We start from the raw sequence: 576,716 nt of genomic DNA, 5'->3' as shown, positions 1-576,716 counted from the left end.
TTAAAATTTTGAAAATTGCGAAATTTTTAAAATGTTCGCAAAATTTCCGATTTTTTCACAAATAATCGCAAGTGATATTGAAGAAATTTTACCACTATCGTGAAGTACAATATGTCATGAAAAAACAATCTCAGAATCAGCGGGATCCGTTGAAGTGTTCTAGAGTAATCACCTCATAAATTGACAGTGGTCAGAATTGTAAAAATTGGCTGGGTCATTAACCTGCAAACCACCCTCGGGGGTAAAGGGGTTAAAACTGTGGTTTGTCCGTCACATGGATCACATATAAGTGCCCTGAAAATTCTGTCATTTCTGGCCTCCATTGAAATTTTGTTGCCATGTGTCAGTGAAATTATTGACACGAGGTCGCTATTAAAAATAGTTACCTACAGGCCAGCTATTTAAAACTATAGTTTTCTGTCACTCGTATCACATATCACTACAGTTCAAATCCAGCCATTTGTAGTGAACGTGGAAAATATTGTCCTCCATTTAAAATAGGAAAAGCGCGTGGCAAAGGACGGGAAAGTGGACGTGTGATGGTGATGATGGTGCATGCAGAGGACAAGGCCGAGGCCGCCGGCTAGCTGAAATTGTGGCACAACAAACACCCACATCTTCTCGCTCGACCTTCCTATCCGAATTAATAGGGGACCGCAGAACACTACTATTGAACACAGAGCTGTGTTCCCACCATGCAGAGAGCCCGGAGACAACTGATCCCACACTTGGACACTCCAAAGAGCTGTTCACTTTTCCTTTTATAGATTCAGCCCTCTCGCCCGGTCCACTTGAAGCTGGGCAGGAGGAGATCGCATGTAGCTATACCCAAATATTTGAGCAGCCACAGTCATACGAAGGCGACTGTGGGAAACAGTCACAAGAGGTGGAGGATGATGAGACACAAATGCCAGAAAGTCAGCAGAAGGACCAGGGTGCGGAAGTGGAAGATGAGCTGGTGGATGATATAGTAACTGACCCAACCTGGCCAGGGGACATAAAGAGGGAGGACAGCAGCACACAGGGGGAGGGAGGCATAGCACCACAATAGGCAGAAAGAAGCAGTGTGGTGGCCACAGACAGAAGGCAGGCAACCGTTCCCAGTAACATCAACATGGCTGAAGTTGCCAGTACAACTGTTAGGTCTTCCCGAGTCTGGTTGTTTTTTAAAGACTCAGCACAAAACCCCAAAAAGGCCATTTGCACTACTTGCCAGGCCAGCATCAGCAGGGGTGGCAAAACTACAAGCCTGACCACCACTAGCAGGCACATGGCAGCAAAGCAGCCGACTTTGTGGGCCGAATGCCAGGGTCCAGGAACAGTGTCTGTGGGTTCTCCACTGCTTCTTCGGCTGTGTGCATGCAAGTCAATACTCTGTCCATGGTGCATGCGAACATGCCTCCTGCCCTGCACCTGTTGTTACACACTCTCAACTTGCACCATCAGCAAGCACATCCACATCATTGTCCCAGCGCAGCGTTTAGTTGTCCTTGGAACCCAAGCGCGAATATACAGTCAATGCCCCACAGGTCACACTACAAAATTCTCACATTTTGCGACTGCTCGCACTCGAAATGTTGACTTTTAGGCTCGTGGAGACGGAAGCTTTCCGTAACCTGATGGCGGTGGCCGTCCCTCGGTACTTCGTCCCCAGCCGCCATTATTTCTCCCGGTGTGCCGTCCCCGCATTACTCGAGTACATGCCCCACAACATTAGCCATGCCCTCAACAACGCAGTTACTGGGAAAGTCCACCCCACCACGGACACGTGGACAAGTGCTTGTGGGCAGGGATGGTACATCTTGCTGATGGCACACTGGGTTAACATAGTGGAAGCCGGAACCCAGTAGGACCTTGGGACAGAACGCATCCTCCCGACGCTGAGGATTGCGGGCCCTGGGTCAATCAGGGTTGCCCCCAAATTCTAAAGCTCCTGCACCTCCTCAGCCTCCTCTTCAGCATCCATCTGCGAAATGATCACATCAGTCGCAAGCTGGAAACACTGCAGGACTGCCTCGGCCAAGTGGCAACAGGCTATGCTGAAGCTAATATGCTTAGGTGACAAACCAAACACTGAAGAGTTGTGGATAACTCTGAAAGAGCAGGCAGATCTGTGGCTGACACTGCTGACCCTTCAGCCAGACATGGTCATGTGTGACAATGGCCGGAACATGGTGGCGGCTCTGAGGTGAGGAGAAATCACACACACGCCATGCCTGGCCCATGTCCTTAACCTCGTGGTTCAGCGGTTTCTCAAAACCTACCTGGAGCTGCCGGATCTGCTTGTCAAAGTATGCTGCCTGTAACATACCTGGTGGCAGGCTTGCATAGTGCACCATCTCTCACTATGCAAGATCGCAAACTTGATCATCAGTCCAGTCTTGCTAGCCTGGCTTCTTTCCATGCTGTCTGTTTGTCTCTGTTCTGACTGCTTAGGGCGGCGGCCCGGTTACTTCCTGATTCTTGTAGCTGCTGTGGGCACACCCCTAATGCGTCCACAGCCTATTGCTGTCTGTCACTGGATATTTAAACCAGCTTCACTTGGAAGCTGATGCCTGAGCAACTTTAACATTCAGTATGCTTCTAGACTCTGAATGTGCCAGGTCCTGTTCTGTTTTTTCTGCTTGTCTGCCTTCTTGGAGGCTGTATTTCCAGGCCTGTCTGAACACACTCCTAGCCTGTTCGTTTCTGCCTCTGGGGGCCGTATACCCAGGCTCGTTCCTGTATTTCGCTGCCGTAACAGTTCCTGTCTGAACTGTCTCCTAACCTGTTACCTGTTTTGTCTCTATGTCCGTTTCCTCCCTTTTTCTGCAGTGTCTGAACCAGCGCTTGGCTATACCAAGGCTCATTCCTGTATTCTGTTGCAGTAACAGTTCCTGTCTGAATTGTCTCCTAACCTGTTACTTGTTTTGTCTCTATGTCCATTTCTTCCCTTTTGCTGCAGTATCTGAACCAGCACTTGGCTTTACCTAGGCTCGTTCCTGTATTTCGTTGCAGTACAGTTCTTGTCTGAACTGTCTCCTGCCCTCTTACCTGTTTTGTCTCTGTGTCCGTTTCCTCTCTTTTTCTTCAGAGTCTGAACCTGAACCTAACTCCTACTCATTGTCGCTGTACTTCTGTTTGTGAGTTTGGAGTCCACTCACTACTTCTTTGCAAGTACCTTGTGTGTATCTGGTTCTGCTTTTCCCTTCCAGTCTGTTCCGTGCGAACAGAGCCCTGTCCCCTCTGTTCTGCCTTACTTACCGCTATGGCGGTTTCTGCCCGCTCTGCTCAGCCTTGTCCACTGCACTTGCGGTTTCGCTCTGCTCTGCCTTGTCGACCGCATCTGCGGTTTCGCTCTGCTCTGCCTTGTCGACCGCATCTGCGGTTTCGCTCTGCTCAGCCTTGTCCACCGCACTTGCGGTTTCGCTTTGCTCAGCCTTGTCCACCGCACTTGCGGTTTCGCTTCGCCCAGCCTTGTCCACCGCACCTGCCATTTCGCTCTGCTCAGCCTTGTCCACCGCACCTGTGGTTTCGCTTTACTCTGCTTGATTACTGCATCTACGGCTCTGAACCCGTCTCCTAGTCTGTACTGGACCCTACCCAGCCTGTGCTCTAACATGCCTGTTCCTGTATTCCCCGGTGTGAGTCAACAGCCGTGTCTGGGGTCTGACCTGGAGTCGCACCTGGTCCCTCTGCTCGGTTCCTCCCTGGTGCACAGGCGTCATATGTCGTCGTGCGACCTTGGTCGGAACGGGGCAGATACTTAGTTACGCCCCTCCAGGCACTCTCCGGTTCATGGTCCAGTGGGATCACTAAACACGCACACGCCAGTCAGTCCGGGCGTGTGCATAACACTGCCTGTGTGCCCATTTTAGAAAGTCACCTACAGCTTTCGCCACCCTTGCCGTGCTTCAGTTGCTTTTGCAGTTTCTGGCTCACCGATTGGTGTGTGATGTCCCCACGTGTTGGAACTCTATATTGCAGATGTTGGGAAGGATTTGTGAGCAGAAGAGGGAAGTTGTTGACTACCAGCATAAACAAGGCCATCAGTATTCAGTTCAGACTCCACAAATAAGACCTCAGGAGTGGACATGGATGTCAGACATCTGTACCATCCTCCAAAACTTTGAGGACTCCACCAAGATGGTGAGCGGCGATGACACCATAATTAGCGTCACCATCCCACTTCTCTGTCTTCTTAAATGCTCTCTGCTCAAAATCAAAGAGGATGCATTGCAGGTGGAGCACAATGAAATGGAGCAAGGAACCATACAGGGTGATTGCACACAGCCCAGCCTCATCTCATCCCAACGTGGATTGGGTGACAATGAGGGAGAGGAGGAGGAGCTAGTTTATGCGCTATAGACGGTACTACCTGCTTAACTGTCATACCGTCTGTTCAGCATGGATGGCCTGAGGACAGGGAGGAGGAGGATGAGGAGGAGAGCATAGTCAGTCATCCTCTTGGTGAGGACATGGATGTCTTGCCTGTTAGCAGTCTGGCACGCATGGCTGAGTTCATGTTACACTACCTTTCCTGTGACCATCGCGATCTCCAAATTTTGGGAGACAGTCATTACCGGTTGGTGACACTTCTAGACCCACGCTACAAGGAGAACTTTCTATCTCTTATTCCTGAGGCAGACAGGTCTACTAAAATGGGGCAGTACCAGAAGGCCCTTGTTGAGCAATTACTAAAAAAATTCCCATCTGAAAACGCTGGCGATAGAGGTCACAGTTCGTTGAACAACCAAGGAGTACAGGAGAGAGAAACACAACTCCAATCCAGCAGAGGCAGGGGAACACTCACAAAGTTCTTAGACAGTTTTCTCAGACCCTCCCACCTTATAGGCCCTGAGGTGTGGGTTTCTCTCATAAGGAGTGCAAAGTTTGGGAAGATGCTGAGGGAGTACCTTGCCGATCGTACCAGCGTCCTCCGTGATTCCTCTGGAATTATAACCGATAGGCGCATCTGCCTGTCAACTGAAAATGCTGACAGGCTGACTCTTATAAAAATGAACAGGGCTCGGTTGGGCCAGACTTCTCAACACATCCAGTGTCTTTTTTTGGGAGGTCCATTCCCATGCACCTCTTCACACCTACACATGAGTATACGCTTCCTGATTTTGTCTATTTGCTCTTGTCCTCCTCCATCTGCTCATCCTTCATTACCATATCTACAATATCACCTCCTCTATGTGTCTTGCAAGGGGCATTGGAGTTCCTCCAAATTTTTGGCAGCTTTTACATTCACTGCATAGGCAAATACTATGAGAGACCCACTTCCTAATAATGGGAACATTGTTTTTAGGAGGCTCTCTGACATCTACGTCTCTTGCAAGAGGCATTGGAGTTCCTCCAAATTTTTCGCAGCCCTTGCAGTCACTGCATACGCAATAACAGTATAGGAGACCCACTCGTTTATAATGGTAACAACAAAGCATAGCCAGCTGATGGCTCTCTAACAATAGAGAGGGCCTACTGCAACTGCTTCTTTAAGAATAGTAAGGGCCACCTGATGGCCCTATAAAAATATTCTTTATGACTTTCAGAGTCCCTTCATCATAAATGAAACAGGATGTGTCTGATGATGTGTCACACACCACATGGCCAGATAAGGTTGTAAAATGTTAAAATGACATTTCCCAGTGAATGCATTTGTCTTGGTTGAAAGCAATGCAAAAGTGAAAAAATGCATCAAAAATGCTACGTGTGAACATAACCCAATTTGTGGAGGAGCATTTTTGTTTTTGGTTATTTATTTTGCCTTATATACAAGTCATTACCCTGGAAAGGATGTTCCCTAACATATTTCCCAGGAAAATCCATTTTGGTTTCGTTTTTGAATGTTTTAATGTCCGTAAAAGTGGTGTAATAGCTCTGACAACATTGTTAACAGCAGTGACTTTGGGGTCAGAAATGCTTCCAGAAATGCTGTTCCCATGTCCTTTGAGCACTGTTCCCATCAATTTGGACAATTTTTAGGCCCTCTGCAAACTGCCAGAAGGAGTCGCTGGAAAAATGCTCAAGTTTCCCATAGACTTACATTGGGCTCATTGCTCGGGTCGATCACCCGAGCATTCCAATTTGCTCAACCCGAGCAATGAGCACCCGAGCATTTTAGTGCTCGCTCATCACTAGTGAAGAGCCAATATAGGGAAGTTAGTGGAGACAGGTTGATACCACTCCTCCTTTTCCCTAGCGTTTGGGCTCCCTTTCCCTCTTCCCTTTGTGTTGCACTAAGTCTTTCCCATAACTTGTGTGACATTATCGCCGGCCGAGCACATTTTGAAAAGGAAAAAAAAACCGAAACCTGACATTTTGTTTTTTTTGTGTGTGTGTTTTTTGGGCGTGGTTTTCTTGTTTTTTTCCTTTCTCCTTGGTATGGTTTCAGCTGCAGAGCTCACAGAGCGGCTGCACAGTGTCTATCTGGAGGTGAATGACCTCCACTGTGAGGTTCAGCAGCGGCTACAGCTCGCAAATGTGGTGGTCTCTGCAGGTAGGCCTGTCCAGCCTGAACCCAAGGTTGCCCTCCGGGACAGGTTTTTTGGAGGTAGGAACAAGTTTTTTGTATTCAAGGAGGCATGAAAACTGTATTTTAAACTTTGTCCTTACTCCTCCAGAAATGAGGAGCAGCAGGTTGGAATTTTGATCTCTTTACTGCAGGGAGATCCTCTTTCGTGGGCGTTTTCTTTACCACAGTACTTGGTTTGTCTCCAGTCGGTGGATGGGTTTTTCTGGGCTATGGCTATCATCTATAATGACCCTGACAGAGTTGCCTTGGCTGAGTCTAGGCTACTTCGCCTTCAGCAGGAGAATCGGGCAATGGAGAAGTACAGTTCGAAATTCTGTAGATGGGCAACGCATTCCAAATAGAATGACTCAGCCCTTAAAAGTCAATTTTGTGAGGCTCTAACTGAAAGGCTGAAAGATGCCTTGACAGTATATGAAACCCCTCAGTCCTTGGAGGCTGCCATGTTGTTAGCCATACTTTTTGTTAGACGCTTTTGGGATAGACGAGTGGGACCACCTTCTCTGGGGCCTTCTTGTCGGGGTTGTGTACCTCTGCCGGGGGAGCGGTCTGGGGGTGAGCCAGTACTGGGGGAGGTGAAGAAAACCCATGCAGTTAGGGGATGTCTCTTCATCGACTAACACAAAAAACCCTTTGTCTATTTATCTTAAAAGGTAATCTTTAATAGTCATACTTGACACATATAACATACAAGTGCCCATAAAAAGTGACCTAGTGCAGGTAGAACTGTTCATTTATCATGATTATTTTTATAATTATTTTTTCTTTTTACACACCTTATTGCTGACGATAATAGTCTTCCACTATTGGATATATAATTTATAGGTGTGAACTTGGACAAAAGCAGCCTATACACAACAAGTCACTAAACTTAAAAACAGCAGGAGAAGGTTGTTGTAGATGGGACATATGAATGCATATCTATTATTTCCCAAGCTACATCAATATATCACATATATATATCAAGGGTGCAGCCTTATACCAGTAGTCCTTAATCAAATATATTCACATATTCCAGTATAATATACCTTTAGTTAGCAATGCTAATCCCACTCACAGTTTGCATTTATGTGGTAAACTAATACTCCATTCCAAATACTTTTTCATAATAATAACATGATCAAAAAATAGGATTTATCTTATATAAGAATTCAGGTTGCCCGATCATTCCTCCAAACTTCTCATGTCTCTTCATCATACATTTCCCCGGAGATTCACAAGAAAAAAGGCATATTTTTTTGTGGGAAAAAGGGACATTTAGTTGGGACCTCTCCTTCAATTCTTAAACAAAAGGAGACTCGATTAACTTTTTGTAGTCTGGAGTTGGATAAACAAGGGATGCATGTGTTGCCCACCTGCAGTCCCCGATTTGTTCTGACAGCAGAGGTGGTGCTAGAGAGCAAAACTGAGAAAATTTCTGTGTTTGTTGACAGTGGAGCCGCAGTCAGCATGGTTGATGCTGAGTTTGTGAAAATTCATGGTCTTGCTTGCTGTACTTTAGCTAAACCTATTTCCATCTTTGCCATTGACTCGGCGCCACTTGCACAGAAAGCATTTACTCAGATTGTACATAATGTAAAAATGAGGGTGGCATCAGTTCAATGTGAAATAATCCCTTGCTATGTCCTTGACAATCTTCCCACACCTATTGGTTTGGGTATTCCTTGGCTTGTTAAACATAATCCGTTGGTGGATTGACTGTCCTATTAACCTGACCCCCGGAGCTAAACTACCGAAGTCCAGACTGTATAATCTTTCTGGCCCTGTGAGACAAGCCATGAAAGATTTCATTGCGAAAAGTCTGCAGAAGAGACATATCAGACCCTCATTTTCGCCCATGGCGGCAGGGTTCTTCTTTGTGAAGAAAAAAGATGGCGGTCTGCATCCCTGTTTAGATTTCCGGGAATGAAATCAAATTACCATCCATGATCCATACCCTCTTCCTCTGATTCCGGATTTGTTCAGCCAGGTTGTGGGAGCTAAGGTATTCTCAAAGTTGGATTTAAGGGGAGCCTACAATCTGGTTAAAATTAGAGAGGAATGGTAAACATCTTTCAATACCCCTGAAGGGAATTTCAGGAGTCTGGTTATGTCTTTTGGTTTAATAAATAAATCTGTGGTATTTCAGCATTTCATAAATGAAATTTTCCATCATTTGCTGGTGAGGTTTGTGGTGGTCTATTTGGACGGTATTTTGATTTACTCACCTGATTTGGAGACACATCGAGGGCATGTTAAGCAGGTGCTCCAGATATTAAGGGATAACAAACTTTATGCCAAACTGGAAAAATATGTTTTCGCTGTTCAGGAGGTGCAGTTTTTGGGGTACTTGTTGTCATCTTTGGGTTTTCTGATGGATCCGGAGAAGAGCCGTGCAGCCCTTGATTGGGACCGTCCCGAGAACATGAAGGCTCTACAAAGTTTTCTGGGCTTTACGAATTTTTACTGGAAATTCATCCAAAATGACTCTGTAATTGTGAAACCCCTTACTGACATGACTAAGAGAGGGGTTAACTTCACCATCCCTCCTCTGATCAACTTATTGAATTACGTAATGAATTACGTGAAATATGTGAGTACTCTCCACTGGCTTTATTGTTTTGTCATAACACACCCTATATGTAGCTACACTATATCCACAGCCTTAGTAAATGGTACGTTTAATATGCATTAGCCTGATGCCTTTATACCCTGTACTTATCTGCTGACTTACTTATAGCATATAGGGGCTATATGCTCCAATATTTGAACTTCTGTTTGTAAAATATTCTTGTGTTGTGCTGCTACTTTGATGCTAATCTTTCCACATACTTAAAACAACCCCCCCCTTTTTGCACTTGCACTTTACCTTGTTTCAGGGGAGTTCTATATGCATTTTTCATTCACGGATTAATTGGTAACAGCACTTTATAATAGGGTTAGTGCAATATTGGATCAATGAATCAAAATTGCCATGGATGGGCTAATTTTCATGTACTAATATAGCTATGTTGGAGGTTTGGTTGTTGTAATATTTGAAGGCACCTGTTTTTTATATAAAAAAAATATATTTTAAAACTATTGAAATAAATTATATTGATTTTATATGTGTCTATTTATCTTCCTTTAAACTTGGCCCATACAGCTCGAGTTTTTTTTGTTTGTTTAAAATTACTCTGGGAGTGATAACCTTGACCTTGTTGAGCTATAATGACTTAGAGAGGGTCTGATTTTTCCAAATGGTCAGATGCTACCCTCCAGGCTTCTTCCTTAAAGAAACATTTTGCCACTGCACCTATATTCAGTCAACCCAATATTTGCCAACCCTTTATTGTGGAGGTTGACGCGTCGGATTTCGGGGTTGGAGCTGTGTTGTCTCAGGGTTCATCCCCTGGTACACGGCATCCTTGCATCTTCTTTTCTAAAAAATTGTCTTCGGCTGAGAGAAATTATGACGTGAGTAATAGGGAACTTTTGGCTATCAAATTGGCATTTGAAGAATGGCAACATTGGTTGGAGGGGGCTGTCTATCCTATTACTGTTATTACTGACCATAAGAATCTGTCATATAGCCAGTCAGCTAAACGTCTCAACCATAGGCAAGCCAGACGGTCCCTGTCTTTTACTAGGTTCAATTTTGTTACTTTTCATCCAGGTGTCAAAATTGTCAAGGTTGATGCTATGTCCCGGAGCTTCCCTGGTAGTGGTGATCATGAGAACCCTGCCCTGATATTACAGAAAGGGCTAGTCATTTCGGCACTGTATCCTGAACTGGAGGGTGAGGTGTTGGAGGCTCAGGGGGGCGTCCCTGCTTCCTGCCCTTCATGAAAGTTATTTGTACAATATAATCTGAGCCGCAAAGTAATCAAGGAACATCATAACTCTGTGCTTGCTGGGCATCCAGGTGGTAAGGTAACCGCAGACCTCCACTCTCGTCGTTTTTGGTGGCCAGGGTTGCATCAGGATGTGATTGAATATTTATCTGCTTGTAGTATTTGCGTGCATTCTAAGGTTTTGCATACCCGTCCGTCTGGTACTCTTCTTCCGCTACCTATCCTTAGTAGGCCATGGACACACTTGTCCATTGATTTTATTACTGACTTACTGGTTTCTGCAGGCAAAATGGTGGTTTTGGTGGTTTCAGGTAGGTTCAGTAAAATGGTTCACTTCGTCGCTTTACCTGCACTTCCAAATGCCAAGACACTTGTTCGGGTGTTCATAAATGAGATCATGAAGCTTCACAGGGTTCCCTCCGATGTGGAGTCAGATTGGGGGACCCAGTTTGTTTCCAAGTTCTGGAAGGCATTCTGTTCTTGACTGGGGGTGAAGCTGTCCTTTTCCTCTGCCTTCTACCCTCAGTCGAATGGACTGACCGAGCAGGCGAATCAGAATTTGGAGACCTACCTCAGGTGTTTCATCTCCGAAAATAAGGAGGATTCGGCATCTTACTTACCGCTGGCAGAATTTGACATTAATAATCAAGAATCCACTGGCAGGTTACCGTGCTTCGGTGCATATGCTTATCACCCACAGTTTGGTACCTTTTGTGGGGGAGGAGCTTCGGGAGTTCTTTAAGAGAAATGGTTTGCTTTGTCACTCTCCTCGGTATGGCAGGGTGTTCTGAGTAATTTAAAGATCATGGGAGACAGGTATAAACGTATGGCTGACAGAAAACGCTAGCCAGATCCGGACCTGAATGTGAATGACTTTGTGTGGTTGTCTACCAGGAATATAAGATTGAAAGTTCCTTCTTGGAAGCTGGGGCCTAGGTTTATTGGTCACTGTAAAATAACCATCGTCATTAACCCAGCAGCGTTTTGTCTTGAATGTCCTCATGTCTTTAAGGCCCACAACATGTTCCACAGGTTCTTACTGAAGAAGTATGTAGAACCTCTTGAGCCCATGGCCAGAACAATGCATAATAATCTATGCCAGAGGTGTTTTATACTGACAAGCTACTTAGCACATCTCCTGGGCAGGGGAGGAAGCACAAAAGTATACAGACATTACAGCAGGGGATCACAGCTGATTCTTTCTGTGAGGTAAAACTTTTCACTTCCTGTTTTTAAACAATGTTTTACTTCAAAGAAAGAATTAGCTGTGATCCCCTGCTGTAATGTCCAATTACTCTTTTGCTTCCTTCCATGACCTTAGCTGTCCTGTCTGCATATTCTCGTTTGCTTCCTTCCCTGCCCAGGAGCTGTAGTATGATCAGACCATTTTCCTGCACGGTCAGACACAGCCATTATACAGTACACAGCAGGGGCACATTTATAAGATTATCTTCGCACAGGAACATTTTTTTAAATACTTCCAACTGTGGAACTTGTTAATATTTAAAAATCGATTGATTAAAATGTTGATTAAAATTAACTGCTTGTGGTAAAGCCCTTTTAAGTATTTTGAGGTATCATAGCAGCAAAAAAAATATTTTTATTTCCCCAATGGGACAAAAACAGGTAATTGTGTTTACAAAAAAAAAAATGTAATGTATCATAAAAAATGGTAAAAAATATATGGTATCCTAATATATTATTACATACAATATAATGCATTATTTAAACTGCATTTCCCAAAAGCTTGAAAAGAAATGCAACAAAATAATGGTGATAAGGAAAGCAATTATATATCCTTCAACATACAAGCTCCAAATGCCTACATCAACTAAAGATTTTAAAAGTTATGGGCCTTGCTAAGTGGCAACCAATTTTTTTTTCCATGAAGGAAAAAGATGGAGACTAAATTTCTTTCATTAAACGTGGTGAGTATTTTTGACCATATCTTAACATTCACATTCAAGCATATGGATGGGGCCCTAACTTATTTGTGTAAAATAGTTATATGAGCCTCTAACAATTATGTGGTTCAGACCTCACCTTTCAATAATGCATTACAGACATGAGTAAACTGGGGAAAGAGTTTAATTTCTTTTATAGTAGGTGGTAGTCAGACCATCAGGGCCCTGTGGGAAGGAAATTAAAGTTTCTTTAAACTTGTTTTACAGTTTGAAGGTGTAACGGTTCCCGGAGTGGTAGCCATGGTTGAGGGACTCAGTTTCTGCAACCTGGCATGGTACAGAAAAGCAGGGTCCATTCTCTGTGTGTGTGTGTGATGCTGCTGTTACCATGGACACTCCCCAGCTACTCTGTTCGGCCGTCCTTGAGGTGGCCGTGATTCCCTGCGACCCCACAAACGAGAAACCACAACAGTCCATAAAAGCAAACTCATCTTTACTAGCAGTTGTAAAAGCACACAACAAATAGCAAGAATTGTTGACAACATTCTTTAGATGACAAAACAATGACCAGTCTCCAGCTCTCATCTTCAGCGCCACAGTTGGTGAAATTTTTGTCTCTCCCATCTGTACCCTGACATTTTAGGCTAATATCAAACACTGACCATCACTTTCAAACAGTTGAGACCAGTTGTGAACAGGTGCATACTAAGAGTAGTCACCTCCATATATAACTAATAAATAAAGTAGCATTCTGAAACGCTATAGCATGTAAACGTAAAATATATGAAATTGGAATTACATTACTGCTCTAAAAAATAGGAAAAAAAACAAAGATACATAGAGCATAAATTGGCCAATTCTTGTATGCCAAGCAGCCAACAACAAGATGATCCTCACAGCAGGATCCTACCTACCCATATAAATGTAGGATATGAGCCCAGGAGAGGAATCACATTAGGTTAGGTTCCCATCCTCTTTGCTGTCCACCTACAGTTTTTCAAGGATCATTTGAACAAACTGAGAAGTCTATTAAAACATTGCTTTGTGGATGGATAAGACAATAGAGCTTTTGGTTTAAATAAGAAATGTTTGGAGAAAAAAAACACTACCTTAAAGCATAAAATCTTATCCTATCTGTATGTTGTAATATCATGGCTTGGCCATAATGCATCTTAGCCAGGATGGCTTGCCATCATTGATGCACCAATGAATTATGAATTATACCAACAAATTATAAGAAAACCCACAAACATACAACAACATAGTTGAAACTGTTTTGTTGGCACTATTGATCTAAAGTTCCTCCAATTAGATGTTCAGAAGTAATCAACAATTACCAGAAATATTTAAATGCAGAAATTGCTGTAGAAGGGGTTCATTCCTGATACTCCAAGTAAAGATTCACATACTTTTGCCACTCATAAATGTAGTGTTAGATTAATTTAAAAAAATGTCAGATTCTAAAATGTTTACCTCATTTGTTTGATTTGGTTCTCAATCTACTTTTAGGACATGTGTATGTAAAAGTTAAGGGACTGTTAATGCAATGTGAAAATATGAAAGAGAAATTAAAATCAAATTAATATTTGGTGCGACCAACCTTTGCTTTCAACACAACATCAATTCTTCCATGTACACTTGCACACAGTTTTTGAAGGGACTCGACAGGGAGGTTGTTCCAAACATCTTGAAGAGCAAATCACAGATCTTTTGTCAATGTAACCTTGCAAAAATCTTTCTGTCTCTTTATTTAATCCCAGACAGACTCTTCATCGTGTTGAAGATAGTTCTTAATGACATTGGTTGCATAATTGGTGTTATTATCCTACTGCAGAATAAATTTGGAGCCAATCAGTCGCCTACCTGATGGAGTTGCATGATGGATAAGTATCTGCCTGTATTTCTTAGCATTATGGACACCATAATCCTGACCAAACCTCTACTTCATTTGCTTGAATTCAGTCCCAAACTTGCAAGAAACCTCCATCATGCATCATTGTTGCCTGCAGACACTCATTATTGTACCGCTCTCCAGCACTTCAGCAAATAAGTTGCCTTCTGTTAAAGCACAAATTTGACTCATCAGTCCAGAGCAACTATTAACATTTTTTAGCAGCCAAGTTCTGGTGTTTTCACATAGTTAAGTCACTTGGACTTGTTTCCATGTCAAAGGTATGTCATTTTGCTTGCATTTCTTTCATGAAAACCATTTCTAACCAGAATTCTCTTAACAGTATATGAAAGTAACTAGGCCTAACTGGTTGCTGACAGTTCTGATGGCACAGCTAGGCATATTTTGATTTTGAAGTAAACATGGCATGTCTTTTATCTCCTGCACTATGTTTCCTTGGCTTGACATTGCGTTTACGGTTGTCAACATTGTCCATTTCTTGGTGCGTCATCAAAAGAGCTTGAACAGTTCATTTTGAAAGCCTAGTGTGAAGACCCGGGGTCTTCCGTGGGTGTAACGCTACTCAGACAACACAGGGTGAGGGTAAAACAGCGTGGCAATACATTATTGAACCACAAAATGTACAATAAACACACAGAACAGTCCTAGCAAATACCCAAGATGGTGCATGTTACAATGTCTTACCCTTCCACTGGCCCGCCTGGAATTGAAAGTCAAATATGGAGCCAGGTGACCTGATTGACCCAACTTAGATTTCTTCATAACGTCCACGTTCAGTGATATTCAATGAAGCAGATCTGTATTTCCTCTTGACGGAGCCATGTGTTCTCGTTTCTGTCCTCAATAGCCTGACTTGGCTGTGTCTTTTTCAGGTCTGTCTGCTACAGAGGCCTTGTCCCTAAATAGTTCACAATTGTTCTTTGAAACACACATTCACAGGTCAAGGATAAGGGCTCAAGTATCCACAGCTCATCCCACCAAGATTGACTGGAAAACACCCTACAATGGTATTTAATATATCTAGCAAACATTCATTATTCAGAGTCCCTGTATGGCAGATGATATATTCTCAGAGCTGATATAAGATGTAGATAACAGCCATTCATCAATTACCAAATATCACCTCAAGTGATCAACATTCAAGTTCATACAAACAATAGCCTGTGTTGAGCAACCAAAGAAGAACACAAGTTAAAAAGTCAACATAAAAATAAAGATATATTGCTCTTGGCCATCAGAAAGTATGTCTGACATAATTAAGAGGAAAAGCTGGGTTGTCACACATAGTTTACTTTAAAAAGTTTGCTTGAAATAGAGTTGCTGATGCAGTATAACTGCCTTGTTGTTCTTGTGGTTCTGAGAATTGGTGTACACATTGACATGGTGCATGACCTGTGATGTGAAATAATCTTACATAACCTCGCATTTTTAGCAAAGTTTGGCTGTTCGTCAACTAGTTCTAAGTTTCCTATCTCCCTATTTTGTTTGAACTTAGATGTATTATTATTACCCTTTTTGTCTAATTCAGGGGTCCTCAAACTACGGCCCGCGGGCCACATGCGGCCCACGGAGGACTTTTATCCGGCCCGCCGGGCTATGGGCGGAGGAGAGGAGAGCGGTGCCATTGCCCGCCCTTCCCCCCGCTTGCTCAGGGCCCCGGCAGGTGGATACTTACCTCTCCCCGTGCCTCCGCAGATCCGCTGTCTTCCTGCTCTGCGCTTCCTGTGACGTCTCAGGTCAGAGGGCGCGGTGACGTCTTTACACCACGCCCTCCCGAGTGCCGTCACAGGCAGCGCTGAGCGGGACAACGCAGCCGCGATGCTGGAGTCCGGACCAGAGTAGAGCAGTGGCAGCGGAAGCGGCAGCGGCAGCAAGTGAGAAGTGAGAAGTGAGGTGAGTATTGGATTTATTTATTTTTTTTATGTATGGAGGCATAGGTCATTATATGGGGGGGTGACATCCAGCATGGGGCATGATATGGGGGGTGACATGCTGCATGGGGCATTACATGGGGGAGTGACATGCTGCATGGGGCATTATATGGGGGGTGACATGCTGCATGTGGCATTATATGGGGGGGTGACATGCTGCATGGGGCATTATATGGGGGAGTGACATGCTGCATGGGGCATTATATGGGGGAGTGACATGCTGCATGGGGCATTATATGGGGGGTGACATGCTGCATGTGGCATTATATGGGGGGGTGACATGCTGCATGGGGCATTATATGGGGGGTGACATGCTGCATGGGGCATTTTATGGGGGGGTGACATGCTGCATGGGGCATTATAAAGACAGGGGAGTGATATCCTGCATGGGGCATTATATGGGGGGGTGACATCCTGCATGGGGCATTATATGGGGGGTGACATCCTGCATGGGGCATTATATGGGGGGTGACATCCTGCATGGGGCATTATATGGGGGGGAAAGGGACATCGTGCATGGGGCATTATAAAGACAGGGGAGTGATATCTTGCATGGGGCATTATGTGGTGTGAGAAAGGGACATCCTACATGGGGCATTATATGGGGGGTGGCATCCAGCATGGGGCATTATAAGGGGGGGAACAGCCTGCATATGGCATTATAAGGGGGAAACAGCCTGTATATTGGGAACATTTACCTGCCCATTGAGGACCTATGCTGCCTATTGGGGATATTTACCTGCCTATTGGGGATATTTACCTGCCTATTGGGGACCTATGCTGCCTATTGGGGACATTTACCTGCCTATTGGGACCTATGCTGGCTATTGGGTACAGTTACCTACCTATTGAAATACCGGTTGATTTAACTTTACTTGTTCTTCATTTTAAATATTGTATTTGTTCCTGTATTGTTTTTTTTGCTTCAAAATAAGATATGTGCAGTGTGCATAGGAATTTGTTCATAGTTTTTTTTAAAAACTATATTCCGGCCCTCCAATGGTCTGAGGGACCGTGAATTGGCCCCCTGTTTAAAAAGTTTGAGGACCCCTGGTCTAATTGGTTACTCATACAACTTGCTTTGATCTGATAGTGTTTAAGAAAACAAGCGCAGGAACTAAATTTAATAGAGCTGAGGACAAGCATACGGGATTGCTGATGACACAGTGCAGTAGACAGTAACTGGAGGTTATGCAATACACATAGTACGATTTAGGTGCACACTTAGAGGAGGATAAATGCAAACAAGAGTTTGTACACCAGGTGCATAGAAAAAAGTTCAGCTCAGGTGTCATGTAAGACAAATAGGCAAAGTAATAAGCAGAAATTTGGAGGCTACTTAAGTGAAAGTTCTTTCACCACTAAGCCAAATCATTTTATGAAGTGATTTGCAAACTTTAACAGCCTTGAATACTGGACAGAATTAGCATAAAGAATTGTGAAAGTTTAGTTATTCCTTAACAGAAAGTTTGAAAAGTTTGTAACTTTTGCATACAGCCAGTTATATACATAATCTTCCAGATGACAGTGCTGAGAAGAACTGAATGATTCATATATAATAAGAAATGCAAAAGTAATTTACCATTAAAAGCCCAGGAGTACAGATTTCTCCCCTTATCCACTATAACCACCATTTTTTTTAATAGAATGTAATCATCTATTGCTATTACAACTTCTGGAGAACAGTTGTAAACGTTCCAATAAAAGTAAATTGCATTTGTGATTATTCATCTGAGATACAGTATTACTTTTAATAACAGGATACAATGTTATAATCTAGACAAATGTGTCAGTCTTTATAATGCCTCCATCATAGCATTATTGTGAGCATTTTGTAAAAAGCTGCAAGACAACTCTTATTAAAACATTTATTACCTGATATAGCACCTTTATTGCTGACAAAGGATATATTGGGACATGAAATAATATGAGCTTTGTTTTAAACCAGTAATAAAAGTATTATTAAATATTATCTAATGTAGGTAAACATGCCAATTTTACTTTCCCTTCATCCGATGCATGTTAAAAAATGACATATGTAGAGCATTTATCAAAAAATGTGGCTATCAGCAATAATAACGACTAGAAATGAGTGGATCAGGTAAAATTCAAATTTGCTTGTTAGCACAGATTTTCCCAGGAAATTCATTGTTCTTTTAATGTCACTTATTATGTTCTAAGGTCTTTCCAGTCTCTCAGACCCCATAGCAAAATACATTTAACAAGTGAAAAAAAAAATCATTATTCTCACCCTCCACTCCTCACCGCCACATGTCCACATTTCATAATCCCTCAACGCTCACTTTGAAATCTTCAGTCCTCTCACACATTGCTGGACTTCAGGGCATCATGTTGCTCAGGAAGGTTTTGCATATGCGCATGGGAGGTCAACAGTATCATGATGTGAAAACTTAGACCATGACCTCCCACATTTCTGTTCGGAATCCTTCCAGATGCCATCACACCTGGAAGTCTGGCACAGTGTAAGAGGCCCAAAGATTCCTTTTTGAGCGGGAGGAGATCTGCGGCGACGACTGGATGGGTGGCAGTGAATCGTGGAGGGGCCAGAGAGGTGTGTATAACAATTTTTAATTCTTTTAACCTTTTGATTGCACATTATGGTACAGAAAAATGTCTGCTCATGGGTTGCTGTATCGATTTTTGACATTGATTTTTGGTGAATGCAGATTTTTGTTAAATTCAAGTAGAATTCAATTCCATTCAAAATTATTTACTCATATCTAATAACTTTCTATGTTCATCCAAAGCAGACTGGGCTTACATTTTGCTGTGCTGGTTAGTGTCCAGCCTCAAGTGTCAAATAAAGTAGAGTATAGATCTCTGTTTAAGTCATACCTGGTGAGCTGCTTGCTCAAATTCTTTGGTCTAGATGGATAGAATTCAGAATGGATAGATGTATTTAACTCAATCAGAGGAATATAAGCTGTAGAGGCTAGATGGCTGCTGGAACAACAGATGTTGTAGAGACTGGATGGCAGCTGGAGCAAAAGAGGCTGTAGAGATTGGATGTCAGTGGGAACATTGAAGGCTATAGAGATTGGATGGCAGCTGGAGAGATAGTGTCTCTACTGGGGTCATGACAGCTGAAGTAACAATAGAGCCGAGTATGCAGATTTGAGTATGCAGCCCGTCCCCTGCTCAATCAATATGAGTAGTCATCATATGATGGCTCACATACAATTTGGTTACTTATGGTCACATGCCAAGAGTTGCTTTTTATAATTCTCTCAATGCCTATTAAAAAAGCACAGCTCCTGCTTGTATGACCATAAGTATGAAAATCTCATACAGTGGTGGACAAAAGTATTGGCACCCCAGCAATTCTGTCAGATAATACTCAGTTTCTTCCTGAAGATGATTGCAATCACAAATTCTTTGGTATTATTCTCTTCATTTAATTTGTCTTCAATGAAAAGACACAAAAAGAATTGTCCTAAAGCCAAATTGGATATAATTCCACGCCAAACCTAAAAAAGGGGGTGGACAAAAGTATTGGCACTGTTTGAAAAATCATGTGATGCTTCTCTAATTCGTGTAATTAACAGCACCTGTAACTTACCTGTGGCACCTAACAGGTGTTGGCAATAACTAAATCACATTTGCAGTCAGTTAACATGGATTAAAGTTGACTCAACCTCTGTCCTGTGTCCTTGTGTGTACCACATTGAGCATGGAGAAAAGAAGACCAAAGAACTGTCTGAGGACTTGAGAAACCAAATTGTGAGGTAGCATGAGCAATCTCAAGGCTACAAGTCCATCTCCAAAGACCTGAATGTTCCTGTGTCTTCTGTGCGCAGTGTCATCAAGAAGTTTAAAGCCCATGGCACTGTGGCTAACCTCCGTAGATGTGGACGGAAAAGAAAAATTGACGAGACATTTCAACGCAAGATTGTGCGGATGGTGGATAAAGAACCTCGACTAACATCTAAACAAGTTCAAGCTGCCCTGCAGTCCGAGGGTACAACAGTGTCAACCCGTACTATCCGTCGGCATCTGAATGAAAAGGGACTGTATGGTAGGATACCCAGGAAGACCCCACTTCTTACCCTGAGACATAAAAAAGCCAGGCTGGAGTTTGCCAAAACTTACCTGAGAAAGCCTAAAACGTTTTGGAAGAATGTTCTCTGGTCAGATGAGACAAAAGTAGAGCTTTTTGGGAAAAAGCATCAACATAGAGTGTACAGGAAAAAAAAGGGATTCAAAGAAAAGAACACGGTCCCTACAGTCAAACATGGCGGTGGTTCCCTGATGCTTTGGGGTTGCTTTGCTGCCTCTGGCACTGGACTGCTTGACCGTGTGCATGGCATTATGAAGTCTGAAGACTACCAACAAATTTTGCAGCATAATGTAGGGCCCAGTGTGAGAAAGCTGGGTCTCCCTCAGAGGTCATGGGTCTTCCAGCAGGACAATGACCCAAAACACACTTCCAAAAGCACTATAAAATGGTTTGAGAGAAAGCACTGGAGACTTCTAAGGTGGCCAGCAATGAGTCCAGACCTGATTCCATAGAACACTTGTGGGGAGATCTCAAAATGGCAGTTTGGAGAAGGCACCCTTCAAATATCAGGGACCTGGAGCAGTTTGCCAAAGAAGAATGGTCTACAATTCCAGCAGAGCATTGTAAGAAACTCATTGATGGTTACCGGAAGCGATTGTTCACAGTTATTTTGGCTAAAGGTTGTGCAACCAAGCATTAGGCTGAGGGTACCAATACTTTGTCTGGCCCATTTATGGAGTTTTGTGTGAAATGATCAATGATTTGATTTTTGCTTCATTCTCTTTTGTGTTTTTTCCTTGCAAGCAAATTAAATGAAGATAATAATACCAAAGAATTTGTGATTGCAATCATTTTCAGGAAGAAACTGAGTATTATCTGACAGAATTGCAGGGGTGCCAATACTATTGGCCAGCACTGTATGAGTGATCATGTGATGACTGCTGAAGCTGGCAAGAAGATTTGAATACTCATATTACACGTTGTGAGAATTGGGCATTTTACAGTGCTTAATTTTATAATAAAAGGAGTTATCCAAGTTTGTCATAAAAGTCTGCAGTCACTATAAGTGACTTCAGACTTCTGGACTCTCATAGTGCATGTACTTTACATTTTCAGGATTCTCTTGTGCTGGTGGCAAGAGTGGATGGTCATGTAAGTGCAAGTGTGCAAATTGCAAACTTCCGGCCAGATTCTACTAGACGTGTCCGGCCTAGCTCAATTCACTTTTATTGAGTAAGGCCACGCATGTCTATTCAGCACATGACCCCATGTATGTAAATTGTATACGTGTGGTTTCATGACCTCCCGCTTTCACCACCAGCACCAAAGAATTCTGACATCATGTGCAGTGCACACACTGTGAGAATTCAGAAGTCTGCAGTCATATAGAGCGATTGCAGACTTTCATCACAAACATAGACAAACCCTTTAATTCTACTAACATAAATAAAAGAAAATTAACCCTTAGCTTGTCAGATGGCACAACACTTTATTACCATAGCCTTGTATTCACGTAATCTTACAAGTTATGGATTGTTACATGTGTACAGGATCAGAACCAATAGCAGCACAATAAAACATTACCAGAATAGCAAGCAGTACAGAAACACAACCACATAACCATAAACAATGCAGAAATAGATAATCAGAACACCAGCAGTACAGAACTTTAAAATCAGAACCACCAGCAGTGCAGAAATACATCACCAAAACCACCATCAATACATGAATACAACACTAGAACCACCATCAGTACATGACTACTTCACCAAGAGCACCATTAGTACACTAATAAATCACCAGAACCACCATCAGTGCTTAAATACATCACAGTCCCTGCATACTTCCATCTTTTCTGGTCGATTCCAACATGGTGCCCTTAAAAATAGCAGCATGATTATAATTCTCCTGAATAAAAATATCTATATCTACCCTATGCTGTGCCCATGAATAAATAATTCACCCTCACTTTGCTCCCTGCGCAAGATATGACCCACACACTGTCCTTCTTATTGTACATGCACTCCACACTGCCCTCTCCTTGCAATACTGGGCCCCCTCTTCACACTGTTCTCTCACACTGTGTCCCCCCTATACTGCACTAGAGTGCTCTATACACTGCCTACGCTTGACACTCCTCCTTGGCATACTGTTCTATCCTTTCTGAGCCCTCACACTGTCCTCCCTCTCTATATTGCCCCCCTGTCCCACACTATACAGTCTCTTTTCTGTGCCCCCTCACACTTTTTCCCCCATAATTTCTCCACACATTATTCCACTAAATAGTCTCCTCACACAACCCCCCAATCCCCATACTATTTCTTCACACATTCCCCACTCCCTCCCTATTAGTGTTGAGCCACCCCCGTAGTGTTCGGGTTCGGTTCGGTTCGTCGAACACCGGGATGTTCGTGGAACTGTTCGTCGAACACCTTAGAACACCGTCGAACACCGTTAAAACCAATGGCAGGCAAACAAAAACACATAGAAACACCTAAAAAACACCTTCAAAGGTGTCCAAAAGATGACAAACTACTCAGAAGACACTCTCTTTAAAAAAGCCGGCCGGCAATTCAGCAGCGGCATACACCGGTACCCGACAATTTAGTCAAGAAGGAATAGAGCATCACACATAGATTAGATAGATAAAAAAATGTCAGTCACATATATAAGAAGTACAGTGACAGTGTTGGTTACTGTACTTGTCATTTAGTGTTAAAGGATTTATTAAAAAAAATATTAGTGCTTTCATGCACCGTCTCTTTAAAAAAGCCGGCCGGCAATTCAGCATCGGTACCCGACAATTTATAACAGAAAGAATAGATCATCACGCATAGATTATATAGATAGAAACATGTCAGTCACATATATAAGAAGTACAGTGATTGTGTTGATTACTGTACTTGTCATTTAGTGCCAAAATAAAGGATTTATAAAAAAAAAAATTGGCGTGGGGTTCCCCGTAATTTTAGCCTCTAGTGGAGGTTAAGCAGACGGCTGGGGCAGATGTTTGAAGCCTGGGAAGGGGGTAATACCCACGGAGCTTCCCAGGCTACTAATATCAGCCCCCAGCTGAATACCTAGCCTTTACTAGCTATTAAAATGGGGGACCCCCAAAAGAGTGACGTGGGGTCCCCCCTATTTTAATGGCTAGCAAAGGCTAGGCAGACAGCTGGGGGCTGATATTAATAGCACAGGAAGGGTGCCATGAATATTGGCCCCCTCCCAGGCTAGAAACACCAGCCGTCAGCCGCCCCAGAAATGGCGCATCCATAGGATGTGCCAATTCTGGCACTTAGCCTCGCTCTACCCACTGCCCTGTAGCGGTGGCATTGGGGTAATAGGGCTGGGGTTGATGGCAGCTTATAATGCCAGATGACATCAAGCCCAGGTTAGTAATGGAGAGGCGTCTATAAGACTCCCCCTTTAATAACCCCATAGTCAAAGTTAAAAAAAAAAAACACAAACACCCAGAATAAAGTCCTTTAATTGAAATAAAGACACAATTCTTTATTGTTCTAAATTTAACCATACTTACCATCACGCACATTCCAGCTGAAGCCAACGATCTCCTGCAATAAAAGTAAAATAATAAAGCAACATCATCCTTACCTTTCCATGGTTCCCACGACAGCTTCAGCTCTGCGAAATTCACATGACAGGCTTGACCGCAGCAGAACGCTGCCATAAAGCTTGCCATGACGCAGAGACTGAGAAGCGCAGGTATGCTTGCGCTCCTCAGTGTCTCGCTGTGGCGGCATCCAGATGAGCCGAGGTCATGTCCAATGAACTCAGCTCACCTCATGCACATCACTGACAGCGTGGGAAAATTCTCAGCGCTCAGCGCTTGAGCAGGTGAATTCTCCCACGCTGGGATGGCATTGAGATGACAGGCTGGATCGCAGCTAAGCGCTGCCATCTAGCATGCCATCCTTCATAGACACTGCAGAGCGCAGGCATGCTTGCGCTCTGCAGTGTCTCTGAAGGATGACAAGCTGGATGGCAGTGCTCAGCTGCGATCCAGCCTGTCATCTCAATGCCATCCCAGCGTGGTAGAATTCTCCTGCTCAAGCGCTGAGCGCTGAGAATTTTCCCACGCTGTCAGTGACGTGCATGAGGTGAGCTGAGTTCATTGGACATGACCTCGGCTCATCTTTATGCCGTCACAGCCAGACACTGAGAAGCGCAAGCATGCCTGCGCTTTTCAGTCTCTGCGGCATGGCAAGCTTGATGGCAGCTTTCTGATGTGGTCAAGCCTGTCATGTGAATGTAGCAGAGCTGAAGCTGTCGTTGGAACCATGGAAAGGTAAGGATGATGTTGCTTTATTATTTTACTTTTATTGCAGGAGATCGTTGGCTTCAGCTGGAATGGGCGTGATGGTAAGTATGGTTTAATTTAGAACAATAAAGAATTGTGTTTTTATTTCAATTAAAGGACTTTATTCTGGGTGTTTGTGTTTTTTTTTTAACTTTGACTATGGGGTTAGTAATGGGGGTGTCTTATAGATGCCTCTCCATTACTAACCTGGGCTTGATGTCAGCTGGCATTATATGCTGACATCAACCCCAGCCCTATTACCCCACTGCCACCGCTACAGGGCAGTGGGAAGAGCGAGGCTACGTGCCAGAATTGGTGCATCCTATGGATGCGCCATTTCTGGGGCGGCTGACGGCTGGTGTTTCTAGCCTGGGAAGGGGCCAATATTCATGGCACCCTTCCTGGGCTATTAATATCAGCCCCCAGCTGTCTGCCTAGCCTTTGCTAGCTATTAAAATAGGGGGACCCCACGTCATTTTTTTGGGGGTCCCCCATTTTAATAGCTAGTAAAGGCTAGGTATTCAGATGGCGGCTGATATTAGTAGCCTGGGAATCTCCGTGGGTATTACCCCCTTCCCAGGCTTCAAACATCTGCCCCAGCCGTCTGCTTAACCTCCGCTAGAGACTAAAATTACGGGGAACCCCACGCCAATTTTTTTTTTAATAAATCCTTTATTTTAACACTAAATGACAAGTACAGTAATCAACACTATCACTGCACTTCTTATATATGTGACTGACATGTTTCTATCTATCTAATCTATGTGTGATGCTCTATATTCTTTCTGTTATAAATTGTCGGGTACCGATGCTGAATTGCCGGCCGGCTGTTTTAAAGAGACGGTGCATGAAAACACTAATATTTTTTTTAATAAATCCTTTAACACTAAATGACAAGTACAGTAACCAACACTGTCACTGTACTTCTTATATATGTGACTGACATGTTTCTATCTATCTAATCTATGTGTGATACTCTATTCTTTCGGTTCTAAATTGTCGGGTACCAGTGTATGCCGCTGTTGAATTGCCGGCTTTTCATGTTTCACTGTGAGCACTGTTCCCATCGATTTGGGCAACCACTGCAATGCCACAACCACCATGGCTGTGGCATTACAGTGAGTGGCAAACAATCCCTGCATGATTGGTTCTCTAAATAGCGCCAGACATGCAGGACACGCTTTTGGTGCACGAACAGTTTTCGAACATAACCTCGAACAGCCGAATTTTTTGCAAATCGTTCACGTTCGTCAAACGACTCGAACACCGCCCAAAACAGCTCGAATTTGAGATTGGCGAACAGTTCTAGTCGAACACCTCTCATCTCTACTCCCTATACTATCTCCTCACATATTCCCCCCACTCATCAAATATTCTCTTCATACATTAAACCACTGATCATACTATCTCCTCACACATTCCCCCTTCAGTCTCCATACTGTCTCCTCATACATCCCGTCTCCATACTGTTTCAGCACCCATTCTCCCACTCCTAATACTGTACAGATCCCTCCCCACTCCTCAAATTCTTCTCACACATTCCCCCTTCATGTTCCATACTGTCTCCTCACACATTCTCCTGCCCATACTGTTTCCACACCTATTCACCCCACTCCTCATACTTTACAGATCCTCCCATGCTTCCCATACTCACACATTTCCCACCCCACCTGCTCACCATAATGTCCCCTCACACATTCACCCCCCTCACTCTCCATATTGTCTTCTGAAACATCCCCAGTCAGTCCCCATACTGTTTCCATGCCCATCCCCCCGCTCATAATACTATTTCCTCACTCATTTGCCATACTGTTTCCTCTTATATTCTTCCCATACTGTCATGTACAATAATTATTCAGTTTCTTTAGCTCCATTGGAGCACTTACCATACCAAAAAAATGTTCTTCACACCAATGTGGCGCCAGAGTGTGAGGTCAGCAGCGTGATCAGATGACCTGATCACACTACTGATGTCGCCTGACCTGGAAGTTCCAGTAATCTGGGCTTTAATTGTACTCATGCCTAAAATAAGCGAGTATAGTTGTTAGCTGGGAGCCGGCATGCTACACCTTCTCTGAGCCGGCTATCAGCTTTACAGCTGGCTCAGAGAATGGTCGAATCCCACTAAAGGGAGTGACAAAATGCAGCCACCAGAGAGACACATTGGACCGGCGCATCAGATGGCTTGATGGCTCCTCCCTGCCGGCTGCACCTTGGGCAAATGCCTTGCATGCCCCTCTTGGATTTACTCCTGTCTTACCAATATAATTATGACGTATACAGAGTTCCTTTATGTGTGAAGCTATGAGAAAATGCTCCACATTCCAGTAGATGCTGTATTATATGTGTGTTATTTTCTTTTTGCTATTTGTTTCTAAAATGTCATCAACTATTACTTGTAAATGAACTCTTTAAAATGTATTGTTAAATATATTCATTATAATAGTAATAATAGTCATCATAGCACTCCAATATTGCTATCAAGAAAATGGTAGCTTATTTTACATCTTTATTTCTACATCTACTTGCTATCTGCTATGAAATAAACAGTTTATATCAAGCTCTTACAGTACAATATTTAGCATGCGCTGCTTGTACTTACCAATTCCTTCTAGTACTGTGCTAGTTATAAATGTTGTCCTTATGCACAGGATCTCTTATCTCTTTCATCTCCTGCAGAGAGAAATTACAATGTTGCTTTTACAGAAATGACATTATGTGTGGTAAGTAGTAACACTGGTAAATGACAAACCTGCTGAGACTGTCAGCAATTTTTATTGTGTTTGACTAGCAGAGTCAGAATCATCACTGCTTTTAAATTTGGAAAAATAACTTGAGCAAAAAGTCTACTTAAAATGTTGAAAAAATAGATAGAAAAGAATGTGTAAAAATGATACATTAATGCAGTTAATACTACGGATAAAATTGTAAAACTAAACATAAATATTTAAACACAATATAAATTTTTACAAGGAAAATATAATATGAAAATTACCTAAAATTTAAAAAAGGTTTTTAGGTTAAACATTTTTTTTGGAGTGGAGTTTTTCTATTTTATTAAGTTACTTTACATAAAAAAATTGCAGAATTTGCCGAATTTGGTAATTATTTGTCAGTTTTGATGCTTAGACATTGACATTAACATTCATTTATGCCAAAAGCCATAATCTTATTTGTCTTTCAAGAGTCAACCAAATATTGTAATAATATAATAACTAATACATTATTATATTTCTTGCATGGGTTGCTATAATTATTTTCATGTAATGTTTTAGTATTTTTATAAAAATATTTTAATAAAAAAAATGATATTGTCATGTTCCCACAAGTATGTTTCCCGGTAAACTGTAAGCCCACGAAGACAGGGCCCTCTCCTCTCTGTACTAGTCTGTCATTGTTAATTTTTCCACTGTAATTTTTAGGTGAATTTTATCTGTATCCCTCTCTTATGTTCATCACCTTGGAAACAATGGTGTTCTAAAAATAAATAATAATAATATTTCATATGTGTTCCTCCTATTTCTGTGAGTCATCAAAATTGTTGAAGTGTCATACAGTACAGACCAAAAGTTTGGACACACCTTCTCATATAAAGATTTTTCTGTATTTTCATGACTTTGAAAATTGTACATTCACACTGAAGGCATCAAAACTATGAATTAACACATGTGGAATTATATACTTAACAAAAAAGTGTGAAACAACTGAAAATATGTCTTATATTCTAGGTTCTTCAAAGTAGCCACCTTTTGCTTTGATGACTGCTTTGCACACTCTTGGCATTCTCTTGATGAGCTTCAAGAGGTAGTCACTGGAAATGGTATTCACTTCACAGGTGTGCCCTGTCAGGTTTTAATAAGTGTGATTTCTTGCCTTATAAATGGGGTTGGGACCATCAGTTGTGTTGTTCAGAAGTCTGGTGAATACACAGCTGATAGTCCTACTGAATAGACTGTTAGCTGCTTTTTTCTTGCCATAATTAAAATTCTAAGTAAAGAAAAACGAGTGGCCATCATTACTTTAAAAAATGAAGGTCAGTCAGTGTGAAAAATTGGGAAAACTTTGAAAGTGTCCCCAAGTGCAGTTGCAAAAACCATAAAGCGCTTCAAAGAAACTGGCTCACATGAGGACAGCCCCAGGAAAGGAAGACCAAGAGTCACCTCTGCTTCTGAGGATAAGTTTATCCGAGTCACCAGCCTCAGAAATCGCAGGTTAACAGCAGCTCAGATTAGAGACCAGGTCAATGCCACACAGAGTTCTAGCAGCAGACACATCTCTACAACAACTGTTAAGAGGAGTCTTTGTGCAGCAGGCCTTCATGGTAAAATAGCTGTTAGGAAACCACTGCTAAGGACAGGCAACAAGCAGAAGAAACTTGTTTGGGCTAAAAAATACAAGGAATGGACATTAGACAAGTGGAAATCTGTACTTTGGTCTGATGAGTCCAAATTTGAGATCTTTGGTTCCAACCACTGTGTCTTTGTGCGACGCAGAAAAGGTTAACGGATGGATTCTACATGCCTGGTTCCCACCGTGAAGCATGGAGGAGGAGGTGTGATGGTGTGGGGGTGCTTTGCTGGTGACACTGTTGGGGATTAATTCAAAATTTAAGGCATACTGAACCAGCATGGCTACCACAGCATCTTGCAGCGGCATGCTGTTCCATCCGGTTTGCGTTTAGTTGGACCATTATTTATTTTTCAACAGGACAATGACCCCAAACACACCTCCAGGCTGTGTAAGGGCATTTGATGAAGAAGGAGAGTGATGGGGTGCTACGCCAGATGACCTGGCCTCCACAGTCACCAGACCTGAACACAATCGAGATGGTTTGGGGTGAGCTGGACCGCAGAGTGAAGGCAAAAGGGCCAACAAGTGTTAAGCACCTCTGGGAACTCCTTCAAGATTGTTGGAAGACCATTTCCGGTGACTTCCTCTTGAAGCTCATCAAGAGAATGCCAAGAGTGTGCAAAGCAGTCATCAAAGCAAAAGGTGGCTACTTTGAAGAACCTAGAATATAAGACATATTTTCAGTTGTTTCACACTTTTTTGTTAAGTATATAATTCCACATGTGTTAATTCATAGTTTTGATGCCTTCAGTGTGAATGAACAATTTTCATAGTCATGAAAATACAGAAAAATCTTTAAATGAGAAGGTGTGTCCAAACTTTTGGTCTGTACTGTATATAAATTGAAAAAAACCCAAACATTTTTATTTTAGAGCAATGCGTAATATGTGTTATGCAGTTAAAGAGGTATTCCCATCTCCAAGATCCTATCTCAATATGTAGTATGTGTAATAATAATAATATTAGCAAATACCTCCAATTAGAAATGTAGAATAGTATTTTTGATTCGCTATGTCTCTTTCCTAATGTGCAGGCATTGCAGGACCTTAGATATCCATGGTTATGTCCACTGATAAAGTGACAGTTAGTTAGCTAGCTGCTAGTGGTCGTAGCCATGGATACCTAAGGTCCTGTATTGCCTGCACATGAGGTAAGTGGCATAGCAAATCAAAAATACTACACTACATTTCTAATTGGAGGTATTTGCTAATATTAATATTATTATTACATCTACTACATATTAGGGTAGGATCTTGCGGTACTATGTGAAAAAATCTGAAATTTGGCGAAAATTTTGAACATTTTGCAATTTTCAAGCTTTGAATTTTCATGCCCTTAAATCAGAGAGATATGTCATGCAAAATAGTTAATAAATAACATTTCCCACATGTCTACTTTACATTAGCACAATTTTGGAACCAACATTTTTTTTATTAGGAAGTTATAGGGGTTAAAAGTTGACCATTGATTTCTCATTTTTCCAACAAAATTTACAAAAACATTTTTTTAGGGACCATATCTTATTTGAAGTGACTTTGAGGGGCCTTTATGACAGAAAATACCCAAAAGTGTCACCTTCTAAAAACTGCACCCCTCAAGGTGCTCAAAACCACATTCAAGAAGTTTATTAACTCTTTAGGTGCTTCACAGGAATATTTAGAATGTGGAAGAAAACAATGAATATTTAACAAATATTTTACAAAAATGTTACTTGAGACCCAAATTTTTTTTATTTTCGCAAGGGTAACAGGAGAAAATGGACTACAAAATTTGTTGTGCAATTTTTCATGAGCATGTTAATACCCCATAAGTGGGAGAAAACCACTGTTGGGGCGCACGGCAGGACTCAGAAGGGAAGGAGTGCCATTTGACTTTTTTAATGTAAAATTTGCTTGAATAATTAGTGGACGCCATGTCGTGCTTGGGGAGCCCCTGATGTGCCTAAACAGTTGAAACTCCCCAAAAGTGACACCATTTTGGAAACTAGACCCCTCAAGGAACTTATCTAGATGTGTGGTGAGCACCTTGAACCCCCAGGTGCTTCACAGAAGTTTATAATATTGAGATGTAAAAATAAAATGTTCACATTTTTCCCGCAAAAATGTTTTTCCGCCCCAAATTTTGCATTATCATAAGGGTAACAGGAGAAATTGCACAATGAAATTTGTTGTGCAGTTTCTCCTGAGTACGTTGATACCCCATATGTGGGGGAAAACCACTGTTGGGGTGCACGGCAGGGTTCAGAAGGGAAGGAGCACCATTTGACTTTTTGAATGTAAAATTTGCTTGAATAATTAGTTGACGCCATGTCACGTTTGGGCATCCCCTGATGTGCTTAAACAGTAGAAACCCCCACAAGTGACCCCATTTTGGAAACTAGACCCTTCAAGGAACATATCTAGATGTGTGTTGAACACCTTGAACCCCCAGGTGCTTCACAGAACTTTATAACGTAAAGCAGTGCAAATAAAAATGATCTTTTATCCCCAATTTTTTTTTTTCACAAGGGTAAGAGAAGAAAATGGACCCCAAAAACTGTTGTGCAATTTTTCCTGAGTATGCCGATACCCCATATGTGGTGGAAAACTACTATTCAGGCACAATGCAAAGCTCATTAGGGAAAGAGTGCCATATTACAGTGCAGATTTTACTTTTGCAGTTTGCAGGAGACATGACCCATTGAGAGAGCCCCTGCAGTCCCAGAATAGCAGAAACCCCTCCATTAATGACCCCATTTTACAAACTACACTTCTCAATGAATTCATCTAGGGGTGCAGTGATCATATTGACACCACATGTGACTCATAGAAATTTATACCATTAGGCAGAGAAGAAAAAATAATTATATTTTTACCACAAAAATTTTTTTTACATTTTCACACAGGGCAATGGGTAAAAATGGTGCCAAAATGTGTCACACAATTTATTCTAAACGTGGCAATATCCCATATGTGGTTGTACAGTACCACTTAGCCATACGGCGAGACCCGGGAAGGACGGAGCGCTATTTGACTCTTGGAGAACAAATTATTGTACACTGTGTTCCAAATTATTATGCAAATAATATTTTCTCAGATTTTCCCAAATTACCTATATGAATTGCAGTCATTGTAATTTTCAAGTAAAATAACTATTAGAGTACAATTGAAAGGTTTTTGTACAAACTGCCTATGATAACAGTATATTTTTAAAAAAGTAAAACACTCAAACTGCATTCAAAACGCATGTTCCAAATTATTATGCACAGCAGAGTTTTCAACCTTTTCATTTTAATAAAGAAGAAAAAAATGGTCATTTTTGAAATTATAAGCATTAGCAGGTTATTACAAACTAAAATCAAACAGTTTTCAACTCAAAACTTTATTCTAGGTGATGTTACATTTGCACATAGGACCCCTTGTTCGAAAGGAGCTTCTGAACTCTCTCGTCCATTGATTTTGTCAGGTTTTGGATGGTTTCTGCTTCTATTGTTTTGCATGAGGACAGAATACCCTCCCAGAGCTGTTGCTTAGATGTGAACTGCCTCCCGCCATCATAGACACTCCTTTTGATGATGCTCCAGAGGTTCTCAATAGGGATGAGGTCAGGGGAGCATGGGGGCCTCACCATAAGTTTGTCCCCTTTTATGCCCATAGCAGCCAGAGATGCAGATGTGTTATGTGCAGCATGAGACGGTGCATTATCATACATGAAAATGATCTTGCTGCGGAATGCACGATTCTTCTTCTTGAACCATGGCAGGAAGTGCTGTTTGAGATACTCCACATACATTATGGAGTTCATCTTTACCCCTTCAGGGATCCTAAAGGGGCCGACAATCTCTCTCCCCATGATTCCAGCCCAAAACATTACTCCACCTCCTTCTTGTTGGCGCCGTAGCCATGTTTGCATGGGGTGTCCATCAACCAGCCATCCTCTACTCCATCCATCTGGACCATTGAGCGTTGCACGGCACTCATCGGTGAACAAAACAGTTTTGAAGTCAGTCTTCATGTATTGTTTGGCCCACTGGAGCCGTTTCTGCTTGTGTGCAGTGGATAGAGGAGGTCGACAGGATGGCTTACGCACAGCTGCAAACCTCTGAAGGACCCTACATCTTGTCGTTCGGGGGACGTTGGAGGCACCAGCAGCTTCAAAAACTTGTCTGCTGCCTTGACAAGGCTTTTTTGCCGCTGCTTTTTTAACCTGACGTAATTGCCTGTAGGAAAGAGTCCTCAATTTGCCCTTATCAGCACGCACACGTGTGTACTGTGAATCGGCTACATACTTCTTGATTGTGCGATGATCACGATGTAGTGTCTTGGCAATGTTGATTGTAGTCATGCCTTGACCTAAACACTCCACAATTTGTTGCTTCTCAGCAGCCGACACATCCTTTTTCTTTCCCATTTTGGCAGAAAATGTAGGCTGCTTAATAATGTGGGACAGCCTTCTTAAGTAGTCTTGCCTTTCATTGGACACACCTGCCAAACTAATTAGCACAGGTGTCTGCAATTGCTTACAGTGATATAAAGAACCCTGACACACATCACCATCAATGAGTTTAACTGCCAAACAAAAAAATTCTTACCTTATCACTCCTAAACACTTTTTGCATAATAATTTGGAACACAGTGTATATACAGAGCACCTAATTGCTATAAGAGCAGAATTCCCCCTCAAGTGACCGCATTTTGGAAATTATATCCCTTTGGAAATTTACCTACAGGTGTAGTGACAATTTTTACTTTATGGGTGTTTTCCAGAAACAAGCAGCAGTAGATATTGCTAAGTGAAAATTTCAAACTGCGGTTGAAGTGACTAGTATGTTGTAGCAACCAGTACGTTATGCCTAGCTCATGCTTCTGGAGACATGCACCTGTCAATTAGGCAGGCTCTCATCACTACAGGAATACCAAACTTGTGGACCCTAAATGTAGTTTAGGCACATTGTGGGGCTCAAAAGGGAGGGGGGCATTTGGATTTGAGAGCACAGAATTTTCTGAATTTCTTTTGGGGGGCAAGGGCCATTTCGCTTTTCCAGAGCCTTTTTGCTACTAGTAACATGGAAGCCCCTTATATTTTCATTAACAGATTACAGACCTGAGTGGGGACTTGCTTTTTTTGGAGGATTGAATTGAAGCTTTTATTGGGAACATTTTACATAACGTTTATCCGGCGCTCCAGGCTGAGTACTGATATTGGGGTTTCCATCTAAATCTCCAAGTGAAGTAATTCAGATGAAACCCCCCGAGGGATCCATTCACTATAATGAGGCAGCAGAGTTACTCTGGACTCAGTTCCGTCTCAGTTTAGCGGTGTCCTTTATTTCAGAAGTGCACAAAACTGTGGCCAACCACATTTTTATGCACGCCTTAAAAAACTGACACCGTGGGATCACAGGTCCTACAGCGTCCACGGTGCCTCCATCTGCCTCATTACAGGGAATCTTCCGCCGGGGGTTCCGTCTGAATCACGTATTTCAGAAATTTACACAGAAACCCCGGTGTAAGCGCTCAGCGCAGGATAAATGTGAGCCGTGGCTTACTGCGTTGTTTTTGGAAGCAGAATGAGCAAATTAGCAGCAGGTGAAGAATTGGTTTTATTTATTTTTTACACCGTTCCTCGTGCTGTGTAAGTGATTAGAAGACTTTATTCTTCGGGTCAGTGTGATTACAGAGATACCAGATTCATATTGGGTTTTTATGATTGACAGCTGTCACACTAAAAGACACTTTTTTTGCAAAATCTAGTTTTTGCAAAGTCATATTTTGAGACCTATAATTTTTCCATATTTCGGCTGACAGAGTCATGTGTTGGCTCGTTTTTCTCGGAACGAGTTGACATTTTTATTGGTACCATTTTCGGGCACGTGACATTTTTTGATGGCTTTCTATTCTGTTTTTTTATGAGGTAAAATGAACAAAAAACAGAAATTCAGGATTTGTTTTTTGAGTTTTTTTTAATGCCGTTCCACATGTGGCAAAAGTGATTAGGCAGCTTTATTATTCTGGTCAGTACATTTACAGCGATACTACACTTAAATTGTTTTTTTATGTTTTGGCGCTTTTACGCAAAAACTATTTTATAGAAAAAAGAATTGTTTTTGCATCGCTTTGATCTGAGAGCTCTAACTTCTTTATTTTTCGACTGATGGAGCTGCATGGCAGCTTTTTTTTGCGTGACAAGATGACGTTTTCAGTGGTACCATTTTTATTTACATTTGGCTTTTTGATCGCATTTTATTCCACTTTTAGTTTGGCAATATGATGAAAAAGCATAGTTTTTCGCTCCATTTTTTTTTTACGGTGTGCACAGAAGGGGTTAATTAGTGTGACAGTTTTATAGATTGGGTTGTTCCGGATGCGACAATACCATATATGTGTACATTATTTGTTTTTGCATAAATATACGGATTTATTGGTTAAAATTTTTTTATTTCTTTTTGTGATATTTTTTTTTAACAGTTTGAAAATGTTTTTAGATTTTTTTTTAGCTTTTTTACTTAGTCCTTGTATGGGACTTCAATTTTTATTTTTCTGATCACTGGTCTCATGCAATGCAATAGACATGTATTGCATTGCATGAGAGCTGACAGTTTTACAGATACAGGCAGGCTGAGTCTAGCAGGACACAGTGCATGGCAGACCTGGAGGTGGTCATGTGACCTCCGGCTGCCATGACAACGTCAGGTCCTATCAGCTAATCAGCATGATTCCTAACTCTAGCTTCTCACCTCGCTATGTGCCAGCAAGCGTCAAAAAAGCAGCACCTGGGCCAGACTATGTTTTGCACCTTTTGGAAAGCTGGATATGTAATGTGCACTGTCAAAAATGGAGAACGACCACCCCCACAAATGTACAAAATGCAAAGGGACCAACCCATCAAGACCGGCGTTGTTCATGCCAATTTTAATGAGGGGGAGTGCCAGATTCAGACGCTCCTGATTCATGATGAGGTGCATGCCTCTTTATTAATCTGGAGCATTTGACGAGTGGTGGCAGAGCGCGCGGTCAATGCCGGGTGTGACGCGGGGGGTAACCCCACCCACAGCCTGGCATCCACCTGGAACGCGGAAGACAAAGACCCCCAGGTACTGCCAGCACTTGTCGTGGCGTCAGCGGATGTCAGAGCTGGCTGCAGCCGGGGGTCACGTGATGCCTGTGAGCAGCCAGTGATAGCGTCACTCACAGGCATTATCAGCAACGTAAGGTATTTACAAAAAGTCTTAGGGTCCCCGGGGGGATACATTAGGGGGGTAATATAAAGTACTGGACAACCCCTTTAATGCTTTAAAGACAAGTATACTTTAGGATCAAGTCATTTTTTTTTGTTTTTTTCATTGACTTATACCAAAAGCCATAACTTTATTTCTTTCAAATTTCAACATAATATGTTAATAATATGATAACTAATACATTATCTTTATTATATGGCTTGGTAGAATTATTTTTATTTAATATTGTAGTACATTTGCTTGATAACAACATGTTTTATTGAAAAAATTATATTTTTTATGTTGCCATGTTTCCACAATAGTGTTTCCAGTGATGAAACCATATGAGGATTCATTTTGTGCAGAATGAAAAGTAGGTTTTATTGGCGCTATTTTGATATATTTTAAATTCATTGTTTGAAATTATATAATTAAGTTTGTTAAGCAAAATATCAGTTCCACCATTGTTTTTGCACTATTGTTTTCACAGGCTGTGCAATGTAGTTTAATTAACGTGTTCCTTTATTTCATATAAGTCATCAAAATTGTGGGAGTGTCATATATCAAATGAAAAACAAAGTTTTATTTGAGTGCAATGCTGTATTTTAATTTTATTTTTTTGATGGGCTTGTTCACTTTAATAAATGTTATTGATCCTGATTTTACTTTTTTTTATTTTATTTGGGGACTGGAATAAATGCCTCTATTTTTTGTGTGCCGAAGCATTACTATCTGTGAGCATGAAACTCACAGATAATATATTTTCTATTCCTCTGTTATGGTCTAATAGGCTTTCACCAATGGCAGACCAGAAGACTTTTGTTAGGACTAATCTATACGCTTACTTTGTGAGCCTCTTCTGCCACTGTTCTTGCAGGTGCAATGACATTAGGAAATTAGAGCCAACCTTAACATCTATTGTCACCAAAGGTGATTCTTGCAAGAAGTCAAACAACACTGCAAAATGGGACTGTAATGCTTGTAATCATATTTATTACTGAACATTTTTACGGTTATGTGAATATAATGACTGTACCAGACATATTAGCAATCACAAAAGTCTCATATGGACGCAAAAAAACATAGAGCTGAACTCCCCTTCCACGATTCCACCAGCATTTTAGCACTGCTCCAAATGTCTTGCATTGGCAGTGCCGCTGACTCCACCTTAAAAATGAGTTAGCTAATCAGTGAGTTCAACAGCTCTAATGGGGTGTTCCCATGAAGATGTCAAAGTCGCAATCAGTGCCACGGTAGTCAATTAAACTGTAGCCAGGGGAAAAATTTAGTTCAAAGAGAACAACAGACTTCATACATGGCAATCACGTTTCGCCCTGTTTTTTTCACGAATTGATTTAAATTTTACATATTATTTCGGCTAAGAGGAATTGCAGTAGAGGCTTTTTCCAGATTGTGTGTTCTCTCCAATTATCTTCCAGAGTAACTGACACATTATTGATCAATGTTATCCCTGGAGAAGAGTCCTTTGTATTTCGCCTTGACCTCCAGACTTGGGTGTTGTTTTGGATTCATTATTCTTTCCTGTCAAATAAACCAAGATTCACCTGTTAATATCGGTTTAATTTCTATTCGTGGCCAAACTAAAAAAATAAAATATGACAAGCAATTTGCAACAAATGTACTTAGTTTAAGCCACTCAGGCCGTTAACTTCTGATCTTCTCCCACTGGTGGACATACCATTGATGTAACCTGTGCACCTGCAGAAGAGACCAAAAGGTAAAGGGGTACAGTTCCACTCTCAAAGCAGGTGGAATTTTGCATTATGATGAGATATTAGTTTGCAAAGGGCCCATATATTGTTCCTGTACAGGGACCCTCTTCTGACTGCATCTGCATTTGTCTGATCCAGTCATTGGATAGAAATATTATTGGATTTAATTACCTCTTTGCTCACCTAGAGGATCATGTAATTCCCTAGCTTCTAAAATGCACCACTTAAACCAATGCCTAATTATTGGCTCTGCTGTGTGCACATATATTTTTCAGTGAAATATTGTGGATTCGTGGATCCACTGCCTTGTTAACCCTGATTGCAGAGTATAGATTTTTGTTAATTTTCTGGAAAGTATTATGTGAAGGCTTAAAAGCAAAAGTGAAGAAAATATATAATCAGTAGAAGAAAAGTATAATAGTAGTAGAGTTACATTTAGTTGACAAAAGGGGCAAACTGGATTTACTGGTATTGCAAGCACAAAGGGGGTTCCCCTGGCGGTATCAAATATGGCACCTCAGCTCCTGGACTCTGAGCTTCAAAGGGGTTAGCAGATGGTCTGTAACCAGGCAGAGTATTTCCCATTTCCTGTATAGAGAAGGGTTGTGGAAACAGAAGATATTTGAAATGTAAGGCCCTAAATTAGTTCATCGTCCCGTTATAAACAGCAACTTTAAATAGTTGAATCCAGGCCATCCTGTAAATATGAGCCCAGGGCCAGGCATATAAAAATGAGTGACACAATAGGAAAGTTGCTCACATGTGAGGGCCTGCCTATGCCGGTGTGATCCATAATTCATTTCTCCTTCCCTAAGCGACACAGAAAATAACTGTAGATGGAAATATTTTGGTATTTCTGTTATTTCTCCTTTTTTATTTTATAACTGTTTTGCATATTTGTGTGCCATTTTATTTTTTCCTTTTTATATCTTTTATTGTAAACACTGTATATTTTTATATTAAAGCTTAAAATCTTTAATAAGTTTGATCCTTGTATGCTCTAAAGAATCCATAGCCTTAAGAGAGTGTGTGGCCTTTTTGATTGTCTGACAGTAATATATTTTGGGGACTCATAAACCTGTGTATTTTTATTTAGTGGTGGCAATGTGTTAAGAAGCCGGGGTGTGTGGACTGTGTCGGGGTGTGATTAATGCTCTCTTTATAGCCTAGAACAGAGGTTGAGTGCTGGATTGAGTGAGAGGAGATAAAATAACCCTTGAAGGCACACCCCATGTCACATGCTGAGCAGTTTGTACCTGACAGCAAATAGCAGGCTTTCTTTTAGTCGGTTAACATTCTAGATAATAAGATATGGGGTGGAAGTGTTGAGGATTGCGTTATAGCTTTGACACCTGAACCCCAGTTAACATGGGTTTTCAAGACTTTTCCTACATATTGTATACTGAGGTCTTTTTTCTATATACTTTTTTTTTAAAATATACCATATAAGGAACAGTAATCTAAATCTGCAAATTGTTGAATGTGTTTTATTTATAATCCATCTCTGCTTCACAATCACCATAGGGAAGCTGAAAATCTTTTCACAAATGAATACATGGAAGATAAAAACAAAGGATAGTTTCCTTCCTCCAAGTCATATTCAGACATTTCCGCATATACTGCAAAACTCTTCATTCATTAAAGTAACCAATATTTTATCTAGTTCAATTTGCTATTCTTCTCTCAAAAGGACAAATCACAGAACAAAACTTGGCAATTTTGTGCTGATTTAAGAGATATATTAAAGGGAAATATACTGTAAAAGGCAAAAAAAAAACCTTCTGTTCATAAAGCTTCCTAGAATTTTATATGATGAAAATAGATAAATATAAAATACAATCTATATATCTTTCTATATTAGACAGCAGCAAATTGATCTGATATGAATCAAATTTGGGTTAATTTTTTTAGCAATTTGCTGAACCTCAACAAATTACGATTTCCTTTGTGCATATCACCTAAAATGGTTGTCACCACTTTACACATTACAGAAGATTGCATCAACCAGAGCAGGACCACATGATCTTAAATGCCTTGCAGCTTTCACATTACATAGTGTGGCACAAAATATCAAGAGGGACTATCATAGCCTGTATAAAAGCAGGAGCAGAGAATGCAGCAGTCATTGGGGTGAATCTGGAGATTGAGAGAATACTACAGCTCACAGCTTAGACACAGACACACAGGGAAGAATGTGATAAAACATTGAATAAACTGTAGAGATAGTTTGTGACAGCACAGCAGTGAAGAAGAATAGTGTGCAAGGAAAATTGTTGTTGAATTCCACCAGTTAACAACCAATTACCCAAAGCAATTTCCATACATTTCAGTAGGCCAACATTTCGGATTTTAATATCATCTTTCAAGCTGTTGTTCTAAAGTATTCTAATTTTCTGAGATAATGACTTATGTGTTTTCATTGTCTGTAAGCCATAATCCTCAACATTAACAGAAATAAACACTTGAAATACATCACTATGTTTGTCATGACTCTATATAATATATGAATTTCACTTTTGCATTGAAGAATTAAAATAGATCAACTTTTTGATGATATTCTAATTTTGTGAGAAGCACTTGTATATTCCCTATTAGAGATTAGCGAATGTTTTGATGTTTGGGTTCGCCGACTAAACCTGAACATCAAAAATAGGTTCATGTTCAGGCACCCAAGCCCAAACACGAACCTGACCGGGGTCCCGAACATCAGTAGTTTCCCACGCTGTCATCTGCATGGCAGAGCGGGAAACAGGGGCTTTGATCGGCAGTATCATAGTTACTGCCGGTCACAGGTGCTGCTGGATCATGCTGTTAGATGTCAGCGTGATCTTGCACCTGTGACAGTGACCCATGGTAAAAAGCGTACTGCGGGTCACAGGCGCTGGCTGATGAGACTACTTCTCCCATCAGCCGGCGCCTGATCTCACTGTTAACAGCAAGCAGGAGCGTCGCTGATAAAAGGAGTAGTCTCTCATCAGCGGGTGCTTGTGCAGTGAAAGTAAAAAAAAAGTTAAAATTAATAAATAATTATTTAAATAAAAATAAAAAACACATTATACTCACCTACAGTCAGTATCATCAGAAACACATACATAATATGTACAAATATATTAAGCCAGCCAGATGCCCAAAAAAACAGCCTGAAATGGATAATACCTTAGGACACTCATATATTCACACAGAATCATAGTCCATGAAAATATGACAAAATATCAAAATTTATTGAAAAAGTATAACATAAACAGGTAAAATATATAAACATCAAATGTATAAAAATAGTCTACAATAGCAAAGACACATATATTTTTGTGAGTAGTAAACAAAAATATACCGGTCATGAGTGGTGTTACATCTTAACTTTGTGAATGGAATCAACACAATATATCACAGTCTTCATTTGAGAAAATGAATGAAGAAGCTATCATACGGCTGGTATAAACGAGATGTGCATCCCCTATATGTAGAAATCAATTAGCTTGGACACAATGACAAGTGCATAAAATAAGGGATCCTATATCATATGTATTAACCATATATACCATCTGAGAGCTACTTAGTAACGCCAAGGGATAAATACAGGCCACATGTAAAAAGACTAGTGATGGGCGAGCACTAAAATGCTTGGGTGCTCCATGCTCGGGTCGAGCAAATTGGAATGTTCCGGTGCTCGACCTGAGTAATGAGCCCAATGTAAGTCTATGGGAAACTCGAGCATTGTTCAAGCGGCTCCCCCCGGCGGTCTGCAGCGGATTTAAAAATTGCCCAAATCGATGGGAACCGTGCTTAAATGACATGGGAACAGCACGGGGAAGACCCCTGGAAGCATTTCTGACTTCCAGGTCACTGTTGTCAACAACGTTGTCAGAGGTACTACACCACTTTTACGGACTCAAAATAAAACATACAAAAACGAAAGCAAAATGATGTAAAGAGATTCCTGAGAAATATGTTAAGGAACATCCTTTCCAAGGTAATGACTTGTCTATAAGGCAAAATAAATAACCAAAACCAAAAATACTCCTCTACACCTTGGCCTATGTTCACACATAGCGTTTTTGATGCGTTTTTGCACTTTTGCATTGCTGTCAACCGTGACAAATGTATTCACCGAGAAATGTCATTTTAACATTTTACAACCTTATCTAGCCATGTGGTGTGTGAGACATGATCAGACACATCCTGTTTCATTTATGAATGAGGGACTCTGAAAGTCACAAAGACTATTTTTATAGGGCCATCAGGAGGCCTTTACTATTCTTAAAGGGCCAGCAGTCAGCCCTCGCTATTCTTAGAGAGCCATCAGCCGGCTATGATTTGTTGTTCCCACTACTAAAGAGTGGGTCTCCTATACTGTTATTGCGTATGCAGTGAGTGGTTGGTCTGCCCAAAATTTGGATGCATTCCAATACCCCTTTGAAAATTTGGACGCACCCCAATAACCCTTTGAAGAGACTTATAGGAGGGCCTCCTGAAAACAATGTTCCCATTATTAGGAAATGAGTTTCCCATAGTGTTGGCCTATGCAGTGAATCCAAGGGTTGCCAAAAATTTGGAGGCACTCCAATGCCCCTTGGAAGAGATGTAGAGGGCCTCATGAAAAAATGTTCCCATTATTAGGAAGGGGGTCTCCCATAGTGTTGGCCTATGCAGTGAATCCAAGGGTTGTCAAAAATTTGGAGGCACTCCAATGCCCCTTGGAAGAGACATAGAGGGCCTCATGAAAAAATGTTCCCATTATTAGGAAGGGGGTCTCCCATAGTGTTGGCCTATGCAGTGAATCCAAGGGTTGCCAAAAATTTGGAGGCACTCCAATGCCCCTTGGAAGAGACATAGAGGGCCTCATGAAAAAATGTTCCCATTATTAGGAAGTGGGTCTCCCATAGTGTTGGCCTATGCAGTGAATCCAAGGGTTGCCAAAAATTTGGAGGCACTCCAATGCCCCTTGGAAGAGATGTAGAGGGCCTCATGAAAAAATGTTCCCATTATTAGGAAGGGGGTCTGCCATAGTGTTGGCCTATGCAGTGAAAGCAAGGGCTGAAAAAAAAATTAGGAGGCACTCCAAAGCCACTTGGAAGAGACGTAGAGGGCCTCATGAAAAAATGTTCCCGTTATTAGGAAGGGGGTCTCCCATAGTGTTGGTCTATGCAGTCAATGCAAGGGCTGCCAAAAATTGGGAGGCACTCCAATGCCCCTTGGAAGAGACGTAGAGGGCCTCAAGAAAAAATGTTCCCATTATTAGGAAGTGGGTCTCCCATAGTGTTGGTCTATGCAGTGAATGCAAGTGCTGCCAAAAATTGGGAGGCACTCCAATGCACCCTGGAAAAGATGTAGAGGAGGGCCTCATGAAAAAATGTTCCAATTAGAAAGGAGCGGGTCTCCTATACTTGTAGTGCCCATGCACTAAGTGTATGGGCTGATAAACATTTACCCCTGGGGGGTATACATGAACATACTGTCTAAAAAATTTTTTTTACGGGCATCATAAATACCCTTTAAAAAATTATGTGGGTGTTGCATCACGGACCCCGGTCAACCTGTTGATATGGTGGTGGAAGATGAGGATGAGGAAAATCAGGAAGCGTATACACATGTGTGGGTGTGAAAAGGTGCATGAGAATACACCTCCCATAAAAACCACTGGATTTGAGTTTGTTATGCTGCTATCATTCGGTGGTGTTGAGAAGTCTGGAACAATCCAGCCCTTGTTCATTTTTATAAGAGTCAGCATGTCAGCATTTTCAGTTGACAGGCGGATGCGCTTATCAATTATAATTCCACCAGTGGCACCAAAAACCTGCTCTGATAAAATGCTGGTGGCAGGGCAGGCCAGGACCTCCAAGGCGTAGAGAGCAAGTTCATTCCATGTGTCGAGTTTGGATACCCAATAATTATAAGGCACAGAGGAATCACAGAGGACGTTGGTACGGTCAGCAAGGTACTCCCTCAGCATCTTCCCAAACTTTGCACTCTTTGTGAGAGTACCCCACGCCTCAGGGCCTGTGCGATGGGAGGGGCTAAGAAAACTCTCCCAGAACTTTGACAGTGTTCCCCTGCTCTGCTGGTTTGGAGTTGTGTCTCTCTCACCTGTACTCCTTGATTGTCAAATGAACTGTGATCCCTGCTGCCAACATTTTCAGATGGGAATTTTTTTAATAGTTCCGCAACAAGGGCCTTCTGGTACTACCCCAATTTTGTAGACCTTTCCGCCTCAGGAATAGAAGATATAAATTTCTCCTTGTAACGTGGTCTAGAAGTGTCACCAACCAGTAATGACTGTCACCCAAAATTTTGAGAACGCAAGGGTCACGGGAAAGGAAGCGTAACATAAACTCAAGACTTCCGTGTCCTCACCAAGAGGACGACTGACCATGGTCTCCTCCTCACTGTCCTCAGGCCATCCACGCTGAACAGACATTATGACAGTTATGCAGGTAGTACTGTCTAGAGCGTATGAAACTATTTCCTGTTCTTCCTTCTCCTCCTCCTCTTCCTCATTGTCACCCAATCCACATTGGGCTGAGATGTGGCTGGGCTGTGTATAATCACCCTCTATGGTTCCTTGCTCCTTCTCATCATGCTCCACCTGCAATGCATCCTCTTTGATTGTGAGCAGAGAGCGTTTCAGAAGACAGAGAAGTGGGATGGTGATGCTACTTATGGCCTCATCGCCGCTGACCATCTTGGTGGAGTCCTCAAAGTTTTGGAGGATAGTACATATGTCTGATATCAATGTCCACTCCTGAGGTCTTATGTGTGGAGTCTGAAGTGAATACTGACTGCCTTGTTGATGCTGGTACTCAACAACTGCCCTCTTCTCACAAATCCTTCCCAACATCTGCACTGTAGAGTTCCAATGCGTTGGGACACACCAGTCGATGAGCTGGAAGCTGCAAACGCTGCTGAAGCACGGCAAGGGCGGTGGAAGCTGTAGCTGACTTTCTAAAATGAACACACTGACTTTGACAAGCAGATCTGGCAGCTCCGGGTAGGTTTTTGAGAAACCGCTGAACCACGAGGTTAAGCACATGGGCCAGGCATGATACATGTGTGAGCTCGCCTCGCCTCAGAGTTGCTACCAGGTTCCAGCCATTGTCACACATGACCATGCCTGGCTGTAGGTTCAGCAGTGTCAGCCACAGAACTACCTGCTCTTTAAGAGTTGTCCACAACTCTTCAGCATTGTGCGGTTTTATCAACTAAGCATATTAGCTTCAGCACACCCTGTTGCCCCTTGGCTGAGGCAGTGCTGCAGTGCTTCTGTTAAGGGAGGGCAATAACCCTTCACGGTTGACCAAGTGAGTGTCAAATTATTAAATTATTATGTTGATTGCAATCCACAGAAAACCAAACGGAAACAATGTTCAGTATTGGGAGGATTCAAAGAATCTCTGATCCCGTTTATTTTGCTTAGCATTTTATATTGTTTTGAGTATATCAAATAGCCAATCAACTCTACAGCCATACTACAACACTATAGGCTAACTGATGTTAGTATAATTATTACGGAAAACACATATATGGTCATATTATCATTGCTAGTTTGAAGCACTATGGAAATTTTACAAGGTCAAACTTGGCCTAAACAAGAAGTTAGATAACAGAGTGTCTGACAAAATGTTCTCTTGAGAAAAGGTTAGTGTGAGATAAGTTCTATGGGAAGAGAAAGAAAGAATGTATGTTATGCAAGGAGTGATAATAACATGATTATAAAGCGAGTAGACAAAATGGAGTTGCTCTAGCATGAATATCAGTATGTCCTCTACATTCCCCCCTAAAAATTATGTTATTATCAACAATAGAGGTGCTATCCCAGGGTCATGCTTTGAGCCTGAGGGGCATTGGACTTCACTCAATTAGTGCCCTTGTTACCAATTGAGGCTGTCGCGGCATGCCCACCCCCCCTTGTTAGTTGATATAATCATAAGCTCAGATCTGAGGTTGGTCGAGGCAAGCGGGTAAAGGTCGTCATTCCTTTGTCATCCAGGTCCTCAATGCTGGTTACATCTGGGAGGTCCGTGTACAGTAGCACTGGATGTCGGTTTACAGCGTCCTCCTTGCTCTCTGATGACTGGCAGGCTTTACTCATGCAAAATGAGATACAATAAAAGACTAGTTTTAGTAAAACATATATTAACAAGCAAGCAACAATATGCAACACTCTTTGGTCAATTCATTATGTTTGTTATACTCTTCCCTGAGTTTCCTAATGTCTTCCATTTTAGTCTTTAACTGTATGGTAGAGTCGGGGTCAATAGGCTGGGCCTATAACCTGACACATCCCTTCTTGAGTTGCTGTTAAATAGTCCAGCACTAAAGTATGTTGATTAGCCACTATAATAAGTTGATTCTGCACCGCAACAGCAGTATTAATTACTTCCAAAATATTCTAAATCGGGTCATCTAAGTAATCAGTGACTTCCACTAACTTGTCTCACATTTGTGTTACCATAGGGTAGAGGAAGACAGTACTGGCTATCTTATTGGTTATACTCATTTGTACTAAATGAGGTCTTCCTGATGGGCGTGGGGTGTTTTCCTTGGCATGTTTATAAATGGAATGAAGAGGGATGGTTCTCAAATCTACTTTACTATGGGGAATAAGAAAAGTGGCTGGAGTTAGCCGGGCCAATGTACAAGTGCCCCCTACTCCGACTGGGAGCCATTTCTACGCATTATTCCCACAGACACAATATGTGGCTGATGTCAGATCCCATAAAGCAGAATGCTGTAATACTAATTTATGCACCAAATCAATAAAAACAGTGTTATTTGATAACATACACCATGAAAGCATTTGTCCCAGGGGGCTACAATATCCAACATTTGGATTCCAACATGTTGGATCACTAGGTTTATATTCAGAAAATTCATTACAAGGGACGTTACCAGATATTTTATAACATGTGTCATTGGTGCCTTTTATAAACAGATTTGCATGTACCCATGAGTGATTATGAATGTATCTTTCCAATAATGACGGTCTGGGACGGACCGCCAGAAAGGGCATACTAGCGGCTGAAACTGGTGAGTGAGTACATATCCAACAGTCACTGATCTGGTTGTTTTCTAATTGTCTCAATTCTTGTACCAAAATCTGATGGTGAGTAATTAACTTATTATTAAATAGGTCAGTACTCTATTTTAGGCTATTCCAGGTATTGACTAGTTTAACCATACATATTATCATAAAATATCTCAGCTGTTGGGATTGTCAGGAGCACTTGGTATGGTCCGTCATACAATGGTTCTAGTCCGTGTTTCCAAACATGCCTCTTCATATACACATAATCTCCAGGCTTGAGGGTATGATAACCTTCTGCATCAGCTGGATCTGGAATAGAAGATGATACTAACGCATGGGTGTTAGTTAAGGCTTTGGCAAATTGAATCACATATTGCACAACATGATCTGTTTCTTCTGATAATTGTTGTGGGGTAAATCTAGCTATGGCTGGTTGTGACCCAAATAGTATCTCATAGGGTGACAGTTTGTGTTTCCCTATGGGGGTGGTGTGTATGTGGTATAGTGCAATGGGAAGGAGCTCAGGCCACTGGGCCATAGTCTCCTGCATCATTTTGGTTCACTGCCCTTTTAGTGTGCCATTGAATCTCTCCACCTTGCCACTTGACTGTGGATGGTAAGGAGTATGTAACGTCACTGTTGATCCGATCATGGTGAATATTTCTTGATATACGCATGAGGGAAAGGCTGGTCCTTGATCACTTTTGATAACTTCAGGGACTCCATACCGGCAAACAACTTCAGAGACCAGCTTCTTGGCGGTAGTCTTGGCAGTCATGTTTGGAACGGCGAATGCTTCTGGCCAACTGGAAAACATATCCACTACCACTAAGCAGTCCATGGGCCCAGGCCGCAATGGCTGGATACAGGAGTCAAGGCAAACAGTACAGTTGTTTCTTCTTCCATAGCCCATCTATCAACTAAGCACCCGCCTCCTTCCACGACTGCCATTCTTCTTTAGAGCGTAGAGCGTGTGGAGCGACAGCCAACTGTCTTGGTAGTTGCACCGCTTCCATCAATTGTCTGACGCTTTCAGCATTTTTCACAGGAGAACCTGCAGTCAGAGCTTTGAGCTCTGCTTCCTGTGCTGACATACTGGGAGGTAAGACCGCATCCTCTTCCAATGTATCTTCAGTTGTGACAGCATATCCAGTATGAAACCTGCCAGAGGTGTCAGCATATCTGGATCATCCATCCGTATACAATGCAAGTTCTGGGTCATCCAAGGGTACTTCCCCCACTAGAACAAGTAGAGTTGACTCCGCAGTAATTTGTTCCGGACAATCATGCGGTGGAGCCTCTTTCCCCTCTCCTTCAGGTGCTGGTAGCAGGATGGCTGGGTTGATGGTGGTGCACCGGTGTAATCTCACATTTTCTGGCAACCGCAGGTGTCTCTGTGTGGACAGATGTTTAGGTGGTTGCTGTGTGGCGTGAACCGCTCGTAGACAGCTGGGCTTGTTGCAACAGTTCTTGGTGCTTGTTGTTTACATCAGCCAGAGTGTCTTCTCTTAATGCATCATACAGGGGCTGCATCAGACGTGAGGTGTCTGGGATCCATTGTCTGCAATATGTACATAGTCTGAGGAACCGTTGCAGCTCTATGGAATCTTTTGGGAATGGTAGTGCGTAGATGACCATCTTCCTTTCTTCTGTGAGATGTCTTGCATCCTGAGTAAGGCAATGGTCTTAGAAGACCACTTGACCAAGGCAAAACTGAAGCTTCGAGGCTGAGACTCGACAATTCAGTTCTGCCAGATGCTTGAGGAGGCTAACACTGGCCCTGATGGACACTTGCTCCGTGTAAATGTAATATGTAAATGCAAACAGAAACTGACAGTCTTTGTGTAGTGGAATGCTAATAAAAAAAACCCAAAAAACAAAAATGTTTGCTTAATCAATTACTGTAAACCAGACAACGTGTACTGTATGTGCATCTATTAGAAGCATAATCATATATGACCATCTAGAAAATTAATTTACATAAACACATATAATGCTCTGTCACACACTGATCATGATGATCTTCCTCATACACATTCTGGGATTCTGGGTGTAGTGTGTATTTCTGCCTGTATTTCGGGTGTGCTAAGATGGCTACCACCAGAAGGAAGCATACTACAGGAAGGGTGCACCAAGATGGCCACCACCAAAGGGACATGTGGTCAGAGGCTGGAGGTGATGCAATGGGTGTAGCAACATGGCCGCTACAGGAAGGGTTGGAACTTTGGGCGGACATAGGTATAACAGATGAGGATAGGAGTGGCTTGGGTAGTGGCAAGGGGTGGGTCTCCTGGACGGGGCACGTGACATGCAACAAAATAATCTGCTGACAATGGATTCTGCTGGCCACAATTAGAACATTTCCAACAATTCATTACTCTGCCATTATCGGAGAGCAGTATCTTTGTAATACACATAACATAGCATCTTTCCCTTATTGTCTGTATTTTCTTCCTCCATTCACCTTTTTTCCCTCTCTGCTCTGGACCAAGCCAAGGCCGTTTTGCTATTCTAACAGCTGTAACTTGCGCTTATCTGGCAGCGCGCATATTTCAGTTAACCATTTAAGTTCCTCCACATATCTACATACGTTTTGCTTCGGTCAACAAACTCAGCGCAACCTTCAGCACAACTTTTCCCTCACATGTATTCACCACTTTTCAACATTTCAACTTTCCATTGGTATCTGATATGTTAATCATAACCATGTGTAGTGCCCGTAATATGCAGACCTCCTCTATGTGTGCATCAGAGTTTCGATCTTTTAAAGTAAGGATCATCTGACCATTGTCCTGGAATTGGATTCGGGATCGGAATTTAGACAAGAGGTCTGCTCCTAAAAGATTTTCCTGGCAGGTCGGGGATATGACAAATTGTGCCACTACTACTTCTGGAAATGGGCCAATTGGAATAGGTTTGGTGAAAGTGTGTTTGTTAGGTCTGCCATCTACACCGATCAATATTAGATTGTCGTTAGAAAATTGGACTGGGTCAGTTCAGTGGATTGATTTTAAAATGGAGTTGGCCGCCCCAGTGTCTACCATGAACTTTACCGGATGGATTCCTTCATTCCCTCCCACTGGGAGAACTACAGATGAACAGAGCCCGGGGGTGATTACGGGCATCACGATGGCAGACTCTGGTTGGCCTTCCTTTCAGAATGGGCGGTCCTGGGGAACATTTTCTCTTAACAAGTCCCGTGGGCCGGGTTTCCTATTTCTGAATACGGGGACTTGTGTGGTGCACTGACCAGCAGGGGTGTGACAGTCCCTTTGGAAGTCTCCTGCTCGGCCACACCTCCAACACTGAAGATGGGAATTCACTACTGGTCTTCTCTCGGGATACATTACTTGCTGATCAGGTACCACCATGGGATAATAGTGGGGCTGTAAGGGAGGAGGAGGATACCGGGGGAGCAAGGGGGGATACTGTGCTATGGGTACTGCGGGTGCAGCAACTACCATTGTACTGATTGTGGGGAGATCTTGGAGGTAGGGGAATACTGGAGGAGACCAGATATCGGGTTTGATTGTGGGTTTGATTAATTGGGCAGCATAATCAACAAGATCCCTGTCGATGGCCAAGAGTCTTATCTCTCTCAGTTTAGTTGGATGCATGGCAATACACTGCTTTAAAGCCCCGACTATTATTTTGGCCGCAACCTCTTTTGGGTATCCAAAGATACCAGTGGAAATGAATGGCAGGGCTAGAGTTGGGGCCACATGAAGCTGTGATGCGTATGCCAGGGAGTTTTGGATTGTTTCTTTAAGCAGGTGTTGTGACCTGGGTAAATCCAGGGGATCATATTTTGGTCCAACAGCATGTATAACAAACTGACATGATAGCTGTCCGGCTCTTTTAGCCATCACCTCTCCTTCTCTTAATGGACCATGGTCACGGATGTAATCATTAGATGCAGCTTGTATTGTAGGTCCCCCAATACGACATATCTCTGCAGCTAGCCCCCACCCATGCTGCAGTTTCGCATTTGCTGCATTTACAGTGATCCCAACCTGCTGTTGTGGTATACTCCCCATGCCTATTCTCTGTATAGTGGAGAAATTTGAAGGACTATTCAGTAAAACAGACGCCACTTCCTCATACTCGTGTCCATGTTCTATTTCCCCAGTTTGGGAGAGGGTGAATAGGGAAGAGTTCAGAGGACCCTGGGTCTCTCTGAATGGAGTATGGACCATGGCAGGGGCAGGTGGGGGTGGTGGTTTGTAATACCCCCCATCTACGTTAAGTAATGGGCAGGTTGGTGCTACAACACCGGGTTTACGTGCGCCACAATTATAGCACGTCTTGCGCCATCCTGAATTAGTGACCCAACACACATTACAGAGCCAACCGTCTGGGTTATATGATGGTGGCTGACTCTCAGTGGGAAGTGCAGGGTATTTAATCTCATAAGGTATAAATTGCTCAGTTTCCGGATTCAGGGGCTGGGGTACTGCTACATTTGTGGGAGATGCTTCTTTAGGGGCTCTAGATTAGAATTGTGGACACATAATTTGGGAAGGGGGACCTACTGTACTTCCTCCTGTACTTTTCCAACATATCCTTCATCACAAATCTCATGTGCCACTTTCCTAAAGTTTTCAGCATCTTCCAACAATTCACAATCAACTAATTTTCCTCTATTGTGGCGAATTCCTTCGTCCCACAACACAGGCTGAACATCCTCCCCTCCACAGGAAAATTTAACACCTTAAACACTTTTTACACTTTTGGCGCATGCTTAAATGATCTTTTCCCTTCTCGACTGATCATGATATTCTTCACATTCTCTCCCACCTGTCTCTCTCTCTCCTCCTGGAGAGACAAATTCTTTCTGCTCTACGGAAACATTGATTATTCAGTACAACTGACAAAAAGATCCTTAATTTGTGCACAGCGAAGTCTGGCCAGAGCTCCCAGCTGTTCCACTATTAACTCACCCCTCCCATCGGTGGAATTCTTTCACAGCACAATGAAAGGAGGAGCGGCTTTTGCATCAGCTTTGCAGCTCTTAGCAACTTAGCAGCACTCCGGACACTCGATATACGTATATCTACTTGCGTGTCCTACCCAATCTTCGATCACCTGCCGCAACTGAAACTAACAATGTTCAGTCTCTCCTAATGATTTTTGTCAGAAGCTGAGAAAGATTCACACAATAGTCACTTGTCAATCCGAGGTGATACTGCTTTGAAGTTAAATAATATCAGACCCCTAATGGGACAACACCCCTTAAAGTCTCACCTTTGACTATATCCAACCAGGACGTCCGGAGATACTGCAAACAACCACACACCACGTGGAAACCACGCCAAACAGTTAGTGTCACTGGTAAACAACTTGTGCACTTACCGTGGCTTTTTGTGGGGGATGATCAGTCCCAAATCCAGTGGGGGAGGCTGAAGGCAGGTCTCTCTTTGTGGACGTCCAGAGGTGGAGGGGCGTCCCTGGTTAGGTATCCGAGTCACGGCACCAACTGTTAAGGGAGGGCAATAACCCTTCACGGTTGACAAAGTGAGTGTCAAATTATTAAATTATTATGTTGATTGCAATCCACAGAAAACCAAACTGAAACATTGTTCTGTATTGGGAGGATTCAAAGAATCTCTGATCCCGTTTATTTTGCTTAGCATTTTATATTGTTTTGAGTATATCAAATAGCCAATCAACTCTACAGCCATACTACAATACTATAGGCTAACTGATGTTAGTATAATTATTACGGAAAACACACATATGGTCATATTATCATTGCTAGTTTTAAGCACTATGGAAATTTTACAAGGTCAAACTTGGCCTAAACAAGAAGTTAGATAACAGAGCGTCTGACAAAATGTTCTCTTGAGAAAAGGTTAGTGTGAGATAAGTTCTATGGGAAGAGAAAGAAAGAATGTATGTTATGCAAGGAGTGATAATAACATGATTTTAAAGCGAGAAGACAAAATGGAGTTGCTCTAGCATGAGTATCAGTATGTCCTCTACACTTCCACCTTGCGACTGATGTGGTCATTTCGGAGATGGAGGCTGAATAGGAGGAGTAGGCTGAGGAAGATGAGGTGCAGAAGCTCTAGACTGTGGGAGCAACCCTGATTGACCTAGGGCCCGCATTCCTTGGCTTCGGGAGAATGTGTTCCATCTCAAGGTCCGACTGAATCCCGGCTTCCACTATGTTCACCGTCAGCGAGATGTACCCTCCCTGCCCACAAGCACTTGTCCACGTGTCAGTGGTTAGGTGGACTTTCACAGTAACTGCGTTGTTGAGGGCACGGCTAATGTTGTGGGACACGTGCATGTGTAATGCGGGGACGGCACACCGGGAGAAATAGTGATGGCTGGGGACCGAGTACCAAGTGACGGCCGTCGGCATCAGGTTGTGGACAGCTTCCATCTCCATGAGCCTAAAAGGCAACATTTCATGTGCAAGCAGTGGCAAAATGTGGGAATTTAGTACTGTGGCCTGTGGGGTGTTGGGTGCGTAAAGTAATTTATTTGAAATAATGACAGTCTTATATTTATGATTCTTAATTAACCAAACACAATTATACTTACGTAACGCGTAATCCACTGACGCTTGTCCCCTGTAACAAAAATAAATTCATAACGCAACATAGTTCTCACATTTCCGATGTAATGAAATAATCCAGATTGTCCCACAGCGATCCTATAATTTATAGAACAGTCGCATCAGTAGTCACTGATGTGGCTGCTCTGTTCAGCAGCCGGACAAACACTGACAGGAGCGTCATCACTCCTGCAATGTGTAGCGCTGTGCTGCTGTGAGATAGGTCACTTGAGTTCATCAGTTGATGAACTCCTGTGACCTCACTTACGGCACCACAGCTGCGTGATAATATTCGTGTTCAGGCCGACTTTTGCCGATTTTTGGGCAAAATGCTCGGGAATCCGAACACAAATCCGAATGAGCAATGTTCATGCTGAATTTGAAAAAATCAAATATTTTCTGTTCATGTTCGCTCATCACTACTCCCTAATCACTTTGATAGAATATAATTTAAGGTGCAGAGCTGTAAGCCACACTTATCCCTAGAACATGGATTTGCTGCACTACCTCTCCATTTTTTATTTGTGGCAGTGTTGGAGATAGTTCAATTGAGCATGATTGAAGCAATGTGAATGTGCTTGACCGCTGCTCTATTCAGACAGGGCTGTCTTCCAGGCAGACAAGGTGTGCAGTGGTCAAGCCTCCAGCCATTAATAAAAAAAAAAAAAAAAAAAAAAAAAAACAGAAATCTTGCAATTTTTTTACATTGTCCACTAAATATTAAACAAAACTCACACTCTTATTCTATATGGGAGAATTTTCTTTTCATCATCCTTCTCTCGCTAGGACCCAGCGGTGATCTCCACCTTCTGCTGCTAATTAACATACCCTTGCTTTACCTTTAAAAACCCTCCGTATCTCCAGAGAGTCACCGGTGATAGAGTAAAATTTCTCTGTTCAGGTCTGGTGCACTAGCAGATGGCTAGATTCATCTTGGAGTTCCTTTGAGGATAGTACTCGTGATCTCTCTGGTGTCTTCTCACAGCTAAGTTTTTCCTCTTGTATGTTTCCCTTGTTTGTCTTTAGTTGCAGTGGGGCTGACTAGCGCTAACCCCTGCCCCTCCCTACCTAGGGCCCAGTTCTAGGGATAGCCAGGGCTTAGGTATCCTGCTCGGCCATAGGTGAGGAACCTATCTAGTGATGATAGGGGAGTCAGGGTGTTGTTAGATCAACCTAGGGGTCTCTACTCTCCTTTTCCTAAGCTGCTGGGCTTCCCCCCTTTTCCTGTCATCATTCGCTGGGTCCTTCCCATACCTAACATGACAGTATCATGAATATGAAAGGCAAGATTACAGTAAAAGGTTATGTCTTCAAACACAGTAGATAACACAAGATCCACTGTTCACATTAGATGTCACAGCGTACCTCCTGCTTCATTTACAATGACCTTTATCCAGATTAGAGCATGCTCAGATAATACTTCTATGAAAATATGGAAGTCTAAAATTAAACCTTCTGGCTCATGTGAAAAATAGCTTTATATGGATGGTGTATAGACAGTAATGAGAAAAAAGTGATCAAACATTTTTTTTTAAAAATGCAGTTAACATAAAAATCTGATTTAAACAATGGGTCAATTTCTTTCTGTTTTTTGTGGGGAAAAGTTGTATTTTTAACACAAAAATAATAAAAAAAAAAAAAAAAAAAAAAAAATAATAATGCCAGCACACGTTTAGTATTAAATTAATTCACAAGTGCACATAAACGATATGAGGCCAATATACTAACGTACATATAAACACATGATGCATCAGGACAGTGTTACTAATGAATACATGAACTCCAATATTGCAATATTGTTGTAAACGTTAAAAACTTAAGGTACTTTAGTCTTTTTTTTTATCAAAGAGCGCAAAAGTCATCAAACCATGTCAATGTGTACCTTTCAATATGGATGGTACCCAACTACTATGGCATATGTCCCACTTCTTCATGTGCCAAACCAGCCTGATGTGAATGGGGAGTGAAAAGGAAACCAGGTGTCATGGCTCAACTCTGGAGCACGATCCAGTGACATGGCTGTGTGGTCAGTTTCCCTCTCTGCTGGACCATAGCCTGTGTTTACTTTGTCCAACTGCTGATAATGCTCTTCTTTTTCTTTCGCTTTACTCTACTGGCACATGCAGTCTTTGCTAGCTATATTTCCAAACAGATTGTGTTTGGAGATGCAGCTCCTCGGCTAAGGATTACCTTTCCTCGTTAATCTCTGTTGCTTTTCTTATCGTTTGTAAGTTTTGTTCCTCATCAGTAGAGATGAGCGTTGTTCTACTCGAACTGTTCGCCAATCTCAAATTCGAGCTGTTTTGGGGGGTGTTCGAGCCGTTCGGCGAACACGAACGATTTGAGAAAAATTCGGCTGTTCGAGGTTATGTTCGATAGCTGTTCATGCACCAAAATCATAACTGGATTTTTTCTCAGTAATGATGAAAATTAATGTTAATACGCAGTTTGAGTGTACAGCGGGGTGGGGGGAGGGGCGGGGGATGGATCTCTGCAGGAATAATGAAGATCTCCATTTTTTTTTCTCTTTCCCGCATTTACAGTGGGGAGGTGCAATCTGTCAGCCTATCAGCAGCGCACACACGGAGCGAAGTGCTTTTTTCACACAAGCAAGGGCATGTGTCATTGGCAGTGTATGTCACATGTCCTTGCCCTATAAGACCAAGCCATTTTCCCCGTCGCCACCATTTTCTCACTGCTGCAGCTGCGTGTTAGACGGCACCACTGTTGCTGTGTGCGCTATACCTTGTTAATTTCAAGCCAATTTTCGCACAAATCTACAGAAAGCTTGGGAGTAGGGAATAGTTGTGATTGCAGTCCTTTTAAGGACTAGGTTACAGCATTTCCTACGACTTTTATCAGGCAGGTCTGTGCTCTTAAATAGATAGATTGTGGGAGTAAAGACTAATTGTAATTGCAGTCCTTTTCAGGACTAGGTTACATCAGTTCCTATCAGTTTTTGCCAGGCAGGTCTGTGCCAGTGCTGTGCAAGTTTTTTTCACAGCATTTGGCTGAATCTAGCAAAGCTAATCCTTTTTGGCCTATTGCAGAGTGTGTTAGTCAGTGGAGTAGCCTATCTGTGTTGCAAGATATACCACCTGTGTATAGAATACCAATTTTTTTACTGCACCTAGTGAAGTAAAATCTTTTGGGCATAGCATCATTCTATTAGTCCATCTATACTGACCTCCATCAGGTTGCAAACTGAATATATTTTTTTCTGCATCTAGCTCTGAAAAAATATTTGGGCTTCTAGCAGTGTGTGGGACTTTCTCTATTAGTCCATCTATACTGACCTCCATCAGGTTGGAAACTGAATATATTTTTTTTCTGCATCTACCTCTGAAAAAATATTGGGCTTCTAGCTGTGTGTGGGACTTGTTCTATTAATCCATCTATACAGACCTCCATCAGGTTGCAAACTGAATATTTTTCTGTATCTACCTCTGAAAAAGAGCTTTTGTTAATCCAGACGAGGAAATGATCTGCACTGATGCCCAGAATCTTTATAAGTCGAATCCAGGACCAGATGAAGAAGGTTCTGAGCATAATGTAGACCCTCGTTCCCAAACTGTCACTCCTGTTGGTGGAGACAATGATGAAGACGATGATGAGATTCAAATACCTGATTGGAGCGACAACTTGACTTTTCGGTCAGGGCAGGAAGAGGTTGGCTTTGAGGACGACGGGTGTGATAACACACAGGGTGATGATGACGAGGTTGGAGATCCCACTTACTGTCAACCCACAGTCAGCCAGTCGATGAGGTCAACGGAGGAGGTGGAGGAGGATGTGACTAGCCCAGGGGATGGGGATGACTCGGTACCCGGGCCTTTGCCTGGCCTTGGGGATGTGGCGGTGGTCGGCTCCCTGGCCCGTACCCTGGGGTCACTCTTTAAAAGAGTGGATAATTGTTAATTTTATAAGAGTTTGTGACGCCACCTGTGGTATCTGGTGTGAAGCACCAGCGCTGCAGCAGTCCACTGAGACCCGTGATAAGGCTGCTCGATGGTATAGCTCCCCACAGGTGGAGCTAGGTCTCAGGGCAGCATATGCAGGGGGAATGCAGGACAGGCGAGACCCAGCTGGGTCAGAGCAAGAACGGGAACGGACACGGTAGTCACTTCAGTACCTTTTACTGGAGGAAATTCAGGCACATCCCGGAGCACTGTAGGGTGAAGGGTAAATATCAGGATCCTCCCCGGGTGTAGGGCCTCCTGTTTCTTGCCTCTGCGTAGTAAGTTTCTGACCTGCCTGGAGCTAGGCCTAACTTTGTCTCTGTCCTGCGCTGGCTGACCTTGGGGTAGGGCCTTCTCTTGGAGTTCACGCTCCCACTATGCGGGGCCTAAGCGTCTCCTGGCTCTGTTACGTATCAGCACCTTAGCCATCCTGGGACTTGTAGTTCTCCATGGATTTAGGTTATGCCTTACTGAATCTAGTTAGCAGGAGCCTCGTGCTCCACTGCTGAACTATTAACTGAGTTCTCTAGACTAGACTGAGCTCCACTGCAGACTGACCTTTCTTAGGCTTCTCTACTGCAGGAACTCTTCAGAGGAACTGAACTGCCTAGCTCCACCTTCCCTATTTATATCCCTAACGGGCTCCCTCTGCTGGTCTGAGGTGGAAGGTGGAGATGTGTGAATGTTTATGGGGGCCTCTTGTGGAGGATTCCATCAATACACTCTTCTAGGATATGTGATACCAAGCACAGCGGGGCGTCACAGATGCTATTGACGACGAGGTTAGGTTGCACCTTCCTGGACACAGATGGAGTACTGGAAGCACGTCAACAACTGCATCCTCAACCACAACTCTGCCTCTGACCACAAGTCGAAGTGGCTCTTCAGGTCGCATGGGCTCTAAACCTTGCATAGCCTGGGCATTTATTCAGAATGATAAGGATGACCCAACTCGTGTTATCTGTAATATTTGTAACCAAAACATAAGTAGAGGCCAAAAAATCCATAGTTTGAGTACTTCATGCATGAACCGGCACATGGATATGAAGCATAAGTTGCAGTGGGAAGCTCACTGTGCTACAATGCGGCCTAGCAGGCTGGGCCAACCACCGTCTGACCCATCTTGTGCATCCGCGGCCTCTTCATCCTCTGTGACTGGGGGGACAGCAGTCACACATGTTTTTGGACGCAGACCTGCCACCTCTTTACCTGCAACAGCCAGTGTGATTGGCAGGTCATCAGTTCATTGGGAAGTGGAAACACCTGCTGGTGTTGAGCGCTCTCTGACATCGAGAGCACCAGCTTTGGATCAAGGCAATCTAACATGTCCGCCTGCATCTTCCTCACAGACCGGCAGTTTGCCGAGGACATCCTACTCAACCCCGTCTAAGCACAACAGCCAGCCCTCGGTCCCTCAGATGTGGAAAAGTAAAAGACCATTTCCTCCTAGCCATGAGAAAGCTAAGAGGTTGAATTTCACCATCTGCAAGCTCTTGGCTACAGAAATGCTGCCTTTCCGCCTGGAGGACACAGTGGATTTTCGAGACCTTATGTCCGTCTCAGTGCCCCAGTACCAGATGCTCAGTCGGCACTACTTCTCAAAGAAAGGTGTGCCTGCGCTCCACCAGCATGTTGCACACAACATCACCGCTTCTTTGAGAAACTCTGTGTGTGACAGGGTGCATTTCACCACAGACACTTGGACGAGTAGGCATGGACAGGGGCGTTACATGTCGCTGACTGGGCACTGGATAACTATGGTGACAGCAGGACAAGGGGCTGCTGTCCAAGTCTTACCGTCCCCACGAGTTGTGCGTCAATCCTCTTTATCTCGAAGTTCCTCCACTGCTTCTGCCTCCTCAACCTCCTCTCGGTCCTCCACCTGCACCCAAAGCCTGTCTGGTAATGCCACCTGCATTCTAACTGCGCAGAAGGAATCCTGCACACCTCCTTACTATGCTGGCAGCAGGGCTCAAGGGTTCAGTGTTTACTTTGAAATGTCTGGGAAATGTGAGTCACACAGCTGAGGAGTTGTGGTCAGCTCTGGAGACCCAGTTTCATGAATGGTTGTCTCCACTGGACCTGCAACCAGGGAAGGCCGTGTGCGACAATGCTGCATCGCCGGGGCAATGTCACACACGTGACTTGTATCGCTCACGTGTTGAACCTGGTTGTCCATAAATTGTTAGCCCACTATCCCGGACTAGATGGCCTTCTGCAGGGGGCACGGTCGCTGTGTGCTCACTTCCGCCGTTCGCATCCCGCAGCTCAATGACTTACATCTCTACAGAAGTCGTTGGGCCTGCCAGTTCACCGGCTGAAATGCGATGTGCCGACACGGTGGAATTCAACTCTGACCATGTTGCAGCGACTGTGGCAGCACCGACAAGCCTTGGTGAAATACGTTCTGACGTATAGCCTGGGCCAACGAGATCCAGAGGTGGGGCAAATCACGCTGCAGGAGTGGTCTCAAATCAGGGACCTATGAAGTTGACGCGCCCCCTGGGCCGTGGAGTACCCTGAGCCGGGCCGGTAGACGCTGGGGGTTGTAGTCACTGTGGCGATGACCCGGTCCGTGATCCAGGGCGGTCAATCCAAGGGTAATTTGTATATATGGGTTTTATAATGTCCGACTACGCCACCTCTGGAGTGGGGCAAAAGGGGCCGCCGCTGCGGAACAGTCCTCTGAAGCTGGTGGTTTTGCAGCAATGGTATTATTACTCACCACAGGAAGAGTGTAGCTTGAGGGCAGTGTGGGTGGATGATGGTGGTTGTAGTGCAGGGAGTCAGTAATGAACACAGAGTCCGTGTGATGCAGTCCCAAGATCTTTACTCACAGCTGTTGCAGTCCAGATTACAGGTACCAGAGCAATCTCACCCGTCGTGCTGTGCGTACTCAGTGAGGGGCTCAGTCCACCCCTAGATAGCTCCGGAGTGCTTAGCAGGACCCCCTTCTGTGTGTCCTTTCTCTGGCCTTCTACCTGCACCTCACACCCAGTGACACTTCTATCCGGTATCCTCGGGCCTTGGCGGGCGACTTGTGTTCCGTCCCCTGGGTCCTATGCAGCTACCTTCTTAGTGAGACTGGTGTGGACTTTTACCTGCAGTACATGAAATGCTGCAGCCTCCGGTTTCTAGTTGAGCCTTGCTGTTTCTCCGCTAGTTGAGGGACCGGTTCCCCTTATCTGGTCTGACCACTCTACCTCCTGGTAGCAGCAGGAGTACGGGTGGCCTTCTGCACGGCCCATAGCCCTAGGGTCCCTTCGGTTCCTGGAGCCTTCTTGCTCCCACTCCTCTCTTCTCTCCTTCAGTCCTGGGCCTCCCAGGCTAGGCCCGCCTCTGGAGAAGAGCTCATACCGAGCCTCTGCTCCTGTCACTTTTCCTCCTCTGACTGGCTTGCTCTTTCTAAGATAGCTTCCTATTTATACTCTCCCTGTCATGTGCTCCGCTAAGCTGCTCCCCTAAGCACCCACTACATAGGACCCTTCCACCAGCTAGGGACCTGGGACTGTGCTCTCCCTTAGGAGCAATCTTGCCCTACCCCCACTGCGAGTATGTGCTGGATGCAGGTGTTAGGGTCCCGAGCCATATGCCTTCCTTACCTGAGGGTGAGATACCACACCTCTGGGTGAGATGCAGTAACTCTGTGGCGACTGAACCCTCAGGGGCGCCACACACCCTTCTGCACAGTTTTGAAATGGCGACGAAGATGTTTAGTGCTGACGACGATGCCATTATCAGCATGACTATTCCGGTGATTTACATGCTGGAGCACACACTAAACAGAATTCAGAGTCAGGTGGTGGGACAAGAGGAGGTGGAGGAAGTAGAGGAGGAGTCGTATGCGGAAGGGATAACATCTCCAAGGTCCAGATGGTTGGCAGCACCAAGGCGGCAGGCATGGGAGGGTGGGGGAGAGGGATTAACCAGGGCGCATGGTAGCAGCCAAACTGGTGAGGAAGGTGCAGGAGCCGAGGAAGAAGTGGAGGACGAACTGGCGATGGGCATGGAAGACTCATCAGATGAGGGAGACCTTGATCACATTTCTGTTGTGCGAGGATGAGGGGAGAGGGCAGAGGAAGGAAGCATGATTCTTACCTCGCTACCAACACAACAAGGACTTGGTCCTCCTGGATGCGCAAGACTCATGAGTGCCTTCTTGCTGCACTACCTGCAACATGACCCTCAGATTGTCAGAATTCGAAGTAATCCCGACTACTGGGTTGCCACACTCTTAGATCCCCGGTACAAAAGTAAATTTGCCGAAATAATTCCTGCCATAAAAAGGGATTAAAGCATGCAGGAGTATCTGCAGACGCTGTTGCAGAATCTTACATGTGCTTTTCCACAAAACACCAGTGGTGCACGTAGTGAATCTCACAGTTCTAACTTGCCAACCGTGGGACTGTCGAGTCTTCATCACTCAAACCGTAACAGTAACACAGTATCTGCTGGTAACAGCAATTTTGTGGAATCGTTTCACCACTTTTTTAGACCATCCTTTGCAAGGCCACAGGAGACAAGAAGTCTGACACATAGTCAACGCCTAGAGAGGAAGGTGCAGGAGTATCTCCAAGTGAACATCGAAGCCATGACTGTGTCACTGGACCCTTGCTCATTTTGGTATTCCAATCTGGAAAAATGGCCGGAGCTCGCCACTCACGCCTTGGAGATCTTGTCATGCCCTGCAGCCAGTGTTCTCTCTGAACATGTGTTCAGCGCTGCTGGTGGTGTGCTGACAGATAAGCGCACGCGTCTGTCCACTGAGAATGTAGACAGACTCACGTTCATAAAGATGAACAAATCATGGATTCGCAAGGACTTTTCTACCCCTGTGTTATCCTTGGGAGACTAAAACCTTGAGGATTTGGTAAAATCACCTCACCAACCGTTTTAAGCAACTGTGGGGCAATTGATGCCACTTAACCCTAGAACGCATGACCATAAAAATCTACACTTTCATATACCTGGGGCCTTTTAGGCTCGTGTGCAAATAACATGGAATAACTCAAACTCAAATGACAAACAACTATATACATGAAGAATACCTAGAGTTTCAAAATTCTAACTAAAGTAATCTTGCAGAAAATAGAAAACAATTAACAGGGCGGGCCTGCGAGGCCCCAGGTATGCGTTCTAGGGTTAAGTGGTGTCTGTGCAACAATTTTGGGAAAAAATGGAGACTCTTTTTGCAGTCCCCTTGCTGTGTCTTACGTGACGTTGGCATCGTCAATTCCAGGTGGGTTGGGTCGCTCCCCCCCCTTTTTAACTGTAAGAAACTAGATACACTATGGCTTGGGGTAACACAGATGGTTGAGTCTGAAGAGCTCAGAGGTCTGCTCCAAATCTTCAGTGTCTGCTAGTCAGCGTAGAATTTTTAACTGCATCTAGCCTAGGCAATACTTTGGGTGTAGTAGCCCAGCTGCGAAGCAAGCTGCACCGCCTGTGTATCTAATAAGAATTTTTAAATGCATCTAGCCTAGGCAGACTGTGGGGACCCCCAACCAAACCCAGACGCTCAGCCCCCCTACCGCCCCCCTTTCCTTGACAATACAATAATGTAACTCTTACAACTGGATGGGTGAGGATCAGTCACAGCTTTATTACCTCTTTATACTCATTCCATTAGAAAGGCATTTTTTCTCTAAAATAATTCAGCTTGTTGCAGCATGCCCTGGGTCTCCACTCCGGCAAGTTGGCCAACAAGTGTAACTCTCCAACATGTCCTTTCTATTTCCAGGCCACGGAGGATCCTGCGTACTCGTATGCAGGACTCTGACCCCCACCCATCACTCTTAACGCTTGTTCCACTCCGTCCTGGAGTCCTGACAGGAATATGTCCAGTTCAATATTCATTAAGTGAACAACGTCGGGCCGTATGAGGCCTGCTTTATCTCCTTCCAGTTGTCAGTGTCGTACCACTACACCGCCTCTGTCTCTTCTAAATTTTGCCATCCGAATATTTATTACCCACCTTGTCCGTTCGATGGCCGTGATGTCTCGCGCACCTTGCCATACCGCTATCGGCACAATCTCTGACCATACTATCACTAGTTTTGTGAAAAATTCTCTGAAGCGCTCAGTGTCTAGTTTCATTATTGCCATTAGTTATGACCTAGGTTGTTTCCCCTGGCCTGTATAACTAAGATGACCGGACATCTTGCCTCTCTCCCTACCTTGATTACCTCCATTAGTACCTGTGGCCATAGCAGGCCTCTAATACCTCTCTAGTTGAAATATGTGTTATGAAACTCTAATTTCCTCCCACCTGGGCAGACTTTCGCCCTTTTTTCTGCCCAATACATATACGAGTGGCCTATCACCCACACTGTTGGCTTAGCGTCACCTGTAAAAGAAACAAACCACGTTAGGATAACAAGTCCGGTCTTATGTATCTTGCCAAACACGTGGATTGCCATCTCCCTATCCTCTGAACTTCCGTTTCTGACAGTCCTGCTCTTGCTGCTTCCGTGTCCGCGCCTATGCGGAATGAGTGTGTCCCGTAATCTTTGGGGTGGTTCCCTGCTGATGTTATGCATTTATTAAATATAGCTTGGAACTGGTATCTTGATAATGGCATTCCATCAATGTGTGATAGGAAGAAATTACTTTGTGATCTGATGGTTAGATATGTTTTTACTATTGTTACCCAACTCAGTGTACCGTTTGTGGGTTGTAGAAGTACCCAAGTGCCCCTGCCCGCTGGAACCGTTTTCGATTTGTGTATGCGTAGACGTATTGCATTATTGGCTATGACTACGTCCTGGTGTAATAAGCCTCCACTGGTGGTAATTTTGGATTGAGGGACTAATTCGCTTATGCATAGCGCCCCGAAGAAGGCGATCACAAATGCAGTAGACAGTAGTGTTGCTTCAAATTGTGTCATGTTAATGGTGTTAGGGATATGATGTGAGAAATCAGTTTTAGTGACACGGGATGGGACGTCTACACTCCTGACTTGGCTGACCCCTTTTCCACCCTTTTATGGATTGTCTGATGATGAACCTTTGTCACATCTCCCCACTTCAGTAGTTGGAAGTGAAATGCTACTCCGGTCAGACACCGCTGCGCTGATGCCCCTAATATGCCCCTCATAATTAGCTGGTGGAGAAATTCTATGGTGACTTGTGATCTGGCTTGTTCACATTGGTCAACCCGTCTGCCTGCTACTAGTCGTGTCCACTCTTCCCATGCCTTACCGTATGCTTGCCACGTCGACGGGGCAACTGACGCTCTGATTAATGGCATCAACTATTCGCCACTAGATCCCATAGGGAAGGTGGGCAACTGTTGCCCGATGGGTGGGCGTTGTGGAAGAGCTCTGTGAAAATCTGCCAATTGAATTGTTATAAAGCGTTAGCAGCAGCTTTAGACCCCTCAGCATAGTGGCTAGCGCGGACCCATACATTGTGTTTTAGGCACAGGAATGCTAGCCTGGGTAGTAGGCCTAGCACTGAGGGAGACGATGATGCCATCTTATTAATGCAGTGCGCTATGCTGGTGTTTTTTGTTATGAAGCGTATATTTGTGTAAGCCAGGCGCGCGCCCCATATTTCTATTGCTACCACTATTGGGAAGAAAAATTATTTTCAGGGCTAGATGCAGCTAAAAATTATTATTCATTTAAAAGCTGGTGGAGCTTGGTATAGAGGGACTAATACAATGAGTCCCACACACTGCTAGAAGGCCAAATATTTTTTCAGAGCTAGATGCAGATAAAAATTATTTTTCATTTGCAACCTGATGGAGGTCAGTATAGATGGACTAATAGACCAAGTCCCACACACAGCTAGAAGGCCAAATATTTTTTCAGAGCTAGATGCAGATAAAAATTATTTTCAGTTTGCAACCTGATGGAGGTCAGTATAGATGGACTAATAGAACAAGTCCCACACACAGCTAGAAGGCCAAATATTTTTTCAGAGGTAGATGCAGAAAAAAATTATATTCAGTTTGCAACCTGATGGAGGTCAGTATAGATGGACTAATAGAACAAGTCCCAAACACAGCTAGAAGCCCAAATATTTTTTCAGAGGTAGATGCAGGTAAAAATTATTTTTAATTTGCAACCTGATGGAGGTCAGTATAGATGGACTAATAGAACAAGTCCCACACACACCTAGAAGCCCAAATATTTTTTCAGAGCTAGATGCAGACAAAAAATTATTTTTAATTTGCAACCTGATGGAGGTCAGTATAGATGGACTAATAGAGAAAGTCCCACACACTGCTAGAAGGCCAAATATTTTTTCAGAGCTGGATGCAGATAAAAATTATTTTTAATTTGCAACCTGATGGAGGTCAGTATAGATGGACTAATAGAGAAAGTCCCACACACTGCTAGAAGGCCAAATATTTTTTCAGAGCTGGATGCAGATAAAAATTATTTTTAATTTGCAACCTGATGGAGGTCAGTATAGATGGACTAATAGAGAAAGTCCCACACACTGCTAGAAGGCCAAATATTTTTTCAGAGCCAGATGCAGACAAAAAATTATTTTTAATTTGCAACCTGATGGAGGTCAGTATAGATGGACTAATAGAGAAAGTCCCACACACTGCTAGAAGGCCAAATATTTTTTCAGAGCTGGATGCACATAAAAATTATTTTTAATTTGCAACCTGATGGAGGTCAGTATAGATGGACTAATAGAGAAAGTCCCACACACTGCTAGAAGGCCAAATATTTTTTCAGAGCTGGATGCAGATAAAAATTATTTTTAATTTGCAACCTGATGGAGGTCAGTATAGATGGACTAATAGAGAAAGTCCCACACACTGCTAGAAGGCCAAATATTTTTTCAGAGCTAGATGCAGAAAAAAATTATATTCAGTTTGCAACCTGATGGAGGTCAGTATAGATGGACTAATAGAACAAGTCCCACACACAGCTAGAAGCCCAAATATTTTTTCAGAGGTAGATGCAGATAAAAATTATTTTTAATTTGCAACCTGATGGAGGTCAGTATAGATGGACTAATAGAGAAAGTCCCACACACTGCTAGAAGGCCAAATATTTTTTCAGAGCTAGATGCAGACAAAAAATTATATTCAGTTTGCAACCTGATGGAGGTCAGTATAGATGGACTAATAGAACAAGTCCCACACACAGCTAGAAGCCCAAATATTTTTTCAGAGGTAGATGCAGAAAAAAATTATATTCAGTTTGCAACCTGATGGAGGTCTGTATAGATGGACTAATAGAACAAGTCCCACACACAGCTAGAAGCCCAAATATTTTTTCAGAGGTAGATGCAGAAAAAAATTATATTCAGTTTGCAACCTGATGGAGGTCTGTATAGATGGATTAATAGAACAAGTCCCACACACAGCTAGAAGCCCAATATTTTTTCAGAGGTAGATGCAGAAAAAAATTATATTCAGTTTGCAACCTGATGGAGGTCAGTATAGATGGACTAATAGAGAAAATCCCACACACTGCTAGAAGGCCAAATATTTTTTCAGAGCTAGATGCAGAAAAAAATTATATTCAGTTTGCAACCTGATGGAGGTCAGTATAGATGGACTAATAGAACAAGTCCCACACACTGCTAGAAGCCCAAATATTTTTTCAGAGCTAGATGCAGAAAAAAATTATATTCAATTTGCAACCTGATGGAGGTCAGTATAGATGGACTAATAGAATCATGCTATGCCCAAAAGATTTTACTTCACTAGGTGCAGTAAAAAAATTGGTATTCTATACACAGGTGGTATATCTTGCAACACAGATAGGCTACTCCACTGACTAACACACTCTGCAATATCCCAAAAAGGATTAGCTTTGCTAGATTCAGCCAAATGCTGTGAAAAAAACTTGCACAGCACTGGCACAGACCTGCCTGGCAAAAACTGATAGGAACTGATGTAACCTAGTCCTGAAAAGGACTGCAATTACAATTAGTCTTTACTCCCACAATCTATCTATTTAAGAGCACAGACCTGCCTGATAAAAGTCGTAGGAAATGCTGTAACCTAGTCCTTAAAAGGACTGCAATCACAACTATTTCCTACTCCCAAGCTATCTGTAGATTTGTGCGAAAATTGGCTTGAAATTAACAAGGTATAGCGCACACAGCAACAGCGGTGCCGTCTAACACGCAGCTGCAGCAGTGAGAAAATGGTGGCGACGGGGAAAATGGCTTGGTCTTATAGGGCAAGGACATGTGACATACACTGCCAATGACACATGCCCTTGCTTGTGTGAAAAAAGCACTTCGCTCCGTGTGTGCCCTGCTGATAGGCTGACAGATTGCACCTCCCCACTGTAAATGCGGGAAAGAGAAAAAAAAATGGAGATCTTCATTATTCCTGCAGAGATCCATCCCCTGCCCCTCCCCCCACCCCGCTGTACACTCAAACTGCGTATTAACATTAATTTTCTTCATTACTGAGAAAAAATCCAATTATGATTTTGGTGCACGAACAGTTATCGAACATAACCTCGAACAGCCGAATTTTTCTCAAATCGTTCGTGTTCGCCGAATGGCTCGAACACCGCCCAAAACTGCTCGAATTTGAGATTGGCGAACAGTTCGAGTAGAACAACGCTCATCTCTATTACTGACCTCCATCAGGTTGCAAACTGAATATATTTTTTTTCTGCATCTACCTCTGAAAAAATATTGGGCTTCTAGCTGTGTGTGGGACTTGTTCTATTAATCCATCTATACAGACCTCCATCAGGTTGCAAACTGAATATAATTTTTTTCTGCATTTACCTCTGAAAAAATATTTGGGCTTCTAGCTGTGTGTGGGACTTGTTCTATTAGTCCATCTATACTGACCTCCATCAGGTTGCAAACTGAAAATAATTTTTTGTCTGCATCTGGCTCTGAAAAAATATTTGGCCTTCTAGCAGTGTGTGGAACTTTCTCTATTAGTCCATCTATACTGACCTCCATCAGGTTGCAAATTAAAAATAATTTTTATCTGCATCTACCTCTGAAAAAATATTTGGGCTTCTAGCTGTGTGTGGGACTTGTTCTATTAGTCCATCTATACTGACCTCCATCAGGTTGCAAACTGAATATAATTTTTTTCTGCATCTAGCTCTGAAAAAATATTTGGCCTTCTAGCAGTGTGTGGGACTTTCTCTATTAGTCCATCTATACTGACCTCCATCAGGTTGCAAATTAAAAATAATTTTTATCTGCATCTAGCTCTGAAAAAATATTTGGCCTTCTAGCAGTGTGTGGTACTTTCTCTATTAGTCCATCTATACTGACCTCCATCAGGTTGCAAATTCAAAATAATTTTTTGTCTGCATCTAACTCTGAAAAAATATTTGGCCATGTAGCAGTGTGTGGGACTTTCTCTATTACTCCATCTATACTGACCTCCATCAGGTTGCAAATTAAAAATAATTTTTATCTGCATCTAGCTCTGAAAAAATATTTGGCCTTCTAGCTGTGTGTGGGACTTGGTCTATTAGTCCATCTATACTGACCTCCATCAGGTTGCAAATGAAAAATAATTTTTATCTGCATCTAGCTCTGAAAAAAATATTTGGCCTTCTAGCAGTGTGTGGGACTCATTGTATTAGTCCATCTATACCAAGCTCCACCAGCTTTTAAATTAATAATAATTTTTAGCTGCATCTAGCCCTGAAAATAATTTTTCTTCCCAATAGTGGTAGCAATAGAAATATGGGGCGCGCGCCTGGCTTACAAAAATATACGCTTCATAACAAAAAACACCAGCCTAGCGCACTGCATTAATAAGATGGCATCATCGTCTCCCCCAGTGCTAGGCCTACTACCCAGGCTAGCATTCCTGTGCCTAAAACACAATGTATGGGTCCGCGCTAGCCACTATGCTGAGGGGTCTAAAGCTGCTGCTAACGCTTTATAACAATTCAATTGGCAGATTTTCACAGAGCTCTTCCACAACGCCCACCCATCGGGCAACAGTTGCCCACCTTCCCTATGGGATCTAGTGGCGAATAGTTGATGCCATTAATCAGAGCGTCAGTTGCCCCGTCAACGTGGCAAGCATACGGTAAGGCATGGGAAGAGTGGACACGACTAGTAGCAGGCAGACGGGTTGACCAATGTGAACAAGCCAGATCACAAGTCACCATAGAATTTCTCCACCAGCTAATTATGAGGGGCATATCAGGGGCGTCAGAGAAGCGGTGTCTGACCGGAGTAGCATTTCACTTCCAACTACTGAATTGGGGAGATGTGACAAAGGTTCATCATCAGACAATCCATAAAAGGGTGGAAAAGGGGTCAGCCAAGTCAGGAGTGTAGACGTCCCGTCCCGTGTCACTAAAACTGATTTCTCACATCATATCCCTAACACCATTAACATGACACTCACAATTTGAAGCAACACTACTGTCTACTGCATTTGTGATCGCCTTCTTCGGGGCGCTATGCATAAGCGAATTAGTCCCTCAATCCAAAATTACCACCAGTGGAGGCTTATTACACCAGGACGTAGTCATAGCCAATAATGCAATACGTCTACGCATACACAAATCGAAAACGGTTCCAGCGGGCAGGGGCACTTGGGTACTTCTACAACCCACAAACGGTACACTGAGTTGGGTAACAATAGTAAAAACATATCTAACCATCAGATCACAAAGTAATTTCTTCCTATCACACATTGATGGAATGCCATTATCAAGATACCAGTTCCAAGCTATATTTAATAAATGCATAACATCGGCAGGGAACCACCCCAAAGATTACGGGACACACTCATTCCGCATAGGCGCGGCCTCGGAAGCAGCAAGAGCAGGACTGTCAGAAACGGAAGTTCAGAGGATAGGGAGATGGCGATCCACGTGTTTGGCAAGATACATAAGACCGGACTTGTTATCCTAACGTGGTTTGTTTCTTTTACAGGTGACGCTAAGCCAACAGTGTGGGTGATAGGCCACTCGTATATGTATTGGGCAGAAAAAAGGGCGAAAGTCTGCCCAGGCGGGAGGAAATTAGAGTTTCATAACACAAATTTCAACTAGAGAGGTATTAGAGGCCTGCTATGGCCACAGGTACTAATGGAGGTAATCAAGGTAGGGAGAGAGGCAAGATGTCCGGTCATATTAGTTATACAGGCTGGGGGAAACAACCTAGGTCATCATAACAGCGCATAACTAATGGCAATAATTAAACTAGACACTGAGCGCTTCAGAGAATTTTTCACAAAACTAGTGATAGTATGGTCAGAGATTGTGCCGATAGCGGTATGGCAAGGTGCGCGAGACATCACAGCCATCGAACGGACAAAGCGGGTAATAAATATTCGGATGTCAAAATTTAGAAGAGACAGAGGCGGTGTAGTGGTACGACACCGACAACTGGAAGGAGATAAAGCAGGCCTCATACGGCCCGACGTTGTTCACTTAATGAATATTGAACTGGACATATTCCTGTCAGGACTCCAGGACGGAGTGGAACAAGCGTTAAGAGTGATGGGTGGGGGTCAGAGTCCTGCATACGAGTATGCAGGATCCTCCGTGGCCTGGAAATAGAAAGGACATGTTTGGAGAGTTACACTTGTTGGCCAACTTGCCGGAGTGGAGACCCAGGGCATGCTGCAACAAGCTGAATTATTTTAGAAATAAAATGCCTTTCTAATGGAATGAGTATAAAGAGTTAATAAAGCTGTGACCGATCCTCACCCATCCAGTTGTAAGAGTTACATTATTGTATTGTCAAGGAAAGGGGGGCGGTAGGAGGGCTGAGCGTCTGGGTTTGGTTGGGGGTCCCCACAGTCTGCCTAGGCTAGATGCATTTAAAAATTCTTATTAGATACACAGGCGGTGCAGCTTGCTTAGCAGCTGGGCTACTACACCCAAAGTATTGCCTAGGCTAGATCCAGTTAAAAATTCTACGCTGACTAGCAGACACTGAAGATTTGGAGCAGACCTCTGAGCTCTTCAGACTCAACCATCTGTGTTACCCCAAGCCATAGTGTATCTAGTTTCTTACAGTTAAAAAGGGGGGGGAGCGACCCAACCCACCTGGAATTGACGATGCCAACGTCACGTAAGACACAGCAAGGGGACTCCAAAGAGAGTCTCCATTTTTTCCCAAAATTGTGGCACAGACACCACTTAACCCTAGAACGCATACCTGGGGCCTCGCAGGCCCGCCCTGTTAATTGTTTTCTATTTTCTGCAAGATTACTTTAGTTAGAATTTTGAAACTCTAGGTATTCTTCATGTATATAGTTGTTTGTCATTTGAGTTTGAGTTATTCCATGTTATTTGCACACGAGCCTAAAAGGCCCCAGGTATATGAAAGTGTAGATTTTTATGGTCATGCGTTCTAGGGTTAAGTGGCATCAATTGCCCCACAGTTGCTTAAAACGGTTGGGGAGGTGATTTTACCAAATCCTCAAGGTTTTAGTCTCCCAAGGATAACACAGGGGTAGAAAAGTCCTTGCGAATCCATGATTTGTTCATATTTATGAACGTTAGTCTGTCTACATTCTCAGTGGACAGACGCGTGCGCTTATCTGTCAGCACACCACCAGCAGCGCTGAACACACGTTCAGAGAGAACACTGGCTGCAGGGCATGACAAGATCTCCAAGGCGTGAGTGGTGAGCTCCGGCCATTTTTCCAGATTGGAATACCAAAATGAGCAAGGGTCCAGTGACACAGTCATGGCTTCGATGTTCACTTGAAGATACTCCTGCACCATCCTCTCTAGGCGTTGACTATGTGTCAGACTTCTTGTCTCCTGTGGCCTTGCAAAGGATGGTCTAAAAAAGTGGTGAAACGATTCCACAAAATTGCTGTTACCAGCAGATACTGTGTTACTGTTACGGTTTGAGTGATGAAGACTCGACAGTCCCACAGTTGGCAAGTTAGAACTGTGAGATTCACTACGTGCACCACTGGTGTTTTGTGGAAAAGCACATGTAAGATTCTGCAACAGCGTCTGCAGATACTCCTGCATGCGTCAATCCCTTTTTATGGCAGGAATTATTTCGGCAAATTTACTTTTGTTCCGGGGATCTAAGAGTGTGGCAACCCAGTAGTCGGGATTACTTTTAATTCTGACAATCTGAGGGTCATGTTGCAGGTAGTGCAGCAAGAAGGCACTCATGAGTCTTGCGCATCCAGGAGGACCAAGTCCTTGTTGTGTTGGTAGCGAGGTAAGAATCATGCTTCCTTCCTCTGCCCTCTCCCCTCAACCTCGCACAACAGAAATGTGATCAAGGTCTCCCTCATCTGATGAGTCTTCCATGCCCATCGCCAGTTCGTCCTCCACTTCTTCCTTGGCTCCTGCACCTTCCTCACCAGTTTGGCTGCTACCATGCGCCCTGGTTAATCCCTCTCCCCCACCCTCCCATGCCTGCCGCCTTGGTGCTGCCAACCGTCTGGACCTTGGAGATGTTATCCCTTCCGCATACGACTCCTCCTCTACTTCCTCCACCTCCTCTTGTCCAACCACCTGACTCTGAATTCTGTTTAGTGTGTGCTCCAGCATGTAAATCACCGGAATAGTCATGCTGAAAATGGCATCGTCGTCAGCACAAAACATCTTCGTCGCCATTTCAAAACTGTGCAGAAGGGTGTGTGGCGCCCCTGAGGGTTCAGTCGCCACAGAGTTACTGCATCTCACCCAGAGGTGTGGTATCTCACCCTCAGGTAAGGAAGGCATATGGCTCGGGACCCTAACACCTGCATCCAACACATACCCGCAGTGGGGGTAAGGCAAGATTGCTCCTATGGGAGAGCACAGTCCCAGGTCCCTAGCTGGTGGAAGGGTCCCATGTTGTGGGTGCTTAGGGGAGCAGCTTAGCGGAGCACATGACAGGGAGAGTATAAATAGGAAGCTATCTTAGAAAGAGCAAGCCAGTCAGAGGAGGAAAAGTGACAGGAGCAGAGGCTCGGCATGAGCTCTGCTCCAGAGGCGGGCCTAGCCTGGGAGGCCCAGGACTGAAGGAGAGAAGAGAGTAGTGGGAGCAGGAAGGCTCCAGGAACCGAAGGGACCCTAGGGCTATGGGCCGTGCAGAAGGCCACCCGTACTCCTGCTGCTACCAGGAGGTAGAGGGGTCAGACCAGATAAGGGGAACCGGTCCCTCAACTAGCGGAGAAACAGCAAGGCTCAACTAGAAACCGGAGGCTGCAGAATTTCATGTACTGCAGGTAAAAGTCCACACCAGTCTCACTAAGAAGGTAGCCGCATAGGACCCAGGGGACGGAGCACAAGTCGCCCGCCAAGGCCCGAGGATACCGGATAGAAGTGTCACTGGGTGTGAGGTGCAGGTAGAAGGCCAGAGAAAGGACACACAGAAGGGGGTCCTGCTAAGTACTCCGGAGCTATCTGGGGTGGACTGAATCCCTCACTGAGTACGCACAGCACGACGGGTGAGATTGCTCTGGTACCTGTAATCTGGACTGCAACAGCTGTGAGTAAAGATCTTGGGACTGCATCACACGGACTCTGTGTTCATTACTGACTCCCTGCACTACAACCACCATCATCCACCCACACTGCCCTCAAGCTACACTCTTCCTGTGGTGAGTAATAATACCATTGCTGCAAAACCACCAGCTTCAGAGGACTGTTCCGCAGCGGCGGCCCCTTTTGCCCCACTCCAGAGGTGGCGTAGTCGGACATTATAAAACCCATATATACAAATTACCCTTGGATTGACCGCCCTGGATCACGGACCGGGTCACCGCCACAGTGACTACAACCCCCAGCGTCTACCGGCCCGGCTCAGGGTACTCCACGGCCCAGGGGGCGCGTCAACTTCATAGGTCCCTGATTTGAGACCACTCCTGCAGCGTGATTTGCCCCACCTCTGGATCTCGTTGGCCCAGGCTATACGTCAGAACGTATTGCACCAGGGCTTGTCGGTGCTGCCACAGTCGCTGCAACATGGTCAGAGTTGAATTCCACCGTGTCGGCACATCGCATTTCAGCCGGTGAACTGGCAGGCCCAACGACTTCTGTAGAGATGTAAGTCATTGAGCTGCGGGATGCGAACGGCGGAAGTGAGCACACAGCTACCGTGCCCCCTGCAGAAGGCCATCTAGTCTGGGATAGTGGGCTAACAATTTATGGACAACCAGGTTCAACCCGTGAGCCATACAAGGCATGTGTGTGACATTGCCCCGGCGATGCAGCATTGTCGCACACGGCCTTCCCTGGTTGCAGTTCCAGTGGAGACAACCATTTATGAAACTGGGTCTCCAGAGCTGACCACAACTCCTCAGCTGTGTGACTCACATTTCCCAGACATTTCAAAGTAAACACTGATGCCTTGAGCCCTGCTGCCAGCATAGTAAGGAGGTGTGCAGGATTCCTTCTGCGCAGTTAGAATGCAGGTGGCATTACCAGACAGGCTTTGGGTGCAGGTGGAGGACCGAGAGGAGGTTGAGGAGGCAGAAGCAGTGGAGGAACTTCAAGATAAAGAGGATTGACGCACAACTCGTGGGGACGGTAAGACTTGGACAGCAGCCCCTTGTCCTGCTGTCACCATAGTTACCCAGTGCCCAGTCAGCGACATGTAACGCCCCTGTCCATGCCTACTCGTCCAAGTGTCTGTGGTGAAATGCACCCTGTCACACACAGAGTTTCTCAAAGAAGCGGTGATGTTGTGTGCGACATGCTGGTGGAGCGCAGGCACACCTTTCTTTGAGAAGTAGTGCCGACTGAGCATCTGGTACTGGGGCACTGAGACGGACATAAGGTCTCAAAAATCCACTGTGTCCTCCTGGCGGAAAGGCAGCATTTCTGTAGCCAAGAGCTTGCAGATGGTGAAATTCAACCTCTTAGCTTTCTCATGGCTAGGAGGAAATGGTCTTTTACTTTTCCACATCTGAGGAACCGAGGGCTGGCTGTTGTGCTTAGACGGGGTTGAGTAGGATGTCCTCGGCAAACTGCCGGTCTGTGAGGAAGATGCAGGCGGACATGTTAGATTGCCTTGATCCAAAGCTGGTGCTCTCGATGTCAGAGAGCGCTCAACACCAGCAGGTGTTTCCACTTCCCAATGAACTGATGACCTGCCAATCACACTGGCTGTTGCAGGTAAAGAGGTGGCAGGTCTGCGTCCAAAAACATGTGTGACTGCTGTCCCCCAAGTCATAGAGGATGAAGAGGCCGCGGATGCACAAGATGGGTCAGACGGTGGTTGGCCCAGCCTGCTAGGCCGCATTGTAGCACAGTGAGCTTCCCACTGCAACTTATGCTTCATATCCATGTGCCGGTTCATGCATGAAGTACTCAAACTATGGATTTTTTGGCCTCTACTTATGTTTTGGTTACAAATATTACAGATAACACGAGTTGGGTCATCCTTATCATTCTGAATAAATGCCCAGGCTATGCAAGGCTTAGAGCCCATGCGACTTGAAGAGCCACTACGACTTGTGGTCAGAGGCAGAGTTGTGGTTGAGGATGCAGTTGTTGACGTGCTTCCAGTACTCCATCTGTGTCCAGGAAGGCGCAACCTAACCTCGTCGTCAATAGCATCTGTGACGCCCCGCTGTGCTTGGTATCACATATCCTAGAAGAGTGTATTGATGGAATCCTCCACAAGAGGCCCCCATAAACATTCACACATCTCCACCTTCCACCTCAGACCAGCAGAGGGAGCCCGTTAGGGATATAAATAGGGAAGGTGGAGCTAGGCAGTTCAGTTCCTCTGAAGAGTTCCTGCAGTAGAGAAGCCTAAGAGAGGTCAGTCTGCAGTGGAGCTCAGTCTAGTCTAGAGAACTCAGTTAATAGTTCAGCAGTGGAGAACGAGGCTCCTGCTAACTAGATTCAGTAAGGCATAACCGGAATCCCTGGAGAACTACAAGTCCCAGGATGGCTAAGGTGCTGATACGTAACAGAGCCAGGAGACGCTTAGGCCCCGCATAGTGGGAGCGTGAACTCCAAGTGAAGGCCCTACCAGAAGGTCAGCCAGCGCAGGACAGAGACAAAGTTAGGCCTAGCTCCAGGCAGGTCAGAAACTTACTACGCAGAGGCAAGAAACAGGAGGCCCTACACCCGCTCATTGGGGAGGATCCTGATATTCACCCTTCACCCTACAGTGCTCCGGGATGTGCCTGAATTTCCTCCAGTAAAAGGTACTGAAGTGACTACCGTGTCCGTTCCCGTTCTTGCTCTGACCCAGCTGGGTCTCGCCTGTCCTGCATTCCCCCTGCATTCGCTGCCCTGAGACCTAGCTCCACCTGTGGGGAGCTATACCATCGAGCAGCCTTATCACAGGTGTCAGTGGACTGCTGCAGCGCTGGTGCTTCTCACCAGATACCACAGGTGGCGTCACAAACTCTTATAAAATTAACAATTATCCACTCTTTTAAAGAGTGACCCCAGGGTACGGGCCAGGGAGCCGACCACCGCGACATCCCCAAGGCCAGGCAAAGGCCCGGGTACCGAGTCATCCCCATCGCCTGGGCTAGTCACATCCTCCTCCACCTCCTCCGTTGACCTCATTGACTGGCTGACTGTGGGTTGACAGTAAGTGGGATCTCCAACCTCGTCATCATCACCCTGTGTGTTATCACACCCGTCGTCCTCAAAGCCAACCTCTTCCTGCCCTGACCGAAAAGTCAAGTTGTCGCTCCAATCAGGTATTTGAGTCTCATCATCGTCTTCATCATTGTCTCCACCAACAGGAGTGACAGTTTTGCAACGAGGGTCTACATTATGCTCATAACCTTCTTCATCTGGTCCTGGATCCGACTTATAAAGATTCTGGGCATCAGTGCAGATCATTTCCTCGTCTGGATTAACAGAAGCTCTGGAGCAGACTTACGTTTCCCAGGCTATAGTATGAGTAAACAGCTCTGCAGACTCAACCATCTGTGTTACCCCATACTCAGACGGGCAGCTGGAGACTTGGGAGCTGTCAGGAAGCAAGTGCGATTGGGGTGACACCTCTGAGGACTGGAATATTTGTGATGTTGAAATTGAGGTGAAGGAGAGCCCACTTGAAGGAGCACTTGATATCCGCTGAAGCACCTGCTGTTTTTGTGCCTCATCTGGAATTTGTAGCGATGGGCGTGTCCGTAAGAAAGGGATCGTATCACATTGTCCACGAAAAGAAGTCGACATCTTAGCTTGGCTGGAAGATGGTCTTTCTTCTGCAGATGTTACCCCCCCTCCCCACTGTGGGGGGGCTCGACCCACCAGCGGACAGGCACCAGTATTGGGAGAGGGGGGCTCGCCGTCAGGGTCCACCGCGGCTCTGGCACAAACCCGGCGACACGGAGGTGGCACGGGCAGGAACGAACTGGCCGTGTCGACTTCTCACTTTTTGGATTTTAGAAGGGCATGACATGCCTATATCTGTGTCTCCCCCTCCTTTTACTCCTCCACCTCTTTTCTTTTCGCATGACTATATGTACTTGTCACTTTTTCATGTGTTAGTTATGTCTTCTGAGCAGTTTGTCAGCTTTTGGACACCTTTGAAGGTGTTTTCTATGTGTTTCTATGTGTTTTTGTTTGCCTGCCATTGGTTTTAACGGTGTTCGAAGGTGTTCGACGAACAGTTCGACGAACAGTTCGGCGAACACACGGGTGTTCGACGAACCGAACCGAACTCGAACACTACGGGGGTGGCTCAACACTACTCATCAGTACCCTTTTCTTTCTTTCACATTTGGGTCTGGGAGGCTTTCCATGTATTTTTCTTGTTGTGTGGTTTTTCTTATTTTCTTCCGTCTTTCCTGTGTGTCTTTGTAAACATGTTCATAGGCCAGTGCCTTTTCCTCAGATTTTTATGTATTTCACTTTATAGTTATTATTATTTTAGTGTTGCTTGTTGGTAATATAGGATCATGAGAATTATCCACTGAAGCCCTCTCGAATAATGACTATGACAAATCTGTGTGAGTAAAACTCGGCATTCAAAGAAGAAAGTTGAAAAATGTGTTGATTTAATTATTATCCAAAGCAGTCCATAAATTATGATATTTCGATCCACACAGCACCGTCATCAGATAAAAGCTGACTGGGTATAGACAAAAGCAGAGCATGCAGTGCTGATGCGGAGTGACGGTGTCACTATTAGGAATGACGCTAGGAGGAATGAATACCTTTTATATTTAATTTACTAGTTTCTAGCAAAATATCTAGGCAAATAAGAAACTTAGAACTCTGAACAAGTATTTGCTTAATGCTAGTAATGAGCGAGCATTCTCGACACTGCTTGGTACTCGCCCCAGCATCTCACTGCTTGATGTCCTCGGCGCTTGGCGAGTATTTCCGGGATGCTCGGGCAGGAGCTCGGGTCACTGTCCGGCATGTTTGGCGCTCTTTAGAGAGCCAATGAACATGCAGGGATTGCTTGCCGCCACGTACTTTAATGCCGTAGCCATGTTGATTATTATTATTATTATTTATTATTATAGCGCCATTTATTCCATGGCGCTTTACATGTGAAAAAAGGGGGTATACATAGCAAAAACACTTACAATAATCTTAACAAAATGAGTCAGGGACTGGTACAGGAGGAGAGAGGACCCTGCCCACGAAGGCTCACAATCTACGAGGAATGGGTGAGGATTCAGTAGGTGGGGGCAAAGCTGGTCATGCAGCAATGTCATGAAGGGGTGGTTTCTGCAGGTTGTACGCTTGTCTGAAGAGGTGCGTCTTCAGGTTCCTTTTGAAGGTTTCCACGGTAGGCGAGAGTATGATGTGTTGGGGTAGAAAGTTCCAGAGTAGGGGGGATGCACGGGAGAAATCTTGTATACGATTGTGGGAAGAGGAGATTAGAGGGGAGTAGAGAAGGAGATCTTGTGAGGATCGGAGGTTGCATGTAGGTAAGTATTGGGAGACTAGGTCACAGATATATGGAGGAGACAGATTGGTTGTATATGGCTTTGTATGCCAGGGTTAGGGTTTTGAACTGGATTCTCTGGGCAATGGGGAGCCAGTGAAGGGATTGACAGAGGGGAGAGGCCGGGGAGTAGTGGGGGGACAGGTGGATTAGTTGAGCAGCAGAGTTTAGGATAGATTGGAGGGGGGCGAGAGTGTTGGAAGGGAGGCCACAGAGCAGGTGGTTGCAGTAGTTGAGGCGGGAGATGATGAGGGTATGTGTTTTTGCAAAGTCTATGCTGAGGAATGCGCGGATGCAGGAGATGTTTTTGAGTTGGAATCGGCAGGAAGTGGAAAGGGCTTGGATATGTGGTTTGAAGGAGAGGTCAGAGTCGAGGGTTACCCCGAGGCAGAGAGATTGCTTGACTGGGGAGAGTGGGCAGCCATTGATGTCGATGGATATGTCAGATGGGGGGGATGAATGAGAAGGTGGAAAGATGATGAATTCTGTTTTATCCATTTTAAGTTTTAGAAATCTGGCAGGAAGAAGGATGAGATAGCGGACAGACATTGTGGGATTTTGATTAGTAGGAAGGAGATATTGGGTCCAGTGAGATAGATCTGTGTGTCATCGGCGTAGAGGTGATACTGAAAGCCGTGAGACTCTGAGATGTCCCAGGCCAAAGGTGTAGATGGAGAAGAGCAGAGGTCCTAGAACTGAACCTTGGGGGGCAAAGAGAGATAGAGGGCAAGATGAGGAGGTGGTGTGCGAGTGGGAAACGCTGAAAGTCCTGCCTGTTAGGTATGAGGAGATCCAAGATAGGGCCAAGTCCATGATACCAAGAGATGAGAGGGTCTGTAGTAAGAGGGAATGGTCGACTGCATCAAAGGCAGATGACAGGTCCAGGAGGAGGAGGATGGAGTAGTGTCGCTTGGATTTGGCGGTTAGTAGGTCATTGGTGACTTTGGTCAGGGCAATTTCAGCTGAGTGATGCGGTCGGAAGCCAGATTGTAAGCGTTCGAAGAGGGAACATGAGGAGAGGTGGGAGGACAGTTCAAGGTGGACATGTTGTTTCAGCAGTTTTGAGGCATAGGGGAGAAGTGATATGGGGCGATAGCTGGTCAGAGATGATGGGTCAAGGGAGAGCTTTTGAGGCGTGATTGAGGCGTGTTTGAAACATGAGGGGAAGACACCAGCTGTTAGTGACAGGTTGAAGAGGTGGGTTAGGGTTGGGGTGAAGACTGTGGTAAGGTTAGGGATAAGGTGGGACAGATTGGATCAAGTTCGCAGGTGGTGAGGTGTAACTTGGAGAGTAAAGAAGAGACTTGGTCTTCTGTAATGGTGGAGAAGTGGGATTTGGAGGAGGAAGGTTGAGTAGATATGAAGAGGGGCTGTGGGCACTTTAGGGAAAAGCTTTGTCTGATGTTGTCAATCTTCTGCTTGAAGAATGAGGCAAAGTCTTCAGCTGAGATGAGAGGAGAGGGAGGAGGCACTGGGGGATGGAGGAGAGAATTGAAAGTGTTGAATATCTGTTTAGGGTTGTGAGACAGGGAGGACATGAGAGATGAGAAGTAGGTTTGTTTTGCTGCAGTGAGTCTGGACTTGAAAATAGTGAGGGATTGTTTGAATGCGATGAAGTGCTCAATAGAGTGGGACCTTTTCCATCTCCACTCAGCAACCCTGGTGGCCCGTCGCAGTTCTTTAGTAAGGTTGGTGTGCCAGGGTTGCCTGCTGATTATGCGAGCTTTGGTATGTGTGAGAGGGGCGACTGAGTCGGGAGCTGCGGCTTTTGTGGTATTATGTAAAGCAGCAGCAACATCTGCATTGTGTAAGGAATTTATGTCTGTAAGAGGGAGGAGGGATTCAGAGAGTGAGTGTAGGTTGAGATGTTTGAGGTTTCTGCGAGGGTGTGCAAGTTTTGGAGTGGGGATTGTGGACCTGGAGAGGAGAGGGTAGACTATGTAAGTAGGTTGTGTTCTGAGAGAGGGAGAAAAGAGTTAGAGAGGCTTAATAGGGAGCAGAGGCGGAAAAATAAAGCTGCACTAGTCAACTGGATGACGAGCTCAAATATATCACTTGTGCAAGTCAATGAACAAAGGATATATTGTGCCCCCCCATCCAGGATGGGAAGAAGAAGCTTCTTCTAATGGCTCAGAGATTTTGATTGTCAATATTCCCCAGATTATGTAGCAAGAGAAGACTTCTTGATACTTTACTACTTGGTCCAGTGCAGAATGTGCATCGTATTTCCAAAAATTACTCCTGGGGGCTATGTCATAGGTGAAGGAAGATTCCATGACAAGGGCCTCCCTTGACAAACATTATCTATGATGGAGTGCTGTAGTAGTTGTGGCCCTCAATTCAAGTTTTCAGAGGGCCATAAGTCGGTCATCAACAGTCAGTGTAAATTTCTATTGAATATGTATCCCCTATCTCAGTCATAAAGTGGCACAAGCCAGGCATGTTTTTTTTGCCAAATAGGGTGACTGACAGTACATTTCTATTGAATATGTATTCCCTATCTCAGTCACAATGTGGCACAACCTGTGACAAGGGCCTCCAATGACTAATATTTTTTTTGGTAGGACCACTGTACATTCCAGATTTGTCCACTGCACAATGTGCATCGGGTTTGTAAAAATTAGCCCTATGGGCTGAGTCATGGATGATGCAGGAAGCCACCATCCTAAGGGCATCCAATCACAAATAATAGTTAGGCTGGAGTAGGAATACTGTCCTGGTTTGTCCACTGCACAATGTGCATAGGGTTTGTGAAAATTAGCCCTTTGGGCCGAGTCATGGTTGACTCACTATTTTGGCTGTGACAGCTAGCTTGGCTTGTGCATCAACATCTGAAAATCTGTCAACAAAACCCAAAATGCCCCAAAAGCCTGTATGAATGCCAGTTAAATGCTGGCTTTCAAGGAGGATCATAATGACAGGCATGGAGGTCTTCAACAGACCTGCAGCTGTCATGACAACCCATCCGCACCCCATGATCAGGACACAGACGCGCTGATGGGTAGGTGGAATAATGCATCCCCCTGCCGGCATGTGTTAATTGGTGATCTCAGAGATTGTCACTGGGATTTAACAGGTTAACAGCCGTGGTCAGTGGTCCGCTTCACCTGAAGCTGTAAGATGCACATGATGGCTGATTTTATCAGCCACCATCTGCCAGGAAAGATGTGGGGTCAGCATCAAAGTCAGGGATCTGGCATAAGATGCATCAGAACATCATATCTTGGTAAAGGTTAATGACCTTTGCATCTAAAAGGTTAAACAGCTGAGATAGGTGTTATCTCCAATCTCAGCTGATGCAGCATGACTTTAAATGCTCAAGAGGTTAGTGACTTTTCAGCATCAAGGTGAGTACAGGGGGACAGAACAGTCAGCAATAGATGTCAACAATTCAATATGGGAAAGATGGACCATGTCTCAAATAGGCTGCTGGTGAAGTCCAGTAGTAGTTACTCCCCCGAACTTGCTATAGTCCATACAAAATAGAAAACGATTACAACAAGTTTTTTTTTTCATAATTTATTAAAAATATTTAATCCAGTATATATATACAAGTAATAGAAATAACTTTGCAGTATATTCACCACTATGAACAAATCATCCACACTGCGGAACAAGCTTGAGCAAGCTTCCGACTTGCAAACAGATCCTGGGTGTGAGTGATCTCTGTGCAGACTTGCGCTTCCATAGATTGAGAAGGGGAGCAGAGACACTGACCAACGATGAGGGAAACACACTAGCGGCGATGTTTTGGGGGACCTCCCCTTTCTCAAGCTTGCAATCTTTCTTACATTCCTTCCTTTTAATGACGCACACCATGTGACCCAGCACCAATCCAAACAGCTTGTGCCATTTTCTGTTAGGCAAAAAAGATAATTATACATGTCTAAGAAGCAATGTTAATGTTAAACTGTGAAATAACTCTGAAGACTGTGAAATATACTCTCTTCTATGCCTTTTGAACTCCAAAGTAATGATTTGTTTTATGAGCGCTCAGGAAATCAATACAGCACAGCCTTGTATGGTGTACTAGATAGAACTCCTGATTTATTAGCACATGTAAGCTACTTAAATAGTGTCACAGACAAAGGAAAAATTCCCTGCATAATATGATTCAATAGGAACTTTAAGGGCTTGGATAGAAACGTGAAATTTCCCCGCCCAGCAGTGTTATTTGGTCATTATGACACAGGAGTTGTAATACAAGATGTATATCACAGTCACAAAATGGATTCTATTCTCTCACAAGACTTTGCTCAAATTTCTCATTGAATGTCATTTTGAATGTGTATGTATACAGATTTGTGTATATCACAACTCTCTGCTATTGATGAGTGAATTCAAATTCAGCAGTTCACTTGAATTTGACCAGGAAATTCTATTTGCGTCAAATTTATTTGATGCAAATCAATGTGTCTTATTATGTTTTGGGTTTTCCCTATAACCCACAGTATGATGAACACTTCATCTGTCACTGCTGCCTTATTTTTATTTCATCACCGCATTTGAGGTCCTATTCTTCCATCTCCAGTTTCACAACATGAAGGCAACTGAGGTCATGGCTTGGCTCTCGGGTGATGTTTAACAAGATATCAGAGGCCTAGTCAGTGTCGTAAGCCCCAGGGCAGGGCGAATTTGAGGAAGTGTAGGATTCAGTGCAGCAGTTAAAATGAAGCACAGAAGACCAGACAGGAACTCAAGTATTGGGACCAGTGAGAAATGAGGTATTATTTTTTCACATTTTTCACCCATTTACTGGGCATCTCCAAACCAGCAATGTTTGTGGAAATTGTGGTGAATCCCCCCCAAAAAAATTATTTTGTTTCTGAAAAGCAGATACACAAATAGTCAAATCAAAACATATCTTGAAATATCTTAACATTTTCTAAATTTTATTTGCCACTAACCTGACCTGTCATGTTACTGATAAAAGTTTTACATGTCTGCAAAGGAAATATATGTCCACATCAAAGCGATGCAGCCTTTTCATTATACAGGCATTTCATGATGGGAGGCTATTTTTAAATGGTATCTTCTAGTACTGTGCAGAATTGATTTCACTGAATGGATTACAGGAGTTAAGATGTTGGCAGCACTACATGTTTTTGCCTTTACTGATTTCAAGCCACAGCAGGAGGGATGAATACCCTATGCATTTAATTTTCTCATTTCTTGTAAAATGTCTGGGTAAATAAGAAACTTAGAACTCTGAACAAGTGTTTGCTTAATGCTTTTATAAATGAGTGTGCTTTAATTGTATTATTAGAAGACTGTATATTAAGGGTAAAATGAGGCTCGGTAAAATCAGAAATGGTTGGTCTAAAAGGGGTTCTCACATAAATAATAAAACTCCTTGATGCATATGACGCGCCCCCTGGGCCATATTCTTTAGGGGAATACCCGGAGCCGGATCAGATGGGGGTTGTAGTCTCCGAGTGGCTGTGACCCGGTCCGTGCCCAGGGTGTCAAGCTCAGTGTGTGGCAGTCCTATGATGTTACTGGATGTTCTTTATGTCGACTACGCCACCCGTTGAATTGCGGTCACTACGGCCGCCGCTGCAGCAGGGTCCACTGAGGCTGATGTTGTTTGTGCAGCTTAGGTAGTATAACCCCCAACGGGAGGGGTATAGCCTCAGGGGGTCAGGTGCAGAGGATGGTGGTTGTGGAAGTGCAGGGATGATGGTAATCAGAGACAGAGTCGGGTTGTGCAGTTCAGGGTTCTTTACTTACTGCAGATGTTCCGGTCACTCCGGCCTTGAGTGACCACCCGAGCCGTGCTGCGTCCACCAGGTCCTGGACTCGGCCAACCCCCAAGTAGTTCTGGAGCGTTGTTCTGAGCTCCCGTTCTGACCTGTCCTCGTCTCTGGCCTTCCCCACCAGGGATCCACCTATGTCCGGCTCCCTCGGGCCTCTTGTTGGCAAAACCTTCTCTGGCTTTCCTGACCCTATTCGTGGTATGCCTTCCGGGTGGATTTAATGGGTGATCGTGGCAGATCCTGCCCACGACCTCCGGTCTCTGGCTAAGGTGTGCTGTAGCCTCTGCCAGCTTGGGATCCGGTACCCTGTTGCCAACTCTTCACCCTGTGGTTGTATTTGGGCTCTCAGAGTTCCTTCTTTCTCCCCCTCTGGGTCTTTCGTTCTCTCCTCTCTCACTCTGGGCCTGGGGCTGCTCTGCTCCTCTGCTCTCTTCCACTCCTCTGCAAAGACTGATGTCTCTCTGTCTTCTCACAGACTGACTGTGGCTGACTGACTGTGGCTGACTGACTGACCCTGATCTTAGATGGTGCCCACCTTAAATACTCCCTCTATGTGTGAGCTCAGGTGACCAGCACCCAATGAGCTCCTATCTTTACCCAGGCTGCTCCCCCTATCTGCCCCTACACTACTGGGATGTACCACCCCCCCTCTCACTCCAGCCAGGAACAGACTCGGTCGTACCTGCACATTTCTAAGTGGGAGTACCGTTGGTCTGTTCCTCGGAAATGGGATGTGTGTAGTACATGCAGCTGACTGAGCTCAGCTCCACACTCCATCCTTACCCGGGAGTGGAATATCACACCTCTGGGTTGAGGTGCAATACCCCTGTAGCAGCCGAATCCTCAGGGTGCTACATTCCCCCCTGGTAAATCACAGCACGTCCTCGGGCTGTAAGATATAAACAACATCCAAAACATACAATTTTTTTCATAAACATAAACATATAAACATATAAAACATCACATATATTATCAGCAATAAACTTTTCATATAAATAACATTTTTGTAAACATTCCTGTCTCTGGTTCCTCCGGTCACGGTGCAACTTGTGACCGGGTAAAATGCGACAGTCTCTTGAAGAAAATGGTTTTCCCATAAAACCAGTAGGGGGCGCTTTTAGGAAGCGCAACTATTTACAAGGGGAGGTATGGCCGCTCTCAGTCCTCGGCCAGGTAATGGGAATAGGGATGACCGCTCTCAGTCCTCGGTCAGTGGGAATAGGGACACACGGGTTAACAGTTCAGTTCTCTGGTCCCAACGGGGACTATATTAGCAGCAACGGTTCACTGTACCCCGATGGGTAACTATTTACAGTCTCTATACTACCGTACTCAACGACGGCGTCCTCCTGCTCTTTCTTTGTGGTTACCTTTAGCTTCAGACCTGTCCGGGTCCTCTTGCTCCTCCTCACACCGCAGCTCCTCCTCCGTCAGGCGATGCACATGGAGGGCGTAGGGTCCTTTGGCACACTTGTGCCGGGTGAAGGTGACCTCGTCCCCTATATAAAGGTCACGACCTCTGTGTCCCTCCGGTAGGTGGGACTCAACGTCTCTCCTGGTCACGAAGACGTCGCCTGGGGTGCGGTGATCTCGGATGAAGCCCCACCCGTGCTGCATATTAAACTTGATCACAGTCCCGGTGGAAGGGGGACCATGAGCTGCACGGGGACTCCTCCTGGCCCGGCTCTTCTGCTCCGCGCTCCTTATTTGGGCTTGTTGTTCCCGGACCCGCCTCTCTCTCCGCTCCCTCTCGAAGACCTCGAGCTGCTGGCGGCAGCACTCTGCACGCTCCGCTGCGGCTGCCCGAGTCTCCTGAGTGAACCCCATGAGGTCTTCTCCGGTGGGGTCCCACTCAAACTGTGCCTCCTCTAGCGGGGGCGAGATCCTCTTTATGGGCTTTGGAACCGGGATCAGGGGTTCGTCTAGGGGTCTCTCTTTCCGGAGTCGAGGATGGTGAAACTCCGGTGGCCATATGAAGGGCTGCCCATCCGGGCACGTATGTTGGGCGAACAGATCTTCTCCCAGATGCGGCACTCTTGGTTTTATGGGCGCGGTGGTGGTGGCGCCCGGGTTGCCCAGGCCTTGCGGCCAGGCCTGGGGCACCTGGAAAGTGAAGGGCACCGTAAGGACGGCGGCGCCCTGGGCTACTTGGCCCTGTGACCAGGCCGGGGGCTCCGCGGAGGTAGGGGGCGCTGTTGGTATTGCGGCGCCCGGGGGTACAAGGCCCTGCGACCAGGCTGGTGGTACTTCCTGCTTGGTCACGCTCGGGGTCGAGGCGTGTGACGTCACAGGGGTCGCGGCTGCGGCTTCCGGTTGAGGCCTAGTCTGTGGCGGTGACGTTGCGGTTACGGGCACGGCAGGGGGTACTTCGGGCTCTGCGACGGGGAGCTGGGGCAGGTGCGCGGTTTCCCGGTTTGGGGTAGAGACGTCCCCTTTACCTGCCTCCTTTCGTTCGGCTCCCTTCTCGGCGCCGTCTCCGGCCTTCAGTCCTCCTGCGCCATCCTCAGAGGCGGTCTGTCTCCTCGTCTCGGGTGGCGTGCTCTGCTGACGAGTTCTTGTCTGCTGGGCCATCTCTCGGCTCCACTCCGCTAACGTCTCTCGCTGCACCCGGGCCATCCTCCGTGCGAGGCCCTCCAGCGCGGTCTGTGCACACTCCCGGTCTCAGGGGAGCTGTGCTAGGACCTCCACTAAGCCTAGTGGGGTCGTTGCTTCTAGCAGGCTCCTGACCAACGGGTCGGTGCTGCTCTGCTCTCCTCTCGTTGTCTCCAGCAGGCCTTCTGGAGTGGCGACCGGCAACAGGCTCCTGACCACTGGGTCGGTGCTGCCTGGAGTGGCGGCCCGCATCAGGCTCCTGACCACTGGGTCGGTGCTGCCTGGCTCTCCCTCCATCTCCGGGTAGGCTCTTTCTGGACTCTCCTCCAGACGTCTTGTCTCCGGGTGCGCTCTCTCCAGACTGCTCCAAGCGACACCCATCTTTGTTCTCTTGTTCTCAGTCCTCCCACTTCAAGGGCGGTCCTGGGGCCACTTGGTGATTGTCAGCTCCAGGGGCAGTTCTTTCATGCTGACAGACACCTCTAGCATCACAGTCTCTGTTGGTGGGCGCGGTTTCCACTTTTGGCGCCATTCTTCGACCTGGCCCACGATGGGAGGTGGCCTCTTGCCACCCTCTGGCACGCCCATAATGGCGTCCGCTCTTCCAAGGCGGGAAATCTTCGGAAATGGCGGGAATCGTCTCCCAGTGGCGGGAAACTCTGCAGATGGCGGGAAAAAGCTGTTAATGGCGGACAACCGGCGGGAATCGACCTGTGATGGAGTCCGATGGCGGGGACTCTCCGGAACCGGCAGGAGACTTCTTTTTGAGGTAAACTTGTTCTTTTCTTCAGGCACGCAGTACCCGGTTGTTGCGGGCACGTAATCCTGCCGACTACGCCAAAGTTGACGCGCCCCCTGGCCATATTCTTTAGGGGAATACCCGGAGCCGGATCAGATGGGGGTTGTAGTCTCCGAGTGGCTGTGACCCGGTCCGTGCCCAGGGTGTCAAGCTCAGTGTGTGGCAGTCCTATGATGTTACTGGATGTTCTTTATGTCGACTACGCCACCCGTTGAATTGCGGTCACTACGGCCGCCGCTGCAGCAGGGTCCACTGAGGCTGATGTTGTTTGTGCAGCTTAGGTAGTATAACCCCCAACGGGAGGGGTATAGCCTCAGGGGGTCAGGTGCAGAGGATGGTGGTTGTGGAAGTGCAGGGATGATGGTAATCAGAGACAGAGTTGGGTTGTGCAGTTCAGGGTTCTTTACTTACTGCAGATGTTCCGGTCACTCCGGCCTTGAGTGACCACCCGAGCCGTGCTGCGTCCACCAGGTCCTGGACTCGGCCAACCCCCAAGTAGTTCTGGAGCGTGGTTCTGAGCTCCCGTTCTGACCTGTCCTCGTCTCTGGCCTTCCCCACCAGGGATCCACCTATGTCCGGCTCCCTCGGGCCTCTTGTTGGCAAAACCTTCTCTGGCTTTCCTGACCCTATTCGTGGTATGCCTTCCGGGTGGATTTAATGGGTGATCGTGGCAGATCCTGCCCACGACCTCCGGTCTCTGGCTAAGGTGTGCTGTAGCCTCTGCCAGCTTGGGATCCGGTACCCTGTTGCCAACTCTTCACCCTGTGGTTGTATTTGGGCTCTCAGAGTTCCTTCTTTCTCCCCCTCTGGGTCTTTCGTTCTCTCCTCTCTCACTCTGGGCCTGGGGCTGCTCTGCTCCTCTGCTCTCTTCCACTCCTCTGCAAAGACTGATGTCTCTCTGTCTTCTCACAGACTGACTGTGGCTGACTGACTGTGGCTGACTGACTGACCCTGATCTTAGATGGTGCCCACCTTAAATACTCCCTCTATGTGTGAGCTCAGGTGACCAGCACCCAATGAGCTCCTATCTTTACCCAGGCTGCTCCCCCTATCTGCCCCTACACTACTGGGATGTACCACCCCCCCTCCCACTCCAGCCAGGAACAGACTCGGTCGTACCTGCACATTTCTAAGTGGGAGTACCGTTGGTCTGTTCCTCGGAAATGGGATGTGTGTAGTGCATGCAGCTGACTGAGCTCAGCTCCACACTCCATCCTTACCCGGGAGTGGAATATCACACCTCTGGGTTGAGGTGCAATACCCCTGTAGCAGCCGAATCCTCAGGGTGCTACACATACATATACTTACTTTATACTTGTTTCTCTACTGCTATATTCTCTCAATAACCATTGCTCTACTTTTAATTTCTGACACAATAACATGTTGTTCATTACTATGTCACTATGAGTAACAGAGACAACATGTTTGCCAGAATGCAATAACCATGGCAATGTACTGATTGCTGTGGTTTCAACACCTTCTATTCCCAGCAAACATGATTTTGGTTGGAGAAGCCATTGCCAGCCAGGCATTTGATGTGAAGCTGCCTCTTTAACATAAATATAGTATTATATGGCCACCTATGTACAACCCCATTACCAAAAGTAGTTGGGACAATGTGTGAAATGTAAAGAAAACAAGATTGCCAGTAAAGCCATGCTGCTGTGATGGATGCACTATGTGGTTAAGCATTGGTTTGATGCAATATGCAAGTCCCTACCTGAAAAAGAAGTGGTCTAGATGGGAGCATATGTTGCTCTAAAACCTTTGATAGTGCCTTTCAGATGTATAAGCTTAAAATGCCATAGGCATCGGAGATGCAGGATTTTGCATTGTGTGCTGATAACAAGCTGGATGGTCCTTCTCCGCTTGAGTCAGAAGGACACAGCATCCATAGTTTCCAGAAACAATTTCACATTTTGATTCATATGACCACAGTTTTCCCTTTTGCCTCAGTCCATTTTATTTGATTTTTGGTCCAGATATAATGACAGTGTTTCTGGATTGTGTTGATATATTTTTTATTTTTCGTAAGATAGAGCTTTATCTTACAATTGTGGATTATATAGCAAACTGTGTTTACAGACACTGGTTTCAGGAACCATTCCTGTACCTGGCAGTGATTTGCATGACCGAATCATGCCTGCTTTTAATGCCTTGCCACCTGAGGGCCAGTAGATAATGAATATCTAAAATTGACCATCAGCCTTGTACCTTGTGCACATGAATTTTTCTAGAATCTCTGAATCTTTATATGACATTATGCATTGTATATGTTGGGATATTCTAAGTCTTTGCAGTTTAACATTGAGGAAGCTTTTTCTTAAATTGTTCCACATTTTTTAGATGTAGTTGTTCAGATTGGTGAATTTCTGATCATCTTTGCTTTTGAGAGACTCTGCCTCTATAACATGCTCTTTTTATACACAATCATGTGACTCTGTAGAAGATTCACCCTCTAGCTGTTTTTAATTAGTACCTCTTACGTTTTCAGTCTTTTGCTAACCCCGTCCCAACTTTTTTGAGATTTGCTACTGTCATCAATTTCTAAATGAATTATTTTTTTCAACAGAAATGGAAAAATGTCTAATTTCAACTCCTGCTATGGGTTCTATGTTTTGTTGTGAAGACAATATGGCTGTAAGAGATTTACAAATCATTACAGTCTTGATTTTCTTTACATTTTACACAGCTTCTTAACTGTTTTGGATTAGAGTTGTACTATAAGAATCTTTGAGTCAGTCGAATAGGAGTCACTCTCATATAGTAGCTCTCCTTTCTCACTCATAGAGGGGGGTTCCTAAAAGAGACCCCCATTTAGTAGATTATTATGCCTTAAGAAAAGATGAGCACATATATTAATGTTTCTATGGCAGACTGCTGCTTTAGCTGTGATCCACAAGCTGCACTGCCAAGGAAAGCTTAATTTTCCCTTTCTGAATATGGAAATGGTATTCTTCCTTTTTACAGGCGTATTTCACTTTTATACAGAGATATATCTATATATACTAGTACAGGTCTACATTCCTATATACTAGGGGTAAAATAAAAGTCAGTATTTTTTTCCTATGAAAATAACTAAAAAACAATGACAAGCAGTAAAAATAATGATGTTTTATAATGCATTCTTTTTATAAATAAACATCACACATACAGTTAAGTTTCCAAGAATGAGGAGCCAAATTTTCATTGTTCTGCTCTTCCTTAAGAAGACAGAACACTCAGCACTATGGCCAATTTAGTCAGCATGAGCTGTGGAGCTTAGTAATTGGCTGCAGTGGTCACATGATCTACGGACATGACATCACCGCTGCAGCCTGTAAACGAAGTCCAGAGCAATGAAAGAGAGCTGGCAGTTGAGCAGGGGAAGATGACTAATGCAGATTGTATCGTTTTTAATAGAGGCACACTGCTGTATAAATAAAGTTGAAAGGGGGAAAACCTTATTAAAGAATTAAAGAGGTTTTTGAGTTTTAGTGACAATATTTTTTTTACTTAAATATATGCATTTGGGGCTAAAAAAATTGCAATTGGGTTTCATCAAAATTCATTGCTTGGATTTTACAGACTTATTGCTTCAATGCACATTCAATTTTGATGCAATCTATGTTCATAAATTATCTAAGAGGTGCCTAAATAAAGGGCACATTCAGACAACTGTTTTTCTCGTAGGAGTTTTATCCATATTTTTCATGTCTGAGTATAATTTATGGGGCTGTACAAATGTCTAATTTTTTTGAGGATGGCATGGTCCATTCAAAATTGCAGAAACATTTTCCACATTCATCCAAGTATTGGATCAAAATCTGCAATGTAAGTCAATGTGTCAGTGAAAAAATCAGGCAAGCACTAGTGTTCTCTTAAGTGCAAAAATAATTTTTTAGCCTCAAATGGATGCAATAAAGGAACACAAAATATCCACAAAGATGGACAACCCCTTTAACTATAAACACAACCCCTTTTAAGATGCTCCTCCAAGTCCTTAGTACACAGCACCTTGTGATATTCAAACTTACAACACTTCTTAACCTGATGGCAAAGAAAGAAAAAACAGTCTAGGCATAGACTTATAGGAAAACATGATGGCAATCTTGACAGAAAGTTGACAGAGCTTATTATTGTCAGTGAAGACAGTCAAATTATGCTGGTGTGGATCTAATTGCTAATTTGTAAATTGCTGTCCACTGCTCTGTTCCTATAGTAGGACATAACAACTGAAGGGTTTAGCAGTAGTGTGAAAACAGGCTTAGCAGGGTTTTCTCAGGAAAAAAGTTCCCATATTTTTTGGATTATAAGACGCACTTTTTCCCCCAAAATTTTTTGGGAAAATGGGGGTGTGTCTTATAATGCAAACTTACCGGTGGAGCGGGGTCCCAGGATCGCTGCAGCTGGAAATTTCTGCTTTCCGGCAGAGGCAGGAGTCAGAAAATGGCTTGCGGTCCCCTGGGCTGCGGTGCCCTCACTTGCGGTCCGGTAGTTGTCCGGTGGTGCAGTGCGCATTTTGTAAAAGCCAGGACCCCCCACCTTCCATACTGTTCCATGCTGTGGTCTCCGGGAAAATGGCTGCCGAAGGCGGCGCATGCGCAATTGAGATCTCGGGAGTCTAGATCTTGGGAGATGAGATCTTGGTGCTGAGATTTCAATCTGAGTTTGCGCTGCCTTCAGCGGCCATTTTCCCGGAGACCACCGCACGGAACAGTATGGAAGGTGAGGGGCTTCGGCTTTTACAAAATGTCGGCGAAGCCCTTGCACCACAGGACACCTACCAGACCGCAAGCCAGGGCACCGCAAGTCAGGGCACCGCAGCACAGGGGACCGCAAGTCAGGGCACCTCAAGCCAGGGCACCGCAAGCCAGGAGACCGCAAGCCAGAGGACCGCGGCCACCTTGTGACTCCTGACTCTGCCGGAAGGCAGAAACTTCTGGCTGCAGCAATCTCCCTACTCCTGCCTCCACCCTGCCACCTGAGACCTAGCTACACCAATGCCTCAGCCCCCTAGATAAACTGATTATAACACGCACAGGTTTATAAAAAAACATTTTTTCCTATTCTTCTCCCCAAAATTTGGAGTGCGTCTTATAAACTGGTGAGTCTTATAATCTGCAAAATACAGTAATTTTATTCTACATTTTAATCAAAAGATCTTTGAATAATAATACTTTCCTAAATTGAATGTGTCTTAAAAAAAAATGTTCCTGTGCAGAGATAATCTTATAAGTGTGCTCCTGCTAGGTACTAGGTGTAATGGCTGTGTCTGACCGTGTATGGAACACAGTCTGATCATACCACAGCTCCTGTGCAGGGGAGGAAGCAAAAGAGTATACAGAAATTACAGCATGGGATTGCAGCTGATTGATTGTGTGTAAAAGATTTCACTGAATGTTTTTAAGCAATGTTTTAGCTCAAAGAAATAATCAGCTGTGATCACCTGCTGCATCGTCTGTATACTGTTTTGCTTCCTCCCCTGGCCAGTACATGTGGTATGATCAGACCATGTCACTTTAAGGTCAGACGCAGCCATTGCACATTACATAGCAGGGGCACATTTATAAGATTATCTCAGCACAGTAACATTTTTTTAAACACATCCAATTGTGGAACTTATCATTATTCCAAGATCTATTACCATATATACTCGAGTATAAGCTGACCTGAATATAAGCTGAGGCACCTAATTTTACCACAAAAAACTGGGAAAACTTATTGACTCGAGTTTAAGCCTAAGGTGAGAAATGCAAGAGCTACTGGTAAATTTCCCCATCCTGGTAAGCATGGCCCCCTCATCCCCAAGCCTGGTATGCATGGTCCCCTCAGCCTCAATCCTGGTATGTATGCCCCCCCTATCCTGATATGCATGGCACACTCATCCCCAATCCAGGTATGCATGCCCCGTCATCCCCAATCCTGGTATGCATGACCCCCCTATCCTGATATGCATGGCACACTCATCCCCAATCCAGGTATGCATGCCCCGTCATCCCCAATCCTGGTATGCATGACCCCCCTATCCTGGTATACATGGCCCCCATCACTGCACACATGAAAAAATAAACGCTTCTACTTAACTTTCTTCCCTCTGCTCCAGCGCTGCATCCTGTTCTCAGCTGATCTCAGCATCTGAGCAATGCATGACAACTCTGCCATTCACCCTCAGATGCTGAGGTGAGCTGCCGGGATATTTGCTACTCTCCACGCCAGGACCATCGGAGTGAAGTGGAGTGAATATCCATGTTCTTTAATAGCGGGCACACACTGTCAGCAGCACCACAGCTCCCGTCTCTGTGCCCGCTACTAAAGAGAATGAATATTCACTCCTCTTCATGCCCATGAGAGTGGGGAGGAGTGAATATTCATACTCTCTAATAGCAGACACGGAGGATCGTTGAGCCCCTGCTGCGGCCCTGTTGACACTGTGTGCCTGCTATTAAAGAAATGAATATTCACTCCTCTCCACTCCAATCCCATGGGCATTGAGAAGAGTGAATATTCATTTTTATTTAGCAGCGGGCACACGTGATAGCTGCAGCAGCTGCTATTACCTGTGTCCCGCTCCTCCTCCGCTGCAACCCCCCACACCACTATCTACCACCGGAATGTATATACTAAATAAAGTATACTGTATACCCGAGTATAAGCCGAGTGGGGCTTTTTCAGCCCAAAAATATGCTGAAAAAGTCAGCTTATACTCGAGTATATATGGTAATTAAAATGTACTTTGTTCATGGGAAAACCCCTTTTAATGTGTGTATATCACTTTCTAACATTTTCTTTATGTGGCCAAGGGAGAAGGAAATATTAAATAGGCGTGGCAACGTGTGTGGCTCAAAATGTTACCATAGTCTATCACTCTTTAACTTCTTTGAAAGTTCAGAGGTATGAGAATGAGTGATTCCGCCAGTTCCTACCAGTTTTCCAAGCCATATGTTAAAATGTCCCTACCATGAATTGATGTACATGTGAGATGCTCATACAGTCGCCTTGCTGTATTCAGTTGTATCCATATCTTCAGGATATGAATGCAATTGAACATATATCTGGTGCTGCTCTGGGCAGTGAGCTCACTTCAGCTCCCTACCCCGATTAGGAAGCCTTCAAAGTGATGCAACAGCATGATGATGTCACCATGTAACTTATGTTATTCCACAGAAGAGAAGAGGTGACAATATTTACTTGTGAAGACTCAGAAGAGATAAGCTTTTTTATTGGCAATACAGGGAGCAAACTGTGGGGGCAATATTAGAATGTTAAGCGGCACATTGGGGGCACTTTTTACCATCTGTAGAGGCACAAAATGGTCACTTTTACCGTGTGTGGACACAGAGGGTATAATATTACTATGTTTATCTATGCACAGAGAGAGCACTGTTATGTAGTGGGCACAGAGGGGGCCCTATAACGTGGGGGCAGAGGAGCCCTAAAAACATCTTTGAGCACATAAAAAATAGTATTGCCATATAGGGGCACTATAACATGTGGGGTGACAAAGGGCCCTATTATAATATGAAGACACATATGAGGCTCTATTTACCTCTGAAACACATAGCATGTGTGGGTACAGTAGGGCATTGTTGAGGTACACAGGGGGCACTAATACAATGTGGAAACAATATTACCATTTGTGAGAAATGAGGAGGTACTATTATTGTGTGTTGGTACTACTGCTATGTGTGGTCACAAAGGAGCCCCATTTACTGTGTGTTGGCATTATTACCCTGTGGAGGATTATAAATAATACTATTAGAGTTTGGGGGTACTATTACAGTGGGGGTACAAACAAAGGGTTTTATTACTGGGTGGGGAACCAGTTGGAGCATTATTACTGCCTGAGCACTTTGAATGAGTTAATCACTATGTGCTTTTTGTAGAAGTGTGGAAAAGTGAGCATAGTGCAATCTCAAGATGTCTGTGTGTTTACATTTTGCAAAAAACTGTTGTAAAGAAGCTTTATGGCCCAAAAGTTTTTTTAATAAGTCACTTTTCATTTATTGTCTTGTTCTTCAAACTGCATCATGCAATTTATGATTTTTACCAAAATTCATACATGCTTTTGCACCTTTTTAGAGAAGTCACATATTCCACGAAAATGTTGGAGTATTTACACAAAAGAAAAAAAAAATCTTGGCGTACATCAAATCACTCTGGGGGAATGAGCCTTGAGTACATCTTTAAAAAAGTCTCAATTGATGAATCAGCCAAAACAGATCAGGAAAACTCCAAACCGCATGAACAATGACAAACATAAATATAATTGGCAAATAGACATACAATAGACATAAAAAACAAGCATACTTAAAGAAAAAATAGTTTTCAGTCCGCTCACCATCCTGGTAGCTCTTCTCTGTACTTGCTTCCGATTTTCGGTGTCATTTTTAAAATGTGGTACCCAGGTATGGACACAGTATTCCAGATGAGGTCTAACTAAGGAGGAGAAGAGAGGTATAATTACTTCATGTGATCTAGACTCTATCCTTCTCTTAATACATTCCAGAACTGTGTTTGCCTTTTTTTCTGCTGCATCACACAGTTGACTCATGTGAAGTCTGTGATCTATTAGCATACCCAAGTCGTTTTCACACGTGCTGTTGCTTAGTTCTATTCCTTTCATTTTGTTTTAGTCATTTTTGTTTCTCTTGCCCTGATGTAGAATCTTGTAGTTCTCCATGTTAAATACCATTCTATTAGTTTCTGTCCATTGTTCAAGCTTATCTAGATCCTTCTGAATCCTTTCTCTGTCTTCTCTAGTGTTAGCTATCCCTCCTAGCTTTGCATCATCTGCAAAGCAAATTTGATTAGTTTACCTTCCGTTTCCTTATTTAAATCATTTATAAAAATGTTGCACAATACTGCGGCCAGGGCAGAGCCTTGTGGTACGCCACTTGAAAAACTCTTCCAATTGGATGTGCAACCATTTATTACCACTCTTTGAGTATGATCACTAAGCCAGTTATGAATCCACTTAACCGTAGCCTTGTCAATCCCATACTTGGTCATTTTTTTTCAATAAGCATAATATGATATATTTTATCAAATGCTTTGCTGAAGTTGCAATATACTATATCTACTGCATTTCCCTGATCCACCCACTCAGTGATTCCATCATAAAAGGAAATCAGAGTAGTCTGACATGACTTGTTTGCAAAAAAGCCATGCTGGCTCTGATTAATTACTGTATTCTTTTCCAAGTACAAGAACAAGTACATGTCTATGAATGCTGGAACTTTTCTTGATTTATTTTTAGGGACAGGGGTTGCATTTGTTAGACAACCTCTTAAACTGTAAATTAAAACTACAGTATTATAGGTTTTATTATAGTGGTTTAATGTAAATGCATGTTCTACACTACATTATGGATTTAATAAATTTTTTAACTACATTTTCAATTTGTTTACCTTATTTCAAAGACAATTAGAGACAATCAGATGCAATTGTTTCACATGAGAATTAATTTCTTTATTACATATGAAAGTAATAAAATATCCATATAAAATGCAATTAAATAACAATCATGTTCTTCCAATAATACATACAGTAAAATTGCTTTAACACAAATGCAAACAAGCTGTAAAGCTGAATGAATATATCATCAGTCCTCAAAGACCTATAAATAATGAAACTAGATTAAGTTAACTCAGTAATAAACACAACCTATAAATGGAAGCTTATACTTCACTCTGTGTAAGAAGCTATGAGATTCCATTAAATTAACTAAAATGTAAATTTAATTAGAAAGTAGTGGTAATTATTATTATTATTATTATTATTTTTATACACAATAAATCATAACTTCTTTGCTGTGTAAAATTACTAAAATGAACAATGAATATATTGAACATAGACAGTACACTCAAGATTCGAATTGCAACACCAGAAAGGAAAAGTTGTGAATTTATGAAAATCACAAGATTGATAAACATGTTAATGATATGTAAATTATAAAAAATAGAATCAATATTTTTAAAGCTTCTCAATTTATTCAGTATTGATTATGTCTGCCCCATGCAGAAATACATGCATTTCCATGCATTGGCATGTTATCAATGAGGTTATTCATGTTTGTCTTAGGAATGATGCTTAATGTACTTGGGTTTGCAAATCATCAAGATCTGCTACTGGCAGCTCCATTTGTATTTGCCAACCAATGACTTGTGGTCGATAAGAGACAAGTTTACAGGCCTTAGTAATATGTTCAATCAGTAAATGTGAATAGTGGTACCAGAGCGCCAATAACAGGGCAAAAATATTAAAAGGACTGGTTTATTAACACACACAATGCATTTCGGTGGACACAGCTACCTTCATCAGGTGTGACACCTAATGAAGGTAGCTGTGTCCACCAAAACACGTTGTGTGTGTGTTAATAAACCAGTCCTTTTAATATTTTTGCCCTGTTATTGGCGCTCTGGTACCGCTATTCACATTTACTGATTGTCCTTTTCCCCCTGTTGGGGTGCGGTAGAGCTGCCTTTAATTTATTGTTCTTTCACCTGTGAGAGGAATTTATTTAGAATTACTACCCTGGTTTTCCAAGCTGCGCTGCTCTAACCCCTCTGTAATGCTGCCGGGGGTGTTGGTGAAGCTGGGCGTCTATCTCGGCGTTACATGCTACTAACCTGAACACGTGATCCACCACCGAGAGATCAGGATCTGTAAACGCCGCTGGAAATAGATGACAGCCACCAACAGAGCGGAGCTTGTGGAGCTTTACACTGGGGTTGTGCAGAGGTGCACAACTTCATAAGGTTAGTAGCCATCCCCACTCCCCTCTAACAATTGCAATACTGAGTCACCCATTGCGCCTTGTTCTCTCCTCTCTTTACATACTTAGTAATATGTTCAGGCCATTATGGTTGCTCTCAGTAGCACAAGCAACTTGCAGCCTGGCATTTTCCTATTAATAAATGGCTCTTGAGATATTTTGGAGAAATTACCATATCACTGTTTCCACAACCAAACCAGTCAAATGCCAAGCTGTTAGTGTACCTTTTATGAAGACTAGAGGGGTCTGGGAACAGGATAGACTTCCATTCCAGTCCCCATTGCAAGAGGGTCCATTGAACGTCCTGTCTGCTGCTGCTGTAATAATTACAGATATTTGTAGACATAGCCTCAGATATCAGGGGCCAGGGCAATTTTTTTTTTATCTTAATCCTGGTTATTTGATTAAAAAGCAATCCATGGTACACCATTTTCTCCTCCATTTGCTTGTTAGCCCTGCAGAATACAGCCAGATCTGTTCCATATTTCAGCGATAAAAATTCAGAAATTTGCACTGGCCTCCTTTTCCATTCTGTTGCAGTGTGTCGGTCAAGCTATTCACACTAGGTCTCTGTGTAGAATAATATTAGTAAATCACAGATCTGCTATTTAAAACCGTGGTTCTCTGTCAGACATACCACCAATAAGAGTGTTCCATAATCAGCCATTTCTAAAATTTTCATTTTGTTGCAGTGTGTCGGTCAAGCTAATCAAAAGGTAAAAATCCAGAAATTTGAAAATATTGACCTCCTTTTACATTCTGTTGCAGTGTGTCGGTCAAGCTATTCACACTAGGTGTCTGTGAAGAATAGTATTAGTAAATTACAGGCCTGGTTTTTAAAACTGTGGATTTCTGTCAGATGTAGAATGTTAAAAATATTGTCCTCCATTTATAGATTGTAGTAGTGTGTCAGTGTACACCATTTTACAGCTCCATTTGCTTGTTCGCAGAATATAGCCAGTTTTTTAGTTTTATTCATATTACTGTATTGTGGTAGCAGAGGAACTTTTTTCAATGATCAGACGCATGTGACCCATATGACTGCTGTAATAATACAGAAATTTTGTGGAGCTTGCCACATATTCCACTCCTTTTAAAGTCAGCCACCTGACAAATACCATACTATTAGGCGACTGCCTGAAACTGTGGCCATTAGACGTTATCCCATATGACTGCCCTAATAATCCAGCAATTATTATGAGCGTGTCAAATATTACACTCCATTTAAAGTATTGCAGTTGAGGGTTCAAACCTATTCTCAGTTGGCAGGTAGTGACTTGTATATAAGGCCAAAGAAATAAAATAAAATAAATTTATGGACTGTGGAAGACATTTATACCACCAGAATGAACACTCATGTGTAGGTAGTGATGATACAACCTAGCAGCAGCACCTGTTCATATTGTAAATGGATCTGACAGCGTTATCAATAGGGAATATAATAGATTTTAAATTTTTTGGGCAGCACCAGCAGCACGCAGTGTAAGGCAATAAAACCTGGCTGGATCGGTCTAATGCGCTATCCATATTGCGATACCTCACCCGTAAAAGAATTTCAGATAAGACAATTAATATTCTAGAACATAGAATCTATTTGAATTGTCCTTCCCATAATTAAGGAGTGTGTCTCCTATACTGTTATTGCATATGCAACAATTTCAAGGGCTGCCAGAAATTAGGACGCACTCCAATACATGTTTAAAGAGACATAAAAAAATAAAAACACAGTAGGATTTTTCTTTAGTGTAAAACCCAGAATCGCTATTGTAACCTCAATGTAATCACATTGTTCAGCTCCTGCACCTCCTCCTCCAGTTGGAGCTCCATTTCCAAAATGACCACATCAGTCACAAGCTGGATGCACTGCAGCACTGCCTTGGCCAAGCGGCAACAGGCTGTGCTGAAGATAAAATTCTAAATGCTTAGGTGACAAACTGTCCACTGCTGCAGAATTGTTGAAAGCTATAACACAGCAGCCTGATCTGTGGCTCTCACCGCTGAACATACAGCCAGGCATGGTTGTGTGTGACAATGGGCGGAACCTGGTGGTGAAGAAATGACAGCTGGAGTAGATACGGTTTCCCTCTATGCCAGTCCTTTCCCCAAGCTAAAGAATATGGCTGTGGTGAAATACAACTCTCACCGAGATGCAGTGACAGACTGAAAAATCTTGGGCCCACCAGAGGATTTGATTCTGAGGGCCCACCTTTCTCCCCCACTCAAGAGCCCCATTGCAGCTGCAAAGTTTGCACTATCATGAACTCTCCTGATGGAGAAGCCAAGGCCCACCAGAGGATTCTCTGGTGGGCCCATAAAACCCTGCCAATAAGTAGCCCTGGCTAAGAAAAGTGTGTGGGAAGGTTCCTGGACACTCTATGGCTGCTTTTTTTTACTGTTGACTGGCTCCAGCAATCTATAAGATTGCAATCTATGATCCCTTCACTGTCTCCCCATTGGCCAGAGAATTTAGTTCAAAACCTTAACCATGACATGCAAAGCCATCCACAACCTGTCTGCTCCATATATCTGTGACCTAGTCTCCTGGTACATACCTGCACGCAACCTCCGATCCTCACAAGATCTCCTTCTCTACTCCCATCTTCTCTCCTCTTCCCACAATCGCATACAAGATTTTTCTCGTGCATCCCTTCTACTCTTGAACTGTGTACCCCAACATATCAGACTGTTGCCTACTGTTGAAACATTAAAAAGGAAGCTGAAGACCAACCTCTTCTGACAAGCCTACAACCAGCAGTAACCCTCGCTCCACCATACCGCTGCACAACCAGCTATACCCTCACCTACTGTATCCTCACCCATCCTTTATAGACTGTTTGTGCGCACTCACGGGCAGGGTTCTCTCTGATCTTGTACCAGTCAATGACTTATTTTCACATGTAAAGCTTAATGGAATAAATGGCACTATAATAATAAATAATAATTATACTACTTGTACTCTGGGTCAATTGATGGCAATTTCCTGGTGACTGCCCCTAAATTGATGTGTTTTGTCAGCTTTTGGTCCCGTTTGAAGGTGTTGTGTATACGTTTGGTTTTGGCACCCATTGAATCCAATGGCGTTTGGCAATATTCGGCGAATATTCGACAATTACATTGGCGACTATTGCAAAAACGGCGATTGTAATCCGAAAAAAATATTGAAATATTTGCTCGTTTCTAATCAGAAACACCCTTAAAAAATTATGTGGGTGTTGCAACATGGTCTCCCTGGTGATATGGTGGTGGAGGATGAGGAGTAGGAGGAGGGCGACATAAAATAGAACAATTCCTGAAGGGTATACCCATGTCTGGGTGTGAAGGGGTGCATGGGAATAGATGCCCCAAAAAATAACCACTGGATTTGAGTTTATGCTTGATGCTATCATCTGGTGGTGTTGAGAAGTGTGGCCCAATTAATTGAAGAAGTAAGTGTACCCAGAAGAGGGGGAAGCCTCAAAAAACTCCTTTTGAGGAGAGAGGCATTTTGGATTTTCACACTAAATAGGTTATCTCCCAATGGTTTGAATAAGGAATACAGTGTTAGCCAAATTTTCTAAATCATTATTTTTCCTTTTTTAAGACCATTCAAAATCAATGAATTTTTTTTCGGGATATTACAGTATTGGATGAGGCCAATAAGAAGGCGATCTCCAGATATGGCCATATCATGAAGCAGTGAAACATATTATATTGGGCATAATATTATATTCTTGTGATTTATCTCATTTTTTATTGGTAATAACTTGAAGTAACACATTTTGACAATAGAATTAGGGGTAGGAGTGACTATGAACATGATTAGGTGGAAATTTAATGGTTTGTGATGCTATAATTATGGCATGACCCTATACAAAATGATCTGATTATCGGTACTGTATTTTTGAGAGTTATTGTCAATGAATTAAAAATATTAATTAAATTGAGTGAGCAATATAAAATTAATAAAAATTATAAAAAGTTTTTAAAAAAAATCTTTATAAAAAAATCTTTAATAAAATAACTTTCAAATTTTTTTTCTAGAAAATTGCATTAATTGTAATAATTATGGATTGCTTATTTATATATTCTAGATAGGTGAATCAACAATGGGATATTTAATATTTGGAGGTATTTTTGTTGTTATATGCAAGAATGTTTAGGTTTTTGTATTTAATATTTTGTTGTACTGGTATGGAGATACTATATTAATTCATGATGTCATATTTTGATGTCTATTTTTGTTTTTTGTTTTATTGTTTATTTATGATGTTTATTTATTATTTCATGTGTAATGTTATATTTTGTGTAATGTTCCATTGTGGTTTTCTGTACTATTTTTTCTATATATGTGTGGAATTTGTCTTGTTATCTACAATTGACAAAAAGCCTGCAAGAGGCTGAAATGTTTTGGTGTAGTTTTCCTACATGTGGAATAAATGAATTGATCGTATACACGTGAGTGCTGGGATCCTTCTACTTTGCTTGGCCCAATTCAGGCTTTGTTCATTTTTATAATAGTCAGTCTGTCAGCATCTTCAGTTGACAGGCGGATGCGCCTATCAGTTTTATCAGTTATATTGCCCTCGGCGGCACTAAAAACTAACTCTGACAAAACGCTAGTGGCCAGGACCTCCAAGGCATAGAAAGACAGTTCATGCCACGTGTCCAGCTTGCATCTTCCAAAACGTTTCCCTCCTTGTCAGCGTACCCCGCGTATCAGGGCCTGGGCACTGGGAGGGTATGAGAAAACTGTCCCAGACCTTTGACAGCATTCTCCTGTCAATGCCACATCTGGTTTGTGTCTTCCTCGTTTGTACTCCTTGATTGTCCAATGAACTATCTGACTGTGATCTCTGTCGCCAGTGTTGTCAGATGGGAAATTTAGTTTTTGTTATAATTCTTCAACATGAGCCTGAACTTAATATCTCCAAAAATGAACTCCTTCGGTTTTCTCCCTCCACTAATCTACCTATACCTGAGTTTGCAATTTCTTTTGGTGCTGCCACCATAACTCCCACTTGGCACGCCTGCTATCTTGGAGTCATATTTGGCACACAACTTTCCTTTATTGAACATGGAAAATCACTCACTCGCTTTTATCACCTGCACCTTAAAAATTTCTCCAGAAGTCAACCTTTTCTCACCTTTGATACTGCAAATTATCTTATTGTCACTCTTATTCACTAGTGCAACTCTCTTCTAATCGGTCTCCCTCCAAACAAACTGTCTCCTCTCCAATCCCTTCTGAATGCAGCAGCCAGGGTCGTATTTCTATCAAGTCATTTCACCGACGCCTCTACCCTGTGCCAGTCATTGCACAGATTAGGTTAAACAATCACTACAGAATACAATACAACCTCATCTCTCTCACCGACCAAGCTGTCCACAGTTCTTCACCGGCCTATATCTCATCCCTCATTTCTGTGTATCACCCCCTCTGTGCCCTCCATTCTCCGAACATTGTTTTTAGGAGGCTCTCTGACCTCTACGTCTCTTGCAAGGGGCATTGGAGTTCCTCCAAATTTTTGGCAGCCGTTGCTTCACTGCATAGGCAAATACTATGGTAGACCAGCTTCCTAATAATGGGAACATTGTTTTTAGGAAGCTCTCTGAACTCTACGTCCCTTGCAAGGGACATTAGAGTTCCTCCAAATTTTTTGCAGCCCTTTCCTTCACTGCATAGGCCAACACTATGGGAGACCCACTTCCTAATAATGAGAACATTTTTTCATGAGGCCCTCTACGTCTCTTCCAAGGGGCATTGGAGTGCCTCTCAATTTTTGGCAGCCCTTGCATGCACTGCATAGGCCAATACTATGGGAGACCCACTTCTTTATAAAAAAACATTGTTTTCAGGAGGCCCTCTGACCTCCACGTCTCTTCCAAGGGGCATTGGAGTGCCTCCAAATTTTTGGAAACCCTTGCATTCTCTGCATAGGCAAACACAATGGAAGACTGACTTCCTAATAATGGGAACATTTTTTTCAGGATGCCCTCCTATAAGTCTCTTCAAAGGGTTATTGGGGTGCGTCCAAATTTTCAAAGGGGATTTTGGGTGCGTGCAAATTTTGGGCAGCCCTGCCACTCACTGCATACGCAATAACAGTATAGGAGACCCACTCTTTAGTAATGGGGACAACAAAGCATAGCCGGCTGATGGCTCTCTAAGAATAGTGAGAGGCGACTGCTCGCCCTTTAAGAATAGTAATGGATGCCTGATGAAAAATAGGCTTTGTGACTTTCAAAGTCCCTTCTTCATAAATGAAACAGGATGTGTCGGATCATGTCTCACACACCATATTGCCAGATAAGGTTGTAAAATGTTAAAATAACATTTCCCGGTGAATGCATTTGTCACTGTTGAAAGCAATGCAAAAGTGCAAAAATGCATCAAAAACGCTATGTGTGAACACAGCCCTAGGTGTGGAGGAGTATTTTTGTTTTTGGTTATTTATTTTGCCTTATATACAAGTCATTACCCTGGAAAGGATGTTCCTTAACATATTTCCCAGGAAAATCCATTTTGGTTTCGTTTTTGTATATTTTATTGTGAGTCCGTAAAAGTGGCGTAATACCTCTGACACCATTGTTGACAGCAGTGACTTGGGATTCAGAAATGCTTCCAGGGGTGTTCCCCATGCTGTTCCCATGTAATTTGAGCACTGTTCCCATCAATTTGGGCAATTTTTAGGCCCTCTGCAGACCACCGGGGGAGCCACCTGAAAAATGCTTGATTTTCCCATAGACTTACATTGGGCTCGTTGCTCAGGTCGAGCACCCGAGCATTCCAATTTGCTCGACCCGAGTATTGAGCAACCGAGCATTTTAGTGCTCGCCCATCACTACTCATCTGCTCTTACTTTACATGATATGTAACACAACATAATGCATACTTCACAGTTCAGTAGGAAAAAATTGGGAGACATTTTACTAGCATGGGGGACATTATATCAGAATGGGGGACATTATACCAGAATTGGGGACATTATACCAGCATGGGGGACATTATATTAGCATTATTATACCAGCATTGGGACATTCTAAAATGTATGGGGGACATTATACCAGGATGGAGGACATTATACCAGGATGGGGACATAATACTAGAAAGGGGCCCACTATGGGGGAAAATGGGGGATGAACACATATGTCTTTAAAGTATCTAGAATACTACAAGGGCCCCTACATCTGACCAACATGCAGATGGGGACACAGATCCAAATTTTGCACCAGTGTTCATCGAAATCTGGATAAGTCACTGCTCACAGCCCCTAAGCTGTGCTCTCCATCTCTTCACATGGATATCACACAAGCTGAACTGAAGGTCAAAACAATCACAACACTGTAATAAGAAACAGTGCTATACTTAACAAGAGGTTTATATATAATATGGGATGGTGCTATATATAACAAAATAGAATGTTTTGTAAAAATGGACAGCGCTGTATATAACAGGGCATGGAATATAATATGGGACAGATTGCTCAGTGTGCATTTTAAATTGCCTGTTTAAACAGATAGATCACAGTAAATGACTGCTGATCGTTAATGGTTTACCAATTGGTGGTCATTACGTGCTGCAGGTCAGTCTGTACAAATGAACCCCTATACAGAATAAATCTTTACATCTTTACAACTTACTGCTGATTAGTGTTGAGCGAGCACTAAAATGCTCGGGTGCTCGAAGCTCGGGCCGAGCTCGCCGTGATACTCGGGTGCTCGACCCGAGCAACGAGCCCAATGTTAGTCTATGGGAGACTCGAGCATTTTTGCGGTGGCACCCCCGGCAGTCTTTTAAAAGCCTAACAAGTGCCCAAAACGATAGTGACAGTGCTCAAATGACATGGGGACAGCATGGGGATCTCCCCAGGAAGCATTTCTGACCCCCAGGTCACTGCTGTCAACAACGTGGTCAGAAGTATTTAGCCACTTTTACCGGCTCACAAAATGTTCAAAAACGAAAGTGAAACTTTTTTCCTGTGAAATATGTTAAGGAACATCCTTTCCAGGGAAAACACTTGCGTATAAGTTAAAATAAATGACCAAAAACAAAAATACTCCTCCACACCTTCGGCTATGTTCACAAGTAGCATTTTTTATGCGTTTTTGCACTTTTGTATTGCTTTCAACTATGACAAATGCATTCACCGGAAAATGTCATTTTAACATGTTACAACCTTATCTGGCCATGTGCTGTGTGACACATGCATAAAGTGCTGAAAAGACATGGGAACAGCATGGGGAAGATCCCTGGAAGCATCTCTGACTCCCAGGTCACTGTCTAAAAGTGTGCCCATCATAAGTGATCCTTGCCGCATCAGAAGATGCAGACTTGCAACTATCCCCATGCAAGTTCTAGTCGCAGGGCAGTGTTCAATTGTACCTCCCCCAATCCTTGCAATACAAGCGCAAGTATGCAGCCTGCCACCCACCCACCCCCAGGCTGCAATACCATACTGCTTGCTTGCTTGAACTTGAAATTGGGCCTTTTAGGCATGTGGAGGCGGAATCTGGCCACCACGTCATGGCTGTGTTGGCGGCCTGGAATCCATACTCAGTCCCCAGCCACCCGGCGGCCGGGTGTCCATACTCGGTCCCCAGCCGCCCCTATTTCTCCTTGGAAATCCCCCCACACACTTTTCTTAGCCCAGCCTGCTTTAGGCAGCATTGGACGAGCCCACCAGAGAACCAGACTCCTCCGGTGGGCCCTGACTTCTCCATCGGTGGAGTTGAGCGTGCCAAGGTGAGGAGCATGATGATGATGACAGAAGTTAGCATCTGCTATGTTTTCTTTTAATGCAAGTGTAAGTGTGCAGCCTGCCACCCACCCACCCCCAGACTGCAATTCCATACTGCTAGCTTGCACTTGAAATGAGGCCTTTTAGTTTGGAGGAGGCTGAAGCTGGCCACTACCTCATGGCTGCTTCGGCAGCGAGGTATCCATACTCAAGCCCCAGCCGCCCCTATTTGTCCTGGTGTGCCTTATACATAAGATTAAGCGCGTATACCAAAACATTACCTGTGCCCTCCCCAGTGCATTTAGTGGGAAGTAGAGCCTATTCTGCTGTAGTGTGTGCATGCCAAACCCCTGTTCATGGTACATGCGAAGATGCCTCCCACCTTGCACCTGTCGTTGCAGACATGCAAATATCCCCATTCAAGTCCTTATCCCAGGGCAGTGTTCTATTGTACCTCTCCCATTCCTTGCAATGCAAGCGCAAGTATGCAGCCTGCCACCCACCCACCCCCAGGCTGCAATACCATACTGCTTGCTTGCTTTCACTTTAAATTGGGCCTTTTAGGCATATGGAGTCAGAATCTGGCCACCACACCATGGCTGTGTCGGTGGCCTGGTATCCATACTCAGTCCCCAGCCGCCTGGTGGCCGGGTGTCCCCGCTTGCTCCCCAGCCTCCAGGGGGGGGGCGGGTGGCCATACTCGGTCCCCAGCCACCCCTATTTGTCCCGGTAACCTTTCCCACACTTTTCTTAGCCTGGCCTGCTTTAGGGCAGCATTGGCCGAGCCCACCGGGCTATCAGACTCCTCCGGTGGGCCCTGGCTTCTCCATCAGGGGAGTTGAGAGTGCCAAGGTGAGGAGCATGATGAGGATGATAGTAGTTAGCATCTGCTTTGTTTTGTTGTAATGCAAGCGCATGTATGTATTAGCGGCTAGGCCTGAGGTGGTCAGCGTTTTGGCGCATATCCTACCTCCTCCGAGGATTGCTGGATGTTTTCCTGCTACTATCCAAGTTCTATGACTCCAGTTAAAACAAAGCTGCAGGTGATAAATGATGGATGAGGTAGTGGCAAAGGAGAAAGATCAGGAGGAACAGGGACCATTCACATCAATATCAGGCCAGTCAACCAGATAAGTCTTGTAGGATATGTTTCTGTAACAAAAGGAGCGGTTCGGCTACACAGTTATAGGACATACAGTGAGTGCAATGCCTACCAAAAATTTCGAGGCACTCCAATGCCCCTTGGAAATTACATGGAGGTCAGAGGCCGTTAACTAAACCTTTTTTTCCATTTATAGCAACTGGGTCTCCTGTGCACTGTTGGCCTAAGCAGTGAATGGAAGGCTTTCCAAAAATTATGAGGAACTGCAATGCCCCTTACAAGAGCCATGTGTGGCACCCCAGGGGTCTGGTCACGACAGTAATAGAGATATTACGTCGGAGAGCAAGTGGGAGGTTTCCTGGTCAGGATCCCTTAAACATGCAACATCCTCCTGCCCCAGTCCTGGGAGGGGAGAATTCTGCCCTTATAAACTGGATCTGGGGTGGGGTTGAGTGAGTCAGAGAACAGAGAACAGTCAGAGTCAGAGTGAGAGCAAGGGAAAGTAACAGCAAGGAGCTCTGTAGGAGCTAGGAGCTAAAGACCAGGGGCTGGAAGCTTAGCAGAGCTCGTCCTGGCAGAAGACAATAGGAACCGGACACAGGCGTCCGAGGCTGTGAGGACTTATATATCCAGCAGCAGAAACCAGCCGGCAGGGGATTTCAGGTCCTCTGGCCATAGAAGCCCGGAGGCTCAGTCACAAGCAAGGGACCAGCACCTCCATCATGGAGCGGAGGCTAACAGAAGGCCCCAATTCAACAGCCATACGGGTGAGCACTACACGGTACACTCAGGGATGTGGGCTACTTCTACCCGCTTACAGCAAGGTAGCCAGGAAGAGTGCAGACAGACGGGGAGGCCTACAACTTCACTTGGCCAGAGGAACTCCTGCTTGCTCACAGACTGACCAGGCCTCTTATGCTAGCCAGTACTCCAGGGAGGGTCTACCTTATAATCATCAGTAAAGACCCTGAACTGCATTGCAGAGACTCTGAGTCGTTCCTGCTGCGCTCGTGCACCATCACCCCCATCATCCACACTCACTGCCTGAGGCTATACTCCTCCCATGGGGAGTTATCCCATTCTCTTTTGTGCACACAACACCAGCCTCAGCAGTCTGCCTCGCAGCGGTGGTACTCCCTGACCGCAATCCACAGGTGGCGCAGTCGGACAATTAACCTCAAAACCTAAGAAAGACTGCCACTGGTTTGACCAGCCTGAGCCACGGTACCGGGTCACCGCCACGAAGACTACAGACCCACGAGACCCGGCACCGGGTATCCCACACACGTGTACACACGGCCCAGGGGGCACGTCACATGCAGTACAGCATATTACAAACATAAGTCCCATTATTTGGGAGTGGGTCTCCCATAGTATTTGCTTATGCCTTGCAAGCAAAAGCTGCCAAAAATTAGGACGGAGCAACTTGCAATGCCCCTTACAAGAGCCATGCAGTACAGCATATTACAAACATAAGTCCCATTATTGGGGAGTGGGTCTCCCATAGTATTTGCATATGCCTTGCAAGAAAAAGCTGCCAAAAATTAGGACGGAGCAACTTGCAATGCCCCTTACAGGAGCCATGCAGTACAGCATATTACAAACATAAGTCCCATTATTGGGGAGTGGGTCTCCCATAGTATTTGCTTATGCTTTCCAAGCAAAAGCTGCCAAAAATTAGGATGGAGCAACTTGCAATGCCCCTTACAAGAGCCATGCAGTACAACATATTACAAACATAAGTCCCATTATTGGGGAGTGGGTGTCCCATAGTATTTGCTTATGCCTTGAAAGCAAAAGCTGCCAAAAATTAGGATGGAGCAACTTGCAATGCCCCTTACAAGAGCCATGCAGTACAGCATATTACAAACATAAGTCCCATTATTGGGGAGTGGGTGTCCCATAGTATTTGCTTATGCCTTGCAAGCAAAAGCTGCCAAAAATTAGGACGGAGCAACTTGCAATGCCCCTTACAAGAGCCATGCAGTACAGCATATTACAAACATAAGTCCCATTATTGGGGAGTGGGTCTCCCATAGTATTTGCTTATGCCTTGCAAGCAAAAGCTGCCAAAAATAAGGATGGAGGAACATGCAATGCTGGCACCATGATGGTATAGTGGTGGTGGAGGCTGAGGATACGGAGAAGAAGATAAAACAGCCGAAACGAGGAAGCGTATACCCATGTGTGGGTGTGAAGCGGTGCATGTGAATACACCTCCCGAAATAACACAGTGGATTTGACTTTATGTTAATCTGCTGTTGCTTGGTGGTGATGAGAAGTCTGGCCCAATCCTGCCCTTGTTCATTTTGATAAGGGTCAGCTTGTCAGCATTGTCAGTTGACAGGCGAGTGCGCTTATCAGTTATAATTCCCCCAGCGGCACTAAAAACACACTCCGATAACACGCTAGCGGCAGGCAGGCCAGGACCTCCAAGGCGTACAGAGAGAGTTCATTCCAAGTGTCCAGCTTGGATACCCAATAATTAAAAGGCACAGAGGAATCACGGAGGATGCTGGTACGGTCGGCAAGGTACTCCCTCACCATCTTTTGAAACTTTCCACTCCTTGTGAGAGTACCCCGCGCCTCAGGGCCTGTAAGCTGGGCGGGTGTCAGAAAACTGTCCCAGAACGTTGACAGTGTTCACCTGCCTCTGCTGGATTGGAGTTGCATCTCTCTCGCCTGTACGCCTTGGTTGGGCAACGAACTGTGACCTCTGCGTGTTCAGATGGGAATTTTTTTAAGAGTTCTGCAGCAAGGGCCTTCTGGTACTGCACCATTTTTATAGACCTCTCCACCTCAGGAATAAGAGAGTGAAAGTTCTCCTTGTATCGGGGGTCTACAAGTGTCACCAACCAGTAATGACTGTCACCCAACATTTTGACAACGCGAGGGTCACGGTTAAGGCAGCGTAACATAAAGTCAGCCATGCGTGCCAGACTGGTAACGGGCAAGATTTCCGTGTCCTCACCAAGATGACGACTGACCATGCTCTCCTCCTCCTCCTCTTCCTCCTCCCCCCTGTCCTCAGGCCACCCACGCTGAACCGACGGTATGACACTTGTACAGGAACTACCGTCTACAACGCATGATAGCAGCTCCTGTTCTTCCTGCTCCTCCTCCTCCTCCTCCTCTCCCTCATTGTCCCCCAATGCATGTTGGGATGAGATGAGGCTGGGCTGTGTGTAATCGCCAGCTACGGCTTCTTGATCCATCTCATTATACTCTGGCTGCAATACCTCCTCTTTAATTCTCTGCAGAGAGCGTTGCAAAAGACTGACAAGTCGGATGCTGACACTAATGATGGCGTCACCGCCACTCACCATCTTGGTGGCCTCCTCAAAGTATGTCAGGATGGTACATAAGTCAGACATCCAGGTCCACTCCTGAGGTCTTATGTGTGGAGTCTGACCTGAATATCGACGGCCTTGTTGCAGCTGGTACTCCACAACTGCTCTCTTCTGCTCACAAATCCTTTGCAACATGTGGAGGGTAGAGTTCCAACATGTGGGGACATCACACACCAGTCGGTGTGCCGAAAGCTGCAAACGCTGCTGCAACACAGCAAGGGCGGAGGAAGCTGTAGCTGACATGCGAAAATGAGCTGACAGGCGGCGTACTTTCACGAGCAGATCTGGCAACTCGGGGTGCGATTTAAGAAACCGCTGAACCACGAGGTTAAGCACATGAGCCAGGCATGGTACGTGTGTGATCTCACCTCGCCTCAGAGCCGCCACCAGGTTACGGCCATTGTCACACATGACCATGCCGGGATGTAGGTTCAGCGGTCTCAGCCACAGATCTGCCTGCTCTTTCACAGCTGTCCTCAACTCACAAGCAGTGTTAGGTTTATCACCTAAGCTTATGAGTTTCAGCACAGCCTGTTGCCGCTTGGCGGAGGCAGTACTGCAATGCTTCCAGCTTGTAACTGATGTGGTGATATCTGAGATGGAGGCTGAACATGAGGAGGAGGAGGAGGAGGAGGATGCGCAGGAGCTGTACACTGTGGGGGCAACTCTGACTGACATAGGGCCCGCAATCTTCGGTGTGGGGAGGATGTATTCCATCCCAAGGTCCGACTGGGTCCCGGCTTCCACTATTTTTACCCAGTGTGCCGTCAGAGATATGTACCGTCCCTGGCCACAAGCACTTGTCCACGTGTCCGTTGTCAGGTGGACTCTCCCAGTAACTGCGTTGTTTAGGGCACGGCAGATGTTTTGGGACACGTGCTTGTGTAGTACGGGGATGGCACACCGGGAAAAATAGTGTCGGCTGGGGACCGAGTACCGAGGGACGGCCACCGCCATAAGATTGCGGAAGGATTCCATCTCCACCAGCCTAAAAGGCAGCATTTCCAATGCAAGCAGTCGTGAAATGTGCGAATTTAGGACTGTGGCCTGTGGGGCGTTAGCTGCGAATTTCCGCTTTCGTTCAAAGCTCTGGGATATGGACAATTGAACGCTGCGGTGGGACGTGGACGTGGACGTTGATGCTGTTTCTTGAGAAACTGCCATAAAAAGTGAAGACTGAGAGGAGGGGGCATCTTTACATGTAGTATGGACAGGGGATTGCCTTGCACACACAACAGGGGGTTCTATTGCACGCACAACAGTGGAAGAAGCAGTGGTGACACCCGCTGACACTGGTCGTGGACCCTGGGTTTCGCCCCACAAAGTCGGGTGCTTTGCTGCCATGTGCTTGGTCATGCTGGTGGTGGTCAGGCTGGTAGTTTTGTCACCCCTGCTGATGCTGGCATGGCAGGTGGAACATATGTCCTTTTTTGGGGTTATCAGCAGAGTCTTTAAAAAAATTCCAGACTCTGGAAGACCTACCGCTTCTACTGGCAACGTCCCTCGTATTGGTGTTACGGGGAACGGTTGCCTGCCTTCTGTCTGCGGCCACCACACTACTTCTTCCTGCTGGTTGGGGTACTCTGCCTCCCTCCCCCTGTGTGCTGCTGGCCTCCCTCTGCATGTCCTCCTTCCACATTGGGTCAGTTACTAGATCATCCACCACCTCCTCTTCTTCCACTTGCACACCACGATCCTCCTCCTCACTTCCTGGCAATTTTGTCTCGTCATCGTCCACCTCTTGTGACAGATTGCCAACGTCGACTTCCTGTGGCCGTGGCTGTTCAAATATTTGGGCATCGCAACATGGGATCTCCTCTTCCACCACTTCAAGCGTATCAGGCGAGGGGCCCAAATATGGAAATGGACCTGTCAATAGCTCTTCAGAGTGTCCAAGTGTGGGAACACTTGCTGTTTGATGACACTCGGCATGGTGGGAGGAAGGAGCATCAGGGTGAGGAGGAGTATGCTGTCGAGACTCACGGCTACTAAGAGTTGACCGTGTGGAAGACAGACCGGAGGTGGTGGTGCTCAGGTAACTGGAAGTATTATCTGCTATCCAATTAATAACCTGTTCACACTGATCAGTTCTCAATACTGCTGTTGTTCTGTGCTTCCCTAGTAATTCGGTCAAGAAGTGGGAGCGAGAAGATGTTGCTGTTGGTTGTTGCACATTTTCACCTTGGCCACGGCCCCGTCCTCTGCACGAACCATCACCAGAACATCGACTTCCACGTCCCTTGCCACGCGCCTTGCCCATTGTAAATGAAGTAAAATAGCTTACACTTGCACTATCAATGGAAAAAGGGTAATAAAGAGTAGATTAGAACCGTGGAAGAGGAAAACCACAGTTATTGTTTACTGGGGTATACCACACTTTTTTAAATAGAGATATTTGCGGCTGAACAGTGAGCGACACACTCAAACTGCTTTTTTTTAGATACCAAAGGCCCAAAACTGGATAGCACAGCGATTTGACCCATGGAACTGCGAAACCACACTGGGATGTCGGGCCTACACAAGACTATTTTCAACAGATATATTTTTGTGCCACAACAGTCAGGAGACACTACTGTTTTTCTTTACGGAAAAAACTACCAAAAGCTGAATAATAGAGATTTTTAACCGTGGGATGGCAAAACCACAGTTATTGTTTACTGGGGTATACCACACTTTTTTAAATAGAGATATTTGCGGCTGAACAGTGAGCGACATACTCAAACTGCTTTTTTTTTAGATAACAAAGGCCCAAAACTGGATAGTACAGCGATTTGACCAGTGGAACTGCGAAACCACACTGGGATGTCGGGCCTACACAAGACTATTTTCAACAGATATATTTTTGCGTCACAACAGTCAGGAGACACTACTGTTTTTCTTTACGGAAAATATACCAAAACCTGAATAATAGAGATTTTTTTACCGTGGGATGGCAAAACCACAGTTATTGTTTACTGGGGTATACCACACTTTTTTAAATAGAGATATTTGCGGCTGAACAGTGAGCGACACACTCAAACTGCATTTTTTTTAGATAACAAAGGCCCAAAACTGGATAGTACAGCGATTTGACCGGTGGAACTGCGAAACCACACTGGGATGTCGGGCCTACACAAGACTATTTTCAACAGATATATTTTTGTGTCACAACAGTCAGGAGACACTACTGTTTTTCTTTACGGAAAAAACTACCCAAAGCTGAATAATAGAGATTTTTTACCGTGGGATGGCAAAACCACAGTTATTGTTTACTGGGGTATACCACACTTTTTTAAATAGAGATATTTGCGGCTGAACAGTGAGCGACACACTCAAACTGCTTTTTTTTAGATACCAAAGGCCCAAAACTGGATAGTACAGCGATTTGAGCCATGGAACTGCGAAACCACACTGGGATGTCGGGCCTACACAAGACTATTTTCAACAGATATATTTTTGTGTCACAACAGTCAGGAGACACTACTGTTTTTCTTTACGGAAAATATACCAAAACCTGAATAATAGAGATTTTTTTACCGTGGGATGGCAAAACCACAGTTATTGTTTACTTGGGTATACCAGACTTTTTTAAATATATAGATTTGCTGCTGAACAGTGAGCGACACACTCAAAATGTTTTTTCTTTTTAGATACAAATGGCCCAAAATGGATAATACAGAGGTTTGAACCGTGGAAGTGCAAAACAACACTTCTGTTTCTCTAGCCTACACCAGATTATTTTCAACAGTTATATTTGTGTCTCAAAAATCAGAGACACGCTTTTTTTTTGGGGGAGGGGAACACACCAAAAGGTTAATAAGATGGGTATTTGTACAGTGTGAGTGAGGGAAAAAAAAGGAGGATTTAGATGAAAAAAAAGGATTTTTTCTGGCCTCCGACACCTGGTGCTAAGTCCAGCAATTTCAGCAACAGGAGCACACAGGACTGTAATGCAGCGTTTGCTGGTATAACCACTGTGTCTCCTATACAACCATGCCTGCCTGGTATCTGGGATGGATATTAGTCCTGAAAAGGACTGTTTGTTTGTTCTGGCAGCCTTTACAGACCCTAAACTAACTATTTTGCAGTTTATATCTCTCCCTAAATCAGCAGCATTGTCCCTTCACTGTCTAATCCGGAGCGACTGTGTCCAAGATGGCGGCGCCCGGTTTTAAATACTCGAGGTGACGCTGTGCGGCCAGCCAATCACTGTAATGCCCACAACCAACATGGCTGCAGCATTACAGTGACTGGCTGGCAATCCCTGCATGTTCATTGGCTCTGTAAAGAGCGCCAAACATGCAGGGCGGAGACCCGAGCTCCCGCCCGAGTAACCAGGAAATGCTCGGTGCTCGCCGAACATCCCGAGTAGCGTGATGCTCGGGCGAGTACCGATCAGTGTCGAGCATGTTTGCTCAACACTACTGCTGATGTCTTGCGTGGAGATAGCCTTTATTTATTCATCTTGTCAAACCTTTATGTTGATGTCCTAACTCTGTGACTTGGTCACTCCAGAGTTTGCTGCACTGATACCCCTGAAATTAAAAATGGTACACATTTGATTCCTGAATAAGAAATCTTTGCACAAAGCACCACTGAATACAGACATGAGCCACACTATTTAACCCCTTTACACCTGAAGGTGGTTGGCATGTTAATGACCATGGCAATTTTTACCATTCTGACCACTGTCAGCTTATGAGGTAATAACTCTGGAAAGTTTCAACGGATCCCCCTGATTCTGAGAATATTTTTTGTGACATATTTTACTTGATGATAGTGATGAAATTTCTTTGATATGACTTTTGTTACTTTGTGAAAAAATAGGAAATTTTATGAAAATTTTGAAAATTTTGCAATTTTCAAACTTTGAATTTTCATGCCCTTACATCAGAGAGATATGTCACACAAAATAGTTAATACATAACATTTCCCACATGTCTACTTTACATCAGCACAATTTTGGAACCCCAATTTTTTGATGTTAGGAAGTTATAAGGGTTAAAAGTTGACCAGAAATTTCTCATTTTTCCATCAAAATTGGAAAAACATTTTTTTAGGGACTAGTGTTGAGCCACCCCCGTAGTGTTCGAGTTCGGTTCGGTTCGTCGAACACCCATATGTTCGACGAACTGTTCGTCGAACTGTTCGACGAACACCTTTGAACACCATTAAAACCAATGGCAGGCAAACAAAAACACATAGCAACACATAGAAAACACTTCAAAGGTGTCCAAAAGCTGACAAACTGCTCAGAAGACACAACTAACACATGGAAACGTGACAAGTACATATAGTCATGCGAAAAGAAAAGAGGTGGAGGAGTAAAAGGAGGGGGAGACACAGATATAGGCATGTCATGCCCTTCTAAAACCAAAAAAGTGCGAAGCTGACACGGCCAGTCCGTTCCTGCCCGTGCCACCTCCGTTTCGCCGGGTTTGTGCCAAAGCCGCGGTTGACCCCGACGGCCAGCCCCCTCTCCTAATACTGGTGCCTGTCCGCTGGTGGGTCGAGCCCCCCCATGGTGGGGGGGGGAGTAACATCTGCAGAAGAAAGACCATCTTCCAGCCAAACTAAGATGTCTACTTCTTTTCTTGGACAATGTGATACGATCCCTTTCTTACGGACACGCCCATCGCTACAAATTCCAGATGAGGCACAAAAACAGCAGGTGCTTCAACGGATATCAAGTGCTCCTTCAAGTGGGCTCTCCTCCACCTCAATTTCAACATCACAAATACTCCAGTCCTCAGAGGTGTCACCCCAATCGCACTTGCTTCCTCACTGCTCCCAAGTCTCCAGCTGCCCGTCTGAGTATGGGGTAACACAGATGGTTGAGTCTGCACAGCTGTTTACTCATACTATAGCCTGGGAAACGGAGGTCTGCTCCAGAGCTTCTGTTAATCCAGACGTGGAAATGATCTGCACTGGTGCCCAGAATCTTTATAAGTCGGATCCAGGACCAGATGAAGAAGGTTCTGAGCATAATGTAGACCCTCGTTCCCAAACTGTAACTCCTGTTGGTGGAGACAATGATGAAGACGATGATGAGACTCAAATACCTGATTGGAGCGACAACTTGACTTTTCGGTCAGGGCAGGAAGAGGTTGGCTCTGAGGACGATGGGTGTGAGAACACCCAGGGTGATGATGACAAGGTTGGAGATCCCACTTACTGTTAACCCACAGTCAGCCAGTCGATGAGGTCAGCAGAGGAGGTGGAGGAGGATGCGACTAGCCCAGGGGATGAGGATGACTTGGTACCCGGGCCTTTGCCTGGCCTTGGGGATGTCACGGTGGTCGGCTCACGGGCCCGTACCCTGGGATCACTCTTTAAAAGGGTGGATAATTGTTAATTTTACAAGAGTTCGTGACGCCACCTGTGGTATCTGGTGAGAAGCACCAGCGCTGCAGCAGTCCACTGAGGCTGGTGATAAGGCAGCTCGATGGTATAGCTCCCCACAGGTGGAGCTAGGCCTCAGGGCAGCATATGCAGGGGGAATGCAGGACAGGCCAGACCCAGCTGGGTCAGAGCAAGAACGGGAACTGACACGGTAGTCACTTCAGTACCTTTTACTGGTGGAAATTCAGGCACATCCCGGAGCACTGTAGGGTGAAGGGTGCATATCAGGATCCTCCCCAATGAGCGGGTGTAGGGCCTCCTGTTTTTTGCCTCTGCGTAGTAAGATTCTGACCTGCCTGGAGCTAGGCCTAACTTTGTCTCTGCCCTGCGCTGGCTGACCTTGTGGTAGGGCCTTGTCTTGGAGTTCACGCTCACAGTATGCAGGGCCTAAGCGTCTCCTGGCTCAGTTATGTATCAGCACCTTAGAGATCCTGGGACTTGTAGTTCTCCAGGGATTCCGCTTATGCCTTACTGAGTCTTGGAGATCCCGGTAAGATTGGATCCGGTGTCCGGTAAATGCTTCAGGGTGAGCTGGTTATGCCCCTTATGTACTAACTCGCCACTCGCCTTCGGCCTACTCGGGCCCTCATTAGGCTATACACACTAACGGCAGCTTGCCGCACTTCACTGATCTTATGGCGCCGGCACACCTTAAGCTCTAACTGGGCTCCCTGAATCTATCTAGCAGGAGCCTCATGCTCCACTCCTGAACTATTAACTGAGTTCTCTAGACTAGACTGAGCTCCACTGCAGACTGACCTCTCTTAGGCTTCTCTACTGCAGGAACTCTTCAGAGGAACTGAACTGCCTAGCTCCACCTTCCCTATTTATATCCCTAACGGGCTCCCTCTGCTGGTCTGAGGTGGAAGGTGGAGATGTGTGAATGTTTATGGGGGCCTCCTGTGGAGGATACCGTCAATGCACTCTTCTAGGATCTGTGATACCAAGCGCAGCGGGGCGTCACAGATGCTATTGACGACGAGGTTAGGTTGCGCCTTCCTGGACAGAGACTGAGTACTGGAAGCACGTCAACAACTGCATCCTCAACCACAACTCTGCCTCTGACCACAAGTCGTAGTGGCTCTTCAGGTGGCATGGGCTCTAAGCCTTGCATAGCCTGGGCATTTTTTCAGATCGATAAGGATGACCCAACTCGTGTTATCTGTAATATTTGTCAACAAAAGCAAAGTAGAGGCCAAAAAATCCATAGTTTGAGTACTTCATGCATGAACCGTCACATGGATACGAAGCATAAGTTGCAGTGGGAAGCTCACTGTGCTACAATGCGGCCTAGCGGGCCGGACCAACCACCGTCTGCCCCATCTTGTGCATCCGCGGCTTCTTCATCCTCTGTGACTGGGGGGACAGCAGTCACACATGTTTTTGGACGCAGACCTGCCACCTCTTTACTCGCAACAGCCAGTGTGATTGGCAGGTCTTCAGTTCATTTGGAAGTGGAAACACCTGCTGGTGTTGAGCGCTCTCCGACATCGATAGCACCACCTTTGGATCAATGCAACCTAACATGTCCACCTGCATCTTCCTCACAGACCGACAGTTTGCCGGGGACACCCTACTCAACCCCGTCTAAGCACAACAGGCAGCCCTCAGTCCCTCAGATGTGGACAAGTAAAAGACCATTTCCTCCTAGCTATGACCAAGCTAAGAGGTTGAATTTCACCATCTGCAAGCTGCTGGCTACAGAAATGCTGCCTTTCCGCCTGGTGGACACAGAGGATTTTCGAGACCTTATGTCCTTCCCAGTGCCCCAGTCCCAGATGCCCAGTCGGCACTACTTCTCAAAGAAAGGTGTGCCTGCGCTCCACCAGCATGTTGCACACAACATCACCGCATCTTTGAGAAACTCTGTGTGTGACAGGGTGCATTTCACCACAGACACTTGGACGAGTAGGCATGGACATTGGCATTACATGTCGCTGACTGGGCACTGGGTAACTATGGTGACCGCAGGACAAGGGGCTGCTGTCCAAGTCTTACCGTCCCCACGAGTTGTGCGTCAATCCTCTTTATCTCGAAGTTCCTCTGCTGCTTCTGCCTCCTCAACCTCCTCTCAGTCCTCCACCTGCACCCAAAGCCTGTCTGGTAATGCCACCTGCATTCTAACTGCGCAGAAGGAATCCTGCACACCTCCTTACTATGCTGGCAGCAGGGCTCAACGGCATCAGTGTTTACTTTGAAATGTTTGGGAAATGTGAGTCACACAGCTGAGGAGTTGTGGTCAGCTCTGGAGACCCAGTTTCATGAATTGTTGTCTCCTCTAGACCTGCAACCAGGGAAGGCCATGTGCGACAATGCTACAAACCTGGGTGCGGCCCTTCACCGGGGCAATGTCACACACGTGCCTTGTATGGCTCACGTGTTGAACCTGGTTGTCCAGCAATTTTTAGCCCATTATCCCGGACTAGATGACCTTCTGCAGAGGGCACGGTCGCTGTGTGCTCACTTCCGCCATTCGCATCCCACAGCTCAACGACTTACATCTCTACAGAAGTCGTTGGGCCTTCCAGTTTACCGGCTGAAATGCGATGTGCCAACATGGTGGAATTCAACTCTGCACATGTTACAGCGACTGTGGCAGCACCGACAAGCCCTGGTGCAATACGTTCTGACGTATAGCCTGGGCCAATGAAATCCAGAGGTGGGGTCAATCACGCTGCAGGAGTGGTCTCTGATCAGGGACATATGAAGTTGACACGCCCCCTGGGCCATGGGGTACCCGGAGCTGGGCCGGTAGACGCTGGGGGTTGTAGTCACTGTGGCGGTGACCCGGTCCATGACCCAGGGCGGTCAATCCAAGGGTAATTTGTATATATGGGTTTTATAATGTCCGACTGCGCCACCTGTGGAGTGCGGCCGCTGCGGAACAGTCCTCTGAAGCTGGTGGTTTTGCAGCAATGGTATCATTACTCCCCACAGGAAGAGTGTGGCTTCAGGGCAGTGTGGGTGGATGATGGTGGTTGTAGTGCAGGGAATCAGTAATGAACACATTGTGATGCAGTCCCAAGATCTTTACTCACAGTTGTTGCAGTCCAGATTACAGGTACCAGAGCAATCTCCCCCGTTGTGCTGCGCGTACTCAGTGAGGGGCTCAGTCCATCCCCAGATAGCTCCGGAGTACTTAGCAGGACCCCCTTCTGTGTGTCCTTTCTCTGGCCTTCTCCCTGCACCTCACACCCAGTGACACTTCTATCCGGTATGCTCGGGCCTTGGCGGGCGACGTGTGTTCCGTCCCCAGGGTCCTACGTGGCTACCTTCTTAGTGAGACTGGTGTGGACTTTGGCCTGCAGTACATGAAATTCTGCAGCCTCGGGTTTCTAGTTTAGCCTTGCTGTTTCTCCGCTAGTTGAGGGACCAGTTCCCCTTATCTGGCCTGACCCCTCTACCTCCTGGTAGCAGCGGGCGTACGAGTGGCCTAATGCACGGCCCATACCCCTGGGGTCCCTTCGGTTCCTGGAGCCTTCCTGCTCCCACTCCTCTCTTCTCTCCTTCAGTCCTGGGCCTCCCAGGCTAGGCCCGCCTCCGGAGCAGAGCTCATGCAGAGCCTCTGCTCCTGTCACTTCTCCTCTGACTGGCTTGCTCTTTCTAAGATGGCTTTCTATTTATACTCTCCCTGTCATGTGCTCCCCTAAGCTGCTCCCCTAAGCACACACTACATAGGACCCTCCCACCAGCTAGGGACCTGGGACTGTGCTCTCCCTTAGGAGCAATCTCGCCCTACCCCAACTGCTGGTATGTGTTGGATGCAGGTGTTAGGGTCCCGAGCCATACTCCTTCCTTACCTGAGGGTGAGATACCACACCTCTGGGTGAGATGCAGTAACTCTGTGGTGACTGAACCCTTAGAGGTGCCACACACCCTTCTGCACAGTTTTGAAATGGCGACGAAGATGTTTAGTGCTGACGACGATGCCATTATCAGCATGACTATTCTGTTGATTTACATGCTGGAGCACACATTAAACAGAATTCAGAGTCAGGTGGTGGGACAAGAGGAGGTGGAGGAAGTAGAGGAGGAGTCGTATGCGAAAGGGATAACATCTCCAAGGTCCAGACGGTCGGCAGCACCAAGGCGGCAGGCATGGGAGGGTAGGGGAGAGGGATTAACCAGGGTGCATGGTAGCAGCCAAACTGTTGAGGAAGGTGCAGGAGCTGAGGAAGAAGTGGACGACGAACTGGCGATGGGCTTGGAAGACTCATCAGATGAGGGAGACCTTGATCACATTTCTTTTGTGCGAGGTTTGGGGGAGAGGGCAGAGGAAGGAAGCATGATTCTTACCTCGCTACCAACACAACAAGGACTTGGTCCTCCTGGATGTGCAAGACACATGAGTGCCTTCTTGCTGCACTACCTGCAACATAAACCTCGGATTGTCAGAATTTGAAGTAATCCCGACTACTGGGTTGCCACACTCTTAGATCCCTGGTACAAAAGTAAATTTGCCAAAATAATTCCTGCCATAGAAAGGGATTTACGCATGCAGGAGTATCTTCAGACGCTCTTGCAGAATCTTACATGTGCTTTTCCATAAAACACAAGTGGTGCACGTAGTGAATCTCACAGTTCTAACGTGCCAACCGTGAGACTGTCAAGTCTTCATCACTCAAACTGTAACAGTAACACAGTATCTGCTGGTAACAGCAATTTTGTGGAATCGTTTCACCACGTTTTTAGACCATCCTTTGCAAGGCCACAGGAGGTAAGAAGTCTGACACATAGTCAATGCCTAGAGAGGATGGTACAGGAGTATCTCCAAGTGAACACCGAAGCCATGACTGTGTCACTGGACCCTTGCTCATTTTGGGATTCCAATCTGGAAAAATGGCCGGAGCTCGCCACTCACTCCTTGGAGATCTTGTCATGCCCTGCAGCCAGCGTTCTCTCTGAACGTGTGTTCAGCGCTGCTGGTGGTGTGCTGACAGATAAGCGCACGCGGCTGTCCACTGAGAATGTAGACAGACTCACGTTCATAAAGATGAACAAATCATGGATTCGCGAGGACTTTTCTACCCCTGTGTCATCCTGGGGAGACTAAAAGCTTGAGGATTTGGTAAAATCACGTCACCAACCGTTTTCAGCAATTGATGCCACTTAACCCTAGAACGCATGACTATAAAAATCTACACTTTCACATACCTGGGGCCTTTTAGGCCCGTGTGCAAATAACATGGAATAACTCAAACTCAAATGACAAACAACTATATACATGAAGAATACCTAGAGTTTCACAATTCTAACTTAAGTAATCTTGCAGAAAATAGAAAATAATTAACAAGGCGGGCCTGCGAGGCCCCAGGTATGCGTTCTAGGGTTAAGTGGTGTCTGTGCCACAATTTTGGGAAAAAATGGAGACTCTTTTTGGAGTCCCCTTGCTGTGTCTTACGTGACGTTGGCATCGTCAATTCCAGGTGGATTGGGTCGCTCCCCCCCCCTTTTAACTGTAAGAAACTTGGGGTAACACAGATGGTTGAGTCTGAAGAGCTGTTTACTCAGAGGTCTGCTCCAAAGCTGCAGTGTCTGCTAGTCAGTGTAGAATTTTTAACTGCATCTAGCCTAGGCAATACTTTGGGCGTAGTAGCCCAGCTGCAAAGCAAGCTGCACCGCCTGTGTATCTAATAAGAATTTTTAAATGCATCTAGCCTAGGCAGACTGTGGGGACCCCCAACCAAACCCAGACGCTCAGCCCCCCTACCGCCCCTCTTTCCTTTACAATACAATAATGTAACTCTTACAACTGGTTGGGTGAGGATCGGTCACAGCTTTATTAACTCTTTATACTCATTCCATTAGAAAGGCATTTTATTTCTAAAATAATTCAGCTTGTTGCAGCATGCCCTGGGTCTCCACTCCGGCAAGTTGGCCAACAAGTGTAACTCTCCAACATGTCCTTTCTATTTCCAGGCCACGGAGGATCCTGTGTACTTGTATGCAGGACTCTGACCCCCACCCATCACTCTTAATGCTTGTTCCACTCCGTCCTGGAGTCCTGACAGGAATATGTTGTAATGCACACGCCCGGACTGACTGGCGTGTGCGTGATTAGTGATTCCACTGTGCCATGAACCGGAGAGTGCCTGGAGGGGCATTACTAAGTATCTGCCCGATCCGACCAAGGTCGCACGACGGCATAAGACGCCTGTGCACCAGGGAGGAACCGGGCAGAGGGACCAGGTGCTACTCCAGGTCAGAACCCGGACACGGCTGTTGACCCACACCGGGGAATACAGGAACAGGCAGGCTAGAGCGCAGGCTGGGTAGGGTCCAGTACAGACTGGGAGATGGGTTCAGAGCCGCAGTTGCGGTAATCAATCAGAGCAAAGCGAAACCGCAGATGCGGTAGACAAGGCCGAGCAGAGCAAAACCGCAGACGCGGTAGACAAGGCCGAGCAGAGCAAAACCGCAGACGCGGTAGACAAGGCTAAGCAGAGCAAAACCGCAGATGCGGTAGACAAGGCTAAGCAGAGCGAAACCGCAGACGCGGCAGACAAGGCTGAGCAGAGCGAAACCGCAGACGTGGTAGACAAGGCTGAGCAGAGCAAAACCGCAGACGCGGTAGACAAGGCTGAGCAGAGCGAAACCGCAAGTGCGGTGACAAGGCAGAGCGGGCAGGAACCGCCGGAGTGGTAAGTAAGACAGGACAGAGATAAATCGCCGAAGCGGTAAACAAAGACAAAGCAAAGGGGACAGGGCTCTGTTCACACGGAACAGACTGGAAAAGAAAGGCAGAACCAGATACAGACAAGGTACTTGCAAAGAAGTAGCGAAAGGACTCCAACTCACAAATGGAAATAAAATGACAATGAGTAGAAGTTAGGTGCAGTTTCAGACTCTACAGAAAAAGGGAGCAAACAGACATAAAGACAAAACAGGTAAGAAGCTAGGAGACAGTTCAGACAAGAACAGTTACTGCAACAAAATGCAAGAACGAGCCTAGGTAAAGCCAAGTGCTGGTTCAGACACTGCAGAAAAAGGGAGCAAATGGACATAAAGACAAAACAGGTAAGAAGCTAGGAGACAGTTCAGACAAGAACAGTTACTGCAACAAAATGCAGGAACGAGCCTAGGTAAAGCCAAGTGCTGGTTCAGACACTGCAGAAAAAGGGAGCAAACGGACATAAATACAAAACAGATAAGAAGCAAGGAGACAGTGCAGACAAGAACAGTTACTGCAACAAATACAGGAGCGAGTCTGGGTATGCGGCCCCCAGAGGGCGGGATGAACAGGCTAGGAGTGTGTTCAGACAAGCCTGGAAATACAGCCTCCAGGAAAGGCAGAAAGACAGCTCGCTAGAGAGCACAGACAGGACTCAGTTCAGACACGGGAACTGATACCGCAAGGCAGGAAACATAGACAGGACCTGGAACATCAGTGACAAGAAGCCAACTGACAGAACAAGATGCTCAGGCATGGATTCCAAGGAGGAGCTGGTTTAAATACCAGGTGACAGACAGCAATAGGCTGAGAACGCATTAGGGGTGTGTCTGCAGCAGCTACAAGATACAGGAAGTTCGGCGGGCGTCGCCTTAAGCAGCCAGAGCAGAGCAAAGCAGAGATTATGGAAAGGAGCCAGAGTGGCAGTCTGGACTGGAAATCAAGTGCGCGCTCTTGCACAGTGGGAGATGGACCACTATGCAAGGACGCCGCCTGATATGTTACATATGTCCAGTCCAATATCCATTAAGTGAACACCGTCGGGCCGTATGAGGCCTGCTTTATCTCCTTCCAGTTGTCGGTGTCGTATCACTACACCGCCTCTGTCTCTTCTAAATTTTGCCATCCGAATATTTATTACCTGCCTTGTCCGTTCGATGGCCGTGATGTCTCGCGCACCTTGCCATACCTCTATCAGCACAATCTCTGACCATACTATAGTTAGTTTTGTGAAAAATTCTCTGAAGCGCTCAGTGTCTAGTTTCATTATTGACATTAGTTATGCGCTCTTGTGATGACCTAGGTTGTTTTCCCCGGCCTGTATAACTAAGATGATCACACCTCTTGCCTCTCTCCCTACCTTGATTACCTCCATTAGTACCTGTGGCCATAGCAGGCCTCTAATACCTCTCAAGTTGAAATATGTGTTATGAAACTCTAATTTCTTCCCGACTGGGCGGACTTTCGCCCTTTTTTCTGCCCAATATATATACGAGTGGCCTATCACCCACACTGTTGGCTTAGCGTCACCTGTAAAAGAAACAAACCACGTTAGGATAACAAGTCCGGTCATATGTATCTCGCCAAACACGTGGATCGCCATCTCCCTATCCTCTGAAATTCCGTTTCTGACAGTCCTGCTCTTGCTGCTTCCGTGGCCGCGCCCATGCAGAATGAGTGTGTCCCGTAATTTTTGGGGTGGTTCCCTGCCGATGTTATGCATTTATTAAATATAGCTTGGAACTGGTATCTTGATAATGGCGTTCCATCAATGTGTGATAGGAAGAAATTAATTTGTGATCTGATGGTTATATATGTTTTTACTATTGCTACCTGACTCAGTGTACCGTTTGTGGGTTGTAGAAGTACCCAAGTGCCCCTGCCCAGTGGAACCGTTTTCGATTGGCTTATGCGTAGACGTATTGCATTATTGGCTATGACTACGTCCTGGTGTAATAAGCCTCCACTGGTGGTAATTTTGGATTGAGGGACTAATTCGCTTATGCATAGCGCCCCGAAGAAGGCGATCGCAAATGCAGTAGACAGTAGCGTTGCTTCAAATTGTGAGTGTCATGTTAATGGTGTTAGGGATATGATGTAAGAAATCAGTTTTAGTGACACGGGACGGGACGTCTACACTCCTGACTTGGCTGACCCCTTTTCCACCCTTTTATGGATTGTCTGATGATGAATCTTTGTCACATCTCCCCAATTCAGTAGTTGGAAGTGAAATGCTACTCCGGTCAGACACCGCTGCGCTGACGCCCCTGATATGCCCCTCATCATTAGCTGGTGGAGAAATTCTATGGTGACTTGTGATCTGGCTTGTTCACATTGGTCAACCCGTCTGCCTGCTACTAGTCGTGTCCACTCTTCCCTTGCCTTACCGAATGCTTGCCATGATGACGGGGCAACTGACGCTCTGATTAATGGCATCAACTATTCGCCACTAGATCCCATAGGGAGGGTGGGCAACTGTTGCCCGATGGGTGGTCATTGGGTAAGAGCTCTGTGAAAATCTGCCAATTGAATTGTGATAAAGTGTTAGCAGCAGCTTTAGACCCCTCAGCATCGTGGCTAGCGCGGACCCATACATTGTGTTTAAGGCACAGGAATGCTAGCCGGCGTCGTAGGCCTAGCATTGGGAGAGACGATGATGCCATCTTATTAATGCAGTGCGCTAGGCTGGTGTTTTTTGTTATGAAGCGTATATTTTTGTTAGCCAGGCGTGCGCCCCATATTTCTACTGCTACCACTCTTAGGAAGAAAAATTATTTTCAGGGCTAGATGCAGCAAAAAAATATTATTAATTTCAAAGCTGGTGGAGCTTGTTATAGATGGCCTAATACAATGAGTACCACACACTGCTACAAGTCCAAATATTTTTTCAGAGCTAGATGCAGAAAAAAATTATATTGAATTTGCAACCTGGTGGAGGATGGTATAGAAGGACTAATAGAACAAGTCCCACACACTGCTACAAGCCAAAATATTTTTTCAGAGCTAGATGCAGAAAAAAATTATATTGAATTTGCAACCTGGTTGAGATTAGTATAGATGGACTAATAGAACAAGTCCCACACACTGCTACAAGCCGAATTATTTTTTCAGAGCTAGATGCAGAAAAAAATTATATTGAAATTGCAACCTGGTGGAGGTTAGTATAGATGGATTAATAGAACAAGTCCCACTCACTGCTACAAGCCGAAGCCCAAATCTTTTTTCAGAGCTAGATGCAGATAAAAATAATATTGAATTTGCAATCTGGTGAAGGTTAGTATAGATGGACTAATAGAACAAGTCCCGCACAGTGCTACAAGCCGAAGCCCAAATATTTTTTCAGAGCTAGATGCAGGTAAAAATTATAATGAATTTCCAACCTGGTGGAGGTTAGTATAGATGGATTAATTGAACAAGTCCCACACACTGCTACAAGCCGAAGCCCAAATATTTTTTCAGAGCTAGATGCAGATAAAAACTATATTGAAATTGCAGCCTGGTGGAGGTTAGTATAGGTGGACTAATAGAACAATTCCCACACACTGCTACAAGCCGAAATATTTTTTCAGAGCTAGATGCAGAAAAAAATTATATTGAATTTGCAACCTGGTGGAGGTTAGTATAGATGGACTAATAGAAAAAGTCCCACACACTGCTACAAGCCGAAGCCCAAATATTTGTTCAGAGCTAGATGCAGATAAAAATTATATTGAATTTGCAAACTGGTGGAGGTTGGTATAGATGGACTTATAGAACAAGTCCCACACACTGCTACAAGCCGAAAAATTTTTTCAGAGCTAGATGCAGAAAAAAAATTATATTGAATTTGCAATCTGGTGGAGGTTAGTATAGATGGACTAATAGAACAAGTCCCACACACTGCTACAAGCCGAATTATTTTTTCAGAGCTAGATGCAGAAAAAAATTATATTGAATTTGCAAACTGGTGGAGGTTAGTATAGATGGACTAATAGAACAAGTGCCACACACTGCTACAAGCCGAAGCCCAAATATTTTTTCAGAGCTAGATGGAGATAAAAATTATATTGAATTTGCAATCTGGTGGAGGTTAGTATAGATGGACTAATAAAACGAGTCCCACACACTGCTACAAGCCGAAGCCCAAATATTTTTTCAGAGCTAGATGCAGATAAAAATTATATTGAATTTCCAACCTGATGGAGGTTAGTGTAGATGGATTAATTGAACAAGTCCCACACACTGCTACAAGCCGAAGCCCAAATATTTTTTCAGAGCTAGATGCAGATAAAAATTATATTGAATTTGCAACCTGGTGGAGGTTGGTATAGATAGACTAACAGAACAAGTCCCACACACTGCTTCAGGCCGAAATATTTTTCACAGCTAGATGCAGAAAAAAAATTATATTGAATTTGCAATCTGTTGGAAGTTAGTATAGATGGACTAATAGAACAAGTCCCACACACTGCTACAAGCCGAAATATTTTTTCAGAGCTAGTTGCAGAAAAAAATTATATTAAATTTGCAACCTGGTGGAGGTTAGTATAGATGGAATAATAGAACAAGTCCCACAAACTGCTACAAGCCGAAGCCCAAATACTTTTTCAGAGCTAGATGCAGATAAAAATTATATTGAATTTGCAACCTGGTGGAGGTTAGTATAGATGGCCTACTAGAACAAGCCCCACACACTGCTGCAAGCCGAAGCCCAAATATTTTTTCAGAGCTAGATGCAGATAAAAATGATATTGAATTTGCCACCTGGTGGAGGTTAGTATATATGGACTAATAGAACAAGTCCCACACACTGCTACAAGCCGAAGCCCAAATATTTTTCAGAGCTAGATGCAGATAAAAATTATATTGAATTTGCAACCTGGTGGAGGTTAGTATAGATGGACTAATTGAACAATTCCCACACACTGCTACAAGCCAAAATATTTTTTCAGAGCAAGATGCAGAAAAAAATTATATTGAATTTGCAACCTGTGGAGGTTAGTATAGATGGACTAATAGAACTAGACCCACACAATGCTACAAGCCAAAGCCCAAATATTTTTTCAGAGCTAGATGCAGATAAAAATTATATTGAATTTGCAACCAGGTGGAGGTTAGTATAGATGGACTAATAGAACAAGTCCCACACACAGCTACAAGCCGAAATATTTTTTCAGAGCTAGATGCAGAAAAAAATTATATTGAATTTGCAACCTGGTGGAGGTTAGTATAGATGGACTAATAGAACAAGTCCCACACACTGCTACAAGCCGAAGCCCAAATATTTTTCCAGAGCTAGATGCAGATAAAAATTATATTGAATTTGCAACCTGGTGGAGGTTGGTATAGATGGACTAATAGAAGAAGTCCCACACACTGCTACAAGCCAAAATATTTTTTCAGAGCTAGATGCAGAAAAAAATTATATTGAATTTGCAACCTGGTGGAGGTTAGTATAGATGGAATAATAGAACAAGTCCCACACACTGCTACAAGCCGAAGCCCAAATACTTTTTCAGAGCTAGATGCAGATAAAAATGTCTATTGAATTTGCAAACTGGTGGAGGTTAGTATAGATGGACTAATAGAACAAGTCCCACACACTGCTACAAGCCGAAGCCCAAATATTTTTTCAGAGCTAGATGCAGATAAAAATGATATTGAATTTGCAACCTGGTGGAGGTTAGTATAGATGGACTAATAGAACAAGTACCACACTCTCCTACAAGCCGAAGCCGAAATATTTTTTCAGAGCTAGATGCAGAGAAAAATGATATTGAATTTGCAACCAGGTGGAGGTTAGTATAGATGGACTAATAGAACAAGTCCCACACACTGCTACAAGCCAAAATATTTTTTCAGAGCAAGATTCAGAAAAAAATTATATTGAATTTGCAACCTGGTGGATGGTAGTATAGATGGACTAATAGAACTAGTCCCACACACTGCTACAAGCCCAAGCCCAAATATTTTTTCAGAGCTAGATGCAGAAAAAAATTATAATGAATTTTCAACCTGGTGGAGGTTAGTATAGATGGACTAATAGAACAAGTCCCACACACTGCTTCAAGCCGAAGCACAAATGTTTTTCAGAGCTAGATGCAGATAAAAATTATATTGAATTTGAAACCTGGTGGAGGTTAGTATAGATGGACTAATAGAACAAGTCCCATACACTGCTACAAGCCGAAGCCCAAATATTTTTTCAGAGCTAGATGCAGATAAAAATTATATTGAATTTACAACCTGGTGGAGGTTAGTATAGATGGACTAATAGAACAAGTCCCACACACTGCTACAAACCGAAGCCCAAATATTTTTTCAGAGGTAGATGCAGATAAAAATTACATTGAATTTGCAACCTGGTGGAGGTTAGTATAGATGGACTAATAGAACAAGTCCCACACACTGCTACAAGCCGAAGCCCAGATATTTTTGCTGAGCTAGATGCAGATAAAAATTATATTGAATTTGCAACCTGGTGGAGTTTTGTATAGATGGACTAATAGAACAAGTCCCACACACTGCTACAAGCCGAAATATTTTTTCAGAGCTAGATGCAGAAAAAAATTATATTGAATTTGCAACCTGGTGGAGGTTAGTATAGATGGACTAATAGAACAAGTCCCACACACTGCTCCAAGCAGAAATATATTTTCAGAGCTAAATGCAGAAAAAACATATTGAATTTGCAACCTGGTGGAGGATAGTATAGATGGACTAATAGGACAAGTCCCACACACTGCTACAAGCTGAAGCCCATATATTTTTTCAGAGCTAGATGCAGATTAAATTTATTATGAATTTGCAACCTGGTGGAGGTTAGTATAGATGGACTAATAGAACAAGTCCCACACACTGCTACAAGCCGAAATATTTTTTCAGAGCAAGATGCAGAAAAAAATTATATTGAATTTGCAACCTGGTGGAGGTTAGTATAGATGGACTAATAGAACGAGTCCCACAAACTGCTACAAGCCGAAGCCCATATATTTTTTCAGAGTTAAATGCAGATAAAAATTATATTGAATTTGCAACCTGATGGAGGTTAGAACAGATGGACTAATAGAACAAGTCCCACACACTGCTCCAAGTCGAAATATATTTTCAGAGCTAAATGCAGATAAAACTTATATTGAATATGCAACCTGGTGGAGGTTAGTATAGATGGACTAATAGGACAAGTCCCACACACTGCTACAAGCTGAAGCCCATATATTTTTTCAGAGCTAGATGCAGATTAAATTTATATTGAATTTGCAACCTGGTGGAGGTTAGTATAGATGGACTAATAGAATAGGTCCCACACACTGCAACAAGCCGATGCCCAAATATTTTTTCAGAGTTAGATGCAGATAAAAATTATATTGAATTTGCAACCTGGTGGAGGTTAGTATAGATGGACTAATAGAACAAGTCCCACACACTGCTACAAGCCAAAATATTTTTTCAGAGCAAGATGCAGAAAAAAATTATATTGAATTTGCAACCTGGTGGAGGTTAGTATAGATGGACTAATAGAACGAGTCCCACAAACTGCTACAAGCCGAAGCCCATATATTTTTTCAGAGCTAGATGCAGATAAAAATTATATTGAATTTGCAACCTGATGGAGGTTAGAACAGATGGACTAATAGAACAAGTCCCACACACTGCTACAAGCTGAAGCCCAAATATTTTTTCACAGTTAGATACAGATAAAAATTATATTGAATTTGCAACCTGGTGGAGGATAGTATAGATGGACTAATAGAACAAGTCCCACATACTGCTACAAGCCGAAGCCCAAATATTTTTTCAGTGCTTGATGCAGATAAAAATTATATTGAATTTGCAACCTGGTGGAGGTTAGTATAAATGGACTAATAGAACAAGTCCCACACACTGCTACAAGCTGAAATATTTTTCCAGAGCTAAATGCAGAAAAAAATTATATTGAATTTGCAACCTGGTGGAGGTTAGTATAGACGGACAGATAGAACAAATCCCACACACTGATAGAAGCCCAAATATTTTTTCAGAGCTAGATGCGGATAAAAATTATATTGAATTTGCAACCTGGTGGAGGTTAGTATAGATGGACTAATAGAATGATGCTATGCCCAAAAGGTTTTACTTCACTAGGTGCAGTAAAAAAATTGGTATTCTATACACATGTGGTGTAGCTTGCAACACAGATAGGCTACTCCACTGACTAACACACACTGCAAGAGTCCAAAAAGGATTTGCTTTGCTAGATTTAGCCAAATGCTGTGAAAAAAAATTGCACAGCACTAAAACAGACCTGCCTGGCAAATAGTGGTAGGATCTGATGTAACCTAGCCCTCAAAAGGACTGCAATTACAATTAGTCTTTACTCCCAACCTATCTATTTAAGAGCACAGACCTGCCTGATAAAAGTGATAGGAACTGATGTAACCTAGCCCTGAAAAGGACTGCAATTACAATTAGTCTTTACTCCCAACCTATCTATTTAAGAGTACAGACCTGCCTGATAAAAGTCGTAGGAAATGATGTAACCTAGTCCTTAAAAGGACTGCAATCACAACTATTCCCTACTCCCAAGCTATCTGTAGATTTTTGCGAAAATTGGCTTGAAATTAACAAAGTATAGCGCACACAGCAACAGCGGTGCAGTCTAACACGCAGCTGCAGCAGTGAGAAAATGGTGGCGACCGGGAAAATGGCTGGGTCTCATAGGGCAAGGACATGTGACATACACTGCCATTGACACATGCCCTTGCTTGTGTGAAAAAAAGCAGTTCGCTCCATGTGCGCGCTGCTGATAGGCTGACAGATTGCACCTCCCCACTGTAAATGCGGGAAAGAGAAAAAAAAATGGAGATCTTCATTATTTATGCAGATATCCATCCCCTGCCCCTCCCCCCACCCCGCTGTACACTCAAAATGCGTATTAACATTAATTTTCAACATTCATGGGAAAATATCCAGTTATGATTTTGGTGCACGAACAGTTATCGAACATAACCTCAAACAGCCGAATTTTTTTCAAATTGTTCGTGTTCACCGAACGGCTCGAACACCGCCCAAATCAGCTTGAATTTGAGATTGGCGAACAGTTCGATTCGAACACCGCTCATCTCTTTTAGGGACCACATCATATTTGAAGTGACTTTGAGGGGCATTTATTACAGAAAATTCCTAAAAGTGACACCATTCTAAAAACTGCACCCCTCAAGGTGCTCAAAACCACATTCAAGAAGTTTATTAACCTTTCAATTGCTTTACAGGAATCTTTGGAATGTGGAAGAAATCAATGAACATTTAACATTTTTTTTACAAAAATGTTAATTTAGACAAAATTTTTTTATTTTTTCAAGGGTAACAATAAAAAATGGACCACAATTTGTTTTGCAATGTCTTCTGAGCACGCCAATACCCCACATGTGGGGGAAAACTACTGTTTGGGCACACGGCAAGGCTTGGATGGGACGGAGCGCCATTTGACTTTTTTGCATCTAAAATTTGCTTGAATAATTAGCGGATGCCATGTCACGTTTGGAGAGCCCCTAATGAGTCTAAACAGTGGAAACCCCCCACAAGTGATACCATTTTAGAAACTAGAGCCCTTACAGAGCTTCTCTAATGTGGTGAGCACCCTGACCCCCCAGGTGTTTCACAGAAGTTTATAACGTAGAGCCGTGAAAATAAAAAAATCTAACTTTTTCCACAAAAATGATCTTTTAGCTCCATTTTTTATTTTTACAAGGGTAAGAGGAGAAAGTGAACCCCAAAAACTGTTTTACAATTTCTCCTGAGTACGCCGATACCCCATATGTGGGGAAAATACACTGTTTGGGCGAACAGCAGGGCTCAGAAGGGAAGCAGCACTGAATGACTTTTTGAACGCAAAATTGGCTGGCATCAAGAGCGGATGCCATGTCGCATTTGGAGAGCCCCTGATGCGCCTAAACAGTGGAAACCCCCCAGAAGTGACCCGAAACTAGACCCCTCAAGGATTTTATCAAGGGGTATAGTGAACATTTTGAATCCAGAGGTACAACGCAGAATTTGATAACATTAGGTCATCATATTGAATAAGTTGTCATTAGTCTTGAGCGCAAGTGCTCGCTGTTTGAGTTTGCATCGGGTACTCGGGTATGCGCCATGTATCACGGGTGCTCTAGTGACATGCTCGAGTCCCTGCCCTGCATTTTTCACAGTTGTTAGGCACCCCAAAAAAAAACATGCAGGGATCGCTCGTGCATGGCGGCAATCCTCACATGTTTTTTTGGCTGTATAACAGCCACAAACCATATGGGACGGAGACTCGAGCATGTCACTCGAGCACTCGTGATACTCATGATGACATCGGGTCACCATGGCAATGATATGGACCTCACACTGAGAGTGTGGGGTCTCCGTTCCAAGGTTAGAGGGGCACTCTTACCTCTGCTTGTCTTGGAAATGCTGCAATCGACTTCGATGGCAGTATTAAGGGGGTTAATGAGCAGGGAGCGGTGTGGGACCGCTCCTGGCACATAGTACCAACTCTCAGAATCAGCTGACACACGGCGGTGATTGCGGCAACACAGCCTCTGTGCAGGCATGATCACATTGTCATAATAGTACGTACCTCGTCCATAAGGTTCAGGGCACAGGGACAATATCAGAAAAGGGTTAATATAGAATAAGCTATTATGTAACTCACCATTCCAAATATAAATTGATAATCCACCACTGTGCCCCCCGTTAACCACTTTTTCTTTTCACAATTAATCTATAAATTAATTAACCACTGCAATCTTTCCCCCAATTTATTGCCTGTCACTCTTCAGTCCTCAACATCGCACCAATGGGAACCTCCCGCTCCCCCAATTCATTATAATGACATGTCCCCCCTGATTCGTTATAATTATATGCCACTCGAATTTGTTACATTTACATGTCCCCCAAACAATTCATTATTTAATGTGCTCCTTCCTACCCCCAACCACAATTTATTATAATATAATGTCTCGCCCACTCCCCTTTCCTTCACTTTATTAAAAAAATGGTTTAAATACTTGCCTAATATTTACCTCTCCATATGATCTCATATAGCTCCACTTTTTCTTCTGCCCGTGCATACATGCTGTCACGATTATGTCATTACATCCGCGACGGCTGAGTCACATCACAGAGGAAGAAACAGAAGCTTCCCTGTAGCTTCACTGCCATTCACTATTGCCGACATGTCTGATGACAAATAAAATATTCTAATGAGGGAAATCTGGCCCTGGGCCCTGGAAAGTAGCCCAGATTTCTCTCATGATACTTTGTCTATTGTTGTGAGCTTGCGCATTGTGGCCAAAATATTCACTCATAATTCATGCATTTTTTGCATCTTTTTAATATCTCTTTTTTTATAATGTTTTAATCTTTTGCAGGGTGCAGCAATGTCCTTCAGTGTTGATTGAGGGTAATTGGGGTGTCTATCTCTGTGCATTTTTTTTCTCCACTCATGGTTATTGGTTGAGTGATGCCACTAATTATCAAACTAATGTGCTTTCTCTTTTTAAATCTTAATGACAACCAAAAATATCCAAATGACAATGATCAAAAGTTCACATACCCCAGTTCTTAATACCGTGCCCCCTCTAACATCAATGACAGCTGAAAGTCTTTTGTGGAAGTTGTGGATGAGGTTCTTTATTTTCTCAGATAGTAAAGATGTCCATTCTTCTTGGCAAAAAGCCACCAGTTCCTGAAAATTCCTGGGCTGTCTAGCATGAACTGCACGCTTGAGATCTCCCCAGAGTGGCTCAACGATATTGAGGTCAGGAGACTGAGATGGCCTGTCCAGAACCTCCACTTTGTTCTGCTGTAGCTAATGACAGGTCGACTTGGCCTTGTGTTTTGGATCACTGTCATGTTGGAATGTCCAAGTTCATCCCATGGGCAGCTTCCGGGCTGAGAAGTGCAAATTTGTCTCCAGTATTTGCTGATAACGTGCTGCATTCATCTTTCCTTCAACTTTTAACAAGTTCCCTGTGCCTTCGTGTAGCATCGGCGTCTCTGCCCTTTGCCAGGCAGAGACGCCGTCCCTCTCACCACCGCGCTCACTGCCCGGTGTCTTCCAGCACTCCTCTTCCTGCTTCTGCTGCCGGCGCGCGCAGCTTCCCGGGCACTGTGCTTAGGGCACGCGCACGCTCCCTTCCTCTTAAAGGGGCCGCGCGTGCTGCCCTAAGGAGTCCCCGGACAATTGCCGGAGGTCCTCCCATATATAAGGCACCTCCTCCAAAATGGAGGTGCCCGAGCAATAGTTGATGCACAGTGTACTTACCTCTGCTTCAGCCCTCAGGTCCCGCTGCTAGCCTGACTACTAGTCCTGACCGCCAGCCTGACTATCAGTCCTGTCCGCCAGCCTGACTACTCTCCAGCCCGACAGTCTGTCTTCCGTTCAGCCCGCCAGTCTGTCTATGGGCTTCACCCGCCTGCTTACCTGGGAGCACCTGCCTGTTACCTGTCAGCCTACCTTGCGGCTCCCACCTGTCACTTGCCGTGACCACCTGTCTGCCTACCCGGAGGCTCCTGCCCGTCACTTGCCGTGACCACCTGACAGCCTACCTAGAGGCTCCCGCCTGTCACTTGCCGTGACCACCTGTCTGCCTACCCGGAGGCTCCTGCCCGTCACTTGCCATGACCACCTGACAGCCTACCTATAGGCTCCCACCTGTCACTCGCCGTGACCACCTGTCTGCCTACCCGGAGGCTCCTGCCCGTCACTTGCCGTGACCACCTGACAGCCTACCTAGAGGCTTCCGCCTTTCGCCTGCTGTCTCTGCCTGTTCATCTACCTGGATCTTACGTCAGCCGGCCTGCTGTGCCCATCTTCAGTATCGGACAGTCTCAGCCATCTGACCCGTGGGAGTCACCTGCTCTCTTACAAGGTCATCCCCAGAGTAGCACCTGGTCCCTCTGCTCGGTCCCTCCCTGGTCACGGAGTCATTAGCCACCGTGCGACCTAGGTCGGTCCGAGAGGATACTTAGTTATGCCCCTCTGGGTCCCTCCTTGCACCGCAGCACAGAGGTTCCACCACCCGGATCCGTAACACTTTGTAGTTCACACATCCCCAAAACATCAGCGATCCACCTCCATGTTTTACTCTAGGAGTGGTGTTCCTTTCGTTATAGGCCTTGTTGACCTCTCTCTAAATGTAACTTTCATGGTTGTGGCCAAAAAGTTAAAATTTAGTCTCATCACTCCAAATTACCTTGTTGCAGAAGTTTTGAGGCTTGTTTCTGTGCTGTTTGGCATATTGTAGATGAGATACTTTGTGCCATTTGGGCAATAATGACTTTTCTCTGGCGACTCGACCATGCAGCCCATTTTTCTTCAAGTGCCTCCTTATTGTGCATCTTGGAACAGCCACACCTCTAGTTTTCAGAGTCCTGAATTTCTGCTGATGTTATTTGTGGGTTTTTCTTTGCATCCCAAGCAATTTTCCTGGCAGTTGTGGCCAAAATTCTTGTTGGTCTACCTGACTGTGGTTTGGTTTTTACAGAGCCCCTGATTTTCCATTTGTTAATCACAATTTGAATGCTGCTGACTGGCATTATCAATTCCTTGGATATTTTTTTGTATCCCTTTCCTGTGTTATACAGTTCAACTACCTTTTCCTGTAGATCCATTGACAATTCTTTTGCTTTCCCCGTGACTCACAATCCAGAAGCGTCAGTGACTGGATGAAAGATGCAAAAGTCTGTCTGGATCCCAGACTCAGCTTTTATGCACACACAATGATTACAATCAAACAGGTCACAGATGAGGATGTTACCTTTAGTAGCCATTCAAACCCAATTGTGTCAAATTCTGTTATGTTATCAGGCCAAAATCTCCAGGGTATGTGAACTTTTGATCAAGGTCATTTGGATGTTTTTGGTTGTCATTAAGATTTGAAAAGAGAAAACACAGTAGTTTGACAATAAATGGTTTCACCAAGCCAATAACCATGAGTGGAGAAAAAGTAATTTTGTTATTATTCATATTCTCTGAAACAAGGCCAAGAAAGGAAAAATTCTGTCGGGGTATGTAAACTTTCGAGCACAACTGTATATAGAGTTGGGCAGCCAACTTGATCTAATAGTTTGGGAATCACTAATAGGCTGTAAGCAAGACAATGTGCACTACATCTGTGTGACTGATGCCCTTTACAATCATCTGTGTGCATTTATAATACAAAAAAAACATAAATGGAAGGTATTTACTGTAAGTGGTTGTTTTAACTGCTTTTTTCCACCTGTGCCTCCGCTTTTATCACGTGGACCAGCTCCAACCTGCAGTGCGTTAGTATTGTTAGTATTGTGATCTGATGTTGGTATATATACAGGGTCAGGATGGTCTGGCGGGGTAGCAGGGTAATACCCAGTGGGCCCTTGCTGAAGAGAGAGGGAATATATATAAATATATATTTGCGGCAGCGGGCCCTTTAAAACTACAGGGGCGCGCGCGCATGACGCTCGGGACAGTAGAAGGCTGGACAGGGAGCAGGGGTCACATGCATGGCCGTGGGGCATTTTGCTGCATCTGGCCGCATGCACAGACCTCAACAGCCGGATCAGCATGCACGACCGTGGGCCCTTGTGAAGCGCCTGGGCGCATGCACAGTGCTTAGCAGTCGGGAAGTAGAGCGGGTGGAGGGTGCACAGCTGTGGGCTCTTTTGAAGTGCCTGGATACGCCACAGACCTAAACAGCTGGAGGTGGTCGGGGTCGTGCTGACGGCCGCATCACTTCTATAAGTGATGTCACACCTTGCACTGCTTTCCACCGTAGAATAAACAAGCTAAGGTAGAATAATAATATTAACACCCCTAATATTTTTATGTATTTATATGAATATGTGTATATGTTTGTCTGTGCATGTGTTTGTGTGTGTACACGTGTGCATCTGTCTTGGGTGTGCATGCCAACACCTACATGCGTGTTTTTGTGTGCATTTACACTGTGTGCAGAATTATTAGGCAAATGAGTATTTTGATCACATGATACTTTTTATACATGTTGTCCTACTCCAAGCTGCATAGGCTTGAAAGCCAACTGCCATTTAAGTAAATCTGGTGATGTGCATCTCTGTAATGAGGAGGGGTGTTGACTAATGACATCAACACCGTATATAAGGTATGCTTAATTATTAGGCAACTTCCTTTCCTTTGGCAAAATGGGTCAGAAGAGAGATTTGACGGGCTCTGAAAAGTCCAAAATTGTGAGATGTCTTGCAGAGGGGTGCAGCAGTCTTGAAATTTCCAAACTTTTGAAGCGTGATCACCGAACAATCAAGCGTTTCATGGCAAATAGCCAACAGGGGCGCAAAATAACTGCCCATGAATTGAGGAAAATCAAGTGTGAAGCTGCTAAGATGTCATTCGCCACCAGTTTTGCCATATTTCAGAGCAGCAACGTTACTGGAGTATCAAAAAGCACAAGGTGTGCGATACTCAGGGACATGGCCAAGCTAAGGAAGGCTGAAAAATGACCACCTTTGAACAAGAAACATAAGATAAACTTCAAGAATGGGCCAAGAAATATCTTAAGACTGATTTTTCAAAGGTTTTATCGACTGATGAAATGAGAGTGACTCTTGATGGGCCAGACGGATGGGCCAGAGGCTGGATCAGTAAAGGGCAGAGAGCTCCACTCCAACTCAGACGCCAGCAAGGTGCAGGTGGGGTACTGGTATGGGCTGGTATCATCAAAGATGAACTTGTAGGACCTTTTCAGGTTGAGGATGGAGTGAAGCTCAACTCCCAGACCTACTGCCAGTTTCTGGAAGACAACTTCTTCAAGAAGTGGTACAGGAAGAAGTCGGTATTGTTCAAGAAAAACATGATTTTCCTGCAGGACAATGCTCCATCACATGCATCCAACTACTCCACAGGGTGTCTGGCCAGTAAAGTTCTAAAAGAAGAAAAAATAATGTCATGGCCCCCTTGTTCACCTGCTCTGAACCCCATAGAGAACCTGTGGTCCATCATAAAATGTGAGATCTACAGGGAGGGAAAACAGTACACCTCTCGGAACAGTGTCTGGGAGGCTGTGGTGGCTGCTGCACGCAATGTGTATCGAAAACAGATCAAGCAACTGACAGAATCTATGAATGGAAGGCTGTTGAGTGTCATCATAAAGAAAGGTGGCTATATTGATCACTAATTTTTTGGGTTTTTGTTTTTTCATGTCAGAAATGTTTATTTCTAAATTTTGTGCACTGATATTGGTTTACCTGGTGAAAATAAACAAGTGAGATGGGATTATATTTGGTTTTTATTAAGTTGCCTAATAATTCTGCACAGTAATAGTTACCTGCACAAACAGATATCCTCCTAAGATAGCCAAATCTAAAAAAAAAAACACTCCAACTTCCAAAAATATTAAGCTTGGGTATTTATGAGTCTTTGAGTTTGATTGAGAACATAGTTGTTGATCAATAATAAAAATGATCCTCTAAAATACAACTTGCCTAATAATTCTGCACACAGTGTATGTGTGTGTGTAGTGTGTGCATTTCAGTGTGTGTGTGCGCATGTCTTTGTGTGTCTTTGCGTGCATGTCTGTGTGTCTGCACCTGCGTGCTTGTGTCTGCGCCTGCGTGCTTGTCTGCGCCTGCGTGCATGTGTCTGCGTGTATGCATGTCTGCATGCCTGTGCTTGTCTGAGAGTGCATTTCTGTGTGCATATCTGCATGTGCATGCGTGCACGTATCTGTGTGTGTGCATGTCTGCGTGTGTTTACGTGTGCATTTCTGTGTATGTATGTGCAGGTCTGAGTGTGCATTTCTTTGGGTGTATCTGCATGTGTGTGCATGTCTGAACGTGTGTGTGCTTGCCTGTGCTGCGTGGATCTGTGCTTGACTGTGTTTGCATTTATGTTTGTGTGCATGTCTGTCTGCAAGTGTGTGTTTGCCTGCACTGCGTGTTTGTATGCTCATCCGCATGTCTGTCTGTGTGCGCGCATGTGTGTCTAGATGTCCGTGTGTGCATATAGTATGTGCGCATCTGTACACACATGTATGTGTGCATGTTTTTACATGCTCGCAGGTCTGTCTAGAAGACAGTATGGAGAGAATGTCTGAAAACATCACATAATGAATTGGTGCGGGAACAGAATGGGGAAGGGAGATGTATGAGGAGACAGTATGGAGAGTGGGGGGGATGTGTGAGGAGGTTATTGAGGGGAATGATGTGAGGAGACAACATGGGGGGAGAAAAGTGTGAGGGGACACAGAACAGAGACTGGATAGTGGGGGGAGGTATAGACATATGGCAGTATTTTGGGGGGACAGTGTGAGCTCACAGCAAGGAGGGAACAGTATGCTGAGGAGGGGTAGTGTGAAAAAGGAGCACAGTATAGAGACTGGGCAGTATTGGGGGGACTCAGTGTGAGAGGACAGTTTGAAGAGGAGACCCAGTATAGAAAAGAGAGAACAGTGTGGAGAGCATGGACAATAAGAGGGGTAGAGTGAGTGGGTCATATTTTGTGCAAGGAGAATTGTGAGAGCTAATAGTCTATACAGGGGCTAAGCGTAGAGCAGATATTTTTTATTCAGGAGCATTATAATGACACTGCTATCTTTAAGGGTATCATGTCAGGTTGTGCTGCAGAAGATCGGAGTAGATGGAAGTCTGCAGAGACGAGCTGTGGATGAGAAAACTCATCAAGGCGTCTGGACAAGATGGAAACAAAAAGAAAGAGAATGACTCTAATCAGAGAAGACATCTCAGGTAAGATACCTGGATGTAAATGTTTTATTTGTGATACTTCCTTCATCTCATCAGTACTGTACTTCCTTTATGGTCCACAACCTGATGATGACTGATAACAACAACTCCCAGTAGCTCAATTTTTAAGGACATACTGGAGTTGTGGCTTCATGCTATACAACGGTATATGGGGTTGAGCTGACATTACAATTGAGGTACAATGTACTTATGGTGATTCAAGTGATATATTTGATGCGCCCCCTGGGGCCATGGGGTACTCGGTAGCCAGGGCGGTCAGTGCTGGGGATATCACGGTGGCAGTGACCCGGTCCGTAGCCCCGGCTGGTCAAATAAAGGAAAGTAAAAAGGGAATAAAGTTTTTGGGAAAATGTTCGTGATGCCACCTGTGGTATATGGGGCCGCCGCTGCGGTGTAGATCCACTGGGGCTGATGGTGACGCAGCAGAGTTGGTTCAGCTCTCCACCGGCAGAGCTAAGCTCCAGGGCAGTATATGAAGAATTGTGGAGGTAGATGTTGTTGGTAAGGTATAATGCAGGTGATGGCGCAGCAATTATTCAACGACATAGTGGGGTGCAATCTTCAGGTTTTACTCACAGTTGATAAGTTCCTCAGGTTACACTTTCCGGATTATAACCGCCCACGTCGTCCTGTGTCCTCCGGGGTTGTGATCCAGCAAACTCTCAGGTATTTCAAGAGCACTCAGACAGGACCCCGTTCTATGTGACTTTCCTGGTCGTCTCACTGCACGGGCTCTCACTCTCCTGCCCTGAGCCTCACAATCAGTGTCCAAAGCTAGTGGCCTCGGGCCTTGTCGGGCGACTTGCAATCCCCTGGACCCTATGTGGTCACCTTTTCAGCGATGTAATAGTGGGTTTTGGCTGCAACACCTTGCAAATGCTGCAGCCTCCGTTTTGCTACTTGAGACTGGTTGTTCTCCACTAGTTTGGGGCCGGTCCCCCTCTGCGGTCAGATCCCTCCAGGTCCATGTGAATTCGGGCACACGGGTGGCTTCCTGCACTCACTGTGCCCCTGGGATCCCTTCTGTCTCTGGAGCCTTTCCCTCTGCTCCCGTCTTCACTCACTCTCCTCCTGGGCCTCCCTTTCTAGGCCCGACTCCTCTCTCTCTTGAGTGGAGCTCCTCCTGAGCTCTCACTCCCAACTGTCTCTCCTCTGAACTGTCCTCAATTGACTGCTTCTAGATGGTTCCCTTTCTTCTTATACTCTTCCTGTCTGTGCTCCCCTGACCTACTTCCTCCACCCACCTCCTCTACCTAGTTCCACCCTCCAGCTAGGGACCAGGGACTGTGCTCTCCCTTAGGAGCAATCTCACCCTTCCCTACTGAAGTGGAGTGTATTGGATGTGGGTGTGTGGGTCCCGGGTAGTACTCCATCCTTACCTGAGAGTGGGGTGCCACACCTCTGGGTGAGATGCAGTACCTCTGTGGCAACTGGACCCGCAGGGGCACCACATATTCATGTACTGATGTGTGTGTGTGTGCGTGGGTGTCTGCGTGTTTGTGCATGTCTGCATATGTGTCTGTGTATCTGGAAATCTGGAATTATATGTATTTTTGTACGATGTGTGTATGTAACAGTGCATTGTTGTGTGTAAACACATTCATATGCTTGGGGCACATTTTCTAAATCTATTAGGGCTCTTTCACATGTGTTAGGGATTTCCGTTTGTCTTTCCATGTTTAGGAACAGACAAGTGAAATTTGCTAACCTAGTCATAACTGTCCCTATTTGGTCCAGAAACCTTTGTTTGTGTAGCATCGGCCTCTCTGCCTCCTGCCGGGCAGAGACGCCGTTGCCCTCACCGCCGCGGCCCTGGTCCGGCATCTTCTGGCTCTGCTGCTGCTGAGGCGCGCACTGCACACAGCTTCCTTGGCATTGTGCTTAGGACGCGCGTGCTCCCTCCCTCTTACAGGGGCCAAGCGTGGTCCTAAAGTGTCCCCAGCCAATGGCCGGAGGACTGACCTAATATTAAGCACCTCCTCCAAAATGGAGGTGCCTGTGCAAGGTTGTTGTTTGTGTGCTAACACTCTCCTCAGCCCTCAGGTCCCTTGCCCGCCGGTCTGTCTAACAGTCCTGCCCGCCAGTCTGTCTAACAGCTGAGCCCGTCAGCCTGCCTACCCGGAGCACCTGCCAGTTACCTGCCGTGCCCGCCAGTCTGCCTAAGCCGCCGTGTGACCTGGGTCGGTCCGAGAAGGCACTTAGTTACGCCCCTTTGGTCCCTCCTTGCATCAAAGCACAGAGGTTCCACCACCCGGATCCGTAACAGTTTGCACAGGCCATGGAATCCGGTGGCTCCCATGCTCCTTTGGTCTCTGACTTGTACCAGGAGGTCTCTCGTCAGAGATTCCAACAAGAGACTATCCTGTCCTATCTGTGGACAGTCAACTCCCGCCAGGACACGCTGTCTACTCTGACGGTGTCCATCTCTAATCGAGCGGCACCCACTCCGGTGGCACCCATTCCGGCAGCACCTCTACCCTGTGGCGCTGTGGCACCCGGCTTTGGACCCCGGCTTTCTGCGCCTCCACGTTTCAATGGTGACCCTGTCCTATGTCGGGGCTTCATAAATCACTGCACGCTGCACTTTGAACTTCTGGCATACCAGTTTGTCTCCGACCAGGCCAAGTTGGCATTCATCATGTTTCACCTCACCGGAGAGGCGTTAGTGTGGCTTAACGCTCTGTGGGAGAGAGGGGATCCTCTGGTTTCCTATATCCAGGCTTTCCTCGCGGCTTTCCGGAAAGTGTTCGATGAAACTCAATGAAGATCTTCTACTGCCTCCTCACATCTCCGACTCCGTCAAGGGAGGCTTTCTGTGGGATGGTATCTCGTGCATTTCCGCACCCTCGCTTCCGAACTGGCCTGGAATAAAGAGGCACTGGTGTCCACCTTTTGGGAGGGCCTTTCTGGACGGATCAAGGATGAGCTAGCCAGCCGAGACATACCTTCCACCCTGGACAATCTGGTGTCTTTAGCTACCTGGATCGACATCCGCTTTCTGGAATGTGCTAAGGAGACGACCCGGGAGAGAAGACTTCCGCGTCTCGCTCCAACCTTCCAAAGTCCGGTCTCGCAACCAGCAATCCCCCAGGTGTCTTCTCAAGACCCAATGCAAATTGACCAAGTCAAGATGGTCAAGTCTCGCCAGGAGACATGCCGCGCCGAGGGGTGTTGCTTCTACTGTGGCAGTATAGAGCATCTGATCCATTCCTGCCCAGATAGACTGGGAAACTCCAGTGTCTAGGACCACTCGGAGAGGTCATCCTAGGCAAGAGTTCTTCCTCTCCGTCCTTGACTCTGTCCGTTTCTGTCACCAGTGGTGAGACCCGCTTCTTCGAGACTGCCTTTCTGGATTCCGGAGCTGCAGGGAATCTCATTCAACAGGCCATTGTGGAACATTTTCAGATTTCTACCATACGTCTGGCTGAACTTCCCATCCTCAGTGGATGGGAAGCTTCTTCCGGAAACCATCTTGCTGGTCACTGAGCCTGTAACTCTTCAGGTGGGAATGCTGCACTCAGAGAAGATCTCCTTTCATGTGCTGTCCGGTCTCTCTCATCCCCTCTTGCTTGGTCTGCCGTGGTTACAGAGACATGAGCCCATTCTGAATTGGATATCTGGTGAAGTGCTCCGTTGGGGTCAGGAATGCCATGAATCCTGTCTGGTTCCAGTTCGTCTTGCTCGACCCCGGTCTACGCAAGCTAACCTACCTGGCCTGCCGGCACCCTACTGGTCCTATGTCGACGTCTTTGACAAAAAAGAGGCTGAGACACTACCACCTCATAGGCCGTATGATTGCCCCATTGACCTAATACCTGTTGCTTCACCTCCTCGTGGGCGAATCTACCCCTTGTCATTGGCCGAGACCCGTGCTATATCTGAGTACATTGAGGAGAATCTTGGTAGGGGATTTATCCAAAAATCCACCTCTCCGGCTGGAGCAGGATTGTTCTTCGTCAAGAAGAAAGATGGCTCGCTTCGTCCTTGTATTGACTATAATCTAAACCAGATTACCATAAAAAATAAGTACCCCCTGCCTCTCATCTCGGAGTTGTTTGACCGCCTAAAAGGTGCGAGGATCTTCACCAAGCTCGATTTTCGGGGGGCATACAATCTGGTCCGTATTCGCCATTCAGACTAATGGAAGACGGTCGGTCACTACGAATACCGTGTGATGCCCTTTGGTCTCTGTATTGCTCCAGCCGTCTTCCAGGAGCTAGTTAACGACATCTTCCGATATCTCCTGTATTCCTGCATGGTGGTGTACCTGGACGACATCTTAGTGTTCTCCCCGGATCAGCCCTCACACCGGACGGATGTTCGTCAGGTTCTGCTGAGGCTCCGGAAGAATCGCCTGTATGCTAAATATGAGAAATGCCTCTTTGAGCAGACCTCCTTGCCATTTCTTGGTTACATCATTTCTGAGACTGTTCTGTGGATCAATCCCGAGAAGGTGTCTGCCGTCTTAAAGTGGCCCCGACCGGAGGGATTGAAGGCGATTCAACGGTTTTTGGGTTTCGCAAACTATTACCGCCTCTTCATTCCTCATTTCTCCTCTCGGACTGCTCCCATCTCAGCTCTCACACGTAAAAGAGAAAATCCAAGGGAGTGGCCTTCCAAGGCGGAGAAAGCCTTCCTCTCCCTAAAACAAGCCGCCTCCTCTGCTTCAGTGCTACACCGTCTGGATTGCAACAAGCAGTTTTTCCTGGAGGTCAATGCCTCCTCCCCCGGGGCCGAAGCAGTGCTCACCCAGAAATCCTCGTTCGGGAGAATGGTAACCTGCGGCTTCTTCTCCAAGCTCTTCTCCTCGTCCGAGCGCAACTACTCCATAGGAGATTGAGAGCTGCTGGCCATCAAAATAGCACTGGAGGAGTGGCGCTACTTGCTGGAGGGGGCTCTGCACACAGTGGTTATCTTCACTGACCATAAAACCCTTGCTTATTTGCAGAATGCCCAAAGACTAAACCTGCGTCAGGCCAGATGGTCACTATTCTTCACTCACTTCTGCTTTACTCTTCACTGCCGCTGGGCAGACAAGAACAATAAAGCCAAAGCACTATCCCATTCATTTTTGTCTACGGACCAGGAGGAGGAGCCTCTACATATCATTGACCCCTCCAAAATAATGACTGTTGCTTCGTTTGACCTGTCTCAGCTACCTCCCGGTAAGACCTTTGTAGCGGTTCAGGAAAGGAAGAAGGTTTTACTGTGGGGCCATTCGTCCAAACTGGCTGGTCACACAGGCCAGAGGAAGAAATTTCTGCTCATTGCCCAACATTATTAAAGGCCCACCCTGTTCAAGGATGTTGCAGAATTTTTTGAGGCTTGTTCCTCTTCTTCCTGTAACAAGATACCTAGGCACATCCCAGCCGGCTGCCTTCTTCCTCTTCCCATGTTTCTGCCGGTTGTAATGTTCATTTGGGTGGTCACTGACCGCTTTACTAAGATGCTCCACTTCATTCCCCCGCCTGGCTTTCTGTCTGCACCGGTGCTGGCTAAGGACTTCATCTACCACATCTTCCGTCTTCACAGGCTACCCCTCCACATGGTCTCGGATCGTGGAGTTCAATTCACTTCGCGCTTCTGGAGAGCCTCGTGCAAGCTGCTGGATGTTTCCTTGGATTTTTCTTCGGCCTATCATCCTCAGTCCAATGGCAAAGTGGAACGCATCAATCAAATCCTCACCAGTTTTCTTCGACACTTTGTTAACGCTCACCATAGTGATTGGGTTGAGCTTCTGCCCTGGGCCTAGTTTTCCTATAACAACCATGAGAGCGAGTTTTCTGCTAAAACTACATTTTTTGTGGTCTACTGACAACACCCCCGGATTCCGTTTCCCGTCTCCTCTTCAGTGGACAATCCTGCCGCGGAGTCTCTCGTCAGCGAATTTTCTGCAATTTGGGAAGACACTAGATCTGCTTTTCTTCTACCCTCAGAGCGGATAAAGAAGCATGCTGATAGACGTCTGGATCTGCCTCAATTCCGTCCGGGAGACAAGGTCAGGCTTTCTTCCAAATATGTTCGCGTTAAGATACCATCTTACAAGTTGGGTCCGCGGTTACAAGCTTAAACTCCCGGCCTCTTTACGGACTCACAACTGCTTTCACGTGTCTATTCTCACACGGGTTGTCCTTAATTCTTTCTTTGACAATCCAGGTACCACTCCGGCTCCAGTCACCACTGAGGACGTCTTTGAGGTAGAAAACATTTTGGCCACAAAGAGGGTAAGAGGAAAGACTTTCTTTCTTGTGGATAGGAAGGGGTTTTGCCCTGAGGAGAGGTCTTGGGAGCCCAGGGAGAGCATTCATGCCCCTCATCTTCTAGAAAAGTTTCTCACAGGCTTAAAGAAGAGGGGGCATAAAGGGGGGGTACTGTAGCATAAGCATCTCTGTCTCCTGCTGTGGCCCTGGTCCTGTGTTTTCCGGTTCTCCTGCTGCTGAGGCGCGCTCTGTGCACAGCTTCCCGGGCACTGTGATTAGGGCGCGGGCTCCCTCCCTCTTAAAGGGGCTGCATGCGCCATCCTAAAGAGTTCCCGGCCAATGGCCGGAGGACTGACCCTATAATAAACACCTCCTCCAAAATGGAGGTGCCTGTGCAAGGTTGTTGTTTGTGTGCTAACACTCTCCTCAGCCCTCAGGTCCCTTGCCTGCCAGTCTGTCCAACAGTCCTGCCCGCCAGTCTGTCAAACATTCCTGCCCGCCAGTCTGTCCAACAGTCCTGCCCGCCAGTCTGTCCAACAGTCCTGCCTGCCAGTCTGTCCAACAGTCCTGCCTGGCAGTCTGTCCAACAGTCATGCCCGCCAGTCTGTCTAACAGCCGAGCCCGCCAGCCTGCCTACCCGGAAAACCTATCAGTTACCTGTCGTGCCCGCCAACCTGCCTAAACGGAGCACCTGCCAGTTACCTGCCATAGCCGCCTGCTCGTTAACCCGGAGTACCCGTCTGGCTATCCACTGTACCCACCTGCTTGTCTACCTGGATTACCCGCCAGCCTACCTGCTGTGTTCATCCGCTGTACCGGTCAGCTCCTGTCATCTGACCCGTGGGAGTCACTTGCTCTCACACAAGGTCGGTTCCAGAGTGGCACCTGGTTCACCTTCCCGGTCCCTCCCTGGTTCACGGAGTCGACTAAGCTGCCGTGTGACCTGGGTCGGTCCGAGTAGGCACTTAGTTATGCCCCTCTGGTCCCTCCTTGCATCAATGCCCAGAGGTTCCACCACCCGGATCTGTAACAGTTTGCAATTGTGTGTTACTAACGGTAATGTTTGAGACTGTGGTCAGCTATATACCTGAGGAAGTGTAATCGTAGCTTTTAGAAATAAACTACAAAATTGGTAAAAATATACAATCTCTCGTCAAATTTCTTCACCACGGAGGATCGGGGTTTTTATTCCCGGCACCAACTTCATCCTTTTACAGACAACCTCATTGCCATTTTAAAATGGCAATTGGGAATAGGGGTAAAGTGATCCCCAGAGTCTGAAAATTTCCAGGGTCTTGGCTATCCGGGGCAGCTGAGACCCTGGAGAACACAATCAGGGCTGGAATTTACAGTTTTTCCTGCCATACACTGGCAATCCCTGCAAGTGTTTTGGGTGCCTAACAGTCACCAAACGTGGGGCGGAGACTTCAGTATGTCACTCAAGCACTTGCAATAGTCGTGCATACACGAGCAACTGATGCAAACTTGAGTAGTGAGTAGAGATGAGCGGTGTTCGACTAGAACTGTTCGCCAATCTCAAATTCGAGCTGTTTTGGGCGGTGTTCGAGTTGTTCCACGAACCCGAACGATTTGCAAAAAATTCGGCTGTTCGAGGTTATGTTCGATAACTGTTCGTGCACCAAAAGCGTGTCCTGCATGTCTGGCGCTATTTAGAGCACCAATCATGCAGGGATTGTCTGCCACTCACTGTAATGCCACAGCCATGGTGGTTGTGGCATTACAGTGGTTGCCCAAATCGATGGGAACAGTGCCAACAGTGAAACATGAAAAGCCGGCAATTCAGCAGCGGCATACACCTGTACCCGACAATTTAGAACCGAAAGAATAGAGCTTCACACATAGATTAGATAGATATAAACATGTCAGTCACATATATAAGAAGTACAGTGAAAGTGTTGATTACTGTACTTGTCATTTAGCGTAAAGGATTTATCAAAAAAAATAATAGTGTTTTCATGCACCGTCTCTTTAAAAAAGCCGGCCGGCAATTCAGCAGCGGTACCCGACAATTTATAACAGACAGAATAGAGCTTCACACATAGATTAGATAGATAGAAACATGTCAGTCACATATATATGAAGTACAGTGATAGTGTTGGTTACTGTACTTGTCATTTAGTATTAAAATAAAGGATTTATTATTAAAAAAATTGGCGTGGGGTTCCCCTTAATTTTAGGCTCTAGCGGAGGTTAAGCAGACAGCTGGGGCAGATGTTTGAAGCCTGGGAAGGGAGTAATACCCACGGAGCTTCCCAGGCTACTAATATCAGCCCCCAGCTGAATACATAGCCTTTACTAGCTATTAAAATGGGGGACACCCCAAAAAAAATGACGTGGGGTCCCCCCTAATTTAATAGCTAGCAAAGGCTAGGCAGACAGCTGGGGGCTGATATTAATAGCCCAGGAAGGGAGCCATGAATATTGGCCCCCTCCCAGGCTAGAAACACCAGCCGTCAGCCGCCCCAGAAATGGCGCATTCATAGGATGCGCCAATTCTGGCACTTAGCCTCGCTCTTCCACGCTGCCCTGGTGCGGTGGCAGGGGGTAATAGGGTTGGGGTTGATGTCAGCTTATAATGCCAGCTGACATCAAGCCCAGGTTAGTAATGGAGAGGCGTCTATAAGACACCCCCATTACTAACCCCATAGTCAAAGTTAAAAAAAACACAAACACCCAGAATAAAGTCCTTTAATTGAAATAAAGACACAATCCTTTATTGTTCTAAATTAAACCATACTTACTGTCACGCCCATTCCAGCTGAAGCCAACGATCTCCTGCAATAAAAGAAAAATAATAAAGCAACCTCATCCTTACCTTTCCATGGTTCCCACGACAGCTTCAGCTCTGCTACATCGAGATGACAGGCTGGACCGCAGCAGAACGCTGCCATCCAGCCTCTCATCCCGCAGACACTGAGAAGCGCAGGCTTGCTTGCGCTGCTCAGCGTCTCTCTGTGACGACATCCAGATGAGCCGAGTTCATGTCCAATGAACTCGGCTCACCTCATGCACGTCACTGACAGCGTGGGAAAATTCTCACGCTGAAGCGGTGAGTGCAGGAGAATTCTCCCACGCTGTCAGTGACGTGCATAAGGTGAGCTCATGTCCAATGAACTCAGCTCACCTCCTGCACTTCACTGACAGCGTGGGAGAATTCTCCTGCACTCAGCGCTTCAGCGTGAGAATTCTCCCACGCTGAAGCGCTGAGTGCAGGAGAATTTTCCCACGCTGTCAGTGACGTGCATAAGGTGAGCTCATGTCCAATGAACTCAGCTCACCTCCTGCACGTCACTGACAGCGTGGGAGAATTCTCCTGCACTCAGCGCTTCAGTGTGAGAATTCTCCCACGCTGAAGCGCTGAGTGCAGGAGAATTTTCCCACGCTGTCAGTGACGTGCATGAGGTGAGCCGAGTTCATTGGACATTAACTCGGCTCATCTGGATGCCCTCACAGAGAGACACTGTGGAGCGCAAGCAAGCCTGCGCTTCTCAGTGTCTGCGGGATGAGAGGCTGGATGGCAGCGTTCTGCTGCGGTCCAGCCTGTCATCTCGATGTAGCAGAGCTGAAGCTGTCATGGGAACCATGGAAAGGTAAGGATGATGTTGCTTTATTATTTTTCTTTTATTTCAGGAGATCGTTGGCTTCAGCTGGAATGGGCGTGATGGTAAGTATGGTTTAATTTAGAACAATAAAGAATTGTGTGTTTATTTCAATTAAAGGACTTTTTTCTGGGTGTTGTGTTTTTTTTAAATACTTTACTAGAAATTCATGGTGGTCATGTCTAATATTGGCGTGACCCCATGAATTTCGGGCTTAGGGCCAGCTGATAATGCCAAGCTGGCCCTAACCCCTTTATTACCCAGTGAGCCACCGCACCAGGGCCCTGGATGAGTTGGGTACAGCGCCAGAAGATGGCGCTTCTATGAACGCGCCATTTTCCGGGGTGGCTGCGGACTGCAATTTGTAGCGGGGGGGGGCCCAGAAAGCTTGGGCCTCCCTGCGCTGCAGATTCCAGCCCCCAGCTGCCTAGTTGTACCTGGCTGGACACAAAAATAGGGCGAAGCCCCACGTACTTTTTTTTTAATTATTTCATGAATTTCATGAAATAATTAAGAAAAAAAGGCCTTCCCTATATTGTTGTGTCCGGCCAGGTACAAATAGGCAGCTGGTGGTTGGGGGCAGCCCGTTCCTGCCTGCTGTACCTGGCTGGACACAAATATAGTGCGAAGCCCCACGTCAATTTTTTTTAAATTATTTCATGAATTTCCTGAAATAATTTAAAAAAATTGAAGTGGGGCTTCGCACTATATTTGTGTCCAGCCAGGTACAGCAGGCAGGAACGGGATGCCCCCAACCACCAGCTGCCTATTTGTACCTGGCCGGACACAACAATATAGGGAAGCCCTTTTTTTCTTAATTATTTCATGAATTTCATGAAATAATTAAAAAAAATTGAAGTGGGGCTTCGCACTATATTTGTGTCCAGCCAGGTACAGCAGGCAGGAACGGGCTGCCCCCAACCACCAGCTGCCTATTTGTACCTGGCCGGACACAACAATATAGGGAAGGCCTTTTTTTCTTAATTATTTCATGAAATTCATGAAATAATTAAAAAAAAAGTACGTGGGGCTTCGCCCTATTTTTGTGTCCAGCCAGGTACAACTAGGCAGCTGGGGGCTGGAATCTGCAGCGCAGGGAGGCCCAAGCTTTCTGGGCCCCCCCCCCGCTACAAATTGCAGTCCGCAGCCACCCCGGAAAATGGCGCGTTCATAGAAGCGCCATCTTCTGGCGCTGTACCCAACTCATCCAGGGCCCTGGTGCGGTGGCTCACTGGGTAATAAAGGGGTTAGGGCCAGCTTGGTATTATCAGCTGGCCCCAAGCCCAAAATTCATGGGGTCACGCCAGTATTAGACATGACCGCCATGAATTTCTAGTAAAGTATTTAAAAAAAACACAACACCCAGAATAAAGTCCTTTAATTGAAATAAAGACACAATTCTTTATTGTTCTAAATTAAACCATACTTACCGTCACGCCCATTCCAGCTGAAGCCAACGATCTCCTGCAATAAAAGAAAAATAATAAACCAACCTCATCCTTACCTTTCCATGGTTCCCACGACAGCTTCAGCTCTGCTACATCGAGATGACTGGCTGGACCGCAGCAGAACGCTGCCATCCAGCCTGTCATCCCGCAGACACTGAGAAGCGCAGGCATGCTTGCGCTCCTCACTGTCTCGCTGTGACGGCATCCAGATGAGCCGAGGTCATGTCCAATGAACTCGGCTCACCTCATGCACGTCACTGACAGCGTGGGAAAATTCTCACGCTGAAGTGCTGAGTGCAGGAGAATTCTCCCACGCTGTCAGTGATGTGCATGAGGTGAGCTCATGTCCAATGAACTCAGCTCACCTCCTGCACGTCACTGACAGCGTGGGAAAATTCTCCTGCAATCAGCGCTTCAGCGTGAGAATTTTCCCACGCTGTCAGTGACGTGCATGAGGTGAGCCGAGTTCATTGGACATGAACTCGGCTCATCTGGATGTCGTCACAGAGAGACGCTGAGCAGCGCAAGCAAGCCTGCGCTTCTCAGAGTCTGCGGGATGACAGGCTGGATGGCGGCGTTCTGCTGCGGTCCAGCCTGTCATCTCGATGTAGCAGAGCTGAAGCTGTCGTGGGAACCATGGAAAGGTAAGGATGAGGTTGCTTTATTATTTTTCTTTTATTGCAGGAGATCGTTGGCTTCAGCTGGAATGGGCGTGATGGTAGGTATGGTTTAATTTAGAACAATAAAGGATTGTGTCTTTATTTCAATTAAAGGACTTTATTCTGGGTGTTTGTGTTTTTTTTAACTTTGACTATGGGGTTAGTAATGGGGGTGTCTTATAGACGCCTCTCCATTACTAACCTGGGCTTGATGTCAGCTGGCATTATAAGCTGACATCAACCCCAACCCTATTACCCCCTGCCACCGCACCAGGGCAGCGTGGAAGAGCGAGGCTAAGTGCCAGAATTGGCGCATCCTATGAATGCGCCATTTCTGGGGCGGCTGACGGCTGGTGTTTCTAGCCTGGGAGGGGGCCAATATTCATGGCTCCCTTCCTGGGCTATTAATATCAGCCCCCAGCTGTCTGCCTAGCCTTTGCTAGCTATTAAATTAGGGGGGACCCCACGTCATTTTTTTTGGGGTGTCCCCTATTTTAATAGCTAGTAAAGGCTATGTATTCAGCTGGGGGCTGATATTAGTAGCCTGGGAAGCTCCGTGGGTATTACCCCCTTCCCAGGCTTCAAACATCTGCCCCAGCCGTCTGCTTAACCTCCGCTAGAGCCTAAAATTAAGGGGAACCCCACGCCAATTTTTTTAATAATAAATCCTTTATTTTAATACTAAATGACAAGTACAGTAACCAACACTATCACTGTACTTCATATATATGTGACTGACATGTTTCTATCTATCTAATCTATGTGTGATGCTCTATCTTTCTGTTCTAAATTGTCGGGTACCGCTGCTGAATTGCCGGCCGGCTTTTTTAAAGAGACAGTGCATGAAAACACTATTATTTTTTTAAATAAATCCTTTACACTAAATGACAAGTACAGTAAGCAACACTATCACTGTACTTATTATATATGTGACTGACATGTTTCTATCTATCTAATCTATGTGTGAAGCTCTATTCTTTCTGTTCTAAATTGTCGGGTACAGATGCTGAATTGCCGGCCGGCTTTTTTAAAGAGACGGTGCATGAAAACACTAATATTTTTTTTAATAAATCCTTTACACTAAATGACAAATGCAGTAACCAACACTGTCACTGTGCTTCTTATATGTGTGACTGACATGTTTCTATCTATCTAATCTATGTGTGATGCTCTATTCCTTCTTGTCTAAATTGTCGGGTACCGGTGTATGCCACTGCTGAATTTGCCGGCCGGCTTTTTTAAACAGAGTGTCTTCTGAGCAGTTTGTCAGCTTTTGGACACCTTTGCAGGTGTTTTCTATGTGTTTCTATGTGTTTTTGTTTGCCTGCCATTGGTTTTAACGGTGTTCGACGGTGTTCTAAGGTGTTCGACGAACAGTTCGACGAACAGTTCCTCGAACATCCCGGTGTTCGACGAACCGAACCGAACCCGAACACTACGGGGGTGGCTCAACACTAGTAGTGAGCACTTGCACTCAACACTAATAACGACATATTCAATATGACGACTAGTGATGAGTAGTGTTGAGCGATACCTTCCGATATCGGGAAATATCGGATCGGATTGGATCGGACCGAAACTCCAAAAATATCGGATATTGCCGATTCCGATACCGGAAACCAATGCAAGTCAATGGGACACAAATATCGGAATGAAAATAAACCCTTTCTTTCCTTGTAGGTTAATTCTACATGAAGGAAAACAACTAAGAATAATGTAGAATGTATTACATGAAAAGCCGGCAATTCAGCAGCGGCATACACCGGTACCCGACAATTTTGAACAGAGAGAATAGAGCATCACACATAGATTAGATAGATAGAAACATGTCAGTCACATATATAAGAAGTACAGTGACAGTATTGCTTACTGTACTTGTCATTTAGTGTTAAAGGATTTATTTAAAAAAATAATAGTGTTTTCATGCACAGTCTCTTTAAAAAAGCCGGTCGGCAATTCAGCATCCGTACCCGACAATTTAGAATAGAAAGAATAGAGCATCACACATAGATTAGATACATAGAAACATGTCAGTCACATATATAAGAAGTACAGTGATAGTGTTGATTACTGTACTTGTCATTTAGTGTTAAAATAAAGGATTTATTAAAAAAAAAAATTGGCGTGGGGTTCCACGTAATTTTAGTCTCTAGCGGAGGCTAAGCAGACGGCTGGGGCAGATGTTTGAAGCCTGGGAAGGGGGTAATACCTACGGAGCTTCCCAGGCTACTAATATCAGCCCCCAGCTGAATACCTAGCCTTTACTAGCTATTAAAATAGGGGACCCCTAAAAAATGACGTGGGGTCCCCCCTATTTTAATAGCTAGCAAAGGCTAGGCAGACAGCTGGGGGCTAATATTAATAGCCCAGGAAGGGTGCCATGAATATTGGCACCCTCCCAGGTTAGAAACACCAGCCGTCAGCCGCCCCAGAAATGGCGCATCCATAGGATGCGCCAATTCTGGCACTTAGCCTCGCTCTTCCCACTGCCCTGTAGCGGTGGCAGTGGGGTAATAGGGCTGGGGTTGATGTCAGCTTATAATGCGAGCTGACATCAAGCCCAGGTTAGTAATGGAGAGGCGTCTATAAGACACCCCCATTACTAACCCCATAGTCAAAGTTAAAAAAAAACACAAACACCCAGAATAAAGTCCTTTAATTGAAATAAACACACAATTCCTTATTGTTCTAAATTAAACCATACTTACCATCACGCCCATTCCAGCTGAAGCCAACGATCTCATGAAATAAAAGTAAAATAATAAAGCAACCTCATCCTTACATTTCAATGGTTCCCAGGACGGCTTCAGCTCTGCTACATTCACATGACAGGCTGGATCGCAGCCGAAAGCTGCCATCCAGCTTGCCATGCCGCAGACACTGAGAAGCGCAGGCATGCTTTCGCTCCTCAGTGACTGGCTGTGACGGCATCCAGATCAGCCGAATTCATTTCCAATGAACTCAACTCACCTCATGCATGTCACTGACAGTGTGGGAGAATTCTACTGTATGCCGCTGATGAATTGCTGGCCGGCTTTTTTAAAGAGATGGTGCATGAAAACACTATTATTTTTTTTTAATAAATCCTTTAACACTAAATGACAAGTACAGTAAGCTGAGCGCTGCCATCCAGCTTGTCATCCTTCAGAGACACTGCAGAGTGCAGGCATTATGGGATCTTCCGATTCCGGTACTCTATATTCTAAAAGTATCGGAACTCAGTATGGGAAATCCGATACCGCGAATATCAGTCGATACCCGAAATTTCAGTATCGGAATGCTCAACACTAGTGATGAGCAAACGTACTCGCCACTACTCTGTACTCGCCCGAGCATCACTGTGCTCGACAAGCTCGGCGAGTATTTCCGGCTTGGTCGAGCAGAGTATCAGGTTCCTGCTCTGCGTATTTGGCGCTCTTTAGAGAGCCAATGAACATGCAGGGATTGCTTGCCACGCCCTGTAATGTGTAGCCATGTTGATTGTGGCATTACAGTAATTGGCTGGCCACTTAGCGTCATCAGATCTCTATAAGACCTTGTGGCGCTTTGCTCGTCACAATTTACCCGGAAACATGCAGATTAGGGAGAGCTGCTGTTGAGTCTGAGAGAGGTTTGCTTATTTATAGTTAGTATAGGTTTTCCACAGCAGATCTATATATCCATCTGAACTAACAGTCCTTCTGAGGACTAATTCAGCTGCATATATTCAGTCATGGTTAGCAGGAGTTTGGCAGGCAGGCTGCAGTGGATACAGCACAAAAGGGTCCATTGCACGTTTTGTGTGCTGTTGCTGTTACAGATATTTGTAGACATAGTCCCAGATATCAGGGGCCAAGGCTATTTTTTTTTTTGAGACTCAAGCACATGATTTAACTTCTAGATTCCTACGGCGTGGTTATTAGATGAAAAATATCCATCGGGCATTTACTCAAGCTAAACAAACAGATCGCCAAGCTCTAATATTTTCCACAAGGAAAAAGGAAACTGATGGACATGTTCGGTTTAATACCAACTATCATTCTCGATGGCGTGAGATGTCGGATGTTATCACTAAATATTGGCCTATCCTTCAACAAGATTCTGTTCTAGCTAAATTGTTACTGAGTCACCCCTTAATTACAGCTAATCACTGTAAAACTTTAGGAGATTTCTTGGTACACAGCCATCATGTCCCTCCTAATTCCACATTGATTTTTGGTTCCAGGGGTCCCAAATGGGGCTCATGAAGCTGCGGAAATTGTAAGACTTGCAAATATATTGAAAAAAATGATGTCTTTTTTAATTTTGGGCATGTACGCCAGTTTAAAATTTTACATTTTAAAAATTGCCGTACTTCTATGGTAATTTACCAAGCCACTTGCCCATGTGGATTATATTATGTGGGGATGACAACCCGTGAATTACAAGTCCGAGCTCTGGAGCATATCAAGGACATCAGCGCTGCATTCCAAATTCCAAATTATGATGTGGGTGCTTTATCCAATTTAAAACCCATGGCAAGACATTTTCGGCAGTACCATCCGAATCATGAATATCTTTTGAGAATAAAAGGTACCGATCAGTTATATCCTGGTAATAGGAGGGGAGATTACAGTAAAAAACTTGCACAAATTGAGTGGAAGTGGATTACCCTTCTCAAATGTATAACCCCTAAAGGTCTCTATGAGCAATGGGGTTTTTCAAGTTTTCTCTAAGAAACATAGCAACATAGCACCCTTTGTCTTTGTGCATATATACATATATATGAATGTTTACAATTATTCATGCATGTGGATGTATTTTGCACAATTAAGGTTTTGGTGTCTTGTATTTAATAAATCGAGCATTTATCATATCAGTTTATTTGCCCAATTTTTCATCATCTTTACATTTATACAACATTAAATGGTGGTGCATTTTCAGTCTTATTTTTTTTCGTTTCCTTTTTTTTTTATTATTTATTTATTTATTTATTTAATTTATTTTTATATTTATTTTTTCACATATTATTTATTTTTTTAGTTTTTGTTTTTCATTTATTTTATCAACATATTGGTATATATACAAGTTTACTTTCTATATACATATGCAAAAGCACTTTTACACACTATGCGGTCAAGTATGTGTATGTTTATGCGTGCATGTATGTGTATACATATATATATATACATATTGTTTTGCATACTTGCATTCAACACATTCCATCTTTATTATTCACTCACTTTTATTCATACATGTATATATTTATATATATAATTTTTTTTCACTGATTTACCCTCCTTCACCCTACACATTCTCAAATATTTCAATATATATGCATATATACACTGCTCAAAAAAATAAAGGGAACACGCAAATAACACATCCTAGATCTGAATGAATGAAATATTCTCATTGAATACTTAGTTCTGTACAAAGTTGAATGTGCTGACAACAAAATCACACAAAAATAATCAATGAAAATCAAATTTATTAAACAGTGGAGGCCTGTATTTGTAGCCACCCCCAAAATTAAAGTGGAAAAACACAATACAGGATGATCCAACTTTGATGTAATGTCATTAAAAAAAGTCAAAATGAGGCTCAGGATTGTGCCTGTATGACCTCCCTACAATGCATGGGCATGCTCCTGATGAGGTTGCGGATGGTCTCCTGTGGGATCTCCTCCCAGACCTGGACTAAAGCATCCGCCAACTCCTGGACAGTCTGTGGTGCAACGTGACGTTGGTGGATGGAGCGAGACATGATGTCCCAGATGTGCTCAATCGGATTCAGGTCTGGGGAACGGGCGGGCCAGTCCATAGCTTCAATGCCTTCGTCTTGCAGGAACTGCTGACACACTCCAGCCACATGAGGTCTGGCATTGTCCTGCATTAGGAGAAACCCAGGGCCAACCGCACCAGCATATGGTCTCACAAGGGGTCTGAGGATCTCATCTCAGTACCTAATGGCAGTCAGGCTACCTCTGGTGAGCACATGGAGGGCTGTGCAGCCCTCCAAAGAAATGCCACCACACACCATTACTGACCCACTGCCAAACCGGTCATGCTGAAGGATGTTGCAGGCAGCAGATCGCTCTCCACGGCGTCTACAGACTCTGTCACGTCTGTCACATGTGCTCAGTGTGAACCTGCTTTCATCTGTGAAGAGCACAGGGTGCCAGTGGCGACTTTGCCAATCCTGGTGTTCTGTGGCAAATGCAAAGCGTCATGCATGGTGTTGGGCTGTGAGCACAACTCCCATCTGTGGACATCGGGCCCTCATACCACCCTCATGGAGTTGGTTTCTAACCGTTTGTGCAGACACATTCACATTTGTGGCCTGCTGGAGGTCATTTTGCAGGGCTCTGGCAGTGCTCCTCCTGTTCCTCCTTGCACAAAGGCGGAGGTAGCGGTCCTGCTGCTGGATTGTTGCCCTCCTACAGCCCGCTTCACGTCTCCTGGTGTAATGGCCTGTCTCCTGGTAGCGCCTACAGCCTCTGGACACTATGCTGACAGACACAGCAAACCTTCTTGCCATAGCTCACATTGATGTGCCATCCTGGATGAGCTGCACTACCTGAGCAAATTCTGTGGGTTGTAGAGTCCGTCTCATGCTACCACGAGTGTGAAAGCACAACCAACATTCAAAAGTGACCAAAACATCAGGCAGAAAGCATTGGTACTGAGATGTGGTCTGTGGTCCCCACATGCAGAACCACTCCTTTATTGAGGGTGTCTTGATAATTGCCAATAATTTCCATCTATTGTCTATTCCATTTGCACAACAGCATGTGAAATTGAATGGCAATCAGTGTTGCTTCCTAATTGGACAGTTTGATTTCACAGAAGTTTGATTTACTTGGAGTTATATTCTGTTGTTTAAGTGTTCCCTTTATTTTTTTGAGCAGTGTATATTATATAACAATATTTTTTTATATATATTCCCTTTTTTCATATTTCTTTTGTTTCACATTTTTATCACATTCATCTCACATTTATTATTTCATTTTTCATTATTTCATTTTTTATTTTATTATATTTTTCATTCTATTTTTCATATTTCATTATTCACCATTTATATATATCTTATCTAGTGATGAGCGAGCATTTAAATGCTCAGGTACTCATTGGTCGGGTCAAGCAAATTGGAACACTCGGGTTCTCGACCCGAGCAACAGGCCCAATGTACTGTAAGTCTATGGGAAACTCGAGCATTTTTCAGGCGGCTCCCCCCGGTGGTCTGCAGAGGGCCTAAAAATTGCCCGAATCGATGGGAACAGTGCTCAAATGACATGGGGACAGCATGGGGAAGACAACTGGATTCATTTCTGACTCCCAGGTCACTTCTGTCAACAAAGTTGTCAGAGGTATTACGCCACATTTACGGACTCACAATAAAACATACCAAAACGAAACCAAAATGGATTTTCCTGGGAAATATGTTAAGGAACATCCTTTCCATGACATGTACAATGTACATAAAGCAAAATAAATAACCAAAAACAAAAATACTCCTCCACAACTTGGGCTATGTTCACACGTAGTGTTTTTGATGCGTTTTTGCACTTTTGCAATGCTTTCAACCAAGACAAATGCATTCACTGGGAAATGTCATTTTAACATTTTACAACCTTATTTGGCCATGTGGTGTGTGAAACATCATCAGACACATGCATACAGTGCTGAAAAGTCATGGGTACAGCATGGGGAAGACCTCTGGAAGCATCTCTGACTCCCAGGTCACTGCCTAAAAGTGTGCCCATCATAAGTGATCCTTGGCGCATGCGAAGATGCCTCCTGCCATGAGCCTGTCATTGCAGACTTGCAACAATCACCATCCATGTCCTTGTCTTACTGCAACGTTTAGTTGTCCCTACCCTATTCCTTGGAATGCAAGCGCAAGTATGCAGGCAGGCAGCCACCCACCCACAGGCTGCAATACTATACTGCCAAATTTTTGACAGCTGCTTGCACTTGAAATGTAGCCTTTTAGGCTCGTGTAGGCGGAAGCTTTTCACAACCACATGCCGGCGGCGGCCGGGTAACCATACTCGGTCTCCAGCCGCCACTATATTTCCCAGTATCACCTCCGCCTTCCACAAGCACGGGTCCCACAATATTACCCGTGCCCTCCCCAGCGCACTTACAGGGAAGGACCGCCTAACCACAAACACATGGACAGGTGAATGTGGCCAGGGACGGTACAGAGCCAGTCCACAACTTTTTTTGCTGACAGTTCTATTTAGCTTGGTGAAAGGACTGGCATAGAGGGAAACCCTATCTACCCTGCATGTAATTTCTCACAGGAAGTCCTGTAAACCTGCTTTCACTTGAAATATGGCATTTTAGGCTCATGGAGGCAGAAGCTTTTCACAACCACATGCCTCATGCCTGGTGTTCATACTCGGTCCCCAGCCGTCACTATTTCTCTCGGTGTTGTCTCCGTCTTCTACAAGCGCGGGTCCCTGAACATTACTGCTGGTACTTTTCGGTGGGAATTTGCTTGCCTGCTACCAGCCTGGAATACTTCCAGCAAACTATGGTATGACGCCATGGTATTAGCACTGCCCCTGTACCAGTATCAAAGCCATCCCCAATTTCCTTCTTAGGAATTTTATTTGGTAGACTGAGTGGCTGCCCAAATACATTTTCTCACAAAGGAGCTGAAAATAGAGTGGCAGCAGGTGCAAGTTTCTCCAGCCTGTTAGATATTAGAGGGTGAACGGCAGCACATTGGATCAGTGGTTAGCACTAGAGATGAGCGTTGTTCTACTCGAACTGTTCGCCAATCTCAAATTCGAGCTGTTTTGGGCGGTGTTCGAGCCGGTCGGCGAACACGAACAATTTGAGAAAAATTCGGCTGTTCGAGGTTATGTTCGATAACTGTTCGTGCACCAAAATCATAACTGGATTTTTTCTCAGTAATGATGAAAATTAATGTTAATACGCAGGTTGAGTGTACAGCGGGGCGGGGGGAGGGGCAGGGGATGGATCTCTGCAGGAACAATGAAGATCTCCATTTTTTTTTTTCTTTCCCGCATTTGCAGTGGGGAGGTGCAATCTGTCAGCCTATCAGCAGCGCACACACGGAGCGAAGTGCTTTTTTTCACACAAGCAAGGGCATGTGTGATTGGCAGTGTATGTCACATGTCCTTGCCCTATAAGACCAAGCCATTTTCCCCGTCGCCACCATTTTCTCACTGCTGCAGCTGCGTGTTAGACGGCACCGCTGTTGCTGTGTGTGCTATACCTTGTTAATTTCAAGCCAATTTTCGCACAAATATACAGATAGCTTGGGAGTAGGGAATAGTTGTGATTGCAGTCCTTTTAAGGGCTAGGTTACAGCATTTCCTACGACTTTTATCAGGCAGGTCTGTGCTCTTAAATAGATAGATTGTGGGAGTAAAGACTAATTGTAATTGGAGTCCTTTTCAGGACTAGGTTACATGAGTTCCTATCAGTTTTTGCCAGGCAGGTCTGTGCCAGTGCTGTGCAAGTTTTTTTCACAGCATTTGGCTGAATCTAGCAAAGCTAATCCTTTTTGGCCTATTGCAGAGTGTGTTAGTCAGTGGAGTAGCCTATCTGTGTTGCAAGATATACCACCTGTGTATAGAATACCAATTTTTTTACTGCACCTAGTGAAGTAAAATCTTTTGGGCATAGCATCATTCTATTAGTCCATCTATACTGACCTCCATCAGGTTGCAAACTGAATATAATTTTTTTCTGCATCTAGCTCTGAAAAAATATTTAGGGTTCTAGCAGTGTGTGGGACTTGGTCTATTAGTCCATCTATACTGACCTCAATCAGGTTGCAAATTAAAAATAATTTTTTTCTTCATTTAGCTCTGAAAAAATATTTGGGCTTCTAGCAGTGTGTGGGACTTGTTCTATTAGTCCTTCTATACTGACCTCCAGCAGGTTGCAAATTGAATATAATTTTTTTCTGCATCTAGCTCTGAAAAAATATTTGGGCTTCTAGCGGTGTGTGGGACTTGGTCTATTAGTCCATCTATACTGACCTCCATCAGGTTGCAAATTAAAAATAATTTTTTTCTGCATCTAGCTCTGAAAAAATATTTGGGCTTCTAGCAGTGTGTGGGACTTGGTCTATTAGTCCATCTATACTGACCTCCATCAGGTTGCAAATTAAAAATAATTTTTTTCTTCATTTATCTCTGAAAAAATATTTGGGCTTCTAGCAGCGTGTGGGACTTGTTCTATTAGTCCATCTATACTGACCTCCATCAGGTTGCAAATTAAAAATATTTTTTTTCTGCATCTAGCTCTGAAAAAATATTTGGGCTTCTAGCAGTGTGTGGGACTTGGTCTATTAGTCCATCTATACTGACCTCCATCAGGTTGCAAATTAAAAATAATTTTTTTCTGCATCTAGCTCTGAAAAAATATTTGGGCTTCTAGCAGTGTGTGGGACTTGGTCTATTAGTCCATCTATACTGACCTCCATCAGGTTGCAAATTGAATAAAAAAAATTTCTGCATCTAGCTCTGAAAAAATATTTGGGCTTCTAGCGGTGTGTGGGACTTGGTCTATTAGTCCATCTATACTGACCTCCATCAGGTTGCAAATTAAAAATAATTTTTTTCTGCATCTAGCTCTGAAAAAATATTTGGGCTTCTAGCAGTGTGTGGGACTTGGTCTATTAGTCCATCTATACTGACCTCCATCAGGTTGCAAATTAAAAATAATTTTTTTCTTCATTTAGCTCTGAAAAAATATTTGGGCTTCTAGCAGTGTGTGGGACTTGTTCTATTAGTCCTTCTATACTGACGTCCAGCAGGTTGCAAATTGAATATAATTTTTTTCTGCATCTAGCTCTGAAAAAATATTTGGGCTTCTAGCGGTGTGTGGGACTTGGTCTATTAGTCCATCTATACTGACCTCCATCAGGTTGCAAATTAAAAATAATTTTTTTCTGCATCTAGCTCTGAAAAAATATTTGGGCTTCTAGCGGTGTGTGGGACTTGGTCTATTAGTCCATCTATACTGACCTCCATCAGGTTGCAAATTAAAAATAATTTTTTTCTGCATCTAACCCAGCCAATAGTTTTGGCCTAATACCACAGTTTGGCCACTCAGCTCTGCTCGGTTACCATCCATTGTTTTTTTGTGCAAACAACTCCAGAGTTGTGAATTAGTTAACCACCAAAATGAGTGGAAAAAGGCCTGCTGCTGGTGGAAAGGGGAATAGGCGTGTTGGGAAGGGGAAAAAAGGTTGTGTCCGTGGGGTAGGTGCAGAAGAAAGACCATCTTCCAGCCAAACTAAAATGTCTACTTCTTTTAGCGGACAATGTGATAAGATCCCTTTCTTACGGCCACGCCAATCGCTACAAATTCCAGATGAGGCACAAAAACAGCAGGTGCTTCAACGGATATCAAGTGCTCCTTTAAGTGGGCTCTCCTCCACATCAACTTCAACATCACAAATACTCCAGTCCTCAAAGGTGTCACCCAAATCGCACTTGCTTCCTCACAGCTCCCAAATCTCCAGCTGCCCGTCTGAGTATGAGGTAGAACAGATGGTTGAGTCTGCAGAGCTGTTTACTCATACTATAGCCTGGGAATCAGAGGTCGACTCCAGCGCTTCTGTGAATCCAGACGAGGAAATGATCTGCACTGATGCCCAGAATCTTTATGAGTCGGATCCAGGACCAGACGCAGAAGGTTCTGACCATAATGTAGACCCTCATTCCCAAACTGTAACTCCTGTTGGTGGAGACAATGAGGAAGACGATGATAATTCTCAAATACCTGATTGGAGCGACAACTTTAGTTTTTTGTCAGGGCAGGAACAGGTTGGCTCTGAGGACGACGGGTGTGATAACGCACAGGGTGATGATGATGAGGTCGGAGATCCCACTTACTGTCAACCCACAGTCAGCCAAGAGATGAGGTCAGCAGAGGAGGTGGAGGAAGATGCTAGTGACGACGAGGTCAGGTTGCGCCTTCCTGAACAGAGACGTAGTACTGGAAGCACGTCAACAACTGCATCCTCAAACACAACTCTGCCTCTCACCACAAGTCGTGGTGGCTCTTCAGGTCGCATGGGTGCTAAGCCTTGCATAGCCTGGGCATTTTTTCAGATCGATAAAGATGACCCAACTCGTGTTATCTGTAACATTTGTCAGCAAAAGCTAAGTAGAGGCCAAAAAATACATAGTTTGAGTACTTCATGCATGAACCGGCACATGGACATGAAGCATAAGTTGCAGTGGGAAGCTCAGTGTGCTACAATGCGGTCTAGCCGGCTGGGCCAACCACCGTCTGCCATATCTTGTGCATCCGCGGCCTCTTCATCCTCTGTGACTGGGGGGACAGCAGTCACACCTGTTTTGGGGCGCAGACCTGCCACCTCTTTACCCGCAACAGCCAGCGTGATTGGCAGGTCATCATTTTCTTTGGAGGTGGTAACACCAGCTGGTCTTGAGCGCTGTCCGACATCGATAGCACCACCTTTGGATCAAGGCAACCTAACATGTCCGCCTGCATCTTCCTCACAGACCGGCAGTTTTCCGGGGACACCCTTATCAACCCCGTCTAAGCACAATAGCCAGCCCTCGGTCCCTCAGATGTGGACAAGTAAAAGACCATTTCCTCCTAGCCATGAGAAAGCTAAGAGGTTGAATTTCACCATCTGCAAGCTCTTGGCTACAGAAATGCTGCCTTTCCGCCTGGTGGACACAGAGGATTTTCGAGACCTTATGTCCGTCGCAGTGCCCCAGTACCAGATGCCCAGTCGGCACTACTTCTCAAAGAAAGGTGTGCCTGCGCTCCACCAGCATGTCGCACACAACATCACCGCTTCTTTGAGAAACTCTGTGTGTGACAGGGTGCATTTCACCACAGACACTTGGACGAGTAGGCATGGACAGGGGCGTTACATGTTGCTGACTGGGCACTGGGTAACTATGGTGACAGCAGGACAAGGGGCTGCTGTCCAAGTCTTGCCGTCCCCACAAGTTGTGCGTCAATCCTCTTTATGTCATTTTTCCTCCACTGCTTCTGCCTCCTCAACCTCCTCTCGGTCTTCCACCTGCACCCAAAGCCTGTCTGGTCATGCCACAAGCTTTCTAACTGCGCAGAAGGGATCCTGCACACCTCCTTACTATGCTGGCAGTAGGGCTCAACGTCATCAGGCGGTTTTTACATTGAAATGTCTGGGAAATGTGAGTCACACAGCTGAGGAGTTGTGGTCAGCTCTGGAGAACCAATTTCATGAAAGGTTGTCTCCACTGGACCTGAAACCAGGGAAGGCCGTGTGCGACAATGCTGCAAACCTGGGTGCGGCCCTTCGCCGGGGCAATGTCACACACGTGCCTTGTATGGCTCACGTGTTGAACCTGGTTGTCCAGCAATTTTTAGCCCACTATCCCAGACTAGATGGCCTTCTGCAGAGGGCACGGTCGCTGTGTGCTCACTTCCGCCGTTCGCATCCCGCAGCTCAGCGACTTACATCTCTACAGAAGTCGTTGGGCCTGCCACTTCACCGGCTAAAATGCGATGTGCCTACCCGGTGGAATTCAACTCTGCACATGTTGCAGCGACTGTGGCAGCACCGACAAGCCCTGGTGCAATACGTTCTGACGTATAGCCTGGGCCAACGAGATTCAGAGGTGGGGCAAATCACGCTGGAGGAGTGGTCTCAGATCAGGGACCTATGCACCCTTCTGCACAGTTTTGAAATGGCGACGAAGATGTTTAGTGCTGACGATGTCATTATCAGCATGACTATTCCGGTGATTTACATGCTGGAGCACATGTTAAACAGAATTCGGAGTCAGGTGGTGGCACAAGAGGAGGTGGAGGAAGTAGAGGAGGAGGAGTTGTATGCGGAAGGGCTAACATCTGCAAGGTCCAGACGGTCGGCAGCACCAGGGCGGCAGGCATGTGAGGGTGGGGGAGATGATTTTACCAGGGCGCATGTTAGCAGCCAAACTAGTGAGGAAGGTGCAGGAGCCCAGGAAGAAGTGGAGGACGAACTGATGGAAGACTCATCAGATGAGGGAGACCTTGATCACATTTCTGTTGTGCGAGGTTGGGGGGAGAGGACAGAGGAAGGAAGCATGATTGTTACCTCGCCACCAACACAACAGGGACTTGGTGCTCCTGGATGCGCAACACACATGAGTGCCTTCTTGCTGCACTACCTGCAACATGACCCTCGAATTGTGAGAATTAGAAATAATCCTGACTACTGGGTTGCCACACTGTTAGATCCCCGGTACAAAAGTAAATTTGCAGAAATTATTCCTGCCATAGAAAGGGATGCACGCATGCAGGAGTATCAGCAGAGACTGTTGCAGAATCTTACATGTGCTTTTCCACAAAATACCAGTGGTGCACGTAGTGAATCTCACAGTTCCAACTTGCCAACCGTGGGACCGTCAAGTGTTCAGCACTCAAACCGTAACAGAACCACAGTATCTGCTGGTAACATCAATTTTGCGGAATCATTTCACCACTTTTTTAGCCCATCCTTTGCAAGGCCACAGGAGACAAGAAGTCTGACACATAGTCAACGCCTAGAGACGATGGTACAGGAGTATCTCCAAGTAAACATTGAAGCCACGACTGTGTCACTGGACCCTTGCTCTTTTTGGGCTTCCAATCTGGATAAATGGCCGGAGCTAGCCACTTACGCCTTGGAGATCTTGTCATGCCCCGCAGCCAGCGTTCTGTCTGAACGTGTGTTCAGCGCTGCTGGTGGTGTGCTGACAGATAAGCGCACGCGGCTCTCCACTGATAATGTAGACAGACTCACGTTCATAAAGATGAACAAATCATGGATCCGAAACGACTTTTCTACCCCTGTGTCATCCTGGGGAGAGTAAAAGCTTGATGATTGGTTAAAATCACCCTACCAACCGTTTTAAGCTTTCAAATTACTAATCATGTTTATCTGTATCTTGACTGGAAAATAATTTGGGCTTTGTAGCAGTGTGCAGCACTGATCCTATTAGGCCATCTATAATAAGCTTCACCAGATTTAAAATTAAAAATAATTTTTAGCTGCATCTAGCCCGGAAAATAATTTTGGGGCTCCGAGATGCGCAAGACACATAAGTGCCTTCTTGCTGCACTACCTGCAGCATGACCCTCATATTGTCAGAATTCGAAGTAATCATGACTACTGGGTTGCCACACTCTTAGATCCCCCAAACTTTTCGATCAACCTTTTCATTTTAATAAAGACCAAAAAAATGGTCATTTTTGAAATTATAAGCATTAGCAGGTTGTTAGAAACTGAAATCAAACAGTTTTCAACTCAAAACTTTATTCTAGGTGATGTTACATTTTCACATAGGACCCCTTGTTCGAAAGGAGCTTCTGAACTCTCTCGTCCATTGAATTTGTCAGGTTTTGGATGGTTTCTGCTTCAATTGTTTTGCATGAGGACAGAATACCCTCCCAGAGCTGTTGCTTAGATGTGAACTGCCTCCCGCCATCATAGACACTCCTTTTAATGATGCTCCAAAGGTTCTGAATGGGGTAGAGGTCAGGGGAGCATGGGGGTCACACCATAAGTTTGTCCCCTTTTATGCCCATATCAGCCAGAGATGCAGATGTTTTATGTGCAGCATGAGATGGTGCATTATCATGCAGAAAAATGATCTTGCTGTGAAATACACGGTTCTTCTTCTTGAACCATGGCAGGAAGTGCTGTTTGAGAAAATCCACATACATTATGGAATTCATCTTTAGCGCCTTCAGGGATCCTAAAGGGGCCGACAATCTCTCTCCCCATGATTCCAGCCCAAAACATTACTCCACCTCCTCCTTGTTGGCGCTGTAGCCGTGTTTGCGTGGGGTGTCCATCAACCAGCCATCCTCCACTCCATCCATCTGGACCATCGAGCGCTGCACGGCACTCATCCGTGAACAAAACAGTTTTGAAATCAGTCTTCATGTAATGTTTGGCCCACTGGAGCCGTTTCTGCTTGTGTGAAGTGGATAGAGGAGATCGACAGGATGGCGTATGCACAGCTGCAAACCTCTGAAGGACCCTGCATCTTGTTGTTCGGGGGACGTTGGAGGCACCAGCAGCTTCAAAAACTTGTCTGCTGCTATGACAAGGCTTTTTTGCCGCTGCTCTTTCAACCTGACGTAATTGCCTGTAGGAAAGAGTCGTCAATTTGCCCTTATCAGCACGCACACGTGTGTACTGTGAATCAGCTACATACTTCTTGATTGCCAAGACACTTCATCCTGATCATCGCACAATGTTGATTGTAGTCATGCCTTGACCTAAACACTCCACAATTTGTTGCTTCTCAGCAGCCGACACATCCTTTTTCTTTCCCATTTTGGCAGAAAATGTAGGCTGCTTAATAATGTGAGACAGCCTTCTTAAGTAGTCTTGCCTTTCATTGGACACACCTGCCAAACTAATTAGCACAGGTGTCTGCAATTGCTTACAGTGATATAAAGAGCCCTGACACACATCACCATCAATGAGTTTAACTGACAAACAAACAAATTCTTCCCTTATCACTCCTAAACACTTTTTGCATAATAATTTGGAACACAGTGTACATGTGCTTTTCCACAAAACACCAGTGGTTCACGTAGTGAATCTTACAGTTCTAACTTGCCAACCGTGGTCTGTATGGAGTTGTTCTATAAAGGGCCCAAAATTAAGATAACATAGATGGGAGAGGTCTCTATGAATAGGAATTCCTAAGTATTTGATAACCTGTGAGGGCCAGGCAAAGGGAAAGTTGGACTGGATGGAATCCTATATGGATTTGGGGAGGGAGACATCGAGGGCCTCAGACTTCACTGCATTGATTTTAAAATTTGACCATGTAACAAAGTGATCTATTTCAGCCATAACAGCATGGATGGATATATGTGATTGAGTGATATATACTAGGACATCATCAGCAAATAGAGAGCACTTGTACTCGGTGCCTCCCACCTCAATCCACCTAATATTGGGGTTATGGCGAATTGATGAGAGCAGGTGCTCCGTCACTAGGATGTATAAGAGAGAGGACAGAGGACATCACTGCCTTGTCCCATTGGTGATTGTGAAAGGTGATAAAAATGTTCTGACGCACCCCCTGGGCCTTGGGACACCCGGAGCCGGACCCTTTTTGGTGGATGCTGGTGGTTGTAGTCTTCGTGGCGGCGACCCGGTTCCGTGGCTCAGGGCGGTCAAACCAGTGGCGGAACTATTTATGTGGTTTTGATATTTAAATGTCCGACTACGCCACCCGTGGATTGCGGTCAGAGTGAACCGCCGCTCCAGGGCAGACCGCTGAGGCTGGTGTTGTGGGTGCAGCAGAGCGTAGCATAACTCCCCACGGGAGGAGTATAGCCTCAGGGCAGTGTATGCGGAGGATGGGGGTGATGGTGCAGGGCAGCAGCAGTAACGACACGGAGTCAGTGATGCAGTCCAGGGCCTTTACTCATAGTTCTTATTATCCAGACCACGTCTGCAGGTAACGGCTGTCCACGTCGTACTGTGCTCACCAGGTGAGGGGCTCAGACAACTCCCAGATAACTTTGGAGCGCTTCACAGGACCCCCTTTGTGTGTCCTTTGTCTGGCCTTTCTTACCAACCCTTCTGTCCGGCTGCCTATGGGCTCCTCTTGTTAAACTTGGCGCCAGTTTCCCTGACCCTATGTGGTGCCTTCCTAGCGGGTGTAGCGAGGGGCTGCGCCACATAAAATGTCACAGCCTCCTGTTTCTAGCTGAGGGTCATTTCCTGCCTCCACTAGTTTCGGGGACCGGTCTCCCCCTTTGGCCTGACCCCTCCACGCAGGTGGATTCGGGCATACGGTGGCGACTCGCCCGTCCGCACCCCTGGGATCCCTTCGTTCCTCGTTTCTGGAGCCTTCTCCGCTCCTCTTCCTTTCTTCTCCCTCTTCCAGGCCTGGGCCTCTGTTACTAGGCCCGCCTCCGGAGCAGAGCTCATGCAGAGCCCCTGCTCCCTGCCACTTCTGCTCAGACTTCTCTGCACTGAACTAAGATGGTGCCCACCTTTTATACTCCCTTCTCAATGCACCCAGGAACTGCTTCCTCCCTGCTCCTGCACTACAGGGTTCCCCTTCCTCAGTGTTCCCTCCCCCCCACTCCAGCCAGGGACAGGGACTGTCGTGCCCATCTCAGGGGCATATTGGTCGCCCTGCCCCACGGCAATGTGGTGTAATGCATGCAGGTGTCGGGTCCTGATCCACACTACATCCTTACCTGAGAGTGAGATATCACACCTCTGGGTGATGTGCAATACCTCTGTAGCAACCGAGCCCTCAGGGTGCTACAGTTCCATTTATCTTCAGCCTAGGTGACGTATTGCGATACAGGGCCATGATTTTGGCTATAAAAGGGTCCCCTAGACCCCTACCCCAAGCTTTTTAAGAGAATCATATATGGCGTGCCAGGAGACTCTATGGAATGCTTTCTCAGCATCCAACGAGAGTATCTAATTACAAATTTTTAACTGCATCTAGCCCAGGAAATACTTTGTGCCTAGTAGCAGTGTCTGCTAGTCAGCGGATTATCCCGGCTGTTAAGCAAGCTACACCACCTGTAGTTTGGACACTTAATTTTTTCAAAGGAAATGCTTCGGGACCACGGGATACTCAGTGAAGAGCATCAGGAGGCACCCCAAGGCATAGGGGCTGGGACTGGCAGTAGGATGCCTTGCGGTGGACAGCCGAGCTCGATCCTTATAAAAGCTTTTTAACTGCAGCAGCTTTAGTAGACGCTACTGAAGCTGGAATTAGGCGGCTGCTGGCATGAGACTTGCCCTCCAATAGATCCTTGTAAATGGATTTAAAGTGTATTCATTCAAATTAGAGAGACAATTTAAATTAAAAAGCTTAGAGCTGCCTCCACCACAGGGGGGCTCGCTCGACCCACCAGCGGACAGGCACCAGTATTGGGAGAGGGGGGCTGGACGTCAGGGTTCACCGCGGCTCTGGCACAAACCCGGCGACGCGGAGGTGGCACGGGCAGGAGCGGACTGAACGTGTCGGCTTCTCACTTTTTGGATTTTAGAAGGGCATGACATGCCTATATCTGTGTCTCCCCCTCCTTTTACTCCTCCACCTCTTTTCTTTTCGCATGACTATATGTACTTGTCACTTTTCCATGTGTTAGTTGTGTCTTCTGAGCAGTTTGTCAGCTTTTGGACACCTTTGAAGGTGTTTTCTATGTGTTTCTATATGTTTTTGTTTGCCTGCCATTGGTTTTAACGGTGTTCGAAGGTGTTCGACGAACAGTCCGACGAACAGTTCGGCGAACACACGGGTGTTCGACGAACCGAACCGAACTCGAACACTACGGGGGTGGCTCAACACTAGTTAGCACTGAAGACTTGCAGCGCTGGGATCCTGGGTTCAAATCCCAGCAAGGACAACATCTGCAAGGACTTTGTATGTTCTCCCCGTGCTTGTGTGTGTTTCCTACTCAGTAAAAAAGCAGCCATAGTTTCGTGGAACCTCTCCACACACTTTTCTTAGCCAGGACTGCTTCTTGGCAGGGTTAGACGGTCCCACTAGAGAATCCTCTGGTGTGGCTTGGCTTCTACCTCAGGAGAGTTCATGATAGCGATAACTTTGCAGCTGCTATGGGACTTTTGAGCGGGGAAGAAAGTTTAGCCCTCAGAATAAAATCCTCTGGTGGGCACAATGTTTTTCAATATGAAAAAGCTTCTCACTGGGAGTTGTATTTCACCACAGCCATATTCTTTAGCTTGGTGAAAGGACTGGCATAGAGGGAAACCATATCTACCCCGGCTGTCATTTCTCCGTCACCAGGTTCGGCCCATTGTCACACACGACCATGCCTGGCTGTATGTTCAGCGGTGAGATCCACAGATCAGGCTGCTGTGTTACAGCTTACAACAACTCTGCAGCGCTGGGCGGTATGTCAATTAAGCATTAAGCATGTTATCTTCAGCATAGCCTGTTGCCGCTTGGCTAAGGCAGTGCTGCAGTGCTGTCAGCTTGTGACTGATGTGGTCATTTCGGAGATGGAGGAGATGCATGAGCTGAACAATGTGATTACAGTGTTGTTAAATTGGTGATGCTGTTTTTTATACTAAAGAAAGTTCCTATTGTTTTGGGGTTTTTTTTACATATTTTTTTAAGACAAATGCATTCACCGGGAAATGTCATTTTAACATTTTACAACCTTATCTGGCAATGTGGTGTGTGACACATCATCAGACACATCCTATTTTATTTATGTTGGAGGGACTCTGAAAGTCATAAAGCCTATTTTTATAGGGACATGAGACAGCCCTTACTAATCTTAATAGGCCAGCAGTCGGCCCTAGCTATTTTTAGAGAGCCATCAGCCGGCTATGCTTTGTTGTTCCCCTTATTAACAAGTGGGTCTCCTTTACTATTATTGCGTATCCAGTGACTGCAAGGGCTGTCAAAAATTTGGACGCAACCCAATACCCCTTTGAAGAGACATAGAGAAGGGTCTCCGTAAAAAAAAAATGGTCCCATTATAAAGGAGCGAGTCTCCTATAGTGGTAATGCCCATGCTGTGACTGCAAGAGCTGCCAAAATTTCTGAAAAACCCCACTAAGAATTTAAAGACACATGGAGCAGGGCCACAGTAACAAGTAGGACATGTTTCCATTAGAAAGGAGAGAGTCTGCTATACAGTTATAGGGTATGCAGTGAGTTCAACGGCTTACAATTTTAGGAAAAACTCCACTAAGAATTTAAATACAGACAGAGCAGGGCCACAGTAACAAGGTACGACATGTTCCCATTAGAAAGGAGAGGGTCTGCTATACAGTTATAGGGTGTGCAATGAGTCCAACGGCTGACAATTTTAGGAAAAACCCCAGTAAGAATTTAAAGACACACAGATTAGGGCCACAGTAACGACAAATTCCCATTAGAAAGGAGAGAGTCTCCCATAGTGTTGGCCTATGCAGTGAATGCAAGGGCTGCCAAAAATTTGGAGGCACTTCAATGCCCCTTGGAAGAGATGTGGAGGAGGGCCTCATAAAAAATGTTCCCATTAGAAAGGAGCGGGCCTCCTATACTTCTAATGCCCTTGCACTAAGTGTATGGGCTGACAAACATTTACCCCTGGGGGGTATACATGAACATACTGTATAAAAAATTTCTTTTACGGGCATCATAAACACCCTTTACAAAAATTGGGTGTGTGTTGAATAATGGACCACGGTCACCCTGTCGATATGGTGGTGGAGGATGAGGAGAAGGAGGAGGACAAGAGCAAATAGCCAAAATTAGGAAGCGTATACCCATGTGTGGGTGTGAAAAGGTGCATGGGAATACACCTCCCAAGATAAGACACTGGATTGGAGTTTATGTTACGCTGCTATCATTCTGTGGTGTTGAGAAGTCTGGCCCAATCCAGCCCTTGTTCATTTTTATAAGAGTCAGCCTGTCAGCATTTTCAGTTGACAGGCGGATGCGCTTATAAGTTATAATTCCACCAGTGGCACTAAAAACCCGCTCTGATAAAATGCTGTCGGAAGGGCAGGCCAGGACCTCCAAGGCATAGAGAGCCAGTTCATTCCACGTATCCAGCTTGGATACCCAATAATTATAAGGCACAGCGGAATCACGGAGGATGTGGGTAAGGTCAGCAAGGTACTCCCTCAGCATCCTCCCAAACTTTGCACTCCTTTTGAGAGTACCCCGCGCCTCAGGGCCTGTCTGATGGGAGGGTCTGAGAAAACTCTCCCAGAACTTTTACAGTGTTCCCCTCTGCTAGATTGAAGTTGTGTCTCTCTCGCCTGTGCTCCTTGATTGTCCAACGATGTGTGCCCTCCACCGCCAGCATTTTCAGATGGGAATTTTTTTAATAGTTCTGCAACAAGGGCCTTGTGGAACGGCCCCATTTTTGTAGACCTGTCCGTCTCAGGAATAAGAGATATAAAATTCTCCTTGTAGCGTGGGTTTAGAAGTGTCACCAACCAGTAATGACTGTCACCCAAAATTTTGAGAACACGAGGGTCATGGGAAAGGCAGGGTAATTTAAACTCAGCCATGCTTGCCAGACTACTAACAGGCAAGACTTCCATGTCCTCACCAAGAGGATGACTGACCATGCTCTCCTCCTCCTCCTCCTCCTCCTGTCAGCCCTCTGGCCATCCACGCTGAACAGGCGGTATGACAGCTGTGCAGGTAGTACCCTCTATAGTGCGTGAAACTAGCTCCTGTCCTTCCTCCTCCTCCTCCTCTTCCTCATTGTCATCCATTCCACGTTGGGATGAGATGAGGCTGGGCTGTGTGCAATCACCCTGTATGGTTCCTTGCTCCATCTCATCGTGCTTCGCCTGCAATGCATCCTCTTTGATTGTGAGCAGAGAGCATTTCAGAAGACAGAAGTGGGATGGTGATGCTACTTATGGCATCATCACCGCTCACCGTCTTGGTGGAGTCCTCAAAGTTTTGGAGGATGGTACATATGTCTGACATCCATGTCCACTCCTAAGGTCTTATGTGTGGAGTCTAAACTGAATACCGATGGCCTTGTTGATGCTGGTACTCAACAACTGCCCTCTTCTGCTCACAAATCCTTCCCAACATCTGCAGTGTAGAGTTCCAACGTGTGGGGACATCACACACCAGTCTGTGAGCTTGAAGCTGCAAATGCTGCTGAAAAAGCGGAAAGGGAGGTGGAAGCTGCAGCTGACTTTCTAAAATGGGCACACAGGCGGCGTACTTTAACAAGCAGATCCTGCAGCTCCGGGTAGGATTTGAGAAACCGCTGAACCATGAGGTTAAGCACATGGGCCAGGCATGGTACGTGTGTGAGCTCGCCTTGCCTCAGAGCCGCCACCAGGTTCCAGCCATTGTCACACACGACCATGCCTGGCTGTAGGTTCAGCAGTGTGAGCCACAGATCTGCCTGCTCTTTCAGAGCTGTCCACAACTCTTCAGCATTGTGTGCTTTTTCACCTAAGCATATTAGCCTGTTGCCGCTTGGCCGAGGCAGTGCTGCAGTGCTTCCAACTTGTGACTGATTTGGTCATTTTGGAGATGGAGGCTGAAGAGGATAAGGGGGCTGAGGAAGATGAGGTGCAGGAGCTGTAGACCGTGGGGGCAACCCTGATTGAACTAGGGCCCGCAATCCTTGGCGTCGGGAGGACGTGTTCCGTCCCAAGGTCTGACTGTGTCCCGGCTTCCACTTTGTTAACCCCGTGTGCCGTCAGTGAGTTGTACTGTCCGTGCCCACAAGCACTTGTCCACGTGTCCGTGGTTAGGTGGATTTTACCGGTAACTGCGTTGCTGAGAACACGGCTAATGTTTTGGGACACGTGCTTGTGTAATGCGGGGACGGCACACCGGGGGAAATAGTGGCAGCTGGGGACCGAGTATCCAGGGATGACCGCCGCCATCAGGTTGCGGAATGCTTCCGTCTCCACGAGCCTAAAAGGCAACATTTCGAGCGCAAGCAGTCGTGAAATGTGAGAATTTAGAAGTGTGGCCTGTGGGGCGTTGGCTGCATATTTGCGCTTGCATTCCAAGGACTGGGGTATGGACAACTTAACGCTGCGCTGGGACAAGGACATGGACGTTTTACCTGATGCTGCTACTTGAGAGTGTGCAATGACAGGTGCAGGGCAGGAGGCATCTTCGCATGCACCATAGACAGGTGATTGGCTTGCATGCACAACAGCGGAAGAAGCAATGGTGCCACCCGCAGACACTGTTCTTGGACCCTGAGGTTCGGCCCACGAAGTCGGGTGCTTTGCTGCCATGTGCCTGATCATGCTGGTGGTGGTCAGGCTGGTCGTTATGCTACCCCTGCTGATGCTGGCCTGGCAGGTGGTGCAAATGGCCTTTTTGGGGTTATCGGCAGAGTCTTTAAAAAACAACCAGACTCGGGAAGACCTAACAGTTGTACTGGCAACTTCCTTCATGTTAGTGTTACGGGGAACGGTCGCCTTCCTTATGTCTGCGGCTACCACACTGCTTCTTCCAGCTTGTTGGGGTGCTCTGCCTCCCTCCCCCTGTGTGCTGCTGTCCTCGCTCTGCATGTCCTCCTGCCAGGTTGGGTCAGTTTCTATATCATCCACTACCTCGTCTTCCACTTCCGCACCCTGGTCCTCCTCCTGACTTTCTGGTAATTGTGTCTCATCAACGTCCACCTCTTGTGACACGTTCCCACACTGCTCAAATATTTGGGCATCGCTACACGCAATCTCCTCTTGTCCCGCTTCAAGTGGACCGGGCGAGAGGATCGAATCTATAAATGGAAAAGTGAACAGCTCTTCAAAGTGTCCAAGTGTGGGATCAGTTGTCTCTGGGTACTCGGCATGGTGGGAGGAAGGAGAATCAGGGTGAGGAATATGCGGTCCAGACTCACGGCTACTGAAACTTGACCGTGTGGGTGGTGGTGGTGGTGGTGGCTAAGTGACTGGAAGCATTATCCACTATCAATACAACAACCTTTTGACACTGCTCTTGGTTCAATAGTGGTGTGCTGTGGTCCCCTAGAAATTGGGACAGGAAAGTCTTTCGAGAAGATGTGGATGTTTGTTGTGGCAAATTTCGGCTTGCCCACGGCCTGGTCCTCGGCCTCTGCATGCACCATTACCATCATGTCCAGTTGCCCGTCCCTTGCCACGTGCCTTGCCCATTTTAAATGGAGGACAGTATCTTCCACGCTCACTACAAATGACTGAGTTTGGAGCGAATTTAAATGTGATCCGTGTGACGGAGAAAACAGAGTTTTAAATACCTGTCCTGTAGGTACGTAGTTTGACCAGTAAACTGCTGTGAATTGCTTCACTGACACACTGAAAGAAATTTTTAATGGAGGCCAGAAATGGCAGTATTTTCTGACAACGTATATGTGATGGAGAAAACACGGTTTTAGATACATGGCCTGTAGGTAACTATTTTAAACAGCAAACCAGTGTCAAAAACTTTGCTGACACACTGAAAATTTTTGTTTAATAGAGGCCAGAAATGGCAGTATTTTCTGAAAACTTATATGCGATCCGTGTGACGGAGAAAACACAGTTTTAAATACCTGGCCTGTAGGTAACTGTTTTGAACAGCAAACCATTGTCAAAAACTTTGCTGACACACTGAGAAAAAAATTTAATGGAGGCCAGAAATGACAGCTTTTTTGACAGCTTTATTACATGTGAGGAATGTGTAAGAAGCAGACATTCCTCACATGTATCAAAGCTGTCAAAAAGTCGCAAACCATGCACACGGGAGTGATTCAAACATATCACCGAACACGCTATAAATACTCGGTGCTTGCCCAAGTATACTCGGCGAAAGGGTTAACAAAACATACTCGTCTATTTCTTCCATATTCCTCACATGTAATAAAGCTGTCAAACAGTCGCAAATCATGCACACGGGAGTGATTCAAACATATCACCGAGCAGCTGCAACTAATCGGTGCTCGGCCCGAGCATACTCGCCGAAAGGGTTAACAAAACATACTCGCTCATCACTACTCAGCACTAATCTTATCACATTGTATTTTTTCACTTTTCACTTCATAATTTTTTATTTATCTTGTTTGTACCTCACAATATATATTTTTTCACCCTTGCACAACATAATATTTATTGATTTTTAATTTTTTTATTTTTTATTTATTTTTTTTTTGTTTTTTTTGTATATGTGTGTATACACCTTTTTATATATTTTTTTCACTTTTTTTCACTGTTTTTCCCCACTTTATTTATTTTTTTATTATTTTTGATTTTTCAATTTTTTCCCATTTTATTCATATCTGCATATCTTTTTCCCTTATGGGCATCCCTTTTTTAATATAGTTGCGGTAATATTGTGTGCCGCTTTGAATTTGTTGCTGCTTGCATGACTTATTGGCACCCTCCCATTTGCCCCTTTTCAACATGTCTACGGCAGCGTTGAGCGCCGCTCTGCACATGCTCTCTGCCGTCCGGCATCTTGGTTGTCCTGGATACCGAGTCGCTAACTGTTACTAGCATCGCACTTGGTGACATTTCTCCCGGACTTCAGGTGCATGGACCGGAGGCGCGCTTGCGGTAGTTGCGGTGCCATGTAATTATAGTGCTGCCTAATTGCAAGTCTGTCCAGCTGTGTGGGGCCTTTATATTCTTTCCCTGATCCCCTGCACTTCACTCCCTGACGAAGCGAGAGCGAAACGCGCGTTGCAGTGGTGTGAGGGGATCTGTGGTGTGTCCAGTTCCGGGGTATGTTGCACCCTTTAATATTTTTTTGATTGGCCATCATCTCTACATGCATATGTGGTCTAATTTCCGCTTGGAATATATTTACATAGCTAATTGTTGACCACATGTATTTACTAATTGTAAATTCATGGTCCATAGACTTATTTATGGCTACCAGAAGCACTTTGCACTTTCTAGTAATTTATTTATTATAATATCATGCATTTATATTCATTCATGGTTCATAGATCTACTTACGGTAGCTAAAGCACCTTGCACTTTTTGTTAGTTACCATCATGATTTAGTAAATTGATGTATTACAAGATTATGTATTATTTATAAATCTTCATTTTGTATTTTTGCACATTGCACCTTTATAAGCATTTTTGTAATACTATGTGCTTGTTTTTGCATGTTGGCCTATATTTTTGATATTTATGGATACACCCAAATCTCCTCTATTTTTATATTTCGTGTTTTTAACATTGTGGTTTTATTTTGTGTTGTGTAGTCTTATACTAATAAATTGACCTTTGATCTATAATAATTTGGTCTCAGAATGCATTTTTTGGTGTTTCTCTAATTTTTTTTTATTTTAATCCTGATTATTTGCTTAAAAAGTAATCCAGAGTACACCATTTGTCTGCTCCATTTGCTTGTTAGCACTACAGAATACAGCCAGATCTTTTCCATATTACAGAGCTAAAAATCCAGAAATTTGTAGTGAACATGGAAAACATTGGCTTACATTTACAGTTTGTTGCATTGTGTCAGTGAAGCTCTTCACACGAGGTCGCAGTGTAGAATAGTAACCTACAGAACCGCTATTTAAAACCGTGGTTGTCCATCAGATGTATCACATATAACTGCAGTCCAAATTCAGCCATTTCTGGCCTTCATTTACAGTTTATTGCAGTGTGTCAATGAAGCTATTCACAGGAGGTCGCTGTGAAGAATAGTAAACTACAAGTCGGCTACTTAAAACCGTGGTTGTCCGTCAAATCCAGCCATTTGTAGTGAACATCGAAAATATTGTCCTCCATTTAAAATAGGCAAGGTGCGTGGCAAGAGACGGGGAAATGGACGTGATGGTGATGGTGCATGCAGAGGCCGAGGCGGTGGGAAAGGTGAAATTATGCCACACCAAACACCCACATCTTGTAACTCGACCTTCATGTCCCAAATACTAGGGGACCTCAGAACACCACTATTGAACACAGCAGAGTCAAAAGGTTGTTGGTTGGATAGCAGATAATGCTTCCAGTCACTTTGCCACCACCCTTTCTTCTACACGGTCAAGTATTAGTAGCCATGAGTATGAACTGCATATTCCTCACCCTGATCCTCTTTCCTCCCACCATGCCGAGTGCTCGGAGACAACTGCACACTTGGACACTCCGAAGAGCTGTTAACTTTTCCATTTATAGATACGGGCCTCTCACCTGGACAGCTTCAAGCAGGGCAAGAGGAGAAAGTTTGTATTGATGCCCAAATATTTCAGCTGCCACGGTCACATGAAGGCAATGGTGGGAAAGTGCAATTACTGCCGCAAGATGTGGATGATGATGAGACACAATTACCAGAAAGTCAGGAGGAGGACCAGGGTGTAGAAGTGGAAGAAAAGGTCGTGGATGATATAGTAACTGACCCAACCTGGCAGGGAGACATGCAGAGCAAGGGCAACAGCACACAGGGGAAGGGAGGCGCAGCACCACAACAGGCAGAAAGAAGCAGTGTGGTGACCACAGACACAAGGCGGAAAAGTATTCCCCGTAACACCAACACAACGGAAGTTGCCAGTACAACTGTTAGGTCATCCCAAGTATGGTTGTTTTTTAAAGACTCTGCAGATAACTCCAAAAGAGCCATTTGCACCATCTGCCAGGCCAGCATCAGCAGGGGCAGCAAAACTAGCAGTCTGACAACCACCAGCATGAACAGGCACATGACAGCAAAGCACCGGACTAGGTGGGCCTAACTGCAGGGTGATGTCCACGTCCTTGTCCCAGCGCAGTGTTAAGCTGTCCCTACCCCAGTCCTTGGAGTGCAAGTGCAAATATGCAGCCAATTCCCTCAAGCCACACTATTAAACTCACACAAATCGCAAATGCTTGCACTCGAAATGTTGCCTTTTAGGGTCATGGAGACGGAAGCTTTCTGCAACCTACTGGTGGCGGCCATCTCTCGGTACTCCGTCCCCAGCCGCCACTATTTCTCCCAGTGTGCCATCCCCGCATTACACATGCACGTGTCCCACAACATTAGTCGTGTCCTCAACAATGCAGTTGGAAAGTCCATACGTGGACAAGTGCTTAAGGGCAGGGACAGTACATCTCACTGACGGCACACTCTGTTAATATAGTGGAATCCAGGACCCAGTCGGTCCTAGGGACGGAACACGTCCTCCCAACGCCAAGGATTGCAGGCCCTGGGTCAATCAGGGTTTCCCCCTCGTTCTACAGCTCCTGCACCTCCTCATACTCCTCTGCAGCCTCCATCTCCGAAATGACCACATCAGTCCGAAGCTGGAAGCAGTGCATCACTGCCTTGGCCAAGAGACAACAGGCTGTGCTGAAGCTAATATGCTTAGGTGACATATCACACACCACTGTAGAGTTGAGGAAAGCACTGGAAGAGCAGGCAGTTCTGTGGCTGTCACTGCTGAAGATACAGTTAGGCATGGTCGGCCGGAACCTTGTGGCGGCTTTGAAGTGAGGCGAGCTCACACACGTGCTAAACCTGGCTCATGTGCTCAACTTCGTAGTTCAGCGGTTTCTCAAAACCTACCCGGATCTGCCAGATTTGCTTGTCAAAGTACGCTGCATGTATGCCCATTTTAGAAAGTCAGCTACAGTTTCTGGTGCCCTTGCCGTGATTCAGCAGCCTTTGAGCTTCCAGCTCACCAACTGGTGTGTGATGTCCCCATGAATGGGAATTCAATGTTGCATATGTTGGGAAGGATTTGTGAGCAGCTGAGGGCAGTTGTTGAGTACCAGCTTCAAAACATCCGCCGGTATTCAGATCAGCCTCCGCACATAAGACCTCAAGAGAGGGCATGGATGTCAGACATCTGTGCTGTCTTCCAAAACTTTGAGGACTCCACTAAGATGGTGAGCGGTGATGCCGCCATAATTAGCGTCACCATCCTGCTTCTCTGTCTTCTGAAACAATCGATGCTCACAATTAAAGAGGAGGCATTGCAAGTGGAGCACGATGAGATGGTGGAAGGAACCATAAAGGGTGATTATACACAGTCCAGCCTCATCTCATCCCAACATGGATTGGGTGACAATGAGGATGAGGAGGAAGAACAGGAGCTAGTTTCCTGCGCTATAGACGGTACTACCCACACAACTGTCATACAGTACCATCTGTTCAGCGTGGATGGCCTTAGGAGAGGGAGGAGGATGAGAGCAGAGCATGGTCAGTCGTCCTCTTGGTGAGAACTCGAAGTCTTGCCTGTTAGGAGTCTGGCACACATGGCTGAGTTTATGCTAAGCTGCCTTTCCCCTGACCCTCGCATCCTCCAAATTTTGGGTGACAGTCATTACTGGCTGGTGACACTTCTAGACCCATGCTACAAGGAGAACTTTTTATCTCTTATTCCCGCTGCGAACAGGTCTAATAAAATGGGACAGTACCAGAAGGCCCTAGTTGCGGAATTTAAAAAAAAATTCCCATCTGAAAATGCTGATGACAGAGGTCACAATTCCTTAGACAACCAAGGAGTACAGGCGAGAGAGACACAAATATGATCCGGGTGAGGCAGGGGAACACTGTCAAAGGTCTGGGAGAGTTTTCTAAGACCCTCCCATTGCACAGCCCCTGATGCACAGTGTACTCTCACAAGGAGGGATAATTTTACGAACAACGTCCTCTGTGATTCCTCTGTGCCTAATAATTATTTGATATCCAAGCTAGACACGTGGCATGAACTGGCTCTCTACACCTTGGAGGTCGTGGACTAACCTGCCGCTACATTTTTGTCACAGTGGGTTCTTAGTCCTGCCTGCGGAATTATAACTGATAGGCGCATGCGCCTGTCAACTGAAAATGCTGACAAGCTGACTCTTATAAAAATGAAAAAGGGCTGGATTGTGCCAGACTTCTCAACATCACCAATTGATTGCAGTAGAACATAAACTCAAATCCAGTGTCTTTTTTTGGGAGGTCTATTCCCATGCATGCACCTCTTCACACTCAGGCATGGCTATACACTTCCTGATTTTGTCTATTTTCTGTTGTCCTCCTCCTTCTTCTCATCCACATCCTCCACCACCATATCACCAGGGTGACCGTGATGCCACACCCACATAATTTTTTTTTAAGGGAGTTTATGATGTCTGTAGGAAATGTTTGTTATAAAGCATGTTCATGTATACACCCCAGGGGTAAATGTTTTTCAGTCCATGCACGGGCATTACAAGTATAGGAGACCAGCTCCTTTATAATGGGAACATTTTTTTAATGAGGTCCTCCTCTATGTCTCTTCCAGGGGGCATAGGAGTGCATCCAAATTTTTGGCAGCCCTTGCAGTCACTGCATTCGCAATAACTGTATAGCAGAACCGCTCCTTTCTAATGGGAACATGTTGTTATGGAGGCCCTCCTCTATGTGTCTTTAAATTGGCATTGGGGTTATTCCTACATTTAGGCAGCTGTTGCAGTCACTGCATATGCAATAATTGTATGTGTAAAAATAAATTTTTTGCTCAGTCTCTCTTACAACATTCTGTAACCTTGAGTGCAGACTCATACACAGATCTGATATAATGTTCTTAAAAGATTGGAACTTAGAGGAAGCTGGCACAGATGTTCTTGCATGCTGGCCACCCTCCTCCGCTAGCTGACTGGCTGAAGTTCTATCTACTGCAGCGTTATCCAAGCCAACACTACTGAACTTTAAGTGATTTGATTGTACACACTCGTTAAAGATGACATAGATGTCAGAATTTGATTTGTCCAATGGCGTTTCATACCTTAATCGACTGCAATTGTCCGTTGTAGTTTCTTCAGCCTCAACATTGTAGTTCTCCACTGCAGGTTCTTCTGCTTCAAAAATGCAATTATCCCCTGGAGGCTCCTCTGCTTCAACAATGCAATTCCGCACTGCAAGTTCTTCTGCTTCAACAATGCAATTATTCACTGGAGGTTCCTCTGCTTCAACAATGCAATTCCTCACTGCAGGTTCTTCTGCTTCAACAATGCAATTCTCCACTGCAGGTTCTTCTGCTTCAGCAAGGCAATTCTCCACTGCAAGTTCTTCTGCTTCAACAATGCAATTCTCAACTGCAGGTTATTCTGCTTCAACAATGCAATTCTCCACTGCAGGTTCTTCTGCTTCAGCAAGGCAATTTTCCACTGCAGGTTCTTCAGCAATTAGCTGCAATACTGGTTTTCCATACAGGTGTCAGCTGGATGGCAACGGGACTGATACTCTGATATGGGAAAAGGTTTGGCCTTGCTGCAATGGGCTCTAAAAAAGATTGTCTGGCAAGATATTTAATCCTTTCAGCCCTTGTACCCTATGCCTCACCATTAGATAGGCTGGAAACTCTCTAACCGCCAACTCCCGCTGGTCACCATAGTGACCAGACTATAGAGGATGTTAATCAGACATCCTCCAATAGATTCCTTTGCCGACTCTTATACCACCACCTGCTGGTCTCCAGTCGTATTACAGAGCAACCATTTACATTTAATTTACCAGAATGATACCAGGCAATAGATCAAAGCATAAATGACTCCTCAGACTGCTATGAATGCAGAAATGTTTATAATGGCCCCTTTTGGGTCATTTTGCACTGCTCAAAAAAATAAAGGGAACACTCAAATAACAGATCCTAGATCTGAATGAATGAAATATTCTAATTAAATACTTTGTTCTGTACAAAGTTGAATGTGCTGACAACAAAATCACACAAAAATCATCAATGGAAATCAAATTTATTACCCAATGGAGGCCTAGATTTGGAGTCACCACCAAAATTAAAGTGGAAAAACACACTACAGGCTGATCCAACTTTGATGTAATGTCCTTAAAACAAGTCAAAATGAGGCTCAGTATTGTGTGTGGCCTCTACGTGCCTGTATGACCTCCCTACAATGACTGGGCATGCTCCTGATGAGGTTGCGGATGGTCTCCTGTGGGATCTCCTCCCAGACCTGGACTAAAGCATCTGCCAACTCCTGGACAGGAACCCAGGGACAACTGCACAAGCATATGGTCTCACAAAGGGTCTGAGGATGTTATCTTGGTACCTAATGGCAGTCAGGCTACCTCTGGCAAGCACATGGAGGGCTATATGGCCCTCCAAAGAAATGCCACCCCACACCATTACTGACCCATTTCCAAACCGGTCATACTGAAGGATGTTGCAGGCAGCAGATTGCTCTCCACGGCGTCTCCAGACTCTGTCATATCTGTCACATGTTCTCAGTGTGTACCTGCTTTCATCTGTGAAGAGCGCAGGGCGCCAGTGGTGACTTTGCCAATCCTGGTGTTCTGTGGCAAATGCAAAGGATCCTGCACGGTGCTGGGCTGTGAGCACAACCCCCATCTGTGGACGTCGGGCCCTCTTACCACCCTCATGGAGTCGGTTTCTAACCGTTTGTGCACACAAATGCACATTTGTGGCTTGCTGGAGGTCATTTTGCAAGGCTCTGGCAGTGCTCCTCCTATTCCTCCTTGCACAAAGGCAGAGGTAGCGGTCTGGCTGCTAGGTTGTTGTCCTCCTACGACCACCTCCATCTGGGACATCATGTCTCGCTCCATCCACCAACGTCATGTTGCACCACAGACTGTCCAGGAGTTGGCGGATGCTTTTGTCCAGGTCTGGGAGGAGATCCCACAGGAGACCATCCGCAACCTCATGAGGAGCATGCCCAGGTGTTGTAGGGAGGTCATACAGGCACGTGGAGGCCACACACAATACTGAGCCTCATTTTGACTTGTTTTAAGGACATTACGTCAAAGTTGGATCAGCCTGTAGTGTGTTTTTCCACTTTAATTTTGGGGTTCACTCAAAATCCAGGCCTCCATTGGCTAATAAATTTGATTTCCATTGATGATTTTTGTGTGATTTAGTTGTCAGCACATTCAATTTTTGTACAGAACAAAGTATTCAATGATAATATTTCATTCATTAAGATCTAGGATGTGTTATTTGAGCGTTCCCTTTATTTTTTTGAGCAGTGAATAGAGCAAAACTGCTCCTTTGTAATGGGAACATGTTGTTACGGAGGCCCTTCTCTATGAGTTTTTAAATTGATATTGGGGTTTATCCTACATTTAGGCAGCCATTGCAGTCACTGCATAAGCAATAACTGTATAGCAGAAATGCTCCTTTCTAATGGGAACATGTCATTACTGAGGCACACCTCTATGTGTCTTCACATTGGTATTGGGGTTTTTCCAACAATTGGGCAGCCTTTTCAGTCACTGCGTACGTAATTACGGTATAGGAGACTTGCTCCTTAATAATGGGAAAAACAAAGCACAGCCAGCTGATGGCCCTGTAACAATAGTGAGGGCCGCTGATGGCCCTTTAAAAATAGTAAGGGCCGCCTGAGGGCCTTATGAAAAGAGGCTTTGTAACTTTCAGATTTCCTTCTTCATGAATGAAACAGGATGTGTCTGATCATGTCTCACACACCACATGGCCAGATAAGGTAATAAAATGTTAAAATCATATTTACTGGAAAATGTATCTTCCACCTTTGAAAGCAATGAAAAAGTGCAAAACTGCATCAAAAACTCTGTGCGAACCTAGCCCAAGGTGTGGTTATTTAATGTGCCTTATATACTAGTCTTTACCCTGAAAAGGATGTTCCTTAACATTTTTCCAGGAAAATCCATTTTGGCTTCGTTTATGTGTGTTTTATTGTGAGTCCATGAAAGAGGTGTAGTATCCTGACAATATTGTTCACACCAGTGACCTGGGAGTCAGAGATGCTTACAGGGGTCTTCCCCATGCTGTTCCCATGTTATTACAGCACTGTTCCCTCGATTTCAGCAATTTTTAGGCCCTCTGCAGATCTCCGGGGGGGGGGGGGCGCCGGTAAAATGCTTGAGTTTCCCATAGACTTACATTGGGCTCGTTGTTCGATCGAGCGCTCAAGCATTCCAATTTGCTCGACTTGAGCAACGAGTACCCAAGCATTTTAGAGCTCGCTCATCACTAGTCCTCATATGTACTCATGCAGTTATATATGATCCTCATCCTGGTATATATGTCCCTCTATCCAGGTAAACATGGTCCCCATCCAGGTATATATGGTCCCCATCCTGGTATACATGCCCCCCCTTCCCAATCCTGTTATATATGGCCCCCTCATCCCCATCCTGGTATATATGACACCCTCATCCCCATCCCGGTGTGTGTGTATATATATATATATATATATATGTATATAAATATACATATATATATATGTACATATGTTCATGACTATGAAAATTGTACATTAACAAAAAAGTGTGAAACATCTGAAAATATGTCTTATACTGTAGGTTCTTCAAAGTAGCCACCTTTTGCTTTTATGACTGCTTTGCACAGTCTTGGCATTCTCTTGATGAGCTTCAAGAGGTAGTCATCGGAAATGGTCTTCCAACAATCTTGAAGGAGTTCCCAGAGATGCTTAGCACTTGTTGGCCCTTTTGCCTTCACTCTGCAGCCCAGCTCACCCCAAACCATCTCGATTGGGTTCAGGTCTGGTGACTCTGGATGCCAGGTCATCTGGCATAGCACCCCATCACTCTCCTTCTTGGTGAAATAGCCCTTACACAGGAGGCGTGTTTGGGGTCATTGTCCTGTTGAAAAATAAATGATGGTCCTGCTAAGCGCAAACCGGATGGAATAGCATGTGGCTGCAAGATGCTGTGGTAGCCATGCTGGTTCAGTATGCCTTCAATTTTGAATAAATCCCCAACAGTGTCACCAGCAATGCACCCCCACACCATCACACCTCCTCCTTCATGCTTCACGGTGGGAGCCAGGCATATAGAGTCCATCCGTTCACCTTTTCTGCGTCACACAAAGACACAGTGGTTGGAACCTAAGATCTCAAATTTGGACTCATCAGACCAAAGCACAGATTTCCACTGGTCTAATGTCCATTCCTTGTGTTCTTTAGCCCAAACAAGTTTCTTCTGCTTGCTGCCTGTCCTTAGCAGTGGTTTCCTAGCAGCTATTTTACCATGAAGGCCTGCTGCACAACGTCTCCTCTTAACAGTTGTTGAAGAGATGTGTCTGCTGCTAGAACTCTGTGTGGCATTGACCTGGTCTCTAATATGAGCTGCTGTTAACCTGCGATTTCTGAGGCTGGTGACTCGGAAAAACTTATCCTCAGAAGCAGAGGTGACTCTTGGTCTTCCTTTCCTGGGGCGGTCTTCATGTGAGCCAGTTTCTTTGTATCGCTTGATGGTTTTTGCAACTGCACTTGGGGACACTTTCAAAGTTTGCCCAATTTTTCGCACTGACTGACCTTCATTTCTTAAAGAAAGTAATTGATGGCCACTCGTTTTTCTTTACTTAGCTGCTTTTTTCTTGCTATAATACAAATTCTAACAGTCTATTCAGTAGGACTATCAGCTGTGTATCCACCTGACTTTTACACAACACAATTGATGGTCCCAACCCCATTTATAAGGCAAGAAATCCCACTTATTAAACCTGACAGGGCACGCCTGTGAAGTGAAAACCATTTCCTGTGACTACCTCTTGAAGCTCATCAAGAGAATGCAAAGAGTGTGCAAAGCAGTCATCAAAGCAAAAGATGGCTACTTTGAAGAACCTAGAATAAAAGACATATTTTCAGTTGTTTCACACTTTTTTGCTAAGTATATAATTCCACATGTGTTAATTCATAGATTTGATGCCTTCAGTGTGAATGTACAATTTTCACAGTCCTGAAAATACAGAAAAATCTTTAAATGAGAAGGTGTTCAAACTTTTGGTCTGTACTGTATATATATAATTATATAAGTATATATCATAAGTATTCAGACCCTTTGTTCAAACACTCATATTTAAGTCACATGTTGTCCATTTCCTTGTGATCCTCCTTGAGATGGTTCTACTCTTTCATTGGAGTCCAACTGTGCTTAATTAAACTGATAGAACTTGATTTGGAAAGCCACACACCTGTCTATTAAAGACCTCACATTTCACAGTGCATGTCAGACCAAATGAAGATCATGAGCTAAAAGGAACTGCCCAAGGAGCTGAGAGACAGAATTGTGGCAAGGCACAGATCTGGCCAAGGTTACAAAATAATTTCTGCATTACTCAAGGCTCCTAAGAGCACAGTGGCCTCCATAATCCTTAAATGGAAGAAGTTTGGAACCACCTGAAGTCTTCCTAGACCCGGCCATCCAGCCAAACTGAGCAATGGTGGGAGAAGAGCCTTGGTGAGAGAGTTAAAGAAGAACCCCAAGATCACTGTGGCTGAGCTCCAGAGATGCAGTAGGAAGATGGGAGAAAGTTCCACAAAGTCAAGTATCACTGCAGCCATCCACCAGTCGGGCCTTTATTGCAGAGTGATCCGATGGAAGCCTCTCCTCAGGATGACTGGTTGCAATTGAAGGAAACATGAATGTGGCCAAGTACAGAGACATCCTGGATGAAAACCTCTTCCAGAGTGCTCTGGACCTCAGACTTGGCCGAAGAACACTTCCAACAAGACAATGACCCTAAGCATACAGCTAATATAACAAAGGCGTAGCTTCAGAACAACTCTGTGACCATTCTTGATTGGCCCAGCCAGAGTGCTGACCTAAACCCAATTGAGCATCTCTGGAGAGACCTGAAAATGGCAGTCCACCAACATTCACCATCCAACCTGACAGAACTGGAGAGGATCTGCAAGGAAGAATAGCAGAGGATCCCCAAATCCAAGTGTGAAAAACTTGTTGCATCATTCCCCAGAAGACTTATCGCTGTACTATCTCAAAAGGGTGCTTCTACTCAATACTGAGCGAAGGGTCTGAATACTTATTACCATGTGATATTTCAGTTTTTCTTTTTTAATAAATTGGCAAAAATTTCTACATTTTCAGTCAAGATGGGGTGCAGAGTGTACTTTAATGTGAAAAAAATGAACTTTTTAGAATTTACCAAATGGCTGCAATGAAACAAAGAATGAAAAATTTAAAGAGGTCTGAATATCCACTGTATGTTTTAACCCTAGTGCCTTGCTATTTTAGCAATTTTGTAATAAAGAAGGAATATTTTTAAATTTTATATGGGAGCTGGAACCTTTTTCAGTTTCATTTATTGCTTTGTCACAACAGGATCAGGATGGAGTTCCGTGCACCTGCTCGACTGTATTGGTGAGCTGACCTATTCTCCATAATAATATATGGGATTGATGACAGCTGTGATTTGTCAAAAATCACAGCTGCCATCAAGCTCTGGGGTTAGTAATAGAGAGGTGTCAGTCTGACCCCCATATTTCTAATCCTGTAAGTAAAAATAAACACTCACACAGAAAAGTCTGTTATTTAAAAAAAATCAGACACTCTCTTTCACCAATTTATCTCCTAAAAGAGATCCCACGCCGGTCCACCGCAGTCTAATGGATCTTCAGTAATCAACATTGATGTCCCATGACGAGCCCCATCCAAAATTCTAGCATATGGAGCCCGGTTAAGATAACTCTGATAACCTTTAAGGGACACCTGGAGGCTGTAAACTAAGGTTACCAGAGTTCACAGACTCCGTGTGTTCCAGCAGCTGGGAACTCCAGTAGCCTTAAAATCTCCCTTAAAGGCTCCCTTAAGTTTTCCGGAGCTCACAGTTGCTGAGAAACCCAGTTGCTGTGAACTCTGGTATCACAGAGCAATCCAGCAATCCATATGACCAGCGTAGTCTGGTAGTCTGACGTACTCCAGTGATTTTGCCAGGTCAAGCGGATTGCCAGACTGGGTTGTGAACTGATGTAACCTCACTAACATCTCCGAGGTTATATCAGTTCATAGTCGGCTGGTCTTGCAGAGCAGCGTGCCTGGAAGTGGCGACTAGAAAAGCCTATGGAGCGTTGTTACGATGCTCCTTACTGTTCAGACGACATAGGACATTGTACGATCGATGGATTACTTCGGAACTGCATGGGTTTATTTTTTAATAAATGGGAGAATGAGGGCATTTGTTTTTGGGAATAAAGGATTTTTGTGTTTTCCTTTATTTTACTGGGTTAGTAACAGGGGGGGGGGGGGGTCTGCGGCATTCCTGAGTAATCTTAGCCCATTTCTCTTGAATAATGGACTCCAGTTCACTAATATTCTTGGTTGTGTGTGCTGCATCTGCCTTCTTCAGATTCCATCAAAGTTGTTTTATGGGGTTCTTGTCAAGCAACCAACCGATTCTAGAAGAAGTAGCTAGTCAAAAATGAATGCAGATTACTATCTGTAAGTAATTAGCATTTCTGAAGGTAACAAGTTCTCATTAAACACTAATTGCTGGATATGAGCTAATTTACAATACATTTCAATTTTAAGGCATACAAAAAGGTTCTCTAAAAACCGAGCTCACATGCATACATGCTTTTCAATCATACTATTTTATAAGGGTGAAACTTATTTAAATGTGCACAAAAATAGGCATTTTGGAAAGTTTCTTGTGCTTTCATAGGCTTAAAAAGGGGTTGCAAATGTTGCAAGGTACATTATACTTACAGATATTTAGAATTTAATTACACTATCCAAAGCCTTGAATGATAGTTTGTAGTTCTTGTTTCTTTATATTTTTGTTGAAATAAACTTTTTTAGGATAGTATGCAGCTCCTTAAAAATTGTGTTAAGTCAAGGCAATCTAAGATTGTTTGTTAATATGTTTTAACATTGTAATTTTAAATGTTCTTTATGTGATCAAAAGGAATGTTCTATTATCTTCTCATATTTTAAGATCTGCAGCTATAATTAAATTGTTATAATGTCTGTTTTAATGCCATGAAAGAACTGAAGATGATTTGGAAATATTCATTTACTACAGGTTATTTGAAAAACCGGTCAAGTGCATATTAACATAGAGTAACTGCTAAGGTTTTCTCAGGCAATGTCACACTCTGTTGTCGATAACATTTCTCGTATTGTTAAGCTAAACTGGTTATTTGTCTTACAGAGTAATAGTTATTGTCAGATTTAAGTGGTAACTAATGGAGCCAAGGATAAGAAAAGTAAATCAACAACTGTCATTGTCATCCAGTTCCTAAACTGACAAAATACCAGTCTGATGTTAAAATCGCTATGTTCAAACATATCCAGTCCCCATCATTCAGTGCTGAAAGCTGTAGTTTTCACAAGTCCATCATATGTCTTTTTCTACTTCCACTGTTTTATTAGCTCACTTGAAATTGGCAATGAGGGAAAAATTAACAATGCTTGGATGACTACAGGCATAAGCCATTATTATTAAATATAATTCTTTGTGCAGTGGACCAAAACAAAGAAAAAGCATTTTGTATGAGAAAATGAATCACTGATCTGTCATTTATTTTTTATTGCCTTTATCTATCTATCTATCTATCTATCTATCTATCTATCTATCTATCTATCTATCTATCTATCTATCTATCTATCTATCTATCTATCTATCTAGAATAAAATATGGAACAGTACACTCAACAAATTCAATGTGGGTGCAAACACTTCCCAAACAAAATATCAAAATTTTGGTAGAGTATATAGAAGTAAAAAAGGTAGGCAGCACTCCAATAGTTACCAAAAAAGTGGACTTTATTTAGCCCATGTGGCATGGGTAAGTTTCGGTTCAAATGAGCTGCTACTTAGAATGAAGATCCAATTGTCTTCTGAAGTCCACTTGAGTGTTGAGGTAGTGATGCAACACTTTTTGCAGGAATGAGTGCATTAATCTGTACAATTCTTGGAAAATATTACAAAATAATGTGATATTCAACCAAAAACACAAGCAAAGCAACCATAAAAAGCAACATATAATACGATTAGTGTTGAGCGAGCACTAAAATGCTCGGGTGCTCGAAGCTCGGGCCGAGCTCGCCGTGATACTCGGGTGCTCGACCTGAGCAACGAGCCCAATGTTAGTCTATGGGAGACTCGAGCATTTTTGCGGTGGCACCCCCGGCAGTCTTTTAAAAGCCTAGCAAGTGCCCAAAACGATAGTGACAGTGCTCAAATGACATGGGGACAGCATGGGGATCGCCCCAGGAAGCATTTCTGACCCCCAGCTCACTGCTGTCAACAACGTGGTCAGTGGTATTAAGCAACTTTTACGGGCTCACAATAAAACGTTCAAAAGCGAAAGTGAAACTTTTTTCCTGTGAAATATGTTAAGGAAGTTCCTTTCCAGGGAAAAGACTTGTGTATAAGTTAAAATAAATCACCAAAAACAAAAATACTCCTCCACACCTTCGGCTATGTTCACAAGTAGCATTTTTTATGCGTTTTTGTACTTTTGTATTGCTTTCAACTATGACAAATGCATTCACCGGGAAATGTCATTTTAACATTTTACAACCTTATCTGGCCATGTGCTGTGTGACACATGCATAAAGTGCTGAAAAGACATGGGAACAGCATGGGGAAGACCCCTGGAAGCATCTCTGACTCCCAGGTCACTGTCTAAAAGTGTGCCCATCATAACTGATCCTTGCCGCATCAGAAGATGCAGACTTGCAACTATCCCCATGCAAGTTCTAGTCCCAGGGCAATGTTCAATTGTACCTCCCCCATTCCTTGCAACGCAAGCGCAAGTATTCAGCCTGCCACCCACCCACCCCCAGGCTGCAATACCATACTGCTTGCTTGTTTGAACTTGAAATTGGGCCTTTTAGGCATGTGGAGGAGGAATCTGGCCACCACTTCATAGCTGTGTTGGTGGCCTGGAATCCATACTCAGTCCCCAGCCGCCCGGCGGCCGGGTGTCCATACTCGGTCCCCAGCCGCCCCGCGGCCGGGTGTCCACACACGGTCCCCAGCCGTCTGGGGGCAGCCGGGTGTCCATAAACGGTCCCCAGCCGCCCCTATTTCTCCTTGGAACATCCCCCACACACACTTTTCTTAGCCCGGCCTGCTTTAGGCTGCATTGGATTAGCCCACCAGAGAACCAGACTCCTCCGGTGGGCCCTGACTTCTCCATCGGTGGAGTTGAGAGTGCCAAGGAGAGGAGCATGATGATGATCACAGAAGTTAGCATCTGCTATGTTTTCTTTTAATGCAAGTGTAAGTGTGCAGTCTGCCACCCACCCACCCCCAGACTGCAATTCCATACTGCTAGCTTGCACTTGAAATGGGGCCTTTTAGTTTGGAGGAGGCCGAAGCTGGCCACTACCTCATGACTGCTTCGGCAGTGAGGTATCCATACTCAGTCCCCAGCCGCCCCTATTTGTCCTGGTGTGCCTTATACATAAGATTAAGCGCGTATACCAAAACATTACCTGTGCCCTCTTCAGTGCATTTAGTGGGAAGGAGAGCCTATTCCGCTGTAGTGTGTGCATGCCAAACCCCTGTTCATGGTACATGCGAAGATGCCTCCCACCTTGCACCTGTCGTTGCAGACTTGCAACTATCCCCATTCAAGTCCTTGTCCCAGGGCAGTGTTCAATTGCACCTCTCCCATTCCTTGCAATGAAAGCGCAAGTATGCAGCCTGCCACCCACCCACCCCTAGGCTGCAATGCCATACTGCTTGCACTTTAAATTGGGCCTTTTAGGCATGTGGAGGCGGAATCTGGCCACCACGCCATTGCTGTGTCGGCGGCGAGGTATCCATACTCAGTCCCCAGCCGCCTGGTGGCCGGGTGTCCCCGCTTGCTCCCCAGCCTCCAGGAGGTGGCCGGGTGTCCATACTCAGTCCCCAGCCACCCCTATTTGTCCCGGTAACCTTTCCCACACTTTTCTTAGCCTGGCCTGCTTTAGGGCAGCATTGGCCGAGCCCACCGGACTATCAGACTCCTCCAGTGGGCCCTGGCTTCTCCATCAGGGGAGTTGAGAGTGCCAAGGTGAGGAGCATGATGAGGATGATAGAAGTTAGCATCTGCTTTGTTTTGTTGTAATGCAAGCGCATGTATGTAGTAGCGGCTAGGCCTGAGGTGGTCAGCGTTTTGGCGCATATCCTACCTCCTCCGAGGATTGCTGGATGTTTTTCTACTACTATCCAAGTTCTATGACTCCCGTTAAAACAAAGCTTCAGGTGATAAATGATGGATGAGGTAGTGGCAACGGAGAAAGAGCAGGAGGAACAGGGACCATTCACATCAATATCAGGCCAGTCAACCAGATATGTCTTGTAGGATATGTTTCTGTAACAAAAGGAGCGGTTCGGCTACACAGTTATAGGGCATACTATGAGTGCAATGCCTACCAAAAATTTCGAGGCACTCCAATGCCCCTTGGAAATGACATGGAGGTCAGAGGGCGTTAACTAAACCTTTTTTTCCATTTATAGCAACTGGGTCTCCTGTGCACTGTTGACCTAAGCAGTGAATGGAAGGCTTTCATAAAATTATGAGGAACTGCAATGCCCCATACAAGAGCCATGTGTGGCACCCCAGGGGTCTGGTCACCACAGTGATAGAGATATTACGTCGGAGAGCAAGTGGGAGGTTTCCTGGTCAGGATCCCTTAAACATGCAACATCCTCCTGCCCCTGTCCTGGGAGGGGAGAATTCTGCCCTTATAAACTGGATCTGGGGCGGGGTTGAGTGAGTCAGAGAACAGAGAACAGTCAGAGTCAGAGTGAGAGCAAGGGAAAGTAACAGCAAGGAGCTCTGTAGGATCTAGGAGCTAAAGACCAGGGGCTGGAAGCTGAGCAGAGCATGCCCTGGCAGAAGACAACAGGAACCGGACACAGGAGTCCGAGGCTGTGAGGACTTATATATCCAGCAGCAGAAACCAGCCGGCAGGGGATTTCAGGTCCTCTGGCCATAGAAGCCCGGAGGCTCAGTCACAAGCAAGGGACCAGCACCGCCATCGTGGAGCGGAGGCTAACAGAAGGCCTCAAGTCACCAGCCATACGGGTGAGCACTACACGGTACACTCAGAGACGTGGGCTACTTCTACCCGCTTACAGCAAGGTAGCCAGGAAGAGTGCAGACAGACGGGGAGGCCTACAACTCCACCTGGCCAGGGGAACTCCTGCTTGCTCACAGACTGACCTGGCCTCTTATGCTAGCCAGTACTCCTGGTAGGGTCTACCTTATAATCATCAGTAAAGACCCTGAACTGCACTGCAAAGACTCTGAGTCGTTCCTGCTGTGCTCGTGCACCATCACCCCCATCATCCACACTCACTGCCCTGAGGCTATACTCCTCCCGTGGGGAGTTACCCATTCTCTGCAGCGCACACAACACCAGCCTCAGCGGTCTGCCTCGCAGCGGTGGAACTCCCTGACCGCAATCCACAGGTGGCGCAGTCGGACAATTAACCTCAAAACCTAAGAAAGACTGCAACTGGTTTGACCAGCCTGAGCCACGGGACCGGGTCACCGCCACGGAGACTACAGACCCAAGAGACCCGGCACCGGGTATCCCACACACGTGTACACACGGCCCAGGGGGCGCGTCACATGCAGTACAGCATATTACAAACATAAGTCCCATTATTGGGGAGTGGGTCTCCCAAAGTATTTGCTTATGCCTTGCAAGCAAAAGCTGCCAAAAATTATGATGGAGTAACTTGCAATGCCCCTTACAAGAGCAATGCAGTACAGCATATTACAAACATAAGTCCCATTATTGGGGAATGGGTCTCCCATAGTATTTGCTTATGCCTTGCAAGCAAAAGTTGCCAAAAATTAGGACGGAGCAACTTGCAATGCCCCTTACAAGAGCCATGCAGTACAGCAAATTACAAACATAAGTCCCATTATTGGGGAGTGGGTCTCCCATAGTATTTGCTTATGCCTTGCAAGCAAAGGCTGCCAAAAATTAGGACGGAGCAACTTGCAATGCCCCTTACAAGAGCCATGCAGTACAGCATATTACAAACATAAGTCCCATTATTGGGGAGTGGGTCTCCCATAGTATTTGCTTATGCCTTGCAAGCAAAAGCTGCCAAAAATTAGGACGGAGCAACTTGCAATGCCCCTTACAAGAGCCATGCAGTACAGCATATTACAAACATAAGTCCCATTATTGGGGAGTGGGTCTCCCATAGTATTTGCTTATGCCTTGCAAGGAAAAGCTGCCAAAAATTAGGACGGAGCAACTTGCAATGCCCCTTACAAGAGCCATGCAGTACAGCATATTACAAACATAAGTCCCATTATTGGGGAGTGGGTCTCCCATAGTATTTGCTTATGCTTTCCAAGCAAAAGCTGCCAAAAATTAGGACGGAGCTACTTGCAATGCCCCTTACAAGAGCCATGCAGTACAGCATATTACAAACATAAGTCCCATTATTGGGGAGTGGTTCTCCCATAGTATTTGCTTATGCTTTCTAAGCAAAAGCTGCCAAAAATTAGGACAGAGCAACTTGCAATGCCCCTTACAAGAGCCATGCAGTACAGCATATTACAAACATAAGTCCCATTATTGGGGAGTGGGGGTCCCATAGTATTTACTTATGCATTGCAAGCAAAAGCTGCCAAAAATTAGGATGGAGCAACTTGCAATGCCCCTTACAAGAGCCATGCAGTACAGCATATTACAAACATAAGTCCCATTATTGGGGAGTGGGGGTCCCATAGTATTTACTTATGCATTGCAAGCAAAAGCTGCCAAAAATTAGGACGGAGCAACTTGCAATGGCCCTTACAAGAGCCATGGAGTACAGCATATTACAAACATAAGTCCCATTATTGGGGAGTGGGGGTCCCATAGTATTTACTTATGCATTGCAAGCAAAAGCTGCCAAAAATTAGGATGGAGCAACTTGCAATGCCCCTTACAAGAGCCATGCAGTACAGCATATTACAAACATAAGTCCCATTATTGGGGAGTGGGTGTCCCATAGTATTAGCTTATGCCTTGCAAGCAAAAGCTGCCAAAAATAAGGACGGAGGAACTTGCAATACTGGCACCCTGGTGGTATAGTGGTGGTGGAGGCTGAGGATAAGGAGAAGAAGATTAAACAGCCGAAACAAGGAAGCGTATACCCATGTGTGGGTGTGAAGCGGTGCATGTGAATACACCTCCCGAAATAACACAGTGGATTTGACTTTATGTTACTCTGCTGTCATTTGGTGGTGATGAGAAGTCTGGCCCAATCCAGCCCTTGTTCATTTTGATAAGGGTCAGCTTGTCAGCATTGTCAGTTGACAGGCGAGTGCGCTTATCAGCTATAATTCCCCCAGTGTCAGTAAAAACACGCTCCGATAACACGCTAGCGGTAGGGCAGGCCAGGACCTCCAAGGCGTACAGAGCGAGTTCATTCCAAGTGTCCAGATTGGATACCCAATAATTAAAAGGCACAGAGGAATCACGGAGGATGCTGGTACGGTCTGCAAGGTACTCCCTCACCATCTTTTAAAACTTTCCACTCCTTGTGAGAGTACCCCGCGCCTCAGGGCCTGTAAGCTGGGCGGGTGTCAGAAAACTGTCCCAGAATGTTGACAGTGTTCCCCTGCCTCTGCTGGATTGGAGTTGCATCTCTCTCGCCTGTACGCCTTGGTTGGGCAACGAACTATGACCTCTGCCGCTAGCGTGTTCAGATGGGAATTTTTTTAAGAGTTCTGCAGCAAGGGCCTTCTGGTACTGCCCCATTTTTGTAGACCTCTCCACCTCAGGAATAAGAGAGTGAAAGTTCTCCTTGTAGCGGGGGTCTACAAATGTCACCAACCAGTAATGACTGTCACCCAACATTTTGACAACGCGAGGGTCACGGTTAAGGCTGCGTAACATAAAGTCAGCCATGCGTGCCAGACTGGTAACGGGCAAGATTTCCGTGTCCTCACCAAGATGACGACTGACCATGCTCTCCTCCTCTTACTCCTCCCCCCTGTCCTCAGGCCACCCACGCTGAACCGACAGTATGACACTTGCACAGGTACTACCGTCTACAACGCAAGATAGCAGCTCCTGTTCTTCTTCCTCCTCCTCCTCCTCTCCCTCATTTTCCCCCAATGCACATTGGGATGAGATGAGGCTGGGCTGTGTGTAATCGCACTCTACGGTTTCTTAATCCATCTCATCATACTCTGTCTGCAATGCCTCCTCTTTAATTCTCTGCAGAGAGCGTTGCAAAAGACAGACAAGTGGGATGCTGACACTAATGATGGCGTCATTGCCACTCACCATCTTGGTGGCCTCCTCAAAGTTTGTCAGGATGGTACATATGTCAGACATCCAGGTCCACTCCTGAGGTCTTATGTGTGGAGTCTGACCTGAATATCGACGGCCTTGTTGCAGCTGGTACCCAACAACTGCTCTCTTCTGCTCACAAATCCTTTGCAACATGTGGAGGGTAGAGTTCCAATGTGTGGGGACATCACACACCAGTCGGTGTGCCGGAAGCTGCAAACGCTGCTGCAACACAGCAAGGGCGACGGAAGCTGTAGCCGACTTGCGAAAATGAGCTGACAGGCGGCATACTTTCACGAGCAGATCTGGCAACTCGGGGTACAATTTAAGAAACCGCTGAACCACGAGGTTAAGCACATGAGCCAGGCATGGTACGTGTGTGATCTCACCTCGCCTCAGAGCCGCCACCAGGTTACGGCCATTGTCACACTCAACCATGCCGGGATGTAGGTTCAGCGGTCTCAGCCACAGATCTGCCTGCTCTTTCACAGCTGTCCTCAACTCACAAGCAGTGTGAGGTTTATCACCTAAGCTTATGAGTTTCAGCACAGCCTGTTGCCGCTTGGCGGAGGCAGTACTGCAATGCTTTCAGCTTGTAACTGATGTGGTGATATCTGAGATGGAGGCTGAACATGAGGAGGAGGAGGAGGAGGATGCGCAGGAGCTGTACACTGTGGGAGCAACTCTGACTGACATAGGGCCTGCAATCCTCGGTGTGGGGAGGATGTGTTCCGTCCCAAGGTCCGACTGGGTCCCGGCTTCCACTATGTTTACCCAGTGTGCCGTCAAAGAGATGTACCGTCCCTGGCCACAAGCACTTGTCCACGTGTCCGTTGTCAGGTGGACTCTCCCAGTAGCTGCGTTGTTGAGGGCGCGGCAGATGCTTTGGGACACGTGCTTGTGTAGTGCGGGGATGGCACACCGGGCAAAATAGTGTCGGCTGGGGACCGAGTATCGAGGGACGGCCACCGCCATAAGATTGCGGAAGGATTCCGTCTCCACCACCCTAAAAGGCAGCATTTCTAACGCAAGCAGTCGTGAAATGTGCGAATTTAGGACTGTGGCCTGTGGGGCGTTAGCTGCGAATTTCCGCTTTCGTTCAAAGGTCTGGGATATGGACAATTGAATGCTGCGGTGGGACGTGGACGTGGACGTTGATGCTGTTTCTTGAGAAACTGCCATAACAAGTGAAGACTGAGAGGAGGGGGCATCTTTACATGCAGTATGGACAGGGGATTGCCTTGCACACACAACAGGGGGCTCCATTGCACGCACAAGAGTGGAAGAAGCAGTGGTGACACTCGCTGACACTGGTCATGGACCCTGGGTTTCGCCCCACAAAGTCGGGTGCTTTGCTGCCATGTGCCTGATCATGCTGGTGGTGGTAAGGCAGGTAGTTTTGTCACCCCTGCTGATGCTGGCATGGCAGCTGGAACATATGGCCTTTTTGGGGTTATCAGCAGATTCTTTAAAAAAATTCCAGACTCTGGAAGACCTACCGCTTGTACTGGCAACTTCCCTCGTGTTGGTGTTACGAGGAACGGTTGCCTGCCTTCTGTCTGCGGCCACGATACTGCTTCTTCCTGCCTGTTGGGGTACTCTGCCTCCCTCCCCCTGTGTGCTGCTGGCCTCACTAGGCATGTCCTCCTTCCACATTGGGTCAGTTACTAGATCATCCACCACCTCCTCCTTTTCCACTTGCGCACCACGATCCTCCTCTTCACTTCCTAGAAATTGTGTCTCGTCATCGTCCACCTCTTGTGACAGATTGCCAACATCGACTTCCTGTGGCCGTGGCTGCTCAAATATTTGAGCATCGCAACATGGGATCTCCTCTTCCACCACTTCAAGCGTATCAGTCGAGGGGCCCAAATATGGAAATGGACCAGTGAACAGCTCTTCAGAGTGTCCAAGTCTGGGATCACTTGCTGTCTGACGACACTCGGCTTGGTGGGAGGAAGGAGCATCAGGGTGAGGAGGAGTGTGCGGTCGAGACTCACGGCTACTAAGAGTTGACCGTGTGGAAGACAGACCGGAGGTGGTGGTGCCCAGGTAACTGGAAGTATTATCTGCTATCCAATTAATATCCTGTTCACACTGATCAGTTCTCAATACTGGTGTTGTTCTGTGCTTCCCTAGTAATTCGGTCAAGAAGTGGGAGCGAAAAGATGTAGCTGTTGGTTGTGGCACATTTTCTCCTTGGCCACGGCCCCGTCCTCTGCACGAGCCATCACAAGAATGTACATCCCTTGCCACGCGCCTTGCCCATTGTAAATGAAGTAAAATAGCTTACACTTGCACTATCAATGGAAAAAGGGTAATAAAGAGTAGATTAGAACCGTGGAAGAGGAAAACCACAGTTTTTGTTTACTGGGGTATACCACACTTTTTTAAATAGAGATATTTGCTGCTGAACAGTGAGCGACACACTGAAACTGCTTTTTTTTTAGATACCAAAGGCCCAAAACTGGATAGTACAGCGATTTGACCCGTGGAACTGCGAAACCACACTGGGATGTCGGGCCTACACAAGACTATTTTCAACAGATATATTTTTGTGTCACAACAGTCAGGAGACACTACTGTTTTTCTTTACGGAAAAAAATACCCAAAGCTGAATAATAGAGATTTTTTACCGTGGGATGGCAAAACCACAGTTATTGTTTACTGGGGTATACCACACTTTTTTAAATAGAGATATTTGCGGCTGAACAGTGAGCGACACACTCAAACTGCTTTTTTTTTTAGATACCAAAGGCCCAAAACTGGATAGTACAGTGATTTGACCCGTGGAACTGTGAAACCACACTGGGATGTCGGGCCTACACAAGACTATTTTCAACAGATATATTTTTGTGTCACAACAGTCAGGAGACACTATTGTTTTTCTTTAAGGAAAATATATCAAAACCTGAATAATAGAGATTTTTTACCGTGGGATGGCAAAGCCACAGTTATTGTTTACTGGGGTATACCACACTTTTTTAAATAGAGATATTTGCGGCTGAACAGTGAGCGACACACTCAAACTGCTTTTTTTTTAGATACCAAAGGCCCAAAACTGGATAGTACAGCGATTTGACCCGTGGAACTGCGAAACCACACTGGGATGTCGGGCCTACACAAGACTATTTTCAACAGATATATTTTTGTGTCACAACAGTCAGGAGACACTACAGTCATGGCCAAAAGTATTGAGAATGAGACAAATAGTAATTTTTCCAAAGTTTACTGCTTCATTTTTTGTAATGGCAATTTGCATATACTCCTGAATGTCAAAGAGTGATCAGCTTAAGAGCAATTACTGTACTTGCAAAGTCAATATTTGCCCAGAAAATGAACTTTAACCTCCAAAACACAATTCAACATCATTGCAGTCCTGCCTTAAAAGGAGCAGCTAACATCGTTTTAGTGATTGATCCATTAACACAGGTGTGGGTGTTGATGAGGACAGGGCTGGCGATCAATCAGTCATGATTAAGTAAGAGTGACATCACTGGACACTTTAAAAGGAGGCTGGTTCTTGGTATCATTGTTTCTCTTCAGTTAACCATGGTTGTCTCTAAAGAAACACGTGCAGCCATCATTGCACTGCACAAAAATGGCCTAACAGGGAAGAGTATCGCAGCTACAAAGATTGCACCTCAGTCAACAATCTATCGCATCATCAAGAACTTCAAGGAGAGAGCTTCCATTGTTGTCAAAAAGGCTCCAGGGCGCCCAAGAAAGACCAGCAAGTGCCAGGACCGTATCTTAAAACTGTTTCAGCTGCGGGATGGGACTAGCAGCAGTGCCGAGCTTGCTCAGGAATGGCAGCAGGCTGGTGTGAGTGCTTCTGCACGCACTGTGAGGCGGAGACTCTTTGAGCAAGGGCTGGTTTCAAGGAGGGCAGCAAAGAAGCCACTTCTCTCCAGAAAAAACATCAGGGACCGACTGATATTCTGCAAAAGGTACAGGGAGTGGACTGCTGAGGACTGGGGCAAAGTCATTTTCTCTGATGAATCCCCTTTTCGATTGTTTGGGACATCTGGAAAACAGCTTATTCGGAGAAGAAGAGGTGAGCGCTACCACCAGTCTTGTCTCATGCCAACTGTAAAGCATCCTGAAACCATTCATGTTTGGGGTTGCTTCTCAGCCAAGGGAATCGGCTCACTCACAGTCTTGCCTAAAAACACAGCCATGAATAAAAAATGGTACCAGAATGTCCTCCAAGAGCAACTTCTCCCAACCGTCCAAGAGCAGTTTGGCGCCCAACAATGCCTTTTCCAGCATGATGGAGCACCTTGCCATAAAGCAAAGGTGATAACTAAATGGCTTATGGAACAAAACATAGAGATTTTGGGTCCATGGCCTGGAAACTCCCCAGATCTTAATCCCATTGAGAACTTGTGGTCAATCATCAAGAGACGGGTGGACAAACAAAAACCAACAAATTCTGGCAAAATGTAAGCATTGATTATGCAAGAATGGACTGCTATCAGTCAGGATTTGGTCCAAAAGTTGATTGAGAGCATGCCAGGGAGAATTACAGAGGTCTTGAAGAAGAAGGGGCAACACTGCAAATATTGACTTGCTGCATTAACTCATTCTGTCAATATAACCTATTGGTACTCATAATATGATAGAAATTATATTTCTGTATGTGATATAAACATCAGACAAACACTAATAAAAACCAGAGGCAAGCAGATCATGTGAAAATATAATTTTGGTGTCATTCTCAAAACTTTTGGCCATGACTGTATTGTTTTTCTTAACGGAAAAAACTACCAAAAGCTGAATAATAGAGATTTTTTACCGTGGGATGGCAAAACCACAGTTATTGTTTACTGGGGTATACCACACTTTTTTAAATAGAGATATTTGCGGCTGAACAGTGAGCGACACACTCAAACTGCTTTTTTTTTAGATAACAAAGGCCCAAAACTGGATAGTACAGCGATTTGACCCGTGGAACTGCGAAACTACACTGGGATATCGGGCCTACACAAGACTATTTTCAACAGATATATTTTTGTGTCACAACAGTCAGGAGACACTACTGTTTTTCTTTACGGAAAATATATCAAAACCTGAATAATAGAGATTTTTTACAGTGGGATGGCAAAACCACAGTTATTGTTTACTGGGGTATACCACAATTTTTAAATAGAGATATTTGCGGCTGAACAGTGAGCGACACACTCAAACTGCTTTTTTTTTAGATACCAAAGGCCCAAAACTGGATAGTACAGCGATTTGACCCGTGGAACTGCGAAACCACACTGGGATGTCGGGCCTACACAAGACTATTTTCGACAGATATATTTTTGTGTCAAAACAGTCAGGAGACACTACTGTATTTCTTTATGTAAAAAACTACCAAAAGCTGAATAATAGAGATTTTTTTCCGTGGGATGGCAAAACCACAGTTATTGTTTACTGGGGTATACCACACTTTTTTAAATAGAGATATTTGCGGCTGAACAGTGAGCGACACACTCAAACTGCTTTTTTTTTAGATACCAACGGCCCAAAACTGGATAGTACAGCGATTTGACCCGTGAAACTGCGAAACCACACTGGGATGTCGGGCCTACACAAGACTATTTTCAGCAGAAATATTTTTGTGTCACAACAGTGAGGAGACACTACTGTTTTTCTTTACGGAAAAAACTACCAAAAGCTGAATAATAGAGATTTTTTACCGTGGGATTTCAAAACCACAGTTATTGTTTACTGGGGTATACCACACTTTTTTAAATAGAGATATTTGCGGCTGAACAGTGAGCGACACACTCAAACTGCTTTTTTTTTAGATAACAAAGGCCCAAAACTGGATAGTACAGCGATTTGACCCGTGGAACTGCGAAACTACACTGGGATATCGGGCCTACACAAGACTATTTTCAACAGATATATTTTTGTGTCACAACAGTCAGGAGACACTACTGTTTTTCTTTACGGAAAATATATCAAAACCTGAATAATAGAGATTTTTTACAGTGGGATGGCAAAACCACAGTTATTGTTTACTGGGGTATACCACAATTTTTAAATAGAGATATTTGCGGCTGAACAGTGAGCGACACACTCAAACTGCTTTTTTTTTAGATACCAAAGGCCCAAAACTGGATAGTACAGCGATTTGACCCGTGGAACTGCGAAACCACACTGGGATGTCGGGCCTACACAAGACTATTTTCGACAGATATATTTTTGTGTCAAAACAGTCAGGAGACACTACTGTATTTCTTTATGTAAAAAACTACCAAAAGCTGAATAATAGAGATTTTTTTCCGTGGGATGGCAAAACCACAGTTATTGTTTACTGGGGTATACCACACTTTTTTAAATAGAGATATTTGCGGCTGAACAGTGAGCGACACACTCAAACTGCTTTTTTTTTAGATACCAACGGCCCAAAACTGGATAGTACAGCGATTTGACCCGTGAAACTGCGAAACCACACTGGGATGTCGGGCCTACACAAGACTATTTTCAGCAGAAATATTTTTGTGTCACAACAGTGAGGAGACACTACTGTTTTTCTTTACGGAAAAAACTACCAAAAGCTGAATAATAGAGATTTTTTACCGTGGGATTTCAAAACCACAGTTATTGTTTACTGGGGTATACCACACTTTTTTAAATAGAGATATTTGCGGCTGAACAGTGAGCGACACACTCAAACTGCTTTTTTTTTAGATAACAAAGGCCCAAAACTGGATAGTACAGCGATTTGACCCGTGGAACTGCGAAACTACACTGGGATATCGGGCCTACACAAGACTATTTTCAACAGATATATTTTTGTGTCACAACAGTCAGGAGACACTACTGTTTTTCTTTACGGAAAATATATCAAAACCTGAATAATAGAGATTTTTTACAGTGGGATGGCAAAACCACAGTTATTGTTTACTGGGGTATACCACAATTTTTAAATAGAGATATTTGCGGCTGAACAGTGAGCGACACACTCAAACTGCTTTTTTTTTAGATACCAAAGGCCCAAAACTGGATAGTACAGCGATTTGACCCGTGGAACTGCGAAACCACACTGGGATGTCGGGCCTACACAAGACTATTTTCGACAGATATATTTTTGTGTCAAAACAGTCAGGAGACACTACTGTATTTCTTTATGTAAAAAACTACCAAAAGCTGAATAATAGAGATTTTTTACCGTGGGATGGCAAAACCACAGTAATTGTTTACTGGGGTATACCACACTTTTTTAAATTGAGATATTTGCGGCTGAACAGTGAGCGACACACTCAAACTGCTTTTTTTTTAGATACCAAAGGCCCAAAACTGGATAGTACAGCGATTTGACCCGTGGAACTGCGAAACCACACTGGGATGTCGGGCCTACACAAGACTATTTTCGACAGATATATTTTTGTGTCAAAACAGTCAGGAGACACTACTGTATTTCTTTATGTAAAAAACTACCAAAAGCTGAATAATAGAGATTTTTTTCCGTGGGATGGCAAAACCACAGTTATTGTTTACTGGGGTATACCACACTTTTTTAAATAGAGATATTTGCGGCTGAACAGTGAGCGACACACTCAAACTGCTTTTTTTTTAGATACCAACGGCCCAAAACTGGATAGTACAGCGATTTGACCCGTGAAACTGCGAAACCACACTGGGATGTCGGGCCTACACAAGACTATTTTCAGCAGAAATATTTTTGTGTCACAACAGTGAGGAGACACTACTGTTTTTCTTTACGGAAAAAACTACCAAAAGCTGAATAATAGAGATTTTTTACCGTGGGATTTCAAAACCACAGTTATTGTTTACTGGGGTATACCACACTTTTTTAAATAGAGATATTTGCGGCTGAACAGTGAGCGACACACTCAAACTGCTTTTTTTTTAGATAACAAAGGCCCAAAACTGGATAGTACAGCGATTTGACCCGTGGAACTGCGAAACTACACTGGGATATCGGGCCTACACAAGACTATTTTCAACAGATATATTTTTGTGTCACAACAGTCAGGAGACACTACTGTTTTTCTTTACGGAAAATATATCAAAACCTGAATAATAGAGATTTTTTACAGTGGGATGGCAAAACCACAGTTATTGTTTACTGGGGTATACCACAATTTTTAAATAGAGATATTTGCGGCTGAACAGTGAGCGACACACTCAAACTGCTTTTTTTTTAGATACCAAAGGCCCAAAACTGGATAGTACAGCGATTTGACCCGTGGAACTGCGAAACCACACTGGGATGTCGGGCCTACACAAGACTATTTTCGACAGATATATTTTTGTGTCAAAACAGTCAGGAGACACTACTGTATTTCTTTATGTAAAAAACTACCAAAAGCTGAATAATAGAGATTTTTTACCGTGGGATGGCAAAACCACAGTAATTGTTTACTGGGGTATACCACACTTTTTTAAATTGAGATATTTGCGGCTGAACAGTGAGCGACACACTCAAACTGCTTTTTTTTTAGATACCAAAGGCCCAAAACTGGATAGTACAGCGATTTGTCCCATGGAACTGTAAAACCACACTGGGATGTCGGGCCTACACAAGACTATTTTCAACAGATATATTTTTGTGTCACAACAGTCAGGAGACACTACTGTTTTTCTTTACGGAAAATATACCAAAACCAGAATAATAGAGATTTTTTACCGTGGGATGGCAAAACCACAGTTATTGTTTACTGGGGTATACCACACTTTTTTAAATAGAGATATTTGCGGCTGAACAGTTAGCGACACAATCAAACTGTTTTTTTTTTTAGATACAAATGGCCCAAAATGGATAATACAGAGGTTTGAACCGTGGAAGTGCAAAACAACACTTCTGTTTCTCTAGCCTACACCAGATTATTTTCAACAGTTATATTTGTGTCTCAAAAATCAGAGAAACGCTTTTTTTTTGGGGGGGGGGGGACACCAAAAGGTTAATAAAACGGGTGTTTGTACAGTGTGAAGGAGGAAAAAAAATGAGCATTTAGATGAAAAAAAAAATGGATTTTTCCTGGCCCCCGACACCTGGTGCTAAGTCCAGCAATTTCAGCAACAGGAGCACACAGGACTGTAATGCAGCGTTTGCTGGTATAACCACTGTGTCTCCTATACAGCCTGCCTGCCTGGTATCTGGGATGGATATTAGTCCTGAAAAGGACTGTTTGTTTGTTCAGGCAGCCTTTACAGACCCTACACTAACTATTTTGCAGTTTACATCTATCCCTAAATCAGCAGCGCTGTCCCTACACTGTCTAACCCGGAGCGACTGTGTCCAAGATGGCGGCGCCCGGTTTTAAATACGCTGTGCGGCCAGCCAATCACTGTAATGTCCACAACCAACATGGCTGCAGCATTACAGTGACTGGCTGGCAATCCCTGCATGTTCATTGGCTCTGTAAAGAGCGGCAAACATGCAGTGCGGAGACCTGAGCTCCCGCCCGAGTAACCTGGAAATGCTCGGTGCTCGCCGAACATCCCGAGTAGCGTGATGCTCGGGCGAGTACCGAGCAGTGTCGAGCATGTTCGCTCAACACTAAATAGGATCTTTGAAGTGAAATCCAAATTTGTCATCATGAAAATGGAGCTGATTCATTAAGACTGGCATTGTGCATTCTGGTCTGAATGAAGGGGCTATCTGGAGTACGATGTGCCTAATTCATTAAGCTAGGTATGCTGTCTAATGACTTAGGTGCATCTGGTATGCATCGCCGCCAAAAGTGTCCTTCATTCACATGCTGTTTCACATAGCTATTATGTATCGTATTTTTTGGACTATGAGACGCACTGGACCATAAGACACACCTAGGTTTTAGAGGAGGAAAATAGAAAAAGAAAATTTAAGCAAAAAATGTGGTCACGATGCACTGTTAAGGGGGAGGGGGTCTGCTGCTGACACTGGTATTGGGGTAATGTCCCCCAATACTGATAATATCCCCCATCCTGGCATATATGCCCCCCCTTCTTATTATACGTGGCCCCCATTCCATCCTGGTATGCATGGCACTCCTCCATCCTGGTATGCATGGCACCCCTCCATCCTGGTATGCATGGCACCCCTCCATCCTGATATGCATGGCACCCCTCCATCCTGGTATGCATGGCACCACTCATCCTTATCTTGGTATGCATGGCACCCCTCATCCCTGTCCTGGTATACATGGCACAGCAATCCCCATCCTGGTATGCATGGCACCCCTCATCCCTGTCCTGGTATGCATGGCACCTGTAATCCCTATCCTAGTATGCATGGCACCCCTAATCCCTTACCTGGTGGTATGCATGTCACCACTCATCCTTATCCTGGTATACACGGCCCCCTCATCCTTATCCTGATATGCATGGCCCCATCATCCTTATCCTGGTATGCATGGCCCCCTCATCCTTATCCTGGTATGCATGGCACCCCTCATCCTTATCCTGTTGTGCATGGTCCTCTCATCCGTATTCTGGTATGTATGATCCCCCTCATCCGTATACTGGTATGTATGGCCCCCTCATCCTTATTCTGGAATGTATGGCCCCCTCATCCTTATCCTGGTATGTATGGTCCCCTCATCCTTATATTGGTATGTATGGCCCCCTCATCCTTATCCTGGTATGCATGGCCCCCCTCATCATTATCCAGGTATGCATGGTCCCCCTAATCCCCTTCACGCTGCACATAAAAACAATAAATACTAACTACTCACCTCTCTTCTCTCCTACAGCGCTGCATCCTGTCTTCCCTCACAGGTCTCTCCATGTGAGCCACACATGACATCACTGCCATGCGCGACTCACAAGGAGAGATCAGTTGCCGGAAGTCTCTGCTCCTCACGTCAGAACTGTGCAGCACGGCTTATACTGTTGCCGGGCGATCTTGTGTGCCCGCTATTAAAGGGCATGAATATTCACCCTCTCTCCATGCCCATGAGTGTGGAGAGGGGGAGAATATTCATGCTCTTTAACAGCGGGCACACGAGATTGCCCGGCAACAGCAGCAGACGCTCTGCAGATACACTGTGTGCCGCTATTAAGGAGCATGAATATTCAGTGCTCCCCACGCCCATGGCACATGGGGAGCAGTGAATATTCATTTTCTTTAGCAGCAGTGTAGGCTGCAGCAGGTGGTTACTGTCTCCTGAGCCCCACTCCTCCGCCGCTACCGCTCCCCCACACTGTATATATATATATATATATATATATATATATATATACACCCCCAACATTTGGATTATAAGACGCATCCCCCATTTTCCTCCAAAATTTTGGAGGAAAAAATTGCATCTTACAGTCCGAAAAATACGGTAATTTAATGGGTTGATGCAGACATGTCCTGTCCTTCATGTCCTGCCCATGATACACCAATCTTAGCATAGCTGGCCGAGAGTGGTTTATAGACCCTAAGGCCTGGGTGAGTTTTTGATGTTGCGGAATTTCTGCAGCAATTTTACACCTATTAAGTAAATTAGGTTACTTGTGTTTTTTCATTGCGTCTTTGAGGGTGTTTTTTGCATACATTTTTAAGCATTTTTCATGCTGCAGTTTTCGTTTCATGTTGGTGTTTCATGTTTTAAACAAAGCTGCTTTGTTTATGATGCTTTCTGGTGCTTGGCTTTAACAAAACTTTATTGATAGAGTTATGTGCGGATTACATGAGTTTTTGATGCATTTCTGCCAAGTAAACGCAGTGAAAACATATGTGTGTTTTTTTACTTGCAGAACTTTTGCAAGTCTAAGGAAAAATGTCCACATAAAACTCAGCTTATCCAGATCATTTTGTAATATTTTACAGTTTTTATTATCCTGCATAGTTTTGTGTCATCAGCAAAGACAGACACTTTACTCTCAATCCTATCCATAAAGTCATTAATAAAGAGATAAAATACAGACATAGCAGATAGTACATTATAAAACCTTGAATGTCTTGTGGCAGCATATATACATCAAACAGAGCGTACCTCAGAGGATACATCAAACTTTTATTAAATGTACTCAGTGGAGAGATGGAGCAGCAGTCGAGCATGCATATGTACTGCTGTTCTATACATGCTGTACGGGCCTTCCCGAGATAGTCGATTACATCTCCAATGAATAGAGCGTCAATGAACATTATCTATTACTGCTCTATTCCAACAGGGGGCAAAACTCCCCTATGCTGGATCTCACTGTGGGTCATAGCTGTCAAATCTACAGCAGTGTAGAAGTTACTAACTAGTCTATGTATAGATAATGAGGGCTTCCTACCTGGCGTCTTGTGAAAATGTTTGATAAAGGGTACTTATTTTATCTATACTCCTGTTATATGCATTGTTTTCAGACATACAGATAGGAAATCTAGATTGTGAGCCCCAATGGGAACAGTGCCCATAATGTCTGTAAAACGCTGTGGAATTAATGGCGTTATATAAGTGAATAAAATTAATAAATGAATAAATAAATAATGGTTTGGCTTCTTATCCAAAGTCATATGGCAAGTCTCGTTAAAGGGTTGATATTAACTTTTAGCATTGCTACACAGAATTTAAGTCTTCTTCCTCTCTGAAGAGGATATTTAATGTAATGCATTTGTTTGCTTGTCTTTTTTTCTGCATTCTATCTGTCTGTACACTTTTTATTGTCTGATTATTCACTTTTTTAAGCTAGATAATTAGACTAGTAGAGAAGTACAGTGCAAAAATGCTTAAAAATATTAGATACAAGGTTACATTTGATTTAAATGGCTATGTGCATTAGGACACACTAGTAGCATTACATAAGACAATAAAAAATAAGTAATGATATTGCTTTTTTACTTACAGGGAAGGTTATACCCAGTGTGAAATGAATTGCTCAAATTTCATTTTCTTCTCAATAAAAAAGTCAAAAAGAGCTACTGCAAATATTGTCAGCTCATTAAACTTGAGGACACACCAAATAAATGTGCTGAAAAGAATTCCACCAATTCCCCCACCTATCGCTTCGAACCAAATGCAAACTACCGCAACCTCTCCTACGTAAAACCCGTGCCCCGGACGCCCATCCCCCTGCTCCCTCTCTCTGGAGCACTCTGGAAAGCCCGCTCTGTCTTTAACAAACTCCAATTTGTCCACGCCCTCTTTACCTCTCACAATCTCTCCTTCCTGGGCATCACAGAGAGATGGCTGACACCCTCCGATACTGCCTCCCCTGCTGCGCTGTGTTACGATGGCTTGCACTTCACCCACACTCCTAGCCCTGGTAACAGACATTGTGGAGGAGTGGGTCTTCTCTAGTGTTGAGCCACCCCCGTAGTGTTCGAATTCGGTTAAATTCGTCGAACACCCTTGTGTTCGCCGAACTGTTCGTCGAACTGTTCGTCGAACACCTTCGAACACCGTTAAAACCAATGGCAGGCAAACAAAAACAGATAGAAACACATAGAAAACACCTTCAAAGGTGTCCAAAAGCTGACAAACTGCTCAGAAGACATAACTAACACATGGAAAAGTGACAAGTACATATAGTCATGCGAAAAGAAAAGAGGTGGAGGAGTAAAAGAAGGGGGAGAAACAGATATAGGCATATCATGCCCTTCTAAAATCCGAAAAGCGAGAAGCCGACATGGCCAGTCCGTTCCTGCCCGTGCCACCTCCGTGTCGCCGGGTTTGTGCCAGAGCTGCGGTGGACCCTGACGGCCAGCCCCCCTCTCCCAATACTGGTGCCTGTCCGCTGGTGGGTCGAGCGAGCCCCCTGTGGTGGAGGCAGGTCTAAGCTTTTTAATTTAAATTGTCTCTCTAATTTGAATGAATACATTTAAATCCTTTTACAAGGATCTATTGGAGGGCAAGTCTCATGCCAGCAGCCGCGTAATTCCAGCTCCAGTAGCGTCCACTAAAGCTGCTGCAGTTAAAAAGCTTTTATAAGGATCGAGCTCGGCAGTCCACCGCAAGGCGTCCTACCGCCAGTCCCAGCCCCTATGCCTTGGGGTGCCTCCTGATGCTCTTCACTGAGTATCCCGGGGCCCCGAAGCATTTCCTTTGAAAAAATTAAGTGTCCAAACTACAGGTGGTGTAGCTTGCTTAACAGCTGGGATAATCCGCTGACTAGCAGACACTGCTACTAGGCACAAAGTATTTCCTGGGCTAGATGCAGTTAAAAATTTGTAATTAGATACTCTCGTTGGATGCTGAGAAAGCATTCCATAGAGTCTCCTGGCACGCCATATAAGATTCTCTTAAAAAGCTTGGGGTAGGGGTCTAGGGGGCAATTTTATAGCCAAAATCACGTCCCTGTATCGCAATACATCACCTAGGCTGAAGATAAATGGAAATGTAGCACCCCGAGGGCTTGGTTGCTACAGAGGTATTGCACCTCACCCAGAGGTGTGATATCTCACTTTCAGGTAAGGATGGAGTGTGGATCAGGACCCCGACACCTGCATGCATTACACCACATTGCCGTGGGGCAGGGCGACCAATATGCCTCTGAGATGGGCACGACAGTCCCTGTCCCTGGCTGGAGTGGGGGGAGGGAACACTGAGGAAGGGGAACCCTGTAGTGCAGAAGCAGGGAGGAAGCAGTTCCTGTGTGCATTGAGAAGGAAGTATAAAAGGTGGGCACCATCTTAGTTTAGTGCAGAGAAGTCTGAGCAGAAGTGACAGGGAGCAGGGGCTCTGCATGAGCTCTGCTCCGGAGGCGGGCCTAGTAACAGAGGCCCAGGCCTGGAAGAGGGAGAAGGAAGGAAGAGGAGCGGAGAAGCCTCCAGGAACGAGGAACGAAGGGATCCCAGGGGTGCGGACGGGCGAGTCGCCACTGCACGCCCGAATCCACCAGCGTGGAGGGGTCAGGCCAAAGGGGGAGACCGGTCCCCAAAATTAGTGGAGGCGGGAAACGACCCTCAGCTAGAAACCGGAGGCTGTGACATTTTATGTGGCGCAGCCCCTCGCTACACCCGCTAGGAAGGCACCACATAGGGTCAGGGAAACTGGCGCCAAGTTTACCAAGAGGAGGCCCGAGGCAGCCAGACAGAAGCGTTGGTAAGAAAGGCCAGACAAAGGACACACAAAGGGGGTCCAGTGAAGCGCTCCAAAGTTATCTGGGAGTTGTCTGAGGCCCTCACCTGGTAAGCACAGTACGACGTGGGCAACCGTTACCTGCAGAAGTGGTCTGGATAATAAGAACTGTGAGTAAAGGCCCTGGACTGCATCACTGACTCCGTGTCGTTACTGCTGCTGCCCTGCACCATCTCCCCCATCCTCCGCATACACTGCCCTGAGGCTATACTCCTCCCGTGGGGAGTTATGCTATGCTCTGTTGCACCCACAGCACCAGCCTCAGCGGTCTGCCCTGCAGCGGCGGTTCACTCTGACCGCAATCCACGGGTGGCGTAGTCGGACATTTAAACATCAAAACCATATAAATAGTTCCGCCACTGGTTTGACCGCCCTGAGCCACGGAACCGGGTCGCCGCCACGGAGACTACAACCACCAGCATCCACCAAAAAGGGTCCGGCTCCGGGTGTCCCAAGGCCCAGGGGGCGCGTCAGAACATTTTCATCACCTTTCATAATCACCAATGGGACAAGGCAGGGATGTCCTCTGTCCCCTCTCTTATACATGCTAGTGACGGAGCACCTGCTCTCATCAATTCGCCATAACCCCAATATTAGGTGGATTGAGGTGGGAGGCACCGAGTACAAGTGCTCTCTATTTGCTGATGATGTCCTAGTATATATCACTCAATCACATATATCGATCCCTGCTGTTATGGCTGAAATAGATCACTTTGTTACATGGTCAAATTTTAAAATCAATGCAGCGAAGTCTGAGGCCCTCGATGTCTCCCTCCCAAAATCCATACAGGATTCCATCCAGTCCAACTTTCCCTTTGCCTGGCCCTCACAGGGTATCAATTACTTAGGAATTCCTATTCATAGAGACCTCTCCCGTCTATGTTATCTTAATTTTGGGCCCTTTATTGAACAACTCCATACAGACCACGGTTGGCAAATTAGAACTGTAAGATTCACTACGTGAACCACTGGTGTTTTGTGGAAAAGCACATCTACACTGTGTTCCAAATTATTATGCAAAAAGTGTTTAGGAGTGATAAGGGAAGAATTTGTTTGTTTGTCAGTTAAACTCATTGATGGTGATGTGCGTCAGGGCTCTTTATATCACTGTAAGCAATTGCAGACACCTGTGCTAATTAGTTTGGCAGGTGTGTCCAATGAAAGGCAAGACTACTTAAGAAGGCTGTCCCACATTATTAAGCAGCCTACATTTTCTGCCAAAATGGGAAAGAAAAAGGATGTGTCGGCTGCTGAGAAGCAACAAATTGTGGAGTGTTTAGGTCAAGGCATGACTACAATCAACATTGTGCGATGATCAGGATGAAGTGTCTTGGCAATCAAGAAGTATGTAGCTGATTCACAGTACACACGTGTGCGTGCTCATAAGGGCAAATTGAGGACTCTTTCCTACAGGCAATTACGTCAGGTTAAAAGAGCAGCGGCAAAAAAGCATTGTCATAGCAGCAGACAAGTTTTTGAAGCAGCTGGTGCCTCCAACGTCCCCCGAACAACAAGATGCAGGGTCCTTCAGAGGTTTGCAGCTGTGCATACGCCATCCTGTCGACATACTCTATCCACTTCACACAAGCAGAAACGGCTCCAGTGGGCCAAACATTACATGAAGACTGATTTCAAAACTGTTTTGTTCACGGATGAGTGCCGTGCAACGCTCGATGGTCCAGATGAATGGAGTGGAGGATGGCTGGTTGATGGACACCCCACGCAAACACGGCTACAGCGCCAACAAGGAGGAGGTGGAGTAATGTTTTGGGCTGGAATCATGGGCAGAGAGATTGTCGGCCCCTTTAGGATCCCTGAAGGGGTAAAGATGAACTCCATAATGTATGTGGAGTTTCTCAAACAGCACTTCCTGCCATGGTTCAAGAAGAAGAACCGTGTATTCCACAGCAAGATCATTTTTATGCATGATAATGCACCGTCTCATGCTGCACATAACACATCTGCATCTCTGGTTGATATGGGCATAAAAGGGGACAAACTTATGCTGTGACCCCCATGCTCCCCTGACCTCTACCCCATTCAGAACCTCTGGAGCATCATCAAAACGAGTGTCTATGATGGCGGGAGGCAGTTCACATGTAAGCAACAGCTCTGGGAGGGTATTCTGTCCTCATGCAAAACAATTGAAGCAGAAACCATCCAAAACCTGACAAATTCAATGGACGAGAGAGTTCAGAAGCTCCTTTCGAACAAGGGGTCCTATGTGCAAATGTAACATCACCTAGAATAAAGTTTTGAGTTGAAAACTGTTTGATTTCAGTTTCTAATAACCTGCTAATGCTTATAATTTCAAATATGACCATTTTTTGGTCTTTATTAAAATGAAAAGGTTGATCGAAGAGTGTGGGGGATCTAAGACTGTGGCAACCCAGTAGTCAGGATTACTTCGAATTCTGACAATCTGAGGGTCATGTTGCAGGTAGTGCAGCAAGAAGGCACTTATGTGTCTTGCGCATCTCGGAGCCCCAAAATTATTTTCCGGGCTAGATGCAGCTAAAAATTATTATTAATTTTAAATCTGGTGGAGCTTAGTATAGATGGCCTAATAGAATCAGTACTGCACACTGCTACAAAGCCCAAATTATTTTCCAGCCAAGATACAGATAAACATGATTAGTAATTTGAAAGTTTAAAACGGTTGGTGAGGTGATTTTAACCAATCATCAAGCTTTTACTCTCCCCAGGATGACACAGGGGTAGAAAAGTAGTTTCGGATCCATGATTTGTTCATCTTTATGAACGTGAGTCTGTCTACATTATCAGTGGAGAGCCGCGTGCGCTTATCTGTCAGCACACCACTAGCAGCGCTGAACACACGTTCAGACAGAACGCTGGCTGCGGGGCATGACAAGATCTCCAAGGCGTAAGTGGCGAGCTCCGGCCATTTATCCAGATTGGAAGACCAAAAAGAGCAAGGGTCCAGTGACACAGTCATGGCTTCAATGTTTACTTGGAGATACTCCAGTACCATCGTCTCTAGGCGTTGACTATGTGTCAGACTTCTTGTCTCCTGTGGCCTTGCAAAGGATGGGCTAAAAAAGTGGTGAAATGATTCCACAAAATTGATGTTACCAGCAGATACTGTGTTTCTGTTACGGTTTGAGTGCTGAACACACGACGGTCCCACGGTTGGCAAGTTGGAACTGTGATATTCAGTACGTGCACCACTGATGTTTTGTGAAAAAGCACATGTGAGATTCTGCAACAGTCTCTGCTGATACTCCTGCATGCGTGCATCCCTTTCTATGGCAGGAATAATTTCTGCAAATTTACTTTTGTACCGGGGATCTAACAGTGTGCAACCCAGTAGTCAGGATTATTTCTAATTCTCACAATTCGAGGGTCATGTTGCAGGTAGTGCAGCAAGAAGGCACTCAGGTGTCTTGCGCATCCAGGAGCACCAAGTCCCTGTTGTGTTGGTGGCGAGGTAACCATCATGCTTCCTTCCTCTGTCCTCTCCCCCCAACCTCGCACAACAAACATGTGATCAAGGTCTCCCTCATCTGATGAGTCTTCCATCGGTTCATCCTCCACTTCTTCCTGGGCTCCTGCACCTTCCTCACTAGTTTGGCTGCTACCATGCGCCCTGGTAAAACCATCTCCCCCACCCTCACATGCCTGCCGCCTTGGTGCTGCCGACCATCTGGACCTTGCAGATGTTAGCCCTTCCGCATACAACTCCTCCTCCTCTACTTCCTCCACCTCCTCTTGTGCCACCACCTGACTCCGAATTCTGTTTAACATGTGCTCCAGCATGTAAATCACCGGAATAGTCATGCTGATAATGGCATCGTCAGCACTAAACATCTTCGTCGACATTTCAAAACTGTGCAGAAGGGTGAATAGGTCCCTAATCTGAGACCACTCCTCCAGTGTGATTTGCCCCACCTCTGGATCTCGTTGGCCAGGCTATACGTCAGAATGTATTGCACCAGGGCTTGTCGGTGCTGCCACAGTCGCTGCAACATGTGCAGAGTTGAATTCCACCGGGTAGGCACATCGCATTTTAGCCGGTGAAGTGGCAGGCCCAACGACTTCTGTAGAGATGTAAGTCGCTGAGCTGCGGGATGCGAACGGCGGAAGTGAGCACACAGCGACAATGCCCTCTGCAGAAGGCGATATAGTCTTTGATAGTGGGCTAAAAATTGCTGGACAACCAGGTTCAACACGTGAGCCGTACAAGGCACGTGTGTGACATTGCCCCGGCGAAGGGCCGCACCCAGGTTTGCAGCATTGTCGCACACGGCCTTCCCTGGTTTCAGGTCCAGTGGAGACAACCATTCATGAAATTGGTTCTCCAGAGCTGACCACAACTCCTCTGCTGTGTGACTCTCAGGTGTGCAGGATCCCTTCTACGCAGTTAGAAAGCTTGTGGCATGACCAGACAGGCTTTGGGTGCAGGAGGAGGACCGAGAGGAGGATGAGGAGGCAGAAGCAGTGGAGGAACTTTGAGATAAAGAGGATTGACGCACAACTCGTGGGGACGGCAAGACTTGAACAGCAGCCCCTTGTCCTGCTGTCACCAGAGTTACCCAGTGCCCAGGCAGCGACATGTAACGCCCCTGTCCATGCCTACTCGTCCAAGTGTCTGTGGTGAAATGCACCCTGTCACACACAGAGTTTCTCAAAGAAGCGGTGATGTTGTGTGCGACATGCTGGTGGAGCGCAGGCACACCTTTCTTTGAGAAGTAGTGCCGACTGGGCATCTGGTACTGGAGCACTGCGACGGACATAAGGTCTCGAAAATCCTCTGTGTCCACCAGGCAGAAAGGCAGCATTTCTGTAGCCAAGAGGTTACAGATGGTGAAATTCAACCTCTTAGCTTTCTCATGGCTAGGAGGAAATGGTCTTTTACTTGTCCACATCAGAGGGACCGAGGGCTGGCTATTGTGCTTAGACGGGGTTGATAAGGGTGTCCCCGGCAAACTGTCGGTCTGTGAGGAAGATGCAGGCGGACATGTTAGGTTGCCTTGATCCAAAGGTGGTGTTATCGATGTCGGACAGCGCTCAACACCAGCTGGTGTTACCACCTCCAAAGAAAATGATGACCTGCCAATCACGCTGGCTGTTGCGGGTATAGAGGTGGCAGGTCTGCGTCTCAAAACAGGTGTGACTGCTGTCCCCCCCAGTCACAGAGGATGAAGAGGCCGCAGATGCACAAGATGGGGCAGACGGTGGTTGGCCCGGCCGGCTAGGCTGCATTGTAGCACAGTGAGCTTCCCACTGCAACTTATGCTTCATGTCCATGTGCCGGTTCATGCATGAAGAACTCAAACTATGTATTTTTTGGCCTCTACTTAGCTTTTGTTGACAAATGTTACAGATAACACGAGTTGGGTCATCTTTATCGATCTGAAAAAATGCCCAGGCTATGCAAGGCTTAGCACCCATGCGACCTGAAGGGCCACCACGACTTGTGGTCAGAGGCAGAGTTGTGTTTGAGGATGCAGTTGTTGACGTGCTTCCAGTACTACGTCTCTGTCCAGGAAGGCGCAACCTGACCTCGTCTTCACTAGCATCCTCCTCCACCTCCTCTGCTGACCTCATCTCTTGGCTGACTGTGGGTTGACAGTAAGTGGGATCTCCAACCTCATCATCATCAGCCTGTGTGTTATCACACCCGTCGTCCTCAGAGCCAACCTGTTCCTGCCCTGACAAAAAACTAAAGTTGTCGCTCCAATCAGGCATTTGAGTCTCATCATCGTCTTCCTCATTGTCTCCACCAACAGGAGTTACAGTTTGGGAGTGAGGGTCTACATTATGGTCAGAACCCTCTGCGTCTGGTCCTTGATCCGACTCAAAGATTCTGGGCATCAGTGCAGATCATTTCCTCGTCTGGATTAACAGAAGCGCTGGAGCCGACCTCTGATTCCCAGGCTATAGTATGAGTAAACAGCTCTGCAGACTCAACCATCTGTTCTACCTCTTACTCAGACGGGCAGCTGGAGATTTGGGAGCTGTGAGGAAGCAAGTGCGATTGGGGTGACACCTTTGAGGACTGGAGTATTTGTGATGTTGAAGTTGATGTGGAGGAGAGCCCACTTAAAGGAGCACTTGATATCCGTTGAAGCACCTGCTGTTTTTGTGCCTCATCTGGAATTTGTAGCGATTGCCGTGGCCGTAAGAAAGGGATTTTATCACATTGTCCGCTAAAAGAAGTAGACATTTTAGTTTGGCTGGAAGATGGTCTTTCTTCTGCAGATGTTACTGTTGCTTTAACACATACCCCATGGCCACAACCTTTTTTCCCCTTCCCAGCATGCCTATTCCCCTTTCCACCAGCAGCAGGCCTTTTTCCACTCATTTTGGTGGTTAACTAATTCACAACTCTGGAGTTGTTTGCACAAAAAAACAATGGATGGGAACCGAGCAGAGCTGAGTGGCCAAACTGTGGTATTAGGCCAAAGCTATTGGCTGGGTTAGATGCAGAAAAAAATTATATTCAATTTGCAACCTGATGGAGGTCAGTATAGATGGACTAATAGACCAAGTCACACACACTGCTAGAAGCCCAAAGATTTTTTCAGAGCTAGATGCAGAAAAAAATTATATTAAATTTGCAACCTGATGGAGGTCAGTATAGATGGACTAATAGACCAAGTCCCACACACTGCTAGAAGCCCAAATATTTTTTCAGAACTAGATGCAGAAAAAAATTATATTCAATTTGCAACCTGATGGAGGTCAGTATAGAAGGACTAATAGAACAAGTCCCACACACTGCTAGAAGCCCAAATATTTTTTCAGAGCTAGATGCAGAAAAAAAATATATTCAATTTGCAACCTGATGGAGGTCAGTATAGATGGACTAATAGAACAAGTCCCACACACTGCTAGAAGCCCAAATATTTTTTCAGAGCTAGATGCAGAAAAATATTATATTCAATTTGCAACCTGATGGAGGTCAGTATAGATGGACTAATAGACCAAGTCCCACACACTGCTAGAAGCCCAAATAATTTTTTCAGAGCTAGATGCAGAAAAAAATTATATTCAGTTTGCAACCTGACGGAGGTCAGTATAGATGGACTAATAGACCAAGTCCCACACACTGCTAGAAGCCCAAATATTTTTTCAGAGCTAGATGCAGAAAAAAATTATATTCAATTTGCAACCTGATGGATGTTAGTATAGATGGACTAATAGAACAAGTCCCACACACTGCTAGAAGCCCAAATATTTTTTCAGAGCTAGATGCATAAAAAAAATATTTTTAATTTGCAACCTGATGGAGGTCAGTATAGATGGACTAATAGACCAAGTCCCACACACTGCTAGAAGCAAAAATATTTTTTCAGGGATAGATGCAGAAAAAAATTATATTTAATTTGCAACCTGATGGAGGTCAGTATAGATGGACTAATAGAACAAGTCCCATACACTGCTAGAAGCCCAAATATTTTTTCAGAGCTAGATGCAGAAAAAAATTGTATTGAATTTGCAACCTTATGGAGGTCAGTATAGATGGACTAATAGAACAAGTCCCACATACTGCTAGAAGCCCAAATATTTTTTCAGAGCTAGATGCAGAAAAAAAATATTTTTAATTTGCAATCTGATGGAGGTCAGTATAGAAGGACTAATAGACCAAGTCCCACACACTGCAAGGAGCCCAAATATTTTTTCAGAGCTAGATGAAGAAAAAAATTATATTCAATTTGCAACCTGATGGAGGTCAGTATAGATGGACTAATAGACCAAGTCCCACACACTGCTAGAAGCCCAAATATTTTTTCAGAGCTAGATGCAGAAAAAAATTATATTCAATTTGCAACCTGATGGAGGTCAGTATAGACGGACTAATAGACCAAGTCCCACACACTGCTTGAAGCCCAAATATTTTTTCAGAGCTATAGGCAGAAAAAAATTATATTCAATTTGCAACCTGATGGAGGTCAGTATAGATGGACTAATAGACCAAGTCCCACACACTGCTAGAAGCCCAAATATTTTTTCAGAGCTAGATGCAAAAAAAAATTATATTCAATTTGCAACCTGATGGAGGTTAGTATAGATGGACTAATAGAAGAAGTCCCACACACTGCTAGAAGCCCAAATATTTTTTCAGAGCTAGATGCAGAAAAAAATTATATTGAATTTGCAGACTGATGGAGGTCAGTATAGATGGACTAATAGAACAAGTCTCACACACTGCTAGAAGCCCAAATATTTTTTCAGAGCTAGATGCAGAAAAAAATTATATTGAATTTGCAACCTGATGGAAGTCAGTATAGATGGACTAATAGAACAAGTCCCACACACTGCTAGAAGCCCAAATATTTTTTCAGAGCTAGATGCAGATAAAAATTATATTCAATTTGCAACCTGATGGAGGTCATTATAGTTGGACTAATAGAACAAGTCTCACAAACTGCTAGAAGCCCAAATATTTTTTCAGAGCTAGATGCAGAAATTTTTTTTATTGAATTTGCAACCTGATGGAGGTCAGTATAGATGGACTAATAGAACAAGTCCCACACACTGCTAGAAGCCCAAATATTTTTTCAGAGCTAGATGCAGAAAAAAATTATATTCAATTTGCAACCTGATGGAGGTCAGTATAGATGGACTAATAGAACAAGTCCCACACACTGCTAGAAGCCCAAATATTTTTTCAGAGCTAGATGCAGATAAAAATTATATTCAATTTGCAACCTGATGGTGGTCCGTATAGATGGACTAATAGATCAAGTCCCACACACTGCTAGAAGCTCAAATATTTTTTCAGAGCTAGATGCAGATAAAAATTATTTTTAATTTGCCACCTGATGGAGGTCAGTATAGATGGACTAATAGACCAAGTCCCACACACTGCTAGAAGCCCAAATATTTTTTCAGAGCTAGATGCAGATAAAAATTATTTTTAATTTGCAACCTGATGGAGGTCAGTATAGATGGACTAATAGAACAAGTCCCACACACTGTTAGAAGCTCACATATTTTTTCAGAGCTAGATGCAGAAAAAAATTATATTCAATTTGCAACCTTATGGAGGTCAGTATAGATGGACTAATACAGTGTTCCCCAACTCCAGTCCTCAAGGCCCACCAACAGGTCAGGTTTTCAGGATCTCCTTAGTATTGCACAGGTGATGGAATTATTGCCTGTGCAGGTGATGGAATTATCACCTGTGCAATACTAAGGAAATCCTGAAAAAATGACCTGTTGGTGGGCCTTGAGGACTGGAGTTGGGGAACCCTGGACTAATAGAATGATGCTATGCCCAAAAGGTTTTACTTCACTAGGTGCAGTAAAAAAATTGGTATTCTATACACAGGTGGTGTAGCTTGCAACACAGATAGGCTACTCCACTGACTAACACACTCTGCAATAGGCCAAAAAGGATTAGCTTTGCTAGATTTAGCCAAATGCTGTGAAAAAAACTTGCACAGCACTGGCACAGACCTGCCTGATAAAAGTCCTAAGAAATGCTGTAACCTAGTCCTCAAAAGGACTGCAATTACAACTAGTCCCTTCTCCCAAGCTGTCTATTTAAGAGCACAGACCTGCATGATAAAAGTCGTAGGAAATGCTGTAACCTAGTCCTCAAAAGTACTGCAATCACAACTATTCCCTACTCCCAAGCTAACTGTATATTTCTGAGAAAATTGGCTTGAAATTAACACTGAAAGTATAGCGCACACAGCAACAGCGGTGCCGTCTAACACGCAGCTGCAGCAGTGAGAAAATGGTGGGTCTTATAGGGCAAGGACATGTGACATACACTGCCAATGACACATGCCCTTGCTTGTGTGAAAAAAAGCAGTTCGCTCCCTGTGTGCTCTGCTGATAGGCTGACAGATTGCACCTCCCCGCTGTAAATGCGGGAAAGAGAAAAAAATGGAGATCTTCATTATTCCTGCTGAGATCCATCCCCTGCCCCTCCCCCCGCCCCGCTGAACACTCAAACTGCGTATTAACATTAATTTTCAGCACTACTGAGAAAAAATCCAGTTATGATTTTGGTGCACGAACAGTTATCGAACATAACCTCGAACATCCGAATTTTTTTCAAATTGTTCGTGTTCGCCGAACGGCTCGAACACCGCCCAAAACAGCTCGAATTTGAGTTTGGCGAACAGTTCGAGTCGAGCAACGCTCAACTCTAGTCTTCTCCTTTCTAACAACTGCACCTTTAGCCCTACCCCTCCTCTACCCTTCCTTATTCTCCCTTTTTTTGAAGTCCACTCTGTCCGCATCAACTCTCCCTCCAATCTCCAAGTGGCTGTCATATGCCAACCTCCAGGCCCGGTCACTGCCTTTATTGACCAATTCTCCACCTGGCTTCTTTACTTTCTCTCTGTTGACATTCCCACAATCATTATGGGCAATTTCAGCATCCCCACTGACACTCGCCAGTCAACAGCATCAAAACTCCTGTCGCTTACTTCATCCTTCGGACTTACTCAGTGGTCCTCCTCAGCCACCCATACAGACGGACACACACTAAACCTCAGCTTCACTCGACTTAGCTCCCTATCTAACCTCACAACCTCCCCCCTACCCCTATCTTACCACCATCTACCATCTAGTCACCTGCTCATCCCTGTCCTCCTCATCTGTCACCCATGTCCAGCATTTAGCACACCCCCGCAGAAACCTTGCACATCTAGAAACCCACACACTCTGGCTCTATTCTACCAAGAACATCCATATCTTCACTCCAAAACACAAACGGTGCCACTCTCGCATCAGCTATTGACTCGGTCGCCCCTCTTGTGCATGACAAAACGCGACGAGTCAATAGGCAACCCTGTCACAACAACCTCACTAAACAGCTTCGACAAGCGTCCAGGGTTGCGTAACAGCGTTGGAAGAAAACACATTCTCAAGGTGACTTCAGTGCATTCAAACAAGCAACACTTGCATTCAAATCAGCCCTCATTTCTGCTAAACAGGTCTACTTCACAACCCTCATATCTTCCCTATCCTACAACCCCAAACAGCTATTCAAAACTTTTAACTCTTTCCTCCGCCCTCCACTGCCCCCTCCGACCTCCATCATCTCTGCTGAGGAATTAACCACTCACTCCAAAAACAAGATTGACCAAACATGGCAGGTCTTTACTGTCCAGCCACCACAACCCCTTTGTTTTCCAGACCATTGCCCGTCCCCCATAACTTCCCTTCACAACATCATGGAAAGAGACCTTACTTGTCTCCTCTGCAAATCACACCTCACCACTTGTGCACTTGACCCCATCCCATCCCACCTCCTCCCCAACCTCACCCCCACACTCATCTCATCCCTGACCCAACTCTTCAAACTATGACTAATTTCTGGTATCTTTCCCACTGCCTTCAAACATGACACAATCACGCCCATCCTCAAAAAGCCATCCCTCGACCCAGCTGCCTTGTTCAGCTACTGCCCCATATTGCTGCTCCCAATTTGCCTCCAAACTCTTGAGCAACACGCTCATGCTAAACTTTCCTCTCACTTCTCATCTAACTCTCTCTTCGACAACTGACAATCCGGCTTCCACCCCCACCATTCCACTGAAACTGCCCTTACCAAAATCACTAATTACTTACTTACAGCCAAACCTAACAGACAATTCTCTGTACTCCTTCTTTTTGAGCTGTACTCTGCTTTCGACACAGTTGACCACTGCCTCCTACTACAGATCCTCTCTTCCTTTGGAGTCAAAAACCTTGCCTTATCTTGGATCTCATATCTTCCTAGGTGCACATTTAGCGTCTCCCTCTCCCACACTAAACCTCACTCCACCCTCTCTCTGTTGGAATCCCTCAAGGCTCTGTCCTAGGACCCCTAATCTTCTCAATCTATACCCTTGGCCTAGGACAGCTCATAAAATCCCTTGGCCTCCAGTACCAGCTGTACGGTTATGACACCCAGATCTACCTCTCTGGCCCAGACGTCACCTCTCTGCTGTCCAGAATCCCAGCATGTCTAGCAGCCATATCCTCTTTCTTCTCCTCCTGCTTCTTCAAGCTCAATGTGGACAAAACTGAACTCATCATCTTTCCCCCATCTCGCATATCTTCCCCACCTGATCTTTAAATCACAATAAATGACATCACACTTTCCCCTGTACCAGAAATCTGCTGCCTTGGACTAACCCTTGACTCTGCCCTGTCATTCAAACCCTACATCCAAGCTCTCGCCACCTCCTGTCGTCTCCAGATCAAAAATATTTCCAGAATCTGTCTTTTCCTCAACCCTCACTCTACTAAACTGTTTGCATGCCCTCATCATCTCCCGCTTCGACTACTGCAACATCCTCCTTTGTGGCCTACCTGTTAACACTCTCGCACCCCTCCAGTCCATCCTTAACTTTGCTGTGCAACTGGTTCATCTTTCGCCTTGCTACTCCTCTGCTACCCCACTTTGTAAATCCCTTCACTGGCTCCCAATTGCCCAGCATATCCTGTTCAAACTACTAATACTGACCTACAAATCCATCCATAACCTCACTCCTCCATACATCTCTGAACTAATCTCCTGATACATTCCCTTACTTAATCTCTGGTCCTCCCAAGACCTCCTGTCCTCTACACTTATTCGTTCCTCACCCAATCGCATCCAAGATTTCTGCCGAATATCCCCCATCCTATGGAATTCTGTGCCTCAACACGTCCGATTATCCGCCACATTTGGATCCTTCAGAAGGAACCTGAAAACCCATCTCTACAAACAAGCTTACAGCCTGCCATGACCTTGCTTGCTGGCACCTCACCAACACCGGAGCTACTGCAATCCCCCCAACCTACTTTCTCCTTCCTCGTTCCTATTGAATATATGCCCACAAGGGCAGGGTCCTCTTCCCTCTATACCAGTCTATCATTGTTAGTTTGTTTACTGTAAGTGATATCTGTATTTGGTATGTAACCATTTCTTATGTACAGCACCATGTAATCAACGTCGCTATATAAATAAATAATAATAATGAAAAGAATGTTGATTTGAAAATGTAGCGAAAGGAAATCTGCTATATGTTTATTTTCATAATACAATTACTGTATATGTACATTTTTAGAAAAGAAAAGCATATCTACAATTAAGTATCACTAAAACTCAAAGTCCCATGGCTTCCAGTACCACCTATATGCTGATGACACTGAGATCTAACTCTCTGGCCCAGACGTCACCACTATGGTGTCCAGAATCCCGGAGTGTCTATCAGCCATATCTTCCTTCTTCTCCTCTCGCTTCCTCAAGCTCAATGTGAAAAAATCTGAACTCATGATCTTTCCTCCATCTCACGTATCTTCCCCACTGGATCTATCTATCACAATAATTAATAGTACCAGAAATCCGCTGTCTCAGAGTAACCCTCGACTCTGCCATGTCCTTCAAACACATCCAAGCTCTCGCCACCTAATGTTGTCTACAGCTTAAAAATATCTCCAGAATCCATCATTTCCTCAACCCTCAATCTACTAAAATGCTTGTGCATGCTCTCATCATCTCCCGCCTCAACTACTGCAACATCTGCAACATCTTCCTCGGTGGGTCACCTCTCCAATCCATCCTTAACTCTGCTGCCCACCTAATCCATCTCTCTCCTCACTATTTCTCTGCTGCTCCCCCTTGCAAATCCATTCATTGGCTCCCAACTGCCCAGCATTTCCAGTTCAAGCTACTAATACTGACCTACAAAGCCATCCATAACCTGTCTCCTCCATACATCTTCGAACTAATCTCCCGATATCTTCCCTCATGTAATCTTTGGTCTTCCTAAGAACTCCTTTATACTTATTTGTTCCTCACCCAATCACCTCCAAAACGTCTCCCGAATATCCCCCATCCTCTGGAATTCTGTGTCCCAGCACAACCGAATATCCACCACATTCGGATCCTTCAGATGGATCCTGAAAACCCATCTCTTCAAGAAAGCTTACAGCCTGAAATGACCCCGCTGCCTCCTCACCATCACCAAAGCTGCCTCCTCACCACCACCGATGCGGCCGCCAAACAAACACCGGAGATGCTGCAATCCCCCTAACCTACTGTCTCCTTCCCCATCATTCTGTAGAATGTAAGCCCACAGGGGCATGATGCTCTTCCCTCTGTACCAGTCTATGATTGTTAGTTTGTTTAGTGTAAGTTATATCTGTATTTTGTACATAAACCATTTTCATTACAGCACAATGGAATTAATGGTGCTATATAAATAAATTATAATGAAAATAATACAATTAAAAATATATAAATTATACCTAAACAATGGCTACCAAAAATGCTGTATGTGCTGGGTTTAGAAAAAAAAAACAAATTTTACCCTGCTCAACATACAAACAAATAATGGATTTCGTAGACAGAGCTGTGTAGCTGGTTTCAAGGTGTGGCTGGAAATTCAATGGGTTTTGATTTATGAAATATGAGTTTTTAAATGTATCAATTAAATGATTTACGGGTTTATTTTCTTATTTTAATGTATATGCATTATTTGTGTGGTGATTATGGTGATAATCTAAATAAGAACTTTGTTAAGATAGCATACATTATGTGTTGTAAATTGTTAATAAAGTCATGTATTGGACAAAAGTTAGACGTTAAAAGTTAGATTAAGCAAGTGTGTACTTTACAGGTTAAACTGTGAGAATGGAAGATAAGGGGGTGAGACGTAGGTTGGTAGCTAGAACTGAGTTGATAGAAGGTAGGGTCCTTTTGTCCAGACAATGTCAAAAGAAATTACAGAATATGTGAAGTAACTGTAATGTAGAAGAAAAAATTCATTCAAAAATGATTCCTTTAGTAGCAATAGATTTGGATTTGGTTTTGGGAAGCAAAGAAACAATGGCTTCTTAGAAATCTGGGCAAAAATTATCCATTTTTTTGGAGGAATTTCAGGTTTAATTACTTTTTACAGGGTAGGGTTCCAAGCAGCGGTACCGTATAGCTATAGCACTTAATGGATAAGTAAGAGATTTTTGGTTGTTTATAGCCAGTGATGCAGAATATGTGTGACTGTCTACCAGCAGTGGCAATCACAGTGGCAGTAATCGCACAGTATAGAATAAAATGGGACAGGCAAGATATCTGGCTTTGCTAGGTTAGCCCTGGCAGCAGCATTACAGTATATCTATAATACATAATTGACAGCAGATGTGTGACTGTTTATTGGCAGTGGAACACAACTACACTAAACTTCTTAATGGGTGCAGTTGAACCACACAAACCAGAGTATTTGTCCAATGTTTTAGGTCTATCTATACCTGTTACTATTGCCGAATTTTCCGCTTTAATGTCCTTTTACTATTCAAATTTACCCTAAAATGGATGCTGCATTCCCTGACTTGTCTTTTATTACAGGCTATGATTAGCTGCACTATACTATGTGATGTGATAGCTGCAAGGCATTAAGGTGAAGCATTATGCTGAACCCCAATAAAAATAGCCCCCAAACGATGACTACGTACTTTAAATTATAAATTGCACGGCCATAAGGGGGTTAAATGAATAGTTTTTTTGTCTATATATTAATTTTTTTTTAACATTCATTGATCCCAAAACTAGGCAGAGGTTTAAGTTACACAAACATGTTATTTATGTGATGCAAATATTCTCTCGATGTTAGGAAATGCTCTCCAGTTTTCATATAGTTATTTTATTGTAATGTGGATATTGTCAGGATCATTAGCTCATTCTGGCAGATGTTTAGGAATGGTGGCAAGCAGTTACTAAAACTTTCTTTTAATTAAAAAGCTAAATAATTTATGAGTTTTTGATAAGTGTAGATACTTGGAGACATGAAAGTTTGTTGGCTGCTTGCAATAAAGACTGGAGTCTTAAGCCTTCTGCTTTTACAAAATTTCCCATATGTGCTATAAGATGCTTACCGATCATTACTACTGGAGATCAATACTGAGAAACATCTGTGGCTCCAGTTAACATAAAGCTCAGTTTATTTGTGTATCAGTCAGCATAAGTCTAAGAGGAAACACTGAATAGACTAATAGATATACTTAGCATTTACGCTGCATTGATTTCTTTTACAGTAAAATGTATATACAAAGAGAAAAGGAAGATAATGACAATTTCCTTAACCTATGATATTTATCTAATGCTCAGGAAAGTATCTAATAAGTTAATGTCATTTTGGATCTTACTATAAGCTCTGTTCTTTTAAAGTGCCTACAGCCAAGCTTTACTTTTTTTTGGAGATGAAAGGATTCTTTGACAGGGAAGTTTTCTTACTATAAAAGAAGCACTCACAATAATTTTTTATTAGATAAACCTGTGTAAATGCATATGTAATGTAGTGGAAGTTCATTAATATAACTACTGATTGCTATCTTCCCTGCTTCGGTCCTTTTCTGGGGTATGTGACTTCTATTCTGACTAGCCGGGTCACACTTGAATTTGAGGGAGCCGGAAGTCACTTTTACAATGTAAGCCTATGGACAATGAGAAACAGGCTCCATAAACTCACATTGCAAAAGTATATTCCAGCTCACACATAAACCCAGTGTGAGCCGGGTAGTCATAAAGGAAGTCACGTGAGTAAGAAGAGGACCAGAGTGGTGCTGAAAACTGGTGAAGACAGTAATTGGTAACTATAGTTCCTTTAAGATGGATGGGATCAGAGGTGGGCTGGGCTGGGGGATATGGAGGCATATGCCCCCCGACCAGTCCACATGCAGCTTGTGTGACTGCCCAGCTGTTTACTGCTTTCAAGGCCTTGGGCTGGCACTACAGTCTTAAAGTAGTACACATGCTGGCTTGGGTCTGTTGCAAAATAGTATATCAGACACCAAACTCATGTCATTCTGCCTTTTTGCAGTGAGCAACATGAGAGACCAGACAGCACTGGATCATTGTATGTATGAGCTCCAGATAGTGTTGGGGCAGGAGATTTGTGCTGTTGGTACAGTGAGGAGATGGCAGGACACTGCCCACCTTCCGACAAGTCTAGAGTAGTATCCTATATTATGTCTGAAACTGCTCTATCTAAAGAACATTGTAAGTTATTTCAGCATTTTGAACCTTCATGTAGGTAGGTGTTGTGCCGTCAGCGTGAATTCAGTGGCTCCAATATCACCAGACCTGCATAATTGTGCAAACTGCTACCATATATCACACTGTGCCCCAGATAGAGCCACTGCAGACCAGACTGTACAGAATTCTGCACTGGACTGATACTGCACCTTGGTACAAGGAATCACAGATTATGTATTATATATGGAGCCATATATTATAACATGTATGGCCCAGGGGTGGATTAAGAGAAGCCAGGGCCCCGCAAAGTTTTGAATGTGTGAGTCTCCCACCTCCCAGGTACACGATGTATCATGTGACATGTCACATGATCACTTTTTGATAGATTATGTGATAGATCATGTGATAGGTCATGCAAGTAACACACAAGTGCTCTGGTGCACATCTGTAGATGGAAGATGATAGAAATAGTGGTGCACAAAGCGCAACACCCTCATTTTTCCCTTATGTACAGCACTAAACATAAAATAGCACTATACATAATAGAACAGGCGTAGGAGATAAATGTTCATGAGGGGCTAAATGAGAGACTGTGACTGTTGTGGAGGCCAAACCAATAAGCTGAAATTAATTCAGCTCAATATTAATATTAACATATCAAATATAATTATTTTTTATATTAATTGTATGACAATATTGAGCAGAATTAAGAATGCTAACATCCCCCTATATACAGTACGAGCCCCCTCATAGCCCCCTCAATCAACAACCAAAGCGATCAGCCTATGGGGCCCTTATACATGCAAACCATAAGAAAGAATACCCGCAAAAAATTATCTTTATTCAGTTGGTTTAAAAACCCATATACCTCATGGTCACGCTTCTATGGACATGGACTACCTATATACTATAAATGTAGACTCTATATACCCTGAGAAGTTGTGGACTTAGCTTAATGGCATCTTCTTCCAATGCTTTTTCCCCTCTTTTGGTCATTCAGGGTTTCATCAGGGAATTCCTTCAATCAGGACAAGATTAGCAGACCATAAGTTGTACTGCTATGAGGATAACAGCTCACAGGCCCAGGCAATATGCCCCACATAGCCGCCTACATACAATATGAGCCCCCACACAGCCCCCCAATATACAGTATGAGCCCCCATACAGCCTCCTATATACAGTATGAGCACTCACATAGCCTCCTATATACAGTATGAGCCTGAACATAGCCCCCTATATACAGTATGAGCCCCCAAATAGCCTCATATATAGAGTATGAGCCCTGACATATCTCCCTATATACAGTATGAACCCCCATATAGCATCCTATATACAGTATGAGCCCATACATAGCTGCCTATATACAATATCAGCACCCTATAGCCTTCTAAATACAGTATGAGACACCATATAGTCCCTGAGTCTGCATGATTAACGGCTGTTAGACAGCCTCAACACATGCAGGGATTGCCTGCTTGTTATGGAATCCTCACATGTGTTGAAGCTGTCTTACAGCTTTAAATCATGCAGACGCAGGGACTCGAACAGAATATATGAGTATGCCGAAGCTACTCGGTAAGCACCCGAGCATGCTCAGATAAAGAGTTAAACGAGCACACTTGCTCATAACTATTGTATACAGGTTAAAGGACAGGATTCCTACGGAATTAGTCAGATGGAGTAGCTAGTGCTAAATCAGTCCGAGGAAGCCTTTTTGAAAAAATGGTGTCTGACAGACTTTACACTTATCTGCTCTTTAAATTTGTAGACTTTTAGCCCAAGAGACCTACATACATGATCAAAATTGTTGGTACCCCTTGTTTAATGAAAGAAAAACCCACAATGGTGACAGAAATAACTTGAATCTGACAAAAGTAATAATAAATTAAAATTCTATGAAAATGAACAAATAAAAGTCAGTCATTGCTTTTCAACCCTGCTTCAACAGAATTTAAAAAAAATTAAACTCATGAAATAGGCCTGGACAGAAATTATGGTACTCTTAACTTAATATTTTGTTGAACAACCTTTTGAGGCAATCACTGCAGTCAAACAATTCCTGTAACTGTCAATGAGACTTCTGCATCTCTCGACATGTATTTTGGCCCACTCCTCATGAGCAAATTGCTCCAGTTGTCTCGTGTTTGAAGGTTGCCTTTTCCAGATGTCATGTTTCAGCTGTTTTCAAAGATGCGCAATAGGATTTAGGCCAGGGCTCATAGAAGGCCACTTCAGAATAGTCCAATGTTTTCCTCTTAGCCATTCTTGGGTGTTTTTAGCTGTTTGTTTTGGGTCATTATCCTGTTGCAAGACCCATGACTAGAGATGAGCGGTGTTCGACTAGAACTGTTCGCCAATCTCAAATTCGAGCTGTTTTGGGCGGTGTTCGAGTTGTTCGACGAACCCGAACGATTTGCAAAAAATTCGGCTGTTCGAGGTTATGTTCGATAACTGTTCGTGCACCAAAAGCTTGTCCTGCATGTCTGGCGCTATTTAGAGCACCAATCATGCAGGGATTGTCTGCCACTCACTGTAATGCCACAGCCATGGTGGTTGTGGCATTACAGTGATTGCCCAAATCGATGGGAACAGTGTCAACAGTGAAACATGAAAAGCCGGCAATTCAGCAGCGGCATACACCGGTACCCGACAATTTAGAACCGAAAGAATAGAGCATCACACATAGATTAGATAGATATAAACATGTCAGCCACATATATACGAAGTACAGTGACAGTGCTGCTTACTGTACTTGTCATTTAGTGTAAAGGATTTATCAAAAAAAATAATAGTGTTTTCATGCACCGTCTCTTTAAAAATCCGGCCGGCAATTCAGCAGCGGTACCCGACAATTTATAACAGACAGAATAGAGCTTCACACATAGATTAGATAGATAGAAACATGTCAGTCACATATATATGAAGTACAGTGATAGTGTTGGTTACTGTACTTGTCATTTAGTATTAAAATAAAGGATTTATTATTAAAAAAAATGGCGTGGGGTTCCCCTTAATTTTAGGCTCTAGCGGAGGTTAAGCAGACGGCTGGGGCAGATGTTTGAAGCCTGGGAAGGGGGTAATACCCACGGAGCTTCCCAGGCTACTAATATCAGCCCCCAGCTGAATACCTAGCCTTTACTAGCTATTAAAATGGAGGACCCCCCCCAAAAAAATGACGTGGGGTCCCCCCTAATTTAATAGCTAGCAAAGGCTAGGCAGACAGCTGGGGGCTGATATTAGTAGCCCAGGAAGGGAGCCATGAATATTGGCCCCCTCCCAGGCTAGAAACACCAGCCGTCAGCCGCCCCAGAAATGGCGCATCCATAGGATGCGCCAATTCTGGCACTTAGCCTCGCTCTTCCACGCTGCCCTGGTGCGGTGGCAGGGGGTAATAGGGTTGGGGTTGATGTCAGCTTATAATGCCAGCTGACATCAAGCCCAGGTTAGTAATGGAGAGGCGTCTATAAGACACCCCCATTACTAACCCCATAGTCAAAGTTAAAAAAAACACAAACACCCAGAATAAAGTCCTTTAATTGAAATAAAGACACAATCCTTTATTGTTCTAAATTAAACCATACTTACCATCACGCCCATTCCAGCTGAAGCCAACGATCTCCTGCAATAAAAGAAAAATAATAAAGCAACCTCATCCTTACCTTTCCATGGTTCCCAGGACAGCTTCAGCTCTGCTACATCGAGATGACAGGCTGGACCGCAGCAGAACGCTGCCATCCAGCCTCTCATCCCGCAGACACTGAGAAGCGCAGGCTTACTTGCGCTGCTCAGCGTCTCTCTGTGACGACATCCAGATGAGCCGAGTTCATGTCCAATGAACTCGGCTCACCTCATGCACGTCACTGACAGCGTGGGAAAATTCTCACGCTGAAGCGGTGAGTGCAGGAGAATTCTCCCACGCTGTCAGTGACGTGCATAAGGTGAGCTCATGTCCAATGAACTCAGCTCACCTCCTGCACGTCACTGACAGCGTGGGAGAATTCTCCTGCACTCAGCGCTTCAGCGTGAGAATTCTCCCGCTGAAGCGCTGAGTGCAGGAGAATTTTCCCACGCTGTCAGTGACGTGCATAAGGTGAGCTCATGTCCAATGAACTCAGCTCACCTCCTGCACGTCACTGACAGCGTGGGAGAATTCTCCTGCACTCAGCGCTTCAGTGTGAGAATTCTCCCACGCTGAAGCGGTGAGTGCAGGAGAATTTTCCCACGCTGTCAGTGACGTGCATGAGGTGAGCCGAGTTCATTGGACATTAACTCGGCTCATCTGGATGCCCTCACAGAGAGACACTGTGGAGCGCAAGCAAGCCTGCGCTTCTCAGTGTCTGCGGGATGACAGGCAGGATGGCAGCGTTCTGCTGCGGTCCAGCCTGTCATCTCGATGTAGCAGAGCTGAAGCTGTCATGGGAACCATGGAAAGGTAAGGATGATGTTGCTTTATTATTTTTCTTTTATTTCAGGAGATCGTTGGCTTCAGCTGGAATGGGCGTGATGGTAAGTATGGTTTAATTTAGAACAATAAAGAATTGTGTGTTTATTTCAATTAAAGGACTTTTTTCTGGGTGTTTGTGTTTTTTTTAAATACTTTACTAGAAATTCATGGTGGTCATGTCTAATATTGGCGTGACCCCATGAATTTCGGGCTTAGGGCCAGCTGATAATGCCAAGCTGGCCCTAACCCCTTTATTACCCAGTGAGCCACCGCATCAGGGCCCTGGATGAGTTGGGTACAGCGCCAGAAGATGGCGCTTCTATGAACGCGCCATTTTCCGGGGTGGGTGCGGACTGCAATTTGCAGCGGGGGTGGCCCAGAAAGCTTGGGCCTCCCTGCGCTGCGGATTCCAGCCCCCAGCTGCCTAGTTGTACCTGGCTGGACACAAAAACAGGGCGAAGCCCCACGTCAATTTTCTTTAAATTATTTCATGAAATAATTAAGAAAAAAAGGGCTTCCCTATATTGTTGTGTCCGGCCAGGTACAAATAGGCAGCTGGTGGTTGGGGGCAGCCCGTTCCTGCCTGCTGTACCTGACTGGACACAAATATAGTGCGAAGCCCCACGTCAATTTTTTTTAAATTATTTCATGAAATAATTAAGAAAAAAGGGCTTCCCTATATTGTTGTGTCCGGCCAGGTACAAATAGGCAGCTGGTGGATGGGGGCAGCCCGTTCCTGCCTGCTGTACCTGGCTGGACACAAATATAGTGCGAAGCCCCACGTCAATTTTTTTTAAATTATTTCATGAATTTCCTGAAATAATTTAAAAAAATTGAAGTGTGGCTTCGCACTATATTTGTGTCCAGCCAGGTACAGCAGGCAGGAACGGGCTGCCCCCATCCACCAGCTGCCTATTTGTACCTGGCCGGACACAACAATATAGGGAAGCCCTTTTTTTCTTAATTATTTCATGAATTTCATGAAATAATTAAAAAAAATTGAAGTGGGGCTTCGCACTATATTTGTGTCCAGCCAGGTACAGCAGGCAGGAACGGGCTGCCCCCAACCACCAGCTGCCTATTTGTACCTGGCCGGACACAACAATATAGGGAAGGCCTTTTTTTCTTAATTATTTCATGAATTTCATGAAATAATTAAAAAAAAAGTACGTGGGGCTTCGCCCTATTTTTGTGTCCAGCCAGGTACAACTAGGCAGCTGGGGGCTGGAATCTGCAGCGCAGGGAGGCCCAAGCTTTCTGGGCCACCCCCGCTGCAAATTGCAGTCCGCAGCCACCCCGGAAAATGGCGCGTTCATAGAAGCGCCATCTTCTGGCGCTGTACCCAACTCATCCAGGGCCCTGATGCGGTGGCTCACTGGGTAATAAAGGGGTTAGGGCCAGCTTGGCATTATCAGCTGGCCCTAAGCCCGAAATTCATGGGGTCACGCCAATATTAGACATGACCACCATGAATTTCTAGTAAAGTATTTAAAAAAAACACAACACCCAGAATAAAGTCCTTTAATTGAAATAAAGAGACAATTCTTTATTGTTCTAAATTAAACCATACTTACCATCACACCCATTCCAGCTGAAGCCAACGATCTCCTGCAATAAAAGAAAAATAATAAACCAACCTCATCCTTACCTTTCCATGGTTCCCACGACAGCTTCAGCTCTGCTACATCGAGATGACTGGCTGGACCGCAGCAGAACGCTGCCATCCAGTCTGTCATCCCGCAGACACTGAGAAGAGCAGGCTTGCTTGCGCTCCTCACTGTCTCGCTGTGACGGCATCCAGATGAGCCGAGGTCATGTCCAATGAACTCGGCTCACCTCATGCACGTCACTGACAGCGTGGGAAAATTCTCACGCTGAAGTGCTGAGTGCAGGAGAATACTCCCACGCTGTCAGTGATGTGCATGAGGTGAGCTCATGTCCAATGAACTCAGCTCACCTCCTGCACGTCACTGACAGCGTGGGAAAATTCTCCTGCAATCAGCGCTTCAGCGTGAGAATTTTCCCACGCTGTCAGTGACGTGCATGAGGTGAGCCGAGTTCATTGGACATGAACTCGGCTCATCTGGATGTCGTCACAGAGAGACGCTGAGCAGCGCAAGCAAGCCTGCGCTTCTCAGTGTCTGCGGGATGACAGGCTGGATGGCAGCGTTCTGCTGCGGTCCAGCCTGTCATCTCGATGTAGCAGAGCTGAAGCTGTCGTGGGAACCATGGAAAGGTAAGGATGAGGTTGCTTTATTATTTTTCTTTTATTGCAGGAGATCGTTGGCTTCAGCTGGAATGGGCGTGATGGTAAGTATGGTTTAATTTAGAACAATAAAGGATTGTGTCTTTATTTCAATTAAAGGACTTTATTCTGGGTGTTTGTGTTTTTTTTAACTTTGACTATGGGGTTAGTAATGGGGGTGTCTTATAGACGCCTCTCCATTACTAACCTGGGCTTGATGTCAGCTGGCATTATAAGCTGACATCAACCCCAACCCTATTACCCCCTGCCACCGCACCAGGGCAGCGTGGAAGAGCGAGGCTAAGTGCCAGAATTGGCGCATCCTATGAATGCGCCATTTCTGGGGCGGCTGACGGCTGGTGTTTCTAGCCTGGGAGGGGGCCAATATTCATGGCTCCCTTCCTGGGCTATTAATATCAGCCCCCAGCTGTCTGCCTAGCCTTTGCTAGCTATTAAATTAGGGGGGACCCCACGTCATTTTTTTTGGGGGGTCCCCCAATTTAATAGCTAGTAAAGGCTATGTATTCAGCTGGAGGCTGATATTAGTAGCCTGGGAAGCTCCGTGGGTATTACCCCCTTCCCAGGCTTCAAACATCTGCCCCAGCCGTCTGCTTAACCTCCGCTAGAGCCTAAAATTAAGGGGAACCCCACGCCAATTTTTTTAATAATAAATCCTTTATTTTAATACTAAATGACAAGTACAGTAACCAACACTATCACTGTACTTCATATATATGTGACTGACATGTTTCTATCTATCTAATCTATGTGTGATGCTCTATCTTTCTGTTCTAAATTGTCGGGTACCGCTGCTGAATTGCCGGCCGGCTTTTTTAAAGAGACGGTGCATGAAAACACTAATATTTTTTTTAATAAATCCTTTACACTAAATGACAAGTGCAGTAACCAACACTGTCACTGTGCTTCTTATATGTGTGACTGACATGTTTCTATCTATCTAATCTATGTGTGATGCTCTATTCCTTCTTGTCTAAATTGTCGGGTACCGGTGTATGCCGCTGCTGAATTTGCCGGCCGGCTTTTTTAAAGAGAGTGTCTTCTGAGCAGTTTGTCAGCTTTTGGACACCTTTGCAGGTGTTTTCTATGTGTTTCTATGTGTTTTTGTTTGCCTGCCAATGGTTTTAACGGTGTTCGACGGTGTTCTAAGGTGTTCGACGAACAGTTCGACGAACAGTTCCTCGAACATCCCGGTGTTCGACGAACCGAACCGAACCCGAACACTACGGGGGTGGCTCAACACTACCCATGACCTGTGACTGAGACCAAGCTTTCTGACATTGGGCAGCACATTTCTCTCTAGAATCCCTAGATAGTCTTGAGATTTCATTGACATTCTCCCAGAAGCTTTGTGGCTTGTCAACATGTAGTTTGGCAAATTCCAGTCTGTCTTTTTTATGATTTTCTTTCAATAATGGTGTTCTCCTTGGTCGTCCCTCATGAAGTCCACTTTGGATCAAACAACGACGGATGGTGTGATATGACACTGATGTTCCTTGAGCTTGAAGTTCACCTTTAATCTCTTTAGAAGTTTTCCCGGGCTCTTTTGTTACGATTCGTATTATCCGTCTTTTTGAATTGTCATCAATTTTCCTCCTGCGGCCACGTCCAAGGAGGTTGGCTACAGTCCCATGGATCTTAAATTTCTGAATAATATGTGCAGCTGTAGTCACAGGAACATCAAGCTGCTTGGAGATGGTCTTATAACATTTACATTTAACATGCTTGTCTATAATTTTTTTTCTAATCTCCTGAGACAACTCTTTCCTTTGCTTCCTCTGGTCTATGTTGAGTGTGGTACACACCATGTCACCAAACAGCACAGCGAGTATCTGTAGCTCTATATACAGGCCCACTGACTGATTACAAAATTGTAGACACCTGTGATGCTAATTAGTGGACACAACTTGATAAAACATGTCCCTTTTGTCACATTATTTTCAGGGGTACCATCATTTCTGTCCAGGCCTATTTAATTTTTTTTAAAATTTTGTGGAAGCATGGTTGAAAAGCAATGTCTGACTTTCATTTGTTCATTTTCATAGATTTTAAATTTATTGTTACTTTTGTCAGATTCAAGTTATTTCTGTGACCATTGTGGGTTTATCTTTCATTAAATGAGGGGTACCAACAATTTTTGACCACGTGTGTATGTTCGGTAAATATTAGGTCAGGGTTGTGGCCGGTGGGCTCACACAAATTGTCCAATTTGTGTACTAAATACAGTCATCAAGTGAATTCTATATAGTAGTAATGCAGTTTACATTTCCCATTTTCAATTTTTGTATACATTGTAGCACATACAGACTGCTCCTGTATTCTTTCGTTTATATATAATGCTTGCGCCTGTTCATATATGCCTCATTCTGTTAAGAGGTCCTGGTTGGTCTTTTTTTTTCTTTTTCTTTTTTTAGATAGGATAGTCAGAGATTTTTCTGGAACTAACCACATGCATGTGAATTCACCCTTTGACCTTCTGCACATGCACAATTTTTTCAGCGTTTTCAAATGTTTGCAAACATTTTTTTTAGTAATTTCAGTAGTCTTCTATAACAAAACCTATGAGAAAAAGAATAAAATAATTCCATGAACAGACAATGCTGCTTTTGACAACACTCTGCATTCATGTCTCAGATTAAAAAATGAATAATTTATTTAAACTATAGAACTTGGATACGACGATTTCTTTTGCCTATAGGGTTTGCTGAATTTAATGTTATGCAGGATAGTTGATACAGTAATAGGTTAAAAACCCTTAAATGTCGCAACTCCTTTTGGATTCACACCCTTCAAACACTTGAACCCAGGGGACTAAATAGATATAATGAAATTTCTAGTTTCATTTTATATGGCATTTACACTTTGTGTTTTTTGTTTTGCAGAAATGTTGAAACAGATTCCACATCATCCACTCTTCCACTGAGTATTATGTTTTTGTCCCTCATTTCTTTAGCTTTCTAATCTAGTACTTTTCTTTTCTACCCTTTCTTTTCATTGTTCATTTCTGCTTGTCATTTATTTTACGTATTTCACTCACTTTATTTCTATATTATTTTCTCTTGTGCTTTAGTCTATTATTTTTATATTTTTTACCTTTGTCCTATTACTTACCTGTTATTTTTTAGCTTTCACTTCTTATCCTTACAGTCTATATAGTTATTTTACCAGTATTCCCCTTTTTATTTATTATTACGTTTATGGACATACCCCTATACAATTTTGTTTTCATTTTCTTATTCCTATCTGTGTGCCCCATATTTATATATATTCCTTTTACTTCTTTCCTTCCATTCCTTTTCTTTCCCATGCATTCCTTTCATGTCTTCTTATTCATTACGAGGCCCAATATAAACGATATGTTACTTTTGGTGACTTGACCCCACCAACTCACTCCATAGATGTGACACTTTCTCAACTGGACGTCACTTCTTGCTGAGATTGGATTTACGTCATACACAGACATCGAGCCGCGACTCCAGTATAATATCCTATTTAAACTTGCTGTGTTCTCAGTCTTCTAGCGTTTTTCATTACAGCAATATATGCTTATCTCCTTGTGCTGTTCTTTTTAATCTATTTGTGCATTTTTGAATCCGATGAATTGATGTACCATAACCTCTTTATTCTTTTAACAGACATTATTTCACTTATCTTATGCCCATCTCTGAACCCTGGAGTGGATAATGTGAATGTCATTTACAGCCATGTGCTATTTAGTTGAATCACTGTGCTCTATATCTTGTATTTTGTGCTGCATAACACTATGGGACCATGGTGCTTTTTTAATCCTATGGAGAAAGTTGATCTTGCAATATGTTACAAATATATATCATAAAATTATTCCATTATTTTTCTCGTTATTGGCTGGCATTTTAAGAGGTAATTATATATGCAATATAAAATCTGGTTATTTGATATTTTATATAGACATGCTTCATGTTTATTTTCTTATATATTTCACATATTCACATTTACATCTAATCAACATGTTCTATTGCTAAATACTCTTTTATTTTTTCTGTATAATTTAGTTTCTGAAAAAGGCCCAAGTGGTGGTCGAACACAAAACGCAAAACATATGTATAAACCGAGGATTGCTATTCTGAAATAAAATCTTCCTACGCATTTGTTCCAGAATGATAAATTCTCTTTGTTACTTGACTACATGAACATTTTTGGCTTCTAGCAATAAAAACTTGCCCTCTGCTTTTACAAAATTTCCCATATGTGCTTTAAGATGTTTACAGATCATTATTACTGGTGTGACAATTCTGATGGTTAACAGAATGAAAGCTATGTATGAAAGTAATGGCCTTGAGGATCAGTGGCCTGATAGGCCTTGCTTAGAGGCGTAGGTAGGGGTTCAGCTAAGGTGGGGACGAGGTAACCATGGTATACAACTATGGTGGCACATTCCATTTGTAAATATAGGGGAATTTCAGCAGTCGACCATTTTGTTACTGAAAATAAATTTCTATACAAAGACTAAGACTGATATTTCTGCCCTGTAGTGAAATATAGTGGTAGATACCAGACCAGCAGAACAGCCCCCCAGAAGAAGGTACGCCAGCCAGAATGCGCCTTGGGGTCGTGACACCGCAATATATGTTTAATGGATTTATCTTTTAATATAAATATACCCTCTGCAAGACTGTCATTTTTACTACTATTGGACTAACATGAAGAGCACTTAGGTATATAATAAATACAACTAGAGAGGCAGCCAAGAATCTAAATGACCAACACAAGAACAAAAATGGTGCAAAAAAGTATCGTCAAAATGTAAGGCTGTGTGCCCATGATGCGTTTTTTAAGCGTTTCCGCAGCGGCAAAAACGCTGCAGAAACGCTTAAAAAATGCATGGTAGAAGGCCTGCCATGTTCCCCAATGATAATCCGCATGTGCTGTGCACATGCAGCGGAAATTTCCGCTGCGGATTATCATTGCGGAAAAAAATGCAGCATGTCCATTAATTTTGCGGAAGCGCTGCATTTTTGCCGCCATTGACTTGCATTTGAACGCATGGATTCCGCATCACTCCATATGTAGATGCGCATTCCATGTGTGCGGATGGTACCCGGGTGTGGAGGACAGGAGACTCTCCTCCGGACCCGGGTACCATAGAACCTGTGATAAAAAGAATAAAATAAATATTATATTTTCCTTCTGATGGCCCCCGCTGCGCTTGTCCTCCCATGCCGGCAGCTCACGATAGACTGAAGGACCTGCGCTGATGTCATAGTCATGTCACGGGTCACGCGATGCTGACGTCGGCAGGTCCTTCAGTGTACAGCGATCTGCCGGCAGCCAGGATGGAGCGAAGCAAGACTCCGGGGGCCATTGGAAGGTAAGTATAGATTTTTTTTTTTATTTTTAACCATTCTTTGGGGTCACACTATATAAATCCGCTTGTCGACCCACATGCGTAAATGCATGTGAAGAACGCTACACATCCGCATGTCCCTGTCAGGAAAAACACATGTACAATCCGCATGTACAATCCGCAAGCGTTTTTTCTGCCAGGGAGATGCAGAAACGCTCAGGAAAAATCCGGAGCATTTCTGCATAGTGGGCACATAGCCTAACTTTTATTCAATGATAATACATAATAAAAAATTTTTTGAAAGATATAAAACAGGGAAAACTCCAATGGAGGGCCACATGGATATATGCAGAGGCAGATGTTGGTTAAAAGATGCCATAATAAAGACAGCAATCATAGACTGGATGGTGGATGAAGTCATTTTGGACTCAGTCTGGCCTCTGATCCAGTGGTGTTTTTTTTTTGCCATCTCTTGAGCATACAAGTCCTGCCATATGGTCAAATAGTGGTTTTGGATGACATACTAGGTACAAACACGTTTAGGAGAAATTGGTTAAATAATTTGGAAGTCAATTTCACCTATTACCCCTTGTTAAAACAAAATATAAAAATGTTTGAAAAATAATGTAGTAAAGCTATTGTATAGTAAACATTGTTTATTAACTAGTTTTAATGGTATGACTATATTTGATTAACCCCTTTCTGACGTGAGGCGTAATTATATGTCCCTGTGTCCTGGGCCTTGATGACCAGGTACTTATAGCTACATCTCACCTTTAATGCAGCATTTCAATCGCATTCGCGGTGATTGCATTAAAATTCCGGTATCATCGTACCTCAGGGTAGATGGCATTGTCGTTCCATGCAACTACGATCAATGTGATTGGCTGTTCAATTCTGAACAGCCAATCACAGCATTTCTCAGTGTTTCAGGCAATCAGATTGATTGCCTGAAACACTGATGTACAGTCTAGGATCGGTGCTGTAAGAGCCCTGTACTTCCTCATAGTAGCTGAGGATTTGTTTAGGGCGGTCCTGTGCACCATGCTGGGCATTGTTGTGCCACAGAAACCCCACAATCGCTGTTCCTGCTGCCTGATTCCTGCTGCTGAAGAAGACAAGACAACTGTAAGAAGATTTTTTAATCCCTGATCCCTGCCTGATCTCTCCTTATCCACCCCAATTCCGCTCTCTCCTGTTTCCCCCTCTTTTACCCCCCCCGCCACACCCCCTTTTTCTGCCACCGAGCACTGATCAGTACTTGATCGCTCTATTTTTGGCAGTTTTTTTTTTCATGCATCCCACAGCGGCTGAGCGCTGATCAGTGACGCAAAGCTCTGATCAATGTCCTTGCTCGCTGTTTCCAGGACTTTTTTTATCCCTGTCCATTTTTATCCCCCTTTTTAACCACCTCCGTGTGTGCACCCAGCAGCCGCAGTGCATTGATCAGTGATGCAAATCATTGATCCACACTCATGCTTGCTGTTTTCTCCTTTTTTTTCACTTACTATTCCCCCCCTTTGCACCACCTCCGTGCGCACATCCAGCAGCTGCCGAGCGTTTATCAGTGATGCAAATTACTGATCGACACTCGTGCTTGCTGGTTTCCACTCTTTTTTTCCACTTACTATTTTTTCTCCCCCCCTTTTGCACCACCTCCATGCGCACATCCAGCAGTCGCCGAGCATTGATCAGTGAAGCAAATCACTGATCCACACTTTTGCTTGCTGTTTTACACTTTTTTTTTCAATGACTATTTTCTCCACCCACCCCTTTGCTCCAGTCCGTATGTGCATCCTACAATCACTGACACACATAAATGATCAACCTTCGGTTGTTACATTTTTTCTTTTATCTTTATTTTTTTAAAAAAAAGTTTACACCAAGCACTCTCACACACACAACTGAATGAAGTTTGGTACCCACATAAACACCACATACGTTAAAAAAAATGCTGTCCTCCTCTTCCTCCTCAGGTGATGCTGAACCACTACAAAAATGGACAGTACAGAAGCTGAACCACTGCCCACCATTACTGACCCCATGTGGACCTCACCCCGTAAAGTTATGAGCCACTGATTCCTGATTTTGTGGCGCAATCAAGAAACAAAGAAACAAGTTTGACACCACTGGTCTCACAGAAATATAATTTTTAAAAGTCTTTTTCTCTGAGGAATTTGTAAACTTCATGGTGGGCCAAACTAATTTGTACGTTCACCAATTTTTGGCACAAAACCACTCATCATTTTCTAATTAGACTCCTGTAGATGCAGTAGAAATTATGAAGTTTTGGGGTCTGGTCCTTCACATGGGGATACTGAAGAAGCCAGAAGTTTGGCAATATTGATGACATTTTGTATAACACTCCAGTGTTCCGAATGGTCATGACCTGGACACTTTTTGAGGCCATCCACAAATTCTTGCAATATAATGATAATGCAAACTGTCCTCATCGAGATGATGCCAATTTTGATCGTCTTTTCAAAGTTCGGCCGGTCATTGAGCACTTCAACAACAAGTTTGCTGAGGTGTACGTGCCCCAGAGGGACATCTGCATGGATGAGTCCCTAATCCATTTTAAGGGGAGACTTAAATTCCGGCAGTACCTGCCTGTCACACAAGGTGAGGGAAGGCACAAGTGTACAAAGACGGAAAGGTGGAAGGGAGCCCAACAACTAAGGAAATGGGGAGTAGAGACCACTAGGCAGATCTAATATCACCGCCTACCCTATCGTCTCTATATTGTTAAAACCCTCCTGTTAGTTTTTTTCTATTTTGTGGTCACGTGACCTGCAGCCTATTTTTTCCAGCTCCGCCCTTCTGGCTTTGCTGGACTTCAGTGTTACTTTGACTCTTAATCTAGCCAGGTGCTTTGTACCTATCTCTATAGTTTGCTTGGTCCTTGGACCTCTAAGTATTTTTGTCTGTTTGTCTTTTTGCTCCGCTACAACTTCTGCTATGAGGAGTCCAATTTTGTCCCAGTCCTTAGTACTTTTAGGGACCCCTCCCTTATATCTATAGGTCTGCGTTCAGACTAGCTGAGGACGAAGGCGGGTCTGTTCACAAGGAACAGGTTGCCCGCTGCATCGTAGGAAATCAGCTTAGTCCTGTTGTAGGGACAGTTTCCCTATCTTTCCTTAGTTCTTGTAGCAGATCATAACATATATAGGTTCCACACCTATCGCCGAGCAGGAACCTAATCCATTTATTTCCCTAGAGATAGGCCCTAGATAGGGGGGACGGGGTGAGCACTAGTCAGTCCCCACTACAAACTAAGCACAACAAGGTAAACAAACAAAGGGGATACACTTAGCTTGAGCAGACACCAGAGAGATAATGCCAATTATCCTCCAAGGGCACCAGAGAAGAAACTAGCCGACTCCTAGTGCTCCAAGGCTCTCTGGAGAAATGGAGAGTTTTTAACTACCAAGCAAGGATGTGTCAATCAGCAGCAGAAGGTGGAGATCGCTGCTGGGTCCTAAAAGAAGAAGGATATAACTTACTACAGAGATGGGAGGATCAAGAAGACGTTTCAATGCCCAGCGCAGTGACCTTCTACAGCCTGATTCAGAGTGACTGTCTGTCACGTCTGACACACTCGTAACAGTACCCCTCCTTCTACGAGTGTCCTTCGGACACTGAGGACCAGGTTTCTCAGAATAAGAGGTGTGGAATGAATGAATCAGCCTGGGGGCATTCACTTCTGATCCCGAAACCCACATTCTTTCCTCTGGACCATAACCCTTCCAGGGCACCAAGTACTGTAGGGAACGACGCTGAATGTGAGAATCTACAATCCTCGAAATCTGAAAGTCCAAATTATCATCAACCATGATTAGGAGCAGCAGTAGGGGAGAGGACTGAAGAGGTTCTACATATTTCTTGAGCAGAGACCTGTGAAACACATTAAGGGCCTGAGGTAGCTCAAGACGAAACGCTGCTGAGTTAATGACGGCGGTTATTTTATAGAGACCAATAAATCTAGGTCCCAGCTTCCAGGAAGGAACCTTCAACTTGATATTCCTGATAGAAAACCAAACAAAGTCATTCACACTTCGGTCCAGACCTGGCAAGCGTTTCCTGTCAGCATACGTTTGTACATGTCTCCCATGATCTTCAAATTACTCAGAACCCCCCACCACAGAGAGGAGATTGAAGAAGCAAAACGTTCCTCCTCAGGAACTCCCGAAGCCCCTCCCCTACTAAAAGTACCAAACTTGGAAACCGTATGCACCAAAGAACGGTGACCTGCCGGTAGATTCTTGGCGATATTAAAGCGCACTGTCAGCAGGATTGTGCTTAGTAAACTACATACCCTGCCAGGTGGGCACCGTTATACTGAGCAAAATTATACCTTTGATGATGAAATCCATCCAGGGGCTATTTTATAATCTTTACTTTCAGTTCTGAAATAATGATATGCATGTGCTCTGGTGCTCTAATTATGTATTCATGTATGCCTAGCTGACTGGGTAATTTGAGTCACAAACTGAAATTTACATTCCCCCCAAAATGGCCCCGGCCAGCGCATGCGGGTGCCATTTTGCTTTTAAAAAAATAATTTGGGTGCAGCAGCATGGCGCCACACTTGCACAGTAGCATTTCTCGGCAACCGAGAAATTCTACTACGCAAGCGTGGGGGCCATATTACTGCAGGCAAATTTCTTTTTCCTGTAGCAAAATGACATCCACACGTGCGCAATAACTAGGCATATTCATTATGTCAGAACTGAAAGTAAAGATTATAAAAGAACCGCTGGACAGATTTCATCATCAAAGGAATCATTTTACTCAGTATAATGGTGCCCACCTCACAATGTATGTAGTTTACTAAGCACAATCCTGCTGACAGGTGCACTTTAATAGCAAATTTTGCCAATGGTAAATAAGATGCCAAATCCTCATGGTTTTTGGAGACAAATGTGGCGCCCAGGGGATGGGGACGACTCGGCGCCCGGGCCTTTATGCCTGGTCTTGGGGGATGTCGCGGTGGTCGGCTCCCGGGCCCATACCCTGGGGTCTCTCTTAAATAAAAGGGGAAATTGAAATGTCAAAGTTCGTGACGCCACCTGTGGTGTCTGGTGAGGATCACCAGTGCTGCGGCAGTTCACTGAGGCCGGTGTTACGGCAGCTTTGATGGTGTAGCTCCCCACAGGTGGAGCTAAGCCTCAGGGCAGAGATGTTTGACGAGGTGCACGATATGGCGGTGACCCAGCCAGGTCCAAGGAAGAACAGGGGACACACACACAGGGTTTGCTTCTGTACCTTTTACTGGTGGAAATGCAGGTACCATCCGGAGCACTGTAGGGTGAGGGGTGCACTGCAGGACTCTCCCCAGTGAGCAGGTGTAGGGCCTCCTGTTTCTTCGCCGCTTACTGTTAGTCTCTGGCCTGCCTGGAGCTAGGCCTAACTTAGTCTCTGTTCTGCACTGGTTGATCCTGTGGTAGGGCCTTCTGTTGGAGTACACACTCCCTGGTATATGGGGCCTCGGTAACTCCTGACCCTGGTATAACAGTCAGTGTTTGGTATTCCAGGGACCTGTAGTTCGCCAGGGGTTCTGGTTGTCTTCTGCTGGGTATAAAGAATCCCTGCAGACTCGGACACAGTGTCCGGTATATGGTTTCTGGGGTGAGCTTGTAAAGCTCCTCTGCCCCCAATGCTACTCACTCCTCTAGCCTTCGGCCTACTCGGCCCTCACTAGGCTATACACACTGGCAGTTAGGTGGCTGCCTCTTCTGCTGTTCTCTGAGCGTCAGCAACGCTCCTAGCTCACTAACCTGAGCTGCTTGAGTCTGACTGAGCTCCACTGCAGACTGACCTGTTTCTCTGTGTCTCACTCTGCAGGAACTGGCTGTGGACTCCAGACTGTTCTGTCTTCACTCTCTTCCTGAGGAGAACTCACTCACAGACTCTCTCCTTCTGTGGCTGAGCAGAAACTGCAGAATCACTCACTGGGCTGCCTAGCTCCACCATCCCTATTTATACCACTATCAGGCTCCCTCTGGTTGTCTGAGGGGGAAGGTGGAGGTGTGTGTATGCTCTGAGGGCCTCTTGTGGAGAAAACCTGAAATGTACCCCTCCAGGATCTGTGGCTCCATGCACAGCAGGGCGTCACACAAACAGGTAAGTCTCCAAATTCTGATTAATGTGCTCTATCTGCCCATGTGACTGAGGATGAAAGGCAGAGGAAAAGGACAGCTGCACCCCCAGTCGAGTACAGAAAGCTTTCCAGAACTTAGAAATAAACTCGGTCCCCCGATCTGACACCACATTGGAGGGAACCCCGTGAAGCTTCACAATCTAACTTATAAATACCTGAGCAAGAATCTTGGCATTCAGAAGTGCCGGTAAAGCGACAAAGTGAACCATTTTACTGAACATATCTACAACCAACAAAACCACAGCCTTGTAAGTCAGTAATAAAATCCATGGACAAGTGTGCACATGGCCTGCTTGGAATAGGTAGTAAAAGAAGTGTACCAGACGGACGGGTATGCGATACTTTAGAAAGCGCCAAAATACTACAAGCAGACACATGTTCAACCACATTCTAATGCAACCCCGGCCACCAAAAATGACGAGAAAGAAGGTCCGCAATTGCCTTACAACCTGGATGACCAGCAAGCACAGAGTTGTGATGTTCCCTAATTACTTTGCGGCGCAGATTAGATGGTACAAATAATCTCAAAACCAAAAGGGAGGAAATCAAACAAACTGGTCATGGAGATATAAATACAAAAAAAAACAACCAGGAGATAGAAATCAGGGCTGTAATAAAATAGCCTTTATTTGAGGTCAATGTATAACCTTGGCATTGTGAACAAAAAGTGCACACACACGAATAAAATGACATAAAATCACTAATGGTACAAAATGCAAAAAGAGTATAAAGATTACATCCAGATTGTAGTAATTAGATAGCTATACTCTCACTAAACTGAATAATACTACACAAAAACCATGTAAAATCGCTAATGGTACAAAATGCATGAAGAGCATAAAAATGACATCCAAATTGTAAAGGTATCAACCACTGAGGACTCTCAGATTCCAATATTATCCAAATTGTAGGAACTAGATCGCTATACTCTCACCAAACTGAATAGTGCTGCACAAGAACCATATAAGATCCTTAGATAGTAAAAGGATACACAAAAGCCACTTTAAGAAGCAATGCATGTATAGGTATGAAAGGGTCCAAGTTTAAGGGCCAATAGAAGGTATATTTATGTATCCCTACACAAGTATGTCATAGCGTGGAGAGAGAAGGGGGAGAGAAAAGCCCCTGAAGTAATTACCTGGTAATTAATAATGCCCTGTGCTGCACGCTGCGCCCCGACTTGCATTTCGGCATTGCTGCCTTCGTCAGGGGGTGGCGTCCAGCAGATGAGTGAGGGAGTATATAGCGACCGAAACCAGTGAGAGAAGAAGGCGTGTTGATGACGCATCCGCGATCAGGAGGAACATGCCCACTGAAACCGCCCCCGCGTCACGTGACCAGAGAAGCCGGTCAGCTGACCACGCCTCTCCAGGCACTGTTGATACAGGAGCCGGGAAGGCGAGCGGGACACAGATCGTGCATGAGTGCTTGCCAGATTCATCTCATGGTGTAAATATTGGGATCCCAATGAGAAAAAAAAGAATAATCTTAAGGTGATACTATAGAAATGCACAAAGGAGCCAGGGAATTGCCATAGTATATCAATAATAATTATATAACTAAGTATAACAATAATGTTTCAAGATATAGAGACAAAAACAACAATGAATGTGACACTCGCAATATAGTAAATACATAAGAGCTGAAAATTATTTCCAATATAAATATTAGTAATAATATAAAATAACAGGCAAATGTGCTAAGAATAAAGTGAGTAAGTGCAATTGAAATTGCAATTGAACTACAAAAGACATTAGATATATGCGCTACAATAATAAAGGTATGTCCTTATTTCAGAGCATAGTCCGTCAAGATGAAAACACCACTGGAAGACTGGACCGGATCATCCACAGATATTAGCCAACGGAACAAGTAAGTGGTCGCTCTAAAGATAAAACAAGATTAAATTAAAAACATGTAAAAATTTACAACCAAATAAACACACATAGGACAGCTATGGTTAAATAAATGGTGCAAAGCTTAGGTTTTCATTGAAACCAGAGGGAGAAACCGTATTAAGTGTCCATATCCAATGAGTTTATAATTTAACCAAGGCAGTAGTAATGTTACCACCCCTAATATTAGGCCTAATCATATAAATTTCGATTACTTTTAATAAAGAGGGGTCACAATTATGATGCAGCCTAAAGTGTTTTGGGATTGTTGTGAGCATTGAACAGTCCTCAGTTTCACGGGCAGCAGAGATATCATTCACATGCTACCTGACCCTCAATTTCAATGGTCGTGTTGTAAGCACCACATAGATCAGGGAGCAGGGGCAGGTGGCATAGTAAATCACTGCTTTGGGTATACATGTGATGGTATTCGTGCTTTTGTAACCTTTAGAGCCATCAAAGTTGGAAAAGGTTTTAGATCTAGTAATATCTGGACAAGCCACACATTTACCGCATGGTTTACATCCCCATGCAGGTTTTGAGTCCGTAAATGGATTTTTTTGTTCATTAATGTAGTGGATCTTGACTAATTTATCCCTTAGATTTGGTGCCCTCCGAAATGTGATATTTGGACTGCTGCCAAAATAATTGCACAAGACGGAATCACTAGTCAAAATTGGTCATGCTTTGTCCAAAATCTGGTACATCTGCTCAGTACAACCATGAAACTGAGTAATAAATCTAATGTGTTACGGGTCAGGGAGGTGGAACCTCTGTGCTACGGTGCAAGGAGGGACCCAGAGGGGCGTAACTAAGTATCAACTCGAACCGACCGTGGTCATACGGCGGCTAACGACTCCGTTACCAGGGAGGGACCAAGCCGAGGGACCAGGTGCTACTCTGGGGACGACCTTGTAAGGGAGAAGGTGACTCTCACGGTACAGATGGCAGGGACTGACCGGAATAGCAGGTAGGCACAGCAGGCAGGCTGGCGAGCAGAAACCTCAAGGTAGGCTATCAGGTAGACACGGCAAATGACGGCAGGAGTCTCTAGGTGGGCTGGCAGGTGGTCACGGCAAGTGATGGCAGGAGTCTCTAGGTGGTCACGGCAAGTGACGGCAGGAGTCTCTAGGTGGGCTGGCAGGTGGTCACGGCAAGTGACGGCAGGAGTCTCTAGGTGGTCACGGCAAGTGACGGCAGGTGCCTCTGGGAAGGCACGGCAGGTAAAAAGCAGGTAACAGGCAGGTCACAGGCAAGTGCTCCCAGGTGAGCGGACTGGCAGACACAGCAGGTAACAGGCAGGCAACAGACAAGTGCTCCCAGGTGAGCGGACTGGCAGGCATGGCAGGTAACAGGCAGGCAACAGGCAAGTTCTCCCAGGTGAGCGGGCTAACAGGCACGGCAGGTAACAGGCAGGTAACAGGCTGGCGGGAAAGACTGGTAGTTAGGCTAGCAGCGGGACCTGAGGGCTGAAGCAGTGGTCAGAAACACTGTGCATCAACTTTTGCTCGGGCACCTCCATTTTGGAGGAGGTGCCTTATATATGGGAGGACCCTCGGTTATTGGCCGGGGACTCCTTAGGATGGCGCGCGCGGCCCTTTTAAGAGGGAGGGAGCGCTCGCGCGCCCTAAGCATAGTGCCCGGGGAGCTGCGCGCGCCGGCAGCAGTAAGAGGAGCGCTGGTGAACGCAGAGTGGGGAGCGCAGGGAGCGAGGAGGTGAGTGGGACGGCACCTCTGCCTAGCAGGGGGCAGAGACGCCGATGCTACCATACCCCCCCCCTTTTCGCCCCCTCTTTTTTAAGGCCAGAAAGGAATTTTTCAAGGAGAAGCTGGGCATGAATGTTCTCCGTGGGTTCCTAAGTTCTCTCCTCTGGGCCAAACCCCTTCCAATCCACTAGAAAAATGGTCTTTCCTCTTACCCTCTTAGTGGCAAGAATGTTCTCTACCTCAAAAACGTCCTCAGTGGAAACTGGAGCAGGGGGAGAACCTAGATTGGAAAAAGAGTTAAACACAACTGGTTTGAGGATAGATACATGGAAGGAGTTGGGAATCTGTAAGGTGGCCGGGAGTTTTAACTTGTAGGCCAGTGGTTTGATTTGTTTGAGAACTTCAAATGGACCGATAAACCGAGGACCCAACTTATAGGAGGGTATTTTGAGTTGGACATGTTTGGTAGAGACCCAGACATTATCTCCCTGGTGGAATTGAGGCGGATGCAGACGTCTCTTGTCAGCATGTTTCTTCATCCGCTCAGAGGACTGAAGAAGTGCGGACCTAGCATTTTCCCAAATGGTGGAGAATTCGCTGACAAGAGCCTCCACAGCAGGGTTGTCCACCGAGGTGGAGATGGGAAACGGAATCCAGGGATGTTGACCGTGGACCACGAAGAATGGGGATTTAGAAGTAGATTCGCTCTCATGGTTGTTGTACGAGAATTCGGCCCATGGTAGGAGCTCCACCCAATTGGTATGGTGAGCATTGACAAAGTACCGGAGGTAGCTGGTAAGGATTTGGTTGATACGCTCCACTTGGCCATTGGACTATGGATGGTAGACGGAGGAGAAATCCAGGGTGATATCCAGTAGCTTACAGGTAGCTCTCCAGAAACGTGAGGTGAACTGAACTCCTCGATCCGATACAATGTGGAGGGGTAGGCCATGGAGACGGAAAATATGACGGAAAAAATCCTTGGCCAGCTCCCATGCAGACGGGAGACCAGGTAGAGGAATGAAGTGGGCCATCTTTGAGAAGCGGTCGGCGATCACCCAAATGACTGTACAACCGGCAGAAACAAGGAGATCAGTAATAAAGTCCATGGCAATGTGCTGCCATGGGGCAGCAGGTACGGGAAGAGGCAGGAGGCGACTGGCTGGAAGATGTCTGGGAACTTTGTTGCGGGCACAGGACGAACAGGCCGAGACGAAGTCTACCACATCCTTGCGCAGGGTAGGCCACCAGTAATGCCGGGTAATGAGTAGGAAGGTCTTCTTTTGGACAGCATGGCCGGCTAGTTTAGATGAATGACCCCAGTGAAGGACCTTCTCACGATCTGGTACCGCTACAAACGTCTTACCGGGTAGAAGACGAGTCAGATCCAAGGGGGTCACATTCATCACTTTGGAGGGGTCGATGATGTGGATGGGCTCCTCCTCTTGATCGGAGGACAGGAAGGATTGGGACAAGGCATCGGCTTTGACATTCTTGTCCGCCGGGCGGAAATGTAGGACGAAGTCGAAGCGGGCGAAGAACAAAGACCACCGGGCCTCACGCGATTGAGTCTTTGGGCATTCTGGAGATATGCCAGGTTTTTGTGATCCGTATAGATGATCACCGGGTATAGAGCCCCTTCAAGCAGGTAACGCCACTCCTCCAGCACCAATTTAACGGCTAAGAGTTCTCGGTCTCCTATGGCGTAGTTGAGCTCAGACGAGGAGAAGAGTTTGGAGAAGAAGCCGCAGGTTACCATTCTCCCGGATGAAGACTGTTGGGTGAGCACCGCTCCGGCTCCGGAGGAGGAAGCATCAACCTCCAAGTCGAACTGTTTGCTGCTATCCGGACAGCGCAGCACTGGGGCAGAGGAGAAGACTTGCTTTAAGGAAAGGAAGGCCTCCTCAGCTTCGGGCGACCATTCCTTGGGATTTGCTCCCTTACGGGTGAGCGCAGATATGGGAGCAGTCCGGGAAGAGAAGTGCGGGATGAAGAGATGATAGTAGTTGGCGAAGCCCAGGAATCGCTGAATCGCCTTCAACCCCTCCGGACGGGGCCACTTTAGGACAGCAGAGAGCTTCTCAGGATCCATTCGTAGGCATGTCTGGGAGATAACATAGCCCAGGAAAGGAAGAGAGGTCTGCTCGAAGAGGCACTTCTCGAACTTAGCATAGAGGTAATTCTGCCTGAGCCTAAGCAGGACCTGACGAACATCCCTCCGGTGTGTGGGAAGATCCGGAGTGAAGACCAAGATATCGTCCAGGTACACCACCACGCAAGAAGATCACGGAAGATGTCGTTGACCAATTCTTGGAAGACGGCAGGAGCATTGCAGAGACCGAAGGGCATCACACGGTATTCATAGTGACCGTCCCGGGTATTGAATGCCGTCTTCCACTCGTCTCCTTGATGGATTCGGACCAGGTTATACGCCCCACGTAGATCTAGCTTGGTAAAGATCCTAGCTCCCTTAAGACGGTCAAACAGCTCGGAGATGAGCGGCAGGGGGTATTTGTTATTTACCGTGATTTGGTTGAGTCCTCTATAGTCAATACAGGGGCGTAATGAACCATCTTTCTTCTTAACGAAGAAGAATCGGGCTCAAGCCGGGGAGAAAGATTTCCGGATGAATCCCCTGGCCAGATTCTCCTCGATGCACTCCGACATGGCCCGGGTTTCGGCCGACGACAATGGGTAAATACGCCCATGGGGTGGAGTGGCGCCAGTTACCAGGTCAATCGGGCAATCATATGGCCTATGAGGTGGCAGTGTCTCTGATTCCTTTTTACCAAAGACATCTGCATAGGGCCAGTAAGGTTCCGGTAGACCGGGGAAATTAGCCGGGGTAGGTGGAGGACAAGCCGGGCGAACCGGAACCAGGCAGGTCCTATGGCTGTCCTGCCCCCACCGGAGTACTTCACCGGATTGCCAGTTCACCATGGGTTCATGTGTCTGGAGCCAGGGTAGACCAAGCAATATGGAGTAAGAGAGTCCAGACAGCACATGGAAGGAGATCTTCTCAGAGCGCAGCATTCCCACCTGCAGGGTTATGGGTTCAGTGACGAGCAGGATGGTCACCGGAAGGAGTCTTCCATCCACGGAGGCGACTGACAATGGTTCAGCCAGAGGTTTGGTGGGAATCCGGTATCTCTCTACCAGGGACTGGGAAATGAGGTTTCCAGCAGCTCCAGAATCCAGGTGAGCAATTTCAAAGTGATGGTTCTCTCCCCAGGAGATAGAGACAGACAAAGTCAGGGACGGAGAGGGCTAACTTTTGCCTAGGACGACCTCTCCGAGCGGTCCTAGACACTGGAGTTTCCCGGCTTCTCTGGGCAGGAACAGATGAAGTGCTCCTTACTGCCACAATAGAAACAGCTCCCCTCGGCTCGGCGTGACTCTTGGCGAGATTTGACCATCTTGGTCTGGTCGATCTGCATAGGTTCGGGCGAGTGCGCCCGGGGAGTGACTGGTTGAGAGGCAGGTCTCTGGAATGTAGGAGCAAGGCGAGGAAACTTTCTCTCCCGGGTAGTCTCTTTGGTACGTTCTTGGAAACGGATGTCAATCCGAGTAGCTAGTGACACTAGGTCATCCAGGGTGGTAGGAATGTCCCGACCGGCTAACTCGTCCTTAATCCGACCGGAAAGACCCTCCCAGAAGACGGACACCAGAGCCTCGTTGTCCCAGGCAAGCTCAGAAGCGAGGGTACGGAACCGTATGGCATATTGGCCCACGGTGAGACTCTCTTGGTGGAGACGTAGCAGAGAGGAGGCTGAAGAGGATTTTCATCCTGGTTCATCGAAGACTTTCCGGAAAGCAGCGAGGAAAGATGATAGGTCGGACACCAGGGAATCCCCTCTCACCCACAGGGGATTTAGCCATGCCAGTGCTTCCCCAGTGAGATGGGACATGATGAATGCCACCTTGGCCCGGTCAGAGATGAACTGATGTGCCAAGAGTTCAAAGTGCACGGTGCACTGGTTTATGAAACCTCAAGCTAAGGCGGGCTTGCCAGCAAAACGTGGAGGTGCCGAGAGCCGGGATCCATAGCCGGACGCCATAATAGGACTAGGTTGTGGTGCCGCGGAAGCAGGCGCTGCCTGACCAGAGATGGACACAGACGGATCGGACATTGCGCCTAGGCGAGAGTTAACAGACCGCAGGAAGGACAGGACCGACTCCTGTTGAAACCTCTGACATAAGACCTCCTGGTGCAGGTCGGAGATTGCGGGGGTCTGGGGGCCACCGAGTTCCATGGCCCGAGCAAACTGTTACGGGTCAGGGACGTGAAACCTCTGTGCTATGGTGCAAGGAGGGACCCAGAGGGGCGTAACTAAGTATCAACCCTAACTGACCCTGATCGTACGGCGGCTAACGACTCCGTGACCAGGGAGGGACCGAGCCGAGTGACCAGGTGCTACTCTGGGGACGACCTTGTAAGGGAGCAGGTGACTCCCACGGTACAGATGGCAGGGACTGACCGGAATAGCAGGTTGGCAGGTGGTCACGGCAAGTGATGGCAGGAGTCTCTAGGTGGTCACGGCAAGTGACGGCAGGAGTCTCTAGGTGGGCTGGCAGGTGGTCACGGCAAGTGACGGCAGGAGTCTCTAGGTGGTCACGGCAAGTGACAGCAGGAGCCTCCGGGAAGGCACGGCAGTTAACAAGCAGGTAACAGGCAGGTAACAGGCAAGTGCTCCCAGGTGAGCGGACTGGCAGACACGGCAGGTAACAGGCAGGCAACAGACAAATGCTCCCAGGTGAGCGGACTGGCAGACATGTCAGGTAACAGGCAGGTAACAGGCAGGTAACAGGCTGGCGGGCAAGACTGGTAGTCAGGCTAGCAGCGGGACCTGAGGGCTGAAGCAGAGGTCAGAAACACTGTGCAACAACTTTTGCTCAGGCACCTCCATTTTGGAGGAGGTGCCTTATATATGGGAGGACCCTCGGCTATTGGCCGGGTCTCCTTAGGACGGCGCGTGCGGCCCCTTTAAAAGGGAGGGAGCGCACGCGCCCTAAGCACAGTGCCCGGGGAGATGCGCTCGCCGGCAGCAGGAAGAGGAGCGCTGGTGAACGCAGAGTGGGAAGCGCCGGGAGTGAGGAGGTGAGTGGGGCGGCGTCTCTGCAGGGGGCAGAGACGCCGATGCTACATAATGGTTTTATTATCAATAACTTTAGGGGTGGTAGAATAAAGAACCTGATGTCTCAAGGTATCCCTAGCTCTATTATATGCTCTTTTTATAGCTCTTCTGCTATAGCCCCTATTCAAAAATCTTGTTTTCAATTTACAAGTTCGAAACTCAAAATCAGCATCATTGGAACATATTCTGAGTAATCGCAGAAATTGACCTACCGGAATATATCTAATCATTGCCGGTGGATTTGATGAAGAGGCCAACAGCAGAGAATTAACTGCTGTGTTTTTCCTAAAGAGATCAGTTTGGAGACAGTTATATATATCTATTGTGATTTTTTCATCCAGGAACTCAACCGAGTCCATGTCAAAATGATAAGTAAGATGGATTGGATATTGTTACTGTTTTGATTGAGAACAGTCATGAAAGTATGTAAATCATCCACCGAGCCATGCCAGGTCATAAAAATGTCATCAATGTATCTCGTCAAAAAGAGAACGCGGTCCATTGATGCAAAGCGATCTGACATGAAGAGGTCCTTCTCCCACAACCCTAGGAACAAATTGGCGTAAGCAGGTGCAAAAGACGCACCCATCGCAGTTCCATGGAGCTGCAGCAAGAAGGAGCCCTTGAACAGAAAAAAATTGTGAGATAAAGTTAACTGGAGCAGTTCAGTCACAAATCCACTCATAATGGGAGTAAGAGATGACATCCCCAGAAAAAATTGAGTCGCTGTTATTCCATCCGTATGCTGGATATTGGTATAGAGCGACTCCATGTCGCAAGTTACCAATAAGGTTTCTCCACAATGTGAAGACCATCTATCTTACGGAAAAAAACGCTGGTGTCTTGGTGTATGATGGTAGAGATTACCCCAGTGGTTGTAGCTGAAAATGAATGAATTTATTAATATTCTCCAGATAGTTCCCACTCCCTGAGATGATGGGTCTCCCTAGAGGTGTAACTTGATTCTTATGAACTTTGGGTAGTAAATAAAGGGTGGGAATGCATGGTTCGCTGACCCAAAGTGCCGCATGTAATTCTTTAGTAATCACTTCACCCTCAATAACTTCATTAAGAATTTTGGACAAGTCAGTTAGAAATTTCTCCGTTGGGTTGAAGGTAAGTTTCAAATAGCATTCTCTAATGTTCAACTGACGGAATGCTTCTGCCTCATACAGCACTTTGGGCCAGACCACAACATTCCAACCCTTATCAGCTTGCTTAAAAACAACATCATCAAGTCCCATTAGTCTCTTTAAACATTGGTGTTCTTCTTTATTGAGATTAGTACGTCTGGGATGGCGAGCCATTTTGGAACATTCCTGACTTACCACTCTAACAAAAACATCAATATTCGGGCAAGTTGATAAAGGAAGGAATTAACATGATTTTGGTCGTATAGACATAGGGATCTTACCTCCCTGAGGGGTATTATGCTCAAGTGCCGGATCTTCAAGATCAGTTAACGCCTCCTGTTCCGCCTCTGTGGGAAATAATTTCAGAATTGATTCATTATGAAAATACCGGTTGAACAACAGTGCTCGGGCGAACATATGAAGATCTTTAATTGCAGTAAAAGCATCAAAGTCTGCTGTCGGACAAAACGTAAGACCTCTATGCAAGACAGATAATTCAGTTTCAAAGAATTCATATGTACTAAGATTTATTACCTTTAGGCCACTATTGTTAGACTTCGGAGAATACCCATAGCTTCTTTCATAGGGATTAGGACGTAATTCCCTTTTGCATTTAGATGTAGTCATCACCGCAACAGAGGTGGAAGAGGAGGCATCAGAAACCTCACTGACAGAAGTGACCGGTGGTGCCCTGTCTCTTTTGAATCCAGAAGAAGGTTGTTTCTTCCACCTATACACCAAACCAGACACAAAGTCATTTTGATCTCTCTCCAATTTATTTATTTGTTTCTCTTGTATTTTCTTGACCAATTCATCCATATACTGATTCATTTGATCAGTGGAAAGTTCAGGCACAAATAATCTCCCTGAAGGGCAGGAGGCTGGGGCATCCCCCCTGAGCCTCCAACATCTCACCCTCAAGCCCGGACCACGCCACCTGGAAACCGGAAGTGACGTGGTCCAAGGGCGAGTGTCCAATAAAAGAGAGCTATGCGTTCCACCCTGGAGAGCACCAATGATGCGCAGCACCGGAAGCTGAAATGACGTGTTCTCAAATCACATTACACTCAGATCATACCCCCAGGTAACCGGAAGTGACGCCATCAAAGGAGCACGCATCCCATATGTATAGACGGTGCTAGGAAATTGATATTTTACAGCAAGATCTTAATAAATTACTTACTCATAATGAAATTGAAAAATTTAAAAAGGAGATTGAAGATCTACATTCTACCTGTGAGAAGCAAATTAACCCTAGAACGCGCAACCATAGAAATCTACACTTTCACATACCTGGGGCCTCTTAGGCCTGTGTGCAAATAACATGGTGTAACTCAAATAGAACTACTTTTCAAATTTGAGATGTGAATATTTCAAAACATTATAATTATGTGCATAAAACAAAAAAAAGTAATTACACCGGCTTAAAACGCCCAATATATGCATTCTATATAATTCTTTATATATATATATATATGTAAAGGACATATTGATACTCATGCTAGAGCAACTCCATTTTGCCTGCTCGCTTTAAAATCATGTTATTATCACTCCTTGCTTAACATACATTCTTTCTTTCTCTTCCCATAGAACTTATCTCACACTAACCTTTTCTCAAGAGAACATTTTGTCAGACACTGTTATCTAACTTGTTCAGGCCAGGTTTGACCTTGTAAAAATTCCATAGTGCTTCAAACTAACAATGATAATATGACCATATATGTGTTTTCCGTAATAATTATACTAACATCAGTTAGCCTATAGTATTGTAGGATGGCTGTAGAGTTGATTGGCTATTTGATATACTCAAAACAATATAAAATGCTAAGCAAAATAAACGGGATCAGAGATTCTTTGAATCCTCCCAATACAGAACATTGTTTCCGTTTGGTTTTCTGTGGTTTGCAATCAACATAATAATTTAATAATTTGACACTCACTTGGTCAACCGTGAAGGGTTATTGCCCTCCCTTAACATATATATATATATATATATATGTATATATATATATATAAAACGATTTTTTTGTCTAAAAGTTTTTAATATAAAAGTTATAGTAAACATGGTGCAGGAATATTTCTTTTTCAAAAACTTTCCTTTTCAACTTTACTGATTACCCCAACAATTTTCACATATTTTTTCGGAAGAACGTTCCTTTCAGACATTTTGTCCACAAGTAGTACAGAAACGCTCAGATTTCCTTTCCTTCTTTGCTGGACAAATATAACAGCGCTTTCTTTTTTTTTCTCTTGGCTCTGGATGTCCCTGAAAATGTATACCACATCGGATGATAGCTTCCGTAATTTGCCTTTGCAAGCATTTCGTGTTGCTTCGCTCCATCTTGGTAGGCATCAAAAGTTCATAGCAAAGTTCCATCAAGAATAGACGTCTCTTGTCCATCCTGTTGGCATGGAATTCTGGATGAGTTTCACTATAAACAATATAGCTATTGAGGGCTGACACATCAAGGATATAATAAAAAATGACTACAGGCCAACGTTTTGTCTGCCTCTTGCACGAATACTCTCCAATCATTTCATCCATCTTGTCCACACCTCCTTTTGTTTTATTATAATGCAGTATGATTTCAGGTTTCTGTTTCCTGTCATCGGTGTCAATACTTCCATCATGATGCATTGTACTCAGTAATATCACGGATTTTTATTTCTTTGCTTTATAAGATACCATTGTCTCTTGATTGCAGAAACCAAAGACACTTTCATAAAGTGGTCGCTTGGGATTGTGCTTCATGATTGGAGGAATTTCGCGGCGGTTTAGCCTCATAGTACCAACAAGTGTGTGTTTTTTCTGAAGCAAAAATTTGCCTAGTTCCAGATTGGTAAAGTAGTTGTCCATTTTTTCCAGAATTGAAAATTGGTACTGCAAGTTTTTTTACTATGTCAGAAAATAGGACTTTCTGGACTGGAGCATCAGCTTCTTTGCCACAGTAAATCAGACCATTCATGCCATAATAGCTTGCAGAATCACACCTCCAGAAAGTTGTTATGCCATACTTGGCAGGTTTACTGGACATGTACTGAATGAATTTGCAACGTCCCCTAAAGGCAAGAAGTTGCTCATCCACTGTCACATTGTCATTAGAATGGTAAAGCTTTGTACAGTTTTTGAGGAAAAGATTCCAGATTTAGCTAATAGGGGCTAATTTATCTGTTTCCAACCTCACAGGACGAGTTCTCTTATCATCAAAACAAAGGCTTCTCCGAATATTCTCAAATCTATTGACTGACATTGTAGCTTTGTAGTGTGTATCTGAAAAAGGCTTCAGAAATAATTCTCTGATTGGAACATCGTACGATTTTGTATACCCTGCCAGAAGAGTAAGGGCAATATAACCATATAGTTCCTCTTTTATTATATTTTTCCATGTCTTTTTTCTTCCTGAAGTGATATGTTTTCCTTCTAAGTAACAGTACAGACAAAAAGACTGAAGATCACATGTAAACCAAGTACAGGCCTAAAAGACCCCAGGTATGTGAATATGGGGTAGTCCCAAAAAAGAGTTGTTTTACCGAAATGCCTATAACATAAAAATATATGAACAACTGGAAATTACTAACAACTATATACCTGAGGAATACCTAGAGTTTCAAAATTCTAACTAAAGTAATCTTGCAGAAAATAGAAAACAAGTAACCTAGCAGGCCTGCGAGGCCGCAGGTATGCGTTCTAGGGTTAAGGAAACCAAAACCAGGAAATATGTTCGTGATCAAACGGACATGGAATATAATCAAGTGTATAGATGGAGATTGCCTCCACAAAAAAGTAGAGAAAGAAATGTCTCTATTACATCATCTACCTCTGCTGATTCAGTTTAGTCTGGTCCACAGAAGATGTATAATACCAGGAATAACAAGAGGAAGTATTATCCCACTTCTTCATCTCAGGGCAAGAGACCTATGAAATTGCATCATGTGACCACGATGACAGAATCTGCTAATAAGGTAATTAACCTCTCTTATATTGCACTTACGGGACCTCAAATAGAAGTCCTTGGTCTAAGTTTTTCTCCCTCTGCTTAATTTGACCCTTTTGTAGCCATAAAGGATTTACATCTCTTTGCTCGGTGACTTCTATTGAAAAGATTGCATCATAAACCCATGTCAGAAATGAATGTGCTTTTTGAAACTGAGGAGGGACAGGAGGCTTTCCAAATTTTGAATGATTTACTTCAGGAACAGGAACCTTTACAGTCCAGTAAGTTCCCTACTGCTCTTATTCCTAGGTCAAAAAAGTTTCCTCCACTGACCCTTAATGCTAATATAGAGATGTTTGTTAAGCTAGTTAGTGATGATCTTAAAAAGATTCCTACTAATATTCCCAGACACAATTGTACATTAGAACAAAAACTAGCTATTGAACAACTGTCTGCTAGAACTGATGTGGTCATCAAGCCCTCCGATAAAGGAGGTAACATGGTTATTTGACCATGTGAATTATATGAAAAGGAAGCATATAGGCAGTTAAGAGATGTAAAAAACTATCGTAAACTCACATACAATACTTTGCTATCATTTAGTGTTGAACTTCGGACTATTTCGGAAAAGGCTGTAGCTTCCAATATCATTACTAAAAAGGAAATGGAATATTTGACAACTGAATATCCCATGGTGGCTACTTTCTATATGTTACCTAAAGTGCATAAGAATCTCTCATGTCCACCAGGTAGGCCAATCGTTTCTGGGAACAATAATCTGACGGAACCAATTGCGAAATTAATTGATTATGTCCTTCATCAATAGTTGAAACCTTACCTTTCTACTTGAAAGATACAAAGGATGTTCTGTGTAAATTGAGAAACATCGGGTTGACTGAGTATAGGTGCAGTGGCAAAACAACTCTTTTGGGCGGAAAAAGCCTGCAGGGCAGCAACCGACCATTTAGAAAAATCAGACCCTTTCCTTGTCATGTCAGTGAGGGGTTTCACAATTACCAAATAATTTTGTATAAATTTCCAGTAAAAATTAGTAAAGCCCAGAAAATGTTGTAAAACCTTCTGTTTCTCGGGACGGTCCCAATCAAGGACTGCACAGATCTTCTCTGGATCCATCTGAAAACCCGAAGATGACAACAGGTACCCCAAAAACTGCACCTCCTTGATGGCGAAAGCACACTTTTCTAATTTGGCTTTTATTTTGTTATACCTTAATATCTGAAGCACCTGTTTAACATGCCCCCGATACGTCTCAATATCAGGTGAGTAAACCAAAATATCATCCAGATATACCACCACAAACCTGCCCACCAAATGATGGAAAATATAGTTTATGAAATGCTGGAACACCGCAGGTGCATTGGTCAGACTGAAAGGCATAACCAGACTTTCAAAATTCCCCTCAGGGGTATTGAACGCTGTTTTCCATTCATCTCCTTCTCTGATTATAACTAGATTGTAGGCTCCCCTTAAATCCAACTTGGAGAACACCTTAGTTCCCACAACCTGGCTGAACAAATCTGGAATCAGAGGAAGATGGTATGGATCTCGGATGGTAATTTGATTCAATTCCCAGAAATCTAAAAAGGGACAGAGACTGCCATCTTTCTTCTTCACGAAGAAGAACCCTGGCGCCATGGTCAAAGATGAGGGTCTGATATGTCCCTTCTCCAGACTTTCCACAATGAAATCCTTCATGGCTTGTCTCTCAGGGCCAGAAAGATTATACAGTCTGGACTTTGGTTGTTTAGCTCCGAGGGTCAGGTTAATAGGACAGTCATATGCACTATGAAGAGGTAAATCCAGACACCCCTTCTCAGAAAAAACATCCTCAAAACCAGACAAAAATGCAGATAAGGTCTTTGTAGAAACTGCAGAAAGGGAAATGTTTAAACAGATGTCATGGAAGTAATCTCCCCATTCAATGATCTCTCTGGATTGCCAATCCACTATCGGATTATGTTTCACCAACAAGGGTAGACCCAGTACATTTGGAGTGGGAAGGCTGCCCAGCAAATAAAAAGGAATCATCTCACAATGAACAGACCCCACCCTTAGTCTTACAATATGTACAATCTGAATCAGAGCTTTCTGTACAAGTGGCGCTGAGTTGATGGAAAAATAGGAATGATCTTATCTAAAGTTCAGCAATCAAGCCCATGAGTTCTCACAAACTCAGCATCAACCATGCTGACTCCAGCTCCACTGTCTACAAACACAGAAATTTTCTCAATCCTGCTCACTAGCACCACCTCTGCTGTCAGGACAAACCGAGAACTGCAGGTTGACAACAAACACACCCCTAGATTATCCAACTCCACACTACCAAGGGTTAATTGATTTTTATTTTGCTTAGAATTCGAGGGACAGGCCCCAATAAAATATCCTTTTTTTCCACAAAAAAAAACCACACGCCTTTTTTTTGCAGATCTCAGGGGAAACATTCGATGCAGAGGCACCCCCTAACTGCATGGGGTTTTCAACCTCCACCAGTACTGGTTCACCCCCAGACCAAAGGCATCTGTCAACACGTTTAGGAAATGACATGGCAGCCTCCAAGGACTCTGGGGTTTCATACACTGACAACTCATCTTACAACCCTTCAGTAAGGCCCTGACAAAATTCACTTCTAAGAGCCATGTCATTCCATTTGGTGTCAGCTAGCTGACCGATTCTCCAACTGAATGCAACGCAGCCAGGACTCAGCCAAGGAGATTCGGTCAGGATCATCATAGGTGAGGGCTAGAGCCCCGAAAAAAACCTCCACTGACTGGAGAAAAACAACCCTGTTGCAAAGAGAAAACCCAGGATTAAGTATCTCCTTGCAACAGTGAGATCACAATCTCCACTCACTGCATCTCATCTCCAGAGGAGTAAGGACGAAGTTTAAAATATAACTTGCAAGCTTCCTTGAACACAAAAAAATCTTGTCCTTACTAGTGTTGAGCCACCCCCGTAGTGTTCGAGTTCGGTTCGGTTCGTCGAACACCCGTGTGTTCGTCGAACTGTTCGTCGAACACCTTCGAACACCGTTAAAACCAATGGCAGGCAAACAAAAACACATAGAAACACATAGAAAACACCTTCAAAGGTGTCCAAAAGCTGACAAACTGCTCAGAAGACACAACTAACACATGGAAAAGTGACAAGTACATATAGTCATGCGAAAAGAAAAGAGGTGGAGGAGTAAAAGGAGGGGGAGACACAGATATAGGCATGTCATGCCCTTCTAAAATCCAAAAAGTGAGAAGCCGACACGTTCAGTCCGCTCCTGCCCGTACCACCTCCGTGTCGCCGGGTTTGTGCCAGAGCCGCGGTGAACCCTGACGGCCAGCCCCCCTCTCCCAATACTGGTGCCTGTCCGCTGGTGGGTCGAGGGAGCCCCCCTGTGGTGGAGGCAGCTCTAAGCTTTTTAATTTAAATTGTCTCTCTAATTTGAATGAATACACTTTAAATCCATTTACAAGGATCTATTGGAGGGCAAGTCTCATGCCAGCAGCCGCGTAATTCCAGCTCCAGTAACGTCCACTAAAGCTGCTGCAGTTAAAAAGCTTTTATAAGGATCAAGCTCGGCTGTCCACCGCAAGGCAGCCTACTGCCCGTCCCAGCCCCTATGCCTTGGGGTGCCTCCTGATGCTCTTCACTGAGTATCCCGTGGTCCCGAAGCATTTCCTTTGAAAAAATTAAGTGTCCAAACTACAGGTGGTGTAGCTTGCTTAACAGCCGGGATAATCCGCTGATTAGCAGACACTGCTACTAGGCACAAAGTATTTCCTGGGCTAGATGCAGTTAAAAATTTGTAATTAGATACTCTCGTTGGATGCTGAGAAAGCATTCCATAGAGTCTCCTGGCACACCATATATGAATCTCTTAAAAAGCTTGGGTAGGGGTCTAGGGGACCCATTTATAGCCAAAATCACGGCCCTGTATCACAATACGTCATCTAGGCTGAAGATACATGGAACTGTAGCACCCTGAGGGCTCGGTTGCTACAGAGGTATTGCACCTCACCCAGAGGTGTGATATCTCACTCTCAGGTAAGGATGGAGTGTGGATCAGGACCCGACACCTGCATGCATTACACCACATTGCCATGGGGCAGGGCGACCAATATGCCTCTGAGATGGGCACGACAGTCCCTGTCCCTGGCTGGAGTGGGGGGAGGGAACACTGAGGAAGGGGAACCCTGTAGTGCAAGAGCAGGGAGGAAGCAGTTCCTGGGTGCATTGAGAAGGGAGTAAAAAAGGTGGGCACCATCTTAGTTCAGTGCAGAGAAGTCTGAGCAGAAGTGGCAGGGAGCAGGGGCTCTGCATGAGCTCTGCTCCGGAGGCGGGCCTAGTAACAGAGGCCCAGGCCTGGAAGAGGGAGAAGGAAGGAAGAGGAGTGGAGAAGGCTCCAGGAACGAGGAATGAAGGGATCCCAGGGGTGCGGACGGGCGAGTCGCCACCGCACGCCCGAATTCACCTGCGTGGAGGGGTCAGGCCAAAGGGGGAGACCGGTCCCCGAAACTAGTGGAGGCAGGAAACGACCCTCAGCTAGAAACCGGAGGCTGTGACATTTTATGTGGTGCAGCCCCTCGCTACACCCGCTAGGAAGGCACCACATAGGGTCAGGGAAACTGGCGCCAAGTTTACCAAGAGGAGGCCCGAGGCAGCCGGACAGAAGGGTTGGTAAGAAAGGCCAGACAAAGGACACACAAAGGGGGTCCTGTGAAGCGCTCCAAAGTTATCTGGGAGTTGTCTGAGCCCCTCACCTGGTGAGCACAGTACGACGTGGGCAGCCGTTACCTGCAGACGTGGTCTGGATAATAAGAACTGTGCGTAAAGGCCCTGGACTGCATCACTGACTCCGTGTCGTTACTGCTGCTGCCCTGCACCATCACCCCCATCCTCCGCATACACTGCCCTGAGGCTATACTCCTCCCGTGGGGAGTTATGCTACGCTCTGCTGCACCCACAACACCAGCCTCAGCGGTCTGTCCTGCAGCGGCAGTTCACTCTGACCGCAATCCACGGGTGGCGTAGTCGGACATTTAAACATCAAAACCACATAAATAGTTCCGCCACTGGTTTGACCACCCTGAGCCACGGAACCGGGTCGCCGCCACGAAGACTACAACCACCAGCATCCACCAAAAAGGGTCCGGCTCCGGGTGTCCCAAGGCCCAGGGGGTGCATCAGAACATTTTCATCACCTTTCACAATCACCAATGGGACAAGGCAGGGATGTCCTCTGTCCCCTCTCTTATACATCCTAGTGACGGAGCACCTGCTCTCATCAATTCGCCATAACCCCAATATTAGGTGGATTGAGGTGGGAGGCACCGAGTACAAGTGCTCTCTATTTGCTGATGATGTCCTAGTATATATCACTCAATCACATATATCCATCCATGCTGTTATGGCTGAAATAGATCACTTTGTTACATGGTCAAATTTTAAAATCAATGCAGCGAAGTCTGAGGCCCTCGATGTCTCCCTCCCCAAATCCATATAGGATTCCATCCAGTCCAACTTTCCCTTTGCCTGGCCCTCACAGGGTATCAAATACTTAGAAATTCCTATTCATAGAGACCTCTCCCATCTATGTTATCTTAATTTTGGGCCCTTTATTGAACAACTCCATACAGACCACGGTTGGCAAGTTAGAACTGTAAGATTCATTACGTGAACCACTGGTGTTTTGTGGAAAAGCACATGTACACTGCGTTCCAAATTATTATGCAAAAAGTGTTTAGGAGTGATAAGGGAAGAATTTGTTTGTTTGTCAGTTAAACTCATTGATGGTGATGTGTGTCAGGGCTCTTTATATCACTGTAAGCAATTGCAGACACCTGTGCTAATTAGTTTGGCAGGTGTGTCCAATGAAAGGCAAGACTACTTAAGAAGGCTGTCTCACATTATTAAGCAGCCTACATTTTCTGCCAAAATGGGAAAGAAAAAGGATGTGTCGGCTGCTGAGAAGCAACAAATTGTGGAGTGTTTAGGTCAAGGCATGACTACAATCAACATTGTGCGATGATCAGGATGAAGTGTCTAGGCAATCAAGAAGTATGTAGCTGATTCACAGTACACACGTGTGCGTGCTGATAAGGGCAAATTGAGGACTCTTTCCTACAGGCAATTACGTCAGGTTGAAAGAGCAGCGGCAAAAAAGCCTTGTCATAGCAGCAGACAAGTTTTTGAAGCTGCTTGTGCCTCCAACGTCCCCCGAACAACAAGATGCAGGGTCCTTCAGAGGTTTGCAGCTGTGCATACGCCATCCTGTCGACCTCCTCTATCCACTTCACACAAGCAGAAACGGCTCCAGTGGGCCAAACATTACATGAAGACTGATTTCAAAACTGTTTTGTTCACGGATGAGTGCCGTGCAGCGCTCGATGGTCCAGATGGATGGAGTGGAGGATGGCTGGTTGATGGGCACCCCACGCAAACACGGCTACAGCGCCAACAAGGAGGAGGTGGAGTAATGTTTTGGGCTGGAATCATGGGGAGAGAGATTGTCGGCCCCTTTAGGATCCCTGAAGGCGCTAAAGATGAACTCCATAATGTATGTGGATTTTCTCAAACAGCACTTCCTGCCATGGTTCAAGAAGAAGAACCGTGTATTTCACAGCAAGATCATTTTTCTGCATGATAATGCACCATCTCATGCTGCACATAAAACATCTGCATCTCTGGCTGATATGGGCATAAAAGGGGACAAACTTATGGTGTGACCCCCATGCTCCCCTGACCTGTACCCCATTCAGAACCTTTGGAGCATCATTAAAAGGAGTGTCTATGATGGCGGGAGGCAGTTCACATCTAAGCAACAGCTCTGGGAGGGTATTCTGTCCTCATGCAAAACAATTGAAGCAGAAACCATCCAAAACCTGACAAATTCAATGGACGAGAGAGTTCAGAAGCTCCTTTCAAACAAGGGGTCCTATGTGAAAATGTAACATCACCTAGAATAAAGTTTTGAGTTGAAAACTGTTTGATTTCAGTTTCTAACAACCTGCTAATGCTTATAATTTCAAAAATGACCATTTTTTTGGTCTTTATTAAAATGAAAAGGTTGATCGAAAAGTTTGGGGGATCTAAGAGTGTGGCAACCCAGTAGTCATGATTACTTCGAATTCTGACAATATGAGGGTCATGCTGCAGGTAGTGCAGCAAGAAGGCACTTATGTGTCTTGCGCATCTCGGAGCCCCAAAATTATTTTCCGGGCTAGATGCAGCTAAAAATTATTATTCATTTTAAATCTGGTGAAGCTTTAGTATAGATGGCCTAATAGGATCAGTGCTGCACACTGCTACAAAGCCCAAATTATTTTCCAGTCAAGATACAGATAAACATGATTAGTAATTTTAAATCTGGATGAGCTTATTATAGATGGCCTAATAGAATCAGTGCTGCACACTGCTACAAAGCCCAAATTATTTTCCAGCCAAGATACAGATAAACATGATTAGCAATTTGAAAGCTTAAAACGGTTGGTAGGGTGATTTTAACCAATCATCAAGCTTTTACTCTCCCCAGGATGACACAGCGGTTGAAAAGTCGTTTCGGATCCATGATTTGTTCATCTTTATGAACGTGAGTCTGTCTACATTATCAGTGGAGAGCCGCGTGCGCTTATCTGTCAGCACACCACCAGCAGCGCTGAACACACGTTCAGACAGAACGCTGGCTGCGGGGCATGACAAGATCTCCAAGGCGTAAGTGGCTAGCTCCGGCCATTTATCCAGATTGGAAGCCCAAAAAGAGCAAGGGTCCAGTGACACAGTCATGGCTTCAATGTTTACTTGGAGATACTCCTGTACCATCGTCTCTAGGCGTTGACTATGTGTCAGACTTCTTGTCTCCTGTGGCCTTGCAAAGGATGGGCTAAAAAAGTGGTGAAATGATTCCGCAAAATTGATGTTACCAGCAGATACTGTGGTTCTGTTACGGTTTGAGTGCTGAACACTTGACGGTCCCACGGTTGGCAAGTTGGAACTGTGAGATTCACTACGTGCACCACTGGTATTTTGTGGAAAAGCACATGTAAGATTCTGCAACAGTCTCTGCTGATACTCCTGCATGCGTGCATCCCTTTCTATGGCAGGAATAATTTCTGCAAATTTACTTTTGTACTGGGGATCTAACAGTGTGGCAACCCAGTAGTCAGGATTATTTCTAATTCTCACAATTCGAGGGTCATGTTGCAGGTAGTGCAGCAAGAAGGCACTCATGTGTGTTGCGCATCCAGGAGCACAAAGTCCCTGTTGTGTTGGTGGCGAGGTAACAATCATGCTTCCTTCCTCTGTCCTCTCCCCCCAACCTCGCACAACAGAAATTTGATCAAGGTCTCCCTCATCTGATGAGTCTTCCATCAGTTCGTCCTCCACTTCTTCCTGGGCTCCTGCACCTTCCTCACTTGTTTGGATGCTACCATGCGCCCTGGTAAAACCATCTCCCCCACCCTCACATGCCTGCCGCCTCGGTGCTGCCGACCGTCTGGACCTTGCAGATGTTAGCCCTTCCGCATACAACTCCTCCTCCTCTACTTCCTCCACCTCCTCTTGTGCCACCACCTGACTCCGAATTCTGTTTAACATGTGCTCCAGCATGTAAATCACCGGAATAGTCATGCTGATAATGGCATCGTCAGCACTAAACATCTTCGTCGCCATTTCAAAACTGTGCAGAAGGGTGCATAGGTCCCTGATCTGAGACCACTCCTCCAGCGTGATTTGCCCCACCTCGGAATCTCGTTGGCCCAGGCTATACGTCAGAACGTATTGCACCAGGGCTTGTCGGTGCTGCCACAGTCGCTGCAACATGTGCAGAGTTGAATTCCACCGGGTAGGCACATCGCATTTTAGCCGGTGAAGTGGCAGGCCCAACGACTTCTGTAGAGATGTAAGTCGCTGAGCTGCGGGATGCGAACGGCGGAAGTGAGCACACAGCGACCGTGCCCTCTGCAGAAGGCCATCTAGTCTGGGATAGTGGGCTAAAAATTGCTGGACAACCAGGTTCAACACGTGAGCCATACAAGGCACGTGTGTGACATTGCCCCGGCGAAGGGCCGCACCCAAGTTTGCAGCATTGTCGCACACGGCCTTCCCTGGTTTCAGGTCCAGTGGAGACAACCATTCATGAAATTGGTTCTCCAGAGCTGACCACAAATCCTCAGCTGTGTGACTCACATTTCCCAGACATTTCAATGTAAAAACCGCCTGATGACGTTGAGCCCTACTGCCAGCATAGTAAGGAGGTGTGCAGGATCCCTTCTGCGCAGTTAGAAAGCTTGTGGCATGACCAGACAGGCTTTGGGTGCAGGTGGAAGACCGAGAGGATGTTGAGGAGGCAGAAGCAGTGGAGGAACTTTGACATAAAGAGGATTGACGCACAACTCGTGGGGACGGCAAGACTTGGACAGCAGCCCCTTGTCCTGCTGTCACCATAGTTACCCAGTGCCCAGTCAGCGACATGTAACGCCCCTGTCCATGCCTACTCGTCCAAGTGTCTGTGGTGAAATGCACCCTGTCACACACAGAGTTTCTCAAAGAAGCGGTGATGTTGTGTGCGACATGCTGGTGGAGCGCAGGCACACCTTTCTTTGAGAAGTAGTGCCGACTGGGCATCTGGTACTGGGGCACTGCGACGGACATAAGGTCTCGAAAATCCTCTGTGTCCACCAGGCGGAAAGGCAGCATTTCTGTAGCCAAGAGCTTGCAGATGGTGAAATTCAACCTCTTAGCTTTCTCATGGCTAGGAGGAAATGGTCTATTACTTGTCCACATCTGAGGGACCGAGGGCTGGCTATTGTGCTTAGACGGGGTTGATAAGGGTGTCCCAGGCAAACTGCCGGTCTGTGAGGAAGATGCAGGCGGACATGTTAGGTTGCCTTGATCCAAAGGTGGTGCTATCGATGTCGGACAGCGCTCAACACCAGCTGGTGTTACCACCTCCAAAGAAAATGATGACCTGCCAATCACGCTGGCTGTTGTGGGTAAAGAGGTGGCAGGTCTGCGCCCCAAAACAGGTGTGACTGCTGTCCCCCCAGTCACAGAGGATGAAGAGGCCGCGGATGCACAAGATATGGCAGACGGTGGTTGGCCCGGCCGGCTAGGCCGCATTGTAGCACACTGAGCTTCCCACTGCAACTTATGCTTCATGTCCATGTGCCGGTTCATGCATGAAGTACTCAAACTATGTATTTTTTGGCCTCTACTTAGCTTTTGCTGACAAATGATACAGATAACACGAGTTGGGTCATCTTTATCGATCTGAAAAAATGCCCAGGCTATGCAAGGCTTAGCACCCATGCGACCTGAAGAGCCACCATGACTTGTGGTGAGAGGCAGAGTTGTGTTTGAAGATGCAGTTGTTGACGTGCTTCCAGTACTACGTCTCTGTCCAGGAAGGCGCAACCTGACCTCGTCGTCACTAGCATCTTCCTCCACCTCCTCTGCTGACCTCATCTCTTGGCTGACTGTGGGTTGACAGTAAGTGGGATCTCCAACCTCATCATCATCACCCTGTGCGTTATCACACCCGTCGTCCTCAGAGCCAACCTGTTCCTGCCCTGACAAAAAACTAAATTTGTCGCTCCAATCAGGTATTTGAGTCTTATCATCGTCATCCTCTTTGTCTCCACCAACAGGAGTTACAGTTTGGGAATGAGGGTCTACATTATGGTCAGAACCTTCTGTGTCTGGTCCTGGATCCGACTCATAAAGATTCTGGGCATCAGTGCAGATCATTTCCTCGTCTGGATTCACAGAAGCGCTGGAGTCGACCTCTGATTCCCAGGCTATAGTATGAGTAAACAGCTCTGCAGACTCAACCATCTGTTCTACCTCATACTCAGACGGGCAGCTGGAGATTTGGGAGCTGTGAGGAAGCAAGTGTGATTGGGGTGACACCTTTGAGGACTGGAGTATTTGTGATGTTGAAGTTGATGTGGAGGAGAGCCCACTTAAAGGAGCACTTGATATCCGCTGAAGCACCTGCTGTTTTTGTGCCTCATCTGGAATTTGTAGCGATTGGCGTGGCCGTAAGAAAGGGATCTTATCACATTGTCCGCTAAAAGAAGTAGACATTTTAGTTTGGCTGGAAGATGGTCTTTCTTCTGCAGATGTTACTGTTGCTTTAACACCTACCCCACGGACACAACCTTTTTTCCCCTTCCCAACACGCCTATTCCCCTTTCCACCAGCAGCAGGCCTTTTTCCACTCATTTTGGTGGTTAACTAATTCACAACTCTGGAGTTGTTTGCACAAAAAAACAATGGATGGGAACCGAGCAGAGCTGAGTGGCCAAACTGTGGTATTAGGCCAAAACTATTGGCTGGGTTAGATGCAGAAAAAAATTATATTCAATTTGCAACCTGATGGAGGTCAGTATAGATGGACTAATAGAACAAGACCCACACACAGCTAGAAGCCCAAATAATTTTTCAGAGGTAGATGCAGAAAAAAAAATATTCAGTTTGCAACCTGATGGAGGTCAGTATAGATGGACTAATACAACAAGTCCCACACACAGCTAGAAGCCCAATATTTTTTCAGAGGTAGATGCAGAAAAAAATATATTCAGTTTGCAACCTGATGGAGGTCTGTATAGATGGATTAATAGAACAAGTCCCACACACAGCTAGAAGCCCAATATTTTTTCAGAGGTAGATGCAGAAAAAAATATATTCAGTTTGCAACCTGATGGAGGTCTGTATAGACGGATTAATAGAACAAGTCCCACACACAGCTAGAAGCCCAATATTTTTTCAGAGGTAGATGCAGAAAAAAATATATTCAGTTTGCAACCTGATGGAGGTCAGTATAGATGGACTAATACAAAAAGTCCCACACACAGCTAGAAGCCCAATATTTTTTCAGAGGTAGATGCAGAAAAAAATATATTCAGTTTGCAACCTGATGGAGGTCTGTATAGATGGATTAATAGAACAAGTCCCACACACAGCTAGAAGCCCAATATTTTTTCAGAGCTAGATGCAGAAAAAAAGGATTAAGCTTTGCTAGATTCAGCCAAATGCTGTGAAAAAAACTTGCACAGCACTGGCACAGACCTGCCTGGCAAAAACTGATAGGAACTGATGTAACCTAGTCCTGAAAAGGACTCCAATTACAATTAGTCTTTACTCCCACAATCTATCTATTTAAGAGCACAGACCTAGGGCAAGGACATGTGACATACACTGCCAATGACACATGCCCTTGCTTGTGTGAAAAAAAGCACTTCGCTCCGTGTGTGCGCTGCTGATAGGCTGACAGATTGCACCTCCCACTGTAAATGCGGGAAAGAGAAAAAAAATGGAGATCTTCATTGTTCCTGCAGAGATCCATCCCCTGCCCCTCCCCCCACCCCGCTGTACACTCAAACTGCGTATTAACATTAATTTTCATCATTACTGAGAAAAAATCCAGTTATGATTTTGGTGCACGAACAGTTATCGAACATAACCTCGAACAGCCGAATTTTTCTCAAATTGTTCGTGTTCGCCGAAAGGCTCGAACACCGCCCAAAACAGCTCGAATTTGAGATTGGCGAACAGTTCGAGTAGAACAACGCTCATCTCTAGAGAGGATCAAGAAGTTGTCCGCAATGCCAAGCTCAGTGATCTTCTACAGCACATCAGGGGCTCTGCAAACGCGTCATGACGCCCGCAAACCATTCCATCAAAACGTCACTCCTTCCCTTCTGAGCCCTGACGTGCACCCAAACAATAGATTTATCCCACATATGGGGTATCAGCATACTTAGGAGAAATTGCAGAACAGATTTTGAGTTCCACTGTCTCCTGTTACCCTTGTGAAAATAAAAAAATTGGGGCTAAAAGATAATTTTTATGGAAAAAAGTGATTTTTTTTTATTTTCACGGCTCTACGTTATAAACTTTTGTGAAACACTTGAAGGGTTCAAAGTGCTCATCTCACATTTATATATTTTTCTTAAGGAATTTATCAAGATGTGTAGTGAGCACTTTGAACCCTTCAAGTGTTTTACAAAGTTTAAATCACTTTTATCCACAAAAATTATCTTTTAGCCCCAAATTTTTTATTTTCACAAGGGTAACAGGAGATTTTAGATACAAAAAGTTGCTGTGCAATTTCTCCTGAGTACACTGATACTCCATATGTGGGGGATAACCATTGTTTGGGTGCACGGCAGGGCTTGGAATAGGAGGAGCGCCGTTTGACTTTTTAAGCGCAAAACTCGCTGGAATTGAGAGCGGACTCCATGTCGCATTTGGAGAGCCCCTGATGTGCTGAAACAGTAGAATCTCACCACAAGTGACTCCATTTTGGAAACGAGACCCGTAATATACCAACTATGTAAATTGATTAGCTCAAACAATGAGACATTAGCCATGTGAGTAATACCCTCCCTAACCCCTTGACCTGTGGATGTGTAGTTAAAAAGGACATGTGCTTATGTAGCAGTCACACTTGTCACGAAGATTGGAAAGAGACTTTACAAAGAGAATCAGAGATCATACTCCCTTCAGACAATCAGCTTAGTAGGATGGCTTTAACCAAAGAGCCACAGATTTGTATTCTACATTATTTTAGCCTAAGGATTAGTATTGAGTGATTATGCTCGACACTGCTCGGTACTCGCCCAAGCATCATGCTACTCGGGATGTTAGGCGAGCACCGAGCATTTCCGGGTTACTCGGGCGGGAGCTCGGGTCTCCGCCCTGCATGTTTGGCGCTCTTTACAGAGCCAATGAACATGCAGGGATTGCCAGCCAGTCACTGTAATGCCGCAGCCATGTTGGTTGTGGGCATTACATTGATTGGTTGGCCTCACAGCGTCACCTCGAGTATTTAAAACCGGGCGCCGCCATCTTGGACACAGACGGCTGGGATCAGACAGTGTAGGGACAGCGCTGCTGATTTAGGGAGAGATATATACTGCGAAATAGTTAGTGTAGGGTCTGTAAAGGCTGCCAGATCAAGCAAACAGTCCTTCTCAGGACTAATATCCGTCCCAGATATCAGGCAGGCAGGCAGGCTGTATAGGAGATGCAATGGTTATACCAGCAAACGCTGCTTTACAGTCCTGTGTGCTCCTGTTGCTGAAATTGCTGGACTTAGCTCCAGGTTTTGGGGGCCAGGAAAAATCCTTTATTTTTCATCTAAATCCACTTTTTTTTTTCCTCCTTCACTCTGTACAAATACCCGTCTTATTAACCTTCTGGTGCCCCCCCCCCAAAAAAAAAATGTGTGCCTGTGACAGTTCAGACACAAATATATCTGTTTAAAATAGTCTGGTGTAGGCCAGAGAAACAGTAGTGTGGTTTTGCAGTTCCATGGTTCAAACCTCTGTATTATCCACTTTTGCGCCATTTGTATCTAAAAAAATCCAGTTTGAGTGTCTCGTACACTGTTCAGCCGCAAATAAATATATGTAAAAAAGTCTGGTATACACCAGTAAATTATAACTGTGGTTTTGCTGTTCCTCGATAAAAAATCTCTATTATCCTGCTTTTGGCATATTTGCCGTAAAGAAAAACAATAATAGTGTCTCCTGATTGTTCAGACACAAATATATCTGTTGAAAATAGTCTGGTGTAGGCCCGAGAAATAGAACTGTGGTTTAGCAGTTCCACGGGTCAAATCTCTGTATTATCCTGCTTTTGGCATTTTTTTCCGTAAAGAAAAACAGTAATAGTGTCTCCTGATTGTTCAGACACCAATATATCTGTTTAAAAGAGTCTGGTATACACCAGTAAATTATAACTGTGGTTTTGCTGTTCCTCGGTAAAAAATTTCTATTATCCAGCTTTTGGTATTTTTTCCGTAAAGAAAATCAGTAATAGTTTCTCCCTGATTGTTCAGATTGTTTAAAAGAGTCGGGTGTAGGCCAGAGAAATATAACTGTGGTTTTCCTCTTTCACGGTTCAAATCTACTTTTTATTACCCTTTTTCCATTGATAGTGCGAGTGTAAGGTATTTTACTTCCTTTACAATGGGCAAGGCGCGTGGCAAGGGATGTGGAACTGGACGTTCTGGTGATGGTGCTTGCAGAGGACGGGGCCGTGGCCAAGGTAAAAATGTGCCACAACCAACAGCCACATCTTCTCGCTCCCACTTCTTGACCAAATTACTAGGGAAGCACAGAACAACACCAGTATTGCGAACTGATCAGTGTGAACAGGTTATTAATTGGATAGCAGATAATACTTCCAGTTACCTGGGCACCTCCGGTCTGTCTTCCACACGGTCAAATCTTAGTAGCCGTGAGTCTCGACTGCATATTCCTCCTCACCCTGATGGTCCTTCCTCCCACTATGCCGAGTGTCGTCAGACAAACACTGATCCCACACTTGGACACTCTGAAGAGCTGTTCACTGGTCCATTTCCAGATTTGTGCCCCTCGTCTGCTCCGCTTGAAGTGGTGGAAGAGGAGATCCCATGTAGCGATGCCCAAATATTTGAACAGCCACGGCCACAGGAAGTCGACGCTGGCAATTTGTCACAAGAGGTGGACGATGACAAGACACAATTGACAGAAAGTGAGGAGGAGGATCGTGGTACGCAAGTGGAAGAGGAGGAGGTGGTGGATGATCTAGTAACTTACCCAACGAGGCAGGAGGACATGCAGAGCGAGGCCAGCAGCACACAGGGTGAGGGAGATAGAGTACCACAACAGGCAGGAAGAAGCAGTGTGGTGGCCGCAGACAGAAGGCAGTTAACAGTTCCCCGTAACACCAACACGAGGGACGTTGCAAGTACAACCTGTAGGTCTTTCAGAGTCTGGAATTTTTTTAAAGACTCTGCTGATAACCCCAAAAGTGCCATTTGTGCCATCTGCCATGCCAGCATCAGCAGGGGTGACAAAACTACCAGCCTGACCACCACCAGCATGATCAGGCACATGGCAGCAAAGCACCCAACTTTGTGGGGCGAACCCCAGGGTCCACGACCAGTGTCAGCGGGTGTCACCACTGCTTCTTCCGCTGTTGTGCATGCAATAGAACCCCTGTTGTGTGTGCAAGGCAATCCCCTGTCCATACTGCATGCAAAGATGCCCCCTCCTCTCATTCTTCACTTGTTATGGCAGTTTTTCAAGAAACAGCATCAACGTCCACTTCCATGTCCCACCGCTGCGTTAAATTGTCCATATCCCAGACCTTTGAACGAAAGCGGAAATTTGGAGCTAACACCCCACAGGCCACAGTCCTAAATTCGCACATTTCATGACTGCTTGCGTTGGAAATGCTGCCTTTTAGGCTGGTGGAGACGGAATCCTTCCGCAACCTTATGGCGGTGGCTGTCCCTCGGTACTCGGTCCCCAGCCGACACTAATTTGCCCGGTGGGCCATCCCCGCACTACACAAGCACATGTCCCAAAACAACTGCCGTGCCCTCAACAACACAGTTACTGGGAGAGTCCACCTGACAACGGACACGTGGACAAGTGCTTGTGGCCAGGGATGGTACATCTCCCTGATGGCAGACTGGGTAAACATAGTGGAAGTCGGGACCCAGTCGGACCTTGGGATGGAACACATCCTCCCCACGCTGAGGATTGCGGGCCCTATGTCAGTCTGAGTTGCCCCAATAGTGTACAGCTCCTGCGCATCATCCTCCTCCTCATGTTCAGCCTCCATCTCAGATATCACCACATCAGTTACAAGCTGGAAACACTGAAGTACTGCCTCCGCCAAGCGGCAACAGGCTGTGCTGAAACTCATAAGCTTAGGTGAGAAATGCCTGGCTCATGTGCTTAACCTCGTGGTTCAGCGGTTTCTTAAATCATACCCTGAGTTGCCAGATCTGCTAATCAAAGTACGCAGCCTGTCAGCTCATTTTCGCAAGTCGGCTACAGCTTCTGCCGCCCTTGCTGTGTTGCAGCAGCGTTTGCAGCTTCCGTCACATCAACTGGTGTGTGATGTCCCCACACGTTGGAACTCTACCTTCCACATGTTGCAAAGGATTTGTGAGCAGAAGAGAGCAGTTGTGGAGTACCAGCTGCAACAAGGCCATCAATATTCAGGTCAGACTCCACACATAAGACCTCAGGAGTGGACCTGGATTTCTGACATATGTACCATCTTGACAAACTTTGCGGAGTCCACCAAGATGGTGAGTGGCGATGACGCCATCATTAGCGTCAGCATTCCACTTGTCTGTCTTTTGCAACGCTCTCTGCAGTGAAATAAAGATGAATCATTGCAGCCAGAGTATGATGAGATGGATCAAGAAGCCGTAGCGGGCGATTACACACAGCCCAGCCTCATCTCATCCCAACTTGCATTGGGGGACAATGAGGGAAAGGAGGAGGAGGAGGAGGAAGAACAGGAGCTTGTATCATGCGCTGTAGATGGTAGTACCTGTACAACTGTCATACCGTCGGCAGGGGGGAGGAGGAGGAGGAAGAGGAGACCATGGTCAGTCTTCATCTTGGTGAGGACACGGAAGTCTTGCCCGTTACCAGTCTGGCATGCATGGCTGACTTTATGTTACGCTGCCTTAACCGTGACCCTCACGTTGTCAAAACGTTCGGTGACAGTCATTACTGGTTGGTGACACTTTTAGACCCCCCGCTACAAGGAGAACTTTCACTCTCTTATTCCTGAGGTGGAGAGGTCTACAAAAATGGGGCAGTACCAGAAGGCCCTTGCTGCAGAACTGTTTAAAAAATTCCCATCTGAACACGCTAGCGGCAGAGGTCACAGTTCATTGCCCAACTAAGGTGTACATGCGAGAGAGACGCAACTCCAATCCAGCAGAGGCAGGGGAACACTGTCAACGTTCTGGGACAGTTTTCTCAGACCCTCCCTTCGGACAGACCCTGAGGCGTGGGGTACTCTCACAAGGAGTGGAAAGTTTCAAAAGATGGTGAGGGAGTACCATGCCGACCATACCAGCGGCCTCCGTGATTCCTCTGTGCCTTTTAATTATTGGGTATCCAAGCTGGACACTTGGAATGACCTCGCTCTGTACGCCTTGGAGGTCCTGGCCTGCCCTGCAGCTAGCGTGTTATCGGAGCGTGTTTTTAGTGCCACTGGGGGAATTATAACTGATAAGCGCACTCGCCTGTCAACTGACATTCTGACAAGCTGACCCTTATCAAAATGAACAAGGGCTGGATTGGGCCAGGCTTCTCATCACCACCAAATGACAGCAGAGTAACATAAAGTCAAATCCACTGTGTTATTTCGGGAGGTGTATTCACATGCACCGCTTCACACCCACACATGGGTATACGCTTCCTCATTTCGGCCGTTTTATGTTCTTCTCCTTATCCTCAGCCTCCACCACCACTATACCACCAGGGTGACCCTTGTCCTTGTTGCCATTATTGAAAGTTCCTCCGTCCTTATTTTTGTCAGCTTTTGCTTGGAAGGCATAGGCAAAGACTATGGGAGACCCACTCCCCAATAATGGGAATAATGTTTGTAATATGCTGTACTGCATGGCTCTTGTAAGGGGCATTGCATGTTCCTCCGTCCTAATTTTTGGCAGCTTTTGCTTGGAAGGCATAGGCAAAGACTATGGGAGACCCACTCCCCAATAATGGGAATAATGTTTGTAATATGCTGCACTCCATGGCTCTTGTAAGGGCCATTGCAAGTTCCTCCATCCTAATTTTTGGTAGCTTTTGCTTGGAAGGCATAGGCAAAGACTATGGGAGACCCACTACCCAATAATGAGAATAATGTTTGTAATATGCTGTACTGTATGGCTCTTGTAAGGGGTATTAAAACCATCTTGTTAAGCTAATGGGACCTCCACGTCTCTTCCGAGAGGCATTAAAACCGTCTTGTTAAGCTACTGGGACCTCCACGTCTCTTCCGAGGGGCTTTAAAACCGTCTTGTTAAGCTACTGGGACCTCCACGTCTCTTCCGACGGGCATTAAAACCGTCTTGTTAAGCTACTGCGATCTCCACAACTCTTACAACGGGAATTGCATTTCCTCCTAATTTTAGTCAGCTTTTGATTTTCAATGCAAAAGCAAACACTAAGGGAGACCCACTCCCCAATAATGGGTAGAAGGTTTTTAGTATGCTGTAATCCACTTCTGTTTCAAGGGGCATTGCAGTTCCTCATAATTTTTGGAAAGCCTTCCATTCACTGCTTAGGCCAACAATGCACAGGAGACCCAGTAGCTATAAATGGAAAAAATTGTTTAGGTAAGGCCCTCTGACCTCCATGTCACTTCCAAGGGGCATTGGAGTACCTCGAAATTTTTGGTAGGCATTGCACTCACTGTATGCCCTATAACTGTGTAGCCGAAATGCTCCTTTTGGTACAGAAACATATCCTACAAGACATGTGTGGTTGACTGGCCTGATATTGATGTGAATGGTCCCTGTTCCTCCTGCTCTTTCTCCTTTGCCACCACCTCATCCATCATTTATCACCTGAAGCTTTGTTTTAACGGGAGTCATAGAACTGGGATAGTAGCAGGAAAACATCCAGCAATCATCGGAGGAGGTAGGATATGCGCCAAAACGCTGACCACCTCAGGCCTAGCCGCTACTACATACATGTGCTTGCATTGCAAGAAAAAAAAACAGATGCTAACTTCTATCATCATCATGCTCCTCACCTTGGCACTCTCAAATCCCCTGATGGAGAAGCCAGGGCCCACCGGAGGAGTCAGGTTCTCTGGTGGGCTCGTCCAATGCTGCCCTAAAGCAGGCCAGGCTAAGAAAAGTGTGGGGAAGGTTACCAGGACAAATAGTGGAAGCTGGGGACTGAGTATGGAGACCTCGCTGCCGAAGCAGCCATGAGGTAGTGGCCAGCTTCAGCCTCCTCCTAACTAAAAGGCCACATTTCAAGTGCAAGCTAGCAGTATGGCATTGCAGCCTGGGGGGAAGGGGGTGGCAGGCTGCATATTTGCGCTTGCATTGCAAGGAATGGGGGAGATGCAATTGAACACTGCCCTGGGACAAGGACTTGCACGGGGATAGTTGCAAGTCTGCATCTTCTGATGCGGCAAGGATCACTTCTGATTGGCAAGTTGCTATTCAAGTTTCATATATTTCATGTTCCCATGCTTAGCGTTGCTGAGTGCTACTTTATTTGTTAGTTTTATATGGAGGTAGCTGCTCCTTTTAAGCACCTGTACACACCTATGTGTTCCCTTTATTTTTTGAGCAGTGTATAATGTCCATAACACAGTAGGGATCCCAAATCATTCTTCCTTATCGCTTGTCAGACATATATCAACATATTCATCTATAGCAGGTAAGTATCATGTGTTGAATTAAAAAAACAATTAAAATAAAACAAATATTAACACAAGAACCACACATTTAAAATGTACCCAAATAATGAATTGGTCACACAGGGGATCAAGGACTACAAAAATGGGGCGAAACTAAGATTTTCATTAAGTCAGGTGGGGTGTAGGCTTTTTAAGGTCCATAAACACCGGGATTCCAATTGGGTAAGACGGTGTGAAATAGGACCACCCCAAACACTCACCTTAATACTATCCATACCTCAGACCCTAAGTAGACTTGGATTGCTTTGGTGATGAAGTTTAAAATTGCGCGCGATGATTTTCAGCATGGATGCGTCCGCATGATCCGCTGAAGCCACAATCCCCAAAACATGCTCCCGAACTCTTACTTTTAATTGTCGCGTGGTTAGGCCTATATATACTAATCCACAAGGACGCGAAGCATGGTAGATAACGTTGAGTGTATAGAAAGATATATATTTCTTGATGTTATAAGTAGTGGAGCCATCAGAGTTCGGGAAGTTGTTGCAACAATCTATGTTGGGGCAGGCTGCACAGCGCCCACATGTACTGCATCCACGCTGAACTGCCACCGCATAAAGAAAAGTGGGCCTTGATACTCCATCATAATGACTACGCACAAAATGGTCACGCAGGTTTTTTGTCACCGGAATGTATATATACTAGTGCATCTTACTAAATTAGAACATCATGAAAAAGTTAATTTATTTCATTTCTTCAATACAAAAAGTGAAACTCATATATTATATAGAGTCATTACAAACAGATTGATCTATTTCAAGTGTTTATTTCTGTTAATGTTGATGATTATGGCTTACAGCCCATGAAAATACAACAGTCATTATCTTAGTAAATTAAAATAATTAACAAAAAACACCTGCAAAGGCTTTCTAAGTGTTTAAAAAGGTCCCTTAGTCTATTTCAGTAGGCTTCAAAAACATGGGAAAGACTGCTGACTTGACAGATGTCAAGAAGGCAGTCATTGAAACACTCCACAAGGTCCTAGAGTTCCAATTTTCATTTTGAAATCAAGGTCCCAGAGTCTGGAGGAAGAGTGTAGAGGCACACAATCCAAGCTGCTTGAGGTCTAGTGTGAAGTTTCCACAATCAGTGATGGTTTTGGGAGCCATGTCATCTGCTGGTGTAGGTCCACTGTGTTTTATCAAGACCAAAGTCAGCATAGCCGTCTACCAGTAAATTTTAGAGCACTTCATGCTTCCCTCTGACGACAAGCTTTTTGGAGATGGAAATTTCACTCTCCAGCAGGACTTGGTACCTGTCCCCACTGCCAAAAGTACCAATACCTGGTTTAAAAACAACAGTATCAGAGTGCTTGTTTGGCCAGAAAACTTGCCTGACCTTTACCCCATAGAGAATCTATTGGGTATTGTCAAGAGGAAGATGAGAGACACTAAACTAAAAAAAAACAGACAAGCTGAAAGCTGCTATCGAAGCAACCTGGGCTTCCATAACATCTCAGCTGTGCCACAGGCTGATCGCCTCCATGCCATATCCGCATTGATGCAGTAATTGATAGAGATGAGCGTTGTTCTACTCGAACTGTTCGCCAATCTCAAATTCGAGCTGTTTTGGGCGGTGTTCGAGCCGGTCGGCGAACACGAACAATTTGAGAAAAATTCGGCTATTCGAGGTTATGTTCGATAACTGTTCGTGCACCAAAATCATAACTGGATTTTTTCTCAGTAATGATGAAAATTAATGTTAATACGCAGTTTGAGTGTACAGCGGGGCGGGGGGAGGGGCAGGGGATGGATCTCTGCAGGAACAATGAAGATCTCCATTTTTTTTTCTCTTTCCCGCATTTGCAGTGGGGAGGTGCAATCTGTCAGCCTATCAGCAGCGCACACACGGAGCGAAGTGCTTTTTTTCACACAAGCAAGGGCATGTGTGATTGGCAGTGTATGTCACATGTCCTTGCCCTATAAGACCAAGCCATTTTCCCCGTCGCCACCATTTTCTCACTGCTGCAGCTGCGTGTTAGACGGCACCGCTGTTGCTGTGTGTGCTATACCTTGTTAATTTCAAGCCAATTTTCGCACAAATATACAGATAGCTTGGGAGTAGGGAATAGTTGTGATTGCAGTCCTTTTAAGGACTAGGTTACAGCATTTCCTACGACTTTTATCAGGGAGGTCTGTGCTCTTAAATAGATAGGTTGTGGGAGTAAAGACTAATTGTAATTGGAGTCCTTTTCAGGACTAGGTTACATGAGTTCCTATCAGTTTTTGCCAGGCAGGTCTGTGCCAGTGCTGTGCAAGTTTTTTTCACAGCATTTGGCTGAATCTAGCAAAGCTAATCCTTTTTGGCCTATTGCAGAGTGTGTTAGTCAGTGGAGTAGCCTATCTGTGTTGCAAGATATAACACCTGTGTATAGAATACCAATTTTTTTACTGCACCTAGTGAAGTAAAATCTTTTGGGCATAGCATCATTCTATTAGTCCATCTATACTGACCTCCATCAGGTTGCAAACTGAATATAATTTTTTTCTGCATCTAGCTCTGAAAAAATATTTGGGCTTCTAGCGGTGTGTGGGACTTGGTCTATTAGTCCATCTATACTGACCTCCATCAGGTTGCAAATTAAAAATAATTTTTTTCTGCATCTAGCTCTGAAAAAATATTTGGGCTTCTAGCGGTGTGTGGGACTTGGTCTATTAGTCCATCTATACTGACCTCCATCAGGTTGCAAATTAAAAATAATTTTTTTCTGCATCTAGCTCTGAAAAAATATTTGGGCTTCTAGCAGTGTGTGGGACTTGGTCTATTAGTCCATCTATACTGACCTACATCAGGTTGCAAATTAAAAATAATTTTTTTCTGCATCTAGCTCAGAAAAAATATTTGGGCTTCTAGCGGTGTGTGGGACTTGGTCTATTAGTCCATCTATACTGACCTCCATCAGGTTGCAAATTAAAAATAATTTTTTTCTGCATCTAGCTCTGAAAAAATATTTGGGCTTCTAGCAGTGTGTGGGACTTGGTCTATTAGTCCATCTATACTGACCTCCATCAGGTTGCAAATTAAAAATAATTTTTTTCTGCATCTAGCTCTGAAAAAATATTTGGGCTTCTAGCGGTGTGTGGGACTTGGTCTATTAGTCCATCTATACTGACCTCCATCAGGTTGCAAATTAAAAATAATTTTTTTCTTCATTTATCTCTGAAAAAATATTTGGGCTTCTAGCAGCGTGTGGGACTTGTTCTATTAGTCCATCTATACTGACCTCCATCAGGTTGCAAATTAAAAATAATTTTTTTCTGCATCTAGCTCTGAAAAAATATTTGGGCTTCTAGCAGTGTGTGGGACTTGGTCTATTAGTCCATCTATACTGACCTCCATCAGGTTGCAAATTAAAAATAATTTTTTTCTGCATCTAGCTCTGAAAAAATATTTGGGCTTCTAGCAGTGTGTGGGACTTGGTCTATTAGTCCATCTATACTGACCTCCATCAGGTTGCAAATTGAATAAAAAAAATTTCTGCATCTAGCTCTGAAAAAATATTTGGGCTTCTAGCGGTGTGTGGGACTTGGTCTATTAGTCCATCTATACTGACCTCCATCAGGTTGCAAATTAAAAATAATTTTTTTCTTCATTTAGCTCTGAAAAAATATTTGGGCTTCTAGCAGTGTGTGGGACTTGTTCTATTAGTCCTTCTATACTGACCTCCAGCAGGTTGCAAATTGAATATAATTTTTTTCTGCATCTAGCTCTGAAAAAATATTTGGGCTTCTAGCGGTGTGTGGGACTTGGTCTATTAGTCCATCTATACTGACCTCCATCATTTTGCAAATTAAAAATAATTTTTTTCTGCATCTAGCTCTGAAAAAATATTTGGGCTTCTAGCGGTGTGTGGGACTTGGTCTATTAGTCCATCTATACTGACCTCCATCAGGTTGCAAATTAAAAATAATTTTTTTCTGCATCTAACCCAGCCAATAGTTTTGGCCTAATACCACAGTTTGGCCACTCAGCTCTGCTCGGTTACCATCCATTGTTTTTTTGTGCAAACAACTCCAGAGTTGTGAATTAGTTAACCACCAAAATGAGTGGAAAAAGGCCTGCTGCTGGTGGAAAGGGGAATAGGCGTGTTGGGAAGGGGAAAAAAGGTTGTGTCCGTGGGGTAGGTGCAGAAGAAAGACCATCTTCCAGCCAAACTAAAATGTCTACTTCTTTTAGCGGACAATGTGATAAGATCCCTTTCTTACGGCCACGCCAATCGCTACAAATTCCAGATGAGGCACAAAAACAGCAGGTGCTTCAACGGATATCAAGTGCTCCTTTAAGTGGGCTCTCCTCCACATCAACTTCAACATCACAAATACTCCAGTCCTCAAAGGTGTCACCCAAATCGCACTTGCTTCCTCACAGCTCCCAAATCTCCAGCTGCCCGTCTGAGTATGAGGTAGAACAGATGGTTGAGTCTGCAGAGCTGTTTACTCATACTATAGCCTGGGAATCAGAGGTCGACTCCAGCGCTTCTGTGAATCCAGACGAGGAAATGATCTGCACTGATGCCCAGAATCTTTATGAGTCAGATCCAGGACCAGACGCAGAAGGTTCTGACCATAATGTAGACCCTCATTCCCAAACTGTAACTCCTGTTGGTGGAGACAATGAGGAAGACGATGATAAGACTCAAATACCTGATTGGAGCGACAACTTTAGTTTTTTGTCAGGGCAGGAACAGGTTGGCTCTGAGGACGACGGGTGTGATAACGCACAGGGTGATGATGATGAGGTCGGAGATCCCACTTACTGTCAACCCACAGTCAGCCAAGAGATGAGGTCAGCAGAGGAGGTGGAGGAAGATGCTAGTGACGACGAGGTCAGGTTGCGCCTTCCTGGACAGAGACGTAGTACTGGAAGCACGTCAACAACTGCATCCTCAAACACAACTCTGCCTCTCACCAAAAGTCGTGGTGGCTCTTCAGGTCGCATGGGTGCTAAGCCTTGCATAGCCTGGGCATTTTTTCAGATCGATAAAGATGACCCAACTCGTGTTATCTGTAACATTTGTCAGCAAAAGCTAAGTAGAGGCCAAAAAATACATAGTTTGAGTACTTCATGCATGAACCGGCACATGGACATGAAGCATAAGTTGCAGTGGGAAGCTCAGTGTGCTACAATGCGGTCTAGCTGGCCGGGCCAATCACCGTCTGCCATATCTTGTGCATCCACGGCCTCTTCATCCTCTGTGACTGGGGGGACAGCAGTCACACCTGTTTTGGGGCGCAGACCTGCCACCTCTTTACCCGCAACAGCCAGCGTGATTGGCAGGTCATCATTTTCTTTGGAGGTGGTAACACCAGCTGGTCTTGAGCGCTGTCCGACATCGATAGCACCACCTTTGGATCAAGGCAACCTAACATGTCCGCCTGCATCTTCCTCACAGACCGGCAGTTTGCCGGGGACACCCTTATCAACCCCGTCTAAGCACAATAGCCAGCCCTCGGTCCCTCAGATGTGGACAAGTAAAAGACCATTTCCTCCTAGCCATGAGAAAGCTAAGAGGTTGAATTTCACCATCTGCAAGCTCTTGGCTACAGAAATGCTGCCTTTCCGCCTGGTGGACACAGAGGATTTTCGAGACCTTATGTCCGTCGCAGTGCCCCAGTACCAGATGCCCAGTCGGCACTACTTCTCAAAGAAAGGTGTGCCTGCGCTCCACCAGCATGTCGCACACAACATCACCGCTTCTTTGAGAAACTCTGTGTGTGACAGGGTGCATTTCACCACAGACACTTGGACGAGTAGGCATGGACAGGGGCGTTACATGTCGCTGACTGGGCACTGGGTAACTATGGTGACAGCAGGACAAGGGGCTGCTGTCCAAGTCTTGCCGTCCCCACGAGTTGTGCGTCAATCCTCTTTATGTCATTTTTCCACCACTGCTTCTGCCTCCTCAACCTCCTCTCGGTCTTCCACCTGCACCCAACGCCTGTCTGGTCATGCCACAAGCTTTCTAACTGCGCAGAAGGGATCCTGCACACCTCCTTACTATGCTGGCAGTAGGGCTCAACGTCATCAGTCGGTTTTTACATTGAAATGTCTGGGAAATGTGAGTCACACAGCTGAGGAGTTGTGGTCAGCTCTGGAGAACCAATTTCATGAATGGTTGTCTCCACTGGACCTAATACCAGGGAAGGCCGTGTGCGACAATGCTGCAAACCTGGGTGCGGCCCTTCGCCGGGGCAATGTCACACACGTGCCTTGTATGGCTCACGTGTTGAACCTGGTTGTCCAGCAATTTTTAGCCCACTATCCCAGACTAGATGGCCTTCTGCAGAGGGCACGGTCGCTGTGTGCTCACTTCCGCCGTTCGCATCCCGAAGCTCAGCGACTTCCATCTCTACAGAAGTCGTTGGGCCTGCCACTTCACCGGCTAAAATGCGATGTGCCTACCCGGTGGAATTCAACTCTGCACATGTTGCAGCGACTGTGGCAGCACCGACAAGCCCTGGTGCAATACGTTCTGACGTATAGCCTGGGCCAACGAGATTCAGAGGTGGGGCAAATCACGCTGGAGGAGTGGTCTCAGATCAGGGACCTATGCACCCTTCTGCACAGTTTTGAAATGGCGACGAAGATGTTTAGTGCTGACGATGCCATTATCAGCATGACTATTCCGGTGATTTACATGCTGGAGCACATGTTAAACAGAATTCGGAGTCAGGTGGTGGCACAAGAGGAGGTGGAGGAAGTAGAGGAGGAGGAGTTGTATGCGGAAGGGCTAACATCTGCAAGGTCCAGACGGTCGGCAGCACCAAGGCGGCAGGCATGTGAGGGTGGGGGAGATGGTTTTACCAGGGCGCATGGTAGCAGCCAAACTAGTGAGGAAGGTGCAGGAGCCCAGGAAGAAGTGGAGGACGAACTGATGGAAGACTCATCAGATGAGGGAGACCTTGATCACATTTCTGTTGTGCGAGGTTGGGGGGAGAGGACAGAGGAAGGAAGCATGATTGTTACCTCGCCACCAACACAACAGGGACTTGGTGCTCCTGGATGCGCAACACACATGAGTGCCTTCTTGCTGCACTACCTGCAACATGACCCTCGAATTGTGAGAATTAGAAATAATCCTGACTACTGGGTTGCCACACTGTTAGATCCCCGGTACAAAAGTAAATTTGCAGAAATTATTCCTGCCATAGAAAGGGATGCACGCATGCAGGAGTATCAGCAGAGACTGTTGCAGAATCTTACATGTGCGTTTCCACAAAATACCAGTGGTGCACGTAGTGAATCTCACAGTTCCAACTTGCCAACCGTGGGACCGTCAAGTGTTCAGCACTCAAACCGTGACAGAACCACAGTATCTGCTGGTTACATCAATTTTGCGGAATCATTTCACCACTTTTTAAGCCCATCCTTTGCAAGGCCACAGGAGACAAGAAGTCTGACACATAGTCAACGCCTAGAGACGATGGTACAGGAGTATCTCCAAGTAAACATTGAAGCCACGACTGTGTCACTGGACCCTTGCTCTTTTTGGGCTTCCAATCTGGATAAATGGCCGGAGCTAGCCACTTACGCCTTGGAGATCTTGTCATGCCCCGCAGCCAGCGTTCTGTCTGAACGTGTGTTCAGCGCTGCTGGTGGTGTGCTGACAGATAAGCGCACGCGGCTCTCCACTGATAATGTAGACAGACTCACGTTCATAAAGATGAACAAATCATGGATCCGAAACGACTTTTCTACCCCTGTGTCATCCTGGGGAGAGTAAAAGCTTGATGATTGGTTAAAATCACCCTACCAACCGTTTTAAGCTTTCAAATTACTAATCATGTTTATCTGTATCTTGACTGGAAAATAATTTGGGCTTTGTAGCAGTGTGCAGCACTGATCCTATTAGGCCATCTATACTAAAGCTTCACCAGATTTAAAATTAAAAATAATTTTTAGCTGCATCTAGCTCGGAAAATAATTTTGGGGCTCCGAGATGCGCAAGGCACATAAGTGCCTTCTTGCTGCACTACCTGCAGCATGACCCTCATATTGTCAGAATTCGAAGTAATCATGACTACTGGGTTGCCACACTCTTAGATCCCCCAAACTTTTCGATCAACCTTTTCATTTTAATAAAGACCAAAAAAATGGTCATTTTTGAAATTATAAGCATTAGCAGGTTGTTAGAAACTGAAATCAAACAGTTTTCAACTCAAAACTTTATTCTAGGTGATGTTACATTTTCACATAGGACCCCTTGTTCGAAAGGAGCTTCTGAACTCTCTCGTCCATTGAATTTGTCAGGTTTTGGATGGTTTCTGCTTCAATTGTTTTGCATGAGGACAGAATACCCTCCCAGAGCTGTTGCTTAGATGTGAACTGCCTCCCGCCATCATAGACACTCCTTTTAATGATGCTCCAAAGGTTCTGAATGGGGTAGAGGTCAGGGGAGCATGGGGGTCACACCATAAGTTTGTCCCCTTTTATGCCCATATCAGCCAGAGATGCAGATGTTTTATGTGCAGCATGAGATGGTGCATTATCATGCAGAAAAATGATCTTGCTGTGAAATACATGGTTCTTCTTCTTGAACCAAGCAGGAAGTGCTGTTTGAGAAAATCCACATACATTATGGAGTTCATCTTTAGCGCCTTCAGGGATCCTAAAGGGGCCGACAATCTCTCTCCCCATGATTCCAGCCCAAAACATTACTCCACCTCCTCCTTGTTGGTGCTGTAGCCGTGTTTGCGTGGGGTGTCCATCAACCAGTCATCCTCCACTCCATCCATCTGGACCATCGAGCGCTGCACGGCACTCATCCGTGAACAAAACAGTTTTGAAATCAGTCTTCATGTAATGTTTGGCCCACTGGAGCCGTTTCTGCTTGTGTGAAGTGGATAGAGGAGGTCGACAGGATGGCGCATGCACAGCTGCAAACCTCTGAAGGACCCTGCATCTTGTTGTTCGGGGGACGTTGGAGGCACAAGCAGCTTCAAAAACTTGTCTGCTGCTATGACAAGGCTTTTTTGCCGCTGCTCTTTCAACCTGACGTAATTGCCTGTAGGAAAGAGTCCTCAATTTGCCCTTATCAGCACGCACACGTGTGTACTGTGAATCAGCTACATACTTCTTGATTGCCAAGACACTTCATCCTGATCATCGCACAATGTTGATTGTAGTCATGCCTTGACCTAAACACTCCACAATTTGTTGCTTCTCAGCAGCCGACACATCCTTTTTCTTTCCCATTTTGGCAGAAAATGTAGGCTGCTTAATAATGTGAGAGAGCCTTCTTAAGTAGTCTTGCCTTTCATTGGACACACCTGCCAAACTAATTAGCACAGGTGTCTGCAATTGCTTACAGTGATATAAAGAGCCCTGACACACATCACCATCAATGAGTTTAACTGACAAACAAACAAATTCTTCCCTTATCACTCCTAAACACTTTTTGTATAATAATTTGGAACGCAGTGTACATGTGCTTTTCCACAAAACACCAGTGGTTCACGTAGTGAATCTTACAGTTCTAACTTGCCAACCGTGGTCTGTATGGAGTTGTTCAATAAAGGGCCCAAAATTAAGATAACATAGATGGGAGAGGTCTCTATGAATAGGAATTCCTAAGTATTTGATACCCTGTGAGGGCCAGGCAAAGGGAAAGTTGGACTGGATGGAATCCTATATGGATTTGGGGAGGGAGACATCGAGGGCCTCAGACTTCGCTGCATTGATTTTAAAATTTTACCATGTAACAAAGTGATCTATTTCAGCCATAACAGCATGGATGGATATATGTGATTGAGTGATATATACTAGGACATCATCAGCAAATAGAGAGCACTTGTACTCGGTGCCTCCCACCTCAATCCACCTAATATTGGGGTTATGGCGAATTGATGAGAGCAGGTGCTCCGTCACTAGGATGTATAAGAGAGGGGACAGAGGACATCACTGCCTTGTCCCATTGGTGATTGTGAAAGGTGATGAAAATGTTCTGACGCACCCCCTGGGCCTTGGGACACCCGGAGCCGGACCCTTTTTGGTGGATGCTGGTGGTTGTAGTCTTCGTGGCGGCGACCCAGTTCCGTGGCTCAGGGCGGTCAAACCAGTGGCGGAACTATTTATGTGGTTTTCATGTTTAAATGTCCGACTACGCCACCCGTGGATTGCGGTCAGAGTGAACCGCCGCTACAGGGCAGACCACTGAGGCTGGTGTTGTGGGTGCAGCAGAGCGTAGCATAACTCCCCACGGGAGGAGTATAGCCTCAGGGCAGTGTATGCGGAGGATGGGGGTGATGGTGCAGGGCAGCAGCAGTAACGACACGGAGTCAGTGATGCAGTTCAGGGCCTTTACTCACAGTTCTTATTATCCAGACCACGTCTGCAGGTAACGGCTGCCCACGTCGTACTGTGCTCACCAGGTGAGGGGCTCAGACAACTCCCAGATAACTTTGGAGCACTTCACAGGACCCCCTTTGTGTGTCCTTTGTCTGGCCTTTCTTACCAACACTTCTGTCCGGCTGCCTCGGGCCTCCTCTTGGTAAACTTGGCGCCAGTTTCCCTGAGCCTATGTGGTGCCTTCCTAGCGGGTGTAGCGAGGGGCTGCGCCACATAAAATGTCAGAGCCTCCGGTTTCTAGCTGAGGGTCGTTTCCTGCCTCCACTAGTTCGGGGACCGGTCTCCCCCTTTGGCCTGACCCCTCCACGCAGGTGGATTCGGGCGTGTGGTGGCGACTCGCCCGTCCGCACCCCTGGGATCCCTTCATTCCTCGTTCCTGGAGCCTTCTCCGCTCCTCTTCCTTCCTTCTCCCTCTTCCAGGCCTGGGCCTCTGTTACTAGGCCCGCCTCCGGAGCAGAGCTCATGCAGAGCCCCTGCTCCCTGCCACTTCTGCTCAGACTTCTCTGCACTGAACTAAGATGGTGCCCACCTTTTATACTCCCTTCTCAATGCACCCAGGAACTGCTTCCTCCCTGCTCCTGCACTACAGGGTTCCCCTTCCTCAGTGTTCCGTCCCCCCACTCCAGCCAGGGACAGGGACTGTCGTGCCCATCTCAGGGGCATATTGGTCACCCTGCCCCACGGCAATGTGGTGTAATGCATGCAGGTGTCGGGTCCTGATCCACACTCCATCCTTACCTGAGAGTGAGATATCACACCTCTGGGTGAGGTGCAATACGTCTTTAGCAACCGAGCCCTCAGGGTGCTACAGTTCCATTTATCTTCAGCCTAGGTGACGTATTGCGATACAGGGCCGTGATTTTGGCTATAAAAGGGTCCCCTAGACCCCTACCCCAAGCTTTTTAAGAGAATCATATATGGCGTGCCAGGAGACTCTATGGAATGCTTTCTCAGCATCCAACGAGAGTATCTAATTACAAATTTTTAACTGCATCTAGCCCAGGAAATACTTTGTGCCTAGTAGCAGTGTCTGCTAGTAAGCGGATTATCCCGGCTGTTAAGCAAGCTGCACCACCTGTAGTTTAGACACTTAATTTTTTCAAAGGAAATGCTTCGGGACCATGGGATACTTAGTGAAGAGCATCAGGAGGCACCCCAAGGCATAGGGGCTGGGACTGGCAGTAGGATGCCTTGCGGTGGACAGCCGAGCTCGATCCTTATAAAAGCTTTTTAACTGCAGCAGCTTTAGTGGACGCTACTGGAGCTGGAATTACCGCGGCTGCTGGCATGAGACTTGCCCTCCAATAGATCCTTGTAAATGGATTTAAAGTGTATTCATTCAAATTAGAGAGACAATTTAAATTAAAAAGCTTAGAGCTGCCTCCACCACAAGGGGGCTCGCTCGACCCACCAGCGGACAGGCACCAGTATTGGGAGAGGGGGGCTGGCCGTCAGGGTTCACCGCGGCTCTGGCACAAACCCGGCGACACGGAGGTGGCACGGGCAGGAGCGGACTGGCCGTGTCGGCTTCTCACTTTTTGGATTTTAGAAGGGCATGACATGCCTATATCTGTGTCTCCCCCTCCTTTTACTCCTCCACCTCTTTTATTTTCGCATGACTATATGTACTTGTCACTTTTCCATGTGTTAGTTATGTCTTCTGAGCAGTTTTTCAGCTTTTGGACACCTTTGAAGGTGTTTTCTATGTGTTTCTATGTGTTTTTGTTTGCCTGCCATTGGTTTTAACGGTGTTCGAAGGTGTTCGACGAACAGTTCGACGAACAGTTCGGCGAACACACGGGTGTTCGACGAACCGAACCGAACTCGAACACTACGGGGGTGGCTCAACACTAGTAATTGATGCAAAAGGAGCCCCGACCAAGTATTGACTGCATTTACTGAACATACATTTCAGTAGGCCAACATTTCAGATTTTAAAAACATTTTTCAAGCTGTTGTTATAAATTATTCTAATTCACTGAGATAATGACTTTTTTGCTTTCATTGGCTGTAAGCCATAATCTTCAACATTAACAGAAATAAACACTTGAAATAGATCACTCTGTTTGCATTGACTCTATATAATATATGAGTTTAACTTTTTGTATTGAAGAACTGAAATAAATTACCTTTTCAATGATATTTTAATTTAGTGAGATGCACCTCTATATATTTATGATATCCACGCTGGGACCTTAAATGATACTTCCTCTTTGCCTTCTATGTATAGATCACAGGGTAGTGCTGTAGGGATTGATCTGTTTATTTTTCGCTCTGCACTCACATGCGATGCCTGCACGCAGTGGCACCATGGTCCTGTTGTATGCACTGGTTCTCGGCATCCTCAGCGTTCAATTCTTTGAGTGACATGGATGCCGACACCGCCGTGAATCCTAGTAACGGTGACACTCTCTGCGTCACTTTTGGACATGCGCAGACAGCCTGGGTGAACTTCCGCCCCAACTGATGACGCGATTGACGTAATTTCCACCGGTGCGCACAGCGGCATGGGATGATGCTGCTGCCATATACGAGAATGTGTTTGTGTGGAGGCGTGGCTGAAGTTAATCATGTGTGTGGTAATTATTTGGGGAGTATCGAGCCCCCTATTTATAGCAGCTATGTGGCAAGTATCATTACCTTTTGAGAAAGGCAAGCGCCAAAACGCGCATTGGGTAACGGCCTCAGCGCGGTAGCCTGGGTTTAGGAAGTGCTCTTGGAGGTATGTAATGAGTCTACTTGTGTCTTCTGGCATATGTAGTGTACTTTGAGTTTGTGATATCTATCTACATTAATAATGTTGAGCAAATAATCCATTTATGATTGATATGATCCTATTACATTGTGCCACCGCAATGGGTGGCCGTTGTTGTTGTTTTTAAATTGGTGTATCCATTCTTTGTATTTTCTGTAGATACATGTATTAAAAGCATTTTTATGTTTATAATGCTACCTCTTTCTCGTCTATTTTGACCATTGGATACCCCTCTATCTTCCCATACAAATGCAGACTTTCGTCTCTTAGAGAGGAGTTCACATTGGTAGGGTCCTGGTTTCGAGAAACGCCTTACCGTGGCTACCAGGTACATATGAATTGGCCAATTTTTGCACTAAGACTTCTCAGTTATTTCTATTTTCTAGAGCAGTAATGCTATTCATATTTCATATACCATATATACTCGTGTATAAGCCGACTTTTTCATCACTTTTTTTATGCTGAAAAAGCCCACCTCGGCTTATACTCGAGTATATGCTTACATATCCCGCTGTTGAAGGTTGTAGGGGGGTTGCAGTGGCGGAGTAGCAGTGCACAGGCAGTAGCCAGCTGATGCAGCTACCACGTGCTGCTAAAGAAAATGAATAGTCACTCTTCTCCACAACCATGGAAGTGGAGAGGAGTGAATATTCATTTTCTTTAATAGCGTGCGGTATCAGTTGCAGCCGTCGGCTTCCTACTGCTGCTCAGCAATCCTGTGTGCCCGCTATTAGAGAGTATAAATATTCACTCTTGTCCATTCCCATGGGCGTGGAGAAGAGTTAATATTCATTCTCTTTAGTAGGGGGCACAAAGAATATCTGGGCTGCAGCTACAGTGTGCGCTATTAAAGAAAATGAATATTCAATCCTGTCCACACCCATAGTCCCGACATAGAGAGGAGTGAATATCCCCGCAGCTCACCTCAGCATCTGAGGGCGCATGGCAGTGATGTCATGCGCTGATCAGATGCTGAGATCAGCTGCTGCTGACAGCTAAACAGGACGCAGCACTGGAGCAGAGGGGAGTTAGGTGAGTAGAAGGGTTTATTTTTTTCATGTGCACAGTGATGGGAGGCCATGTATATCAGGATAGGGGAGCCATGCATACCAGGATTGAGCATGAGGGGGCCATGCATAACAAGATTGGGGATGAGGGGGCCATGCATACCAGGATTGGGAATGAGGGGGCCATGCATACCAGGATTGGGAATGAGGGGGGCATGCATACCAGGATTGGGGATGAGGGAGCCATGCATACCAGGATTGGTGAAGAGGGGGCCATGAATACCAGGATTGGGATGAGGGGGCCATGCTTACCAGGATTGGTGATGAGGGGGCCATGCATACCAGGATTGGTGATGAGGGGGCCATGCATACCAGGATTGGGATGAGGGGGCCATGCATACCAGGATTGGTGATGAGGGGGCCATGCATACCAGGATTGGTGATGAGGGGACCATGCATACCAGGAATGGGATGAGGGGGCCATGCATACCAGGATTGGTGATGAGGGGGCCATGCATACCAAGATTGGGATGAGGGGGCCATGCATACCAGGATTGGTGATGAGGGGGCCATGCATACCAGTATTAGGATGAGGGCGCCATGCATACCAGGATTTGGGTAAGGGGGCCATGCATACCAGGAATGGGATGAGGGGGCCATGCATACCAGGATTGGGGATGAGGGGGGCCATGCATACCAGGATTAGGGATGAGGGGGCCATGCATGCCAGGATTGTGGATGATGGGGCCATGCATATCAGGATTGGGGATGAGGGAGCAATGCTTACCAGGATGGCGAAGTTTACCAGCAGCTGCTGCAGTTTCCCCTCTGGACTTATATTCTGGTCAATAAGTTTTCCCAGTTTTCTGTGGTAAAATTAGGTGCCTCGGCTTATATTTGGGTCGGCTTATTCTCGAGTATATACGGTATTTCATGTTCGCATACTTATTGTTGCAGATTGCTACTTTATTTGTTAGATATTTTAAAAATAGAAATGAAAGTTATATTTTACATGACACTATCTACCTTGCTGACCACAACTTAATTGAATGGTAGATTGCCAAACCTATAATGGTGTCACTGAAGTTTGCGGTTCATTGCAAGTAAATTCCTTCCTATTTTGTTTTTATTTGTATTCCACATTGCTCTATAGGCAGTGGATCAACATTGAGCATACAGTGAATTTCATTTTTCTTTTACTGAAAAAAGGAATTGAATCATTGTGCAGTACAAATGAAACAAATTATTTATCTAGCTGGGAACTTTGCCAAAATAACAGATGGAAAACCCTGGAATGCATATACTATACATGAAGATTGCCTTAGCACTTTAATTGGCACAGTGTGTTCCGTCTATATTTAATATGTGAAAAATGTAGAAAGCTTCATTTATAGATTACAGTGCCAGGGCCACTGCATATGTTCATACAGAAAGTCTGTTTCCTTCTGTTACCATTGCCACCATTGACCTCTTCACAGTGGCATATTAATTTTTTTTGGAATCCTGCATGCTATTTTGGAATTGGTGCAGCAGTTCTTTACTGACACTACTTTTACAAAACTCCTTCCCCAGCAGTCTATATATTTCATGGATTACATGAAATCTGTGAGCCTTGATTGTGGATTTTTATGACCATTGTAGGGGTTCACTCTCTTGGGTAGCTGCTTGGAACACAAAGCTACACAGTTGTTTATATCACAGAAAAATAGTGTATTTTTCCGCTGGTTCTACAGTACTGAATACAAAATCATAAACATAATATCTCTAGCCTTATCCTGGCAATAACTGAACAATATAGACACTGGCTATTCAGACACAGCTGAGCTAGCCCCAACTTGGTTACACAAAACAGCTATTGTTCATAGCAACCAGTGATACTTGCAGTTTGGTGTACATGGCTTGTGTAGTCTCTTCTCAAAGAGGTTCTGGCTTGTCTTGCACCTAATCAGGACCTGTAGTGCTAGGATTTAACTCCTAGCCTACCTGGCTTTTCTACATACTACCCTCCCCCCTATCCAACTAGTGATTACAGGGGGCCAATTTAAGCTCCAGAAATATCCTACCATTCTCAGGCCTTAAATTGACCCGAGCGTGAGGCTTATGCTTGATTCGGGCAACCTAGTAACTCTGATAACTTGCCCCTATTTTTGGGTTCCATTTTCTGGCTGTACTGTTTTTGGAATGGCGACATACCTGTAGTTTCTGCCACTTTGACACCCGCTATGTTGGCTTCTGACTGGCCAACAAGCAAGGAGTTTGTATTGGTCCCTATTCTTTCAGTGTTTCAGCAGGTTGTCATAATATATGGGAAAGGGCTTCCTTCTCCTTGGTTAGTGTAATTTACAGTTGACCTCTCCCACCTTTTCCACCACCTCATAGGGTCCCTGCTACTTGGTAAGTAATTGAGTCTCTACCTTGGGTACTAACACAAGTACCCGATCCCCAGGCCTAAATTGTCTCATCGATAACCCCTGGATTTTGCCTCTTGGGCCTTGAGGAGATGCTCTTTTTACCTGACCCTTCACTTTGGTTCCTCAACACAACGAGTCATCATGTCTGGCCAATTGCGGAAAACATCTATCAGCTCTCGGCTCTTGGGGAACACCATTTAAAACACTTACATTTATAGTTTCCAGAGTATCTTTTACCGTTAAGTCACAGAGCTGGGCAGTCCAATAATTGTCCTGGGACTCCTCCATGTCAGAAATATTGGCTCCAGGGGATGCTTCCTCATCTTCCATTCTAGCCAGTACAATGAAAGCAAATTAACCATTTACATCTTGTGACCTTGTTACCATAGTTGACTCCTGGTGGCTTACTGGATTACTACAGCTTTAGCCCACTAGTCCCAGAATAACAGAAAGATAAGTCTGACAATTATAGCATGCAATGAGTCTTTCACCACTCCTACTTCGTGGGACACAGAACTATAGTCTGTGCGTATGTTGACCCAGGCCATGGGATAGTTCTTGGCATCTCCATGGATGCACTTTACCCCCACCCCCTTTCCTTGGACAAGAACAAGCGGAAACTGATCTCTTACAATGGTCATCAAACTTCCTGAGTCCAGGAGTCCAGTCACAGTCACACTGTTCAACATCACTTGGCACAGCTGAAGATATGGCACTGCACTTGGTATGTGCAAAATATGAGAAGCTTCAGCCTACAAAGCAACCCATCCATTCAGAGACCAACAGACAGTGGGCTGATATATGCCCCAGAGCACAATACCTCCAGAAGGAAACAGTATGGGATGTACCCCTTGAACCCGGCTCTGATGCCTCCTGGATTTTTGGCTCCCCCTTAGACGTAGTCTTGAGCCCGTTCTTTTTTGTATCCAAGAAAGGTGACCTCAGGCTCTCTTGATAGTTCAGGGAGTTTTCTACAGCCAAGTATATTTCCTCTAGGCTCACAAGTTCATTTGCATTCTGGAGATCACCTTGGACAACCCAGATTTTTACAGATTTCAGTAATGAGTAGAGATGAGCGGTGTTTGACTAGAACTGTTCACCAATCTCAAATTCGAGCTGTTTTGGGCGGTGTTCAAGTCACTCGACGAACGCGAATGATTTTCAAAAAATTCGGCTGTTCGAGGTTATGTTCGATAACTGTTCGTGCACCAAAAGCGTGTCCTGCATGTCTGGCGCTACTTAGAGCACCAATCATGCAGGGATTGTCTGCCACTCACTCTAATGCCACAGCCATGGTGGTTGTGGCATTACAGTGGTTGCCCAAATCGATGGGAGCAGTGCTCACAGTGAAACATGAAAAGCCGGCAATTCAGCAGCGGCATACACCGGTACCCGACTATTTAGAACCGAAAGAATAGAGTATCACACATAGATTAGATAGATAGAAACATGTCAGTCATATATATAAGAAGTACAGTGATAGTGTTGATTACTGTACTTGTCATTTAGTGTTAAAATAAAGGATTTATTAAAAAAAAAATTGCCGTGGGGTTCCCCGTAATTTTTGTCTCTAGCGGAGGTTAAGCAGACGGCTAGGGCAGATGTTTGAAGCCTCGGAAGGGGGTAATACCCACAGAGCTTCCCAGGCTACTAATATCAGCCACCAGCTGAATACCTAGCCTTTACTAGCTATTAAAATGGGGGACCCCCAAAAAAATGATGTGGGGTCCCCCCTATTTTAATAGCTAGCAAAGGCTAGGCAGACAGCTGGGGGCTGATATTAATAGCCCAGGAAGGGTGCCATGAATATTGGCCCCCTCCCAGGCTAGAAACACCAGCCGTCAGCCGCCCCAGAAATGGCGCATTCATAGGATGCGCCAATTCTGGCACTTAGCCTCGCTCTTCCCACTGCCCTGTAGCGGTGGCAGTGGGGTAATAGGGTTGGGGTTGATGTCAGCTTATAATGCCTGCTGACATCAAGCCCAGGTTAGTAATGGAGAGGCGTCTATAAGACACCCCCATTACTAACCCCATAGTCAAAGTTACAAAAAAACACAAACACCCAGAATAAAGTCCTTTAATTGAAATAAAGACACAATTCTTTATTGTTCTAAATTAAACCATACTTACCATCATGCCCATTCCAGCTGAAGCCAACAATCTCCTGCAATAAAAGTAAAATAATAAAGCAATATCATCCTTACCTTTCCATGGTTCCCACGACAGCTTTAGCTCTTCTACATTCACATGACAGGCTGGACCGCAGCAGAACGCTGCCATCCAGCTTGCCACACGCTGTCAGTGACGTGCATGGGGTGAGCTCATGTCCAATTAACCTTTCTAATATTAAGTTGACTCAAATCCAGCTAGATGTCCTCAATAGGGGCCTTTATTTTTCCCCCACATCTAAGTTTGATTATTTCACAGCCATAAAGGATTTGCATTTGTTCGCCCGCAAATTATTATTTAAAAAGATGTTTCACAAACCTATTGACAATGTCTTTTCTACTATAGAAGAACAAGAGGCGGTGAGAATTTTGCAAAGCCTATTGGAGGAACAATTTGCCCCTCAAACAGGTAAGTTACCAAAAAGCATCATTCCCACATCTACCAAATTTCCCCCCTTAACTTTATATCCAAATATAGAGCTTTTTGTCCAACTAGTCAGTGCTGACTTCAAACGAATTCCAACCACATTATCATATGATAATTTGAGCAGAGAAGAAAGGAAGGCTCTTAATGAATTAAAAGAGTTGGATAATGTTGTAATCAAAGCATCTGATAAAGGTGGTAATGTGGTAGTTTGGCCTTCTACTATGTACAACAATGAAGTTAAACGTCAATTGAAAGATGCAACCACATATAAGAAACTTACCTTCAATCCTCTTTCCAAATTCTAGGATGAACTTCAGACTCTCCTTCATGATGCAGTTTCCACTGGAACAATCACTGAAAAAGAAAAAGAATGTCTTTTCTATAAAGCTCTGAACGTATCTGCTTTTTACTTGTTACCCAAGGTCCATAAGGACCGGACTAGTGTTGAGCGAGCACTAAAATGCTCGGGTGCTCGAAGCTCGGGCCGAGCTCGCAGTGATACTCGGGTGCTCGACACGAGCAAAGAGCCCAATGTTAGTCTATGGGAGACTCGAGCATTTTTGCGGTGGCACCCCCGGCAGTCTTTTAAAAGCCTAACAAGTGCCCAAAACGGTAGTGACAGTGCTCAAATGACATGGGGACAGCATGGGGATCGCCCCAGGAAGCATTTCTGACCCCCAGGTCACTGCTGTCAACAACGTGGTCAGAGGTATTAAGCCACTTTTACAGGCTCACAATAAAAAGAAAGTGAAACTTTTTTCCTGTGAAATATGTTAAGGAACATCCCTTCCAGGGAAAAGACTTCTGTATAAGTTAAAATAAATGACCAAAAACAAAAATACTCCTCCACATCTTCGGCTATGTTCACAAGTAGCATTTTTTATGCGTTTTTGCACTTTTGTATTGCTTTCAACTATAACAAATGCATTCACCGGGAAATGTCATTTTAACATTTTACAACCTTATCTGGCCATGTGCTGTGTGACACATGCATAAAGTGCTGAAAAGACATGGGAACAGCATGGGGAAGACCCATGGAAGCATCTCTGACTCCCAGGTCACTGTCTAAAAGTGTGCCCATCATAAGTGATTCTTGCCGCATCAGAAGATGCAGACTTGCAACTATCCCCATGCAAGTTCTAGTCCCAGGGCAGTGTTCAATTGTACCTCCCCCATTCCTTGCAATACAAGCGCAAGTATGCAGCCTGCCACCCACCCACCCCCAGGCTGCAATACCATACTGCTTGCTTGCTTGTACTTGAAATTGGACCTTTTAGGCATGTGGAGGCGGAATCTGGCCACCACGTCATGGCTGTGTTGGCGGCCTGGAATCCATACTCAGTCCCTAGCCGCCCGGCGGCCAGGTGTCCATACTCAGTCCCCAGCCGCCCCGCTGCCGAGTGTCCACACGGTCCCCAGCCGCCTGGGGGCAGTCGGGTGCCCATAAACGGTCCCCAGCCGCCCCCATTTCTCCTTGGAACATCCCCCCACACACTTTTCTTAGCCCGGCCTGCTTTAGGCAGCATTGGACGAGCCCACCAGAGAACCAGACTCCTCCGGTGGGCCCTGACTTCTCCATCGGTGGAGTTGAGAGTGCCAAGGTGAGGAGCATGATGATGATGACAGAAGTTAGCATCTACTATGTTTTCTTTTAATGCAAGTGTAAGTGTGCAGCCTGCCACCCACCCACCCCCAGACTGCAATTCATACTGCTAGCTTGCACTTGAAATGGGGCCTTTTAGTTTAGAGGAGGACAAAGCTGGCCACTACCTCATGGCTGCTTCAGCAGCGAGGTATCCATACTCAGTCCCCAGCCGCCCCTATTTGTCCTGGTGTGCCTTATACATAAGATTAAGCGCGTATACCAAAACATTACCTGTGCCCTCCCCAGTGCATTTAGTGGGAAGGAGAGCCTATTCCGCTGTAGTGTGTGCATGCCAAACCCCTGTTCATGGTACATGCGAAGATGCCTCCCACCTTGCACCTGTCGTTGCAAACTTGCAACTATCCCCATTCAAGTCTTTGTCCCATGGCAGTGTTCAATTGTACCTCTCCCATTCCTTGCAATGCAAGCGCAAGTATGCAGACTGCCACCCACCCACCCCCAGGCTGCAATACCATACTGCTTGCTTGCTTGCACTTTAAATTGGGCCTTTTAGACATGTGGAGGCGGAATCTGGCCACCACGCCATGGCTGTGTCGGCGGCCTGGTATCCATACTCAGTCCCCAGCCGCCTGGTGGCCGGGTGTCCCCGCTTGCTCCCCAGCCTCCAGGGGGTGGCCGGGTGTCCATACTCGGTCCCCATCCACCCCTATTTGTACCGGTAACCTTTCCCACACTTTTCTTAGCTTGGCCTGCTTTAGGGCAGCATTGGCCGAGCCCACCGGACTATCAGACTCCTCCGGTGGGCCCTTGCTTCTCCATCAGGGGAGTTGAGAGTGCCAAGGTGAGGAGCATGATGAGGATGATAGAAGTTAGCATCTGCTTTGTTTTGTTGCAATGCAAGTGCATGTATGTAGTAGCGGCTAGGCCTGAGGAGGTCAGCGTTTTGGCGCATATCCTACCTCCTCCGAGGATTGCTGGATGTTTTCCTGCTACTATCCAAGTTCTATGACTCCCGTTAAAACAAAGCTTCAGGTGATAAATGATGGATGAGGTAGTGGCAAAGGAGAAAGAGCAGGAGGAACAGGGACCATTCACATCAATATCAGGCCAGTCAACCAGATATGTCTTGTAGGATATGTTTCTGTAACAAAAGGAGCGGTTCGGCTACACAGTTATAGGGCATACAGTGAGTGCAATGCCTACCAAAAATTTCGAGGCACTCCAATGCCCCTTGGAAATGACATGGAGGTCAGAGGGCATTAACTAAACCTTTTTTTCCATTTATAGCAACTGGGTCTCCTGTGCACTGTTGGCCTAAGCAGTGAATGGAATGCTTTCCAAAAATTCTGAGGTACTGCAATGCCCCTTACAAGAGCCATGTGTGGCACCCCAGGGGTCTGGTCACCACAGTAATAGAGATTACGTCGGAGAGCAAGTGGGAGGTTTCCTGGTCAGGATCCCTTAAACATGCAACATCCTCCTGCCCCAGTCCTGGGAGGGGAGAATTCTGCCCTTATAAACTGGATCTGGGGTGGGGTTGAGTGAGTCAGAGAACAGAGAACAGTCAGAGTCAGAGTGAGAGCAAGGGAAAGTAACAGCAAGGAGCTCTGTAGGAGCTAGGAGCTAAAGACGAGGGGCTGGAAGCTGAGCAGAGCTCGCCCTGACAGAAGACAAAAGGAACCGGACACAGGAGTCCGAAGCTGTGAGGACTTATATATCCAGCAGCAGAAACCAGCCGGCAGGGGATTTCAGGTCCTCTGGCAATAGAAGCCCGGAGGCTCAGTCACAAGCAAGGGACCAGCACTGCCGTCATGGAGCGGAGGCTAACAGAAGGCCCCAAGTCACCAGCCATACGGGTGAGCACTACACGGTACACTCAGGGACGTGGGCTACTTCTACCCGCTTACAGCAAGGTAGCCAGGAAGAGTGCAGACAGACGGGGAGGCCTACAACTCCACCTGGCCAGGGGAACTCCTGCTTGCTCACAGACTGACCAGGCCTCTTATGCTAGCCAGTACTCCTGGGAGGGTCTACCTTATAATCATCAGTAAAGACCCTGAACTGCACTGCAAAGACTCTGAGTGATTCCTGCTGCGCTCGTGCACCACCACCCCCATCATCCACACTCACTGCCCTGAGGCTATACTCCTCCCGAGGGGAGTTATCCCATTTTATTCTGCGCACACAACACCAGCCTCAGCGGTCTACCTCGCAGTGGTGGTACTTCCTGACCGCAATCCACAGGTGGCGCAGTCGGACAATTAACCTCAAAACCTAAGAAAGATTGCCACTGGTTTGACCAGCCTGAGCCACGGGACCGGGTCACCGCCACGGAGACTACAGACCCCAGAGACCCGGCATCGGGTATCCCACACACGTGTACACACGGCCCAGGGGTCGCGTCACATGCAGTACAGCATATTACAAACATAAGTCCCATTATTGGGGAGTGGGTGTCCCATAGTATTTGCTTATGCCTTGCAAGCAAAAGCTGCCAAAAATTAGGATGGAGCAACTTGCAATGCCCCTTACAAGAGCCATGCAGTACAGCATATTACAAACATAAGTCCCATTATTGGGGAGTGGGTCTCCCATAGTATTTGCTTATGCTTTCCCAGCAAAAGCTGCCAAAAATTAGGACGGAGCAACTAGCAATGCCCCTTACAAGAGCCATGCAGTACAGCATATTACAAACATAAGTCCCATTATTGGGGAGTGGGTCTCCCATAGTATTTGCTTATGCTTTCCCAGCAAAAGCTGCCAAAAATTAGGACGGAGCAACTTGCAATGCCCCTTACAAGAGCCATGCAGTACAGCATATTACAAACATAAGTCCCATTATTGGGGAGTGGGTCTCCCATAGTATTTGCTTATGCTTTCCCAGCAAAAGCTGCCAAAAATTAGGACGGAGCAACTTGCAATGCCCCTTACAAGAGCCATGCAGTACAGCATATTACAAACATAAGTCCCATTATTGGGGAGTGGGTCTCCCATAGTATTTGCTTATGCTTTCCCAGCAAAAGCTTCCAAAAATTAGGACGGAGCAACTTGCAATGCCCCTTACAAGAGCCATGCAGTACAGCATATTACAAACATAAGTCCCATTATTGGGGAGTGGGTCTCCCATAGTATTTGCTTATGCTTTCCCAGCAAAAGCTGCCAAAAATTAGGATGGAGCAACTTGCAAAGCCCCTTACAAGAGCCATACAGTACAGCATATTACAAACATAAGTTCCATTATTGGGGAGTGGGTCTCCCATAGTATTTGCTTATGCTTTCCCAGCAAAAGCTGCCAAAAATTAGGATGGAGCAACTTGCAATGCCCCTTACAAGAGCCATGCAGTACAGCATATTACAAACATAAGTCCCATTATTGGGGAGTGGGTGTCCCATGGTATTTGCTTATGCTTGCCCAGCAAAAGCTGCCAAAAATTAGGACGGAGGAACTTGTAATGCTGGCACCCTGGTGGTATAGTGGTGGTGGAGGCTGAGGATAAGGAGAAGAAGATTAAACAGCTGAAACGAGGAAGCGTATACCCATGTGTGGGTGTGAAGCGTTGCATGTGAATACACCTCCCGAAATAACACAGTGGATTTGATTTTTTGTTACTCTGCTGTCATTTGGTGGTGATGAGATGTCTGGCCCAATCCAGCCCTTGTTCATTTTGATAAGGGTCTGCTTGTCAGCATTGTCAGTTGACAGGCGAGTGCGCTTATCAGTTATAATTCCCCCAGCGGCACTAAAAACACGCTCCGATAACACGCTAGCGGCAGGGCAGGCCAGGACCTCCAAGGCCTACAGAGCGAGTTCACTCCAAGTGTCCAGCTTGGATACCCAATAATTAAAAGGCACAGAGGAATCACGGAGGAAGCTGTTACGATCGGCAAGGTACTCCCTTACCATCTTTTGAAACTTTCCACTCCTTGTGAGAGTACCCCCTCAGGGCCTGTAAGCTGGGCGGGTGTCAGAAAACTGTCTCAGAACGTTGACAGTGTTCCCCTGCCTCTGCTGGATTGGAGTTGCATCTCTCTCGCCTGTACGCCTTGGTTGGGCAACGAACTGTGACCTCTGCCGCTAGCGTGTTCAGATGGGAATTTTTTTAAGAGTTCTGCAGCAAGGGCCTTCTGGTATTGCTCCATTTTTGTAGGCCTCTCCACCTCAGGAATAAGAGAGTGAAAGTTCTCCTTTTAGCGGGGGTCTACAAGTGTCACCAACCAGTAATGACTGTCACCCAACATTTTGACAATGCGAGGGTCACGGTTAAGGCAGCGTAACAAAAAGTCAGCCATGCGTGCCAAACTGGTAACGGGCAAGATTTCCGTGTCCTCACCAAGATGACGACTGACCATGCTCTCCTCCTTCTCCTCCTCCTCCTCTTCCTCCTCACCCCTGTCCTCAAGCCACCCACGCTGAACCGACGGTATGACACTTGTACAGGTACTACCGTCTACAACGCATGATAGCAGCTCCTGTTCTTCCTCCTCCTCCTCCTCCTCCTCTCCCTCATTGTCCCCCAATGCACGTTGGGATGAGATGAGGCTGGGCTGTGTGTAATCGCCCGCTGCGGCTTCTTGATCCATCTCATCATACTCTGGCTGCAATGCCTCCTCTTTAATTCTCTGCAGAGAGCGTTGCAAAAGACAGACAAGTGGGATGCTGACACTAATGATGGCGTCATCGCCACTCACCATCTTGGTGGCCTCCTCAAAGTTTGTCAGGATGGTACATATGTCAGACATCCAGGTCCACTCCTGAGGTCTTATGTGTGGAGTCTGACCTGAATATCGACGGCCTTGTTGCAGCTGGTACTCCACAACTGCTCTCTTCTGCTCACAAATCCTTTTCAACATGTGGAGGGTAGAGTTCCAACGTGTGGGGACATCACACACCAGTCGGTGTACCGGAAGCTGCAAACGCTGCTGCAACACAGCAAGGGCGGTGGAAGCTGTAGCCGACTTGCGAAAATGAGCTGACAGGCGGCATATGGTCACGAGCAGATCTGGCAACTCGGGGTACGATTTAAGAAACCGCTGAACCACGAGGTTAAGCACATGAGCCAGGCATGGTACGTGTGTGATCTCACCTCGCCTCAGAGCTGCCACCAGGTTACGGCCAATGTCACACACGACCATGCCGGGATGTAGGTTCAGCGGTCTCAGCCACAGATCTGCCTGCTCTTTCACAGCTGTCCACAACTCACAAGCAGTGTGAGGTTTATCACCTAAGCTTATGAGTTTCAGCACAGCCTGTTGCCGCTTGGCGGAGGCAGTACTGCAATGCTTCCAGCTTGTAACTGATGTGGTGATATCTGAGATGGAGGCTGAACATGAGGAGGAGGAGGAGGATGCGCAGGAGCTGTACACTGTGGGGGCAACTCTGACTGACATAGGGCCCGCAATCCTCGGTGTGGGGAGGATGTGTTCCGTCCCAAGGTCCGACTGGGTCCCGGCTTCCACTATGTTTACCCAATGTGCCGTCAGAGAGATGTACCATCCCTGGCCACAAGCACTTGTCCACGTGTCCGTTGTCAGGTGGACTCTCCCAGTAACTGCGTTGTTGAGGGCACGGCAGATGCTTTGGGACACGTGCTTGTGTAGTGCGGGGATGGCACACCGGGCAAAATAGTGTCGGCTGGGGACCGAGTACCGAGGGACGGCCACCGCCATAAGATTGCGGAAGGATTCCGTCTCCACCAGCCTAAAAGGCAGCATTTCCAATGCAAGCAGTCGTGAAATTTGCGAATTTAGGACTGTGGCCTGTGGGGCGTTAGCTGCGAATTTCCGCTTTCGTTCAATGGTCTGAGATATGGACAATTGAATGCTGCGGTGGGACTTGGACGTGGACGTTGATGCTGTTTCTTGAGAAACTGCCATAACAAGTGAAGACTGAGAGGAGGGGGCATCTTTACATGCAGTATGGACAGGGGATTGCCTTGCACACACAACAGGGGGTTCTATTGCACGCACAACAGTGGAAGAAGCAGTGGTGACACCCGCTGACGCTGGTCGTGGACCCTGGGTTTCGCCCCACAAAGTCGGGTGCTTTGCTGCCATGTGCCTGATCATGCTGGTGGTGGTCAGGCTGGTAGTTTTGTCACCCCTGCTGATGCTGGCATGGCAGGTGGAACATATGGCCTTTTAGGGGTTATCAGCAGAGTCTTTAAAAAAATTCCAGACTCTGGAAGACCTACCACTTGTACTGGCAACGTCCCTCGTGTTGGTGTTATGGGGAACGGTTGCCTGCCTTCTGTCTGCGGCCACCACCATGCTTCTTCCTGCCTGTTAGGGTACTCTGCCTTCCTCCCCCTGTGTGCTGCTGGCCTCACTCTGCATGTCCTCCTTCCACGATGGGTCAGTTACTAGATCACCCACCACCTCCTCCTCTTCCACTTGCGCACCATGATCCTCCACCTCACTTCCTGGCAATTGTGTCTCGTCATCGTCCACCTCTTGTGACAGATTGCCAACGTCGACTTCCTGTGGCCGTGGCTGTTCAAATATTTGGGCATCGCAACATGGGATCTCCTCTTCCACCACTTCAAGCGTATCAGGCGAGGGGCCCAAATATGGAAATGGACCAGTGAACAGCTCTTCAGAGTGTCCAAGTGTGGGATCACTTGCTGTCTGACGACACTCGGCATGGTGGGAGGAAGGAGCATCAGGGTGAGGAGGAGTATGCGGTCGAGACTCACGGCTACTAAGAGTTGACCGTGTGGAAGACAGACCGGAGGTGGTGGTGCCCAGGTAACTGGAAGTATTGTCTGCTATCCAATTAATAACCTGTTCACACTAATCAGTTCTCAATACTGGTGTTGTTCTGTGCTTCCCTAGTAATTCGGTCAAGAAGTGGGAGCGAGAAGATGTGGCTGTTGGTTGTGGCACATTTTCACCTTGGCCACGGCCCCGTCCTCTGCACGAACCATCACCAGAAAGTCCACTTCCACGTCCCTTGCCACGCGCCTTGCCCATTGTGAATGAAGTAAAATAGCTTACACTTGCACTATCAATGGAAAAAGGGTAATAAAGAGTAGATTAGAACCGTGGAAGAGGAAAACCACAGTTATTATTTACTGGGGTATACCACACTTTTTTAAATCGAGATATTTGCGGCTAAACAGTGAGCGACACACTCAAACTGCTTTTTTTTTAGATACCAAAGGCCCAAAACTGGATAGTACAGTGATTTGACCCGTGGAACTGCGAAACCACACTGGGATGTCGGGCCTACACAAGACTATTTTCAACAGATATATTTTTGTGTCACAACAGTCAGGAGAAACTACTGTTTTTCGTTACGGAAAAAACTACCAAAACATGAATAATAGAGATTTTTTACCGTGGAACAGCAAAACCACAGTTCTAATTTACTGGTTTATACCAGGCTTTCTAAAATATATATATATTTGCGGCTGAACAGTGAGCGACACACTCAAACTGTTTTTTTTAGATACAAATGGCCCAAAAGTGGATAATACAGAGGTTTGTACCGTGGAACTGCAAAACCACACTTGTATTTGTCGGGCCTACACCAGACTATTTTCAACAGATATATTTGTGTCTGAAAAATCAGGGAGACACTATTTTTTTTTTTTTTACAGCAAAAAATGAAAAAAGCAGGATAATAGAGATTTTTTACCGTGGAACAGCAAAAGCACACTTCTGTGTCTCTGGCCTACACCAGACTATTTTCAACAGACATATTTGTGTCTGAAAAATCAGGGAGACACTATTATTCTTTTTATACAGCAAAAAATGCCAAAAACAGGATAATAGAGATGTTTTACCGTGGAACATCAAAACCACAGTAATAATTTACTGGTGTATACCAGGCTTTTTAAAATATATATATATTTGCAGCTGAACAGTGAGCGACACACTCAAACTGTTTTTTTTGGATACAAATGGCCCAAAAGTGGATAATACAGAGGTTTGTACCGTGGAACTGCAAAACCACACTTGTATTTCTCGGGCCTACACCATACTATTTTCAACAGATGTATTTGTGTCTGAAAAATCAGGGAGACACTATTTTGTTTTTTTTACAGCAAAAAATGCAAAAAGCAGGATAATAGAGATTTTTTACCGTGGAACAGCAAAAGCACACTTCTGTCTCTCGGCCTACACCAGACTATTTTCAACAGATGTATTTGTGTCTGAAAAATCAGGGAGACACTATTTTTTTTTTTTTTTACAGAAAAAAATGCAAAAAGCAGGATAATAGAGATTTTTTACCGTGGAACAGCAAAACCACACTTCTGTCTCTCGGCTTACACCAGACTATTTTCAACAGATATATTTGTGTCTGAAAAATCAGGGAGACACTATTATTTTTATACAGCAAAAAATGCCAAAAACAGGATAATAGAGACGTTTTACCGTGGATCATCAAAACCACAGTAATAATTTACTGGTGTATACCAGGCTTTTTAAAATATATATATATTTGCGGCTGAACAGTGAGCGACACACTCAAACTGTTTTTTTAAATACAAATGGCCCAAAAGTGGATAATACAGAGGTTTGTACCGTGGAACTGCAAAACCACACTTGTATTTCTCGGGCCTACACCAGACTATTTTCAACAGATATATTTGTGTCTGAAAAATCAGGGAGACACTATTTTTTTTTTTTTACAGCAAAAAATGCAAAAAGCAGGATAATAGAGATTTTTTACCATGGAACAGCAAAAGCACACTTCTGTCTCTCTGGCCTACACCAGATTATTTTCAACAGATATATTTGTGTCTGAAAAATCAGGGAGACACTTATTATTTTTATACAGCAAAAAATGCCAAAAACAGGATAATAGAGATGTTTTACCGTGGAACATCAAAACCACAGTAATAATTTACTGGTGTATATCAGGCTTTTTAAAATATATATATATTTGCGGCTGAACAGTGAGCGACACACTCAAACTGTTTTTTTTAGATTCAAATGGCCCAAAAGTGGATAATACAGAGGTTTGTACCGTGGAACTGCAAAACCACACTTGTATTTCTCGGGCCTACACCAGACTATTTTCAACAGATATATTTGTGTCTAAAAAATCAGGGAGACACTATTTTTTATTTTTTTTACAGCAAAAAATGCAAAAAGCAGGATAATAGAGATTTTTTACCATGGAACAGCAAAAGCACACTTCTGTCTCTCTGGCCTACACCAGACTATTTTCAACAGATATATTTGTGTCTGAAAAATCAGGGAGACACTTATTATTTTTATACAGCAAAAAATGCCAAAAACAGGATAATAGAGATGTTTTACCGTGGAACATCAAAATCACAGTAATAATTTACTGGTGTATAAAAGGTTTTTTAAAATATATATATATTTGCGGCTGAACAGTGAGCGACACACTCAAACTGTTTTTTTTAGATACAAATGGCCCAAAAGTGGATAATACAGAGGTTTGTACCATGGAACTGCAAAACCACACTTGTATTTGTCGGGCCTACACCAGACTATTTTCAACAGATATATTTGTGTCTGAAAAATCAGGGAGACACTACTTTTTTTTTTTTACAGCAAAAAATGCAAAAAGCAGGATAACAGAGATTTTTTACGGTAGAACAGCAGAAGCACACTTCTGTCTCTCTGGCCTACACCAGACTATTTTCAACAGATATATTTGTGTCTGAAAAATCAAGGAGACACTTATTATTTTTATAAAGCAAAAAATGCCAAAAACAGGATAATAGAGATGTTTTACCATGGAACATCAAAACCACAGTAATAATTTACTGGTGTATACCAGGCTTTTTAAAATATATATATATTTGCGGCTGAACAGTGAGCGACACACTCAAACTGGTTTTTTTTAGATACAAATGGCCCATAGAACTGCAAAACCACACTTTATTTCTCTGGCCTACACCAGACTATTTTCAACAGATATATTTGTGTCTGAAAAATCAGAGGCACACTTTTTTTTTGGGGGGGGGGCACCAAAAGGTTAATAAGATGGGTATTTGTACATTGTGAAGGAGGAAAAAAAAAAGAGTATTTAGATAAAAAAAAAGGATTTTTCCTGGCCCCCGGGACCTGGAGCTAAGTCCAGCAATTTCAGCAACAGGAGCAGCACACAGGACTGTAATGCAGCGTTTGCTGGTATAACCACTGTGTCTCCTATACAGCCTGCCTGCCTGCCTGCCTGATATACCTGGGATGGATATTAGTCCTGAGAAGGACTGTTTGTTTGATCTGGCAGCCTTTACAGACCCTACACTAACTATTTTGCAGGATATATCTCTCCCTAAATCAGCAGCGCTGTCCCTACACTGTCTGATCCGGAGCGACTGTGTCCAAGATGGCGGCGCCCGGTTTTAAATACTCGAGGTGACGCTGTGCGGCCAGCCAATCACTGTAATGCCCACAAACAACATGGCTGCGGCATTACAGTGACTGGCTGGCAATCCCTGCATGTTCATTGGCTCTGTAAAGAGCTCCAAACATGCAGGGCGGAGACCCGAGCTCCCGCCCGAGTAACCCGGAAATGCTCGGTGCTCGCCGAACATCCTGAGTAGCGTGATGCTCGGGCGAGTACCGAGCAGTGTCGAGCATGTTCGCTCAACACTAGACCGGACCCATCCTCCAGGTCGACCAATAGTGTCAGGAATTGAAAATATGGGTCAGCCTATTTGCCGTTTCATTGACCATACTCTCAGACCTCTGCTTGAGACACTGCCTTCTTATCTTAAAGATACTTCTGATCTTCTCAAAAAAATGGATGGATTAATTGTCGACACCAATACGGTGATCGTTGTATGTGACGAAGAATCTCTATACACATCCATCAATCACACTGATGGCTTACGATCGGCAAGATATTTTTTAGAAATGTCCAAGCATGATGTTCCATTTATCAATTTTGTCCTTGATCTCTTGGCATTTGCCCTGACACATAATTTTTTTCTTTTTGATGGATCTTTTAACCTACAGCTCCGGGGTACAGCAATGGGGGCAGCTTGTGCGCTCTCTTACGCTAACCTATTCCTGGGGCTGTGGGAGAAGGACATTTTTTCATCTGATTCCCTGCCTCATTTGTAAAAAGTCCTGTCAAGGCATCGTTTCATAGATGATGTTTTGTTTTTGTGGCAGGGCACAGATGAGGAACTTTCAATCTTCATGCAATCCTTGAACAATAATACTCTGAACATCAAATTAACTTACAAGATGGGATGCAAAAATATTGATTTTTTAGATGTACGATTGGAGATTGACACCTCGGGCACCATCCAAACAGATGTTTTAGCAAGGAAACGGCTGCTAATTCCTTACTGCGCGCTGACTCTTCGCATCCGAGGAAACTCATCGACAGTATGTCGATAGGCCAATTCTTACGCATGCGCAGGATTTTCTCTAATGACTATGATTTTGAGAAACAATCACAGGACCTTATCAAACGTTTTCAAGAACGTGGTTACTCGAATAAATCTATACAACGAGGCTATCGTCGTGCACGGTTCTCAAAAAGGAATACACTTTTATATAACACTAAGCCAAGGAAGTATAATGACATTGTTAGATTTATATCTACATACAATTCAGGAAATAAAGACATGTGGGCGAGTCTTAAGAAATACTGGAGCATACTTAACTTGGATCCCATCCTTGTCAATTATATTACAAAATGTCCAGCAATTGCGTATCGTCGTTCACATAATTTAAAGGATTTACTAGTACAAAGCTACGTCAAAAGAGATGACCAAAAAACAATTTTCAATACTGGAAAGCCCAAATGGGGCAGTAAACCTTGTGGATCCTGTGTTGCCTGTCCAAACATTGCTAAAACGGATTCTTTCACAGATTCATCCATGACAAAGAATTCCAAAATTACTCATACTATTTCTTGTAAAACTATTGGCATTATCTATCTAGCCAATTGTCCCTGTAACAAATATTACGTGGGTCTAACTACACGTGAACTCAGAAGACGTGTTAGAGAACATGTGTTAGACATTAAGGCGGCCAAAGGAAGCTCTGATTCATCGGAATTAAAGACGTTACCACGCCATTTTAAACACTACCATAATTGTGACAGTTCGAAGTTATCAGTCAGGGGCATCGATCGAGTCTATTTAGACCAGAGGGGCGGAAATTGGAAGAAAACTCTTGCACAGAAGGAAGTAAAATGGATTACTCTCTTGGATACCCTCACCCCAAGGGGTCTTAATGAAACGGTAAGTTTTGTACCTTTTCTTGTACTTTTTTGTCTCTGTTATATGGTCTTTGTTTTCATTTGTTTTTTATCTATCTTAACTTTTTATTCTATAAGGTTTTAATTTTTGTTTATTTTGTAGTTCTTTCGCCAACGAGACATCTTTCATTCCTTTGGCCGGAATTTACTCATCTGGACGGATGGTCATCTTCTTTGCACAGACTATATATCAATTGCACTTTCCCCTCTTCTGGGCTTAACTTCTTCAACAGTTGTTTTTGTATGGACATAATGTCATTATATGTAACTTTGTTCATTTTATGCATTATTTATGATTCTTTTTATTTTTATACTTATTTTTGTTTTAATTTTTTATTTTTCATTTTCTCTGTTCACTATGTCTGTATCGGTCTTTTTTATTTTAATTTTCACTTAATATTTGTCACTTTTTTGGTCATATAATTTATACCATTCTCTGGCTAAGAGATCACTGTGGACTTAGTTTTGATTATTCTCCATTGGGCTACACTCCTCAATATGCTCTCTAGTGATATACTATCTGTTTATACTTCACCCTTCGCTTTTATTACTCCTTTTTGACCGTCCCCATCATTTCATCTTAAATATGCGTTCCACGGTGGAGCACACCTTGACGTCATTTCCGCTCCTGTGCCGCGGCCTTTGGTCATGTCGCGTGATGCGGAGGTGGCGCCGTGCGTCCCACGGTGGAACGCATCCTGACGTAATTTCCGCTCCTGTGCCGCGACCTTTGGGTCGCGTCGCGTGATGCGGAAATGGCGCCGGGGCTTGTGGACGGCCCTGCACGATCACCTGCTGTGGGGGTCCATAATTATTCACCTCAATTCCATTGGCCAATGGACTCTATTTAACGACCCCACACCCATGTTTCTATCATCCCTCATTAAAGCCAGCAAGGCGAAACGCGCGTCGGGATACACGGGGTTCAGTGCCTACATACTGGTGGTAAGCACGCTTATTTTACTGCATTTCGTATCTGCTCCCCTCCTTATTATATGAGGGATTCATTGCTCTAACTGTGGGTATTATACCTTAATTGTTGAATTACTTTCCCTTTATTTATTCTTGCATATTTGCACCATTACAAGCACTGTCACTTTACCCTGTTACTACTATGGGAAATATCACAATTATTTATTTTCACAATTTTGTGATTTATGCAAATTTTGAAGAGTCCCCCTTTTTTTCTTTTTTCATTCAATCCCACTTTTTGAGCCTTTGATATTTATATCATACATCCTGTGATTGTGTCTGCATGTACCCACCATATATTAAATAATTTTTATACATTTTCTTGGGTTTTTCCAAGCCTCTAGCATTAATTGCTATTCATAATATATCATACATGTTCCCATGATTTTGTGTATCTATTAATTTACTTGTCTTGGCACTTTATCCTGTATACAAACACCTGTTGGATTCTGTACAGTACTATTCCATATTTGTCTATCTATTTTACCTAATAAAGCTTTTTGGATTTTTATTATTGTCTAATCTATGTGTGATGCTCTATTCTTTCTGTTATAAATTGTCGGGTACCGATGCTGAATAGCCGGCCGGCTTTTTTAAAGAGACGGTGCATGAAAACACTAATATTTTTTTAAATAAATCCTTTAACACTAAATGACAAGTACAGTAACCAACACTGTCACTGTACTTCTTATATATGTGACTGACATGTTTCTATCTATCTAATCTATGTGTGATGCTCTATTCCTTCTTGTCTAAATTGTCGGGTACCGGTGTATGCCGCTGCTGAATTGCCGGCCAGCTTTAAAGAGAGTGTCTTCTGAGCAGTTTGTCAGCTTTTGGACACCCTTGAAGGTGTTTTCTATGTGTTTCTATGTGTTTTTGTTTGCCTGCCATTGGTTTTAACGGTGTTCAACGGTGTTCGACAGTGTTCTAAGGTTTTCGACGAACAGTTCCTCGAACATCCCGGTGTTCGACGAACCGAACCGACCCCGTACACTACGGGGGTGGCTCAACACTAGTAATGAGTTGATTAATCGGTCGACTACCAATCTTCCCACCATCTGTGCTGGAGAGCAGGTCTCAGGCTGAAGCAATTTTTGCACCAGGAGTAACACGTCAAACATCTTAGACTGGGGGGCTTATCCCTTTGGTAGTTCCAGAGGTGCACCCATTGCACCTTTACTGCAAGGGTTATGCCCAAACGTGCTATAATTTCCACCTTCAATTTGCCATACTTCTTGAAATCCTGCAGGGCAAGGTCATAAATAATACACTTTCTGTGGTTCTCTAGTAAGGTACAGAACTAGGAACTCTGCCCAATGCTCTGGGGGCAGTTTTCCCATCTTTGCCACCCTCTCAACGTTTGACAAAGGTGATGGGATATCGGACATGGATTGGTCAACTTTGTTTGACCTTATCAGGTGAAATATATCTTTATCTTCACAGGTTAAACATTCATGATCTGAATTTAGGTGAATGGTGGATGGTAACCATGGTTATGATGCATGTCAGGGGTTGGTGGATTGATTTGTTATGAATATGCTGATATGTATTCTGTATAGCATTTTTATCTGTATTATGTATTACTGTATTGCAATATGGAACTATGTGATATGTAATACTCTGATGTCTAATATTTTATCTATGTATTTATTTTGATGATAGGTTGGGCCCTATATGGTGATTGGTCCTTTTTTGTAATCTACACTATTTTAGGCCACCATGTCAGAGAATTTGTACACTTGATAAAGACTAGTGATGAGCGAATGTCCTGGCCACTGCTCGATACTCACCAGAGCATCACGCTGCTCGACAAGCTCGGCGCTCGGTGAGTATTTCCAGGTAGCTCAGGCGGGAACTCAGGTCCCCTCCCAACATGTTTGATGCTCTTTAGGGAGCCAATAAACATGCAGGGATTGCCTGCCATGCACTGTTCATATTTGTATATATAGCCCAAGATATCAGGGGCCAGGGCAATTTTTTTTTTATCTTAAATCTGGTTATTTGCTTAAAAAGCATACCAGAGTATACCATTTTTCTGCTCTATTTACTTGTTAGCACTGCAAAATATTGCCAGATCTGTTCCATATTTCAGTGATAAAAATCCAGAAATTTGAACTGAATGTGTAAAATATTGGCCTCCTTTTCTATTTTGTTGCAGTGTGTTGGTCTAGCTATTCACACTAGGTGTCTGTGAACAATAGTATTAGTAGATTACAGGCCTGTTATTAAAAACCGTGGTTCTCTGTCCGACATATCACCTATAATAGTGTTCCAAAGTCAGCCATTTCTTCTATTTTCATTTTGTTGCAGTGGGTCGGTCAAGCTAGTCACACTAAGTCTCTCTGTAGAATAATATTAGTAAATTACAGGCCCGCTATTTAAAACCGTGGTTCTCTGTTAGACATATCACCTATAACAGTGTTCCAAAATCAGCCATTTCTTCCATTTTCATTTTGTGGCAGTGTGTCGGTAAAGCTATTCATATTAGGTCTCTCTGTAGAATAATATTAGTAAACTACAGGCCTGCTATTTAAAACTGTGGTTCCCTGTCAGACATATCACCTATAACAGTGCTCCAAAATCAGCCATTTCTGCCTTCCATTTCGTTGCAGTGTGTTGGTCAAGCTATTCACACTAGGTCCTTGTGTAGAATAATATTAGTAAAATATAGGCCTGCTAATAAAAACTGTGGTTCTCTGTCAGACATATCATCTATAACAGTGTTCCAAAATCAGCCAATCCTGCCTTTCATTTCGTTGCAGTGTGTTAAGTACTGCAACTAAGAACTAAGCAATAGGATGGAAAAGCTGTCCCTGCACTGAGGCTCAGCTTAAACCCTACGCTGGGGTAGGTGCCTAATTCCTTGTGAATAGCCCCACTGACACTCCTGCACTGAACTCAAAAGAAGACCTGAAGGAAGGGGAAAGGGGTCCCTAAAAGATCTAAGGACTGGGAGCAAAAACAGGAGACATCCTAACAGAAAAGTTATTTGCAGAAACGAAGATTAAAGGGAACAAAACTGGTGGAACAAGAAGTCCCAGGATATTAATTGTCCTAAGCACAAAGAACTAACAACGCAAATTAGCCAGAACCCAAGCGTAACAACAATGATGTCCAGCAAGGAATGGGAGACAGGTGCTGAGTAATAAAGAGTGAGGAGATCACGTGACCAAGACACCCAGCACCAGAGGAAAAGACTAGAAGCCAGCAAAACACAAAAAGATGGCCGAAAAGTAAAACAACATAGATTCTAACACAGTGTGTTGGTCCATCTATTCACACTAGGTCTCTGTGTAAAATAATATTAATAATATGAGTAAATTACAAGCCTGCTATTTAAAACCGTGGTTCTCTGTCAGACATATCACCTATAACAGTGCTCCAAAATCAGCCATTTCTGCCTTTCATTTCTTTGCAGTGTGTCGGTCAAGCTATTCACACTAGGTCTCTGTGTAGAATAATATTAGTAAATTACAGGCCTGCTAATTAAAACCGTGGATCTCTGTCAGACATATCACCTGTAACATTTTTCCAAAATCAGCCATTTCTGCCTTCCATTTCGTTGCAGTGTGTTGGTCAAACTATTCACACTAGGTCTCTGTGTAGAATAATATTAGTAAATTACAAGCCTGCTATTTAAAACAGTAGCTCTATGTCAGACATATCACCTATAGCAGTGCTCTAAAATCATCCATTTCTGCATTTCATTTTGTTGCAGTGTGTCGGTAAAGCTATTCACGCTAGGTCCTTGTGTAGAATAATATTAGTAAATTACAGGCCTGCTATTTAAAACTGTGGTTCTCTGTCAGACATATCACCTATAACATTGTTCCAAAATTAGCCATTTCTTTCATTTTCATTTCGTTGCAGTGTGTCGATCAAGCTATTCACACTAGGTCTCTGTGTAGAATAATATTAGTAAATTACAGGAATGATATTTAAAACCATGGTTCTCTGTCAGTCATATCAGATATAGCTGCGTTCCAAATCAGCCTTGTGAACGTGGAAAATATTTCGTTCATTTAAAACGGGTAAGGAGGTTGGCAAGTGTACGTGAAGGTAATGGTGCATGCAAGCTGAAATTTTGCCACAACACCTACATCTTGTCGCTCGACCTTCCTGTCTCAATTACTAGGGGACCGCAGTACACCACTATTGAAACCAGAGTAGTGACAAAAGGTTGTTGGTTGGATAGCAGATAATGCTTCCAGTCACTTTGCCACCACCATCACCCTGTCTTCCACACGGTCCTCACCCTGATCCTCCTTCCTCCCACAATGCTGAGTGCCCGTAGACAACTGATCACACACTTGGACACTCAGAAGAGCTGTTCACTTAACCTTTTGTAGATTTGGGCCTTTTGCTTGGCCAGCTTCAAGCGAAGCAAGAAGAGAACGCGTGTAGCAATGCCCAATTATTGGAACAACCACGGTCACGCAAAGGCAATGGTGGGAAAGTGAAATTATTGTCGCAAAAGGTGGATGATGATGATGAGACACAATTGCCAATAGGTCAGGAGGAGGACCAGAATGCGGAAGTGGAAGACGAGGTGGTGGATGATATAGTAATGGACCCAACCTTGCAGAGGGAAATACAGAGCGAGGACAGCAGCACACAGGGGGGGAGGCATAGCACCACAACAGGCAGGAACAAGCAGTGTGGTGGCTGCAGACACAAGGTGTGAAAGCAATCCTCGTAACGCCAACACGACGGAAGTTGCCAGTACAACTGTTAGGTCTTCCTGAGTTTGGTTGTTTTTTAAAGACTCTGCAGAAAACCCCAAAAAAAACATTTGCACCACCTGCCAGGCCAACATCAGCAGGGGTAGCAAAACTAGCAGCCTGACCACCACGAGCATGATCCGGTACATGGCAGCAAAGCACCCAACTAAGTGGACCGAACCCCTGGGTCCATAAAGAGTATCTTCGGGTGACACCACTGCTTCTTCCACTGTTGTGGGTGCACGCCATTCCCCTGTCCGTGGCGCATGCGAAGATGCCTCCCGCCCTGCACGTGTCGTTGAACGCTCTCAACTTGCACCATCAGCAAGCAAGTCCACGTCCTTGTCCCAGCGCAGCATTCTGCCGTCCCTACCCCAGTCCTTGGAATGCAAGCGCAAATACGCAGCCAACACCCAACAGGCCACACTACTAAATTCACACATTTCACAAATGCTTGCACTCAAAATGTTGCCTTTTGGGCTCATGGAGATGGAAGCCTTCTGCAACCTGATTTTGGCGGCTGTCTCTTGGTACTCGGTCCCCAGCCGCCACTATTTCTCCCAATGTGCCGTCCCCGCATTACATGAGAACGTGTCCCACAAAATTAGCTGTGCCCTCAACAATGCAGTTACTGTGAAAGTCCACCTAACCACGGACACGTGGACAAGTGCTTGTGGGCAGGGACGGTACATCTCGATGACGGCACATTGGGTTAATATAGTGTAGGCGGGACATAGTCGGACCTTGGGACGGAGCACGTACTTCCGACGCCAAGGATTGTGGGCCCTAGTTAAATCAGGGTTGCCACATTCTACAGCTCCTGCACCTCTTCGTCCTCTTCAGCCTCCATCTCCGAATTGACCACATCAGTCACAAGCTGGAAGCAATGCGGAACTGCCTTGTCCAAGCGGCAACAGGCTGTGCTGAAGCTAATATGCTTAGGTGACAAACTGCACAATGCTGAAGAGTTTTGGACAGCTCTGAAAGAGCAGGCAGATCTGTGGATGACACTGCTTACCCTACAGCCAGGCATGGCTGTGTGACAATAGCCATAACCTGGTGGCGACTCTGAGGCGAGGTGAGCTCACACATGTACCATGCCTGGGGCATGTGCTTAACATCGTGATTCAGCGGTTTCTCAAAACCTATCTGGATCTGACAGATCTGCTTGTCAAAATATGCTGCCTGTGTGCCCATTTTAGAAAATCAGCTACAGCTTCTGCCGCCCTTGCCGTGCTTCAGCACCGTTTGCAGTTTCCAGCCCACCGAGTGATCTGGGATGTCCCCACGCATTGGAACTCTATATCTCAGATGTAGGGAAGGATTTGTGAGCAACAGAGGGCAGTTGTTGACTACCAGCATCAACAAGGCTGTTGGTATTCAGTTCAGACTAAACACATAAGACCTCAGGAGTGGACATGGATGTCAGACATCTGTACTATCCTCCAAAACTTTGAGGACTCCACCAAGATGGTGAGCGGCGTTGACGCCATAATTAACATCACCTTTCCGCTTCTTTGTCTTCTGAAACGCTTTCTGCTCACAATTAAAAAGGAGAACGATGAGATGGAGCAAGGAACCAAACAGGGTGATTTCTCACAGCCCAGCCTCATCTCATCCCAAGGTGGATTGGGTGACAAGGAGGAGGAGTAGGAGGAATAACAGGAGCTAGTTTCCTGTGCTATAAACAGTACTACCTGCACAACTGTCATACCGTCTGTTCAGTGTGGATAGCCTGAGGATAGGGAGGAGGAGGAAGAGAAGTAGGATGAGGAGGAGAGCATGGTCAGTCGTTCTCTTGGTTAGGACACGGAAGTCTTGCATCTTTGCTGTCTGGCACACATGGTTGAGTTTATGTTACGCTGCCTTTCCCGTGACCCTCGCGTTGTCCGAATTTTGGGTGACAGTCATTACTAGTTGGTGATGGTTCTAGACCCACTCTACAGGGAGAACTTTCTTTTTCTTATTCCCTTGCAAGACAGGCCTAATAAAATGGTGCAGTAAGAGAAGGCCCTTTAAAAAATTCCCATCTGAAAACGCTGGCGGCAGAGGTCACAGTTCATAGGACAACCAAGCAGTGGAGGCGAGAGAGACACAAATGTAATCCTGCAGAGGCAGGGGAACACTGTCAAAGTTCTGGGACACTTTTCTCAGACCCTTCCATCGCACAGGTCCTGAGGCGCGGGGTACTCTCACAAGGAAGGAAAAGTTTCCGAAGATGGTGAGGGAGTACCTTGCCGATCATACCAATGCCCTACATGATTCCTCTGTGCCTTATAATTATTGGGTATCCAAAGTGATTACGTGGCATGAACTGGCTCTCTATGCCTTGGAGGTCCTGGCCAGCCCTGCCACTAGCGTTTTGTCAGAGCGGGATTTTAGTGATGCCAGTGGAATTATAACCGATAGGAGCATCTACCTGTTAACTGAAAATGTTGACAGATTGACTCTTAGAAAAATGAACAAGGACTGGATTGGGCCAGTTGTCTCAACACCACCGAATGATAGCAGCGTAACATAAACTCAAATATAGTGTTTTTTTGGAGAAGTCTAAATCTATTCCCATGCACCTCTGTCTTCACACCAAAATATGGGTATATGCTTCCTGATTCTGTTCTATTTGCTCTTGTCCTCCTCTTCATCCTCATCCTCCACATCATCCTCTATTTCACCACCATATCTACCATATCACCATATCTACGTCTCTTGCAAGGGACATTGGAGTTCCTCCAATTTTTTGGCAGCCGTTGCATTCACTGCATAGGCAAACACTATGGGAGACCCACTTCCTAATAATGGGAACAATGTTTCAGTTTTCAGAAGGCCCTCCAACCTCTACGTCTTTTGCAAGGGGCATTGGAGTGCTTCCACATTTTTGGCAGCTGTTGCATTCACTGCATAGGCAAACAGTATGGGAGACATATTTCCTAATAATGGGAACATTGTTTTCAGGAGGCCCTCTGACCCCTATGTCTTTTGCAAGGGACACTGGAGTTCCTCCACATTTTTGGCAGCCGTTGCATTCACTTCCTAGGCAAAAAGTATGGGAGACCCACTCTTTTTTTCTTACTCGTTACTGTAGCCCAGCTCCGTGTGTCTTTGAATTGTTACTAGGGTTTTCCCTAAGTTTTGGCAGCCATTGGACTCACTGCATACCCAATAACTGTATGACAGACCCTCTCCTTTCTAATGGGAACATGTCATTACTGTGGCCCAGCTCTATGTGTCTTTAAATTGTTAGTGGGGTTTTTCCTAAGTTTTGGCAACCATTGGACTCACTGCATACCCTACAACTGTGTAGCATACCCTCTCCTTTCTAATGGGAACATGTTGTACTCTTTATTGTGGCCCAGCTCTGTATCTTTAAATTGCTAGTGGAGTTTTTCCCAAATTTTGGCAGCCATTGCAATCACAGCATAGGCATTACCACTATAGGAGACCCACTCCTTTATAATAGGAACATTTTTTTTACTGACACCCTCCTCTATGTCTCTTCAAAGTGGTATTGGGGTGCGTCCAAATTTTTGGAAGCCCTTGCAGTTACTGCATACGCACTCTTTCATATTGGGAACAACAAAGCATGGCCGACTGCTGGTCCTTTAAGAATAGTAAGGCTGTAAAAATAGTGTTTGTGACTTTCACAATCCCTCCTTAATAAATGAACTAGGATGTGTCTGCTGATATTTCACACACCACATGGCCCGATAAGGTTGTAAAATTTTAAAATTACATTTCCCGGTGAATGCATTTGTCACTGTTGAAAGCAATGCAAAAGTGCAAAAATGCATCAAAAACGCTACGTTTAAACATAGCCCATGGTGTGTAGAAGCATTTTTGTTTTTGGTTATTTATTTTGCCTTATATACAAGTCATTACCCTGGAAAGGATGTTTCTTAACATATTTCCCAGGAAAATCCATTTTGGTTTTGTTTTTGTATGTTTTTTTTGTGAGTCAGTAAAAATGGAATAATACTCTGACAACATTGTTGACAGTAGTGACCTGGGAGTCAGAAATGCTTCCAGGGGTCTTCCCCATGTTGTTCCCATGTCATTTGAGCACTGATCCCATCGATCTGGGCAATTTTTAGGCCCTCTGCAGTTTTTATTTAAAACTTGACATACCAAAAAGAGGCAAGAACCCGAGTTATAAAAACATGATAGAAATGTATAGAAAAGTCACTAAAAATGTAATAAAAATAAACGCAAGAATCCTAAATTAGCTAATTGGTATAGAAATGCTGATGATTATAAAAAAACTCACTAAATACTAATCGTGAAATGTTACCACTTCACTCCCTGATGTGGCACAAATCAAATCGTAACATGAAATAGCTGGTCCACACTCCTTAGCACTGGCACAAAGGAGCACACTTTTCAAATTTGGCATTGCATTTAGGTCGTTTGGCACAGAGAAAAAAAATAAATAAAAAAAATATTTAGTCAAAGGCCAGAAAAGGTGACTGCTAATCATGTACAGAACAAACAAACTCTTTAAAGAGGACCTTTCAATTTTTTTTTTGCTCGACTAGACACATGATTTAATAGTGGCTGCAGAAAAAATTAACATGTCCCAAAATAGCTTAGCGTTTGTTTCGCAGTTTGTGAGATGTAATGACAGACATAACTGAGTGCTGGGAGTAGAGACAGATGATGAACTTCTTTCAGATACGGTCATGGCAGTCAGTGTGAGAGGAGGAGCAACAAGTGTTGAGTTTAGCTGTCACATTACAATCCCTTCTCTAATGACATTGTCACCTCTGTTGTACCATCTCTTCTTAAACACTGCCTGTCAAGAGATGAGAGCTTAAAAGTGTCTGTTGTCAGTATTCACAATAATGTATGTTGTGCTCACTTGTAATGGCTCTGCAGTGAGAGCAGAGAAGGCTGTGGCTACATCTCACATAAAATTAACCTTCTCTGACCTATTGTGGGGCGTGTTCTTTTCTCCTGTGTACTGCTGCCTTGCTGCCTGCTTATGATTGAGCAATGTCATACAGGGAGAAAAATTATATGCACCCAGTCAAAACGCACTGATAATGCTTCCTTTTGATATAACGAGAATTAAGTCATTAAATGCCAAATACATTGATTGCTAATATATCTACAATGGAAAAAAAACTTGTTATTCTGCTCTCCAGCAACTATTATATCATACTTCAAATTCAACACAAAAAAAATTGGTGAAAGTTCCAAACAGCTCCTTCCCTGCAGACTCAAATAGAAACACTGATCCCCGACTGTGTTTGCAAGCAAGGAGCTCCAGTTGCTTTCAGAAAGTTGGCTGAATTGTATGGTGTTACTATCTGTGTGGAGGGGTGTGCAGTTTCTGTCAAACGCTTAGGCAATTCTCTAAACCAGCTTTTGATATCTTCTGTTTGGAAAATGTTAATGAACCAGATGGCCATAGAAGACAATGTAGGTCTTGATGAGCACAGGTAGCTGCAATGAGTGGTCTGCAAAATATTTGGAAATGTTGTTCAGTAGTGAGGGAAAAGTTACCTAGAATTAATTCACTGTGTAATATTATGCAAAGAAGCCAGTTTTTATACATAAGGCTTGAAGTTGTAACCTCTTTAGTGTCATTAGCTATATTCAACAAAGAAGGAAGCATTTTTCCACAGTAATAAGAAGCACACACAGGTTTCCATGTGTGTTTCAGCTGTGTTTCTTGTAAAGAAAAAAGAAAAAATCAGCCCATATGTCATTCAGTGGAGCATGCTTTTTTTCTTCTGGACAATTCATTATAAATATAAAAGAAAAAATATTCTATATGCCTCTGTATTAAACATATGCCATACAGAGATACAGTATGGCTTTGATATGAATGTTCAGACATTATTTTCTCATAATTTATCATTCCTCAGTGCTTAGAAACAGAGATTTAACATTAAACATTACATTTCATTGGATTTTGACGTTCTTTCATTAAAAAGGTTAGGATTTAGGCCATCACATTCTCATTACTTTAATCAAATTTTATTTTAGTAAATCATTTTCACTTTCAGAAGTGCATTCATAAGATGTTTAATGTAAATTTATTTTTATTACAAAGGGATATATTATTTGCCCTTTTTGGTTTGAAGAATCCTTGAAAGTTTAAGCAAATTTTCTTAACATTAATGAAATGGCCTTTTGGGGTTCTCAATTTTAGAGTAAAAGTAGTCACATGGATTAAGTAACCTGTAATTTACATTGACCATGGTTGCATAAATTAAAGATGGCTGATGTTGAACTTTTCAAATGAAACCTTCCTATAGCCTTACTAAATTAGCATCTTAAAATTGTTCTTGAAATGTTATTACTATGTAATGTCAAAAAAATGTGCACATGATTGCATCAAAATGTGTGCCTATTTAAAAAGAAGAATTGTTCAATATAGAAATATAGTAAATAGATTGCTCTGGTTGCTCTGTTTGACATCTGAATAATTAAATGCAGTATTGACATTTATTGGTGCAGCATATAAGCAGTTTTCATCAACAGTATCTTTAGAATTTAGACCGAGGACAGGCAGAAAGTTGAATAACTTATGGACATCATAAATGTTTAAGATGAATGGAATGTTTTAAATTCGAATTGGCTGGTTTGAACATATGTTCTCAAGAATAAATTCTTAAAGAATCACTTTACTGAAAAGCCTCTTGTTGTCCAGAAAATATGTGTAACACGCTGAAGTCTCTTAGATGTGTACTGAAACTGTTTTGAAACTGTTTTGAGCTTTGTAATGCAAAACAGCTTTATTAATGTCCAAATGACCCCAACCTATCTGGCTAAGGAAAAACAGATGATAAGTGGTGGTAGCCAGAAACCAATTTAACTTAACACTGCAGTTTCATACTTTACTTAACTTTTCGACTGTTTATGCAATTTATTACTTTTTGGGGTTAGATGCTGTCATTATTGTGATGACACCACATTTATTCTTAATTATGCCAGATGTATTGTTCTGTAGATCAAGGGACATGAGCCATTGCTCATATGAGAATGCACATTGACTCTTGATGTATGTTGAATTGTTGAATGTCTGCTGAGTACCTATTGTATCAGTTTATTATTCTACCAACCTTGGAGGCAAAGATGCAGGTTAATTGAACAATCAATGTTTGTTAATATGTTGAATGCCTGCTGATTACCTATTGTATCAGACACTTCAGTTTATTATTCTACAAACCTTGAAGGACAAAATATGCAGGTTAATTGAACACTTGAACAAAGAGGGATTACCCCCTCCCACCTTCCCCCTATCCTGTTGAAGAATACCCTGCATTTGAGCTGTGGAATATAAGAGGGTGATCTGCCTGTATTTCCATTGAGATTCTACAGGACAGCATCCAAGGAACCATGGCACTAACTGGTCGAATACAGATCTGCTCCACTGCCCATCACTGAACCCCCAAAGATGTTTGGAGAACCCAGGTTGGGACAATCAGGCCACATACCTCAATGTACTCTGTCAGCTTCCTAAGCTTCCTCTCTATAGGTGCCCGCCAAAAGCTTATGTGCTGCTGGCTGGGGTTGTTGGCCCTGAAGCCCCAAAGTTATAGATTTTCTAATATAGTAGAACAAGAAGCGCACACTGCTGAAGATGAGATGCCAGCTAAATGGGATACTCTCCTCAGGTAAATATATAGACAATAGCCGCACTCAAGTTGATTTGCAAAAAAGTAGAACAGTTTATTCAAAAATGTTTAACATTCACCACACTGTAGAGATCATCCACCGTAGAGTGTCTATGCCTCTGCACGCAGCAGACCCCCACACCACCGCCAAGGCTCAACGAAGCTGAAGGAAGCACTTACCCTTCATGACACCTTGATCCCCAAGTCTGGAGCCATGTTAGAAAAAGACCATCTCTGGTCGAAACATCACGACATATAGCTTTAAGCTCCTTTTGTTCTTATCGCTACGGTATGGTGAATATAACATTGGTAAACATTTTTGAAAAAACTGTTTAACTTTTTGCAAATCAACTTGAGTGTGGCTGTTGTCTATATACAGTGAAGGAAATAAGTATTTGATCCCTTTCTGTTTTTGTAAGTTTGCCCACTGACAAAGACATTAAAAGTCTATAATTTTAAGGGTAGGTTAATTTTAGCATAGAGAGATAGAATATCCCCCCAAAAAATCAAGAAAATCACATTGTATAAATTTGATATTTTTTTTTGCTTTTTGCAGTGAAGAATAAGTATTTCTGCAGCAAGCTTGTTCTGGGATCTCTGTGTGATTCCAAGGGTGTCCCCTGACACTATATATAACACAATGTGTATGCATCAAGGAGATGTGTAGCTGGTGTGGCTGTGCAGTGCCAGTGGTAGCAGCAGTTTAGGGACATTCGCAGAAGCAGTACTACAGTATATGTCATGATGGGCAGAAGCAGATGGCCTGGGCCATCAGCACTATTAGGGGAACATAATACAGACAATGGACAATTAAGCAGGCAGATGGTATGGCCTGTTTAATCATTGGCAGTTGGCTGTGATCCATGTCTAATTAATTTTGAGAAATGTAAGGTTTTTACATGTTTGCCATGGACAGCCTGGTCCGCATGTCCGTGACAAAGTCACTGACAGTGACTGAACCTGGCTATTCATTTTCTTTAGCCCGGTGCATTGGTTGGTTTTCAAGGCTAGCATTGTCAACATTATCATTTTTGCTCTGTCAGCCTCATCCCATGACTGTGCCAAGTTTATAACCCCTCCACATCTACCTGCCACTTCTCTTCCTCTTCTTCCTCCTCCTTCTCCACATCCTACAGCATGTAACATAGACTTTGAAGCTCACAAACTGACACTGGGCAGTGGGAAAAAGTGCAAGGTGCTGTTTTTTCTTCAACTCTTCTTGCATTCCGGTTAGTGTTTATTCCAAGAAAAATATAGATTGGAATCGTTGATTGCATATGTCTTCCTACTGGCAATTTTTGCTATCTTTTCAAAGTAGATAACATGCTTGGCTCTTCAGCAGTCAATGTCAGATCTCAAAGTAACCTACTCTCCAGCTTGGCTGCTGCAGGATATAGCACTAAGTGCATGGGCTGAAAAACATTTACCTCTGGGGATATACATGAACATACTGTATAACTAGCAGGATGTTAGAGGTAGGCCTCTATAAAAATTTCCTATGGGCATCATAAGCACCCTTCAAAAAATTATGTGGGTGTTACATCGCGGTCACCCTGGTCATATGGTGGTGAAGGATGAGGAGAAGGAGGAGGACAACAGAAAATAGACAAAATCAGGAAGCGTATACCTATGTCTGGATGTGAAGAGATACATGGGAATAGACCCCCCAAAAAAGACACTGGATTTGAGTTTATATTCCGCTGCTATCATCTGGTGGTGTTGAGTAGTGTTGAGCAAATTTGTTTGGCATTTCAAATTCATGTTCATGTTCAGGGTTCCGGCTTGTTTGTGCCAAAAAATCGTCTCCGCCCATGAACATCCCTGATTTGCCACACTGTCACGCAGATGTTTATGTTAAATGTACTGCAACATTTTACTAGACCTCTCCGCCATGTTTAGGAGAGATAGAATTTCTCCTTGTAGCGTGAGTCTAGAAGTGTGTGCAACCAATAATTACTGTCAGCCAAAATGTGTACAGCGCAAGGGTCACGGGAAAGGCACTGTAACAAAGTCAGCCATGTGTGCCAGACTGGCAACATCCAAGTCTTCCCTGTCTTGACCAAGAGGAAGACTGTACATGCTCTCCTCCTCATCTTCCTCCTCCTCATTCTCCCTCTTCTCAGGCCATCCACGCTGAACAGACGGTATGACAGTTGTGTCAGTAATATTGTCTGTAGCGCAGGAAACCAGCTCCTCTTACTCCTCCTCATTATCTCCCAATCCACGTTTGGATGAGATGAGGCTGGGCTGTGTGGCATCACCCTGTATAGTTCCTTTCTCCATCTCATCATGCTGCGCCTGCAATGCCTACTCTTTATTTGTGAGTAGCGAGCTTTTCAGTAGACAGAGAAGTGGGATGGTGACGCAAATTATGGCATCATCGCCGCTCACCATCTTGGTGGAGTCCTCAAAGTTTTGGAGGACAGCACAGATGTCTGACATCCATGCCCACTCATCAGCTCTTATGGGCGGAGGCTGACATGAATAATGATGGGTGTGTTGAAGCTGGCACTCAACAACTGGCCTCTGCTGCTCACAAATCCTTCCCAACATATGAAAGGTTGAGTTCCCACGCATGGTAACATCACACACCAGTTGGTGAGCAGGAAGCTGCAAATACTGCTGAAGCACGGCGAGGGCGGTGGAAGCTGTAGGTGACTTTTAAAAATGGCCAAACACGCGCCATACTTTGACAAACAGCTCAGGCGGATCTGGGTAAGTTTTGAGAAACTGCTGAACCCCAAGGTTGAGCACATGGGCCAGGCATATTACATGTGCGAGTTTGCATAGCTTCAGTGCTGCCACCAGCCTTTGTCACACATGAGTCCATGACCATGCCTGGCTGTAGGTTCAGCAATAAAAACCACAGATCTGCCTGCTCTTTTTCAGCTGTCAACAACTCTGCAGTGGTGTGCTGTTTGTCATCTAAGCATATTAGCTTCAGAACAGCCTGTTGCCGCTTGGCCGAGGCAGTTATGCAGTGCTTGCAGCTTACGACTCATGTGGTCATTTCGGAGATGGAGGCTGAGGAAGAAGAGGAGGTGCTGGAGCTGTAGAATGTAGGGGCAACCCTGACTGACCCAGGGCCTGCAATCCTTGGTGTCAAGAGGACGTGTTCGTTCCAAGGGTCCGACTGGTTCCTGGCTTCCGCTATATTAACCCAGTATGCCGTCAACAAAATGTACCATCCCTGGCCACGAGCACTTGTCAATGTGTCCATGGTTAGGTGAGCCTTCCCAATAACTGGATTGTTGAGGGCACAGGTATTATTCTGGGACACGTGCTTGTGTTAGGCGAGGACTGCACACCAGGAGAAATAGTCATCAGGTTGTGGAAAGAGTCCATCTCCACAAGCCTAAAAGGCAGCATTTTAAGTGCAAGCATTCGAGAAATGTGGGAGTATAGAAGTGTGGCCTGTGGGGCGTTGGCTGCGTATTTGTGTTGCGTTCAAAGAACTGGGGTAGGGACAACTGAATGCTGCCCTGGGACAAGGACGTGGTTGCTGATGGTGGTGGTTGTGAGTATGCAACGACAGCTGCAGGGCGGGAGGCATCTTTGCCTGTGCCATGGACAGGGGATTGGGGTGCATGCATAACATCTGAACAGGCAGTGGTGTCACCCGCAGACACTGTTTCTGGGCCCTGGCATTAGGCCCAACTAGTCGAGTGCTTTGCTGTCATGTGCCTAAGCATGATGGTGGTGGTCAAGCTGCTATTTTTGCTGCCCTTGCTGATGCTGGCATGGCAGAGATTGCAAATGGCCTTTTTGGGGTTATCTGGACAGCTTTAAAAAAGAACCAGACTCTGGAAGACCTAACAGTTAGACTGGCAACTTCCCTCGTGTTGGTGTTCCGCGGAACAGTTGCCCACTGCTTGTTCCTGCCTGTTGCAGCAGAATATAAACTTCTTTTCTTTCCAAAGATAAAACATGTTGCCTCTCTCATTATTTTAGAAAGGCTTGTTAAAAATCTATTGCTTCTTCAATTAACAAACAACAAACTTTTGCTGCTCACCAAACAAAAATTTTGGGATCACTGCTTGCCAAAAAGCCATAACTTATCCTCAGTACACCACCTGTGTATAAACAACAGCAAAGCATGCATATTCCCCCAAAAGTAGATAAGTTTTGGACCATTTTTACATTTTAAAATACATTTAAAGTCTTTCAGTGCCGTGTGTTAGTAAACAGGCTGTTACACTGTGTTCAGAATTATTTGGCAAGTTGTATTTTAGAGGATTATTTTTATTATTGATCAACATCTATGTTCTCAATCAACCGAAAAGACTCATAAATATCCAAGCTTAATATTTTTGGAAGTTGGAGTGTTTTTTTTTTAGATTTGGCTATCTTAGGGGGATATCTGTTTGTGCAGGTAACTATTACTGTGCCGAATTATTAGGCAACTTAATAAAAACCAAATATAATTTCATCTCACTTGTTTATTTTCACCAGGTAAACCAACATCAGTGCACAAACTTTAGAGATAAACATTTCTGACATGATAAAACAAAAACCAAAAAAATTAGTGCTCAATAACACTCAACAGAATTCCATCCATAGATTCTGTCAGTTGCTTGATCTGTTTTCGATCAACATTGTTCAAAGTTGGTGGTTTTTCAGCCTTCCTTACCTTGGCCATGTCCCTGAGTATCGCACACCTTGTGCTTTTTGATACTTCAGTAACGTTGCAGCTCTGAAATATGGCAAAACTGGTGTCGAATGGCATCTTGGCAGCTTCACGCTTGATTTTCCTCAATTCGTGGGCAGTTATTTTGCACCTATTTTGGCCAACACGCTTCTTGTGACCCTGTTGGCTATTTGCCATGAAATGCTTGATTGTTCGGTGATCACGCTTCAAAAGTTTGGAAATTTCAAGACTGCTGCATCCCTCTGCAAGACATCTCACAATTTTGGACTTTTCAGAGCCCGTCAAATCTCTCTTCTGACCCATTTTGGCAAAGGAAAGGAAGTTGCCTAATAATTAAGCACACCTTATATAGGGTGTTTATGTCATTAGTGAACACCCCTCCTCATTAAAGAGATGCACATCACCAGATTTACTTAATTGGTAGTTGGCTCTCAAGCCTATGCAGCTTGGAGTAGGACAACATGTATAAAAAGTAACATGTGATCAAAATACGCATTTGCCTAATAATTCTGAACACAGTGTAGTTACCATTTGGCATTTGAAAATAACCATATATGTTGAGTTCACTTGGACATTACTAAACTTGAAATATGTTCAATACAGTCCTTGTAGGCCCCAACTATTAAACATTTTCTAGGCAAATGGAAGCATTATTTTAAGTGTGATTCATGGCGAACTGACACAATGTCTATCAAATTTTTATGAAACTTTTAGGAAATACTCTCTCTCCCTCAGTACTTAGCTTTACCATGCTTGTTTATCCCTCTTTCCCTCAGTACTCATCTTTCCTATTCTCTAGTATGCCTTTAGCCCTCAGTAATCAGCTTTCCCAAGCTCTAATATTCCTCTTTCCCTCAGTACTCAGCTTTCTAATGCTCTGATATCCCTCCTTTCCCCAGTACCCAGCTTCCCCGTGCTCTGGTAAACCTCTATCCCTCAGTAATCAGCTTTACCAAGCTCTGATATCCTTCATTCCCTTAGTGTCCAACTTTCCCACTCTCTGATATCCTCTTGAACTCAGCACCCAACTTTCCCATGCTCCTATATCCTTCTTTCCCTTAGTACCCAGCCATCCCATGCTCTGATATCCCTCTTTCTGGCAGCACCCATCTTTTCCATACCTTGACATCCCCCAATTTCCAGCACTTATTATGTATCTGGTTGCCATAGTAACCTGTCTGGGAATAGGTTCTGCTTTACACTAGAAGGGCTTCCCCTTAGCCACACTCTCTGCGACCTATAGTGCTATTCTTATCACATGACCTCAACTGTCCATTTACTGCCTTTTTCTCATAAAGTTGTTATCCAAGACTATGCTTTTTAACTATGGGCCTAAGAACTAACAGACAGGTTGTTACTAACTACCTGCTTGCTGGGCCATGCACCAATTTATGTTGGAAATGCAATACACATGTATGTGGGGTGGGTGGTTTTTTGCCATCTTTTTAATTTTAATTTAGAATTTTTCATCTTTTTTTCTTATTTTTTATTTTTGTTTTTTGATTTCATCTTCTATATTTTGTTTCTTATGTGCCACTATTTTGGTATCTATTGTTTATTTTTTCTAATACATATTCATACTTTTTTTCTTTGCATGGTCTTGTATATGATTCATGTGAATTAATTATAGACCAGTGGAAATATGATGTTATTTATCCATTCATATACACCTTTCATATTACATTAGTTATGCATACTTGCCTATGACTTGTCCATCTTTTTTCTTTTCTCTAGCCTTTGTTTATACCAGCCTATTTTTTGATGTTATACTTTACCTTAGGCATATGGTCAAATTTGTCTTAAATTATATTTATATATGTTCACTTAGCGTCTTTTAGATTGATGACTCTTAGTCACTGTTTTGTATTCACTTTTTGTCCTGATCTTATTATTTTCTACATGGTCCATATATCTCTTATTCATTGCAGTGTCACTTTAAATGTTCCTTATTTTCATGGCGCTCTAATAAATTCCACACTTTCACTTTATATTGGCACTTTGCACTTTGTTTTACATGCGTGATAATTCCCTTATTGTAGACTGTCTTAATATTTGTAATATCTGCATGGCTATTACTCCCCTTCTCCATCCCCTGACTTGCGTGTACCATTGCCTCTCCTTTCTTGTTGCTTCTTCCATATATCTTTTAGCTCTGAACATCTCTTCTAGTATGGTTGTACACTTAGTCTTCTTGAAAATGGCTGTTGATTGTGCGCACATACATTGTGGTCCCTTGCCACGTCACGTTCCTGATGGCTGCCTGTAAAACTTTGAGCACATGTCTGATTTTGGCTTACAAATAGTGATGTAAAATACTGATACTGAACATGTGACCATGGCCTTAGCCTGTGCCTCTTATTGCCTCCTTATACAAATTTTGACATTTTATATGGTTCATATATATATATGCAGTTTAAATGGTATTTTTCTAATAAACTTGTTATTTTTTATTCTATATTTTTGTTTGGTGGTTTGTGGTTACTTCAATTTCTAGGTGGTTTTTCTTCTCTTGCTGAAAGAAACTCAATATTGACAAATTGAAATTTATTGTATTTTCTAAACCCAATTCAACTAATCCACTAGAACAAAGTTACTACTCTAAATCATAGTAAATGGCTTGATACTCCTCTGCATTTAGGTATCCGTGGATAACATCCTGTCACACAGGCCATGCATGCTAGCACTTACTGCTTTTTCTTAGCCTTCGGGCAACAAAAAATGCCAGTGTATGACCTCATTATGTATCACTTATATACAACTACAATGTTCTCCTATGTGGCCCAATTGTATTCTTCTTGCCTTACCACACTTGTATGCTGTCTCTTCGCACTAACTTCCACCGTAATAAAATCTGCGGTAGGTCTGTGAAGATGATGCACAATCAACAATATGAGCAGTCAGGTTATCCGAAAATAAGATCTGTTCACTTCAGCCATGATTCATAGTTAAAATAGCTTTCATGGTTCGACTCTGGGACTCGATTCGGTGATCTCTGGCTGTGGTTTGGTTTCCCGCTCTGTTTGACAACAGCCTTGTTGTATCTGTCCAAATGCTGACAATGCTCTTGTCTTTGCTTTGCTGTGTTGCTTCTATGCAGGTGTTTTCACTTCCTCATTTTCATTTGTCTTATCACATCTTAGGAAGGGCTATTTATACTCTCCTGGCACAGGCAGTTTTTGCTGGCTATATTCCAAGTTAGATGGATGCTTGGAGTCCCAGCTCCCCAGTGAAGGATTATCTTGCTGAGGTTATCTCTAGTGCCTCTCCTGCGGATTGTTTGCCTATTCCCCTTTTCAGCTCTTTTCCCATTTTATTGCATTCAGGGTCTGGGGGGGGTTTCACGTATACAAAAGGTCTTTTATGTTTCCGTTCTTTTCCTTCCATCTTATTTTAGGGTGCCAACCTCTGGGGTTAGGCAAAGACAAGTGAAGGTCAGGTTAGGGAATGCCTAGTCTGTATGAAACTGTGATGTGCAGGTTTAACATCTCCACTGAATTGTTCATCCCCATGTGAGTGTCAGGGCTTAGTCATAACACTAACTGTTTGGCGCCCATGGGTTCTAAATCATCAGTGGATTCTGTGGTCTCCCATTCTGGTTCAGCCAGGGCTGATGCTGCTCAGCATCACCGTCAGTCCCAACGCCTAGCCAATGCACGGGAGGTACAAGTGGTATCTCGTGTATTTGTGCCTAGCAACATGAAGAACAGGTTGCGGAGAGAGATTAGGCCACCACAGCCTAAGTCTAAAATGCATCGCACTGAGCATGCCCGTGACATGGTGCACCGTGATTGGTGGTTCAGGAACCAGCTGACCCGGTGACCTGGCACCGCCTGATTCGTCATAGGTGATGTCACCAATGGTGCGACAGTGGGGCAGGGCTTAGTTTTTAAAAGGTCCGCCCACAAACATGGTGGCGCGCTCAGATCATTTGAGCTAGTTGTTTGGTTGTGCACGCATCTCTCCTGAGCTCCTCTAAGAGCCATATTAAGCGAGTCGGCTCAGTCCGGTAGCTCGCCGGCTGAGTGCACGAGTACCTGGCGGAACTCACTCCCGTACACTAGCGTCGTCTCTTATAGCGTAGCGCCTGTACCATAGACAGGGCTACTGCTCCTAGTCTGGTCACACGTCTCCCTGCGGTTCTTTGAGATAGTGTGAACCGCTTTAGCGCCAATCCCTATAGCGTAGCACCTGTATCAAAGACAGGGCTACTGCTGTTCCCACGGTCGCACGTCTCCCTGCGGTTCTTGGAGAATGTGCGAACCGTCTTACCCTTCCGTGTGCTGTAACACGAAGGGCTAAGATTGTTGTTAGGTGCGTCGCCGGTCGCTCTCCCTCCGTGCAGTTAACGGAGATAGAGCGCACCGCTATACCCTGTCCAGTGTGAAGTTAACACGGAAGGGTTATCTTTAGTTGGTTGTCTTCCCTTCTCACCCGGGAAGAGTTCGGCAGCAGTCCAGCAGGCTGCATCGCGGACCCCGGGGTCGGTTGCGTTCCTATTTAATAAAGTGTTTGCAACCGTCCCCCTAACAGTAACACTATTGACAAAAATTGTATATCCTAAGCATTTCAAAATATGTGTGTAGTATAGTGAAAGTATGTTAAATACTTCCCAATTGCCATCTTCCCCAGTTTCCAGTGGCGTTCCAATCTTCTACTTGCCTGGTTGAAATTCCGACTCGTCAGATCACACGGGTTTATGAGTGAATGTGAAGTTGCTATTACAATCCAAAGGCTTATGTTGAAAATGTTATTTCCAGTATACACACAAATCTTTGTGTGATCTGGCAAGTCAGAATTTCAGTCCCTTGAGGTAGAAGAAGACTAGCTCAGTGCTGGAATAAGGGGAAGACAGCAATATGTCATATAAATGCACCTACACTACACACATATATGCAAAAGGATATACATTTTTTTTGAAAGTGCTTTTTTAATTTATCTTTCTCCTCACTTTTCTACCACTTTCCCTTACTGTGAGGCTCCTCCCTGGAAAACCTTTGTCCGTGTACCTTATTGATATGTGACTGTTTGGATTTGATATACAGGTGCATCTCACTAAATTAGAATTTCATCAAAAAGTTAAATTATTTCAGTTTTTCAATACAAAAAGTGAAACTCAAGTGTTTATTACTGTTAATGTTGGTGATTATGGCTTACACCCAATGAAAACACAAAAGTCATTATCTCAGTAAATTAGAATACTTTATAGCAACAGCTTGAAAAATGCTTTTAAAATGCGAAATGTTGGCCTACCGAAATGTATGTTCAGTAAATGCACTGGGCTCCTTTTGCATCAATTACTGCAACAATGCAGCGTGGCATGGAGGCGATCAGCCTGTGGCACTGCTGAAGTGTTAAGGCCCCGTCACACTTAGCGATGCTGCAACGATCCCGACAACTAAACGACCTGTCAGGGATCGTTGCTGCGTCGCTATGTGGTCGCTGGTGAGCTGTCAAACAGGCAGGCTCACCAATGATCAGGGGAGCAGCGACATCGTGGAAAGAATCTTTCCACGATGTCCTGCTCCAGTTACCAGCCTGCTGCTGAAGCAGGAGCAGGCTGGAAACCATGGTAAACATCGTGTTACTAGGGGCACATGCGCACCTAGTAACTTGTTGTTTATCATGGTTACCACTCTGCTACAGTGAGCGAGAGGTTACCGCTCACTTTAGCAGGCTCGTAACCATGATAAACAGCGGGTTACTAGGTGCGCGTGTGCCCCTAGTAACCCAATGTTTATCATGGTTACTAGCCTGATCGCTGCTCCCGCTGGTCACACACAGCGATGTGTGCTGACCAGCGGGAGGGCAACGACCAAAAAATGGTCCAGGACACTTTGCAGCGATCAGCGACCTCACAGCAGGGGCCTGATCGCTGCAAAGTGTCACACATAGCGACATCGCTGGTGAGGTCGCTGTTGCGTCACCAAAACAGTGACAAAGCAGCGATCTTGCTAGCGATCTCGCTATGTGAGACAGGGGCCTTAAGGGAGCCCAGGTTGCTTTGATAGCAGCCTTCAGCTCGTCTGCATTGCTGGGTCTGGTGTCTCTTATCTTCCTCTTGACAATACCCCATAGATTCTCTATGGGGTTAAGTTTAGGCGAGTTTGCTGGCCAATCAAGCACAGTGATACTGTTGTTTTTAAACCAGGTATTGGTACCTTTGGCAGTGTGGACAGGAGCCAAGTCCTGCTCGAGAATGAAATTTCCATCTCCAAAAAGCTTGTCGGCAGAGGGAAGCATGAAGTGCTCTAAAATTTCCTGGTAGACAGCTGCGCTGACTTTGGTCTTGATAAAACACAGTGAACCTACACCAGCAGATGACTTGGCTCCCCAAACCATCACTGATTGTGGAAACTTCACACTAGACCTCAAGCAGCTTGGATTATGTGCCTCTCCACTCTTCCTCCAGACTCTGGGACCTTGATTTCCAAATGAAATGAAAAATTTACTTTGCATTTACTTAGTGTGTCAATGACTGCCTTCTGGACATCTGTCAAGTGAGCAGTCTTCCCCATGCTTGTGGAGCCTACTGAAACAGACTAAGGGACCTTTTTTAACCTTCGTCAGGCTGCAGAATTTTACAACGTTAACAGGCTGCAGAGGTACAATTGTACCTTCATATATACCTCCGCTGTGGGAAGACTTTCCCCTTTACTTGGTTTCAGAAACTAAAGTTCATTCAGCTACAAATGTTATGCTGATATCTATTGGCCAGTGTTGTTACTGCTCACTTATGTTGCTGTCAATTAAGTTGATTCAAACTGGGAGTGGCTTCTACTTCTCTTCCTACCTCCCTCCTCTCAGTAGCCATTTTGCTGTTCATCTCATTGCTGTGAGCACACACATTTCTAGACTTGTGAAGTCTTCAATTTCTTGGATACGAAGGTAGGAAAGTCTCACAGCATCTAACAGCCAGTTATACCTTCATTCGCCTTATGTGGGGACAGAACAGTCAGAAATTGTCTTTGAGCCTGGACTTGGCTTACATATATTTTGTATGAAACTTATCACTATAGGTATGATTTTTATACGAAAAATGGATAATAATTAGTATCTCCATATTGTTTTACGATGTTTTACTTATATTCAGCACAAAATAAAGATGGTGGCTCTGTTACAATTTTCCTATTGGTCGAAAAAACAGTCGAAGATGGAATGAAAATTCTGAAACCGTATACGGTTTACATAATATATGAATGACATTTATAAATAATTATCACTAGAAATAATTTACTTTTTTATCTGCACTTTAGAATCGAGTTTCATTCTACTTGCCACGTGTTGCTGAACTAAATTACGAAGCCAAAATTCATCTACCAAGTCATCATGAGTGATAGTGATGCTGGATCTAGTTTCCGCCATAATCCAAGAAAACGTGTTTGCAGGTTAGTATCATTTTGTGAAAAGCCAATAATGTAGTATTGTGTAGTATTTCGAAAAATTATTTATTTTTCATTTTTTCATATTTACAGATTTACGTCTGACGAAATAATGCGAATGCTAGAAGTATCTGTTTCTGAGCATGAGGAAGAACCATATGTTGCATCTGATGATGAAAACTATGTACCACAAGTGGATGTTACTGAAGAAGATTCAGACATTGAACAAGAAATGGTCTTAGAGCAGGAAAAAGAATACGACTCAGACGAAAGTGTTGAGGATGAGTCTGTGCCTCAAAGTGCTGGCGACATTTGGACTGCTAAGGATAAAACTCAATGGTGTAGTGATCCACTGCCAAATGCACAAACAAAATGTTGCAATGTCCTACAACAAAGAGGTGGCCCTGCAGCAATCAGCAACCTGTATACAGCAAAAGAGCTATTCAAGTCAATCATAACTCCCGAGATGTGTGACATCATATTACGAGAAACGAATCGAAAGGCCAAGAGAGTTTGTGATGCTTACAACAACGAACTGGTACAACATTTTCCTGATTCTTCTGAACGGCCACCACAAAAAACATTCAAGCAATTTACTGAAACTGAACTCCATGCATTTTTGGGCATACTGATTGCTGCTGGTGTGCACAGAGACAACAAAGAGAATCTGGAGGAAATGTGGAATGTTGCTGCTCTGCTTCTTATACGTGCAGCCATGTCTCGTGACCGCTTCAAGATGATACTCAGATTTATCAGATTTGACTACGAAAATACACGTGCAGAACGTGTGCAAACAGATAAAGCTGCACCAATACGGGACATCTGGACAATGCTGAACAAAAATCTGGAGAGAGCCTACAAGCCATATAATTGTATCACCATCGACGAGCAATTATTTCCATTTAGAGGCCATACTAAATTTACCCAGTATATACCTTCAAAACCAGCTAAATATGGCTTAAAGATTTTCTGGGCTTGTGACTCGTCAAACGCCTACCCATTACAAGGTCAGCTCTACCCTGGGAAACCAACTGATGGTCCTCGAAAAGTAAACATTGGTGAACGAACAGTATTGGACCTAGTGAGCTCGTATAAAGGCTCTGGAAGAAATGTCACCACCGATAACTTCTTTACAACCATGGAACTAGCTAAGGTATTGAACTCCTGGAACATGACACTAGTTGGTACAGTGAGAAAAAACAAAAGGTTCCTACCTAGCAACATGCAGCCGGCCAAAGAAAGGCCTGTAAACTCGACAAATTTTGCCTACAATCATGATGTAACAGTCTGTTCATATGTACTAAAGAAGAACAAATCAGTCGTGCTTCTATCATCTATGCACATGACGGGAGAAGTTGAAGAGACACTAGCAGCCCAGCCAGAGATAATAAAATACTACAACTAAACAAAAGGCGGAGTTGATGTTATGGATAAAATGTTGGGAGAGTACACTGTGAAACGACGAACATTACGTTGGCCTCTGGCATTTTTCTACAATATGATTGACGTCACTGGGTTAGCATCCTACATCATCTACAGAGAACACAATCCAAGCTTCAGGAAAAAGGATCAACGAAGAAAGTTCCTGAAAGATCTCGCAAATCATCTGTGTATGCCTGCAATTGAAGATCGTAGTACAAACCGAATGATGATGAGAAACCATTTTCTTCGAGGTGCAGTAGAAATGGTGCTTGGACGATGCATTCTGGTAGCATCGCAATCAGCAGCTGGCCCTCAAATACCTCATGGTAGTCGTGGACCCTCCCCTGTTGTTGGTAGTTGCTATGTCTGCCGAGACCGGAGGCGAAAACAACGTAAGACTAGAAAGTCTTGTGTGGTTTGTGTGAAACCCATTTGAGATGAACACTCGGTAGCAAAGACAACATGCATTACTTGCGAAGAAAATCAATAAAAAAAGTTTCTTACATTTTCTTTTATAATGTAAATGAACAGTTTTTTTACTTGTTTATAATAATAAAATAGCATTATCATTAAAAAAAATATTATTCTTTTTTCCTTGCATTGTCTTCATTCAAAATATATGAGGGTACATTTGTACCTATGCAGCTTGTTATGGATGCAAAAATATCTCGACCCCTTATCTCGGAAGGTGGTGGAGATATTTTATTGAAACTTGGCCAATATATTCTGGACCAAAACTGCAGAGATGTCACGAAATTTCAACCCTCTACGGCTTTTCGAAAAAAAATTATTGCAATTTTAAAACGGAATAGTTACAATTGTACCTACTCAGCCGGACGAAGGTTAACACTAGGACTACTGGACTCGTGACCCCGCCTAGAACTACTGAAAGGAGTCATTTTGACTCCTTGCTTGTTTTCGTTTATTTTTAGAGTTTCATTTGTGGTTATTTATTAATAATTATATTTTTTGTAATGTATTATTATTGTGAGATCCAACAGTAATGCTTTTGATTGTTTTTTTTCTGCTTTTCTTATTTTTCTACAGAAAATAACAATAATTATAATAGACGTTTTTCAAACATTTTTTTTTATTCAAGTGCACACATATAAACAACAACTGAAGAACAAAAAGCAGAGAAAATGTAGGTGGAGGAGCATAAAAATGAAAATATGGCGCAGAATTCACCTTCTAAACATTTGGTGTTTCGCATTTTAGGCATTGCCTTTGATTTATGGCAGTACATTGCCCACACAAAGACTTACCACAAGTCTTACAATTTCCGACAGATCTATTTTTCTTGCACTTTTCTTTGATCTGGCAAAATTTTGTTTGAACCATCACTTCTGAGCATGTAGAAACTTGGGACGTGGAACCCTTTTCCCTATCTGTGACATAAGGACCACTCAACTCTCTCACAAGCGTTTGCAAAAATGCCTTGCGTGACATTTTTTGGTGGGTAATCTCCTTGAATATTATCCATGCATTTATACCCGCAAAGTCTAAGGCATTTTCAAATGCATGAACAGGCCATCTCCTTGTGCATGTTCGTGTGGTATATATTCGTGCCATCTGATCCACTACATCTACTCCATATTTTGTTTCATTGTAAAACTTTACCGTTTCTGGAGTTTTTTTAGCGGAATCAGACGCAACAACAACATCTGGATGGACGGAACTCAAAATGACAACATTTTTGTTGGGCTTTTCTTGATATACTGTAAGTGTAAAATTGTCTTCATTTCTAAACACTTTAGTGTTGTACAATTCCTCTTTCATTGATTTTATTTCTTTATGCACTTCTCGTCTTATCTTGTTCAGTGTTCCCACGATGGTTGTTCCTTTGCTTTTTAGCTGTTTAGCTAATTTTACTGAAGTAAAATAATTATCGGTTGTAACATTGCGACCTTTTTTCAAAAACGGGTCCAATAACTTCATTACCACATGGTCAGCTAAACGGTCCTCAGCACGGCGTGTGTCATCTTTGCCTAGATAAGGGAAGCCATTTGCCAGATATTTGCTCCTCTTATCAACAACTAGCCAATATTTGTGGCCATATTTATCTGGTTTGGAAGGCATGTACTGCGTGAATGGACACCTAGTTTTGCTTGGGAAAAGTTGCTCATCCACCGTTATGTATTGGCCAGGTTTGTAACACGCAATACAATTTTCAATAAACCTGTCCCACACAGTAGAAAATAGAGCAAACTTGTCCGTTTGCAGTCTCTTCGATCGAGTAGATTTCTCATCAAATCTGAGAAACCTCATAATTTCAACAAAGCGGTCCCTAGACATTGTCGCTTTGCAAAACGGTATTCCCCAGTCATTACACCAAATACTGCTAATCGAGTGACGGTTCGTGCCAGATATTCCACGAGCATAGAATATCGCAATGAATGCATCTAGCTCCTCATCAGATAGAGTAAACTGTAAATTATTGTTCCTGCATGCTTCTGCAAGCGTACAGTTCTTTATATGTGTCCATATATATGAATCAAAAAATAAATGCCATGCGCTCAAAGGACTATCGATAATGATATTTCTTCTGTCGTATCCTGTAGGGCCAGGTGCTTCTCGAAGAATTTTTTGGCTGTCACGCCTACCAGGCAAGTGTTCTCCAATTTCAACAGGTTTCCATTGAATACCATCCGCTGAAACTAGTATTCCTTCAGATTCGCCTTCTCTGGTGTTTGTTGTTGCATTACCTTCGCCGCCATCGTTATCTGTTGTTCTTTCATTTCTGGGACGTTTTGCTGATTTTTTCTGTCCACGACCAGGAGGATGGTCACGAGGCAACATAACTGCATGAGCCCGATCCCCAGTTGATGTGCTTGGAATATCTGTAAAAAAGTTGATGAATATTTAGAATTTTTGTTTTGTAAGGGTCCGTGCACACTGGCTGGATTAGCGGCGGAATATCCGACCGTATATTCTCACCACAATCCGGCCCGTACCTGCCCGCTCAGGTACAGAGCGTAGTTTCATACCTGAAGCTCCGCTCCGAACCCCGGGCTGGAGCCGCTGTCTGGGACGGAGCCGTGCTCGCGCGTAAGCAAGCGCTGCTCTATCCCTGACAGCGGCTCCAGCCCGGGGTTCGGAGCGGAGCTTCAGGCATGAGCGGGCAGGTACGGCCTGTATTGCGGCAAGAATATCCAGATGGCTATTCAGCCAGAATTCTGCTAGTGTGCACAGGCCCTAACTCAGTGTGTGGAAGAACAAATAAATACACATAACTACTTACCTTCTGGATTTGTTCCTTCTGAGTCTTCAGATTCACTTGATATGTTATGAGGAATGAAATCTTCATCACTGTCAGAATCAAATACATGTTCCTGCAATTCGGATTCCGATTCATCCTCCGGTATGGATTGCAAAGTAGCCAGAATATCCTGAGGCTTTATCAAACGTCTTCTCTCCATATTCCTCACAAATTCCATAATTCTATATAGTTCCCTGCTGAAAAATAGAAATGAAATGAAAACTAAAAGAAATAATAACTGTTCTGCCACCTTCAAAAGTAGGTGGGCTGAATCAGTTGACAGACAGCTAAACTATTTCATAACAATTCATACCTGTATGAGTCTTCAGAGCTCGTATGTCTGCGTCTGTTCTCTTTGTCTCTTCAGCTGAACTGAAAGTAAAGTTACTATCCAGAATACTGTCTCCTGCTAGGACCTTAGAAAAACACCACCCTTCATTAGCATAAGATAAGAGCCTAGCGTAAACAAGCTATTTTGTTCAGCATTACACAGTAATACAAGCAGGTAAAACACAAGGAAAATGTGAAAAGTTGACATGTAAATTGAACTACATCTATATGAACATCAGGGTAAATAAGACAGAGTGAAAAAATTATGCACAAAACTTTATAGCAACATTTAGTGACAAAAGGACCTCAAAATATAGTAGGGAGTCAAAATGACTCCCTTCAGTAGTTCTTGGTAAATTTTGAAAAAAACGCGCAAATTTTTCACCAAAATTATTTATTCTCACAAAATCTTTTTTCACATCATATCTGAGGAAAAGTCACCGAGTTTCAAGCCGGAATTCTGAAAAATGTAGTCACAGAAGAGAAATAAAAAACGAAAGGAGTCAAAATGACTCCATCAGTAGTTCTAGTGTTAAACACGTGGGAAGCCTTTGCAGGTGTTTTTTGTTAATTATTCTAATTTACTGAGATAATGACTTTTGTGTTTTCATTGGCTGTAAGCCATAATCATCAACATTAACAGAAATAAACACTTGAAATACATCACTCTGCTTGTAATGACTCTATATAATATATGAGTTTCACTTTTTGTATTTAAGAACTGAAATAAATTAACTTTTTGATGATAATCTAATTTATTGAGATGCACCTGTATTACATTATAATGTATTTTTGATATTGTGTGTACATTTTTCTCAGCACTAAGTAAAACAATTATTTGAGCCACTAATGTGCGTATGTGTGCCTGGTATGTCTATGTGCCTGTGTGTATATATGTACTGTATGTGCTGTACGTGTTTGCATTGCATAGTGTTAGTATTTATATTCAGATTTTTCAGCACTAGACTATTTCAATTGAAAATAATTTCATGGAGAGAGACTGAATTATAATTCAGAAATGTTCTAAAGGCTGTAAAGTCACCAAAAATATTCAATGACAAAAAAAGTCAACAGCAGAATACATTTCCTGTTGAAGAGCAGGTTATTAAATATGTATGAACTTTGCAGCATCTATTTTGAGAATCAGTGTGGACCTGAAGTCTGCAATTCTTCTAATTACATTACCTTTAACTCAGCTGTGTACATTTCCCCGTTTAAAAATTCTTTAAAAACATGTTTTGTATTTTTTTCAAATGTAAAAGCTAGTTTTAGAAAACAAAGGAGAATGTTCTAACATTGGCAGGTCAAAGCAGAAAGTAAATAGGGGTTTTAATTGAATGTCACAGGCTATAAATGATGCTTCTTGTATAAACTCATTTGTGAAGCTTTGACCCCCATTCGACTTGCCTTTCTTATTTTCTTTTAATTTTTAAAGAATAAAGGATTTTCCCTTGCTAGTATATCAGCATATCCCAAACACAATGGACCAAAACTTGTTTCTTGTCAAAACTTTTCTTTTATTTTGATATGCAGCAGAAAAATATTGTGTTTTTTTTAAAACTCTTTAAAGTATATATGTACAAATATGATCAAGTTTACTTAATATTAAATATTCACCATAAAATATATTTTCTAGCTTACATTCATAAAACATACTAGATAAGTAGACTAAATAAATGAAAAACCACATAAACCACACATTAACTGAAAGGGGTTGTTCACTAGTGGACAAAACCTTATTAATATCACCTGTATTGTTCTATATTTTCTGCATTGTACTTTAGGGTTGTGGCCGTCCCATGGGCTTTCTACCCTTAACCACCTATCTTTCACAGACAGCTTTTAATTAGAGCTAAGCTGGATCTTACATTTTTCCCAGATTTTTTGAGGCCTCATTAGGCATATAGAGAGGTCAGTCAAAAGATTTAGGGCCTATCCACTGAGGTTACCTTGGTCCTAGTGATGACATACACTTTTTGATGAAAAAATATTAACTAAGTACCTCACATTTTTTATGTATTCAGCAATAGTGGAATTCATGTACTGTGCTCAATAATTGCACAGTGTTGATACATTTTATGATAGTATACAGTGGGTACGGAAAGTATTCAGACCCCTTTAAATTTTTCACTCTTTGTTTCATTGCATCCATTTGGTAACTTCTAAAAAGTTTTTTTTTTCTCATTAAAGTACACTCTGCATCCAATCTTGACTGAAAAAAAACAGAAATGTAGAAATTTTTGCAAACTTATTAAAAAAGAAAAACTGAAATATCACGTGGTCAGGCAGGCAGGCCCCTATCGCCAAACACTGGCCCCGGCCTCCAGCCATGCACTGGGCCTCAGCCAGGCCCCGGCCCCCAGCCAGGCCCCAGCCCTCAGCCTGGCATCGAGCCCTCAGCCTGACATCGGGCCCTCAGCCTGACATCGGGCCCCAGCCTGGCATCGGGCCCCAGCCATCTCTTCTGCTGCAGCTGCCAGGTTCCTGAGGGAGGGAACAGAGGGCCCTGCAATCCTGCTCTACCGCAACTCCCCGCTGCTGGAGCACCGGATTCCTGAAGGACCCTGCCTCCTGTGACCCTCGCTTCACCGACCACCAGGTAAGATATTGTACCTATTAAGACTATAAGATGGACTCCATCTTATTAAAATATATAATTTTTCTATATTCCACCCCAAAATTTGGGGTGCGTCTTATGGTCCGGTGCGTCTTATAGTCCGAAAAATACAGTATCTGTTAGCTCCAACCCACTTATTATAAAACAAGACCACAGATATAATATATACTTTTCATGCAAAAAAACAACAATATCATTTTCTAAATAATACTTTTAAAAAATTGACATACAGTTAAAAAAATAAAACATATCACCATATTGTTATTGAACAAGTCTACTATACCAAAACTAATATACCAATAATAAACCACATAAAAGTAATGAAAACACAATGACCATATTTTATCATCATATTGTTTTTGAATATAACCACCGTTCTGTTACTTAACAAAATTAACTCTGCCAAAAGAAATATATAGCAATCTACCAGTAATACCACATACAAAGGATGAATACTGCTATACCATGACCGAAACACATATTACTACCACATAGTAATCTAATAATACCAACATGCTGATCATTATCAAAAATCACAGTACAAACAGTAATATTACCACCAGTGACAGTTATACAGAGGAGTTCTCAACACCTTGAAGACTAGAAGCAAAGGGATGAAACTTAATGGGAGAAGATACAGATTAGAGATTAGAAAAAACTTTTTGACAGGGAGGGTGATCAACGAGTGGAACATGTTGCCACAATGGAAGTCTTCAAAGAGAGGCTTGAAAGACATCTGTCTGAGATGGTTTAGTGAATCCTGCATTGAGCAGGGGGTTGGACACAATGACGTTGGAGGTCCCTACCAACTCTGACATTCTATGATTCATACAAAGTATATTGTAAATCCAGTGACTTATCAGTAACACCTATAATTTAAGTCATTATTTTTCCCATTTATTCATCCAGCACAGACCACTGTGATTTCTTTCCAGCTAGGACTCATCTAGGCAGAAAGTAACAGACATACTGTACATCTATGATTGATCACTTCTAGAGTACCCTCCACACTTTTCCCCCCACATTTACACAACGCCAGAGAAAGAATTGAAAAATTGCAATAGTACCACCCTGGTACTCTTTTAATCCTCCAATGGTAACAGAATCTGTTAATATAAAATATATTACAGTAGTGATGTCTCACTTTGTGACCCCTCACATTTGAAATGTCCCCCTCTGTGGCCATCAAACAATATTAATGCATATGTCCCCTTTTATGGCCCCTGTGCAGTAGTAAAAATCATTAAATTAATTTCAAATTTTACAGAAAATTGGGATTTTCTAGAATCAAAACTTTTTGTGATTTGCTATGGGAGAGTTCAGCAAAATGTAGACCAGCCAGCTGCAAGGTGATTGATAAGGGGTTAAAAACAATTTTTAAACAAAACTTTACTTGGCCCTCCAGAAATATTTCTTGTTGTCGCTTTTCCTCTGATTGTCTCTTCTATATATTTTGTTCAAGTTTTTTTCCAGCCATGTCTTCTATCACAAAGCATCATGCAGTGAAATAAAACTCTTATTAATAAATAATGCCTGTTTCCCTGCATATGAATAAAGGATATCCAATGTTAGTATGTCCTATACAAAGAATAGCTGGATAGAATTGTACCATGGCACAATGACATATAGCACATTCCACGTGACTGCTTATGACGGGACCTATGTCAATGATGTTCATTGTGCCCCATCTGACTTCATGGGGCCAAGTAAACTGTAGACTTGACTGGAAGAGTAATGGAAGGAAAAACCTTCCAATAGAAGGACTGGTGATGACAGGACAGATAAACGGAGGGCAGAGGAAATAGAGAGAATAATTTTTTTTTCAACCCCTTCCCAGGTGATTTTTTTTCCCTTCAAATGTATTCTATGCAAATCTCATTATCCATCCCTTTCTCTCATAAAATGAGTGAATCCTGCTGAATTAAATTTTGGGAAAGTCAATCCACTATATAAGGTAATATTCTGATCTAAAATGAAATTTGACTCCATATGAGAAGCAAAGTAGAATTCCTCAAAATAAAATAATTAAATATTTTCAGTAGTTTTTTTTAAAATAATCACTCATCTACTTGCCCAAAACATGCTATTTGTAGATCACTAGGATTTGTTATATATCCCAGCTCAGGCACCAGGCGTTGATTCCTTCCTCTATGGTAAGCGTATTCTGAGCTAATCTATGTCACGGCAATCTCATCTGACATCATCACCCAAAGCCTTTTAAGGCCTGTTCAGCCAGCCATGAGACATCTGAGTATTCCGGAAACGTAGCTTTCAGCTACCTCGTGTATTACTGGATTTTGCCTATTCATCCACAGCACTCAGCAGTTTAATCATCAAACTCCTGCCTGCTATGCAATAATCTGCAACTACTTCTGAACTCAGTCTTGTAAATCCTGAATCCACTCATAACTCTGCTGCTACGGGCATCTGTGACCAGACTCATTTCAGCTAATACTTGTGGTGTTCACACTATTATTTTTATATGTAAACTACCTGAGTATTTGTTTCCACTATTCCTGTGTGTAGCTATGCCATGGCACTGCTTTATCTGCTCCACTTGTCTGTCTGTCTGCCTGCTCTACTGCATATCCTGCTGTCCCATTCCTCACTGAGGGTTGCACCATCGCCTCTTGTCTATACTGCTCACCGTGACCAATGGTTTAAAAAATTAACCTCACCAGGTGAGCCAAAAATGGAGTTATATGAGGACTTAACTGGAAATTAATGTGATATACTCATCAATAAAGGAGCAGAATTAAGACGTCATTCATTTTCAACTGAGAAATGGACCAACACTGCGATAGCCTTGAGTCTCTGTGATCTTTTAACTGCTCTTAACACAATAACCTCAATTTTCATATTGATTTGCTTATTTGTGAACAGTTGTAATAATAATTGGTAAATGATAGTACTGATGACTAACAATATAACTAATACAGTTATATGAAAAAGTTTGGACACCCCTATTAATCTTAAGCTTAATGTTTTATAAAAATTGGTGTTTTTGCAACAGCTATTTCAGTTTGATATATGTAATAACTGTTGGACAAAGTAATGTTTCTGCCTTGAAATGAGGTTTATTGTACTAACAGAAAATGTGCAATCTGCATTCAAACAAAATTTGACAGGTGCATAAGTATGGGCACCCTTATCATTTTCTTGTTTTAAATACTCCTACCTACTTTTTACTGACTTACTAAAGCACTTTTTTTGGTTTTGTAACCTCATTGAGCTTTGAACTTCATAGCCAGGTGTATGCAATCATGAGAAAAGCTACTTAAAGTGGCCACTTGCAAGTTGTTCTCCTGTTTGAATCTCCTCTGAACAGTGGCATCATGGGCTCCTCAAAACAACTGTGAAATGATTTGAAAACAAAGATTATTCAACATAGTTGTTCAGGGGAAGGAAACAAAAAGCTGTCTCAGTGATTTAACCTGTCAGTTTCCACTGTGAGGAACATAGTAAGGAAATGGAAGAACACAGGGAAAGTTCTTGTTAAGGCCAGAAGTGGCAGGCCAAGAAAAACATCAGAAAGGCAGAGAAGAAGAATGGTGAGATCAGTCAAGGACAATCCTCAGACCACCTCCAGAGAGCTGCAGTATCAACTTGCTGCAGATGGTGTCACTGTGCATCGGTCAACTATACAACGCACTTTGCACAAAGAGAAGCTGTATGGGAGAGTGATGCGAAAGAAGCTGTTTCTGCAAGCATGCCACAAACAGAGTCGGCTGAGGTATGCAAAAGCACATTTGGAGAAGCCAATTTCTTTTTAGAAGAAGGTCCTGTGGACTGATGAAACCAAGATTGAGTTGTTTGGTCATACAAAAAGGCGTTATGCATGGCGGCAAAAAAAACACAGCATTCCAAGAAAAACACTTGCTACCCTCAGTAAAATTTGATGGAGGTTCCATCATGCTTTGGGGTTGTGTGGCCAATGCCGGCACCGGGAATCTTGTTAAAGTTGAGGGACGCATGGATTCCACTCAGTATCAGCAGATTCTTGACAATAATGTTCAAGAATCAGTGATAAAGTTGAAGTTACGCAGGGGATGGATCTTTCAGCAAGACAATGATCCAAAACACCGCTCCAAATCTACTCAGGCATTCATGCAGAGGAACAATTACAATGTTCTGGAATGGCCATTCCAGTCCCCAGATCTGAATATCATTGAACATCTGTGGGATCATTTGAAGAGGGCTGTCCATGCTCGGCGACCATCAAACTTAACTGAACTGGAATTGTTTTGTAAAGAGGAATGGTCAAAAATACCTTCATCCAGAATCCAGGAACTCATTAAAAGCTACAGGAAGCGACTAGAGGCTGTTATTTTTGCAATAGGAGGATCTACTAAATATTAATGTCACTTTTTTGGTGAGGTGCCCATACTTATGCACCTGTCAAATTTTATTTGAATGCAGATTGCACATTTTCTGTTAGTACAAAAAACCTCATTTCAAGGCAGAAACATTACTGTGTCCAACAGTTATTACATATATCAAACTGAAATAGCTATTGCAAAAACACCAATTTTTATAAAACAATAAGCTTAAGATTAATAGGGGTGCCCAAACTTTTTCATATAACTGTATTTAAACTTGATCGTCAGTTGTCATGCAGTATAAATAGTTTTATTGTTGACACAATAAATGCACATTTGCACTTGCATCTGTTATTGAAGCTGATTCCACGGCCATGTCTTAGAGTTCAGTTGTGTGAACTTTGCACCCCTGAAATCATGTAATCAGTGGTGTAGACTATGCTCTACACAATGCTGTACCACTATCTAAAAATTGTATCAATTGAATAACACTATCTCCAAACAATGATAAATACAGGAACTACAGTGAATGGATAACATCACTGTATATTGACTGAATATTACTAACATACTATAGTATACAGTATATGTTTTTATTTTTTCATTTACATAGTACATTTTCATATATATACCTCTTGTCTTTATTGATTGTTTCTATTTATTTCAAACTGTGATTTGATATTTTTGATTATGTGTCCAGGCAGGATGTTATTGTGTATTTGTAAATGGGTTTCTGTGTAGGAATGGGTTGGGAGTTGCAAGTGGGTCCTAATTCTTAAAAAGAAGAATGGCAATGTAATATAAACAAAGACAATTCTTGTTAAATGGTTTAGAATTTATATTCAATCACAATTTATTCTCCTTTCAAGAAAAATTGCACTTGCAGTACTATGGAACAGTTATGCAAATCTCTTCATGGGGTGATCCAAGTCACTATTGCCTATTGCATCTGAGGATTATCAAAACCATTATATATATTATTATTGTTACATCGACGATCTCTTTATAATTTGGTGCAGTACCCATTTAGAGGCTTCTCACTTTATTGAGATATTGGACAAAAATGAAAGAGGAATATTTTCCACTTCGAATATTTTTGTGGATTAAATTTTTTTTTTTTAGATTTAGAATTATTACATGAAAATAATATATGCAAATTGTCTCTTCAGAGAGGAAGAGGACTTGAACTACAGTGCCACCTATTGAAAGTAGCAATTCTACATGTCAATATTGACCCTTTAACAAACCACATGAAAATTAGATAATTATGAGTAAAACACACTTCAAGTCTGTGAATGCAAATGGATATCTGGACTTTCATGACGCACATTTCCCTAAAGTGGAAAAGAGATATTCCTCTGAGCTAATTTTGTTGTATAAGGAGAAATTATACTTTAATTACACGAGTCAATCAAAATTACCACTCAAAATGTTTTCTGAGAAAATATATCCAATAAAATTTAAAGAAACAGCATATCAAAAAAATCCAAGTCTAACTCAAAATGATTGTATATCTGCTAATAGTAACCCTTCTAAGAAAATCCCCAAATTAGACACCAATAAGTCTAATATGGATGAGATAAATAATCGATGGAAACTTACTTTCATTACTTCTTGTAATAAAGGACACAAAACCATCAGAAATATTCTAAAAAAATACTGGTATATTTTGAAAAAAGATCAGATATTAAAAGAGGAAATTCCGCTGAACCGAATGTCACATTTCGTAGGGGCATTACAAAATAACATATGATTGTGTCCAGTAAACTAAAAAAGATTAAGGCCGATAATAATCATAAAGGGATTTGTTTTAAATAAAACAACCAAGAGGACTCCAGGTATTTTTAAATGTGGTATAAAAAATGCTGCTTTCTCTGAACAGTCGGGCCTGTGTCCTTCTCTGCCCTTATCTATATTGAGGTCGGCTGACACAAGGTAAGGTTTTAATACTAGAGACAATATAGGACCATCCTGATTGCATACAATTGTCACAGTGGGATGGCTTTTACTCTTTTCTGATAAAAAAAATTATGGTTAACAAAGTATTTTACAGGGGAGAAAGACATACCCAGTGACACTGGACATGGAAAACAACTCTGCCCTACAAACTGTGCTCAACTGGTGACCGCCAATCTGTGATAACCCAGGTACACGGTATAAAAATCCATAATATGTCATAGCTTCAGGGCATTATGGGGAGGCCCACACATCATCAAAAAATGACCTTAGCCCACTCTTTAATGCTCCAGCAGTGTGGGAAATGGTACAGGGCAATCTAATCTCAAAATGTTCAAATTCACGTTAAACCATACTTTTCAGGAAATTTCAGACAAAAACAATCCTTTGTAGATCAATCTACTCATCTCTAGGAGTCACAAACTAGGTGGAAATAAAAAATAGGTGACTCCTATGAAATCTGGGTCACTTCACAGGTCTGCAATATATATGTGACTTAAAGTATGACTCATGAGAAAAAACATTTAATAAGGTTAATGGAGCTCTGCAGTTCCCCAAATTTCTACTTATCAGAATTCCACTATTTCAGAGTGTTAAGCCACCCGGTGGTGCAAGTGGATTAGTGGACTCACTGTGCCACAGGGCCGGGTCTGCCTAGGTAGGGGCATAGCTAAGCGGCTCCCTGGCATTCACTACAGCTCTAGATGGTGGAGACAGTATGGGCTACAGGTAGCCATCGGGTACCACTCCTAGGCAGATGTTGGTACTGCAGCAGCTGACCCCAGGAGTCAGGTGGTTAGCGGACACAGACTAGGGCTCAGTTTAGACTAGTAGGTTCAGGTTTATTGCAGAACAGTAAACACACAGACTCAGATGAATACTTCTGGGATGGGTTGTAGCAGTCCGGATACTCGAATAGAGAAACGCTCAGACACTGGCCACACCAGGACCAGAGGACTTTGGAAACAGGACTGACCACACTAGAACCAGGTAACAATGTTCAGGCACTGGCAGCACCCGGACCAGGGGACTTCGTAAACAGGATTGGCTGCACCAGGACCAGGGGTCAATGTTGAGGCACTGGCCGCAACGGTACCAGGGGACTTCGGGAATAGGACTGCCACACCAGGACCAGGAGAAAATGTTCTGTACCTGGCCGCACCGGAACCAGGGATTCAGGTTTAGGATCTGGCCACACCAGGACCAGAGGACTTAACAACTCAATAGTAAGGTAGACTACATACTAATGAAATGTAAATGAAATGTTGCTTCAGCAACTCTCTAAAGGAGAGGGAGTCTTTTATACAGGAGGACTCTCGGTCGTCGCTAGAGCAGTGAATATGCCAGCATTCCTGCATGGAGGGGGAAGGGAAACCATTCACAGGAGCTGGCAATGGTATTATACAGAGATAGCCTTATGTCCTATATAATGCCACAGTTAAAGCCTTTGCTGGGTATGGCATTTTGGCAAACAAGTAGCACTTACATGAGGTTTTTGGTAGTCAGCAATAAAAATGCTATCAGTGAAAATGGCAGTAATGGGCAGTTTAGATCACTTCTGTGCTGCCTGAAAGAAATTAACTAAATATGATTTAGAAAATAAAAAATAAATTTTTTGTGACTGAAAAAGATATCTATAATAATAAACTCATGAGAAATATGATGATGGCACACAATTTGAATAGCATCTACCACCATTTACACACATTTTTTAAGTAACTTGTATTATTATTTTGGAGTATTTTGCATCAGTTTTTGAAAGTCAAAACTAGGAGTGGGCACAAAACACAGAAGATGTTCTATTGTTTCCATTACACTTATTCTCTATGTAAGTTCAACTTCTAGTTTTGGGTTACAAATATTGATGCCAAAAAACTGACCAAAATGCAGCCATGCGAAAGGGGCCTAAGAAGCTTCTTTTAATATGGAATATATTTGCAATGTGGAAATAGTCTAGAAAAAACAGAAGAGATGGTCAAAAAATGTTTGTCACATTCCATCCACAGTAAGTATCTTAGTCAGACGAGGGCTCTTTTTATGCCTGTTTGCTTTTTAGCATTCTTTACAGTACACCTGGCTCAATTCTCCAGTGGGTTTATTACACAACTAATTTTGTTTAAATCAGAACCAATTTGTGAATGTGTTTGCTGATGCTGAATCTCGAAATTTTAGCTGAATCCTAGAATTATTGAAATTGAATCAAACATCTGCAGGCATTACCTGCCTTGCAATGACTCGCATAGTTCCTTAAATGCATAAACAGATTAGTCTATGGAACTTTTGGTCTGTGAAAAACAACAAACAAGAAAACATGTCAGAGCACTTTAACCTATGAAGTACATAGATAATTTTGTCTGTAAGGGTAAATAATATTTTTTTATTCAAAATGTAAATGATAAGTTAATGATTTTTTTTAACATACATTTTTCTTTTAAGGTATAAATCTGTGAACATGCCACAATCACTAAAATTGAGGATAAATTTGATCCTGGGAGTGTAACCCTTTTCATGTTACATACATATAATGATTATATAGGGGGTGAGAGCTCTCCCATGGTTGTGCAATGATAGGGTGATGATAGATTGCCAAGGACCATGGTTGTGCAATGGTAGGGTGTTGATATATTGACAAGGACCAAATAGTTGCTTCCAGATCTGCTACCTTAGTACACTTAGAAGGTACTGTATATATGCAGGACCTTATAGGATGCCTGTCATTCAAAATGCCCTTTAACCCTTTACTGATGTACAGTACAGACCAAAAGTTTGGACATATCTTCTCATTTAAAGATTTTTCTGTATTTTCATGACTTTGAAAATTGTACATTCACACTGAAGGCATCAAAACTATGAATTAACACATGTGGAATTATATACTTAACAAAAAAGTGTGAAACAACTGAAAATATGTCTTATATTCTAGGTTCTTCAAAGTAGCCACCTTTTGCTTTGATGACTACTTTGCACACTCTTGGCATTCTCTTGATGAGCTTCAAGAGATTCCCAACATCATAGTTGAGCTCTGTCTCAGAAATTTTTTTTGAAAAGAAAGCACATCCTCACCCTCATGGGACAGAACTGCCCCTACGCCTATAGATGAGGCATCCACCTCAACCAAAAATGGCTTGGTTTCATCCGTCTGGATAAGAACAGGAGCAGAGCTGAACCTCTCCTTGAGTTACTCAAATAGCCTCAGTGGACCATTGGACTGTATTAGCACCCTTCTTGGTGAGATCAGTAATGGGTTTAGCGATGACAGAGAAATTCTTTATGAATTTCCTGTAATAATTGGCAAACCCCAATTGCATGTGTACCATCTTAGACCTCAGTTCACATTGCTTGGTTTTTTAAATTCCAGATGAGGCACAAAAACAGCAGGTGCTTCAACGGATATCAAGTGCTCCTTGAAGTGGGCTCTCCTCCACCTCAACTTCAACATCACAAATACTCCAGTCCTCAGAGGTGTCACCCCAATCGCACTTGCTTCCTCACAGCTCCCAAATCTCCAGCTGCCCGTCTGAGTATGGGGTAGAACAGATGGTTGAGTCTGCAGAGCTGTTTACTCATACTATAGCCTGGGAATCAGAGGTCGGCTCCAGAGCTTCTGTGAATCCAGACGAGGAAATGATCTGCACTGATGCCCAGAATCTTTATGAGTCGGATCCAGGACCAGACGCAGAAGGTTCTGACCATAATGTAGACTCTCGTTCCCAAATTGTAACTCCTGTTGTTGGAGACAATGAGGAAGACGATGATGAGACTCAAATGCTTGATTGGAGCGACAACTTGAGTTTTTTGTCAGGGCAGGAAGAGGTTGGCTCTGACGACGACGGGTGTGATAACACACAGGGTCATGATGACGAGGTTTCAGATCCCACTTACTGTCAACCCACAGTCAGCCAGTCAATGAGGTCAGCAGAGGAGGTGGAGGAGGATGCTAGTGATGACGAGGTAAGGTTGCGCCTTCCTGGACAGAGACGTAGTACTGGAAGCAAGTCAACAACTGCATCCTCAAACACAACTCTGCCTCTGACCACAAGTCGTGGTGGCTCTTCAGGTCGCATGGGTGCTAAGCCTTGAATAGCCTGGGCATATTTTCAGATCGATAAGGATGACCCAACTCGTGTTATCTGTAACATTTGTCACCAAAAGCTAAGTAGAGGCCAAAAAATCCATAGTTTGAGTACTTCATGCATGAACCGTCACATGGATATGAAGCATAAGTTGCAGTGGGAAGCTCACTGTGCTACAATGCGGCCTAGCGGGCCGGGCCAACCACCGTCTGCCCCATCTTGTGCATCCATGGCCTCTTCATCCTCTGTGACTGGGGAGACAGCAGTCACACCTGTTTTGGGATGCAGACCTGCCACCTCTTTACCCGCAACAGCCAGCGTGATTGGCAGGTCATCATTTTCTTTGGAGGTGGAAACACCAGCTGGTGTTGAGCGCTCTCCGACATCGAGAGCACCACCTTTGTATCAAGGCAACCTAACATGTCCGCATGCATCTTCCTCACAGACCGGCAGTTTGCCGGGGACACCCTTCTCAACCCCATCTAAGCACAACAGTCAGCCCTCGGTCCCTCAAATGTGGACAAGTAAAAGACCATTTCCTCTTAGCCATGAGAAAGCTAAGAGGTTGAATTTCACCATCTGCAAGCTCTTGGCTACAGAAATGCAGCCTTTCCACCCGGTGGACACAGAGGATTTTCGAGACCTTATGTCCGTCGCAGTGCCCCAGTACCAGATGCCCAGTTGGCACTACTTCTCAAAGAAAGGTGTGCCTGCGCTCCACCTTCTTTGAGAAACTCTGTGTGTGACAGGGTGCATTTCATCACAGACACTAGGACGAGTAGGCATGGACAAGGGCGTTACATGTCGCTGACTGGGCACTGGGTAACTATGGTGACAGCAGGACAAGGGGCTGCTGTCCAAGTCTTGTCGTCCCCACGAGTTGTTCGTCAATCCTCTTTATCTCGAAGTTCTTCCACTGCTTCTGCCTCCTCAACCTACTCTCGGTCCTCCACCTGCACCCAAAGCCTGTCTGGTCATGCTACACGCTTTCTAACTGCGCAGAAGGGATCCTGCCCACCTCCTTACTATGCTGGCAGAAGGGCTCAATGTCATCAGGCAGTTTTTACTTTGAAATGTCTGGGAAATGTGAGTCACACAGCTGAGGTGTTGTGGTCAGCTCTGGAGAACCAGTTTCATGAAAGGTTGTCTCCACTGGACCTGAAACCAGAGAAGGCCGTGAGCGACAATGCTGCAAACTTCGGTGCCGCCCTTCGCCGGGGCAATGTCACACACGTGCCTTGCATGGCTCACGTGTTGAACCTTTTTGTCCATCAATTTTTAGGTCACTATCCTGGACTAGATGGCCTTCTGTAGAGAACACGGTCACTGTGTACTCACTTCTGCCGTTCACATACCACAGCTCAGCGACTTACATCTCTACAGAAGTCATTGGGCCTGCCACTTCACCGGCTAAAATGCGATGTGCCTACCAGGTGGAATTCAACTCAGCACATGTTGCAGCGACTGTGGCAGCACCGACAAGCCCTGGTGCAATACGTTCTGATGTATAGCCTGGGCCAACGGGATCCAGAGGTGAGGCAAATCACGCTGGAGGAGTGGTCTCAGATCAGGGACCTTTGCACCCTTCCGCACAGTTTTGAAATGGTGACGAAGATGTTTAGTGCTGACGATGCCATCATCAGCATGACTATTTCAGAGATTTACATGCTGGAGCACATGTTAAACAGAATTCGGAGTCAGGTGGTGAGACAAGAGGAGGTGGAGGAAGTAGAGGAGGAGGAGTTGTATGCGGAAGGGCTAACATCTGCAAGGTCCAGACGGTCAGCAGCACCAAGGCGGCAGGCATGTGAGGGTGTGGGAGATAGATTTACCAGGGCGCATGGTAGCAGCCAAACTTGTGAGAAAGGTGCAAGAGCCCAGGAAGCTGTGGAGGACGAACTGATGGAAGACTCATCAGATGAGGGAGACCTTGATCACATTTCTGTTGTGCGAGGTTGGGGGGATAGGGCAGAGGAAGGAAGAATGATTGTTACCTCGCCACCAACACAACAGGGACTTGGTGCTCCTCGATGCGCAAGACACATGAGTGCCTTGTTGCACCACTACCTGCAACATGACCCTCGAATTGTCAGAATTCGAAATAATCCTGACTACTGGGTTGCCACACTCTTAGATCCCTGGTACAAAAGTAAATTTGCCGAAATAATTCCTGCCATAGAAAGGGATTCACGCAGTATCAGCAGAGACTGTTGCAGAATCTTACATGTGCTTTTCCACAAAACACCAGAGGTGCACGTAGTGAATCTCACAGTTCTAACTTGCCAACCTTGGGACTGTCGAGTCTTCAGCACTCAAACCGTAACAGAAACACAGTATCTGCTGGTAACAGTAATTTTGCGAAATCATTTCACAGCTTTTATAGCCCATTTTATAGCCCATCTTTTATAGCCACAGGAGACAAGAAGTCTGACACATAGTCAACGCCTAGAGACGATGGTACAGGAGTATCTCCAAGTAAACATCGAAGCCATGACTGTGTCACTGAACCCTTGCTCTTTTTGGGCTAGTCAGCGTAGTAACCCAGCTGTGAAGCAAGCTGCACCGCCTGTGTATCTAATATTGATTTTTAAATGCATCTAGCCTAGGCAGACTGTGGGGACCCCTAACCAAACCCAGGCGCTCAGCCCCCTAACGCCCCCCTTTCATTGACAATACAATCATGTAACTCTTATAACTGGATGGGTGAGGATCGGTCACAGCTTTATTAACTGTTTATGCTCATTCCATTAGAAATGCATTTTATTTCTAAAATAATTCAGCTGGTTGCAGCATGCCCTGTGTCTCCAGTCTCCACAACGGCAAGTTGGCCAACAAGTGTAACTCTCCAACATGTCCTTTCTATTTCCATGCCACGGAGGATCCTGCTTACTCGTATGCAGGACTCCGATCCCCATCCATCACTCTTAACGCTTGTTCCACTCCGTCCTGGAGTCCTGATAGTAATATGTCCAGTCCAATATCCATTAAGTGAACACCGTCGGGCCGTATGAGGCCTGCTTTATCTCCTTCCAGTTGTTGGTGTCGTATCACTACACAGCCTCTGTCTCTTATAAATTTTGCCATCCGAATATTTTTGACCTGCCTTGTCCGTTCGATGGCCGTGATGTCTCATGCACCATGCCATACCATTCTCGGCACAATCTCTGACCATACTATAGTTAGTTTTGTGAAAAATTCTCTGAAGCGCTCAGTGTTTAGTTTCATTATTTCCATTAGTTATGCGCTCTTGTGATAAGCTATGTTGTTTCCCCCGGCCTGTATAACTATGATGACTAGACCTCTTGCCTCTCTCCCTACCTTGATTACCTCCATTAGTACCTGTGGCCATTGCAGGCCTCTAATACCTCTCCAGTTCAAATATGTGTTATGAAACTCCAATTTCCTCCCGCTGACTTTCACCCTTCTTTCTGCACAATATATATACGAGTTCTTAATCATTGCATAGCAAAAAAACAGCAAGGAAGTGGTATTTATATGTCATGTCCTGCTATGCACCTGTTCAAGGCTGAGTTAATCAGAAATTTAAACACACATACCATGTTAAAATCGTATAGGATAGAAACAATGCATATAAATGTAAATAATCAAAAAGAAAAAGAAAAGAAGAAAAAAGGAACATATATATAATAATAATCTATAAATGATCACTCATAATGATACATCAAATCATGTCTGATGTTTAAACCAGCTGGTACACGTGTATTTAAAGTATAAATCCACCAACTTTCTCTATTAAGGATCTTTCTCCTATAATCATCCACCAAATCTCCACCAATCGCCACGGCCCACGGAGGGGCCACCACAGTCAGTGAATCCTTCCTTATTTAGTATAGAGTCTACCAATACTTTGGGCGTAATAGCCCAGCTGCGAAGCAAGCTGCACCGCCTGTGTATCTAATGAGAATTTTTAACTGCATCTAGCCTAGGCAGACTGTGGGGACCCCCAACCAAACCCAGACGCTCTGCATCTAACCCAGCCAATCATTTGATAGTATTGCTAGTAGCAGAGTCGCATGGGCTCTAAACGTTGCATAGCCTGTGCATTTTTTCAGATCGCTAAGGATGACCCAACTCGTGTTATCTTTAACATTTGTCACCAAAAGCTAAGGAGAGGCCAAAAAATACAAGTTTGAGTACTTCATGCATGAACCGTCACATGGATATGAAGCATAAGTTGCAGTGCGAAGCTCACTGTGCTACAATGCGGCCTAGCGGGCCGGGACAACCACCATCTGCCCCACCTGTGTCATCCTGGGGAGACTAGAAGCTACTGCGTAGTCTTTTCCAAAAATGTGAGGGAATTACGACGGGAATGGTTTGGAAGAGGTATAAGAGTTTAGGTAGGACGTTCATTTTTAGTATACTTATTCTGCCGAACCAGGAAAAATCCTTCACCGTCCAAGAAATAAGATCTTTATGGAGTTGTTCAATAAAGGGCCCAAAATTAAGATAAAATAGATGGGAGAGGTCTCTATGAATACGAATTCCTAAGTGTTTGATACCCTGTGAGGGCCAGGCAAAGGGTAAGTTGGACTGGAGGAATACTGTATGGATTTGGGGAGGGAGACATCGAGGGCCTCAGACTTCGCTGCATTGATTTTAAAATTTGACCATGTAACAAAGTGATCTATTTCAGCCATAACAGCATGGATGGATATATGTGATTGAGTGATATATACTAGGACATCGTCAGCAAATGCAGAGCACTTGTACTCGGTGCCTCCCACCTCAATCCACCTAATATTCGGATTATCAAGAATTGATGAGAGCAGGTGCTCCATCACTTGGATATATAAGAGAGGGGACAGAGGACATCCCTGCCTTGTCCCATTGGTGATTATGAAAGGTGATTAAAATGTTCCATTTATCTTCAGCCTAGCTGACGGATTTTGATATAGGGCCATGATTTTGGCTATAAAAGGGTCCCCTAGGCCACTACACCAAGCTTTTTAAGTGAATAATGTATGGCGTGCCAGGAGACTCTATGGAATGCTTTCTCAGCATCCAACGAGAGTATCTAATTACAAATTTTTAACTGCATCTAGCCCAGGCAATACTTTGGGCCTAGTAGCAGTGTCTGCTAGTCAGCGGAGTAGCCACCGCCTGTAGATCTAATTACAAATTTTTAACTGCATCTAGCCCAGGAAATACTTTGGACGTAGTAGCAGTGTCTGCTAGTCAGCGGATTATCCCACTTGTTAAGCAAGCTACACCACCTGCAGTTTGGACACTTAATTTTTTCCAAACAAAATGCTTCAGGCCCCTGGGGCACTCAGTGAAGAGCATAGGGGAGGCACCCCAAGGCACAGGGGCTGAGACTGGCGGTAGGACGCCTTGCGGTGGACCGCCAAGCTCGATCCTTATAAAAGCTTTTTAACTGCAGCAGCTTTAGTGGACACTACTGGAGCTGGAATTCCCGCGGCTGCTGGCATCAGACTTGCCCTCCAATTGATCCCTGTAAAAGGATTTAAAGTGTACTCATTCAAATTACAGAGACAATTTAAATTAAAAAGCTTAGACCTGCCTCCACCGCAGGGGGGCTCGCTCGACCCACCAGTGGACAGGCACCAGTATTGGGAGAGGGGGGCTGGCCGTAAGGGTCCACCGCAGCTCTGGCACAAACCCGGCGACACGGAGGTCGCACGGGCAGGAACGGACTGGCCGTGTCAGCTTCGCACTTTTTTGGTTTTAGAAGGGCATGATATGCCTATATCTGTGTCTCCCCCTCCTTTTACTCATCCACCTCTTTTCTTTTCTCATGACTATATGTACTTGTCACTATTCCATGTGTTAGTTGTGTCTTCTGAGCAGTTTGTCAGGTTTTGGACACCTTTGAAGGTGTTTTCTATGTGTTTCTATCTGTTTTTGTTTGCCTGCCATTGGTTTTAACGGTGTTCAACGGTGTTCGATGAACAGTTCGACGAACAGTTCGGCGAACATATGGGTGTTCGACGAACCAAAACGAACTCGAACACTACGGGGGTGGCTCAACTCTAATCATGAGAAACAGAATCCAGCAATACAGGAAACTTCTCATTCTGTCTAGCCCTCAACATTCTATCCACATGACTAGCTAACTGTATGGCAACTTGCAGAGTATCAGGTGCAGGGAATGCAATGATCAAATCTTTAACCCTTTCACTCAAGCCTGCCAGAAACGGAAACTTGAGTGCAGGGTCATTCCACCTGACCTCTGCAGACCATCATCTGAACAGGGTGCAATACCTCTCAGCATCAAGAGAACCCTGTTTGAGATGTCTCAGCTCTCCTTCAGCTAATGTAACCCAATCAGGATCATCATATAGCAAACCCATGGCATCAAAAAATGCCTCCACAGACCTCAAATAATGATCATCAGGAGACAAGGAAAACCAGATTTGAGGTTCCTTACGCAATAGAGACATAATAATGCCTACACGCTGTAGTTCACTCCCAGAAGACCTAGGTCTGAGCCGAAAAAACATCAAACAAGCATTTTTAAATGAAAATAAATCCTGTAATTTCCCCGAGAAACACTCAGGTAATCCTACCTTAGGCCCTTCATAGTGTTCTGCAGGGTATTTACTCACATACTGCTGAAGACCGGCAATCTCCAGAGTCAACCCTTGCAAGCATTGAGCAAGCTCCTGTATGGTACTCATACTGAAGAAAATCCAGGAAGAGAAGAGGAGAAGAAAAAAAAAACAACCTTTTTTTTTTTTTCTTTTTAAGCGTGGCTGGACATACTGTTATGTTCTGGATTTGTAGTTGCAGAAATGAAGATTAAAGGGAACAAAACTGGTGGAACAAGAAGTCCTAGGATAACAATTGTCCAAAGCACAAAGAACTATACAAGGCTGCTTAGCCAGAGCACAAGCATAACAACACTGATGCCCAGCAGGGAATGGGAGCCAGGTGCTGAGTAATAAAGAGTGCAGAGATCATGTGACCAAGAAACCCAGCACCAGAGGAAAAGACTAGAAGCCAGCAAACCACAACAAGATGGCTGATAGTAAAACAAAATATATTCTACAGTCAAGTAGTGACCAAAAATTTTGCATGTTTTAAAAAGTGTGATTACTTCTGTCTGGTTGTTGTGATGCCATTTTCCTGGTGATTTTAGTAAAACAGAAGCAAATGGTTATCAGCCATAAGGAATAAAATTGTGCTTGACATTGTTTTATCCCATTATGTGTTAGTTTTCAACATTTGCTAGGCCAAATGTTTTGCATGTTTTGTCATGGGAAGTGCAATTTTTCATAACAAAAATTTTTTGTGTGTGTTTTTAGGTTAAAACATAGCAAAGACAAAGCCAAATTTATCACCAGATGTCAGTAAGTTTATTATTCTGAGAGTGAAGTCCGGCAAAAGTCAAAAAGAGATAGCTATGGAATTCAACTTTCAATTCTCGGAAAAATTCCTCCAAGGTGGATCACATTAAAGAAAAAGTCAGTATCTGATGTCCATAAAAGTGCTGTACAGATTTCGAACAAAATGAACAAAGAATATGGGGTCAAGGTGAATCGCCAAACTGTAGTGCGATGGCTAAGAGCAGTAGGGTTGAATACACGAGTTCCAGTCAAGAAGCCTTTTATCTCTGCAAAGAACCGGAAGGTCCAACTTGAGTTTGCCAAAGAACATAGCCAATGGAAAAGAGAAAGATTGGTCTAAGGTGTTGTGGTCGGATAAATCCAAATTTGGCTTTGTCTTTGCTATGTTTTAACCTAAAAACACACACATAAAAAATAAAATGAAATTTTAGGCACAATTCGACTACCCATGACAAAATATGCAAAACATTTGGCCCAGCAAATGTTGAAAACTAACACATAATGGGATTAAACAATGTCAAACACAATATTCGTCCTTATAGCTGACAACTATTTGCTTCTGGTTTACTAAACTCACCAGGAAAATGGCAGCACAACAACCAGACAAAAGTAATCACACTTTTAAAAAAAATGCAAAACTTTTGGTCGCCACTTTATATATTTTTTTCATTGCTGGATCTATGTGAGGGATTTTTTTCAGCGTGGTGAGCTGACGGCTTTATAGATAACTTTTTTTGGTTTTGGATAGATACAACATTTTCACAACTTCATTTTTTAGAGAGTTGTGGCAATCAAAAAAATTCAGTTCCGCTGTTTTGATTTTTTTTCTCATTATGGTATTTACGGTTTCAGTTAATTATTTTTATACTTTTATAGATTGGACTTTTACATACTTGACAATACAAAACATGCTTAACTTTTTTTTACTTTGTTTATTCTTAATTATTAATGAGAATGAAATGATTCACATTTTTATACTTTAATACTTTTTCATATTTTATTAAGCTTTTATTTTGTTCTTCTGTTTTTTGAACCCATAATGAACTTGAACTTTCAATAGTTTAATCTCTTTTTCTAAACAGGTCAATACAGCAGTATTGCAGTTTACAGTCGAGGTGACATTTTCCTATAAAGCTCAAACATAAGCAGCAATGAGGGCCTTCAGCAGGCCCCATGCTGCCAAAACAGCTCATCAGAACAAGGGAGACGGTGTACATCTGTGATTTAACTATTTATATCACATTGTCAGTGTTAGACAGTAGCATTTAAATAGTTAAACAGTTTCGATCAGAGATAGCTCTGATCACTGCCTTTACAGGAAGATTTCGAATCATAGCTTGCATTTCACATGTATGATGCTCCATACATCAACATATGATATTCTAGTATGTCGAGTAAGGGTTAAAGTGTTTTTATTGTGGACTAGTAGTAAAAGATGAAAAAAATTTACATTTTGTATGAAATCCCCAAAAAACAGCCCCTTGCCACCATTAAAATGAAAAATGGCTGTTTGTTTGAACAATAAAAGCCATATACAGTTACATAGATAGATAGAGAAGTACAGTCATCAAGGTCAAGTTCAAGTGCAGTGGGCAGCTAGTGTCAGCAAGAATCCATCGATCGGAGCAGTGGGAGGCCTTACTGGAATCCTTTGCAGACATTCCATCAACGTCCAGAACTCAAGGCTCAATACAGGTACTATAACGAATGCCTTATCCACTGCCATACAGAGGAAGATAAAGGTGGAACCATTTGAAGGGAAGATAGCAGATCCCGGGTGTACTACGGAACTTGATGGAAAATCACTGGGGCTGACAAAAGCAATAAATGTAGGGATAAGTCAGGGTGAAAGGATAGTAATGCTGAAAACGTACTGTATTAAGGAAACAAGGAATAAGAAGTGTTGTGCCCAATACTACGTGCTACAATCTGATTAACTTGATTTGACCAGTAAACATTTGTGTGTTGACGTAAACTGCGTGTCCTCTGAGTTATGTGCTGTGGCTCCAGAAGATGGAGGCCCTGAGATAGCAGAGGCCTGCGGCCTACAAGTGAGTGTGTTACACCCCACACCTGACATCACATTGGGACTTGGACATAATTTTTCTCTAAAGTGCCAGAGCGTTATGGAGCAGCAGCTCGACCATGGCTACCGTCCTCGGTCACTTTACACTACTGCTACTAGTAGTTTGATGCAAGAAATTCATAAACAATATTGGGTGTCTGGCAAAAGAAAAACTGTACAAGTGCAAACAAATTAGTTTCTTTGCAAAAGCACATTGTTTAAGTTAATTTCGGTACTGATAGAAGCAGATCCCTACCTAACACATTGTCACAGTGACATCAATCTATCTCGCTCTATCAATTTCTTGCAATTAAATCTATTGTCTTCTCTTCATCCACTTCTGTTAAATATAGTTATATGGGTTGAAAAAAGAACTAGATCCATCAATTTCAACCTTTCTCTACCAATCATACAATTTTTGTCACTAATTATAATTAGTGACAATAAATGTATAATTGGTAGAGAAATGTTTCTTCTTCAGTACACATAACATTGTGGGTTATAGATAATTATCTATAACTCACAATGTTATGTGTACTGAAGAAATCATGCTGCCCTTTTTTAAAAGCTGTTATAGTGTCTGCCATTACTACTTCCTGTGGTTGGGTATTCCACAGATTTACTACTCTAACTGTAAATAACCCTTTCCTATTTAGCTGCTGGAATCACCGTTCTTCCACCCGTAATGAGTGTCCTCTGGTCCCTTGGTATAACCTTTGGAAGGAATAAGTCATGTGCTAGTCCTTTGTATTGATCACAGATGTATTTATACATATTAATGATATCTCCTCTGATATGTCTTTTTTCTAAACTAAACATGCCCAACTTTACCAGCCTCTCATCATATGGAGGCCTTCCATCCCTTGTAATAATCTAGTTGCCTGCCTTTGAAATGACTTTAACTTCCACATGCTATATGGATGCCATATTCTAAATGTGGCCTTACAAGTGATTTATAAAGGGGTAACAATATGTTGGGATCACTGGATTATATCTCTCTTTTTATACACTCTAAAATTTTGTTTGCCTTTGTAGCTGCTGCTTGACATTGAGTACTACTGCTCAGCTAACTTGTAACCAGAATACTCAAGTCTTTCTCCTGTTCTGTAGTCCAGAGTATACTTCCATTTAATGTATATGCAGCAATAGGATTACTCAGTCTTAGGTGCATTACTCTGCATTTATCAACATTAAATCTCATTTTCCAAGTGTTTGCCCAGTAAGACATCTTTCCCAGATCATTTTGTAATATTGTACTATCAAGGTCATTTTTTAATATCCTGGTGTCTTCAGCAAAGACTGACACTTAACTTTCAATCCCATCCACAAGTTCATTAATAATGATATTTAAAAGAATCAGTGCTAGTACAGATCCCTGCGGCACCCCACTGCTGACTAAATCCAATTTAGAGAATCACCCACTTACAATGACTCTGTGTTTCCTTTCGTTTAGCCAGTTCCTTAACCATCTTCATATACAACCCCTGGTAAAAATTATGGAATCACCGGGCTGGGAAGATGTTCATTCAGTTGTTTAATGTTGTTGAAAAAAAGCAGATCACAGACATGGCACAAAACTAAAGTCATTTCAAATGGCAACTTTAGGGCTTTGAGAAACACTAAAAGAAATCAAGATTAAAAATGTGTAAAAAACACGAGAGATGTCAATTGAAACAAAGGAGAGGATTATCAAACTCTTAAAAGAAGGTAAATCATCACGCAATGTTGCAAAAGATGTTTGTTGTTCACAGTCAGCTGTGTGAAAAATCTGGACCAAATACAAACAACATGGGAAGGTTGTTAAAGGCAAACATACTGGTAGACCAAGGAACACATCAAAGCATCAAGACCGGAAACTTAAAGCAATATGTCTCCAAAACAGGAAATGCACAACAAAACAAATGAGGAATGAATGGAAGGAAACTGGAGTCAATGTCTGTGACAGAACTGTAAGAAACTGCCTAAAGGAAATGGGATTTACATACAGAAAAGCTAAACATAAGCTATCATTAACACCTAAACAGAAAAAAACAAGGTTACAATGGGCTAAGGAAAAGCAATCATGGACTGTGGATGACTGGATGAAAGTCATATTTAGTGATGAATTGCAAATCTGCATTGGGCAAGATGATGATGCTTGAACTTTTGTTTGGTGCCATTCCAATGAGATTTATAAAATTGACTGCATGAAGAACATGCAAATTTCCACAGTCATTGATGATATGGGGCTGCATGTCAGGTAAAGGCACTGGGGAGATGGCTGTCATTACATCTTCAATAAATGCCCATGTTTACATTGATATTTTGGACAGTTTTCTTATCCCATCAATTGAAAGGATGTTTGGGGATGATGACATCATTTTTCAAGATGATAATGCATCCTGCCATAGAGCAAAAACTGTGAAAACATTCCTTGAAAGAAGACACATAAGGTCAATGTCATGACCTGCAAATAGTCCGGATCTCAGTCCAATTGAAAATCTTTGGTGGAAGCTGAAGAAAATGGTCCATGACAAGGCTCCAACCTGCAAAGCTGATCTGGCAACAGCAATCAGAGAAAGTTGAGCCAGATTGATGATGAGTACTAGTTGTTGTCAGTTATTATATTATTCTCTGCAATATATTTCTACAGGTCATCTCTTCTAATGCCCTCAAAAACTTTGCACATTACTGATGAATGACTTACCGGATAGTAGTTGTCTTGATCAACCTTCTTACCTTTCTTAAATATCAGTACCACATCAGCTATCCTCCAACCTTGTGGCACCAACCCTGTTACAAGAGAGTCTACGAAGATGAAATACAGCGGTCTGTCAATTTCTGAGCTCAATTACAGCATTATCCTTTGATGAATGCCATCAGAGCAAGGGTATTTGTCAATGTTTAATTTTCTCAGATGCAGGCGACCTACTTCTTGTGTTAAAATAGTTATATCAGGTGGTGAACTTTAATTTTTGCCTAGTTGAATGATCCCTGGAACAGTCAGTTCATTGGTGATCATGGATAAAAAAGTGCCTGTTTAATATCTCAGCCTTTTTTTGTCCCCTATAATTATCTTATTATTATCATCTCTTAAGGGGCCAATAACATGTTTTTTTTCCTAGCTTGACTTCGCAAATGTAAAAACATTTCTTAATGAGATCTTTATACTCCTGAAATGCAATTTCTGAATTCTCGGTATTTAAGATTATGAGTGCCCTTTGTTTTTGTCTTATTAAGCTTTGCACTGTTTTATTTATCCATATTGGCTTCTTTTTAGTTTTTGACATTTTATTACCAGAGGGTATTAATTTTCTACAGTATTCTAGTAGAAAACCTAAAATATGCCCCATTTATGTTCGGTATCCCAAGTTATTGGTATCCCATTCTACATGTTTAAGCTCCTCCCTTAATTTGTTGAAATCAGCTTTCTTAAAGTTCCAGGTTTTTGCATTTCTCTTTTGAAATGTTTTATTGAATATTGCATTGAAACTTATCAGAACTGGTGGATCTGAAATTGTATCTGGTTTATTTGACAGGACCAGATCCAGCAGATTATCTCCTCTGGTTAGTTCATCTACCAAGCAATTGGGAAAAGGGGAAAAAAGGGGAACGGATGTGAGTAAAAACTAACTTTTAGTAATTATTGAATAATAAAATATAATTAATAATTTATAACCAACAATTGTATCTACATCCAATTGAGGATGTATACTGGATCACGGTCGATAATAGTTATGTATTCTCAATAAACGTGATCCACTAAAATCCTGATAAAAACTGGACAATGGATGTATTAAATAAATGGATCCCTAACCAATATCCCTTACAAATTAATGGTTAGGTTTATATATCCATGAAATGATTGTCACATATTCAATTGATTAGCCTAGATGGTATCCAGAATTATAGTATGCTATATAAAATTATACTGATACCCAAGTAATGGGCTATAATATTATGCATACAATTCACAGAACCGGTAAATAAATAGAATTTCAGTAGGCAAATTCACAGAGCCCAATTAATTCTAATCCCCTTATTTTCCATGCAAGACAGTATACAGTGGTGTTAATCAAAGATCTCATATAATTGGCACTATGAGCAGATATCCCGTCAATGCCGTGTGCTATGGTCATATATGCCAAGGCACGATGTCTCATGCGGCTCACATTCACATGTGTTTGTGAGGCTAATAGGATAGCTAATCCTGCAGGTGCATCTTGTTACTAATTAATTACCTTGTTACTTAACCGAACTCTCAACCCTAGATCTCTGCCAATCATAGCATTCGCTCGGTAGTGCTGTTTGGCTGGTATTCTCTGCTGTGTGTATTGATCTATTGATGCCTAACTTTGGACCTCGTTCTGACCATCCGTTTGCTTAACCCCTTTGCTCTGATCCGCTATTTTCCTGGTATTATGACCTCAGACCATGACCTGACTTTGCCTTTGACTTTTCCCTTTTGTTTACTTTGTGCTTCCTTGATATCTGACCCCGGAAAGTTTGACTACTCTGCCCCACCGCTTGTCTGGAAATTGTGACTAGCGTTACAACAACACACTGACATGGTCTCAGCGGCAGATGACCCTGTCTGTCCTCCTAATTATTATTATTATTTATTATTATAGTGCCATTTATTCCATTGGTCTTGGGGTATATATAGCGAAAACAATTACAATAATCTTGAACAAAACATGAGGGCGACTGGTACAGGAGGAATGAGGACCCTGCCCACGAGGGCTCACAGTCTACAAGGGATGGGTGAGGAGACAGTAGGTGACGGTGGGGCTGGTCGTGCAGCTGTATGGTGGAGCGGTGGTTACTGCAGGTTGTACGCTTGCTGGAAGAGGTAGGTCTTCAGGTTCCTTTTGAAGGTTTTCACAGAAGAAGAGAGTCTGATATGTTGGGGTAGAGAATTCCAGAGTAGGGGGTATGCACGGGAGAAATCTTGTATGCGATTGTGGGAAGGGGAGATAAGAGGGGAGTAGAGAAGGAGATCTTGTGAGGATCGGAGGTTGCATGTGGGTATGTATCGGGAGACTAGCTCAGAGAATCCCCTACCACCAACATCTGTCTGGGCTTTGCTGCATTCCTATTTCTTTCATTCCTACAGCTGTCATATTACTGGTTCTGCTGTAATGATCCTAGTCCTGGGCTTGAATTCCTAATATCAGCCAAACATGCATATTTACTAGGTTGTGCCAGATCAGGACTAGGCTCCCTGACACATTTCCCTCTATCTATTCTTTCAACTGTTACTCAGCTACCTATTTCTGTGTCCTGATCTTCCCCACCTTCCATATCACTGGTCCCAGCCAGAACATTCTCAGAGAGCTCTAAACTCCTCTCCAGGTTTGCAATGCTCTTGAGTGTTGGAAGCTGCACATTTAGATCCATTACCTGGGATTCCAAACATGTAACTTGCAGGCATCGAGGGCAGATATATTCAACCTCAAACTGCTGTTCAAATCATGCATATAACTCACAAGATGCATACCTGGTAATATTGTCCTTGGGGCACCTATTAAATGGGGATAAATAGTACAGATAAAAGAAGACAGCAATGGAAAACTACTAAGGAAAACACCAAACTATGCTCTTATGTTAAAGTATGATATTGTTTAACTATGCACTTATCTGCAGCCCCCCCGCTTAACATGCAGCCCGCACTTTGCTCAGCTGACCTTGCTTAGAGTCTGTGAAACTTGTAGTTCTCTGACTGGCTCTGCGGTCCTCTTTCCTGTCCACATTCCCCGTAAAATGGCAGCAGCATTTTTTGCTTGGAATCTTTGGGTGGCAAGCAATGAGTCATCAGTGTCCTCTAACCTATGAACCCTAATAGCTGTTTGATTGTGCAATAGGGTGGGTATAAGCCATCATGGGGATCCCTGCTGGAGTATGACAGAGGTCATGTGATCCTTATTCTTTGTTTTATGCCATCTGTAACATTGTGATTTGTTTGAATCAAATTAGTGTTGGCTTCACACAAACATAAAAAAATTTGGGAAGATATGATTTTCATCCATATGTTGGTCAATATGCAATTTGCATGGTATCCATTTTGCATAATTTTTTATGTCAGCAATTATTAACATTTACAAGACCAAATACAGTTTCTTTGTTAAGAACTGTAATGTATCTTAAAAAAATGATGCTTTACGGATGAACCAAATGAGATGCATTTTATTTGTGTACACCCATAGACTTGAATAGGTGAGTCTCACCCAACATATTGAAGAAACTAGTGAATAGTATGATTAATATCATGTGTAGATTCAGTTCATGAAAACAAAAATGCTCATCTGAAAAGCCTTATTGAATAACACTGGTCCTAGTGCTGTCCGTGTGATGTCAGTTTTTTCACTGACAGCACTTATATTGAACATACACCCATGACTACACACATGCATGCAAGGCTGTCAGTGATTATAAGATTTGACAAGGACCCGACATATGATGGTGAGGAGATAAGTATAAGCATTTTTTCTATTTTTTAAACTTTTGATGGCCCTTTATGGTTCTGAAAAATGGAGCCAGTGGCCAGTGGCCTCCCAAATTTCAAGAAAATTACAAAAAGTCTGCAGTTTGATGACTGCGGATTTAGATAAAATTTAAGTAGAATTCAATTACTCCCATTTTTTTGGGCTCATCTCTAGAAGCAAGCAATCTCATCTTTAGAAGCAATCAATCAGCCTTGAATGCCTAAAATAGGTGTGACTTGTATCCTAATAAATATTGACCATATTTTCTTAAATATCTGCATCATGTCATTCCTCTGTTATTCCTCCCGTAAATATACGAAAGAATCCTTCTGTTTAATCAGTGCTAATAGTGCCTGACTACGTAGAGGCATTCCCTTGTTAAGAAGATGGCAATGGCTAGTTGTCAATTTATTTATACATTTCCCTAAAGAATAACAGAAGCAAATGCAGAGTTTGAAGAAAAAGTCAGAAATGCTATTGTAAATTAAAGGGAATCTGTCAATAGCATCAACCCTCCTAAGCCGTCTATATGGACATGTAGGTCATTGAAAGTTGAGTAAAATTATATATTGATAACTGCGATCCAATGTCTTATTACACAGATATTCACATACTTCTTAATATGTAAATGAGCAGTTAAGATCTTTGGGCAGGACACAGATTTCCTTAAGAATCAGACTCCAGGGAAAAATTTAAATAAAAGGGAATGTTACCAGTGTGAACCAGGTAATGATTGATACTTTGCTGTCATAATTACATGCTGTCCTGCAGTGAGATCAGAACAACAGAGCTAACAATACAGCAACGGTGAAATTTGTCTCTTTACAAATATTTTCAGCAGCAGTTGTCCTCTTATAGTGCTGTCAGCCCTGCTGCAGAGCTGTGCCTGATTATAAATGATACAGTACAGCAGAGTTGAACCTTGTCTAATTACAAACACAACAAGCACATTTGCAGTTTTCTTCTCACAGAGCTGTCAGCTTTGTTGTCGTGCCCTTCCCCCACACTGACTGCCTATGAGAAGGAAGCTAAAGCACAGTGAGATGACATCTGCAAATGTTTTTGTAATGAAGCAAAGTTCACTTCTGCTTTACTTTGTGTGATTATGAGAGCAAAGTGTCAGTTATTACTTTGTTCACAATGGTAATGCCACTATTGTTTAAAATAATCTCAGGAGGCAGATTCTCATGCAGATTAGTGTTTGGCCCATAGATCTGAACAGCTCATTTGTATATAAGAAAAATCAGAATTTCTCTGGAAGAGGACATGGTATCGCAGATATCAATGTATCATTTTATTCAATTTTCTATGACCTGCTTGCTCATATAAGCAGCTTAGAAGAGTTGCTCTTACTGACAGATTCCCTTTAATGCTTTGAATAAAGAAAAAACTAAATTAGAAAAAAAATATTTTAATAATGTATGCACGTATTTATAAACAAGACTATATCCCTAGTGATTATTATATAAACTATCTGCAAATATGAAAATGGATGATGCCATGAAATATTTTAATATATTGGTTTCATTTATAAACTCTGGAATATTGTGATTAAGGAGAGCTATTTTCTATTTTAGCTAATGAGGAGTTATACATATTTATATAACTCCACCTTTGACTCCTGTTTAGCCATAATAAGTTTAGTATTTGATTGACATTCTATTACTCTGAACTATGAGAAGAAAAACATTTAAAAATAAATTATGTATCTTTCTTTACAATTTTAAATGAATATATTACTTGAACTGTTTTACTAAAATCTTCATGTTTTTCTCAGCTGGTAAAGTTAATTGACTCATTTTTAGGTATGAGAGCTTTTCTACAAAATCCGAGTTCTTCAAACCAAGAAAAAATAACAAAATTACTAAAGATGAGCAGATTTATCCATGGAGGATTGACTTCAAGTCAAGTTTTCTGAAATTTGCAGGCTACAATTCAGTTTGCAAGCATTAAACAAATATATATATATACAGTATATATATGCCCGGCTACATTTTACACAATGCTGAAGACTTAGAAATCAAGTTATTAACAGCAAGCATGGCCATGTGGGCTTCTTCATCATGTCTTTCATCTATCACATCATATGGTCTAGAGCAGGGCTATCAAAGTCAGTGTAATAGATGATGAGAGGTCAAAGATTGTTATTTTATGCTTATACAGTGTAGGGATAGAAGGTCAGAGTGCTCATTCCGTCAAGGGATAGAAAAAATCCTAGTCTGATTGTGGTGTACTATAATAGTAATATATTTGTATTTATATAGCACCAAAATATTCTGCAGCACTTTACAATTCCAAATATGTGCAGAAAATAAACCATAGTACAGAGCATCTGTGGCAGTTTCACCATTCTGAGTCAAAGGACAAACATCAGCATATTTGTTAAGCAAGTCTATTTTGCATTTTTCAAAGTAAAACTTGATGACCAATATAAATCTTGGGCCCCTCACAAGGTGTGCAGTCCATGTGTCAAGAGTTTATGGATGTGAATGAAGACAACATGTGATAAGATGTAATTTGGTTTATCTATGGTTTGGCAAGAGCCAAGAGATCATTCCAGTGACTTACTTTTGTAAAGTGAAAACTTAAGGCTATAAAAAGAAAAATAAATATAAAATAGAGTATCTTATTCTTCCATCAGCTATATGTCCAGTGTCTCATTCAGCTGATCCCAGTGCAGTTTTCCTTGAACTACCCTTTTTTCAATTCTCAAGAATAGCATTCTGAAGAAGAACAAAGTGACAGCAATTATGAAGATTTTGAAATTGAAGATGTCTTGGTTCATAAGGGATTTGACCAGAATGAGTTGAACAATTTGGCATGAGATTTGGGAGCAAGGTTTCAGAACTGCTAGCATCTAGACTACGGGAGAAAAGCTTTCTTAAAAAAGAGAAAAGGTATTCTACTTTCGATTCAGATAAAGTGCATTTCTACAATAGTTTAGAAGTGACAGCGGCTTTGTGTATTGCCATAAGATACATGGTTTATTAAGGAATTGGGAATTCCAATCTATAACATCTATAACTCAAATGAATGCCCACTGTTCATCAATAGCTTAAAATGGAGCTTAAAATATGTCCTCCTGCATAATGCAATTTATTTGGTGCAGTCCCAATTGGCTATTCAGTTTCTCTATGTGAAGAATACATTGACATAAAGAGAGTGATTGAGTTGTTGCAACAGCAGAAACACACTTGCATCATCTGTATTGACCTTAAAATGGTACTCTTACTCCTTGGTCAGCAACGTTTCTACACCATGTATCCTTGTTTTTTGAGCATGTGGGAGCTTAAGAGAAGCATTGGGTGGAGATAAATTGGCCTCCAAGATCTTCACTCAAACCTGATGAACCAAACATTTTACATGAGACACTTCTTGACAGAAGGAATATTATATTCCCACCACTGCACATGAAACAGGGTCTCATGAAGAAATTTGTGAAAGCTTGGCCAACTGAAGAAGACTGTTTCAAGTACCTATTTTTGGCATTTCCTTGCATCTTATTTGAAAAAATAAATAACAAAAGACTGACCATCATTTCCAAACAGAAAACTGGTGTGTAGAGGTGCATACTAAGAGTAGCCATCACTATACATAACTAACAAATAAAGTTGCACTCTGTAGTGTTATAGTATCCCAACATGAAATATATGAAATTTGAATTGAATTACTGCTCTTGAAAATAGGAAAAACTAAAAATACTTAGCACATAATTTGGCCAATTCTTGCATACACAGCATAGCCAATGACAAGGCGATCTCCTTTTGCTGGGTACCTATCCTAATGTGAATCCTCTCCTAGACTGAAGCCTACATTTATATGGGAAGGAAAGACCCTGCTGCAATTAAAATCACTTCGGGCTGATGGGTTAAGTGCTTAGTCAGAGAGCCTATATATAAATAACAAAAGACTGACTGTCACTTCCAAACAGAAAACTGGTGTGTGCAGGTGCATACTAAGAGTAGCCATTTCTAAACATAACTAACAATTAAAGTTGCACTCTATAGTGCTATACCATGTAAGCATGAAATATATGAAATTTGAATAGCATTACTGCTCTAGAAGATAGGAAAAAGTGAAGATACTTAGCACATACAGTGGGTACGGAAAGTATTCAGACTCCTTTAATTTTTTCACTCTTTGAATCATTGCAGCCATTTGGTAAATTCTAAAAAGTTTATTTTATTCTCAAGTATACTCTGCAACCCATCTTGACTGAATAAAACAGAAATGTAGAAATTTTTGCAAATTTATTGAAAAAGAAAAACTGAAATATTACATGGTCATAAGTATTCAGACCCTTTGCTCAGTATTGAGTAGAAGCACCCTGTTGAGCTAGTACAGCCATGAGTCTTCTTGGGAATGATGCAACAAGTTTTTCGCACCAGAATTTGGGGATACTCTGCCAATCTTCCTTGCAGAGCCTCTCCAGTTCCGTCAGGTTGGAAGGTGAACGTTGGTGGACAGCCATTTTCGGGTCTCTCCAGAAATGCTCAATTGGGTTTTGGTCAGGGCTCTGGCTGGGCCAGTCAAGAATGGTCACAGAGTTGTTCTGAAGCCACTCCTTTGTTATTTTAGCTGTATGCTTAAGGTCATTGTCTTGTTGGAAGGAAAACCTTTGGCCAAGTCTGAGGTCCAGAGCACTCTGGGAGAGGTTTTCATCCAGAATATCTCTGTACTTGGCCGCATTCATGTTTCATTCAATTGCAACCTGTCGTTCTGTCCCTGCAGTTTAAACACACCCTAAAAGCATGATGCTGCCACCACCATGTTTCACTGTTGGGATTGTATTGGGCAGGTGATGAACAGTGCCTGGTTTTCTCCACACATACCGCTTAGAATTTTCACCAAAAAGTTCTATCTTTGTCTCATCAGACCACAGAATCTTATTTCTCATAGTCTGGGAGTAGAGATGAGCGTTGTTCTACTCGAACTGTTCGCCAATCTCAAATTCGAGCTGTTTTGGGCGGTGTTCGAGCCGTTCGGCGAACACGAACAATTTGAGAAAAATTCGGCTGTTCGAGGTTATGTTCGATAACTGTTCGTGCACCAAAATCATAACTGGATTTTTTCTCAGTAATGATGAAAATTAATGTTAATACGCAGTTTGAGTGTACAGCGGGGTGGGGGGAGGGGCAGGGGATGGATCTCTGCAGGAACAATGAAGATCTCCATTTTTTTTTCTCTTTCCCGCATTTGCAGTGGGGAGGTGCAATCTGTCAGCCTATCAGCAGCGCACACACGGAGCGAAGTGCTTTTTTTCACACAAGCAAGGGCATGTGTCATTGGCAGTGTATGTCACATGTCCTTGCCCTATAAGACCAAGCCATTTTCCCCGTCGCCACCATTTTCTCACTGCTGCAGCTGCGTGTTAGACGGCATCGCTGTTGCTGTGTGCGCTATACCTTGTTAATTTCAAGCCAATTTTCGCACAAATATACAGATAGCTTGGGAGTAGGGAATAGTTGTGATTGCAGTCCTTTTAAGGACTAGGTTACAGCATTTCCTACGACTTTTATCAGGGAGGTCTGTGCTCTTAAATAGATAGGTTGTGGGAGTAAAGACTAATTGTAATTGGAGTCCTTTTCAGGACTAGGTTACATGAGTTCCTATCAGTTTTTGCCAGGCAGGTCTGTGCCAGTGCTGTGCAAGTTTTTTTTCACAGCATTTGGCTGAATCTAGCAAAGCTAATCCTTTTTGGCCTATTGCAGAGTGTGTTAGTCAGTGGAGTAGCCTATCTGTGTTGCAAGATATAACACCTGTGTATAGAATACCAATTTTTTTACTGCACCTAGTGAAGTAAAATCTTTTGGGCATAGCATCATTCTATTAGTCCATCTATACTGACCTCCATCAGGTTGCAAACTGAATATAATTTTTTTCTGCATCTAGCTCTGAAAAAATATTTGGGCTTCTAGCAGTGTGTGGGACTTGGTCTATTAGTCCATCTATACTGACCTCCATCAGGTTGCAAATTAAAAATAATTTTTTTCTTCATTTAGCTCTGAAAAAATATTTGGGCTTCTAGCAGTGTGTGGGACTTGTTCTATTAGTCCTTCTATACTGACCTCCAGCAGGTTGCAAATTGAATATAATTTTTTTCTGCATCTAGCTCTGAAAAAATAGTTGGGCTTCTAGCGGTGTGTGGGACTTGGTCTATTAGTCCATCTATACTGACCTCCATCAGGTTGCAAATTAAAAATAATTTTTTTCTGCATCTAGCTCTGAAAAAATATTTGGGCTTCTAGCAGTGTGTGGGACTTGGTCTATTAGTCCATCTATACTGACCTCCATCAGGTTGCAAATTAAAAATAATTTTTTTCTGCATCTAGCTCTGAAAAAATATTTGGGCTTCTAGCAGTGAGTGGGACTTGGTCTATTAGTCCATCTATACTGACCTCCATCAGGTTGCAAATTAAAAATATTTTTTTTCTGCATCTAGCTCTGAAAAAATATTTGGGCTTCTAGCAGTGTGTGGGACTTGGTCTATTAGTCCATCTATACTGACCTCCATCAGGTTGCAAATTAAAAATAATTTTTTTCTTCATTTAGCTCTAAAAAAATATTTGGGCTTCTAGCAGTGTGTGGGACTTGTTCTATTAGTCCTTCTATACTGACCTCCAGCAGGTTGCAAATTGAATATAATTTTTTTCTGCATCTAGCTCTGAAAAAATAGTTGGGCTTCTAGCGGTGTGTGGGACTTGGTCTATTAGTCCATCTATACTGACCTCCATCAGGTTGCAAATTAAAAATAATTTTTTTCTGCATCTAGCTCTGAAAAAATATTTGGGCTTCTAGCAGTGTGTGGGACTTGGTCTATTAGTCCATCTATACTGACCTCCATCAGGTTGCAAATTAAAAATAATTTTTTTCTGCATCTAGCTCTGAAAAAATATTTGGGCTTCTAGCGGTGTGTGGGACTTGGTCTATTAGTCCATCTATACTGACCTCCATCAGGTTGCAAATTAAAAATAATTTTTTTCTGCAACTAGCTCTGAAAAAATATTTGGGCTTCTAGCAGTGTGTGGGACTTGGTCTATTAGTCCATCTATACTGACCTCCATCAGGTTGCAAATTAAAAATAATTTTTTTCTGCATCTAGCTCTGAAAAAATATTTGGGCTTCTAGCGGTGTGTGGGACTTGGTCTATTAGTCCATCTATACTGACCTCCATCAGGTTGCAAATTAAAAATAATTTTTTTCTGCATCTAGCTCTGAAAAAATATTTGGGCTTCTAGCAGTGTGTGGGACTTGGTCTATTAGTCCATCTATACTGACCTCCATCAGGTTGCAAATTAAAAATAATTTTTTTCTGCATCTAGCTCTGAAAAAATATTTGGGCTTCTAGCAGTGTGTGGGACTTGTTATATTAGTCCTTCTATACTGACCTCCAGCAGGTTGCAAATTGAATATAATTTTTTTCTGCATCTAGCTCTGAAAAAATAGTTGGGCTTCTAGCGGTGTGTGGGACTTGGTCTATTAGTCTATCTATACTGACCTCCATCAGGTTGCAAATTAAAAATAATTTTTTTCTGCATCTAGCTCTGAAAAAATATTTGGGCTTCTAGCAGTGTGTGGGACTTGGTCTATTAGTCCATCTATACTGACCTCCATCAGGTTGCAAATTAAAAATAATTTTTTTCTGCATCTAGCTCTGAAAAAATATTTGGGCTTCTAGCAGTGTGTGGGACTTGGTCTATTAGTCCATCTATACTGACCTCCATCAGGTTGCAAATTAAAAATAATTTTTATCTGCATCTACAGTACCTCTGAAAAAATATTTGGGCTTCTAGCAGTGTGTGGGACTTGGTCTATTAGTCCATCTATACTGACCTCCATCAGGTTGCAAATTCAAAATAATTTTTTTCTGCATCTAACCCAGCCAATAGTTTTGGCCTAATACCACAGTTTGGCCACTCAGCTCTGCTCGGTTACCATCCATTGATTTTTTGTGCAAACAACTCCAGAGTTGTGAATTAGTTAACCACCAAAATGAGTGGAAAAAGGCCTGCTGCTGGTGGAAAGGGGAATAGGCGTGTTGGGAAGGGGAAAAAAGGTTGTGTCCGTGGGGTAGGTGTTAAAGCAACAGTAACATCTGCAGAAGAAAGACCATCTTCCAGCCAAACTAAAATGTCTACTTCTTTTAGCGGACAATGTGATAAGATCCCTTTCTTACGGCCACACCAATTGCTACAAATTCCAGATGAGGCACAAAAACAGCAGGTGCTTCAACGGATATCAAGTGCTCCTTTAAGTGGGCTCTCCTCCACATCAACTTCAACATCACAAATACTCCAGTCCTCAAAGGTGTCACCCAAATCGCACTTGCTTCCTCACAGCTCCCAAATCTCCAGCTGCCCGTCTGACTATGAGGTAGAACAGATGGTTGAGTCTGCAGAGCTGTTTACTCATACTATAGCCTGGGAATCAGAGGTCGACTCCAGCGCTTCTGTGAATCCAGACGAGGAAATGATCTGCACTGATGCCCAGAATCTTTATGAGTCGGATCCAGGACCAGACGCAGAAGGTTCTGACCATAATGTAGACCCTCATTCCCAAACTGTAACTCCTGTTGGTGGAGACAATGAGGAAGACGATGATAAGACTCAAATACCTGATTGGAGCGACAACTTTAGTTTTTTGTCAGGGCAGGAACAGGTTGGCTCTGAGGACGACGGGTGTGATAACGCACAGGGTGATGATGATGAGGTCGGAGATCCCACTTACTGTCAACCCACAGTCAGCCAAGAGATGAGGTCAGCAGAGGAGGTGGAGGAAGATGCTAGTGACGACGAGGTCAGGTTGCGCCTTCCTGGACAGAGACATAGTACTGGAAGCACGTCAACAACTGCATCCTCAAACACAACTCTGCCTCTCACCACAAGTCGTGGTGGCTCTTCAGGTTGCATGGGTGCTAAGTCTTGCATAGCTTGGGCATTATTTCAGATCGATAAAGATGACCCAACTCGTGTTATCTGTAACATTTGTCAGCAAAAGCTAAGTAGAGGCCAAAAAATACATAGTTTGAGTACTTCATGCATGAACCGGCACATGGACATGAAGCATAAGTTGCAGTGGGAAGCTCAGTGTGCTACAATGCGGCCTAGCCGGCCGGGCCAATCACCGTCTGCCATATCTTGTGCATCCGCGGCCTCTTCATCCTCTGTGACTGGGGGGACAGCAGTCACACCTGTTTTTGGGCGCAGACCTGCCACCTCTTTACCCGCAACAGCCAGCGTGATTGGCAGGTCATCATTTTCTTTGGAGGTGGTAACACCAGCTGGTGTTGAGCGCTGTCCGACATCGATAGCACCACCTTTGGATCAAGGCAACCTAACATGTCCGCCTGCATCTTCCTCACAGACCGGCAGTTTGCCGGGGACACCCTTATCAACCCCGTCTAAGCACGATAGCCAGCCCTCGGTCCCTCAGATGTGGACAAGTAAAAGACCATTTCCTCCTAGCCATGAGAAAGCTAAGAGGTTGAATTTCACCATCTGCAAGCTCTTGGCTACAGAAATGCTGCCTTTCCGCCTGGTGGACACAGAGGATTTTCGAGACCTTATGTCCGTTGCAGTGCCCCAGTACCAGATGCCCAGTCGGCACTACTTCTCAAAGAAAGGTGTGCCTGCGCTCCACCAGCATGTCGCACACAACATCACCGCTTCTTTGAGAAACTCTGTGTGTGACAGGGTGCATTTCACCACAGACACTTGGACGAGTAGGCATGGACAGGGGCGTTACATGTCGCTGACTGGGCACTGGGTAACTATGGTGACAGCAGGACAAGGGGCTGCTGTCCAAGTCTTGCCGTCCCCACGAGTTGTGCGTCAATCCTCTTTATGTCAAAGTTCCTCCACTGCTTCTGCCTCCTCAACCTCCTCTCGGTCTTCCACCTGCACCCAAAGCCTGTCTGGTCATGCCACAAGCTTTCTAACTGCGCAGAAGGGATCCTGCACACCTCCTTACTATGCTGGCAGTAGGGCTGAACGTCATCAGGCGGTTTTTACATTGAAATGTCTGGGAAATGTGAGTCACACAGCTGAGGAGTTGTGGTCAGCTCTGGAGAACCAATTTCATGAATGGTTGTCTCCACTGGACCTGAAACCAGGGAAGGCCGTGTGCGACAATGCTGCAAACCTGGGTGCAGCCCTTCGCCGGGGCAATGTCACACACGTGCCTTGTATGGCTCACGTGTTGAACCTGGTTGTTCAGCAATTTTTAGCCCACTATCCCAGACTAGATGGCCTTCTGCAGAGGGCACGGTCGCTGTGTGCTCACTTCCGCCGTTCGCATCCCGCAGCTCAGCGACTTACATTTCTACAGAAGTCGTTGGGCCTGCCACTTCACCGGCTAAAATGCGATGTGCCTACCCGGTGGAATTCAACTCTGCACATGTTGCAGCGACTGTGGCAGCACCGACAAGCCCTGGTGCAATACGTTCTCACGTACAGACTGGGCCAACGAGATTCAGAGGTGGGGAAAATCACGCTGGAGGAGTGGTCTCAGATCAGGGACCTATGCACCCTTCTGCACAGTTTTGAAATGGCGACGAAGATGTTTAGTGCTGACGATGCCATTATCAGCATGACTATTCCGGTGATTTACATGCTGGAGCACATGTTAAACAGAGTTCGGAGTCAGGTGGTGGCACAAGAGGAGGTGGAGGAAGTAGAGGAGGAGGAGTTGTATGCGGAAGGGCTAACATCTGCAAGGTCCAGACGGTCGGCAGCACCAAGGCGGCAGGCATGTGAGGGTGGGGGAGATGGTTTTACCAGGGCGCATGGTAGCAGCCAAACTAGTGAGGAAGGTGCAGGAGCCCAGGAAGAAGTGGAGGACGAACTGATGGAAGACTCATCAGATGAGGGAGACCTTGATCACATTTCTGTTGTGCGAGGTTGGGGGGAGAGGACAGAGGAAGGAAGCATGATTGTTACCTCGCCACCAACACAACAGGGACTTGGTGCTCCTGGATGCGCAACACACATGAGTGCCTTCTTGCTGCACTACCTGCAACATGACCCTCGATTTGTGAGAATTAGAAATAATCCTGACTACTGGGTTGCCACACTGTTAGATCCCCGGTACAAAAGTAAATTTGCAGAAATTATTCCTGCCATAGAAAGGGATGCACGCATGCAGGAGTATCAGCAGAGACTGTTGCAGAATCTTACATGTGCTTTTCCACAAAATACCAGTGGTGCACGTAGTGAATCTCACAGTTCCAACTTGCCAACCGTGGGACCGTCAAGTGTTCAGCACTCAAACCGTAACAGAACCACAGTATCTGCTGGTAACATCAATTTTGCGGAATCATTTCACCACTTTTTTAGCCCATCCTTTGCAAGGCCACAGGAGACAAGAAGTCTGACACATAGTCAACGCCTAGAGACGATGGTACAGGAGTATCTCCAAGTAAACATTGAAGCCACGACTGTGTCACTGGACCCTTGCTCTTTTTGGGCTTCCAATCTGGATAAATGGCCGGAGCTAGCCACTTACGCCTTGGAGATCTTGTCATGCCCCGCAGCCAGCGTTCTGTCTGAACATGTGTTCAGCGCTGCTGGTGGTGTGCTGACAGATAAGCGCACGCGGCTCTCCACTGATAATGTAGACAGACTCACGTTCATAAAGATGAACAAATCATGGATCCGAAACGACTTTTCTACCCCTGTGTCATCCTGGGGAGAGTAAAAGCTTGATAATTGGTTAAAATCACCCTACCAACCGTTTTAAGCTTTCAAATTACTAATCATGTTTATCTGTATCTTGACTGGAAAATAATTTGGGCTTTGTAGCAGTGTGCAACACTGATCCTATTAGGCCATCTATACTAAAGCTTCACCAGATTTAAAATTAAAAATAATTTTTAGCTGCATCTAGCCCGGAAAATAATTTTGGGGCTCCAAGATGCGCAAGGCACATAAGTGCCTTCTTGCTGCACTACCTGCAGCATGACCCTCATATTGTCAGAATTCGAAGTAATCATGACTACTGGGTTCCCACACTCTTAGATCCCCCAAACTTTTCGATCAACCTTTTCATTTTAATAAAGACCAAAAAAATGGTCATTTTTGAAATTATAAGCATTAGCAGGTTGTTAGAAACTGAAATCAAACAGTTTTCAACTCAAAACTTTATTCTAGGTGATGTTACATTTTCACATAGGACCCCTTGTTCGAAAGGAGCTTCTGAACTCTCTCGTCCATTGAATTTGTCAGGTTTTGGATGGTTTCTGCTTCAATTGTTTTGCATGAGGACAGAATACCCTCCCAGAGCTGTTGCTTAGATGTGAACTGCCTCCCGCCATCATAGACACTCCTTTTAATGATGCTCCAAAGGGTAGAGGTCAGGGGAGCATGGGGGTCACACCATAAGTTTGTCCCCTTTTATGCCCATATCAGCCAGAGATGCAGATGTTTTATGTGCAGCATGAGATGGTGCATTATCATGCAGAAAAATGATCTTGCTGTGAAATACACGGTTCTTCTTCTTGAACCATGGCAGGAAGTGCTGTTTGAGAAAATCCACATACATTATGGAGTTCATCTTTAGCGCCTTCAGGGATCCTAAAGGGGCCGACAATCTCTCTCCCCATGATTCCAGCCCAAAACATTACTCCACCTCCTCCTTGTTGGCGCTGTAGCCGTGGTTGCGTGGGGTGTCCATCAACTAGCCATCCTCCACTCCATCCATCTGGACCATCGAGCGCTGCACGGCACTCATCCGTGAACAAAACAGTTTTGAAATCAGTCTTCATGTAATGTTTGGCCCACTGGAGCCGTTTCTGCTTGTGTGAAGTGGATAGAGGAGGTCGACAGGATGGCGCATGCACAGCTGCAAACCTCTGAAGGACCCTGCATCTTGTTGTTCGGGGGACGTTGGAGGCACAAGCAGCTTCAAAAACTTGTCTGCTGCTATGACAAGGCTTTTTTGCCGCTGCTCTTTCAACCTGACGTAATTGCCTGTAGGAAAGAGTCCTCAATTTGCCCTTATCAGCACGCACACGTGTGTACTGTGAATCAGCTACATACTTCTTGATTGCCAAGACACTTCATCCTGATCATCGCACAATGTTGATTGTAGTCATGCCTTGACCTAAACACTCCACAATTTGTTGCTTCTCAGCAGCCGACACATCCTTTTTCTTTCCCATTTTGGCAGAAAATGTAGGCTGCTTAATAATGTGAGAGAGCCTTCTTAAGTAGTCTTGCCTTTCATTGGACACACCTGCCAAACTAATTAGCACAGGTGTCTGCAATTGCTTACAGTGATATAAAGAGCCCTGACACACATCACCATCAATGAGTTTAACTGACAAACAAACAAATTCTTCCCTTATCACTCCTAAACACTTTTTGTATAATAATTTGGAACGCAGTGTACATGTGCTTTTCCACAAAACACCAGTGGTTCACGTAGTGAATCTTACAGTTCTAACTTGCCAACCGTGGTCTGTATGGAGTTGTTCAATAAAGGGCCCAAAATTAAGATAACATAGATGGGAGAGGTCTCTATGAATAGGAATTCCTAAGTATTTGATACCCTGTGAGGGCCAGGCAAAGGGAAAGTTGGACTGGATGGAATCCTATATGGATTTGGGGAGGGAGACATCGAGGGCCTCAGACTTCGCTGCATTGATTTTAAAATTTGACCATGTAACAAAGTGATCTATTTCAGCCATAACAGCATGGATGGATATATGTGATTGAGTGATATATACTAGGACATCATCAGCAAATAGAGAGCACTTGTACTCGGTGCCTCCCACCTCAATCCACCTAATATTGGGGTTATGGCGAATTGATGAGAGCAGGTGCTCCGTCACTAGGATGTATAAGAGAGGGGACAGAGGACATCACTGCCTTGTCCCATTGGTGATTGTGAAAGGTGATGAAAATGTTCTGACGCACCCCCTGGGCCTTGGGACACCCGGAGCCGGACCCTTTTTGGTGGATGCTGGTGGTTGTAGTCTTCGTGGCGGCGACCCAGTTCCGTGGCTCAGGGCGGTCAAACCAGTGGCGGAACTATTTATGTGGTTTTCATGTTTAAATGTCCGACTACGCCACCCGTGGATTGCGGTCAGAGTGAACCGCCGCTACAGGGCAGACCACTGAGGCTGGTGTTGTGGGTGCAGCAGAGCGTAGCATAACTCCCCACGGGAGGAGTATAGCCTCAGGGCAGTGTATGCGGAGGATGGGGGTGATGGTGCAGGGCAGCAGCAGTAACGACACGGAGTCAGTGATTCAGTTCAGGGCCTTTACTCACAGTTCTTATTATCCAGACCACGTCTGCAGGTAACGGCTGCCCACGTCGTACTGTGCTCACCAGGTGAGGGGCTCAGACAACTCCCAGATAACTTTGGAGCACTTCACAGGACCCCCTTTGTGTGTCCTTTGTCTGGCCTTTCTTACCAACACTTCTGTCCGGCTGCCTCGGGCCTCCTCTTGGTAAACTTGGCGCCAGTTTCCCTGACACTATGTGGTGCCTTCCTAGCAGGTGTAGCGAGGGGCTGCGCCACATAAAATGTCAGAGCCTCCGGTTTCTAGCTGAGGGTCGTTTCCTGCCTCCACTAGTTCGGGGACCGGTCTCCCCCTTTGGCCTGACCCCTCCACGCAGGTGGATTCGGGCGTGCGGTGGCGACTCGCCCGTCCGCACCCCTGGGATCCCTTCATTCCTCGTTCCTGGAGCCTTCTCCGCTCCTCTTCCTTCCTTCTCCCTCTTCCAGGCATGGGCCTCTGTTACTAGGCCCGCCTCCGGAGCAGAGCTCATGCAGAGCCCCTGCTCCCTGCCACTTCTGCTCAGACTTCTCTGCACTGAACTAAGATGGTGCCCACCTTTTATACTCCCTTCTCATTGCACCCAGGAACTGCTTCCTCCCTGCTCCTGCACTACAGGGTTCCCCTTCCTCAGTGTTCCCTCCCCCCACTCCAGCCAGGGACAGGGACTGTCGTGCCCATCTCAGGGGCATATTGGTCGCCCTGCCCCACGGCAATGTGGTGTAATGCATGCAGGTGTCGGGTCCTGATCCACACTCCATCCTTACCTGAGAGTGAGATATCACACCTCTGGGTGAGGTGCAATACGTCTGTAGCAACCGAGCCCTCAGGGTGCTACAGTTCCATTTATCTTCAGCCTAGGTGACGTATTGCGATACAGGGCCGTGATTTGGGCTATAAAAGGGTCCCCTAGACCCCTACCCCAAGCTTTTTAAGAGAATCATATATGGCGTGCCAGGAGACTCTATGGAATGCTTTCTCAGCATCCAACGAGAGTATCTAATTACAAATTTTTAACTGCATCTAGCCCAGGAAATACTTTGTGCCTAGTAGCAGTGTCTGCTAGTGAGCGGATTATCCCGGCTGTTAAGCAAGCTGCACCACCTGTAGTTTAGACACTTAATTTTTTCAAAGGAAATGCTTCGGGACCATGGGATACTTAGTGAAGAGCATCAGGAGGCACCCCAAGGCATACGGGCTGGGACTGGCAGTAGGATGCCTTGCGGTGGACAGCCGAGCTCGATCCTTATAAAAGCTTTTTAACTGCAGCAGCTTTAGTGGACGCTACTGGAGCTGGAATTACCGCGGCTGCTGGCATGAGACTTGCCCTCCAATAGATCCTTGTAAATGGATTTAAAGTGTATTCATTCAAATTAGAGAGACAATTTAAATTAAAAAGCTTAGAGCTGCCTCCACCACAAGGGGGCTCGCTCGACCCACCAGCGGACAGGCACCAGTATTGGGAGAGGGTGGCTGGCCGTCAGGGTTCACCGCGGCTCTGGCACAAACCCGGCGACACGGAGGTGGCACGGGCAGGAGCGGACTGGCCGTGTCGGCTTCTCACTTTTTGGATTTTAGAAGGGCATGACATGCCTATATCTGTGTCTCCCCCTCCTTTTACTCCTCCACCTCTTTTATTTTCGCATGACTATATGTACTTGTCACTTTTCCATGTGTTAGTTATGTCTTCTGAGCAGTTTGTCAGCTTTTGGACACCTTTGAAGGTGTTTTCTATGTGTTTCTATGTGTTTTTGTTTGCCTGCCATTGGTTTTAACGGTGTTCGAAGGTGTTCGACGAACAGTTCGGCGAACACACGGGTGTTCGACGAACCGAACCGAACTCGAACACTACGGGGGTGGCTCAACACTATCTGGGAGTCCTTGATGTGTTTTTGAGCAAAATCTATGTGGGCTTTCATATGTCTTGCACTGAGGAGAGATTTCGTTGGGCCACTCTGCCATAAAGGCCCGACTGGTGGAGGGCTGCAGTGATAGTTGACTTTGTGGAACTTTCTCCTATCTCCCTACTGCAGCTCTGGAGCTCAGCCACAGTGATCTTGGGGTTCTTCTTTACCTCTCTCACCAAGGCTCTTCTCCCATGATTGCTCAGTTTGGCTTGACGGCCAAGTCTAGGAAAACTTCTGATGGTCCAAAACTTCTTCCATTTAAGGATTATGGAGGCCACTGTGCTCTTAGGAACCTTGCGTTATGCAGAAATTCTGTTATAACCTTGGCCAGATCTGTGTTTTGCCACAATTCTGTCTCTGAGCTCTTTGGGCAGTTCCTTTGAGCTCATGATTCTCATTTGGTCTGACATGCACTGTGAGCTGTGAGGTCTTATATATGTGTGCCTTTCCAAATCAAGTCCTATCAGTTTAATTAAACACAGCTGGACTCCTATGAAGGAGTAGAACCATCTCAAGGAAGATCACAAGGAAGTGGACAGCATGTGACTTAAATATGAGCGTCTGAGCAAAGGGTCTGAATACTTATGACCATTTGATATTTCAGTTTTTCTGTTTTAATAAATTTGTAAAAATTTCTACATTTCTGTTTTTTTCAGTCAAGATGAGGTGAAGAGTGTCCTTTAATGAGAGAAAAAATAACTTTTTAGAATTTACCAAATGGCTGCAATGAAACAAAGAGTGAAAAATTTAAAGGGGTCTGAATACTTTCCGTACCCACTATAATTTGGCGATTTCATGCATGCCCAGCAGCCAACGACAAGGCAGTCTCCTATGTACAGAGATGGCTACTCTTAGTATGCTCCTGTTCACACCAGTTTTCTGTTTGGGAGTGACTGTCAGTGTAATTCGTTAGATTTAAAAAACAAAGGCCGGTGTGTTTGATGGTCCACAGATTCGGCAGATCATCAAAGATGAACATTTCATTGGGACATTGTCAGAACTCCAAAAGAATGCTTTTTTGTCATTCAATGACCTTCTCAATTACTTTCTTGGAAATACATGAGCAAACAATGGAATCAAAATTGACCAGAAACTTTTGGAGAGCTACAAAATGCTTGATTGCCATATGAGTATAAAGGTACAGTTTCTGCATAGGTATTTTTCTAATTTCCCTGAAAACAGTGCAGTCAGTTATGAGCAAGATGAACGATTCCACCAAGATTTGAAGGTCATGGAGGGACTGCATCAGTGTAGATGGGATGTATATATGATGGCTATTAGTGGAGCATCAGGCAAGATTGCCCACAAATTGAACACTCTAGACAAAGCATAAATTACCTTAACTACTACCTAACTTTACTACTTGCACACAATTTGAATTACTGTAACAATACATCCTTTGTATGAACAAAATAGCCTTAAATAAATATTACATAAATTGTTTTTTTGCATTACATTCCATTGTATGTACATTTTGCATGGTTTTGGTGAAAAAGGAAGGTTATCCTGTAACTTAAAAAGCTGCAGTGATAGAGAAAAACTGGGGCCACTTTTGGATTCAGAAGCCAAGGTTAGTTAAAAGCAAGTGTCAGATCTAATGCAATGAAAATTGTGTTCAAGTCTGCTCTGTTGACAGGGGACTGCCATTGTCATTCTTGTTGACAGCTGGATCCCCGTTGCCGACTATCAATCAGAAGGATGTCCAAAGGCATGCTCCATTGGCATAGCGACATAGCAGAGCAGAATAGAAGCCGTTGCTCTATAGACGTGATGTCAGCAAAGGCTGCTGAATCACCTGCACGAGCGGTCTGTGACCACTCTGTACTGGCAGAGATCAACGTCAAGAACAAAAGGCAGGTGGGTAGCATATTTTTTTGTATTTACAAAGTCCCAGATATTCTCTTTAATTATGTTCACCCATTTAAAAATAATATTATGTTAGGAGTCTATGGGGGGACCAAAAAAATGCATAGACAACACGTAGAAATGGGTCCAAAAGCTGCAAAACATATCAAATTAGGTGTAGACACCAGGGAAATGCCATCAATTGACCCAGATAACAAGTACTATAATTATTATTACTGTGACAGCAACATTTATTCAGTAGCGCTTTACATGTCAAAAGGGATCACCAACTGGTACAACAGGAGAGAGGACCCTGCCTGAGAGGGCACACTGGCACAGACGTGGTTTGTGGAACCACTGTACCACGGACCCCGGAGACCCTGGAGGGGCGTGACTAAGTGAGCACCGGACTGTTCACTACAGCCTCTGATGTTGAGGTTAGATTTGGCTCCTGATGAATGACAGGTGCCACTCCAGGAAAGATCAACGGACGCGCAGCATCTGGACCCAGTAAGACAGACTGGATGGTGCAGCAGGCAGCGTCTGTATCAGGAGTGCAACAGGCAGAGTCGGCATCAGGAGTGCAGCAGGCAGAGTCTGTATCAGAGTGCAGCAAGGACAGGTATGCAACCTTACACAACTTAGACTGCAAAACAGGAAGGTTCCACTACAGCTAACCCAATAGATGGAGACCCAATCAGGATTCCCCACATTTAAAAAAATTGTGGCAGACGCCAGCAAAGTGGCATCAATTTCACTACTGTAGAAATATTGCAAATAAAACCCACACCTCTTCCAGTACAGCCAACCCAGGAGATGGAGACCTAACCAGGAGTGTTCACACTCACCTAAATGAGGGCCTAACACCACCGAAGTGGCATCAATGTCATCAGACTACAAGTAGTTTAACACAGACCCATACCTGTCCCACTACAGCAAACCCAGGAGATGCAGAATCAATCGGAAGTGTTTAACTTTTAAAAAATAGGGCTTAAGACCACCATTTTCGTGGCCAACAGATTGGAGATGGTGGAGTTCAACCTCTTAGCTTTGTCATGTGTAGGATAAAATATTTTACGTGACCACAACAGTGGGATTGAGGGCTGGCTGCAGTGCTCAGAGAGGGCAGAGTATGGTGAAATGGACAAACAGATAGACCGCAAGTGAGGTGCAGGCGGAGATGTTACGGTGGATTGAGAAACGTGTGGTGTGCTCAGAGAAATGAACACAGCAGGCATGTCCGCTTCACTTACAGCTGACCGGCTGTCAATCAGCCTAACTGCAGCGGGTGCACAGCTGGTTCTATCGGACACCTGCGTGACACAACAGAGGAGGAGAAAGAAGCAGCAGAGGTTTTTGATGCGGCGGCTGATGGTTGTTTATTGAGAATCAATTTAAAGTTTATCATGTTTGTGTACCCGTTTAGGGAGAAGAATATCTGCACCAAATGCTCAATTTCACTACAGAATAGCTATAGAAATGCATGGAGACCAAAACCTCTTCCACTACAGTCAACCCAATGGATGGAGACTCATTCAGGATGCCCCACATTTCCAAAAAATTTGTGGCAGATGCCAGCAAAGTGTAATCAATTTCACTACAGTAGAAACAGAGTAAATAAGACCCACAACTGTTCCAATACAGCCAACTCAGGAGATGGAGACCTCACCAGGAGTGTTCACATTGCCCTAAATGAGGGCCTAACACCACCGAAGTGGCATAAATTTAACTATAGTATAAATATTGCAAAGGGCCCTAAACCAGTTCCACTACAGCCAGCCCAATAGATGGAGACCCAATCAGAATTCCCCACATTTAAAAAAATTAGTGGCAGAAGCCAGCAAAGTGGCATCAATTTCACTACTGTAGAAATAGTGTAAATAAGAACCACACCTCTTCCAGTACAGCCAACCCAGGAGATGGAGACCTAACCAGGAGTGTTCACATTGCCCTAAATGAGGACCTAACACCACTGAAGTGGCATTAATGTCATCAGACTACAAGTAGTTTAACGCAGACCAAAACCTGTCCCACTACAGCCAACCCAATGGATGGAGAGTTGGAGACACAATCAGAATTCTCCACGTTTCCCAAAATTAGGGCCTAAAACCTGCAGCAGCAGCAGCAGCAAGAGAAGCACAGAAGCCTTATCACAGACTGCAATTTAAAGAGATCAATGTAGCACACTCAAAACGACAACATCGCCTACTCTGTACAGTCTGCAATTGGGGTGCAAAAGTCCTTGAAAAGCCATGACTTGATCATCTTGATGAAAGTTAGGCGGTGCACACTTTTAGGGGACAGCCGGGTGCGCTTATCCGTCAAGACACTACTAGCAGCACTGAAGACACGTTCAGAGAGAATGCTGGCTGCTGGGCATGACAATACCTCCAAGGAGTGAGAGGCAAGCTCAGGCCATTCATCCATTTGGCCAACAGCCACCAGAGTCACCCAGTGCCCAGTCAGCGAGATGTAATGCCCTTGGCCTTGCTTACTCGTCCAGGTGTCTGTGGTGAAATGCACCCTGGCACATGTAGATTTAGACACGGAACGGGTGATGTTGTCTTTGACATGCTGGTGTAGCACAGTCACAGCTTTCTTAGAGAAGTAATGGCGACTGGGCAACTGGTAATGGGGGACTGTGATGGCCATCAGTTTTAGGAAACCATCTGTATCTACCAGGCGGAAAGGCAGAATTTTCGCGGCCAACAGATTGGAGGTGGTGGAGTTCAAACTCTTAGCTTTGTCATGCGTAGGATGAAACAATCATTTACGTGACCACAATTGCGGGACCGAGGGCTGGCTAAGGTGCTGAGAAAGGGCAGAGCATGGTGAACTGGAAAAACTGATGGAGCGTGAGTGAGGTGCAGATGTTAGGGTGGATTGAGAAGCATGCGGTGTGCTCGGTGAAAAAAACACAGCAGGCGTGTCCTCTTCTGTTACAGCTGATGGGCTGTCACTCAGCCTGACTGGAGCAGGTAAATAACTGGAGTTTCTGCGATGGGAGACCTGCATGACAATACTTGGCAAGATAACAGAGGAGGAGGAAGAAGCAGCGGATGCGTTTGATGGGGCAGCTGATGGTTGCTGAGGTGCGCTGGTCCGCATTTCAGCGCGGTAAGATTCCCAGCATAGAGAATGTTGTTTGAGCATGTGAACATTCATGCAAGAAGTAGTCAAATTATTGCAAATTTTCCCTCTACTGAATTTTTTATCGCAAAGTTTGCAGATAACGTGAGTTGGCTCATCCTTTGCAGTTACAAAAAAGGCCCTTGCTAGGCAATCCTTGCTGCCCCTGCGAGCTGCAGACCCGTGACCGCAGCTGGCCACAGTCACAGTTGTGGCTAAGGATGTTGTTCTCCTCGTGCTAGCATCACTATGTGTCTGCGCCATAGGGCAAAATGTAACCTCCTCGACTTCCTCCTCCACCTCCTCAGATGAGCAACTCGACTGCGTGACTCTTGGTTCACACCAAGTAGGATCTTCAACCTCGTCATCATACAATATGTTATCCCATTCTTCACCTTCAGAGTGACCCCTCTCCTCTTGTTGCCCTGACAGCACAGCACAGTCTGCATGAGCCTCAGGTATCTGAGTCTCATTGGGATCACCTCCCTCCCCTGCGGTTAACGTCTGGTGATGAGGGTCAGGAACCTGCTCGGACTCTACTTCGTACTGCCCCGAATCCAAACTAAAAAAATTTTGGGCATCTTTGCAGATCCTTTCCTCCCATTGAGTCTGTGACTGTTTGGAGTACACTTTTGTTGCCCATGGTGTAGAATGGGTGAAGAGTTCTACAGACTCGCCCATCTTTGGTTCGCTACAGTCAGTTGGGCAGTTGGCCAGTTGTGATGCGGGGGGAAGCATGGGTAATTGGGGTGCCTCCTCTGTGGACTGTACTTAGTGTGATGTTGAGTTGGAGGAAGAAGAGAGGGAACTTGAAGCAGAGCTTGCTATTCACTGGAGCACCTGCTCTTTCTGGGCCTTATCAACAAGGCGTATCACTGTGCGGCTGTCAAAGGAAGGGAGTGCAGTTAGTCGTCCACTAATATAAGTTGTCAGTTGTCTTTGGATAGGACCTGTTTGTGTTGGTTTACTAGTGCTTTCACTAACATTACCACGTACCCCATGTACACCTTGAACACCAAGCCTATTCCCCCTTCCACCACGCCCTCTCTTTTTCCCACTCATGTTGTTCAGATACAATGGTAGGAGCACGCAATTAACTAAAGAAAAATATTTTTTTTTCCTGTGCAACAGCTCAGCACACACCTGAATTTCAGCGACACTAAATAACAAGGTAAGATATGGCCTTCCGTATAACATTACCAACAGACAAAAGAAATTTGTTACTGTGCGTGAGGCCGATAAAACCTACAAGGTATTCTCCAAACAATTTCAAACTGAGATGTCCCCTGCTGTATTACTTTAGGAGCAGAAGACATTTTTTTTTTAATGTGGATGAGGCCAGTATGACACAGAATATATGCTCCAAAATATTTCAAACTCAGATCTAGCCAGCTGTATCACTTTACTCAGAGCAAAAAATATTTTTGGGTTACTCTGCATAAGCTCTGCGTCCAGCTGACTTTGACCGCCACTGACGCAATAGCTGGCTTATAGCACTGTATGACTTTTGGCACAGGAAAAAAAAATTTTTGGACTGGGCCTAGTAAGAGAAGTTTTCTTTTTTTTACTGTGAAACCGGGACAAATTCAACGCCACTAAATTAGGATCTGCCTTTTAGTAGACTGGATCAACTTTGCCACAGTAAAAAACCTTTGGTGGACAAATATATATAGGTTTGACTGTGCATACAAGCTGAATTTGACTGCCACTGATGTAGTAGCTGGCTTATAGCACTGTATGACTTTTAGCACAGGAAAAAATATTTTTGGACTGGGCGTAGCAAGAAAAAAAATTAATTTTTTTAATCTGAAACTACCTGAAGTTCAACTCCACTAAAATAGAATCTGACACTAAAAAAAACTTTAGTGCACACAGCTTTCAATATAACAATAGCAATAGAAAAAAAAACAGATTTTGTGCTCTGCAATAAGAAGCTCTGCAGACTGTGCAGAGCACAATTTCAACTCCACTAAATGAAAAGGTGCACTGCGCTTGCTTGATCACATTAACAAGTGCAAAAAAAAAGCTTCAAGGTATATTGAGACATGGAGCTGTATACCAGCGGTGCACAGCACTATTGTATGGCATGGGCCCTCTGTTTCTGTCAGAATCTCAGTACTTGCACAAGAACACCAAAAATGTGCTGCACCAGCGGTTGCAGAGGTACACAGGCCAGGAATTATCTACACTATCTAACTACCACACAAGCGCCCATCTATCTAGCTTATATCCCTCATTACACAGGAGAGCACTGAGCTACGTCTGTCTCCAGCAGTGACATGGATATAATGGTTCTGAGGGAACATAGCCACTTTTTATATTGAGAGGACATGTGATTTCTGCAGCCAATTGCAGAAGCCCTTATGTCTGGACCGTGTAGATGCTTCCTGAGCTATGATTGGCTGGCCGCACTTTCCTCAGTTAAAGTTACCGCCCACAGGAAAAAAACAAAAAAAACATTGCGCCGCTGATCTGACCAGTTCTAAGCTCTCCACAGCCCCCACACTCACCTGGCACATGTCACCGCACATCATACACTTGCACTATGAAAACAAAACTGTTCAAAACGCAGTGGTTGCCCTGTATTCGCTGTCCCACGCAAATTTATCGAACTTTTCCGATTTTAAGAAAATTTGCTCGTCTTTGCAATCACAAATTAGTATGTGCCATATACATGCTGAATTTGAAACTTTCGAACATTCGCCAAACAAATTCGCTGAACACTATTTAATTAGTTGTGTGTCAGCTATCTTGATTATTCATACACGTGTGTTTTACTGTCATGAGTTTATGCACTTTGCATGGTCTTTATGATTATGCAATATTTTGAAAATGTATTAATTTATTTGGAGTGCAGCCTTCATTTGTTTTCTATAGATAGATAGATCAAGTCATGTTGAAAATTATGTTATTCTCTTGTGTGGTTTGAATTCAGTTGAGAAGTACATTCTTAGGCTTCATTGGGATAACAGGTAATTCCCATAATGCATTCCATCCAATAATCCAATAAGTACAATAGTTTGATGAAAGGCATGGGACAAACCAGTGGCATTGAGGATCAATACAGCAGTAAACAGCTCATGATTACAAGGTAAGCACCAGGTGTTCAGAATGACAATAGAGAAATACAATCAAAATTCTCAAGATTTGAATAACCCTGCATTGTTTATGCAGAGAGCACAGAAGGACATATTTTATTCCCAGATGTGAGCACTTCTCTATGCCTAGGTAGTACAACTCAAATATAAACTGTCTGCAAGTAAGAACTGCATTTGTGTCTGGAGTAGTGATAAGCGAACATGTTCGCTACTGCTCGGTGCTCGCCAGAGCATCTCACTGCTCGACATGCTCGGCACTCGCCGAGTATCTCCGGGGTTGCTCGGTGCAGGGAGCTCGGGTCTCCTTCCTGCATGTTTGGCGCTCTTTGGAGAGCCAATGAACATGCAGGGATTGGCTGTCACTCACTGTAATGCCGTAGCCATGTTGGTTGTGGCATTACAGTGATTGGCTGGCCGCACAGTGTCATCAGGTCTATATCAGACCTGGCGCCGCCATGCTCGTCACAGTCACTTCGGAATCAGACAATGTAGGTAGAGCTGCTGCTGAGCTAGGGAGAGATTCGCTTGTTTCTAATTAGTGTAGGTTTACAGACTATATTAGAGACATATATCCACCTCAACAAACAGTCCTTCTGAGGACTAATCCATCTGCAGAGATATCAGGCAGGCATTGTATATAGGCAGGCAGGCAGTGAATATAGCAGACTGCAGTGCATATAGCACAAGAGGCTCCATTCCAGTTCTGCCTTCTGCTGCTGTTAGATATTTCTAGACAAAGACCCAGGTCTCAGGGGCCAGGAATAATTTTTTGGGGATCTTAATCCTGATTATTTGCTTAAAAAGCAATCCAGAGAACAACGTTTTTCTGCACCATTTGCTTGTTGGCACTGCAGAATACAGCCAGGTCCTTTCCATATTACAGCGCTAAAAATCCAGCTATCTAAAACTGTGTTTTCTCCGTCACACGGATCACATATACGTTTTCAGCAAATAATGCCATTTCTGGCCTCCATTACATTTTTTTTCAGTGTGTTAGCAAAGTTTTTGACACCGGTTTGCTGTTCAAAATACAGTCAAGGCCAAAAGTATTGAGAATGAGACAAATAGTAATTTTTCCAAAGTTTACTGCTTCATTTTTTGTAATGGCAATTTGCATATACTCCTGAATGTCAAAGAGTGATCAGCTTAACAGCAATTACTGTACTTGCAAAGTCAATATTTGCCCATAAAATGAACTTTAACCCCCAAAACACATTTCAACATCATTGCAATCCTGCCTTAAAAGGAGCAGCTAACATCGTTTTAGTGATTGATCCATTAACACAGGTTGTGGGTGTTGATGAGGACAGGGCTGGCGATCAATCAGTCATGATTAAGTAAGAATGACATCACTGGACACTTTAAAAGGAGGCTGGTTCTTGGTATCATTGTTTCTCTTCAGTTAACCATGGTTATCTCTAAAGAAACACGTGTAGCCATCATTGCACTGCACAAAAATGGCCTAACAGGGAAGAGTATCGCAGCTACAAAGATTGCACCTCAGTCAACAATCTATTGCATCATCAAGAACTTCAAGGAGAGAGCTTCCATTGTTGTGAAAAAGGCTCCAGGGCGCCCAAGAAAGACCAGCAAGTGCCAGGACCGTATCTTAAAACTGTTTCAGCTGCGGGATCGGACTACGAGCAGTGCCGAGCTTGCTCAGGAATGGCAGCAGGCTGGTGTGAGTGCTTCTGCACGCACTGTGAGGCGGAGACTCTTTGAGCAAGGGCTGGTTTCAAGGAGGGCAGCAAAGAAGCCACTTCTCTACAGAAAAAACATCAGGGACTGACTGATATTCTGCAAAAGGTACAAGGAGTGGACTGCTGAGGACTGGGGCAAAGTCATTTTCTCTGATGAATCCCCTTTTCGATTGTTTGGGACATCTGGAAAACAGCTTATTCGGAGAAGAAGAGGTGAGCGCTACCACCAGTCTTGTCTCATGCCAACTGTAAAGCATCCTGAAACCATTCATGTGTGGGGTTGCTTCTCAGCCAAGGGAATTGGCTCACTCACAGTCTTGCCTAAAAACACAGCCATGAATAAAGAATGGTACCAGAATGTCCTTCAAGAGCAACTTCTCCCAACCATCCAAGAGCAGTATGGCGCCCAATAATGCCTTTTCCAGCATGATGGAGCACCTTGCCATAAAGCAACGGTGATAACTAAATGGCTCATGGAACAAAACATAGAGATTTTGGGTCCATGGCCTGGAAACTCCCCAGATCTTAATCCCATTGAGAACTTCTGGTCAATCATCAAGAGACGGGTGGACAAACAAAAACCAACAAATTCTGGGGACTGGGAACTGGACGTGATGGTGATGGTGCATGCAGAGGCCGAGGCCTTGGGCAAACCGAAATTGTGCCACAACAAACACCCACATCTTCTCGCTTGACCTTCCTGTCCCAATTAATAGGGGACCACAGAACACCACTATTGAACACAGAGCAGTGTGAAAAGGTTATTGGTTGGATAGCAGATAATGCTTCCAGTCACTTAGCCACCACCACCACCACCTTGTCTTCCACACGGTCAAGTTTAAGTAGCTGTGACCTCCTTCCTCCCATCATACCAAGTGCCCAGAGACAACTGATCCCACACTTGGACAGTCTGAAGAGTTGTTCACTTTCCTATTTATAGTATAGCGCCTCTCGCAGGTCTACTTGAAGTGGGGTAAGAGGAGATTGCATGTAGTGATGCCCAAATATTTGAGCAGCCACGGTCACATGAAGGCAACGGTGGGAAAGTGTCCCAAGAGGTGGACGATGATGAGACACAATTGCCAGAAAGTCAGAAGGAGGACCAGAGTGCGGAAGTGGAAGACGAGGTGGTGAATGATACAGTAACTGACCCAACATGGCAGGAGGACATGCAGAGCGAGAACAGCAGCACATAGGGGGAGGGAGGCAGAGCACCAAAACAGGCAGGAAGAAGCAGTGTGGTGGCCACAGACAGAAGGCAGGCAACCATTCCCCGTAACACCAACACAAAGGAAGTTGCAGTACAACTGTTAGGTCTTCCCGAGTCTGGTTGTTTCTTAAAGACTCTGCCGATAACCCCAAAAAGACCATTTGCACCACCTGCCAGGCCAGCATCAACAGGGGTGACAAAACGACCAGCCTGACCACCACCAGCATGATCAGGCACATGGCAGCAAAGCACCCGACTTTGTGGGCCAAACCCCAGGGTCCAGGTACAGTGTCTGCGGGTGGCACCATTGCTTCTTCCGCTGTTGTGCATGCAAGCCAATCCCCTGCTCATGGTGCATGCGAAGATGCCTCCTGCCCTGCACATATAGTTGCACACTATCAAATAGCAGCATCAGGGAGCATGTCCACATCCTTGTCCCAGCACAGCGTTCAGTTGTCCATACCCCAGTCCTTGGAATGCAAGAGCAAATATGAAGCCAACACCCCACAGGCCACAGTACTAAATTCCCACATTTCATGACTGCTTGCGCGCAAAATGTTGCATTTTAGGCTCGAGGAGACGGAAGCATTCTGCAACCTGATGGCAGCGGTCGTCCCTTGGTACTCGGTCCCCAGCCACCACTATTTCTCCCGGTGTGCAGTCCCAGCATTACACAAGCACGTGTCCCAAAACATTAGCCATGCCCTCAACAACGCAGTTACCAGGAAAGTCCATCTAACCACAGACACGTGGACAAGTGCTTATGGGCAGGGATGGTACATCTCACTGACGGCACACTGGGTTAACATAGTGGAACCGGGACCCAGTCAGACCTTGGGATGGAACACGTCCTCTCGATGCTGAGGATTGCGGGCCCTAGGTCAGTCAGGGTTGCCCCCACAGTCTACAGCTTCTGCACCTCATCCTCCTCCTCCTCTTCAGCCTCCATCTCCGAAATGACCCCATCAGTCACAAGCTGGAAGCACTGCCTCGGCCAAGCAGCAACAGGCTGTGATGAAGCTAATATGCTTAGGTGACAAACCGCACAATGCTGAAGAGTTGTGGACAGCTCTGAAAGAGCAGGCAGATCTGTGGCTCACACCACTGAACATACAGCCAGGCATGGTCGTATGTGACAATGGACGGAACCTGGTGGCGGCTCTGAGGTGAGGCGAGCTCACACACATACCTTGCCTGGCCCATGTGCTTAACATAGAGTGTCGGGGAAGGTTCCCGGACACTCTATGGCTGCTTTTTTAATGTGGATCGGACATGTTTATGCATGTTATTTCTCAAACCGCATTGCAGATCAGGCCATTGTCCAACTCTGTATTCATGAAATTAAATGCGCAAAGAAAGATGTTTGTTTGTCAAGGCACCACCGACAAGTGCGAGTTGATGTTGGATGGGCTGCCATTGCTTCTGCAACAAGCTGCATTAGAGGACTTCCTGGGAGAAATGACACCCAGGATAGATACAGTTTCCCTCTATGCCAGTCCTTTCACCGAGCTAAATACAACTCTCAACAAAAAAATCTGTGGACTGGCTTCGTACCATCCCTGGCCACATTCACCTGTCCACGTATTTGTGTTTAGGTGGTCCTTCCCAGTAAGTGCCCTGGGAAGGGCACGGCTAATGTTGTAGGACCCGTGCTTGTGGAAGGCGGAGACAATACCGGGAGAAATAGTGGCAGCTGGGGAACGAGTATGGACACCTGGTCGCCGCTGCCATAAGATTATGGACAGCTTCCGTCTCCACGAGTCAAAAAGGCCACATTTCAAGTAAAAGCAGCTTTAGAGGACTTACTGGGAGAAATGAAAGCTGAGTAGATATGATTTCCCAAGTCCTTTTACCAAGATAAAGAATATGGCTGTGGTGAAATACAGTTCAGAATAAAAAGCTGTGGGCTGGCTCTGTACCGTCCCTGGCCAGATTCACCTGGCCACGTGTTTGTGGTTAGGCGGTCCTTCCTAGTAAGTGCACTGGGGAGGGCACGGGTAATGTTGTGGGACCCATGCTTGTGGAAGGCGGAGACAATACCGGGAAAAATAGTGGCGGCTGGCGACCGAGTATGGATACCCGGTCGCCGCCGCCATAAGATTGTGGACAGCTTACGCCTCCATGAGCCTAAAAGGCCACATTTTAAGTGCAAGTGCCAAAAATTTGGCAGTATAATATTGCAGCCTGTGGGAGGGTGGGTGGCTGACTGCATACTTGCGCTTGCATTCCAAGAAATGGGGTAGGGACAACTGAACGCTGCACTGGGACAAGGACGTGGAAGGTGATTGTTGCAAGTCTGCAATGACAGGTGCATGGCGGGAGGCATCTTCGCATGCACCAAGGATCACTTATGATGGCCATACTTTTAGGAAGTGACCTGGGAGTCAGAAATGCTTCCAGAGGTCTTCCTCATGCTGTTCCCATGTCTTTTCAGCACTGCATGCATGTGTCTGATGATGTGCCACACACGACATGGCCAGATAAGGTTGTAAAATGTTAAAATGACATTTCCCAGTGAATGCATTTGTCTTTGCTAAAAGCAATGCAAAAGTGCAAAAACACATCAAAAACACTACGTGTGAACATAGCCCAAGGTGTGGAGTAGTATTTTTGGTTTTGGTTATTTATTTTGCCTTATATACAAGTCATTACCCTGGAATGGATGTTCCTTAACATATTTCCCAGGAAAATCTATTTTGGTTTCATTTTTGTATGTTTTATTGTGAGTCTGTAAAAGTGGCGTAATACTCTGACAAGGTTGTTGATAGCAGTGACCTGGGAGTCAGAAATGCTACCAGGGGTCTTCCCCATGCTGTTCCCATGTTATTTGAGCACTGTTCCCATCGATTTGGGCAATTTTTAGGCCCTCTGCAGACCGCCGGGGGGAGCCGCCTGAAAAATGCTCCAATTTCTCATAGACTTACATTGGGCTCGTTGCTTGGGTCGAGCACCCGAGTATTCCAATTTGCTCGACCCGAGCAACGAGTAGCCAAGCATTTTAGTGCTCACTCTTTGTAATGCACACGCCCGGGCTGAGCGGCGTGTGCGTGTATATGTAGTGATTCCACTGGACCGTGCCGGAGAGTGAATACCTGAAGGGGCGTAACTAAGTATTCACCCGATCTGGCCAGGGTCGCCCGATGGCATACAACGCCAGTGCACCAAGGAGAAACCGAGCAGAGGGACCAGGTGCTACTCCAGGACAGACCCCGGAAACGGCTGTTGACCCACACCGGGGAATACAGGAACAGACAGGTTAGGCTGGCACACAGACTGGTGAGTATAGGCAGGCACGACTGTTATGCAGGCAGGCGGGTATGCAGGCAGGGGGGTACAGGCAAGCACGGCTAGAGTGCAGACAGGGAGGCACTAGCAGGTTGGAACACAGGCGGGATAGGACCCAGTACACACTGTAACTCAGGAACTGAAACACAGATGTGGCGGACAAACACAGCAGACTGAGGCCATCCAGAGTGGTGACCGAGAGCAGGGCAAGACGAGACCGCCTAGAGCGGTGAGCGAGAGAAGAGCAGGACTAGGTCGCCTGGTGCGGTGAGCAAGAGTAGAGCAGGACGAGGCCGCCTGGAGCGGTGAGCAAGAGTAGAGCAGGACGAGGCCGCCTGGAGCGTTGAGCAAGAGTCAGAGCAGGACGAGGCCGCCTGGAGCGGTGAGCAAGAGACAGAGCAGAGCGAGACTGCCGGAGCAGCGAGCAAAGGGTCAGAGCAGAGCGAGACTGCCGGAGCAGCGAGCAAAGGGTCAGAGCAGAGTGAGACTACCGGAGCAGCGAGCAAAGGGTCAGAGCAGAGCGAGACTGCCAGATCAGCGAGCAAAGGGTCAGAGCAGAGCGAGATTTCCGGAGCAGCGAGCAAAGGGTCAGAGCAGAGCGAGACTGCCGAATCAGCGAGCAAAGGGTCAGAGCAGAGCGAGACTTCCGGAGCAGCGAACAAAGGGTCAGAGCAGAGCGAGACTGCCGGAGCAGCGAGCAAAGGGTCATAGCAGAGCGAGATTTCCGGAGCAGCGAGCAAAGGGTCAGAGCAGAGCGAGACTGCCGAATCAGCGAGCAAAGGGTCAGAGCAGAGCGAGACTGCCGGAGCAGCGAGCAAAGGGTCAGAGCAGAGCGAGACTGCCGGAGCAGCGAGCAAAGGGTCATAGCAGAGCGAGACTGCCGGAGCAGCGAGCAAAGGGTCAGAGCAGGCCAGAACCGCCGGAGCGGTGAGCAAGGCAGAGCAGGGGGGACATGGCTCTGTTCACACGGAACAGACAGGAAGGGAAAGGCAGAACCAGATACCCACAGGATACTTGCAGTGAAGTAGCGAGTGGACCACAAACTCACAAACGGGAGTACAGGGACAACGAGTAGGAGTTATGTATGAGTTCAGACTCTACAGAAAAAGAAAAGTTACGGACATAGAGAACAACAGGAAACAGGTTAGAAGAGTATACAGACAAGAACAGACACAGTAGCAGGATACATCAGCGGGTCTAGGTATGCAGCCCCTAGAAGGCGGAAGGAACAGGCTAGGAACGTGTTCAGACAGGCCTGGAAATACAGCCTCCAGGAAAGGCAGGCAAGCAAACACAGAAAGGGACCTGGCACATTCAGAGTGAAAGAGCACACTGAAGAAACACAATGCTCAGGCAGGGTGTCTTGGGAGGAGCTGGGTTAAATACCAGGCGACAGACAGCAATAGGCTGAGGACGCATCAGGGGTGTGTCTGCAGCAGGTACAAGAAACAGGAAGTGATCGGGCGCCGCCCTTAAGCTGCAGAAACAGTGGCAAGCAGACAGCATGGAGGGAAGCCAGGCTAGCAGACTGGACTGGAGATCAAGTGCACGCTCTTGCACAGTGGGAGATGGACCACTATGCAAGGACGCCGCCAGGTATGTTACACTCTTCACTAGTGACAATATCTATATATAACATTGCTTTATTAGTTTGAAAACTAGCTTTAAATGACATAGAGAATTACATTATGTAAACCATGATGTTAAAAACGCATTGCATACGCTAGTTGAGAAAAATCGCATTGTACTCGCATGACACTCGTCCTTCTTTTCTGAATTAACATAGAACCAATTTTTTAATATTCTAGTGTGACTCCAGCCAGATTTAGACAATTTTGTGAACAATATTTGAGAGAAAAAAGGAAAGGCCTTTTGTGTATATAGAAAAAGTCTTAGATCTTTGAGTTCAGCTTATGAAAAATGGGAGCAAAAGCAAAAGTGTTGCGTTTATATTTTTCTTCAGTGAATATATATATGTATTTATATATAAAAAAATAAATAAATAAATAGGAAACAGCACAAAAATTATGTTTTGGTGCAAAAAAAGCCCCCCCCAGGTACATACCAGTCCTTTAGATATCCATGCGAAAATGGAGGCAGCACACAGAGTAGAGTAAAGTGATAAGGTTTAATACCCCATATGGCATATGTATATATATATATATATATATATATATATATATATATATATATATATACACTAACTATTGAACCCATTCTACGCCCGGGTGGGGAGCATTTTTATTGGTATTTGGTCTCCCATGCTGCTATGTGCTGCCCCCCTCCTGGTATTTGTGCTACCCCCTTTCTGTTTCCACCAGTATAGAGACGTTATGACCCCTTGTTTCCCCAAGGAACTCTCAACCCCCAGTACCTTTCCACGAAATCCACCAAGTCATCAGCATTACGGGGATCTCCCTGGGCAACGCAGGATTGCACCGACCTCGGAAGGGAGTGTATGAACCTGTCCATGACAACTTTCTCAACCATTTGTGTTGCGGAGGAAGATTCAGGTTGCAACTAGTGTTGAGCGAATTTGTTCGGCGAATGTTCGAAAGTTTCAAATTCAGCGCGAATATGGCACATTCAGATTCGTGATCGCAAAGGCGAGCAAATTTTCTTAAAATTAGAAAAGTTTGACGAATTTGCGCAAGACGGCAAATACAGGGCAACCACAGCGTTTTGAACAGTTTTATTAGCATAGTGAAAGTGTATGTTGAGCGGTGACATGTGCCAGGTGAGTGTGGGGGCTGCGGACAGCTTAGAACAGGTCAGATTAGCGGCACACTGTTTTTTTTTTCCTTTAGCGGTAACTTTAACTGAGGAAAGTGCGGCCAGCCAATCATAGCTCAGGAAGCATCTACACTGTCCAGACATAAGGGTTTCTGCAATTGGCTGCAGAAATCACATGTCCTCTCAATATAAAAAGTGGCCTTGTTCCCTCAGCACCATTATATCCATGTCACTGCTGGAGACAGACGCAGCTCAGTGTTCTCCTGTGTAATGAGAGATATTAGCTAGATAGATGGGCGCTTGTGTGGTAGTTTGATAGTGTAGATAATTCCTGGCCTGTGTACCTCTGCAACCGCTGGTGTAGCATATTTTTGGTGTTCTTGTGCAAATACTGAGATTCTGACAGAAACAGAGGGCCCATGCCATACAATAGTGCTGTGTACTTCTGGTATAGAGCTCCATGTTTCAGTATACCTTGAATCTTTTTTTTCCACTTGCTAATGTGATCAAGCAATCGCAGTGCACCTTTTCATTTAGTGGGGTTGAAATTGTGCTATGCACAGTCTGCAGAGCTTCTTATTGCAGAGCACAAAATCTGTTTTTTTTCTGTTGTTATTGTGATATTAAAAGCTGTGTGCACTAAAGTTTTTTTTGTGTCAGATACTTTTTTAGTGGAGTTGAACTTCAGGTGGTTTCAGAGTAAAAAAATTCATTTTTTCTCTTGCTACGCCCAGTCCAAAAAATATTTTTTCCTGTGCCAAAAGTCATACAGTGCTATAAGACAGCTACTACGTCAGTGGCGGTCAAATTCAGTTTGTACGCACAGTCAAACTTATATATATTTTTGGTTGGCAGGCAGAGTCCACCAAAGGTTTTTTACTGTGGCAAAGTTGATCCAGTCTGCTAAAAGGCATATCCTATTTTAGTGATGTTGAACTTGTCCTGGTTTCAAAATAAAAAAAAACAAACTTCTCTTACTAGGCACAGTACAAAAACATATTTTTTTCCTGTGCCAAAAGTCATACAGTGCTATAAGCCAGCTACTACGTCAGTGGCGGTCAAAGTCAGCTGGACACAGAGCTTATGCAAAGTAACCCAAAAATATTTTTTGCTCTGAGTAAAGTGATACAGCTGGCTAGATCTGAGTTAAAAACATTTTGGAGCATATATTCTATGTCATACTGGCCTCATCCACATTAAAAAAAAAAATGTTCTTCTGTTCCTAAAGTAATACAGCAGGGGACATCTCCGCTTGAAATTGTTTGGAGAATATCTCGTAGGTTTTATTGGCCTCATGCACAATAACAAATTTATTTTGTCTGTTAGTAACGTTATACGGCAGGCCATATCTTACCTTGTCATTTAGAGTCGATGAAATTCAGGTGTGTGCTGAGCTATTGCACAGGAATAAAATGTATTTTTCTTTAGTTAATTGCATGCTCCTACCACTGTATCTGACAAACATGAGTGGGAAAAAGAGAGGGCGTGGTGGAAGGGAGAATAGGCTTAGTGTTCAAGGTGTACATGGGGTACGTGGTAATGTTAGTGAAAGCACTAGTAAACCAACACAAACAGGTCCTATCCAAAGACAACTGACAACTTATGTTAGTGGACAGCCTACTGCATGTTATGCACACGCCCGGACTGACTGGCGTGTGCGTGTTTAGTAATCCCACTGGACCATGAACCGGAGAGTGCCTGGAGGGGCATAACTAAGTATCTACCCGACCTGACCAAGGTCGCACGACGGTTAACGACACCTGTGCACCAGGGAGGAACCGAGCAGAGGGACCAGGTGCTACTCCAGGTTAGACCCCTGACACGGCTGTTGACTAGTGTTGAGCCACCCCCGTAGTGTTCGAGTTCGGTTCGGTTCGTCGAACACCCGTATGTTCGCTGAACTGTTCATCGAACACCTTCGAACACCGTTAAAACCAATGGCAGGCAAGCAAAAACACATAGAAACACATAGAAAACAACTTCAAAGGTGTCCAAAAGCTGACAAACTGCTCAGAAGACACAACTAACACATGGAAAAGAGACAAGTGCATATAGTCAAGCTAAAAGAAAAGATGTGGAGGAGTAAAAGGAGGGGAAGACACAGATATAGGCATGTCATGCCCTTCTAAAACCAAAAAAGTGCGAAGCTGACACGGCCAGTCCGTTCCTGCCCGTGCCACCTCCGTGTCGCCGGGTTTGTGCCAGAGCTGCGGTGGACCCTGATGGCCAGCCCCCCTCTCCCAATACTGGTGCCTGTCCGCTGCTGGGTCGAGCTCCCCTGCGGTGGGGGGGGGAGTAACATCTGCAGAAGAAGGACCATCTTCCAGCCAAACTAAGATGTCTACTTCTTTTCGCGGACAATGTGATACGATCCCTTTCCTATGGACACGCCCATCGCTACAAATTCCAGATGAGGCATAAAAACAGCAGGTGCTTCAATGGATATCAAGTGCTCCTTCAAGTGGGCTCTCCTCCACCTCAACTTCAACATCACAAATACTCCAGTCCTCAGAGGTGTCACCCCAATTGCACTTGCTTCCTCACAGCTCCCAAGTCTCCAGCTTCCCGTCTGAGTATGGGGTAACACAGATGGTTGAGTCTGCACAGCTGTTTACTCATAACATAGCCTGGGAAACGGAGGTCTGCTCCAGAGCTTCTGTTAATCCAGACGAGGAAATGATCTGCACTGATGCCCAGAACTTTTATAAGTCGGATCCAGGACCAGATGAAGAAGGTTCTGAGCATAATGTAGACGCTCGTTCCCAAACTGTAACTCCTGTTGGTGGAGACAATGATGAAGACGATGATGAGGCTCAAATACCTGATTGGAGCGACATCTTGACTTTTCGGTCAGGGCAGGAAGAGGTTGGCTCTGAGGACGACGGGTGTGAGAACACAGGGTGATGATGACGAGTTTGGAGATCCCACTTACTGTCAACCCACAGTCAGCCAGTCGATGAAGTCACCAGAGGAGGTGGAGGAGAATGTGACTAGCCAAGGGGATGGGGATGACTCGGTACCCAGGCCTTTGCCTGGCCTTGGGGATGTCGCGGTGGTCGGCTCCCGGGCCCGTACCCTGGGGTCACTCTTTAAAAGGGTGGATAATTGTTAATTTTATAAGAGTTCGTGACGCCACCTGTGGTATCTGGTGAGAAGCACCAGCGTTGCAGCAGTCCACTGAGGCCGGTTGTAAGGCAGCTCGATGGTATAGCTCCCCACAGGTGGAGCTAGGCCTCAGAAAAGCGTATGCAGGGGAAATGCAGGACAGGCGAGACCCAGCTGAGTCAGAGCAAGAACGGGAATGGACACGGTAGTCACTTCAGTACCTTGTACTGGTGGAAATTCAAGCACATCCCAGAGCACTGTAGGGTGAAGGGTGCATATCAGGATCCTCCCCAATGAGCGGGTGTAGGGCCTCCTGTTTCTTGCCTCTGCGTAGTAAGTTTCTGACCTGCCTGGAGCTAGGCCTAACTTTGTCTCTGTCCTGCGCTGGCTGACCTTATGGTAGGGCCTTGTCTTGGAGTTCACGCTCCCAGTATGTGGGGCCTAAGCGTCTCCTGGCTCTGTTACGTATCATCACCTTAGCGATCCTGGGACTTGTAGTTCTCCAGGGATTCCGGTTATGCCTTACTGGGTCATAGAGATCCCGGTAAGCTCGGATCCGGTGTCCGGTAAATGCTTCGGGGTGAGCTGGTTAAGCTCCTCTGCCCCTTATGTATTAACTCGCCACTCGCCTTTGGCCTACTCGGGCCCTCACTAGGCTATAGACACTAACGGCAGCTGGCCGCGCTTCACCGATCTTATGGCGCCGGCACACCTTAAGCTCTAACTGGGCTCCCTGAATCTAGCTAGCAGGAGCCTCGTGCTCCACTGCTAAACTATTAACTGAGTTCTCTAGACTAGACTGAGCTCCACTGCAGACTGACCTCTCTTAGGCTTCTCTACTGCAGGAACTCTTCAGAGGAACTGAACTGCCTAGCTCCACATTCCCTATTTATATCCCTAATGGGCTCCCTCTGCTGGTCTGAGGTGGAAGGTGGAGATGTGTGAATGTTTATGGGGGCCTCTTGTGGAGGATTCCATCAATGCACGCTTCTAGGATCTGTGATAACAAGCGCAGCGGGGCGTTACAGATGCTATTGACGACAAGGTTAGGTTGAGCCTTCCTGGACAGAGACGGAGTACTGGAAGCACGTCAACAACTGTATCCTCAACCACAACTCTGCCTCTGACCACAAGTCGTAGTGGCTCTTCAGGTCGCATGGGCTCTAAGCCTTGCATAGCCTGGGCATTTTTTCACATCGATAAGGATGACCCAACTCGTGTTATCTGCAATATTTGTCACGAAAAGCTAAGTAGAGGCCAAAACATCCATAGTTTGAGTACTTCATGCATGAACCGTCACATGGATATGAAGCATAAGTTGCAGTGGGAAGCTCACTGTGCTACAATGCGGCCTAGCGGGCCGGGCTAACCATCATCTGCCCCATCTTGTGCATCCGCGGCCTCTTCATCCTCTGTGACTGGGGGGAAAGCAGTCACACATGTTTTTGGACGCAGACCTGCCGCCTCTTTACCCGCAACAGCCAGTTTGATTGGCAGGTCGTCAGTTCATTTGGAAGTGGAAACACCTGCTGGTGTTGAGCGCTCTCCGACATCGAGAGCACCATCTTTGGATCAAGGTAACCTAACATGTCCGCCTGCATCTTCCTCACAGACCGGCAGTTTGCTGGGGACAGCCTTCTCAACTAGTGTTGAGCCACCCCCGTAGTGTTCGAGTTCGGTTCGGTTCGTCGAACACCCGTGTGTTCGCCGAACTGTTCGTCGAACTGTTCGTCGAACACCTTCGAACACCGTTAAAACCAATGGCAGGCAAACAAAAACACATAGAAACACATAGAAAACACCTTCAAAGGTGTCCAAAAGCTGACAAACTGCTCAGAAGACACAACTAACACATGGAAAAGTGACAAGTACATATAGTCATGCGAAAAGAAAAGAGGTGGAGGAGTAAAAGGAGGGGGAGACACAGATATAGGCATGTCATGCCCTTCTAAAATCCAAAAAGTGAGAAGCCGAGACGGCCAGTCCGCTCCTGCCCGTGCCACCTCCGTGTCGCCGGGTTTGTGCCAGAGCCGCGGTGAACCCTGACGGCCAGCCCCCCTCTCCCAATACTGGTGCCTGTCCGCTGGTGGGTCGAGAGAGCCCCCCTGTGGTGGAGGCAGCTCTAAGCTTTTTAATTTAAATTGTCCCTCTAATTTGAATGAATACACTTTAAATCCATTTACAAGGATCTATTGGAGGGCAAGTCTCATGCCAGCAGCCGCGTAATTCCAGCTCCCGTAGCGTCCACTAAAGCTGCTGCAGTTAAAAAGCTTTTATAAGGATCGAGCTCGGCTGTCCACCGCAAGGCATCCTAGTGCCAGTCCCAGCCCCTATGCCTTGGGGTGCCTCCTGATGCTCTTCACTGAGTATCCCGTGGTCCCGAAGCATTTCCTTTGAAAAAATTAAGTGTCCAAACTACAGGTGGTGTAGCTTGCTTAACAGCCGGGATAATCCGCTGACTAGCAGACACTGCTACTAGGCACAAAGTATTTCCTGGGCTAGATGCAGTTAAAAATTTGTAAGTAGATACTCTCGTTGGATGCTGAGAAAGCATTCCATAGAGTCTCCTGGCATGCCATATATGATTCTCTTAAAAAGCTTGGGGTAGGGGTCTAGGGGACCCTTTTATAGCCAAAATCACGGCCCTGTATCACACTACGTCACCTAGGCTGAAGATAAATGGAACTGTAGCACCCTGAGGGCTCGGTTGCTACAGACGTATTGCACCTCACCCAGAGGTGTGATATCTCACTCTCAGATAAGGATGGAGTGTGGATCAGGACCCGACACCTGCATGCATTACACCACATTGCCGTGGGGCAGGGCGACCAATATGCCCCTGAGATGGGCATGACAGTCCCTGTCCCTGGCTGGAGTGGGGGGAGGGAACACTGAGGAAGGGGAACCCTGCAGTGCAGGAGCAGGGAGGAAGCAGTTCCTGGGTGCATTGAGAAGGGAGTATAAAAGGTGGGCACCATCTTAGTTCAGTGCAGAGAAGTCTGAGCAGAAGTGGCAGGGAGCAGGGGCTCTGCATGAGCTCTGCTCCGGAGGTGGGCCTAGTAACAGAGGCCCAGGCCTGCAAGAGGGAGAAGAAAGGAAGAGGAGCGGAGAAGGCTCCAGGAACGAGGAATGAAGGGATCCCAGGGGTGCGGACGGGCGAGTCGCCACCGCACGCCCGAATCCACCTGCGTGGAGGGGTCAGGCCAAAGGGGGAGACCGGTCCCCGAACTAGTGGAGGCAGGAAACGACCCTCAGCTAGAAACCGGAGGCTCTGACATTTTATGTGGCGCAGCCCCTTGCTCCACCCGCTAGGAAGGCACCACATAGGGTCAGGGAAACTGGCGCCAAGTTTACCAAGAGGAGGCCCGAGGCAGCCGGACAGAAGTGTTGGTAAGAAAGGCCAGACAAAGGACACACAAAGGGGGTCCTGTGAAGCGCTCCAAAGTTATCTGGGAGTTGTCTGAGCCCCTCACCTGGTGAGCACAGTACGACGTGGGCAGCCGTTACCTGCAGACGTGGTCTGGATAATAAGAACTGTGAGTAAAGGCCCTGAACTGCATCACTGACTCCGTGTCGTTACTGCTGCTGCCCTGCACCATCACCCCCATCCTCCGCATACACTGCCCTGAGGCTATACTCCTCCCATGGGGAGTTATGCTACGCTCTGCTGCACCCACAACCCCAGCCTTAGCGGTCTGCCCTGTAGCGGCGGTTCACTCTGACCGCAATCCACGGGTGGCGTAGTCGGACATTTAAACATCAAAACCACATAAATAGTTCCGCCACTGGTTTGACCGCCCTGAGCCACGGAACCGGATCGCCGCCACGAAGACTACAACCACCAGCATCCACCAAAAAGGATCCGGCTCCGGGTGTCCCAAGGCCCAGGGGGTGCGTCAGAACATTTTCATCACCTTTCACAATCACCAATGGGACAAGGCAGAGATGTCCTCTGTCCCCTCTCTTATACATCCTAGTGACGGAGCACCTGCTCTCATCAATTCGCCATAACCCCAATATTAGGTGGATTGAGGTGGGAGGCACCGAGTACAAGTGCTCTCTATTTGCTGATGATGTCCTAGTATATATCACTCAATCACATATATCCATCCCTGCTGTTATGGCTGAAATAGATCACTTTGTTACATGGTAAAATTTTAAAATCAATGCAGCGAAGTCTGAGGCCCTCGATGTCTCCCTCCCTAAATCCATATAGGATTCCATCCAGTCCAACTTTCCCTTTGCCTGGCCCTCACAGGGTATCAAATACTTAGGAATTCCTATTCATAGAGACCTCTCCCATCTCTGTTATCTTAATTTTGGGCCCTTTATTGAACAATTCCATACAGACCACGGTTGGCAAGTTAGAACTGTAAGATTCACTACGTGAACCACTGGTGTTTTGTGGAAAAGCACATGTACACCGCGTTCCAAATTATTATGCAAAAAGTGTTTAGGAGTGATAAGGGAAGAATTTGTTTGTTTGTCAGTTAAACTCATTGATGGTGATGTGTGTCAGGGCTCTTTATATCACTGTAAGCAATTGCAGACACCTGTGCTAATTAGTTTGGCAGGTGTGTCCAATGAAAGGCAAGACTACTTAAGAAGGCTCTCTCACATTATTAAGCAGCCTACATTTTCTGCCAAAATGGGAAAGAAAAAGGATGTGTCGGCTGCTGAGAAGCAACAAATTGTGGAGTGTTTAGGTCAAGGCATGACTACAATCAACATTGTGCGATGATCAGGATGAAGTGTCTTGGCAATCAAGAAGTATGTAGCTGATTCACAGTACACATGTGTGCGTGCTGATAAGGGCAAATTGAGGACTCTTTCCTACAGGCAATTACGTCAGGTTGAAAGAGCAGCGGCAAAAAAGCCTTGTCATAGCAGCAGACAAGTTTTTGAAGCTGCTTGTGCCTCCAACGTCCCCCGAACAACAAGATGCAGGGTCCTTCAGAGGTTTGCAGCTGTGCATACGCCATCCTGTCGACCTCCTCTATCCACTTCACACAAGCAGAAATGGCTCCAGTGGGCCAAACATTACATGAAGACTGATTTCAAAACTGTTTTGTTCACGGATGAGTGCCGTGCAGCGCTCGATGGTCCAGATGAATGGAGTGGAGGATGGCTGGTTGATGGACACCCCACGCAAACACGGCTACAGCGCCAACAAGGAGGAGGTGGAGTAATGTTTTGGGCTGGAATCATGGGGAGAGAGATTGTCGGCCCCTTTAGGATCCCTGAAGGCGCTAAAGATGAACTCCATAATGTATGTGGATTTTCTCAAACAGCACTTCCTGCCATGGTTCAAGAAGAAGAACCGTGTATTTCACAGCAAGATCATTTTTCTGCATGATAATGCACCATCTCATGCTGCACATAAAACATCTGCATCTCTGGCTGATATGGGCATAAAAGGGGACAAACTTATGGTGTGACCCCCATGCTCCCCTGACCTCTACCCCATTCAGAACCTTTGGAGCATCATTAAAAGGAGTGTCTATGATGGCGGGAGGCAGTTCACATCTAAGCAACAGCTCTGGGAGGGTATTCTGTCCTCATGCAAAACAATTGAAGCAGAAACCATCCAAAACCTGACAAATTCAATGGACGAGAGAGTTCAGAAGCTCCTTTCGAACAAGGGGTCCTATGTGAAAATGTAACATCACCTAGAATAAAGTTTTGAGTTGAAAACTGTTTGATTTCAGTTTCTAACAACCTGCTAATGCTTATAATTTCAAAAATGACCATTTTTTTGGTCTTTATTAAAATGAAAAGGTTGATCGAAAAGTTTGGGGGATCTAAGAGTGTGGCAACCCAGTAGTCATGATTACTTCGAATTCTGACAATATGAGGGTCATGCTGCAGGTAGTGCAGCAAGAAGGCACTTATGTGTCTTGCGCATCTCGGAGCCCCAAAATTATTTTCCGGGCTAGATGCAGCTAAAAATTATTTTTAATTTTAAATCTGGTGAAGCTTATTATAGATGGCCTAATAGGATCAGTGCTGCACACTGCTACAAAGCCCAAATTATTTTCCAGTCAAGATACAGATAAACATGATTAGTAATTTGAAAGCTTAAAACGGTTGGTAGGGTGATTTTAACCAATTATCAAGCTTTTACTCTCCCCAGGATGACACAGGGGTAGAAAAGTCGTTTCGGATCCATGATTTGTTCATCTTTATGAACGTGAGTCTGTCTACATTATCAGTGGAGAGCCGCGTGCGCTTATCTGTCAGCACACCACCAGCAGCGCTGAACACACGTTCAGACAGAACGCTGGCTGCGGGGCATGACAAGATCTCCAAGGCGTAAGTGGCTAGCTCCGGCCATTTATCCAGATTGGAAGCCCAAAAAGAGCAAGGGTCCAGTGACACAGTCGTGGCTTCAATGTTTACTTGGAGATACTCCTGTACCATCGTCTCTAGGCGTTGACTATGTGTCAGACTTCTTGTCTCCTGTGGCCTTGCAAAGGATGGGCTAAAAAAGTGGTGAAATGATTCCGCAAAATTGATGTTACCAGCAGATACTGTGGTTCTGTTACGGTTTGAGTGCTGAACACTTGACGGTCCCACGGTTGGCAAGTTGGAACTGTGAGATTCACTACGTGCACCACTGGTATTTTGTGGAAAAGCACATGTAAGATTCTGCAACAGTCTCTGCTGATACTCCTGCATGCGTGCATCCCTTTCTATGGCAGGAATAATTTCTGCAAATTTACTTTTGTACCGGGGATCTAACAGTGTGGCAACCCAGTAGTCAGGATTATTTCTAATTCTCACAATTCGAGGGTCATGTTGCAGGTAGTGCAGCAAGAAGGCACTCATGTGTGTTGCGCATCCAGGAGCACCAAGTCCCTGCTGTGTTGGTGGCGAGGTAACAATCATGCTTCCTTCCTCTGTCCTCTCCCCCCAACCTCGCACAACAGAAATGTGATCAAGGTCTCCCTCATCTGATGAGTCTTCCATCAGTTCGTCCTCCACTTCTTCCTGGGCTCCTGCACCTTCCTCACTAGTTTGGCTGCTACCATGCGCCCTGGTAAAATCATCTCCCCCACCTTCACATGCCTGCCGCCTTGGTGCTGCCGACCATCTGGACCTTGCAGATGTTAGCCCTTCCGCATACAACTCCTCCTCCTCTACTTCCTCCACCTCCTCTTGTGCCACCACCTGACTCCGAATTCTGTTTAACATGTGCTCCAGCATGTAAATCACCGGAATAGTCATGCTGATAATGGCATCGTCAGCACTAAACATCTTCGTCGCCATTTCAAAACTGTGCAGAAGGGTGCATAGGTCCCTGATCTGAGACCACTCCTCCAGCGTGATTTGCCCCACCTCTGAATCTCGTTGGCCCAGGCTATACGTCAGAACGTATTGCACCAGGGCTTGTCGGTGCTGCCACAGTCGCTGCAACATATGCAGAGTTGAATTCCACCGGGTAGGCACATCGCATTTTAGCCGGTGAAGTGGCAGGCCCAACGACTTCTGTAGAGATGTAAGTCGCTGAGCTGCGGGATGCGAACGGCGGAAGTGAGCACACAGCGACCGTGCCCTCTGCAGAAGGCCATCTAGTCTGGGATAGTGGGCTAAAAATTGCTGGACAACCAGGTTCAACACGTGAGCCATACAAGGCACGTGTGTGACATTGCCCCGGCGAAGGGCCGCACCCAGGTTTGCAGCATTGTCGCACACGGCCTTCCCTGGTTTCAGGTCCAGTGGAGACAACCATTCATGAAATTGGTTCTCCAGAGCTGACCACAACTCCTCAGCTGTGTGACTCACATTTCCCAGACATTTCAATGTAAAAACCGCCTGATGACGTTGAGCCCTACTGCCAGCATAGTAAGGAGGTGTGCAGGATCCCTTCTGCGCAGTTAGAAAGCTTGTGGCATGACCAGACAGGCTTTGGGTGCAGGTGGAAGACCGAGAGGAGGTTGAGGAGGCAGAAGCAGTGGAGGAACTTTGACATAAAGAGGATTGACGCACAACTCGTGGGGACGGCAAGACTTGGACAGCAGCCCCTTGTCCTGCTGTCACCATAGTTACCCAGTGCCCAGTCAGCGACATGTAACGCCCCTGTCCATGCCTACTCGTCCAAGTGTCTGTGGTGAAATGCACCCTGTCACACACAGAGTTTCTCAAAGAAGCGGTGATGTTGTGTGCGACATGCTGGTGGAGCGCAGGCACACCTTTCTTTGAGAAGTAGTGCCGACTGGGCATCTGGTACTGGGGCACTGCGACGGACATAAGGTCTCGAAAATCCTCTGTGTCCACCAGGCGGAAAGGCAGCATTTCTGTAGCCAAGAGCTTGCAGATGGTGAAATTCAACCTCTTAGCTTTCTCATGGCTAGGAGGAAATGGTCTTTTACTTGTCCACATCTGAGGGACCGAGGGCTGGCTATTGTGCTTAGACGGGGTTGATAAGGGTGTCCCCGGCAAACTGCCGGTCTGTGAGGAAGATGCAGGCGGACATGTTAGGTTGCCTTGATCCAAAGGTGGTGCTATCCATGTCGGACAGCGCTCAAGACCAGCTGGTGTTACCACCTCCAAAGAAAATGATGACCTGCCAATCACGCTGGCTGTTGCGGGTAAAGAGGTGGCAGGTCTGCGCCCCAAAACAGGTGTGACTGCTGTCCCCCCAGTCACAGAGGATGAAGAGGCCGCGGATGCACAAGATATGGCAGACGGTGGTTGGCCCGGCCGGCTAGGCCGCATTGTAGCACTCTGAGCTTCCCACTGCAACTTATGCTTCATGTCCATGTGCCGGTTCATGCATGAAGTACTCAAACTATGTATTTTTTGGCCTCTACTTAGCTTTTGCTGACAAATGTTACAGATAACACGAGTTGGGTCATCTTTATCGATCTGAAAAAATGCCCAGGCTATGCAAGGCTTAGCACCCATGCGACCTGAAGAGCCACCACGACTTGTGGTGAGAGGCAGAGTTGTGTTTGAGGATGCAGTTGTTGACGTGCTTCCAGTACTACGTCTCTGTCCAGGAAGGCGCAACCTGACCTCGTCGTCACTAGCATCTTCCTCCACCTCCTCTGCTGACCTCATCTCTTGGCTGACTGTGGGTTGACAGTAAGTGGGATCTCCGACCTCATCATCATCACCCTGTGCGTTATCACACCCGTCGTCCTCAGAGCCAACCTGTTCCTGCCCTGACAAAAAACTAAAGTTGTCGCTCCAATCAGGTATTTGAGTCTTATCATCGTCTTCCTCATTGTCTCCACCAACAGGAGTTACAGTTTGGGAATGAGGGTCTACATTATGGTCAGAACCTTCTGCGTCTGGTCCTGGATCCGACTCATAAAGATTCTGGGCATCAGTGCAGATCATTTCCTCGTCTGGATTCACAGAAGCGCTGGAGTCGACCTCTGATTCCCAGGCTATAGTATGAGTAAACAGCTCTGCAGACTCAACCATCTGTTCTACCTCATACTCAGACGGGCAGCTGGAGATTTGGGAGCTGTGAGGAAGCAAGTGCGATTTGGGTGACACCTTTGAGGACTGGAGTATTTGTGATGTTGAAGTTGATGTGGAGGAGAGCCCACTTAAAGGAGCACTTGATATCCGTTGAAGCACCTGCTGTTTTTGTGCCTCATCTGGAATTTGTAGCGATTGGCGTGGCCGTAAGAAAGGGATCTTATCACATTGTCCGCTAAAAGAAGTAGACATTTTAGTTTGGCTGGAAGATGGTCTTTCTTCTGCACCTACCCCACGGACACAACCTTTTTTCCCCTTCCCAACACGCCTATTCCCCTTTCCACCAGCAGCAGGCCTTTTTCCACTCATTTTGGTGGTTAACTAATTCACAACTCTGGAGTTGTTTGCACAAAAAAACAATGGATGGTAACCGAGCAGAGCTGAGTGGCCAAACTGTGGTATTAGGCCAAAACTATTGGCTGGGTTAGATGCAGAAAAAAATTATTTTTAATTTGCAACCTGATGGAGGTCAGTATAGATGGACTAATAGACCAAGTCCCACACACCGCTAGAAGCCCAAATATTTTTTCAGAGCTAGATGCAGAAATTTTTTTTATTCAATTTGCAACCTGATGGAGGTCAGTATAGATGGACTAATAGACCAAGTCCCACACACTGCTAGAAGCCCAAATATTTTTTCAGAGCTAGATGCAGAAAAAAATTATTTTTAATTTGCAAACTGATGGAGGTCAGTATAGATGGACTAATAGAACAAGTCCCACACGCTGCTAGAAGCCCAAATATTTTTTCAGAGATAAATGAAGAAAAAAATTATTTTTAATTTGCAACCTGATGGAGGTCAGTATAGATGGACTAATAGACCAAGTCCCACACACTGCTAGAAGCCCAAATATTTTTTCAGAGCTAGATGCAGAAAAAAATTATTTTTAATTTGCAACCTGATGGAGGTCAGTATAGATGGACTAATAGACCAAGTCCCACACACCGCTAGAAGCCCAAATATTTTTTCAGAGCTAGATGCAGAAAAAAATTATATTCAATTTGCAACCTGCTGGAGGTCAGTATAGAAGGACTAATAGAACAAGTCCCACACACTGCTAGAAGCCCAAATATTTTTTCAGAGCTAAATGAAGAAAAAAATTATTTTTAATTTGCAACCTGATGGAGGTCAGTATAGATGGACTAATAGACCAAGTCCCACACACTGCTAGAAGCCCAAATATTTTTTCAGAGATAAATGAAGAAAAAAATTATTTTTAATTTGCAACCTGATGGAGGTCAGTATAGATGGACTAATAGACCAAGTCCCACACACTGCTAGAAGCCCAAATATTTTTTCAGAGCTAGATGCAGAAAAAAATTATTTTTAATTTGCAACCTGATGGAGGTCAGTATAGATGGACTAATAGACCAAGTCCCACACACCGCTAGAAGCCCAAATATTTTTTCAGAGCTAGATGCAGAAAAAAATTATATTCAGTTTGCAACCTGATGGAGGTCAGTATAGATGGACTAATAGAATGATGCTATGCCCAAAAGATTTTACTTCACTAGGTGCAGTAAAAAAATTGGTATTCTATACACAGGTGGTATATATTGCAACACAGATAGGCTACTCCACTGACTAACACACTCTGCAATAGGCCAAAAAGGATTAGCTTTGCTAGATTCAGCCAAATGCTGTGAAAAAAACTTGCACAGCACTGGCACAGACCTGCCTGGCAAAAACTGATAGGAACTGATGTAACCTAGTCCTGAAAAGGACTCCAATTACAATTAGTCTTTACTCCCACAATCTATCTATTTAAGAGCACAGACCTGCTTGATAAAAGTCGTAGGAAATGCTGTAACCTAGTCCTTAAAAGGACTGCAATCACAACTATTCCCTACTCCCAAGCTATCTGTATATTTGTGCGAAAATTGGCTTGAAATTAACAAGGTATAGCGCACACAGCAACAGCGGTGCCGTCTAACACGCAGCTGCAGCAGTGAGAAAATGGTAGCGACGGGGAAAATGGCTTGGTCTTATAGGGCAAGGACATGTGACATACACTGCCAATCACACATGCCCTTGCTTGTGTGAAAAAAAGCACTTCGCTCCGTGTGTGCGCTGCTGATAGGCTGACAGATTGCACCTCCCCACTGCAAATGCGGGAAAGAGAAAAAAAAATGGAGATCTTCATTGTTCCTGCAGAGATCCATCCCCTGCCCCTCCCCCCGCCCCGCTGTACACTCAAACTGCGTATTAACATTAATTTTCATCATTACTGAGAAAAAATCCAGTTATGATTTTGGTGCACGAACAGTTATCGAACATAACCTCGAACAGCCGAATTTTTCTCAAATTGTTCGTGTTCGCCGACCGGCTCGAACACCACCCAAAACAGCTCGAATTTGAGATTGGCGAACAGTTCGAGTAGAACAACGCTCATCTCTATTCTCAACCCCGTCTAAGCACAACAGCCAGCCCTCGGTCCCTCAGATGTGGACAAGTAAAAGACCATTTCCTCCTAGCCATGACAAAGCTAAGAGGTTGAATTTCACCATCTGCAAGCTGTTGGCTACAGAAATGCTGCCTTTCCGCCTGGTGGACACAGAGGATTTTCGAGACCTTATGTCCATCGCAGTGCCCCAGTACCAGATGCCCAGTCGGCACTACTTCTCAAAGAAAGGTGTGCCTGCGCTCCACCAGCATGTCGCACACAACATCACCGCTTCTTTGAGAAACTCTGTGTGTGACAGGGTGCATTTCACCACAGACACTTGGACGAGTAGGCATGGACAGGGGCGTTACATGTCGCTGACTGGGCACTGGGTAACTATGGTCACAGCATGACAAGGGGCTGCTGTCCAAGTCTTACCGTCCCCACGAGTTGTGCGTCAATCCTCTTTATCTCGAAGTTCCTCCACTGCTTCTGCCTCCTCAACCTCCTCTCGGTCCTGCACCTGCACCCAAAGCCTGTCTGGCAATGCCACCTGCTTGCTAACTGCGCAGAAGGAATCCTGCACACCTCCTTACTATGCTGGCAGCAGGGCTTAACGGCATCAGTGTTTACTTTGAAATGTCTGGGAAATGTGAGTCACACAGCTGAGGAGTTGTGGTCAGCTCTGGAGAACCAGTTTCATGAATGGTTGTCTCCACTGGACCTGAATCCAGGGAAGGCTGTATGCGACAATGCTGCAAACCTGGGTGCGGCCCTTCGCTGGGGCGATGTCACACACGTGCCTTGTATGGCTCACGTGTTGAACCTAGTTGTCCATCAATTTTTAGCCCACTATCCCGGACTAGATGGCCTTCTGCAGAGGGCACAGTCACTGTGTGCTCACTCCCGCCATTCGCATCCCGCAGCTCAACGACTTACATCTCTACAGAATTCGTTGGGCCTGCCAGTTCACCGGCTGAAATGCGATGTGCCGATATGGTGGAATTCAACTCTGCACATGTTGCAGCGACTGTGGCAGCACCGACAAGCCATGGTGCAATACGTTCTGACGTATAGCCTGGGCCAACGAGATCCAGAGGTGGGGCAAATCATGCTGGAGGAGTGGTCTCAGATCAGGGACCTATGAAGTTGACGCACCCCCTGGGCCGTGGGCTACCCGGAGCCGGGCCGGTAGACGCTGGGGGTTGTAGTCACTGTGGCGGTGACCCGGTCCGTGACCCAGGGCAGTCAATCCAAGGGTAATTTGTATATATGGGTTTTACAATGTCCGACTATGCCACCTGTGGAGAGTGGCCAAAGGGGCCGCCGCTGCGGAACAGTCCTCTGAAGCTGGTGGTTTTGCAGCAATGGTATTATTAATCCCCACAGGAAGAGTGTAGCTTCAGGTCAGTGTGGGTAGATGATGTTGGTTGTAGGGCAGGGAGTCAGTAATGAACACAGAGTCCGTGTTATGCAGTACCAAGATCTTTACTCACAGTTGTTGCAGTCCAGATTACAGGTACCAGAGCAATCTCCCCCGTCGTGCTGTGCGTACTCAGTGAGGGGCTCAGTGCACCCCCAGATAGCTGCGGAGTACTTAGCAGGACCCCCTTCTCTATGTCCTTTCTCTGGCCTTCTCCCTGCACCTCACACCAAGTGACTCTTCTATCCGGTATCCTCGGGCCTTGGCGGGCGACGTGTGTTCCGTCCCCTGGGTCCTATGTGGCTACCTTCTTAGTGAGAAAGGTGTGGACTTTGGCCTGCAGTACATGAAATTCTGCAGCCTCCGGTTTCTAGTTGAGCCTTGTTGTTTCTCCGCTAGTTGAGGGACCAGTTCCCCATATCTGGCCTGACCCCTCTACCTCCTGGTAGCAGCGGGCGTACGGGTGGCCTTCTGCACGGCCCGTACCCCTAGGGTCCCTTCGGTTCCTGTAGCCTTCCTGCTCCCACTCCTCTCTTCTCTCCTTCAGTCCTGGGCATCCCAGGCTAGGCCCGCCTCCGGAGCAGAGCTCATGCAGAGCCTCTGCTCCTGTCACTTCTCCTCCTCTGACTGGCTTGCTCTTTCTAAGATGGCTTCCTATTTATACTCTCCCTGTCATGTGCTCCCCTAAGCTGCTCCCCTAAGCACCCACTACTTTGGACCCTCCCGCCAGCTAGTGACCTGGGACTGTGCTCTCCCTTAGGAGCAATCTCGCCCTACCCCCACTGCGGGTATGTGTTGGATGCAGGTGTTAGGGTCCCGAGCCATACTCCTTCCTTACCTGAGGGTGAGATACCACACCTCTGGGTGAGATGCAGTAACTCTGTGGCGACTGAACCCTCAGGGGCGCCACACACCCTTCTGCACAGTTTTGAAATGGCGACGAAGATGTTTAGCGCTGACGACGATGCCATTATCAGCATGACTATTCCGGTGATTTACATGCTGGAGCACACATTAAACAGAGTTCAGAGTCAGGTGGTGGGACAAGAGGAGGGGGAGGAAGTAGAGGAGGAGTCATATGTGGAAGGGATAACATCTCCAAGATCCAGACGGTCGGCAGCACAAAGGCGGCAGGCATGGGAGGGTGGGGGAGAGGGATTAACCAGGGTGCATGGTAGCAGCCAAACTGTTGAGGAAGGTGCAGGAGCCGAGGAAGAAGTGGAGGATGAACTGGCGATGGGCATGTAAGACTCATCAGATGAGGGAGACCTTGATCACATTTCTGTTGTGCGAGGTTGGGGGGAGAGGGCAGAGGAAGGAAGCATGATTCTTACCTCGCTACCAACACAACAAGGACTTGGTCTTCCTGGATGCGCAAGACACATGAGTGCCTTCTTGCTGCACTACCTGCAACATGACCCTCAGATTGTCAGAATTCGAAGTAATCCCGACTACTGGGTTGCCACACTCTTAGATCCCCGGTACAAAAGTAATTTTGCCGAAATAATTCCTGCCATAGAAATGGATTCACGCATGCAGGAGTGTCTGCAGACGCTGTTGCAGAATCTTTCATGTGCTTTTCCACAAAACACCAGTGGTGCACATAGTGAATCTCACAGTTCTAACTTGCCAACCGTGGGACTGTCGAGTCTTCATCACTCAAACCGTAACAGTAACACAGTATCTGCTGGTAACAGCAATTTTGTGGAATCTTTTCACCACTTTTTTAGACCATCCTTTGCAAGGCCACAGGAGACAATAAGTCTGACACATAGTTAACGCCTAGAGAGGATGGTACAGGTGTATCTCCAAGTGAACATCGAAGCCATGACTGTGTCACTGGACCCTTGCTCATTTTGGGATTCCAATCTGGAAAAATGGCCGGAGCTCGCCACTCACGCCTTGGAGATCTTGTCATGCAATGCAGCCAGCGTTCTCTCTGAACGTGTGTTCAGCGCTGCTGGTGGTGTGCTGACAGATAAGCGCACGCGGCTGTCCACTGAGAATATAGACAGACTCACGTTCATAAAGATGAACAAATCATGGATTCGCAAGGACTTTTCAATTCCTGTGTCATCCGGTGGAGACTAAAAGCTTGAGGATTTGGTAAAATCACCTCACCAACCGTTTTAAGCAAGTGTGGGGCAATTGATGCCGCCTAACCCTAGAACGCATGACCATAAAAATCTACACTTTCACATACCTGGGGCCATTTAGGCCCGTGTGCAAATAACATGGAATAACTCAAACTCAAATGAGAAACAACTATATACATAAAGAATACCTAGAGTTTCAAAATTCTAACTAAAGTAATCTTGCAGAAAATAGAAAACAATTAACAGGGCGGGCTTGCAAGGCCCCAGGTATGCGTTCTAGTGTTAAGTGGTGTCTGTGCGACAATTTTGGGAAAAAATGGAGACTCTATTTGGAGTCTACTTGCTGTGTCTTTCGTGACGTTGGCATCGTCAATTTCAGGTGGGTTGGGTCGCCCCCCCCCCCTTTTAACTGTAAGAAACTACATACACTATGGCTTGGGGTAACACAGATGGTTGAGTCTGAAGAGCTGTTTACTCAGAGTTCTGCTCCAAAGCTTTAGTGTCTGCTAGTCAGCGTAGAATTTTTAACTGCATCTAGCCTAGGCAATACTTTGGGCGTAGTAGCCCAGCTGTGAAGCAAGCTGCACCGCCTGTGTATCTAATAAGAATTTTTAAATGCATCTAGCCTAGGCAGACTGTGGGGACCCCCAACCGAACCCAGACGCTCAGCTCCCCTACCGCCCCCCTTTCCTTGACAATACAATAATGTAATTCTTACAACTGGATGGGTGAGGATCGGTCACAACTTTACTAACTCTTTATACTCATTCCATTAGAAAGGCGATTTATTTCTAAAATAATTCAGCTTGTTGCAGCATGCCCTAGGTCTCCACTGCGGCAAGTTGGCCAACAAGTGTAACTCTCCAACATGTCCTTTCTATTTCCAGGCCACGGAGGATCCTGCGTACTCGTATGCAGGACTCTGACCCCCACCCATCACTCTTAGTGCTTGTTCCACTCCATCCTGGAGTCCTGACAGGAATATGTCCAGTCCAATATCCATTAAGTGAACACCATCGGGCCGTATGAGGCCTGCTTTATCTCCTTCCAGTTGTCGGTGTCGTATCACTACACCACCTCTGTCTCTTTTAAATTTTGCCATCCGAATATTTATTACCCGCCTTGTCCGTTCGATGGCCGTGATGTCTCGTGCACCTTACCATACCTCTATCGGCACAATCTCTTACCATACTATAGTTAGTTTTGTGAAAAATTCTCTGAAGTGCTCAGTGTCTAGTTTCATTATTGCCATTAGTTTTTTTTTTAATTTACTGTTATCACAGACAGTTTGTACCAAAACCTTTCCATTGTACTCTAATAGTTATTTGACTGGAAAATTACAATGACTGCAATTCATATAGGTAATTTGGGAATATCTGAGAAAATATTATTTGCATATTAATTTGGAACACAGAGTATATAGAGAGAGGAAAGGAAGAAAAAAATAAGGGGATAAGTAAAAACCAAGACAAGGTTAAAGCAAAGAAGGACTTGTGATGCTTCCAACTCTTAAGTGACATGGAGGTCTTGACTGACGGGGATTGAAGGAACCAATATCATAAAGGAAGCCATAAAACTTAAAGAAAAAAGAGACATCACAATAATTAAAAATCTACAAAGCAGAGAATACAGTGATTCTAAATAACTGATGTAAAGCTAAGTTTCTCATTTAGCCCATGTGGTGTTGTTGTGTCCAAGGTCACTATCCAATGGCATTCCAATTGGGCCAGAAGGAGTTTAAGGTTACCAGCTCTGATGCCATGGCAAAGTCTTTCAATGCCTTGTACTTTGAAATCAGTGGGATCACAGATATTATTATTACTGTATTTAATATTAGAGCACCATTTATTCCATGGCGCTTTACATGTGAAAAGGGGTATAAATAATAAAAACAATTACACTAATCTTAAACAATACCAGTCACTGACTGGTGCAGGAGGAAAGAGGACCCTGCCCATAAGGGCTCACAGTCTACAAGGGATGAGTGATGATACAGTAGGTGAGGGTAGAGCGGGTGATGCAGCGGTATGATGGAACAAGGTTTACTGCAGGTTGTAGGATTGTCGGAAGAGGTGAGTCTTCAGGTTCCTTTTGAAGATTTCCACGGTAGGCAAGAGTTTGATATGTTGGGGTAGAGAATTCCAGAGTAGGGGGGATGCATGGGAGAAATCTTGTATGAGATTGTGGGTAGAGGAGATAAGAGGGGAGTAGAGAAGGAGGTCTTGTGAGACATGACAGGACTTTAAATCTTATGCTTTTTCGAATAAAAATTTATTTTTATTGACTTTCTGGAGGTCGTGTCTTCATAGCTTCGATAGGTTATAAACAAAATGCTTATTTGCTACAAGAGAAACTGACATGTTGAAGATTTTAAAAGCACACTGCAGGTCAGTTTCGCAGCGTTAAAAAAGAGCACAGTGGGCATGATATTTATTTAAATCCCGTTCACCTTTCTGAAATTGTAATATGCTACCTTTTTCACTCAACGAAAATATCCAGCATCAGAATGGTGCCAAATATTCATTGTGTGAACTTAGCCCTAGGGTGCATCTACAGAAACCGATAACATCAGTTAATTGACTCCCTATTGGCTACACATAAATTGATCTGTGGTTGTTTAATAACCTGTTTAGGTGAGTCTGCACCTGGCAACCCCACCGATCAGCTGTTCCCGGTGCTGGCGGCAGCTGGAACTGCTCATTTATGGAGCTCCACAGCTCTGTTAATTCTATAGTGGTTGCAGCTGGGTATAACATATCCACCCCCTTTTCAAATCAACAGAGGGCATATATGCAGTACTTGGTCATGGCTATTATTCCATTGATAGAGTTGTGTATCTCCACCATTGAGCAGTTTCGGCCGTCAGCCGAAACAGTTGATCGCAGAGGGTGTCGGGTGTCGCATACTCAACCATCAAATACTGATGACTTTTCCTAAGGATATGCCATCAATGTTAAAGTCCCAGACAATTCTTTTAAAAAGCTAAGACTGTTCAGCAAAATTATTTCATTAAAATAGGAAGTGCAAAAGCATTTTTCTTAAGAAGCAAGATACAGTAATATCAGAAATTCCAATAACTTACAGTATATAAAAAATTGTATTTCATGATTTAGAAAGAACATTTTCTTATGTAAAGGAAGACTCAGAGGTTACATAACTGCTGTCTAATAACATTTGTGGTTTGGGAAGAATATTTATTTTGTGTCAGTTAAAAATTAGATTAAGCTTAATAAATAAAACACCTAAAATATAAAGTGAAAACATTTATAATCACTTCAAGGTTTATACCAAAGTACAAAATTGACTTTCCAATTAACATAATGCCTAACATTTTTTTTCTGTTAGTCTGTGTCATAGGAGTAGCAGAGAAGAATAAACAAATATTAAACTGTAAATCACATTAAGTGTCAGAAACTACAGATTCTGTCAAATAGTTGAAGAAGTGTTACCCAATCAGTTTATATCCCAGGAGGTCTATGACACTTTGTGTACATTAGAAGGTATAATGAAAAATATTTGCCTTGAGACAAAAGGAGCCAAGACAACAAAAATGATAAAAATAGCTCATAAAATGCTCAAATACAGAGAACAGACTAAAAATGAGTTAGAAAAAGAAAAGCTTTTATTGGTCAAGTTATAGGTGATAGATACTTTAGTGCCATTTGGACTCTCCCTTGTTTGCATTTTATGTGCACTTTGAGCTTTCTGTAAGTTTGATCGTCAATATCAATGCAGTGAGCCGTTACTGCAAGCTCGTTGCTTTCTAGGCCTGTACTCTTCAGTGGCTGAAATTAAATTTTACTTTCTCTCCACAAAATAAATACTCAATGGGAATGTTTTCTAATGTAAAGTCAATTAACACAACATATGTAGCTAAAGTCAATAAACACCAATCAGATAATAGTGCACACCATGCAAACAATTATGTACAAGATATGCTATAATATCATCTGCTGGATGATCTGCTAGAGATAATTTATAATTATGTTTGATATGTAAAGCTTAGGGGAAGGACAAGGTAAAGTAGCAGAAATGCTACAATCAATTACAAAGAAGATCCGTATATATACAGGACAGACCAAAAGTTTGGACACACCTTCTCATTTAAAGATTTTTCTGTATTTTCATGACTATGAAAATTGTACATTCACACTGAAGGCATCAAAACTATGAATTAACACATGTGGAATTATATACTTAACAAAAAAGTGTGAAACAACTGAAAATATGTCTTATATTCTAGGTTCTTCAAAGTAGCCACCTTTTGCTTTGATGACTGCTTTGCACACTCTTGGCATTCCCTTGATGAGCTTCAAGTGGTAGTGATTAGTGTTGAGCGAACACTAAAATGCTCGGGTGCTCGAAGCTCAGGCCGAGCTCGCCGTGATACTCGGGTGCTCGACCCGAGCAACGAGCCCTATGCTAGTCTATGGGAGACCCGAGCATTTTTGCGGCGGCACACCCAGCAGTATTTTAAAAGCATAACAAGTGCCCAAAACGATAGTGACAGTGCTCACATGACATGGGGACAGCATGTGGATCGCCCCAGGAAGCATTTCTGACCCCCAGGTCACTGCTGTCAACAACGTGGTCAGAGGTATTAAGCCACCTTTAAGGGCTCACAATAAAACGTTCAAAAACGAAACTGAAACTGCTTTCCTGTGAAATATGTTAAGGAAGTTCCTTTCCAGGGTAAAGACTTGTGTATAAGGTAAAATAAATAACCCCCCAAAAAAATACTCCTCCACACCTTGGGCTATGTTCACAAGTAGCATTTTTTATGCGTTTTTGCACTTTTGTATTGCTTTCAACCGTGACAAATGCATTCACCGGGAAATGTCATTTTAACATTTTACAACCTTATCTGGCCATGTTCTGTGTGACACATGCATACAGTGCTGAAAAGACATGGGAACAGCATTGGGAAGACCCCTTGAAGCATCTCTGACACCCAGGTCACTGCCTAAAAGTGTGCCCATCAGAGGTCATCCTTGCCGCATCAGAAGATGCAGACTTGCAACTATTCCTGTGCAAGTTCTTGTCCCAGGGCAGTGTTCAATTGTACCTACCCCATTCCTTGCAATGCAAGCGCAAGTATGCAGCCTGCCAACCAGGCTGCAATACCATACTATTTGCTTGCTTGCACTTGAAATTGGGCCTTTTAGGCATGTGGAGGCGGCATCTGGCCACCACGTAATGGCTGCGTTGGCGGCCTGGTATCCATACTCAGTCCCCAGCCACCCGGCGGCCGGGTGTCCACACTCGGTCTCCAGCCGCCAGGGGGCGGCCGGGTGTCGATACTCGGTCCCCAGCCGCCCCGCGGCCGGGTGTCCACGCACGGTCCCCAGCCGCCTGGGGACAGCCGGGTGTCCATAAACGGTCCCCAGCCGCCCCTATTTCTCCTTGGAACATCCCACCACACACTTTTCTTAGCCCGGCCTGCTTTAGGGCAGCATTGGACGAGCCCACCAGAGAAACAGACTCCTCCGGTGGGCCCTGGCTTCTCCATCAGGGGAGTTGAGAGTGCCAAGGTGAGGACCATGATGATGATGATGATAGAAGTTAGCATCTGCTTTGTTTTCTTGGAATGCAAGCGCATGTAAGTAGTAGTGGCTAGGCCTGAGGTGGTCAGCGTTTTGGCGCATATCCTACCTCCTCCGAGTATTGCTGCAAAAGCTGATTAAAATTAGGAGGAAATGCAATGCCCGTTGGAAGAGTCGTGGAGGTTAGAGGTAATTAAAAACAACATTTCAATGCCCCTTGGAAGAGCTGTGGAGTTCAGAGTGGCTTAAGAAGACGCTTTTAATGCCACTTTGAAGAGACGTGGAGGTCACGGTAGCTTAACAAGACGGTTTTAATGCCCCTCGGAAAAGACGTGGATGACACAGTAGTTTAACAAGACGGTTTTAATGCCCCTTACAAGAGCCATACAGTACAGCATACTACAAACATTATTCCCATTATTGGGGACTGTGTCTCCCATAGTCTTTGCCTATGCCTTCCAAGCAAAAGCTGCCAAAAATTAGGATGGAGGAACTTGCAATGCCCCTTACAAGAGCCATGCAGTACAGCATATTACAAACATTATTCCCATGATAGGGGAGTGGGTCTCCCACAGTATTTGCTTATGCCTTCCAAGCAAAAGCTGCCAAAAATTAGGATGGAGGAACTTGCAATGCCCCTTACAAGAGCCATGCAGAACAGCATATTACAAACATTATTCCCATTATTGGGGAGTGTTTCTCCCATAGTCTTTGCCTATGCCTTCCAAGCAAAAGCTGCCAAAAAATAGGATGGAGGAACTTGCAATGCCCCTTACAAGAGCCATGCAGTACAGCATATTACAAACATTATTCCCATGATAGGGGAGTGGGTCTCCCACAGTATTTGCTTATGCCTTCCAAGCAAAAGCTGCCAAAAATTAGGATGGAGGAACTTGCAATGCCCCTTACAAGAGCCATGCAGTACAGCATATTACAAACATTATTCCCATTATTGGGGGGTGTGTCTCCCATAGTCTTTGCTAATGCCTTCCAAGCAAAAGCTGCCACAAATTAGGACGGAGGAACTTGCAATGCCCCTTACAAGAGCCATGCAGTACAGCATATTACAAACATGATTCCCATGATTGGGGAGTGGGTCTCACATAGTATTTGCTTATGCCTTCCAAGCAAAAGCTTTCAAAAATTAGGATGGAGGAACTTGCAATTAGTGTTGAGCCACCTCCGTAGTGTTCGAGTTCGGTTCGGTTCATCGAACACCCTTATGTTCGCCGAACTGTTCATTGAACTGTTCATCGAACACCTTCGAACACCGTTAAAACCAATGGCAGGCAAACAAAAACACATAGAAATACATAGAAAACACCTTCAAAGGTGTCCAAAAACTGACAAACTGCTCTGAAGACACAACTAACACATGGAAAAGTGACGAGTACATATAGTCATGCGAAAAGAAAAGAAGTGGAGAAGTAAAAGGAGGGGGAGACACAGAAATAGGCATGTCATGCCCTTCAAAATCCAAAAAAGTGCGAAGCCGACAAGGCCAGTCCGTTCCTGCCCGTGCGACCTCCGTGTCGCCGGGTTTGTGCCAGAGCTGCGGTGGACCCTGACGGCCAGCCCCCCTCTCCCAATACTGGTGCCTGTCCGCTGGTGGGTTGAGCGAGCTCCCCTGTGGTGGAGGCAGGTCTAAGATTTTTAATTTAAATTGTCTCTCTAATTTGAATGAATACACTTTAAATCCATTTACAAGGATCTATTGGAGGGCAAGTCTCATGCCAGCAGCCGCATAATTTAAGCTCCAGTAGCGTCCACTAAAGCTGCTGCAGTTAAAAAGCTTTTATAAGGATCGAGCTCGGAGGTCCACCACAAGGCGTCCTACCGCCAGTCCCAGCCCCTATGCCTTGGGGTGTCTCCCCGATGCTCTTCACTGAGTGTCCCGGGGGCCCGAACCATTTCCTTTGAAAAAATTAAGTGTCCAAACTACAGGTGGTGTAGCTTGCTTAACAGCTGGGATAATCCGTTGACTAGCAGACACTGCTACTAGGCATAAAGTATTTCCTGGGCTAGATGCAGTTAAAAATTTGTAATTAGATACTCTCGTTGGATGCTGAGAAAGCACTCCATGGAGTCTCCTGGCACGCCATATATTATTCCCTTAAAAAGCTTGGGGTAGGGGTCTAGGGGACCCTTTTATAGGAAAAATCACAGCCCTGTATCGCAATACGTCACCTAGGCTGAAGATGAATGGAATGTTTTCATCACCATTCATAATCACCAATGGGACAAGGCAGGGATGTCCTCTGTCCCCTGTCTTATACATCCTAGTGACGGAGCACCTGCTCTCATCAATTCGCCATAACCCCAATATTAGGTGGATTGAGGTGGGAGGCACCGAGTACAAGTGCTCTGCATTTGCTGATGATGTCCTAGTATATATCACTCAATCACATATATCCATCCCTGCTGTTATGGCTGAAATAGATCACTTTGTTACATGGTCAAATTTTAAAATCAGTGCAGCGAAGTCTGAGGCCCTCGATGTCTCCCTCCACAAATCCATACAGGATTCCATCCAGTCCAACTTTCCCTTTGCCTGGCCCTCACAGGGTATCAAGTACTTAGGAATTCGTATTCATAGAGACCTCTCCCGTCTATGTTATCTTAATTTTGGGCCCTTTATTGAACAAGTCCATACAGACCACGGTTGGCAAGTTAGAACTGTAAGATTCACTACGTGAACCACTGGTGTTTTGTGGAAAAGCACATGTACACTGTGTTCCAAATTATTATGCAAAAAGTGTTTAGGAGTGATAAGGTAAGAATTTTTTTTGTTTGTCAGTTAAACTCATTGATGGTGATGTGTGTCAGGGCTCTTTATATCACTGTAAGCAATTGCAGACACCTGTGCTAATTAGTCTGGCAGGTGTGTCCAATGAAAGGCAAGACTACTTAAGAAGGCTGTCCCACATTATTAAGCAGCCTACATTCTCTGCCAAAATGGGAAATAAAAAGGATGTGTCGGCTGCTGAGAAGCAACAAATTATGGAGTGTTTAGGACAAGGCATGACTACAATCAACATTGCCAAGCCACTTCATCCTGATCATCGCACAATCAAGAAATATGTAGCTAATTCACAGTACACATGTGTGCGTGCTGATAAGGGAAAATTGAGGACTCTTTCCTCCAGGCAATTACGTCAGGTTAAAAAAGCAGCGGCAAAAAAGCCTTGTCATAGAAGCAGACAAGTTTTTGAAGCTGCTGGTGCCTCCAACGTCCCCTGAACAACAAGATGCAGAGTCCTTCAGATGTTTGCAGCTGTGCGTAAGCCATCCTGTCGACCTCCTCTATCCACTACACACAAGCAGAAACGGCTCCAGTGGGCCAAACAATACATGAAGACTGACTTCAAAACTGTTTTGTTCACCCATGAGTGCCGTGCAACGCTCGATGGTACAGATGGATGGAGTGGAGAATGGCTGGTTGATGGACACCCCACGTAAACATGGCTACAGCGCCATCCAGGAGGAGGTGGAGTAATGTTTTGGGCTGGAATCATGGGGAGAGAGATTGTCGGCCCTTTTAGGATCCCTGAAGGGGTAAAGATGAACTCCATAATGTATGTGTAGTGTTAGAACTCTCCTGTTAGGTTTTTTTTAGTTTGCTGGTCACATGACCATTTTTGCCTATTTAATCCGGCTCCGCCCTCCTGGTCTTGCTGGACTTCATTGTATTTACTACTCTTGAGCTAGCTTGGTGCTCTGTTGCCGTTCTCTGTTAGTTTTGCTAGGTCTTCTGACCTCTATGCTTTTTGTTGTGTGTTTGTCTTTGACTGCTACTATTTCTGCTAGGAGGTGTCCAAACTTATCCCAGTCCCTAGTTCTTGTAGGGATCCCTCCCTTACATCTATAGGTCTTCGTTCAGACTAGCCGAGGACTTTAGCGGGTCTGATCGCAGGATCAGGTTCCCCGTTACATCGTAGGGATCTAGTTTAGTTCTATTGTAGGGACAGTTCTCCTGTCTTTCCTTAGTCCCTGTAGCAGATCATAACATGTAGTTTCTCAAACACCACTTCCTGCCATGGTTCAAGAAGAAGAACCGTGTATTCCGCAGCAAGATCGTTTTCATGCATGATAATGCACCGTCTCATGCTGCACATAACACATCTGCATCTCTGGCTGATATGGGCATAAAAGGGAACAAACTTATGGTGTGACCCCCATGCTCCCCTGACCTCAACCCCATCCAGAACCTCTGGAGCATCATCAAAAGGAGTGTCTATGATGGCGGGAGGCAGTTCACATCTAAGCAACAGCTCTGGGAGGGTATTCTGTCCTCATGCAAAACAATTGAAGCAGAAACCATCCAAAACCTAACAAATTCAATGGACGAGAGAGTTCAGTATCTCCTTTCTAACAAGGGGTCCTATGTGCAAATGTAACATCACCTAAAATAAAGTTTTGAGTTGAAAACTGTTTGATTTCAGTTTCTAATAACCTGCTAATGCTTATAATTTCAAAAATTACCATTTTTTTGTTCTTTATTAAAATGAAAAGGTTAATCGAAGAGTGTGGGGGATCTAAGAGTGTGGCAACCCAGTAGTCAGGATTACTTCGAATTCTGACAATCTGAGGTTCATGTTGCAGGTAGTGCAGCAAGTAGGCACTCATGTGTCTTGCGCATCTAGGAGACCCAAAATTATTTTACGGGCTAGATGCAGCTAAAAATAATTATTAATTTAAAAGCTGCTGGAGCTTAGTATAGATGGCCTAAAAGAATCAGTACTGCAAACTGCTACAAAGCCCAAATTATTTTCCAGCCAAGATACAGATAAACATGATTAGTAATTTTAAATCTGGTGGAGCTTAGTATAGATGGCCTAATAGAATCAGTACTGCAAACTGCTACAAAGCCCAAATTATTTTCCAGCCAAGATGCAGATAAACATGATTAGTAATTTTAAATCTGGTGGAGCTTAGTATAGATGGCCTAATACAATCAGTACTGCAAACTGCTACAAAGCCCAAATTATTTTCCAGCCAAGATACAGATAAACATGAATAGTAATTTTAAATCTGGTGGAGCTTAGTATAGATGGCCTAATAGAATCAGTATTGCAAACTGCTACAAAGCCCAAATTATTTTCCAGCCAAGATACAGATAAACATGATTAGTAATTTTAAACCTGGTGGAGATTAGTATAGATGGCCTAATAGAATCAGTACTGCAAACTGCTACAAAGCCCAAATTATTTTTCAGCCAAGATACTGATAAACATGATTATTCATTTTAAATCTGTTGGAGTTTAGTATAGATAGCCTAATAGAATCAGTACTGCACACTGCTACAAAGCCCAAATTATTTTACAGCCAAGATACAGATAAACACGATTAGTAATTTTTAATCTGGTGGAGCTTAGTATAGATGGCCTAATAGAATCAGTACTGCACACTGCTACAAAGCCCAAATTATTTTCCTGCCAAGATACAGATAAACATGATTAGTAATTTTAAATCAGGTGGTGTTTAGTATAGATGGCCTGATAGAATCAATACTGCACGCTGCTACAAGGCCCAAATTATTTTCAACCCCATCCAGTACCTCTGGAGCATCATCAAAAGGAGTGTCTATGATGGCGGGAGGCAGTTCACATCTAAGCAACAGCTCTGGCAGGGTATTCTGTCCTCATGCAAAACAATTGAAGCAGAAACCATCCAAGACCTAACAAATTCAATGGACGAGAGAGTTCAGTAGCTCCTTTCTAACAAGGGGTCCTATGTGAAAATGTAACATCACCTAGAATAAAGTTTTGAGTTGAAAACTGTTTGATTTCAGTTTCTAATAACCTGCTAATGCTTATAATTTCAAAAATTACCATTTTTTTGTTCTTTATTAAAATGAAAAGGTTAATCGAAGAGTGTGGGGGATCTAAGAGTGTGGCAACCCAGTAGTCAGGATTACTTCGAATTCTGACAATCTGAGGGTCATGTTGCAGGTAGTGCAGCAAGTAGGCACTCATGTGTCTTGCGCAACTAGGAGACCCAAAATTATTTTCCGGGCTTGATGCAGCTAAAAATTATTATTAATTTGAAAGCTGCTGGAGCTTAGTATAGATGGCCTAAAAGAATCAGTACTGCAAACTGCTACAAAGCCCAAATTATTTTCCAGCCAAGATACAGATAAACATGATTAGTAATTTTAAATCTGGTGGAGCTTAGTATAGATGGCCTAATAGAATCAGTACTGCAAACTGCTACAAAGCCCAAAATATTTTCCAGCCAAGATGCAGATAAACATGATTAGTAATTTTAAATCTGGTGGAGCTTAGTATAGATGGCCTAATACAATCAGTACTGCAAACTACTACAAAGCCCAAATTATTTTCCAGCCAAGATACAGATAAACATGATTAGTAATTTTAAATCTGGTGGAGCTTAGTATAGATGGCCTAATAGAATCAGTACTGCAAACTGCTACAAAGCCCAAATTATTTTCCAGCCAAGATACAGATAAACATGATTAGTAATTTTAAATCTGGTGGAGCTTAGTATAGATGGCCTAATAGAATCAGTACTGCAAACTGCTACAAAGCCCAAATTATTTTCCAGCCAAGATACAGATAAACATGATTATTAATTTTAAATCTGTTGGAGTTTAGTATAGATGGCCTAATAGAATCAGTACTGCACACTGCTACAAAGCCCAAATTATTTTCCAGCCAAGATACAGATAAACATGATTAGTAATTTTAAATCTGGTGGAGCTTAGTATAGATGGCCTAATAGAATCAGTATTGCAAACTGCTACAAAGCCCAAATTATTTTCCAGCCAAGATACAGATAAACATGATTAGTAATTTTAAACCTGGTGGAGCTTAGTATAGATGGCCTAATAGAATCAGTACTGCAAACTGCTACAAAGCCCAAATTATTTTTCAGCCAAGATACTGATAAACATGATTATTCATTTTAAATCTGTTGGAGTTTAGTATAGATGGCCTAATAGAATCAGTACTGCACACTGCTACAAAGCCCAAATTATTTTCCAGCCAAGATACAGATAAACATGATTAGTAATTTTAAATCTGGTGGAGCTTAGTATAGATGGCCTAATAGAATCAGTACTGCACACTGCTACAAAGCCCAAATTATTTTCCTGCCAATATACAGATAAACATGATTAGTAATTTTAAATCTGGTGGTGTTTAGTATAGATGGCCTAAAAGAATCAATACTGCACACTGCTACAAGGCCCAAATTATTTTCCAGCCAAGATACAGATAAACATGATTAGTAATTTTAAATCTGGTGGAGCATAGTATAGATGGCCTAATTGAATCAGTACTGCACACTGCTACAATGCCCAAATTATTTTCCAGACAAGATAAAGATAAACATGTTTAGTAATTTTAAAACTTAAAACGGTTGGTGAGGTGATTTTAACAAATCATCAAGCTTTTACTCTCCCCAGGATGACACAGGGGTAGAAACGTCGTTTCGAATCCATGATTTGTTAATCTTTATGAACTTGAGTCTGTCTACATTATCAGTGGAGAGCCGCGTGTTCTTATCTGTCAGCACACCAGCAGCAGCACTGAACACACGTTCAGACAGAACGCTGGCTGCAGGGCAAGACAAGATCTCCAAGCCGTAAGTGGCGAGCTCCGGCCATTAATCCAGATTGGAAGCCCAAAAAGAGCAAGGGTCCAGTGGCACAGTCATGGCTTCAAAGTTTACTTGGAGATACTCCTGTACCATCGTCTCTAGGCGTTGACTATGTGTCAGACTTCTTGTCTCCTGTGGCCTTGCAAAGGATGGGCTACAAAAGTGGTGAAATGATTCCGCAAAATTGATGTTACCAGCAGATACTGTGTTTCTGTTACGGTTTGAGTGCTGAACACTCGACGGTCCCACGGTAGGCAAGTTGGAACTGTGAGATTCACAACGTGCACCACTGGTGTTTTGTGGAAAAGCACATGTAAGATTCTGTAACAGTCTCTGCTGATACTCCTGCATGCATGCATCCCTTTCTATGGCAGGAATAATTTCTGCAAATTTACTTTTGTACCGGGGATCTAACAGTGTGGCAACCCAGTAGTCAGGATTATTTCTAATTCTCACAATTCGAGGATGATGTTGCAGGTAGTGCAGCTAGAAGGCACTCATGTGTCTTGCGCATCCAGGAGCACCAAGTCCCTGTTGTGTTGGTGGTGAGGTAACAATCATGCTTCCTTCCTCTGTCCTCTCCCCCCAACCTCGCACAACGGAAATGTGATCAAGGTCTACCTCATCTGGTGAGTCTTCCATCAGTTCGTCCTCCACCTCTTCCTGGGCTCCTGCACCTTTCTCACTAGTTTGGATGCTACCATGCGCCCTGGTAAAACCATCTCCCCCACCATCGCATACCTGCCGCCTTGGTGCTGCCGACCGTCTGGACCTTGCAGATGTTAGCCCTTCCGCATACAACTCCTCCTCCTCTACTTCCTCCACCTCCTCTTGTGCCACCACCTGACTCCGAATTCTGTTTAACATGTGCCCCAGCATGTAAATCACCAGAATAGTCATGCTGATAATGCCATCGTCAGCACTAAACAACTTCATCACCATTTCAAAACTGTGCAGAAGGGTGCATAGGTCCCTGATCTGAGACCACTCCTCCAGCGTGATTTGCCCCACCTCTGGATCACGTTGGCCCAGGCTATACGTCAGAACATATTGCACCAGGGCTAGTCGGTGCTGCCACAGTCGCTGCAACATGTGCAGAGTTGAATTCCACCAGGTAGGCACATCGCATTTTAGCCGGTGAAGTGGCAGGCCCAACGACTTCTGTAGAGATGTAAGTCGCTGAGCTGCGGGATGCGAACGGCGGAAGTGAGCACACAGCGACCGTGCCCTCTGCAGAAGGCCATCTAGTCCGGGAGAGTGGGCTAAAAATTGCTGGACAACCAGGTTCAACACCTGAGCCATACAAGGCACATGTGTGACATTGCCCCGGCAAAGGGCCGCACCCAAGTTTGCAGCATTGTCGCACACGGCCTTCCCTGGTTTCAGGTCCAGTGGAGACAACCATTCATGAAACTGGTTCTCCAGAGCTAACCACAACTCCTCAGCTGTGTGACTCACATTTCCCAGACATTTCAAAGTAAAAACCGCGTGATGACGTTGATCCCTGCTGCCAGCATAATAAGGAGGTGTGCAGGATTCCTTCTGTGCAGTTAGAAAGCTTGTGGCATGACCAGAAAGGCTTTGGATGCAGGTGGAGGACCGAGAGGAGGTTGAGGAGGCAGAAGCAGTGGAGGAATTTGAGATAAAGAGGATTGACGCACAACTCGTGGGGATGGCAAGACTTGGACTGCAGCCCCTTCACCTGCTGTCACCATAGTTACCCAGTGCCCAGTCAGTGACATGTAACGCCCCTGTCCATGCCTACTCGTCCAAGTGTCTGTGGTGAAATGCACCCTGTCACACACAGAGTTTCTCAAAGAAGCGGTGATGTTGTGTGCGACATGCTGGTGGAGCGCAGGCATACCTTTCTTTGAGAAGTAGTGCCGACTGGGCATCTGGTACAGGGGCACTGCGACTGTCACACTGTCACAGAATACTGGAGGTAGGGGGCCTAAGCTGACCCTAAGCTGGGGCCCTGACTAATCCCTCATCCTGGAGGTACTGTTAAAGGTACAGAGGTCCAGGCCGCCAGCGTAACCCCTACCTTCTGAGGATCCCTGCACCTAAGTAATCTAGTCCTGAGAAGGACCCCGATCACAACAATAGGGAACCAGAAATAATATGCCCACACACAGTATTTAGACGAACGAGACAGTACAAGGGAAAAACCAAAACCACCTTGCATACAACTTCTAAACAACTACAACAGAGGGAACACCAACGGGAAAGGAGATAAATGATAAAGCGAGGAAAGGGAAAACACACTTCCAAATACACTTATCTCAGCAACTCCAGACACCACGATCCGCTCTGTCAGTCTGAATGAAAAGCTTTCACCGACACCTCCCAAACAGACCTGCAGGAATATAAAGGAGTCTCACTAAAGAAGCATTGATTGCAGCTGGGCGAGGCTGGACCTCAGCTAGCCCAGAGAGAGAGAGAATTAACTCCTACACTGCCGAGAAAACACAAAGCACCAACAAGTCAGCTGCGAGAAGTCAGGCTGTGTACTCGTGACGATCTTCGTGGCAACACACCCGTGACAGTACCCCCCCTTCTACGAGGGGCCTCTGGACCCTCAGGGCCAGGTTTATCCGGGTGAGTCGTGTGGAAGGCCCGAACTAATCGGTCTGCGTTAATATCCGACGCAGGAACCCACATCCTCTCCTCAGGACCATACCCCTTCCAATGAACCAAGTACTGAAGGGACCGGCGATTAAAGCGTGAATCAATGACCCTCGATACCTGGAACTCCAAGTTACCATTGACAACCACAGGAGGGGGAGGTAAAGGTGACGGTACCACCGGCGCCACATACCTCTTAAGCAATGATCTGTGAAACACGTTGTGAATTTTAAACGTAGGGAGGAGGTCAAGACGGAATGCCACCGGATTAATAACAGAACTGATTCTGTACGGCCCGATGAACCTGGGACCCAGTTTCCAGGAGGGAACCTTAAGTTTAATATTCCTGGTAGACAACCATACCTGATCGTTCACACTTAGGTCCGGACCAGACACTCTCCTCCTATCAGCCATACGTTTGTATCGGTTCCCCATAGTATTCAGATTCTTCAGCACCCCTCTCCATACTGAAGCGAGAGATGAGGAAAATCGTTCCTCCTCCGGAACCCCCGAAGAGCCCCCCCTACTGAAAGTACAAAACTGGGGGTGAAAACCATATGCCCCAAAAAACGGGGACTTACCAGTGGACTCGCTCCGCCTATTATTGAGAGCAAACTCTGCCAGAGGTAGGAAAGAAGCCCAGTCCTCCTGGTTCTCTGACACAAAACACCGAAGATATGTCTCCAAGCTCTGGTTCATACGTTCCGTCTGACCATTGGTCTGAGGATGAAAAGCCGACGAGAATGACAAATGCATCCCCCGCCGTGCACAAAACGCCTTCCAGAACTTGGACACAAACTGAGACCCCCGATCAGACACCACCTCGGAGGGTACCCCGTGAAGCCTCACAATCTCCCCAATGAACACCTGCGCAAGAGTTTTAGCATTAGGGAGAGCCGGAAGAGCAATAAAATGTGCCATCTTGCTGAACCTGTCCACTACAACGAGTATGACCGTTTTACCCGAAGACGGAGGGAGGTCAGTAATAAAGTCCATAGACAGATGAGTCCAAGGACGCTCCGGGATCTTCAAAGGTAAGAGGGCCCCAGACGGACGGGTATGTGAGGTCTTAGAGCGCGCACAAACCCCACAGGACGCGACAAAAGTTACCACCTCTTTATGTAAGTTAGGCCACCAAAACCGACGCGAGAGGAGATCCACAGTTGCTTTACTCCCCGGGTGTCCTGCAAAAACTGAGTTATGGTGTGCCTCGATCACCTTTTGTCGCAACTGATCTGGAACGAACAGTCTCCCCGGAGGTCCAACAGGGGCGTCTCCCTGAGCCTCCAATATCTCCTCCTCCAGCTCAGAGCATACTGCCGAAACCACCACCCCCTCCTGAAGAATAGGAATCGGGTCGTCCGTATTCCCGGCCCCAGGGAAACTACGAGATAAGGCATCCGCCTTTACATTTTTAGACCCAGGACGATATGTAACGACGAAATTAAACCTGGTAAAAAACAATGACCACCTAGCTTGTCTGGGATTCAGACGTTTAGCGGACTCCAGATATAGCAGGTTCTTGTGATCGGTGATGACGGTGACCGGATGAACTGCCCCCTCCAAAAAATGGCGCCACTCCTCAAAAGCTAACTTAATGGCCAAGAGTTCCCTATTGCCGACATCGTAATTCCTCTCAGCGGACGACAATTTTTTAGAGAAAAAGGCGCACGGATGCCACTTACCAGGGGACGAACCCTGTGACAATACTGCTCCCACCCCTACCTCGGAAGCGTCTACCTCTACAAAGAATGGCTGAGACGCATCAGGTTGAATGAGTATGGGTGCCGAGGCAAAACATTTTTTCAAGGAGGAGAATGCTTGACAAGCCTTGTCAGACCACCTAGAAAAATCCGTCCCCTTTTTAGTCATGTCTGTGAGAGGCTTAACCATGGACGAGAAATTACGAATGAACTTCCGGTAATAGTTAGCAAACCCCAGGAAACGTTGTAGTGCCTTAAGATTCTCCGGCCGATCCCACTCAAGAACTGCCCGCACTTTCCCAGGGTCCATACGAAAACCGGACGCTGAAACCAGGAAGCCTAAAAACTGGAGTTCCTGTACGGCGAACACACACTTTTCCCACTTGGCATACAGTTTATTATCCCGCAAGATCTGTAACACCTGTCTAACGTGCTCCTGATGAGACACCAGATCCGGCGAGTAAATTAAGATATCATCCAGATATATGACAACAAACTGTCCCACCAGGTGGCGAAAAATATCATTAACAAAGTGTTGAAACACCGCCGGGGCATTAGTCAGACCGAATGGCATGACAAGGTTCTCATAATGCCCCTCCGGAGTGTTAAAAGCCGTCTTCCACTCATCCCCCTCCTTCATCCTAATCAGATTGTACGCCCCCCTGAGATCCAACTTAGAGAACCATTTGGCGCCCACGATCTGATTAAAGAGATCGGGAATAAGTGGGAGCGGATACGGATCTCGGACCGTAATCCGATTAAGTTCACGGAAATCCAGGCAAGGGCGTAGGCCTCCATCTTTCTTCTTAACAAAGAAGAACCCCGCGGCCACCGGAGAAGATGAAGGTCTAATATGCCCCTTAGCCAGACTTTCAGAAATATAATCCTTCATGGCCTGCCTCTCAGGACCAGAAAGGTTATACAACCTAGCTTTAGGTAACTTGGCCTCAGGGAGCAGTTTTACAGAACAGTCATACACGCGATGAGGAGGTAGTTCCTGACACCCATTCTCCGAGAATACATCCTCAAAGTCCGCCAGAAATGGAGGTAAGACCCAAGGAGTAACCGCACCGATGACCGTGTTCATGCAGTTTTTATTACAGAATTTACTCCATTGGCTTATCTCTCTGGTTTGCCAATTAATAACCGGGTTATGCTTAGCTAACCAAGGAAGGCCCAACACTATAGGAGTGGGAAGACCCTCCAACACGTAGCAAGACAACAGTTCTTTATGTATTGCCCCCACTTGAAGTTTTACGCCATGCACAGCTTGCAAAAAACTTCCCTGACCGAGAGGTCTGGCATCGATCGAGAATATGGGGATGGGTTTAGCCAACTCACTCAATCGCATACCTTGAACCCGGGCAAACCGAGCATCAACCAGATTAGCCCCGGCCCCACTATCCAGAAGAACAGATATCCTCTCAGTTCTCGTACCCACCACCACCTCCGCCGGTACGAGAAACTGAGACGAACCTAGGGACGAAATACCTACTCCCAGATTGCCGTCCACCACACAACCTGGGATCAACAGTTTTTTCGACGACTCTTTACTCTGCAAGGGACGGGATGGACACCCCCCAATAAAATGTCCCTTTTTCCCGCAGAGAAAACACCTTCCTGTCTTATGGTGCACCACCGGTCCCCTTCCCCGAAATGATGTCCCTCCTAATTGCATAGGCTCCTCCGGACTGACCAGGGGAACCACCATATGAGGGGACCTTGTAGGAGGTGGAGACATTACAGGGGGTAGAGTTATCCCGCACCTCTCCCGAAGCCGTCTGTCAACGCGAATAGCAAGGGCCATAGCGGCTTCCAGTGACGCGGGAGAGTCATACTGTGCCAACACATCCTGTAATTTGTCGGATAAACCATGACAAAACTGGCTCCTAAGAGCCGGGTCATTCCACTGGGTGTCCGTGGCCCACCTACGGAACTCCGAACAGAATTCCTCCGCCGGACGATCTCCCTGCTGAATCCTACGTAACTTAGACTCAGCAAGGGAGATGCGATCTGGGTCATCATATACGAGTCCCAGAGCAGCGAAAAACCTATCCACAGACTGGAGAACCGGGGAGCTTGGGGGAAGAGAGAACGCCCAAGATTGTGGGTCCCCTTGTAGGAGCGAGATGACAATTCCCACCCTTTGTTCTTCACTGCCCGATGACCGAGGCCGCAGCCGAAAGTACAATTTGCATGCCTCCCGGAAAACAAAAAACTTGTCCCGCCCCCCAGTGAACCTGTCAGGGAGAGCTACTTTAGGTTCTGGTCCGGCTTGCTCCAGAGGATGCAAAACCTTGGACCTAACGTCCGCCAGCCCCATGGACAAACTCTGCAACTGCCGAGCTAGACCGGCTACTGGATCCATGGTAGCTGGAGAAAAACTAAGATGGTCGGTGAAAATGTCACACTGTCACAGAATACTGGAGGTAGGGGGCCTAAGCTGACCCTAAGCTGGGGCCCTGACTAATCCCTCATCCTGGAGGTACTGTTAAAGGTACAGAGGTCCAGGCCGCCAGCGTAACCCCTACCTTCTGAGGATCCCTGCACCTAAGTAATCTAGTCCTGAGAAGGACCCCGATCACAACAATAGGGAACCAGAAATAATATGCCCACACACAGTATTTAGACGAACGAGACAGTACAAGGGAAAAACCAAAACCACCTTGCATACAACTTCTAAACAACTACAACAGAGGGAACACCAACGGGAAAGGAGATAAATGATAAAGCGAGGAAAGGGAAAACACACTTCCAAATACACTTATCTCAGCAACTCCAGACACCACGATCCGCTCTGTCAGTCTGAATGAAAAGCTTTCACCGACACCTCCCAAACAGACCTGCAGGAATATAAAGGAGTCTCACTAAAGAAGCATTGATTGCAGCTGGGCGAGGCTGGACCTCAGCTAGCCCAGAGAGAGAGAGAATTAACTCCTACACTGCCGAGAAAACACAAAGCACCAACAAGTCAGCTGCGAGAAGTCAGGCTGTGTACTCGTGACGATCTTCGTGGCAACACACCCGTGACAGCGACGGACATAAGGTCTCGAAAATCCTCTGTGTCCACCAGGCGGAAAGGAAGCATTTCTGTAGCCAAGAGCTTGCAGATGGTGAAATTCAACCTCTTAGCTTTGTCATGGCTAGGAGGAAATGGTCTTTTACTTGTCCACATCTGAGGGACCGAGGGCTGGCTGTTGTGCTTAGACGGGGTTGAGAAGAGTGTCCCCAGCAAACTGCAGGTCTGTGAGGAAGATGCAGGCGGACATGTTAGGTTGCCTTGATCCAAAGGTGTGCTATCGATGTCGGACAGCGCTGAACACCAGCTGGTGTTTCCACCTCCAAAGAAAATGATGACCTGCCAATCACGCTGGCTGTTGCGGGTAAAGAGATGGCAGGTCTACATCCAAAAACAGGTATGACTGCTGTCCCCCCAGTCACAGAGGATGAAGAGGCCACAGATGCACAAGATGTGGCAGACGGTGGTTGGCCCGGCCGGCTAGGCCGATTTGTAGCACAGTGAGCTTCCCACTGCAACTTATGCTTCATGTCCATGTGCCGGTTCATGCATGAAGTACTGAAACTATGTATTTTTTGGCCTCTACTTAGCTTTTGCTGACAAATGTTACAGATAACAGGAGTTGGGTCATCTTTATCGATCTGAAAAAATGCCCAGGCTATGCAAGGCTTAGCACCCATGCGACCTAAAAAGCCACCACGACTTGGGGTCAGAGGCAGATTTGTGTTTGAGGATGCAGTTGTTGACGTGCTTCCAGTACTACGTCTCCGTCCAGGAAGGTGCAACCTGACCTCGTCGTCACTAGCATCCTCCTCCACCTCCTCTACTAACCTCATCTCTTGGCTGAATGTCGGTTGACAGTAAGTGGGATCTCCAACCTCATCATCATCACCCTGTGTGTTATCACACCCGTCGTCCTCAGAGCCAACCTGTTCCTGCCCTGACAAAAAACTAAAGTTGTCACTCAAATCAGGTATTTGAGTCTCATCATCGTCTTCCTCATTGTCTCCACCAACAGGAGTTACAGTTTGGGAACGAGGGTCTACATTATGGTTAGAACCTTCTGCGTCTGGTCCTGGATCCGACTCATAAAGATTCTGGGCATCAGTGCAGATCATTTCCTCGTCTGGATTCAGAGAAGCTCTGGAGCCGACCTCTGATTCCCAGGCTATAGTATGAGTAAACAGCTCTGCAGACTCAACCATCTGTTCTACCCCATACTCAGACGGGCAGCATGGAGACTTGGGAGCTGTGAGGAAGCAAGTGCGATTGGGGTGACACCACTGAGGACTGGAGTATTTGTGATGTTGAAGTTGAGGTGGAGGAGAGCCCACTTAAAGGAGCACTTGACATCCGTTGAAGCAACTGCTGTTTTTGTGCCTCATCTAGAATTTGTAGCGATTGGCGTGCCCGTAAGAAGGGGATCTTATCACATTGTCCGCTAAAAGAAGTAGACATCTTAGTTTGGCTGGAAGATGGTCTTTCTTCTGCAGATGTTACAGTTGCTTTAACACCTACCCCACGGACACAACTTTTTTTCCCTTCCCATCACGACTATTCCCCTTTCCACCAGTAGCAGGCCTTTTTCCACTCATTTTGGTGGTTAACTAATTCACAACTCTGGAGTTGTTTGCACAAAAAACAATGGATGGGAACTGAACAGAGCTCAGTGGCCAAACTGTGGTATTAGCCCAAAAGAATTGGCTGGGTTAGATGCAGAAAAAAATTGTATTGAATTTGCAACCTGATGGAGGTCAGTATAGATGGACTAATAGAACAAGTCCCACACACTGCTAGAAGCCGAAATATTTTTTCAGAGCTAGATGCAGAAAAAAATTATATTGAATTTGCAACCTGATGGAGGTCAGTATAGATGGACTAATAGAACAAGTCCGACACACTGCTAGAAGCCGAAATATTTTTTCAGAGCTAGATGCAGAAAAAAATTATATTGAATTTGCTACCTGATGGAGGTCAGTATGGATGGACTAATAGAACAAGTCCCACACACTGCTAGAAGCCGAAATATTTTTTCAGAGCTAGATGCAGAAAAAAATTATATTGCATTTGCAACCTGGTGGAGGTTAGTATAGATGGACTAATAGAATGATGCTATGCCCAAAATGTTTTACTTCACTAGGTGCAGTAAAAAAAATTGTATTCTATACACAGGTGGTGTAGCTTGCAACACAGATAGGCTTCTCCACTGACTAACACACTCTGCAATAGGCCAAAAAGGATTTGCTTTGCAATATTTAGCCAAATTCTGTAAAAAAAACTTGCACAGCACTGGCACAGACCGGCCTGGCAAAAAGTGATAGGAACTGATGTAACCTAGCACTAAAAAGGACTGCAATTGCAATTAGTCTTTACTCCCAACCTATCTATTTAAGAGCACAGACCTGCCTGATAAAATTGATAGGAACTGATGTAACCTAGCCCTGAAAAGGACTGCAATTACAATTAGTCTTTACTCCCAACCTATCTATTTAAGAGCACAGACCTGCCTGATAAAAGTGAAAGGAAATGATGTAACCTAGTCATTAAAAGGACTGCACTCACAACTCTTCCCTACTCACAAGCTATCTGTAGATTTGTGCGACAATTGGCTTGAAATTAACAAAGTATAGCACACACAGCAACAGCTGTACCGTATAACATGCAGCTGCAGCAGTGAGAAAATGGTGGCGACGGGGAAAATGGCTGGGTCTTATAGGGCAAGGACATGTGACATAAACTGCCAATGACACATGCCCTTGCTTGTGTGAAAAAAAAGCAGTTCGCTCCGTGTGTGCGCTGCTGATAGGCTGACAGATTGCACCTCCCCACTGTAAATGCGGGAAAGAGAAAAAAAAATGGAGATCTTCATTATTCCTGCAGAGATCCATCCCCTGCCCCTCCCCCCGCACCGCTGTACACTCAAACGACGTATTAACATTAATTTTCAGCATTACTGAGAGAAAATCCAGTTATGATTTTGGTGCACGAACAGTTATCGAACATAACCTCGAACAGCCAAATTTTTTTCAAATCGTTCGTGTTCGCCGAACGGCTCGAACACCACCCAAAACAGCTCGAATTTGAGATGGGCGAACAGTTCGAGTCGAACACCGCTCATCTCTACTTGCAATGCCCCTTACAAGAGCAATGCAGTACCGCAAATTACAAACATTATTCCCATGATTGGGGAGTGGGTCTCCCATAGTATTTGCTTATACCTTCCAAGCAAAAGCTGCCAAAAATTAGGACGGAGGAGCTTGCAATGCCCCTTACAAGAGCCATGCAGTACAGCAAATTACAAACATTATTTCCATGATTGGGGAGTGGGTCTCCCATAGTATTTGCTTATGCCTTCCAAACAAAAGCTGCCAAAAATTTGGATGGAGGAACTTGCAATGCCCCTTACAAGAGCCATGCAGTACAGCATATTACAAACATTATTCCCATGATTGGGGAGTGGGTCTCCCATAGTATTTGCTTATGCCTTCCAAGCAAAAGCTGCCAAAAATTAGGATGGAGGAACTTGCAATGCCCCTTACAAGAGCCATACAATACAGCATCTTAAAAATATTATTCCCATTATTGGGCAGTGTGTCTCCCACAGTCTTTGCTTATGCCTTCCAAGCAAAAGCTGACAAAAATAAGGACGGAGGAACTTTCAATTATGGCAACACGAACCACGGTCACCCTGGTGGTATAGGGGTGGTGGAGACTGAGGAGAAGGAGAAGAACATAAAACAGCCAAAATGAGGAAGCGTATACCCATGTGTGGGTGTGAAGCGGTGCATGTGAATACACTTCCCGAAAAAACATGGTGGATTTGACTTTATGTTACTCTGCTATCATTTGGTGGTGATGAGAAGTCTGGCCCAATCCAGCCCTTGTTCATTTTGATAAGGGTCAGCTGGTCAGCATTGTTAGTTGACAGGCGAGTGCGCTTATAAGCTATAATTCCCCCAGCGGCCCTAAAAACACGCTCGGATAACACGCTAGTGGCAGGGCAGGCCAGGACCTCCAAGGCGTACAGAGCGAGTTCATTCCAAGTGTCCAGCTTGGATACCCAATAATTAAAAGGCACAGAGGAATCATGGAGGACGCTGGTACGGTCGGCAAGGTACTCCCTCACCATCTTTTGAAACTTTCCACTCCTTTTGAGATTACCCCGCGCCTCAGGGCCTGTAAGCTGGGCAGGTCTCAGAAAACTGTCCCAGAATGTTGACAGTGTTCCCCTGCCTCTGCTGGATTGGAGTTGCCTCTCTCTCGCTTGTACGCCTTGGTTGGTCAACGAACTGTGACCTCTGCCGCTAACGTGTTCAGATGGGAACTTTTTTAACAGTTCTGCAGCAAGGGCCTTCTGGTACTGCCCCATTTTTGTAGACCTCTCCACCTCAGGAATAAGAGAGTGAAAGTTCACCTTGTAGCGGGTGTCTACAAGTGTCACCAACCAGTAATGAATGTCACCCAACATTTTGACAACGCTAGGGTCACGGTTAAGGCAGCAAAACATAAAGTCAGCCATGCGTGCCAGACTGGTAATGGGCAAGACTTCCTTGTCCTCACCAAGATGACGACTGACAATGCTCTTCTCCTCCTCCTCCCCCCTGTCCTCAAGCCACCCACACTGAACCGACGGTATGACAGTTTTACAGGTACTACCGTCTACAGCGCATGATACAAGCTCCAGTTCTTCCTCCTCCTCCTTCTCTCCCTCATTGTCCCCCAAAGCACGTTGGGATGAGATGAGGCTGGGCTGTGTGTAATTGACCGCTACGGCTTCTTGATCCATCTCATCATAAACTGACTGCAATGCCTCCTCTTTAATTCTCTGCAGAGAGCATTGCAAAAGACAGACAAGTGGAATGCTGACGCTAATTATGGCGTCATCGCCACTCACCATCTGGGTGGACTCCTCAAAGTTTGTCAAGATGGTACAGATGTCAGACATCCAGGTACACTCCTGAGGTCTTATGTGTGGAGTCTGACCTGAATATTGATGGCCTTGTTGCAGCTTGTACTTCACAACTGCTCTCTTCTGCTCACAAATCCTTTGCAACATGTGGAGGGTAGAGTTCCAACATGTGGGGACATCACACCAGTAGGTGTGATGGAAGCTGCAAACGCTGCTGAAACACAGCAAGGGCGGCGGAAGTTGACTTGCTAAAATGAGCTGATATGCGGCGTACTTTGACGAGCAGATCTGGCAACTCGCGGTACGATTTAAGAAACCGCTGAACCACGAGGTTAAGCACATGAGCCAGGCATGGTACGTGTGTGATCTCGCCTCGCCTCAGAGCCGCCACCAGGTTATGGCCATTGTCACACACGACTATGCCTGGATGTAGGTTCAGTGGTCTCAGCCACAGATCTGCCTGCTCTTTCACAGCTGCCCACAACTCACAAGCAGTGTGAGGTTTCTCCCCTAAGCTTAGGAGTTTCAGCACAGCCTGTTGCCCCTTGGCGGAGGCAGTACTGCAATGCTTCCAGCTGGTAACTGATGTGTTGATATCTGAGATGGAGGCTGAACATGAGGAGGAGGAGGAGGATGATGCGCAGGAGCTGTACACTGTGGGGGCAACTCTGACTGACATAGGGCCTGCAATCCTCGGTGTGGGGAGGATGTTTTCCATCCCAAGGTCTGACTGGGTCCCGGCTTCCAATATATTTACCCAGTGTGCCATCAGGGAGATGTACCATCCCTGGCCACAAGCACTTGTCAACGAGTCCATTGTCAGGTGGACTCTCCCAGTAACTGCATTGTTGAGGGCATGGCAGATGTTTTGGGACACGTGCTTGTGTAGTGCGGGGATGGCACATCGGGCAAAATAGTGTCGGCTCGGGACCTAGTACCGAGGGACGGCCACCGCCATAAGGTTGCGGAAGGATTCCGTCTCCACCAGCCTAAAAGGCAGCATTTCCAACGCAAGTAGTCGTGAAATGTGCAAATTTATGACTGTGGCCTGTGGGGCGTTAGCTGCGAATTTGTTCTTTCATTCAAAGGTCTGGGATATGGACAATTGAACGCTGCCGTGGGATGTGGACGTGGACGTTGATGCTGTTTCTTGAGAAACTGCCATAACATGTGAAGACTGAGAGGAGGGGGCATCTTTGCATGCAGTATCGACAGGGGATTGCCTTGCACACACAACAGGGGGTTCTATTGCATGCACAACATCGTAAGAAGCAGTGGTGTCACCCGCTGACACTGGTCATGGACCCTGGGGTTCGCCCCACAAAGTCGGGTGCTTTGCTGCCATGTGCCTAATCATGCTGGTGGTGGTCAGGCTGGTAGTTTTGTCACCCCTGCTGATGCTGGCATGGCTGGTTGTACAAATGGCCTTTTTAGGGTTATCAGCAGAGTCTTTAAAAAAATTCCAGACTCTGGACGATCTACCGGTTGTACTGGCAACGTCTCTCATGTTGGTGTTACGGGGAACGGTTGCCCGCCTTCTGTCTGCGGCCACCACACTGCTTCCCTCCCCCTGTGTGCTGCTGGCTTCACTCTGCATGTCCTCCTGCCACGTTGAGTCAGTTACTAGGTCATCCACCACGATCCTCCTCCTCACTTCCTGGCAATTATGTCTCGTCATTGTCCACCTCTTGTGACAAATTGCCAGCGTCGACTTCCTGTGGCCGTGGCTGTTCAAATATTTGGGCATCGCTTCATGGGATCTCCTCTTCCTCCACTTCAAGCGGAGCAGGCGAGGGGCACAAATCTGGAAATGGACCAGTGAACAGCTCTTCAGATTGTCCAAGTGTGGGATCAGTTGCTGTCTGACGACACTCGGCATGGTGGGAGTAAGGAGCATCAGGGTGAGGAGTGTTGGCATATGCAACAAATTAGGACTTATTATAAGTGAAAGGAGGACTTTATACTAACCAGACAGCAGATGTCAATAGTGTGTAAAGTTATATGCTTGCTGTAAAGATGGGGAGAAAAGCTCTCAATTGTTGGTTGTTCTTACTTCCTGTGTTTTTCTTCTTTTCCTGAATGTGTTATGTCAGCAGCACACGGACTGTGTGACACTGAATTGTATCTCATTGTATCTCATGTTTAACCAGTATGAAGTAAATACTGTTTACTTAAGATAACTTGCTGATTGAAGCTCTCGTCGTAAGTACAGTGGTGACTGTAAGAAGATGCACTCTGCGACAGGTTATGGACCCAGGCCGGAACCCAGACACTAAAGCCCAGACACTACAGGCCTGCACTACAAGAGGATCCTGGTTTATAACCCCAGATAACGGAGCACACAGATAAGCTCTGTAAACAGAAGGAAATAAATCCAGATACAGAGTGACAAAGGAATTCATGATCCCAGGAGCTGGATATAATTACAGAGAATTCAACACAGGCAGGACATTCAGGAACTATCAGCAAGAAAAAACAGGAGAATATCTTCAGTACAACTCTCTAAACAAGTAAGACTATATAAAGATGATGAGTAACACAGAACTGAAATTCACAGTAGCTAAACTGAATAGTGAAAATTATAAGTTATGGAAATTCAAAGTAGAGATGTTGTTATCTAAGGATGATTTATGGGAAGTAATTGTTACAGAAAAGCCAGATCAAGATAATCAGACATGGGATAAGAAGAATAGGCAAGCGAGAGCCGCCATTAGCTTATTAGTGGATGATGCTCATTTAATACATATAAGAAATGAAGAAACAGCTAATGAAATGTGGGAAGAATTAAGAAAACTGTATGAAAGACCTAGCTTGAATCACAAGTTATTTTTATTAAGAAAGCTTTACAGTATGAGATTGAGTGAAAATTACGACATGTAGAAGCACATATTCTCAATGATGGAAGTGATATCACAGCTAAGATCTATTGGTGAAGACATTAAAGAAAGTCATGTAGCAGCTATATTATTGTGCAGTTTACCAGATTCGTATGCAGCCTTGATAAATGCCCTTGAGACGAGACCAGAAACTGACATTACATTAGATTTTGTGAAAACAAGACTAATAGATGAATATCAGAGAAGAAAACAGCAAAGAAATGATTCTTCTACTGAAAAGGACAGTGAAAACGCTCTTAAAACTACAGAATTGAAAAAACCCTATGATAAAGAGACAAGAGAATGCTTCAGATGTAAGAAAAAAGGTCATTTAAAGAAAGACTATACCATATGGAAAGCAGAACAACAAAAATTACAACATAAAAAGCATACACAGTAAGTAAAAAACACAATTTCCGATTCATGTGAGAATAATTGGAATGGCACATTTAAAGTAACAGACTAGAAATCATCACTTGGTTGGTTTATTGATTCAGGAGCAACGAGTCATATGACAAGTGACAAGAATTTCTTTACTGATCTTGATTTAGATAAGAAAGAAGCCATTTATCTTGCAGATGGAAGCAAAATAACCGCAGAAGGTATCGGACAAGGTATGCTAAATTGTTCAAACAAGTTCGGACAAGATTCAAAGATACTTGTACAGGATGTGTTGCATGTTCCAAAATTGGAAGGCGGATTATTATCTGTGAAACGTTTAACAGCAAAAGGACTTACAGTAAAATTCAAAGACAATGAGTAAGCAATTATTGCAGGAAACAAGGTGATCACCAAAGTCAAGGCAGATGAACAATTATATCATTTTGACACACCAAAGGAACAGATGAAGGTATGTACACATGATCATAAAAACTGTATTCACATGTGGAATAGATGTCTAGGACATAGACACCCTGACAGTATAAGGGAACTACAGAGAAAAGAATTGACAAAAGATTTAAAGATATCAGATTGCTCAATTATCGTAAGATGTGAATGTTGTATAAAATCCAAAGCCACAAGGATATCTATTCCAAAAGAAAGTCTGATGAAAAGCGAAAGACCACTTGATTTGGTGCATACTTAAGTATGTGGACCGATGAAAGTGACTACATCTGGAGGCAATAGATACATGTTGACTTTTATAGACGACTACTCAAGATACACAGTCACATACTTAATTAAGAACAAAAATGAAGTTTTTGATAAACTTGTAGACTATGTAACAAGATCAAGTAACAAATTTCTAAGGAAGCCAACTGTCATCAGAAGTGATAATGGAGGTGAATTTACAAGTCACAGAATAGAAGAATACTTAAGACAAAATGGAATAGAACACCATAAAACTGTTCCATACACACCTGAACAAAATGGAGTAGCAGAAAGGAAAAACAGAACTCTAACAAAAATGATAAGATGTATGCTGACGGATTCCAAACTACCAGAGAAATATTGGGGTGAAGCAGCAATGACAGCTACATATCTACAGAACCGACTTTTTTCCAGAAAACTGACGAAAACTCCATATGAACTGAGGCAAGGTATGAAACCAAGTGTCAATCATTTAAAAGTTTTTGGATGTAAAGTTTTTATATTCATTCCAACAGAAATACGTTCCAAACTTCAAAACAGATCCATGGAAGGAATATTCGTTGGATATAGTGAAAATTGCAAAGGATATAGAATCCTTGATCCCAAAACAGACAGAGTTACGGTGAGTAACAGTGTGACATTCATTGAAGATTTAAATGAAGACATAATGATTTCAGTTGAAACAAAAAATGAGAAAAACAATAGTGACATAACGGAAGAAATATCTGATGAGAAAGAAGTAGAAATCAATGAAGAACAAAATACTGAAAGTGAAGAATCACAACTACAAAAAGACACAGAACCAAGATATTCAATGAGAGAGAACAAAGTAAAACCACCAAAACGTCTCTCATACAAGACAAGCATAAGAAAAATCTATGAGCCTACCTCTTGGGAAGACATATCTAAACTTCCTGAAGAAGAAGCTAATAAATGGATAGAAGCAACAGAAACAGAAATTAAATCCATGCATGATTCAAATACATGGACACTAACAGATTTGCCAGAAGGAAGAAAAGCCATAGGATGTAAATGGATTTTTAAAGTAAAATACCAAACAGATGGCACAGCTGAAAGATACCGAGCAAGACTCGTAGTTAAAGGGTATTCTCAAAAATATGGAGAAGACTATGATGAGACATTTGCTCCAGTTGTCAAACACACTACAATAAGAACTTTACTTACAGTTGCAGCAATGAAACAGATGGAACTGAAACATCTGGATGTAAAGACAGCTTTTCTGAATGGAGATTTAACAGAAGACATTTACATGGAATAACCTCCAGGATTCAAAGATGAAAGAAATCCAAGCAAAGTTTGCAAACTACAGAAAAGCATATATGGTTTAAAGCAAGCAGCTAAAGCGTGGAATGACAAAATCACGGAAGTACTTACAAATGAAAAATTTCAAAGAAGCAAAGCTGATCCATGCTTGTACACAAAAAGGTTGATTAATAGATGGATTTATGTACGCATATACAGTATAGACCAAAAGTTTGGACACACCTTCTCATTTAAAGATTTTTCTGTATTTTCATGACTTTGAAAATTGTACATTCACACTGAAGGCATCAAAAAATATGAATTAACACATGTGGAATTATATAATGAACAAAAAAGTGTGAAACAACTGAAAATATGTCTTATGTTCTAGGTTCTTCAAAGTAGCCACCTTTTGCTTTGATGACTGCTTTGCACACTCTTGGCATTCTCTTGATGAGCTTCAAGAGGTAGTCACCGGAAATGGTCTTCCAACAATCTTGAAGGAGTTCCCAGAGATGCTTAGCACTTGTTGGCCCTTTTGCCTTCACTCTGCGGTCCAGCGCACCCCAAACCATCTCGATTGGGTTCAGGTCTGGTGACTGTGGAGGCCAGGTCACCAGGCGTAGCACCCCATCACTCTCCTTCTTGGTCAAATAGCCCTTACACAGCCTGGAGGTGTGTTTGGGGTCATTGTCCTGTTGAAAAATAAATGGTGGTCCAACTAAACACAAACTGGATGGAATAGCATGCAGCTGCAAGACGCTGTGGTAGCCATGCTGGTTCAGTATGCCTTCAATTTTGAATAAATCCCCAACAGTGTCACCAGCAAAGCACCCCCACACCATCACACCTCCTCCTCCATGCTTCACGGTGGGAATCAGGCATGTAGAGTCCATCCGTTCACCTTTTCTGCATCGCACAAAGACACGGTTGTTGGAACCAAAGATCTCAAATTTGGACTCATCAGACCAAAGCACAGATTTCCACTGGTCTAATGTCCATTCCTTGTGTTCTTTAGCCCAAACAAGTCTCTTCTGCTTGTTGCCTGTCCTTAGCAGTGGTTTCCTAGCAGCTATTTTACCATGAAGGCCTGCTGCACAAAGTCTCCTCTTAACAGTTGTTGTAGAGATGTGTCTGCTGCTAGAACTCTGTGTTGCATTGACCTGGTCTCTAATCTGAGCTGCTGTTAACCTGCGATTTTTGAGACTGGTGACTCGGATAAACTTATCCTCTGAAGCAGAGGTGACTCTTGGTCTTCCTTTCCTGGGGCGGTCCTCATGTGAGCCAGTTTCTTTGTAGCGTTTGATGGTTTTTTCAACTGCACTTGGGGACACTTTCAAAGTTTGCCCAATTTGTCGGACTGACTGACCTTCATTTCTTAAAGTAATGATGGCCACTCGTTTTTCTTTACTTAGCTGCTTTTTTCTTGCCATAATACAAATTCTAATAGTCTATTCAGTAGGACTATCAGCTGTGTATCCACTTAACTTCTGCACAACACAACTGATGGTCCCAACCCCATTTATAAGGCAAGAAATCACACTTATTAAACCTGACAGGGCACACCTGTGAAGTGAAAACCATTTCCGGGGACTACCTCTTGAAGCTCATCAAGAGAATGCCAAGAGTGTGCAAAGCAGTCATCAAAGCAAAAGGTGGCTACTTTGAAGAACCTAGAATCTAAGACATATTTTCAGTTGTTTCACACTTTTTTGTTAAGTATATAATACCACATTTGTTAATTCATAGTTTTGATGTCTTCAGTGTGAATGTACAATTTTCAAAGTCATGAAAATACAGAAAAATCTTTAAATGAGAAGGTGTGTCCAAACTTTTGGTCTGTACTGTATGTAGACGACATTTTGATTTGTTTTAAACAAGAAAGGGATAAAGAAAATATTCTAAAAATCCTGAACCAACATTTCAAAAATCAAAGACTTGGGAAATGTAAAACAGTACCTAGGAATACAGGTAGAAAGAGAAGTAGACGGAAGTTTCCTACTGAATCAAAATCACATGATTCAAGACATAACAGAAAAATTTGGATTAAAGGATGCAAAAACAGTAAAGTCTCCAATGGAAACTAGTTATCTCAAAGAGATGAACAGTGAAAAAAATATTCTACCAAATAATGAAGAATACAGAACAGCAATAGGAAAACTACTGTATCTAGCGACCGTTACAAGACCAGACATCGCAGCAGCAGTAGGAATCCTGAGTAGAAAGGTATCAAAACCAAATAAAGCTGATTGGAATGCCATGAAGAGAGTAATGCGTTATTTGAAAGGAACTAGCAATGTTAAGCTGAAATTACCCACAAGCGATAATTGCATTTTAACAGGATATGTTGATGCAGATTGGGCTGGAGATCCAACTGACAGAAGATCTACCAGTGGACATATTTTTTCTCTCTCAGGTGGACCAATAAGTTGGACAAGTAAGAAACAGTCAATTGTGACACTGTCTTCAACAGAAACAGAATATGTTGCCGGAGCACATGCGAGTCAAGAAGTACTGTGGTTAAGACAATTGTTGACAGAATTAGGACAACCACAGTTGGAACCAACAAAACTGAAAGAGGACAATCAAGGATGTCTTGTTCTTGCTCAGATGGAAATAGTCAATCCAAGAACCAAGCATATTGATGTGAAATATCATTTCTTGAGAGATCATCAGGAACAAGGAGTCTTGAAGTTAGAGTTTTGTCCTACTGAAGAAATGACAGCAGACATCTTAACGAAGGCGTTGAATGCTGATAAACACCAGAGACTAATAAAAAAGATGGGTTTGATTGAATAAGTCCTTACTGTTGAGAAAGGGTGTTGGCATATGCAACAAATTAGGACTTATTATAAGTGAAAGGAGGACTTTATACTAACCAGACAGCAGATGTCAATAGTTATATGCTTGCTGTAATGGTGGGGAGAAAAGCTCTCAATTGTTGGTTGTTCTTACTTCCTGTGTTTTTCTTCTTTTCCTGAATGTGTTATGTCAGCAGCACACGGACTGTGTGACACTGAATTGTATCTCGTGTTTAACCAGTATGAAGTAAATACTGTTTACTCAAGATATCTTGCTGATTGAAGCTCTCATAAGTACAGTGGTGACTGTAAGAAGACTGTAAGAAGATGCACTCTGCGACGAGGAGGAGTATGCGGAGGAGTATGCGGTCGAGACTCACGGCTACTAAGAGTCGACCATGTGGAAGACAGGCCGAAGGTGGTGGTGCCCAGTTAACTGGAAGTATTATCTGCTATCCAATTAATAACCTGTTCACACTGATCAGTTCGCAATACTGGTGTTGTTCTGTGCTTCCCTAGTAATTCGGTCATGAAGTGGGAGCGAGAAGATGTGGCTGTTGGTTGTGGCACATTTTCACCTTGGCCATGGCCCCGTCCTCTGCACGCACCATCACCAGAACGTCCACTTCCACGTCCCTTGCCACGCGCCTTGTCCATTGTAAAGGAAATAAAATAACTTACACTCACACTATCAATGGAAAAAGGGGAATAAAAAGTAGATTAGAACCGTGGAAGAGGAAAACCACAGTTCTATTTCTCTGGCCTATACCCAACTCTTTTAAACAATCTGAACAATCAGGGAGAAACTCTTACTGTTTTTCTTTACGGAAAAAATACCAAAAGCTGAATAATAGAGATTTCTTACCATGGAACAGCAAAACCACAGCTATAATATACTGGTATATACCAGGCTTTTTTAAATATATATATTTGCGGCTGAACAGTGATCAACACACTCACCCTGTTTTTTTAGATACAAATGGCCCAAAAGTGGATAATACAGAGATTTGACCCGTGGAACAGCAAAACCACACTTGTATTTCTTGGGCCTACATGAGACTATTTTCAACAGATATATTTGTGTCTGAACAATCAGGAGACACTATTATTTATTTTTTACGGCAAAAAATGCCAAAAGCAGGATAATAGAGATTTTTTACCGTGGAACAGCAAAACCACAGTTATAATTGACTGGTGTATACCAGACTTTTTTAAATATATATATTTGCGGCTGAACAGTGAGCGACACACTCAAATTGATTTTTTTAGATTCAAATGGCCCAATAGTGGATAATACAGAGGCTTGAACCGTGGAACTGCAAAACCACCCTTGTATTTCTCGGGCCTACACCAGACTATTTTCAACAGATATATTTGTGTCTGAACAATCTGGAGACACTATTATTTTTTTTTTACGGCAAAAAATGCCAAAAGCAGGATAATACAGAGATTTGACCCGTGGAACTGCAAAACCACACTTGTATTTCTCGGGCCTACACCAGACTATTTTCAACAGATCTATTTGTGTCTGAACAATCAGGAGACACTATTATTTATTTTTTATGGCAAAAAATGCCATAAGCAGGATAATAGAGATTTTTTACCGTGGAACAGCAAAACCAAAGTTATAATTGACTGGTGTATACCAGACTTTTTTAAATATATATACTGTATTTGCAGCTGAACAGTAAGCGACACACTCAAACTGTTTTTTTTAGATACAAATGGCCCAAAAGTGGATAATACAGAGGTTTGAACCGTGGAACTGCAAAACCACACTTGTATTTCTCGGGCCTACACCAGACTATTTTCAACAGATATATTTGTGTCTGAAAAATCAGGAGACACTATTATTTATTTTTTATGGCAAAAAATGCCAAAAGCAGGATAGTAGAGATTTTTTACCGTGGAACAGCAAAACCACAGTTATAATTGACTGGTGTATACCAGACTTTTTTAAATATATATATATTTGCGGCAGGACAGCGAGCGACACACTCAAACTGTTTTTTTAAGATAAAAATGGCCCAAAAGTGGATAATACAGACGTTTGAACCGTGGAACTGCAAAACCACACTTGTTTTTCTCGGCCCTACACCAGACTATTTTCAACAGATATATTTGTGTCTGAAAAATCAGGAGACACTATTATTTATTTTTTATGGCAAAAAATGCCAAAAGCAGGATAGTAGAGATTTTTTACGTGGAACAGCAAAACCACAGTTATAATTGACTGGTGTATACCAGACTTTTTTAAATATATATTTATTTGCGGCAGGACAGTGAGCGACACACTCAAACTGTTTTTTTAAGATACAAATGGCCCAAAAGTGGATAATACAGACGTTTGAACCGTGGAACTGCAAAACCACACTTGTATTTCTCGGGCCTACACCAGACTATTTTCAACAGATATATTTGTGTCTGAAAAATCAGGAGACACTATTATTTATTTTTTACGGCAAAAAATGCCAAAAGCAGGATAAAACAGAGATTTGACCCGTTGAACTGCAAAACCACTGTTATATTTGACTGGTGTATACCAGACTTTTTTAAACATATATATTTGCGGCTGAACAGTGAGCTATACACTCAAACTGTTTTTTTTAGATACAAATGGCCCAAAAGTGGATAATACAGAGGTTTGAACCGTGGAACTGCAAAACCACACTTGTATTTCTCGGGCCTACACCGGACTATTTTCAACAGATATATTTGTGTCTGAACAATCTGGCGACACTATTATTTATTTTTTACGGCAAAAAATACCGAAAGCAGGATAATACAGAGATTTGACCCGTGGAACTGCAAAACCACACTTCTATTTCTCGGGCCTACACCAGACTATTTTCAACAGATATATTTGTGTCTGAACAATCAGGAGACACTATTATTTTTTTCTTTATGGCAAAAAATGCCAAAAGCAGGATAATAGAGATTTTTTACCGTGGAACAGCAAAACGAAAGTTATAATTGACTCGTGTATACCAGACTTTTTAAAATATATATACTGTATTTGCGGCTGAACAGTGAGCGACACACTCAAACTGCTTTTTTTAGATACAAATGGCCCAAAAGTGGATAATACAGAGGTTTGAACCGTGGAACTGCAAAACCACACTTGTATTTCTCGGGCCTACACCAGACTATTTTGAACAGATATATTTGTGTCTGAAAAATCAGGAGACACTATTATTTTTTTCTTTATGGCAAAAAATGCCAAAAGCAGGATAATAGAGATTTTTTACAGTGGAACAGAAAAAGCACAGTTATAATTTATTGGTGTATACCAGACTTTTTTAAATATATATATTTGCGGCTGAACAGTGAGCGACACACTCAAACTGTTTTTTTAGATACAAATGGCTCATGGAACTGCAAAACCACACTTCTATTTCTCTGACCTACATCACACTATTTTCAACAGATATATTTGTGTCCAAAAAATCAGAGACACACTATTTTTTTTTGGGGGGGGGGGACGCCAAAAGGTTAATAAGATGAGTATTTGTACAGTGTGAAGGAGGAAAAAAAAAAGAGGATTTAGATGAAAAAAAAGGATTCTTCCTGGCCCCCGAGACCTGGAGCTAAGTCCAGCAATTTCAGCAACAGGAGAACACAGGACTGTAATGCAGCGCTTGCTGGTATAACCACTGCTTCTCCTATACGGCCTGCCTGCCTGCCTGCCTGGCTATCTGGGATGGATATTAGTCCTAAGAAGGACTGTTTGTTTGATTTGGCAGCCTTTACAGACCCTACACTAACTATTTCGCAGGATATATCTCTCCCTAAATCAGCAGCGCTGTCCCTACACTGTCTGATCCTGAGCGACTGCTGATAGATGCTGTGGTAGCCATGCTGGTTCAGTATGCCTTCAATTTTGAATAAATCCCCAACAGTGTCACCAGCAAAGCACCCCCACACCATCACACCTCCTCCTCCATGCTTCACAGTGGGAACCAGGCATGTTGAGTCCATCCATTCACCTTTTCTGCGTCGCACAAAGACACGGTGGTTGGAACCAAAGATCTCAAATTTGGACTCATCAGACTAAAGCACAGATTTCCACTGGTCTAATGTCCATTCCTTGTGTTCTTTAGCCCAAACAAGTCTCTTCTGCTTGTTGCCAAGGCTAGCGACTTGGATAAAGGTATCCTCAGAAGCAGAGGTGACTCTTGGTCTTCCTTTCCTGGGGAGGTCCTCATGTGAGCCTTGTGAAAGTATTTGGCCCCCTTGAACTTTTCCACCTTTTGCCACACTTCTGTTTTCAAACATAAAGACATAAAATTCTAATTTTTGGGGGAAGAATCAACAACAAGTGGGACACAATTGTGAAGTGGAATGAAATGTATTGGATATTTTAAACTTTTTAAAAAAATAAAAACTGAAAAGTGGGGCGTGCAATATTATTCGGACCCCTTGAGTTAATACTTTGTAGCGCCACCTTTTGCTGCGATTACGTCTGCAAGTCGCTTGGGGTATGTCTCTATCAGTTTTGCACATCGAGAGTCTGAAATTCTTGCCCGTTCTACCTTGCAAAACAGCTCGAGCTCAGTGAGGTTGGATGGAGAGCGTTTGTGATCAGCAGTTTTCAGCTCTTTCCACAGATTCTCGATTGGATTCAGGTCTGGACTTTGTCTTGGCCATTCTAACACCTGGATATGTTTATTTTTGTAACCATTCCATTGTAGATTTTGCTTTATGTTTTGGATTATTGTCTTGTTGGAAGATAAATCTCAGTCCCTGTCACAGGACTTTTGCAGACTACAACAGGTTTTCTTCCAGAATAGTCCTGTACTAGGCTCCGTCCATCTTCCCATCAATTTTAACCATCTTCCCTGTCCCTGCTGAAGAAAAGCAATCCCAAACTATGATGCTGCCACCACCATGTTTGACAGTGGGGATGGAGTTTTGAGGGTGATGAGCTGTGTTGCTTTTACGCCAAACATATCATTTTTCATTGTGGCCAAAAAGTTTGATTTTGGTTTCATCTGACCAGAGCACCTTATTCCACATGTTTGGTGTGTCTCCCAGGTGGCTTGTGGCAAACTTCAAACGAGACTTTTAATGGATATCTTTGAGAAATGGCCTTCTTCTTGCCACTCTTTCATAAAGGCCAGATTTGTGCAGTGTACGACTGATTGTTGTCCTATGGACAGACTCTCCCACCTCAGCTGTAGATCTCTGCAGCTCATCCAGAGTGATCATGGGCCTCTTGGCTGCATCTCTGATCAGTTTTCTCCTTGTTCGAGATGAAAGTTTAGAGGGATGGCCGGGTCTTGATAGATTTGCAGTGGTATGATACTCCTTCCATTTCAATATGATCGCTTGCACAGTGCTCCTTGAGATGTTTAAAACTTGGGAAATCTTTTTGTATCCAAATCCGGCTTTAAACTTCGCCACAACAGTATCTCTGACCTGCCTGGTGAGTTCCTTGGTCCTCATGATGCTCTCTGCACTTGAAACAGAACCCTGAGACTATCACAGAGCAGGTCCATTTATATGGAGACTTGATTACACACAGGTTGATTCTATTTATCATTACCTGTCATTTAGGACAACATTGGATCATTCAGAGATCCTCACTGAACTTCAGGAGTGTGTTTGCTGCACTGAAAGTAAAGGGGCCGAATAATATTGCATGCCTCACTTTTCAGTTTTTAATTTGTTAAAAAAGTTTAAAATATCGAATAAATTTCGTTACACTTCACAATTGTGTCCCACTTGTTGTTGATTCTTCCCAAAAAAATTAGAATTTATATCTTTATGTTTGAAGCCAGAAATGTGGCAAAAGGTAGAAAAGTTCAAGGGGGCAAAATACTTTCACAAGACACTGTATATGTATATATGTACAGTACAGTGTATATATATACAGTACAGTGGCATGCTATTCCATCCGGTTTGCGTTTAGTTGGACCATCATTTATTTTTCAACAGGACAATGACCCCAAACACACCTCCAGGCTGTGTAAGGGCTATTTGACCAAGAAGGAGAGTGTTGGGGTGCTACGCCAGATGACCTGGCCTCCACAGTCACCAAACCTGAAACCAATCGAGATTTGAAGAAGCTAGAATATAAGACATATTTTCAATTGTTTCACACTTTTTTGATAAGTATATAATTCCATATGTGTTAATTCATAGTTTTGATGCCTTCAGTGTGAATGTACAATTTTCATAGTCATGAAAATGCAGAAAAATCTTTAAATGAGAAGGTGTGTCCAAACTTTTGGTCTGTACTGTATATACAGTTGTGCTCAAAAATTTACATACCCTGGCAGAATTTTTACTTTCTTGGGCTTTTTTCATTTAGCATGAATGATAACAAAAAACTTTTTCTGCACTCACGGTTATTGGTTGGTTGAAGCCATTTATTGTCAAACTACTGTGTTTTTTCTTTTTAAATCTTAATGACAACCAATGTAACAGAGCCTCCTCCATGTTTCACCGTAGGGACAGTGTTCTTTTCTTGATATGCTTCATTTTTCCGTCTGTGAACATGTAATTTGGCAAATTCCATTCTGGCTTTTTAACGATTTTTTTTCAACAATGGTGTTCTCCTTGTCATCTTCCATGAAGTCCACTTTGGATCAAACAATGACGGATAGTGCGATCTGACATTGATGTTCCTTGAGCTTGAAGTTCTCCTTTAATCTCTTTAGAAGTTTTCGTGGGCTCTTTTGTTACCATTAGTATTTTCCGTCTCTTTGATTTGTCATCAATTTTCCTCATGCGGCCACGTCCAGGGAAGTTGGCTACAGTCCCATGGATCTTAAATTTCTGAATAATATGTGCAACTGTAGTCACAGGAACATCAAGCTGCTTGGAGATGGTCTTATAGCCTTTACCTTTAACATGCTTGTCTATAATTTTCTTTCCAATCTCCTGAGACAACTCTTTCCTTTGCTTCCTCTGGTCCATGTTGAGTGTGGTACACACCATATAACCAAACAGAACAGTGAGTACCTGTAGCCCTATATATAGGCCCACTAACTGATTACAAGATTGTAGACACTCGTGATGCTAAAAGGACAGGAAAGACAAAAAGATGGGAGAAAGTCTATTTTTGTTAAATCCAACTTAAGACCAGTGCTCAATGATGATATTTGGGGGCAGCAGCAACAAAGTAGAGTTTGTATGGGTAAAAGTACATGGGGATGGCAATAATGGAAAGCTGCTAATTGGAGCTTGTTACAAGCCTCCTAATATAGCTGAACAGGTAGAGGATGAAATGCTGCAACAAATTAAAAAGCAGCAAATAATAATAGGGTCCTTATTATGGGCATTTTAACTATGCGTTCCATGGAAAATATATTCCTCTGTTTGTGATAAAATCTGTAAGTTCTAAGTTGATTGATGAAAATAATCTGAAGAAATAATTTGTTGGTTCTGGTCCAGTCAAATAAACCAGATACAATATTATAATGCTAAAATGTACTACCGCGCTTACACAAAATAGATTTGGTAAACAGTAATATAGTACATTTTAGCATTATCATTTTTTCTAGGACAGGTTATCACATGGAGCCTGTTTTACTACAAGCAGCTGCACCCATACTGATCAGTGTAGCGCGAGTGTGTATATATATATTTCTTTCAGATACAATATCAGATCTACAGATACGGGAGCATTTGGACAGCAGCGACTACAATATGTTCGGTTTCAATGTAATATTCAATAAAACATTTCAAAGGAGAAGTAGAAAGCCTAGAATACTAGGAAAGCTAAATTCACTCCATTAAGGGAAGAGCTTTGGTTTGTACTATAGATCTGGATTGTCTACTGGTTATTGTGATACTATACATAAATGGAGAGTGTTTAAAGAAAAACTACTAGAATCCTGTAGAAAGTTTATACCCTCTGGTCATAAAAAGTCCAATAATAAAAAGAAACAATTATGGCTAGATAGTACCGTACAAAAACAAAAGGTATCTAAAGCCTTGAGGCCCAGAAAAAATAGCATTCCAGGAGCATAAAGATCTCAATAAGAAGTGTTAAAAAGAAATCAGAGGAACAAATCATCAAGAACATTAAAATGAGCCCCCAGCAAAATATAAACGTATTAATGTAGAAAATAAAAAAAATTGATGGCATCGGTCCCTTAAAAGATGATCATAGCAATATAATTATAGAGGATAAAGATAAGGTTGAGGTATTAAAATTGTTCTTTTCATCCGGGTTCATCAATAAACTGCCTGTGCCAGGTGTCATTCAGCAAGGCTGAAATCTAAGTTCACTACCCATTATAACTAAATTAACACAAGGAGAAATACCGCTACATCTAAGCAAGTAAAATATTGACAAAGCCTCCGGGATGTATCTCCTCTTCTTAGACTCTCATGTAACAGGGTTGGTGCCACAGAAATGGAGGATGACTGAAGTCGTACTGATATTTAAGGAAGATAAGAGGATTGAGACAACTACCGTCTGTTAAGTGTGACATCAGTGGTGTGCAAATTGAGTTGCAAGTTTTTTAGGGCATTATGAGAGGTGACCTGCAAAAATATATTGAAGAGAACAATTTAATAACTGACAACCAGCATGGATTCATGAAAGATAAGTCATGTCTAACCAACATGCTGGGTTACAATGAGGAGATAAATGCAAACCTGAATGGTCATGCGGCTGAAGTGATATTTCTGGATTTTGGAAAGGCATTTGATATTATACCAGACAATAGTGGAGCTCCATTTAAAGTGTAGAGGTGACTGATGACATTTGCCAGCTACTGTAGTACAGCTCCTATTCCTTTGCATTGCAGCTATTCTGCAGTAGATGGCAATAGCTTAACAACTCCATTTAAAACGTTTGTATCCACATGGCAGCTGAGCAAAATATAGCCATCCCAAAAGCCAAACCTATGTAATATCCTTAATTCAGGAGATTTCTGAGTTTTTATCAACCCTCAAACATAGAGTGGAGTTTCTTATTTTAGACTTCATTCTGTGAGCCAAATCAAAAGGCACCTGGAATGAGTGGTGTTACTTTAGGCATATCTTCTACTCGCACATTAAGTAAACTCTCATTATTGGCAACTTTCAGCTGATAGAAAAAGAAAAATTTGTTGACTGTTCCAGCATATTTTGATAATTTAAATATGCTAATTACCAATTGAAGAAAAGATGGACTGGAAAGACACAAAGTGCAAAATAGGGTCTTATCTGGGAAACAATATTAAAAGAATTGCATCATGGTGCATCATGGTGCTCAGTTGGTTGGGCTGTGTCCACACAACCACTGAAGATGCTTAAGCCTGCTGTAGACCCACGGGAGGATTAAAGTGCAGGACAATGATTGTGGTTGTCCTGAAGAAGAAGTTTATATACTTCGAAATGGGTTGACAAAAAAAACACTTTTACTCAGATTGGCATCCTTCATCCTTCCCACATGGCAGAGCAGAATTAACCCATTTGTTTCTACATTACCTGCAATGACCAGCTGAAGTCAGCTTAATGTTCTGAACATAATGGTATCAGATGTTTGTGATGACAATGAAAAGGACATCCTGGAGACTAAATGTATATTCATCAATGCAATGCTATTGCCAACAAAGACCATGGTGGCAGCAGAGATGCAGCGCTGATGTTATGCAACTGTCTAGTATGTTCCACATCAGGTTTTACAGCTCTACCAACATCCAGAAACTTCTGTATTCTTCTATTATTATTAAGACTTCTGTGATTTGTGCAATCAGCACCTACGACTCCACAAGACTAACTGGTAAACTCATAATTTGTCATAAGTCTCACAAAGTCTTATTAGAATCCATTCACATAACTTTCAGGTACTGGTTAACCAATTATTTCCTGCTAGAATCATGAACTCTTCTTAGAGACTGTTTGCGCTATGTTATAATCTGCAGTGGATTATATACCTTGCATTTGAACTAGTTTATAAATCAAATACTATAAGTTTCACAAACTGTTATTATAATCAGTTCACATAAAGATGCTACCTGCTGGGTACTTTGCTACCTACACCTGTGTGTTGCATCAGACGATCTGTTGTCCTCTGCATCTTCTCTCCTTTGTTCATCTGTCCTCCTGGTTCAGGTTTTACCTGAAGAAGGCTGCAAACAGCCGAAACGCGTTGTGTATATAGGTTTTATTGTTTTATATTAGTGTGAATAATAAAAAAATTTTTTTTACTTAAGAGCAACCTGAAGTTCCTGCACCGTGATCTCACTTGGTGGCAAAGACAGCGCCATCACCTGGTTCTCCCCTTTGGCATTCTCATTGTGGGATACTCCTGTCTCAGGATTCAATCCCACCTCACCTGGTTGGCCGCAGTCTTTTGCAAATTCATCCATACTACAAGCGGGAGTTGTGCCTCTGCTTGCACAACCGCATCAGGTGAGCAATTTCCTATAGATACTCACCCTCTTAATTGATCAAATCTTACTTTGCTTAGATAGCGCCACATTTTTTCTCCTTTAGGAAATCTATTATCGTTTGCCTGGAAAATACGTGTGGAATACTATCCGTGGAGTCATGAGAACATGTTATGAGCTGTAGACTGTAAATCCGTAAGGGCAGGACCCTCTCTTTTCTAGCTCAGTCTTTCATTGTTAGTTTCTTGACAGTAATTTATATTATGTTTTCTATGTAACCCCTTCTCATGTACAGCACCATAAATCAATGGTGATCTAAAAATTATTATTAATAATAATAATAAGCTCTGTAATGCAAACACGGCCTTTTTAATGTTCAAATAACTTTAATCTATTTGGCTATTGGAAAATGGATGGTAACCAGATGTTACCATCAGAATATTTAACTACACACTGTAGAATAAGACTTTTTTGGCATCTTAAATTGTATATACAGTCTAAAATGATATAACATAGTAACATAGTAACATAGTTTGTAAAGCCGAATAAAGACTTGCTTCCATCAAGTTCGACCTGTTAGTTCTGTAATTGCTAAAGTTGATTCAGAGGAGGGCAAAAACCCCAAATGATTTAGCCAATCTTCACCTGAGGAAAAATTCCCTCCCGACTCTGAAACCAGCAGTCAGAATAAATCCCTGTATCAACCTACTATTTTATTCTATTTTTAAGTATATGCTGAAATCTGCCTGATATCTAGAAATGCATCCAGTCCCCGCTTGAACTGGTGTAGTGAATCCGACATTACAGTCTCCTCACTCAGTGAATTCCATATTCTCACTGCTCTTACCATAAAGAACCCCTTCCTATGCTGGTGCTGAAACCTTTTCTCTTCCAGTCTTAGTGAATGCCCTCTTGTAACCATAATATCCCTCCTTTTGAACAAATCCCGGGCAAGATCTCTATACTGTCCCCTAACATATTTGTACACATTTATTATGTCCCCCCTCAACCTTCTCTTTTCCAGGCTGAATAGTCCTAGTTTTGCCAACCTCTCTGGGTATTGCAGTCCCTCCATTCCCCTTATTAATTTTGTTGCCCTCCTTTGTACCTTTTCAAGCTCATTTATATCCTTTCTATTTATTGGGGCCCATAACTGAGCACAGTATTCCAAGTGTGGTCTGACCAGTGCTTTGTACAGTGGAAGAACAATGTTCTCATCCTTTGCAGCTATACCTCTTCTGATGCATCTCATTACCCTGTTTGCCCTTACAGCAGCGGCCTGACTTTGGGCACTCCAATTTAGTTTGCTATCAATCAAGATGCCCAAGTCCTTCTCCATCTCTGAATTCCCCAATGATTTCCCATTCAGTGAGTACTGGTGACTTCCATTTTTCCTTCCCATATGTATGACCTTACATTTCTCCTCGTTAAACCTCATTTGCCATTTAATGCTCCACCTACCCAGCTTATCCAAATCCCTCTGTAGGTCTGCACTGTCCTCTTTTGTATTAATTGTTTTATATAACTTTGTGTCATCTGCAAATATTGATATTTTACTATTTATCCCGTTGACTATGTCGTTAATAAAGATATTAAATAACATTGGGCCTAGTACAGACCCCTGTGGTACCCCACTAGTGACGCTTACCCAATCTGAGTATATTCCATTTATAACCACCCTCTGCCTTCTATCCTTTAGCCAGTTAGCTACCCACTTGCAGACATTTTCCCCCAGCCCCATCATTCTCATTTTGTATACCAACCTATTATGTGGCATGCTATCGAACGCTTTTGAGAAGTCGAGATACACGACATCCACTGGTTCCCCCTGATCTACTCGAGAGCTAACCTCCTCGTAGAAGTCAATCAGGTTTGTTTGACAGGAGCGATTCCTCATGAATCCATGTTGGTTTGGGATTAAAAGATTATTAGCATCAAGATGCTCCGTAATTGCCTCTTTAATGAAGCTTTCAAAAATTTTGCCCACAACGGACGTCAGACTCACCGGCCGATAGTTTCCGGCGTCCACTTTTCGCTCCCTTTTTGAATATTGGCACTACATTCGCCTGTCGCCAATCAAGTGGCACAGACCCAGTCTCAACAGAGTCCTTAAATATAAGATATAACGGTCTGTCTATCACATTACTTAGTTCCCTTAGTACCCGTGGGTGTATGCCATCAGGTCCTGGTGATTTGTTTATTTTAATGTTACTGAGGCGTTTCTGTACCCCAGCTTGGGTTAGATTAGTCATACTTAGTGGAGGATTAAGCTTGTCCCTTCTCATTTCTCCTGTTAGTTCTATTTCCTTTGTGAAAGTTGTCGAAAAAAAATTATTTAATAGATTAGCTTTATCCTCATCTTTCTCTATGATTTTGCCTTCATCACTTTTTATCGGTCCAATATTATCCGATTTAACCCTTTTACTATTTATATACGTAAAGAACAGTTTGGGATTTGATCTACTTTCCCTAGCAATACGTTTCTCTGTTTCCTCCTTCGATATTTTTATTTTTTTTTTGTAGGTTCTCGTTTTTTCCTTGTAACACATACCTTTTGGAGCAGATGCATGCATTGCTGTTTTTATAGACAGATGGTGCAAACAGAAGAGACTGTAGGATTTTCAAAAGATTGGGTGCAACAATCATCCATATTTGGAGACTTTGCTAAATGAAGAAGAAATGGCTTTTTGTATAAGCCATCCAAAAATTATCCCTTTAATTAGGGAGACAAAATAGGTGTTCCGTTTTGAAACCAAAGAAGTTATAGCTTCCCAACTTGAAATAAAAAAATTAAAAATCTATTTTTTGGGGGTCCGCAACTGGTTTGCTAATCAAAAAAAGTATGAACAATAACAAAGGCTTTTTAGAAAGCTTTCCAAACATTATTCCCTTTCTCTGGAGACAAAACGGGAGGACTGTTTTGAACATTAATAAGTTATGAAATATTACTAATTATTTAAAAAAAATTAGAGATATTTTGAGAACTATTTCTTGAGGGTTCAAAATCTGAGAATATGTTTCCCAGCATAAGTAGTTCTATCTAGCACTATGAAATACAATCCTCAGCTTGGAGATGCGTGATGCAAAAGTGTCTTCTATTCATATGTAGCAATAACTATCTGTTTGTTAAAGCAAGAACAAGGCATATCTGAAAAAAACATATAGAAACATGTCAATATGCTAAGAAACTAAGCTAAGGAATCCTAAAACTTTATACCTTACACAGAGAGCATTTATAAAAGTTCATGATGAAAATTTAATTAGGATTACCTCTTTGGATCTGAGCTGGCGTTTTTTGATTTGTCACCCTAAGATGATAAAATACTGGAGGCTCAATAGACTAAATAGATGATGTAATAGACTAGCTACTAGCAACGCAACAATGATGATGAAATAATAAAATGCATTTTTTTTATCAGCATGCGTGAAAGGTGTAATAAGTAATTACAACCTCCTCTGGATCTTGAAAATAAGAGCCAATCAGCAAATGTAAGCATTATATTAGTTTTCAGAACCAAAAAATTATTTATGTTTCACTGTTTTCATCTCTGAACCAATTTGGCTGTAGAACAGTATTATTTAAATATCATGCACACACTAATAGGTAAATACTTGTGGTTTAGTTTCAAGAATATATAGTTTTCTTTGAAAAAAAATTAAAATGATAGTCCATATACCTTCACAAAATAGGATGATATTAGAGCTGAAAAACACCCTCGCTAGCTAGTGTGTCATGACCCCAAAAAAGCATCAAAGCAGCAAATGGCGATAACACCCCTGATATGGTGAAATAAGGACTAGATATAAGCATAAATGAATATACCACTGCGCTATGATGCTATATACATTGCTCAAAAACATAAAGGGGACACTTAAACAACAGAATATAACTCCAAGTAAATCAAACTTCTGTGAAATCAAACCGTCCACTTAGGAAGCAACACTGATTGACAATCAATTTCACATGCTGTTGTGCAAATGGAATATACAATAGATGGAAATTATTGGCAATTATTAAGACACACTCAATAAAGGAGTGGTTCTGCAGGTGGGGACCGCAGACCACATCTCAGTACCAATGCTTTCTGGCTGATGTTTTGGTCACTTTTGAATGTTGGTTGTGCTTTCACACTCGTGGTAGCATGAGACGGACTCTACAACCCACAGAAGTTGCTCAGGTAGTGCAGCTCATACAGGATGGCACATCAAAGCGAGCTGTAGCAAGAAGGTTTGCTGTGTCTGTCAGCGTAGTGTCCAGAGGCTGGAGGTGCTTCCAGGTGACAGGCCAGTACACCAGGAGACGTGTAGGGGGCCGTAAGAGGGCAGCATCCCAGCAGCAGGACCGCTACCTCTGCCTTTGTGCAAGGAGGAACAGGAGGAGCACTGCAAGAGCCCTGCAAAATGACCTCCAGCGGGCCAGAAATGTGCATGTGTCTGCACAAATGGTCAGAAACCGACTCCATGAGGGTGGTATGAGAGCCCGACGTCCACAGAAGTGGGTTGTACTCACAGCCCAACACCGTGCAGGATGCTTGGAATTTGACACCGAACACCAGGATTGGCAAAGTCGCTAATGGCACCCTGTGCTCTTCACAGATGAAAGCAGGTTCACACTGTGCACATGTGACAGACGTGACAGAGTCTGGAGATACTGTGGAGAGCGATCTGCTGCCTGCAACATCCTTCAGCATGACCGGTTTGGTCAGTAATGGTGTGGGGTGGCATTTCTTTGGAGGGCCGCACAGCCCTCTATGTGTCCTGCCCATTCCCCAGACCTGAATCCGATTGAGCACATCTGGGACATCATGTCTCGCTCCATCCACCAACGTCACGTTGCACCAGAGACTATCCAGGAGTTGGCGAATGCTTTAGTCCAGGTCTGGGAGGAGATCCCACAGGAGACCTTCCACAACCTCATCAGGAGCATGCCCAGGCATTGTAGGGAGGTCATACAGGCACGTGGGGACTACACACAATACTGAGCCTCATTTTGACTTGTTTTAAGGACCTTACATCAAAGTTGGATCAGCCTGTAGTGTGTTTTTCCTCTTTAATTTTGGGGGTGACTCCAAATCCAGCCCTCCATTGGTTAATACATTTGATTTCCATTGATGATTTTTGTGTGATTTTGTTGTCAGCACATTCATCTTTGTACAGAACAAAGTATTCAATGAGAATATTTCATTCATTCAGATCTAGGATGTATTATTTGAGTGTTCCCTTTATATTTTTGAGCAGTGTATATGTATACCTATATATATGCCCTACAGGTATATATTGCCGTAGCATCATAGTGCAGTGGTATGTTCATTTATGCTTGCAAAATAGGATGAGACTAGGAAATCTAGGCAGATTCATGTTCCAATAGCAAGCACATATAACTGATCGCTTTATTCAGGGGGCATGTGTATGGGTCTAAAATTAGACCATTGGAGCAATTAAGCACGCTCAAAAAATGTTTTAAACAATGCAACATCTAGTAAAAACTTGTGTTTTAATCTAAAAATTTTGAAGACTTCACTTTAAAACACTGGGCTTGCCCTTAGAAAAAAAAGCGTGAATTCATAATTTTGATTTATTTTCAAAATCTGCAATGAGTTACCTACTACTACCATTGCTTGCTGGCACAGTGTGAAAAAAAGTAGCTATTAAGGTGCTGTTGCTCCAGTATATGATAGATGTATTAATTCACAGTCATACACTGAGTGGAGGGTATGAGAATATTCCAAGCGTTCACTGTATGTCACTTGAATCTTGGATTTCTATTAACAGACTGAGACTATGACTCCAATTTTCAGTCTGGTAGATCAGCACTTAAGCCTGCACCAATCACATTAGATTTTTTTCTATCCCTAGGCTATGTGCTCTGAGCTCCTATCCCAAGACAGTACAGGTATGGTATAAAATGGCATTCATTGGCTGGCCTTTATGTTTTCTACTACCTGTGATAGTCCCCTTGATTGCTTGTAAATCATGTATGTGCTGAATTTGCGAAAACAATTTTGCAGAATCAGTTCACTCATCTTTCTTATTGGTACATGTGGGTAAGATAACAAGGCATATGGGGTAGGGAGCATTTTTATGTGCATTTGCAAAACTTGCTTCATTATCAAACCTTGATGCTAAGTAGCATGTTTTGTATCTAAAACAATATATATTAAGCAGTCATATCTTACAAAGTACAGTATTTGTTTTCTAATGTCTAAGAAATTGCACTAATACTACAAAGTAGTTATATCATATATCTGTGCGTTACTATGGCATCCACTAGGATTATGTGTCACCAAATGAGTAATGTTCTTAAGATGTTGAAAATTATGTGTGGGTTGTGCAAATATAATAAGCTGTAAGATAAGTACAGTATGCTTTGAAATTTAATAATCTTAGAATCTTTGAAATTGTGTTAAAACTTTTCCAACTTTATTTAGAATGATTATTTTAGCAATTCACTATTTAACTGTTTGTACATAGCTATCTTCACATATCAGATTTTAAGATATTTAGAATTTGAAGTAAAGGAGATGAAAATGTAAACTAGCAAAAGAGTCGGGGTTAAAGGGAAGTTAAATGTTAAACAGTAACTAAACTTTCTCACTGATTTGTTCATACTTAGCAGGCACTTGAATTGCTTGCAGATTAGTGTGAGCCCAGGTCCTGAGACCCCACTGGTGACACAATAGACCCTGATAAAGACGAGCTCAGCTGACAGGTGCACACATATCCCAACTGAACATGCACACAAATTAGAGTATGGATTCAATACAAAGCATAGGTTAAGTATTAGTGATGAGCAATCACTAAAATGCTCGGGTACTCGTTGCTCGGGTCGAGCAAATTGGATTGCTTGAGTGCTTGGTCCGAGCAACAAGCCCAATGTAAGTCTTTGGGAAACTCGAGCATTTTTCCGGCGCCCCCCCCGGCGGTCTAAAGAGGGCCTAAAAATTGCCCAAATTGATGGGATCAGTGCTCAAAAGACATGGGAACAGCATGAGGAAGCTCTCTGACTCCCAGTTCACTGCTGTCAACAACATCACAGGTATTATACCACTTTTACAGACTCACAACAAAACATACAAAAACAAAACCGAAATGGATTTTCCTGGGAAAAATTTTTAAGGAAGATCCTTTCTAGGATAATGACTTGCATATAAGGTAAAATAAATAGGTATAAATAAACATCCCGAAACTAAAATTCTTCTCCATACCTTGGGCTATGTCCACACGTTGCGTTTTTGATATGTTTTTGCACTTTTGCATTGCTTTCAAAGGTGAAAAATACATTCACAGGTAAATGTCATTTTAACATTTTACTACCTTATCTGGCCATGTGGTGTGTGAGACATGATCAGAAACATCCATACAGTGCTGAAAAGACATGGGAACAGCATGGTGAAGACCACTGGAAGCATCTGACTCCCAGGTCACTGCCTAAAACTGTGGTCATCAGACGTGATCCTATATTACTGCGGTAATAATACAGACATTTTTGGCAACGTGACAAATATTAAACTTCATTTAAAATGGGCAAGGTGTGTGGCAAGGGACGGGGATGTGGACATTATGGTGATAGTGCACGCAGAGGCCGTGGGCAAGATGAAACTGTGCCTGCTGAGGGAGCACAACAAACACCCACATCATGTCGAACTACCTTCCTGTCCCAATTTCTATGGGGCTGCGGAACACTGCTATTGAAGCCAGAGCAGTGTGAAAAGGTTGTTGGTTGCATAGCTTATAATGCTTCCAGTCAGTTTGCCCCCACCCTGTCTTCCACACAGTCCAGTCTCAGTAGCCGTGTGTCTGGGCCACATTATTATTATTACTTTAGTGCCATTTATTCCATGGCGCGTTACATGTGAAAAAGGGGTATACATTGCAAAAACAATTACAATAATCTTGAAAAAATGTAACGGTGATTGATACAGGAGAGGAGAGGACCCTGAACACAAGAGCTCACAGTCTACAAGGGATGGGTGAGAATACAGTCCATGAGGGTAGAGCTGGTCATGCAATGGTATGATGGAGTGAGGCTTACAGCAGGTTGTATGCTAGTCTGAAGAGGTGGGTCTTCAGCTTATTTTTGAAGGTTTTAACAGTAGGCGAGAGTTACAGAGTAAGGGGGATGCAAGGGAGAAATCTTGTATGCGATTGTGGGAAGAGGAGATAAGAGGGGAGTAGAGAAGGAGATTTTGTGAGGATCGGAGGTTGAGTGCAGGTATGTACTGGGAGACTAGGTCACAATATATGGAGGAGATAGGTTGTATATGGCTTTGTATGCTATGGTAAGGGTTTTGAACTGGAGTCTTTGGGTAATGGGGAGCAAGTGAAGGGATTTACAGAGAGGAGAGGTAAGGGAACAAGGCGGGGGGACAGGTGGATTAGTTGGGCAGCAGAGTTTTGGATAGATTGGAGGGGTGTGAGAGTGTTGGAAGGGAGGCCACAGTGCAGGAGGTTGCAGTAGTTGAGGCGGGAGATGATGAGGGCATGCACTAGTGTTTTTGCAGATTCATGGTTTAGGAATGTGCGGATCCGGTTGATGTTTTTGAGTTGGGGTCGGCAGGAAGTGGAAAGGGCTTGGATATGTGGTTTGAAGGAGAGATTAGAGTCCAGGGTTACCCCAAGGCAGCGAGCTTGCGGGACTGGGGAGAGTGGACAGCCATTGACATTGATAGATAGGTAAGATGTGGGAATTGAATGAGATGGTGGAAAGATGATGAATTATGTATTATCCATGTTGATTGTAGTCGGACATCTTTTTGTAGTAAGAATTGTAGTTTCCGTGCACCTACAATCAAAATCTGGAGGTGCTAAGCAGAGCTGTAGGGAAACTACAACCCTTACTACAAAAAGATGCCCTACTACAATCCATATTTCTAGACCCCCCACTTCTATGTTTCAGGCAGCCCCCAAATTTAAGAAGCATCATTGTCAGAAGCTCCCGGTCATCTCTACCAGCTACAGGTACCTTTCCCTGCAACCAGAAAAAATGTAAAACCTGTCAACTTATAATGACCACAGACAAGATAAAGATGCCCAATTCACACCAGGACTGCAAGATCCCAGGTACGTTCAGCTGTATCACATCTAATGTAGTGTACTTAATTTTATGCACCAAATGTCCATCTGAGGGTGTGTATGTAGGGGAGACCGGGGAAAAACGTAGGACTAGAATGAATTCTCATCACCACACAATAAAAGAAAAAAGAATAGACCTACCTGTAGCTAAGCATTTTTGTTTCCCTAATCACAGCATCACAGACATGAAATTATTGGTATTAAAAGGTAATTTCAAATCTCACAGACAGAAAAGAGTGCCAAACATGCAGGGAGGGGACCCGAGCTCCTGCCCTAGCATCTCGGAAATACTCGCCGAGCATGTCGAGCAATGAGATGCTCGGGCGAGTACCAAGCAGTGACGAGCACACTCACTCATCACTAGATTCCAAACTTTCAAGCACCAATGTGCTCTCTGTCCAGATCTGCACCATTCTATTAATGGCAGCATTGTGTTTCCCTGTGGTCTTGTTGTTCAGATTCTGATTTGCAAAGAAATGAGTATTAATCTAAAAACCTTTGCTTTATTTAAATATTTCTCAATGGAAGTGCGCCATCCTCTTCTGCATGACACGGTTTTCCACTCATCCCTCTGCACCATACATGCTTCTGTGACGCCTCTTACTCGAAAAGACCTTTATTTTACCCTGGGAGATGGGGGACTCAGAGTCAGGTCCTGTGATGGAGAGATGGGGTGCAGCCGTGGATCGGACCCGACCCATGCTCAGGGCCGTCACATTAAAAGAGATGGTGTGGGCTTATCCGGGTTGAGTGGCTGATTTACGACTACGCCACCTGTGGCACCTGGTGAAGGCCACCAGCGCCGCTGCAGTCCGCTGAGGCATGGTGTTATGGCGGCAAGAGTTATTACTACTCCCACAGGCGGAGCAAGGCCTCAGGGCATAGGGACAGGATGGAGGGGGTAGTAGTAGAGGAAGACGGGCGCCACGTCGTGCGGTGTAGCGCAGAATAAACAGTCCGGAGGCCATAGGGGTGAACTTACAAGGCTTTACTCACTTTAGAGATGGCAGAAGGAAGGCGACTCCCTGCTCCCCTCGGAGTCCTGTGGTCACCAGGGATGGGGGTCCGACAACCTCCGAGTAAGTCCAGCATTCAGTCGGGACCCTACACCAGAGTGTTCCTGAACTACAGACCGAATCATTTCCTGTCCGTGTGTGTGCAAATAGGCCGGGTCTCCCTCTGAGCTCCTCTCAGAAATAGGGCACGGGTGGCAGCTCCGCTCCGTCCGATACCCGGTGGGATCCTCAGGGCCTACCGGGCTTTCCCGACCAGGACGTGGAGTAGCAAGGTCGGGTGTCGGGGGCCGGTACCCCTCTTGCAGCCAGACTCCCTCTGAATATATCAGCATGGCGAGGACAGGGGCATACACCGCTCCATCTGCATCCTGCCTGGGATCCATTTGCTGTGGAGCCACACTCTTAAGCTCCGGGCCTTCTTGGTCCTGGTCCTTGACCGGGTCGAGACATTCCTTGTCTACGTCCTACCCCTCGTCCCAAGGCCGGGGTATGAGGGCTGTGTCTCCATCCGATGCAGGCCCACAAAGGATCCGCGTTAGGGTGGGGGATCACAGTACCCTCAGCAATTGACAGCATAAAGACCGTCAAAGGGCTAGGCTAAAGACGATCAAAAGACCAAGACCAAAGATGGCTTTTTATTAAATATGAAATTTAAAGTGTAACTAAATTGTAAGTCCTCCACCCTCACCCACTAACTGGTTCCCCTAACTCTTGGTTCCCCAGTCTCCCTGTAACCAGGGGAGCAGCACATAGTGCATACTAGCCCCCTCTGGTGGAGAAATGTGGTGTTGGATGCAAAGGTTGGGTCACGACTATCACACTGTTCTTACCTCAGAGGAGGAACACTACACTCCATTAGAGAAGTGCAGCATCCCTGTGGTGGTCGAACCCTCAGGGGCGCCACATTCCCCCCTGGTAAAACACAGCACATCCACGGGCTGCAAAAGAAGTAACACCCAGGAAATTTTCTTTTTAATATAAACATGAACTATCTTCCCTTTATGGGAGGCACATCTTCTTAAACGTTGCATAACAGGTTATGCAGTTGAAAATTACAAAAGTATAAAAAATTATAAAAGTGCTAGCATTTTTCCAGAGACATTTGTGCAAACAGATGGGTTAAGGTGCAAAGATGCAGAGTCAGTTCACAAGTGCGAGAGACCTGCCCAAACCCTCAACGTAGGCCCTGGGGTGGCTGCAGGGCATGAAGATCCCGAGTTGGACCTCCCGGAGAGCCACCCTGACAGGATTTCCTTCTGAGGTCTTGAGATAGAAATATTCGCGATTTTTGTATAAAACCTATATGGAGCACCTAAAAAGTATCAAACTATTTACAAAGGAAAGAGTCTGTCTGCTACCAGTCCGCAGGGACACCTGTGTTTAGAATCCGGGGATTATAAAATAAGCAAAAATAGAAAAGTCAACACTCATAACATGCAAACAAAAACTGTAACAGCCAGGGGCTGCTTTAGAAATCGGGCTCTCTCCTTGGAAAAGGCTCTTTCCTCCCGACGGAGGCTGACCGGTCCCCTGAGGCTGAGCGCGAGGTGGCGTCGCTCCCGGAGACTATGTGTACATAGAGAGTGTAGCACCCTCGCACCCCCTGGTGGCGAGAAAAGGTCACTGTATTGCCCGGGAAGAGGTTCCGACCAGGGTGTCCCTTCTTCAGACGCGGCTCGACGTCCCGCCGGCTGACAAATACATCGTCCTGGTACTGGGGACTTCTAATGAGCCCCCACCCCGCCTTATGGTGGAAGCGTTACACCTGCCCTTGCACTCGGGGACTGGGACAGGTGGCCTCTTCCTGACGAGCCCGGGATTTGGCAGCTTTGGCCCGTACCTCTAGACGTTCACAGCGGAGCTCCCGTTGACGTTGCTCCCGAGCGAGCTGGAAGATCTGGTCGCTGCACCACTGGCTCCTCCTCCTCCGTGCTTCAGCCCGGGTCTCACAGGGGAAGCCCATCAGGTCCGCCCCCGTTTGTCCCAGGCCCACTCCTCAGCCTCGGGCCAGGTTACAGCTGGTGCAGGTAGCGGGGTCATCACGGGTTGCTGTGGGTCCTCTACAGGCGCGGTCCAGTCTGGGCTAGAGTCGGCTGATTCCTCTGCAGCTTCAAGTGCTTCGGTTTCAGGGTTAGGGCGGCATCGCAGTTCCCCACTCATAGCTGCCGCTTGCAGCTCCGGTGCCAAGGCCTGCTCCCAGGTGGCCGCGTGGGGTATTAAATACTCCGTCATAAGGTCCAGGATTGTTACGTTAGGCTCTGCAGCCGGGGCAGGGGTAGCACACTCCCCCGCCGCTGGGCCGCTCATGACCTCTGTCACCGCATCTCGTTGTCCTGGGACCTCAACTCCTTGGCGGCGGTCCCAGATACGTAGAATCATCTCTTCCCGCCACGCAGCCGTCGCCGCCTCCTGGGCCTCTCTCTGTCTTCGCAAGAGACTCGGAGCTTCCTGCCGGAGAAATTCAAAATCTCCAGATGTGAGGATACTGCTGCCTCACTCTCTGCCGGGTGAAGGGCCTAAACCGGGTTCAGAAGGTGCGTTGGTTTGCACTCCAGAGGCTTCCATGTCTGCCTCTGATGAATGCCAAGCTCCGACTGCAATGGCCGCACCTTGTTGCTTTTCTTCTTCCTCCTCTTTCGGGGTGGTTCCTGGGCGGGATGCTGACAGGCCCGCCTTCGTTCAGCCCACCCGGTTTGACGGGCATTACCCCGCGGACAGTCTCTGATTGAAGGGGTAGTCGACATTTTTGGCGCCATGCGGGAGCCCAGCCCGCGATGGGAGGTGTTTGAAGACAATCTTTTCACAGCATTATGGCGCCTGTTTTTCTTGAGCGGGCGCCATTTTAACTGTAAAACAACAGTTCAAGGTGTAAGGCACACAGTACCCGGTAGCAATGGGTAATTCCCTCTTTTGCTGCGGGGCACGCGATCCTGCCGACTACGCCAGGTTGTGACGCCTCTTACTCGAAAAGACCTTTATTTTACCCTGGGAGATGGGGGACTCGGAGTCGGGTCCTGTGATGGAGAGATGGGGTGCAGCCGTGGCCCGGACCCAACCCATGCTCAGGGCCGTCACATTAAAAGAGATGGTGTGGACTTATCCGGGTTGAGTGGCTGATTTACGACTACGCCACCTGTGGCACCTGGTGAAGGCCACCAGCGCCGCTGCTGTCCGCTGAGGCATGGTGTTATGGCGGCCAGAGTTATTACTGCTCCCCACAGGCGGAGCAAGGCCTCAGGGCATAGGGACAGGATGGAGGGGGTAGTAGTAGAGGAAGACTTAGATTATTAAGAATAGATTAGATATTAGAAAAAACTTTTTGACAGTGAGGGTGATCAATGAGTGGAACAGGCTGCCACGAGAGGTGGTGAGTTCCCCTTCAATGGACGTCTTCAAACAGAGGCTGGACAGACATCTGTTTGAGATGATTTAGTGAATCCTGCTTTGAGCAGGGGGTTGGACCAGATGACCCAGGAGGTCCCTTCCAACTCTACATTCTATGATTCTATGATTCTATGATTCTTTGAAGACGGGCGCCTCGTCGTGCGGTGTAGCGCAGAATAAACAGTCCAGAGGCCATAGGGGTGAACTTCCAAGGCTTTACTCACTTTAGAGATGGCAGAAGGAAGGCGACTCCCTGCTCCCCTCGGAGTCCTGCGGTCACCAGGGATGGGGGTCCGACAACCTCCGAGTAAGTCCAGCATTCAGTCGGGACCCTTCACCAGAGTGTTCCTGAACTACAGACCGAATCCTTTCCTGTCCGTGTGTGTGCAAATAGGTCGGGTCTCCCTCTGAGCTCCTCTCAGAACTAGGGCACGGGTGGCAGCTCCGCTCCGTCGGATACCCGGTGGGATCCTCAGGGCCTACCGGGCTTTCCCCACCAGGACGTGGAGTAGCAAGGTCGGGTGTCGGGGGCCGGTACCCCTATTGCAGCCGGACTCCCTCTGAATATATCAGCATGGCGAGGACAGGTGGCGTACACCGCTCCGTCTGCATCCTGCCTGGGATCCATTTGCTGTGGAGCCACACTCTTAAGCTCCGGGCCTTCTTGGTCTTGGTCCTTGACCGGGTCGAGACATTCCTTGTCTACGTCCTACCCCTCGTCCCAAGGCCAGGGTACGAGGGCTGTGTCTCCATCCGATGCAGGCCCACAAAGGATCCGCGTTAGGGTGGGGGATCACAGTACCCTCAGCAATTGACAGCATAGAGACCGTCAAAGGGCTAGGCTAAAGACGATCTAAAGACCAAGACCAAAGATGGCTTTTTATTAAATATGAAATTTAAAGTGTAACTAAATTGTAAGTCCTCCACCCTCACCCACTAACTGGTTCCCCTAACTCTTGGTTCCCCAGTCTCCCTGTAACCTGGGGAGCAGCACATAGTGCATACTAGCCCCTTCTGGTGGAGAAATGTGGTGTTGGATGCAAAGGTTGGGTCACGACTATAACACTGTTCTTACCTCAGAGGAGGAACACTACACTCCATTAGAGAAGTGCAGCATCCCTGTGGCGGTTGAACCCTCAGGGGCGCCACATTCCCCCCCTGGTAAAACACAGCACATCCACGGGCTGCAAAAGAAGTAACACCCAGGAAATTTTCTTTTTAATATAAACATGAACTATCTTCCCTTTATGGGAGGCACATCTTCTTAAACGTTGCATAACAGGTTATACAGTAGAAAATTACAAAAGTATAAAAAATTATAAAAGTGCTAGCATTTTTCCAGAGACATTTGTTCAAACAGACGGGTTAAGGGGCAAAGACGCAGAGTCAGTTCAGAAGTGCGAGAGACCTGCCCAAACCCTCAACGTAGGACCTGGGGTGGCTGCAGGGCATGAAGATCCCGAGTTGGACCTCCCGGAGAGCCACCCTGACAGGATTTCCTTCTGAGGTCTTGAGGTAGAAATATCCGCGATTTTTGTATAAAACCTTTATGGAGCACCTAAAAAATAGCAAACTATTTACAAAGGAAAGAGTCTGTCTGCTGCGAGTCCACAGGGACACATGTGTCTAGAAACCGGGGATTATAAAATAAGCAAAAATAGAAAAATCAACACTCATAACTTGCAAACAAAAACTGTAACAGCCGGGGGCTGCTTTAGACCTCGGGCTCTCTCCTTGGAAAAGGCTCGTTCCTCCCGACGGAGGCTGACCGGTCTCCTGAGGCTGAGCGCGAGGTGGCGTCGTTCCCGGAGACTATGTGTACATCCAGGGCGTAGCACCCTCACACCCCCTGGTGGCGAGAAAAGGTCACTGTATTGCCCGGGAAGAGGTTCCGACAAGGGTGTCCATTCTTCAGACGCGGCTCGACGTCCCGCCGGCTGACAAATACATCGTCCTGGTACTGGGGACTTCTAATGAACCCCCACCCCGCCTCATGGTGGAAGCGTTCGACCTGCCCTTCCACTTTGGGACTTGGACAGGTGGCCTCTTCCTGACGAGCCCGGGATTTGGCAGCTTTGGCCCGTACCTCTAGACGTTCACAGCGGAGCTCCCGTTGACGTTGCTCCCGAGCGAGCTGGAAGATCTGGTCACTGCACCACTGGCTCCTCCTCCGTGCTTCAGCCCGGGTCTCACAGGGGAAGCCCATCAGGTCCCCCCACGGTTGTCCCATGCCCACTCCTCAGCCTCGGGCCAGGTTCCTGCTGGTGCGGGTAGCGGGGTCATCACGTATTGCTGTGGGTCCTCTACAGGCACGGTCCAGTCCGGGCTGGAGCCGGCGGATTCCTCTGCAGCTTCAAGTGCTTCGGTTTCAGGGTTAGGGCGGCAAAGCAATTCCCCACTCATAGCTGCCGCTTGCAGCTCCGGTGTCAAAGCCTGCTCCCAGGTGGCCGCGTGGGGTATTAAATACTCCGTCATAAGGTCCAGGATCGTTACGGTAGGCTCTGCAGCCGGGGCAGGGGTAGCACACTCTCCCGCCGCTGGGCCGCTCATGACCTCTGTCACCGCATCTCGTTGTCCTGGGACTAGTGTTGAGCCACCCCCGTAGTGTTCGGGTTCGGTTCGGTTCGTCGAACACCGGGATGTTCGAGGAACTGTTCGTCGAACTGTTCGTCGAACACCTTAGAACACCGTCGAACACCGTTAAAACCAATGGCAGGCAAACAAAAACACATAGAAACACATAGAAAACACCTGCAAAGGTGTCCAAAAGCTGACAAACTGCTCAGAAGACACTCTCTTTAAAAAAGCCGGCCGGCAAATTCAGCAGCGGCATACACCGGTACCCGACAATTTAGACAAGAAGGAATAGAGCATCACACATAGATTAGATAGATAGAAACATGTCAGTCACACATATAAGAAGCACAGTGACAGTGTTGGATACTGCACTTGTCATTTAGTGTAAAGGATTTATTAAAAAAAATATTAGTGTTTTCATGCACCGTCTCTTTAAAAAAGCCGGCCGGCAATTCAGCATCTGTACCCGACAATTTAGAACAGAAATAATAGAGCTTCACACATAGATTAGATAGATAGAAACATGTCAGTCACATATATAATAAGTACAGTGACAGTGTTGCTTACTGTACTTGTCATTTAGTGTAAAGGATTTATTTAAAAAAATAATAGTGTTTTCATGCACTGTCTCTTTAAAAAAGCCGGCCGGCAATTCAGCAGCGGTACCCGACAATTTAGAACAGAAAGATAGAGCATCACACATAGATTAGATAGATAGAAACATGTCAGTCACATTTATAATAAGTACAGTGACAGTGTTGGTTACTGTACTTGTCATTTAGTGTTAAAATAAAGGATTTATTAAAATAAAAATTGGCGTGGGATCCCCCATAATTTTAGGCTCTAGCGGAGGTTAAGCAGATGGCTGGGGCAGATGTTTGAAGCCTCGGAAGGGGGTAATACCCACGGAGCTTACCAGGCTACTAATATCAGCCCCCAGCTGAATACTTAGCCTTTACTAGCTATTAAAATGGTGGACCCCCCCAAAAAAATGACGTGGGGTCCCCCCTATTTTAATAGCTAGCAAAGGCTAGGCAGACAGCTGGGGGCTGATATTAATAGCTCAGGAAGGGTGCCATGAATATTGGCCCGCTCCCAGGCTAGAAACACCAGCCGTCAGCCGCCCCAGAAATGGCGCATCCATAGGATGTGCCAATTCTGGCACTTAGCCTCGCTCTTCCCACTGCCCTGTAGCGGTGGCAGTGGGGTAATAGGGCTGGGGTTGATGTCAGCTTATAATGCCAGCAGACATCAAGCCCAGGTTAGTAATGGAGAGGCGTCTATAAGACACCCCCATTACTAACCCCATAGTCAAAGTTAAAAAAACACAAACACCCAGAATAAAGTCCTTTAATTGAAATAAACACACAATTCTTTATTGTTCTAAATTAAACCATACTTACCGTCACGCCCATTCCAGCTGAAGCCAACGATCTCCTGTAATAAAAATAAAATAATAAACCAACATCATCCTTACCTTTCCATGGTTCCCAGGACAGCTCCAGCTCTGCTACATCGAGATGACAGGCTGGACCGCAGCAGAACGCTGCCATCCAGCCTGTCATCCCGCGGACACTGAGAAGCGCAGGCATGCTTGCGCTCCTCACTGTCTCGCTGTGACGGCATCCAGATGAGCCGAGGTCATGTCCAATGAACTCGGCTCACCTCATGCACGTCACTGACAGCGTGGGAAAATTCTCACGCTGAAGCGCTGAGTGCAGGAGAATTTTCCCACGCTGGCCGGACACAACAATATAGGGAAGCCCTTTTTTTCTTAATTATTTCATGAAATAATTTAAAGAAAATTGACGTGGGGCTTCGCCCTGTTTTTGTGTCCAGCCAGATACAACTAGGCAGCTGGGGGCTGGAATCCGCAGCGCAGGGAGGCCCAAGCTTTCTGGGCCACCCCCGATGCAAATTGCAGTCCGCAGCCACCCCGGAAAATGGCGCGTTCATAGAAGCGCCATCTTCTGGCGCTGTACCCAACTCATCCAGGGCCCTGATGCGGTGGCTCACTGGGTAATAAAGGGGTTAGGGCCAGCTTGGCATTATCAGCTGGCCCTAAGCCCGAAATTCATGGGGTCACGCCAATATTAGACATGACCACCATGAATTTCTAGTAAAGTATTTAAAAAAAACACAACACCCAGAAAAAAGTCCTTTAATTGAAATAAACACACAATTCTTTATTGTTCTAAATTAAACCATACTTACCATCACGCCCATTCCAGCTGAAGCCAACGATCTCCTGAAATAAAAGAAAAATAATAAAGCAACATCATCCTTACCTTTCCATGGTTCCCATGACAGCTTCAGCTCTGCTACATCGAGATGACAGGCTGGACCGCAGCAGAACGCTGCCATCCAGCCTGTCATCCCGCAGACACTGAGAAGCGCAGGCTTGCTTGCGCTCCACAGTGTCTCTCTGTGAGGGCATCCAGATGAGCCGAGTTAATGTCCAATGAACTCGGCTCACCTCATGCACGTCACTGACAGCGTGGGAAAATTCTCCTGCACTGAGCGCTTCAGCGTGGGAGAATTCTCACACTGAAGCGCTGAGTGCAGGAGAATTCTCCCACGCTGTCAGTGACGTGCAGGAGGTGAGCTGAGTTCATTGGACATGAGCTCACCTTATGCACGTCACTGACAGTGTGGGAAAATTCTCCTGCACTCAGCGCTTCAGCGTGGGAGAATTCTCACGCTGAAGCGCTGAGTGCAGGAGAATTCTCCCACGCTGTCAGTGACGTGCAGGAGGTGAGCTGAGTTCATTGGACATGAGCTCACCTTATGCACGTCACTGACAGTGTGGGAGAATTCTCCTGCACTCACCGCTTCAGCGTGGGAATTTTCCCACGCTGTCATTGACGTGCATGAGGTGAGCCGAGTTCATTGGACATGAACTCGGCTCATCTGGATGCCGTCACAGAGAGACGCTGAGCAGCGCAAGCAAGCCTGCGCTTCTCAGTGTCTGCGGGATGACAGGCTGGATGGCAGCTTTCTGCTGCGGTCCAGCCTGTCATCTCGATGTAGCAGAGCTGAAGCTGTCGTGGGAACCATGGGAAGGTAAGGATTATGTTGCTTTATTATTTTTCTTTTATTGCAGGGGATCGTTGGCTTCAGCTGGAATGGGCGTGATTGTAAGTATGGTTTAATTTAGAACAATAAAGAATTGTGTCTTTATTTCAATTAAAGGACTTTATTCTGGGTGTTTGTGTTTTTTTTTAACTTTGACTATGGGGTTAGTAATGGGGGTGTCTTATAGACGCCTCTCCATTACTAACCTGGGCTTGATGTCAGCTGGCATTATAAGCTGACATCAACCCCAGCCCTATTACCCCACTGCCACCGCTACAGGGCAGTGGGAAGAGCGAGGCTAAGTGCCAGAATTGGCGCATCCTATGGATGTGCCATTTCTGGGGCGGCTGACGGCTGGTGTTTCTAGCCTGGGAGGGGGCCAATATTCATGACACCCTTCCTGGGCTATTAATATCAGCCCCCAGCTGTCTGCCTAGCCTTTGCTAGCTATTAAAATAGGGGGGACCCCACGTCAATTTTTTGGGGGGTCCCCCATTTTAATAGCTAGTAAAGGCTAGGCATTCAGCTGGGGGCTGATATTAGTAGCCTGGGAAGCTCCGTGGGTATTACCCCTTCCCAGGCTTCAAACATCTGCCCCAGCCGTCTGCTTAACCTCAGCTAGAGACTAAAATTATGGGGGATCCCACGCCAATTTTTTTTTAAATAAATCCTTTATTTTAACACTAAATGACAAGTACAGTAATCAACACTGTCACTGTACTTCATATATATGTGACTGACATGTTTCTATCTATCTAATCTATGTGTGATGCTCTATTGCTTCCATTCTAAATTGTCGGGTACAGATGCTGAATTGCCGGCCGGCTTTTTTAAAGAGACGGTGCATGAAAACACTATTATTTTTTTAAATAAATCCTTTACACTAAATGGCAAGTACAGTAATCAACTCTGTCACTGTACTTCTTATATATGTGACTGACATGTTTCTATCTATCTAATCTATGTGTGATTCTCTATTCCTTCTATTCTAAATTGTCGGGTACCGCTGCTGAATTGCCGGCCGGCTTTTTTAAAGAGACGGTGCATGAAAACACTAATATTTTTTTTTATAAATCCTTTACACTAAATGACAAGTACAGTAATCAAGACTGTCACTGTACTTCTTATATATGTGACTGACATGTTTCTATCTATCTAATCTATGTGTGATGCTCTATTCTTTCGGTTCTAAATTGTCGGGTACCGGTGTACCGCTGCTGAATTGCCGGCTTTTCATGTTTCACTGTGAGCACAGTTCCCATCGATTTGGGCAATCACTCTAATGCCATAACCACCATGGCTGTGGCATTACAGTGAGTGGCAGACAATCCCTGCATGATTGGTGCTCTAAATAGCGCCAGACATGCAGGACACGCTTTTGGTGCACGAACAGTTATCGAACATAACCTCGAACAGCCGAATTTTTTGCAAATCGTTCGGGTTCGTCGAACAACTCGAACACCGCCCAAAACAGCTCGAATTTGAGATTGGCGAACAGTTCTAGTCGAACACCGCTCATCTCTACCTGGGACCTAAACTCCTTGGCTGCGGTCCCGGATACGTAGAATCATCTCTTCCCGCCACGCAGCCGTCGCCGCCTCCTGGACCTCTCTATGTCTTCGCAAGAGACTCGGAGCTTCCTGCCGGAGAAATTCAAAATCTCCCGATGTGAGGATACTGCTGCCTCACTCTCTGCCGGGTGAAGGGCCTGAACCGGGTTCAGAAGGTGCGTTGATTTGCACTCCAGAGGCTTCCATGTCTGCCTCTGACGAATGCCAAGCTCCGACTGCAATGGCCGCACCTTGTTGCTTTTCTTCTTCCTCCTCTTTCGGGGCGGTTCCTGGGCGGGATGCTGACAGGCCCGCCTTCGTTCAGCCCATCCGGTTTGACGGGCATTACCCCGCGGACAGTCTCTGATGGAAGGGGCAGTCGACATTTTTAGCGCCATGCGGGAGCCCAGCCCACGATGGGAGGTGTTTGAAGACAGTCTTTTCACAGCATTATGGCGCCTGTTCTTCTTGGGCAGGCACCATTTTAACTGTAAAACAACAGTTCAAGGTGTAAGGCACACAGTACCCGGTAGCAATGGGTAATTCCTTCTTTTGCTGCGGGCACGCGATCCTGCCGACTACTCCAGGTTGTGACGCCTCTTACTTGAAAAGACCTTTATTTTACACTGGGAGATGGGGGACTCGGAGTCGGGTCCTGTGATGGAGAGATGGGGTGCAGCCGTGGACCGGACCCAACTCATGCTCAGGGCCGTCACATTAAAAGAGATGGTGTGGGCTTATCCGGGTTGAGTGGCTGATTTACGACTACGCCACCTGTGGCACCTGGTGAAGGCCACCAGCAGCGCTGCAGTCCGCTGAGGCATGGTGTTATGGTGGCCTGAGTTATTACTACTCCCCACAGGCGGAGCAAGGCCTCAGGGCATAGGGACAGGATGGAGGGGGTAATAGTAGAGGAATACGGGCACCGCGTCGTGCGGTGTAGCGCAGAATAAACAGTCCGGAGGCCATAGGGGTGAACTTCCAAGGCTTTACACACTTTAGAGATGGCAGAAGGAAGGCGACTCCCTGCTCCCCTCAGAGTCCTGCGGTCACCAGGGACGGGGGTCCGACAACCTCCGAGTAAGTCCAGCATTCAGTCGGGACCCTACACCAGAGTGTTCCTGAACTACAGACCGAATCCTTTCCTGTCCGTGTGTGTGCAAATAGGCCGGGTCTCCCTCTGAGCTCCTCTCAGAACTAGGACACTGGTGGCAGCTCCGCTCCGTCCGATACCCGGTGGGATCCTCAGGGACTACCGGGCTTTCCCGCCCAGGACGTGGAGTAGCAAGGTCGGGTGTCGGGGGCCGGTGCCCCTCTTGCAGCCGGACTCCCTCTGAATATATCAGCATGGCGAGGACAGGTGGCGTACACCGCTCCGTCTGCATCCTGCCTGGGATCCATTTGCTGTGGAGCCACACTCTTAAGCTCCGGGCCTTCTTGGTCCTGGTCCTTGACCGGGTCGAGACATTCCTTGTCTACGTCCTACCCCTCGTCCCAAGGCCGTGGTACAAGGGCTGTGTCTCCATTCTATGCAGGCCCACACAGGATCCGCGTTAGGGTGGGGGATCACAGTGCCCTCAGCAATTGACAGCATAAAGACCGTCAAAGGGCTAGGCTAAAGACAATCAAAAGACCAAGACCAAAGATGGCTTTTTATTAAATATGAAATTTAAAGTGTAACTAAATTGTAAGTCCTCCACCCTCACCCACTAACTGGTTCCCCTAACTCTTGGTTCCCCAGTCTCCCTGTAACCAGGAGAGCAGCACCTAGTGCATACTAGCCCCCTCTGGTGGAGAAATGTGGGGTTGGATGCAAAGGTTGGGTCACGACTATCACACTGTTCTTACCTCAGAGGAGGAACACTACACTCCATTAGAGAAGTGCAGCATCCCTGTAGCGGTCGAACCCTCAGGGGCGCCACACTTCTAATGGCCCTGCATGGGCAGAAGAAACAGGAAGTGTGCTGCTGCCAGGCACAGTATTATTTCCTTAGAAGTGTGTTCCCTGCCTCTGTGCACTGCTTCATTATCTATCACTGTCACTGTCTGATTAGCATGTTCTCACAGCGTTTACAGCAGAGGGTGGTATAACAGCCATGGGCTCTTGAAGCAGTGCACGAAGCGAGGGAAAACTGATAAAGCACTTACTCCCAGTAACTCTTCTCCTGAAGCGATATCCCCAGCAGCCATGTGTACAATCAGTCCCTCTGTGATCTCTCTGTATTAAGCAGTCAGATCCTGAAAATTATTGCAATATCTCACAGCTGATTGCAGACTGGCCTCAGCGGAACTGATATAGTATGCGCTGCTGCCAGGGACATCGCATCAGAGGTGCCAGGAATAAGTGCTTCATCAGTTTTCCCTGCCTTCACAAGGTGGACAGTTGTAAGGGTGTGACAGGGGCTGTCATTCACCTCTCCCCTAAAGTTAACATCTACGGTAACTGTAAATATGTGTTAGAACATTATTTTATTGTATTGTATGAGTAATGTAAAATGTGAAACTCCATAGAATCTTATAGGCACTAATGCGCTCAGTAAATGTGATTAATGTATAATATTCTTTATGTGTAACATACAGGGTTAAGTATATGGCATAGGTAAAGTGTAGGACTTAGGGATTAATTTAGAAAGTGAATATTTAGTTGGGGGCACCTTAGATATAGAAGGTTTAGTGACTGCAGTAGGGTAGTTATGGTGAAGTTTGCCCAGCAACTAAAGGAGAGTTTGTGCCCCTCGCCACAACATCCACCCTGTGGCCTTCACACAGTGATGGACAGTGAAGCAATGCACAGAGGTAGCGAACACACATCTAATGAAATAATACTGTCCTCTGCAGCAGCTTAATGCAACTGCCCTCAGCATGATCTCTGTGCTTTGAGCAGCGAAACCAATTCCGGTGAGTGTAGTGCCACTTACAATTTTGAGACTTTTGTCCAGTTAGGCTGTGTGCTCACGATGCGTTTTTGGTGTGTTTTTTGGTGCGTATTTGCAGCGCGTAAATGCTCCAGAAATGCATTGCATACCTTATCCCATGGCTTCCTATGACATTCTGCAAGTTCTGTGCACATGGTCAGGATTTTTTCTGCGCGGATTTTACTCGCAGGAAAAATCCGGACATGACCAATTCTTGTGCGTTTCTGCATGCAGATTTGCCTATACAATGCATTGGAAAAACACATGGCAAATACACATGCAAAAATGCATCAAAACGCGTCAAAAACGCATGTAAAAACCGCATATGTTTTTCTGCCAAGGAGATGCAGAAATGCTCAGGAAAATTTCTGCTTCATTTCTGCATCGTGGGCACTAAGCCTTAGTCGTATTTGCATACCATTCACTGGTCCTTCGCATAGTATGTATATGTGTTTACCTAAAAATATTTTAATTATATTTAGAACTTTTTTTCATTTTTATGTGTAACATAGTAAAATATTTAAAAGAAGGGTAATTTTTGGTAATAGGCACCCTTTAATTTTTATTTATAGCATTGATCATTTTTCATGCAATAAATGATAACTTTGCCTTTGCTTAAATTTGAAATAGTACTTGTTCATTTTTCATTACATAGTTCTTTACTTGAAGAGTATGCAACAAAATAAAAATTCATTAAACCAATTGAGATGAGACAATTTTCACAAGACTTCATAAGGGCCTGACTATAGAAGCTAATTTGTAGCTTCAGAAAAAAACAGACAGGCTAAGGGCTGTATTTTATTTCTAAGTTAGATAGGACATCAAATGAGCATGTTACTAAAATATTTCTTAAGCCACCATTAAATTACTGTCTCTCCAAGAGCTATAGTGACATGTGAAATAATGAGTTTATTTCTTTCTTCTCTTGTTACGAGATCTACACAAATGTCATTTCATGCACTATCCTCTGATCATCAAATACTATCAAGTTTCCCCATAGAAATAAAATTATTTAAACAACGATAATAGAAAAAGAGAAAGGAAAAATATATTTTAGAATAAATAATTTCGACAATATTTTACATAGATGGAAATAAAACCTAACAAAATGAATATTATATGTGTGACTTATTCACATGTTATGGCTTCTGCTATTAATGGAACCATGTGTACTATAATGGATCTTAAAGATTTCAAAACATCCTAATAGATCTCAAGGATGCCATGAAGTACTGTATTTGGTTGGAAACCATGTTACTGATTCAACTTCCCAATTGTCCTTTACTATAGTGTCCTGTGATTGCTCCTCTTGTTAATTCTGGTAAACATTTGGTGAGATTTAATGTTAATTCAAAGACTTGTCATTCAATGATAAATAACTGTAAAATACAGCATAAAGTTCTGGCACAGTTATTCCCTATCAATCTCTACTTGTAAATGTGGCATATATACCGCATGCAGAATTATTAGGCAAATGAGTATTTTGATCACATGATACTTTTTATACATGTTGTCCTACTCCAAGCTGCATAGGCTTGAGAGCCAACTACCAATTAAGTAAATCTGGTGATGTGCATCTCTGTAATGAGGAGGGGTGTTGTCTAATGACATCAACACCCTATCTAAGGTGTGCTTAATTATTAGGCAACTTCCTTTCCTTTGGCAAAATGGGTCAGAAGAGAGATTTGACGGGCTCTGAAAAGTCCAAAATTGTGAGATGTCTTGCAGAGGGATGCAGCAGTCTTGAAATTTCCAAACTTTTGAAACGTGATCACCGAACAATCAAGCGTTTCATGGCAAATAGCCAACAGGGTCGCAAGAAGCGTGTTGGCCAAAAAAGGCGCAAAATAACTGCCAATGAATTGAGGAAAATCAAGCGTGAAGCTGCCAAGATGCCATTCGCCACCAGTTTTACCATATTTCAGAGCTGCAAAGTTACTGGAGTATCAAATAGCACAAGGTGTGCGATACTCAGGGACATGGCCAAGCTAAGGAAGGCTGAAAAACGACCACCTTTGAACAAGAAACATAAGATAAAACGTCAAGAATGGGCCAAGAAATATCTTAAGACTGATTTTTCAAAGGTTTTATAGACTGATGAAATGAGAGTGACTCTTGATGGCCAGATGGATGGGCCAGAAGCTAAATTAATAAATGGCAGAGAGCTCCACTCCGACTCAGACGCCAGCAAGTTGGAGGTGGGGTACTGGTATGGGCTGGTATCATCAAAGATAAACTTGTGGGACCTTTTCATGTTGAGGATGGAGTGAATCTCAACTCCCAGACCTACTGCCAGTTTCTTGAAGACAACTTCTTCAAGCAGTGGTACAGGAAGAAGTCGGTATTGTTCAAGAAAACATGATTTTCATGCAGGACAATGCTCCATCACATGTATCCAACTACTCCACAGCGTGGCTGGTCAGTAAAGGTCTAAAAGAAGAAAAAATATTGACATGGCCCCCTTGTTCACCTGATCTGAACCCCATAGAGAACCTGTGGTCCATTATAAAATGTGAGATCTACAGGGAGGGAAAACAGTACACCTCTCGGAACAGTGTCTGGGAGGCTGTGGTGGCTGCTGCACGCAATGTTGATCGAAAACAGATCAAGCAACTGACAGATTCTATGGATGGAAGGCTGTTGAGTGTCATCATAAAGAAAGGTGGCTATATTGATCACTAATTTTTTTGGTTTTTGTTTTTGCATGTCAGAAATGTTTATTTCTAAATTTTGTGCACTGATATTGGTTTACCTGGTGAAAATAAACAAGTAAGATGGGATTATATTTGGTTTTTATTAAGTTGCGTAATAATTCTCCACAGTAATAGTTACCTGCACAAACAGATATCCTCCTAAGATAGCCAAATCTAAAAAAAAAACACTCCAACTTCCAAAAATATTAAGCTCGGATATTTATGAGTCTTTTGGGTTGATTGAGAACATAGTTGTTGATCAATAATAAAAATAATCCTCTAAAATACAACTTGCCTAATAATTCTGCACACAGTGTAGTACATCTTTTTTCTTTGATTTTGTGCACTCCTTTCAGGTACACATTACCTTCTATAGTGCCCAGCCTGTCTGCTTTTTTGTTCCTTTATTTTTTGAGGATTTAGGTTATACTTTCTCCGTGTTGTGTGCATTGCAACAGAAACAAAGGACTTTGTCCTGAACCCAAGATTTCCCTGTGCTATTATCTGACCATAGTATCACACTTCTCAACTATGGGTCTGATAGGACATTCTTTGCATACATCACGGCAATCAATATCACTTCAAGTTACAAGCTTTTCAAAAGCCATTACACATTTCCTTTGTTACCATTTTTTTTGGAGCAGTGTATTAGGCTGGATTTACGCAATGAAAAGTCTGCAGGTATGCTGACCCAAACTCGACAGCCTCATATATGACTATGATGCTGAAGAATTCATTCATCACAGACCACAAAACATGGATATGTGAATGCAACCTTAAAGTGACAGGTGTACTGAGCTAATAGACTAAATAGCACAACATGAATGTGCCCCAAATCAGGTTGCCTTCATTTAAAGAGTAACTATTGTTTTAATTTTTATTTCAGAAATCAATATTACATATGAAAATAAACAACTTGGTACATTCTCTAAATGGGATATAGTCAGCAGTGGGGTACTGCAGAGATCTGTGTTAGGACCGATTCTTTTTAACCTCTTTATGGTTTTTATGACCTAGTGGATGGGATTGAGAGTAAAGTGTCAGTTTTTGCTGACGATACCAAACTATGCAGGATATTAAAATCTGACCTTGACATTACAATAATACAAAATGATCTGGGAAAGATGACTGAATGGGCAAACACTTGGCAGATGAGGTTTAATGTAGATAAATGCAGAGTAATGCACCTAGGATGGAATAATCCTATTGCTACATATACAGGGTGGGACATTTATATGGATACACCTAAATAAAATGGGAAAGGTTGGTGATATCAACTTCCTGTTCGTGGCACATTAGTATATTGGAGGGGGAAAGCTTTTCCAGATGGGTGGTGACAGTGGCGGCCATTTGGAAGTCAGCAATTTTGGATCCAACTTTATTTTTTTCAATGGGAAGAGGATCATGTGACTTATTGAGAATTTCATAAGAAAAACAATGGTGTGCTTGGTTTTAACATAACTTTATACTTTCATGAGTTTTTTACAAGTTTATGACCACTTATAAAATGTGTTCAAAGTGCTGCCCATTGTGTTGGATTGTCAATGCAACCCTCTTCTCCCACTCTTGACACACTGATAGCAACACCGCAGAAGAAATGCTTGCACAGGCATCCAGAATCCATTGTTTCAGATGCTGCACATCTCGTATCTTCGCAGCATAGACAATTGCCTTATTCTGGTTACAAGTAAGCTGAGCAGCAGTACTCAAGGTTAAGCAGCAGCCACAAAAGCAAACAAGATTAGTGTTGAGCGAGTATGTTCTGTCCGAGTATGCTCTGGCCGAGCTCCGAGTATATATAGCTGCTCGGTGATAAGGTTAAATCGCTCCCGTGTGCATGATTTGCAACTGTTTGACAGCTTTATTACATGTGAGGAATGTGTAAGAAATAGACATTCCTCCCATGTAATAAAACTGTCACACAGTTGCAAATCATGCACACGGGAGCAATTTAACCTTATCACCGAGCAGCTGTAAATACTCGGAGCTCGGCCCGAACAAACTCGGCGAAAGGGTTAATAGAACATACTCGCTCAACACTATTCAATATCTAAATTCTCAACTCTGAGGTAAAATCTGTATTCAGTGAAGACAGACTGTTATATTACTGATATAGGGGTTGGATACAATTCTATGTTGATGGAAGGAAGGAGGATCTAGAGACAGAGCTTCTCCCTTCTCTTCCCACTCCTATCGAAATATAATCTTATCAGTAGCAGCTTTCATCTCTATCTCAGTAATGGGAAAGTTTGGCTTCACTGAATGCAGATTTTACCTTAGAATAGAGAATTTTTATAATGACTGATGAATTCCAGTGTGCGCTGGATACTGGGCAGTAGTGAAACACCGCCCAGTCAATCAGAGGGGTGCAAGTGACTGGGTCATGCCTGGGTGAATCCAGGAAATCCGGAAATTGATGAGACATCAGCAGATGTCAACGGGGTCAGATGGGGTCATGTGAAGGGGAATGATCGAGCAGCGATAGCGCCGCTTACAGGCACATATGGCAATAAGAGGTATTTACAAAAACACTTCTTTACAAGGTTTAAATCAAAGGGCAAATTATACATTGTGAGCCATAAATGCAACTAAATGTAGTCATGAATGGTATAAAGTTAGACTAGACAATAGATATGAGCAGATCATTTGGGATCTAAATTTACAGATTTCTACGAATTTTCCACGAAAGTTTATATTTAGTGTTTCTGGAGTATCTCTAGACCTCAGAGAATAACAAATGTAAAATAAAACAATCTTGTAAAAAAAATCCCAAAAAACTCTTATTTATCTTACCACTCACCTCTCCAGCCTCCCTGCTGTCTGCTGCTCACTGTTAGCAGTCCATCTTCTTCTTTCTGACGTCATCAGCACATCTGTCCTCTTCATTTTAAGCTAGGACTTCCAGCCCAGTCACTGCATCTTGAATGTTCATGCCACAAATCATGATGTCACGTCTTTGTGACTTTATAACAGTGACTCCCAAGGTCTGAGCAAGATGCAACCTTGAAAAGAGGAGAACCAAACAGCAGGCAACAAGTGCAGGGTAGCCGGAGGGGCATGCGATCAGTGTTTTTTGGGGAAGGTAACCATTTGTGTCCCTTAACGTTTTGTAAAATGGCGATCAGGTATTGTTATTCATTTATTTACTTAATTTTGTGAATCTAATCACAAAATGGTTGAGTTTGCAAATTTCAGAAAGCAATGGGCAGCAGGGCAGTCGGGGAGACACTTTGAAAATATTGGTTCATTTTTAGACAGTCCAGTCTACATTTACACTATGAGAATTAGGATTAGTAAACCGGCCTCATTGTTTTCATTTTGTTTTAGATTGAATTTCAAAATCATATACTAAAAACATTTTACTCTAGAAATATGACATGATTTAGCCAGATTCTGTGTCATGTTACTCTACAAAACATCTAAAACGGAGCTTTTAAAGCCCTTTTAACATTTAACAGAACGAAAACTATGTGGTAGTAAGGAACTGACTGCTTTTTCTATATTACAGTACATACATATGGGGAAAGCTGTCAATCAGTTGCAGGCGATCAGCAAGCCTGCAGCTAATAACCTCCAGGTCACAGTCCTTGCAGCGTGCTGCAGCTATTAAACCATTTAGCAAAACTACAGCATATTTGCAGAACAGACACACTGGTGAAATCATCATGTCTGTCAGTACTTCATGCTGCCTTCAGAGCTGCATAACCATAGTCACAGATTCTGTGCATATAATGAAGATGTAAAAAAATAAGTATCATAATTAGTGTTGAGCGAGCATGCTCGACAATGCTCGGTACTCGCCCGAGCATCTCACTACTCGGGATGTTCGGCGAGCACCGAGCATTTACGGGTTACTCGGGCGGGAGCTCGGGTCTCCGGCCTTGCATGTTTGGCGCTCTTTACAGAGCCAATGAACATGCAGGGATTGCCAGCCAGTCACTGTAATGCTGCAGCCATGTTGTTTGTGGGCATTACAGTGATTGGCTGGCCGCACAGAGTCACCTTGAGTATTTAAAACCGGGCGCCGCCATCTTGGACACAGTTGCTCCGGATCAGACAGTGCAGGGTTAGTGCTGCAGAGCTAGGGAGAGATTTATACTGCAAAATAGTTAGTGTAGGGTCTCTAAAGCCTGCCAAATCAAACAAAAAGTCCTTCTCAGGACTAATATCCATCCCAGATATCAGGCAGGCAGGCTGTATAGGAGACGCAGTGGTTATACCAACAAACACTGCATTACAGTCCTGTGTGCTCCTGCTGGTCAAATTGCTAGACTTATCCCCAGGTCTCAAGGGCCAGAAAAAATGCTTTTTTTTTCATCTAAATCCTGTTTGTTTGTTTTTTCCCTCAGTCAGACTGTACAAATACCCATCTTATTAACCTTTTGGTATTTCCCCCCCCCAAAAAAAAAAAAAAAAATTGAGTGTGTCTGTGACTGTTCAGACACAAATATATCTATTTTAACAAGTCTGGTATACACCAGGAAATTATAACTGTGGTTTTGCAGTTCCACGGTTCAAATCTCTGTATTATCCACTTTTTTGTCTTTTTTCCATAAAAAAAAACATTTTGAGTATCTTGCTGACTGTTCAGGCACACCAATATATCTGTTTAAGAGAGTCTGGTGTAAGCCAGAGAACTCGAACTGTGTTTTTCCTCTTCCAAGATTCAAATCTGGGTGTTATCAACCTGCTTGCCTTTTTTCCACAAAAAAAACAGTTTAAGTGTGTCGCTGACTGTTCAGACAAAAATATATCTGTTTTAAAGATTCTGGTGTAGGCCAGAGAAATAGAACTGTGGTTTTCCTCTTCCACGGTTCTAATCTCCTTTTTGTTACCCTTTTGCCATTGATAGCGTAAACTATTTTGCTTCATTTACAATGGGCAAGGTGTGTGGCAAGGGACATGGAACTGGACGTTTTGGTGATGGTGCGTGCAGAGGACGGGGCCGTGGCCAAGGTGAAAATGTGCCACAACCAACAGCCAAATCTTGTCGCTCCAAGTTCTTGACCGAATTACTAGGGAAGCACACAACAACAAGACCACTATTGCGAACTGATCAGTGTGAGCAGGTTATTAATTGGATAGCAGATAATACTTCCAGTCATCTGGGCACCACCACCTCTGGTCTGTCTTCCACACGGTCAAGTGTTAGTAGCTGTGAGTCTCGACCGCATGCTCCTCCTCACACTGATGCTCCTTCCTACCACCATGCCGAGTGTCATCAGACAGCAACTGATCCCACAGTTGGCACTCTGAAGAGCTGTTCACTGATCCATTTCCATATTTGGGCCCCTCACCTGCTCTGCTTGAAGTGGTGGAAGAGGAGATCCCATGTAGCGATGCCCAAATATTTGAACAGCCACGGCCACAGGAAGGCGACGCTGGCAAATTGTTACAAGAGGTGGACCATGACGAGACACAATTGCCATAAAGTGAGGAGGAGGACCGTGGTGCGGAAGTGGTAGAGGAGGAGGAGGTGGATGATGTAGTAACTGACCCAACGTGGCAGGAGGACACGCAGAGCGAGGCCAGCAGCACACAGGGGGAGGGAGGCAGAGTACCCCAACAGGCAGGAAGAAGCAGCGTGGTGGCCGCAGACAGAAGGCGGGTGTAACGGGTCTGGGAGGCGGAACCTCTGAGCGACTATACAAGGGGGCGATCCTTGTAAGGAAGCGGGTGGTGACCAGGGAAGACGGGCAGGTAGTCACAGCAGGTGACCGGGACAGTCTCTGGGTAAACGGGCAGGAGGTCACGGCAAGTGACCGGGACAGTCTCTGGGTAAACGGGCAGGAGGTCACAGCAAGTGACCAGGGCAGTCTCTGGGTAAACGGGCAGGAGGTCACAGCAAGTGACCGGGACAGTCTCTGGGTATAGGGTTGGTACGACCTGTGATGGCTGAGCCTCCAGGTAGGCTAGCATGCGGATGGCAAGTGTGTGCTCGAAGGTGAGCAGGCGAGAGTCTCTGGATAAGCAGGTGGTCACAGCATGTGACGGCGGAGCCTCCAGGTAGGCTAACAGGCGGATGCAGATGAGTGCTCCCAGGTGAGCAGGCGAGAGTCTCTGGATAAGCAGGTTGTCACAGCATGTGACGGCGGAGCCTCCAGGCAGGCTAACTGGCAGGTAGCACATGAGTGCTCCCAGGTGAGCAGGCAAGAGTCTCTGGACTGGCAGATGGTCACAGCACGTGACGGTGGAGCCTCCAGGTAGGCTAACAGACAGGTAGCAGGTGAGCGCTCCCAGGTGAGCGGGCAAGCTGGTCCATAGACAGACTGACTGGTGTCGGAAGGCAGACCGTCGGACCTCAGGCTAGCAAGCAGGAAAGCGGATGACAGGCAGCAAACTGGCAGGAAACTGGCAGGTAACTGGCAGGTAACTGGCAGGTAACTGGCAGGTAACAGGCAGGTAACAGGCAACGGGACCTGAGGGCTGAAGCAGAGTAGTGAACAGTGCAACAACATTGCTCGGGCACCTCCATTTTGGAGGAGGTGCCTTATATATGGTGAAGTCCTCCGGCCATTGGCCGGGGACTCCTTAGGACGGCGCGCGCGGCCCCTTTAAGAGGGGGGGGAGCGCGCGCCCTAAGCACCGTGGCCGGGAAGGAGTGCGCGCTGCCAGCAGAGCGGGAGGAGGACGCCGGGCTCGGAGCGGAGAGGTGAGGGGAACAGCGTCCCTGCCTAGCAGGGGGCAGGGACGCCGACGCTACAGTACCCCCCCCTTTAGGCCCCCCTTTTTTAGGCCAGACAGAAATTTAGCAAGGATGAGAGGGGCATGGATGTTCTCCCGGGGCTCCCACGTTTTCTCCTCAGGACCAAACCCCTTCCAATCTACTAGAAAAAAGGTCTTTCCTCTTACCCTTTTGGTGGCCAGAATGTTCTCTACCTCAAACTCGTCTTCAGCAGAAACCGGAGCAGGAGGCGTACCTGTAGACTTGGAAAAAGAGTTAAGTACCACGGGTTTGAGGAGAGATACATGGAAGGAGTTAGGGATCCGTAGGTTGGCCGGGAGTTTCAATTTATAGGCCACTGGGTTGATCTGACTGATAACCTCCAGAGGACCGATGAACCGAGGCCCTAACTTATAGGAAGGAATCTTGAGCCGGACATACTTGGACGAGAGCCAGACTTTATCCCCAGGACGGAATTGTGGAGGATCCAGACGTTTTTTGTCAGCGTGTCTTTTCATCCGCTCGGACGACTGAAGGAGTGCGGATCGGGTACTCTCCCAAATGGAGGAAAATTTGTTAACGAGAGATTCTGCAGCCGGATTATCCACCGAGGTGGAGACGAGAAATGGGATCCGAGGATGCTGACCGAAGACTACAAAAAACGGGGATTTGGAGGAAGATTCGCTCTCGTGGTTATTGTACGAGAATTCAGCCCATGGCAGGAGATCCACCCAGTCAGAATGGTGGGCATTAACGAAGTGCCGGAGGTAACTGGTCAGGTTCTGATTGATCCGCTCCACTTGACCATTAGACTGTGGGTGGTAAGCGGAGGAGAAGTCCAGGGTGACGTCTAGCAGTTTACAAGTGGCTCTCCAGAAGCGTGAGGTGAACTGTACCCCACGATCCGACACGATGTGGAGGGGCAGGCCATGAAGACGAAAGATGTGGCGGATAAAATCTTTAGCCAGCTCGGGTGCAGACGGGAGGCCTGGCAGGGGAACGAAACGAGCCATCTTGGAAAAGAGGTCAGCGACCACCCAAATGACCGTACAACCAGCAGAGACGGGGAGATCAGTTATGAAGTCCATAGCTATATGCTGCCAGGGGGCAGCAGGTACAGGAAGCGGAAGGAGGCGACCGGCTGGCAGATGTCTCGGAACCTTGTTGCGGGCGCAGGACACACAGGCAGAAACAAAGTCAATTACGTCCTTGTGCAGGGTTGGCCACCAGTAGTGCCGGGTAATAAGCTGGAGGGTCTTTTTCTGACCGGCGTGGCCAGCTAGTTTAGACGAGTGACCCCAGTGTAGGATCTTCTCCCGATCAGGTACTGATACGAACGTCTTACCGGGAGGGAGACGATTTAGACTCACGGGAGCCACCTGCATTACTCTGGCGGGATCGATGATGTGTTTAGGTTCCTCCTCGAGATCAGACACCAGAAAGGATCGGGACAAGGCGTCCGCCTTGATGTTTTTGACAGCCGGGCGAAAATGAAGAACAAAATCAAAGCGAGCAAAAAACAAGGACCACCGGGCTTGGCGCGGGTTAAGTCTCTGGGCATGCTGGAGGTAAGCCAAGCTCTTGTGGACAGTGTAAATTATTACCGGGTGAAGAGCCCCTTCGAGCATGTAACGCCACTCCTCCAATGCCAGCTTGATGGCCAATAACTCTCGATCTCCTATGGAATAGTTGCGCTCCGAAGGGGAGAAGAGTTTGGAGAAGAAGCCACAAGTTACCATTCTCCCGGAAGGCGATTTTTGGGTAAGTACCGCTCTGGCTCCAGAGGAGGAGGCGTCAACTTCCAGGAAGAATTGCTTGTTGCCATCTGGGCGATGCAGCACCGGGGCGGAAGAGAAGGCCTGTTTTAAGGAAAGAAAGGCCTCCTCTGCTTCGGGCGGCCACTCTTTGGGATTAGTGCCCTTACAGGTGAGCGCAGAAATTGGGGCAGTCCGGGAAGAGAAGTGCGGTATGAAGAGGCAGTAGTAGTTGGCGAAGCCCAGGAACCGCTGAATGGCCTTCAACCCCTCCGGTCGAGGCCACTTCTCGATGGCAGACAGTTTCTCAGGATCCATTCGTAGGCCGGTCTGAGAAATTATGTAGACCAAAAACGGAAGCGAGGTCTGCTCAAAAAGGCACTTCTCATATTTAGCGAAGAGGTGGTTCTGCCTGAGCCTGAGCAGGACCTGACGAACATCCCTCCGGTGAGTCTGGAGATCCGGAGAGAAGACCAAGATGTCGTCCAGGTACACCACCACGCAGGAGTAGAGAAGGTCCCGGAAGATGTCATTGACCAACTCTTGAATGACGGCGGGAGCGTTACAGAGACCGAAGGGCATTACCAGATATTCATAGTGGTCGTCCTGGGTGTTGAATGCCGTCTTCCATTCATCCCCCTGACGGATACGGACCAGGTTGTACGCCCCACGAAGGTCCAGTTTGGTGAAGATTCTAGCCCCCCTCAGACGATCAAATAATTCCGTAATGAGCGGAAGGGGGTACTTTTTCTTCACCGTGATCTGGTTTAGGCCTCTATAGTCTATGCAGGGACGGAGAAAGCCGTCCTTCTTTTTAACGAAGAAGAAGCCTGCTCCCGCCGGGGAGGTAGATTTCCGGATAAATCCCCGGGCCAGGTTCTCCTCAATATATTCGGACATAGACCGGGTCTCAGCAGCGGACAATGGGTAAATACGCCCACGGGGAGGAGTAGTACCGGGTAACAGGTCGATAGGGCAGTCGTATGGTCTATGAGGGGGTAGTGTCTCTGCCTCCTTTTTATTAAGGACATCAGCATATGACCAATAAGGAATCGGAAGTCCAGGTAGATTAGCTGGGGTAGGAGAAGGACGGACGGGATGGACGGGAACCAAACAAGTCTTATGGCAGTCCTGTCCCCAGCGAAGGACTTCTCCAGTCTGCCAGTCAAGCACGGGTGCATGTTTCTGGAGCCAAGGTAGGCCTAGCAAGAGGGCATGAGAGAGTCCAGGCAGAACATGAAAGGAGATACTCTCAGAATGCAGCATTCCCACCTGCAGAGTAATGGATTCGGTGATAAGTTGGATGGGACGTGGTAAGAGACCCCCATCCACGGCAGCGACAGATAAGGGTACAGCCAGAGGTTTGGTGGGGATGCGGTATTTCTGTACCAGGGACTGTGAAATAAGATTCCCGGCTGCTCCAGAGTCAAGTTGGGCTAGTTCGAAATAACGGTTCTCCCCGCAGACGATTGAGACTGACAACAGCAGAGATGGAGAGGATTTATTCTTGTCTAGGACGACCTCTCTGAGCGATCCTAGACACAGGCGTTTCCCGACCTCTCCGGGCAGGTACGGATCCGGTGCTCCTTACTGCCACAGTAGAAGCAGCTCCCCTCGGCACGGCGTAAGTCTTGACGGGTTTTGACCATCTTGGTCTGGTCAACCTGCATAGGCTCAGGAGAGTGTGCCTTTGGAGAAACGGAGGGAATAACGGGTTTCTGGAAGATGGGAGCTAGACGTGGAAACCTTCTCTCACGAGAGACCTCTTTGGTGCGCTCCTGGAACCGTAGGTCAATCCGGGTGGCAAGAGTTATTAAGTCGTCGAGAGTGGTAGGAATGTCCCGACCGGCGAGTTCATCTTTAATACGGCCGGACAGACCCTCCCAGAAGACAGACACCAGAGCGTCGTTATCCCAGGCCAGCTCCGAGGCAAGGGTACGGAACAGTATGGCATATTGGCCCACGGTGAGATCTCCCTGACGGAGGTGTAGCAGAGACGATGCGGATGAGGTCTTCCGTCCGGGTTCATCGAAGACTTTCCGGAAAGCCGTGAGAAAGGCTGACAAGTCGGACACCAGAGGGTCTCCTCTCTCCCATAGAGGATTCAGCCAAGCCAGAGCCTCCCCCGTGAGGTGGGACATGATAAAGGCCACTTTGGACCGGTCAGAGATAAACTGGTGGGACAAGAGTTCGAAGTGCAGGGTGCACTGGTTTATGAAGCCCCGAGCTTGAGCGGGGTCGCCTCCGTAGCGAGGAGGTGCGGAAAGCGGGGGTCCAGGACAGGATACCATGGTATTGGTGGGCAGCGGCGCTGCCGGGTTGCGAGTCATGACACTAGCGGTGGTTGCTGGTGGAGCAGTCAGAGTGTTCAGGCGAGAGTTGACATTCCGCAGGTGACCCAGGATGGACTCCTGTTGGGACCTCTGACGGGACAGTTCATGACATAGGTCCGAGAGCGAGGGAGCTTGGGTACCACCGAGTTCCATGGCCCGAGCAAACTGTAACAGGTCTGGGAGGCGGAACCTCTGAGCGACTATACAAGGGGGCGATCCTTGTAAGGAAGCGGGTGGTGACCAGGGAAGACGGGCAGGTAGTCACAGCAGGTGACCGGGACAGTCTCTGGGTAAACGGGCAGGAGGTCACGGCAAGTGACCGGCACAGTCTCTGGGTAAACGGGCAGGAGGTCACAGCAAGTGACCGGGGCAGTCTCTGGGTAAACGGGCAGGAGGTCACAGCAAGTGACCGGGACAGTCTCTGGGTATAGGGTTGGTACGACCTGTGACGGCTGAGCCTCCAGGTAGGCTAGCAGGCGGATGGCAGGTGTGCGCTCCCAGGTGAGCAGGCGAGAGTCTCTGGATAAGCAGGTGGTCACAGCATGTGACGGCGGAGCCTCCAGGTAGGCTAACAGGCGGATGCAGATGAGTGCTCCCAGGTGAGCAGGCAAGAGTCTCTGGATAAGCAGGTGGTCACAGCATGTAACGGCGGAGCCTCCAGGCAGGCTAACTGGCAGGTAGCAGATGAGCGCTCCCAGGTGAGCAGGCAAGAGTCTCTGGACTGGCAGATGGTCACAGCACGTGACGGCGGAGCCTCCAGGTAGGCTAACAGACAGGTAGCAGGTGAGCACTCCCAGGTGAGCGGGCAAGCTGGTCCATAGACAGACTGACAGGTGTCGGAAGGCAGACCGTCGGACCTCAGGCTAGCAAGCAGGAAAGCGGATGACAGGCAGCAAACTGGCAGGAAACTGGCAGGTAACCGGCAGGTAACTGGCAGGTAACTGGCACGTAACAGGCAGGTAACAGGCAGGTAACAGGCAACGGGACCTGAGGGCTGAAGCAGAGTAGTGAACAGTGCAACAACATTGCTCGGGCACCTCCATTTTGGAGGAGGTGCCTTATATATGGTGAAGTCCTCCGGCCATTGGCCGGGGACTCCTTAGGACGGCGCGCGCGGCCCCTTTAAGAGGGAGGGAGAGCGCGCGCGCGCACCCTAAGCACAGTGGCCGGGAGGAGCGCGCGCTGCCAGCAGAACGGGAGGAGGACGCTGGGCTCGGAGCGGAGAGGTGAGGGGAACAGCGTCCCTGCCTAGCAGGGGGCAGGGACGCCGACGCTACAGAGGGCAATTGTTCCCCGTAACATCAACACGAGGGACATTGTCAGTACAACCGGTAGGTATTCCAGAGTCTGGAATTTTTTTAAAGACTCTGCTGATAACCCCCAAAAGGCCATTTGTACCACCTGCCAGGCCAGCATCAGCAGGAGTGACAAAACTACCAGCCTGACCACCACAAGCATGATTAGGCACAAATCAGCAAAGCACCCGACTTTGTGGGGCGAACCCCAGAGTCCACGACCAGTGTCAGCGGGTGTCACCACTGCTTCTTCCGCTCTTGTGCGTGTAAGAGAACCCCCTGTTGTGCGTGCAAGGCAATCCCCTATCCATACTGCTTGCAAAGATGCCCCCTCCTCTCAGTCTTCATTTGTCATGGCAGTTTCTCAAGAAACAGCATCAACGTCCACGTCCACGTCCCACCGCAGCGTTCAATTGTCCATATCCCAGACCTTTGAACGAAAGCGCAAATTCGCAGCTAATGCCCCACAGGCCACAGTTCTAAATTCGCACATTTCACGACTGCTTGCGTTGGAAATGCTGCCTTTTAGGCTGGTGGAGACTGAATCCTTCCGCAACCTTATGGCGGTGGCCATCCCTCGGTACTCGGTCCCCAGCCGACACTATTTTGCCCGGTGTGCCATCCCCGCGCTACACAAGCACGTGTCCCAAAACATCTGCCGTGCCCTCAACAACGCAGTTACTGGGAGAGTCCACCTGACAACAGACACGTGTACAGCTCCTGCGCATCATCCTCCTCCTCCTCATGTTCAGCCTCCATCTCAGATATCACATCAGTTACAAGCTGGAAGCACTGCAGTACTGCCTCAGCCAAGCGGCAACAGGCTGTGCTGAAACTCATAATCTTAGGTGATAAACCTCACACTGCTTGTGAGTTGTGGACAGCTGTGAAAGAGCAGGCAGACCTGTGTCTGAGACCGCTGAACCTACATCCAGGCATGGTCGTGTGTGACAATGGCTGTAACCTGGTGGTGGCTCTGAGGTGAGGCGAGATCACACACGTACCATGCCTGGCTCATGTGCTTGACCTCGTGGTTCAGCAGTTTCTTAAATCGTACCCCGAGTTTCCAGATCTGCTCGTCAAAGTGTGCCGCCTGTCAGCTCATTTTCGGAAGTCGGCTACAGCTTCCGCCGCCCTTGCTGTGTTGCAGCAGCGTTTGCAGCTTCCAGCACACTGACTGGTATGTGATGTCCCCACACATTGGAACTTTACCCTCCACATGTTGCAAAGGATTTGTGAGCAGAAGAGAGCAGTTGTGGAGTACCAGCTGCAACAAGGCCGTCGATATTCAGGTCAGACTCCACACATAAGACCTCAGGAGTGGACCTGGATGTCTGACATATGTACCATCCTGACAAACTTTGAGGAGTCCACCAAGATGGTGAGAGGCGATGACGCCATCATTAGCATCATCATCCCACTTGTATGTCTTTTTCAACGCTCTCTGCAGAGAATTAAAGAGTAGTGTTGAGCCACCCCCGTAGTGTTCGAGTTCAGTTCGGTTCGTCGAACACCCGTGTGTTCGCCGAACTGTTCGTCGAACTGTTCGTCGAACACCTTCGAACACCGTTAAAACCAATGGCAGGCAAACAAAAACACATAGAAACACATAGAAAACACCTTCAAAGGTGTCCAAAAGCTGACAAACTGCTCAGAAGACACAACTAACACATGGAAAAGTGACAAGTACATATAGTCATGCGAAAAGAAAAGAGGTGGAGGAGTAAAAGGAGGGGGAGACACAGATATAGGCATGTCATGCCCTTCTAAAATCCAAAAAGTGAGAAGCCGAGACGGCCAGTCCGCTCCTGCCCGTGCCACCTCCGTGTCGCCGGGTTTGTGCCAGAGCCGCGGTGAACCCTGACGGCCAGCCCCCCTCTCCCAATACTGGTGCCTGTCCGCTGGTGGGTCGAGAGAGCCCCCCTGTGGTGGAGGCAGCTCTAAGCTTTTTAATTTAAATTGTCCCTCTAATTTGAATGAATACACTTTAAATCCATTTACAAGGATCTATTGGAGGGCAAGTCTCATGCCAGCAGCCGCGTAATTCCAGCTCCAGTAGCGTCCACTAAAGCTGCTGCAGTTAAAAAGCTTTTATAAGGATCGAGCTCGGCTGTCCACCGCAAGGCATCCTAGTGCCAGTCCCAGCCCCTATGCCTTGGGGTGCCTCCTGATGCTCTTCACTAAGTATCCCGTGGTCCCGAAGCATTTCCTTTGAAAAAATTAAGTGTCCAAACTACAGGTGGTGTAGCTTGCTTAACATCCGGGATAATCCGCTGACTAGCAGACACTGCTACTAGGCACAAAGTATTTCCTGGGCTAGATGCAGTTAAAAATTTGTAAGTAGATACTCTCGTTGGATGCTGAGAAAGCATTCCATAGAGTCTCCTGGCACGCCATATATGATTCTCTTAAAAAGCTTGGGGTAGGGGTCTAGGGGACCCTTTTATAGCCAAAATCACGGCCCTGTATCACAATACGTCACCTAGGCTGAAGATAAATGGAACTGTAGCACCGAGGGCTCGGTTGCTACAGACGTATTGCACCTCACCCAGAGGTGTGATATCTCACTCTCAGATAAGGATGGAGTGTGGATCAGGACCCGACACCTGCATGCATTACACCACATTGCCGTGGGGCAGGGCGACCAATATGCCCCTGAGATGGGCACGACAGGCCCTGTCCCTGGCTGGAGTGGGGGGAGGGAACACTGAGGAAGGGGAACCCTGCAGTGCAGGAGCAGGGAGGAAGCAGTTCCTGGGTGCATTGAGAAGGGAGTATAAAAGGTGGGCACCATCTTAGTTCAGTGCAGAGAAGTCTGAGCAGAAGTGGCAGGGAGCAGGGGCTCTGCATGAGCTCTGCTCCGGAGGCGGGCCTAGTAACAGAGGCCCAGGCCTGCAAGAGGGAGAAGGAAGGAAGAGGAGCGGAGAAGGCTCCAGGAACGAGGAATGAAGGGATCCCAGGGGTGCGGACGGGCGAGTCGCCACCGCACGCCCGAATCCACCTGCGTGGAGGGGTCAGGCCAAAGGGGGAGACCGGTCCCCGAACTAGTGGAGGCAGGAAACGACCCTCAGCTAGAAACCGGAGGCTCTGACATTTTATGTGGCGCAGCCCCTTGCTCCACCCGCTAGGAAGGCACCACATAGGGTCAGGGAAACTGGCGCCAAGTTTATCAAGAGGAGGCCCGAGGCAGCCGGACAGAAGTGTTGGTAAGAAAGGCCAGACAAAGGACACACAAAGGGGGTCCTGTGAAGCGCTCCAAAGTTATCTGGGAGTTGTCTGAGCCCCTCACCTGGTGAGCACAGTACGACGTGGGCAGCCGTTACCTGCAGACGTGGTCTGGATAATAAGAACTGTGAGTAAAGGCCCTGAACTGCATCACTGACTCCGTGTCGTTACTGCTGCTGCCCTGCACCATCACCCCCATCCTCCGCATACACTGCCCTGAGGCTATACTCCTCCCGTGGGGAGTTATGCTACGCTCTGCTGCACCCACAACACCAGCCTTAGCGGTCTGCCCTGTAGCGGCGGTTCACTCTGACCGCAATCCACGGGTGGCGTAGTCGGACATTTAAACATCAAAACCACATAAATAGTTCCGCCACTGGTTTGACCGCCCTGAGCCACGGAACCGGATCGCCGCCACGAAGACTACAACCACCAGCATCCACCAAAAAGGGTCCGGCTCCGGGTGTCCCAAGGCCCAGGGGGTGCGTCAGAACATTTTCATCACCTTTCACAATCACCAATGGGACAAGGCAGGGATGTCCTCTGTCCCCTCTCTTATACATCCTAGTGACGGAGCACCTGCTCTCATCAATTCGCCATAACCCCAATATTAGGTGGATTGAGGTGGGAGGCACCGAGTACAAGTGCTCTCTATTTGCTGATGATGTCCTAGTATATATCACTCAATCACATATATCCATCCCTGCTGTTATGGCTGAAATAGATCACTTTGTTACATGGTAAAATTTTAAAATCAATGCAGCGAAGTCTGAGGCCCTCGATGTCTCCCTCCCTAAATCCATATAGGATTCCATCCAGTCCAACTTTCCCTTTGCCTGGCCCTCACAGGGTATCAAATACTTAGGAATTCCTATTCATAGAGACCTCTCCCATCTATGTTATCTTAATTTTGGGCCCTTTATTGAACAATTCCATACAGACCACGGTTGGCAAGTTAGAACTGTGAGATTCACTACGTGAACCACTGGTGTTTTGTGGAAAAGCACATGTACACCGCGTTCCAAATTATTATGCAAAAAGTGTTTAGGAGTGATAAGGGAAGAATTTGTTTGTTTGTCAGTTAAACTCATTGATGGTGATGTGTGTCAGGGCTCTTTATATCACTGTAAGCAATTGCAGACACCTGTGCTAATTAGTTTGGCAGGTGTGTCCAATGAAAGGCAAGACTACTTAAGAAGGCTCTCTCACATTATTAAGCAGCCTACATTTTCTGCCAAAATGGGAAAGAAAAAGGATGTGTCGGCTGCTGAGAAGCAACAAATTGTGGAGTGTTTAGGTCAAGGCATGACTACAATCAACATTGTGCGATGATCAGGATGAAGTGTCTTGGCAATCAAGAAGTATGTAGCTGATTCACAGTACACACGTGTGCGTGCTGATAAGGGCAAATTGAGGACTCTTTCCTACAGGCAATTACGTCAGGTTGAAACAGCAGCGGCAAAAAAGCCTTGTCATAGCAGCAGACAAGTTTTTGAAGCTGCTTGTGCCTCCAACGTCCCCCGAACAACAAGATGCAGGGTCCTTCAGAGGTTTGCAGCTGTGCATATGCCATCCTGTCGACCTCCTCTATCCACTTCACACAAGCAGAAACGGCTCCAGTGGGCCAAACATTACATGAAGACTGATTTCAAAACTGTTTTGTTCACGGATGAGTGCCGTGCAGCGCTCGATGGTCCAGATGAAAGGAGTGGAGGATGGCTGGTTGATGGACACCCCACGCAAACACGGCTACAGCGCCAACAAGGAGGAGGTGGAGTAATGTTTTGGGCTGGAATCATGGGGAGAGAGATTGTCGGCCCCTTTAGGATCCCTGAAGGCGCTAAAGATGAACTCCATAATGTATGTGGATTTTCTCAAACAGCACTTCCTGCCATGGTTCAAGAAGAAGAACCGTGTATTTCACAGCAAGATCATTTTTCTGCATGATAATGCACCATCTCATGCTGCACATAAAACATCTGCATCTCTGGCTGATATGGGCATAAAAGGGGACAAACTTATGGTGTGACCCCCATGCTCCCCTGACCTCTACCCCATTCAGAACCTTTGGAGCATCATTAAAAGGAGTGTCTATGATGGCGGGAGGCAGTTCACATCTAAGCAACAGCTCTGGGAGGGTATTCTGTCCTCATGCAAAACAATTGAAGCAGAAACCATCCAAAACCTGACAAATTCAATGGACGAGAGAGTTCAGAAGCTCCTTTCGAACAAGGGGTCCTATGTGAAAATGTAACATCACCTAGAATAAAGTTTTGAGTTGAAAACTGTTTGATTTCAGTTTCTAACAACCTGCTAATGCTTATAATTTCAAAAATGACCATTTTTTTGGTCTTTATTAAAATGAAAAGGTTGATCGAAAAGTTTGGGGGATCTAAGAGTGTGGCAACCCAGTAGTCATGATTACTTCGAATTCTGACAATATGAGGGTCATGCTGCAGGTAGTGCAGCAAGAAGGCACTTATGTGTCTTGCGCATCTCGGAGCCCCAAAATTATTTTCCGGGCTAGATGCAGCTAAAAATTATTTTTAATTTTAAATCTGGTGAAGCTTATTATAGATGGCCAAATAGGATCAGTGCTGCACACTGCTACAAAGCCCAAATTATTTTCCAGTCAAGATACAGATAAACATGATTAGTAATTTGAAAGCTTAAAACGGTTGGTAGGGTGATTTTAACCAATCATCAAGCTTTTACTCTCCCCAGGATGACACAGGGGTAGAAAAGTCGTTTCGGATCCATGATTTGTTCATCTTTATGAACGTGAGTCTGTCTACATTATCAGTGGAGAGCCGCGTGCGCTTATCTGTCAGCACACCACCAGCAGCGCTGAACACACGTTCAGACAGAACGCTGGCTGCGGGGCATGACAAGATCTCCAAGGCGTAAGTGGCTAGCTCCGGCCATTGATCCAGATTGGAAGCCCAAAAAGAGCAAGGGTCCAGTGACACAGTCGTGGCTTCAATGTTTACTTGGAGATACTCCTGTACCATCGTCTCTAGGCGTTGACTATGTGTCAGACTTCTTGTCTCCTGTGGCCTTGCAAAGGATGGGCTAAAAAAGTGGTGAAATGATTCCGCAAAATTGATGTTACCAGCAGATACTGTGGTTCTGTTACGGTTTGAGTGCTGAACACTTGACGGTCCCACGGTTGGCAAGTTGGAACTGTGAGATTCACTACGTGCACCACTGGTATTTTGTGGAAAAGCACATGTAAGATTCTGCAACAGTCTCTGCTGATACTCCTGCAAGCGTGCATCCCTTTCTATGGCAGGAATAATTTCTGCAAATTTACTTTTGTACCGGGGATCTAACAGTGTGGCAACCCAGTAGTCAGGATTATTTCTAATTCTCACAATTCGAGGGTCATGTTGCAGGTAGTGCAGCAAGAAGGCACTCATGTGTGTTGCGCATCCAGGAGCACCAAGTCCCTGTTGTGTTGGTGGCGAGGTAGCAATCATGCTTCCTTCCTCTGTCCTCTCCCCCCAACCTCGCACAACAGAAATGTGATCAAGGTCTCCCTCATCTGATGAGTCTTCCATCAGTTCGTCCTCCACTTCTTCCTGGGCTCCTGCACCTTCCTCACTAGTTTGGCTGCTACCATGCGCCCTGGTAAAATCATCTCCCCCACCCTCACATGCCTGCCGCCTTGGTGCTGCCGACCGTCTGGACCTTGCAGATGTTAGCCCTTCCGCATACAACTCCTCCTCCTCTACTTCCTCCACCTCCTCTTGTGCCACCACCTGACTCCGAATTCTGTTTAACATGTGCTCCAGCATGTAAATCACCGGAATAGTCATGCTGATAATGGCATCGTCAGCACTAAACATCTTCGTCGCCATTTCAAAACTGTGCAGAAGGGTGCATAGGTCCCTGATCTGAGACCACTCCTCCAGCGTGATTTGCCCCACCTCTGAATCTCGTTGGCCCAGGCTATACGTCAGAACGTATTGCACCAGGGCTTGTCGGTGCTGCCACAGTCGCTGCAACATGTGCAGAGTTGAATTCCACCGGGTAGGCACATCGCATTTTAGCCGGTGAAGTGGCAGGCCCAACGACTTCTGTAGAGATGTAAGTCGCTGAGCTGCGGGATGCGAACGGCGGAAGTGAGCACACAGCGACCATGCCCTCTGCAGAAGGCCATCTAGTCTGGGATAGTGGGCTAAAAATTGCTGGACAACCAGGTTCAACACGTGAGCCATACAAGGCACGTGTGTGACATTGCCCCGGCGAAGGGCCGCACCCAGGTTTGCAGCATTGTCGCACACGGCCTTCCCTGGTTTCAGGTCCAGTGGAGACAACCATTCATGAAATTGGTTCTCCAGAGCTGACCACAACTCCTCAGCTGTGTGACTCACATTTCCCAGACATTTCAATGTAAAAACCGCCTGATGACGTTGAGCCCTACTGCCAGCATAGTAAGGAGGTGTGCAGGATCCCTTCTGCGCAGTTAGAAAGCTTGTGGCATGACCAGAAAGGCTTTGGGTGCAGGTGGAAGACCGAGAAGAGTTGAGGAGGCAGAAGCAGTGGAGGAACTTTGACATAAAGAGGATTGACGCACAACTCGTGGGGACGGCAAGACTTGGACAGCAGCCCCTTGTCCTGCTGTCACCATAGTTACCCAGTGCCCAGTCAGCGACATGTAACGCCCCTGTCCATGCCTACTCGTCCAAGTGTCTGTGGTGAAATGCACCCTGTCACACACAGAGTTTCTCAAAGAAGCGGTGATGTTGTGTGCGACATGCTGGTGGAGCGCAGGCACACCTTTCTTTGAGAAGTAGTGCCGACTGGGCATCTGGTACTGGGGCACTGTGACGGACATAAGGTCTCGAAAATCCTCTGTGTCCACCAGGCGGAAAGGCAGCATTTCTGTAGCCAAGAGCTTGCAGATGGTGAAATTCAACCTCTTAGCTTTCTCATGGCTAGGAGGAAATGGTCTTTTACTTGTCCACATCTGAGGGACCGAGGGCTGGCTATTGTGCTTAGACGGGGTTGATAAGGGTGTCCCTGGCAAACTGCCGGTCTGTGAGGAAGATGCAGGCAGACATGTTAGGTTGCCTTGATCCAAAGGTGGTGCTATCGATGTCGGACAGCGCTCAAGACCAGCTGGTGTTACCACCTCCAAAGAAAATGATGACCTGCCAATCACGCTGGCTGTTGCGGGTAAAGAGGTGGCAGGTCTGCGCCCCAAAACAGGTGTGACTGCTGTCCCCCCAGTCACAGAGGATGAAGAGGCCGCGGATGCACAAGATATGGCAGACGGTGGTTGGCCCGGCCGGCTAGACCGCATTGTAGCACACTGAGCTTCCCACTGCAACTTATGCTTCATGTCCATGTGCCGGTTCATGCATGAAGTACTCAAACTATGTATTTTTTGGCCTCTACTTAGCTTTTGCTGACAAATGTTACAGATAACACGAGTTGGGTCATCTTTATCGATCTGAAAAAATGCCCAGGCTATGCAAGGCTTAGCACCCATGCGACCTGAAGAGCCACCACGACTTGTGGTGAGAGGCAGAGTTGTGTTTGAGGATGCAGTTGTTGACGTGCTTCCAGTACTACGTCTCTGTCCAGGAAGGCGCAACCTGACCTCGTCGTCACTAGCATCTTCCTCCACCTCCTCTGCTGACCTCATCTCTTGGCTGACTGTGGGTTGACAGTAAGTGGGATCTCCGACCTCATCATCATCACCCTGTGCGTTATCACACCCGTCGTCCTCAGAGCCAACCTGTTCCTGCCCTGACAAAAAACTAAAGTTGTCGCTCCAATCAGGTATTTGAGTCTTATCATCGTCTTCCTCATTGTCTCCACCAACAGGAGTTACAGTTTGGGAATGAGGGTCTACATTATGGTCAGAACCTTCTGCGTCTGGTCCTGGATCCGACTCATAAAGATTCTGGGCATCAGTGCAGATCATTTCCTCGTCTGGATTCACAGAAGCGCTGGAGTCGACCTCTGATTCCCAGGCTATAGTATGAGTAAACAGCTCTGCAGACTCAACCATCTGTTCTACCTCATACTCAGACGGGCAGCTGGAGATTTGGGAGCTGTGAGGAAGCAAGTGCGATTTGGGTGACACCTTTGAGGACTGGAGTATTTGTGATGTTGAAGTTGATGTGGAGGAGAGCCCACTTAAAGGAGCACTTGATATCCGTTGAAGCACCTGCTGTTTTTGTGCATCATCTGGAATTTGTAGCGATTGGCGTGGCCGTAAGAAAGGGATCTTATCACATTGTCCGCTAAAAGAAGTAGACATTTTAGTTTGGCTGGAAGATGGTCTTTCTTCTGCACCTACCCCACGGACACAACCTTTTTTCCCCTTCCCAACACGCCTATTCCCCTTTCCACCAGCAGCAGGCCTTTTTCCACTCATTTTGGTGGTTAACTAATTCACAACTCTGGAGTTGTTTGCACAAAAAAACAATGGATGGTAACCGAGCAGAGCTGAGTGGCCAAACTGTGGTATTAGGCCAAAACTATTGGCTGGGTTAGATGCAGAAAAAAATTATTTTTAATTTGCAACCTGATGGAGGTCAGTATAGATGGACTAATAGACCAAGTCCCACACACCGCTAGAAGCCCAAATATTTTTTCAGAGCTAGATGCAGAAATTTTTTTTATTCAATTTGCAACCTGATGGAGGTCAGTATAGATGGACTAATAGACCAAGTCCCACACACTGCTAGAAGCCCAAATATTTTTTCAGAGCTAGATGGAGAAAAAAATTATTTTTAATTTGCAACCTGATGGAGGTCAGTATAGATGGACTAATAGACCAAGTCCCACACACTGCTAGAAGCCCAAATATTTTTTCAGAGCTAGATGCAGAAAAAAAATATTTTTAATTTGCAACCTGATGGAGGTCAGTATAGATGGACTAATAGACCAAGTCCCACACACCGCTAGAAGCCCAAATATTTTTTCAGAGCTAGATGCAGAAAAAAATTATATTCAATTTGCACCCTGCTGGAGGTCAGTATAGAAGGACTAATAGAACAAGTCCCACACACTGCTAGAAGCCCAAATATTTTTTCAGAGCTAAATGAAGAAAAAAATTATTTTTAATTTGCAACCTGATGGAGGTCAGTATAGATGGACTAATAGACCAAGTCCCACACACTGCTAGAAGCCCAAACATTTTTTCAGAGCTAGATGCAGAAAAAAATTATTTTTAATTTGCAACCTGATGGAGGTCAGTATAGATGGACTAATAGACCAAGTCCCACACACCGCTAGAAGCCCAAATATTTTTTCAGAGCTAGATGCAGAAAATTTTTTTATTCAATTTGCAACCTGATGGAGGTCAGTATAGATGGACTAATAGACCAAGTCCCACACACTGCTAGAAGCCCAAATATTTTTTCAGAGCTAGATGCAGAAAAAAATTATTTTTAATTTGCAACCTGATGGAGGTCAGTATAGATGAACTAATAGACCAAGTCCCACACACTGCTAGAAGCCCAAATATTTTTTCAGAGCTAGATGCAGAAAAAAATTATTTTTAATTTGCAACCTGTTGGAGGTCAGTATAGATGGACTAATAGAACAAGTCCCACACGCTGCTAGAAGCCCAAATATTTTTTCAGAGCTAAATGAAGAGAAAAATTATTTTTAATTTGCAACCTGATGGAGGTCAGTATAGATGGACTAATAGACCAAGTCCCACACACTGCTAGAAGCCCAAATATTTTTTCAGAGCTAGATGCAGAAAAAAATTATATTCAGTTTGCAACCTGATGGAGGTCAGTATAGATGGACTAATAGAATGATGCTATGCCCAAAAGATTTTACTTCACTAGGTGCAGTAAAAAAATTGGTATTCTATACACAGGTGGTATATCTTGCAACACAGATAGGCTACTCCACTGACTAACACACTCTGCAATAGGCCAAAAAGGATTAGCTTTGCTAGATTCAGCCAAATGCTGTGAAAAAAACTTGCACAGCACTGGCACAGACCTGCCTGGCAAAAACTGATAGGAACTGATGTAACCTAGTCCTGAAAAGGACTCCAATTACAATTAGTCTTTACTCCCACAATCTATCTAATTAAGAGCACAGACCTGCCTGATAAAAGTCGTAGGAAATGCTGTAACCTAGTCCTTAAAAGGACTGCAATCACAACTATTCCCTACTCCCAAGCTATCTGTATATTTGTGCGAAAATTGGCTTGAAATTAACAAGGTATAGCGCACACAGCAACAGCGGTGCCGTCTAACACGCAGCTGCAGCAGTGAGAAAATGGTGGTGACGGGGAAAATGGCTTGGTCTTATAGGGCAAGGACATGTGACATACACTGCCAATCACACATGCCCTTGCTTGTGTGAAAAAAAGCACTTCGCTCCGTGTGTGCGCTGCTGATAGGCTGACAGATTGCACCTCCCCACTGCAAATGCGGGAAAGAGAAAAAAAAATGGAGATCTTCATTGTTCCTGCAGAGATCCATCCCCTGCCCCTCCCCCCGCCCCGCTGTACACTCAAACTGCGTATTAACATTAATTTTCATCATTACTGAGAAAAAATCCAGTTATGATTTTGGTGCACGAACAGTTATCGAACATAACCTCGAACAGCCGAATTTTTCTCAAATTGTTCGTGTTCGCCGACCGGCTCGAAAACCGCCCAAAACAGCTCGAATTTGAGATTGGCGAACAGTTCGAGTAGAACAACGCTCATCTCTATTAAAGAGGAGGCATTGCAGCCAGAGTATGATGAGATGGATCAAGAAGCCGTAGCGGGCGATTACACACAGCCCAGCCTCATCTCATCCCAACGTGCATTGAGGGACAATGAGGGAGAGGAGGAGGAGGAGGAGGAAGAACAGGAGCTGGTATCATGCGCTGTAGAGGGTACAACTGTCATACCGTCGGTTCAGCATGGGTGGCCTGAGGACAGGGGGGTGGAGGAGGAGGAGGAGGAGAGCATGGTCAGTCATCATCTTCGTGAGGACACGGAAGTCTTGCCCGTTACCAGTCTGGCGCGAATGACTGACTTTATGTTACGCTGCCTTAACCGTGACCCTCGCGTTGTCAAAATGTTGGGTGACAGTCATTACTGGTTGGTGACACTTTTAGACCCCTGCTACAAAGAGAACTTTCTGTCACACTAATACTGCGTACAGGAGGTCAGGGGCCTAAGCTGACCCTAAGCTGGGGCCCTGACTAATCCCTCTACCTGGAGGTACTGTTAAAGGTACAGAGTTCCAGGCCGCCAGCGTAACACCTACCTCCTGAGGATCCCTGCTCCTCTGTAATCTAGTCCTGAGAAGGACGCCGATAACAACAATAGGGGACAGGAAATAATATGCCAACAAACAGTACTTAGACGAACGAGACAGTACAAGGGTCAAACCAAAAAACCACCTTGCATACAAAAACTACTCCACAACTACAGAGGGAACACCAACGGGAAAGGAGATAAATGATAAAGCGAGGAAGGTTAAAACCACACCAAATACACTTAGCTCAGAACTCCAAAATACCACGATCCGCTCTGTTTGTCTGTATGAAATGCTTTCACCGACACTTCCCTAACAGACCGGCAGGCATTTGAAGGAGTCCCACTACTGCAGCATTGATTGCAGCTGGGCGATGCTGGACCTCGTCTAGCACAGAGAGAGAGAGTTAACTCCCTCACTGCCGATAAACATAAAACACCAAAAACTCAGCTGCGAGAAGTCAGGCTGTGTAATCTTGACGATCTTCGTGGCCACACACCCGTGACAGTACCCCCCCTTCTACGAGGGGCCTCCGGACCCTCAGGGCCAGGTTTATCCGGGTGAGTCGTGTGGAAGGCCCGAACTAATCGGTCTGCGTTAATATCCGACGCAGGAACCCACATCCTCTCCTCAGGACCATACCCCTTCCAATGAACCAGGCACTGAAGGGACCGGTGATTAAAGCGTGAATCGATGACCCTCGATACCTGGAACTCCAAGTTACCATTGACCACAACTGGAAGGGGGAGGTAAAGGTGATGGTATCACCGGCGCCACATACCTCTTAAGCAACGATCTGTGAGTCTGTGGAACTGTGTATCGGTTCCCCATAGTATTCAGATTCTTCAGCACCCCACTCCATACTGAAGCGAGTGATGACGAAAATCGTTCCTCCTCAGGAACCCCCGAAGAGCCCCCTCTACTGAAAGTACAAAACTGGGGGTGAAAACCATATGCCCCAAAAAACGGGGACTTACCAGTGGATTCGCTCCGCCTATTATTAAGAGCAAACTCCGCAAGAGGTAAGAAAGAAGCCCAGTCCTCCTGGTTCTCTGACACAAAACACCGGAGATATGTCTCCAAGCTCTGGATCATACCTTCCGTCTGACCATTGGTCTGAGGATGAAAAGCCGATGAGAACGATAAATGCATCCCCCGCCGTGTACAAAATGCCTTCCAGAATTTGGACACAAACTGAGACCCCCGATCTGACACCACATCGGAGGGTACCCCGTGAAGCCTTACAATCTCCCCAATGAACACCTGCGCAAGAGTTTTAGCATTAGGAAGAGCAGGAAGAGCGATAAAATGTGCCATCTTGCTGAACCTGTCCACTACAACGAGTATGACCGTTTTACCCGAAGACGGCGGGAGGTCCGTAATAAAGTCCATAGACAGATGAGTCTAAGGACGCTCCGGGATCTTCAAAGGTAAGAGGGCCCCAGACGGACGGGTATGTGAGGTCTTAGAGCGCGCACAAACCCCACAGGATGCGACAAAAGTTACCACCTCCCTATGTAAGTTAGGCCACCAAAACCGACGCGAGAGGAGATCCACCGTTGCTTTACTCCCCGGGTGTCCTGCAAAAACTGAGTTATGGTGTGCCTCGATCACCTTTTGTCGCAACTGATCTGGAACAAACAGTCTCCCTGGAGGTCCAACAGGGGCGTCCCCCTGAGCCTCCAATACCTCCTCCTCAAGCTCAGAGCATACTGCCGAAACCACCACCCCCTCCTGAAGGATAGGAACCGGGTTGTCCGTATTCCCGGCCCCAGGGAAACTACAAGATAAGGCATCCGCCTTTACATTTTTTGACCCAGGACGATATGTAACGACAAAATTAAACCTGGTAAAAAACAATGACCACCTAGCTTGTCTGGGATTCAGACGTTTAGCGGACTCCAGATATAGCAGGTTCTTGTGATCGGAGATGACGGTGACCGGATGGACTGCCCCCTCTAAAAAATGGCGCCACTCCTCAAAAGCTAACTTAATGGCCAAGAGTTCCCTATTGCCGACATCGTAATTCCTCTCAGCGGACGACAATTTTTTAGAGAAAAAGGCACATGGATGCCACTTACCAGGGGACGAACCTTGTGACAATACAGCTCCCACCCCTACCTCGGAAGCGTCTACCTCTACAATGAATGGCTGTGACACATCAGGTTGAATGAGTATGGGTGCCGAGGCAAAACATTTTTTCAAGGAGGAGAAAGCTTGACAAACCTTGTCAGACCACCTAGAAAAATCCGTCCCCTTTTTTGTCATGTCTGTGAGAGGTTTAACCATGGACGAGAAATTCCGAATGAACTTCCGGTAATAATTAGTTCCCCGTAACATCAACACGAGGGACATTGTCAGTACAACCGGTAGGTATTCCAGAGTCTGGAATTTTTTTAAAGACTCTGCTGATAACCCCCAAAAGGCCATTTGTACCACCTGCCAGGCCAGCATCAGCAGGAGTGACAAAACTACCAGCCTGACCACCACAAGCATGATTAGGCACAAGTCAGCAAAGCACCCGACTTTGTGGGGCGAACCCCAGAGTCCACGACCAGTGTCAGCGGGTGTCACCACTGCTTCTTCCGCTCTTGTGCGTGTAAGAGAACCCCCTGTTGTGCGTGCAAGGCAATCCCCTATCCATACTGCTTGCAAAGATGCCCCCTCCTCTCAGTCTTCACTTGTCATGGCAGTTTCTCAAGAAACAGCATCAACGTCCACGTCCACGTCCCACCGCAGCGTTCAATTGTCCATATCCCAGACCTTTGAACGAAAGCGCAAATTCGCAGCTAATGCCCCACAGGCCACAGTTCTAAATTCGCACATTTCACGATTGCTTGCGTTGGAAATGCTGCCTTTTAGGCTGGTGGAGACTGAATCCTTCCGCAACCTTATGGCGGTGGCCATCCCTCGGTACTCGGTCCCCAGCCGACACTATTTTGCCCAGTGTGCCATCCCCGCGCTACACAAGCACGTGTCCCAAAACATCTGCCGTGCCCTCAACAACGCAGTTACTGGGAGAGTCCACCTGACAACAGACACGTGTACAGCTCCTGCGCATCATCCTCCTCCTCCTCATGTTCAGCCTCCATCTCAGATATCACATCAGTTACAAGCTGGAAGCACTGCAGTACTGCCTCAGCCAAGCGGCAACAGGCTGTGCTGAAACTCATAAGCTTAGGTGATAAACCTCACACTGCTTGTGAGTTGTGGACAGCTGTGAAAGAGCAGGCAGACCTGTGGCTGAGACCGCTGAACCTACATCCAGGCATGGTCGTGTGTGACAATGGCTGTAACCTGGTGGCGGCTCTGAGGTGAGGCGAGATCACACACGTACCATGCCTGGCTCATGTGCTTGACCTCGTGGTTCAGCAGTTTCTTAAATCGTACCCCGAGTTTCCAGATCTGCTCGTCAAAGTGTGCCGCCTGTCAGCTCATTTTCGGAAGTCGGCTACAGCTTCCGCCGCCCTTGCTGTGTTGCAGCAGCGTTTGCAGCTTCCGGCACACTGACTGGTATGTGATGTCCCCACACATTGGAACTTTACCCTCCACATGTTGCAAAGGATTTGTGAGCAGAAGAGAGCAGTTGTGGAGTACCAGCTGCAACAAGGCCGTCGATATTCAGGTCAGACTCCACACATAAGACCTCAGGAGTGGACCTGGATGTCTGACATATGTACCATCCTGACAAACTTTGAGGAGTCCACCAAGATGGTGAGAGGCGATGACGCCATCATTAGCATCATCATCCCACTTGTATGTCTTTTTCAACGCTCTCTGCAGAGAATTAAAGAGGAGGCATTGCAGCCAGAGTATGATGAGATGGATCAAGAAGCCGTAGCGGGCGATTACACACAGCCCAGCCTCATCTCATCCCAATGTGCATTGAGGGACAATGAGGGAGAGGAGGAGGAGGAGGAGGAAGAACAGGAGCTGGTATCATGCGCTGTAGAGGGTACAACTGTCATACCGTCGGTTCAGCATGGGTGGCCTGAGGACAGGGGGGTGGAGGAGGAGGAGGAGGAGAGCATGGTCAGTCATAATCTTCGTGAGGACACGGAAGTCTTGCCCGTTACCAGTCTGGCGCGAATGACTGACTTTATGTTACGCTGCCTTAACCGTGACCCTCGCGTTGTCAAAATGTTGGGTGACAGTCATTACTGGTTGGTGACACTTTTAGACCTCTGCTACCAAGAGAACTTTCTGTCACACTAATACTGCGTACAGGAGGTCAGGGGCCTAAGCTGACCCTAAGCTGGGGCCCTGACTAATCCCTCTACCTGGAGGTACTGTTAAAGGTACAGAGTTCCAGGCCGCCAGCGTAACCCCTACCTCCTGAGGATCCCTGCTCCTCAGTAATCTAGTCCTGAGAAGGACGCCGATAACAACAATAGGGGACAGGAAATAATATGCCAACAAACAGTACTTAGACGAACGAGACAGTACAAGGGTCAAACCAAAAAACCACCTTGCATACAAAAACTACTCCACAACTACAGAGGGAGCACCAACGGGAAAGGAGATAAATGATAAAGCGAGGAAGGGAAAAACCACACCAAATACACTTAGCTCAGAACTCCAAAATACCACGATCCGCTCTGTTTGTCTGTATGAAATGCTTTCACCGACACTTCCCTAACAGACCGGCAGGCATTTGAAGGAGTCCCACTACTGCAGCATTGATTGCAGCTGGGCGAGGCTGGACCTCGTCTAGCACAGAGAGAGAGAGAGTTAACTCCCTCACTGCCGATAAACATAAAACACCAAAAACTCAGCTGCGAGAAGTCAGGCTGTGTAATCTTGATGATCTTCGTGGCAACACACCCGTGACAGTACCCCCCCTTCTACGAGGGGCCTCCGGACCCTCAGGGCCAGGTTTATCCGGGTGAGTCGTGTGGAAGGCCCGAACTAATCGGTCTGCGTTAATATCCGACGCAGGAACCCACATCCTCTCCTCAGGACCATACCCCTTCCAATGAACCAGGCACTGAAGGGACCGGTGATTAAAGCGTGAATCGATGACCCTCGATATCTGGAACTCCAAGTTACCATTGACCACAACTGGAAGGGGGAGGTAAAGGTGATGGTATCACCGGCGCCACATACCTCTTAAGCAACGATCTGTGGAACACGTTGTGAATTTTAAACGTAGGGGGGAGGTCAAGACGGAATGCCACCGAATTAATTATAGAACTGATCCCGTATGGCCCGATGAACCTGGGACCCAGTTTCCAGGAGGGAACCTTAAGTTTTATATTCCTGGTAGACAACCATACCCGATCGTTCACACTTAGGTCCGGGCCAGACACTCTCCTCCTATCAGCCATATGTTTGTATCGGTTCCCCATAGTATTCAGATTCTTCAGCACCCCACTCCATACTGAAGCGAGTGATGACGAAAATCGTTCCTCCTCAGGAACCACCGAAGAGCCCCCTCTACTGAAAGTACAAAACTGGGGGTGAAAACCATATGCCCCAAAAAACGGGGACTTACCAGTGGATTCGCTCCGCCTATTATTAAGAGCAAACTCCGCAAGAGGTAAGAAAGAAGCCCAGTCCTCCTGGTTCTCTGACACAAAACACCGGAGATATGACTCCAAGCTCTGGATCATACATTCCGTCTGACCATTGGTCTGAGGATGAAAAGCCGATGAGAACGATAAATGCATCCCCCGCCGTGTACAAAATGCCTTCCAGAATTTGGACACAAACTGAGACCCCCGATCTGACACCACATCGGAGGGTACCCCGTGAAGCCTTACAATCTCCCCAATGAACACCTGCGCAAGAGTTTTAGCATTAGGAAGAGCAGGAAGAGCGATAAAATGTGCCATCTTGCTGAACCTGTCCACTACAATGAGTATGACCGTTTTACCCGAAGACGGCGGGAGGTCCGTAATAAAGTCCATAGACAGATGAGTCTAAGGACGCTCCGGGATCTTCAAAGGTAAGAGGGCCCCAGACGGATGGGTATGTGAGGTCTTAGAGCGCGCACAAACCCCACAGGACGCGACAAAAGTTACCACCTCCCTATGTAAGTTAGGCCACCAAAACCGACGCGAGAGGAGATCCACCGTTGCTTTACTCCCCGGGTGTCCTGCAAAAACTGAGTTATGGTGTGCCTCGATCACCTTTTGTCGCAACTGATCTGGAACAAACAGTCTCCCTGGAGGTCCAACAGGGGCATCCCCCTGAGCCTCCAATACCTCCTCCTCAAGCTCAGAGCATACTGCCGAAACCACCACCCCCTCCTGAAGGATAGGAACCGGATTGTCCGTATTCCCGGCCCCAGGGAAACTACAAGATAAGGCATCCGCCTTTACATTTTTTGACCCAGGACGATATGTAACGACAAAATTAAACCTGGTAAAAAACAATGACCACCTAGCTTGTCTGGGATTCAGACGTTTAGCGGACTCCAGATATAGCAGGTTCTTGTGATCGGAGATGACGGTGACCGGATGGACTGCCCCCTCTAAAAAATGGCGCCACTCCTCAAAAGCTAACTTAATGGCCAAGAGTTCCCTATTGCCGACATCGTAATTCCTCTCAGCGGACGACAATTTTTTAGAGAAAAAGGCGCATGGATGCCACTTACCAGGGGACGAACCTTGTGACAATACAGCTCCCACCCCTACCTCGGAAGCGTCTACCTCTACAATGAATGGCTGTGACGCATCAGGTTGAATGAGTATGGGTGCCGAGGCAAAACATTTTTTCAAGGAGGAGAAAGCTTGACAAACCTTGTCAGACCACCTAGAAAAATCCGTCCCCTTTTTTGTCATGTCTGTGAGAGGTTTAACCATGGACGAGAAATTACGAATGAACTTCCGGTAATAATTAGCAAACCGGAAACGTTCTGGTGCCTTAAGATTCTCTGGCAGATCCCACTCAAGAACTGCCCGCACTTTCCCAGGGTCCATACGAAAACCGGACGCTGAAACCAGGAAGCCTAAAAACTGGAGTTCCTGTAGGGCGAACACACACTTTTCCCATTTGGCATACAGTTTATTATCCCGCAAGATCTGTAACACCTGCCTAACGTGCTCCTGATGAGACACCAGATCCAGCGAGTAAATTAAGATATCATCCAGATATATGACAACAAACTGTCCCACCAGGCGGCGAAAAATGTCATTAACAAAGTGTTGGAACACCGCCGGGGCATTAGTCAGACCGAATGGCATGACAAGGTTCTCATAATGCCCCTCCGGAGTGTTAAACGCCGTCTTCCACTCATCCCCCTCCCTCATCTTAATCAGATTGTACGCCCCCCTGAGATCCAACTTAGAGAACCATTTGGCGCCCACGATCTGATTAAAGAGATCGGGAATAAGTGGGAGCGGATACGGATCTCGGACCGTTATCCGATTAAGTTCACGGAAATCCAGGCAAGGGCGTAGGCCTCCATCTTTCTTCTTCACAAAGAAGAACCCCGCGGCCACCGGTGAAGATGAAGGTCTAATATGCCCCTTAGCCAGACTTTCAGAAATATAATCCTTCATGGCCTGCCTCTCAGGACCAGAAAGGTTATACAACCTAGCTTTAGGTAACTTGGCCTCAGGGAGCAGTTTTACAGAACAGTCATACTCACTATGAGGAGGTAGTTGCTGACACCCTTTCTCCGAGAATACATCCTCAAAGTCCGCCAGAAATGGAGGTAAGACCCTAGGAGTAAACGCACCGATGACCGTATTCATGCAGTTTTTATTACAGAATTTACTCCATTGGCTTATCTCTCTAGATTGCCAATTAATAACCGGGCTATGCTTAGTTAACCAAGGAAGGCCCAACACTATAGGAGTGGGAAGACCCTCCAACACGTAGCAAGACAACAGCTCTTTATGTATCACCCCCACTTGAAGTTTTATGTTATGCACAGCTTGCAAAAAACTTCCCTGACCGAGGGGCCTGGCATCGATCGAGAATATGGGGATGGGTTTAGCCAACTCACTCAATCACATACCTTGAACCCGGGCAAACCGAGCGTCCACCAGATTAGCCCCGGCCCCACTATCCAGAAGAACAGATATCCTCTCAGTTCTCGTACCCACCACCACCTCCGCCGGTACGAGAAACTGAGATGAACCTAGGGACGAAATACCTACTCCCAGATTGCCGTCCACCACACAACCTGGGATCAACAGTTTTCCGACGACTCTTCACTCTGCAAGGGACGGGATGGACAGCCCCCAATAAAATGTCCCTTTCTCCCGCAGAAGAAACACCTTCCTGTCTTATGGCGCACCACCGGTCCCCTCCCCCGAAATGATGTCCCTCCTAATTGCATAGGCTCCTCTGGACTGACCAGGGGACCCTCCATATAAGGAACCCTTGTAGAAGGTGGAGTCATCACAGGGGGCGGAGTTGCCCCGCACCTCTCCCGAAGCCGTCTGTCAATGAGAATAGCAAGGGCCATAGCGGCTTCCAGTGACGCGGGAGGGTCATACTGAGCCAACACATCCTTTAATTTGTCGGATAAACCTTGACAAAACTGGCTCCTAAGAGCCGGGTCATTCCACTGGGTGTCCGTGGCCCACCTACGGAACTCCGAACAGAATTCCTCCGCCGGACGATCTCCCTGCTGGATCCTACGTAACTTAGATTCAGCAAGGGAGATCCGATCCGGGTCATCATATACGAGACCCAGAGCTGCAAAAAACCTATCCACTGACTGGAGAGCCGGGGAGCCTGGGGGAAGAGAGAACGCCCAAGATTGTGGGTCCCCTTGTAGGAGCGAGATGACAATTCCCACCCTTTGTTCTTCACTCCCCGACAACCGAGGCCGCAGCCGAAAGTACAACTTGCATGCCTCCCGGAAAACAAAAAACTTGTCCCGCCCCCCAGTGAACCTGTCAGGGAGAGCTACTTTAGGTTCTTGTCCGGCTTGCTCCTGGGGATACAAAACCTTGGACCTAACGTCCGCCAGCTCCATGGACAAACTCTGCAACTGCCGAGCTAGACTAGCTGCTGGATCCATGGTAGCTGGAGAGAATCTTATTGGGTCGGTGAAAATGTCACACTAATACTGCGTACAGGAGGTCAGGGGCCTAAGCTGACCCTAAGCTGGGGCCCTGACTAATCCCTCTACCTGGAGGTACTGTTAAAGGTACAGAGGTCCAGGCCGCCAGCGTAACCCCTACCTCCTAAGGATCCCTGCACCTCACTAATCTAGTCCTGAGAAGGACCCCGATAACAGCAAAAGGGGACAGGAAATAATATGCCAACAAACAGTACTTAGATGAACGAGACAGTACAAGGGTCAAACCAAAAAACCACCTTGCATACAAAAACTACTCCACAACTACAGAGGGAACACCAAAGGGAAAGGAGATAAATGATAAAGCGAGGAAGGGAAAAACCACACCAAATACACTTAGCTCAGAACTCCAAAATACCACGATCCGTTCTGTTTGTCTGTATGAAATGCTTTCACCGACACTTCCCTAACAGACCGGCAGGCATTTGAAGGAGTCCCACTACTGCAGCATTGATTGCAGCTGGGCGAGGCTGGACCTCGTCTAGCACAGAGAGAGAGTTAACTCCCTCACTGCCGAAAAACACAAAACACCAAAAACTCAGCTGCGAGAAGTCAGGCTCTGTAATCGTGATGATCTTCGTGGCGACACACCCGTGACACTTTCACACAAAGATAAGAGGCAGAGAAACTGAGAAATTGTTTAGAGGCTTCCAAGTTCATAGTGAAAATCCTTAAAGGGGTTTTCCCATGAACAAAAGGTCATTTTAAAAATTGGCTGTTTGACCGTGTACAGAACATATCACAGCTCCTGGGCAGGGGAGGAAACAAAATAGAGATAGAGTATACAGACATTATAGTATGGAATGACAGAGGATTAATTTTCTGAGGTAAAATATTGCTTAAACACAGGCAGTGAAATTTTTTACCTCAGAAAATGAATCCGTCCTAAGGAGTCCTCGGCCAATGGCCAGAGGACTTCTCATATAAAAGGCACCTCCTCCAAAATGGAGGTGCCCGTGCAAGGTTGTTGCTCAGTGTACTGTCGCTCAGTGTTGTCTGCTTCAGCCCTCAGGTCCCTCTTCCAGTCTGACTACCAGTCCAGTCCGCTAGCCTGACTACCAGTCCAGTCCGCCAGCCTGACTACCAGTCCAGCCCGACTGTCTGCTTACAGCCCAGTCCGCCAGTCTGTCTGTGGGCTTGGCCAGTCCACTTATCCGGAGCCTTTACCTGCCACCTGTCTCCGCCAGCCAAGTACACTCTCCAGCCCGACGGTCTGCCTACAGTCCAACCCGCCAGTCTGTCTATGGGCCAGGCTAGCCTGCCTACCCGGAGACCGTACCAGGTACCTGCCGTGCCTACCAGCCAGCCTACCTGGAGGCTCCTGCTTGTTACCTGCCATGTCTACCAGCCTGCCTACCTGGAGGCTCCTGCCAGTTACCCGTGGTGTCTGCCAGTCCGTCTACCCGGATCACCCGTCAGCCTGTCTGCCGTGCTCATCTGCTGTACCGGTCAGTCTCTGCCTTCTGACCCATGGAAGTCACCTGCTCTCATACAAGGACTGGCCCAGAGTAGCACCTGGTCCCTCTGCTCGGTCCTTCCCTGGTTCACGGAGTCAATTGAGCCACCGTGCGACCTTGGTCAGTCCGAGTTGATACCTAGTTACGCCTGTCTTGTCCCTCCTTGCACCGCAGCACAGAGGTTCCACCACCCGGATCCGTAACAGTTTGCACAGGCCATGGAACCCGGTGGCCCCCAGGCCCCCGCGCTCTCTGACCTGCACCAGGAGGTCTCACATCAGAGAGCCCAACAGGAGACTATCCTGTCTTTTCTGTGGACTGTTAACTCACGCCTAGACACGCTGTCCACCCCGTCTGTGTCCGTCTCTAGCCGAGCGGCACCTGCTCCGGCGGCACCACAACCCAGTGTCAATATGGCGTCCGGCTTTGGAACCCGGCTCTCGGCACCCCCACGTTTTGCTGGTGACCCCGCCCTAGCTCGGGGCTTCATCAATTAGTGCACCCTTCACTTTGAGCTCCTGTCACACCAGTTCATCTCTGACCATGCCAAGGTGGCATTCATCATGTGTCACCTCACCTGAGAAGCACTGGCATGGCTAAACCCCCTGTGGGAGAAAGGGGACCCACTGGTGTCTAATCTACCGCCTTTCCTCGCTGCCTTCCAGAAGGTCTTCGATGAACCAGGACGAAAATCCTCTACTGCCTCCGCTCTTCTCCGTCTCCGTCAAGGGAGTCTCACCATGGGTCAGTAAGCCATACATTTCTGGACCCTGGCATCGGAACTTGCTTGGAACAACGAGCCCCTGGTGTCCGTCTTCTGGGAAGGTCTTTCCGGACGGATTAAGGATGAACTAGCAGGTCGGGACATTCCTTCCACCCTGGACGACCTAGAGTCGTTGGCTACCCGGATTGACATCCGTTTCCAGGATTGTGCCAAGGTGACAACCCGAGAGAGTAGATTTCCGTGCCTCGCACCAACCTTCCAAGAGCCAGTACCGCAACCAACAATTCCCAGGGCACGCTCGCCCAAACCCATGCAAGTTAAACAAACCAAGATGGCCAAATCTCGACTGGAGACACGCCGAGGGGAGGGGAGTTGCTTCTATTGCGGCAATAAAGAGCATCAGATCAGTTCATGCCCGGTGAAGTCAGAAACTCCAGTGTCTAGGACCACTTGGAGAGGTCATCCTAGACAAGAGTAAAACCTCTCCGTCACTGACTCTATCTGTTTGTATTTCCAGTGGCAAGACACGCTTCTTTGAGACAGCCTGCCTGGATTCCGGATCCGCCGGGAATCTCATTTCACAGGCAGTAGTGGAGCAGTACCAGATTCCTACTATACGTCTGGCTGAAACATTGGCAGTCGCCTCTGTGGACGGGAGGCTTCTTCCAGTGAACATCCTGCTCGTCACAGAGCCTGTAACCCTTCAGGTGGGAATGCTGCACTCGGAGAAGATCTCCTTTCACGTGCTGTCCAGTCTCTCTCACGCTCTCCTGCTTGGTCTGCCCTGGCTTCAGAAACATGAGCCCATCCTGAATTGGAGATCCGGTGAAGTGCTTCGTTGGGGTCAGGAATGCCATGAGTCCTGCCTGGTTCCGGTCCGTCCAGCTCGACCTCCGTCTACTCCAGTTAATTTACCTGGTCTACCGGCACATTACTCATCCTATGCAAATGTCTTCCATAAGAAGGAAGCAGAGACACTGCCACCTCATAGGCCATATGATTGCCATATCGACCTGGTACCCGTTGCCTCTCCACCCCGTGGGCGTATCTACCCCTTGTCGCTGGCCCAAACCCAGGCCATGTCTGAGTATATCGAAGAAAATCTGGCTAGGGGATTCATCCAGAAATTTACCTCCCCGGCTGGAGCAGGATTCTTCTTCGTAAAAAAGAAAGACTGTTCACTGCGCCCCTGTATCGATTATAGGGGACCAGATTACCATCAAAAACAAATACTCCCTGCTGCTCATCTCTGAGCTGTTCAATCCCCTTAAAGGCACGAAGATCTTTACCAAGCTCGATCTTCGTGGGGCGTAAAACTTGGTCCGGATCTGCCAAGGATTTTTAAAAGGCAAAACCTTTTTAAAATTTGTAGAAAAGACAAAAAATGGACATCTCAGACGACAAAGCAAATATTATGGGGTGGTGTGTATAAAAAATGCCATACGCGTTTCGAGTGAAAAACTCTTGAACACTGGCTATGAAAAAGAATATTCTGAACTGGACTTAAGTATACTAACAAATAATCATGGATACAAAAAACACATGAAAAGAATCAAGAAAATACCAATCACAGAGAAGACTAGACTGAATATATGAAAAGAAAAAGGTGGAAACAAAACAAAAATGTACCCTGGAAAAACTGAATGAGAAATATGTAATGCAATACATATGAACAACTATGTGTGTATACATGTATACATATGAGAAAGTCCTAGAGAAAAATGGTACAAGTAAGAGCAGAAAATATCCCAAAAGGAAAAGAGAGAAAAAAAGGGGGAGAAAAAAAACAAAATCAACCACAACCTGCAGACAATAAATATGTGCATGAATAAATTTTCAATAAACATTAACTGCAGAAAACTCTAAAAAATATATATATATATATAGTTTTGTTTTATCCTTTTTCTTTGTCTTTTTCCTTATGGACTCAGTATTACGCTTTTGATAGTATAACATAATTTCTCATCTGAGATTAAGCCCTAATGGAGCGTATGGATTAAGAAAAAAAATATATAAATAAATAAATAGAAAAAAATAATTTTAAAAAAATCTCCTTTCTCTCTTCCCTTTTGGACTCAGTATTATGCTTTTGATGGTATAACATAATTTTTCATCTGAGATTAAGCCCTAATGAAGCGTATGGATTAAAAAAAAAAAATAAATTAATAAAAAATAAAAAAAATTGAAAAAAATTTCTCCTTTTTCTCCTTTCTCTCTTCCCTTTTGGACTCAGTATTATGCTTTTGATAGTATAACATAATTTCTCATCTGAGATTAAGCCCTAATGGAGCGTATGGTTTAAGAAAAAATAAATAAATAAATAAATAAATAAAAATTCTCCTTTTTCTTCTTTCTCTCTTTCTTTTCAGGGATCAGTATTATGCTTTTAATAATGTAACATAATTTCTCATCTGAGATTAAGCCCTGATGGAGCATATGTGTTCAGAGAAAATATCCAGACAGCTTCTTTGTTGCAGACCGCATCAGTATGACTACCGCCTCTAACATGTTTTGGTATTTGTTCTATCGCGTATACACGCATACCAATTTTACTGCGATTATGACATTCCACAAAATGTTTTGAGATATTAGAGATGTTCCTATCTGTGGGCTCTTCAATGTCATAAAGGTGCTCCCTGATTCTAAATTTGACCTTACGGATAGTTGAACCAACATATTTGCGGTTACAGATTGTGCATTCAGCAACATAAACTACGTGATCACTATTGCAGTTTAAGAAGCTTTTTATACTGAATTTTTCACTCTGATTGTAATTGTAAAAATGATTGGTTTTGAACGACACTGTGCAGGTATAAAAACGGAGTTTGTCCACACTTAAAATAACCCTTTAATGACAACCATGTTTGAGATGTGGGTTTTTGTGATGGTTAACATGCAAACTAGGTGATAATACATTTCCTAGGGTTTTCTTTCCTTAGTACTATTCTCACTCCATCTTTTAAGATGTTTGTAATGACGGGATCATCTTGCAAAATGTGTAGATTGTGTCGCACTATCTGGGAAATAGACCTAAAATGCGGACTATGATTAAGAACCAAAACTGGCAAGCTGTTTTTTTAATTTGACTTCATCCTAGTTTTATTTATTAAGTCAGTCCTATTCCTAGTGTTTGCAATCTGTTGTGCTCTGTTTAGGCTTAAATTGGGATAGTGTCGATCAGAAAGGCGCTGTCTGTTAGTCCTGGATTCTATGTCAAAGCTGGCACTGGAGCTGCAATACTGCTTAGCGCTAGAGATGAGCGGTGTTCGGCTCGAACTGTTCGCCAATCTCAAATTCGAGCTGTTTAGAAAATTAATGTTAATAAGCAGTTTGAGTGTACAGCGGGGCGGGGGGAGGGGCATGGGATGGATCTCTGCAGAAATAATGAAGATCTCCATTTTTTTTCTCTTCCCCGCATTTACAGTGGGGCGGTGCAGTCTGTCAGCCTATCAGCAGCACACACACGGATCGAACGGCTTTTTTTCACACAAGCAAGGGCATGTGTCATTGGCAATGTATGTCACATGTCCTTGCCCTATAAGACCCAGCCATTTTCCCCGTCGCCACCATTTTCTCACTGCTGCAGCTGCGTGTTAGACGGCACCGCTGTTGCTGTGTGCGCTATACTTTGTTAATTTCAAGCCAATTTTCGCACAAATCTACAGATAGCTTGGCAGTAGGGAAGAGTTGTGATTGCAGTCCTTTTAACGACTAGGTTACATCATTTCCTACGACTTTCATCAGGCAGGTCTGTGCTCTTAAATAGATAGGTTGGGAGTAAAGACTAATTGTAATTGCAGTCCTTTTCAGGGCTAGGTTACAACAGTTCCTATCACTTTTTGCCAGGCAGGTCTGTGCCAGTGCTGTGCAAGTTTTTTTCATAGCATTTGGCTAAATCTAGCAAAGCAAATCCTTTTTGGCCTATTGCAGAGTGTGTTAATCAGTGGAGTAGCCTATCTGTGTTGCAAGCTACACCACCTGTGTATAGAATACAAATTTTTTTACTGCACCTAGTGAAGTAAAACCTTTTGGGCATAGCATCATTCTATTAGTCCATCTATACTAACCTCCACCAGGTTGCAAATTCAGTATCATTTTTTTCTGCATTGAGCTCTTAAAAAATATTTCGGCTTCTAGCAGTGTGTGGGACTTGTTCCATTAGTCCATCTATACTGACCTCCATCAGGTTGCAAATTCAATATAATTTTTTTCTGCATCTAGCTCTGAAAAAATATTTTGGCTTCTAGCAGTGTGTGGGACTTGTTCTATTAGTTTTTCTATACTGACCTCCATCAGGTTGCCAATTCAATATAATTTTTTTCTGCATCTAGCTCTGAAAAAATATTTCGGCTTCTAGCAGTGTGTGGGACTTGTTCTATTAGTCCATCTATACTGACCTCAATCAGGTTGCAAATTCAATATAATTTTTTTCTGCATTTAGCTGTGAAAAAATATTTTGGCTTCTAGCAGTGTGTGGGACTTGTTCTATTAGTCCATGTATACTGACCTCCATCAGGTTGCAAATTCAATATAAGTTTTTTCTGCATCTAGCTTTGAAAAAAATATTTGGGCTTCTAGCAGTGTGTGGGACTTGTTCTATTAGTCCATCTATACTAACCTCCATCAGATTGCAAATTCAATATAATTTTTTTCTGCATCTAGCTCTGAAAAAATATTTCAGCTAGTAGCAGTGTGTGGGACTTGTTCTATTAGTCCATCTATACTAACCTCCATCAGGTTGCAAATTCAATATAATTTTTTTCTGCATCGAGCTCTGAAAAAAGATTTCGGCTTCTAGCACTGTTTGGGCCCTGTTCTATTAGTCCATCTATACTAACCTCCATCAGGTTGCAAATTCAATATAATTTTTTTCTGCATCGAGCTCTGAAAAAATATTTCGGCTTCTAGCAGTGTGTGGGACTTGTTCTATTAGTCCATGTATACTAACCTCCACCAGGTTGCAAATTCAATATAATTTTTTCTGCATCTAGCTCTGAAAAAATATTTCAGCTTGTAGCAGTGTGTGGGACTTGTTCTATTAGTCCATCTATACTGACCTCCATCAGGTTGCAAATTCAATATAATTTTTTTATGCATCTAGCTCTGAAAAAATATTTCGGCTTCTAGCAGTGTGTGGGACTTTTCTAATAGTCCATCTATACTTACCTCCATCAGGTTGCAAATTCAATATAATGTTTTTCTGCATCGAGCTCTGAAAAAATATTTCGGCTTCTAGCAGTGTGTGGTAATTGTTCTATTAGTCCATCTATACTAACCTCCGCCAGGTTGCAAATTCAATATAATTTTTTTCTGCATCTAGCTCTGAAAAAATATTTGGCCTTCTAGCAGTGTGTGGGACTTGGTCTATTAGTCCATCTATACTGACCTCCATCAGGTTGCAAATTAAAAATATTTTTTTGTCTGCATCTAGCTCTGAAAAAATATTTGGCCTTCTAGCAGTGTGTGGGAATTGTTCTATTTGTCCATCTATACTGACCTCCATCAGGTTGCAAATTAAAAATAATTTTTATCTGCATCTAGCTCTGAAAAAATATTTGGGCTTCTAGCAGTGTGTGGGACTTGTTCTATTAGTCCATATATACTGACCTCCATCAGGCTGCAAATTAAAAATAATTTTTTGTCTGCATCTAGCTTTGAAAAAATATTTGGCCTTCTAGCAGTGTGTGGGACTTGTTCTATTAGTCCATCTATACTGACCTCCATCAGGTTGCAAATTGAATTTAATTTTTTTCTGCATCTAGCTGTGAAAAAATATTTGTCCTTCTAGCAGTGTGTGGGACTTGTTCTACTAGTCCATCTATACTGACCTCCATCAGGTTGCAAAGTCAAAATAATTTTTTGTCTGCATCTAGCTCTGAAAAAATATTTGGCCTTCTAGCAGCGTGTGGGACTTGTTCTATTAGTCCATCTATACTGACCTCCATCAGGTTGCAAACTGAATATAATTTTTTTCTGCATCTACCTCTGAAAAAATATTTGGGCTTCTAGCAGTGTGTGGGACTTGTTTTATTAATCCATCTATACTGACCTCCATCAGGTTGCAAATTAAAAATAATTTTTATCTGCATCTAGCTCTGAAAAAATATTTGGCCTTATAGCAGTGTGTGGGACTTGTTCTATTAGTCCATCTATACTGACCTCCATCAGGTTGCAAATTAAAAATATTTTTTTGTCTGCATCTAGCTCTGAAAAAATATTTGGCCTTCTAGCAGTGTGTGGGACTTGTTCTACTAGTCCATCTATACTGACCTCCATCAGGTTGCAAATTCAAAATAATTTTTTTTACTGCATCTAGCTCTGAAAAAAATATTTGTCCTTCTAGCAGTGTGTGGGACTTGTTCTACTAGTCCATCTATACTGATCTCCATCAGGTTGCAAATTTAAAATAATTTTTATCTGCATCTAGCTCTGAAAAAATATTTGTCCTTCTAGCAGTGTGTGGGACTTGTTCTACTAGTCCATCTATATTGACCTGCATCAGGTTGCAAAATGAATAAAAAAAATTTCTGCATCTAGCTCTGGAAAAATATTTGGGCTTCTAGCAGTGTGTGGGACTTGTTTTATTAGTCCATCTATACTGACTTCCATCAGGTTGCAAGTTAAAAATAAGTTTTATCTGCATCTAGCTCTGAAAAAATATTTTTCCTTCTAGCAGTGTGTGGGACTTGTTCTATTTGTCCATCTATACTGACCTCCATCAGGTTGCAAACTGAATATAATTTTTTTCTGCATCTACCTCTGAAAAAATATTTGGGCTTCTAGCAGTGTGTGGGACTTGTTCTATTAGTCCATCTATACTGACCTCCATGAGTTTGCAAATTAAAAATATTTTTTTGTCTTCATCTAGCTCAGAAAAAATATTTGGCCTTCTAGCAGTGTGTGGGACTTGGTCTATTAGTCCATCTATACTGACCTCCATCAGGTTGCAAATTAAAAATATTTTTTTGTCTGCATCTAGCTCTGAAAAAATATTTGGCCTTCTAGCAGTGTGTGGGACTTGTTCTATTAGTCCATCTATACTGACCTCCATCAGGTTGCAAATGAAAAATAATTTTTATCTGCATCTAGCTCTGAAAAAATATTTGGGCTTCTAGCAGTGTGTGGGACTTGTTCTTTTAGTCCATCTATACTGACCTCCATCAGGTTGCAAATGAAAAATAATTTTTATCTGCATCTAGCTCTGAAAAAATATTTGGCCTTCTAGCAGTGTGTGGGACTTGTTCTACTAGTCCATCTATACTGACCTCCATCAGGTTGCAAATTAAAAATAATTCTTTGTCTGCATCTAGCTCTGAAAAAATATTTGGCCTTCTAGCAGTGTGTGGGACTTGTTCTATTAGTCCATCTATACTGACCTCCATCAGGTTGCAAATTGAATATAATTTTTTTCTGCATCTAGCTCTGAAAAAATATTTGTCCTTCTAGCAGTGTGTGGGACTTGTTCTACTAGTCCATCTATACTGACCTCCATCAGGTTGCAAATTCAAAATAATTTTTTTCTGCATCTAGCTCTGAAAAAATATTTTGCCTTCTAGCAGTGTGTGTGACTTGTTCTATTAGTCCATCTATACTGACCTCCATCAGGTTGCAAACTGAATATAATTTTTTTCTGCATCTACCTCTGAAAAAATATTTGAGCTTCTAGCAGTGTGTGGGACTTGTTTTATTAGTCCATCTATACTGACCTCCATCAGGTTGCAAACTGAATATAATTTTTTTCTGCATCTACCTCTGAAAAAATATTTGGGCTTCTAGCAGTGTGTGGGACTTGTTTTATTAGTCCATTTATGCTCACCTCCATCAGGTTGCAAATTAAAAATAATTTTTATCTGCATCAAGCTCTGAAAAAATATTTGGCCTTCTAGCAGTGTGTGGGACTTGTTCTATTAGTCCGTCTATACTGACCTCCATCAGGTTGCAAACTGAATACAATTTTTTTCTGCATCTACCACTGAAAAAATATTTGGGCTTCTAGCTGTGTGTGGGACTTGTTCTATTAGTCCATCTATACTGACCTCCATCAGGTTGCAAATTGAATATAATTTTTTTCTGCATCTAACCCAGCCAATTGTTTTGGCCTAATACCACAGTTTGGCCACTCAGCTCTGCTCGGTTCCCATCCATTGTTTTTTTGTGCAAACAACTCCAGAGTTGTGAATTAGTTAACCACCAAAATGAGTGGAAAAAGGCCTGCTGCTGGTGGAAAGGGGAATTGGCATGTTGGGAAGGGGAAAAATGATTGTGTCCGTGGGGTAGGTGTTAAAGCAACAGTAGCATCTGCAGAAGAAAGACCATCTTCCAGCCAAACTAAAATGTCTACTTCTTTTAGCGGACAATGTGATAATATCCCTTTCTTACGGCCACGCCAATCGCTACAAATTCCAGATGAGGCACAAAAACAGCAGGTGCTTCAACGGATATCAAGTGTTCCTTTAAGTGGGCTCTCCTCCACATCAACTTCAACATCACAAATACTCCAGTCCTCAAAGGTGTCACCCCAATCGCACTTGCTTTCTCACAGCTCCCAAATCTCCGGCTGCCCGTCTGAGTATGAGGTAGAACAGATGGTTGAGTCAGCAGAGCTGTTTACTCATTCTATAGCCTGGGAATCAGAGGTCGGCTCCAGTGCTTCTGTGAATCCAGACGAGGAAATGATCTGCACTGAGTCGGATCCAGGACCAGACGCTGAAGGTTCTGACCATAATGTAGACCCTCATTCCCAAACTGTAACTCCTGTTGGTGGAGACAATGAGGAAGACGATGATGAGACTCAAATACCTGATTGGAGCGACAACTTTAGTTTTTTGTCAGGGCAGGAACAGGTTGTCTCTGAGTACGACGGGTGTGATAACGCACAGGGTGATGATGATGAGGTTGGAGATCCCACTTACTGTCAACCCACAGTCAGCCAAGAGATGAGGTCAGCAGAGGAGGTGGAGGAGAATGCTAGTGACGACGATGTCAGGTTGCGCCTTCCTGGACAGAGACGTAGTACTGGAAGCACGTCAACAACTGCATCCTCAAACACAACTCTGCCTCTCACCACAAGTCGTGGTGGCTCTTCAGGTCGCATGGGTGCTAAGCCTTGCATAGCCTGGGCATTTTTTCAGATCGATAAAGATGATCCAACTCGTGTTATCTGTAACATTTGTCAGCAAAAGCTAAGTAGAGGCCAAAAAATACATAGCTTGAGCACTTTATGCATGAACCGGCACATGGACATGAAGCATAAGTTGCAGTGGGAAGCTCACTGTGCTACAATGCGGCCTAGCCGGCCGGGCCAACCACCGTCTGCCATATCTTGTGCATCCGCGGCCTCTTCATCCTCTGTGACTGGGGGGACAACGGTCACACCTGTTTTGGGGCTCAGACCTGCCACCTCTTTACCCGCAACAGCCAGCGTGATTGGCAGATCATCATTTTCTTTGGAGGTGGTAACACCAACTGGTGTTGAGCGCTGTCCGACATCGATAGCACCACCTTTGGATCAAGGCAACCTAACACGTCCCCCTGCATCTTCCACACAGACCGGCAGTTTGCCGTGGACACCCTTATCAACCCCGTCTAAGCACAATAGCCAGCCCTCGGTCCCTCAGATGTGGACAAGTAAAAGACGATTTCCTCCTAGCCATGAGAAAGCTAAGAGGTTGAATTTCACCATCTGCAAGCTCTTGGCTATAGAAATGCTGCCTTTCCGCCTGGTGGACACCGAGGATTTTCGAGACCTTGTGTCCGTCGCAGTGCCCCAGTACCAGATGCCCAGTCGGCACTACTTCTCAAAGAAAGGTGTGCCTGCGCTCCACCAGCATGTCGCACACAACATCACCGCTTCTTTGAGAAACTCTGTGTGTGACAGGGTGCATTTCACCATAGACACTTGGACGAGTAGGCATGGACAGGGGCGTTACATGTCGCTGACTGGGCACTGGGTAACTATGGTGACAGCAGGACAAGGGGCTGCTGTCCAAGTCTTGCCGTCCCCACGAGTTGTGCGTCAATCCTCTTTATCTCAAAATTCTTCCACTGCTTCTGCCTCCTCAACCTCCTCTCGGTCCTCCACCTGCACCCAAAGCTTGTCTGGTCATGCCACAAGCTTTCTAACTGCGCAGAAGTGATCCTGCACACCTCCTTACTATGCTGGCAGCAGGGCTCAACGTCATCAGGCTGTTTTTACTTTGAAATGTCTGGGAAATGTGAGTCACACAGCTGAGGAGTTGTGGTCAACTCTGGAGAACCAATTTCATGAATGGTTGTCTCCACTGGACCTGAAACCAGGGAAGGCCGTGTGCGACAATGCTGCAAACCTGGGTGCGGCCCTTCGCCGGGGCAATGTCACACACGTGTCCTGTATGGCTCACGTGTTGAACCTGGTTGTCCAGCAATTTTTAGCCCACTATCCCGGACTAGATGGCCTTCTGCAGAGGGCACGGTCGCTGTGTGCTCACTTCCGCCGTTCGCATCTCGCAGCTCAGCGACTTACATCTCTACAGAAGTCGTTGGGCCTGCCACTTCACCGGCTAAAATGCGATGTGCCTACCCGGTGGAATTCAACTCTGCACATGTTGCAGCGACTGTGGCAGCACCGACAAGCCCTGGTGCAATACGTTCTGACGTATAGCCTGGGCTAATGAGATCCAGAGGTGGGGCAAATCACGCTGGAGTAGTGGTCTTAGATCAGGGACCTATGCAGCCTTCTGCACAGTTTTGAAATGGCGACTAAGATGTTTAGTTCTGACGATGCCATTATCAGAATGACTATTCCGGTGATTTACATGCTGGAGCACATGTTAAACAGAATTCGGAGTCAGGTGGTGGCACAAGAGGAGGTGGAGGAAGTAGAGGAGGAGGAGTTGTATGCGGAAGGGCTAACATCTGCAAGGTCCAGACGGTCGGCAGCACCAAGGCGGCAGGCATGTGAGGGTGGGGGAGATGGTTTTACCAGGGCGCATGGTAGCAGCCAAACTAGTGAGGAAGGTGCAGGAGCCCAGGAAGAAGTGGAGGACGAACTGATGGAAGACTCATCAGATGAGGGAGACCTTGATCACATTTCTGTTGTGCGAAGTTGGGGGGAGAGGACAGAGGAAGGAAGAATGATTGTTACCTTGCCACCGACACAACAGGGACTTGGTGCTCCTGGATGCGCAACACACATGATTGCCTTCTTGCTGCACTACCCTCAACATGACCCCCGAATTGTGAGAATTAGAAATAAACCTGACTACTGGGTTGCCACACTGTTAGATCCCCGGTACAAAAGTAAATTTGCAGAAATTATTCCTGCCATAGAAAGGGATGCACACATGCAGGAGTATCAGCAGAGACTGTTGCAGAATCTTACATGTACTTTTCCACAAAACACCAGTGGTGCACGTACTGAATCTCACAGTTCCAACTTGCCAACCGTGGGACCGTCGAGTGTTCAGCACTCAAACCATAACAGAAACACAGTATCTGCTGGTAACATCAATTTTGCGGAATCATTTCACCACTTTTTTAGCCTATCCTTTGCAAGGCCATAGGAGACAAGAAGTCTGACACATAGTCAACGCCTAGAGACGATGGTACAGGAGTATCTCCAAGTAAACATTGAAGCCATGACTGTGTCACTGGACCCTTGCTCTTTTTGGGCTTCCAATCTGGATAAATGGCCGGAGCTAGCCACTTACGCCTTGGAGATCTTGTCATGCCCCGCAGCCAGCGTTCTGTCTGAACGTGTGTTCAGCGCTGCTGGTGGTGTGCTGACAGATAAGCGCACGCGGCTCTCCACTGATAAAGTAGACAGACTCACGTTTATAAAGATGAACAAATCTTGGATCCGAAACGACTTTTCTACGCCTGTGTCATCCTGGGGAGAGTAAAAGCTTGATGATTGGTTAAAATCACCTCACCAACCATTTTAAGCTTTCAAATTACTAATCATGTTTATCTGTATCTTGGATGGAAAATTATTTGGGCTTTGTAGCAGTGTGCAGTGCTGATTCTGTTAGGCCATCTATACTAAGCTCCACCAGATTTAAAATTACTAATCATGTTTATCTGTATCTTGGCTGGAAAATAATTTGTTCTTTGTAGCAGTGTGCAGTACTGATTCTATTAGGCCATCTATACTAAGCTCCACCAGATTTAAAATTAATAATAATTTTTAGCTGTATCTAGCCCGGAAAATAATTTTGGGGCCCCGAGATGCACAAGACACATAAGTGCCTTCTTGCTGCACTACCTGCAACATGACCCTCAGATTGTCAGAATTCGAAGTAATCCTGACTACTGGGTTGTCACACTCTTAGATCCCCCACACTCTTCGATCAACCTTTTCATTTTAACAAAGACCAAAAAAATGGTCATTTTTGAAATTATAAGCATTAGCAGATTATTAGAAACTGAAATCAAACAGTTTTCAACTCAAAACTGTATTCTAGGTGATGTTACATTTGCACATAGGACCCCTTGTTCGAAAGGAGCTTCTGAACTCTCTCGTCCATTGAATTTGTCAGGTTTTGGATGGTTTCTGCTTCAATTGTTTTGCATGAGAACAGAATACCCTCCCAGAGCTGTTGCTTAGATGTGAACTGCCTCCCACCATCATAGACACTCCTTTTGATGATGCTCCAGAGGTTCTGAATGGGGTAGAGGTCAGGGGAGCATGGGGGTCACACCATAAGTTTGTCCCCTTTAATGCCCATATCAGCCAGAGATGCAGATGTGTTATGTGCAGCATGAGACGGTGCATTATCATGCTTAAAAATTATCTTGCTGTGGAATACACGGTTCTTCTTCTTGAACCATGGCAGGAAGTGCTGTTTGAGAAACTCCACATACATTATGGAGTTCATCTTTACCCCTTCAGGGATCCTAAAGGGGCCGACAATCTCTCTCGCCATGATTCCAGCTCAAAACATTACTCCACCTCCTCCTTGTTGGCGCTGTAGCCGTGTTTGCGTGGGGTGTCCATCAACCAGCCGTCCTCCACTCCATCCATCTGGACCATCGAGCGTTGCACGGCACTCATCGGTGAACAAAACAGTTTTGAAATCAGTCTTCATGTAATGTTTGGCCCACTGGAGCCTTTTCTGCTTGTGTGAAGTGGATAGAGGAGGTCGACAGGATGGCGTATGCACAGCTGCAAACCTCTGAAGGACCCTGCATCTTGTTGTTCGGGGGATGTTGGAGGCAACAGCAGCTTCAAAAATTTGTCTGCTGCTATGACAAGGCATTTTTGCCGCTGCTCTTTTAACCTGACGTAATTGCCTGTAGGAAAGAGTCCTCTATTTGCCCTTATCAGCACGCACACTTGTGTACTGTGAATCAGCTACATACTTCTTGATTGCCAAGACACTTCATCCTGATCATCGCACAATGTTGATTGCAGTCATGCCTTGACCTAAACACTCCACAATTTGTTGCTTCTCAGCAGCCGACACATCCTTTTTCTTTCCCATTTTGGCAGATAATGTAGGCTGCTTAATAATGTGGGACAGCCTTCTTAAGTAGTCTTGCCTTTCATTGGACAAACCTGCCAAACTAATTAGCACAGGTGTCTGCAATTGCTTACAGTGATATAAAGAGCCCTGACACACATCACCATCAATGAGTTTAACTGACAAACAAACAAATTCTTCCCTTATCACTCCTAAACACTTTTTGCATAATAATTTGGAACACAGTGTACATGTGCTTTTCCACAAAACACCAGTGGTTCACGTAGTGAATCTTACAGTTCTAACTTGCCAACCGTGGTCTGTATGGAGTTGTTCAATAAAGGGCCCAAAATTAAGATAACATAGATGGGAGAGGTCTCTATGAATAGGAATTCCTAAGAATTTGTTACCCTGTGAGGGCCAGGCAAAGGGAAAGTTGGACTGGATGGAATCCTGTATGGATTTGGGGAGGGAGACATCGAGGGCCTCAGACTTCGCTGCATTGATTTTAAAATTTGACCATGTAACAAAGTGATCTATTTCAGCCATAACAGCAGGGATGGATATATGTGATTGAGTGATATATACTAGGACACCATCAGCAAATAGAGAGCACTTGTACTCGGTGCCTCCCACCTCAATCCACCTAATATTGGGGTTATGGCGAATTGATCAGAGCAGGTGCTCCGTCACTAGGATGTATAAGAGAGGGGACAGAGGACATCCCTGCCTTGTCCCATTGGTGATTATGAAAGGTGATGAAAATGTTCTGACGTGCCCCCTGGGCCTTGGGACACCCGGAGCTGGATCCTTTTTGGTGGATGCTGGTGGTTGTAGTCTCCGTGGCGGCGACCCGGTTCCGTGGCTCAGGGCGGTCAAAGCAGTGGCGGAACTATTTATGTGGTTTTGATGTTTAAATGTCCGATTACGCCACCCGTGGATTGCGGTCAGAGTGAACCGCCGCTGCAAGGCAGACCGCTGAGGCTGGTGTTGTGGGTGCAGCAGAGCGAAGCATAACTCCCCACGGGAGGAGTATAGCCTCAGGGCAGTGTATGCGGAGGATGGGGGTGATGGTGCAGGGCAGCAGCAGTAACGACACGGAATCAGTGATGCAGTCCGGGGCCTTTACTCACAGTTCTTATTATCCAGACCACGTCTGCAGGTAATGGCTGCCCACGTCGTACTGTGCTCACCAGGTGAGTTGCTCAGACAACTCCCAGATAACTTTGGAGTGCTTCACAGGACCCCCTTTATGTGTCCTTTGTCTGGCCTTTCTTACCAACCCTTCTGTCCGGCTGCCTCGGGCCTCCTCTTGGTAAACTTGGCGCCAGTTTCCCTGACCCTATGTGGTGCCTTCCTAGCGGGTGTAGCGAGGGGCTGCGCCACAAAAAATGTCACAGCCTCCGGTTTCTAGCTGAGGGTCGTTTCCCACCTCCACTAGTTTTGGGGACCGGTCTCCCCCTTTGGCCTGACCCCTCCACGCAGGTGGATTCGGGCGTGCGGTGGCGACTCGCCCGTCCGCACCCCTGGGATCCCTTTGTTCCTCGTTCCTGGAGCCTTCTCCGCTCCTCTTCCTTCCTTCTCCCTCTTCCAGGCCTGGGCCTCTGTTACTAGGCCCGCCTGCGGAGCAGAGCTCATGCAGAGCCCCTGCTCCCTGTCACTTCTGCTCAGACTTCTCTGCACTGAACTAAGATGGTGCCCACCTTTTATACTCCCTTCTCAATGCACCCAGGAGCTGCTTCCTCCCTGCTCCTGCACTACAGGGTTCCCCTTCCTCAGTGTTCCCTCCCCCCACTCCAGCCAGGGACAGGGACTGTCGTGCCCATCTCAGGGGCATATTGGTCGCCCTGCCCCACGGCAATGTGGTGTAATGCATGCAGGTGTCGGGTCCTGATCCACACTCCATCCTTACCTGAGAGTGAGATATCACACCTCTGGGTGAGGTGCAATACCTCTGTAGCAACTGAGCCCTCAGGGTGCTACAGTTCCATTTATCTTCAGCCTAGGTGACGTATTGCGATACAGGGCCGTGATTTTGGCTATAAAAGGGTCGCCTAGACCCCTACCCCAAACTTTTTAAGGGAATAATATATGGCGTGCCAGGAGACTCTATGGAATGCTTTCTCAGCATCCAACGAGAGTATCTAATTACAAATTTTTAACTGCATCTAGCCCAGGAAATACTTTGTGCCTAGTAGCAGTGTCTGCTAGTCAGCGGATTATCCCGGCTGTTAAGCAAGCTACACCACCTGTAGTTTGGATACTTCATTTTTTCAAAGGAAATGCTTCGGGACCACGGGATACTCAGTGAAGAGCATCAGGAGGCACCCCAAGGCATAGGGGCTGGGACTGGCAATAGGATACCTTGCGGTGGACACCCGAGCTCGATCCTTATAAAAGCTTTTTAACTGCAGCAGTTTTAGTGGACGCTACTGGAGCTGGAATTACTCGGCTGCTGGCATGAGACTTGCCCTCCAATAGATCCTTGTAAATGGATATAAAGTGTATTCATTCAAATTAGAGAGACAATTTAAATTAAAAAGCTTAGAGCTGCCTCCACCACAGGGGGGCTCGCTCGACCCACCAGCGGACAGGCACCAGTATTGGGAGAGGGGGGCTGGCCGTCAGGGTTCACCCTGGCTCTGGCACAAACCCGGCGACACGGAGGTGGCACGGGCAGGACCGGACTGGCCGTGTCAGCTTCTCACTTTTTGGATTTTAGAAGGGCATGACATGCCTATATCTGAGTCTCCCCCTCCTTTTACTCCTCCACCTCTTTTCTTTTCGCATGACTATATGGACTTGTCACTTTTCCATGTGTTAGTTATGTCTTCTGAGCAGTTTGTCAGCTTTTGGACACCTTTGAAGGTGTTTTCTATGTTTTTCTATGTGTTTTTGTTTGCCTGCCATTGTTTTTAACGGTGTTCGAAGGTGTTCGACGAACAGTTCGACGAACAGTTCGGCGAACACACGGGTGTTCGACGAACCGAACCGAACTCGAACACTACAGGTGTGGCTTGACACTAATCCATACCTTTAGCTGACTAGACAACTATACCAGCCGCACCCAGGAAGTGTTCAACTCTATTTACCATTCGTTTAATTTGGTTGCCTCCCCAAATAAAAAAAAAGAAACATTGTTGGCTACCTTGTCCTCCGACTCTTCCACCTAAACTGCCATGTCCACCTCCACCTCCTCTCCCATTTGGACTTCCGCCCCCTGGTTCTAGATTTTTTTTGTTAATTTTATGTTCTTTTAAGTGAGTTCCCTAAAAAGCAAAAAATCAAAAGAAACATAAAAAACAAGAAAAAAGAAACACAAAAAAACACAAAACAATGTTGGATTGCTCCTCCCTGTCCTCTTCCACCTAAATTGCAAAATCCATTCCCTCCACCTCCTATTGTACGTAAAAACACATTTTTCTTTTCTGCAACATTGTCTGTGGGAGTAATATGTGTAAAGACAATTTTTTTCTAATCTGCAACTGTGTCTGTGGGAGGAATAGGCTAAAAACATATTTTTCTAATCTGCACCCGAGTCTGTGATATTACTGTGTGTAAAAACTAATTTTTCTACTTTTGTGCACCCGTGTCTGAGAGTAATGTGCGTAAAAACAATTTTTTCTAATCTGCAACCATGTCTGTGGGAGTACCTTGCCTAAATACTACTTCAAAAAATTAGGAGAGCATCAAATAGGGGACGTGGACTTGGCCATGAAGTTCTTGCTTTTTGCCTTCTTGTTTTGTTTCTTGTTCTCCCATATCGGTATCATCTCTTGGAAATGATTGTGCATTCTGGTCACACACATCTCTTCCACAATCCATAACTTCATAGCTTTTTTTCCATACAATCATTGACAAATTCATGTTTTTTACTGTGATCTGTGGTCATAAATTCATCAAAGCAGACAAAATTAACTCATTTAATTACCATTTGCAGTTTTACTGTACCATCCATGTGTATGTGGTAGTGGTGGGAGACTTTAGCTACTGGAGTTTGAACTACTACTGCTTCTGGCACCTGATTTGCCCTCCAATAGATGCTCATTAAAAGATTTAAAATACTCTTCCAATTACAGAGCCTCTAAATAGGCATGGCTGTCTTGCTACATTACATTAATTTGCGCGACTACTACTTCCTTGGATGTGTTACCCGTTTATCAGGCTCCCTCTTTAGAATTAAACTCTAATTCTCTCTTACCTATGGTCACCTCACCATGGAATGAATCCCATATGACACGAGGTGGTGGTTGGAAGGGAGAGTGGCTCACTGTGCGGGCAGTTCCCAAAGTGACAGGTGTACAAAAAACACCCCTTGCACGGGGAAGGTGAGGTACTGGCATCCAGAGGACACCACAGAGCCGCAATTCTTCATCACTCACCTCACCCAGAGCAATGCAAGGGGTCTCTTGGAAGAGGGGCTTGGGGTCTATGCAGCGCTTCGATCAGGCTTAGTAATTGTCTCTGACATGGGGGGGGGTTATTATGTTATTTGAAGCAGTTTCCCTATCCACATTTGTTTGCATGGCAATTGTCCTGCTCTTACACTCATTGTGCTTCCTTTAGCAGCCCCATAGCCCTTACTGCGACCATTTTACAGTAATGTTAAAGCACCGAATTTTGGGCTGCCATTGACTTCTATTGGGTTTGGGGTCAAGTTCGAGGACAAGTTTGGATACCAAACTTTGGATGACGGTTCGGCCAAGTCCCGACGAACCCACTCATTCCTAGTCACCATTTCTTGATGCACCAGGGTTATTTCGGCTCTGGTGTCTCTGAGACAAACAATATCTTTACTGCCCACAGTGACATATTCACAGTTCTCATTATTCCTCATGTCAGTGCAAGCCACAAATAAGACAGAAGGTGGGGGCCCCGGAGGCTTTGTGATCATTGTAGCTCTTTTCTTCCTATCAGGGAGAGTGACACAAATATATTCCTCTGTGTTACACATAAAGCATTCTCTGGGACCCTGAGAAAGTAGATGTAGATTTCCCTGGGGATTGGCTGGTAGAGGGCCCGAAACTGGTTAACCTCTCTTCTAGTTGAATTCCAATGGCTTCAAAACTTCTGGCATCCTGTTGACAGTATAAGAGTCAGCAATCTTTGCACTCTGCTCAGCAGTCTTTGGCTCTCGATCGCACACAAATTGTCATACATCCATGGGATATATGTGGAGGAATTGATCCTTGTCCATAAGATCCTCTAGTTCCTCAAAGCTGGTTGCAGAAAGTCCTTGGATCCATTGACAGAATGTGGTCCTCAAAGTGCTCTCGACATCCACATAGCTGTCAGTTGAAACGTGCTGTAGACTCCAGAACTTTTCCTTGTACACTTCTAGAGTAAGGTTGTATTTCCTGACCAGAGCCTCTTTTATTATGTCATAGTCCCCATCTAGATCTGGTGGAAGGTCAGCAAAAACTTCCAGGGCTTTGCCTTTTAACCCTGGAGTGAAATGCTGTGCCCACTGATCACGGGATAGATGGTACCGCCTGCAGGGATTTTCAATACCCCCGAAGAAAAGTATCCAAGTCTCCATCTTTCTCAATCACAAGAAAATTTTCCAAGCATGGTCTTCCTTGATTTAGGTCCTGAGAAAGGAGTAGCTGAGAATTATTACCCCTTTATATTTGGGCCATCTAAAGTTGGAAGTCTCTCTCAGCCTAGGTAGCAGCAGCCTCTCTCTCAGCCTGGTGTTCTGCAGCAGCAGCAGCCTGTTGGTAGTGTAGGAAAAGCAGCAGTCGCATACTGGCATCACATTCTCCCAGCTGTTGTAAAGCAAAAAAAAGTCCAATGCTTGCCTCAGAACTGGTATTGTTGGTACCCTAAAAAGTTATTTTCCAAGACAAGATACATTGCTTGGCTCCTCTGAGCTGAGCTTTCTTTTTATCCAGTTATTGTGCTCCAAATCGTGCTCCATCAAGGCTCCATCATGGCATCAATCAGTAGATCCAGTAGACAGCCTTTTGCCAAATAAAATATAGAAAAGAGAAATGGAGAAGGGGAAAACTGTTTGCAATTATGTCTAAGTAAGCACTAAGTTGAACCTTGTATAACTAGTGCATCCCTCGCAAGGATACCAGTCCTTTATGTAACATACCTGGCGGCGCCCTTGCATGGTGGTCCATCTCCCACTGTGCAAGAGCGCGCACTTGATCTCCAGTCCAGAATGTCTCTCTGGCTTCCCTCCATGCTGTCTGTGTCTGTTTCTGCTGCTTAAGGGCGGCGCCCGATCACTTCCTGCTTTTTGTACCTGCTGTGGGTCACACCCCTTGTGCGTCCTCAGCCTATTGCTGTCTGTCACCTGGTATATCACCCAGCTGCTCTAATCAATCCCTGCCCGAGCATTGTGTTTCATTCAGTGTGTGCTTGCACTCTGAAGGTGCCAGGTCCCGTTCTGTGTTCTCTTGTCTGCCTATCCTGGAGGCTGTATTTCCAGGCCTGTCTGAACACGCTCCTAGCCTGTTCCTCCCACCTTCTAGGGGCCGATTACCTAGACCCGCTCCTGTATCTTGTCTGTCCTGTCTGAACTCGCTCCTAGCCTGTTCCTCCCGCCTTCTAGGGGCCGATTACCTAGACCCGCTCCTGTATCTTGTCTGTCCTGTCTGAACACGCTCCTTGCCTGTTCGTCCCGCCACTCTGGGGGCCGTATTCCCAGACCCGCTCCTGTATCCCGCTGCAGTGTCGGTCTCTTCCGTACACTCAGTTCCAGTCTGAACTCTCTCCTATCCTTTACCTGTTTTGCCTCTATGTCCGTTCCTTTCCTTTTTCTGCAGAGTCTGAACTCGTACCTAACTCCTGCTTGTTGTCTCTGTACTCCCGTTTGTGTGTTTGTGGTCCACTCGCTACTTCACTGCAAGTACCTTGTGGGCATCTGGCTCTGCCTTTCCCTTCCTGTCTGTTCCGTGTGAACAGAGCCCTGTCCCCCCTGCTCAGTCTCGCTCCGCTCTGACTCTTTTGCTCACTGCTCCGGCAGTCTCGCTCCGCTCTGACTCCTTTGCTCACTGCTCCGGCAGTCTCGCTCCGCTCTGACTCTTTTGCTCACTGCTCCGGCAGTCTCGCTCCGCTCTGACTCCTTTGCTCACTGCTTTGGCAGTCTCGCTCCGCTCTGACTCCTTTGCTCACTGCTCCGGCAGTCTCGCTCCGCTCTGACTCTTTTGCTCACTGCTCCGGCAGTCTCGCTCCGCTCTGACTCCTTTGCTCACTGCTTTGGCAGTCTCGCTCCGCTCTGACTCCTTTGCTCACTGCTCCGGCAGTCTCGCTCCGCTCTGACTCCTTTGCTCACTGCTCCGGCAGTCTCGCTCCGCTCTGACTCCTTTGCTCACTGCTCCGGCAGTCTCGCTCCGCTCTGACTCCTTTGCTCACTGCTCCGGCAGTCTCGCTCCGCTCTGACTCCTTTGCTCACTGCTCCGGCAGCCTCGCTCCTCTCTGACTCCTTTGCTTACCGCTTCTGGCGGTCTCGTCCTGCTCTGCTCTTGCTCACCACTCCTGGTGGCCTCGTCCTGCTCTGCTCTTGCTCACCGCTCCTGGCAGTCTCGTCCTGCTCTGCTCTTGCTCACCGCTCCTGGCGGTCTCTTCCTGCTCTGCTCTTGCTCACCGCTCCAGGCGGTCTCGTCATGCTCTGCTCTTGCTCACCGCTCCAGGCGGTCTCGTCCTGCTCTGCTCTTGCTCACCGCTCCAGGCGGTCTCGTCCTGCTCTGCTCTTGCTCACCGCTCCAGGCGGTCTCGTCCTGCTCTGCTCTTGCTCACCGCTCCAGGCGGTCTCATCCTGCTCTGCTCTTGTTCACCGCTCCAGGCGGTCTCGTCCTGCTCTGCTCTTGCTCACCGCGCCAGGCGGTCTCGTCCTGCTCTGCTCTTGCTCACCACTCCAGGCGGTCTCGTCCTGCTCTGCTCTTGCTCACCGCTCCAGGCAGTCTCGTCCTGCTCTGCTCTTGCTCACCACTCCAGGCGGTCTCGTCCTGCTCTGCTCTTGCTCACCGCTCCAGGCGGTCTCGTCCTGCTGTGCTCTTGCTCACCGCTCCAGGCGGTCTCGTCCTGCTCTGCTCTTACTCACCGCTCCAGGCGGTTTCGTCCTGCCCTGCTGTCGCTCACCTCTCTGGGCGGCCTCACTCTGCTGTGTTTGTCTGCCACATCTGTGGTTCTGTTCCAGAGTCCCAGTGTGTACTGGGTCCTATCCCGCCTGTGTTCCTACCTGCTAGTGCCTTCCTGTCTGCACTCTAGCCGTGCTTGCCTGTACCCCCCTGCCTGCATACCCGCCTGCCTGCATACCAGTCGTGCCTGCCTATTCCCACCAGTCTGTGTGCCAGCCTAACCAGTCTGTTCCTGTATTCCCCTGTGTGGGTCAACAGCCGTGTCCGGGGTCTGTCCTGGAGTAGCACCTGGTCCCTCTGCTCGGTTCCTCCTGGGTGCACTGGCGTCGTATGCCGTCGTGCGACCCTGGTCGGATCGGGTGAATACCTAGTTACGCCCCTCCAGGCATTCACTCTCCGGCACGGTCCAGTGGAATCACACGCACACGCCACTCAGCCCGGGCGTGTGCATTACACTTTAGTACAGGGAATAATTGCTTAAATGGTATACTAATGCTCCAATAGAAGTAAACAGTATCCCACAACTGCCAACCAAGTTGTAATATAAATACTTCTCAGCACGTGACATGGGGTGCGCCTGCAAGGGTTAATTTATCGCCTCTCTCAATACAGCACTCAACCCCTTTTGTAGGCTATAAAGTGAGCATAAATCAGCTTGGTTATAATCACCATCTGCACACACTTTGAAACTTGGCTCATTAGACCGAGGTGTCACGATTGATACCTCTCTTTATTCTTCCAGGAGACCCTCTATGGTTCTGTATTTCTGCAGTAATGCTATGTGCCCACGATGCAGAAATGCTCCGGATTTTTTCCTGAGCATTTCTGCATCTCCCTGGCAGAAAAAACGCATGCGGTTTGTACATGCGTATTTCCTGCCAGGGACATGCGGATGTGAAGGGTTCTTCACATGCATTTCCGCATGCGGATTGTCAAGTGCTTTCCAAGCGATTTTAGCATCACTTCGAAAGTGCATGACAACTTGGTCATACTATATAAATCCATGCAAACAGCATGGATTTATATAGTGTGACCTTAAAGAATGGTAAAAAATAAAAAAAAAAATCTATACTTACCTTCTGATGGCCCCCGGAGTCTTTATTCGCTCCATCCTGGCTTGCCGGCAGCTCGCGGTACACTGAAGGACCTGCCATCACATGACTAAATGACGTCAGCGCAGGTCCTTCAGTCCACCGCGATCTGCCGGCAAGCGAAGACAAGGAGAGCGGGGGCCATCAGAAGGTAAGTATAATATTTATTTTTTATTTTATTCTTTTTTTACAGGTTCTATGGTACCTGGGTCTGGAGGAGAGTCTACTGTCCTCCGGACCCGGGTACCATCCGCACATTGAAACGCTTAGATTCCGTATGTGCAGATCCAGTGATGAGGAATCCAAGCGTTCCAATGCAAGTCAATGGCGGTGAAAACGCAGCGCTTCCACAAAATAATTGGTAGTGCTGCGTTTTTTTCCACAATGATAATCCGCAGTGGAAATTTCCGCAGCTTGTGCACAGCACATGTAGATTATCATTGGGGAACATGGCAAACCTTCTACCATGCGTTTTTTAAGCGTTTCTGCAGCGTTTTTGCCGCTGCGGAAACGATTAAAAACTGCATCGGCAAAAATGATGTCCTTAGTGTAGAGTCAGTCATGGGGATGCAGACTTAACTAGTTATTTTACTGATGTTATAGTTTCCCTTACAATGGGAAAGAGTAAGATCAACCATTTGTACTTTCTCTGTTCCTATCCCATAATAGGTCAAGATCAGTCTTCTTGAAGTGCCTTATAGTGGATTCATGGAAAGGTAATTACTGATTTAATTACTAATTTTCACTTTCAAGTTGAGAAGAAGTTCAGATGTGACAATAATTATCCGTAAAAATGGACAGCTATCTTTTTAAATTTTGCACTGTGCGCTTTACATAATTTGCATTGCTTAAACCCAAAAACAAAAAATGCAAGGGATAAAGTCACCTTTGTAAATTTTAAAAGTTAATAGTTAATTAGAAAAAAACTTAATATTAAAATCCAAAATACAGACACAAAAACACATACAATGTTATGCGCATTGGGTCCTTGGTGGGTGAGCAAATAATTAACAATGTTTATGATATGGCCATGTAGTTTCTGCTCTTTAACTGTGGGATACTTCCTATTTTGCATATTTATATGATTACTTATACCAGCTGAGTATATACTATTATTATTAATTTATTGCATGATATTTACTTGATTGCTCAGCTTGTATGTTAAATCTATATTATTATATTTATTGTGGGGTCCCTTCAGTTAATCACCCACCATTGTATGTGATATTTAATATTAAGAGTTTTTATCTAATAAAGCATATAACTTTTTAAATTTACAAAGATGACTTCAGTCCTGGCATTTTTTTGTTTTTGGGTTTATGCATGGTCGTTAATGCCTTTTGGGACACATTACACTCACCAGGGGTTTTCTTGCATTTTTTTGATACTTTGCACTGTGCAGCCGCTTGCAGACAAGTAAAGGAGCTGCACACTACGTATATAGCAGAGTTCTGTATGGTGGTTCTTTATAGAACTGATACATCGATATTGCACTACATTTTAATGGAGAAAATATTCTGGAGCTACCAAATTGTATAAGGACCATAGTAAACATGGGGATCCTCCCAAACTAGATATGAGTGACAATGAAGGACAAAAGGGAGTTTAAGTACCCCAATAATGTGTCAATACAAGTGAAATGCATATAAAACATGTTAACATTTATTAGAACTGATGAAAAAGAGCAGATTATTGTAACAATAGTGAAAAGTAAACGATGACACACACACAAACATGTGAAGGATTTGGCACATACACTAGAGAGTATTATATATAATAATAGCCAAACACTTTAGATAATAACACATAATGTGTATATGGGGTAATCAGAGAATATGATAGGGAAGTATCCCTACTGCAATGGTACTGCTATGTTAGGAGACTAATGATATACAAGTAATTAAAGCAGAATCATGTCTTAGAGATGAACCCCCAAGTCTAACTGAGTAACCATGTGTGGGCAATGGTAATGGTACCGGTATGATCACCCATAAAATTCTGCAGTGCAAGGTGCTTCAAAAAGAGGTGCCCCTACTTGCATTTTGCATAGGCTTCATCGGGGGGGCCTGTGTGCTCTGTGTGCAGGATGAGGTAATATATGTTGCCAACAAAAAGAATGCGATCAATCGCCATTGAATGAGTGCATGGGGCGGAACCTCCAGCGTCACTCCTGACAGGGTCGGTGCGTGTCAGGAAGACTACTTCCTCTGATGTCAGTGACTTGCACTGCACCGAACTGATGTCTTTGAGGATGGGACGTGTGGCACCCCTGCGGGTCCAGTTGCCACAGGGGTACTGCATCTCACCCAAAGGTGTGGTACCCAACTCTCAGGTAAGGACAGAGTACTACCCAGGACCCACACACCCACATCCAATACACTCCACTTCAGTAGGGAAGGGCGAGATTGCTCCTAAGGGAGAGCACAGTCCCTGGTCCCTAGATGGAGTGTGGAACTAGGTAGAGGAGGTGGGTGGAGGAAGAAGTTCAGTGGAGCACAGAGGGTAGAAGTATAAAAAAAGTTCTAGAGAGAGTTCTGCTCAGGGGAGCAGTAGAGGTCTGTTCTGCTCAGGAGAGCAAGGAAGGAGAGAGGAGTCGGGCCTAGTGAGAGAGGCCCAGGAGGAAAGTGAGGAAAGAAGACAGGAGCAGTGAGGAGGGCTCTAGAGAGACAAAAGGGATCCCAGGGGCACGGCGAGTGCAGGATGCCACCCGTGAGCCCGAATTCATGCTGACGTGGAGGGATCAGGCCGCAGTAGGGGACCGGCCCCAGCCTAGTGGAGTACTTCAAGTCTCTGCTGGCAAACTGGAGGCTGCAGCATTTCAGATGCTGCAGCCACACTCCACACTTACATTGCAGAAAAGGTGGCTATAGAGGACCAAGGGGACAAAGAAGACATCGCCCGACAAAGCCTGCAGCCACTGACTTGGGACACAGGGTGTGAGGCACAGGGCAGGAGGGTGAGAGCCAGCGCAGTGAGATGACCTGGAAAGGTACATAGAACGGGGTCCTGTCCAAGTGCTCCTGAGATACTTGAGAGTTTGCTGGATCCCTACCCCTTAGGACACAGGACGATGTGGGCGGTTATACAACGGTAACTGTAACTTGGAGAACTTAAGAACTGTGAGTAAAACCTGAAGTCTGCACCCCACTGTGTCCTCGGCTAATTACTGCGTCACCTGCCCTGCAGTACACTAGCCGCATACCACAGGTGGCGTCACGAACATTATCCTCCAAAAACTTTATTCCCCTTTTAATTTTCATTTAATTGACCGCCCGAGGCCATGGACTGGGTCACTGCAACCGTGACATCTCTAGCACCGACAGGCCTGGCTACTGAGTACCTCACGGCCCAGGGGGCGCGTCAGGACACATGGAGGATTTGCACGTGAACCTCAGTGAGCCTAGAAGGACCTGTGGATGTATTGACTTATTATTGGGGTACTTAAACTCCCTTTTGTTGTTCATTGTCACTTACATTTTAATGTAATTTGAAAATTATATTTTTGTTTTAGGATCTGTCATGTCTCTTATGCACCCATACTCGAGAGTGTCACAAAGATAAGAGGCAGAGAAACTGAGAAATTGTTTAGAGGCTTCCAGGTTCATAATGAAAGTCCTTAAAGGGGTTTTCCCATGAACAAAAGTTCATTTTAAAAATTGGCTGTGTCTGACAGTGTAGAGAACTTACCACAGCTCCTGGGCAGGGGAGGAAACAAAAGAGTATACAGACATTACAGCACGGAATGAGAGAGGATTCATTGTGTGAGGTAAAATATTGCTTAAACACTGGCAGTGAGATTTTTTACCTCACAAAATGAATCCTCTGTGATCCCCTGCTGTAATGTCTGTATACTCTTTTGCTTCCTCCCCTGCCCAGTAGCTGTGGTATGTTCTGTACACGGTCAGACACTGAAAATTTTTAAATTAACATTTGTTCGTGGGAAACCCCCTTTAATAGGGTTGTTTCATTAATAAAAGTGCTGTTTAATCAATAGATAATGGTAAATTAAGCATTTTCACAATTGCATGAGTTTAAAAAACCCTTGCCTTGTAGAAATAAACTTATAATGGTGCCATTTTTTATCCTGTGTAATTGCCTGTGGCGACCATGTAGAGTTAGCTAGGGGAGGGAGGATAAACTGTATTTTCCACTGAAGCTCCCAGCAGCCATCTATAGTCCCTCCTCTTGCTAACAGAAAGAAGAAAGTGGGTCGGCAATACGTTTTCCATGGTGGTGCTCGTGGAGAAACAGCAGTAGATAAAATAGAATCCCGGAAATTAAGCATTTCTTTCTTCATTAATGAAATCCTGGGATGGGCTGAAATGTCTGTGATTTGGATTTCCATATGTGCATTAAATGAACTTCAATACATGTGAGTGCCGGGATTCTATTTTATTTCCTTCTCTTGCTAACATCTGTGTGATCAATACAAACAGCTTGCACCAAGCAGAAGTTAAAGCACTTCTAAATGGTCAGTCACAACAATATATTATTTTAAATGCATCCAATAGGAGAAAATGCTTCATTTTCCATTATTTATTGATTAAACAGAACTTTTGTTCATGGCACAACCCTTTTAGTACCTGATATATCACCCAATGGTACCTTAAAATAATTCAGATATTTTATTTATTAGTCCAGTTGTGCATGTCATATTTCATATTATACTGTATAATAAATTACTGTATTCTAATTTAAACCCTCAAACCTATTTCTAGCAATTAGATATAAGCAACTTGATTTGTGCTGCCCTGGATCGGTGTACTGTCTAGTCCTCTGTGATAGCCGGTGTTCACTTCTGCCATTGGCATCCTTGGCTCAGGATCCTGGTGCTTAATAGGCTCCCCGATTTCTTGATGTGTGTCATGGTGCAATGTCGTGAAGTTGCAGGGCCTAGTAAGTAAACAAGGCTGCCAGAATCCTGGTTCTAGGATATGAGGTATAGAAGTGACGCCATAGAATTTCGGCCTGGACTCCGGACCAGCCAAAAGCAAATCCTCTCCTTCACTACAACCACATATAAAGTGAGTAGTTCTGAAGGTAGAAGGGCATTTATACATTCCTGTAATATGCTTCATCTATATACCTGTTGTAAAGGAAAAAGTTTAAAAACTTTTGCTTCTATAAAAATAATGTGATTATACATTGATACTTCTAATAGGTCTCACTAGCGCTCAAGTCTTCTTCCTCTCTGAAGAGCCAATTTGCAAACATGATTTTTTAACATTTTTTTAAATATTTATTGCAAATTGTACAACTTTTTATACTTTAAATCTATTGTTTTTTTAATCTGTCAAATGGCCAATTGTCTGTATTTTATTTATATATTATTTCCTACACAAATTGCTTGATTTTATTTTTGTCACTGAAGAAAGCATTTAATATAATTATATTTATTTATTCAACTTTATTCAACTTTGATAAGTAAATAGCAAAAGTGTAATATGTCAAGGTTTACTGCATTTGCCCTTGAAAAATGCTAGATATAAGGGTTCTTTAAATCTATTGTAAATGTTTAAATCGATTAAAATGAAGTTTGTGCAATGTTAAACATGGCCCTTGGAGGCTAACTAATTAGTAAACCAGAGAGTTTTATAGCTCTCAAGTGCCATCTTTGAACTGAAAAAGACATCTACTAATGAAGTCCCTTGTGGGATCTATATATAATTTGCCAGACTACACAGTCTGGTTACTGAATTATCAACACTTTCCATATATGCAGAATAATAAGCGGATTTTCAATATACAAGAAAATTGAAAGTTTTTGTGATGACTTTCAGGGGGATTAAGCATGCACTGATCACAAATTATGTACTTTGATGTAGTATTAATCTTTTTAGCACTTTTGTTCATGTAGCTAGCAATCTGTTGTTCGTATAGATAATATTTAGAATAAATGTTAGAGAGTATTTTTTGTAAGACCTTGTATAAGAAGCACAGAATGTAGAGACCAGCTAGAAAGACGTAACAGTCCCCAGAAAGAGTATGATGAGTTGTCCTGAACTACACACAGATGTTGGGCAGGATTTTGCACAGTATGTCCATTCAAGTTATTAAATGCTTCTTATACTAATCCTTAAAGGCGCTGTCCGGTTTCAGAAGAAAAGATTGATTGATTGCAGAATCCTAACAGTGTGCAATGTGCACACTGTTACAATTCTTCTGTTCGCTGGTTGAGTGATCATGTAACCACATGTATGTGATTTGCATACTTGGAGTCACATGCTAACTAGTCTTACTCGACTTCTTTCAAAATATGAAAATTACTGGATGATACGGTTGATTTGTATTTTTCATAATACTGCATGGAAAACATAAACAGTTTGCATTAAATAAGAGTATCATTTAAAAGGTTATTCCCACCTTTATGTATGAGGATTGCTGGACTGTATTTGTAACTACAAGCAATTTTGCAATTTACAGTTTACTAAAATATTTAGCCATTCTTGAGATTACAATTTTTTGGGTAACACTTTTCTTTCTTCTTTTTTAAAACTCATTCCCTTGGAGACCGACCACCGTGTCTGACCTTGCCCATGAGTTTGTTTCTCATTATAATTAAATGTTTCTTACAATTCACTGAGGACTGCTGATTACTATCTTATGTGAGAACAAGATGCCCTACAAATGACATGTGACAAACTACTGCTAAATACTGTATATATATACATCACTTCTCTGTTACAGTAATTTCTAAAGTACTCAGTGAAGGTCAGAAAATAGAAGGATGAAATCTAGTAGATATATATACAATGAAAGTGGAACACAAGGAGTTAATGCTCACATTGAATTTTCTTACATACTATAAAGTGCCAAATGATATAGATAAAAGCTTTTGCAGTGCAAAAAGGTGGGCCACATCAATTGCCACAAAGAAATTGATATACGTATATACGTAACATTGGGTTATCCTATACCAAATAATCAAATGTATGTATAGCACAGGCTATATGTCTTAACATAGGTACATTGATCAAATATAACATACAATTGTAAGGATATATGTATTAAGTAGCCATCCCCATCAGCAGACCCATAAGTCACACATAGAAAACATTATAGTCATAATGATCAAGTGTTTTAGCTGCTAAGAGGAGTTAATCAAAGTGTATGTCACAAATTCATATCCATAGTTAAGGCAGATGTATGTGCCAATGTCAAGGTTCACCCTAGGAAAGGTCCCCAATGCACTTTTCACAAAGTTCAGTACCTTGCTTCATCATGGGAAGATAATATTGTGCCCCAATCACATACTGGGAGTTTCAATTCCATTGGCGCCCATCATACAAGACCAGGGCCAGCCAATGATGCTGAGTGTGGTGGCACATGCACGATACACCACATCATACAAGGCATAACTGTCAGTCCGTGCATGCACAGGAGTGGGGACGTGTCACCATGGCTCTTGTGCATGCAAGAACGGCACTAAGATGCCCGATGATGCGGGGGTGGTGAAGAGCAGAGCGTGCATGCTCAACTCAGCAATAACGGACATGCAAAAGTTTGTAAGAACAGTGGTGAAATTGGTGAGTTCTACCGGTAGAGATTAGTGATGGGCGAGCACTAAAATGCTCTGGTACTCGTTGCTCAGGTCGAGCACATTGGAATACTCGGGTGCTCAAACCGAGCAACGAGCCCAATGTAAGTCTATGGGAAACTCGAGCATTTTTCAGACGCCTCCCCCCTGGCGGTCTTCAGAGGGCCTAAAAATTGCCCAAATTGTTGGGAACAGTGCTCAAATGACATGGCAACAGCGTGGGGAAGACCCCTGGATGCATTTCTGACTCCCAGGTTACTGCTGTGAACAATATTGTCAGAGGTATTACGCCACTTTTACTGACTCACAATAAAACATACAAAAACAAAACCAAAATGGATTTTCCTGGGAAATATGTTAAGGAACATCCTTTCCAGGGTAATGACTTGTATATAAGGCAAAATAAATAACCAAAAAACAAAAACACTCCTCCACACCTTGGGCTATGTTCACATGTAACGTTTTTGATGCGTTTTTGCACTTTTGCATTGCTTTCAACCGTGACAAATGCATTTACCAGGAAATGTCATTTTAACGTTTTACAACCTTATCTGGCCATGTGGTGTGTGACAAATGATCAGTCACATCCTGTTTCATTTCTGAAGGATGGACTCTGAAAGTCACAAAGCCTATTTTTATAGGGCCATCAGGTGGCCTTACTATTCTTAAAGGGCCAGCAGTCAGCCCTCAGTATTCTTAGAGAGCCATCAGCCGGCTATGCTTTGTTGTTCCCATTACTAAAGAGTGGGTCTCCTATATTGTTATTGCCTATGCAGTGAGTGGCAGAGCTGCCTAAAATTTGGACACACCCCAATACCCTTTTGAAAATTTGGATGCACCCCAATATCCCTTTGAAGAGATATAGATGAGGGCCTCCTGAAAACAGTGTTCCCATTATTAAGAAGTTGATCTCCCATACTGTTTGCCTATGCAGTGAATACAAGGGCTGCCCAAAATTTGGACCTACTCCAATGCACCTTGGAAAAGACATAGGGGAGGGCCTCATGAAAAAAAAATGTTCCCAATAGGAAGTGGGTCTCCCATTTTGTTTGCCTATGCAGTGAATGCAAGGGTTGCCAAAAATTTGGAGGCACTCCAATGCTCCTTGGAAGAGATATGGAGGTCAGAGGGCCTCCTCAAAACAATGTTCCCATTATTAGGAAAAGGGTCTCCCATTGTGTTTGCCTATGCAGTGAATGCAAGATTGCCAAAAATTTGGAGGCACACCAATGCCCATAGGAAGAGATGTGGAGGTCAAAGGACCTCCTGAAAACAATGTTCCCATTATTAGGAAGTGGGACTCCCATAGTGTTGGTCTATGCAGTGAATGTGAGGGCTGCCAAAAATTGGGAGGGACTCCAATGCCCCTTGGAAGAGACGTAGAGGGCCTCATGAAAAAATTTTCCCATTATTAGGAAGTGGGTCTCCCATAGTGTTGGCCTTTGCAGTTAATGCAAGGGCTGCCATAATTTGGAGGCACTCCAATGCACCTTGGAAAATATGTGGAGGTGGGCCTCATAAAAAATGTTCCGATTAGAAAGGAGTGGGTCTCCTATACTTGTAATGCCCATGTACTAAGTGTATGTGCTGAAAAACATTTACCCTTAGGGGAATAAATGAACATACTGTATACATTTTTTTTTTACTGCCATCATAAACAACACCCTTTAAAAAAATTATATGGGTGTTGCATCACGGACCACGGTCACCCAGGTGATGTGGTGGTGGAGGATGAGGATGAGGAGAAGGAGGAGGACAAGAGCAAATAGCCAAAATCAGGAAGCATATACCCATGAGTGGGTGTGAAGAGGTGCATGGGAATACTCCTCAAAAAAAAGACACCAGATTTGAGTTTATGTTACGCTGCTATCATTCGGTGGTGTTGAGAAGTCTGACCCAATTCAGCCCTTGTTCATTTTTATAACAGTAAGCCTGTCAGCATTTTTAGTTGACAGGCAGATGCGTTATAATTTCACCAGCGGCACTAAAATAACACTCTGATAAAACGCTAGCGGCAGGGCAGGCCAGGACCTCCAAGGTGTAGAGAGCGAGTTCATTCCACTTGTCCAGCTTAGATACCCAATAATTATAAGGCACAGAGGAATCACGGAGGACGTTGGTATGGTCGGCAAGGTACTCCCTCAGCATCCTTACAAACTTTGCACTCCTTGTGAGAGTACCCCGCGCCTCAGGGCCGGCAAGATGAAATGGTCTGAGAAAACTCTCCCAGAACTTTGACAGTGTTTCCCTTCCTTTGCTGGATTGGAGTTGTGTTTCTCTGGCTGTACTCCTTAGTTGTCCAATGAACTGTGACCTCTGCCACCAGCGTTTTCAGATGGGATTTTTTTTAATAGTTCAGTGACAAGGACCTTCTGGTACTGACCCCATTTTGGTAGACCTGTCCGCCTCAGGAATAAAATATAAAAAGTTCTCCTTGTAGTATGAGTCTAGAAGTGTGACCAACCAATGACTGTCACCCAAAATTTTGAGAACGCGAGGGTCATGGGAAAGACAGCGTAACATAAACTCAGCCATGCGTGCCAGACTGCTAACAGGCAAGGCTTCCAGTTTCCTCACCAAGAGGACGACTGACTATGCTCTCCTCCTCCTCCTCCCTGTCTTCAGGCCAACCACGCTGAACAGACGGTATGACAGTTGTGCAGGTAGTACCGCATGAAACTAGCTCCTGTTCTTCCTCCTTCTCCTCCTCCTCTTCCTCATTGTCACCCAATCCACATTGGAATGAGATGAGGCTGGGCTGTGTGTAATCACCCTGTATGGTTCCTTGCTCCATGTCATCGTGTTCCGCCTGCAATGCATCCTCTTTAATTGTGAGCAGAGAGCATTTCCGAAGACAGAGAAGCAGGATGGTGAAGTTAATTATGGCATCATCGCCGCTCACCATCTTGGTGGAGTCCTCAAAGTTTTGGAGGATGGTACATAGGTCTGACATCCAAGTTCACTCATGAGGTCTTATGTGTGGAGTCTGAACTGAATATCGACGGCCTTGTTGATGGTGGTACTCAACAACTGCCATCTTCTGCTCACAAATACTTCCCAACATCTGCAGTGTAGAGTTACAAAGCGTGGGGACATCACACACCTATCGGTGAGCCGGAAGCTGCAAACACTGCTGAAGCACGGCAAGGGCGGTGGAAGCTGTAGCTGACTTTCTAAATGGGCAGCGTACCTTGACAAGCAGATCCGGCAGCTCCGGGTAGGTTTGGAGAAACCGCTGAACTACGAGGTTAAGCACATGGGTCAGGCATGGTACATGTGTGAGCTCGCCTAGCCTCAGAGCCGCTACCAGGTTTCAGCCATTATCACACATGACCATGACGGGCTATAGGTTCAGCGGTGTGAGCCACAGATCTGCCTGCTCTTTCAGAGCAGTCCACAACTCTTCAGCATTGTGTGGTTTGTCATCTAAACATTTTAGCTGCAGCACAGCCTGTTGCCACTTGGCTGAGGCAGTACTGGAGTACTTCTAGCTTGTGACTGATGTGGTCATTTTGGAGATGAAGGCTGAAGAGGAGGGGGAGGCTGAGGAGGATGAGGTGCAGGAGCTGTAGACTGTGGGGGCAACCCTGAATGACCTAACACCTGCAATCCTCAGCGTCGGGATGATGTGTTCTATCCCAAAGTCCGACTGGGTCCCAGCTTCCACTGTTTTAACCCAGTGTTCCATCAGCGAGATATACTGTCGCTGCCCACAAGTACTTGTTCACGTGTCCGTGGTTAGGTGGGCTCTCCCATTAACTGCATTGTTGAGGGCATGGCTAATGTTGTGGTACACGTGCTTGTGTAATGTGGGGATGGCACACCAGAAGAAATAGTGTCGGCTGGTGACCGAGTACCGAGGGACAGCCGCCGCCATCAGGTTGCGGAAAGCTTCCGTCTCCAAGAGCCTAAAAGGCAACATTTTGAGCGCAAGCAGTTGCGAAATGTGGGAATTTAGTAGTCTGGTCTGTGGGGCATTGGCTGCATATTTGCGCTTGCGTTTCAAGGACTGGGGTATGGACAACTGAACGCTGTGCTGGGACAAGGACGTGCTTGCTGATGGTGCTAGTTGAGAGTGTGCAATGACAGGTGAAGAGCAGGAGGCATCTTCGCATGCACTATGGACAGGGGATTGGCGTGCACGCACAACAGCGGAAGAAGCAGTGGTGCCACCCGCAGACACTGTTCCTGGACCCTGGGGTTCGGCCCACAAAGTCAGGTGCTTTGCTGCCATGTTCCTGATCATGCTGGTGGTGGTCAGGCTGTTAGTTTTTCTGCCCCTGCTGATGCTTTCCTGGCAGGTGGTGCAAATGGTCTTTTTGGGGTTATCGGCAGAGGGTTTAAAAAACAACCAGACTCGGGAAAACCTAACATTTTTACTGGCAACTTCAGTCGTGTTGGTGTTACAGGGAACGGTTGCCTGCCTCCTGTCTGCGGCCACCACACTGCTTCTTCCTGCCTGTTGGAGTGCTCTTCCTCCCTCCCCCTTTGTGCTGCTGTCCTCGCTATGCATGTCCTCCTGCCAGGTTGGGTGAGTTAATATATCAGCCACCATCTCGTCTTCCACTTCTACACCCTGGTCTTCCTCCTGACTTTCTGGCAATTGTGTCTCATCATCGTCCATTTCTTGTAACACCTTCCCACCATCATCTTTGCATGACCATGGCTGCTCAAATATTTGGGCATCGCTACATGTGATCTCCTCTTGCCCCGCTTCAAGTGGACTAGGTGAGAGGCCCGAATCTATAAATGGAAAAGTGAACAGCTCTTTGGAGTGTCCAAGTGTGGGATCAGTTGTCTCTGGGCACTCGGCAAGGTGGGAGGAAGGAGGATCAGGGTGAGGAATATGCGGCGCAGACTCACAGCTACTGAGACTCGACCGTGTGGACGACAGGATGGTGGTGGTGGTGGCAAAATGACTGGAAGCATTTTCCGCTATCCAACCATCAACCTTTTGACACTGCTCTGGGTTCAATAGTGGTGTGCTGCGGTCCCCTATTAATTGGGACAGGAAGGTCGGGCGAGAAGATGTGGGTGTTTGTTATGGCACAATTTCAGCTTGCCCATGGCCTCAGCCTCTGCATGCACCATCACCATCACATCCAGTTCCCCATCCCTTGCCACGCGCCTTGCCCATTTTAATTGGAGGACAATATCTTCCACGCTCACTACAAATCGCTGAATTTGGAGCAAACTTATATGTGATCCGTGTGACAGACAAACCACAGTTTTTAATAGCTAGTGTAATGCAGCAGCTTGCTAGCATTACTGTAAATGGTCCAGGATGTGTTTACCGGACAATGTACCTTCCCCTTTAACTGACTGGTCACATGACAGTGACATCACACAGGTCCTGATTAGTGTTGAGCCACCCCCGTAGTGTTCGGGTTCGGTTCGGTTCGTCGAACACCGGGATGTTCGAGGAACTGTTCGTCGAACTGTTCGTCGAACACCTTAGAACACCGTCGAACACCGTTAAAACCAATGGCAGGCAAACAAAAACACATAGAAACACATAGAAAACACCTGCAAAGGTGTCCAAAAGCTGACAAACTGCTCAGAAGACACTCTCTTTAAAAAAGCCGGCCGGCAAATTCAGCAGCGGCATACACCGGTACCCGACAATTTAGACAAGAAGGAATAGAGCATCACACATAGATTAGATAGATAGAAACATGTCAGTCACACATATAAGAAGCACAGTGACAGTGTTGGTTACTGCACTTGTCATTTAGTGTAAAGGATTTATTAAAAAAAATATTAGTGTTTTCATGCACCGTCTCTTTAAAAAAGCCGGCCGGCAATTCAGCATCTGTACCCGACAATTTAGAACAGAAAGAATAGAGCTTCACACATAGATTAGATAGATAGAAACATGTCAGTCACATATATAATAAGTACAGTGATAGTGTTGCTTACTGTACTTGTCATTTAGTGTAAAGGATTTATTTAAAAAAATAATAGTGTTTTCATGCACTGTCTCTTTAAAAAAGCCGGCCGGCAATTCAGCAGCGGTACCCGACAATTTAGAACAGAAAGATAGAGCATCACACATAGATTAGATAGATAGAAACATGTCAGTCACATATATATGAAGTACAGTGATAGTGTTGGTTACTGTACTTGTCATTTAGTATTAAAATAAAGGATTTATTATTAAAAAAATTGGCGTGGGGTTCCCCTTAATTTTAGGCTCTAGCGGAGGTTAAGCAGACGGCTGGGGCAGATGTTTGAAGCCTGGGAAGGGGGTAATACCCACGGAGCTTCCCAGGCTACTAATATCAGCCCCCAGCTGAATACATAGCCTTTACTAGCTATTAAAATGGGGGACCCCCCCAAAAAAATGACGTGGGGTCCCCCCTAATTTAATAGCTAGCAAAGGCTAGGCAGACAGCTGGGGGCTGATATTAATAGCCCAGGAAGGGAGCCATGAATATTGGCCCCCTCCCAGGCTAGAAACACCAGCCGTCAGCCGCCCCAGAAATGGCGCATTCATAGGATGCGCCAATTCTGGCACTTAGCCTCGCTCTTCCACGCTGCCCTGGTGCGGTGGCAGGGGGTAATAGGGTTGGGGTTGATGTCAGCTTATAATGCCAGCTGACATCAAGCCCAGGTTAGTAATGGAGAGGCGTCTATAAGACACCCCCATTACTAACTCCATAGTCAAAGTTAAAAAAAACACAAACACCCAGAATAAAGTCCTTTAATTGAAATAAAGACACAATCCTTTATTGTTCTAAATTAAACCATACTTACCATCACGCCCATTCCAGCTGAAGCCAACGATCTCCTGCAATAAAAGCAAAATAATAAAGCAACCTCATCCTTACCTTTCCATGGTTCCCACGACAGCTTCAGCTCTGCTACATCGAGATGACAGGCTGGACCGCAGCAGAACGCTGCCATCCAGCCTGTCATCCCGCAGACACTGAGAAGCGCAGGCATGCTTGCGCTGCTCAGCGTCTCTCTGTGACGACATCCAGATGAGCCGAGTTCATGTCCAATGAACTCGGCTCACCTCATGCACGTCACTGACAGCGTGGGAAAATTCTCACGCTGAAGCGCTGATTGCAGGAGAATTTTCCCACGCTGTCAGTGACGTGCAGGAGGTGAGCTGAGTTCATTGGACATGAGCTCACCTCATGCACATCACTGACAGCGTGGGAGAATTCTCCTGCACTCAGCACTTCAGCGTGAGAATTTTCCCACGCTGTCAGTGACGTGCATGAGGTGAGCCGAGTTCATTGGACATGACCTCGGCTCATCTGGATGCCGTCACAGCGAGACAGTGAGGAGCGCAAGCATGCCTGCGCTTCTCAGTGTCTGCGGGATGACAGACTGGATGGCAGCGTTCTGCTGCGGTCCAGCCAGTCATCTCGATGTAGCAGAGCTGAAGCTGTCGTGGGAACCATGGAAAGGTAAGGATGAGGTTGGTTTATTATTTTTCTTTTATTGCAGGAGATCGTTGGCTTCAGCTGGAATGGGTGTGATGGTAAGTATGGTTTAATTTAGAACAATAAAGAATTGTGTCTTTATTTCAATTAAAGGACTTTATTCTGGGTGATGTGTTTTTTTTAAATACTTTACTAGAAATTCATGGCGGTCATGTCTAATACTGGCGTGACCCCATGAATTTTGGGCTTGGGGCCAGCTGATAATACCAAGCTGGCCCTAACCCCTTTATTACCCAGTGAGCCACCGCACCAGGGCCCTGGATGAGTTGGGTACAGCGCCAGAAGATGGCGCTTCTATGAACGCGCCATTTTCCGGGGTGGCTGCGGACTGCAATTTGTAGCGGGGGGGGGCCCAGAAAGCTTGGGCCTCCCTGCGCTGCAGATTCCAGCCCCCAGCTGCCTAGTTGTACCTGGCTGGACACAAAAATAGGGCGAAGCCCCACGTATTTTTTTTTTAATTATTTCATGAAATTCATGAAATAATTAAGAAAAAAAGGCCTTCCCTATATTGTTGTGTCCGGCCAGGTACAAATAGGCAGCTGGTGGTTGGGGGCAGCCCGTTCCTGCCTGCTGTACCTGGCTGGACACAAATATAGTGCGAAGCCCCACTTCAATTTTTTTTAATTATTTCATGAAATTCATGAAATAATTAAGAAAAAAAGGGCTTCCCTATATTGTTGTGTCCGGCCAGGTACAAATAGGCAGCTGGTGGATGGGGGCAGCCCGTTCCTGCCTGCTGTACCTGGCTGGACACAAATATAGTGCGAAGCCCCACTTCAATTTTTTTAAATTACTTCAGGAAATTCATGAAATAATTTAAAAAAAATTGACGTGGGGCTTCGCACTATATTTGTGTCCAGCCAGGTACAGCAGGCAGGAACGGGCTGCCCCCAACCACCAGCTGCCTATTTGTACCTGGCCGGACACAACAATATAGGGAAGCCCTTTTTTTCTTAATTATTTCATGAAATAATTTAAAGAAAATTGACGTGGGGCTTCGCCCTGTTTTTGTGTCCAGCCAGGTACAACTAGGCAGCTGGGGGCTGGAATCCGCAGCGCAGGGAGGCCCAAGCTTTCTGGGCCACCCCCGCTGCAAATTGCAGTCCGCAGCCACCCCGGAAAATGGCGCGTTCATAGAAGCGCCATCTTCTGGCGCTGTACCCAACTCATCCAGGGCCCTGATGCGGTGGCTCACTGGGTAATAAAGGGGTTAGGGCCAGCTTGGCATTATCAGCTGGCCCTAAGCCCGAAATTCATGGGGTCACGCCAATATTAGACATGACCACCATGAATTTCTAGTAAAGTATTTAAAAAAAACACAACACCCAGAAAAAAGTCCTTTAATTGAAATAAACACACAATTCTTTATTGTTCTAAATTAAACCATACTTACCATCACGCCCATTCCAGCTGAAGCCAACGATCTCCTGAAATAAAAGAAAAATAATAAAGCAACATCATCCTTACCTTTCCATGGTTCCCATGACAGCTTCAGCTCTGCTACATCGAGATGACAGGCTGGACCGCAGCAGAACGCTGCCATCCAGCCTGTCATCCCGCAGACACTGAGAAGCGCAGGCTTGCTTGCGCTCCACAGTGTCTCTCTGTGAGGGCATCCAGATGAGCCGAGTTAATGTCCAATGAACTCGGCTCACCTCATGCACGTCACTGACAGCGTGGGAAAATTCTCCTGCACTCAGCGCTTCAGCGTGGGAGAATTCTCACACTGAAGCGCTGAGTGCAGGAGAATTCTCCCACGCTGTCAGTGACGTGCAGGAGGTGAGCTGAGTTCATTGGATATGAGCTCACCTTATGCACGTCACTGACAGCGTGGGAAAATTCTCCTGCACTCAGCGCTTCAGCGTGGGAGAATTCTCACGCTGAAGCGCTGAGTGCAGGAGAATTCTCCCACGCTGTCAGTGACGTGCAGGAGGTGAGCTGAGTTCATTGGACATGAGCTCACCTTATGCACGTCACTGACAGCGTGGGAGAATTCTCCTGCACTCACCGCTTCAGCGTGAGAATTTTCCGACGCTGTCAGTGACGTGCATGAGGTGAGCCGAGTTCATTGGACATGAACTCGGCTCATCTGGATGTCGTCACAGAGAGACGCTGAGCAGCACAAGCAAGCCTGCGCTTCTCAGTGTCTGCGGGATGACAGGCTGGATGGCAGCGTTCTGCTGCGGTCCAGCCTGTCATCTCGATGTAGCAGAGCTGAAGCTGTCGTGGGAACCATGGAAAGGTAAGGATGAGGTTGCTTTATTATTTTTCTTTTATTGCAGGAGATCGTTGGCTTCAGCTGGAATGGGCGTGACGGTAAGTATGGTTTAATTTAGAACAATAAAGGATTGTGTCTTTATTTCAATTAAAGGACTTTATTCTGGGTGTTTGTGTTTTTTTTAACTTTGACTATGGGGTTAGTAATGGGGGTGTCTTATAGACGCCTCTCCATTACTAACCTGGGCTTGATGTCAGCTGGCATTATAAGCTGACATCAACCCCAACCCTATTACCCCCTGCCACCGCACCAGGGCAGCGTGGAAGAGCGAGGCTAAGTGCCAGAATTGGCGCATCCTATGAATGCGCCATTTCTGGGGCGGCTGACGGCTGGTGTTTCTAGCCTGGGAGGGGGCCAATATTCATGGCTCCCTTCCTGGGCTATTAATATCAGCCCCCAGCTGTCTGCCTAGCCTTTGCTAGCTATTAAATTAGGGGGGACCCCACGTCATTTTTTTTGGGGGGTCCCCCATTTTAATAGCTAGTAAAGGCTATGTATTCAGCTGGGGGCTGATATTAGTAGCCTGGGAAGCTCCGTGGGTATTACCCCCTTCCCAGGCTTCAAACATCTGCCCCAGCTGTCTGCTTAACCTCCGCTAGAGCCTAAAATTAAGGGGAACCCCACGCCAATTTTTTTAATAATAAATCCTTTATTTTAATACTAAATGACAAGTACAGTAACCAACACTATCACTGTACTTCATATATATGTGACTGACATGTTTCTATCTATCTAATCTATGTGTGATGCTCTATTCTTTCTGTTATAAATTGTCGGGTACAGATGCTGAATTGCCGGCCGGCTTTTTTAAAGAGACGGTGCATGAAAACACTATTATTTTTTTTAATAAATCCTTTACACTAAATGGCAAGTACAGTAATCAACACTGTCACTGTACTTCATATATATGTGACTGACATGTTTCTATCTATCTAATCTATGTGTGAAGCTCTATTCTTTCGGTTCTAAATTGTCGGGTACAGGTGTATGCCGCTGCTGAATTGCCGGCTTTTCATGTTTCACTGTTGGCACTGTTCCCATCGATTTGGGCAATCACTGTAATGCCACAACCACCATGGCTGTGGCATTACAGTGAGTGGCAGACAATCCCTGCATGATTGGTGCTCTAAATAGCGCCAGACATGCAGGACACGCTTTTGGTGCACGAACAGTTATCGAACATAACCTCGAACAGCCGAATTTTTTGCAAATCGTTCGGGTTCGTCGAACAACTCGAACACCGCCCAAAACAGCTCGAATTTGAGATTGGCGAACAGTTCTAGTCGAACACCGCTCATCTCTAGTCCTGATGCACACAGTTAGGTCCTGTCAGTATGGGTGTATGTGTGCACAGGATATATAAACCCTGCTTAATTTGAGGTAGGTGTGTTCGGTGTGAGGCGTGATGCCTGTGCTCCGTGTGTGTGTGGGACACCGTTTGTGAGAGGCCTAGTGAGGCCGAGTGAAGCCTGGCAGCCTGAAGGCAAAGACTGGATCCTGTGCGGATGCTAGTGGCCTTGGAAGGCAGCGGCTTTGGAGTGAAGCCTGGTACCTGGAAGGTCGAGCCTGGATCCTGTGCGGATGTCAGTGGCCTTTGAGGGAGAGCCGGCTGGAGTAAGAGTCCTGAAAGGCAGAGCTGGATCCTGTGTGGATGTCAGTGGCCTTTGAGGGAACGACAGCTAGAGACCCCTACCTGGGAAGCCACAAAGCCACAGTGGTGGCAAGCGTAATGGACTGAGACAGCTAAACCCGGCAAAGGTAATACCCTGTGCTATATGGACATTGTGATATGAACATTGCTATTTTTACCTTGCCGTAAGCTGTAACCTGGAGCAAGTGGGCCGGTGTGCCACTTGGCTCATGAACATTGTGTTTATGTGTGTAAACATGCCGGTGGCGTACTAAGATGAACTGTGTGAACTTGTTGTTTATGAAGTAATAAACTGCTGAGCATTGTTTATAAACGGAAAGACATTG

Source organism: Phyllobates terribilis, unplaced genomic scaffold (assembly GCF_046119375.1).
Source record: "Phyllobates terribilis strain yellow unplaced genomic scaffold, ASM4611937v1 Scaffold_3__8_contigs__length_932513732, whole genome shotgun sequence".
Taxonomy (NCBI): domain Eukaryota; kingdom Metazoa; phylum Chordata; class Amphibia; order Anura; family Dendrobatidae; genus Phyllobates; species Phyllobates terribilis.
The sequence above is the reverse complement of the archived record's forward strand: the minus strand, read 5'-3'. Positions refer to the sequence as shown.